At 42.5% G+C, this 576,716-nt stretch overlaps 3 protein-coding genes and 2 long non-coding RNA genes across 11 annotated transcripts; 4 read left to right on the forward strand and 1 right to left on the reverse strand.

Moving 5' to 3' along the window:
• The first annotated feature begins 9,816 nt into the window (after positions 1-9,816).
• IGF1R (insulin like growth factor 1 receptor) lies at positions 9,817-270,235 on the forward strand. Its single transcript, XM_039490284.1, has 21 exons — positions 9,817-11,178; positions 43,699-44,244; positions 210,929-211,241; positions 214,533-214,678; positions 216,275-216,419; positions 224,878-225,092; positions 227,192-227,318; positions 229,405-229,643; positions 231,611-231,778; positions 231,991-232,195; positions 238,280-238,566; positions 240,238-240,374; positions 241,616-241,775; positions 242,918-243,023; positions 244,651-244,721; positions 246,590-246,819; positions 247,185-247,295; positions 250,309-250,468; positions 251,478-251,607; positions 257,595-257,729; positions 266,609-270,235. The coding sequence occupies exons 1-21, from the start codon at positions 11,085-11,087 to the stop codon at positions 266,973-266,975; spliced, it is 4,092 nt and encodes a 1,363-aa protein (XP_039346218.1). The 5' UTR covers positions 9,817-11,084; the 3' UTR covers positions 266,976-270,235.
• Positions 270,236-276,729: 6,494 nt separating this feature from the next.
• Positions 276,730-295,701, reverse strand: PGPEP1L (pyroglutamyl-peptidase I like). Its single transcript, XM_039491784.1, has 5 exons — positions 295,588-295,701; positions 293,172-293,224; positions 280,624-280,740; positions 277,827-278,056; positions 276,730-276,895 (listed from the first exon to the last, which is right to left on the reverse strand). Exons 1-5 carry the CDS (start codon positions 295,619-295,621, stop codon positions 276,730-276,732), a joined length of 600 nt encoding a protein of 199 aa, XP_039347718.1. The 5' UTR covers positions 295,622-295,701.
• A 4,513-nt stretch (positions 295,702-300,214) lies between these two features.
• On the forward strand, positions 300,215-353,479 carry LOC120372852 (protein FAM169B-like). 7 transcript variants are annotated; one of them, XR_005585219.1, is made up of 13 exons: positions 300,215-300,284; positions 315,449-315,541; positions 316,313-316,359; positions 318,178-318,311; positions 320,611-320,710; positions 327,114-327,199; positions 328,969-329,143; positions 339,181-339,363; positions 341,353-341,481; positions 345,761-345,864; positions 346,673-346,796; positions 350,201-350,280; positions 352,871-353,479. XR_005585219.1 is itself a non-coding variant. In XM_039490290.1 (12 exons), coding segments are annotated over exons 2-12 (1,110 nt in total). In that variant the 5' UTR covers positions 300,215-300,284; positions 315,449-315,539; the 3' UTR covers positions 350,227-350,281. The 7 variants fall into 7 exon arrangements, 5 of the variants coding, with proteins under 5 accessions (XP_039346224.1, XP_039346219.1, XP_039346222.1 ...); XR_005585220.1 differs by lacking the exon at positions 352,871-353,479 and adding an exon at positions 347,098-347,265; XM_039490290.1 differs by lacking the exon at positions 352,871-353,479 and having other exon boundaries at positions 350,201-350,281.
• Positions 353,480-393,864: 40,385 nt separating this feature from the next.
• On the forward strand, positions 393,865-413,619 carry LOC120374047. The gene is made up of 3 exons (XR_005585860.1): positions 393,865-393,991; positions 396,880-396,962; positions 413,506-413,619. It is a non-coding gene; the product is annotated as an uncharacterized LOC120374047 (long non-coding RNA).
• A 51,149-nt stretch (positions 413,620-464,768) lies between these two features.
• LOC120373905 lies at positions 464,769-519,852 on the forward strand. Its single transcript, XR_005585797.1, has 3 exons — positions 464,769-465,008; positions 515,060-515,207; positions 519,605-519,852. It is a non-coding gene; the product is annotated as an uncharacterized LOC120373905 (long non-coding RNA).
• Positions 519,853-576,716: the final 56,864 nt, after the last annotated feature.

The raw sequence follows: 576,716 nt of genomic DNA on the forward strand, positions 1-576,716 counted from the left end.
TAAGCAGGTTGAGACGACCAGGAAACAGAGAGATGTATCGCCTGCCCTAGTGGTGGATTATCACACCTTTATAGGTAAAAATCCTTCCCTTTATGCCCAAATTTGTCTTTCCCCATGGAAAGGTGAGGGTACCTGTTTTCATAGGCTGACAATGACAACTATCTATTTTGTGGTAGACTTGTTATATTTTGTGGGCAGAAATACCCTACTTTTGTACCTAACTAGGTGAAAGGTTAGCAGATATTCAGAAAGTCCTAGACAATTAGGTTTGTTTCCTAGTATTACTTTTCTGAGTAAGGGTCTTAAAGGTTGCTTTCAGCATCACAGAGGAAATAGGCCAGGATGTCTGGTTTAGAAGCTTCTAGGTATCTTGCATTTATAGCTATTGCAAATTCTATTAATCTATGCAGCCTACACACTTTTATCAAAAAGACATTTTATACAGACCAACAGATTAATCCTCAGTGGTTTACATAAAGAAACCCCGTCACCTAGGACTTAATATCTGTGGGGCCCTTTTTAGTTTCATACCTGGGCAAATTTTGGTATGTATCAGGAATGGGCACCATGTATATATATTCATCTTTATCCCCAGATGGTGCTCGTCTGTGCATTTGTTTAGGGGATTGTCTGGGTGTCTGTCTAGGTCTCTGCCTAGTTTTTGGCTTGGGTTTGTTGTATTTATACAGCATATAACCTAATATAAGGAAATTAATCACAATCCCAATTCCTTGGATAATTATCCATACTTCTAATCCGAAATTTTCTCTGGAAGTTATTACAGGCTCATTCCCTTCATTCATTAATTGGGAGTAATTTGAATGAGGTGAGTCTCTTTACGAGTCATTAAGGATTTCAGTTGCAACCCTAATGGTGGAATATAAGCCAGAAAAGTAGGTATACTTTGAATAGTTAAATTCCGGTAATCAGGGTTAGACTGAATAATGGTAATGTTCTCAAAAATAGGAATAGGGGAAATAACTTGATTTCTAAAACAGAAATTTGGCTCTGTGACAGGACACTCCAAGGGACCATACTGGTACCTCTTTTGGTTCCTTCCAGCATAGGTCACCCTCTCCATCGGAGTCTTCCATGTGGTCAGCCTCACCAGGCATGACGATGATGAATTCTGTGCTTTCTCTCCCTGTAGTCCACACAAAACAGTGTCTGTTTCAAACACATTACACCTACAGATATACTGGGGTCCCTTTTCAGAACAACAGGCCATCTGTGGTACCTTCCAAGTCTGAGTTGGAGTGTGATAGACTACCAGGAGGTGCATTTGTAGATGTCATCTTCGAGGTGACCTATAGAATGGATAGCAGCCAATTGCCTGTACACATCTCTGTCTGGGTCAAACGAGACCGTGAATGAGACATACAAAGACCGTGTCATCATACAATCTTTTGTAAGAGAACAACTGTCTCGGTTGGGGTGAGGTGTCACAGATCCTATCTCTCTCATAGCACCCACTGACAAATGCTGGCATGCATCCAAACAAGTGGATCTTTCCTTTCCCAGCTTTTGAAAACATTTAGGACAATACCAACTCATTAGTTGTTCATCCTTAATTAAGTCAGGGACTTCTCCTAATTTTAAGGATATATGCAGAACATATAATTTCTTTCCCAAATGCTGATCTCTTTTCTGATCATTGTTTAAAGCAATTAACTTTAAAAGCAATTAACACATCTTTTTCCAACCACTAGAGGGTAGTGCAGTTACTTCTACTAATTAATATTCAAAAGTAACATCCTCCCCCCGAATTCCCTTAACCTGTTGAATCGGGTTGTTGACCAGTTCTGGATTAAGTATAATAGTCCGTTCCTTCTTTGTTGGTATGTTCTGTTGCTTGGGCTAATAGTTCGGTTTCAGACTTAATATTTTGGCATAGTCCTACCCTTAGAGCAACAATAAGGGTGTAATAAGTCAAAAATGTCAATGTCAATTTCATGGTTGCAAACTGCTGGGCTCCAATTGTTGCGATTTCGTCTGATCACTTAAGTCCTGAGGAAGAAGTTGCTCTTGCGACCTGGACGATCGATATAGCTTTAACTGGTTAGCATGATAAATCTTGTCTCTATTATGCTTTCCTCCTGTTATTCTGATCTTATATACTGCTGAACTGAATTTATCAATGATTTGGAAAGGTCCAATCCATCGATTACACAATCCATGTTCTGGTGACTTATATGACAATAACATTACTTGATCTCCTACCTCCCAAGTATTCTCTCTCTGGTTTTTGTCAAAGTAAGCCTTTGCCTTACGTCTGGATTTTCCCAATTTAGCAGCTACCTGCAAGTGAATGTGATTTAAATGTTTTTGCAGATTTTGCAGGTAGGTATCCATTTTTATTCCCTCTAATTGAGTGCCACTAGCTTGCCAAATTAAATGTTCTGGTAATCTCATTGTTCGGCCTGTCATCAAAGGTGTTTTATCAGTAGATGTCAATGCCATTAGAATTAAAGGCATGAGGGTGTCCAGTTACGCTCCATTGGCATCAACCAGTTTCCTCAACATCACTTTTATAGTCCGATTGCCACCATCCCAGATGACTGTGGTCTATATGGGATGTGTCTCTAATGGACTCCCATCAATTTAAGACAATCCCTAAAGAACTGTCCTGTAAAATGTGATCCCTGGTCTGATTCTACTTTTGCAGGGATCCCCCAGCGAGAGAAGACTTGTTCTACCAAGACCTTGGCAGTGGCTTTTGCAGTATTGGCTTTAAGAGGAAATGCCTCTATCCACTTTGAGAAAGGATCGATAATCACCAATAGATATTGGTTACCTCTTTGGGTCCTTGGCAAAGGACCTACAAAGTCAATCTGCAAAGCCATCCATGGACCTTCATACACCTGGGATCTTAGTGGCGCATTTCTTTTGGATGGAGTAGGATTAGCTTGGGCACATGCCAGACAATTTTCACAATATTGTTGCACATCCATCCTAAGAAGTGGCCACCACCCTACAGATGCAAGACGTTGGACAGTTTTGTCCACTCCCTGATGTCCTCCTGTAGGAGTGTCATGGACCATGTACATCATTTCAGGTGAGCTGGAACTACCCACACAGGAAAGGACCTCCTGTATACATGAGAACTCCATCTACGACTTGTAACTGCTGTTCATGTCGTTTGTACAAAGGGTCTATTGTTAGTGATCCCTCTTTGTCTATTTTGGAAAGCTCTAGAATTACTTTTATTATGTCCTTATCCAATTTTTGCATGTCTTTTAGATCTGGTATATTGGGTTGTACCAATTTAGTTGCAGCTACAGGACATTTAGGATTAGGGGTAATAACAGAATACTCCTGATCCTTACTTTCCCAAATTCTCCTGATCGGGCTCCTTCACGGGCCAATTTATCAGCTTTCTCATTTTCCATAGCATAAGGGTCTAATTTCCAGTGAGCTTTACTTTTTATTTTGATTGGCCGCTCTGAAACAGTAACTATTACTGTTAACCAATGGATGTATCTCATCAGTGATGCATACCTAATAGGTGTGCCATCAGAAGATGTAAAACCATTTGTTTCCCAATATGGTAGGAACTCTGTGAGAGAATTGCATACCCATGCAGAGTCTGAAAACAGACAGATATCTTGGTATGTGGTGGTGATGGAGAACTGCACACAGTACTCCAACACACAAGCCACTGCAGCTAATTCTGCATATTGAGCCGAATGTGGAGTGCATGAATATGCCTTTTCCCAAGGCTCTCCTTTCCCCTCAGGGGGAACTGCATAGATTCCGAACCCAGTATAGGGTTTGCCTTGATGGTAATAACTAGAACCATCAACAAAGAATTTATACCTATTAATGGGATCTGTCTCCTGGATTAAAGGTTGAAAGAGCTTTTGTTTTTCCTCCCCCCTTAGATCCAATTGATCAAAGTTGGGACACTTGTGTGGCTCTCCCTGATACAATAGAGCTGTTGGTAACAAGGATGGTGTCCTAATAGGTTTGACTGCAATATCTTTTCCTTGCAGTAATAATGCCCAGTGAGCAAGGCGAGCATTTGAAACTTGCCCATCTTTTACCCTGTTGGACAGTAAAAACTTAATAGTCTTTTTTATGTATGGATTTGCTTGTTCTGGGTAAGGATACTGTTTTTGGGCTGAAATTTCTCCTCCTTCTACAACAATAGTGACAGCCATGCATCCACAGTCATGTTTGTGTTTAGCAAAGGCATCTGTATGTTTGTACAGTAATGCCTGTAACTCAGGTTGGTCTGCATGTTTAGCCACTATTTTGTCCAAATTATACCCTTCAGGTTCAAAGTCCTCCACTGGAGATACCATGCCACACTCAGGTATGACTACTGGAGAGTCATCCTTTTCCTGTTCTACTGAAAGACACAATAATTGGTTACACAAATCAAGAACACATCCCTGTTTGTATAAGAAATCAGTTCCCAATAAGGAATTCTTTGGGTCTGCTAACTTCATTAATGCAAAAGTATGATTCTTTCTTAGGTGACCTATTTGTACTTCAAGGGGTGTAGAAAGTGTGGTAGTAACCTGATTACTTGCAAAGGTTGCAAGTGTCTTGGTACATCCTGATGATAGAGGAGAGGATCTAGGATCCTCGACATGGAGAATACTGATTGCTGCTCCAGTATCTATAATGAGATTCCTGTCTAGTCCCTCTATCACTGCAGATATTGTGGGTCTTCCACTTGTATCTCTGCCTAACGGGGTTATGACTACACTCGGGTTGTTTGTAGTCATGCAGCATATGCTGTCAGATAATCAAGGGGTTCCTCCTCTATCTCCTCAGAGGCAGCCAATTCTGGAGGAGTGGCTGTCCACTGGGATGGATCGACGGAGGCCACTGGACGGTTCAAGGTTGCTGAGCCTTGGCCTTCCATCATCATCAGCTCATTCACACGGGCATGAAGTTCTCGGATAGCCCGTCGTTGAGCCTCAAGCGTCTGTTGCACTGTCTTAAACATTTTACAACTGAGTCCTCAGTTTTGTGCAAAGGCGGTGATTTAGGTCTCTGCAGACGTGAACTGTTCTGTGCAGCATCTGAAAAGAAAGGAACACGATCCCGGCTCCTGCATAGGATCCAAACGCATAACCCTCGAGGGCGGGGCCTGGCCACTCAAGGTCCAGGGTTAGTTAGGGTCATTTTGCCAACGTTGATACTTAGGGAATTTAGGAACTCCTCGTCCTAATCCTGGCTGAGGTTGAGGTCCTCAATCCTCACCGTAGGATTAGTTTGTGGTTCCTGAAGTACTGCAACGGGCTCCACGCCGACCTAATTTAGAGCCTCCTGTGCATGTGCTTTAGCCAGTAAGGCTAATGTTCTTTTAAAGAAATATCATCAGTGATATGCATATTAACCATTTCTCTTAACTGAGGAAGAGAATTATTAACTAGCAAACTGATGTATGGCAGTTCATCAGTTTCCTCTTTGATATGACTAAGCTGCACTCAACCGCAAATGAAACTGATGTGGAGTTTCATTAGGTTTCTGCTTTAAGTTAGACAGAATTGCTACTCCAGCTTGCCCTGGGTGCTGATTATGTTCCAATAGGGCTACTGTCTCTTGAAAACTTTTCTCTCCTACCCTAAACTTAAGTGGCAAAGTACTCCACAATGCTCGATTCACTGTGAGCTGTAAGATTTTAACCCAATCTTCCCTTGGTAAGCCAAACACTTTTGCTGTCTCCTGCACACGTTGTGCATGCATAGCAACTGAAGAATCCTCCATCATTCCTACTTGCTTAGCTACCAGGTCTAAGGTTTTAATATCTGTAACAACTGCTACAGGACAATCAGAATTGGAACCTGCAGTTCCTTCTTCTGGATCTGAATCTGAGCTTTCATCTGAGCTTTCATCTGAGCTTAAATCTACAATTTCTATTCCTTGCCTCCTTCTACCTGGATTCACATTTTCCTCATCTGAACCATCAAAACTTTCCACTGGAGATAATCCTGGGTATCTAGGATAATTTTCCATGAAATGTCTATGGGTTACATTCAAAGTGTCTCCACACTGACGCAGGACATCCCTTAGTCCACTAAAGTCTGGCGTGGTAGGGCGTTCTACTGATACACTAGGTGATACCAGCATATACCACGGGGGTGTAGAGGACCCACGAAATTCCTGGGGTCTAGGCAATGTTGATTGCCCGAATGCCAATAAATGTCCACCCAAAGGGACTGGATTTTCTACTCTATATGGTGCTAATGTAACATTGGGTGGAGGAGCAGGAATTCTATTCCCTGCTTGTTGTTGTAGCTCTTTTGTAACTTAGAGATCACTACATCACATGCATTAGCTACCTGTGTTACCTGTGATACAGCCTCTTCCAACCCTTGAACAATGACCGATTCTAAAGGTACACTCACAGAAGCTGTCTCTACAGAAGTAGAGATCTTTTCCTCTTTCTCTGCTTCTCTGTTTGTGTCACTAACTGCTTCACTGACTGTGACACTTGTCTCCGCCTCCTGAACTGTCACTTCAGAACTTCCGTCTCTTATCGGCAGACTGTCAGTTTTCTCTGCACTGCCAATTTCCTCTTCTGACTCTACAGATTCAACTTGCAAATTCGCTTCTAAAGGTACTGTGTTTGCTCGAGCTAAGTCTCTTGTTTTACTTCTAGTCACTGGTCCAATAAGATTTTCTACCTCTGTCGGGTCCACCATACCAATAGGAATGGGAATCAATTCTTCAACTTCCTCTGCTCTATTTTCTCCCTTTTCTAGTTCTTTAATCTTTTCCAACAGCCGACCACGGTCCACTCTATAGGCTACCAGCATCTGCTGAACTTCCCTGAGTAACTCCATCTTTTTATCCAATTTCTTTCCCAATGAACTACAAGCTACAAGCAAGCATTCAACAGCTATTCCCTTCACCACCTTAGCTCTTTTCTTTTTCTGCTCTGTTTCATCCTCAAATACATTACTCACAAAACCCCATGGGTTTCTCTGCTCAGAAATCATTCCACTATTTCTCAGCTGCTCCAAACCTCCACCATGTTCTTGAATATATTTCCTAGCAAAGTTTTCCAAAGCTAAACTACTAGAAATTCCAACACACTCCACTCCTGTGCTATCTTCACTTTTAACACTCTTACTACGAAATAGAGAATTCATCTCTTTCTTTTCCTAGTATATTCACTAGAATCTAGTATTGTCTAGTATATTCACTAGAATCAATCTTCTGTTGATTTACTCTGATATAGAAGGCGTCCCTTCACAGAAACAACAGGATAATACCCTTGTACACGGTTTAAACACTGTATCATAAAAGTCCCAAGTAAATAGAGGGGGGATACTCTCTCTCTCTTCTCTCGATGGCTTATAGCAGATCGAGAGGTCTTTCCTCTGTCGGACCTGCCAAATATCGGGAATACTGAGGCAGACGGATCAGAGGTGCAGTCCGGAAGAGTTAATGGGACTAAGATAAGGTATCTTTGAACTATTCAAGTTCTGACTGATTGCGGCCTTTCTGGCGGCTATGAATACCTTGCTTTATTAACTCCCCGCCACCACTAGTGTGGGTCATCGGATCCAATGCTACTGCGAATTATTTATGTGGTACCATTCATTAACTTCTTCAACATATAAAAACCCCTTTCTGTGCGCGCTTATCACTTTAAAACAATATTACTTTAATATTCAGTTATCAATACAAAACCTTTAGGCAAAAGTGAAAGTAAAGACCTTAAGATTGCTTAACCACAATACAAAACGGAAATACTGGGCGTACTGCCAGCAACAATAATCACAGGAAGTTGTCTCTGGTTTAAGAATAAGATTTCAGAGTTGTACTGAAATTAACTATTTACTTACGGTTCAAAGAAATTCCCTGAAATTCCTGTCACACACTCCTTAAATCTCCTCCTGGCTGGCTCGCCAGTCTGTTGCCTGATTTGGGGAGGGTTAATAGGGACAGTGGAATTTATCCACTTAATTTAGTTTTATTTAATAATTAATTTTCTAATTAATTAAGAATGTTAGTAATAATTAATAGATATTAATAATATGGGTATGGCTCGCCAATATGTGTGATCAGAAGATAAAAGTTCGTCTTGAATCAGGCTTCACAGAATTTAACACAAGGAGATTGGGGTATAACAGGAATTACACTGAGACAAAGTTTAGTCAAACAAGACCTTTTATTTAAAATCAATGAAACAAGAAGTAAATGTAAAATGTTAAAAGCAGTATGAGATTACTAAGTATCACAGTTCTTTAAGAGAAATGATATGATATTATACAGTCCTAAATGCACTCTGCAGCAAAGAGTACTAAAGTGAATTTCACACCTCTGCTAGAGGAAGTATAGTTATAAAGAAACTGGTTGTAAATTAAACCCTTCTTAGCATAGATGCTTAGAGGTGAAGTAGAAATTAAGAATTATTTCATACTCACAAAGAATTAATACTACGACTAGCATTGACAGCTAGGAGAAGGAGGCTTCGAAGCAGGTTGAGACGACCAGGAAACAGAGAGATGTATCGCCTGCCCTAGTGGTGGATTATCACACCTTTTATAGGTAAAAATCCTTCCCTTTATGCCCAAATTTGTCTTTCCCCCATGGAAAGGTGAGGGTACCTGTTTTCATAGGCTGACCTTAATGACAACTATCATTTTGTGGTAGACTTGTTATATTTTGTGGGCAGAAATACCCTACTTTTGTACCTAACTAGGTGAAAGGTTAGCAGATATTCAGAAAGTCCCTAGACAATTTGCGTAGGTTTGTTTCCTAGTATCACTTTTCTGAGTAAGGGTCTTAAAGGTTGCTTTCAGCATCACAGAGGAAATAGGCCAGGATGTCTGGTTTAGAAGCTTCTAGGTATCTTGCATTTATAGCTATTGCAAATTCTATTAATCTATGCAGCCTACACACTTTTATCAAAAAGACATTTTATACAGACCAACAGATTAATCCTCAGGGCTACAGTATGCACATTTTTTGCAACAGCTGCAAGAAAAAGAAAAGGAGCTTTTTGGGAGATCCATCCAGAAACTGGGGGTAGTCTTTGCATTTACGCTGGGATTATTTTGTGGGTCAATAAGAGGCACTTAGGTGGTATGGCAGGCGAGCAAAGCAAAGGGGAGTAGAGGAGGAAGAATCCACAGGATTGTCCCGAATGGGGCATGGATTCCTTAATTTAGGACTAGTTTTTAAGCATTTTCCTTCTTTTGATGAAAGATTTTTTTTGCAATCTACTTGCTTCAGTGAGACATATGACATTTAATTTTAACATATTTTTACAAATCTCTCTCATTCTAACTGATCTCCCGAGACAATCTTGTACGTATGCATGTTGCGAGTGAGGGCTAGGTATTGCTTTGGGATGCAGCAGCGAGCCTGCAGCGCTGCTGGAAGGCCTGGCCGACACAAAGACATCAATGCATTGGTTTACACTCTGTTCACGTTTTGAAGGTTTTCTTTGCAACCATGAGGACTTCCCTCCAACCTCGCCTCCGCCCCGCCCAGAAAAAAAAATCAGATTCCAGCGCACAAGCTGGCAGCCTCTGAAAAACAAAAACAAAAACACCGGCCCACTGAGCTTAGTGCAAGTCAGGCCCAGTGATATTCCTCCCGGCATGACATTGGGATGCAGGAGACCAAGGCATGGGGGAGTTGCAGCCTTACGTGCATTTTGCACCGGGCAGACCTAGAGGGGCCGGGGTGGTAGCGCGCAGCAGACCCGCGCACTGGGGCAAGGCTGCAGCAGCAGCGCGCGGACAACACGGGCTGCAGGGGCCGCGCGCCGCTGCTTTGCCTCCGCCGCCGCCTGGGCTCCCTTCCGGACGGCGCCCGCGATCCCGCTCTCCTCTTTTTGCCTCGCGCCTGCTCCGGGCCTCCGCTGCTGAGCGCGAGGAGCCCGGGAGCGCGTGCGTGCGCGCGAGCCCCCAGTGCCAGTGCAGCAGCGGCGGCGGCGGCGGCGGCCGCCTCTTGTTTACCAGCATTAACTCTGCACCGTGCGCGCGAGGAGGAACGGCGAGAGGGGGAGACCTAGCAGCAGCGCGGTGCAAGCCCTCCTGCAAAGAACAGCGACAGACTTAAATACAGAGCAGCAGCAGGGCCTCCCCGTCCAGCCTCCCCCCTTGGAGGAATTACGGACCCCTTTGCAACAAGCTCCTGGGCTTTGACCTTCAGCAAACCGGACCCCCCCCCCTTCCCACTACGACCCTCCCCTCCACCCCCGCACACTCCCCCTGGCGTGGGTTGGACAAGAAGCGGGGAAGGTTTGCAGCGCGCACGCAGGCACAAGATTCAGTTGTGTTTGGATTTTTTGTGCCATGGAAAAGCAGCCGCTAGCAGGGATGCGAGGAGGCGAGCAGCAGCAAGAGGAGGAGGAGAAGTGCTGAGCTGCTCAGCTCTCCCTGCTGCCGCTTTGTGTGTGTCCTGGATTTTTTTTTTTTTTGGGGGAAGGAGCCGGTGGCAGCAGCGCTGAGACGAGGAAGAGGGGGAAGCCTTTTCATTCATTTTTATTCCGCATTTGTAGGGTCTTCAGCCACCTGGACTTACTGTTTGTTTGTTTTTTTTTACTGTGGGGGAAGCTTGAAGGGGGGAATCCCTTTGGAGCAGCCTCAGGTCTCTGCTTAGGGGAATAATCTCCAGTCTCGGGAAGCTGTATTTCCTCCTCCCTCATAAGATTGCTTTGGATCCCCCCCCTTTCCCATCCAGTTTTTTTTTTGCGTGTGTTTGCTGCGCCTGTGTGGTGTTTGAAAATGGAGGCTGAAGATACAGACTGCCAGCCCCAATGTGCTTCATGTTTGCGACTTCTGTGCACATTGTATCACTGCAGGCAGCGCTGAGGGGGAGTGTTGCTTCGCCCTTTCTAGGGGAGCCCCAACCCAGCATTTTCATTGTTGTCTGTGGGTGGCTTCTCCGGAAGAACAGCAGCTAGGGAAATAGAAACCTTTTAATTTTCAAACCCAAAGGGGTGGTTTTTGTGTGCGCGTGTGGGAGGAGGAGGTTATTTTCCAATCCCTCCCTAGGTCTCCCCCCACCCTCCCAATTTATAGTTTTTCTGTGTGAGTGGAGGGGGGGAAATTTGGACTTTTTTTTTGGGAAAGGGGGATTTTGTCCGTAATTTAAAAAAAAGAGGAATGAAGTCTGGCGCTGGAGGAGGGTCCCTGACCTTATTCTGGGGGTTTCTGCTCTTCTTTGCCACACTTTGTCTGTGGCCAACAAATGGAGAAAGTGAGTATTTTGCGTTTCATTTAACATGGTGGAGGGGGGTGCGCTTGTTTTGCACTGCGGTGGCTTTTGAGTTTCAGTGGCTGCTTGTGTTTTTTCCTGTTCTTGAATCTGCTCCTTAAGCACATTTGAGTTCAGGCTGCTCTTTTCTCTCTCCTCGCTTGGAGTGGATGGCTTTGGTATGCCTTAATTTAACCAGAGTTCAGACACTTTCCCGTGTCTGAAGAGTAATAGTGCTCATTACTTCTCTCCAAGCCCCTAATCTTTTCACCCACTGTGTTAATTTCTTAAAGCCTCTCCAGATTTTCCCCTAATATTCAGATTTTAATCTCCCAAGACTGTAAAGTGCCCAATGAACATCGAAAGGCCCAGGAATACTTGCTTCCAGTGTTTGGAAGGGAACATTGACTTTAATCATTGGATGCCTTTTTTTTAAAATCAAGGTTTAATACCCTCTAATTGAAAGGATTTCTGTGAATAAACAGGCTGTGTTTTATGTGTGTGTTTTTGCAAAGTGTGGCATTCCCTTCTTGGGATGCACAGATGTAAAAGGACTATATGTCAGCCTACAGAGACCACTGATCTAATATTTTATATAGATCTGTACAACGTGGGGGGGACGGGGACGGACAAATGTATTGACGATTGGAAGGATTAGGGATTGAAAGATGAATAAATCAATACATGATAAGCTGTTTTTATACCTAGAACTGAAGTTCTGCGGTTGATTCTTTTAAAAGAGCACGAGTTGTTTTCTTCTCTGTGTGTGTTTAAATTCTGCGTTGTGGAAAACGTGGTTCTGTGTGTGTGTGTGTACGCTCTGAAAATGGTTGTGTCTCCAGTGCACAACGATGTCTGGTGTGGGGATTCTTGCTGCTGTTGATCTTTTCGGAATCTCAGTGTCTGTCCGTGTTGTTTGGGAGTTGCAAAAGCCCCGACTTTGTTTTTGTACATTTCAAACCTGTGATTATTTTCTCTGCCCGCCCCCTTTGGTTGCAGGGGAAAATAGAAGGGGGTGGGGATGGTGGGAGCTGACATGGACTAGATTGCAATGATCAGCATATTAATCGGTGCGGATGATCAATTTTCTTCTGTTTTGTTAGTTTGGATTGCTGGCCCCCAGCGTTACGGTTACTTTGGCCTCCGCTTTTGGCGGGGGGGGGGGGAAATTGGGGGTGTTGTTAAATGGGCCTTTTTATTTCAACCATTTTAACATTGTGCTCGATCTCCCTCTGTTTGTCTTTCACTGTTTGTGCAGACAGGTTTCCTTAGTGCTAGATCCGTTCCCACTAGCCGAATGGTTTAACTTTTTAAAAACTCCCTAACCATTAATTAACGTCACCCATTTTTAGTTGTGAAAAGGTGTGCGGAGGAGAGAGTGCATTTCATCCATTCAAATATGAGGAAAGAATTCCTGACACTTAAAAACACAAAACCACCCAGGCGCTTCTTTAAGTAGTCGGTTTAAGTTGGAAAATAAGTTCTTGGATGTACCGGCAATTAAACCAGTTGTAGAAACGTTTCGGGCAAAGCTAGGGTAGATGGAATCTGCAAGGCATGTTGAGTAATATTGTATTTCGTTAGACAGTGAATGCCAATTAACTCTTTGCAAGTAAGGGCACAACTTGGCTTTTAACATTGTAATGCTTGGGCCAGCAAGGGCTTGGGAGAGTTTTCTTTCTTGGATAAGTGGAATCTTTTAGCTAGAATTGCTTTCCAGAGAGGAGATTAATCCTTAGGGTTGAAAACTAAAACCCCAGAGCTTTTGCTGGATTTGATTGGTGGTAGTGTGTGCCGGTGGCTAGAAGAATCAAGATAAACGGATGATTAATAAGTGTAAAAAAATTAAACGTTTATTCTATCAGATTAAGAATACACTGGCCCAATGTTCTTGAATTATTTTTACCAAGTCCAGAACATCTGCAAGTAAGAATGGTTGAGAGGAGAAACATTCTCTTAACAGAGGCAACAGCAATACATTAGATTTTATTTTTCAGTCCTTTGAAATGTTTATATTTGGGCCATCTAGCTAAAATGACTCCGTTAATAAATCTCACATGAAATACTTTAGTTTTGAGGACGATCGAGGCGTTTCAGTTATGACAAAATAAGATGAGAAGCTTTTCTTCGCTGAATACTGCCTCTAATTACGTTGACTTTGTAGTTTGCAGTTTAATAGCCTTTGTTTTCACAAGTTATTACTGAAAGAACTTCACTGCTAGGGGAAAAAATGACCCCCAGACAGATGTTTTGCATCACTTTGTATTCTTTCCTCTCCCCACAATCGAGGAAGGAGGATTGATCTTATTTTTATTTGTTTTTCATATATAACGTTGTAGCTAAAAGACACTTCCATTTCTGGTCAAATAAACAAGGCTTTCCTAAATAGGAGTACACAGGAGGTACAACAGGAAGGAAAAAAAAAACTTTAATACTTAATAAATCAGTAAGAGATGAGATTTAATGACCAAAAAAATCTTTAAAATGCAAGTACTTTAAAAGGAAAAGTTCCAGTTAGCAACGTGCACAGAAAAGGTGTTCACAGTATAGCAGCGTTTTTGTCAAAAGAGCAAAGAAATCCATTCCTGAGATAGACTTTGAATGCAGGTGTGGTAGTTCATGTGGTATATAAGATGGCTAGGTGTTGCGTGAGACCCTTTAAACCTTGAGGCAGGTTTAAGATGCACCCCATACACAGAAAAAAAAGAAAAGGACGTTGAGTTTAATCACCAGTATTGAGCATATTGAAATTTGGCTTAAGTTTCCTGACCTTAGGTATTTAGGGAAGGAAAAGGCTGAAAGGGGTGCCTTAAAAAATTAGACACCCAGAATAAAAATACCATGAGTATGGTACCTGGTGTAATGCTGCTTTGAACCCATAGCTATGTCAATGAATCTGTTTATCTTGGCTTTGAGCATTAGCCCATACATACAGCCTACACTTTGTTTCAGATGTTTATTAACAATAGTACATGCTGGCATGTTTAGATCCATATTTCAAGATGCATAGTAAAAAATCCTTTATGAGTGTAGTCAGTGTAAGTGTGTAGCATGAACATCAATATCTCCTAATATGCTTGGTGATGAGAGTTGAATGAGTTACATAATTCTTTGGGCAATTTAGATACTGAATAGGAAATGTTTCAGTATTAAAGGAATTAATGTTAATCAGGTACACTGGAAATAACCTCTAAATATCCCTTCTCTCTTATCAATAAATTATGATTAGAGTCCATCGGAAGAAACAGTGAGGTAATCAATGCTAACACAACAAGAAGTGTAAAGGCACATGTTAAATCATTTTAATATCAGAATCAGGACAAAGGGTTGAATGAATTACTGGCTAAAAGGGTTAGGAAATGGTGGTCATTGTGTTAATATGAAGCAGAATGTGTTAAAAGGACAGAACATAGGATCTGTTATGGAATGAGGATGCATAGTAGCCAGTTTAATTGTAGAATCTGTATTTTGGGGGAGAAAAATGTTTTTCTTCCTGTAAAGTAAAGAAAGTCCAACTAAAGAGTTTGACTAAATAACTAATGACAAAAATATTGTTAGAAGTGGAGTAGGAGAACTGGTTTTAGCTTCAGTGAAACCGAAGAAATTAGTTTTTTGTTAATAGAGGAATAGAGTGGATTCTATAAACAAGTGAAAGTCGAACATGGAATTCTAATAACATTCAATCATCCTTGTTAAAATTAATGTTAGAATAACTCTGAAATGCAAGTTTAATAATTTTTTTTGCCTTTAATTGTCTGCGCTCTAGATTTCTTTCCTTAAAGCCTATACGTTTAAAGTTTTCACGAGAAGAAAAACCTGCTAGTTTTAAGTCTCTTTACACTGTTAAATGGCTAGTTTAGATCAATGTTCTTTACTTGGGGTGTAGTTAAATGGTTTCAAATGTGGTTTGGTTTTTTTTTTGCTCTAGTAAATTTACATTTAAGAATATACTCATTTCTCTTCTGCTTAATAGAATCTTTGATGACTTAATGATTAAAATACAATACAATATTTTTAGGGATATAAATTATTGGACTGAAGTTGTAATAGTGCTTTTAAAACTACATTAGCATTAATTAAGAACTTTTTTTGATCCCTTTTTCATGCTTCTTCAGTAGACTTCAATTTTACTGGTGGTCATTGAAAGTTTTCATTTGGTGAGTTGAGAGAAGATAGATAATGGATTAAAATGATGAGTTATATTGGAGATAGTTTATATAATTTGTGAACAGAAAAAACTGCATAGTAACATCCCTCCTGGTCTTAAATTTTAGGAGGCACAAATACTGTGTAAAAACAAACTATTTTTTACACTTTTTTTGATCACTTCATGATCTTTCATGAAACACAACTGTCTTTTAACCTGTTTAGATGGTCATGTGTGATGTATGCATCAGGGTAGTTTACAGACTAAATTGAGTAAAATGATTTAAAGCAATAAAAATATATTCCCCCAAAAGCCTGTAATAAATTTACTGAGCAAAAAATAGAAATTAGTTTGTACCTATTCCCTCTGTACCTTGTCACACAATGTTGAATTAATCAATAAGATGTTAAAGATATTAATTTCTCTTCCTCCTGTAATATTAAGATGTCACCTAAACTGAGGAAGCACTGCAAACCTTTGAAACCATCCCTTAAACGTTGGTTTATGACCTTAACAAATTTCCTACTTTAATTTTAGTATACATGTCTCATATTTGGAAACACTTTATGGTCTTACCTAATAGCAGCTGGCTTAATGTAAACTTCAGTAGTGGCAAATGCAATTTTGTATTGGAAAAATGTGATGACTCTGTATCCCTAAATTTAAAAAATGACTTGTGCTGTATTGTAGTAAGTTGTATCTCAAGTGTTTTGAGCAATGGTTAAAGTTGTTTGCAAGTATGTGTGACTTCAGTTTATTGCAGCAGTCTTTCTAACAAAGATTGGATTTATTCTAAGGTTTCATAGATAAAAAGACTTTCTGTTACAATTCCTGTTTCAAAGAACACTTTGAATGCAATGATGATTTTGAAGGGAAGAAATGGTTTTGCTGTTTTGATGTGTTTGACATGTATAATTTGCTTATTACTCTAAGGTATGTAGACAGCCTTTTTTTTCTTTCTTTTTTTCTGTGCAGTAGGTTAGTTGGATTGGTTTTTATGAACTATGAACCATTTAAAAAAAGGAAGTTTCCAAAACCTTTTATTGCACAAAAGCAGAAATCAACAAATGGTAGTTGATAAGAAGGCATGTGTGGTTTTTTAGCTAACTTGCTTTGATACTGTTTTCTTAGCCAAGTTGCAGCAGGTGCTATCTGAGTTCAAGATCGGAACAGATTTCATAGTACTATGTATTCTGTATATCCAAAACTATTTGGGGCAGACTTTGAAGACAGGGAAATGAATAACAATGTAGGTGTATAATATATATATGAACATTTTATACGCTCTGCAAATGGACTATTACTTTTGAGGAGCTGATAAATTTATAAACAGGTTAAAAAGTTGTTCAAGGCAGGGCTGCTAATTTTTTGTAAAGGTTTAGAAAGGAGAGTTTGGTAACTTATTGATTTATTAGGGAGATAATCTCTTACCAAAAGCTGGTGCTGGTGGTGTGTGTTTTAGATTTTGTTCAGTCTTTTACAGATGGTTTAATTAACCTTCACAAATACTAAATCTAAGTGATCCCTCTAGATCTGTTAGTTACATCAATGATTAATTTCTTAAAATACAAGGTACAAGCAACTTTTAGAATACAAATACAAGGCTATCTAAAATTTGTTAGTATGCTGAAAGCAAAAATTGACACAAAAATATATATTATCTGTATTTTATAGGTATGTTTACAAAAGAGAACATATCAGTTTGCTTTTGGCAAAACTGTTAAGAAACCCTGATATTAAAGCCTTGATTTTAATCTAATCTAAATAATAACTTCTGATTTTTCAAAAAGCTCAAACTACCCTTTTAACTGATAGTGCCGTTCTTTTTGTCTCGACAGTAAGTACATCAGCATGCATCATTGTCTCTCAGGCTAGTTTTGTTGATGACTTCCAGCATGTTTAATATCTATGAATTTTTCACACATCCGCCCAGTATGCCCCTTAACCCTGATTGATGCAGTATGATCATACTTGAACAGGAATGCAGGGATAAATAAGCCTTGAAAGTGCTACAAGAACACTCTCTTGCAGGAACATGGTATAATTTTACTACAAATTTTAATATAACTTATTTCTTTAATTAGAGGAATAAACTGGTTAACATTTTTCTTTGCTGACAAGTTTGTGTTTTAAGTACCACATTTATATAGACACTGTATTGTTCAGACTTCTTTGAGTTAAGGTGCATGTCTTCTACAAAATAAGGAAAAGCTCTTTTCCATCAGATAATTAACATAAGCTGTTACTATATTTCTGTACTATAACTGCAAATGAAATAATTACTACTAAAGATGTCGTCTTTATGTCTTGTCTATTTTTTGCTACTGCAGGAATTAATGTTGGTAATAATAGTTTAGTTTGTAAAAACACTTGTTTTTGGATGAGTTCATCTCCCACATGATGCTGGCAAAATGAAATTTTTTTTATTGAAACAGCTCTGTGACCAGTCAGGGAGAGTGTTATCTGCAAACCTGTTATTGGTGCCATTACATGCTATAAAGATAGCTCTGTTTACTTAGAAGTGTGAATATCCGCTCTGATCATAGCGCTCTTTTAGTTAGGGTTTAAAAAAAAATTCTTATGATACTTGACTACTTTATTTTGGAAAGAAGGAAAAAATGTGTGTGTCAAAATGTGGGAGCGTATACATCACATAAGAGCTCTTCTAATTCTGGAGATAAATGTGTGACTGTGGTGTGTGTTTTCCTTTAATTGGTGTTGTGGTCACCTTCCTGATTTTTCCCCAACCACACCTTCTATTATTTGAATAATTTAGTTATTAAATGGAGGTTTGTGTAACTTCTGTTCTCTTCATGCTGAAGCAAATACTACAGTTTTTTTTTCAGAAATAAGGGAGGATTTTTGAAGTTCAGGTGCTGGAAGTGTTCAGAGCATGATCTGAAATAGTCCAAGTATCCCTCTGTCCCTTGGAATTTAAACTTTATCAGAGCACAATCTATTTAAATCTGATGTATTATACCTGCTGTTAACTTTATAAGCTAGGTTTATACAAATTTCTTTTTAAATTTTTCATGATACTGTATTACAAAAATATAACCATTTAAAAACAAATGGCTTCATAGTAAGAGAGAACATCCATAAATTAGAGCAAAAATGATGCATTTTTCTAAGTATTGTTTGTTTCAGATGCTATTGTAATATACCAGGTATAACTGGTGAGCATGCAAGTTTGAATTAGCAGAGAGTACAAAGTACGTTTTCATTGTTGTATTCAAGATTTGTTCTATTTCAACACTTGTAAAGGGCAAACCGCACAAAGTGTCAGACAGGGTAATGGGCTCAGGCTCACCCCATGATTAAAATTAGTCAAACAAAAATCATATTGGAAAACGTTAATTAAGTGTGTGTGGGGGGGCGTGCTGTACATAAAAAAAATGTGCAGGAGCAGCAGGATATCTCAGAAGCTCTGTGTTGTGCTAAGATATTGTAGAGGTAACTTTGTTACCTTAATTCTGTGTGTTTCTTGTTAGTTTGTGTTGCTGTGTTTTGTGATGTGATATCTTGTTGGTAAAACATCTGTTTCCTATATGTATGGTGTAGACCAGGGGTAGGCAACCTATGGCACGGGTGCAAAGGCGGCACGCGAGCTGGCTTTCAGTGGCACTCACACTGCCTAGGTCCTGGCCACCGGTCCGGGGGGCTCTGCATTTTAATTTAATTTTAAAGGAAGCTTCTTAAACATTTTAAAAGCCTTATTTACTTTATGCACAACAATCATTTAGTTATATATTATAGACTTATAGAAAGAGACCTTCTAAAAACTTTAAAATACATTACTGGCACGCAAAACATTAAATTAGTGTGAATAAATGAAGACTCGGCACACCGCTTCTGAAAGGTTGCCGACCCCTGGTGTAGACCATTACACCCAGTTAACTACTAGATTCTGCTGAAACAGAATAGACCCTGATATAGGGCTTAAGAAGTCTCCTTGTTAGTGATAGTAGGAACAGGTGATGTGTGTCTACAGAATTTAAACTTTTGATTAAAAATAAATAGGGCTGAGGGCTTGTTTCTGGCACTTATGGTTGCAAAAACAACTTTCCCAAACATGATCTGATTCAGTGCTGTTTTTGTGGCGTGTAGGGACAGGTGCCTCATTATTTCTTTATCAGGGATATGTTGAAATTTAACACCGTTCCAATCTGTTTTACTTTAGCTATTCAGAAACCAATGGGCAGTGATAAACGGGCAAGAATCGAACCCGTTTCACTTTGGGAAAGCTATTTATAGGGAGGAAGAGGTCGAAGTGGTGTGGCAAACCACAGAATAGCCAGGAGATGTTATGGAAATGAGACGGTCTTCTAGATGCCAGAAGGACATGGTGCTGGGGTCAGGTGGTTCCAGTTGGGAATCCCTACTCATGGAAGAAACTTGTCATCCCCAAAGAGGGTCTGGGGACACGAGCCTGGTAGGAATCCCAGTATCACCTCCATTACGCTGTTGAAAGAGGGATGGTTTGTGATCAGAGAGCAGCGGTGGGACACAGTGAAACACTCAGCTGAGTGAAATCAGATTGGAAATACCTTGTTTGAAATCAGTGGAATATTCTGTTTTCTCTCTTGATCACTGAATACTTTCCCCAAACGTTGACCCATAGTTAAATACACATCATTGCCTAATGTACCTAAATTTCATAAATTTCCATTGGGATTAGATCCATTCCCAAAATGCCACTGCCGTTAAGAGGATGCAGAGAGAGACTTTTGATTTGTAGACTTTTAGCAGAAGACTCCTGTTGGCTTTATTACCAGAAATCCAGTTTAGGAGCAGAAAATTCCTCAGTGGACGCCTATCCAGTCAGGTACCTGTTCTTTTATTAGTTGTCCCCCGCAATTAGTGGGTTTCTGAGGCTCTGTGGAACCTCCCCTTAGGCTGGGGGGGGATCCGTTAGCATGGGGTGGGCTTTGCCCGCCCCGTTTCCCAGAAACCCAATAGATACACTCCCCATAAAATAAAAACACAGGAAGATCTGGATGACCTTATAAACTGGAGTAATAGTAATAGGATGAAATTTAATAGTGAAAAGTGCAAGGTCATGCATTTAGGGATTAATAACATCAGTGTCCTTCTCCTTTCCAGCTGATGGGAGTCTTCCAGAATTTTGGTGATATCCCTTCTCCTGACTAGGAGAGTTTTTGGCTGTTGTCCAGTTGTTTCTAGTTTTTAGCAGGTGGAAGCAGCTTGTGGTTCTGTATTAGTTTGTAGTTAAAACTTTTCCCCCCTAATTTTCTGGTGGCTAAGAATTCTTTGACATAGTTGTGTGTTTTTTTTTTTATTGCTTTCCTGCAATATCCAGTCTCCCAGGAGAAACTGAGGGAAGGGGCCTCCCAGCAGTGTCAGAGGCAGATGTCATTTGCTGTTAGAAAAGATGTTTGTACACTTTTTCTTCTTTCTCCTCCTTTTGTGAGGTACTGAGGTTGGACAGAGGGAAGCCCTGTAAGCCAGCACAGAGGAAAATGCCAAAGACTGGGAGGACTGCCAATCCTATCACAGGTAGCTGGAGCTTAAAGCCTAACTTTTGGTATTCCCTGGAGGACCCAGCAGAGGGGAACTTTCTATTAACGGGTTGATCATCTTTTCCTGTAGTCCTGCCATGTGCTAGACCCCAGATGGAGGTTATTGATGCATGAACTTATCTAGTGAAAGGCCAAAATTGGGAGAAATTCATCTGGTTTTGTAATGTTGCAAAACTGAGACTTGGCCTAGGTTTGTTTGAGGACAAGGGCAGGGTTTTGAGCCAGCTTGGGTTGTGAATCTGGGAGTGACCTAAGGTTTTGGACAGAAACTAGCTGAAAAAACTCATTTGGTTCTGTCCAGTTTCATTGTCTGTTTTTCATGTGCTAGCAAAATGCTGTTTGAATTTTCACCGCAGCAAGGAAAGTTTTTAATAAATGCATAAACCTCCTTATTCAGACTGATTCTTATAAAGGAAGCTTATAAAACACCCCACCCTACCCCTGTGTTTTAGGCCTAAACTAAATTGCTAGAATCACAGTTAAAACCTGAGGTTGTGTCCACCTTAACAGTTTAAGTCCAAGTGTTCTGCAGAAGTGTACAAATATCCTCTTAAAGGTGGTTCATTAGTGAGCTATCCTGCAACTGTAACAGAAATGGGAGAATTGCAGTGTTTCTGTTGAAGATGAGCTGTGAACGTGTCTAATGTAAAGCTGTGCAGGAGAGTTCTAGTTTTATATGCTTTTATTTTGTATGCATCAAGAAATCAAATTTTTGTTTCCTGGTGGCTCATTGTTTAAATAAACATGTTGCATTCTCAGTAGAAGAGCTTTAGTGCCAACTTCCCACTAATCAGATGTATTAACATTGTATTGTTTCCAAGCCATACTAAGAGAACAGCTTTACAATTCAACACATTTGAGGAAGATTATAAAGGAATTTGGGGTGGATCACAATCAGCACTTCAAAAGCAACAATGTCAGACTTGCTCTGCAACACAGCAGAGGTCCTATGGAAAAATACTGTCATCTTAACAGATGCAGTGTTATTTTGGAGGTTCCGCTGTATAAATACATAGACTGTGGTTAAATTGTGATGGCAACAGATGCAATTTCTGTTCTCAATTCTTTCATCTCTGAACAATATGTGAAAAAATCACAAACCAGAAAGCATCAAGACTGAAAATGTATCTTCGCTACATTGTTGGTCAGTAGTTTTTGGATGACTTCCTCTGTTACAGATGCACTTTCATTTCAGACAGTCCGTTTTGCAGACTAAATGCTTACCTCTGAGGAGGAGTCTGGTAAGATCATGTGTAACCGTCTGTAGCTATTAACAGTTTTTGTAGTGGTCTGAATGGAGCTATATATATTATTGGCAATGCTTTAGAAATGCCAAGTAGACTAAAGTCAGGATTGGTTAACCTGGCAAAAAAGGTTTCCAATGTTTTAACAAAAAAAGCTCAAACCCTACAACACGTATAACTAATTTCAGTGGGCAAGCCAACGTTGTGTGAGGTATTCATAAATTGTCCACAGCACATTGCAGTGTGCGTGAGAGAGAGAGACAGACACTTGGGAATGTTTGAATCTGATGTTATGTTACAATGCTGCACAGTTGCGTTCACACTTGTTTTCTCTCTGCGGATTTGGTCCTGTTTTAATACTACTATGGCTATACTTGCACTTCAAAGCACTACGTGTAGTCAAAGCGCCAGCGCTGGGAGAGAGGTCTCCCAGCGCTGTCCGTACTCCACCTCCCTGTGGGGAATAACGTACAGCGCTGGGAGCAGTGCTCCCAGCGCTGGGGCTTTGACCACACTGGCGCTTTGCAGCGCCGCAATTTGCAGCGCTGGAGAGGGTGTGTTTTCACACCCTGCTGCGGCGCTGCAAATTTGCAAGTGTAGCCATGGCCTTTGAGAGTTTTATAAATTGTGGGCTTTATTTTTTTTTTGAGCAGCAAATAAAAAACCATACAAGATGTTGTCATCATCAGTGTATTAGCCTCTATCTGTCCACTAGTGGCATAGAAAAGTCTCAAGTTAAATATTATAGCTGAATTTTAAAAAAAGGGGACTGGACAATTTTATGAGCAACAATATTGGTAGTCATGAATGAGCATAAAAAAAATATTTAATAGGTACAGATTCTGTGAGAACCATCATTCTTGCACAATAAATAAGACAGGGATCCTATAAAACAAAGGGTGGTCAAATATTATGTCCCTAGCCTCTGTTTACCAGAAGCTGGGAATGAGCAACAGGGGATGAATCACTTGATGATTACCCGTTCTGTTCATTCCCTCTGGGGCACCTGGCACTGGCCACTGTTGGAAGACAGGATACCTGGCTAGATGGACCTTTGGGCTGACCCACTAAGGCCATTCTTATGTTCATGTTTCAGAAGCTGACAGCATGCAGGTGTTCTGAAGAAAAGTATTTTCTTGCATGTTTTTTGCATTGTAACTCCCAATTTGTAGGAATAATCCCTGATCTTATAGGGGTGTTAAGTGACTTAATTTCATGAATGTTTTTAAAATGTATTGAAATCGCTGGATGACTTTTTCCTCCAGATTTAAAAAATAATTTTTTTTTCACTGTGAAGCAAGATATTACCAGGCATTCCAAGATGTGTGCAAAAATTTGTTCTTAGCAAACCTGAGACTTGGTATCGAGGAGTCTTGGTTGTTAACTGAGTGACTAAGGAGGCAGTCTATATAATTCTTAACAAAACAAAACAAAACACCAGAAAACAAAAACCCACCCAACCCTACACTAAAAGAATGTTACAGTTGCCAAGTTAAGCACACAAGTTAGGAAATGCTAGAATTAAGGTTGCTCATGCAACCTTAATGTGGTCTCCTTGTGCTTACGTATTATGATAGTCTTTAATTACATCACCACATGTTGTTTTTTTCCCCAATAGGATCCCTGTCTTATTTATTGTGCAAGAATGATGGTTCTCACAGAATCTGTACCTATTAAATATTTTTTTTATGCTCATTCATTGGGTGGCCTGAGGCCTGCACAACATCTAAATCTTGAATACAGAATTAATGTCCTCATAGGCTTCTATGACACTCGTCATTGTAGTATCCAAGTCAACAGTTCCCAAATTGTGGGTCGTGACCCCCAAGTGGGGTCGCATTGCAGCAGTCCTGAGTGTGCAGAGGATGACATCAAAATGGCATTCTCCGCACAACGTGACCTTGCATGCACCTTATGTGCAAGGTCATGCTGTGAGGAGGATGCCATTTTGTAAAGCAAAATGATGTCCTCAATGCTTCCCGGGGTCGCTGGAAGCAATATATCCAAAAACGGGGTCATGCAGGAAAAATGTTTTTGAACCACTTAGATCTGTGGTTCCCAAACATTTGAGTTTCTTTATAACACCCCATTTTGCAGAAGGGGAACTGACCAACAGATTAACGCTAAAATTATCAGGTGTCTGCTAATTTGGGTGCCTAATTTGCGACACTTAGGGCCTGACTTTTTCAGAGTGCTTATAATTTTTATAGCATTTTAGGGTGACCCATATTTTCCCAAAGGGAAAATGGAACACTGCATGGGGCCAGCCTGAGGACCCCCCCCCCACCTGCTTGGAACTGGCCCGAGACCCCCCCCTGCCCATGCAGGGCTGTGCCAAGGCCCCCTTCCGCCAGCCCGACCTGAACCACTCTCTTGAGCCCTCCTTCCTGTGCAAGGCTGGTGTTACTTCTCGCTTTTCCCCCTGCATGTTCCTCTGCACCCTGCTAGAGGTTGCAGGCCACTGTTTTGGCAAAACTAGGCATTAGTCCAGTTTGCTCTGGCTCTTGCCAGCTGAAGATCAGTTGGCAAGAGCAAATGAGACACACGCTCAATTTTGCCACGATAGTCGGGATGGATGAGACAGGGCTTAAAAAAGGGACTGTCCCGGCCAAAACGGGACGTGTGGTCACCCAAAGCATTTTATATTTTCAGAGCACAGTTCCCCTTAATGAAAGTTGCAGCTGGGACTGCTCAGAACTTCTGCAAATAAGACCTTTGCATGTCTGAAGTTGGGAACCCAGAAAATGAGTAACGTGCAGTTAGTGACCACTTGTGAAAAGTTTGGTGCAAGTGACTTGCCCAGCAACACACAGGAACCCGGTGGCAGAGGCAGGGATAGGATTGAGTTCTGTGTGGCATTCAGGTAGTGCTGAGAGACTTTTTTGGACAAATAGTTTATTCACCCAAAAATTCAATTTTGCCTGGCCCAAAACTGTTTGCAATTTTGACAAGAATTTGCTGAGTGGTTTTGGCCAAAAGTTGTTGTGTGTGGTTTTTTGGGATGTAGGCACCATTCACAGAACAGCTGGAAGAGAAGTTGGTGGTGGTGCCAGTCTTGTAATCTTTAGTCCGGCAGTTAGGGCACTCAGCTGGGATGTGGGAGACTTGGATTCAGTTTCCCCCCTCTGCCTGATGTGGAGAAGGAATTGGAATGTGTCTTCCAAATGGCAGGTGAGTGCCCTAGCCGCTGGGCTTATCGACGCATTCTCCTTGTAGCCCAATGAGTATTTGGGTACTTTATACATAGAGCAGTGTTTCCCAAACTTGGGACGCCACTTGTGTAGGGAAAGCCCCCGGCAGACCGAGCCGGTTTATTTATCTGCCCCATCCGCAGGTCCAGCCGATCGTGGCTCCCAATGGCCACGGTTCGCTGCTCCAGGCCAATGGGAGCTGCTGGAAGTGGTGGCCAGGCCGTCCCTTGGCCTGTGCCGCTTCCAGCAGCTCCCATTGGCCTGGAGCAGCGAACCATGGCCAGTGAGAGCCGCTATCGACTGGACCTGCGGACGCGGCAGGTAAACGGACCAGCCTGGCTGGCCAAGGGCTTTCCCTACACAAGCAGTGTCCCAAGTTTGGGAAACACTGACATAGAGGAACAGATTCAACAGGAGAGAATGAGGGACTTGCCTCAGATTGTCCTGACCACCAGGCAATGGGTGTCACCACTGCCATGTGGGAGACCCAAGTTCAGATCCCTTCTCCACATCAGGTGGCGGAGGGGAGAATTGAACCTGGGGAGTGCCCTAACCACTGTAAGGGTGGCAACAACACTTCGTGGTCGTCATCCAGCGATTTTGTGTTTCTAGCACCTCCTTTCCTTTGCTTTCATTTTAATAAACACAGGTGTTTCATTTGACCAAGAAGAAATTTTTTGTCAGCTTCACTGGAATTTCTAAGTTTGGTTTGAACCAAATTTTTTATTCAATTTTTGGAACTGCCGGCTAACGAAATAATCAGCTATTCACCCGGCTCTGCATTCAAGTCAGTCAGCTTCTTTCTTCTTCTCCGCACAGCCTGGGTGCTCCAGGACTGGAGCACCTATGGGGAAAAATGGTGGGTGTTGAGCCCCCCCCCCCCGGTAGTGCCTACCGGTGGGCCCAGCAAATCAATGCCTCCCCTTCCCTCCCTCTTGCCCGCCACAAACAGCTGTTTCGTGGTGTGCAGGAGGCTGGGGGGGGAGGAGCAAGGATGTGAGGGGCTCGCGGGAGGGGACGGAACGGGACGGGAAGAGGGGTGGAGCCTTGGAGGGGAAAGGGTGGAGTGCGGGCAGGGCCTGGGACAGCCAGGGGGTCGAGCACTCTCCTGGTGCTTTGGAAAGTTGGTGCCTGTGCGCCAACATGGGGGGTAGAGTCTCTGCTGCCATGGCATGGAAAACTTCAGCCTGGATAGTTAAAATTTGGCAAAGTTAAAAGCAACCGAAAGCATGGTCTAACAATGGAAAGTGTTAGGCACCCTCAACTGTAGGTGGGAATACCAGTTCCCTGTATAATTCTGATGAGCACTTCCGGTTCTATCTGTTTTACGTAATAGCCTTTTCTTCTGCATGCACCACTGAGATGCTAGAAAAAAGAATGCCTACTAGTCTGAACAGAGGGCATGTGGCACAAGCCGGGGGTTGTTGCATGAAGCAGTGGTTCTCAACCAGGGGTCCATGGCCCCCTTGGTGGCTGTAAGCTGGTTTCAGGGGGCCGTGGGGCCTTGTGGCTGAAGCAGGACCGCCTGAGCCCCAGCGCCCCCATGAGGCTGAAAGTGGGAACAGAACTGCAGAGAGCCCCAAGACCCAGCACTGCCCCGGAGCTAAAGCCCAGAGCCTGGGCGCCCCCGCCATGGGGCTGAAGCTGGGTGCCATGAGCTCTGGTGGAGCTGAAGCTTGGTGTCCCAAGCCCGGGTGCTTCCACAGGGCTGAAATCGGGAATGGAGCCGCAGGGCTGAAGCCCTGGCACCGCCACCCCCCGGCCGGGTCTCAAACCCTGAGTCTTGATGCTCCCACAGGGCAGAAACCCTGAGCCCCCCACCCAGAGCACTGGCACCCCACAGGGCTAAAGCCCTGAGGCCCCCCACCTGGTGGTTGAAGCCAGGAGTCCTGAGGTGCCCCCCATCCCCTGCTGGGCCTTGGAGTTTTTATAGTACGTTGGGAGTGGGGCTCAGAAAGAGAGAGATTGAGAACCCCTGGCATAAGGGAGAAGACCGATATCCCGGCAGTTTTGTGAGGCAGGCATGCGATCAGCCAGGCAGAGTGGAATCTGCATTCAATCTTGTAACTGCCCAGTTCTGACCACAAACAGTGCACCTTTGTGCCATCAGATAATTTGAAGATTGCAGTCTGCTGTTTCAGAGGAAAGAGCCAAGTAGCTATAAGAGGAAAATGTATGCATTCCCTTCCGTACCCGTCATTTTTAGGACTACAGAAAATGAGGGGGGAAGGAGATGGTTGATCTCACTGCCTGAGGAGAGCTTGGCTTTCAAAACTTGTAGACATGACAGGAAAAAAACTCCCAGGTTTCTTAAGTACCAGATGTCCAGCTTCCTGTCCAGAAAAGCTCCTTTGCTCAAGAAAAAAATTCATCAAACTGAACATACTCAGTTGCATAGTTGAAATAGGATGAAATTTCATGGAAAGGGCGCTAGTTCCTAGAGAGGCCTAAATACCCCAAACATGAGTTGCTTAGGGATGGTGAGAGTTTGGAATTTAGTTGCCATTCCTCGACCATAAGGAGGAGCATCCGGCAGGCATCAAGAAAGAGATGTACTGTCGTTTGGCTATTGACATTCTCCAAGCTCCTTTACAGAATCCACCACGGATATGTAGAGCTTCACGTTGGTATCTTGACACTTGTGAGACCGATATTGCTACATTGAAATGGAATGACACTCTGTTAAACCAACCAAATGTGTAAATTACTTTTAAAAAATCCTTTAAAAACTGCCACAAAGCCAGTTTTCCATTAGTATGAGGGGACCCTTCATTGTCTCAGCGCAGAATGTATGTGAGGTAGTACATACAGAATGTATGTGACAGGCACTGTCAAATTCTAGAGTAATGAGTGTTTTTCATAAGCAGCAGGATGCTCTTTGAGGCACACTATCTTAGCTATGTTTTGCTGTTCCAGGTGGAGGAAAAAACAATGTTAGAGGAATGGAATATTTTAAAATGTTTTTGTATAACCATGGAAAATCTGCAGCCCCTTGTTTCTGCCACTCAAAAATAATTCCAATGGCTTATCATTGGCCATGGACACTATCAGTATGTAAAAGAATGAAAAGCTGTCTTGCATGTTTAGAAAGGAATACAGTGCATATCCTCCTGAAAATACCCTGGAGCATAAAGGTTAATTACAGCCTTCCCCCTTGCATCCCCCTGCCCCTTTGGTAAAGTTTCAGAAAATAATGCAAAATACCTAACATTTTTGAAATTCCTGACCCTTTCAGTTCACTGAATAAAATAGGCAGGATTTTCAAGCTGACCATCTGAGGATCAAACCCCCCTTCCCCAACCCCCACTTCCTGGATCTGCAGCTTTTTCAGGATTTGTAATGGGTCTAATGCTGCTTGACTCCCCCCCCCCCTTATTTAAAAGCATCCATTGAAGAGAAAAAAGCTGTATTTCCTGTTGCTCTAGCTTGAGGCTTTGGGGAATACATTTTGGAAGTTTAGGCATTTAAGGGCTTTCAGGGGAATTCTTAAGAAGATGTTTTGGATTATTGCGTGAACTAAACTCCTTTCCATGGTCTTGAATTGTACTTTTTCAGCTTGTGTGAGAATTACCAGGTGCCAGGAATTTGATTTACTGGGTTAGCATATAAATCCATTCTGAACTGTTTCTCTTACAACTCTTTGGATATGTTGAAGAGGAGGCTCTGTGAATTATACTCTTTTTTTTTTTTTCAATGTTTTTGATGTGGCTGCTTGAAGAATGCAAATTAGTGTGAGAAAGTGTGTCCCTTTTTACCCCTGCTTGTATCAAATACAGCAGTGTTTCCCAAACTTGGGACGCCGCTTGTGTAGGGAAAGCCCCTGGTGGACCGGGCCAGTTTGTTTACCTGCCCCTTCCGCAGGTCCGGCCGATCGCAGCTCCCACTGGCCGCAGTTCGCCGCTCCAGGCCTTTGGGAGCCGCTGGAAGCGGCGGCCAGTACGTCCCTCGGCCCGCACATCTTCCAGCAGCTCCCATTGGCCCGGAGCAGTGAACCGCGGCCAGTGGGAGCAGCGATTGGCTGCATCTGCGGACGCGGCAGGTAAACAAACTGGCCCGGTCCACCAGGGGCTTTCCCTACACAAGCGGCGGCCCCAGTTTGGGAAACACTGAAATAGATGCAATAAATATCAGATTATTGGTAGCCATCTGATAAACGAACTCCTTTTATATTTTGGGTATCAAATTAGTGATTCTCATTTTCCCTTTCAAGATTCTTTACTGTTACATCCCTCTCTGCATTATTGTTCACACCTCTCATAACCCTACCGTCACTCTAAAGGAAGCCTGCTTTGCCATTTCCATTACACCTGCCCCATGATCTTGCAATCTTGTATGCTTGGGATGTTCTTAATTTTCAAGTGCACCAGGTACCTCCCCCCTCTTTTCATTCAGATCCTTCATGGAAACTTATTTCCACAAGCCCCCAAATGACAAACCATGCTGGTCAAAATGCTGTTTTAAAAAAAAACAAACAACAAAACCCCCAGAAAAATCCTCTGCCCCCACCACCACAACACATGAAATCCCAGAAGCAAAGCTCTTGAAGGTTCCCCATGTCTTCTCTATTGTAAGCTTTTGGGGGCAGAACCTGCCTTCAGTGTCTTGTATAAAGTCAAGCATGTCATTGGTGCTTGGCAAAAATTGCACCCGCAGCATTGTGTTAGGTGGGACTGTGGATTGTAGTTAATTTTAGGTTACCTGTTCTTCAAGAGAAACATATGCTCTTTTTAGAGCTTGCCTTCCCTGTTTAGTCTTTGACAACAGTATGATCTGCTTTGAAAGCCTCTAGATGATTTGTCTTTGGGAAGCCTCTGTGCCTAAGATAATTCTGGTTCAATGTACGGAAGTTCAATTCAGTTCATGTTAAGATGACTTTTTTTTCCCTAAATCAAATGCCTAAAATTAAAGCACAATTATCCATTGATGCAAATGGAGTTCTTTCCTCTCATCAGAACTGCTAGCAGTTACTTGTTTTTAAAAAATGCTTCCCATACGTTTCTGTTGTTCTCAGCCTCCGTTAATTGGAGCAGCTGGAACCGCAGTAGGCGAGGATAGATTCCTAATATGGTCTTTTCTTGGCTGCAGTCCTCCATTACCCAAAACAGAGGCATGGCCTAGAATGACTCCCCTGCTCTCCTAGTGAAGGTGGGAGATCAGAAGTGGGTGCCTGAAGCTGGGAGTCTCTCAGATGATCTGGGAAGCTTGACTGTGCTACTTGGGTGGTTGTAGCTTCCCTCTGTGTTGGGCCTGAAGAAGGCGAGCAGGATGGATAGAATCTCTGCTGAGCTGACTCTCTCACAGCCACCCTGCTCTCCAGGGCACTATGACGCATTGAGCCCAAAGTCTCGTCCTGTGCATCTGTTGGGCACGCACCTGTGACAGTGTTTTGTACCCCGTTCTCTTCAGAGACATCTGCTTAGGTTGCAGAGGGGACCGTATGCATTTCACTCCCATTTGACATTGCCCTTCCTACATTGAGTTAAAAGCGTAGTAGATTGTTTCTTGACTAATAAAATATTCGGACATGCTTTTAGTAGTGGCATTTGCAGCTGCCAAACAATATAGATCATACGTGTTTTGTTGAATAATAAGCTAATCATTTCACTAATCAGAAATGCAAACATGCACCTATTCATTGAAGGTTCTGCTTGTGTCTAAAGGCTGCATCAGGGGTCAGAGTCTTCACTCTGTTAAGCAAGGTATAAACACAGTAGAAGACAGTCCCCAAGCTGAAGATCTTACAAGCTAAAATGTAGAAACCAAGTATACTTAAGCGACTTGGGCAGTGGTTCTCAAACTGGGGCTGCCACTTGTGTAGGGAAAGCCCCTGGCGGGCCGGGCCGGTTTGTTTACCAGCCCTGTCCGCAGGTCCACGGCTCCCACTGGCCATGGTTCACCGCTGCAGGCCAATGGGAGCCGCTGGAAGCAGCGGCCAGTACATTCCTCGGCCCGCGCCGCTTCCTGCAGCTCCCATTGTCCCGGAGCGGCAAACCGCGGTCAGTGGGAGCCGCAATTGGCTGGACCTGCAGATGGGGCAGGTAAACAAACCGGCCCGACCCACCAGGGGCTTTCCCTGCACAAGCAGCGGCCCCATTTTGAGAACCACTGGACTTGGGGAAGACCATTTCATTGCTTCAATGAGGTACGTGTCCTGGTTTTCATACAAACGTTTTTTCCCCTACATATTCTAACTTAAGGTGGAAAAAAAGCCACAGCGTAGAATAATTGATTTAAGATGATTTGTAGGGATGTACACTGAGAGTCCTAAGTTGATGATTGAAAGCTCTCTTGTGGATAGTAAAACTCAGTGTTTTTTTTATAGTTGATGAAACTCCAGGATGTTTGTGTTTGCCTTTCCTCTTTACCTCATGTTTGAAAAAATGAGTGCTCTGTGCAGAAGTACTTGCATCCTGTTGCTCTCTGCCTGCGTAGGTTATGTCTTTGTAGCACAATTCATCTTAACTGGCGTAGGAGACAGTAAGGGCTTGTCTACACAGGAAGGTTTTACCAATTACACTGAAATAATTATGCAGGTATAATTCCCCATATGGTCTCTCTGAGTGTATTTTCTTGGCTTAGTTGAAACCCCTTCCAAAGTGACATAAGCTAAACCGAAAACGCGTTTTTATACTGCAAAAAGAGTGATCCCATGGGTAGTTACATTAGTGTGACTTCATTGGTTTAAATTCACACCCTACCTTATTGCTTGATACAACTCTCCTGTGTGGACAAGGCCTAAATCAGGGTAGTCAATTAGTTTTTTGGCAAGGTCCAAATTTCTTGGTCAAGGTATAGTCAAGATCCAGATTTTGGAGAAATATTTTTCACACCGCAATAACAATAAGTATATAAAAAGATTTTGTGGTTCATTGAAAGCATCTGGCAGTCCGGATTTGGCGTGCAGTTCACCTGTTGACTACCTGTGGCCTAAATGATCAGTCACATTGTCTCTCTTCTTGTACCCGTCCAGAGAAAAAGGTACTTTGTTTTCCATCTGATTAGCTCAGTCAAGTTAAACATGCTTGGAAAGTCCCTTTAACTTATTAAACAGTGTCTACATTAAGTGTTAAACAGCTTTTCAGTCGAATGGATTGCTCATGTTATAACCTGTGTGGGAGAACAGGCTACAATATGACCTACAAATGGGATTTTAAAGGTGATTCGGTGTGTCTACAGGGGAGTGAAAGGGGCTTTAAAGTCTTGTTAAGCTAACTTGATCTGAAACTAGCACCTTTTTTTCCTGTGTATTCAGACACTTAGGTTAACTTTTCTTTTAAAACTCCAGCCTTGCGAAAGTTGGGGTTAATGGAAGTTTTAGTTCAGTTTGTTTTAACCAAACATTACCATAGAAGGCTAGGGAAAATCAATCTGTTTCTTTAGGGGAGGGACAGATAGCGAAGGTTAGTGGTCAAGTCCTAGGTATTGTTAAGGTAAATCACATTGGGACCCTAAATCATTTATAGATTATTGGAGGGTATATATAATCTCCCATTGACTTTTTATTGAGTTCTGTTTGTGACCATTGGAAGCTCAGTGCAGTTGTGTATGATGGTACTGTGCTGGCAGTTCTCTTTTAATGAAGTCGAAATGGTGTGGACTAGTTGACAAATCTAGATTTAAAACACTCCGAGGCAGCGACAGGTAGTAGGCAGCTAAAAGCATTGTATAGTGGCCATAAATGTGGGCTGCTGAGCCCAACCACATGCTGCTGATTTTCATCCTGCGAGAGTTGGCTGTCTTACCTGTCCAACTTAATTGTATGTGCTACAGGTTGCTGTCAGCCAGTTGCTGAGTCACTTGGATGTGTAGACAACTGTTAAAAAATAATAATAATAAAATTGTACACACAACCTTTTTTAAGGTGAAGAGAGGTCCCCTAGAGAGACAATTTCTGTTAAGCTCTATTGTCATCACAGATTGTGAAACATAAATTCTGTTATAAACAGCTTGTAATTTTCAGTCTTACACTTTTGCTTTAGCAGGCATTAGACTACGACTACTAGCATAGAGCTTAAATATCATTATCATGGTTTTGCTCTCATAGTTACTGATCATAATATGCCACCTACTCACTTGTGTATTGTGTCTTCCATAGTGACATTTTTTTTTTTTGGTGCTGTCAGGCAGGTGATCCTGTGGGTTAAGAAACAGCACAAAGGCTGACGCTTTTTCCTTCTTTCCTGCAAAAAGAGAATTGGATTTTCCTCCCAGGAGTTAAGCTTTAAGGAGTTACTTAAATTCTGTACAAGAAAGTTTCTTCATGTGTTTGGATTCTGCACCTTTTTTATGATCTGATTAAGTTAACCATGTCATGCAGCACAAGGTATATCTTAACTATAGAATTAACTTAGGCTCTTATTTGGTCGTGCCTATAACCCTCTCCTCCTGTTCACACACAACCCTCTCACCTGAGTTGGGTGCTTTAAACCCAAGATAGCTGACCCCTCCTTGGGTATAGATTTAAAGCCTAGGTGTTGCTTTCACTTGGGCTGGAAACCCACCAACTTTGCACTGAGGACGCAGGCTAAACCACTCAAATGTGGACTGTGCACTAGTGCCTTCCTGCAGTTCTCCCCGTCCACCCAAAAGGACAGACCAGAATAGTTAACCTGAAAAAGGTCTGCTCATACATTGTGTGTGTGTGGAGTTGAATGACAGGGAGATAAAAAGAAACCAGCAATGCCAAGATAAATTTTTGGTTGATCGTGGACACAATATTCAATTGCACTTATGAGTTAGAACAATAAAGTCAAATCAGTTTAAAAGTTGGTATGCAGAGGCTTTGTAACCTGGGTCAAATTAGCATCCTTCTCTGAGGGTTTGGTGAGTGTTATGCATGATTCTTGGCACCTGAGTAACACGATGGACCTTGTGTAGGAAGTGCATAGAAGAGTTATAAGGCTAAATAAAACAAAATATGTAGAGTTTGGCTAATGGATGATGTAGGGAGACCGTCAATCATCGGTAAGTACACAGAGGATAGGGGATGGTCCTTTTCGTTGCACTTCCTTTTCCCACCAGTGCAGAAGAATAATTGTATAAGGTGGTACTAGAAGTAAGGAGTGTAAGAAACCAAACAAGAATTCATCAGGCAGTGTTTCTTAACAGTGAGATCTCAGATTGCACAATAGTCTCTAGTCTCTAAAGTCATCTAAAAGATCACCATTGGTTAGCTTTGTCCCCAGATAGTGACTCGTTAAGCGCAAAACAAGCCTCTAAATATAAACAGGAATACTTTAATGATTTAACTTCAAATGTTCCCGTGCAGTGTTTGCAAACCAAACATGGCAGCATTGTGTTTGGTGCCTGAGAACCTGAAGTTTAAATTAAGTAAAAGAAACAAAAAAAAAGTCAACAAAAGTGAAAAGTGGTTCATTCCCTCCTCCCCCCCCCCACCCCCCCCCCAGACTGAGAGTATCTCTCCTAGCAGGACAAAACACAAGAATATACTGTGTGGAAGAATCCCGTGTTATCAGGGACTATAAGGAATGTCTCCAGTTGCTGATTTCTATGAATTCTGCAATTAACTTCCGCTGCCCACAGTATGCACCTTACAAAGGGATACTTTTAGTTACCACTTAAATATTTGCAGTAGGCGGTATGATGATGCAGGTAGCTTTTTGACAGTTTTAAAAGATGTCACTCGCTGAGCTAGCTGCCCCTTATCTGGCATCTCTGAGAGCATTCCCTCAGGTGTAGAGCCTTGGGCCTTTACCTCTGCTTGGGTGAAAATTCCACAATTCGCCCACTCTTACACAAGGGTACTGTAGACCAGTCCTGGGCTATGTCAACTACTCCTGCCATGTAGATCCAACTGAGTTCAAGAACGTACAGTTCTTGTCTTTGGAAGTCTGTGACCAGTGGTATACAGTGACCAGACAGCGTTCTTAAAACCAGCATAGCTTCTACAGACACCCCTAGAGGGCTTTTTTTGTCTCAGGCCTGCTGTACACTTAAAAATTAGATTGACCTAACTGTGTTGCTCAGGGCTGTGAAAAGTTTTTCTCCCTGAGTGCCGTGGTTAGGTCAACTTAACTCCCTATATAGACGCAGTTGATTGACAGAAGAATTCTTCCTTTGACCTAGCTGCCACCTCTTGCAGAAGTGGATTAACTACATAGGTGGAAAACCACCTTCTGTTGATGTAGGAAGTGTTTACGCTGTGCTGCTACAGTGACACAGCCTCAGCAGTGCCAGTGTAGTGTCTCTAGGGCAGATGTAGCCTCCATCTGGTACCCTGCAACAAGTACTGCTTCTCTGGAATTTGTCCCTTTTAATCCTATCAGAGTTGCTCTGTTATGTGGTTTCCGGGCTTTTTTCTGTTTGCTGAAAAAGAGTTGTGTAGGTTGGCTGAAGACTGAGGCAAAATCATCAGTGATAATAGTTCTGACATTGTCTCTTAACAGCTCTTTAGTGTTTGCTTAGGAATGGCTCTCTTGAACCATTCTTTCTCTTCTTTCTTGTTTTTCCAGACAGCCATCTATTGAGTTCACCCAGTGTAGTCATACAGTAAACATCCCAAATGTCAAGGCTAACATACAGTATTCATAAATTATGACAGGACAGCTCCAAATCTGTCACACATAGTAAGCATTTCTGTTGCTGTGAAAGAGATGAGAGTTTTGGAAATGGCTGACTTTATGAATGTTGTAAATCCGAGGCGCAGGCACTGCTGGACAGCAAATGTGCTGCTCTAGACCAAATTCTTTAATAAGGACCTCCTATGGATTTAAGCTGAAAACACATGATGAGAAGGAAGTGGCTCCATAGGGAATAAACAACAAAACACTGTTTAGAAGTTGTGCTGATCTCCCAGATGGACACATGGCTCTGTGTTGACCTTACTGAAGGATGATCTTATCTAATCATCTTTATTAGTGGAGTTTGGGAGGAGAGCAACAGCACCATATTCAGAAGCATCAAGTGCTAGCTGACTGTGAGTAATAATAGTTAAGGCTACATTTTAGTCACAGGTATTTTTAGTAAAAGTCATGAACAGGTCATGGGCAGCAAACAAAAATTCACGGCCCATGATCTGTCCATAACTTTTACTGTATACCCCTAATTAAAACTTGGGCCGGGGGGGGAGGGGGGCTGCGGATGCTCTGGGGCAGGGGAGGTGGCCATGGGTTCTGTGGGGAGATGTGTCCGGTGTGTGGCCCAGGACCCCGCTGGTGCTGGGGGGAGGGTTGGTGGGGCTGGCAGGGTCTCTACCGGGCTCCGCGTGTCCCTGCAGCTCCTAGGAGGAGGAGTGGCCTAGGGGCACTGTGCACTGCTCCCACCACAAGTGCTGGCTCCACAGCTCCCATTGACTGGGAACAGCAGCCAATGAAAGCTGCAGGGGCGGTGCATGGAGCCCTCTGGTCCCTCCACTTAAGAGCTGCAGAGATGTGCTGGGCCCCTGGTAAGCGCTGCCCCACACCCCAGACTGCTGCTACTGGCCCAGGCGCTGCCTGAGTCGGCCTCTGCAGAAGTCACGGAGGTCATGGAAATTCATGGGATTCATGCCTTCCGTGACGGACACGCAGCCTTAGTAATAGCTGTATAGAAAGACTCTCCTCACTTATTTAAGGGGAGCATGCTGAGAATTGGCCATGATTGGTCCAGTGAGACTTTGTTTTGGCTGCTGTTGTGTGGTGGGTAGGTTATCTCACTTAAAATTGGGTCAAAGAAAACCCAGGTCCATTTGTTCATTCTCTATCTTTCTGAACAGCACTGGAATCAGCTGTTGGTAAACAGGATAACGTCCACTCTGTAGAAGTCATCCAGCAGGTTGTTAACTGGAGGATTTATTCTGTTTGCTACCAGCATGTGCCAAGTTTCAGTGGGGGCAAGGGGTTGGGTGGCCCATGCCTTTCCTAATCCTACAAAGCATCCGAGCTCTCTGGGACACAAGCTGCTTCTCCCTTCCTCATCCTCAAGGAATGGCGACAACATAGACTCCCAGGCTGGTAAACCTTATGAGACTTGGATATTTTTCTGCCCCCAGTGTCCAGCACTTTTTCCAGCATCCTATCCAAAGTACCCCTTAAAATTGTATCTAAGGTCCTTGGGGGAGACTCCTTGATCTGACGTGGCCAAAATGAGGTGTTTATCAGGCTGGTCGAGTCCTCTGTAGGAAGTGTGGGACACTGATGTAATGCAGGGCCTTGGCAAGAGAGAAGTTAAAGAGGAAGAATGGAGGGAAATCCTGGGGCCTCTGAGAATGAGATAGTCTTGCCTCCCTCTGTATTGACCCATTGGTACACAAACCAGGAGAAATACAAATGCAGAGTTGATTTCCAGATTACTATTTAGTTCACTGGACAAAAGTGAAGCTCTGTCCTAAGATTCAGGTCTAATAAAATCATAGAAGTGCAGGACTGGAAGGGACCTCAAGCGGTCATCTAGTCCAGTCCCCTGCACTCATGGCAGGACTAAGTATTATCTAACAGTGTGGCTAGAGAGAACCTGCTCATCACAGAGCCTTTTGGGTTCAAGCAGGCCTCTAGCTTGATAAAGGAGCTTTGCACCCGGGTTTCAGCGGCCTCAAAGGAGACCTTTTTTCCCATTCAGCAGAGCGACAGGAGAAGCTCTTAAAGGTGTGGTGACCATTAATGTCTTCTGGGGGGATCACCGAGACCACTTTGTGCGTAGGACGTCTTGGATTTCATAAAATTAAAGCTAAAGCCACTGACAAATGGGATTTAAAATGAAAGGAATTGTATGTTTTGAAAAACACTGTGTTCCTTTAAACACTTTCTAAATGGAGTAACTGGAAGAAATACAAAATTTGGAAGTAAAAGCCAGACAGTGATGAACTGATTTCGGGTTGCTTTGAGGTAACAGTCTCTCACATAAAACAGTGAACGTGTTTGAGGTGTGGGTCATGCCCTTTAATTCTTAAGCTTGAATAAATAAGTTACCAGAAATGTGGTGGCAATGTAGGCCCAAGTACTGAACAGCAAGGTTCATGCTGATTTGCCCCATGGAGACAGCCATTTTGCACGGAAGCCGTTGCTGTCATCTTGTTTTGTCTCTCTTCTTGCCCTTTACCAAGAGGCAAAGCCATTAAACCATAATTGGTTTGTTGACTTAAATAAGTGTTTGGCAGATGTGTATGAAGAGGGATTATAATAGGATTTCAAAGTCTCCTGTTTCATGGAAGGCCAGAAATAATGCAAAAGAGAGACAAAAACCCGCTTCACAAAATAGCCATTGTGGGATGATTGACTCCATGATTTCTAAAAATTATATATAAGATATTTCTAAATATATGTGATTTGGAGATTTGAACTGTACAGGCGAGTCTCATCTTACGCTGCGGTTACGTTCTGCTGTCAACGCGTAAAGCGAAAATCACATATAGTCAAAATTACATTGAGTGTAATGGCGGGCGGAATCGCCCTCACTACAGGTTCAGTATTAAAATTGTTATTTTTCTTTTTTTTTGGTTTTTGCCGACTGCGCAAAGCTGAATTTGCACATGTTAAATGTGTGTAAGATGAGACTCACCTGTATTCTATTTAGATGACTTAATCTGTTCAAGATTGTTATTTTCTAAACAGGTGGTTACTATTCGGAAAGATGACTGCTAGGAATGTGATTAAATTTGTTGCTTTGCTGATGTTCTAAGACCATGGAAAGTTTTGAAGTTCTGTGAATAAGCAGACACAAGTTACCTAATTCCTGCCCCTCTCATCCCAAGCCCATCATAAAGAGGCAGAAATGTAATTGGGGGGGGGGGAACCCTCTTATTTTCATGCTTGAATATCTTACAGTACAACCAAGTGGATTTTATCAAACTTATTCATACTTTTTTTTTTAAGGCCAGAAGGGACCATTAGATCATCTAATCTGACATCCTGTATGTCACAGGCCATTACATTTCACCTAGTTACCTCTGTATTGAGCCCAATAATGTGAGTTTGGCTAAAGCATCTCTTCCGGAAAGACACCCAGTCTTGACCTGGAGACATAGAGATGGAGAAACTTCTCTTGGCAGGTGGTTCCCAGGGTTAATCACCCTAACTGTTTAGTTAAAAAATTGTCTTTTCAGAATTGACCTCTGTGTCGAGAATAAGCATGATAAATTGCAGCAATAGAGGAGACAAGTTTGGAAAGTTGGAAACAGCTGGAGGGAAATGAATGTGTCATCTTATCAGTAACTATACTGGTTGTTATATTAGTCTACTAAAAGGAATAGCTATATTTTTAATGGAGTAATATTAACAGGCTATGCATATTAACTGCTTTGCAGCAGTACAGTGGGTTAGTTGCATGCATTGTGGCAAAATTTAGATGTGAATTTGAGAAATAAAGTTACTGTAGGTGAATTAAAAATATTTAGTAGTGAACACAAAGAAACCATACACTGCTGCATGTAAAATTTATAAAGGACATTGTAGTGTGTTTCTGTCCATTTGAGAGACCAGTTTATATTGTAAATCTAAACACACAGTCCCTAAGTGTGGTCCAAAGAAAACACAACATGGCCAGATTGAAACTGTAGTAGTCTTTGATCTCAGATTAATTTGTTTTTCATATAATCCATTTCAGGACAGTGAACAAAAGTGAGGAAAAGATGATGCATTATGTAGTAACTGACTTTCATGGACAATGTGAACTTCTAAAAGAAATGAGACAGCAAAGCAAAACAGTGGCCAAACTTAAATAAAAAGGTCTTTTTTCATTTACCCCATGAACTTGGAGACATTTCCCCTTTACCAGAAAGGTAGAATTTTCCAGGTGTAATATGAAACAAGGGGTTTTCCCTGTTTGCTGCTCTGTGTTTTTCATTATCTTCATTATTAGTTCTACAAAATATATAATTTAATAGATAAACTAAAAGAAGCCAGTTCTTACATTAAGAAATGTCAGTTGCACGTTCACATGTTAGCAATTGCTCCAACATTGAAACCCACTGGACTCCATCGTTTTTCTTATTAGGAAGATGGTGTTTCATAATCGAGGTAAATGAGTTTATATTGTTGCCAGAAAGTCCTGATCCCTTACTGATGTATAAAAACATTAAGTATCTAAAATTAAGTAACTTTCAAGCAGAGGCAAACATAAAACTAAAAACAGTGACTCTCTAAGCCCAGTCTCGAAACATATACACGTGCACAGATCTTATAAGGCTTTAATAAGAGTTGCTGTCATTCCTCTTATAACTCAGCTGTTTTTTTTAAACCCCCTCACCCTGGAACTTGGCCTACAAAAGGTCAACTTAAGTGCACATTTTATTTCTTTAACAAAATGAAGATCTTGGAGCAGTCAAGCTTTCTAAAATTTTATTGCACTAAGAATAAATTCTGCTCCATTTCCTGTACCTTAATGGGAACTGTAGGGTACTTTCTCCTGTCAGCAGGTGGAGACAAAAAATAAACTGATTTAGTTAGAAAAACATTGCAGTTGTACCTCTCTGCTCTTTTTTGTGTGTCTCTTTCCAGAAAAGGAACAACCTGTGTTCGCATTATGACAGTATTCCCATTTTGTCAGAACAGACACTCTGGGATCAGGCCTACCCTGTCTTTTTGTTTTGGTTTTCTTTAAAAGGAAGTTTCATAAACTGCATGGTAAGACCATGCTATTGATCTTTTGTTGTGCTGTGTTGTGGCTTTCCCTCACAAGCTCAGGAGGAGAGGAACGGTGTTTGAGTTCTCTGGTAGAGGCTTGTCAGACTTGATGGGTCTTAACCAAGCAGAGAGAATAGATGAAGAGCAGATCTCAGAGATGGGAATCGCAGTGAAAGGAAAAAGGGGGCTAGATTAAAAATTGAGCTGAGGGATGTGGGGAGAGACTTGTAGAAGAATGACCAGTAAGCATGGTAGCCTAATCGTTGAGATGTATGATTAAAAACCAATATAGCAGGATTGTGAAGGAGCAGAGAATTGAAGACTCAGTTGAGTTCATTCTCCCTCTGCCTTCCCTTATACTGGGGAATTTCAGTTTCCAAGGCCATGGCTACACTTGCAGATTTGCAGCGCTGCAGCAGGGTGTGAAAAAAACACCCCCTCCAGCGCTGCAAGTTGCGGCGCTGCAAAGCGCCAGTGTGATCAGAGCCCCAGCGCTGTACGTTAATCCCCATAGGGAGGTGGAGTACGGACAGCGCTGGGAGAGCTCTCTCCCAGCGCTGGCGCTCCGACCACACTCGCGCTTCTACGTGCTGCCGTGGGAGCGCTCCCGTGGCAGCGCTGTGATGTTTCCAGTGTAGACATACCCCAAGACTGAAATTCAGGATCAGACCCAAAGCTAAGTCTTTCTCTACTGCTCTAATTGCAGTTGTTCCATTTCACACGATTTTAATGTTTGCCTGGAGAGACCTTTCTAAGCTGGCAATTGTAGGTGCCAGTCTGTCTGCTCATCCAAATCCTGAACGACAGACAGTGCTAGAAACCTTGATTTGTTTCCATGCTCAGACATCCTAGAATTCCTCTGACAGATTTCTCCCTTCCCTTTACAGCTTTTATCATAGGTTTTATGGATTGGATTTCTTTAACTCTTGTAGTCGGGCTTCTGAATGTGGGTGATGCCAGCTTCATCAACCTTTGCTCCTCATCTTGCCCACCTTTTCTTCCGTCAGCTAATACCATGACACTTGCGCTCGGCAGGGCAATAGTTTGGCTTTAGTCAGACAGTACTGTAGTGTGTACTAAGATAGAAAGTGCCTGTCTCGTTCTGCTGCTCCAAAAGTCCAAGTGTCTCTCACTGGTACGCTAGATTTTAAAGCTGCTATGATTTAAGCATGTTCATGTTTCAGATCCTTTGTTAACTTGCGGTAATAGTCTTAGCTAGATGTTTGGCGGCAACAGGACTGCCTTCTGTTGCTAAAGCAATCTGTGAAGCTCTGGACAGTTTTTGTTGGTATTAGAATTTGAGTTACTGGCTCCTTTGCTTGTGTTTAGACCAAACTCTCTTCTCAGGGAAAGTTGGTGGTAAAATAATTAAGTTTAATATGCATAAAACAAGACACATAACCTCCCAATCCAACTAGATCCCTTGGTAAGCTTGCTTTAAACAAACTGCCATTTTACTTCCTCCTCTTCCTTTAGCTCACAATGCCTTATTTCTATTGTCCGTATTAGAGCATCCTTTTTCCATTTCTTCCACCAAATACCTCAAAGATCAATGTTGTCAGTGAGTTCAAGAACAGCTGACTCTTGGGCTCTCATCCCTGCGCTTTGTGGGTTTTAGGTGGTTTCTTGTTCCCTAGAGAAGACCATGCATCTTTGTTTTATATTTATAGAGAGCTGCTTATGTAGTTAATTCTTGTATTTATTAATACAATCTTTCCCGTCTATTTTGAGTGATTATTGTGGCATTGACATAACAGAGGGCTTTTTCTGTTAAGTTTTTTTCCTTTTGTATGCATTTTCTCTCCAGATGTGAAAAGTCGGACAACTTAAGTTGGTTATGAAGCTTTCTCCCCATATTTTGTTTTTTTCCTGTCCTGTTGACAGCTGACTTCATGAGAATACATTGGGTTCAATCTAGTGTTTTCAAGGGAAATTCCTCATTATGACTCAAATAAGTATTCTTGTAAATAAGTCTGTTGTTTATCCTGTTTTTCTTAGGGCTTCAGGAACTCCACTCTGGGTTTGTGCCAGAATTAGTGAAACTTGGGTTCACTGGAGTGCATGCAAACAGGAACTCCATGAATTAGAAACAAGTCAGAGCACTTTCTTTTCCTAATGCTTGCAGAACAGGAAGTGCTGAGTAGCATTGTGTATATTTGTAGTGTTACAGATCTTTTGTAAGCTCCTATGTTCTGGTGTGGGGACCAAGTTGGCTTGAGAACCTGGGAAAGTAGAGTAGGTTTTGGTGTTGTGAATGGTTTGCGGATTTAGAGGGTTGAAGCCAAATATACTGTGTTCTCCAATGCTTTAGTTTCTTCTCAGCTTTAAATTAGTAACCTAAGGATTAAAGTTTTATTTATAATTTTTTTCGGTGTAGTCCTCTCATTAAACTCACTGGGAATCATATGATTGAAATCCCAGCCCATCACCATTGAAAAGATCACCCCTAAAAGTTATGACCTGTTTTGTTGAAGTAATTGAAGCACTATGCGTTCTGTTCTTATTCCATGGTAAAATCCAGGCTCGCTTGCAGCAGCAGTAAGAAAGCATCAGTTTTGTACCCACGGCAGAAGATGGGTGTGCTTCTAGTGCTCTTCTTTTGCATGTAGTATTAACATTGATCAGTTAAATGAGATAAAATGAAAGCGGCATATTCAATAGTAGGCCCAAATTATGTGCTTATTATTATTTTAAAATTACAGCTTAATTGTGGAGTTAAAATTTTATGGCAAACCAAATGTTCAGTCAGAGCTGTTTCAATTTAATTTGCCTTAATTTTGTTTTAAAGCTTAAAAACTTGTTTTAAGTTGATTAAGGATTTCTTTTTTTTCCTTGTGTTTTCAGTTTGTGGGCCAAATGTCGACATTCGCAATGATATCCATGAGCTGAAGCGCTTAGAGAACTGCACGGTAATTGAGGGTTTCCTCCAGATTCTGCTGATCTCCAAGGCAGAGGACTACCGCAACTTCCGCTTCCCAAAGCTCACAGTTATCACCGACTACTTGCTGCTGTTCCGCGTGGCAGGCTTAGAGAGCCTCAGCGATCTCTTTCCCAACCTCACAGTCATTCGCGGGAGGAACCTCTTCTACAACTATGCCCTGGTTATCTTTGAGATGACTAACCTCAAAGAAATTGGGCTTTACAATCTGAGGAACATCACCCGTGGGGCCATCCGGATCGAGAAAAACTCTGACCTGTGTTACCTCTCCACGGTGGACTGGTCTCTGATACTAGATGCAGTGTCCAACAACTACATAGTTGGGAATAAACCTCCAAAGGAGTGCGGGGACTTGTGTCCAGGGACGATGGAAGAGAAGCCATTGTGTGAGAAGACCTCCATTAACAATGAGTACAACTACCGCTGCTGGACCACCAACCACTGCCAGAAAAGTAAGAGTTGAATAGATTGCCAAATTCAAATGCAATTTTTTGTGTGTGTGCCTCTTCCTAAAATAAATAGCTCAATTTTTTTAAGGTTTAATTCTGCCTTTTCATATAAGCTTTGTTTCAGTACTATTGGGTACCACTGAAGTTAATGTCTTCTCTAATCAGTAGTATTTCATGTAACTCCATGGGCAACTGTTTAGCTGTTTCCATAGTGAATATTTAATTTTTCATGTTTGAAAGAAAAATTGTGATTCAAGGCTGATAAGTGGTTCAATAAAACTGGAGGCAAGAATAGCTCCTTCGCAGCAGCTGGCTTTGGCAGGATAACTAGTTCAATCAGTAGTGTCGCTGGGTTCCTGAGCGCAAGTGCATTCCTCAAACCCTGCTTAATGAGAACTGTTCTACAACAAATCTGTCTGAATGTTCATTTCTTATAATGTTCAGTTTGCAGGTGGTGGCTGTGGGAAGGTTCTTGTGCTCAGGACCAAAGCACCCCATTGCTTTCAATGGGCTTTGGACAAGGCCCGAAGTTTTCCATCAGAATTTGCATTTTGAGAGCCTCCAGAGTCTTTTGTATAAATAAGTTTCACCACTGAAGGTCTTTATTAAGACTTTACGTAACTGTCTGAAATTTTCTCTACGTTAAATAATATGGGATGCCTATTCTTGTGGGTAAAATCCACTTGATAGGAATGTTAGAAAACCTGGGCTTCATCAGCCCTTATTTTTAAAAAGCTACTTTTTAAAGAGAGAGAATTCCTCCTGATTTTTTTGTATTATTATTGAGGAGTACGGTTATTGTCAAAGACTGCTGGTACAGTACTATTAATAATTAGTATAATCGTTAAAGATGTTTGGTCTGTAATGTATAACTAGACAAACATTTCAAACAAAACCTCATCTTAACTAACTCCTCTGGGAAGGGGAAAAATAAGTTGCATCTCTTTCCCTGTAGCTCTGTATTGACAGAACCACTTCTAGATGAGCCACAAATAGTCCATAGTATCATGATTTCTGTTTCCATACTTGCAGGATCACAATAGTGACATTGACTGCTTGCTTGTTGTGCTGATTAAAATCTTCAGTGACAGCCAATAAGGGAGTTTCCATCCTACAGCATGCCGAATTCCACAGGTTGAATGTCCATTGTATGAAGAAGTCCTTTCTTTGGTTTGTTTTAAACCGGCTGACTATTTATTTCATAGGTTGCGCTCTCATTTTTATGTAATTATCAGTTGTGTACATAATTTATGATTTAAAAATTAGTCATGGAGAACTCAGGCGTACAAGAAATATTGTATTCTCAATGCTCACAAGGAAAGAGGAATCGTGTAGAGAAACTGAGATGTGCTGTTACTGCTGCTGAATGGACAACAACAATGGGAGGTCACTTCAGGTTGTATTTTAAATCCGGTTGTTAAAGGGGAGCTATAATCCACCCTCCTTTTAAATGTCTGTGTAAGCTTTCCCCCCACCCCCACCCCTTTTCACACTTCTCCCCATGGCATAATGGTAAAATGGACTAACTGCAAACATTTTTTTCAGCAGTCTTGGGACCCTGTTATCTCCTTGCAAGTGGAATGCTGTGCGTGGAATGCATTCCACTGGCAGTGAAAAGATGAGAGTCTGAGCTAATGGAACGTTGGGGACCAGTTGGTCAATTTTACAGCTGTACCATAATAGCGGACAAAGAAAAATTCCATTTTAAACTACTTGAAGCCCAGAAGGACCCTGTGCGGGGCCGTTAGAGGGCAGATAAACAAAGGCACTATCCTGCAAACACATGGTGTATGTCATGTCTACACTGAAGCTGGTAGCAAGCCTCCCAGCCTTGATAGAGGCTGGGATTGTTGGCTGGGATTGTGCCACCGTGCTAAAAAATGCTGTGTTTATTGCAGCACCAGCGGAGGCATGGGCTAGCCACTGAGCTTGGTCCCACGGGGCAGGGTAGGCTTGAGCCCGAGACTGCGCCAGTGTCCCAATGTCCACACAGCTATTCTTATTGTGCTGTCTTACAAGCCCTTGCTAGCGCAAGTCTGTCTGCCCAGGCTTGCTTCCATCTGCAGTGTACCCTTAGACGTAGGCCTAACTTGACTTGCATGAGGAGTCCCATTGTGAGTTCAATGGGATTGCTCATGTGAGTAAAATTATACACATCTGTAAGTGTTTACAAGACTCAGGCTACAGACTGGAATCTCTTTTGGTATTATGTTTGTCTCCTTTCCCTCCCACCCTCCATGATCTTCTACCAAGTGTAGCTAATATATGTTAAGGAATTTTTTTCTATTAATAAGTCAGTGTTTGTAATATAGTCTGAAGTTTTAAATAGTCAATGAGAGAATTGATATGCTGGCTTGCATTGAAGTTGTACTTGTCTCTGTTTGCAGTCTCGTTCTTATCTGTTGTGGCACTGTTTATCTCTTCTGATAGCAGGCATAGACAAAAACAAACGGCAGAACTTGGTCTCTTTGCACTTTTACAAATAGGGCAAACAAGCTCATAGTTTACTCAAATCACCACAATTGCACTGTAGGCTTTTTAAGTTTATCCTGTAAACTTCAGAAGGCTATGAGCCCAGCCTATCGTAGGAGTTAATTACAAGCAATAATCACTGGGAGGAGAAGTTCCCAAATTTTACCTGCAATCTTGGCTTGAGTTAAAGTAATGATGGTCAATACCACATTGTGAGAGAAGTTTCTGTACAAAAGAGGGTTGGAAAAGCCTATAGAGCATTGCAGCTGGGATCTCCACTGGGGAAGCTGAATCCCTCAGTATTTTGACAGGTTTCAGAGTAGCAGCCGTGTTAGTCTGTATCCGCAAAAAAACCAGGAGTACTTGTGGCACCTTAAAGACTAACAAATTTATTTAAGCATGAGCTTTCGTGAGCTACAGCTCACTTCTTCGGATGCATAGAATGGAACACACAGACAGGGGATATTTATACATACAGAGAACATGAAAAGGTGGAAGTATGCATACCAACAGGCAGAGTCTAATCAATTGAGATGATTAGATGAAAAGACTGGGAATGGTTGGGTCATTACACCAATTGAATCTATTTCCCTATGTTAAGTTCTCCTCACACCTTCTATGGGCCATCTTAATTATCACTTCAAAAAGTTTTTTTTCCTCCTGCTAACGATAGCTCATCTCAATTGATTAGACTCTGCCTGTTGGTATGCATACTTCCACCTTTTCATGTTCTCTGTATGTATAAATATCCCCTGTCTGTGTGTTCCATTCTATGCATCCGAAGAAGTGAGCTGTAGCTCACGAAAGCTCATGCTTAAATAAATTTGTTAGTCTTTAAGGTGCCACAAGTACTCCTGTTTTTTTTCAGTATTTTGAATATCTTGACAGGTCCACTAAGATGAGAAATTTAGACATCTTGCTGTGCAGTTCTACTCTTCTCCCCCTTCCCCCCCCCCCATAAAACCCTTTACAAATAACATTGTAGGGCTCTGTTTCTCTCAGTATTTTTGTAGGAAATAGTCAGTTTAATTTAAATAAATAAAATAAAAACCCCCAGCTTTTAGGTCTGCATAATTTAGTCTGAATCAGCAAGTCAGGCTTGGTTTGTTCCTTCTAAGGTATTACCACCAATAATAATGGTTCTGTAGGGCCAAATTTACATCTTCTGTGAAACCACTTAATTGTCTTCAGATTATGTCCTCGGTGATTCCTGTGCAGCCTCATTGCCTTTGCTGGCTTTGGAATGTGGTTTTGTTTTGTTTTGTTTTTTAAACCTTTTTCATAAGAATGTAAGACCAGCCATACTCGGTCAGACCAATGCTCCATCTAGCCCAGTATCATGTTTTCCAGTGGTAGCTGGTGCCAGATACTTCAGAGGGAATGAACAAAACAGGGCAATTTTGTGTGATCTATCCCTGTTATCAGTCCCAGCTTCAGGCAGTCGGAGGTTTAGGGACACTTGAGCATGCAGTTTCATCCCTGACCATCTTGGCTAATAGCCATCGATGGACCTGTTCTCCAGGAACTTAAATTCTTTTTTGAACCCCTGTTAAACTTTTGGCATTCACAACGTCCCATGGCAACAAATTCCACAGCTTGATTGTGCCTTGTGTGAAGAAGTCCTTCCTTTGGTTTGTTTTAAACGAGCTGCCTATTAATTTCATCGGCTGACCCTAGTTCTTGTGTTATGTGAAGGAGTAAATAACACTTCTCCATACACATTTTCCACATCCATGCATGATTTTATAGACCTCTGTCATACCCCACCCCCTTAGTCATCTCTTTGCATCGTTGTACAGTCCTGGGCTCTTTAATCTCTCTTCACATGGAAGCTGTTCCATCCCCCTAATAATTATTGTTGCCCTTCTCTGTACCTTTTCCAATGCAGTATATTTTTTTGAGATGGGGTGACCAGAACTGCATGCAGTATTCAAGGTGTGGACGTACCATGGAGTTATGTAGTGGCATTCTGATATTTTCATTTTTATCTATCCCTTTCCTAATGGTTCCTAACATTGTAAGCTCTTTTGAGTGGCACTGCACATTGAGCGGATGTTTCCAGGGAGCTATCCACAGTCGCTCCAAGATCTTTCTTGAGTGGGAGCAGCTAAATTAGACCCCGTCATTTTGTATGTACAGTTGGGATTGTTTTTTCCTCAATGTGCATTACTTTGCACTTATCAATACTGAATTTCATCTGCCATTTTGTCACCTAGTCACCCAGTTTAGTGAGACCCTCTCCATCTCTTCAATTTCACTCCCTTTTGCCTGTGTTAGCTTCTTAGTGCAAATCGGAGGACAAAACAGTAGAAAAAGGTGATGGTGTTTTCCTTGAAGTTAGCAGTTCTGACTCTGAATCCACGTCGGAGATAGATCTGTTGAAAAAGATGGTGCCGTATTTACATTGTCACAATACCACCATAAGGCTCAAGGAGATCAAATCACTGAAGAGGTAGTCGAAAGGAATCCTAAGAATAATTGTTGAAGATCAGGTCCTCATGTGGAAGTGGGAGAAGTGATGCTAGGGTTAGGATAGCATAGGGTGGAGAGCAGAAAAGGAAATGCCACAGCTATGTGTGTGAACCAAAGTTCTAATAATTAATAAAGAGCAAGAAACTTGGAACTTTTTATTGTTTTTGTTAATTGTAACAAGGCAGGGCAGCAAGGAAGAGGACTCTCTAATTTGCCAGCTATCCATCTAGAAGAGAACCACTGTCCTTTCTGAAGGAAAAACAAAGGAAGTATACATGTTCGATTGTTTAAAAGGGAGCTTCCTGTTTATCCTACTTGATTGTTTGAAGACACTAGCAATGAACTCCTAATCTGGAGAGAAATCTGTACAGAATTATGCAAGGATGTAAAAAAGACTAGAAACTAGGGCCCAGGGTTTTAAAGCTATTGAGGTGTTTCACCACTCAGCACTGCAAGGCCTAAGTGACTTAGGAGCCTGATACTAGTTTTCAAAAGTGAGCTCTGAAGGGCCTAAGTCATCTTTAAAAATGAGACTCTGGCTCCTATGTTACTTAGCCTTCCAGCGATGTATGGAGAACACCTAAATACCGTTTAAAAAGCTGGGCCTAGGAGTTGAAATATCTTCAAGTCTTTTATACTGCATTTTTTCTCCCAATAAAGCCATGAGGTCTACAATACTTTCTGATGAGTTTGTATTCTTCTTTTTATGTAATTTTTTTTGTAGCTGAAGATGATAAACATTGACATTCCCATTGCATGCCATAATGGTGATAGATAGAACTATGGAAATGCTGTATGTAGTCTTACCTTCATTTAATTGCTTACCCTTTTATGTTGGTTCCAGCTGTATAGTAGGGAGCAAGTATTAAGTACCTCTGTCCTTATTTAGAGCTTCCGTTAAAGGATATCAAATCAATGGGTAAATGTGGTGTGGGAACATTTAGTTCTTTCAGAAGGCTGGCTTCTGTTTAATTATGTCATTGAGCTGAAGTCAGTTTCTGTTTCCTCTTCTTTCTTGCTCACAAACAAAGGAACAGGCCTTTGCTTCCTTTGATATAACTTGCATGGGAACAATGTTGGAGGTGGAGGGAGGAGAGAGACTGGGTAGCAGTTCTGTGTTTTAAAGAAGCAGAGTAACGCTGACATTTTGATAATATGTAAGCTGGAGAAAATTTCCAACTTTTTGAAAAGCTTCAGTGCAAAGTTTCTGTGACGTCTTTGTCTGTTCTGTAGGCCCCCGGCTGGTCTATCTAGTGCACACTCCTACTTTTAACTGCCCTGACGCAGGGGAGTCCTAGCTCATTCCCTTTACAGCTCTCACACTGTTGCCCCTACTGTTGTCTCTGTGTGCACTCGGTTTTGGTCTGAGCTGAAGGGTGCTAGCTGTGCTGCATGCACGTCCTTCTGGCAGCAGAATCACAGAAAGTGGTGTTGCCTTCCGGAATAGGAGTGTTTGGATTGTTGCCAGCAGCTGTTGTGAGGGATGGGTTAAACAATGGCAAATTTACAGGCGATGGTCAAGGATAGCATCATGTAAACACACTGGTGACATTTTCAAGGGAGCGCCACATTCATTTGTGATTTGTCCAACACTGAAAGCAGGTTAAGCATTGTTAAGCCTTCCAGTGCGCAGATCAGTTCGTCCTTCTGTTTTGTTCAAAACAAACCAACGTTTCTCTTTTGTACTAGTCCAGATGTTCATTATATCTCCTTCAATCAAGCAGATGCAACCCGTGGGCTGAAATTTCAGGTGACTTCTTCCTAGGCCCAGAACTGCAGATGGACAGTTGTCCTGAATGCCCTGGGTAAAAGGGGTTATATTCTGTCTCCAGCAGGGGGAAAAAAAACCCTTGATGGTGAGCCCTGGGCCTCTCAAAGACAGGATTCCTTGTGTGTGTGAAGGGCTCTAGCATTAGGCTTTTTGGAGAAAACTAACTGAAGCAGAAGGTGTCTAGCTGAGGATATGGAGGCTGTTGGCATCCTTCTCACCTGATTCCTTCTTCCAAAGTGCAGAGGTAAAAGCACTTGGGGCCATGTCTTATGAGCACGTTCTTTGTTCTAAAGATTTTTTTTTTCTTTGCATGATCACTGTAGACAGCAGTGAGTATATGGGATTGACATATGAATCAGCCGGGACAAAGCTTGCCTTTGTAACACCATTTGAAATGACTCATGATTCCTCACCCCCTGCCAAGTCATGGCATTTTGTCACCAACTGTCAAGGTGGATAAGGTGTTAAAAGGCCTCAGGGGATCCAGAGCTTGGCTCCTGCCACTAACCTCTGCTGTAGAGGATCTCAGGAGACATTGCTTTTCTAATGCAGCAGGTCTTGCTTAATTTGAGACACTTCCAAGTGTTACAGAAACTTCCTGCTACACTTGCTTCATTAAACAGTTCGGTGAGAGAATGCCTGGCCCTGGTAAAGAGCACCAGAGAGCTTAATGTATCTTCTCAACTTAGAGAATCAGCTGTCTGTTTCTTCCAGTAGAAAGCCGTACTTTCTTCACCTTACCTTTCGCAGCAGAGACCCTATGAATAGGTGGATGGAGTCTTCCCGCCTTCTTTCAATTAGCTGAATTTTTGTTTCCTGGTGAAACAGCAGCTGATAGCTTTCTAGCAGACCCCTTGTGATCATGCATTTCACTTTTATAGTGTCTTTCATTGGTGGATCTCAATGTGCTTTATGAGCACTAATAAATTTAGCCTCCTGGCACCCCTGAGAAGTAGGTTAAGTCTCAGTCCAATTTTACCCTGAGAACGGAGACTCTGGGTGTTCATGACTTGCTCTAGCTCACGCAGCAACCCTGCAGCGAAGCAGCAACATAGCACTGGTACTGGTGGTACGCAAGGCTTCGTTCCTGGACTTTATTCTGTTCGCTCATTTCCGTTTATGCCCTCTGACAGGTTTCATCTTCTGAAGTATCCAGGCTAATATATGGGCATTTTACCACCATGTGAGATGAGACCTATATTGGGAGCAGCTGCACATCTTGTCACCAAGGCCCTTGCTTATAGCAGAAATGACCGAAACTCTGTGGACTCCAACACAGTGAATAACAAACTCAATGCAGATAGTCTGCACATGTGACCTGAGTTTTTTGGCAGGTCTCTTTTTGGTTTCCATCTGTCTAGTTATCTAAAACTCATACTAACATAGGTTAACAGCAGTTTCACATGCACCTTAAGTGTATGGAAGTTTTATCAGGTGGTCATTCTAGTCTGCTGATAAGCCCAAGAAATACTGAATCTTGGAGAATCATGAATTGCGAAACTCCAGTTCTGAATAATCTTGATAGCTGCATACTAGCCCAGGAATCCAGTGTTGTGAATTAACCAGTTCTCTCTCAACTTTCAATCTCAAGGCACTCCAGTTTAAGATCTGTCAAAAAAAAATCCTTATGTTTTGGCTTAGTGCTCCTTTAGTTGAGGAGTCCTCATGGAGGTCCATGGTCTCAACTGCTTGGCCTTTATGTATTTGCATAAACTGAAAATATGCAACTCTTAAAGCCACTAGGAAGGTTAGTGTGTCCCAGTCACTGTCTCCTCTCTGTGTGTGGCTTGCTGAACAAACTCAACTAGTATATTTAAGGTATATTTTATTAAAAAAAAAAAAAAATCAAGCAGGGAAGTTTCCCCATGCAAACGGATGGAAGTACCAAAAATCATTAGAGACCAGTTTAGGCATTATACATCTCAGCTTGCAATGGCAGAACCTCTTGAAGGGAGGTGGCGAATGATGTGCCCTTCCATCACAAGGTTATGCAGTTAATACATGATCCTTCCTGTGGTTTTGCAGAACTCCTTACATGGAGAGACCTGCTTTTGCTAACTTCTGGCTAAATTCTTCCCTTTTGTAAGTATGTGGAATTCCCATTGAAACCAATAGGAGTTGTGCACATGCCTTCTTGTGCAGAATTTAGCCCATAAATATTTGGCGCTCTCCATTGTTGAGTCTTAACAATTCAACCTTAGATGCTCCCTCACTGATAAAACAAATAGGATTTTAGGGTGGGGGCAGGTTTGGGGAACTTTGGGTTTAGCTGTTACAAACAATTCACGCTTGAGCTTGCTTTTTCTAGCCTTTCTTTATTATCAGTTGGCCAGTTTCACCTGTTCTTAAAGGGAAATGGCTGTCTAGGAGGACTGGGAGGACATGAAAGCTGAGTGAGTGTCTAGACTGCTATGGAAGACCTTGTAAGAGAGTAAATTATGGTAGGTAAGTGAGAGGGATGGACTGTTTACGATTATAAAACAAAAAAGGAACCGTGCCTCTGCAAATGACATTGCAGCGCGTCTGTTGAAGATTGTATGGTAAATGAGACCTTGACGCTAACTTTGCCATTGGCATGAGCAAGTGCAGATCTACTGACTTCACTTGGACATATGCTGTCTCCACAATTCTTCTTGTGTGGTAATATAGTTGGGTGTAGAAGAGTGACTTGATATGAAAAAAAATGTTTATATAGGCGTATCAGTGTCTCTACAACACTGCACAAGACAAACATGGAAAACTTCCTGCCCAGGTGTGTGTGAGATTGAATGCTGTTGAAAGTGAAGAAGGGAACAGTTGAGGCATGTGAAGCTGATGGTTAAGCAGATGGCTGCTGAGGACAAAATATTTTTAATGAAAACGGACCTTTTTGTATCAGCCTGGCTGTGTTGGTGGAGGGAAGGGAAAAGTGGCTTGGAGATCACTTCTATTAAAATCACTAAACATGCAAAGAAAATACCGTGATGTATTTTTAAAAATGGTTGGAATCTGCTCCTATTTACGCAGAGCCCAAAAGATTTAAACAGTCTTGAATAGGGTTACCAGATAGCAACTGTGAAAAAACGGGATGCGGGGTGTGTGTGTGTGTGTGTGCCTATATAAGAAGTCGTCCCAAAAAATGGGACCGTCCCTTTTAAAAATGGGACCTCTGGTCACCCTACTCTTGAAGGACCTACTAGTCTGCTGGTACCATTCAACATAGCTTCCTGGAGTTCAGGGGCATGTCACCAGTTGACACCAACTGGGGATCCAGCTCTACGGATTCAGCAAGGTGGGTGGAGTGAACCAGGTGCCTGGATCTCCTGTGTCTCTCTCATTTCTATTCAGTGTGTGTTTTGTCTTCTAGAAATATTGAATGTTTGAAGTATGCAGGCACGAACAGAGAGGGAAGGACTTGTTTGGAGCTGGAGATGCTGAATCAGATCATTTGGATTTATTATAAATGGCAACTGCATGTGTTTTCTTTTAATTTTTTTATTTTTTGCTTTTTAGGGACCCTGGAATGCAGTGGAAACAAGCCATGTCAGCAACAGCAAAACATGTTTAAAAAGTCTTGGTTTTTAACAAGAAAATTCAATTTGAAGTAATTTGTAAATCTAGCACATGTAGATTGAATCCTGCGTTATTAGGATTGTTTTCTGAACCTGAAAATAACCACCCTTTACAGAGGACCTGGACTCTGTATTGATTGGGATGCTGACTTTCTCACAGATATGCCCTCTTATTAAATGGATGAGCAGGATGGTAGAAAACCAATTTAAAAAAGGCCCTGTTGGTGTGTCCCTGCACCAGGGTCACTTTTTGAGTAAATAGGGGCAGACTTGCAAAATCTGAACCGAAAGGAACTGTGTGTTTATGCATTTCGTTAGCATTTGTTGTTGATTAAACTGTTCTGAATGAATTTTCTTCCGCCTTTCCCTCCCGTCCTGAAAAGCATGCTCGTTAGACAAAGGTTTCCCAGCATTTTTATTATAAGGCTGTGAGAGCATATTTAATTAGTAGGTTGGAATGGCTGCAGAACTGTTCAGGCCAGTCTGTAGTTAATTACTGTAGTGGTGATTTATAGTCTGAGAAAATGGGTAAAATTAAACAAGCTTATATTTACTATTTTTCTTTGTGTTGTAACAAGATGCCATAACCTGATAAGAGTATTGTAACTTCCCAAAAATGTTGCTTGTATCGCCTAGTGAGCGGTGGGCAGTGCAAGGTCCTTCTCGGCTTGCGAGTTTGTTTTGGCACAGGGATAATTGCAGTGTTTTAGAGAAGACGGTTGTTTTGTTGGAGTTTCATGCTATGAAATTTCTAGTCCGTGAGATAATTAATAGTGCTTTTCAGGGGAGGTTAGTGTGCAACAAAGGTATACAATTTAGTAGAAATGCATTTTTTAATTTGGGCCATCGGCCGTTTTGTTGGCATAAAAGATAAAAACGGCAAAGTGAAGAAACCAGAGTTAAGAAATAAATCGACCCCATCTAAGAAATGTAGTTTATTCTGTTCCTTTTAAAATAAAAAATCTCGAAAGGATGCACTATACTGGCAGATTAGGTATCCTCATCTTATGGATAGATCTACTGAGGCACAAAGAGGTTAAGTCACTTCTCTGAGGCCACATAGGCAAGTGGGTGAAAGGTCTGGGAATGGAACGCAAAAGTTTTCACTGTTAGTTTAGTTTAGTCCCTGTTATGCCTTTTGATATCCTCTTTTTAAACTAGGATGACCCCCCTTCCTGCCCCCCCCCCCTTTATTTGGAGGAAAAGATTAATACAATACACAGTACATGTACAGTAATGCAAAAACCCTAGTTTGAGTGAAAGTAGTGTAGTGCAAATTTATAAATATTACTGCTAAATGTATTCGCCTTTTTTGTTCCCAGTGGTAGAAGTGTAGACTCTGGCATCTGGAGAGGTATAAAAATTACAGTTCTGATTAGGAAGAATTGAGATTGACAGCTCTACAGTTAATTTACCTTGCAACAAACATTCTCTGGCTGGAAAGTGTAAATGGGATTTTCCTTGCTTTACGTGAAAGCAGGTTGTACACATAGTGAAAAAGAACACGCTGTGATAGAAGTCTGGTCCCAGCGGGCTAGCCGTTTCACAGCAGGAACCTCCAGATCAATATTATGCCTGTGCTTCATTATTTCAGGCCTTTTCCTCAGGAAATCTTTATATATGTGTTTTTATTGCCATTGGAACACAAATTTACTCTGATCATCTCCCACACCAAACCACCACCCCTCTCCAAAAAGCTACTATAAAAATATAACTGGAAACTTCAGATGTTTTTGTGGCAGGTTTTCATCCCCAATTTTACGGTTGTACATATTTTAATTCCTAGTACATCTTTCTGCTGACATTTGCTGATGAAAGGGCAACAAAGTCCGTGTCTGTGTTTTTACCAGGTAATATAAAAGGATTATTGAGGAATAAAACAAACAAAAACAAAAAACCACACCACATAAATAATTAAAAATGCTGCCAATCTGTCTTTCAAAGTTGAATACATAAATCAAATATTTTTAAACTTTGCGACACTCCCAAAATGTTTCCAAAGAGATTTAAGTGGTTGGTGCTTCAGGCTTCAGAAATCTACTTGATAATGTGAGACTGACTAGCATTGGTTATTTTCCAAAAATTTAATGCTTGGTTTTACTTGTGGTACTTGTTGAGTTCTTGTTCTCGAGAGCTTGCTTTCATGCTAGAAGAGCTTGAGGAGGATACTTCAAGTGTTTGGAGAGGTTTCTTACCTCTTGTGTAGCTCAGTGCGGTGTCAAATCTGTGGAATTAGCTGAAGGTCAGATATTCAAGTATATAGATATTTAATCTGTCTAATGTGGACTTCAGGCTTCACTGACATATATCAGACCAGTGTTTGATAGTGCAATATTCAATTCTAGCAACATACAGTGTAAGTCTTTAATTTTATGGTAAATTCCCAAAAGAATTGGGATTGAGGAATGGCCAAGGGGGTTACAGGGAAAATGTCAGGGAAATGTCAAGTGTAAAACCAGAGGAAAGCTGTGTTTTGCAAATGTCGCATGGAAAGCACAGGCACAGCTCCGGCTTAGAATTTTCTGTGATTCTCTTAAAAACATTTGTGACTCTCAGATAAAAATAATAATTTATCCATTTTTTTTATTATTATTAAGCCCTGGATAGAATGTAAGGTTTCTGGGACTTGAATAACTGGGATTACTTTCCTTTCTCACTTTCCCCCACATACAGTTATGTAGGCATGAGTTGTCCTTGGCCTTCTGCATTTTCATTAACTTTTTTCATGTAGTGAGCAACAACCTTTGTGTAACCTTTCTTCCATCTAATAGTGACATATCCTTATTACGTCTTTGTAGGGCTCTGAGAATTAACTTAGATAGATGTTCTGGTGATAGTCCATTAGTACAGGTTGTTGAGGTTGCATGTAGTATTGAAGCAATTCCAGATTGCTTAAGCAATAGTAAAAATATTTTTTTTCCACTCCCCTTTTAGTTTTCAAAGTGTTTAGAAAAAATTTACAAGTTTTATCGAAGGGGCTCTAAAAATGAATCAGCAAATAGTTTGCCCACTTTGAGGTTACAAGCATGTGAGGTGGCTGTGTGTTCTTCTTATTGGGCAGAGTGAACTTATAGTTACCCCCCCCCCAAAGCTTAATTTTGCCTGCCCCTGATTAATTATTAACTAGGTTTGTATATTCCAGGGGTAGGCAACCTATGGCACATGTGCCGAAGGCGGCACACGAGCTGATTTTTCAGTGGCACTCACACTGCCTGGGTCCTGGCCACTGGTCCGGGGGCTCTGCATTTTAATTTAATTTTAAATGAAGCTTCTTAAACATTTTGAAAACCTTATTTACTTTACATACAACAATGGTTTAGTTATATATTATAGACTTAGAGACCTTCCAAAAATGTTAAAATGTATGACTGGCACGCGAAACCTTAAATTAGAGTGAATAAATGAAGACTCGGCACAGCACTTCTGAAAGGTTGCTGACCCCTGGTATAGCCCTTGACAAAGTAATAATGGGGCATCCAGGAACATGGCTTTATGATTCTTAATGAAGAGTTTTGTAATATTCCAAATTTTAAAAAGTACAAGTCTTTGACCCTTTGTAAAAATTTGTTTGTGATTCAGGAGACTTCTTAGTAGTTTGCTTTGTCTCCACTTAAAGTTCAGCACATGCTTTCAGGTGGCTCAGCTGGCATTGTCGTCTTCTCACAAAGCTGAGCAAATCTTCATCTTGTGTTCCAAGCGAGATGACCTTTCCAGTTTTTTCTTAATGTAGAATGTACAGTTCGGAGTCTTTCAAGGGCAGACTTAGATGTTTCCCTTCTTATTAAATGCTCTTATCACTATTGCACTCTGTCAGTCTCCAAGATTCCTCTAATTTACCTTCCACTTGAGACTTACTCTAGATTTTCACGGGTGTAACTGAGATGAGAAACTGCCTGTTCTCCCCACCTCCCACCCGCTGAGTGACCAGACATAAAATTTAAAATGACTAAAGGTTATGGTTTTGGGAAATGGAGCTTAATAAGCATGTTGAAGTGTTGAGTGTGCAGAAAACCCCTTTTATATAAGTGCAGATCTTAAGAGGAGATGTTTTTCTGTGTATAGAAACTTCTTGTATAGGATGGTAGGAGAAGTTTGCAGGGGTATTGCCTGTCTCTTTAAGTGGGTTTATAATTGGCTAGGAATTTTTGTCAGCTTAGTCACTGCAGCATTGAGCGGATGAGGGGAAAAAAACCACAGGCCCCAACCGTTACGGGCCCCGTGGATAGGCTCTGTCATCCCAAAGGAATGCATGTGAACAAAACACTTTGTGCGGTGCAACCGTTGGCCTAAACAGTATTGCATTCTTAAAGCAGGCTCTGAGTCACATGGAGCAGATGGATTGTTTCACTAAAATGGAAGTTATGTATCACTGAGCACTCAGATTGAGCTTTTAAGTATAGTTCAAATAGGTCAGGATACGGGTGTGGTGAGAGGGTGTTGAGGTACAAAAAAAGAAAAATCAGTTCCTTGTCCCGTGGTTTGAAATTGTTTTGGTGGCAGTCACAAAGTTTAAAAAGATTTTTTTTCCCCCTTGCTTTTTTCAAATCACTTAAAGGCCGTCGGCATGTCAATCTGAAGAGTTGTCTGATAGCTTTCTAGTTCCCAGGTGTTTATCCATGTGTGGGAGAGTTGAGAGCTCATCAGACTCATTTCTGAAGGGCTCCAAAACTCTACCATAGCCACGCTCCTCAAATGTGCAGTAAGCTGAAAGATTTATGTAACTTGGAAATGCTCCAAAGATGGTTTGATTTGTAGGGTTAAAAGGAAAATCGAGTAGCTTTATTCACAATAAAGCCAGCTGTTCAACGGGTCTTCCTCTCCTCCCCTTTCAAAAATCTGTCTTAATGCTACTCTCCTATCTCATACATGCTGTATATTGATTACTGAGGAGTTACTCTGTCATCAGAGGTGGTGCTGGTGGTATCCTTTATTTTGGGATAGCTTTCCCCTTTAAGGGATTGAAAGTGGCGAGTTACAAGCTCCCTACTTCACCCGTTAACTCACAGTATGGAAGAGTTATGACTTGTAGCCAGACATATGCAGTGCTGTCTGCTGAAATTCTAGTTTGTGGGACTCTCTAAAGTGTATTGTAGGATTTGACCGGAATTCAGGGGTTGTCACTGAATTCTGGCTAGTAAGTACTGGGTCTCTCTTTGGTGCACTGTGTGCAATGAGTTTGCAGATCTCTGTCCAGTTTCCTATTGACAGGTGTCCACCTTGACTTTGCTCACCACGTAGAGCTTCAAGTGATGCTTTTGATAACTCCAACAGAGGACAAAGAGGGAGTGGGCTCCCTTCAATATCTGGAGTTTTTCTCCAAATCAGAGTAAAGGCATATAGGCAAGAGTCTGTATGTGGAGAAGATCATTCAGTTCTTCTAAGAGCTGGAGAAGGATCGGGTGGCAGAATCAGAACCTACGGGCAAGTGAACATGCAATTGTTACCCTGAGAGCTTGTCTGCGTGTTGGGGTAATGCACTCTACCAGGGTGTGATTGCTAACGAGCACTAACTTGTTGGTTCTTGTGGACCCTGCTGGTATGCATAAAGGGTTCCCAGGTGTGCTTTAACGTAGTGCTTTTTGAAACAGGTGATCATCCCAGTAGAAAATTGGTCTCTTAAATCTTTTTTTCAGGGCTAGGATTTCCCCCTCCCTCCTATGTCTTAACAAATATGTATTCTCAGCAGGCTGAGAAATGCAATTAAAACGTGTGGCACAGAGATGCCTGGCATGCTGCTTGCAGGGCCAGTGAAGTTTGTGGAGACTGCAGGTCTCAGGGTATAGTTCTCTATCTTCATTTCAGTGCAAGGTTGCCCAAATCTATATGGAGCATTGCATGATGGGAACAGTAGTCTGCAGGTGCTGTAGCTCAGTATTAAAGAGCAGTTTCAGCCTGCTTCATTGTGTTATGAGCTATGGGCTTCTGGTAAGGTATCACTGGGGCAGATCTGACATCCTGGGTTCAGTATCTGTGTATTTCAGTCTGTGTCTGTGTGTTTCAAACCTACCTGCTGAATATATTTACAACTCCAACTGGCCTAGGGAAAAAACATTGTGAGAGAACCCTTGACTTACTAGTTACCATAAGTGGTATGAGACTTTGTGCAAATTTTTCAAGAGAAGCTATTTGTTTACTGGAAGTGTACTTCAGTAAACAGTTCATTGGAGCATCAAAAATTTTGGCTTCAAATGCCGCACTAATGGATTAGTCAGCCTGACCTGTGTGCTAGTGCCCTCCTGCATTCAGAATACATCATGAGTAAGGGCCTGGATGGTAGCCACTGCCATTTTGTAGTGTCAGCCTCATAATTTATTCTTCTGAGTTCCCGGAGATGCTAGAAGCCATGTGTGCTATGCCGGTTTAAACATAGAAGCCGTAACCAGGGTTTGGAGAACTTACGAGACACTTGTTAAAGACTAAAGCAAAATGGGGGGGGGGTCTTCTTTGAGCATGTCTGGGGCAGCTGCTTGTGCCTTCCTCATATCCATCTCGCTGCTAGGAGGAGAAGGAGGGAGCTTGGATTTCTACAAGGTTCTCGCTCTGAATCCTTTTCAGGAGCTCCATCTTTCATGTTGGCCTCTGCCTAACAGGCATCTGATAAATGTGTAGCCCCCATCGCTGCTCCTTGAACACAGTCCTAATGTTGAGAGTGTAGCTTTCATGGGAGGTAAGGGTCATGGATCTCTCCAGGCCAGTGCCATGGAGGGGTTAAATATCAGGTCGGAGACCTTGAACTGTACTCTGTATACTGTGGGGAGCCAGCACAGAGGGCAGAGCATCTCCTGGTGACCTGCTGCCTTTTGTTAGCAGGTGGAGTTCTTTAGGGACAGTGTGGCTTTATTTCTAGACATAATGAATTTCAATATTCAAGAGTGGAACTCACAAGTATGTGGATCACTATGGCCAGCTGTGTAGGATAGGAGGTTTGATCTTCTGGCTAGTTGCATCTGGAACCCTCCAGCCCGGCTTGCTACCCCTAACACCAGCCCTGGCTTTTATATGAAGAAAAACTGTTGTGATACTGGTGGGCTGTAGGGTTCCAGATGGAAGGTCTGTACTGACATGTTTTTTTCACTATTTTTAATATAACATGCAAAAGAATAGCAATCCTATAGAAAATATGCATGAGTCACTGGAGCAGATGGTCTGTTTTATAACATGCATTGTAGAACATGTACATCATTCCGCCGTTTGGTTTATTTGCAACTGCTGTGTGTTCAGAGCTTTCGGACTCATCCAGGCTGGGTGAGGAATAGTTCAGAATGCTTCACTCCTGAAGGGTTGGATAATTTTTAAATAGGTCATTCTGGCATACTTCAGTGTTTTTTATTTAGAGTTTTGGCCATTAGATGGGAACAGTGATGATACACAGTGAGTTTGTATGCCCGGCTTTTGCTTGATGGTGCAGATAGCTGCAGCTAGTGACCAGTAGCTGACCAAAAAGACAACTGAAAAACTACCTGGAAATGAGTCTCTTTATGCTTGTGTGCATGTGCGCACACAGTCTCTACTGTAATGGAGGATGCTTCCAGCAGCAAAATATTTGATAGCCAACTAAACTAGAATGGTACACAAACAACCTCACCCTACTTCAAATACAGCTCCAACTGAGACATAACTTGCAATGTTATTGTTTAGTTGATTGAATGTAAGCCTCCAAAGCAGCTGTTGTTCATGTCACTGTCTATTGTGCCTAGAAACTGTAGTGTATCCGACCCCGTAACACGGAGTAACGCTAGGTGATACTACACGTGCAGGGTGTTCCTTTACAAATGCAGTATAAAATGGTATCCAGCCACATGCTAGGCCAGCAGTGGTGAAATAAACAGTTTATCTGAAGTACTTTATAACATTGCTCAATGTCTGTGGGAACTGCCTGACGTAATGCTTAGACACCGAAGTTGAATTAAGTGAAGATTAATTGCACCACTACTTCATTTTGAAACGTCTCTTGCCATTAACCTTTACTTGCAGTGGTTTTCCTCATCCTGTTGCCATAATACCATTGCTTTCCTTGAAGCCATTTGGTCATTTTTATCTGACATCACAGTACGATCCTGTCCTGGCTTATGACATGGTGATAATTAGGCACGAATTTGCCATAGGCTGTAGCAGGGGTCGGCAGCCTTTGGCACATGACCCGCCAGGATAACCCCCTGGTGGGCTGGGACGATTTGTTTACCTGCTGCGCCCACAGATTCGGCCGATCGCGGCTCTCACTGGCCCCAGTTCACTGTCCCAGGCCAATGGGGGCTGTGGGAAGAGGCGGCCAGTATGTCCCTCGGCCCATGCTGCTTCCCGCAGCGCCCGTTGGCCTGGGGAGCCACAATCGTCCAAACCTGCAGATGCGGCAGGTAAACAAACCAGCCCGGCCCACCAGGGGGCTTACCCTGGCAGGCAGTGTGCCAAAAGCTGCCAATCCCTGGGCTGTAGGCTCAGCTCTTCCTGAATGTATGTTGTGGTTTAAAAAAAAAAAAAAAAAAAAAAAAGGCCTGGGTTTTCAGTGACTTGTGATTTTTATATGCTTATCTTTGAGATACCATAAAGCTCCTGATTTTTAAGAAGTGCTGAGCACCGGCCCTCTGAAAATCTAGTTAGATGCCCAAAATCACTACTTATTTTTTAAAACTGAGGCCAGAATGTTTTCTTCAGTCGCCTTCAAGTGCAAACCTTGAGTGATATTGCAAAAACAAAAATGAAAAATAAACAAGCCAAATTTGTGTGTAAATCAATTTTTTTGTTTTAAAATTATTTTGAAGAGGACAAAAAAATGCACATAACATGACCGTTCGTATACCCAGCTTCCGCAAGATTAAATCTGAGCTGGGTTTAGAGCTACCCACCCAGAATAGGGCGAGTAACTCTAACTTCGCCTATTATAGTGGAGCTACTGATGTCTTCTTCAGTAAATCCAGGTACTTACACTTGATCTTGCTTCAGTGCGAGTTGGACTGGTCCTAATGTATTAGTGTAAAGCTGTGAGACAGGAGTCTTCAATTACTGTAGCTGTCTATTTTTAAAAATGGCTAGTTAATTACCAAATTTGGCCTCATTGAGCTCCCATTGGAACCAATGGATGTATGCTGTTGACTTCACGGTAGAATGTGATTAAAAAATCCTTTAACTGGTGTCTGAATGTTGTTGGTCTGCCTTGGAAGCATTGAGAGATCATGATCCAGTGTGGAGCAGTTTTCACAAATGTTCCTGTTCTGAGTTGCTCACTTCCCATCACTGTGAATAATTAAGTTTTTTGTATGCAGACTGCATGACCATGGTTTCTCTGTCCCAACCTGTGGGTCAGAAAGTAAGCACTTGTACTGCTTCCTATGGGCTGGAATAAGCAGCTGTGAGTCCTCCACTTTTTCCCCTTGTACCCTTCTTGCTGATCTATTTAGAACCAGAATGGATGTCTCAGCTGACCTTAAGCCCTGTGGTCAATGTACCAGCCCACTGGGTACAGAGAGCTTTGTGCAGGCTCTCTGCATGTGGGTAAATTTCTCCCTACTACAGAGAGAATTTTGGTATTGAAAACAAACTTCACTTCACAAGCAACATGAAGATACAGTTGGCTTTAAGAAATCTCCCTCTTCTTTATGGTCACGGAGTACTTTTCAATGTTGTCGTGAGATCTTATTTTAGCCTCCATGTTTTGACAATATCTGAATAGTGTTTTTGACTGTTATTGTTTGGGTGGGGAAAATGTCCACAGATATCTGATTGTTTTGTAGAGGCAGAAGAAATGCCTTGTGTAACCCCAGGCTGTGTCTTCTTTTTCTTTTTCCCCCAACAACAAGCACAGAAAGTGTGTTCATTTAATACCAAGTGAAAATCTTTTTGCTGCTGATGGCCTAGAGGCATGTTTCCTTCAAGTACAAAAAAGACAACAAATAAGTGTAATTATTTTCTAATGCCTCTCACATGGTATGGATTAGTCCATGCTGTGAATAACTTTTGGAGCTGCTTTGGATGGAGAATAATGGATTTTATTTTTGGTAAAGTGATTTTTAATCCAAATTTTACTGGAAGCATTTTTGATGATATTGATATTGTTAAAAAGCTACATTGGCACAGCAAACCTCAGGGTTTGTTGTACTTTGCTGTGTAAGTTTACTCTGGACTATATACACTGCTTTACTAGATCTTGTCCTGCAATCTGTATAGGAAAAAATAGCAATAACAGTTTTGTCTAAGTTTTTAAAACAGGTGCAAAAACCAAGTTAATCAATGAGAAAGTCATTAGCTTTGAAAGATACTTGCATGGTCTGCTCCAAAGAACAATTTTATTTTTATTTCTTTTCAACTTTGAAAAGTCATTTTGTTTTCATGAAAGGTCCATGACTGGTGGTCCTGGAGACTGAAGTCCTCTATCCAAACAAGTTAGGTATATGTTCAGGTTTTTGGCAAGGCTTTAATCAGTGTGTTCTTGAATACGTGGTTAAGGTATTTTTCTTTGGGTGAGGGAAGAAAAATATTAACTTGAAGAAATGACTCATACCTACCAGCTTTAAATACATATATAAAGTATATAGATATTTTTCATATCTATATTCTTTTGTACAGTGTTTCCCAAACTTGGGACGCTGCTTGTTTAGGGAAAGCCCCTGGCGGGCCGGGCCGGTGTGTTTACCTGCCGCGTCCGCAGATCCGGCCGATCGCGGCTCCCACTGGCTGTGGTTTGCTGCTCCAGGCCAATGAGGGCTGCAGGAAGCGGCACGGGCCGAGGGACATACTGGCCACTGCTTCCAGCAGCTCCCATTGGCCTGGAGCAGCGAACTGCGGCCAGTGGGAACTGCAATCGGCCGGACCTGCGGACAGTGCAGATAAACAAACCAGCTCGGCCCACGAGGGGCTTTCCCTACACAAGTGGCGTCCCAAGTTTGGGAAACACTGCTTTTGTATGATAAACACTGGCAATGATTGAAACACGGTCAATTTGTTCAATATTTCATGTGTTTAAATGTTTCTGAATGTGCTTAGAATTTACGTAGTCCTTGATTTAGAATGGACAGATTATCCACTGGTAAAATAGTTATTGTAACTTGTAACCAAATCTTTTTGTTCTTCAAATAATTTTAAGACAGATATGTTCCTTTTCAGTAACATGAAAAAAATATACAGGCTGTTTAATCTTAAGGCTGTGATCTAGTGAGTCTGCCATGAATTTTTCTCTTATGCTTAGATTTTGAGAGGCTGTGATATTGGTGTATGCAGGCTGGTATACTGTGTTGTGGTACATACTATTGGCAGCTGATAAAATGGTTTTGTTGCTAAACACGTTGGATTGGGCTCCCATTTATGGCTCTCTCACACTTCATTTATGGGACAGTCACTTAATCTCTGTGCCTTATTTCCCCCTCTGTAGAATAGGGTTGATAGTCAACCACAAGTGTTGTGGTGATGAAACCATTCATGTTTGAGGCGCTCGTGAAGATGATATAAATACCTAGAGAGAGAAAAATGAACTGTGCTTTAATTTTGAATTTCAGATTTACTTGCATATTAATATAAATATGCACCCCATGATGCTTTAATACAGCAGACTGAGGGCATGTGAGGTGGTACTTTACTGTGCTAAACTCCATTGGTGCAATTCATATGGAAATATAAAGGGGTATGTTGGTGTTCTTTAGAAGGTATGGCTTAGAGAATAAATACTGCACAAAAAGCAAAGGAGGTTTAAATCTCTCAGTTGTGTACTTAGATCCTGCAGGAAAATACTTACCTCCCTCCGCCTTCCCCAAATTTTGAGATGGTTTATTGACTGGGAGGCAAGAAGAAAAGAAGATGCGTGAAAGAATATCTTGGTTTTCGCTGTTGTTTCAAGTGGCTGAGCAGATAAATACAGGAAAACAGGGCACAGAGTGCATGGGTTTTGGCATGATGGAAGGAAAGGATTCCATTTAGATATTCTGATTATATTAATCCATATCCTGTTATTTTGCATTGCTCTGTCACTGCTTCTGGTGAAGTAACTAATGTAAACTAATTACATTTGCTCTGGGAAGCCAGATATTTTTTTTTAATGCATCTCAGCAAGTGAGGTTAATATTGTCAATTTAGCAGCATGAATGAAACATTGTAGGAACTGAACTCTGACTGTCCTAAAAGGTTGATAATAAGGGAAGCCTCTGGGGGTTTTGTAATTCATTCATGAATTGATTATGAATTGGAAACTGACTTATTTGATGCCATCTGTAGAACCCCTCCACCATAAGAGCAGAGTGAATTTGGAATTGAATGCTCTGCAAGGTGGAGTAAATTATCTGTTTTTAAAAAAAGTGAGGTTTTTTTGTTTTTTGGAGAGGTGGGGAACTTCTGGCAGGTTTCTCTTGGACATTTAAAGAATGTGTCTTCCTCCCCCCCCCCCCCCCCCCATGGAATAGACGTGTTAAAAAGTCATCACTCGAAGTTGTAGCTGAGATTTCCCAGTTTAAAAAGGCCTGGTCTGAATTCCCAAGATAAAAGCCACGGATCTCCTGTTAACTGACCTAGACTGGGCAAAGATGCACTTGTGTTGAGTGTACAACCAGGACAGTCATGTAGGAGAGAGCGTATTTCCTGGAGTGGGAGCAAATGACCAGATTCAATGTTGACAAAAGCTAAGAGTAGCTTGTTTGTACTGCATTGCGTGCTGCCTGGTTAGGTTCATTTACAGATGCTCCTTGAGAGTTAAATGTATTGTCAGTCCTGCCTTAGTCCTACAGTATCCGACAGGCTGTCTGTGACTGTTCTGATGTGGATGAGCAGAGATGCCACTTCAGACAGATGGCCCAGGAAAGGCATTAATTGATTTAAATGAAATCAGCAGGGCTGGTGCATTAGGTACACCAGTTAATTATCATGTATGGCTCAGTATTAAGTATTAACTTTCTTATTGTGGTATCTGTTTACATTTTCAATAAGAGGAGCAAGAACCATTGCTTTTGTTTAACCCTTTCTACTCAGGAATTTGGATCTCTGCCTCCAGGCATAGGAGGCTCTTAATTTGACTCCAGGTATCAAAGAAGTTATGAAATCCCAGTGAGGAGATTCTCTAAGGCAGAATGGTTATTCTCTAGAGCAGGGATCGGCAACCTTTGGCATGTGGTCTGTCAGGGAAAGCCCCTGGCGGGCCAGGCCGTTTTGTTTACCTGCCGCGTCCGCAGGTTTGGCAGATTTGTGGCTCCCACTTGCCGCGGTTTGCTGCTCCAGGCCGATGGGAGCTGCTGGAAGTGGCGCGGGCAGAGGGATGTACTGGCCGCCCTTCCCACAGTCCCCATTGGCCTGGAGCAGTGAACTGTGGCCAGTGGGAGCTGCAATCAGCCGAACCTGCGGACACAGCAGGTAAACCAGCCCGGCCCAGTCTGCCAGGGGCTTTACCTGACGGGCCGCGTGCCAAAGGTTACTGATGCCTGTTCTAGAGCCTAGAAGAACCCAAAGCTATTTTGGCATAATACTGGGGTGGCCAAACTTACTGACCCACTGAGTCGCATACAACAATCTTCAGAAGTTCGAGAGCCAGGGCACACCTGCTGGGAGTTGGGGCTCCAGCATCTCCAGAGGTGCCTGCCGGGAGTTGAGGTTTTAGCCCTGCTCCAGCTGAAGCCCCGAGCCCCATCAGGAATGCCCCGAGGGGCTGAAGCCCCTAGTTCCCTCTCCCTGCTGGGCAGAAGCCCCTATCCCACCACCCCACTGCAAGGCTGAGGTCCCAAGCTCGCTTGACCCAGTCCGGTAGGTGGGGGGCGGGGGCGGGGAGGAGGGAGAGAGAGAGAGAGTGTGTGTGTGTGGCTCTGCAAGCCAAACTTCAACTGTAAAAGAGCCGCATGTGGCTTATGAGCCACAGTTTGGCCATCTCAGGCATAATAAATTAAACCTTTGGTTGCTGGTGAACAGAAGAGAGGTATTCAGACTCGGGCGTTCTCCCTTGGTATTGTGAGACTGAGGATAAGGTGGTAAATTTACAAGTTTGAGTGTCCTGCTAGGCGAAAATGGAAGAGTGGGAGAATTCTTGTGTGCTGCTAAGAATAATATTTTGTACTTGTAGAGCCATTGTTCAGAGAATATCAAAGGATTTTACAAGTATTAAGGGCAGAAACTGGAAAGGGAGAATGTAGTTTGAAATGAAGTGAAACAGATAAATGCTTCTGGAGATGTATTTGGCTACGGAATAATCTCCCTGGGGAAAAGAGGAAAACTGAAATGCTTGGTGCATTTAAAACTAGGTGGGTTAACATCAACAAATGCACTGTAGGGTACAATCCTGCACTGGATTGGGTTACCTATTAGGGTTTTCAACATTTAACTTTATAGATGGTTACTTTAGGACTCGGAATACTGTAAAGCCCCATCTGTGTAATGGGAAACTGAGGCACAGAATCAATAAATGACTTGTTTATGTCCAGGGTAGAGCTTGGAGGAGAATCCAGGAATCTAATCTCCTGGTTTAACCATAGACCATGGTTTGTCAACTGGATACCATGGGGACATTGACTTTTGTGAAAGTTGTTGGCCTTGCTCTTTCTCAGGTGAAGCTTCAGTGATGGTTGATTTTAAGATAAAGTAACCTCCCCCCCCCCCCCACACACACAGGAGGCCCGAACGCAGAGAAACGGGCAGGATTTTGTTTTCTTTACTCATTTGCTCACCTGTGATATTTAGTTATTGGCCAGAGTTTGTGTATAGTAACCATTTCACTTGTTGAAACTAGAAGAAGGAGGGTGCAATAACCTTTTAATTCTAAAGAAGTTTGTTTTTCAGATAAATCCTGCAAGGAATCTTGCGTATGCACTGCACTGACAGGAAGAGATGGACTCAGTCAGGTTATTTTTGCAGAAGCAAAATTACTTTCAGAGACTTAAGTCATAATTTGTAATGCCTTGTTTATAAAGGTCCTTTCCTGTGTGAGCAGAATGGATCACTAAGCAGTCTATTTCCTCTGTCTCCGTTTCTGGGTTTTCATGGTGGTCATGACTGTTGCTTTTGCTTGGATTATTATTCTCTGTCTGATCCTCATCTCTTAGTTTACTTTCAGGGAAGCCTGATTTAGACCATGCAATGAATCCATGTGGCCAGCACAATTCTGATCAATGTGGTGTAAACAAATCCAAATAAGCAGAAAAGTAGAAGTGTTTTTGCACATAAGCTCCTTGGAGGCAAACAGAACTGATTTGGTGTGTATGGCACAGTTTTCTCTCAAACTAGGGATTGTGACCCTGGATGGGGTTGTGAGGTTATTACATGGGGGTCACAAGGTGTCAGCCTCCACCCCCAAAGCCTGATTTGCTGCAGGCATTTATAGTAGTATTCAGGGGCGGCTCCAGGCCCCAGTGGCAGGCGGCTCCGGTAGACTTCCCGCAGGCGTGTCTGCGGAGGGTCCGATGGTCCCACGGCTCCGGTGGAGCATGCGCAGGCGTGCCTGTGGGAGGTCCACCAGATCCGCGGGACCAGTGGACCCTCTGCAGACACGTCTGTGGGAGGTCCACCGGAGCCGCGGGACCGGTGACCGGCAAAGTGCCCCCCCCCCCCCCCTGCGGCGTGCCGCCATGCTTGGGGCGGCGAAATGGCTAGAGCCGCCCCTGGTAGTATTAAAAATAAAGAGTTTGTTTTTAATTTATAACAGGGGTGGTGGTTTCCTGTGTGAAAGGGTCACCAATACAAAAGTTTGAGAACCACTGGTCTAGCAAGAAGGGGGTAATAGCGTTGCTGTTCCCATGTTGTTTGACACTCCTGTGTTGACTAACCCATATGTGCTGAATTCTCTCTTTACGTGTGACTGATCCACATTATTCTGGGGCTAGATGGTGCAGGATACGGAGTTGCATCTAGTTTCTGATGGCTCTTCCTTTGTGTTTTGCTGAGTGAAGCTTGGCCATGGGAGAATTTACCCAGGGCTGGCCCACAACATTTTGGAACCTGAGGCGGGGAGCTCAAATGACACCCCCAGGCCTCCTCGCTTGGGCCAAAACTTTGAAAAGTCTCTATTCTGCCTTCTTCCTGTTCTACTCCTCTCATGGTACTGCTCTGTTACCTACCCCAATAAAAGAGTACTAACAACTTAAAATACCTTGTTCAAAAATTTTAAGTAACACTTACATTTTCTGTTCAGGATTTTGAAAGTTAACTTTTCTTGTCTGCATAGTAAACACTGGCATTTTGATCTGTTTGAATAATCAAAGTGGTGCTTTCCGTGCCTTCTTGGTTGCAAACATTTGAATTGCTTCTTGATGCAGGTCCACACTCTGGGCCAGCTCATGCTCTGTTGATGTGGTTGCAAGGCCGATCAGCCTCCCCCCGTGTCATTGTGGAGTGGAGATGTGTTTTTATTAACTTCAGCTTGGAGAAGCTGTGTTCTCCACTGGCAACTGTTGCAGGAAGTGTTAGAAGTATGCGCAGAGCAACAAAAGCATTTGGAAAGAGAGTGGCCATCTTGTTTGTGCCTTTGGAGTTGGTCCTGCTGAAATGTATCTTGAAAGGGCTTTCAGTTCATCATCTAAATTGCTCGCATCAATATCATGCATGTTCTTATGTGTCAACACTGTCTCTAGTGCCCTGCATTGCTGGTGTAGGTCTTCTTCAGGTATAGTGAGGAGTTTTGGAATATCATACAACATCCCAAATATACTGCTGTGTTCCTTGAGCTGCATGAAATGTTCTTCAACTGACTGTATTGCACAATCTAGCACCTGATTAAAGAATTCAACTTTGAATTATTGTTTGAGATCTCTTATGGGATTATCCTGTGCCTCATAATCAAAATGTCTTCTTCCGTGACTCTTGTATTCTTGAGTGGGTGGGAAAATAGCTTCATTGTGAAGTTCCTCTGCAAACTTCTGTGCACTCTTCAGAATGTTTTGAAATCCACTTGTAGGTATGACTTTGCTTTGTCCAGTTGTTCCATTGCTCCAGATATATCAAGGTCAACACCTTGGAGTCTCTTGCTTATAACATTTACAGGTCTGTTGTATCTTACGCGCATTTAACATGCGCGATTTCAGCTTTACGCAGTTGGCAAAAACAAAAAAAAAAGAGAAAAATAACTATTTTAATACTGTACCTGTAGTGCGGGCGATTCCACCTGCCATTGAACTCAATGTAATTTTGACTACACGCGGTTTTTGCTTTACGCACTAACCGCGGAACGGAACCCCTGCGTAAGATGAGACAGACCTGTATTTCAAACAATATGTCATGCCACAACACTAAGCCACACAGAAATGTGAAGTTATGTATGTTTCTGGTGATTCCATTTCCCTATGTCACTGTTCTCCCATGAACAGTTCCTGTCATAGCATTATCCTCCATAATGGCAACTCTAGCATCTTCTATCTTCCCAATTTGGTGTTTGATAGGCTTTATCACCTCCACTCGACTTTCCCATCATGTGGCACTCAGTGGTTTCAGTGTCAGAGAGGATGTTCCCAGATGTTTCAAAATTTGCCGTTGATGCAGAGAAAAATACATAAATGCTTTGAATTACATTAAAAAAGTCACCAGCCTCACTAGAAGCTGATGCTGCATCACTGACCACCAAGTTCAGTGAATGAGAACTGAATAGGACAAAAAAAGCTCGAGGGTTTAACTCTCAGATCCATGTCTGTGCTTCTCTGTTCTTTCCTCTCTTGTTGGCACCATTATCGTAGCCCTGACCTCTCATGTCAGCTATCACAATTCCTGTATCTGCCAGCTTTTTAAGAAGCACATTTATCATACCAGTTCCCGTAGTATCATCAATGTCAATAACGTCTAGAAAATGCTCTCTGACAGTCACCATTGCAGGGACATTTTCACTAGGTTCTGTTGTTGTTACAAAATGTACCATTAAAGTCATTTGTTCCATATGGCTGATGTCAGGTGTGCAGTTCAGAATAACAGAGTAATATCTTTGTGGTAGATCTGAAATCACCATATTCTGTTTTGACTTTTGTTGCCAGTAACTGTATGATCTCATTTTGAATTGTTTTTCCAAGGTAGTGGTGTGTGTACATTTCTTGGGTGGTGACTCTTCTTAGATGCTCCTGGAGTACAGCATCAAACTCAGCCATCAGCTCCACAATTTTAAGGAAGTTTCTGTTTGGCACATACAGCTGATCTGAAGTGCTGTGCAGGGCTAAGTTTTAGGTAGCAAGCATTCTCACAATGGCAATGAACCTTTTCAGAACATTTTGCCAGTAAAGAGAGACTGATGCAATCTTCTCTTGATGCTGATCATCTATGGTGGACTTTCACCGTGGTCTCATCTCAAGCTCTTTCCACCGATGGAATGCTCTCAGGTGATTTGCTGCCCTCTCATGGCATGCCAGATTTCTAGCCAGATTTTTGCAGTCCTTTGTTCCTGTAGAACCCAATGTGGCCAGACCATTAGACCGGAAGAATATGCAGCATTCTGGGTTTTTGAGTACATAAGCCATGGCCTCTCCACTTTGTCACCATTGGAGATTTCACGCCAGTAATGTGTTGGATGGAAACTTCTATTTTCATTGTCTTTGGGGAACATGAAGTTTTTTTTACTTGCTGTGGCCCATGTAGTACAAGGAAGTCCCTCAGGCTCAAGTGGGTCCACAGTCCTGGATCAACTAGACTTGAGGAACTAAACTCAGCAGCAGCTGTTTCTTGCGCCTCCACCACACTCTTCTCTGATCTACACTTTTCTTCAGGAATGTGCATGGTTACATCCATTTGAGATGGAGATATGGATGCTGCAGTAGCTGCCAAGTCACCTGCACTCTGACTAACTGGAAGATCAGGCGTCTCCTCACCCCTCATATCCTCACTGGGGCCGGAAGGCTCACCGTGAACATTTGTGTCTATGTATCTCAAGAGAGCTCCTTTCTGCTTAGATAGAAAAGCTTCCTTTGCTTTCTTTCCTTTTTCTGAATGCTGCCCCAGAGGGGCATTTTCTTCTTTCACTCATGTCTGCTGTTCTGTGCCAGCTATAGTGGCTCTCAACACTCAATTGAAGGGGACAAATAAGCAGGCTGGTAGCAGGGCCTGAGTGAGGGAAGATATCGGTGTCTTAAGGGCCTAACTGGCTCCTACTATTTCAGCTGACTGCCTGTTCTCCTCATGTGGGTTCAGGGAAGCAGCAGGAAACAGGAAGCTCCCTGAGAAGCTGGTGTTAATCAGTCCAGGCTCCTGGGGGTGCTCCTCCTCCTCCTCTCTCTCCCTGCAGTTCCTGCTGCTTTTTGTTATTCCTACTCTCCTTTTCTCCTGCCTGCCTGTTGTGTCTTGTGCCCCCTTCCTCCAGCACAGCACTCCACCATCTCTGTGCATCTAGAGCAGAGAGAATACATGTGCACCAGCAGCAGACACAATTTTCTACACTCTGGGTCCTAGTGGCGGCCCCCACAGTCTGGCACCTGAGGCGGCCGCCTCAGGTCACCTCATGGGAAGGCCAGCCCTGAATTTACCTCATACACTTTGAAAATACCATTAAAATGTTTATTTTTCAGGGTTGGTTGGTGGAGTAGAGCAAGGCAAATTCTACTTCAGCAAAATCAGGCCAACTTGAGTAACTGTTCTGAGCACAAACCAGTGGAGGTCTTCTTTTCATAGGTGTGTGCTGTTTTCGGGCATAATTAAGGCTATGGGTGTTAACAGAGAAATAATGCGTAAGCTTCACGGGGAACTCCCCCTCTGCTTTTACAATTGTTTTTCCCTACCTAAATTGCACAGCACAAAACTCATAGGTGAGCAACATCTAACATTGCAAACTTCTGCTTTGGGCAACATTTACGGAATTGTGCATGAAACTACTAAATTCCCCTTCTGTCTGCCAAAAGAAAAATGCCCTTTAAAAATTTGCATAGTGTTGCAAGGCTTATACTCTGAGATGTGTTAGGCAATAAAGTCTGCATTAAAATTGTACTTACCCCATAGGCAAATTGGTGCTTCTGGTCTGCTGGCTTACTACCTTGGTCTGTGATCTTGTTAGATCTTGCAGGGTCAAGCCTAGTCAGTGCTGGAAGGGAAAACTCCGAAGGATACTTAAATGTTAGAGGAAATGGTGTCTGATTAAAATTCAGTCTTTCATCAGTTGTCGATGCTTGAGCATAGTATGGGGCGCACAGAAGCTCTTTTCATTAAGCTATAAAAATGGACGTCTTGACCACTAGCAGGGAATTATTTGGGACTTTTACTGAATGCAAGAGTAGGGGTATAAACTCTACATACTTTATCAGAATTTACCTAATTCTCCAATCTAAATACTTCTGCATTTTCAGTTCAATACAGTATTTGTCTATCCTTCTTAGCCTAAATTGTAGTGCAGTGTTTATCACGGTTAAACAGCTGCTGTGTTCCACCCCAGAACTGGGTGAAGGAAAAGGGTGGAAATATACTTCATAAAGCTCACTGGGATCTTTTGAGAGGAAAAGCACTGTATGAATGTAAGATTATTCCTCTGATCAGTCTGTCTATTAAGTGTTTGAGCCCAGTGCTGTTCTGAAAGTAGAAATTAGTCTGAGAATAATGATAGCTTTGCAAGAAAAAAATATTACCTACATCACAGAAAATATTATAATTTAAAGGAGAGAGGATAGTTATACATGGGATCATGTTAAAACTCTGCCTTCACAGACTATTGCTTTGAATCTCCCATGAACTTACGTAGTTGAACTCTTAAAATGGTGGAAATCACACACATGCTTTCATATTTTTTTCCAAAAATAAGTGCACGTGTTTTAGCTTATATTTAAAAATGCCATGAACTAGTTGAATTTTAAACCTATGAGAAGAATATTGCTTCTGACAATGAAATATTTTAGGAATTGGATTTACATTGGCAATTTTTGGTTAGAAGAAATGAAGTATTCCTAAAATATTTCTTACGAGTTAAAAGATTTTAATCTTTCGTGTGCAACTTCATCCGTAAAGCACAAGTGTTTCTTTCTGGATTTTATCTAACTATAGTGTGCACTAAAATTCCTTTTCTGTGTTTCTTTTCAATTGCACAAATAAAATATAAGAACAAGTTAATTTCTTTAGTTGGTGAGCTATTAAAAAAACAATGCGGAGTCACATTTTTCCCCCTTCAGCTTTGCCACACCCACCACAAAATAAATTCCTTAATTCTGTGCTGTGTTGCAGCATAATCACAGACAAGCATGCTCCAGCAGCTGTATGCATTCAGTTGCCTTTTTAGTGACCACACCTATAAAAGTCAATGTTAAATCTGAGAATAGGGATAGCACTCCAAGTAGGCCAGCTCCATCAACCGGACAAAGATATTTTAAATTTCTTTTGGAAAACTACTAAATTTTCTTGTAGGCAACACACAAACTTGTTATGTAATTTATTCTCTCCACATATGGCATCCATAAGTAGAACAGAAACATCATATGAATCCCAGAACACACACCATGAACATGTATACACTCTTGATTACAAATAAATTCCTAATTCTGCTAACATTTACACACTGAATTCAGTAGGGATACCCACATGCATAAAGTTACATGCTTGTTAGCTTAGATCCTGATTCTGCAAATTTATAAAGAGCAGATATGAAGGAAAAATGATTCAATCTCTTCTGAAGCACTGAAATAGCGTCTGTTTTTCTCTGTCTGCTTTGTGAATGCCTGAAAAGAGATCACATCAGGGGCGGCTCCAGGCCCCAGCACGCCAAGCGCGTGCTTGGGGCGGCATGCCGCAGGGGGCGCTCTGCTCGTCGCCAGGAGGGCGGCAGGCGGTTCCAGTGGACCTCCCACAGGCGTGCCTGCGGAGGGTCTGCTGGTCCCGCGGCTCCGGTGGACCTCTCGCAGACGTGCCTGCGGAGGGTCCGCTGGTCCCGCGGCTTCGGTGGAGCATCCGCCTGAGCGGAGGTCCGCGCGCGGCAGACGACCCGGACCCTCAGCAGGCAGGAGAGAGGATCAGCGAGCAGCTGCGACGCGACCGGCAGCGCCCCCGCGGCATGCCCCCCGCGTGCTTGTGGGTGAAATGGCTAACTGCCCCCCTGGATCACATACTTAATGATTCTTCAGAATTCATTTCTCAAGATAATTTAGTCAAAAAGGCTGAGTTTTATTAGTGATTGGAACGTTGAGCATTTGTTTGTATCATACCAGCATGTCACTTTATAGAAGCAAGACTGAAGTAATTACGAAAACACATTATTACCCTGAATGCTTATTTGCATTAAAGTACAGTCCATAGTTAATGGGATAAAAATGCCTTTCAGAATTCCACAATATGCATTTGTGGGAGGTCTTAAGTACCTGTTTACCTAAGAAGTTGTAAGAGCTCTGAAGGGAACACCTCACTCTCTTTAGTAAATAAACCCATTCTGTTCTTTCCTGCTTTATCACCATAATGGGAATCCTAAAATTCACTTTAATGTGATGTCCTTATAAAGTGTAAACTTGGATTATTGGGTTTGATTGGTGGTCCTTTGTTCAGTCTTAGATTTCATCTAATGCCAATAATGGACAGCATCTTTAACAATTTTAACTGTTCTGCATTAGTGACAAGCAGCTGTGCTTATTTGTAAAACCACATTAAGAGGCAACAGAGTGAGGAACCTAGTGTGACATCTTTGATGACCTTGGATTTGGGACGGTAATAGCTGAGTAACAGTTTCACTGATACCACAGGGTGAGAGAGAAATAAACTGGAATGGTCCATGGAATCCTACGTTACTTACAAATTAAAATATATTCATGCCTTTGTGCATACATATAAGGAGCAGACATGCACAATCCATAATTGCACATATCAGTTGGATATGATGTGCATTACTGCAGCTGTCAGATAAATCATAGGGTATGTCTACACTGCAGCTGGGAGCAAGACTCCAACCCAGGGGAGACAAACTTCTGTTAATAAGGCTCAAGCAGTATGGATGCTGCGGCCTGGGCTGACCCAACCCCCGACGCTTGAGAGCCCGAGCTCCGCCTGAGCCGCAATGTCTATTTCTAGTCTGCTGGCTCAAGCCTGGCTAGTGTGAGCTTAACCATCTGTGCTAGTCTTGCTCCCAGCTGCAGTGTGGACCTATTCCTGTAGCAGGGGTGGGCAAACTTTTTGGCCCAAGGGCCACTTCGGGGTTGCAAAATGATATAAAGGGCTGGGTAGGGAGGCTGTGCCTCCCCAAACAGCCTGGCCCTTGCCCCCTCATCCAACCCATCCAACCCCCCTGCTCCTTGGTCCCTGACCGCCCCGCCCCCTATCCAACCTCCCTCCCCCCCCCGTCCCCTGACAGCCCTGACCCCTATTCACCCCCCCTCCCAGCGCCTAAGGGAGGAGGCGGGGGGGGGGGAGCTGGGGGGGGAGGGAGTTCCCCTGCGCCCCCCACCCACACACTGCTGCAGGGCGGCCCCCCCCACGCTCCAGCTCCTCTGCACCTCTGCCCTATAAGCTATGATTTCCCAAGTGGGGGGGATGGGAAGGCCTCTCATTTGTTCTCCAGCATCTAGCTCAGGGGTCGGCAACCTTTCACAAGTGGTGTGCCGAGTCTTCATTTATTCACTCTAAGGTTTCATATGACCCGGGCAGTGTGAGTGCCACTGAAAATCGGCTCGCGTGCCGCCTTTGGCACACGTGCCATAGGTTGCCTACCCCTGGTCTAGCATTTCATTTTTAGTTATGTTACGGGTCAGAAGAAAACTTTCAAATGCTAATGATGACACCTGAAATGTCACTATTGTTCACGATGGGCTAATCTACACAGACACATAGGGCTTGTCTACACCAAAAGTCAGCGTGGGTAAACACTTTTTCGGTACTTTGTCAGCGTTAGCTTTGTCAGCAGGAGCCAGTGTGGGCAAAACTTTTGTCTGTCTTGGGTGGGGGAGGAAAGGGGGGCTTTAAGTACCTGTGAAAGACAAAAGTTTTGTTGACAACTTCGCAGTGTAGACAAGCCCTTAGGAACAGGGGTAGATCAAAGCACACTCAGGAAAGCAGAGAAATGGACACTTAACTTGCCACATGTTAATACAGGGTAGATTTAAGTCTGAGTTTGCTGCAAAGTAAGTGTTTGTGTCCTTTTGTCACTGCTCATCACTGTGTGAGACACAGGAGATGAAGTGTCATATTGGGCATATCCACTTGAGTGTTTCCCAAAATGTAGGTCCCTTGTGGGGGCGTGTAAAGGACTACTCAGTAGGGTGAGGAAGATGTGTAAATAACATCTGCGTGGACTACTTGTTCTCGCTTTGATGGAGAGCTCAGCTTTCAAAAGTTAGGAAACAGGCTAGGAATTTAATGAAGCACATGATGTTGCATAGACTTGGACAAGAGATGCATGAAAAAGGTACCCACACGCTAATGCAAACTAGTGCAGAAATAGCAAGCTGGTCTGTAAGCTTTCTAGGTTTAAAAATTATGAGCAATATCCTTTGGGAGTCTGTGTTTCATTTCTGACTTTTGTTCCATTATATTGGTAAGTTGGGTTTTTTTTGGTGGGCGGGACTGGGACTATATCTTCCTTTGTGTCTCCTCCAGCACTGAGATCACATTTAACGCTTTATAAAACACAATAATCAGTGTTGACCATTGTAAGGATTATAAAACTGTATGCACTTTGGCACGCCTGGAAGCCAGGATAAGGTAGCCTTATTAGAATAAGTTACACTCCAGGTAACTTCTGTCAGAGCGATGTGCTCTCTGGGCTATCCCGTACACAGTAGGCTTGGCAGGCAGACATGAAAACACATCAGCCTTGCACTGTTTTCTAATTGTGGGCAAAGGGAGAGATTTAGGAAAGGCCTCCTCCCTTCCCTCCCCTGCTGAGAGCCAGGTTTTCATTTTACAGGGCAGGAGTGAGAGTGCCTTGTTCAGTAAACTGGGACGCCCCCATTTAGAGGTTTGTGTAACGTATTATGAGAACATCCTGTCCAGCAGAGCTCAAGTGAGACTGTTTTCAGGCCAAAAAACCTTCCAAAGCCAAGATTTTGAAAAAGCGATCTTTAATAATGTTTAAAATCTCAGGCCACTGTTAAATCATTTTGTGGAGTTCTGTAAACTGACTAGGTTTAAGAAAGACTGTCTAAATACAGTACTTGTGTGTAGTGTGGGGCAAGAGCCAGCAACCTACTTCAGATTTGTTCCCTAGTCCTAAGCCTTTAATTTTAATATGGTTTGTGAGTTTATAACCAGAGTTTAAAGGAGCACCATCAACTTAAAACTTGCTCTTTTGTCTTGAGTATTTTTGGCTACTATCATTACAGTTAATTGGGAGGGTTAATAAGATGAAGAGAATGAAAAACTATTTCTCTGTTTTTCAGATCTGTTTAGATTTGTTTGATAGCGCTCCTGTATATAGTCAGTTTCACTGTTTCTCCTATATAGTCAGTCGTATTTCCTCCTGAATTTGTGGGCTTTTAACACAACAGCAGGGAGGAAAGGAATACAAAATAGGAAAAAAAAGATCCCAAGATCAAAGACATGGGCAGGGTGATGTAGGGCCAGGTGTAGTACTTGAAAGTGCTCTCACCCAGTATTTAGAGTTAATTATCTGATTACAAATTGATTGTGCCCCTCTAATACTAACTACTTGACTATTGAGTCATGTTTTCTACTTGGACATTAATACCATGCAATGTTTTAGATCAGGGATCGGCAACCTTTCAGAAGCGATGTGCCGAGTCTTCACTTATTCACTCTAATTTAAGGTTTCGCGTGCCAGTAATACATTTTAATGTTTTTTAGAAGGTCTCTTTCTATAAGTCTATAATATATAACTAAACTATTGTTGTATGTAAAGTAAATAAGTATTTAAAATGTTTAAGAAGCTTCATTTAAAATTAAATTAAAATGCAGAGCCCCCCGGACCGGTGGCCAGGACCCGGGCGGTGCGAGTGCCACTGAAAATCCGCTTGCGTGCCGCCTTTGGCTCACGTGCCATAGGTTGCCTACCCCTGTTTTAGATACATAAATCAACGTTCTCACTTGTCCTCCATGTTTTTGCTGAATGTTTTAGTGACGTTATCTGGGGATTGTCCAGTGAATAGTAAAGGAGACTGCTTTCTATCAGCATTATCTTGAATCTCATGGAGTTATTAGCACCTTCCCTAACAGTCACAGGAGGCTCTGTAGTGCATTCTTTTCTGGTACGCAGTGGATCATTGTAGGAAAAGGTGGGATGCCTTTATGAGCTTATCTGCCTGGGATAGAATACCATGCCTTTTACAGTTGTCAAATGACTGCTACTGATATTAATGTGTCATAAATTGGCGAGTACGGGTGTGAGCACATGCTAGCCATTTGATTGGATTTGCCACTTTGTTGGCTGTCTGTCCATTCTCTCCTGTCACCGGAGATGGTTTTCTCTTTCTGTATGTCTTCTACTCCCTAAACTGCACAGGGGTCACCTTTTGATCCTAAGAATTATAAGAATATTGCAGAAAATAAATATAATCTGGATCTGTTGGATTTACTCTTCACATCCAGCAGGTGGAGACTAAAATCTTTTTGGACCAGAACACTCTCCAGTTTCCTGTTGCCTGTTTTCAACTCAGTTCCATCTCCAGCAGGGGAAGATCTTTCTGCACCTTCATCTCTTTATGGTCCGAGGTAGTTGCTAATAAAAGTGACAAAGGTGGGCTTGGGGTTTTTTTTTGGTTGTAAACTCAACCTTAGCGTTGTCCAACCTTAGAAAATTATTGGACCCTAAATCCAGACTAACCTCACACGTGGTAAAGCAACCCCCATTCGTTCATGTATTAATACCTGCTACTGTATTTTCCACTCCATGAATCTGATGAAGTGGATTCTAGCCCACGAAAGCTTATGCCCAAATAAATTTTAGTGTCTAAGGTGCCACAAGGACTCCTCGATGTTTTTGCTCATACAGACTAACACAGCTGCCATTCTGGAACCTACCTTCAAGATGGCTTTCTGTATTTTGAATAGCATAGTTCCTGTTGCTTAACTTATTTCAGTGTGGACTTGTCATGGGATCTCACCCCCACTTTGAGCTTGTGGGTTCAAAGATGGGGACCCCCCCACCCCCACCCCCCCCACCCTTCCCTCTGGTTTCCCCTTCTTCTACCACCCAGTCAGGACGACTGTCTGACCCCCCTTGCCCCCCCCCCTTCCCTCTGGGGGAAGATTCAAAATCCTTTTGAATCTACACACCCCTCCCCCCCCCCCCTCTCCCTCTCTCTCTCTCTCTCTCTGCTGCTCTCTCTCTGCTTGTCACCCCTTCTTTCTCCCTTCTTCCTCCCTGAATCCACAGTAAGGAACTTAACCAACCTGAACTTAAAAAAAAGTTAAAAAAAAAGAAAAAAAAAATAAGAAAAAAAACACAATCTCTATGAATCAGAGATAAGATTCATATAGTCTAATCTTATTTAATCCCTGGAGAAATTTCTCCTTTCCTCAGTACAACACAACAAAGGCAAAATCAAAAAAAATCAATGCAACACACAGAATTTGAGACAGGATTCTTATTATATGCAATTCCAGTTCTTCTAAACTCACACTTTGAAAAGAAGAAGAAATAGAGAAAGAAGAGCAGCAGACTTGGTTAAGCGCCTAGACTGTGTAGTTGGCAGAGAGAAGAAGAAGAAGAAACACAGACACACAGAGTTTTCCCTCTCTGGGATTTTCAAAATCTCTTCCCTGATTGGTCCTTTGGTCAGGTGTTTCACCAGGTCTGTGTTAACCCTTTACAGGTAGACCTTAACCCTTAACTAACTACTTATGACAGGACTTCTGATGCGTGACCTACCTGTGCCTGAATCCTGAGCTTCAGGGCCCCCCTCTAGGTTTGAGAAAGTCTCGGTCTCCATGACCCATGTCTTAGGCTTTTCTGAGGGCTTGTCTACACTGGCACTTTACAGCGGGGGGGGGAGGGGGGTCACGACTATACAAGCCACGTAGACAAGCCCTGAGACTGATGGAAGGGCCATCAGTGTTCTTTGTGGTGTAAGGTTTGACCAGATAGGGTGAGTTTTTTGGATAGGAATGAGATTGAAACTCACTAACTCCATTTTTTGCAGTCTACAAACAGATATCAGATGGTGACATCCAGCCACTACCATCTTGGATCAGATTTGAACTAGTGACCTAGAAATAAAAGGCCCCGTGTCTTATTATAAACCCACATACTAATACTGCTTCCTATATGCTGTCAGATTCATTTCAAGTTCCTAGTTGTAATCTGCAAAGCACTCGGTGGGCTCGGGTCCTGGTTATCTTGGAGACCATTTCAATCTGCATTCCAAGATAACAGCTATATTCAGGGACTCTGAAGCGGCCAGCGCCTAGGGCAAAGCTGTCTATGGGTGAGAGGAATTTCTTGGCAGCCTTTAGCTATGGAAATCCATTCTGTGAGATAGGGGACTGAGCCTGCATCTTACCACCTTCAGAGTGAAATGTGAGAAAGGTCTTTTTACAAAGGACTATCTGCAGTGATAGCTGGGATAGAATGCTTCCAGGGAGATAAGGGAAAAGAGAAGAGAAATTCCACATGTCCAGTCCCCTTGATGCATCCACTCCCTGAGTATATTTGAGACTTTAATTTGTTTAGATAACTGATTCCTTTCTGTTACTTCTACATTTTTGTTTTCCTTTGTATATATGTCCTTTGTAACAATGTCGATGTCCTGTCAGTATTGTTGGCAGAAGCTAGCGTTATGAACATACGGTAAGGTAATCAGTTGTTACAAGTGTTGATTATCTTGAGCCTGGTAGACTTCAGTGATAGTTTCCAAACAGGCATCCCTCCCCTCTATTCCTTGGATAGAAATAAATAAATAAAAAAAAATCCAAGCCATTTTTTGGATTGCTGTAACTGAAAGAATGTTTTAAATATTTCCTTAGAGTTAGAAGCCTGAAATATGTCTAAGATTATAAAAATTCTTACCAACTGTAGATTTCTTCCCCTCCGCCCCCCAATAAAATTCTTAAAGACTGGTGCATAACAGAGGGCTTGTCTACACTACACAGCTTTTAGCCACAAGGCTGTGTCGACACCGCTTTGTTGCTAAAACTCAGCGTGTGTGAACGCACTCTGTCGGTGTTTTGTCAGCACTTTTGCTGACGAAATACTTCCCGCCCCGGGCAGGGTTAGTTTTTTCAAAGCCGCGTTCATGCTGCCACTTGCATTGGAAAACTTTTGTCTTTTGCGGGGGGGTGATTTTTAAAGTACTCGTGAAAGACAAAAGTTTTGTCGACAACGGATAATTATTTCCATGAGTGTTTGGCTTATGTATTTGTCAGTTCCACCATGGTTTTGTACGTAAAACCTTTCCCAAAACGTTCTAAAACTTTTTTTCTGATAAGCATCATTCCTGTATGTGCTTTACAAGTTGCTGTGTGCAGCATTTAGATTCCTTACTAATATTAAGGAGGTAATTCCTCCTTAATTGTTACGTTCCTGATGCACTGAGTCCTTGCAGGCTTGCAATCTCTTGAGTCCCAGGTCCTTCTCATACATCTCTGTGGTAAGACTCACCACTTTTTCATCTAATTTGACTAAATTGGGCTTCTAATTCTGCTGTGAAAAGTTCCTTTTTTATGTCCTGAGCTCATAGTTTTGTGCTGGTCCTTACTAGGGTGCCAGTGTTGGTTGGACGTATTCCTGGAGGTTTCATCACATGACATAATCTTCAATTAAAGATATTTAATTCCTGGAGAATCAGGACAGTCCTGGAAGGTTGGCTAACATAGTCCTTATTACTTTTAAACTACTATGTGAGCCTCTTGCTGACCAGAGCTTTTTTAATCCGGGAGTCCTGGGGAGACTGCAGGTTTCCCACAATGTGCTTGAAGTTGGTTGGAAGGCTCTGTTCTGAGGTGTAGGGCGTTTTAATGCCATCTTTTTCACCTGGGGGGGGATTCATGGGGAGACACACTAACTTAAAAGGACTCTTTACTCTAGCTAAGTATGAAATGCATGCTCACTGTAGTCATTCAGTTGCCTTCTTGTGGCTGGCCCAAAGAGATGGGCACAGTGAAGGAGAGAGCTTTGGTTCAAGTGGGCTGAGGTCTTTTTTTAATACAGCAGTGCCTATGGCTGGACTGAGAGAGGGGCCCCATTGTAGCAAGCCCTGCACAAAACAGAATAAGAGACAATTCCTGTTCCAAAGAGTTTACAATCAACTAGACCAGTGTTTCCCAAACTGAGGCCGCCGCTTGTGTAGGGAAAGCCCCTGGTGGGCCGGGCCGGTTTGTTGACCTGCCCTGTCCGCAAGTCCGGCCAATCGCGGCTCCCACTGGCCGCGGTTCGCTGCTCCAGGCCAATGGGAGATGCTGGAAGCAGCCCGGGCCAAGGAACTTACCGGCCGCCGCTTCCAGCAGCCTCCATTGGCCTGGAGCAGCGAACCGCAGCCAGTGGGAGGTGCCATCGGCCGGACCTGCAGACACGGCAGGTCAACAAACCGGCCTGGCCCGCCAGGTGTTGCCCCTCACGCAGCTCTTGTCCAAACACAGCCCTCTCACCCGAGTTTGGCACTTCCAGTCTCGGGCTGGCTTCGCCCATTCTGGTATGTAGGCTTAAGCCTGGGGGCTGCTTTCTTTGGGGCTGGTACTCACCTGCTTTGCAATGAGGACACGGGTTAAACTCCTTCAGTGCTGATAGTCCTCCAGTGCCTTCCCACAGATTTCCCCCCCCATCCCCCCATGTGCCCAGAAAGAGAGAGAGTTCACTGGGAAAGAATTACGGAGCGGCTTAGCTTGCTGCAGGATGAAGCCATGGGTCTGGGATATGCCACCAGGAGTCCTAGTAACACACATGAGGGACTGCAGTGCCAATAAGGACACGGTAATCCACGTGTGGCGTGGCAGTGTCACCTCACACCTGGGCTAGGCAGACCCACATGCTGATCATCTGGGTTAACTCTACAGTCTAGACTTACCCCAAAGGCCATCTGCCTGGGGGGCAGAAGGGGAAGGAAGGATGCTATATGGATCCTAATGCCCCAAGGAGGGGGGTCTCCTCTGCATAAGTTCTGGGTCTGGGGAGTGCTCGGGGTGCGGAGTAGGCCTGACTAGGCCCCATATTACCTCCTTCCCCAAGGGCAGCAGGAGATCGGTGTTTGAACTGCTTTCCGCATGTGCTGTGCTATAGCTGAAAAGCTAGAGTTCTAGTCTAGCCCTCCCCCCCCCCTTGGGGTAAGGGAGTTTACACAGTCCACTTGCACCAATGGACTCTTTCTATAAGTGACTGGTTTAGGTCTGGGTGTTGCTGTTTCACATGAGCTAAGTGCTATGTAACTAATTGGGCAAACCATCGAAACAACAAGGTTATGTAAGCTGGGACGTTGTCTTATTTTGATGAGTTTGCCCATCTTCCGAGTTGTTCACTTCAGATTAGTCTCACGCCAGTCATTAACTCTGAGAATTAATCGTAACTCTTGGGTCACAGAACACACCCATTTCTTCACCGTACAGCACAGTTGGAATACTTGCTCTTGTACAGGTCAATGGTGGTTTCTTTGCTTTGAAGCAAAAGAAAGTTTGGCCCGTGTGTGTGTGTGTGTTTTTTTTTTTTAACAGTAGGAGCAGTATGCTTTTGTCAGAGGAAGGGAAGTCTGTGATTGTAAAGTCTTGTTTCATTAGGCAAACTGTGTTTGTCTTGGTGCAGAAGAAACTCCAAAATATTTGACTCTGCAATGGATTCTCAAATATTTGTTAGTGAAAATAATGGATCCCATTCCCCTTCTAAATACAGATTCTTTTTGTCATTTTCAGAGTGCACAGGCAGTCGGTGTGATCCTTCTGCTCCCCACCGAGCACTTTGAACTCAGGGTTGGAGTCCGTAATGGGATTAGCCTATGTAGCCTGAAGGCTGCTGTTGCATTTCCTGCTTGATCCAGACTTGTATTAAAAGGGAACGAGTCTAAAACAAAGACAGTACGTGTTAAGGACTCCTAGGGTCATTTCTACTGGATAGGTTTCAGAGTAGTAGCCGGGTTAGTCTGTATCAGCAAAAAGAACGAGGAGTACTTGTGGAACCCTAGAGATTAACAAATTTATTTGGGCATAAGCTTTCATGGGCTAAAACCCACTTCATTGGCTGCATGCAGTGGAAAATACAGTAGGAAGATATATATACACAGTGAACATGAAAATATGGGTATCACCATACCAGCTATAATGAGACTAATCAATTAAGATGGGCTATTATCAGCAGGAAAAAAAAACTTGTAGTGATAATCAGGATGGCCCACTTCCAACAGTATTTCCCCATGCTAATTTCCCCCCTAATGTTACTCAAACCTTCTTGTCAACTCTTGGAAATGGGCCATCCTGATTATCACTACAAGTTTTTTTTTTTTCCTGCCGATAATAGCCCACCTTAATTGATTAGTCTCATTATTGGAATTAATTGATAAACTCAACATTAACAAGTCAAAACAGTAAAGAAAAAAAAAAAAAGAACACATAGAAAAAAAAAAACTCTGAGCAAGCAGTAGTCATGGTTTCTGTAAAAGGAAAATCGTGTCTTACTAATCTATTAGAGTTGTTTGAGATGAGATACTACTACTACTCAGAAAGTTTAAAAGCAGATTGTGAAGAACTTCAAAAGATCTCACAAAAAAAAGTAGTGATTGGGCAAACAAATGGCAAAAAATTTAATGTGGATAAATGTAAAGTAATGCACATTGGAAAAAATAACCCCAACTATGGAATCATTAAAAGGGGGATAGAGAATAAGACTGAGAATATATTATTGCCCTTATATAAATCCATGCTGTGTGATGTGTGGTCTCTCTCTCCTCAAAAAATATTTCTAGCACTAGAAAAAGAAAGAGAAAGAGCAACTAAAATGATTAGGGTTTTTAGAGGTCATATATGGAAAGATTAAAGAGGGGCTAGGACTCTCAGTTGGAAAAAAGAAGACTAAGGGGACATGATAGAGGTATATAAAATCATGAGTGATGTTGAGAAAGTGGAACTAAACAATGTTTAGGGGACTGGGATAAAATTCATGGTGGCTAAGTAATATAAAATTATTTAGATGGGATGGTAAGAGATGTCCCCCCCCCCTCAGTTCGTCAGAGGATGGGAGATGGATGGCAGGAGAGAGATCATTTGATCATTGCCTGTAGAGATACTGGGCTAGATGGACCTTTGGTCTGACCCGGTACGGCCTTTCTTATGTTCTTATGTTCTTATTATAGCTGGTATGACGATACCCATCTTTTCATGTTCACTGTGTACATATATCTTCCTACTGTATTTTCCACTGCATGCAGCCAATGAAGTGGGTTTTAGCCCACAAAAGCTTATGCCCAAATAAATTTGTTAGTCTCTAAAGTGCCACAAATACCCCTCATTCTTTCTACTAGATAGGTCACCTTCGATTTGTCTTCCAGTATAGGATTAATACATAATCTGCCTAAAATAAATATATGTTTGCAGTGTTGTGGTCTCTGTTTTAGGGCATGCTCATGGCTTAAATGTAAGTAGGCAGAGATGTGAGCTCCATTTTTTTACATTCATCCACATGATGGATAGCTCCATGTCTCCTAGTTGTTGTTGTTTTAAAAGGACATAGCAATCCTTAGGTAGCATATTCCTTGTTTGTGATGGTGGTTTCTCCCATTCATTTTTTTCTGCACCAGTAGTGAGGATAAATCTGCTCATCCTTTTATCTTTCTGTAGGTGCAGCTTTTTATCCTCTCTGTAAGTCTAGTCACTTTGAGCGACGGGGTGAGCAGTTGGCTCCCTGAATCTGCTGTCAGGGCTGGCTGGTACTGCCAGTGGCTGTCAGCCATTCTTGCCATCCCTTATTTCTCCTTGCTGTCCCTGGAGACATTGAAAAGCACGCCTGAGCTCCCCACATCACAGGCAGTGAGACACACAGTCACTGCAAAACTTGGATTTGCTGTATTGCAGCATTCTATGCTGCTTGCCACCAGCCCGGCCAGGAAATACGCAATTCCCTTACTGCTTGTTCTGACGACTGAAAAACCATGCTTTCCCCTGCCCCAGATTTACAAGGTGAGATTATGAACCAGTGAGATGCAGCTACTAATGCATTTTTAGGATGTCTGAACCAAGCAGCTTTCCCCTTCCCCATTCTCCTATGTTTGGGTGTAGGAGCAGTTTTTCAACAGAATCTCTCTAATTGATTACTTTGGACTTCCTTGCCATCTCGAATCCTGCGCTTCTGTTGAATACCAAGTTGAAGATTGTTTCCCTGCTTCTCTGCAGTATGGTGTATGCATGGGGGTAGGAGGAATCACAGTGCCTGTGTTTTGTATGTGTCAGTAAAGCTGCACCATGACCAGCAGCCAGCCACCTAGCGGGGCACAGTGATAGCCTGCCTAACAGTGGGAAATGTAAAGGTATTTTTAGTGCACGTGGGTTCTGCTCCAGAGATATGGTAAACTCAGGTCATGGTGACATTTTTACCTTAGGAAAACAAATGCAGTTGAAGTGTTTCTGTTAAGAATATTCAAGCTAGATTTTTCCAGCAGTGCTGGGGTAAAGAGGTTTAATATCTGTGTATTCCCTTAATAGTTCTGCAAAAACTTCAACGAAATAGGCTTTCTCGGGGCTGTCATACTTATCTTGTACTTGGTACTAACATAAAATGGAGGTGGCAGGGAGAGAGAGAGAGACAGATATGATTGTGGTTCTTTATGTTAGTCAGAAACAAGAGTTTATTATTCCAGTTTACCTGGACAGCTCCATTCTTACCAAAGACGCACATTCCTCCCCTGGCTCAAGGATGTGTCATGGTTTTGTAAAAATAAATTAATAAAATAAATAAACCCTTTACCGTAGCAGCACCTGTGTATCAATTTCCTTCTCACTTTAATGATCAGGTTTGAAACACTTAGGGTCCTTAGTACCACAGGTGGACATACTGGCAGGGTTGATGTAACCCTTCTTCCTTCCGAAATACATTGAGTTCACACATTTTGCTTTGCTTGCATGAGGTCCTGTCTGGCACTTAGATTGGTTTAATTTATGTCGCTCAAGGGGTGGCTTATTCACATCCCTGAGCGACACAAGTTGTGCTGATATAACCTGTAGTGTAGAGAAGCCCATAGTGGCCATCTATGTGCTTAGTTGTGAAGAATTTTTGGAACCTTCAGGATGAGGTGCTATAGATATCCATAGTTCTGCTCCTGTTGGATCTCTCCCCAACTGAAGTTGGTCCAATAAAAGATATTACCTCAGCCACCTTGCGTCTCACTTCAGAAAGCAATGATGCTTAGGGGATCTCGGCCCTATTCTTTTAAACAAATACCCCAAATCAGCTTAGCATGGATTTCTTTGGTAATCACCAGTGGGGTGTACATCCCTTCTTCCTCGTGTGGTCCTGTTTGCCACTAAATGTTTTAAAGCTTGTGACTCTTAAATGGCAATATTTTAAATGACAATATGACAAGCACCCATCAGACGAGACAACGTCATAATGTGAAAGTCAATAACAGTTGTGCCTAAATTAAACACGTAGACGTATTACACTTAACTGTAAAATGTTAATCTATTAAGCAAAGTAAATCCAGGCATTATCACTGTAGAAATGTCATGATAATTCCTGAGTTCCAGTCCGTGTGATGTGTGGTGATTGCAAGAAAGCCCCTGATATATTTTCCAAATTGATTAGTGTTAGCATTGGGGCAGCAGTTTGTTGTACCGAGAGTTAAAATTTATCCCTTTAATACAGCCAGCAGGGGTGAGTGTCAGTGCAACACATTGCTCTGTCAGTTTGTGTTGAGAGTCAGTTAATTTAGCTCTGGCCCTGTTTCTGAGCTTTTCTTTTTCCTGCTTCTGTTCTCTCTTAGTATTATTGTAACACCAGTTTGTCACAAAATGCCTTTTCCTATTTTGCCAGATGGGTTAGAAATTAGGGCTGACTGCAGTGCTTCTAAAAGCTTTCTCTCCTTTAATGAAATGTTGGTATTTTTTCCTGCTTTTTGGCTGTTTTTTTTTTTTGGGTAAATGTAAAAGTCCATGAACGTAGTGTTTTGTGAAAGTACGGATCACATAACACTTGCGAAAGACAGGCGCAATGAGGATGGATAGGCCTCTCATCTGTGGAGGTGCAATCTCTTATGGTATGGGTATGTACGGCCGTGGTTCTGCCTTTGTTTCTCTCTGGGTGGGTCTTAAACTGACCCACCCTGACGCCAGTACCTTCTGGGTTGAGGTGATTTAACCCTCTGGCTAGGTCAGCCCCTTTCTGGGGGCACCCAACAGTCCAAAATAAACACACAGAAAAATGTAAACTTTTCCCTTCCTTCAGGGAAATCCTGATAGGATCTGTCTTCCCCTGTTCCTGGCCCCAGCCACAATTCTCTCTCATAGTGGGAGCGCAAAGTCTGCTGTCCCTCCCAGCGAGCCAGCAACTGAGCTGGACTCTCCCTTTTTAGCTCTTCCCTTGAAGCCTGACACCTGCTCCAGGTGTTGCAGATCACACTCAGTAGGAGATGGAAATCCATCCTTGTGCAGTTCAATCTGTGTATGTAAAGGGCCGTGTACACAGGTTGTTCTGTAAATAACCAAAATTATTTGACAGTGAAATAATCTTCAGGTATTGGGGGTGAGGAAGCAAAAAGTTCTGTTTAAGTAACCTGTTCAGATTACTCATAATAGCCCGGACTGGTTGAGGAAGCTTTCATTCTGTTGCCTGTAGAGCAGTCAGGTCTGGCCTGCATATAAAAACGGAGCTGTCAAGTTCGTCTGAGAACCTTGTTTTTAGCTTATTTGTTGGGTGTTGCAGGCCAGTTACTTTAACCTTTGCCATTGTTTTTCTTTCCCAAGAAAAAAATCCATCTCTATTCCCCCCCCATCTAACCCCTCCCCCCCAAAAAACCCCAAACCCCCACATCTCTAGTCTCTTTGTCAGCTGGATGGATGTTTGGTAGCATAACTCCCACTCCGAACAGTATATGTTAAGTTTGTTAAGTATATGTTAACTTTCCATTCTCTGATAGTGAGGGTGGTCCATGTGAGACCAGAGATTTCCAGCTATCTCTTTCTTCTGATAGAGCAGATAATGTTCACTACTTAACTTGCAAGTGCTTACTGTGTAATGTTTTTAGGGGATGGATGGGTTGGAGTGCTTATCGCCCCATTGCTGCTTTCCTGCCTTTGGAATTTAGAACTGGTCAAGGTTGATTGAAAGCCTCAGGAATCTCACAGTACAGAGATCCCCCCCCCCCCTTTTTTTTTTTTTTTGCTTGCATTTCTAAAGGAGGCTTACCTGACAGTGCCTAAACCTCTAGGAACCAGTTACACAGTACTCTGGATGTCCACTCTTTACCTCTCAATACTGTAACTCTAAATAAAACTCATTCATGTAACTTAATTTCATATGGACTAACAAAAAGACCATATACAGTAGAACATCAGAGTTATGAACTCAACTACACACCTCATTTGGAACTTGAAATACACAATCAGGCAGCAGCAGAGACCAATAAAAAAGAGGCCAGTACAGTACAGTACTGTGTTTAAATGTAAACTACTAAAAAAAGGGAAAGTTTTAAAAAGAGATTTGACAAGATAATGAAACTTTGTGCTTGTTTCATTTAAATTAAAATAGTTAAAACCAGCATTTTCCTTCTGCATAATACAGCTTTGAAACTTTACTAAGTCCATGTTCAGTTGTAAACTTTTGAAAGAACCATCACAATGTTTTGTTCAATTATGAACATTTCAGAGTTACAAACAACTTCCATTTTGTAGGTGTTCGTAACTCTGAGGTTCTACGTTATACTTGATGCTCCTGTTGGCTATAAATAATTAAAATCACAGTAGTTGGCACTGGTATGTTGGCTTTTCCATGTTTCAAAGGGCTGATAGCTGTCACCAGATTTTGCAGAATTAATATTTTATATTTGTAGGGGAAAAATAAGTTTTTACCCTTTCAACTTGTATGATTTTCTGGGGTCTGATTCTGAGAGGTGCTGAACATCTTAATTCCATTAATGTCAGTGTCAATGAAGGGTCCCTAGCTTTTTGTAGGATGATGCCTTTTGTGGTGATGGCATGAGACATACTAGCAAATACATAGAAAACAGCTAATGCTGGAGCTATCATTCTACTCCATTTCTCTTTTTAATCATATGAGACTGATAAGGAAATTCAGATCTGATTAATTCTTAGGAGTCTAATTTTTTTGTCAGTTAATAAAATCTGCTTGAGTGTATATTCTGTGCTCAGAAAATGCAGATAAGTATTTAACTTGGAAGGCAGATTTTCAGAAGCACTACTCTTTGAGGCAGTCCTTGTGCTTTATTCATTAAGAGCAGAATGAGGCCAGTGCTGAGCACTTAAGAAAAATCCCATCTGTAGAGGGTAGATTCTGCTCTTTGATATTGACAAGTACCTCCTGTTGAAGACAAAGGGAGTTGTAATAGAATGTTGAAAACTTTCATGAAAAATGTTCACTGTATTTTGAGCAGCTCTAATTACACTTGCATATGTGAGGGGAAAGATTTGGACCTACAACTTTTTCTGTGAATGTTACAGTTTTGAACCATCACAGTCTGCTTTTCAGCTGCATCACGATGATACAAGTTGGAGATATTTCAAAGGCCTTTAGTTCATGTGGAAAACTATTGAAATGGACTTTTGCGTTAGAAGTGGTCCATTTGACTCAGATCATATATAGACATTATTGCAGCTTAGCTTGTAGCAGCAGTTGCATGCTAGTCCAAGTAAATACCAGGAAGCTGTGGCTTTCCACATTTATCATACTAGTTTTTAAACCCTTTCCTATGGTATGTTCAGGGCCATTTAATGTCTATATGGTCTGAAGTACAGCATACGTTGTAGGTACTGGAATAGTAAATTCCAACGACTTCCCTCACTTTTTAGATAATTGGATTTGTCGGTGAAGTTTCTCTGAAAAGTTTTGTTGAACATCTGATGGAAAAAAATTCTTAACTTGTTTGTATACTAGCTTAATACAAACTGTAACAATAAAATTAAATGGAAGATTGAATCTTGTTATGGAGGTTTAAGACAGTCAGTATTTTTAGGACATTTGCTGTGACTTGAGGTCCAGCTGCGGTTTACCTTCAAGTGCTTGCTCATGTCTGTTCCATGCTAGGTGTGTGCATGCTGTGTTCACCATTGCTGGAGATTTTTCCGTTAGTGGTATCCATTGGGTCGGCTCTAGTGCCCTGTGGAGCTGCATGCTTATGCATCAGTATAAGGGGTGCCATTGGTCCCGCACCCTCTCAGTTCTTTCTTACCACCCGTGACGGTTGTTGGAAAACCCTTCTTGCTTCGGCAAGACTTCTTCCTAGTGTTTTTTGGCCTTTTTTTTTTTTTAACATTTGTAGTTATAATGTAGTGTATATAGTTTCCAGTAGTTCCAGTGTGTATAGTTAGTGTAAAAGTTTCTATCGTAGAAGAACTTGCACTCCAGTGGCTTAAAGTGCCTGGGTGAAACCCACGTGAAGGGTAAGTGCCAGATCGGTCGGGACTTCAGACCCCGCACCAAAAAAGACAGGGACGTCAGACTGAAGACTATCCTCATGGAAGCTGCCCTAAGACCTGTCTCAGAGCGAAGCCGCTTCAATTCAGCGCCGGCATTGAGCTCTTCCCAGCACCGTTGTCTATCTCCAGTGTTGAGGAAGAAACCTAAGAAGCAGCGCGCTGAGAGAGGGCACTTGCCGGTGCAAAAGAGAGACAAGCAGGGAGAAGGCAGTTCAGTGAGACCAGTGCCGGGCAGTCTTCTACCCCCAGAGCTGCATCGGCACTGTCAACTCTGCCAAGGGCCTTGAGTCTGGTGTGAGGCCCTCCGGCACCAGGAATCCACAGGGGACTGATGGTACCATCGAACCTGAAGGCTTTTCAGGCTGCTAGGGACCTCTCTCTCCTGGTCCTGCCAACCCCAATGGGGCACCTGCCAGCTCCGGTGTCCGGGGCCAGGAGGGAACAGGGTGTGTTGGGCACCTTCCTGACGCCAGGTCCTCTGGCACCCATTTAGGGGCAAGCTCTACCTGATCCCAGCATCCCGATCTCTAGTGCGCCACCGGTCCTCAGAACCCAGCACTGGATGGAGAGAAGAATCATCTTCAGACTCCAAAGGGGAGCTTTATGTACCGCCAAAAGCCCATCATAGGTATCCAGCCTTTGCTCCATCGAGCTTTATCACCAGTCCTCCAACAGGCACCTGGCCCGCAGGTCACTGGCAGATATTGCGACCCTACTGGAACCCCGGCTCCTTCCTCCCACAGCTCCTATGCTGAAAGATGGATGGGCTGCTGTTCCTTTCCACTCAGCACCAGACCCCAACCTCTGTACCGACATCCAGGAGATGCTTCCATTGGACATAGTCAAGGAAGAGGAAGGAGACCCTCCTTCGGTGCAAGCTGCCTCCTTGTCCTCCCTATATGAGTCAGCTGTGGGTCCCAGTAGCCTGCATCCATAGGATGATTTCAAGGCCCATCAGGACCTTTTGAAATGAGTTGCTACAAACCTGGGCCTGGAAATAGAGGCGCTCAAAGAGACTTCTCACAGCCTTATTTAGCAGCTCCATCCAAGATGGCCCTGCCCATCAATGAGGCCATGATGGAACTAGTTAAGGCATTGTGGCAAACTCCTTCTTCTCTGGCCCCACTTCAAAGAGAGCAGAGAAGAAGTATTATGAGATGGTAAGCGGGTTTGAATACCTGTACTTGCACCATGCCTCACTCTCCTCCCGGGTCCTTGGTGGTGTCTGCAGTGAATGAAAGGGACAGGCAGGGCCTGTTAAGTGCTACCCCAAAATAGAAAGACCCCAAGAGACTGGACCTTTTTGGAAGAAAGGTTTATTCCATGGGTAGCCTCCAACTGCTTGTCTGCAACCAGCAAGCTTTGCTGGAGAGAAATGATTTTAATCTATGGGACTCCTTGAATAAATTCAGGCTCTGTGCCCCAACAGTCAAGACAGGAATCATAGAATCATAGAATTCAAGATCAGAAGGGACCATTATGATCATCTAGTCTGACCTCCTACAAGATGCAGGCCACATAAGCCGATCCACCCACTCCTGAACTAATTCTCTCCCTTGACTCTGCTGTTGAATGCTCCAAATCATTATTTAAAGACTTCAAGTAGCAGATAATCCACCAGCAAGCGACCCCTGCCCCATGCTTCGGAGGAAGGTGAAAAACCTCCAGGGCCACTGCCAATCTACCCTGGAGGAAAATTCCTTCCCGACCCCAAATATGGCGATCAGCTGAACCCCGAGCATGCGGGCAAGACTCTCCAGCCAGACCCTCTGGAAAAGGCTAACAGTATCCCAACATTGACCCTTTATACTAATTACCAGTGTGGCACGTTATTGACCTATTGACTAAACCCGTTATCCTATCATACTATCCCCTCCATAAACTTATCCAGCTTAATCTTAAAGTCATGGAGGTCCTTCGCCCCCACTGTTTCCCTCGGTAGGCTGTTCCAGAATTGCACTCCTCTGATGGTTAGAAACCTTCGTCTAATTTCAAGCCTAAATTTCCTAACTGACAATTTATATCCGTTTGTCCTCGTGTTCACATTAGCACTGAGCTGAAATAATTCCTCTCCTTCCCTGGTATTTATCCCTCTGATATATTTAAAGAGTGCAATCATATCTCCTCTTATCCTTCTTTTGGTTAAGGAAAACAAACCGAGCTCCTCAAGTCTCCTTTCATACGACAGGTCTTCAATTCCTCGGATCATTCTAGTGGCCCTTCTTTGTACTCGTTCCAGTTTGAATTCATCCTTCTTAAACATGGGAGACCAAAACTGCACACAATACTCCAAATGAGGTCTCACCAACGCCTTATATAACGGGACTAGCACCTCCTTATCTCTACTAGAAATACCTCGCCTAATGCATCCCAAGACCGCATTAGCTTTTTTAACGGCCACATCACATTGCCTACTCATAGTCATCCTACGATCAACCAGGACTCCTAGGTCCTTCTCCTCCTCTGTTACTTCCAACTGGTGCGTCCCCAGCTTATAACTAAAATTCTTGTTAGTCATCCCTAAATGCATAACCTTACACTTCTCATTATTGAATTTCATCCTGTTACTAATACTCCAGTTTACAAGGTCATCCAAATCTCCCTGGAGGATATCCCGATCCTTTTCTGAATTGGCAATACCTCCCAACTTGGTGTCATCCGCAAACTTTATCAGCCCACTCCTACTTTTGGTTCCGAGGTCAGCGATAAATAGATTAAATAAAATCGGACCCAAAACCGAACCTTGAGGAACTCCACTGGTAACCCCACTCCAACCCAACAGATCACCCTTCAATACAACCCTCTGCAGTCTCCCCTTTAACCAGCTCCTTATCCACCTCTGGATTTTCATTTCGATCCCCATCTTTTCCAATTTAATCAGTAATTCCTCATGCGGTACCGTATCAAACGCCTTACTGAAATCAAGATATATTAGATCCACCGCATTTCCCTTGTCTAAAAAATCTGTTACTTTCTCAAAGAAGCCATGCTGTAATTTGTCCCAGTTGCCATCAGCCTCAAGGTCCGTAACCACTCTCTCCTTTATAAGTTTTTCCATGACTTTGTATACTACAGATGTTAAACTAACAGGCCTGTAGTTACCTGGGTCACTTTTTTTCCCCTTCTTGAATATAGGAACTATATTAGCTAATCTCCAGTCGAACGGTACAACCCCCGAGTTTAGAGATTTATTAAAAATCATCGCTAACGGGCTTGCAATTTCACTCGCCAATTCCCTTAATATTCTAGGATGAAGATTATCCGGGCCCCCCGATTTACTTCCGTTAAGCTGTTCAAGTTTGGCTTCTACCTCAGATACCGTAATGTCTACCCCCATATCTTCATTCCCATCAGTCCCTCTGCCATGATTCCTTATCCCTTCATTAGCCTCATTAAAGACAGAGGCAAAATATTCGTTTAGATATTGTGCCATGCCAAGATTATCCCTAATCTCCACTCCGTTTAAAGTTTTAAGCGGTCCCACTTCTTCTTGGTTTTCTTCCTATTTATATGGCTAAAAAATCTTTTGCTATTGGTTTTAATACCAGCAAAGAATCCTGTGGCTAGGTCTATCTCCACCCGGCTCTTTGCCTTTCTCACTGCTTCCCTACACCCTCTGACCTCAATAAGGTAGGTTTCTTTGCTGATCCCTCCCATTTTCCAGTCCTTGTACGCTTTCTGTTTTTTCGTAATCACCCCTCTGAGACGCTTACTCATCCAGCTTGGTCTAAAACTGCTACCTATGACCCGTTTTCCCTTTCTCGGGATACAGGCCTCTGACAGCTCCTGCAACTTCAACCTGAAGTAACCCCAGGCGTCTTCCGCCTTTAGATCCCTAAATATGTTAGTCCAGTCCACTTCCCTAACTAGTCGCCTTAATTTAGTATAGTTAGCCCTTTTGAAATCGTAAACCTTAGTCTCAGATGCAATTTTGTTTATCCTTCCATTTATTTTGAACCGAATTAGCTCATGATCACTCGAGCCAAGGTTGTCCCCTACAACTATTTCCTCAACAAGGTCCTCGTTACTCACCAAAATCAGATCTAAAATGGCATCCCCCCTCGTCGGTTCAGCAACTACTTGATGAAGGAATTCATCAGCTATCACGTCTAGGAAAAGCTGAGCCCTATTATTATTACTAGCATTTGTTTCCCAATCTATATCCAGGAAGTTAGTCTCCCATGATCACACAGTTCCTATTAGTATTTACCTCCTTAAAAACATTAAAGAGCTCTCTATCCATATCCAGGCTAGATCCAGGCGGTCTATAGCACACCCCAATCACTATCCCAGGGCACGCTCTAGTAGTTTTCTTCCCCAACGTCACCATTGCCCAAACAGACTCCGTATTATCCATTGCATTGCTAGTTATTTCGTTACATTTCACCTCATTATTGACATACAATGCTACTCCCCCACCTTTACCTTTGTTTCGGTCTTTCCTAAACAGCACATACCCTTCCATACCTGTACTCCAGTCATGGCTACCGTTCCACCATGTTTCGGTTATTCCTACGAGTTCACGGCCCTCTTGGAAGAGGGTAAGAACTTGGCCAGGACCTCTCTCCGGGTGGCTCTGGATGCTTTTGTTTCGATGGCCCAGAGTGTGCCTGAATACCCTGGTCACTCAGACAAAATAAAATGGGATTAACAGGTCTTCCCCAAAAGGTCCAACAGTCCATCCAGGACCTCCTCTTTGAAGGCTCCTCTCTTTTCTTGGAGCAGACAGACAGGAGACTTCGTGGACTGAAGGACTCGAGGGCCACTCTACTATCTTTAGGCCTGTACGCTCCATCTGCTTCCAGAAAGCACTTCAGGTCCCAGCAGCCTCCTCAGTTCTCAGCACCTCTAAGACAGGAGCCCTACAAAAGAAAAGGGAGGTCTTCTAAATGGCACCGACCACTTCTGCCCACCTCAGTCAGGATCTTAAAGATACTCTGGTATGCCTAGGGACCCTTCTTACAAACAGCTCTTCCTCCAGGAGGTGCAATCCCTCTTATGTATGGGGTTTGTGGAGTAAGTTCCTCAAGACTGGAGAGGGAAGTGGTTCTACTCCTGGTATTTTCTAATCCCAAAGGCCTCCAGCCCATCTTGGACTTGCATAGCCTCAGTAGATACTGCAGGAAACTGAGGTTCCACATGGTCTCCCTAGCCTCCATCATTTTCTCCCTGCACCCAGTATACTGGTACTCTGCCCTCGACTTAAAGGATGTATACGTTCATATGTCTATCTTCCGTGGCCACAAAAGATTTCTCAGGTTTATAGTGGGTTTAACGCCACTACCAATTCACCACCCTCCCTTTCAACCAATTGGAAGCATCGTGGGTTTTCATGAAACGTATGGTGGTTGTAGCCACCTTCCTTAGGTGGTGAGATATACAAGTCTATGCGTACCTTGACGACTAGCTGATCAAAGGCCGGTTGCAGGCTCAAGTACAGAACAGCATCAGCATGGTCCAAGCCACCTTCAGGGCGCTGGGCCTGATGATAAACTAGCAGAAGTCAACTCTCATTCTGGTTCAGAGAATAGAATTTATTGGGGCAGTGTTTGATTTGACCCAAGCCAGGGCCTTCCTGTCTGAGGCCCGTTTCCAGACCATGTCAAACCTGATATCCAAGGTCATGGCGCACCCAATCATGACCGCTTGGGTGTGCCTCAAGCTACTGGGTCTCATGGCCGCTTGTACTTTAGTTCAATACACAAGGCTGCACCTCAGAGTCCTCCAGATGTCGCTAGTGTCAGTTTACTTCCTGAGCAGACACCACTTGGACTCAGTGCTCATGGTCCTCCCTGGACTGGTGGAAAGATCCAAGTTCGGTAATGATGGGGGTGCTCTGGGTTACCCCACAGCCATCGGTATCTTTAGTCTTGGATGCGTCAGACCTAGGGTGGGGGGCCCACCTCAACAACCTCAGGACTCAGGGCCTCTGGTCCCAGGAAGACACCCCCCCCCCCGCTCAAATGAATGGCAGATCAGTGTTCTCCCATGAACTAATGATCCACTCTCAAGAGGTTGGAAGGACTCTGTCCTTACTGTTTGTGACCCAACCTCTCTCATGGGACTTAAACCTGGTCCTGTCAAAATTGACGCACACGCACCCCCTTCATGCCATGAGCATTGTGCTCCCTGCTACTTCTCTCCTGGAAGGTTGCCTTACAGATGGTGATCACCTTGGCCAGAAGGGTCTCTGAGATCAAGGTCCTTACGTCTGAACCAACTTACAGGGTGTTCTTCAAGGACAAAGTCCAACTGCGCCCCCATCTGGCCTTCCAGACAAAGGTGGTGTCACAATTCCATAACAACCAGGTCTCTTGCCTGTCTTCTTCCTAGAACCTCAGGAGAGCTCTGAGGGATGATGGCTTCATTTGTTGTACGTTAGTCTTGCCCATGCCTTTTATACTGAGAGAACTAAACCCTTCTGCAAATCCTGGAATGAACATGAGCAAGCACTCGAAGAAAAAACGGTTGCTAACCGTTCTTTGAGATGTGCTCATGTCCATTCCATGGCGCACCCTCCTACCCCTCAGTTGGAGTTACTGTCCAGAAGGAACTGAGAGGGTGTGGGACCAGCGGTGCCCCTTCTAGTGGTGCATAAGCCCGTGACTCCAGAGGAAAAATCTCCAGCAGCAGTGCATGGATGCACACACACCTAGCATGGAATGAACATGAGCAACACTTCTCGAAGAACAACAGTTACGGAAGGTTAGTAACTGATTTTTACTGTATCTTCTTACCAAAAGAAAAATCTACCCGAGCAGTCCAGTGGCTACGGAAATTAGCTGCAAATTGAGAATCTACATCTAGCTGTGTAAGGCTATCAGCTGTTGCAAAGAGCTCAGTGCTATCATTTTTCTCTGTTAATGAAGCATTAAGGTTAGTTTACATAGTGATAAATATAATAATTATTGTACTATGGCTCTGTGCCCAAGTCGCCTTGAAAACTGAACATGAAATCTTTTTAATGGCATCATAATGGTCTTTATAAGTGCTACAGATTTCCTACCGTTATCTATAATAAATAATGCACATTATTTACCAGTGAACTTGTACCACTTGACAATTTGTATACATACAAAAAATGAAACAACTCATCTTTCATCTCCTGAGAAACTAAATGTTTTTTATGGGAACTTTCTCCACTTAGACAGTGTTGCTTTGTGGAAATGCATTAGTAGATACTTTGTTTAAAGTCTGATTACGTTAGCATTTTTTTTGGTGTGTGTGCGCGCGCGCGTGGAACAGAATGAAAAACACATACTGAGCTCTGGGGAATAGAACTGATAACCGAGCTCCCTCCTGGCCGGGTATCATTATGTGTTTTAACTTCTGTTTTGTAAATAATCCATTTCACAATAATACACAGACTTCACACAGCATGACTTCCTTCCCTTCTCCCGCTAAAACTCCCAAGGGGAAAAATTCTTGCCAGTGTGAGATGCCTGTTTGTGGATTCTGCTCCACTTGACAAACTATGATTTTGTTTACTGTGAAACCCACTCCTGGCAGGGTCAAACATTTAAACCACAGTAATCAGCAGGAAGTTGCCTGGACCAAGATTCAACAAGTAAGAGAAAAGCTGGCTTTTTTGAAGAGTGCGTGAGCAGCTCCAAAAGATGGAGTTGAGGAAGGATATTGAACTAGTGAATTGATTGAAATGTTACTTTAAGATGAGGTTTTTGGGGGTTTAAAAATTTAATAAGCAAAAAAGCCCACCACAGAAGAAATGTGTGTAAATTACAGTCAACCTCTTACATCACTCAAGGTTGAGTTCTAATTTTGTGGTGTTTTGACTCCTGAGAGGTGCCTAGCAACCTCTGCTCCTGTTGAACTTGAGGGAGGGGATTCTAATGGCCCCACGTCTCAACAAATTGATGATACCCATCCTATCAGTATCTAACTAAAAAGCCACACGTCTGCAGCAACAGCAATTGGGCTGTCTTACGGAATGAAAAGGAAAAAAATATTGTGTGCTACTCAGAACTACTGCAAACAGCACCTCTCCCTTCTTTCTGTGTTTTTTTTTAAACTAAATTTTAACTTGGATTATAAATTATACAAGCAAAATCTGCACTATTGTCCAAAGCATGTGCCATGTTAGTTTTGAAAAGGATATACTTGTCCATAAAGGGGATAGCACTAGACTTTTAACCAAGTGTTATCCTTTCCTCCATTTTGGAGTCTTTTGTCTTTTCTGGGGTGGGATGTCAAGTTAATGAGGGAGATATGGGGATGAAAAGGCATGTGCCTCTAGATGATGAAAGCTTTTTAGGTGCCATAGTGCTTTGTCTGTGTGAAACACAAAGCTTATGAATTACCCCCACCTTCTTGCAAGTTCACAAAGTAGTAACAAGGAGGTTTTAAGTCAGACTGTATTTTTACTATCTACTTCAACAACTCCTTCCTAGTGTACCTGAAAGTTTCTTTGGCCTACTGAATTCTCCACAGCTGCTTTAGTTCAGTGCATGAGTCACCAGCTTTCTTTGGTAGTATTTACCTTTATATAGCTTTAACAAGTCTTCCTTCTGAGCAAGGACTTGAAGAGACTTCCCCCCAGGTACACCTCTCATTACACAATATTGAAGAACAGTAGTTACCTTGACACTTCTCTGTTTTGCCCAAAGAACAAAAGAATTAAAATGGCAGCTGTGAAGCAAGAATTGGCAGCCATCTTATCTGTCTGTATCCTGAAGTGTCTTTCTCAGAGATTAGCCCCAAAACAGCCTATTAAGTGTGAAAAATGTGTACATCCCTTGAGACATTCCTGATGAGGCATTTGTCATGTTTCTGCCTACAAATAACATGCCTTGGTTTTTTCCAGACATAATGTTGTGTATTTGCGTGTCTATGCACGCTCATTTAAGATGTTTAGAAAGAAAAATAAATGCACAAAAGGCAATAACTTCCATGTGTTGCTCATGTTTAATAATGACACTTTGGTGTGTGTTAATGTGATTAATCCAAAGAGACGCTTGCATTGTTCTTTTCAGTTACAAATATATGTACATTTCTTTTGGTGGTGGTCTTCTCCACTCCCCACCCAAAGAACTCCCTACTAGTTTATGGAGCTAAGTGATTCAGAATGATCTATAACTCAAATTACTCTATTTTAGCTGTTGTTTATGCTGTATTTATAGAGTTAATTAAAGGCCCCTTCAGTCAACATAAGGAGGCCAGATTTCATTTGGTAGCAGAGTTTGACATTTTCAGAAACACTCTGCAGCGGATGCTGGCTTCTTGTCTTCCTGTAGCAAATAGGAAAGCTGAGTTGAATACGTTGTCATGTTGTGCTGAGCACTGCCATGCTGGCTCTTTCTCCTTTCTTCTTTCCTTCTTTGTCTTGCACAACTGTAAAGAGAGAAGCACTGTGAACACAATGAATGATTTTTGTTTTGTTCTTCTGGATTTTCATTGGAAGCTGGAGCCTGGCAGAATGTTGGCAAGATCCCTTTATGCTACTTTTCAAAATTTGGACTGAAAAATCATTTTCAGTTTTGCCAGGTAGCAACTGCAATTAATTCCTTCGAACAATGTTAATGGTGTCTTTTCAGTCTTTGGGATTGCTGCTTCTTCTGAACTGTGATTAAAGCTCTCTGAAATCTCACTTTACACTTGTGCATGCCTCTTTCTTTGTTGTTGTGGGCCAGTCCTTACATACATAAATGTATTTGTTCATGCTGGCTGGTAGAAGGACTCTAAGGTTGGGACTGAGCGGTTTATACCATAAAAGTGGCAGGACTTCCAATCAGTAGTGAGCATCAGAAAAGTTCTATTATTTAGAATAAAATGTTAGTTACAGGAAAAGTACGCCTGTTTGAGACTATTTTGTGCATCATCCCTGCTGACCTGTCTTTCTCCTCCTCAGCACCACAGGTGTGTTGGATTGACTCTAATCTTCCCTCCCTCTTAGGTGAATTTATGCTTTGCTAGAATTTCCCCAAAAAGGTTTATTCACAGTTAAAGTGCAGGACTGGAGTCTGGGACTTGAGTGACATGGGATGCGTCCCTAAAGCTCAAGCTTCAGGGTTTTAGTTGGCCACTGGCGAAGGAGCCTCCCACGGTGTATTCTGGAAGGGTATTTTTTTTATCACCTTCCTCTGAAGCATCGGGGATGGCCATGGCTGGACATGTATATAGGCGGGGCAGGCTGGGGCCCTTAAGTGGCATCAAGTGTTCTCTTTTTCAGGCGCTTGGCTAGCTGGTTCTTGCTTACATACTCAGGGTGTAATGATCACCATATGTGTAGTCAGGAAGGAATTTTCCCCAAGTCAGAATGGCAATGACCTTGGGGTTTTCTCACCATCCTCTGTAGCATGTGGGTGCGGGTCACTTGCCAGGATTATCTGGGTATATCTCAATTATTTCCCCGCTACTGGGGGGCAGGGCCTGAAACACTGGTGCACCTCAGTCCCTGCTATTTTCATAGTCTAGTCTTCTGTCGGCTATAATACCTTGGTATCATTTTAGCTCTTGGGTTTAGTGTGTGGGTGCTGGGAAGAGTTGGTGGCCCATGATATAAAAGAGGACAGACTGGATGATCGGGTGGTCCATTATGGCCCGAAACGCTGACTGTGTATTTGGGTGCGTCACTTCACTTTTGTGTGCCCTCGCTTTCCCCTCTTTAAACTGGGGATAATATTCCCATGAAGAAGAGTCTTTCTCTAAGTGTGAAGTGTTTACTTTCTCTAAGTTTAAAGGTAATTGGCTGGTTATGCCCTGTATCAGGATCTCAACCATCTGCTTCTTTGCAGTGCAATAGAGATGCCCCTATGCAAACAATAACTTTGCCATGAGAGACCTATTTCCTGACTCTCAGGAATGTGTTCTTACGAAACATTTTCTAAAGAAACCTGAGGACGTTTCCATTCCCAGTTCTCCAGGTGTGTGTGTGTGTGTGTGTTTGTGAGAGAAGTCTTCTGGAGAAATAAACCATGTTGATGTGAATGCGTGACACTATATATCTGTGTTTTCTTTTTGCTGCTGTATTAGAAAGAGATATTCAATTTGCATATTTAGCACTCTTTTTCTGCCATCAAACGACACCTTATTCTACAATGTGATTTAGCTTTTCATTACTTAGTAGGGCTTTTGATTACACAGTGATTTTATTTCTTTATTACTAGGGTGTTTCTTTCCTGTTAAATGGAAGAAATCACACAAAAAAATTAAGATACATAATACAGGACTATTGAGAAAATTGTATTTTTCTCTCTCCATTGGAGAGATTGTGGGCTCAGCCAATAGACTAAAGAGAAGCTTTTTCTAAAGAAGACATGAAAATTCATCAGCATCATTGGCTGCTGCTGAGAACTGAACTGCATGACGTAGAGCAGTTGTGCAGAGGCAAGTGCAACAAACTATTTGTAAGATGGAAAAGGGAGATAAAAACATATGAAAGCAGGTATAGCTACTGCAAGTACTGTTTGTAGAGGCAGTGTGGTCTAGTGGTTCAAGTACAGGGATGGAAGCTAGGAAATCCCAATTTAATTTCAGATAGATAATTGATTTTCTCTGACCGTAGGCGAGTCATTTAACCTTACTGTTCTACTTCGCAATCTGTTTTCCTATCTGTAAAATGGGAATGTTTGCTTAAAATACCTCATAGGGGTGCTAGGATTAGTTAGGGTTTATATAGAACTTAGGAGAAGAGAAGTACATAAAAATACTACTGTTACTAAAACACCATATGCACCCCCATTGGCCCAGTTTCCAAAATATCAAAGCACTGGAAAAAATAATTATAAGCTGATACAGCTTGATTTAGAAATACTAGCATATTACCAAAGAGAATATAAAACATCTGGGTAAAGAGTAATAATCTAATGAAACTGTAATATAACGGGAGCCTTTACCATTGTAAATATTGCTAATACAATTTCCATCAGTCTGCATGTGCGCGTATTAGGAGCAGAGATATTATATAGTTTCATTTGAGTGGGAAGAAATTCAAGTTGTCAGTTTCAACTTCTGGACAGAGTTCTTCAGAGATGGATAGTACATGCAGATTGAATAACCTCTCTGAAATACTTGCCATCCAATAGGGATATTGTTTCCCTCCGAACAATGTAGTAGTGAGGGTTAACCATCAATGGAAAACTGGTGTGATTCAAGATCTGTGAGATGAACTCCTCTCCCCTACCCTTTCAAAGTTTGAAGTTTTACAGAAATAGCTTTAAAAAAACCAAACTTGCTAGGACATAAGGTTTGGTGGGCTGTGGACCCTCTGGCTTTGGGGGGAATCCCTCCTCCAATGTTGTGTTTACTTTTCCTTTTTATTGTGGTGTCCCTTGTACTTGGGGGAGAGAGTGCTTTTGTACACAAAGGCCTTGGGTGAAATTTTCAAAAGCGTTTAAGTCCCATCTTCAAAAGTGATTTAGGACTCAGACTGCTAACCGTGTACTGACTTTCAGTGAAATTAGAACAAGTTTCATTTTGAAATTCCTTAATCCTTGTTCTGTTGCTACTCAATACACTCTTAAGGGGAACAACTCCTTTACTCTGAGAACCAGGCCAGCCTTACCCTTAGGGGTGGGACAGACAGTTGCCCTGGGCAGCAAAACGTTAAATGACTGTTTATGTGAGTGAGTGCGTGGGGTGAACATTTTCCATTTTGCCTTGAGCAGCAAAACCCCCTGAACCAGCAGAGCCTTAGTGTGGAGGAAAAACAAGTGGCTGTCTGCCATGGAGAGTGGGAGTTGCCAGTAGAGGGTGAGCTGAATTCATAAGGCTTCTTGCTTCCTTCTTGGAAGTTGTTTACATTTTTTCAAGTCAATTTAAATACTTTGGCTTCCATGAAGGCCATGTTTGACCAGGAGGATGTGAGCCTCCAGTAGATTTGCAATGAAAAAAACAAAACACCCCCCCCCCCAACCCAATACTTTGTACTCACCATGGACCGTATTGTGCCCCAAGAGACTCGTTGGTGACTTCTGCTTCTAAATTGATGTTATGGGTTGGCCCCATATCTGCACTTCACAAAATGAAGAAAATGGTGATCTGGGTCTCCCATAAAGTCTGATTTTAGTTACCTCCTTTGGAGTGCAAATGTCACTCTTCTGCTTGCTCACTAGGTGAGACACAGAATTTTTTTTTAACCAAAAAAAAATATATTTGACTCTCTCTAAAAATCTTACGTTAAAGTTTTTTTTAAAACGGCACCTTTGTTAATAACTGAAGGTATCTGTACCAAGCTTATTTCAAAGTACAGTGACAAGATCCCATAAAACCTTTTTTCATAAGTGTCAGGTTTCATAAAAACCAACCAACCAAAGAACACAAGAAACTAACACAGAGAGATAAAAATGAAAGACCCACTTTGAATGCAAGGGAGTTAAGAATTAAGGCTGAAACTCTATCTTCTACTCTAGATACCTGAGTTCTTTGGTGGTGGTCTTATAAACCATTTGTGCCACAGTGCTTGAACACAATAGGGGGTAGCATTAAAACAGAGTTTCAACTTTAGCTCTGAAGTCGGATCCTTGACATTGTTTGCCTGTGTGTGTTTGGAGGGGGTTAATCCTTCTAGAAGAATGTTGTCAGAATAGAAATTCCAGGAATTCCTGAGACTTGGTTCTTATAGCCTCAATTACCTTAACTTTAGTTGATGTGTGGCTGATATCCAACCTGGTAATGGTTGTAAACTGTAGGAAGGAAAATTTAAATTAAAAATTAGGGGAGAACTTTCACTGTCAAACTGTTCTACTAATAATCTGTTTTGCCAACAGAGGTTGAGTGAACTTGCCAGTGGATAGATTCAGAGGGTAGATTTCTGCTAACTAAGCCTCCCAGAAGCTTTGGTTTGAATACCTACCCACCTATCATATCACGTGGTCTAAAGATTTGGTTGGAACTTCTGTGAAGTCATTTTCACAGCATTTTCTGTAAGTATACTAGTTGTAACACCTAGCTCTTTTCATCCATAGAGCTGAAAGTGCTTTACAGAGGAAGTCAGTATCATTATCCCCATTTTACAGATGGGGGGAAACTCAGGTATTGATGGGATGTGACTTGCCCAAGGTTACCCAGCAGGCCAGTGGCAGAGCCGGGATGGGAAGTCCCAAGTCCCAGTCTAGGGCTCTATTCACTAGGCACACTGTTCTGTATAGCCTCTGATCCTACGTGAAGCACAGTGTGTGTGGAAATGCATCTAAAAAGACAAGTTAACCAAACATGTTTTTAAGACTACAAGATGATGATGTTTTTATCTGAACTAATGTCCCTATTTCTAGACTTGTCACCACTCTTTTAGAAATAAGTATATAGAACAAATCCTGCCAAAGTGCAGGGGATTTGGCCAGCGCAGGGCAATGTCTACACTAGAATTTTCTCTTCTAAAATTTCCCTCTGTTGCTACTCCTCACAATTCTGTTCACAGCAGTGGAGGGCACAGTAATCTAGACGCGGTGCTAATAGCCTCTCAGATATTAGCTGGTTTTATGCGACACAGTGCTTAAAAACATTGGCAGCTGCTTGGAGACCTGCTACCATTGCTAGGTGCTAAACCAGTAGGGAAAGGAAGGAAAAAGCTAATGCAGACACTGTGTGAGAGTTGCTAAGCTTTTTTTTTTTTTAAACAAAAGGTTCAGCAGGTGGGCTGGCAGTTCCCAGCTGATTTCATTAGCTCTTTGTACACGTCTTTTTCCCTCTAAGTGAATAACTTGATCCCCTCATTCATTTTTATTATAAGGTCTGTATAGTATGACGTATTGAAAGCACTGTGCATGTTTTTTATTTTAAATGAGGCCACCTAATAAAGTTATTATACATTCCACATAACCATCAAGATCGGGACCTTTATTGATTGCAGAGTTGTTGTAGCCACCTTGGTCTCAGGTTGTTAGAGACAAGGTGGATGAGGTAATATCGTTTATTGGACTAACTGCTGTTGGTGAAAGAGAAAAGCCTTTGAACTATACAGAGCTAAAAAAGAGCTCTCTTTCCCCAACAGAAGTTGGTCCAATAAAATATATTCCTCACTCACCTTCTTTATTCTTTTTCCTGACTTTTAAATCAAGAATATATTTAAACTCAGATGAGCAGATGTAATTAAGATATCAGGTTGAAACCTAGACTCTTGGAAGCTACAGGTTTCTCTTTCTGAGGTAGGTAAATTGATACATACTAGATAGTACTCACTTTTGGTTAAAACCTTGAAAGCCAGGCACCTGTCTATTCCGTGTGGATATTCAGTCCCACAGAATTTTTTAAAAAGAGAACAGTTGTTTTCCTTGGTGGCATTTGTTTCTCCTGCTATTTTGCTGTATGCTGAAGGCCAGCCAGGTCATGTACCTTTCCAGCCTACGTGTGTAGCTGTATTTCAGTCATGTGTATACAGTTCAAGAAACATTTTAGGATTTAGGGATGAAAGTAGTTATGAATATAAAAGCTTATTAAACCTAGTCGAAATTTTCTGAATTTTCCTTTGGGGGGGGGGAAGGAGGGAGGGAGGAAGCTGAAATCTTGAAATGTTTGAGTTGACCCCATTTTCTTCAATAACCCATATTTTTTACTATCCCAGGGTACATCTACCATGGATCAGGTTTTAACTTAGTGTGGCACTGAGTTCAGAAATTCTTGTTGTGCATGGTCTTTTCTACCTTTCCCCCTTGTTTAGGCTTTATTACCAAAGGTGAAGCTTTAAGTTTAAAGGGAGTTTGAGAACTTGAGATGCAGAGCTGATGTCTCACTTTACAACTCCTTTGTAATCAATACTGGAAATCAGACCACTGTTGAAATGCAGGAGGAATGACATTCCATTGCTAGTCAATAACACACTTAGCTACTGAACTTGCTTCACAATAAAACCTTCCATAAACAAGATTGTTTTCTCCATGGTGTATCTTATTTCTCTTGCACCACTTAACTACAGAGAAGAAAATATTCTATACTGTATATTTCAAAAGAAATCTCTTTGAACCAAGCTTTGACACTAGAATTAAAATACTTTGTCTGTGAAAACATTCATTTGACTAGCCAAAATCAGTAATGTGTTTTACTAAGTTTATACTTTTGGCTTTCAATACATACTGCGTGTCTAAATGAGGAAGATAGAGGCCTGATCTTACATTGCTTAAGTCTCTTTTGCTAATTTGATCCTGTCTGTGTTTATGAAGGTTGTGTTTTGTGAGTATGGGCTAGGAACATGGAGCCAGGTCTTCTGTATATAGTGGTAGACATTGGCAAATAAATACATTTTACTGCCTTTTATTTTCCTGTGGGGAAAACTGTTGGAAGTGGGGAGCAGGGTCGTGGTGGAAGAGCAAGGAACTTTGGTTTCTTGTGGGGCTCAATTGCAAACTTTGTAATCTGATACCGGCAAAAAAAGCTGTTGTCTTTCGGCTCCCATTGATATTTGTTGCTAGCAGTACTGGAATAATATTTAAAAAAAAAAAAAGCTGCAAAGGAGTTGATTATTCTGTGAGGATGATATAGGTGGCTTGCTGCTTTCAAATAGAGGCATATTTAAAAAAAATCTGATATTCTGCAATAATTTTAACTGCTCTGTGTCTAGTTTTGGGCTCACGTCAGCTTCTGTAAGTCCTGCATAAACAAAAGGCATTGCTTCTCGAGGCTAAAACTCTTTTAGCTATGAAGGGAGAGGGAAATAGGAGATGGAACTGCAGCGTCCTTTATGCCATTCTGCAAATGCAGGCTGTGTCCTACTGTTTGGTATTTGCAGGGAGGAGGGTCCTGCTGTAGGGAGGTCTTTTTAGGCAGTTGGGCTTTTTATTAAGGTCGTTGGTGTTGGTTTGAGGATAACGAAGGGGGAGGAGGATTTGGGATTAAAATTAATGGACGCATGGTATGTGCTATAGATAGCTGTGAAGTAATGCATTTGGTTCAGGAGCAGCTTTGCTACCTGAAAATAGAAAATAATCCAGGAGTGAAGCTGTGTCTCGCCATGCAAATTTTGTAAATAAAGGAACCTTGTCTGAAACATCAGATGAACCTAGGAAAAGTACAGGGCAACCTTTGCGTTCCATATATGATCACAGGCTTGTGCTCAACCTCCTCCTTATAGGATTCCAGTATTTTCTGCAGTTGAGATTAAAAAAAAAAATTAAAATGAAGGAGAACTGGAGATGCTTGTTCAAAAATGAAACAAAGCAAAAAACTGTGCGTTCAACAAAGATGTTCACATTTTGTTAATTCTGTTTATTTGGCTCTTATGCCTGTAATGAAATTAGTTACACTTAATTTAGTTCTAATTTGCATACTCTGGTGGTACTGAAATAGCAAATTTCCTTTTTTTCAGGTCCCTTTACTGCTTTTATCAACCCACATTTGGAAAAAAATAGAATTTAAGTGGGAGAGAGCCTGGTGCTTAATATTTTCCCATGTTTAACTTGATTTTTAAATAATATTTTTCCCTTATTGAAACCTCTGAGGTATGCTTTTGAAATTGTGGATGTTTGTGTGTTTTTTTTTGTGTGTGTGTGTGTGTGTGTGTTTTTGTGTGTGTGTGTGTGTGTGTGTGTGGAAAAATACTGCTTGCCCTTGCCGTGCATTTCGGGTAGGGATGTGTGAGGGGTTCAAAACTATAACATACACCTCCCCCCCCCCACCTCAGAGCAGTGGTAGTGACCTCTCTGATATGAATAGAAATGTTATTCATGATTTTTTTTTAATTTAAAGCTTTTTCAGTTTACATATTCCCCTGCTAGAGCATAGCAATTGGAAAGTGAAACTGACCCAATGTATTTTTCTTGCCCAGTCTTAGTGAAAGGCCAACTGAAAGTATAAGCAATGAAAAGAGCACAAACTGTATTTCAAGTTTTAGCTAATGATCTGCTACAAGTAACGTAGGTAAAGAGTTTAATTATAAACAGCCGTTCTTAACACACACAAGTTCCATACAAGAATTTAATACCTTATTTTGATGTCCTTTGCATATTTGAATCTTATGGAGGGTGGATGACAAATTAGCTTAATCTAACAGGAAAAACAATACACAATATACTAAGAATTTTAGTTAACATCTAATAAATGTATTGCATTTTAAAAGCATGTACTTATCTTTTGGCAAAATAATACTTGGCGCAACAAGTGAAGGTCTTAACCTATCTGCACCTTTATGTTCCCTACTGGATTCCACGAGGCTTAAATAGTTTTAAGTGACTTGTTCAAGGTGTCACAGTCATTGGCGAAGCTTTGAAGTAGAACCCAGATTCTTGACTGACTCCCTGTTCTTTGCTAAATCTTCACTGCTGGAGCATGCGCATGGGAAAAGGTCAAGACTAGTCTAACTTGGCAATATATTGGAATCCTGGAGGGTAATTCTGTAATTTCCACCTTAGGATGTCGTTTACCTTCAGCATACACTGGGTGCTTTCAAAGAGCCCCCATATAGATGAAATATTAGAGTATAGTTGTGCTGAGGTGATAGAGACAGGAGTCATAGGATGTGTGGTTTGTAGGAGGAAAAGGTTCAGAATGACAAAGTTGGTGGCAGGGGGATGACACTGTTTTCTGGAAACTCCTGTTACGTATTGTAATGCATCAGTGTAAAAAATAAAAGCATAAGTGATAATAATGTAAAGCATGTATGACGTGTCACTGCAGCACCATCTTCTGAGAATTCTGGGTCATCAAGCTGGGGTGTGTGTGTTTTGAATGGACTTGATCCTACAACACAAGTGCTGCCTCTACTTTGCTCATTGGCTTTTAAGGCAAGCATGGGAAGCTGTAGGAGTGTCATAGTTGCTGTTTACGGGATTTGAGTAGGTGGCTAGGAATAGTGTTTGTCTTTTTGCCAGGTAGAACAGTCCTATAATGCACTGGTGGGGAGATAGGATGGACAGAAAACGTCTCTTGTTTCATGGGGTTTTGTGCAAACCACTGAGTTCCTCCTGACTTCCACCTGTGAAAAACAGGCCATCTCAGCTCCTCCAGGGTTCATCAAAACATGGGCAGCAACCATTTATTTTGTAACAAAATGTGATGATGTAAAAATTTCATTTTATAACTGAGCTGTGTTGATGCCACATACTCCACTCTCTTCTTGCACGTAGATTACACCAGTGTGCAGAGCTGGAGGTAGGATTTAAAACTGCCAAAATTTCAACTGAAATTAAATAACTAGTTTAATCTTTCATAGATTGATAGAGTCAGAAGGGATCATTAGATCATCTAGTCTGATCTCCTGTATATCTACACCATTACATTTCAACCAGTTACCTCTAAATTGAGCACAATAATTTGTTTGACTAACATCATGTGATGTTTGCATTTTGTTTCAACATCGGTAGCATCATTTGATGCTAACAGAATTAAGGAACTCTGTTTTACTTAAAATATTAACCAGGTTATTTTGGCAGATCCTCTATCTAGATAAGTTTCTTGGTAGGGCACTCAATTACAGACCTAAAAGTCGCAATTATTCAACCAAAAAACTTTCAAAAACAGAGTCCAATGAGAAACTGAAGAATTAGAATTAATTTGCAAACTGGGCACCATTAAATTAGGCTTGAATAAAGACTGGGAGTGCGTGAGTCATTACACAAACTATTTCCCCATGTTAATTTTCCCCCTACTGTTACTCACACCTTCTTGTCAACTGTTTGAAATGAGCCATCCTGATTATCACTACACATTTTTTTCCCTGCTGATAATAGCCCACCGTAATCAATTAGTCTCATTAGAGTTGGTTTGGCAACACCCATTTTTTCATGTTCTCTGTATATATGTATATCTGTCTATCTTCCTAATGTATTTTCCACTGCATGCATCTGATTTCTAATCTTTTTAGAAAGCTGAACTTAGAAACACAGGCATTGCTGTCCCAGCAGTTAAAATGGATGCAGCAGATATATATATTTTAAATCATTATACATTTTGATGTAAATTAGAAGACCAGTTCCTTTTTGGTTTATTATAATAACACTAATATACCAAAAAAAACCCCAAAACAAACTCCACATATGTAGCATATTAACAAAAGCTAGCGTTGATGTATTATATACAAAAAAAAGTTAGGAAAATGTTCTGTTTCGTAGTTGAGGACTCATGTCAGGAATATTTTGTACATATAACCATAGCTCTCTTCCTTATTGAGCGACTATTTCTCAGTTTTCGTCATGCTTCTTTTACAGTCTTACATATACATATCAGTGCTGTGTATTATTCTGAAGCCTGTGTAGTCCATTTGTCACTTACATTAAAGTTATACAGTAAAACAGGGATTGGCAACCTTTGACATGTGACCCATCAGGTAAGCCCCTGGTGGGTCGGGACAGTTTATTTACCTGCAGTGTCCACAGGTTTGGCTGATTGCGGCTCCCACTGGCCACAGTTTGCCATCCCAGGCCAATGCGGGAAGCGGCAGCCAGCACATCCTTGGCCTGTGCCACTTCCCACAGCCCCCATTGACCTGGAACGGCAAACCGCAGCCAGTGCGAGCCGCCATCGGCCGAACCTGTGGACGCTGCGGGTAAACAAACTGTCCCGGCCCACCAGGGGCTTACCCTGATGGGTCACGTGCCAAAGGTTGCCAATCCCTGCAGTAAAACATTCTTGTATCACAGAAAACAGAAAACCTTTAACTGATGGTGAACATTTGTTGGAACTAAGTTAACTTCACAGATAAATGTCTCATCTTCTGATGTTTGCCTAAGGAATTCTGTCTTGCTGGGTTTCAGAGAAGTTGCATAGTTAGTACATGGCGGCTAACGGAGAGAAGAGAGGTTATAAAAAAAAAAAAAAAGTCACCAAATACATGCTGGACCATTATGACAAACTTTTGTACTGTAAGTATATAAGAATTTTTTAAAATACTGCATATGTTGCCAACTTTTAAAAAGTTATAAAGAACTGAAAGGAGCAGTTAGAATATCAGTGGGGAGATTGTCAAAGGCAGAAATGGGAGTTAGATGCACATTGGCTTTCAGTGGGAGTTGAGTGCCTAATTGCTTTTTGTGCTTTGGAAAAGCTCCCATGTAATTCTTACATCACTTTTAACTATGGTGGTCACTATTACTCTTGGGATAATTTTGATAATACAATAATGGTAATACAAGTTCTTTTGTAACCTTTTTGTAGATTTTTGAACATTATAATAAAACAAGGAAATAAGAATGTGCACAACAGGGTGGTTTGTGTATTGCTTTTATTTTATTAAACTCTTCTGCTCTACAGGATCCAATTCCTATAATGACTACTTCGTGCTGGTAGTTCAGTTGGCTCAGTAGCTCTAGCTGACTTTTAAGATTTGGCCATCTCTTCAAGAATTCTGGTTTGCCTTATGGACATACTAAAAGTTAAGACCCTCTTCCACCTTCCACAGGATGCACGTGTGTATATGTATATATTCAGCAACATAAGTTCAGTATATGGGCAACCAATTTGTATATCCTTGATGTCTTCTAATTTTACCTGACTGAATTTAAAGCTATGCTTTTTTCTTAGTTTGTAAGTTTAGTTATGATTTCAGAAATATCCCAACTATTTTCAGTTGGTGGTTAAAGGTGACTTCCAAAATAATAAACTAATTGGCTGCAAGTAATGTATTAAGTCATATTTTCTTATCACCTGGGTCTAGGCAAACCCCAAGTAGAATTAAATGTTGCCGAAAACTGACACTTCTCTCTCTCAGATTTAAGAATGACAAGATAGGTGAGGTAGTACTGCTTATTTATACCCGTGACTGTCTTTAACTGTTGTATGAGTGATGTACCCTCACTGCTTGCTGACTGTATCTTGATCTCACCCACCATATACTCCCCCATTGGGGACATTGCAGACTGTATATGTTATGTGCTGCCCAATACCAAAATACTAGCATCCCCCTATACTCTGTATGTTACCCCCGATGACCAATAACTGACGTTTCAAACTCTCTGTATCATCTATTTTTAAACATTTTCTAATAATCTTTTATTGGAGTAACTTCTGTTGGTGAAAGAGACAAGCTTTTGAGCTACACAGAGCTCTTCCTGAGGTCTTTATGAATGGGCGATTTTTATAATGGTTGTTCACTTAAAAACATTACAAGGATCTGGCTCTTCTATCAGGCCAAGACTTTTTGTTCAATTATGGCTAATTATACCTCTCTTAAACATGCTCTTGACTTATATTGGGTTTGTTATTGTGATGATTTCACTTAAGCTCTTGAAAAGGGGAATGAAAGGAGAGTGTGTTTTCTCTGAACAGCCATTAGTTGTTCGTTTTGCATGATGAGCTGTGTTGAGTTGTATTCCATATCCCCGTTCATCGGCTCCTGCGCATTTATAATTACTATTTATTTTTAAAGAGCCCTTTAAACCACCCAGATAGGATGTGACTCATAGGGTCTCCAAGTCTCTCCAAAAAGTCACTTTTGTGTGTATGAAGGTAAACTTAATCTGAAGTGCGTCCCCTCCCAGGCCCCACGCCCCCTAAACCAACCTTGGGGAGAACGGACAGTATCTAGTTTGTTGAAAAGTATGTTTGCTAAACAGATGTCATGTTTGTGTCTAGGGGGTTGATTTTGTACATAACCCTGTAAGAAATCTCCTATGAAAAACAAATAGCCTGACTTCGTTCTGGTCTGACGGACCTTTTTAATAGTTTGCCAGTGTATGTACAGTATGTGAACAATATCAAATCATGCGGAGATGGATCATTCAATACTGAATTAAGGTGCTTATGAAACTTTTTTGCTTCAACAGATTCTCAGGTTTTACAAGTTCAGTTGCTTGATTGGTTCTTCCTAATGTCTTGCAAGGAGCTGCCTGGATAATGTCTCCCCTTCCCTCCTCCAGGCTGAATAAATGCAGTCATCGAGTTCCATTTAGGTGCGTGTGAAAACGTTCTTAGTGGTCGGTTTACTCCTCCGGTGGCAGAGAGCTTTTTCTGACCCTGTGAATGGCTGCAACACTTTTCCAAAATGTGTCAGTGTGCCATTTCAACACATTTGTCAGAGCAGCATTGGGAACTAACAGTTGCTGGGGCTTGGAAGCATACCTGATGACTTTAATTACAAGCCTCATCTGAATTTTGTATTTTTGTCTCTGGTGCTGGAGCTCTGAGGAGGAGCAGACAGACACTACAGATAGCAAATGAGCCACAAAATAACCTACGCTACTCCTGTCTGAAAATGTTTTACCTGCTATTGTGACAAGTAGTGCCTAGTGCTATGGTAACAGGCTACCCGAGGTTATTTTTCTCTTGTTAAAGTTTTTGTTTTGTGCATTTGTGCATAGTCTGCTGAAGAGGTATCTATGGACGTGAAAGACCAAAACCCGCTCTCTTAGCATCTTTGAAGGAATCCAGCAACTCTCCCATGGGACATGAGTATTCTGCTGCTGCTAGGTGGGAAAAGGGTTTCCAATGCAAGTCCACCTGCACCTTGCCCCTTGCTTTCCATTCTCGTCCAGCTAATGAACCTTTCTTAGCTACTAAATCTGTTTGGGAACCTCTTCGTTGCTTCCTGGAATATTTCCCTGGAAGTCATTTGGGTGTTTCCTAGGGAAATCCTCTTGGTTTCCTGTATCAGAGGGGTAGCCGTGTTAGTCTGGTTCTGTAGAAGCAGCAAAGAATCCTGTGGCACCTTATAGACTAACAGATGTTTTGCAGCATGAGCTTTCGTGGGTGAATACCCGCTTCTTCGGATGCAAGCAGGATTCTTTTTAATCATAAAAAGGTAAGTAATGAAACACTTTATATAAAAGGCAGCATTAGCAAACATTAGTGGCAAAGTTGACTAAGTTTGATTCAAAGGGAGCTATTTGAATGCAAGGTAAGAGACATCTTAAAGGAAGAGTGGAATAAATATTTGAAATCCTGTGTAGAAAAACTGTAATGTCATGCACAGTATAGAGTCTGAAGTGAATGCCATTCACTACCTTCCTTGGTTCAAAAATATCTTGTCATTGTCGCTTCTAACAAATGCAATGTTAAATACAGTTTATACCTCCCACATGCATACCGAGCCCCTACCATAAGATTAAAAAAATGCAGTGCAAGTTTCCATAACTGCTGTCTTCTGAAAGATACATTTGGAGAGGAAAAATAGGGACATCCTTTTAAAGCCATTGAAAGCTTTGGGAAGGGATAAAGAAGAAAAACATGTTTTGTAGAGGAATGATAGTTGGCATGTGTGGCTTATTCTGCATCCATTACTTATCACTCCTTGGTGCCGAAGTACTGAAAATGGTTTATAATCAGGGTCTTTACTACATACGGTATTGTAATCTCTTTAAAAGAGCCTCTATCTTTTAATTGATTTTTAAAAATTAGGAGTGGATACAATTCTGTTGAGTTAATGGCCTGTAATATGCATTAAAACAAAAACCTCACAGCAGTTTTAAGCAGAAAACACATTACACATCACATACAGACACACTCCCCTCCTGTGTTTGCACTCTTCTAGCTTAAAAATGGCATATCTGATTTAAACCAAAGATTTTGGGTGGAAAAATGCTTTTGGGCCAAGACTTTGCAGAACAACTTCCAGCCCAAAGCAAGTCCTTACGCGGCTGAGCAATAAACATCTTAAAATAGGGTTCATAATGGAAATTCTTAACTATAGCAACATTAGTGGTGCTTGTTAAGTTTGAATATGGTTTTGGAAAATACTCATGTTCATAGTAATAGGTCAGTTGGGCAAGATCTTTTTTTTTTTTTTTTTTTAAATCAACTGCCCTCCAATATTGTGTTTCGCCCGAGGAAAATGGTTAGCCACAATTAAGGAAGGAGGAGGAATTCCTCACAATCTTGCATTAGTGGCATTTAGCAGAACTTGGATTGTTGAAATAAGGTATTTAATGTGTCTAAACAGCTGAGTATATCTGGCCAAATGGAGGTCTTATCACAGCCTGACATAGTGTCTCATTGTCTTGCAAGGGCAAAATGACAAATTACCCAGCACAAATCTTCCTTGAGTGGCGGCCCCATAGCAGCAGCCTGTGCCTCCTGCTTGGTTTCTGGCCCCTTCCATAAACAGATCTGAGTCTGGCTCTAAGTAGTGGCAGTGTGTTCTCCAACAGCTGCCACAATCAGATGGCTTTAATAGGCTGGCTGGGTGGTGGAAAGTGGCAGAGAGGGGTGCACAGACATGTAGATGTGCAGGTTGAACAATGTAAAGGGAATAGTGTACTTTGAGCTATATTTTGGTGGATGAGAGACAGAACAAGCGATCGACAGGACCCCCAAAATAAAAGCAAATACACTAAAAAAGTTGTCGGTTTCCAGAGGCTCCCACAATGTACTAGATGCTGTACAAACAAAAGCAGTAATAGTGGCTGCCCCAAAGAATTTTTATTAAAAAAACAAACTAACTGCTGAGTTTGGGGGTGAACTGGTCCAGATAATACAGGGTCAAGTTTAAAGTTCAGTTGTGTCCAGGACATGTGTTCAACACAATTCCATAGAATTCTGTGTAGAAGAGAACATTTACACAAATCAAGGGGAGATTTTCATACTGTAGGTCCAAAATCTTTAAACTTGGAAGAACCAACTTACAAAGAATTACATGGACCTGTTGTGTTTGCCCTTTAATCTTCTCTTCCACAGTTGAGGAGGATTCTGCTGTCTCCCACCCACTCTGAAGGTTCTTGTCATGTCCACCATCCTTGAAGACACGATGGTTAATGCACAGGACTGGAAGGAGGGCAGAACCTGTGGGTTCTATTCCTAACTCCATGACACTTTCATTGCTTGAGGTTACACAGCATGTCACATCTGTTGCCCCATCAGTAAAACTGAGAATTCCTGCCTCAGAGAGGTATTTTGTGGTCTAATATTTAGAAAATGCTTTGATATCCTCCAGAAAGTGCAGTAGAGGTACATTTGGTGATCAACTGTAGTTTCTTTAAAATAATTGTAATATGTTATTTACAATACAGTTTGACTGCTTAACAGAAAAGGTTTTGATGAGCTGTTTGTTGTACAGCCTGTGGCTTGCTCCCACTTCTTTTTGCAAGGGCTGTCTCTTTATGCAAGAATCTATTAGAAAGCATTGGTAAAATGGTTGTTCTATCTTAGAATTAACCATTTTTGTGAAGATCTAAATAGGGTGCTTGTTTAATGTTGAAAGCCAAAAGTGCAAGCTCTGCTTTAGATGACTGATGAAGAAGAATCTTTCTCACAGTACGTCTCCGAGTGAGGGTGTTATGTACTTGTAACAGAACACACAGAATGTTTGCATGCCCTGGACTCAAAAAATAATTGGTGTGTTTCTTTTTAATTCCAGAGTGTGATTTATAGCCAAGTGGTTTCTTTGTAGTTATGCGACAGAGGTGACAAAAAACAAAACAAAAAAATAAGGCAGTGTTCATAGCCAGCTAATAAGCGAAGCGACGGGGAGGCCCAGGGTATATATGCTTTTCAAAGTGGAGACTAGAGAGGGTAACTTGGTGCCTCTTTTCTCCCGCCTTGATGAGGCCCTGGGTCTGTTCAAGCTGCTCCAGGCACTGTAACCTAGTCTCAGCGAGCATGTCAGTGAGGCACCTCGCAAGGGGGAGCAGAGGGATGGTCTGTTTCCACCCTGCCTATGTGTGGGAAGAGGAGGGATACAGAGCACTTGATTTAAAGCTGTATGGGAAGCCGAAACCCTCCTTCTCCCAATACTTCATTTAAATGAAATGCGTATTAACCACTAGGCCAGCAGTTCTGGTTTTTGCTGACTGTTTCCCGGAGCGGGACTTGTTCCAAGCTCCGTCCATCAAAATTTGCATCGCCCTTTGAGCTGGTTCTGATGAGCGGGGGGTGCGGGCAGCATACATTGTACTTTCTTGACCCCCTTATTGGCTGGGAAGAGGAAACCATGGCATCTACCCTCTTTCTTGGTTGTAGAGAGGGTTGCAATTGTGGTAGCTAAGTGGGGCTGAGCAGGGTTTATGGTGGGGAGGCTTTTCGGAATGAAAGGGAGGGACCCCAGCTAAGCTCAGTTTCTTAGAGCAAGCGAGTACCCCCTGGACATACTTATCCTTGCTGGAGCTGACAGGATGGGGCAAAATTAGGATTATTATTTGTTTGTACAACAACCAGAAGTTTGCTCCGCACTTCCCAGGCCAAATAGAAAAACAGGATCTCTGCCCGGTGCAGCTTTCAGTTTAATAGCAGACCTGACCTGGCAAATCGGGGTAAAAAATTGGTAGTAAGGAGAAGGGGTGAGGCAAAAGGAAGAAATTATCCCCAATATGGTACCAGTGCGGGCACATGTAAATCTTGGTGGCTCTGCAGAAATGTACGTATGATGTACACACACTCTCACAATGTAAATGTATACCATTGTTGAGTGACCTGTTGTGGTCAACATGCAAGAAGTGAGTCTAAGGAATTTGTAAAATGAGAAGATAATGGCATGGGGGTGGGGGGAACATTGTTGAGCGCATTCCATAAGGGCGGCACAGAAGAAAAGGGGATGCCTTAGGAACTTCTGCTGGGAGTTTAAATGTAGTTAGAATTACTCTGTAAAGCTGGCAGGGAACGTAATGATGTTAGAGATTTCTGAGTGACAGAGAATATCTCATGTTCAGAAACTTAAATCTACTGGTATTAAGGTTGAAGTCCCATTACTACCGTAATCTAGTTAAAATTTAAAACATTCCTTTAAATAAAGTTGGTTTAATAAAGTATATATGAATTTGGGCCAGAGTCCAGCAGATCACTTAAGTATATGCTTAACTTTAAGCTCATGAATAGTGTCACTGAAGTCAGTTACTGCACTGGATCCCAGGAAAGTGAGTGGCTGACTAGAACCAAACATCATTTACAGGCAGTTTTGCAATCTGCTTCTTGTATGTGTACTTCTTTATGGATGTGCTCTGTTACTCCAGCCCCGTATGAAGTGCGGTAGTTAAGTGAGACTGATAGATGCCAGCCAGTGACTGACACATCCCAAATCCTTTTTATTTGACAAATGAGAGGGCTTTTGATCTGATTTACCTGTGGAATGAAGAAATATAGTGGTAGTAGGCACTACAGAAAAAAATCAGATTCTTTGGTAGGTGAGGGAAAGGTGAGTGCATTAAATCACGGAAACTTGTCTTGCTAATTTGTCATGTTTGTTTGGAGCAGCAAAGGGTTTTTTTTCCTCATTTTTTGTTTGTTATGAAACCTTTGCCTTTGATTCATCTTGAAACTTCAAGGCTTTAACTTCAGCTTTGTATTTTAAAATACGTTTAGACGTCTACAAAATGCTGTCAGCAAAACACTATGAAACCTAAACAAAATTATCATTCTCATGCAAATCCGAATAAGTGCAGAGGAAAACAATGACGAGGTGAGCCTTTCAGAAAGGAGGACTGAGGTATTGCATTTTTCTGTTGCTAAATGTAGCTCAGACATCAGATTTACTGACAGAGTGGTGTATCTCTTCCTTTTTAAGTTCATCATGAGTAGATTTTCCTCTTGTCTAGGCTGCCAGAAATGTTCTGTTTGCTGTACAGAAAACAGATGAATGAACAGTGAGCATGGTTTCAATTGATTAATTTTTGTAGCTTAAGATAATGGATTATAGGTCTGAGTATATCACAGTAAGAGTTTCAATACTAATTTTCATCTCACTGTAAAACTGAAACTTGAGTCGAGGCTAATATTTCTAAAATCCAGATTAGGATAGTACTTGTCTAATGAGCTATTGTACATAGCTTTTGAACAGTAATGACTTTGCACATTTTTGAGCTCTTTCCCAATGACCTGGTTCTAGGAATCCATCTCCTGTCCTTCATTTCCTCAGGTTCATATAATTTGCTGGCAAGGTTTGTGCTTTTTCCTACCCTAGAACTTTCTAGCTTGTACTGTCCTTCCTCTAAATTAAGGGATGTTAGTGAGGGTGTGATATACAAGAAGCAAATTCCGGTCTTCTGTATGCAGCAGTTATACTGATGAGCTCCTTCTGTGTTATAAGAACCTATTTATATTATGGTTTCAGCTACCATTTAAGGTCTCTCTTCTGGCTTGTGTATGGTTATGTAGTAGCTGATTTTACTGGCTGTTTTTAGAAGCACAGTAGGTGATTTTGTAAAATCATACCACAGAGCACCCTCATGACAAGTTCTAGTCTTCTGAATGTTGACCATTTTAAGCTAATATATGTTACTACTTTGACAGGGAACATTAATATAGATGTCTCCTGCTTCCTTCATTGTTCAGTATTTACAAATGAAATTATTATGGTGCACAGTTCTTGTGTCAGCAAACCACCTGTTGCTTCAAAGCTGATCTGTATTCCTAACTTCAGCCAGTAATTTACACTTGAGTCTAAATGGAAGAAGACTTGTTAAGGCCCTCTAATCATAGTAAGATGGAAAACACCTTCCCCCAAAGCCTTATACTGTTTCATGTTGAGTTACTGTGTTTTCAAAATGCCAGGTATAGTTTTTGCATTAGTTCCTTTTGGACAAGCTGACCTGAGATGAAACCCAGTGTGACGGAAAACTCCAAGTTGTGTTGGGCAGGCAGACTTACAGATACGTAGTATGTATTGTTTTATCCTGCTGGTATTGTATGAGATCTCGATCATGATAAAGTTGCAAGATATTTATTAAGCAGTGTTAACTCGGAGGAAGTTGTGTGAAGTTTGCTGTCTGCTGGTAAAAAGCCTGTTTTCAGACTACATAATAGACTTTGAACTGAAAGACATTAAGAAAAATGTGTGGGTTCATAGTTAGACATGAATTATTCTCGCCCCCTTCCCATAGCACTGAAGTAGACTTCACAGAATGTCACTTGAAAAAGAAAATCAAAGTGTAAAATATATTGGGAATAGAAGGTACTTTCCAGGTATGTGGGTGGTAATTCTTGCTATTAAATTTGGGTTAGAACTTTCAGATGTGAACATCTAACGCTTATGTTTATGAGACATCCAAATACGGGGTAGTGCTTCAAAGGTGCTGGGCACCTGCTCCTATCATTGGTTTTAATGAGAGCTTAAGGTACTGAGCACCTAATGGAAAATATTGGCTTTGAGCTTTCTAAAAATAGCTTATTTAGTGTTTCAGGAAGGAACTAGGTAGACTTTTTCTCAATAGATCAGGGAAAGACGTGGATGGACAGCTTCCCTGTCCAGAGGTAAATCCTCTACCTCCTTTTAAAGTCACTGGTTCAAGGTGAGAAGGTTATTTTGATTTCCATCCTCAAATTGTTCTGGGCCTCAGTGCACTGTTGAGATTTCTGAGGCAAGGCTTCCTGTGGTAAGACAATATTTCCTGAGGATGAGTTTTCATGGGACCCGGAGTGCAGTTATTTTACATGGCTCATTGTACAGCTATCCTAGAACAAGGTCGGTCATTACTAATCTGGGAATTTAGAGAAAAAGATACATGTTTAATTAATAATAAGCAAATTTGTTAATGCATTAGTTGAAGCATTTGATCTGTTCTTGGATAGTTAAGACCAGAACATACTAGAGGTAACTAATGTTTTGTCTAATGGTTTAATGATAAAAAGTTATTGTAATATGAACAAAGTACTAGATTTATAAAATTTATCATTTATCCCTGGGTCTTCTTGCCAGAGACTAATTTCTCCCCTCTTTCTAATGCAATCCCCCAGTCGGAATTAATTTTAGGGCATCAATTTAAGAGTCAGAAAAGAAATTGCTTGCTTTTCTTTACTAGGTTGGTCTCAAGTTATTGAAGGGTTCATTTTAAAATACAGAGCCCTATATAGGGGCATATCAAGATAACAAGAGGTTTAACAGTCACCTGCCTTATGACAAAGAAACACAAAACCAACCTACTGTGTAGTACCACAAGGAAGACTGTTCAGATTGGTTTAGTTGTTCGCAATAAAAATAGTTGTTTTGAGTGTAAAGAGTGACACTGCTTTGTCTGTTGATTAAGAAGTACTGATAAGATTTTTATTCTTTTAGGTTTTTGTATTGTATAGTCTGTCAACAAAAGCTTGGCTTTTGAGGCATGTTGCTTTGTGCATTCAGGCAATTTAACTGTTCGGTGCGTCTCTTAGCCAAACCGAAAATTCAGTCTAGACCAATCAATCTCTTGTTTCTCGTGAAGTAACCAGGTAATATATCGAAGAAAGCAAGAGGTTAAGTAAATTTTGAAGCAATGCCCATCTCCCATTCTCCTCGAAGCAACTTAGGCTATGGCTACACTTAAACTTCAAAGCGCTGCCCTTGCAGCGCTATAGAATTATAGAAGCGCTAAGACTGTAGAATCAGCGAATTCCAGCGCTGGGACCATTATGATCATCTAGTCTGACCTCCTGCAAGATGCAGGCCTGTGGGGATCCGGACAGCGCTGGGAGCGCGGCGCCCAGCGCTGGGGCTTTGATTACACTGGCGCTTTGTAGCGCCGCAATTTGCAGCGCTGCAGAGGGTGTGTTTTCACACCCTGCTGCAGCGCTGCAAATTTGTAAGTGTAGCCAAGCCCTTAATGTGGATGATTGTAACTTTGTCAGTTGATTACGTACCCTTTGAAGCATTATTTAAGTGCTCAGGACTGTATAGAATATAGATGGTAATACAGGTGCTGACTTACTCAGTGTTCGACCCCCCCGCTCCGTCTCTGGCCTCACCCCACTCCTCCCCTTCCCCCAAGCCCCCACTCCCACTCTGCCTCTTCCTGGCCTCTCCCCCTGCCTCTTCCTGCCCACTATTTTTTTCCCCATGGGTGTTCCAGCTGCGGCGCACCCATGGAATCAGCGCCTATGCCTAGACCCTATGTAGACAATCCCTGCCTCAATAAGTTTTTGTGCTTCCCCGCAGTGTTTTTGTTAATTAGTGCTGGTCAGAAAATATTGATGGAAACACCATGTTGATGAAAAATAGAAACCGAAGTGTTTCTCTCACACAAAAAGAATGTTTCCTATTTTCTGACCAGGTCTGTTGCCAGACTTGTGAGCCTGAAGTGCTGATTGACCAAGTGTAATTCTGAGTGTAAAATTTTAGGGAGATGAAATCTACGTATGAACGAAAGCTAGGAATGGCATTTGCCATCAGCATGGGCACAGTTACGTTGTAAGCGGCTAATGAAAAATGGCCCCAAGAAACATGGGGTCTGGTTCAGAGAGAAGCTGCTGAGTTTAGAAGCCCAGCTTTTCCATACTTAAGTGATCACATTGTCCCCTGGGGTATGTATGTGTGTATTAAAGAATCTGCCAGATGGAGGTGATGCACACACCCAGTTTTTCTCACCAAAACCTACTGATATGTTTTGATCAAAGTCTAGAATAGATTACGTAAAGGGGGGGATGAATGACTATTATTGAGAGTCTAAATGTACATAGCTAATGTTTGTACAGTATTCTAAAAGCCTTGGATGAAGAGAGACTTCAGTTGCAATCACCTCTTCAAATCAGGTAGTATTACATCAATTTTTCAGAGAGTGGTATGAAGGGTGGATGTTGTGATTTCTTCATGGTCACCACACAGCAAGTTTGAGACAGCTAGCAACAGATCTTAGGCAATGAATCATCTAGCCAGCCATCTTTGATGTTCAGTGCTGCTCTTTGTGTCTGATGTAGAGGCCAACAGATATATGAAGACAAACCAGTCTTCTCTCTATTAGTATATAAATAATTCCACTGTTTGCCTTTGACAACTCCATGGAGAGGTTGGTCAAAAGGTATCTGACTAGGATTTAAAAACTGCACCTCTTGCCTTACAATACTTATGCAATGATAGATCATAGCTATAGACTCGGTTTAATCTGGGAAGAATGGTGATGTTACATAGACATGCTGATAAGTAGCAATCTTCTAAACTATGACTTGAATGAAATACTGCCCACAAAGTTACACTTTGGCTACACTTGCACTTCAAAGTGCTGCCGTGGCAGCGCTTTGAAGCGCTAAGTGTAGTCAAAGCGCCAGCGCTGGGAGAGAGCTCTCCCAGCGCTGTCCGTACTCCACCACCCTGCTGCAGCGCTGCAAATTTGCAAGTGTAGCCATGGCCTTATGTGATAGGCTAGTCAGTTTGAGAGCTGCAACCTCTGCACTGGGGAAACAATTATTTGCATTATAAAGACATGACTGGGCTTTGAGCAGTGTGTCCAGATGATCTTTCCACTAGTATAAACATGGTTAGATTCTTTCTTTGTTAAGTGGTGTAACCTGAGTGAGTTCAGGAAGTGAGGATGGCTTTCCTTTCTGTGCTTTTGAAAGGGTCAAATGACCTTCCTCATTTGCATGTTCCTAATGCTCAGAGCTTTTTTGGAAAAACTGATATTTAGCGAGGTAGGAGAGTGATGCTGTAATCTCGATTTAAAATTTCAAATTATTCCAGCTTCTGGGGAAGATGGGAAAGAAGCCTCCTCCTTAAGGTAATGATTACTGAGATAAGCAGGTATGGAGAAAAATCCATTAAAAGTGAATTCATTGTTTTAGAAATGGTTTCACAAGGGATTACATTTTTTTATGATTTTTTTTTTAAAAGCATCTTCCTACCTGCTTGTTGTCAGCTGGGAGGTACGGTTAAAAATTTGAGTAACTTTATAATGTTGGGCACAAAGTTATAATTCTGATAGTTTTTGGTTTATAATGAAATAAGATTTTTTTGTCATCTATTGGTCAGCCCTTGGCTCCTGATTTAATTTCCGTAGTTAGTTTTAAAACTTTTGTGGATGAAATGTTAGTGTGTTTTTGATTTTTTCCCATGTTAACTGTAATGTGACTTGTAAATAGGGCACTAAAAATGCAATAATTTTCTATATATCCTCTTCTTCTCTGACTGACACACCCTCTTTCTTTAAATAATAGATTTTGGAAAAGTTAGTTTCCATTTGTAACTACAAACAAAATGCAAGGCTGCGCCCATGATGTTTTAGTACAAATATGTCTATTTAGAAGTCATACAATAGCTTCTGAAAGAAAGCTGGGATATAAACAACAACAAAACATATATACCAGCAGATTTACCTACATAGTAATGTATATGACAGGTTAGGGGAAGCAGATTAATTTTATTGCTCTTAAGTAAACATAATTTGAGACTGTTGCTCTTCTTTAAATTTGATGTTTTTCTGCTTCTCTAACTCACGAATGCGTGACCCCAGAGGAAGGACAAAGGCGATCTGTGAAAAGTAATGCAGACTGGAGAGGTACTGCATGAAACCCAGCCTTCCAGAATTCCTCTCGAATGACATCCAGGCACCTCAGATTGCTGGGCGTCAGAGTTAAAACCCCGCTTGGTAAACAAGCTTGCAAAAGACTCAGTTTTTCTGAAACACCATGAGGTTGAGCAATAAGTTCAGAGGAAGGGACTTAGAGGAGGAGGAGCTGACTGTGGAAAAGGAATAAAATGTGGCAGGAGGGGGTTCACCCTGATTCCCCCATACCTGCCCTGTTAAAAAAAAAAAATCCACCACACACTCTGTCTGTCTGTTTCTGCAGCTGAGTTCCTGAGCAGCCATTTATGAATGAGGCACCAGAAAGGGGGCGGAGGAGATTTCGGTTACAATAACAGTCTGGTACTAGGTTTCATTCACTGGTCGTAATCTGAGTATAATTGATGCTTTATTTTAAAAGCATTATCGCATTCTTTTATTTTTCCAAATCAAACTGTGCTCTCTTCTGAGTGTGACCTGCTACGTCCTCACTTTGCTTCCACCCTCCCAGTTAAAATGTGTGCTGTGTGGGAGAGAGGAGACCTGACAGCACTCTTGGTTTTAAAATTGCTCTGGCTTCAATCTCACCCCCTCCACCCCCCCGCCATTCCCCAGTTAGGAAGCCGAGCTAAAATTACGGACTTCACAACACTGCTCCCCTCCATGCCACCTACAGCATTATCAACAGGAGTGTTATCTGTGCCTTAAATTTGTATTGCAGGAGGAGCCTCTGACATCGTTCTTGTTAAAGCGAGCCTCCTTCCTCTGGTGTGAGGAATTGAGGTGGAGGGAGGGAGGGAGGACTGTGGCTATTGCAAAGTCCCCATCCTTCCCCTTTCCAGCTACTGTAGGTAGCCCATTATTTGTGGCACTTCAGACCCCTTTGTTGTTGTAACTGAATTGAAGCCCTGTGACAATGGCACCCTCGCTTCCTATTCACAGCAAAATGGAGAGACAGGCCATTGTCCTGAGCATAATTGAGCCTCTATCAAAACAAACACACAAAGAGATGGACAGCCCAGTTAAAGCTGCTTGTTTGAGCTCTAACAGTGGTGACTGCATAGGACTAGAAACCTAATTACTAACAATAAGCTCTTTAAAGCCAGTGCAGCATCCCCTTTTTAGATAGGGACATGCAGGATAACTGATGTATTAAAACATGTTCGTTTTTTTTTTAATGTCTGTGTTTGAAGACTACTCAGCCGCACATTTTCAAAGCCAGAAATGTCTGGATGTAAGTGTGTGTGTTACAATCCTTGTTGGCTGCTGCTGCTGCCTCTGGGGAAGGGGAGTAAATTTCTTTCTCTGATCCAGTAAAAAGTACCATCCATGTTATCTGCTGTCTTTTCTGTCTCTTGGTGTCTCTCAGTGTAGAGCATCATTTTGCAGCTGTACTGTATAAAACAGTGTGTATGCATACTTGGAAGAGCTGACATGAAATGGAGAATATAGTGCAAAAAAACTCCCAAAACAAAACCATATTTAGGCAAGTGTTCCCAGTGTAGACGTGAGTACTATTAACCTTTTCCACCTTCAGTCACTTGCTTTTTTGGCCCTCAGAGAAAAGATACCTAAACTTATCAGCTAATGATGCGTGGGTTTTTTATTGTATTTAAAACGAATAATTACATTTCCCTAATTTAAACAACCTAGAGGTCAGTGGTGGAGTTTCCGTGACTAAGATGGTTTAAAATAAGGCTGAATGAAGGATGTCAGTCTGGTCGCTTGGCCAGGGGTTGGGATTGTGGTCATCTGGGAGATGGAGTGTTTGCATATGCGGTCTGTTGTCAGTTAGACCAGTACAGCATTATTATTACCTAGTAGTACATGGAATCTAAAATTGGGAAAGACCTATTAGGAGTGAACATCTAGTAAGTCTCCCAGTAGCAGATGCTTAGAGGAGGGTGAAAACTACTGAACATGGCTTGATTTGTTGATTCATGTATGTTTTGAGAGTTTGATTCAATGAAAGTGAATTGACTTGGGTAATGGGTCTCTTATAGTTTCCTATATAAAGTGTTTCAGAATAAAATGCCATTTTATCAAGTTTGGAAACATTTATTTTACACCATGAATATTTGCTCTCTGGAACTACATTCCAGACTGAGTGGTCAGTGGAGTCAGATAGTGAGTAATTCCCAGATGTTTATGGCAATTTGCTTTGAACAGGAGAAAAGAAATTGCATGAGAGTCTGGCTGGGCAGGTGAAGTCTTCATTTTCCACCGCTGAAAATGACAGTTTTCTAAGCTTTAGGAAAATCTTGGCCAAATTATTTTTGTAGCCTATTCTGGCATTTCTTCAGATGTGTGTAAAGTGATTCTGTAGCTGTTTCAAGAGAATTGGTTAGATCAGTGGTTCTCAACCTGCAGCCTAATCAGCACACAGCTGCAGCCCATGTGACATCCTCAGGGTCATACAGATAGTATATATAGTGTGTTGATGAGGCCCACATACCACACAGAGAGCTGCATATGTGGCCCACAGTCGTAAATAGGTTGAGAACCACTGTGTTAGATGCAATGGATTTTGCCTTTGGTCATTACTGTCTTGTTTTGTTACCTTCTTCAGAGCTCTGGAGTTATTTTTCCAACTCATAAATGCAGTTAATGAATAAACTAATCACATGTACAAAGGTTAAAAACCAAATAACCTCTAACAATATAAAACTAAAGGGTCTAATTCTCTAGCATAGATCCGTAGTCTCCCTGCAGTATCAGAGTTAAGGGCTTCTTTGTGAGTCATCCACTGATTTAGGCGTACAGTAGAATCTCAGAGTTACGAACTCCAGAGTTACGAACTGACCAGTCAACCGCACACCTCATTTGGAACCAGAAGTGTGCAATCAGGCAGCAGCAGAGACATTTCCCCCCCCCCCCCCAAAAGGGAGTACAGTACAGTGTTAAATATAAACTACTTTAAAAAAGGGAAAGCAGCATTTTTCTTCATAGTAAAGTTGCGAAGCTGTATTGAGTCAATGTTCAGTTTTAAACTTTAGAAAGAACCACCTAGTCCGTATAGTAAAGCCTTAGGTCAGTGGTTCTCAAACTTTTGTACTGGTGACCCCTTTCCCATAGCAAGCCTCTGACTGCGACACCCCTTACCCCCCCCTTACAAATTAAAAACACATTTTTATATATTTAACACCATTATAAATGCTGGAGGCAAAACAGGGTTTGGGGTGGAGGCTGACAGCTCTTGGCCCCCCATGTAATAACCTCATGGCCCCCAGAGTGGTCCCGACCCCTAGTTTGAGAACCCCTGCCTTAGGGTGAACCAATTGAGATGGTTTTGGAGAGACTTGTGGGCTATGAAAAGCTGGTTAATAGGGACTGGAATGAGCCGTCAGGTTGCTACAAAAATACTCTACAGATTGCATTGATGTTTCCTGATTGAGGAACGATGTCCAGATAAACTAGTCAGTCAACAGAAACCAGTTTTTCATGCGACAGCTTATGCATTTGGAGTATTTATACCCAGCTGTGGTGGCCATATCTAGTATTTTGAGATAGGAGCTGGCAGTAAACCCGTCCTCTACACTTGAGCTTCAGAACAAGCCAAAACTTTGACTTTCCAGCATAGTTTGATAGTTGTAGTTGGGAGTCGCAGATAAATTCTTGCTTGCCACCATATAAATGTAGAATGGAGGGCCTTACGTGACCTGAAGAGGGGTGTGTGAGAGCATGGGCGCCTACAGGTGTTGCGCTAAATGTTTTAGTGCATTTCCCAGAATGCTGGGTGGAGTTGTAGGTACTCGCTGTAACCTATCAATCTCTGAATGGCTTGGATCCTGTCTACATTAAAGACCATCTTCTCTCTCTCCTTGTGTGATTCTTTCCTTGTATAATCATTGGAGTCCCTTGAGTTAACAAGCCCACTGGTTTAAATATTATGGGTTTGCTGTCTCAGCAAGCTTAGTGGACCAGGTGTCCTTGATTCTGGAGCTATTGGCCCCTCATTGGTCCAGATTTGGGATGTAAGAACATAAGAACAGCCATACTGGGTCAGACCAGATGTCCATCCAGCCCAGTATCCTGTCCTCTTGACAGTGGCCAATGGCAGGTGCCCCAGAGGGAATGAACAGAACAGGTAATAATCAAGTGATCCATCACCTGTCACCCTGTGTTTGGGGAATAGATGGCTTGTGAGTTGTCTTTGGCATGGTGCCTGTTTGTAAATTTGTGCTTTACTGTTAATTTTTGTACATGTGGAAAGATAGGCTAATGGGCAACCGTATACATCTAAATGAAATAAGTAAATCTACACACACACAAACCCCCCTCCTTGCAGCCTATCAGGTAGCTCTCACTATGGAGGTTAAATAAGTTGACTCTAAACTGTACATGAATCAAAGCCACACACTTAACGAACCAGGGTTAGCTCCAGGCACTGCTCAGTGGTTGCCCTCTAACGCTGAGCTCTCTACTAATAAAACTTCTCTCTCCACCTCTGGGCTTATCTAGCTGTGCATGAGGCACTAGTACTTGGGAAGGTGAGGGGATGTTTCCATGGCGTTGCTGTTTCAACATGTTCTTCGGTGGTTTTACAAGTTATTTAATGAAACTGAAATGAAGGGAAGGGAAATTCCCTTTTAGTTTCCTCTATTATTCAAAAACAAAACCCCAGACCCCCAAACAGTAGTGAACCCCTCACCTTTGCTAATGATATTATGTTAAGGACAGAAATACGGTTTGGCGTTGTGGTTATTCCGCCTTCCCTGCTTCCCCCAATAAAGAGAGAAATATTTTTGGTGTGTCTGAAAACTCTAATATGAACATTAAAAGGAAAAAAAACACAACCCTTTTTAATCTTTGGATCAGCATGAGCTAGGCCCATGTTATAATAAACCTTTTGCACTTGTTTGGCACCTTTCATCTGAGTACTTCTCATAGTATATTACAAAAATTAATTAAACTTAACATCCCTGTATAGTAAATCGGCCTAACTGATTTTCCCATCTGCAAAATGAGGATAACAGGCAGAGAGGCTGAGGGCAGCCTTTTAAAACCTGCATGTATAATTTATGCAAGCACACCTTAAGTGTGCAAAGCACTGTCTTTGTACAGCTTAGAGTTGTGTGTGCGCAAAGGCATGCAAATCCTTGGCTTGCACACATAAGGTTTTCTGTATGCACTGTGTTTGTGGAAGTGTGTGCGCGAGCACATGTGCGTGTGCACAGATTTCTAAAAACACGAGTTTAAGAGACTTGACCAAGGTCATGATGTCAGTGGAAGATTTGGATATGAAACTTCAGATCTCTAGAATCTTGGCCCTGTGTATTCAATTCGAGATTTTATTCCTGACATAATGTACAGGACTTTTTTGCAGTGCTTCAAGGTTTAGTTGTTTTTGTGTTTTGACCATAAAGAACACTTTATCTGAATCTCTGTTTTCTTTTACTTACAAACATTTGAGTTTGACATAGGAGTTGATAACATATTTTCTTGATCTAATTTTTAGTTGGTACTGAGCTACTGCAGGAAGTTTTTAATTGGCACTGACTGGAACACTGGAAAAAAGTGGTCTCCTGCTGTTTTTTTCTTTTCTTTTTTTTTTCTTTTTTCTGTGCATGCTGGAATCTGGCTTGGAGGTAATTAAAAATGTACTGCTCTCAATAACAGGCTGCTGTAATACAGCTGTAGCTTATGCTAGCACTGCGTGTATGGGTGCAGCTGGTCAAAACGGAAAAATATTGAGATATAAATAGCAGTATGTTCAGTGGATTTTTTTATTTCAGAAATTGATACATCAGAGCAATCTGGATGATACTAGGTAGCCTAGATTACTTTTTGAAATGGCCATGAACAAGATGTTCACAATGGGAGAAATTGGAGGGGCTGGTCCAGTCAATTTAAGCAGAGAACATGAGAACTTAGTCATGGGGATAAACAGGTCATATTACAATTGGTGTTTTTGAACATTTTCCCACCTATACCTTTGACACTGGGGAGAATGTGTGAAATGAGAAAGGAGAGCATTTTAAATAAAGAAATAAAATCTTGCCCACTTTCTGGAGATCTCTTCGCTTGCGATTGGAAACTATCTGTTTTGATTAATTTGAGTTTCCCTCCCTCTCCCCCATCAGTTTGTCCAAGTCATCCTAATCCTGTGCTGATGACTTCACAATTTGCTGCCATTCGACTTCACAGAAGGATTAAATTGGGAAGGGTAGGAGGAGACTGGCGACCCTTGTCTAAATGCTGAAGTTTGGCAGTTTTCATACGCGCTAGTAAAAATGAAGGCAAAGGGGAAAAACATGGATTTTTGTGATTCAGACTGAAACAAACACACCAAACTATCGCATTAGTCTTCTCTAGGCACTGAAATACTCCATAGTATTACATGATCCTGTTCTCTTACTGAGAGGGCAGAGGATGGCTGTTTTTCCCTCTGTGGGTTCCTGAATCTCACCTCAAGGATTCTCTGGTCTCCCAATATGTTAGTAACATTCTGCGTTCTTAAGTGTTTATTGGTTGCCTGGTCCATAAGGGTAGAGGAGTGTTTTTTGGGCGTGAGCATGTTTTAGAGGTCAAAGCTGGAGTCAGGGAAAAGGTGTACTATTCCTCACTCTGCTAATACGACACACTGCTACCTTAATCTCTCTCTGCTCTGGTTTCCCCCCTGTAAAATGGGAGGTGTGGTTGGGGTGAAGGGACTTCCCAGGCTCACAGGTGTGCTAGAAAGGGAAATGTTAGTGAAGTGCTTTTGACAGCCTCGGATTATAGGTATTCCTCCTGTTGTGTACTTATATCCTTGCTAGTGTGTAGCCTTCAAGGAGTCCTCCTGTAAAAATCTTTAAATGGGAATAGATTCTTGCTGAAACAAGTAGAATCAATTGTGAATCTCCCCTGTCCTTCACGTTTGTGTGTCTGTGTTTTTTCTGGCAGTGCTGCCAGTTCAAAGCTCAACTGCGAAAGGATTTTAGCTGGCCAAGGCCAAGACTCGGCGTTCTTGTGTTTGTTCTGCAACTGTGGTAGTGCTGGAACCTACATCAGTACAGGAGTTGCATTCCTTGCACTACTGCAACTTGTGGGGCCGGGGTGGGCCAACTACGGCCTGCGGGCCGGATCTGGCTTGTCAGCACTTTGTATCCGGCCCGCGGGATTGCCACCCCTGTGGTGCCACGGGCCCCGCGCCACTGCTGGAAGCAGCCGGCGCGCAGAGAACTCCGTGCACTGCCCCCACCTCCAGGCACCGCCCCCAGCAGCTTCCATTGGCTGGGAATGGGAAACCATGACCAACGGGAGCTTTGGGGGAGGTACCCACATATAAGGGCAGCACGTGGAGCCCTCTGCCCCCCCTCCTGCAGGGGCTGTGGGACGTGGTGCCAACTGCTTCCGAGAGCAGCGTGGGACCAGGGCAGGCAGGGAGCCTGTTTTAGTGCTGCTGCAACCCCGGAGCCACACCAGGTAAGTGGCACCAGGCCAGAGCCCACACCCCGAACACCTCCTGCACCCCTGCCCTGAGCCCCCTGCCGCACCCCAGCCCCCTGCCCTGAGCCCCCTTCTGCACCCAAACTCCCATGCCCTGAGCGCCTTCCTGCACACTCTCCCACATCCTGCACTCCCTCCCGCACCCCAACCCCCTGCCCCAGCATTCATGGCCCTGCCTGCAATTTCCCCACCCAGATGTGGCCCTCGGGCCAAAAAGTTTGCCCACCCCGGTGTTAGGCTGTGGCTACACGAGCATTGTTCAGGGAAGACCCAGTAGTGCTACTGGTTGTGGGAGCACTTGTGTAGATTGGCTCCCAATGTTTGCCACTATTGTTTAGCCCTTCACTGAGTATAGTTAGTAAATATGCCAGCATCTGGTCTACACTAGTGCTCCCACCAATTGAGCTGTACTGACGTTAGTGCCACAAAATGTGCTAATTTAGAAAAGGTTGGAGAGAATATCACCTGCTATTTTACAAGAAATGCAGTGTGCTACAATCTGGTAGGGTGCACTGAATGAAAAGACCTGCAAATACTGGATGTTTTAGGCTACTGATTTTGGGGTCTTAAACTGATTTTTAAAGACATTCCGTTACCTTTTATGTGAGAGCGTTTGCATTAAACCTGGCTCTTTCCTAGCGCAGTAAATGTGCCCTGCTTGCTGTGGAGCCCAACGGGGTGGCAGGGAAGCGCTGCTCAATGGTCAGTCTTCACATGGCCCTGCCTGTCATAGAGGCCTGGTTCAGGGGAAATGGCAGCCTGCTTCTCAGCTGTTTTGTTTCCAAATGGATGAACGTTCTAGGAAATGACAAAGCACCCAAGCCAGAGCTGGAGGAATTTTGCAGCTTCATCTGGAAGAGGATAGGTATTAAGGTATAGTAGATATTGGCTGTGGGTGCATCTCTGGGGCAGGTGTGGGAGGGGAAGGGATGGGGAGATAAGCTTAGACTGTAGCACAGTCAGCACGTAACATCAGCCTGATGCAAATCTTCAGCTATTTCAGCTGGTTTCATCTCAATGACTTATTTCTTCAAGGCAGTTTAAGGTTGTGATATCTAGGAAGTACCCCGTACACTGTGTGCTTGGGAAGCTTTCTGTCTCCGTAGTAGAGAGTAAATACCTAGACACCAGTGACTAGGCAATATGGTTATGGGTGCTCTAATAAAGGCCTATGAATAGAAGCCATAGTAGGTTTTAAGGCCTTAATGTTTATCAGTTAGAAACCAAGCAATGTGAACATAGAAGTTAGGGGGTGGTTTTTTTTGGGTGTTTTTTTGACTGCACTATAGTACTGAATGTACTGCATCAAGTACTACATGCTGTTTTCCCTCCATCACCATCTGTTATCTTCCCTCTGGCCCTTATCTTTTACTCTGGAAATCCTCTTAGAATTTTCTTCTTGAAAATCGTGAAGGGGGAAAGCTAGCTGTAGGGTAATATGTTGACTCATAGGGACAAACATTTTTCTGGGAAGCCTTCCTTGTACACTCCACCCTTTTTATTTTATATAAGGCTCTCTCTTGTAATCCCGTTTTTGATATATGGCTAGTGTGATTTTGTTTGCCAGTGATACTCAGGCAGTAGAGACCTAGGAAGAGGAACAAAACACAGGAAGCACCGAGATCCACCAGTGCCCATCCCTTCAAAAACAGAACACTGATCATGGGGGATATGCCCATTTAATTCCAACTTTTGTGGTACTTGATGGGTGCCCCAAATATGATGATGTAGCAAGAAGCAAGGCTTCTGGCTGAAATGCACACATCTACCCTGCCTCCACATTTGACCATCTCTGCAAGTGAAGAGCAATCCCAGCGGTTTAGCATTAAGTCCCATTTATAAATGGAGACTATTTTGGTGTCCTACTAATGATCAGTATTTTAGTGAATTCTGTAAGGTAGATTCTGCAAGGGCATAGAATTCCGAACATGGGTTGTCATCCTGGAGACCCTCAGTGTATTTAACTTGAATTGTGCGTGTGGTGGTGGGGGTGTGTGTTTTGCTGATGCATTGCAGTTTCTATACATTGTTTTTGTTGTAAAATGCTCTGCACCTGAGGTTCAGAGGAGTATGAATAATAGTACTTGGTTAAACAGACCCAGTTATGTGTTAGAGTATTTTTAAGGGTGTTAAGCACATAAAAGGGATGGGATTTAATTCATTTTAGGATAAGAAATTCCTTTCAAACTTTACAAGTTCTTATGGCTGTAGAGCTGTTGTGATGTTTCAAATTAAATCGTCATTTCAGAGTACTGACTTGTTTTATGAGAGGTTTGAAAGAGATTATTTGTGTGCACCCGCATGCATGCATGAAGAGCGGCATATTTCTTTCCACGGGTCTGATCATTAAGGATTTTGTATTTTATATGCATCCTCACAAAGAAGATGATTATATGATGATAGCTGAGGACTTCGTGTTCCGATTATAACAATTTTGCTTTCTGTTCCTATCTAGCAGCTTTTCTGAGCGTGGGAAGCCAATGTGTTTGGCCTATGTAACTGCTGTGTGGGCTGCCGTTAGGAGAGGTGTTTTGTAGAGGCTACTGAATCTTACCCGTACCTTATTATAAAGACAGAGCATACAACTTTCTACCCGTAATCAGATGTCGCTATATATTTGGGCCTTAAATTGATCTAAAAACGTGCTTGGCAAGAATTGATGCACTTGCATCCTAAATCTTTTTTTATTATTAGTTAGGTATCTGGCTTTGAGAAGGGCACCTCCTTATTGTGAGAAATAGTAACTTGCATTACAAAGCAGGATTTGCAAATTCCGTTAAGCCAAAATACATGATCCTAAGCCTTTTCTTTCTAAATATCGTATCTTGTGATTGGAAACTTTTGAGTAAGCTGGAAGGAAGCTAACAAAGGAAAATGTGGTGAGTAGTTGGAATGTCAATACCATGAAGAAAGATAAAGTTATCAGATCAAAGAATGCAACTGCAAGATACTGTACTTAACAGAAAATGGTGAGAAATATCTTGACATGGCAAATGTCTAGCTCATCGCACAAGATCTTAAGAATTGGAGCATGCCAACAGATTAGTGCTTAACTCATCAAACTCAAAATGAAGTTGTAGAAGAAAAGCAACAATGGCCAGGCTTAAAATCACACCCCCCCCCCCCCCCAAAATAGACCATAAGGTGATCCACCCTTAATGTCTATGCAAGGTATTTGTCAAAATTTTGGCGGGGTTACAATGTTCTTGTCAGAGACATACAAACATCAAAGAAAAAATTAACGGAAAAGCAACTAACTAATAGATAAGCATTGCAAATGTTTAGATTCTTATCTGAGTCTTTTACATTTAGAAATGGGATTGGGAAATCAGGAGTTTACATGTGGTAGGTTGATTCATTATACTGAAAATAGGCAGAGCAGAATTGCACGCACAGCCAAAAAAGAATATCAAATGTGGTTTTACTTGCAGCCTGTTGAAGAATTTGAATGGTGTATAGGGTAATTAACTGTCATTTGGCCATTTCTACTGTGCTTTGCGATAAATGCATTCCTAATGAAAATAATTTTTTTTGAAAATGCAACAGGAAAAGTTGGAAAACTAAGAATCAGTTAATCCAACTATTAGTGCAGATAATGAGATCTGCTTAAAGTTATCACAGTCCTTTTGTTCAAGCCTCAAATAGGGACTTAGATTTCAGTTGGGTTCTAATATTGCAGTATTAGGCGGCACAACACTATCATTGGTGCTGTTCTTTAGCCACGGTACTCAACAAAAGTCCCATCTGCCGTTCACTGGATGGTGTTCAGCAGGAAGTTCAAAGATGTTCTCATCCTGTGAACAAGAGTTAACCCCAGATTCCTGGCCGAAAATTCAAATAGAATAAACTGTGATGTCCACTGCTGCATAGAGCACACAGAGTTTGCATTTGCAGTTACTTTGTAGGAGATACACACAAGCTACAGAATTATCTAACTTTGCACCCCTCCAGGGTAAATGACTGACCTAAATTTCTCTAATAGAGTGTGCTCATATAGGCACAGCAATGAGGGTTGTATTACTGGAGTTTTGACCGAAGCATAGTGGTTTCCAGTTATTTTTTTCAACAATGATGTCATAACCATGCACTGTTGAAATTCTTGATCATTCAAAAGGCCCCCCGTGCTCCAAAGGACTTTGGGGAATGTGTTCAATACTTTTATAAATTGCTTGGAGGTACCCGGAGGCATAGAAAGTACTGTATGATGTCAATTTCTATTCTTTTAATACTTCCATCATATGTGAAGGCATTTTGTTATGTAGGATTATTTGCAATAGTAAGTCCTATTGTTTAATAATGACTTAACACACAAAACTGAGATTGTATGTTTAATAAAGCCATTTTAATTTACAGTATTTAAACAGGGCGCAGTCTTGATGAATTTATTAGACTTTAATAATTAACAGCTGGCTCATTACTAATCCTAGGTAATGAGGTAGCATCAACAGGAAAATATGCCATCTCAAGGAAATTTTGGCCTGGCCTCATTGTTGGGCACAGTGATCCATGCATTTGTCACCTCCAGTCTGAATTATTGTAATTCACTCTATCTGGCAGCAGTGCAAAGATTTCATCTTGTGCATAACATGGCCACCAATAAGATGTCCTGCCATAGACATGTTACCCCAGGTACAGCCCCCTTGGCTGCCATTTTGTTTCTGTTGCCAGTTCAGTGCTCTCTAGATCCTGATCCTGATCTTCAAAGCTCTTAATAAGTCAGAAATCAGCTACTTCAGTGTATCATGCTCAGGATTCTCTCAACACCAACTTTGCTTCTCTAGGATTATATAATTTACAAAGCCCGGGGTGTAATCTGTAACAGAAGGAGATGTTCCTGGATGAAGTTATTTGATTGGGGAATGAACTTCTGGAGGAGTTCAGATGAATTCTAAGTTTGACTGCCTTTAAGAGCTTTTCATAAAGCTTTTTCACTGTAACTAGAATGAGTGACAGAGCCAAAAAACTGAAACAGAAAACAGCCGCAAGCAAAACCTCCTGTAACCAGGGAAGAGAGAAGAGTAGAACACTCAGTTAGATTGTCTGTGGTGACTGGTGTGGAGAAAGTAAATAAGGAAGTGTTATTTACTCCTTCTCATAAAACAAGAACTAGGGGGTCACCAAATGAAATTAATAGGCAGCAGGTTTAAAACAAACAAAAGGAAGCATTTATTCACACAACGTACAGTCAACCTGTGGAACGCTTTGCCAGAGGATGTTGTGAAGGCCAAGACTATAACGGGGTTAAAAAAAAGAACTAGTTAAGTTCATGGAGGATAAGTCCATCAATGGCTATTAGCCAGGATATGCAGGGATGGTGTCCCTGGCCTCAGTTTGCCAGAAGCTGTGAATGGGTGACAGGAGATGGACCACTTGATGGTTACCTGTTCTGTTCATTCCCTCTGAAGAATTGGCCACTGTTGGAAGATGGGTACTGGGGTAGATGGACCTTTGGTCTGACCCAGTAGGGCCATTCTTATGTTCTTTATGCACCCGACTGTGGATCTAACATATCTGGGAAGTGCTTAGATACTATGTCGATGGGTGCTATAGAAAACCCTAAGATGTATAAGTTGTGTTTTCAGTACCCCAAAAGTAGAGTAATTGGCTTGTCGTTTATCTAGTTCCTCTTTATTTATAAAAGAAAAGAGTGATTTTTTTTTAAAAAGTTGTTCTGCCCTAGAAACATCTAACGATTGGAAAGTTAGAATTTGATATGAAAATAGAGCTTATGAAGAAGACTTTCTAAAAATTTTCTGATGAAAATTGTTTAAGGCACTAGATCTATTTAGTGTGTGTTCTGTGAACTTTTAGCAATGGCAGCACTAAACTCAAAGTGAGCAGTAGGCCATGAGAAATATATCTCTGCCCAGTGTTCTTGCATATCACGGTGATTGAGTCATGGATCCACAGGAGAAAATGCTCTCTTTGCTCTGTGTGTGTTGTGATGAAAAAGCTGGATGAGTCCTAAGGTTTTAGGAAAGGAAGATATTTCTTTTGAACCTCATCAGGTATTCTGCATACAGCATTTTGGTAATATCAGAGTAGTTCCAATCAGGTAATTGTAATGTCATGGGTGTTTTGCATTCCCATTGTGCCTGTGTATCATTAGAATAGTCTTTAATTACGTGATCACACACTATTTTTCCACATACAATATAACATACTACATTTTTTCCTACAACCTTAAATACAAACCTATAGGATCTTGGCATGTTTTTTCATGCTTAATGTACTTTTTACTCATGATGATCTTGAGTATCTTTATCAACTTAGACATTTTATGAGAGAAATTCTCTCAGCTTAAATAATTTTGGCAGAACCTGTCTTTTCTGTTTAACCATCATGGTGGGTTTTTCCTTAGGTGCAATTCTCAAAGGATGAGGCAGTTTGAGATTATTTACCTTCACATACCAGGTAAATAATCACACAGCCACAGAATATCAGCAAAAATGTTCTCCTATATCTAGCCCACCCAAATGTACAGCTATGCTTTGGAAATCACCAAAGATGGCTGCGATATAGGGTGACCAGATGTCCCTATTTTATAGGGACAGTCCTGATATTTGGGGCTTTTTCTTATATAGGCGCCTATTGCCCCCCACCCCCTGTCTTGAGTTTTCACACTTGCTGTCTGGTCACCCTATATCGCAGCCATCTTTGGCGATTTCCAAAGCATAGCTGTACATTTGGGTGGGCTAGATATAGGAGAACATTTTTGCTGATATTCTGTGGCTGTGTTTAAGCTGCTGTGTGTTTTATAAGAACAGTTTTTTACTGTATAGTTTTTCCACAGATGGCTTGCATGCATTACGTTTGGTTTGCAGAGTATGCTTAGTGCTATCAGATGCGAACTGTGCACGTTAGATTGTAGGAAAAATATTGTATGATACTAAGGTGTGTCTGAGGTGGTGGTTAATGTATTTAAAAACTATTTTAAATAGTTACTCCCAAACTGGGCAAAGTTAAGGTTACATGTGTTAGCTGGTCATTTTCTGGCTTGAGTGTTTATTACTGCAACCATGATATTCTCTTAACATAGTATTTTCTAATGTAATTTACAAGGAGTTGTAAACAAGTCAATGGAGTGGGTGGAAGAAATGTTTTATCTTTGTCCCCAAGATGGATAGAGCAGTAGTTTGACTTGAGGTGGTCACTAATAGGATGTAAGCAAAGCTGCTTGGAGTGCCTTCAATGGCTGTTCAGTTGCTGGTGAACACTGATGTCTTTGATGTTGCTCAGGCAAGTTGTTTTCTGATTCCTGACATGGAGGAAGGTGGATGAGTAGGAGTGAATTGCAGCTTTCCAATTTCCCAACTCAGATGAGGGATTATTTCAAAACACTTTGAGGAGCAAGAAGACCTTTCTTCATTTTTTTAAAAAAAACCCTTCTGTAAAGGGGACAATTTTGTAGCCTATGGTGATTTGTCTTGAAACAGGTTTTATCTTTAAAAAAGCAGGGGAAGGGCAAGAAATTAGTTTTGCTGAGACACACTGTACTAATTCTGTAAAAGCAGCAAAGAGTCCTGTGGCACCTTATAGACTAACAGACGTTTTGGAGCATGAGCTTTCGTGGGTGAATACCCACTTGGTCGGATGCATGCCACAGGACTCTTTGCTGCTTGTACAGATCCAAACTAACACGGCTACCCCTCTGATACTTGTACTAATTCTGATGGTAATGATTTAATTCAGAACATAGTATGAAGACATCAGATTATAAAAGCAGGAGCATATTAAAAAACTAGTTGTTATGATTCAAAATCACCAAATAAAATTAAAATAACTCCCCGACTTTTTACTTTTGAGCAAGGGACCCCTTCTGGTGGGTTACGAAATTGTGAACTGTGTGAGGTCTGAAACAAAGGCTAATTTTTTTTTCCCATAGCAGGAGCCTCCAGTTGCTGCTGCTTTAAAGTTACAGCTGAAAGAGAGGGCGGGGAAAACTGTTGGAGGAGTGGAGAGGGGGAAAAAAAATGCCCAGAGCTCAGCAGTGAGAGGCCCCAAGCTCTGAAAGCAAGTCTTTGTGTCCCCCACTCCAGGCGCCCCCTTCCCCTAGGGCTGTGCCTATGGCAAAACATTACACAATCCGGCTGTTGTTTGTTTGGGAAAAACTACAGCATCCTATTGCAATTATTTATGGAAGAAAATATTGGATGTTTTTGTAGGAGGTGGGAAGAGGGTGGGGAAGCTGGATTTTACCTCTCCTGTTGTTCTTTCTAAACACTTTCCTTTTGTTAATGATGCAGGGAAGCCAGTCTCCTTTTCATCTCTCTCTCTCTCACCCACCCACCTTAATTTGTGCTGCATTAATATTCATATAATGAAAAATATTTGTTAAATACCTCATGTCACCCTTAACAAAGGTGCTTCGTGAGCTGCCTCTGGGATCTGGTTAGGGTCCTGTTGTGCGGGATTTGTATGGTGCATTTTCTTTAACTAGTGTTAGCTTTTAAAAAATTTGACTCTCTTTCCAACCTTTCCCAGAAGTCTCACTGTAGATTCCAGCATATTGATCTGTTGTTGTGTGCTAGCAGCAGGTTATGATAGCTTGGTTTACAATAGAAACTTGCTCAGGATTTTTCTCAACCATTCAAGGTAGTTCACTAGTTCAGTTGTAGAAAGATTTTTCCTGTATAATCCTTAATTTTTTCCCCACTGCTCCCACTAAACACCCCTTAGGACACTTCTGTTTGGCAAGAAACATCTCCAAGGCAGTTGTCACCTCTAATCAGTGACAGTGATTCTGGGTAAGAGAATGGCAGTTGTCTCTGCGGGACCTTATTGTGATTGCTGATGGGTATGTGTGTTCCTGCAATTGGCTTAACCTGGCTTGCCTCTCCTGCCCATCCCATCAGATTTGTTTTTATGCTAACGGTAGTTGGGTAGGTAACATTTCAGACGCCTGTGGTGGATAGTTCTAGTTTTGTTGTTATATAAGAGCAGGTTGGGACTTTTAAGTTTAGCAGCAAAAAATGATGATGCCAGAGGGAAGGCAAACGTTTTTTAGGCTCTCCCCGTGGCAGCTTTTAGCACAGCTGTGGAGGGTTTGTGGTGGATTAGGAAATATTTTTTAAGACTTCTGCTCCTTGGGCCTGTAGAACTAAGGCAGATTATGGATTTCTTTGGAAACCGTGACAGGTGGTGCTGGAAACTGTGCTTGCCATACATCTGACTCCAGAGAGAGTCCTGATGGAGGTACCATTGTCCTAAACGGATGGAAGGAGCTGTGAGCTACCTCCTCCTCAGAGTTTACGCGTTCAAATGGCAGTTTCCATCCAGAGCAACCGTAACTGTTTTTAGGTGGTCCCGGTTTTTGTAGTAGTGTTAGATGATAGAGACCCTATTGCAGGGAGGCCTGTAACAGTGTTGGATGCTGTTGGAGTCATTCCTGGTAGCTTGGTGGAGGGGGGGGAAAAAAAAGCAGATGCACAGATGAGTGAGAAATGGTTTAAGTTTAGGGGCAGGATTATACCTTGTGCGTCAGACTTCTTATAATATGTTAATGAGGTGCTGGTGAGTATACGAGGAGGGGCTTAGGAAAAGGTAACGTTTAATATCCTTTAAAAATGTCACCCCTGTCTGCTAAGCTCAGGAAGAGCTCAATACAGTAAAAAGTTAGCTACTATGCTATAAAGATGTGTACTATCCTTTGTGATAATGGAGGAGAGCGTGCATGTTTTTCAGCAGCTGTATTGTACCTGATGTAGGAGACTAAATTGTTTAAACTTGGAGATCTGTGCTGCTGCTAATGTATGTGGGGTTTACACTAGTAACTTTCATTAGAATGCACCGATGAGAACAAGCTCTGCTTTCTAAATCAACTTCTTGCATAACAGTGGGGAAACTTTAGTTACAGAGCACATGTTTGGCAGTAAATGTCCATTGTTAGCTAGCATGTCTCAAACCACACAAACTAACCAAAATAAAACCACGCTTCAGCTTTTGCTTACGATATTTTCACTAGCTTTTCTTTTGCACATCATTGGTCTAGTGGTTATAATAAGGGCACGGGATCAGCAGAAGAGTTCATTCCACCTGTTCTGTTGGTGACTGTCACTTAAACACAATGTCATTCAATTTTCCTATGTTTAAAAAGAAGACGATAGTCCTGTTACCCTCCTTGCTAAAATGTGCAGAAAGCCGTAGGCTAAAAAGCAGTTATATAAAAAGCAGTTGTGTGTGATGTATGACTAATGTACTGTTTTACAAGGGAGAATTTTTAAATGCTTTTGATCCATTAGTATAGAAGACTGTAAAATGGTGTCACACCTTGCAAATGGCCAATCACACTGGTATCATGTGAAGTTAGGTGACCGCTAGAGTTTATAATTGGCTTGGGTTTGTGGTGGCTTATAGTACTTTTATGTACAAAAGCACCTCTCAGAACGTTTTTCTTTGTAGCATACATTAAGATAGCAATGCTGTCTGTCTGGAAGTTGTATACTTGCATAACAAGATGCCAGGCTCTCTTTATACATGGAAATGAGACAGGAGAATATGTGCGCAAGACTACTGGAATGATCATCCTTTAGTGTGTTCTTAGATGATTGTATGGTTTATAAAAAGCAGCACCTTATAGACTAACAGACGTATTGGAGCATGAGCTTTCGTGGGTGAATACCCACTTCGTTGGATGAATGTATGCATGTATGCATCCAACGAAGTGGGTATTCACCCACGACAGTTCATGCTCCAATACGTCTGTTAGTCTATAAGGTGCCACAGGACTCTTTGCTGTTTTTTACAGATCCAGACTAACACGGCTCCCCCTCTGATGTATGGTTTATGTGAGTTTTATGTTTTTCAGTGCATTGTGCAGGAGATATGTGCACAAAATCCATTGTGTAATTACAGGAATTGGTTTTGTGTGCACAGATTGTATGTGCCTAAGTTGGTTTTGTGTGTGAATCATCCATACAACATTTTGAGTTTTTACCCTTGGTGCTTGCATTTGGATATTTAAAGGATGAGTAAGGTAGAGTTCCTCCTGGACTTGGTTCATATTTTGTGCTTATTTGAGCCTCTGATATCTCACTCTCTCTCACATGCGCGCGCACATATTTTGGTATGCATATGAGTGCTACGTAAAATAATATAATGTGGAAGATGTATAGAGTGAAACAAGAAGCAGTTTTTTCAATAGAGCGTACATTTTCAGGTATTTTCTTGTATATTAATATGTTCTGGAATATAAGTGATCCCCCCCCCCCCCCCAAGGGATTGGGGGAATATTGAGCTACCTCCATTTTGTGTTTCATTAGGAAATTGCTAAGGAAACTAACAAAAAATGTTCTTTTTGTATCAAGCTATAGATTTACAAACTTGTGCGAGACTTGGTAGAAAGCAAAACAGTCAGAACAAAAGCCAGCCACGTGGTTATTAAGGGGGAACTAGAGGATGTAACATCATGTTAGATCTGTTCTTTCTGTTAGCAAAAGCACAGGGTATTCAGTTACTCAGAGTGAAGTATTTATTGAAGGAATTTGCCTGGCTGGTGCACTTCTATGTATGTGTTGTATTTGGTATCTATGTGTATATGTGTATGTGAGTTTTGTTAACTGAGTCTCATTGTTATATTCCATATGGTTTCCACTTCCCAGTCTTCAGGTCTTTTTTTAAAACAAACTTTCTAGATTTTTACTTTAACCCTAGCTGAGTTGCAGTGAAGCGCTGTCTTTTTTTGGTTTACCTTACTAGCAGTATCCCCTTTCCCCAGCTCACAAACACCATTTAAGAAGGGAAACATAGGGCCCTTCCATTTTACTCATTCTTTTGTTTAATAAAAATCCCAAGGTGGAGAATGCGGCTCCCATATCTATGATGTTGCTGCTTGAGACATGCTTCCTTGCTCTTCTAAACTGCCTTGGCTAAGCTGTGTGAGGTCTGGAGGTCCCTGAAAGGGGGAAGCTGAAGTGCAAGCACAAAGATGAATAATAACATGATGTCACTGCCAGCCAATCAGCAGAATTAATGTCACATGCCTGGCAGCACTTCATATGCCCACAGAACAAGAGTAACCTCGCCTAAATTGTCCTTCTCTTCCTACCAATCAGCTGCTAGGGATCAGGCTTTTTGAAGTTTATTATATGAGACTTTGATGCACATTGAAAAAGGGATGATGCATTTTTCTGTTAATGAGTTGTTAACCTCTTGGAGAACATTTTTTTTGAATGTGGAAACCTTTACAGCTACTTGTGAATGTTGCTTTTCAAACATATTAAGAGCAAACGATCAGATTTTTCAACAGGACATGCTGTAAAGCTCTGTGCCCTGAGTGGGGTGTCAGTCTGTATACTTGTTTCCTTTATGACATGTATGACAATCTAACCTTTTATTTTTTTTACTTATCCTTTTGATTCCTGTCGGATAAATTACATTTAGATTTATTTTCCTTCGTTTTCCTGTTGTTCCTTAAATAACTCTTGTTTAGCAGACTGCTCAGATTGGCAGCAACAGCGTGCAGAGACCCCCTCTGTTAGATGGGCATTTAAAAAGCATTCCCACCCCTTCTGCCCTCTCTTTTCTCAGTTGATGACATTTAAACTCTGCATCTAACCAGGGTGATTGTAGTAGTAGATCAACACGGTGAATGCTGAATGAACTGTTTTCTGTTGATGGATCAGATGAAATGACATGTCAGACCAGAAGAATTATGAGATTCTGGCTGATGTCCAAAACCAAGGTGCTACACATGTATTTTAGACAGGATTAAATTATGTATGATCCTATACTGAATTATTTGAGGAGGTTCAAACAAAGATATTCTGATGGAAGCCTACTCTGAGATGGCGTGGCTGACTCTAGGAAGGAAAGAGGCACATATCCTAAATCAGCAGTCCCCAACCTTTTCGTCTGGCACGTGCCAGACCAAGGACCGTGGCGGCAGTCGAGCATCCGCCAAAATGCTGCCGAAATTCGGCGGCATTTTGGCGGATGCTCGATCGCCGGCCAGGACGCGGGCGCATTTAGATGCCCCCGCGGGTGCCGTGGTGGGGACCCCTGTTCTAAATGGTTTTTTAGGGAGTAGCACATGAGCCTATTTTCATCAGATCTTTCCCTTCATGGTGTACCATTCCATTTTTTTAAAGAGGTGTTTCATCACCCCTTTCTGATAGTGACCCAGGCAAGTGAGTTTGTTTTATCATCCTATTGGAGGAGGAGATAAAGGACAAACCTCTGAGGAGTTAACTCCCCCTACAAAGATGGCTTGAGTGTATAGTTCATTTGCTTTCTGTCCTCAGGAGTTAAAAACAGCCATTGCTTACTGAGGAGCAATTGCTGAGCTTGTGGTCTGTGAAATATTTTTCATATCCAGACTAAGAATTAGGAGGAGAAATCTGGTGAATAGGTGGTGAAAATCCGTCGTTACAGAAAGTAAGTTAATTATTTGGTACTTTTTGAGGGCACAGAGTGGTCTACAGAGATGCTTGTATCACAATGAAACATCTGACAGTATTCAAGGAAAGATGATTCCTTGTAGTTGTAGCCCAGTTTCAAGGCTTTTGACTGACTCATTTAAACTGTGTCTCCTTCTGTTCTCCTTTGCCCTCATTTGGGTCCCTCAGAGGAAGAAGAAATTTCAAGTGACTTCAAATTTAGACCATACGCCTTCGAGAGAGCGATAAGATGCTTCAATCCAGACCATTTAAAACTGTTGGACTGGCTTTAGTGGAATTTGTCACAAAGAGCAGAGAGATCATTTTAGTCCTTTTAGACCAGACAAAAAAATTCAGCACAAAATAGTCTTGGTTATTTTCTCTGTGATGTAAAGAGTTTTATATTCTGCGATTCATAAAATTACCATTGGGGTAGGAGTCGCGTACAACGCTGTCAATGTTTAATTCATTCGAAGGTTATATTGAAGTTAGCATGCTAGTTTACTTTCTTAAAAGAAAGAGATGTGTAACACACTCTTTCCCCCGCCCCCCGCTCCCAAAAAAAACCCAAAAATCCAACAACAAAGTCACAGGCTGAAAGGCCGTGTCCCCCTGTTTACATGTTGGCAGTTGGAGCATAAATTTCATTGCTGCAAACAGGAAACTCAGTGGTGGAACAGGTTGCATATTCTATTGGTAACTCTAAGAGCCATCCGTGTCACGATTCAAAGCTTTTTGTTTTCATAATGCTATGTAAAATGATTTAATGTTCAGTAATTATTTTCTTGAAAGCAAAAATATCTTTATGTGAGGTTCAGTGAAAGATGCAGCAACTGTAATTCATCTCTGAAGGACTCAGAATTTTTAAGATGTTTGGAACAACTAAAGCTAACTGTATTAAGAAGCCACACTGGAGCTATAAATCAGGAGGCATCCTTTGCATTTTTTCTTTTTTTTGCAGCCAGGTGTTTGGAGATCTCCAGTGTCCTTAACTGTGCTGTGGGAAGATTTTAGATTTCAGTATGTTTATAGTCATTTAAAAATATTTGCCATTGTTTGTCAATGACACGTACATATACACAAATAAAACGCTGAGTAGAAAAGTGGGTAATGTTGTTGTAAACACTGCACCTCCTCTTGGTTGTTTGACAACCACTGTGCCAAAGGTAGAAAGCCATACCATATTTTACAACTGACAGGATATCTCAAGTGTTTAAAACATCCAAAGAGATGATAAAACATTCAGTGCTGAGCTGAGAGATGGTTGTTGGGATGTATATATGCAGGGGTGTGTGTGTAAATACACACAACACAGATTTTCCTTTCGAAGTGAGGCTAAAAGTTAAATGAACACACAATATAGGAAACTAGTCGTGTGAGGTGATGAGAAGTGGAGAGGAGAGATCCACCAAAATGCAGTCATGAGCTTTAAAATATTAATGATATTTCCTGCTCTTAGCAATAGCAGTTGACTACTCAAATGGTGGGTTTACTTCCTCAAGCAGTAAAGCAACAAGAAGCCAAATCAGATTTGAGCTTCCTCACAAAAAAGAAAATGTGTGTGGGCAACAGAAGTGATAACTTTACATGCTCTTGCAGACATGTACTCATTACAAATTGCTATTGGAATATGTGAATTAAGAAATAAACTAAGATTACTGCACACTCTTTATATTACATCTTTCGTACAGTGTGTCCCAAAGGATTTTGCGGTCTGTAAAATAAAAAATTCCCAAAGAAAATCCCATATTAAGTTTAGAACAGGTAGAGAATGTCTCAAGTGTTATGTATACATGTTTAAGGTTACAGTAACGTCTCACTTAACGTTGTAGTTATGTTCCTGAAAAATGCGACTTTAAATGAAACGATGTTAAGCGAATCCAATTTCCCCATAAGAATTAATGTAAATAGGGGTGTTCGGTGCCAGGGAAATTTTTTTCACCAGACAAAAAACTATATATTATAGCTATACACACAGTATACGTTTTAAACAAACAATTTAATACTGTTCACAGCTATGATGATTGTGAAGCTTGGTTGAGGTGGTGAAGTTAGAGGGTGGAAGAGGAAGAGATTTCCCAGGAAATGCCTTACTGCTAAATGATGAACTAGCACTCGGCTGAGCCCCCAAGGGTTAACACGTTGTTGTTAATGTAGCCTCTCATCAAGGCAGCATGAACAGGAGGGAGGGGAGACAGCCTAGCAGACAGACAGACACACACCTTGTGTGTGGGAGAGAGAGAGATGCACACTGCCCCTTTAAGTAAGCTGACCCACTCTTAAGGGCATTGTCTTTTTAAGTGGATCACGAAGTTGAGACAGCAGCTGCTGCCCCAGGCTCTCTCTGTCTCTCCGTTGGTGTCCCCTCCCTGCTCTGTATGGAGAAGGGGTAAGCGGGGTGCAGGACCAGGGGGGAGGGGGACACCCTGATATTAGCCCCCTGCACAGCAAGCAGGAGTCTCTGGGAGCAGCTCCGAGGCAGAGGGAAGGAGCAGCACATGGCAGTGAGGGGAGGGACAGCTGAACTGTTGATTGATAGCCTGCTGGGTGGATCCAGCACAGGGAACTTAAGGGAGCAGGGAGCTGATGGGGGGGCTGCCGGTCTACCCTGGTTCCAAGCCCCCACCAGCTAGCAGCAATGGGATGCTCTTCCTGCAAGCAGTGGACAAAGCAGGCGGCTGCCAAATGACGTTAGAAGGGAGCATTGCACAACTTTAAACGAGCATGTTCCCTAATTGATCAGCAGCGTAACAATGAAACAACGTTAACCGGGATGATTTTAAGTGAGGAGTTACTGTATCTGTTTCATAAACAACATGGAAGAGTTACAGATTTTAGGGGAACAGCTAAAGACTAGACATCAAATGTTTTTAGCTTATGCCTAAACTTTTCTAGAAGTCCTGCAAATGTCAAGCCTGGGTTGGTACACAAGGACTCAAGGTCACCTTTGAATGCGCTGTAAAAGTCCCACTTAATTATAGCAAAGATTGTTTTGGAGAGTGTTTAAGTTAAAAGCAAGGAATGCTGAAGTCACGCATAGGAGTTTTGTTGAGCCTTCATTTGGCTTCTAGTGAGTATTGGAAGAAAAAATGATTTTGTGACCAGTAAGAATTTAAAAATAAAAAGCAGTGTTAACGCTTGCAGTGTTAGCCTGTTCTCTTGACAGGCACAACGCTAGTCTCTACGTTATCAGCTGTTGGGCCTTGAGTATTTTTCCCTAACCTTGGAAAAAGGGAATTTGGTGATAAATGAGGGAAAAAATAAATATTTCTTGACTTGCAAAGTGAGTAGTTGCAGGAGTTTAGAGAGAGATGCCATTAAAATGCTCAACCTGTGTTTCCCGACTAGGATAACTTGGTAATGTGCATCATTACTTTTTTGGTTGCGTTTTGCATTTGCAGATTCAATTACACCATGATATCATTTTCAAAATGCCAAATAATAATCTTACATAGCAAGTGGGTTATATGTAAAGAAAAACTGTCAAAACCTTAATATACTTCTGTGGCATAAACTTGTTAAGGCTTATTAAAACAGTTGTTTTATGTTCCTTTGTTGCCTATGTGAACAGTATGAATTAGAGAACATGACAAGAACACTGATAATAGATCTGGGATTTTTTTGGTTCATGCATCAGCAATTCTGAGCTGTTACTAATGCTGATTTTCCTAATGCTGACTTGTTACATGGCCTTGTGTAGGTTTTGTAGTTAAACCCACTGACTAGTGAAGCAATGGTTTGTCCTGCGGTAGAACTAGCACCAACGTGGGCTGTTAAATTGCTCAGTAGAGACTGTTCCTTTTGCCAGATCATCACACTTACTCGTGCCTCCTCTTCAGTTATACTTACAGTTAACAGGAAAATGATCCCTAAGAAGATTTTAATGACAATGAGTGGGGGGAGGTGGTGAGACTCAGCTCATTTGAAAATTGGGTCACTTTTATTTTGGTGCCAAAACACAGGTTTAGGAGTCTAATATTAGGCACTCAAGAGGGGAAATGTTGGCCTAAGGTGGAAGTTTTGGCCACCCTGTATGTTTTATCAGCATCTTTAACATGTTGCATGGACCTTAGTCTTAAATACTAGGAATTCAACCAAAGCTGTGTTCTGAAGTTGGACTTTGTTTCTGGATAGTCCTTACTACTGTGAAGCTGATGGAGTGAGCAGCCCAAATGGCTTGCAATATATTTTGGCTGTCCCCATTTTCTATGCTTTTGTTTTACTTCATTCTCTCTCCCATGTCTCTTTGGGTTATAAGCTGCAGTGACACCATTTGCAGACATTTCCACAGAAGAGTGGCACAGCTGACAATTATTCAGTCACTGGGTGAATTGGCTGAGTGCCACAAGATTGCTCAACTGTTTTCTCTCTCCTAAATTTTGCCTTACCTTAGGGCATAACTGTTCTCTGGAAGGGCCCCATGGTTGCTTCAACTCACACTGTTGAAAGAGTGAACAATGTGTAAACAACTATATATGCTGATCAAATTGTCCACAGTTCTGTCCCATGTTTGCCACCTGTTGGAAGGTTCCCAGCTGCAGTCCCATGTTGCCGTGTGACACACGGTACTGTGTTTGACAGAGTCACTGTTTTGCTTTACTTTGGTGAGAGCTGCTGTTTCCAGAAAAACTTTTTTCCCTTTCCGTTCTGCAGGTGTTATGCAAATAGATAATTAAACTGTTTTCTTCAAAGAAGATGGTAAACAGGGAGTCTGTTATTTTAAATGCATATTTTGAAAGCCGCCGTATAGCATGTTGATGCACTTGAAGGGTGTTTGCCTGTAGAGGGGGTGATGATTGCTTTAATTCATGTTTTTTTAAGGTTTCTGTTTAGCACTTGTTTTTAACTATAGAGAATCTAATAAATATTGTTTGAACCCCCCAAAAATCATAGCTCTTGAGGACTCCATGCTGTTTTGGAATATTATGTGGCTTTTACATCTTTTAACATGTACCAGTTATGACCTTAAAAGAGGGCAGCTATATTAGCATTAGCCCACTGGAAATTTCTTCCTGAATGTGAATGTGCCAGAAACCAAAACCATTTCAAATGGACCAGAGATGACAACTGCCCTGTTATAAACTCATAATGACTCAGTGAAACTCAATGCTGCTGCTTCACATACATCTTATTTGTGAATTATACTTAAAAAAGAAAATGAAGAAAATCAGCAAAAGGAAGTTGTCAATGCATATCAATATAGAGGGGATCTCGTTAGTAGCACTGCAATTAAAATCAGCAAGTTGTAAATTCAGTTACAAGAGATCAGCATGTGGAACCTGATTCTCCTCCCCCCCCCAATTATTAACATTCCAAATATTGAAATTTTTGAAAATAAAATTTCTTATGGGATAGCAAAGTTGTATCCTGGATTTACCTTAAGCAAGAGCCACTAAACCACTTAGCTCTCTGAGTAGCAGTTTTCTAAAGTCTTGTATCTAGGAAGATTTTTCCTTAAAAGAGGGATGCATGAATTTGTAACATTGTCAGGCAGGTGAGTGGCTTACTAAAAAATTTAATTTAGGGATTCCTTCCTTGTTTTATCGTGTACCTCACACATGTATGGCACTGTGTACATATATCTGGATAGAGGTTGTTAAATGTGCGTATAGCTGTAATATTAATGCAATAACTTGCACAGCCTGCTTAAAATTGGAATCAAGGCTAAACAGAATGAGCACTGCCACAACTGTCAGTTACCTTGACTACCTTGACAAATATTCCAAGGTACGCAATCCATTGTAAAGTCCATTGATCGTGTTTACGAATTATTTGCCGACCATTTTCACCTTTGTCAGTGTGCATCATTTTAATTTTACAATAAGAGATCTTTGTCCGTTTCTGTCTCTTGTGAGATTCTCTGTGGCATAGTATAATGAACCTGAGAACTGTTTCTGCAGGGTTCAGTGCCAGAATTCAATCCATAATGGTGGTCATTGAGCAATGTGCTGCTCACAGACACCTATACTAGTCAAAAGTTAAAATGCACACATGCAGCAGTCAGACATTGGAATGTATTAAGAGTTTTGAGAGTTCAAGGCCGTACTTACTTGAGTGTAGTTGGCTCTTGAATTTTGATTCTGAAGGGACTCAATCGCAAATTGCTGGTTGGTAGTCCATATTGAAGCCTGTGCTTCCCCGTCTACACTATTATTGTCACCCAGGCTAGCTAGATTAATGCAAGCATGGATGTGCCTACCCATGCTACAATCACCTCTTCTCTTGCAGCATAAGATCTACTCTAAGATTCATGACTAAGGCTGGCTAAAAATTTTCTATCAAAATTGTTTTTCAATGGAAAATTGGATTTTCAGCTAAATGAAACTTTGCGAAAAGTGTCGGCTTTCCACAGAAAATATCAACTTTTCACTGAAACACTGTACACCTGAAAACTGTAAAGATTTTGACCATAAACTGAAAACTAGCTGAAACATGAACATTTCAATTTTGAAAATGCTGGCTACAGTGCATCATGAGATTTGTAGTTCAGATGCCTCATGCCCTCATTCTTCTCTGTAGGCAGGGGTTCCTCACCTGGACTACATCTCCTATGATGCACTGTGATGATGGATCTCCCATGGTGCACCAGGGCTACTCAGCAAGTGGGAAGGCTGGTGCATCCCAGGAAATGTCCAGACGGAGCATGTTTTTGTTGCATCTTGTGTTAAGTCTACTGTGTTCGGTAGATTTGTCAGCTCTTATTTGGGAAACAATCTATTTTATAGCACTGTTTATTTACGTTGTATTTATGTGAATATCAAATAATCATACACTTGCAAATATCTTGCATTTAAGTAGCACCTTTAATTAGAGGACGTCACAGCTGTTTGCAACCAATTAGTTAGTTTCTCAACACCTGTGAATGTGTTAGGTGAGGTTTTATTTCTGTTTCATATTATGGGAAACATAAGCACATAGGTTATGAGTTGACCAATGTGTTATAGGAAGTCATTGAGTTAGGAATCCTGACTTTAGACACTAGGCCATGCCGCCACTATTACAGATTAAGTAAATAAGTCATCACTTGATGATCAGCACTGCAGCACCAGCGCTGGAATCCTTATTCCCCATGCTGAGTGAGGTGTACGGCCAGCGCTGCAGCCAGGGAGTTGCAGCGCTGGAAGTGCCCTGCAGGTGTGGCCACTTACTAATTGCAGCGCTGGTGGAGGCTTTCCAGCGCTGCAACTCGCCGGTGTAGCCATACCCTAAGTCAGATGAGAGCTGCATATGTCGCTACTCAGGAGCTGCGCTCAGACTTGTGAAGGGACTTGTCAGCTGCCATCCCTCTAGCCAGATAAGGACTGGTTTTGATTGGATCCAGAGTCTTGTATAGTGTTCAGCTAGAAGGATGCCAGGCATGGTGAGGCACCTAGATAGTTGCTGGGGAGTTTGAGAGAAACACTGGGGGGTTATCCTCCATCTGAGTAAAAAAGAAACCCATCAAGTCAATTGAGTTTTATAGGAGCACATCTTACACTACTCCATTTTTTGGTTTTTGTTTTTTGCACTCTTGAAACCCACCAATTGGCTAAGCAGGTTTTTTCTTTAAATGTTAAAGCAAATTTCTTTTACAGACCTATACCTATCTTCTATATGCCAATTGTCAGCCTAGACAAAATCTAGGTCGTGTTATAAATCGCTGCGAGAAATAGGTAATTCATGGGAACACAAAGACCCATAACGATGGCATAATGAGAGGCAGCAATGAATTGCCCCTCTGAAGAGAAGATGCAGAGCCTCAAGGTAGAAAAACGTATTTTAAAAAGGCACTATTTCAAAGGCTGAGGTTCTTTTTTAAAACAATTTAGTGCCAAAAGCTTAACCAGTTTTTCATAAACATGGTTGCCAGTTGCAGCCAAAACAAACAATTAGGATCCTTAAATGAACCTAAGTATGGAATCATAGTTACTGAAGCAGACGGCTTAAAATTATAAATGTCGTTAAGTATGATTCCAAAAGCTAGAAGTCAAAGAGCAGGATCCATGAGGTTTAGGAGGCTTTTGTCTCTCCTCAGCGTTTCTTTTCATGGAGGTGTGTAAGGAGGGTGCTTTAGAAGCAAGATTTGACATAGGTCTCCTATGGAGATGATCTAGCATAGAAACCAAGGTCACTTATTCATCTTACAAAAGTGAGAAAGGGGCCAGTATTGACTGGATGTTCATACAAAGGTCAGGCATGTGAAGTAACAAGGCATTTTGATCAATTTCTCCCTTCCAGTAGCTGATCTTCACGTATATGCCCCTGATTTCCAAGCCGCCTCTCACTCCAAACTTGGTCTGCTCACTTTGGATTTGATCCAGAGCTCCTTGAACTCTCGGGAAAGATGCCCATTGATTTCAATGGGTTGTGGATCAGCCCCACTTTGGGTACGTCTATATGGCGATGGGGAGGGAGCCTCCAGCCCTGGAAGAGAGACTCACGCTAGCAGTGTGGTCATTGTGACTCCTCCCATCTTTCCCTCCTAAGTATTATTTATATTGCACCATAGAACGTTATAACTTTCTTCCTTGTTGAAAGAATCTGGGTGAGTCTTCTGCAGATTTGATAAAAACCTGACTTCCTCTTCCTTCTCCCCCCCAAATACCTCCTGTATTCCTTGCTTGAATTCTTTTTTGGCTGAAAATGGAAACTTAGAATCCTGCTATGTGTTATCACTAAACGTTTAGTGAAATTTATTGAAAGAGCTAGGGACTTAATCTTGAGTGTCCTGCCCAGATTCTGACCCAGTTCACACAGAAATGGTGTTCTTCATTTCCCAGTCTATTATTGATGCTTATTCTTGTCCTGCACCATTAAACTTTTCTGCTCCACCCAGAGATGGTTGCATTTCAGTGGGTGAAGCAATTTGTGGGCTTGTATTGTAGGCACATTGTTATGAAAACTGTTACTCCCTGGTTTTCTACTGGTGTTAAAATAAGTACTAAAACAAGAAGGGAACTGGTGAACTTGGGCTGTTGTACAACTGGGCTGTCAGAAGGAATGATGTCCTTTTACATCAAGATGCTGCCATTAGCAGGCTTAGAAATATCAGCACTTGATTACAACTTTTTTTCATGTGGAAGAACATTTTGAAATGTCAAGTATCAGAGGGGTAGCCATGTTAGTCTGGATCTGTAAAAAGCGACAGAGTCTAGACTAACAGACATATTGGAGCATAAGCTTTCGTGGGTGAATACCCACTTCGGCAGACACATGAGTCTATAAGGTGCCACAGGACTCTGTCCCATTTTGAAATGTGTTTTCTCTGTGGGTTGTTCATTTCATCAAGTGAACTTCCAGATTGCTGTGCTGAGCAAAATAGAGCTGCAGATTCTTGAGTGTTCCTTCTGCTAAGAGGGCAAATTATTTAATCCAGTGAACAACCGCTTCACCTGGCGTCTTGACACCTGGAAACTAGCCGTGACCACAGTTTTGACATGATGTCCAGTGTACTGCCAGCGTACCAGGTTGCTGTGTAGCATAGGACTCAACTCTTGTAAACCTGTGCTGCCTTTTCATTATGGGTCTGCTCTTAAAGTGGGAGTACCAAGAGGAGGAGATGTTGGCTTTATCCTTTCCTAACTGGCAATTATTCGTATTTTCAGATTGCCACAAGAGCTGGTAAGATTTTCAAGTTTGCGTTCTGTTAAAGTAAAGGCAAGAGGGAGGTTTTCTTGTTGATGCAGCTGCTGCCACTGCATTCTTGCATAGAGAAGTAGGTGTAGAAGACAAAGCTTCTATTAACATGCTATTGATTATCATGGGCAGGATTCTTTTTTTGAATGGTGGAAATAAATTGTTCTCCAGAATAATGTATGCTGGGAAGTCTTCACTTGCAGTTTAAAAAAGAAAAAGTAAAAGTCACGTAGCCTAATAAAAAGGTATTCAGGAGAACAAGCACCCAATATTCTGCTCACAACTCAAACACTGAAGTATTTATTACTTTGATTATTGTTTGTATTACAGTAGCATCTAAAAGCTCCAGTGGAGATCAGGGCTCCTTTATGCTAGATACTGAACACACCCATAAAACAGTCCTTGCCTCAAAGAAACATGTAGTTTAAATAGCCAGGTCAGGAAAAGGAAGTATTATTATTATTATAATACCCATTTTACAGATGGCAAAACTGACACAAAGGCTAAATGATTTGCTTACAGTCACAGAGAGAGTCTGTGGCAGAGCAGGCAAGTAAGCCCACTTCTCCCGATTCCAGTCCAGTGCATTAACCATGAGGCCACTCTTTCTGAAGTAGAGGAGGGAATACCTTTTAGCTAAACTATTGCTAACTGAATGTCTGTAAGAGACAGTGCTTTGGTCCTTTTGGCTTTTACCATCTGTATTTTTAAGATGATGCTATAAAGCTGAGTGGCATCTATTGTTTTATATTATAGAGAATTTTTGGGCGGGGGTGATGGTGGTGGGAGGGAAGAGGGGTTCAGCTGTGTTCCAGGGAACAGGATTGAGGGTTAGGAGAACTGGGGTTATATTCTTGACTGTCACTGACTTTCTGTGGGACCTCATGCAAGTCACTTCACCATCTGGTGACTCAGTTTCCCTGCTGTAAAACATCTGTTTTATGATGTTTTCAGATCTACAGATGAGATGCATGTGTTTATATACTTTGCTTACACATAAAGTTTCATATGTTTGAAACAGTGCAAAAAGCAGCCGGGGAGGAGGGGTTAGTCTCAGTCATGAGCTAATACACATTGGGCTTGCTAAAAAATGCCTCATAGTTTTGAACTCTGTAAGAAGCAGAATCCAAGTTGACCATTCCAAAATTTCACTTTAGCTTGTTTTTTTTTTTTTATTATTCTATTGTTCTGATCCAGGAAATCATCCCCATCAGTTCCTGAAATGAATGGTCTGCGCTAAAGCAAAAACCCAGTCTCTGTTGGGTAACTGACCCAAAGGCAATAAAGCAAATGGTCGGTTTTCATTGGGATTGCCACCAGCTATGGCTACACCAGAGAGCTTACAGCGATGCAGCTGCAGTTCTCGAGTGTAGCTGCTGCAAGCCAATGGGAGAGTGCCCTCCCATCAATTTAATGAATCCACCCCCAACAAACGTCGGTAGCTGCATCGGTGGGAGAAGCTCTCCTATCAACATAGTGCTGTCCACACCAGTGTTTACATCGGTGTAATTTACGTTGCTTGGGGGTGGCTTGTTCACACCCCTGAGTGACATAAGTGATGATAGCCATAGCTATGGTGTTTGGCTGCTCTGCCTGCTCTCCTCTTATGAGCAATAGGGGACACTGGAAACAAGCATCCAGCTCTAGGAGGTACCAGAAAAGCAGCTTTCTTACACATTTCAATACCCGTATGCACAAAGGGGTGGGTGAAGCTGAGGATTGTTCATATCCACAAAAGAAAACAAAGTTTGGGAGGCTAATATTAGATCTACCAACCTGAACAAGACCCTTTTTAACATGGTGAAGAAGTAAGGCTATGTTCACACTGCACTTCAGTTGTTAAAACTTTTGTTGCTCGGGGTATGAAAAAAACACCCCCTGGATGACAGAAGTGTTAATGACGGAAAGCGCTGGTGTGGACGGTGCTTCGTCGACGGGAGATGCTCTTCCACCAACAAACCTCTACTGCCGGTGGTTTTATTTTCTCGTCAGGAGAACTCCTTGTACCAGCACAGCTGCGCTGTTGTAAGAATCACAGTGTAGCACAGCCTGATGGTAACTCCACATCATAAATGCCTCATCGAGGAAAGAGGTATTGCTCGCTCTTTTATTTTGTAATACTAAAGGCTCCCACAGATGTGCCCTGGTTATCTAACTTTAGCATGGAACAACCTGTGGAAGCCTAAAAATCATCTCAGTGGACTCCCAGGAAGCATTGTGAGACAGATCAGCTGGCTGTGCATTCAGTTACCTATAAACAAAATATTTGTCTTTAAACATGAAGTCCAAAGGGAGTGAGCTAGTGGGAGGAAGTATTAGCAGTCCTCTTTAAAATGAGAATTAAACGCTGGTGTTCTTTCAAACACAACCAGCTTTTCTGCATTTTAAAAAACTTATCCCTACATGTGGAATGCACTTGGGTTAAACCTGCTGCATGTTCATGCTTGTTGCATTGCTCTTGTATTTTTTTAGCTGGAGCCACTTTCTCAGAATTCAGTAGTCAAGAACTTTTAGTTTCAGTTTCTAAGCACTGCTGGAGAAAATATTGCCAAATCAGTGCTTCTCAAAGTTGGGCTGCTGCTTTTTCAGAGAGAGAGCCCCTGGCGGTCCGGCCTGGTTTGTTTACCTGCCACGTCCTCAGGTTCAGCTGATCGCGGCTCCCACTGGCCTTGGTTCGCCGCTCCAGGCCAAGGGGAGCTGCTGGAAGCGGTGCGGGCCGAGGGATGTACTGGCCAGCACTTCTAGCAGCTCCCATTGGCCTGGAGCAGTGAACCGCGGCCAGTGGGAGCCATGATCGGCCGAACCTGCGGACGCGGCAGATAAACAAACTGACCCAGCCTGCCAGGGGCTTTCCCTGAACAAGGGGCGGACTGGCTTTGAGAAGCACCGGCCTAGATAGAGGAGGTTGAGGTGGCAGGAAGAGCTATGTTTGCTGTTTCCCCTGAGAAACACCAGTGGCTGTGTGAGACTTCATTTAGCTGGAAATGCTAGAGGTATCTTCAAAGCCCATCATTTTGGACTGATAGTGCCTCTTGGAGTGACAGGCAGGAGAGACCAGACAGTGGCCAAGTGACTTCATCCTTCCTTCCAGTCACCTCTTTATCTCTGACTGGAATTGCCCTGTACTCACTGTGCCTTTGCAGGGGAAATGGAGCATCATGCTGCTTTCTAAAAGGTTTGTTTCCTTATTGAATTTCCTGGCATTACTGAGAGTGGGGGAAAGGGTTGCCTTGCCTCCAGTGCTTGTAGAGTTGGCATTTCTTCTTGAGAGATTACTGTATATACTCGTTCATAAGCTGAATTTTTTGGTGGTAAAGTGACGCATCAAAGAGCGGGGGTTGGCTTATAAATGGGTCTACACCAAAATTTGATGATTTTAAACTCTATGGAATCACTGAATTGAATATCTAATACAGGGGTAGGCAACCTATGACACGCGTGTCAAAGGCGCCACGTGAGCTGATTTACAGTGGCACTAGGGTGACCAGATGAGAGGGAGAAAATATTGGGACACATCGGAGGGAGGAGGGGGTCCACCGGCAGAGGGGAATAAAACATAATGCTGGGTGGGGAGTGCTGCCGGCAGAGTGAAATATTTGGGGGGAAAACACCTAAATATCGGGATGGTCCCTATTTTATCGGGATGTCTGGTCACCCTAAGTGGCACTCATACTGCCCGGGTCCTGGCCACTGGTCCGGGGGGCTCTGCATTTTAATTTAATTTTAAATGAAGCTTCTTAAACATTTTAAAAACCTTATTTACTTTACATACAACAATAGTTTAGTTATATATTATAGACTTACAGAAAGAGACCTTCTAAAAATGTTAAAATGCATTACTGGCGCATGAAACCTTACATTAGAGTGAATAAATGAAGACTTGACACACCACTTCTGAAAGGTTGCCGACCCCTGGGTTAGATGGCCCATTGGACTGACCCAGTATGGCCATTCTTACATTCTTTTTGCATGGGTGAATTTCTCAGCATGGTTTGAGGACTAGGCACACCACTTCTGAAAGGTTGCCATCCCCTGATCTAATACATTGTCATTTTGTTTGCCTGGAGGGTCTGCAGGCATGGAGCCCTCAGCTCCCTGTGGCCGTGGTTCACCGTTCACAGCCAATGGGAGCTGTGGGAAGTGGCGCCAGCGGCGCTAGAGGTGGCTGCATCTCCGTGATGGTGAAGCAGTCCCCACACACACAGTCAGATCTAGTGCTGTTTTAAGATAAAGAAACCATATACACATGAATATATTTACTAAGCTCTAACCTGGTTACCTAAGTCCTGCCAATTGTAAAGCATAGCAAGGTGACGGGAATCTTTTGATATCTTTATATCAGAAGCAGGAAGTTTGCCAAACCGTCAGTGGGGCCAGTAAATGATCAAGGTGCTAAAAAAGCATCCAAGGAAGACAAGGGTGTTGTAGAGAAGCTAAATGAGTTCTTTGCATCGGTCTTCACTGCAGAGGATGGGTCCTCCGATTCCCACACCTGAGCCATTCTTTTTAGGCGACAAAGCTGAGGAACTGTCTCAGATTGAGATGTCAGTAGAGGAGGTTTTGGAGCAAATTGATAAATCAAGTTATGAGCAACAGGTGGGGTTCACCGAAGAGTTCTGAAGGAACTCAGATATGAAACTGCAGAACTAACAACTGTGATATGTAATCTATTGCTTAAATCAGCCTCTGTACCAGATGACGGGTGGATAGCTAATGCACCACTGATTTAAAAAAAAAAGGGGGGGGGGCGGCGAGGGGAGGTCCAGAGATGATCCTGGCAATTGCTGGCCAGTAAAGCCTAACTTCTATACCAGGCAAATTGGTTGAAACTATAGTAAAGAAAAGAATTATCAGACATAGATGAACATGATATGTTGGGGAAGAGTCAACATGGCTTTTGTAAAGGGAAATCATGCCTCACCAAATGTGTACAAGGGTGATCCAGTGGATATAGTGTACTTGCACTTTCCGAAAGCCTTTGACAAAGTCCCTCACCAAAGGCTCTTAAGCGAAGTAAGGAGTCATGGGATAAAAGGGAAAGTCCTCTCATGGATCAGTAACTGGTTAGAAGATAGGAAACAAAGGGTAGGAATAAATGGTCAGTTTTCAGAATGGAGAGGGGTAAATTGCAGGGTTTCCCAGGGGTCTGTACTGGGACCGGTGCTGTTCAACATATTCATAAATGATCTGGAAAAAGGAATAACCAGTGAGCTGACAGTTTGCAGATAATATAAAATTCAAAGCAGATTGTGAAGAGTTCCAAAGGGATCTCACTAAACTGCGTGCATGGGCAAGAAAATGGCAGTGACATTCAGTGTTGTTAAATGCAAAGTAATTTACATTGGAAAACATAATCCCAGCCATACACACAAAATGATGTGATTGAAATTAGCTGTTACCACTCAAGAAAGATATCTTGGAGTCATCCTGGATAGTTCTCTGAAAACATCTGCTCAGTGTGCAGCAGCAGTCAAAAAAGATAAATATTAGGAACCTTTAGGAAAGAGAGAGATGAAAAACAGAAAATATCATAATACCACTATATAAATCCATGGTATTCCCACACCTTGAATACTGCGTGCAATTCTGGTTGCCCTACCTCAAAAAAAGATACTTTAGAATTGGAAAAGGTACACAGGAGGGCAACAAAAGTGATTAAGGGTATGGAACAGCTTCTGTGTGAGGAGAGATTAATAAGACTGGGCCTGTTCAGCTTGGTAACGAGATGACTGAAGGGAGGTATGATAAAGGTCTAAAATCATGAATGGTGTGGAGACAGTGAATAAGAAAGTGTTACATAACACAAGAACCAGGGGACACCCAATGAAATTAATAGGCAGCAGGTTTAAAACAAACTTAAGGAAGTACTTCTTCACACAACATATTGTCAACGTGTGGAATTCGTTGCCAGATGTTGTGAAAGCCAAAAGTATAAACGGGTTCAAAAAACAATATTAGATAAGTTCCTGGAGGATGGGTCCATCAATAGCTATTAGCCCAGGTGGTCAGGGATGCAACTCCATGCTCTGGGTGTCCCATAACCACTGAGTGCCAGAAGCTGGGACTGGACAAATGGGATGGATCACTCCATAAATTGCCCTGTTCTGGTCGCTCCCTCTGAAGCATCTGCCAGCAGTCACTGTCAGAAGACAGGATACTGGGCCAGATGGACCATTGGTCTGACCCAGTCTGACTGTTGTGTTCCTTATATGAGGTATGACAATATTAATAAAAACAGTGATTTAGGAAGTACCTACCTTTATGACAAAGCGGAGCATATGCTATAAGACCTGATTATCAAGCATGGATTTCTGATTTTACTGTGTAACAGCACGGAGTTTCTAGCTAGTTGCCATAGGCTTACCAGAGATAGTAATTCCCGACCCTGTACTGGAAAGTTATAAACCAGACACATGCTGAGGTTAGTACAAATGTGAATTTTATGTTGAGCTGTGTTTGCAGTTGTTTCAAAGAAACAAAATATCATGCGTTTCCTATTCTTGTTCACCCCACAGCCGACAGATGTTGCCCTGCTTGCTATGGTAGAGAGAGCCGTGCGAGGGACAGATTGAGATTTGGCAGCTCATGAGAAAATTCTTGAAATACTTTTTTTTTCCTTTTTCTTTTTTTGTAAAGCAGCGTTTTCATTTTGTTTAGCAAATGGTTGGTGGGTTGGGCGCTTTAACATACAGGAGCAAACAAATGGAATGGGGTAGAGGCCAAATGTCCAGCTACTAATATTGGACTAGTACTTTGTGGTCATTGCTATGGTAGTTTTTTTTCTCAAAGGGGAAAGATGAGCTGCTTTTTTTAATAATAAAATTGTTCTCCCACCTTGGTAGTTTAAAGAAAACATACTCCCCCCACACACAAACACATACGCTTACCTCCACACGTTTGCTTTATTAACTTGAGCTGACTTTGTGCTCAGAAGAGTTTCTGTCTGGAAATGCCCTTTTTCACAAGGTGGATGCTCTCGCTTTTAGGCCATTTTAGTGCCTGAATAAGAGGGCCGCGGTCCCTTCCCCCCCTTGAATATTCAGAGGAGTAGGTCAGACTTCTTAAATAGGAAGTGCCCCGGTGTTGTGCCTAAAATGACCTTCTTGGGAAATGCCATACATGCTGCAGCACATACCTTCCTGCTGATCGCTTCGCGGCAGTGGGGTGCAAAGTAGCCTGGGAAACCAAACAGAAATTCTTGTGTACAAAGGAGGTTCAGAATTCCATGTGTACGCACGGGTCTTTTTGCCTTCCCTCTTTAAATTTTTTTCCTTGCACTGTAATCAGAGGAAACTTTTTCCATTAATAATTTTACTGTGGGTGGAGGGAAGGGAAAGGAGAAGCATCTATTGTTTAATGGAGAGTCAAGGCCTGGGGCAGCAATTGGTTGGCTGAAATACCAGTTGTGGGACTTGGAGGAGGAGGAGCAAGAGGAATATGTACAAAACCAAACTTTGTTACACCAGCAGGTAATCTCCTTTGTTTACCTGGACTTGGGCAGTTGGAGGTGCTTGTTTTTCCTGAAGGACAATGAACAGCAGTGTTACAATTATAAAAGGATGCCGTCATTTCTGTTTTAACAGTATTTGTTTGTGGGGTGCTTTTTTTGTTTTTTTTTTCCAGTTTATAGGACATGGAGTTATTTTTCTAAAGCCAAAATCAAAACTGTCAGTTGAAGGCAGAAACAGGCCTCAGGCAATGCTGTTTCTTCTGGCAGCAAAAGACAAAGATCCTTGTTCTTTAGGCCAGTTTTTGTGTGCGTTCCAGAACAATAATAATAATTTCAAATACACTGATTTTTTTGTTGAAGAAGCATTCATTACAGCAGCATGTTAATAGAGCTTTAGTTAAAATTATTTTGCTCCTTCCTTTATACACGTTTGTTATTGAGGCGCTTTTAATTGTCATAAAAATTACTCCATATTTACACTTGGCAGAGAGAGAGGTAGGGGTGTGTGTGTGGGGGAGGGAGTTGTAAAATTTTGAAGCAGCTTAGTTTTGCTGTTGTGGAGTTACACAAATAAAAACGAGAAAGGAGAATTTAGAAAAGGTTGAAGTGCTCTTTCCTCCCTTCATCGTTTCTGTCTCTCACATCAAGTGTTATACAGAGCTCACAGCCTTTAAGATAGTGAAGCAGTCATGCTTTGCCAATTAGCTTGTCAAACACCTCTTACCGGATCTAGTAATTCTAGATTCCTCAAAATATCGTTAATATTTTTCACCTTTGGACTTGCTGGTCATGTGCTGACCAGTTACTAGCCCACCAGGATGGCAGTTGGTGGCTGCAAATGTCTGCCCGGCAAAAGAAGAATTGAGATTTTACTACAGTTAAACGGGGGCATGTATATTAATTATTGTTAAGAGAAGTAGAAGAATTCTATTTTTCCACAGTTTTGATTTTTTGTTGTGCTGCGTTAATCTCTCACATTGACTATTTGTTTTGGGTGTGTTGGATTTGCCCCTATTCCGACTCTCCCCAACATATAGCTCCAGGTAGAAAATGTGACATCTCTTACCAGTGTGAACTTGAGCAGTGCTCTTTTTTTTGTTTTTATTTTTTGCATGAACTGTAACTTTAGGATCCACGTGCAACCTATTTTTTAATGTTTTAACTTATCAGAAGAGTGATGTCAATGAAGGGGAATCAGCAATATGTTAAAGATACTTGCCTCCCCTCATACTGATATTACAGGGGCACCTGTCTTCATGGGAAAAGGAAAGATTTTTATTGATGCTTCTAATTTTTGTGGGCAGTTGAGATTTAAAATGCTTGCTCTTCTTCCACAGTGGAATCTTTATTATTTTAAAGTAAATAATCATGTTTTAAAATAGTGGTTCCCAGAGGAAATTAACTCTGGCTATAGTTAAGTGCTCTGTCAACAGTACTGCATTGTCATAATAGCAGGAAAGGAAAGACCCATTATCTAAACTAGGCAAAGCTAACACTGAAGAAATTCCCATGAATAGGACTTTCTGTTCCCTCCCCTTTTTTTTTGCACAGATGGGTCTGTTTGTTTTTGATTAAACATTAATCAGAAATCAATTTATGACTCTTTGTAAGTGTCATTAGATAATTCTCTCTTTATCCATGGTAAATAAAAACATTTATCAAACGTGAACAAACAGCAGTATTGGCTGGAGTTGTGTTTAAAAATAGACAAAACCAGTATTTGGAGGTATGGTTATTAAAATTACAGATTGTGCAATGTGATGCTTTCTTGATGCATAGAAAGGTGGTAAAGTAATTTGTGCAGGGGAGGGAATTCCAGAAGAATTAAAACTCTAATCTCTGAAAGATCAAGAAAATATGATTTCATGGAATCATTTCTGTAGCATAAATCATCCTGTTTTATGAGTAGGGAGGGGATTCCTGAGTAGAGATAATGTGTAACCTTGAAGATTATGGAAAATTAGGACAGCCCACAGAGTATTGGGCACTGAATACTGTGATTCAGCTCAGGGATGCTATCGTCTAGCCTGACTGCTCTAACAAACCAGTTTGTTTTCAGTACAGATGTTAGTTTGGAGATAACTGAGGAGATGCCGTCATAACCTTCATGCTGATATTTTCCACTTTTAGACTGGTTTACCAAACCACTCCAGGTAGGAGTCCTTGTTATAGAAGTACTGTTATGGATGTGTAACGGCAACAAAAGGGATCTCTTACTGCTTGAGGCTAGAGTACGGAGGAGTAAGATAAAAGTGTAAGCATTGCAAAGCAGCCAATTTTATATTCTTACTGCCAGGGTAGGATGTAGAAGTTGCTAGTGTAATTTCATTAGGAGTCGCAGAGCATAGAGAGGTGCATAACTGATGATGACTGAGCTTTCCAGCAAATGTATATTCTAGCCACTTGCTCCTGGGACCTGGATTTTTGGGGTCTCCTAGATTGATATTAGAAATTAACTGATCTAGCCTGCTGTTTTGAAAAAGAGTTGAAGCAATTTCAGCTTGATCACTGTGGGAGTATGCAACTTTAATGTTTAACGCCGAGAACCAGGGAAGAGGTAACTATAGAAGCTAAAATGGAACACTTGAATCTCAGGAGTAAAATATCTCAGTGCAGAGATGAGTTTTTTTTTTTTCTTTTCACATCAGGTGCTTGCTACAAATGTGTTTTAGTGGTGCTGGGAGATGCTTGGGAGCAAGGTAGTGTCATTGTACTAAAACGATGGAGAACCATACCATCATAGTGGATTCTGTGTCGAATGGGATACGGGCAGAAGGGGGAATGAGGATAGGTCGTCACTGCAGTTAGCCAAGGTGATCAGTGCCTGGGTTGAGAACAGCCACACTGCAAAGGCATATTGACTGATGCTGCACTCCCCCGTGTGTGTTGGTGGGACTTTGGTTGGCATATCCCATCGTTCTTTCATGGTGAAGCAAGCTGAGCTGCTCTGATTTTTACTTAGTGAGTTGTAGGAAGGTATTGGAAGACTACCAGCACTTGTCCTCACTACAAAGTTGGTGGGTTACCTGCCAAAGTGAAACTGGCACCTGAGCTCCAAGCCATACACCAGCAGTGCCAACTAGTCTAGGTTGAAAGCATCACTGAACTCGAATGAGAGTGTCTTCTGTGGGAACAGGAGGGGGATTAGGAGCAACACCCATGTAGGAGCTGAGGCTAATTCTACACTGACAGCACACCCTGAGGCGTTACTGCAGGAAGAAATGTTCTTGCTCAGTTACAGCCTGCAACCAGTTTGTTGGGAGTGATCCCTTTAGCATGCCGGACCCCCAAGGATTCACACAGTTCCATAGGGGCAGGCCCATGACTCCAAAACTGGGCTTTCAGGTGTCAGCCATCCCTGTCTATCTCCGTGTCTCCCTGTAGTGAATCCTGCCAAGCCAGGAGACTTGTTCTGACCCCTTCAGGGTGCAGTGCTCTCAGTATCTGCAGTGACCCTACGTAGCCTTTTAAAAAACAAGGGGGGGGGGATAATTTGTTGGTCACCTGGCATACAGAATCTGAAAGTCCTTATTTAGCAGAGAGAAACAAAAGTTAAGACATAGCTGAGATTGGCCCAACCCCAGGGCTCCCTTGAGCCATGCTGCTGTAGTAACCATCTCTGCTTCTTCTGTCTATCCCTGTTCCTTTGTCTCAGACCCAGGTCAGAGGCTGAGGCCCTATTTCTCTGTGGGGTCTGCTCTTAACACAGCTATGCACCTTTTCCCTTTGTCCTCCAGCTCGGGGACTTTGCTCTACTTCTCTGCAGAGAGGTGAGGAAAAATTTCCTTCCTCTTCACTGTTGGTCACTAGGTATGAATATCCTGAAAATTGGGTTGTCTATTCTCTCTTATGGATCTTCCATTCACATGTATAGACTTCAATCAATTTGTTAATGTCACTGGTCTCCAACCAGGCAGCTACAGGAGTCTGAGGCATGCATAGGAATCATAAAACTATTACCAGAATTCCTACATTCAGCACAATAGTGCCCTGTTTATTTTTCTTACCATCCAGCTGTTATATTAGCAACTCTTTTTAAAAAAACCCTTGGATTGCCTGCTACTGTTGTTTTTCAGGAGTTGGTGTGTGGGAGGCAATTTCAAAATGTTGATGTGAAGCAATCATTGGTGCCATAATTGTGTTACGGTTTTGGTCATGTTTGCAGCTGGGATGGCGTTGGGGGGGTGGGACGTATTAATTAGTGAGCGCCTTTGACATCAAAGAATCTTCTGTGTGCAATTTTTGTAATGGTAAAGAGCTTCAAAAGGGTTTGTCTTGATCAGAAACATGGTAGTCATCAGGCTGTTGGGCTGGTAAGTTTAACAAGGCTTCCAGTTGTGCCTGGTGTGTGAGATTACCTCTTCCCTGTAGCTGTTTAGGTAGCTAGCTATTTTTAAAGTAGGTTATCTTCAAAGATGTCACCTTTGGTTTATTCAATACAACGCAAAATAACAAAGTTGTGTTAAACTAGAAATACATTTCCTGATTTTGAGGTTTAAAGTAGATATTCTGGCTTAGTGGGTTGGTATGGAGTTAAGATGGTTGCTTTATTTCAGTATACTTTGTTCAGAAGTCATTTCCTCCAGTTACCTTTTGCCTCGAATGACATCAGGAAACAAGAGATACAGAAATGGTGTCTTTATTGTTAAGTATTGTGTGTGTGTGTGTGTGTGTGTGTATGTATATATATATATATATTTAAAAGTAGCCAGTTTGAAGACAAACTGCCCAAAAATTGGTCCTGACTTGTGCCCCCCTCTCTCCCCCCCTATATAAATATATATTTTTTGAAGGGGAAGGGGAAGAATAAAGTGTCCATGTTGCCATGTTGGTAATTCTTTATATTTGATAAATATCAGACATTAAAGGGATAGAAGGACATTGTCAGGGCAATTTTTATTTTAAACTTTGTGTTAAGAAACCCAGATATAGTTTGAGTCTTGGAGGCTCTAAAACAAGAAGATAAACGAAACCCTTTTCCATTATGTAAAAAATTTAACTCTTGTTGGCGGCAGGATCTTGCCTTGGTATTCTAACTATTCCAGCACCTTTACTTAGTCCTGCTAAACTAGAAATGAGCACTCACTTGAATGCAACAGCCAATACTAATCTGTTCTCTCATTTGGAGTAATCTGTGACTAAAGTTGATAATATCTCGCCTTTTATGACCACTGTATATCTACACAAGTAATTTAATGACAAGAGAAGATCCTTCTAGCAGTGTAGAAATTAGATCTTGAGTAGTCTGTATGAGGGCCATACCCTTAGGTTACTATAGATCAGTGTTTCCCAAACTTGGGACGCTGCTTGTGCAGAGAAAGCCACCGGCGGGCCGGACTGGTTTGTTTACCTGCTGCGCCCGCAGGTCTGGCCAATCGCGGCTCCCACTGGCCGCGGTTCGCTGCTCCAGGCCAAAGGGAGCTGCTGGAAGTGGCGGCCAATTTAAAAAACATAGAGAACCAAAAAAGAGTCACCGTGGTTAAACAACAAAGTAAAAGAAGCAGTGAGAGGCAAAAAGGATCCTTTAAAAAGTGGAAGATAAATCCTAATGAGGAAAATAGGAAAGAGCATAAACTCTGGCAAATGAAGTGTAAAAATATAATTAGAAAGACCAAAAAAGAATTTGAAGAACAGCTGGCCAAAAACTCCAAAAGTAATAGCAAAAAATTTTTAAAATACATAAGAAGCAGAAAGTTGGCTAAATCATCAGTGGGGCCACTGGATGATCAAGATGCTAAATTGGCTATAGACTAACAGACTGCTTGCAGCAGTGAGTTGGGTGAAATACCACTTCTTCGGACAGATCCAGACTAACACGGCTACCCCTCTGATACAAGATGCTAAAGGAGCACTCAAAGATAATAAGGCCATTGCGGAGAAACTAAATGAATTCTTTGCATCGGTCTTCACTGTTGAGGATGTGACGGAGATTCCCAAACCCAAGCCATTCTTTTTGGGTGACAGACCTGAGGAACTGTCCCAAATTGAGGTGTCATTAGAGGAGGTTATGGAACAAATTGATAAACTAAACAGTAATAAGTCTCCAGGACCTGATGGTATTCACCCAAGAGTTCTGAAGGAACTCAAATGTGAAATTGCAGGACTACTAACTGTCATCTGTAACCTATCATTTAAATCCACTTCTGTACCAAATGACTGGAGGGTAGCTAATGTGATGCCAATTTTTAAAAAGCACTCCAGAGGTGACCCTGGCAACTACAGGCTGGTAATCCTCAATTCAGTACTGGGCAAATTGGTGGAAACTATCGTAAAGAACAAAATTGTCAGACACATAGATGAACATAATTAGTTGGGAAATAGTCAACATGGTTTTTGTAAAGGGAAATCATGCCTCACCAATCTACTAGACTTCTTTGAGGGGGTCAACAAGCGTGCGGACAAAGGAGATCCAGTGGATATATTGTATTTAGATTTTCAGAAAGCCTTTGACAAGGTCCCTCACCAAAGGCTCTTAAGCAAAATAAAGCGGTCATGGGATAAGAGGGAAGGTTCTCTCATGGATTGGTAACTGGTTAAAAGATAGGAAACAAAGGGTAGGAATAAATGGTCAGTTTTCAGAATGGAGGAGAGGTAAGAAGTGGTGTCCCCCAGGGATCTGTACTGGACCCAGTCCTATTTAACATTCATAAATGATCTGGAAAAAGGGGTAAACAGTGAGGTGGCAAAATTTGCAGATGATACAAAAATACTCGAGATAATTAAATCCCAGGCAGACTGCAAAGAGTTACAAAAGAATCTCACAAAACTGGGTGACTGAGCAACAAAATGGCAGATGAAATTTAATGTTGATAAATGCAAAGTAATGCACATTGGAAAACAAACAATCCTAACTATACATATACAATGATGGGGTCTAAATTAGCTGTTACCACTCAAGAAAGAGATCTTGGAGTCATTGTGGATAGTTCTCTGAAATCATCCACTCAATGTGCAGCAGCAGTCAAAAAAGCGAACAGAATGTTGGGAATCATCAAGAAAGGGATAGATAATAAGGCAGAAAATATCATATTTCCTCTATATAAATCCATGGTACACCCACACCTTGAATACTGTGTGCAGATGTGGTCGCTCCATCTCAAAAAATTGGAATTGGAAAAGGTTCAGAAAAGGGCAACAAAAATTATTAGGCGTATACAATGGCTTCCGTATGAGAAGAGATTAATAAGACTGGGACTTTTCAGCTTGGAAAAGAGGTGACTAAGGGGGGATATGATAGAGGTCTAAAAAATCATGAGTGGTATAGAAAAAGTAAATAAGCAAGTCTTATTTACTCCTCATAATACAAGAACAAGGGGCCACCAACTGAAATTAATAGGTATCAGGGTTAAAACAAACACAACAAAGTATTTTTTTCATGCAACACATTGTCAACCTGTGGAACTCCTTGCCAGAGGGTGTTGTGAAGGCCAATATGTAACAGGGTTCAAAAGGGAGCTAGATAGATTCATGCAGGATAGGTCCATCAATGGCTATTAGCCAGGATGGGCAAGAATGGTGTCCCTACCCTCTGTTTGCCAGAAGCTGGGATTGGGTGACAGGGCATGGATAATTCATTCCCTTTGGGGCACCTGCCATTTGCCACCGTCAGAGGACAGGATATTGGGCTTGATGGACCTTTGGTCTGACCCAGTATAGCCGTTCTTATGTTCTAGCTACCTTGTTGTAAAAGCTCCAGATGTCTTCTCTTCATTAAGGTTTTAGAGAGGGATAGGCAGTGCATGTTGGTTAACTTCTTGTAGCAAAATCCACCTTTTTGCAGGGAAGATATTGTCTTCATTACATTTAACACCAAATTCTGCATGTCGTAAGCACAGGCCTCAACTTGTATACAAATTTGTTTACTGTGGCATTGTGTGAGTAATGCTAGAATGACATCTTTAAATTCAAGTAATTAGAGTGGCATTTAAGTGTTTATATAGTAACAAATATGGGTATTTTACAGGAATTTCAGTTACTATAAGAATGAATATCAATTTCATTTCTCAGTGAAACTTCAAAGATTCTTAAGGGTTAACATTCTTCTGTGTTTCTGGAAGCTGTAGTTTGTTTGGCCAGATTCTCATTCATTGACTTCGGTGGAGGTTACACCAGTTTATACTACCTGAGGATATGGCTCATGGTAGAAAAGGCACTTTCATGTTCTGTGTGCTGTTTTTAGTCACTTGTAACTCATTTTGGTCTGGATTTCTTGTGCTTGTTTTTCAGTCTAGAAGATAATTGTTTTTTTGCTAAGTTTGAAGGAACCACTCTTTTATCCCCTTTTTGAGTTAACTGGAGGTAACTTGAAATTAGTCATGCTTAAAAAGAGTAGTTTTGGGTACTTCACTTACCTCAGTATATGTCAATTGTGATTTTTACAATTACATTTATTTTCCTGATGTTTCATTTTTCCTTTGCTCTTTAAAATACTCACAAACAGGCAAACCTGATTATATCAAGGAAACCATGAAATTTATTCTTCCCAAAATAAACACTGAGGGAAAAGAATTTTTCTTGTATTCTTTTTCTCACTTTGGTGCATTAATCCTTAATGTTGCTTTTAACTGTAGTAAATAAACAATTTTCAAACAAGTGACTTCTAAATTTATGATGTCCCTTCAATTGAAAATGGAGACGAAATAATGTGCAACAATATTGGCTACGTTTTCTGTACCTTTTTATATTTAGCTTTCTGTAATGAATGAATCTGTCATATTTATGGATACAAAGCATGTGGGAAAAAGTATCCAGAGATGCGAAATGTTGCTCATTTACACTTTATTTTAATTGTGATTTGAGTGAGGTTCCCTTTAATATGTGTATGTTAGATGTACACACATCTGCATATCGACCTAGTGAAAATGCACAATTATTTCAATGGCTAGATGTTTAAATGTTTGGTTTTTTTTGTTTCATCTGGAGCTATAATGGCATCACTGCAATTCTTGAAGACATATTCAAAGGAACAAACTAGCACATTACTTATTTTTGTTATTTAATTTAAATGTAAAAAATACACCCCTTTAATGCAAGATTAAGGTTAAAATATTGCATTAAAGTCGTAAAATTCAAAACTGTGATTCTCAGTCACTTTACCATCTTGTGCCTGTAGATTTTTTTCTTTTTATTACTAGATAGTGTTAACTGTAACACTTAGGGATATGTAGGTATAGAACTATAGTACCCTGTTTAATGCAAAAGACTGTGGGTGCAAGAGGATCTATAAACTTAATTGGCACCATACTTGAAAGTACTTAGTTTGTCTAGGGTTTTAAATTTGAGACTTAAAGGTGCATCAAACATCGTTTCTCTTAAACAAAACAAAAACAATCCACCCCCACCATCTTTTTCTCTTAGGGATACAGAACAGGATGTCCTCTGCAAGAAGATGCTGTAAACACAGTTTCTTCAGAATACAAACAAACTGTGTGTGTGACTTTTGTTTAAAGTAGGATCAATGGCGAAAGCAGCATAATGTCAACATCGTGGTACAAGTTGGCACGCTTTTTCCCGTTTCCCCACCCAAATCCCAGAGATAAGTCAGTGTACCTCTGTTACCTACCTGTCTGTACGCATCTGATAAACTTACCTCTCTGTGTGTGGTCCATCAGTTCACCAAGCGTGTCAGATTTCATTGGAACTATTTACAGAAGTATCCTATAGCACTGCATATAAAGTCCTCACTTTGGTGAATGAGTTTTATGAGGCCATCTGTTTGTGTACAGGGAGGCCTCTTTGTTGTTGCATAGGTTATAGATGTGGCAGAATAACACACGTAGGCATCTTGGTGGTTTCAGGCCCCGTGACTCTCAGTTTAAATGCGTGCAGTTACTGTGTCATCCATTTTGCAGTCATTATTTATTATTGCATTGGAGGATTTTTCCCTCATTAAACTTTTCAGTTTAATTGTCATTTTGTTTCCGTTTGCTACTGAGGGAGTTAAATTCAACTACAGAATCTTTATAGCTATTGGGCCACATTCTGCAGGTACTTCCATTAAAGCCAATAGGAGGTTTGTGAGTGTAAAGACTGGGCTTTGACTCAATATACAATAATTGCTTCCAGTGAGATTTGGTAGTAAATTGGATTTTCAAAATACAGATCACATTATAGTGGCCAAAATAGCTGTATTGGAATTTTCCTCACCCTGGAAGCAAAAAAGCCTGCAGTGGTGATCCATATCCATAGCGGATTCCTGAGGATCTCCCTTTTCTCCAGTTTCACCTGTGAAGCCTTGCATTGTAGGAGATAGGAATTGCATGGTAATTCAGACCAGAGGCTCCCGTAGTCTAGTGCTCTATCTGGTAGAGTGGCTTACACCACCAGGTTTTAGTCAGAGATTGGACTCTAGAGGTTTGCAGCATGACGTACAAACTTATTAAAGTTCTTAATGTAAATCCTGTATGTTCTCATCCAGTCCTGCTAATCTCCTTGCTTTTATGATACCTTGTGGCACTATCTCTGCATTGGAATTGGAAAGATTTTTCTTTTTATCACTTCTTAATTTATTTCCATTTCCTTTACTGTCCACTTGTTTTTGTAATGACAAGAGAGGGGTAAATAGAAGTACCCAACATATTTTATGTACCGTTCATTGCTTTGACGCCGTTACTGTGGCCAGTGCCTTTCAGCCTGTGAGACACGGGAAGTGATTCCTTTTGTAGCCCCTCAGCAATGTACCATAGAGGGAGGGGCTCTGACCTAGCCCTTTTCATCTGTAGATCTCAAAGCACTTTACAAAGGAGTTTAGTATCATTGTCCCCATATTGCAGATGGGGAAACTGAGGCACAGAGGATGGAAGTGACTTGCTCCAGGTGTCCAAGCAGACCAAAAAAATCTCAAATCTTTTGAGTCTTATTTTGAGGGGATGGTTTCATGGCTCCTCCCCCTCCCCCTTTTTTTTTAAGATACTTTAGAACGTGATTTTCTTCTGTTCAAGGGAAGGGTACATAGATCCCTTATAGTGGATCTTCTCTTGTTGCAGCTTGCTGAGCGGCAGAACCAGACCTGTCAATCAGGGTAAGATGGGAGTAGCCACCTTCTTGGGTTCTGTCAGTTCTGTTCTGCTTCTAGCAGCTGCAAGCAGGCTCCACCAGGCCGCCTGCTCAGAGTGGCTGCATTTCAAACAAACAAACCCCACCTTCTAATCTCTCTCTCTTTGGGCAATCCTTTGTGCAGAGTGCTAGTCTGCGGAGGAGATGCACAGGATGTTTTTTCTTCCCTGCTCTTTTCAGCTCTTTTCAGAGGCCCTGGTTGTGGCCCCTCCCCGGCTGTGTGGCCACTGCAATGGCGGAGAAGCAGAAATGCAGGTTAAAAACTCCATTTAGGGTGCGCCACTCCACTCATTGTTTCGATTGGGCTCTCTGTGTGATCTTTAGGGATCAGCTTGTTCCCACTCCCCAACCCAGCAGTGCCCCCCTGCGACTGAAACATTTGGGAAGAGAGTCAGTATCTCCGTTCTTTTAATTAATCCCAATGCTCAACTCATGGACCCTCAGCTAGGCCGCCAATAAAACCAGGAAAGACCCAGTGATATGGTTCTTAAGAAAAAAACAAGCTAGAAAACCTTTTTAAAAGCAAACACCCTTCAGACCTTCATTTGACATTATAAAGAAGCATAATAAAGAAACCAAACCACTCCCCCTTCACTTTCCCTAACTGTGCAAGTTATCTTTAATAGGTAGATAAGCTATTATGCCATATGAGGCACTCCTTTCTTTTGGACTGAATATAGTCTCTCCGTGACAATCCCTCCATGACTGTCTTAGTCCTTGCTACATCAAGGAGAAATGGCCACCCATTTGCCATTTGGCTAGCTGGGAAAAAAAGAAGTGAATCATTCTCTGGGTGGATGGGGGGCAGAAGAGCAGTGTTTAGTATAAGGCAGGGGTCGGCAACCTTTCAGAAGTGCTGTGCCGAGTCTTCATTTATTCAGTCTAATTTAAGGTTTCGTGTGCCAGTAATACATTTTAACCTTTTCAGAAGGTCTCTTTCTAGAAGTCTATAATATATAAATAAACTATTGTTGTATGTAAAGTAAATAAGGTTTCAAAATGTTTAGAAATGTATTTAAAATTAAATTAAAATGCAGAGCCCCCCCAGACCAGTGGCCAGGACCTGGGCAGTGTGAGTGCCACTGAAAATCAGCTCATGTGCCGCCTTCGCCACACGTGCCATAGGGTGCCTACCCCTGGTATAAGGTATGTGTGGGGTAGCTCTAAAATAATGCTCTTGGCATACACACCGTGCTATCCTATGTGAATTTACTATTCTGTAAAAACAACGGAGTCTGGTGACACCTTAAAGACTAACAGATTTGTTTGGGCATAAGCTTTCGTGGGTTAAAAAAACCCCACTTCTTCAGATGCATGGTGTGGAAATTACAGATACAGTCATAAATATACTGGCACATGAAGAGAAGGGAGTTACCTTACGAGTGGAAAGCCACTGTTGATAAGGCCAGTTCAGTTTTCACTCATTGTTTTTGTGGATACAGACTAACACGGCTACCTCTCTGATACTATTCTGTGACTCTGTACAGATGTGTAGACTTTTGGATAGCATTTCACTACACAAAACGGTGTCAGTCCCCGCAAATGATTGACTTTGTGAAGGAGTCTGCATCATGTGACCTCTTCTTGGCCTCAAAAAGGTCTTGCGCTCCTCTCACAGATTCTGTTTGTGGAGGATTTTGTTCAGACAACTAACCACCTTTGGCTTTATGGGAGGGAAGGTTATATTTCAGAAAGCCAAGGCCAATGTCTTAGGAGCCAGGCGAGGGCTGAAATTGTGTTTGGAAGGAATTGACAGCTGAAATACCATACTGTCTTCAGGAAACTTTTTTGTTTTTTGCCCACTGCCTTTTGGGATTGGAGGGAGTGGGGGTGGGGGTGGTTTCTGTGTTAAACCCATTGACTTCAAAGTAGCCAGGGTTTGTTCCTTTGTGGGAAACTTTCGCTACCTGATACCAGGGTTCAAAAGGTGGCAATAGCAAAGGGCCAGTGGGATTCTTAAGCCATGGGTTTGCTTTTCAGAATTTCTCGCATGGATCCTGGGCCTCTGCCCTTTTTTAAAATTTTTACATTCATCATATAATATGAATCACTTTTTAAAACATGGTCTGGAGTCCATCGTACCTAGAATAGTCTGAATGCTTTCAAAGCTAGCTAGTTACAGCAAAAACACACGGTGGTACTTGCCAAAAATAGTCACCTGGATTTGAAATACAGGAGAAGATGAAATTGAGCTGCTGTTTCAGTATATCCTGCCTAGCTGTCTCCCCACACAGTCTTTGCTTGCATGCCCTTAAATCTGGGGCAGGGCCTCTTGAAAGCAACCTTTCAGACACCTGAAGCTACATTGTGTAAACATCTTCAGCAATAATTTATCCTCCAGAAAGCAGCCAAACTAATGCTCCTATCCTGGTTAGGATTCCCTTAGATCTTAGTCTAAGCACTACATTTTCTGTGTCTCTGCTCATGTGGCATCACACAATTAGCAACATAATGTGATCAGAAACATTTTAGACAACATTTTAATCCTCTAATATTGACAGCTGAACTGCTAATTTTCCTCCCGTTGTCTTTGGCCATATGTTATCGAGCTAAATACCTAAACTTCCACTTTTTGCTGGATGGTTTCTATACATGTGGAAAAAATGCCAGTTTCAACACTTAAATTTCTTCCCCAATCATCACAATTATGTCCCTCTCTTTTTAGATTGTTATTGAATAAAAACACAAATCTCTGTTGAAAAAGAAAAGGAGGGGATCCTGGTTTAATATAAACCTAAATGCAGAGAGTACAGATGAAACACTTTCAGTCTAGAAAATTCAGAGCAGCTACAAAAATGCTTTATATTTAAAGAGACATAAAAAGGAAGATGTGACTTTGATATTTTTTAAATCTTTTATATATAAGCAGCAATTTTAAAATATAGGCTCATTTGTGTGGTTGGGGTTTTTTTTGTTTGTTTTTAACTCTGCTGTGAAAGCTTCTCATTGATTTTTGTTTTGTAAAACTCCAGCCTGAGCAAGGTAAAGGGACATGCCATCTTCGGATATACCTCTTTCTTCAGCCGACACAGAGGTTGTTTACTACTTTCTACTCTGAATAACATGCCAGTCATCTGGAACCTCCCTTCATGCCTCCCAATTGGTTCCTTTTGAAATTCCACCTTTATGCTCGGCTTTGCTACATGACTGGTTTATGGGCTTGTCAGTCAAATGGGCATCCCACCAAGATGCAGTAGTAGTATTAAGAACACAGTTGTTAACCAGGCTGCAGAGAGGTAATCCTTTCCTGTAAACAACAGGATGGTATATCCTGTTAAATAAATAAATTTATAAAAGTAGGGGGGAGAAATGCACCTTCCATTAAATCAAGAATTCTGTGCCAGCATTTAATTCTAAGAGGACTAAACAGTTGAAACCCTTTCAAGAGCATGGTGGTTTTAATCATATTTTTGTTACACTGCAGGTTTTCTAAATCTGATTTACCCTCATTAATACAGGAGCTCTCTTAATTGTCCTTTAAGGAAGAACACCAGGGTGACTGTGGCTTTCCTTAAAGGCGAAGAACTGGGTGGAGGGCGAGGAGGGTCTTGTTTTTGTTGTCCTTTGTGTGGCTCTGCTAGTTCTCGTGCTAATGTACACAATTTGTATGTTGTATCATCTGTTATCTCAGATTATACTAACGAGGGGATTACTTGAATAGAATGGTACTAATTTGATATTAATAAAGGAGCTAGGACAGGCATGTCTGCTGAAATGTGCATAATGCTTTTTTCTTTTTGTGGGAGGGGGCAGCATTCTATTCTCCTCCTCCTCGTTAGAGGCAAAGCCTTTTGTTTTTCTCCACTAAAGTTGTAGGTTTGAGATTGGGGAGCACTGGGAGAAAATAGGGCAGCTTTGTGTTAAAATAAGTGTTTTTCTACCTTTTGCTGTGACCCGAATCACGTTTCCCATTTCCAGTAGCACAATGTGCTTGTATTCAGTGTGATAGAGGAGTAGTGGACATGAATTATTTGTGACAAGGCTGCTTGGAATAGGTGGAGTGGAGTTTTGCATGGAATGGAATCCCTGCAGTGTTGGAGGCTTCTGTGTTTGCAGCGAGGCTCAAAGTAGGAAGCAAAGCTGACATAACATGGTGCATTGCACAGATCGGATTTTCTTTTAGGTGGAGATTTCTGTGCATTGGTGGATCCCTAATTCTGTACTTGGGTATATTAATCTTGCATGCCAGATTGGTTAATTTGCAAATATGCTTCCTTTTATGACAGGGTGAAGTCACTGATCAGTAGGTCAGTTTCCTAATTAAAAGCCAATGATTTGAATGTTGGTGATTAGTGCTATAGGGCATGGCTATGTAATCTGCCAGTATTTTTCTAATGGCCTGTCTGGCCATTGTATGTATCTAACTTTGATTTAATGACTGGCAAAGACTGGTGTACCTGGCAGATGGATGATTTGCAGAGTTGACTTGCTGGTGCCACGATTTAGGAGCAATCAGTGAGGATCCTTCAGTAGCTCCTGAGCAGGTCGCTATAGCTATAGCTCTTCAAATGTGTCCCTGATAAATTCAGGTAGCTAAGAAGTAGGGATAAGACAAAACATTTAGATAATAAACTGAAAGTCCCATGAGAGTATTGTGATAAAAGCAAGTGCATATAATGTACCAAGCGTTTTCGGAACTAAAACCCCGTAGCAAAGGAACAAAATTGAGTTAGTTGTGAAACTTATTCATTTTGTTGACCCTACCTATTAGTCATTTTAAATTATTTGAGATAGAAATAATAATTGGAATTGCTAATCTTTTTGGTGATGTTTCAGGGCACCTACCTGTCCAGTAATTTGACTTAGTTTACCCCAATTTTTAAATGTCACTTAAATTCAGTAAAGCTTTGTTGCTGTTTTGTTAGAATTTTAGAATACTTCATTGTGCCAAAACGATACAATACATTTTTGGCTAAAGGAAAAAAGCAGTGAAAGCCAGAGCTATTTGAAATCCCTTGTATAAATAATTCTATTCTGTTCCAATGTGGAAAGGCTGAAAAAGTGGTTGCTGATAAGATCTAACTTACTAACATAGGAATCTTTCTAAATTCCAGCCATGAATGTGTGATTGGTCTTTTGGTGGGCAAGAGGGAATACTCCCAAATGTCAGGTATTGTCCATACCCCAATATTAGCTTTCCCCAGACTCATTTGTTAAATGTGGCTCCTTTATTGCACCTCCTGTTTCTTTTGGAATAACATCTCATTTACATGCTATGGAGCAAAATCACACTTCAGGGGAAAAAAATGTTCTGGTTGGAAAGAGTGTGAGGTGGGGGAAAAAACTTATCTTGTCACAAACGCACTTATTTCTGGGACCAGATGTACTTAGCTAATTTTCTGAATTAAAGTGCAAAACAATACCTTGAATATAGTGCAGGCTGCCAGTTTACTAGTGACTCTGAAATGCTTTTTCTGTCAGAAATGAATTGTACTGGCTTGATTCTGAGCCAGGGCAATAAGAAGTTTCTGAATATGTGAAGTAACAAGAAGCAAAACAGGCATTGCTTTAGAAAGAAAAGGCCAAAGAGAGATGTTATGGTTTACACCTTGGAATGGTTATCTTCTAGTGCAGTGATTCTCAAACTTTTGTACTGGTGACCTCTTTCACATAGCAAGCCTCTGAGTGCGACCCCTCCCCCCCATATCAATTAAAAACACTTATATAGAGATGGTTTTAACACCATTATAAATGCTGGAGACAAAGCGGGGTTTGTGGTGGAGGCTGACAGCTCGTGATCCCCCATGTAATTACCTCACGACCCCCCGAGGGGTCCTCACCCCCAGTTTGAGAACCCCTGTTCTCATGTATTTTGAAAAGCCCTTTTTAAAACGTGTGTGGAAAATTGTTTGTATACTAGGTGACCCAACAATGATTAATCCCCCCCCCCCAGGAGGGGATTTTAAACAACATTTAAAAAAACAAAACACACAGTTGAAGTCACGCAGTTAAATGTGTAGCCGAGATAAGAGCTGAACATTGTTGCAGAATCAATAGGGTAGAAATTAGTATTTTTATTTACTTCTTAATTTTGCAAACAGTGCTATCTTTCCATAAGGGTCAACAACATTTTTTTTCTGTCTGTTTTCTGCAAAACTGTGAGAGCTAAGTGAGAGAAACAGACATTCCTTCTGGTTTTTGAGATGTTCCTTTTTTTTTTTTTTCCCCAAGAGCGCGCAAGTGTGGTCATATGTTGTTCAGTGCATATACTTTTGTAAGTTTGCGATAGCTTCATATTGATTGTGGAAGGAGATATACTGTTTACGGAAAGGGGCAGAGTATATAGAAGAGAATGAAACAACCAATAAATACCCTGGTTCCAAATCCAGGCTTTGCTCTTGAAAGACATTAAACAGGCACTACTGAAAATACATATTTGTAATCTTTGCTTGTAATACACATTTTTACCAGTTTAATAATGTATTATTATGTAATTTATTTTTCATTGTTCATGCTTGGTTTTTCACTTCTTTTTCCCAGCATTTTACTTAGCTTGGACAAATAAAACACTGACTTGCCTTTTTATAATGGGGATGTTTACATTAAAAAAATGAAGGTTTTCAAATAAACAAAAACAGATTTTATAACTTGCTCTTTTCTTTAACCCTAAATTGTACATCTCAGCAAAGCTGAGTATTCTGTAGTACATTCTTTCAACATTGGTATGATGATAAACCTAAACATTTTCCCCTGCCAAATTTTGTACTGGATTATGTAGTGCCTGGATTTTCTCTTCAGCCATTTCCTACAGACCGCTGAAGGCATTGTACTCTGGAAACATGCTCCTTTTTCTGTGGTGCTGCATAGCATCCTTTGGCAGTGCTTGCAAATAGGATTCCCATCTAGTAGGGAACAGATTGGGATTTTGGAAACTGGAATTAAGAGTATAGGTTAGATTAACCGGCCGCTTTTATTTGGGAAATGTAAATATTCCTTCTTCTATGATACATTCTTAAGGAAGGTCCAAAATGTCATCTGCAGCCTTACGTTTTTTTTACACGTGATCACTTTTTCACCACAGTCATTAAGGAAAAACTACCAATTGCCCCAGACTAGATATCAGATCCCAGTAGGTCAGCTGAGCCAACCTAAAGAAAACAAATTCCGGCTTCTCAGACACTGGATTCTCTTCTATCTCAGTCCCCTTCCGGCTTTCTAGCACAAAGGAGGCAGGGGGAGCAGTGGGGCAATGTGTGTTGTGCATCTGCATTCTTTAGTCTAGCTAGCATGCCCAGATTCCTGGATGTGCCGTTCAGATCATTAATAGGAGATTTTCAGTCAACATCAGTCTTTTTTTTGGAGGTAGATGTGTTTATAGCTATTAATTGTAAAGAGGATCAGATCTCAACTTGCTATAATGTCCCTCTGAATGTCCACTGGCTGCAACAGGGGGGAAAAAATCATAGCTCAGGACAATAGACCTTTGTAGTTCAGAGTCCTCCATAACAAATGACAGGGTGAGGAACAGGGTGGTTTGATGGTGTCTGGTTGATAGGCAGCATTCAGTGCAGGGAATAAAGCAAAGGTAAAATCTGGTCATGACTTGTGAGGAATGAAGATTTTTCACGTCTCTACTAGAATCTCTATTGCAGCTCTGATTTTTATGTGATTTTATCATTTGAAAATGCCTTTCTGTGTGTGGGTTGTTTTTTTTATTATGTCTTCCTTTCACCAGATACTACAGTAGCTAGGCCTATTAGTTGAGCTGCTGGAAATGGAGATCTTGCTGCCAATAAAAGTAGGAGTTTTAGATTGGTTTTCTGTTGCTTATATTCTGAATTCACGCGCGCGCACACATTTTCTTTTAAAAAATCCACACCCAAAATCCATTCCCATCCCATAAATACGTGTCCTAATATATGGTTTAGAACACTTGCTAATGATATACAGCACATTGCGAACTACAAAAAATTTCAGATATCATTAAATTTAAACAGCTGTGTTAAAACACAGGCAGAGTTAGCACAAATAACCAACAGCTATTTTTCTCAACCCAGCCTTATGCCCAGTGCAGCATTTATCTAGATGACTGCAGATCTGTGCTTTTTTTTTTTTTCTGTTTTCTCCTTGTCTCCTCCCCAAGGCTTGCTTCTACCAAACACATAGCAGGAATGTGCTGTGGTGGATGTCAGAGGCAAACTAATGGATTTTTTTGTTCTGTCTAGACTTCTAAGATCAGTGTTGACAATAAATAAGGCAAGAAAATCAGATGAATTAAGAAAGCACTGTGATAAATGCCTGTAACAATAGCATAGTTTAAAATATAGAAAATACCACGGAATTCTTTTGTTATGGTTGAGTCCTGTGTTTGAGACAGTTCAGGGTTGCTTATGGGACTTGCTGCTATGCCCTTATCGAGAATTTTATGAATATGAAACACAAATGTTGGCTAGAGTATAACCTTTTGGAATTGGAACGGAGTATGTGTTGAATGGATTATGAAGGTGAAAGTCTAAAAGCATTTAATTTATGGAAAACATTTATCTTCGCATGGAATACTTTAGGGGTTTGTTTTGTTTGTAGAATATTGATTAAAACAGACACCAAAACCAGCAATACCGTTTGGCATTTAATTATTTTTACAGATCAGAACAGTTTTTAATAACTGTGCCTCAGATTTTAATTTAGAGCACTCTGAATAGAAACCCATTACACCACCTTTTTTCTTAAATACACAAAATGGGAGGATGAGATCAAGTGTATACCCCTTGTGGTAAAATCCCTTGCCTCAGTGTGTATGATGTACAATTGTACATCTGTCTTTGTTTAATTCAGCATGTTTTCCTTTTTCCATAACAGAAACAGGACATTTTTATTCCTTGGTTACTGTTGCAGCACGTGCGCACATTGCTGAGAGCTTTTATTATGATAAAAATGGCATACTACACAACTTTCACGGGCACTAACTTTACTTTGTTTTTCTCTGAAAGCTATAAAGTTAGTGCCCCTGAAGGTTGTGTGTGCCTGTGAAGAGGGGGTGTGCGTGTGTGAAAGAGAGTTCACTGACAGCGAAGTGAAAACAGTGGGTTAAAACTGACCCTATTAAGGCTTGGGCTACGCATGAAAATTATATTGGCTTATCTTCATGGGTCAAGGATGTGAAAAAAATTACACCCCTAAGTTAGCTCTGCCAACCTGACCCACATGTAGACATAGCTACCTCGATGGAGGAATGCTTCTGTCAACATAGCTGCCTTCCTTTAAGGAGGTGATGTTCCCACACTGATGTAAAAAAACCAGTTTAGACTCTATCTACACTCCTGATTTATGCAAGCACAGCAACAGCAATGTAGCTATGTCGGTATAGTCTCTGTAGTTTAGACATACCCCTACCCTCTATGCAATTTGTGTCTGTGTTTCTGAATTGTTAGCATAAAGAACCAGTGTGTTAAGAAATGAAATCACTTTACCTGTACTTGTAGTTGATGTTGTGTCCAAGTAGTGCCACCACATGCTAGGGTTTGTGCAAGTCCACAGAAAGTCACATCACTATCCTCAAAAGTTGGCAATCTAATATGATAAGCAACATAGCAAGAAGGGTGAGTCTACAATAAATAAAAAGTGGCTTTACAGCTCAGAGAAGAGGTTCCATATGTAAGGGGGGGGGCATTAATTAGCTCGAAATAACCCTATATGGATTTTTATAAAAGGAAATCTATACATAAGGAATAGTGCTGGAGATGTGTTAGGAGGCTTTTTCAAATTTGTTAAACTGCATGTATATGTTTTTAAAATTACATATCTGCTATATTTCTGCCTTATCTTAAATGAGTGACTTTGTGTAGGCAAAAGCATTTTACTCTGATTGTTCTAGATGTAAACCGATTAAATCTCAAATTGATAGTCATGTTTTAAAATTCCAAATACTGATCTTCCTTTTAAAATTATAATTACACATGTTTAATAGAATGGAATATGTGTGCAGAGTTTTAAATAAGAGATTTCTATTAAGAACTGGTACCCTGTGTGTGTTTGGTCCCTCAAAATCCTCTCAAGGCACCCTGAAAGATGTGCCAAGACTGTCTCTTTCTGCCCGGTCATGGTAAGCAGGTCAGTGCTGTTTGTGTTGGTGAGGCAGTGAGCCTGTGTGTGTATGGAGGGAGGAGGAGGAGGAGATGTCATGTGACTTCACTCCAGACTCATAAACAACTGTCATGTGGTCTCTCAGACCTTCAGTGTTCAGTGCGCAGGAGTACAAAAGCAGCAACAGTATCCCTTTGGAACTCCTCTGTCAGTTGCCATCAGTTGTTGTTGTTGTTAGCATGTAGGAGTGAACAGTGACTGGAACAATGAAACACTTATTATATTTCCGTATTGAAATTTTTCCGTTTGGTCTAGACTTAAACACAACCTGTGTCTTGTTCATACTATAAAAAAGGGGAGGGTTGGGGGTGTATGCACACCATTAAGTTATTTGGCCTGGAATAGACATGGGTTGTTGACTCTATACCGAAGTTTGTGTAAGCAGACAGAGCTGACTAAACTGCATCTGATTTTCAGATCAGGATGAAATAAACTAATATGCATCTCAGTAATGTTAGTCTTGAGTGTGATATAGAGAAATTTTTGATGCACATAGAATAGTGTACGTACTCTGGATTTCAAAGGATTCGTTCTGTAAAATTTTCATACTTAACAAATATAGACTTTTTAAGAAAACTGACTTTTGATAGAAGTGTTCGATGTTTGGTTTCTCAGTGAAAGCCTAGCACACTGGGTGGTAGATTGTTCATTGGAACGTTCTGTTTACCTTTTATTTTGAATTATTATATTTCAAAAGCATTTTGTTTCAAGTTTAATCACTACTAGATTTCTCTTGTGTTGAGCCTGTTGATTTACTTATGTGGACATTGAAAATTTGAATGCATTACCATCTGTGAGAGACCATATTCTGTACTTCCTCGGTGGGACATACCATGGATCATGAGATCATACTTTTCTCCTAAATAAATTTCACTTGTAGCCTTTGTCTTTGATGCAACTTCATCCATTGAAATCTGTTTGTAGTGTTTTGGAAGCTGTTGCTGAATGTCAGTAGTGCTATTTTATCAAATTAACCACAACCTACAAGTACAGAAGCCAGATGAGAGTTTGTCTGAATTCTGCATCCATGCTGTTTATCCGGACTGCTACTATTAATAATGTAATGGTACTCTGTTCTTTATATATATATATATATATATATATAATTTGTGTGTGTGTATTTCTATTTATATATAATAGTATGAATGAATCACCCCCAAACTGGTCTGGGCACTTCACAGAAACAGAATAAAATCATTCCCTGTCCCCCCGTAGCTTGCAATGTAAATGGACATTACTATATTGTACAGCCAAAGCAGTGGTCCCCAGCTGTGGTGTGTGCCCTGCTGGGGGCGGGGGGAGGCACAGAGGAACATTTGGGGATGCGTGGCGGGGCCCAGGCCAGCCCCTGTGGTGAGCGGGGAGGAAGCGGCACCCAGCCCTGCTCTGCCCCCAGATCTGCTCTGGCCCCGTCCTCAGCCCCGGCTCCAACAGCAGCTCCTCTCCTGACCGCAGCCCAAGTTGTGGCCTTGGCCTTGGCCCCTGGCAGCCCAGCTCCTGACTGTGGCTCTGTGGAGGGAGCGGGGGGGGGGGGCACAGACAGATTCCGGGAGGAGGGACAAAAAGTTTGGGGACCGCTGAGCGTGGGGTGGGGGGAGGGGAGAAAATAGCAAAGATTTGGATTGAGAGATGATAGGACTCCTCCCAAAGATGGCATGATCATGTTAATTCCTTGATTTTTCCCCCCCCATGGTTTATAGGGAATAATTTAGCAGATCTTTGTTATGTTTTTTGAGGGTTCATGGCAAGGAAGGGTTTGAAGTTGCAGAGAGAGAGAATCCAGGCCAGTAGGGCGGTCTGGGAAAAGGTTGGGGGTGCTTGTTGGAGGCAGGAATTTAGGGATGTGGAAGGTGGTAGATCTGGCAGTGTGTAGTGAATGAAAAGGAGAATCCTGGAAATGAGGGTGAGTTTGAATTTGATCTGATGGGGGGAATTTGGAGCCAGTGCAGGGTCTGGAGAATGGGGAGAGGAGGAGGAGGTGATTTTTGAACTTTAGCATGCTGGGTGGTAGAGGTTCCTATTTTGAATTACTACATTTAAAAGAAATTCAGTCTTGAGTTGTCAGTGCCGGGTTTTTCTTGTGTTGAGCCTTTTGAATTTTTTTGTTATCTATTGCACCAAGAGCGTCTATGCTTTTTAAAATGTTTTCTCTGCCTCAGAAGTACTTTACGACTGAACAGCACAGTGACCTGCTTGTTCTCTAAGCACCAGTTTCTAAACCATGTCCTTTTTTGATGGCCCCTGGGAGAAAGGGATGGTCTTGAGAAGAGGACCCTCCACTGAGTCTCCAGAGATCTGGGTTTTGTTCTCAGTTCTGCCACAGCTGCTATGTGACCTTGGGCAAGTCACTTTACAGCTGTGTGTCTGTTACCTCATCGGGGAAATGTTGATACTACATCCCCACCTCTTGGGAATGCCGAAGATTAATTCACCAACGTTTGAGAGTGACTCAGGTACTGTGGTGATCGCCAAAGAAAAGCCTGCAAAGGAATAAACAGTATGACTGTCTAGTGGGAGCAATATATACTTTGGAGGATGGATTGGGGGGGGGGGGGGGGAAGGGGTGAAGGCCGGCAAGACAGAATGGAAATCCTGTGTGTCCCAAACTGACTAAATCCTCCCCACCTCAAAAAAGAAACAATCACAAACCATTTGCTCGTACTGGCAAATATATAAGAAGCAAAAAGGGAGATGAACAGGTTTCTCTCAACATGAATAAAGAAGCCTATTAATGACATTATTCTTAGTTTTAAAATAATTACTGGCCTGTGTCTGAGTTCTAAATATTCAACAAAATTTTTAAGCATTGACATTTGTTTTGTCCATAGTCTGTGTGGATCTGTAGTAAAAGGAAGGAAACAAAATTGTGTTAAAATTTCTATACAGTGTTTAGAAAGTAGCCGAAGGTTCATGTGTCAATTTTTTTTTAAATAAAATAGAGAGAGATTGATTCTAGTGGTCTCTGGCTCTTCAAAATACATTATTGAGGACTTTGTTGAAAGATAAATCTATTAGATATGCACTTCCTTATCACGAAAAGCCTAAAGTTCTCCAGTGTATTGAACTAAATTATATTTCCTTTTCACTGATGTATTTCGTAGTCCTCCTTCCAGGCTAACTCTTACATTAAATTAATCCAGCTCTGACTCGCATATGTTCATCATGATTTATCACAGTAAGGTCACTGATTCAGGGCCTGCTATATCTGGTCAGGCGAGCCTCATCACTTCCTTCAATCGTGAAGCTGTATCTGTTATGCATCAAAGACAGCAACTGTTTTGATCTTTTAAAATTGGAATAATCTTCATCACAATGGGGTTTTAACAGAATGTGTTTTTTATCACAGCTGCCTTCCTGAGATTGGATCTGGTTGATTTTAAGTTTCAGGGGATTGATTTTTATATGTTCTTGAAGTCTTAATGAGTCTGTTCATCTGCAGTTGCTGGTAAGAACCACTGACACTCAGACATACATCCCCACCCAAACCCGCCTACTTTTTAAAACTCATTTTTAAATATCTGGCTTTTGCTTTGCCCTCTTTTGACATGTATGTACTGCCAGCTGGGTAAGTAAGTATTCAGACCCGCGGGTCCCCTGAGTAGTATTCAGTAATACTACACAATGGGCTGTAATTTGGCTCTTAAGGAGGAGGAGCCACAAAAACATTTTTTATATCAAATGTTTTTTGGGGGAAGCAGGAGTGTCAGGTAATAACAGGGGATTGGATATCAAGACAATCCAGCTCTTCTATTCCCAGCTCTGTCACTGATTATGGGTAACCTTGGATAACTGATCCTCTTGTTGCCTTAATTTCGCATTTCAAAATGGGCATAAAACTTCCCACTTGTTTAGATTTAATGCTTTAGAAAGCATTTTGAGAACTGCTGATTAAAAGGCACTGTATACATGCAAAGTATATATTTTCCCGGCTTTAAGCCTTCATGAAGTTTAATTTGGAGGAGTCAGGGCCAGGAGGCTGATACTAGCAAGAGTGTGTTCTTAAAAATGAAAAGAAAGGAACAGAAGTTTTGAAGGAGGAAACATCGGTTTAAAAGAGCTTCACAGTAACACTGTCAATGGATCAAAAGTTCCCCTTGTGCAGAGGGGAAGATTGGGGTGGGTGGAGGTGGAAAGCAGAAGGGTGAGACAGCCAGTTCTGAGATTCTTTTGGAACAGTTAATCCTCCTCCAATGACGTGGCACCAATGAACCCTACTTCTTTGGGGACCTTCTCATAAAAGATGGGTGGTTTTTTTTTGTCTTTTTGGTTTTTTTGGTCATCATTTAACAACCCCATTTTTCTCTGGTGTGTAGACAAAATGCATCAAACTAATCTGGGAGGTATTTGAGCTGAATATGTATTGAGGATAGCAGCTATTACCCCTCCTCCTCTGAAATGTCATCTCTAATTTATAAAAACAAACTGCTTAAAAAGAAAGCCCTTGAACTTTGTGCAGAAATCTGTTGCTATGTAATTTGCAATTTAAATGATACTTTGCTATATTTGACTACAGGCAAAATCAGCTATCTTATTCCCATCCAGTTTAATGCTTGTAGCTTTGGGTGTGTGTTGTCGTTCCAGAGAGGGGATGATTTTGGAATATTTCCTCTTTTTCTGACTTTTTTTTTTTTGTTGAGGCCCTACTAGCAAAGAGGGTCTGCAAAGAATTCAACCCTTTTCTCTTCATTACTCTTCTACCAAAGTTCAGCCCTGGTTTACACACACATTTGTACTTTGGCAGAGGTGTGAGTTTTAAACCGATTTGTCCAGCCAGGTATTTGTACCGCTTTAGCTAATCGTTGTTTTTTAAACCCATTCTACTTAATCAAGGGACCTGTGTGGTATATGGATACAAGGCCTCTATCGATCCAGGAATTCACAGTTCAATTTGTTACACTGAGCAGCATCTTACCTGTTATGAGCCTTGGAAGGGAAAAAAGGGATTTTAATGGTGAAAATCTCCACAGGCCTCCTGTGCTGTGTGGTGGTATTACACTATCTTGTGACCTAGCTAGCCCTATATAGACTAGATCGACTTGCTTCCAAAAACAAGTCACCTAGTTTCAGCTGTGTAGGTGTTTGTAGGTTTCCTGTAAGTTTAGCAATTTCTTGGGCAAACAAAGCCATGTACAAACCCTGCATGCAGCCTGTGCTGATTGTGACGGCTGGTTTCATACTTTGGTGATATCTTTCTATGTAGTTGAGATGAAAGGTGGATACCACCTCTTCCCCCATCCTTGATACCCCTTACCTCTGCTCAACGTGAGACATGTTCACCAAAATGTCAAATTTAAAAAACCAAAAATCTGGATGTATGTAGGTGAAATTGGTAAGCTTGTCTGGAGTTAAAAGTCCCAATGCTTGGAGTTTTACAGCACAGATTGTTTAAAAATATTATACAGTAAGCGTGAGTCCCCCCCCCAGGAATCTATTACTTCACGATTTTAAAAAGAGATGCTACACCTTGCTGTGCTCAACTCATCAGAGACTTTTTAACAGTTCCTTCCTCCCTTGTTTGGATAGAAGGGAAAATGCTTCCAAATACGTTTTATTAGTTCTCTCAAAGTGAATAGCACTTGAGCCCCTGGGATAATTTTAGGTGGTTTTCTTCTTGCTGAATGGGAGGTGACTTCTTTAATAGCTTTTAAAAAGTTTGTCTTGTATACAGCCGTGCAAAGCGATGGAAAACAGAATTAAGCCAGTAACTTTATTGTGTAAATGGTGGAAAGGACTAATTTTTTCTTATGAGCACATGACGCATGAGAGAAGCTTGTTACCTTGGCAGCTTTGTTGTTAACGAAAACACAATTTAAAAAAACAAAACAAAACACATACAACCTCGCACTAGAACAAAATGGTAAAACATCCTGCTTCTGTGTACATAGAAAATCTGAAGTATGACTGTATACCTGGAGCAATGACCCTAATCCTAGGATCAAAGGGAAGATGAGCTGGGTGTTTCCATTTTGTGTCTTCATGATGAGAATTGAATTTACAAGCAGTATAGAAGAGTATGACCATGGCAGCAATTAACAAATGATGACTTCAGTCCTTGCCCTTTGTTTCAGGATGTTATAATTGTTTGCAAAACATGATCTGATTTTCTGTCACTTGCTGGTACTTGTTCTGAGTGCATGTAAAACACAAACAAACCAAGGGGGATGCTTTATGCCAATTCACAGCAACACTTCTAACAGCTTGTGTTTTAAAGGCAATGCTTTAGGATGCTCTGCTGAACTTTGAAGACAGCAGTTGCTTTGGCTTAGTATCCAAATCCACCTATATTGCTCTACATCTTTTTATTTTTTTAAATTTTTTGAAAAGAGTTCTAAAACATTCAATATATATGTTTTATGACTTTGGGATAAGGCATCTGAAGGAAGATTTTATGTTTACTAAGGGAAACTTGCTCCATGATTTGTGTAGACAATGCATTTCTTGTTTTAACATCTTTGTTACTTTGCTGATCATAATTTCTGTTACTGGGTAGGGGCATTTAGACTCTGCCCTAAGCATCCAGAACTTACAGTTCTCATGATGTGTAAAACTTGTTGACTCCTAAATAAAATCATTTTAACTGGCGTGCAAATAGACTGCTTTACATTGTGGGCTTTTTGTGGAAATTGCCTTAGTCCTAATGTCAAGGCTGGAATGCCAGACTGTGGTTTAGAAAAAGAAAAATGTTTGCCATTCCTCTCCTTGTTTTCCATTTCATGTTGGAGGGGTGATCGCCACTGAATTGCCATTTCATCCCAATATGACAGTGCAATCTAGTTGTCACACTGTTTCAGGGTGACTTTATATTGGCCTTGGAAACCTGGTTAAAATAGTTGTTCTAGTTTTGTCACTTACTGCAGCGGAATAGAAATGCTAGTCCTTGGTGTGAGTGATGCTTTATCTCATTATGGGGTCCATAGTAGGATCCTCCTGTAAGATTAGACCATTTTAAGGAGTTATATAGTGGCTAGAGGAAGCAGTAGTGGAATTCCTTTGTATATCTGCATCTTAAAATACTCCCGGGGAAATTCTGCGCACAATATTTTAAAATTCTGCAACATTCTGCATATTTTATTTGTCAAAAAACCACAATATAATCACACCAGTTTCAATTATTTTGGAAATTTATTTCAAAATACCTCTCAGCAGGTATCTGTAACAATACAGACGACAAAAAAGTTTCAGGAAATGTTTTTAGACAAATAGATTAGTTACTAGGCATATTATTATAGAACAGGGGTCGGCAACCTTTGTCACGTGGCTCGCCAGGGTAAGCACCCTGACGGGCCGGGCTGGTTTGTTTACCTGCCGCGTCGGCAGGTTCGGCCAATCACGGCTCCCACTGGCCGCGGTTCACCATCCCAGGCCAATGGGGGTGGCGGGAAGTGGCGGCCAGCATATCCCTCGGCATGCGCCACTTCCTGCCACCCCCATTGGCCTGGAGCGACCAGCTGAGATCGGCCGAACCTGCAGACGCGACAGGTAAACAAACGGGCCCGGCCCGCCTGGGGGCTCACCCTGGCGAGCTGCGTGCCAAAGGTTGCCGACCCCTGATATTGAACTTTAACTAATAATTTGTTTAAACTACAATGGAGAAATCTATTTCCCACACCCCTCAGAAGCAGTGCAAAAGCCTGGGGGAGTTGAGTAATGGAGGAGTCGAGGGAGAGGGAAATAATTTCTGGGAAGGAGCCTGGGAGTGAACCTGGAGGGTTGTTGGGTGTGGGTGGGAGAAGTATGGAGCAGGTTTTTGGGGGGAGGGAGGAGGGATTGGCTAACCCCTATCCTCTCCCATTCAGTCAGGTACATCTGCTGCTGTCCTCGTGTGTTCCTGCACCTGCCACTCCCCATTCAGCCAGGCATAGCTGCCCCTATCTGCATGTGTCCCTGCACCCCCACCAATGTTCCCTCTATTTTTTTCCACCCATGTGCAGAATAAATTTTATGTGCACCAAGGTACTGTGCGGATGTGCACCACCAGTAGGAATAAAAAACATAAATGTAATATGTATTTTTACAAAAGTTACCAATAGGGATAATTACGCCAACCAAGACAAGATAGGCATTTTAGAACTCACTACTCAAAAAATTAAATTTAAGTGTAAGAGAGAAATAATTATGAAATGCATAGACCAGTCAAAACACTAAATTAACACATGTTGAAAGAATAAAATGACAGAGAATATGTGTGCATTGCAGAAAGTACGAAAAAGTAATGTGTGTGTGTGTGAGAGAGAGATTGTGTGTTGGCTGCTGGGGAAGTCTGAGAGACCGTGCACTGTCTCTTTAAGACACTCCCTCCCCCGAAGCTTTGTTCAGAGCTGCTGCAAGTCCTGTCCCTTCTACCCTGCTCTGTTGAGATGGGGTACAGAGGTATGGAGGAGGGGGACACTCTGACCTCAGCACCCTTCCCACCCCCACCCCCACTCTGCACAGCGAGCAAGAAGGTCCAAAGTAGCAGGGGGGGAGGGGCACCTGAACACATGCTGCTGGATGTGCCCGGCTCTGCCAGTCAACTGCCTGGTGCTTGAATCTCTTCTGGGCGGCCGCCCAACCATGCAGCTTACAGGGAACGCAGATCCCCCACTCCCATTCAGCCCCTGGCTCAATGTTTTCACGCCACTAGCTCCTGCTCCCCCACTGCAGTCTGCCCCCCCCCACTAGCCCTTCTGAACCCCAGTCTGTGTGACCCCCCCACAGCAGCCTCGGGGGCCCCAATCTGTCGTCCTCGCCTGGCCCTGGGGACTGGGTGCTGTGAGGATGGCAGCCTCTGCCCCCTCTCTCTCCATTGCTGGCTACACCACCCGGTGAGAAAGGTGCCTTCTCTTCCAGCGTCACATCAGCCCCTGGTGAGCAAAAGATGTAATTGCAGCTTTTCTTTACCTCCCCATCAGAATCAATTATTCTGCAGTGGACATTGCTAGTGCGCAAGTGCAGAATTACAGAATTCCCCAGGAGTAATAAAAGGAGGAAGGGATTATTACAACATTGATAACTACACAATTCCCTTAGCTTTCGACTAGTAGGAAAGATGGTCCTATGCAGTGGTTCTCACCCTGTGGTCTGTGAACTATGTCTAAGGGGTTCGTGAAAGTCTTAGACTGAAAACTGTCCGAACAGAATTCAACTATATATACAGACAATAGATTTCCAAAGGGTCCAAACCGCCATTTGAAATTTTCTAGAGGTCCACATATGAAAAAAGGTTTTGAACCTCTCATCTAATGTATAGAACAATATGCTGGGACTCAAGATGTGAATTCACTTCCCAGCTCAGCCACAGACTTTCCGTGTGATTTTGGGTAAGTCACTTAATCTACCCTGTTCCTTAGTTTTTCATCTGTAAAATGAGGATAATGCTTCCCTACCTTACAGGGGTAGGTGGAGGGTTAAAAATTCATAAACTGTGAGGAGCCCAGATGTTATGGTGATGAGGGCCACATGCGTTGTGTTGTTTTTTGAAAGGCTTGTGAATCTTTCATACTCTTTTACAGCGACTTTTGGTTTTACCCAGTGCTTTGGTGTTTGTTAAATTTCACTTACTGAGAAATCTGCTTGATGAAGCATTGAAGCTGCTCTGCTAAAATAAATATGAAAAGGTGAAGTGTGTAGCAACAGCTGTACAGTGTTGGGTTGTAAATGTGTCTGTACTGTAGATGATGTATCAGTAGCATTGATACATAGTCCAACACCAGTTAGGCATGTAATTGCCCAGAAATGGTCTCTAATACCAGTTTTAAGAGGAGCTGCCAAAACCACAAAACTCAGGGCCTCTCCCTCTGAATTTGAACTCCACTTGGACGAAACAGCCCCCAGTTTGTTCCTCCGGGACACAGGCCTGCCTTGTTAGGAAATCAGTGAAGTTTGGGAACCCACAATACCTCACATAGCTCTGTGTACAGTAACAGTGAGTGGAAATAGGGCCATAAGCATGAGCAACCAGACGAGTTATAAATATAGAATACTCTCTCAATTCCACTTTCGTTAGTCATGGAAGGACAGTGAGAGTTTTATAAACTTATAAGGAATATACAAACAGTTCTGAATTTAAAATAACTCTGTATAATTTTTTTAGTATGTGAAAAGAATATTCTTTTTTGAGACCATCCATGTAAGTATCTGCCATGGATGGTATACGGAACTGTATTTTTGTACGTTTATGTCAGTGCAACTTGATATAACAAAAAAGATATTGGATGGAAAAAGACAAGCATGAAGCTCTTGCTTGAAAACACAGGAAAATGTTTTTTGGTTTTTTTAAATGTAAGTAACGACTTTCAAAATACAAATTCCTTTTTCTTTTCTTTTGTAAACACCATCTGATGCCTTTGCTGGCCTCACAGCAGCCAGTGAGCGTTGCTGCATTAGCTGTGCTGCAGAGTAGATTTCCTGTCAGATACAGCACAACTGTCCTTCATTTGCCATCAAAAATTCTGTCTGGCTCTCCTAATCTGGTGGTGAATCCTCAATACAGGAAGGGATTTAGGAAGCCAAAAAGAATGGTATGGTTTTAAAATCACAGTAGAAATGTTTTTCCCCCTCTTCATTTCCTCAAAACCATAGGTATGTGGATCTACGTAGTAAGATGCAATATATACCCAAGGGGTGTGTGTGCGCGCACATGTAGTTTTTGTGTTATATATTTAGTGTGACTATATTATACACACTTGCATTTTCTGGGTGGTGACAATAGAAGAAGGTGGCATCCTTCCTCATTATATTTAATTGTGTAGTCAGCGTTGCAGAAGATCTGCAGTGCTTTTATCCTATATAGAGAAGAAATTTCTACAGATACAGTTGTCTAAATATAGCTCCTGAATGAGGCAATGTTATCTAGTGGTTAGGTCAGGGGACAAGTTGAGGACTATCTTGCTTGTATTCCCACCACATCTCCTCCATAACTTTTCTAGTCTTCCATTATTCAGCAAAGGCCATTCCTTCAGGGTGATAGACTGGGTCAGCAGCAAAAAGATGAAGTGCTCCCCCACACCTATCAGAGGCAGCTCCAGTTTTGGGGTGGTAATTAGAACTAGTTGAAAAGTAAGATTTTTACTGTGGAAAAATTGACCAACTTTTTTCATTTTTGTCAAAAAAAATCCACAGAGAAATGTTTATATTTTGGTGAAATATCATAAACTGAAATATTTTGATTCATAATAACACCATAGTGCATCATGGGAGTTGTAGTTTGGGTGCTTTATATGCCCATTCTCCTCTTTGGACTGGGCTTTCTGGCCAGGCTAAATTTGTCATGATACATCAGTTTCTCCCCTTGTGACGGGGGAGGGAGGCTTGCCATAAGATCCCTTACCATGGTGCATTATGGGAGATGTAGTCACCTGAGTTCCCATCCCAAAAAAGAATAGGTGCATAAGGTACCCAAATTACAATTCCCATGAAGCAGTGAGACAGTGTTTTTAATAACACTTCTTCAGTATTTTTGAGAAAATGTTGAAATTTTTCTTGGAAAGCAGCCTCTTTTGTGAAAACCTTAATTTTGTCCATAACCCAGTTTTTCGTCAAAACAGTTTTGGCAGAAATTTTTCTACCCGCCCTAGTGTAATACCTTTTTGGAATGCTGGCGATAAAAGGGATCCCAAATGACTTCTTCTTTTACCCTTGAAGTATTTTGTGCTGTTGGAGTGGGATAAGTATGTATTGCTTGCAGATTTCACATGCCACTCAGAATCAGAACTCTTTTGTGGGAAACATTCAAGACGGGATACCAGAATCCAAACCAATTCCTTAAATCTAGAATCCTCATTCTCTAAGAAAATTAAAGTTCACAATACAATTTGAGCTGCTTTTTTGGAAAGCTTTAATTTATTAGCCAAATTGCCTGCAATTGATAATGTACTGAATAACCTTAGCCAAAACTACCTTCTCTTGGGTCTAAAAGCCATGTACATCAGAGAACACTGGAGAGAAATTAAAGATCTGAACAAACACCACATCTTTATAATCATTAATGCTCTTTTCAGTGGGAGATATTGGGAGTGGGAGAGAATCTATCAGAGAATTCTCTAAAGGATGCATGCAAATAGAAACACTTGCTTTCTTAGTTCAATGTCTTTTATCAGGGATGAAAACTTTGTTCAGGATGTGCAGATAGGAATCCCTGTTCCAAACGAGAGGCATTCTGGCCATCTTGATCTTTTGATTCTGTGATGGTAAATCAAGTGCCAGCTCTGGCCAATGCCATAGGTATTAGCTAAGAACTGATAAATTCATAGCTGGAAACCAAACCAGCTTACCTGAATGTTAGTTTTGTTCAAAATAGGAATTAGTCTTATAAAAAATGTAGTGTTTAGACTCTATGAAAGGCTTGTAAATTGCTGCATGTATTAATCTCACTTGCAATGTCAGTATTCAGTGCTATAGGAAAATGTGTAATTTTTGCTTTGCAACTTTGAAAATGTTTGCTCTGTACTTGTGAACCCAGGAACCGGATTTGTCATCCCCTCTACATCCCACCCCCACCCCCAGGAGGCATACCTAGATTAAAGGGGCCGGTAAGGAACATTGCGATGCAAAGAATTGGTGAATGGCCCTATCAAGCCTTGGAAGTGCTATGTGGAAAGGAGCTCATCTCGTGGACTGGAAGACTAAATGTTTTATTTTTTTATAAGAGAATTTTTCATCTCTTTGCTGTTTGAACTCTCACAGGGCCAGAGACTCTAAATTGAAGCGAGAGATCCCCAGAGTCAACCCTGGGTTTGCCCTGAAAGACATTTCAAATTGGCAGATCACTGCAACTCTGTCACTCTTAGCATTTAGATGGCAGCTCATTGGTGTGTATATGTTTGCTTGCTTTAACCTGCAAATAACTTTTAGGTCTTTGTTCTAGTTTATTACGGAATTGGCTATAGGTGTTGTCTTTGGTGTAACACCAATTGACCTAGGGTAAGTGACTGGTCTCTTGGGACTGGAAGCAACCCGAATATTTTGAGATTTTTGGTGGAAGTGACAATGTATCACTAAGTCCATCTTGCCTGGGTGGCAGGATAGACTGGAGAGCCTCAGGGGACTGTCTGTAACTCTATGGTAAGACTGATATAGTGATTCAGGAGTTCACATTTTATACTGGGTTGCTGAAATCTAGTTATAGAACATACCACCAGTTTGGGGTGTCTGCCCTCATGGTACTGAGGCACTCCAGACGGTGTGACTGGAGCAAGGATGTCTCTTTTACAACTTTGCAGGATGGAGAAACAGACCCTGCTTAAACATCTCAAACAGTCATAGTTAAGAACCATAACGTTAGAAATTGGCATTAAGTCTGAGGAGGAAATTCAGCATTGTTCTTTCTCCTTCTGGACCAGTTCAGTCCACATCAATTTAGTGTGTGAGAACATACTCATTCTGATGATGGAATTTCAACAGTTTTCTCCCTCCTCTTCCTTCTGTCATCTATGCCAGTGAATTTATATTAAAAAAGAATGAAGAAACTATCAGCATGTTATATTCAGATTGCTTGAAGGTCTTGTGAACACAGGGTGATTTTCTTCTTTGTCTATATTTATAATGGAAGCAAGATTGAGAACAGAAAATTATTCCTCAACTCATTCAAGAAATAGCTCTATCTTTCTGTGACTGCCAGAAGCTGGGATTGGACAACAGGGGATGGATCATTTTGATAATTACTCGATTCTGATGGTTCCCTCTGAAGCATTTGTCACTGACCACTGTCAGAAGACAGGATAGTGGGCTAGGTGGCCCATTAGTCTGACCCAGTATGGCCACTCTTTTATGTCGTTCTTCGTGAATATCAAGAATCCAACCTTCTATTTCCCATAATATATGGTCACCGTTCTTCCCATTTCTTGCAGTTAAGGGGAAATATTTTCTATACATGTCCATGTCATTTGGTACATTCTTTTCTCCTTAAGTATCTCGAATCTCCCATCTTATGTTCTTATGTTCTTATGTAAGTGTTGTAAAAGCTCACATCAGTTTATATATCCATTACGTCTGCATCACATGGATGATAGCTGAAAATATACTTCTCTCCTTACAGACCAGTAGCAATTTATAATTAAATTTAAGAAAACTAAACTCACTCTCTCTCCTTAATATTCTTTCTAGGTCTTACATCTTGCATCTCACTTTGAAGACAACTTATTTGGTAACTCTGAGATATCAAGCGTGCTTTTTACCAGCCGTTCCACTAGTAAAAAAAAAGTTGCTGTGTCAGTGGGACCTAAAACAACTTTGACTACTATTATTTTCTGCTACTCTGTATTGTCCTTCGTTCTCGTCACCCACCAATGAACAGGACTGCCTTCATCACTCGTTATCGATGTGGCTATCTCAGTTGCATGACAATAAAATCTTTGTAGCATATACACCGTCATGGTGTATATACACTTGTAGTTTTATTGAAAGTTCTCTCACTTATACAGTAGTTGGCATTATTCCTGGTTTTCCCCCCAGAGGAAATCTCACTTTTTCTAAATTGTATCAAACTTCATTTATGTCACTTAGTTCCATAAAGATTAAGTCCATTAGCGTATCTTACTCTTGTTCGTGAATGCTCTGAAATGAAAGCAATAGAGAATGTCTCAGAATTGGTGACCTTTTCTCTACAATATAACATTTCTTTTTTTTTTTCTTCCTAGCATCAAAAGAACTACATAATTTAGGTCAGTTTGATAATGTTATCAAAGCCCTCTGCCTCCTTTAAAACAAATCTGGAATGAGAGTGGTAACTTCCCTCCAGCTGGGATTTTGCCAGCTAGTGAATGATTTATATTCTGTTCGCTTGCTATATATTCATGAAATAGTGTGTCTCTTGCCACCTGCAGCATTTGAAAGAAAATAAGACAAATCTTTACTTAAAAAAAGTAGAACCCCACAAATATATATTGCTTGCAACTTGGATCCCACTAGATGGTATCCTTTTTTCCTCATGAACCCTTCAGCTTGTTTAGTTCAGTTTAGAGCTGTTTTGCTGTAGTCTCTCTTTTTTCCCCTTGCTTTGTTGGGGCATGTCTATAGTGTATCTGGGAGTGAGCCTCCCGTTTTGAGTCAGTTCTGGAGTTTCAGATGTTTCTTTAGGGTTATTAGTAGATTTTAAATAATGGAATTGTGAGCAGCTTTCCCCTGAGGTTAAGTGTATTGTTTCTCTTTGTACAAAGTCCTGTTTTCATCCATGCTGATGTCTTGGTTATTCTTCTGGCTCACCTTTTCAGTAGGAAATTTCACTCTTCCTTGTGGAGGAAATGCTTATAGAGCAGTGTAGCAATCGACATAAAACATTCCCAACTAACTTGTTTCCCTGTATTGTAGATAGAGTAGAATTGGCGAGGAAACCCAGTGTGTACTTGCGTGTGTGCCTTGGTTCTGTTTTGTGTAGGGTACTGATTTGTCCTGGCCTGGGAAGTGACTAGTTTTTTCCCTCTCTCTCTCTCTCCCCCCCAAATGCCAGCTACAGCAATGCCAGTGTGAGCCGTATTGGGCAACATAGACTGTTTTGAAAGAGAGTGCAACTCATGCTGCCTGTTTTCATTAAGAAGACTTGTTTGTACCAAGGTGCTCACTGGATAGAACATATTGGGGGGGGGGTGGGAATTGAGCAACTGCGCGACATACTGGTTTCTTCGGACTGTCGCGTAACAGCTATTTTCATCACTTAGATTTCAGTTTGTTTCAATTCGTAAATATGAGCTGAGTTGCCATACTGCTCCTGGAACTTTGTAGCAACTCTGAATGCCTCACTTGCAGAATTCCCAAGGGGTTGGTAGGTTTATTATGCCAGCTAGTGTGCCTGAATACCCTGGTCACTCAGACAAAATAAAATGGGATTAACAGGCACATGCCATTTCTTACTGTAGCTTGGAAGCCTGATGCCTTTCCCATATAGCAGATTTGATGTGGGTTTGTGGTGAGGAACTAGAGTCTGTTAGAAAAGCAAGCGAACAGAGAGCCATCACAGTCATTCCGCTAGTGGAAATCGATGTTTAATTGAGAGACTCTTGGTGTTTTTTACAGAGCTCACAGTCCTTTATTTTTAGGCAAGATGAAGGATATTGTTTTTGTGAGACATTTGTACTTTTGTGGGATTAGGGGCCATAGCAAACAGCCTCTGATTACTCAAAGGCGTGATTATCTGATGACTGCATCCCTTTGAAGTTATCTTATTACTAAAAACTACTCTGAGAGGGGAAGGGAAGATACTATCATTTAGGATAACTATGAGTGACATTGTGCAGGGTGGTGTATGTATCTTTGTAGCAGTTCCAGCAACATGTTCAAGCTAATGAATGGAATTCCAGGTAATGCACATTTCCTCTCTCCACCATTGGCCTCGATTCATGGCTGCCATACTTGTAGTCAAAGGGAGAACTGGAGCTCTTTTTAAAGAAAAAAAATCTCATTGTTGAGTGATGCTAGTAGGGTGACCAAATGTTCCGATTTTAGGGGCTTTTTCTTATATAAGCACCTATTCTCTTCTCCCCCCCTCCCGACCACCCGCACCCTCATCCCGATTTTTTACACTTGCTATCTGGTCACCCTAGATGCTAGAAATTTTTTTAACACTATACCCAGTGCCTCTTCCACTTCTTTTATATAGGGAAAGAGAAACTGGAATCTGTAATGGCATCTGAGCACTTCCATTAAGCTACAGGGGCAACCCAAATAATTTTTAATATGGTTTTGCTGTTGGCCATAAAGGGCGTTCAACTTTCCAGCACGCTTACTGTTTTTTGAATGTTTGATTTTTAAAGGGAATGTGAATGTGTGCTTATTTCAGATGGCTTCTGCTCACAGGTTGATCATTTGTGAGGATTCTGGAAGTTTCCATGCATATATAAGCTTTATTCAAGTCATAGGGCACATTATAACTCTGACAAAACAACCTTGCACAGAGGCCAACTGGATGTAATTATACTGAACTGGAATTGGTGCAGGAGGAGGAAAGTGCTGCCTGGGACAACTTCAGAATAGTTTGAAAATCCTTAGAAAGGTTTGTAGGATAAAATCAGGCTGGTAACAACTAGAACATAAACACAGAAACATGTGATTCTCAGTGGAATGAAGTTGAATCAAATACAACTCACAGGCTGTAAACTGAATGCCCTCATCTTACTACTTGGCCTAGAGTTTGTATGGACCTTTCCAAATATTTTGCAAGTGGAGACGGTTGTATGCAAACTGGGGATTTGACGAGGGAGGAGGTAATCACTCATAATTCATAGCAACAGCATGGTTTTGAGCGAAACCTTTAAATAGACCTTGGCAGGTAATTTCAGAGAGTGTCGAATTGTGCCTTACTTATCAGAAAGGAAAGGAAGCTCTTCAGCGTATGGGTGCCTGGTGTTGTGAAACTTCCCTTTCTGTGGATTTTTCCTGAGACAAGTGTCTGGTTTAGTTACTTTAGTGAAGGGGGAAAAAATGTAACAAGGCAAAAAGTGTGTTGCTGTAACCAGATGATGATCTTGCATAGCTATTTAAAGCAAAAACGTTGCATTTTCTGGAGATGTGGTACCAGTGTTTTTATGCTGGAACATATTATTGTGTGTGTATATGATGAGTATATCTACTTATTTACATGCTAGATTTGAGATTCAGCCCTGGTTGTGAATCACTGGAAGTGGGTTTTCTGGGTAATGTCTGTCATCTCCCGTTAGCTATCACCACACCAAGTAAAAGGCAAGAATGTCTCCCGGGCGCTCTCTTTGCTACATTTAAAAGCCAGTTTTTCTTTGAAATGCTCTCTAAAGTTAATGCGGTTTTTTTTTAAAACCCTGTCATTTATAGGAATTAACATTCAAAAACTACCTGGCTTCCTGTCTTGATTGATACATTTTGACAGCTAATCTTTACAAGGGTTGCCTAGGATAAAATGTTCTTTCCTCCTCAGTCCCTGTTCAATACTACGTTCTTGTTCTTTATGCAACAATACTTTGATGGAGAGAGAGAGAAAAGAAAGGAAGGATTGAATATCATTTTACAAGGAGAGAAAGAATCTTTAAAAAAATACTTATCCTACACTTGGCAAACTTTTGCTGTCCTGCGTGCTGCTGGCATGACGCCAGCCTTGGCAGAGGCTAGGGCCTGCATTTGCCAAGCAGTCTTCCTCCACTTGCTGCGTTTTCACTCCCTGTGACTGACTGTTTATTCACCCGATTGCTCTATTTCAGCAGTGCTGAAGTCATGGCGTCTTGGAAATGATAAGAACACTTAGTCTGTCCAAACTGTAAAACAGCCATGATGTCAGAACTTGCAGAAAGTGATCTCTGAGAGCTTTAGCTTAGTGTACACTTCAAAAAGCTTGAGATATTGGATGTCGGAGAACTTACTGCTACTTTTAAAAAGCTAAACAATCCAAAAAGGAGCTGCCTTAATTTTTTTTTTTTAAAAAAGAGTAGTGTGCTAAGCTGTGTGTCTTGAGGATTTTCCAACCTTGCATCTGTCTGGTTATTTCAGTCTTTTTTGGGGGGGTTTTTTTTTGGGTGGGGGGGAAGGTTGGTTCAGAGTGGTGAATCCTCAAATCAGAATGTTTTATAACTTCTCTTGGTTTTCTGTAAAGTAATTCCCCAATAGGTGTAAATAGAAGTTGTTCACTGAACAAGTAACTTTAAATTGAGTGGTGTTCATTGCATGTTGTATGCATAGTGATCAGAATATTTAGATAGTATTTTAGAAAAACTCATGTATTTTGTTAACTTGGAAATGCCTTGTCTATCAAATTTCTTTCAGGGAAAGGCCCGGAGAAGTAAACATTTACTGTGATTCTTTGTGTTTTGTCCTATACCAAAGTTCTGCATTGAATGGCTTTTTTGGGGAGTAGATGGGTGCTCTCTTTCAAAGCTTTCCAATTTTGGGAAGTGTTCTGGCTGCTTAGCAATTCACATAGCAAGTATATTGGTTGCAGAAGTCTTTTCAGAGTTAAGGAGGAGCAGGGCGGCTGGCTGTTAACAGGTGTCATGATTTAAAACAAAACCTATTACAGGAGGTTGGACACTAGGGACCTCAATTAAGTGGCTGACAATAAATTAATGCATCACTTAAGTACTTCACAGAGGCCTGAAGGGAACATTAGAACATCTAGTCTGACCTCCTGTATATCACAGACCATTAAATTTCACCCAGTTACTTCTGCATTGAGCCTAGTAACTTGTATTTGGTTACAGCATGTCTTCCAGAAAGTCATCCAGTTTCGATCTGAAGACATCAAGGGACGGAGAATCCACCACTTCCCGTGGTAGTTTGTTCCAGTGTTTAATCAGTGTTAAAATTAGTGCCTTATTCCTAATTTGATTTTGTCTGGCTATAGCTTCCAGCCCAGTGGTTCATGTTATGCCTTTCTCTGCTAGATTAAAGAACAGTTTAGTGTCCAGTATTTTCCTTCCCATGAAGGCAGTTATTCACTCCAATCAAATCATCACTCCTTCTTCTTCTTCTTGATAAGCGCAGCAGAGATTGAGCTCTGTCTCTCATTGTGTCATTTTCTCCAGACCTCAGATAATTTTTGTGACTCTTTCGTACCCTCTTGAATTTTTCCACATCCCGTTTTAAAATATGGACACCAGAACTGTAAACAGTATTGGTCTCTCCAATGCTGTAGACAGAGGTAAAATGACCTCCTTACTTCTACTTGCTACCCTTGTTTAGACATTTAAGGATCCAACTAGCTTGTTTTGCCACAGCAGCACACTAGGAGGTCATGTTCATTTGTTTGTCTACTGTGACCCCTAAATTTTTATGAGTATATTACACAGTTACATTTATCAACTAAACTTGTAATCTCATCAAAGAACGAAATCAGGTTTGTTTGCCAAGGCCTGTTTTCCATAAAATCACTTTGACTGTCACTATACTCATATTCTTTAATTCCTTATCAATTGAATCCTGGATCAGCTTTTCCATTATTTTGCCCATTGTTGATTTCAGACTATTTATTTCAACCAGCCTCCTGGTGGTCTTTTTAAATATTGGCACAACATTAACCCTGTTCCCATCGTCTTTACTTTCCCTGGTATTCCAATATTTATTATAAATTAATATCAGCTGGTCAGACTTCTCCTTAGCCAACTCTTTTAGTAATCTTGTGTGCAAGTGTCCCGGACTGCTTATTTAACAGTGTTTATTTTTAGCAGATGTTGTTTACGTTCTCCTTAGTTACTAATGGACTGCAAAGCACTTCATCCTCATGTGATAGAAGCATTTCCTCCTCCTTTTTTTCCAAAGACAAAACACAAATATTTATGGAATATCTCTGCCTTTTATGTATCATTAACAACAGTTATGCCGTCTCCGGCTACTAGTGGGACTATATCATTGCTACAGTTTTTGTTCCTAATATACTTTAAAAAAAAAAAAAAAACCCACCCTCATTTTTAATTGTCCTTCATCCTCCCAGCCATGGATTTTTTCCTGATGCCTTTAGATTATCTTGTCAATTAATATTGAATGCTATACCTTTCCTTCTTTTCCCCCAATCGTTGTAATTTTTTGTTTCTAATTGCTGCATTCTTTTCGCCACTGAATTAGGATAGGCTTTTAGCCAAAGGTGTCCTCTTGGTTATGGAATCGTAGCTTTCTGGACATCTGACAGATTCATATTAAAAACTTTCAATTTTAATTAACATTTTACTATGTTTTTCTTCCCAGTCATTTTAAGTTTGAAAAACTGGTTGCTTTTAAAAAAAATTTTTTTAACAAACACTGTCAAATTAAAAATAATATAACACAGATTTGTATACCTGTGTTACCATTTACATCTTTGTCATGTAAATTTGTGTGATTTTGCATGCTTCAGGTATGGCCTTCATTGGTAAGGTTCAGAGGATCAGCTATGAGATGTGGGGGGAATGCTGTTCATATGCTAGTTTATTCATGAATGGCAGAAGAATTTAGGAAATGAAAAAGATCTTTCCCCTGGAGTGAAATAATTTAGACCTCTTTATACTATATTTATCTGCACTGTTTTTGCAGCAGCCTTTGTTTTTTGTAAATGTCTGTCCAATTAAGAACAAAAATCATGTGGCACTGCTTTGATAAATCTAGTGATGAACTTTGGTCATGGAGGCGTTTTTCTTAGCGGGATTGTGAACTGGAAATCTAGTTAACACACTAAATCTAAGTTTTGGCACCCACGCGGAACGGCAATCCATCTGCTGATGAGCCACATGGCCTGGGGTTTTTCAAGAACTGCCTCAATAATCCTGAACACTCTTTATATTGATATACATTAAAATGAGGCACAGTTTACAGCAGTCTCTAACAAGGCTGTTGAATTTACGCCACTCCAGAAACCACAGGCTTTTGTCCTTGTTCAAGTTACAGTAGAACCTCAGAGTTACGAACACCAGAGTTACAAACTGACCAGTTAACCGCACACCTCGTTTGGAACCGGAAGTACGCAATTAGGCAGCAGCAGAGATAGGGGCGGGAGGAAGCAAATACAGAGCAGTGCTGTGTTAAATATAAACTATTTAAAAAAGGGAAAGCAGCATTTTTCTACTGCATAGTAAAGTTTCAAAGCTGCATTAAGTCACTGTTCAGTTGTAAACTTTTGAAAGAACCACCATAATGTTTTGTTCAGAGTTACCAACATTTCAGAGTTCTGAACAACCTCCATTCCCGAGGGGTTCGTATCCCTGAGGTTCTACTGTATATCCTTGGTCTACAGTCAGTGTATGTGAGTAGTAATTTTTTTCGTTTCTTGTTTTTACCTTTTAGTGTAAGGTAATTTTATTTGTCTTCCCTGCAGAAAATACATATTTGGATGTATTAAGGTTTTGCATCATTTATCAATAATGATCTCTTCATCGCTTTCCTTTCTTTTAAGAAGAATCTATCATGGGATATATTTTGGTCTGGAGTCAGAAATATTACATATACAGAATCGTAGTTCCCTTTCACAGTGTAATTTAGGCAGAATTGAAATACATCTTAAGGAGTACCTTCCATTGAGACATGCATAGTCAGCTTTCTTATTCTAATTATAGTGGTGTCCATAAGCTCCCCTGCAGGGGAGGCTCCATCAACAATTTCATTATAAATACCATTTTGCTGAGATGTTTGTACTGAAGTCTGTTTTTTTTAAACTTTGAAAAGGGACTGTAAAAATGACTCATCTTTCTGTATGTATTCAGTCCTACCTGCCTGTGTAGCAACTAAAATACATTCTTACTATGTTTGTTCCTATTAGCACTGCTGAGCTGTTGTGCAAGTGAGAGCTCTGCCTGATGCTGAGCATCAACAGCAAGATTGTTTTCTAAGTTCCCATTAGTTTCTCCTTTGGAAACCCATTGAAAACAGAAGGCATAACTTGAAGACTGAGGTTGCACTGGTAATAAGTGAGGATAGAATTTTCCCTGAAGAATTGTTATTACTGCTGCTAATTCATGAAATAGAAAAAACCCAGCTTGGCCCTCAGATCCCAGGCTAAATGTTTACATCTGGCAATTAAGGGGAAAAAAATCTGTTAACTTGAGCATATTTAATGCAGAGGCCATTGAGAGTATAAACATGGGATCCCACAATGCTACTATTACAGATAAACTTTTCAGAGTAGAACCGTACATTAAAGCTGACAGTACATATTCCCTCATAGCCAAGGCTTGGCATACAGTGTCTAAATCCTGAAGAAATGTGTGAGGGGTTGTAAAACAAATTTTTTATTTTGTATTGTTGTTTGTTATAGTTGTGCCCAGTGGCTCCAGTTGTGATTGGGCTCTGTTGTGGTAGGTTCTGTACTCTATTATCCCAGAGTACATACAATTAAAGAGCGAGATCATCTCTTGGGTTCAGACATTTTTCAATATGGTAGAAGATATTTATTTGTAAACTGAAAATTTGCAGTTTGTGCAAAGCTCTAGGAAAAAATACAGTTTTGAACTGTCCTGCACTGGTCGAATGTAGTTTTCTCTTTCTAAATAAACTGTAGTTTAATTTACAGCATAGCAGAATGTGCAGCAGATTTGAGGGAAAAAAGAGAAATAAATAGGATGGAGTAGACTCTGGTACATCATCTCGGGAATTTCTCTATATCTATTCTTGGGTGGACGCTGCATCCTTGTTCACTTACAATGTTAGCTGTGTTTCTGGTTGTATGCTTTCGAGTCGTGTCGTTTGGTTAAAGTTTCTTGTGTTGATTTGCTTGGGCTCTACTGTAGTCCTACTGAAACTTTTGTTTTATGCTGCTGTTACTGATACCGTTTTTTAGCTAAGTTAGAAAGTGGAAAACAGTTACCTAATGAAAACCAGATTTCCTATCTTGTGTTTATTTACAGAGCCTCTGGCATATAGCTAGCATGGCTAAAAGGCCATAAAACATTGTAATCAAAATGTTGTTGTTACATAAATATAAATGCTGCTGCTTCTTTTGATGTAACAATAGTAAGACTGTCTCTTGAAAATCCTGTTTTCTGTTCATTTTTTCCAAACCCAGTGCCCACACCTACAGATTAATGAGTTTTTAAATAAATGTGCTTTTCACAAATTTATTTCCTACTAGTCGGATATTTGTGGATAGGGTGGAAATGTATTCTCTTCAGGGGGAAAATAAGAAGTCTATGATTCCACCCTATATGTGTAGCAGCATCTGTACTTTATTAAATCCAATTCTGCATACATAAGCAACATGAGGATGCTACAGTGGGGTCAACCTAGCCATGTGTGCTGCAGTATAGCAATGTATTATTGTATGAATGTAATTAAGTTGTTTAAAGGGAGCTTTTTTTTGTTGCCAATAAAAGATGAATTTGAAATACAAATTGGAAAGATGAAAAAACCCTGTCAAAGACAATACGTCAGCACTCAAAAATGTAATCATAATACCAGGGCTATCAAATGGGTTCAAGTCCTCAGTTGTTTCTGTTATCCTTACGTTGACATTGCTTTCAATGGTTTTCCTCATTACTCCACTGGCTCATATTTTGATGTAAATCTGGGAGAAAGATCTCTCCGAGCGACTTGAAAACGCTGAGAAAATGAAATATAGTTTGCCAGCATCCCAAGTGTCAAAGTACTCAAGGGTTGCTCTAGACCCAAGGGGATATGCGCTCACAGAGTGTTTACATTGCTGCTTATAATCTCTCTATATTTTTAAAATGCCAGTTGTTCAATCTTCCCTTGCTCTGTCTTTGCAGTGTGCCCCAGCGCTTGTGGCAAACGGGCTTGCACAGACCAAAACGAATGTTGCCATCCCGAGTGCTTGGGGAGCTGCACTGTGCCCGACAACAACACGGCTTGTGTGGCCTGTCGCAACTACTACTACGAAGGAATCTGCGTACCCACCTGCCCACCAAACACATACAAGTTTGAAGGCTGGCGCTGTGTTACAAAAGACTTCTGTTCCAAAGTCCCTGCTACAGAGATAAGTGACTATGAGAAGTTTGTGATCCACAACGACGAGTGCATGGCAGAGTGCCCTTCTGGTTTCATACGCAACGGGAGCCAAAGGTAAAGGAAATACACAAGCTTGCATTATTATTCATATAGTTCCCTGCGTGATTTTAGCAAGAGAACCCCCCAGTTCCATGGCATTAACCGTCTAAGGGCCTGATCCCGTGTGGTGCTGAGCATCTTGGTCTCCCGCTGACATCAGTGGAGATAGAGTATTGTCAACACCATGAGGATGAGGCCTTTAAACTAGACAATAGCCCGGTGAAAATGGCAATGGAATAAAGTGGGTGGGATGGAGATGGGGAAGAGATGCCAGTAATCAGTGGAAAGGAGATTCTGCTCTTGGTGAGCATTGCCACACAGAGCAGTTTTGTTTCTCATGTTAGCTGGTTGTTTACTGACATGTACTGGCGTTCTGACTTTTCTGTGTGCAGGTCTCTTATGTACACTCACATTCATTGCAGCCTTTAGGTCTCTGCATTTTCTGGTTCACCGTGTTTGTCCTGGAAAATGCCAACTCTACCTCAGTTCAGAGAAATAATACCAGTAGCTGCCATGCTATTTTATGACCTAGGGCCCTACGAAATTCACAGTCCATTTTGGTCAATTTCATGGCCCCCAGAGTTTTAAAATCTGTCAGTTTCACGTTTTCAGATGTTTATATTTGCAATTTCATGATGATGTAACCGTGGGGGTCCCAACCCAAAAGGGGATCGTTTGGGTTGCAAAGCTTTTAATGGGGGTTGCAGCATTGCCACCCTCACTTCTCTGCTGCCTCCAGAGCTGAGCTTCCTGCAGCTGGGGGAGATAGCCAGAGGCAGGTCTGATTTTCCCTCGCCTCCCTTCCCAAAGCAGCTGTGCAGTGGAAGAGGAAGGTCCTATCCCTCCCCAGCCCGGCCGGGACTAGCAGCTAGGAGCCCCCGGCTGGGGCACTCCCAGCAGCACGGGGGAGATTAGACACATCCCCACCTCCGGGACCCTCTGATCTCTTTCCTCGCACCCCCAAGAGCAACTGTGCAGGGGAAGAGGAAATCCTGCCCCTCCCCAGCCCGGCTGGGACTAGCAGCTGGAGCTCGGTGCACAGTAGAGATCCCTGCTGGGGTGCACCCAGCCCTGCCCCTTTCTCCTCCCCTCCAATAGCTACATTTCATGGGGGAGGTCTGATTTCACGGTCCATGACGTGTTTTTCATGGCCGTGAATTTGGTATTTGACTAACTGTTGTAGGGAACTGTTTTTTTTACAGGAATATTACTCTGATTTTTGTCAGTCATATTTCTGGAATTTAAAGAACTTGGAGTGATAGAGATGTGATTGACTTGCTCACTTTGCCAGCAGCCAAGGCAACAATCTTAGTTGCCCACCCATTAACCCAGCGGCGCTAAGAACTGTTATTTCCTAGCCATTGCTAATCTAGAGGAATTCTCAGTAGTGTAGGACTGCATTGAAAAATGTCTCCATATAAATGGTCTGTATCATAGTTTTTCCTTTATTTGTACAGGTTAGTTTTGTTCAAGGGATGGAAATCTCCACCGTTTGCTTTATAAACCTAGAGAGAACGAGAGAGTATCATCGAAACAAACATCTTCCTAGGAAAATTTCCAGTTCACATTTAGATGCAAACAGTGTTACTGTTTGCTAGCTTGAAGCCAGATGTTTACCTGAGAAACTGTTTCCCTGCTGTCTGGCCTGAGCTTCTAGGAGCGGCTGTTTAAAAACACTCTCATAAAACAGTATAGACACAGCTTATCTCATCCCAGTTGCAAAGGCGGGAAGGCATAACTCAAGGCCAGTGAACGTTTTTTCCCGCGGTTTCCCAGAGCTGGTATTAACCAACAGTTGCCAATGAGGAGTTTCTAGCATTCTTTGTACCCGTAGTTGAATGCCTCTTGCATGTCTTCAGCTCTCAGGCACATTATGCTGTAGCATTTGAAACAGGAGCTCATGACTAAGAAATGAAGGCTCCTTTCTTCTATTACATCAGTGCACGTTTCTCCAAGCTGAAGAAGAAAGTGGGTTCGGTTACCCTTTAGTTAACAAATAACAAATCCATGTTTACCAGTGTGCTGTCAATAGACTTCCTTTCCCTTTGCTTGTCTCCCTTCCACCCGCGCACACAGAAGGTATAATGTGCATATAAGTTAAAAATCACTGGTACTAATGCAAAGATGGAAAAGCGGTGAAATAAAACAAGGGATGATGGGGTTATATTTTACCTGGAAGGAAGAACAATCCCATAGTGTCACATTGGTGGCAGCCCATTCGTACATAGCGAGGTTAGTATATGGATAGTGTCTACGGTAGAGCTGTCCTTGTTTTGGTTCATGTTTGCTAGACCTGAACTTAAAACTTTGGTGAGAAGGGATGGAGGAGAATTCATATAAATGTTCACATCCCAGCCCTCACCCCAGTTTTAGCATTGAGCTATTTCAGCAGGTCTGGGCTGGTTTAGGAGGTCACTGTGGAGTTGTCTGTCTCTCTAGCTCTAACGTATGCATGCTGAGGCTTGAGTTTTCCAAAGGTGCCTAAGGGAGTCAGGTACTGGAGGCTTTACCTTCTTAGGCTCCTGTGAAAACTCCAGCCTTGTTTCGGTAGCAGAGATGTTCGCTAGAGCACTTCCTAGAGGGCCACCAATGTCTCAGAGAGGGCAATGACTTTTTCTGTATTCTTGATCAGTTCTCCGTCCGTTATGCTATAGTAAGTGTAGGCATGTAGCAATCATGACTTGCACTTAGAATGCCCTTCATCCAGAGGGATCCCGCAGCATTTCATAACCTGATTTACAGACTGTGTGTGGGGGAGTCACGTTACTCACCACTCCATTGCAGTCACCAGGATGGTGAAATATGGCAGCAGTTTAACAGCTAGCCATGGGGCTTGTAGAATTAACACTACACAACAGTTTAGGATGGGAAGTGACTAGGAATAGCATAATCTATGGAACTGATAGAGTGGTGAGAGTGAGGTTTCTGTTTTCTGCTCAGTTGTACCTTACAGCAATTTTTCCAGTCGTTTGGTACCGCCTTTAAAATCCAAATTGTGACACTGTGTTATTAGGACAATAACCTCATTAGGAGATTTCTCTAATAACCATTTCCCCTAGGGCACTTATTTATGAGGGTCACGTCGGCTCATAGAACCCATGCAGTCCTGCCTGGGTGCATGAGATATTTGCTTTTCTGCTGGGCCTCTTTTGAAAAATGGCAACTTTCCTCCCAGTTTGAAGGATTTGTATTATGTTAGGTTGCAGATAGAGAAGTTCTTGCCTTCCAAACAATGCAGCTCCAGTCTGTTGTGGATTGAGAACCATGTGTTTTTGTTTATTTCTGGTCTCCCTTCCTTCCCAACAGCATGTTCTGCAGCCCCTGCGAAGGGCCTTGCCCAAAAATCTGTGAGGAAGAGAAAACAAAGACCATTGATTCTGTCACATCAGCACAAATGTTGCAGGGATGCACCGTCCTCAAGGGGAATCTGCTTATTAACATCCGCCGTGGAAGTAAGTAATGTTCCTCCTGTCTGAGCCTTCAATGAGGGTCCTTTAACTTTCTGTTTTCTCTTTGAGTGTTTCAATACAAAAAACCCCCAAAACTGTAAGCATGGTCCTCAAGAGGATTGTTTGCTTTTTAATGGCACTCCGGCTGCGTTAAGGGTTTCTGCTGGAATCCTCGACATGGCGACGTTCTCTGGCATGTCTGTAGACCAGGTATTTAGCCAGTGGCAAAGCTTTCCTCCCTGCGTGTGAGATAATGAAACCCCCTGTTTAAATTCTAACTCGTTTTTACTGTGTTTGTCATATCTGGTTCGTGTCCTAACATAAATGAACTTTGAATGCAATTTGTCAGAGTAGTGATTCATCAGCTGGGGAAATTCCAACGGACGCTCACCATTGTAAACTTGGTGGTTTGAAATATACCTCCCTATGCATGCAAAGGAGTGTGTGGGGTGGAGTGCCTTGACTTTTTGTGCCTGTGCTAGATGGATTGAATTGCCTATGAATACCAGGTTTGCTCCTAATAACCAAGGGGGTCGGAAACAGTTGTATGTGAATTGTTTTAATTATGTGTTTCACATGTTTAAGTAGAATCTTAACTTCTGCAGGGAGATGGTCTGAAGAACTTTTATTTAAGTTAACCCATTCAGCTCACCCACCCTCTGTAGTAAATGATTTTATTCCTGAGTACTATACAGTAACGTAAATTGTCTAGTTTAATGCTTACATATTATCTCAAAGAATTGAAGAGTATTCCTAATCTACACCCTCCCAACTTCTTTCAGGTGATAACTGGCCATATGATATCCGGACTGTACTGCTGTGCACACAGAACTTAATTTAGTTGTAGTGTTCTTCACCAGAAGCAAACACCCAGCTTCCAAGGTCCTTGCCCATTTCGGAGAGTGCCCATTACACAACTACAGTGTAACTATTATACAAGCTGTAGAAAACCTGACCCTAAGCCAGCTTCATTCCATGAAGATGTTATGGCTTTACCTTCATTGTTTCAGCATTCTAGAAGTAATGGCTGCTTAAATGATATAGTTATATCTACACTATTTTTTAAATGGCCAGTAAAAGTCCTGTGCTTTGGAGATTAGTATCCGTGCTGTTTGTTGAGAATAATAGCATAACTCTGTGGGGGTACTCTTAACCTCCAGTCTGATGCCATGCTCTTCAGTGGATCATTTCAGCCTTTTCTAATGAATGAGCTTTACCTCTGTCACCGAGAGTAACAGCAGTTGCAGTTTCACAGATGCCTAAATTTACAACTGCACATGAGTCTTTTCAGTCTTGCCAAAAGGTTGACTGTTGAAAGCTCAGAATTTGGTACTGGCACTAGTATGGAATAGTCATGCAAAGAAAAGCATATCAGTAAGAAAGTTATAAATGGAGTTCTGATAGTGCCTTGTTTTGTGCTCCACCTGTCTGCCTGCATAGGTAAATAATGATACGTGCTGGTCTGCAGCGAGATGAATCTGTATTTTGTTTGCAAAAGCAGTGACTGTAATAAATATTTATTCTGATATGCTAACCATTCATTGAACAAAATGCTGAGTTAAACTTGTATGAACCACAATTTCCTTTTCTTTAATGTAGACAATATTGCTTCTGAGCTGGAGAATTTTATGGGTCTGATAGAAACAGTAACTGGGTATGTGAAGATCCGCCATTCCCATGCACTAGTCTCCCTCTCTTTCTTGAAGAATCTGCGATATATTTTGGGAGAGGAACAGTTGGACGGGTAAGTGTTCAAATACAACAAACTAGTATTTGTAGAGGCAGCTTTGCTTTAACAGAAAGCCATGGAAAATAAGTCTTACTATGAATACTTTGTTACCATGTATATAAGTCTACACCTCCACTAATATACAGTATTTGTCTCCTACTGAACAACCATTGTACAATCATTCATTTGATCCTCTAGCATGCAAATAGTTGGATGAAGATTTTAAAGATGTATTATGGTAGCCCTGCTAGCTGCTTTCTCTTGTAGAGAGATTTTTTTAGGGAGATGTACTTTGGTAAGCATCATTTTCTGTTATATTAGACATGTTCTGTTTTTTGATGCTCTAGTGCATTCAGAAATGAACATTTCCAGAAGTCATTGCTCTTTTGGCATTGCAGTTTGTTAGTGTTGTATCCTTAACAGAGGTCTATGGGATGTCAATTGGAAGAAGATAACAGGTCACTAACTGCAAGATAAGGGAGTGCGGCTGAAACTAGTATGTGTAGCAGGAAACTGCACATAAGTGAACCAGCCTCAAAATACTAACGTGAAACTAATTCTCCTTATCTAGAGCGAGAGAAACACAATATGAGCCGCTAAAGTAATCACGAGCCACTGAAATGTTTGCTGATAAACATTGTGGATTTGTCCTAATTCTATAATATTCTGTGTAATATGCTTTTAATAGCACATCATGTAATTGCTACCTAAAACACCACCTATCATCCTGACCCCTGGAGGTAGGTGCTGAAAGAGCAAAGGTAGGTTTAGCTCCTGCAAAACTTTAGTCTGAGATGCTTAAGTGGGGGGATGATCTTCTGGGAAATTGCTGCGCTCCCTTTCTCTCCCCAAATTAACTTCCCAAGTTCAAAAGAACACTCTGGAGAAGAAATGAGCCTTCGTCGCTAATGAGAGATCCAATAAAATAAGAATTTTGGAAAATCATTTAGGAAAAGGTGGTGGGAAGGTCATGGGAAAGGTTGTGTGCCTCTGATTTATCTGCCTTGACAGGATAAAGTTACAGCATAAGGGATTCTTCACAGCCTCCCTCTCTTTCTCAGGCTACTCTTTGGTCAGTCTTAAATTCTTAAAATTCCACCATCTGACAGAGCAAGTTAAAGGGCAGCTCTTCATTCTGCACTTGAAAAGCACACTGTCTTTTTCAATAAGAACATTTGGCTCTTTGGAAAAACATGTTTCTAATTGCAAATCCAAGAGGCTTGTCACTTTGCCTAGAACAAGGCTCTTTCAGCTACTTATGATGTGGCATACTTAAGCAGATATTCCAATTATAAATTTGTTTTTGCTTTCTTTTAGTAAGTAAGTTCAGTAGTAATTATGTTTATGGAATCTCGTATGTCAGCAAGCATAACTGATAGGAAAGAAACAGCAGTGCTAAGAATCAGGTTTTAATAATTCTGTTTGCTTGATTCCACAATGGAAAAACAAACAGTGAAACTTAGAAAAGAGGAAAATAGGGGTGCATGTGGGAAGCAAAATCCATGCTAAGGAATTATTGCAATTGCATGCTGCTTGGGTCAGGAACGGTCTTCCTCTGTGTTTGGAAAGTACTTACACATTTGGGACACTGTTACAATCTGAAAGATAATTTTTCAAAAACATTCAGCGTAAGGCAGACACCTCGCATGAAAATTTCAGCCCAAACAGCTAGTGGGCAACGTTATAAGCAACTGAAAACAGGGTCTTAAAATGGGAGTTGTTAGGCTGCCCTAACTATAGCAGCTGCTGCCAGCACTGCATATAATACATACAAAAATTTATATTGAAAGAACATTAAGATTGCAAAGTGAAGCCCTTTTATTTTTGTTCCCTCGCTCTCATGCTTGCCTGTGCAACCTTAATTTGGCCCCCTTGCGCTGAGGTAAGATGCATTATGGTACAGTCTTTAATTACATGACCACAGCCTCTTTTTTTCTCCACAGGACCCCTCCCTCATTCTGTGCGTGGTGCTGAGGAAAAAAGGCAGCTGTTCAAATTTTTATCCTTGTCATTCAATTTGTAAACCCTGCTTTTTTTCCCCCTCATCATCATGCAAAATTTGCAATTATTCATTTCCTCATATTTTTTTCTCTAAGGGTGCCTGTCACCCTCGTATCTGAGTGCCTCATAAGCAGTGAATTTACCTCTGCTGCACGATATGAGCATTATTATTCACATGTAACCAATGGGGAAACGGAAACTCACTATGCTGCCTCAGGCAAGTCTATCTGTAGCAGAGCCGGGATTCGGTCTCTGAATTTAGAAAACGAGGAATGCACAGTTAGTGGCCACCTGTCAAAATTAATGATGTAAATGAGTTGCTTAGCATCACACAGGAAGCCTCTGACTGAGAGGGTTAGAACCAAGTTCTCCATTATAGCCTTCATGTGCCTTAACCACCAGATCATCCTTTTGTCCTCTGCCACATTCACTGCACACCTTCCAGAGTGGGTCCTAGGCTCCCTGCCTGCCTCTCACCCCTGGCCCGCTGGAACTCGTTATCGGGCCCTGGCTTCATGCACCTCCCTGGCCGCCTCAGTCATGCAACCTAACTCATCTGAATGCCATCCAGCCGGTCCACCTCTGAACCAGGCCTAGGAAACATCTGTAGGTGTTCAAGCTTCACACCATCCACTCCCTCGTCCTCGTGACCTGCCCCATCACCGGGTAGCTGGACCTGTTGCCACCTAAGGAGGGCAAGGAATGCTGGTAGGGCAGGATATGTCCCCCAGCTTGTTGGGTATATTAGTTGACGGTTCCTTCATGGAGCCGGGAGCACAGGCATTTACTTGGTGCAGTTCACAAACTCACCCAACATCTATCTTTTTTGCAGTGAGAGAGACACCCTGGTACACATCTAGGTAGAGTGCGTCAGGCTACAACCCCTCTTCCAGAACCTCTTACTGAGGTTCTGGCTTCACTTTTCCCTGTACTTCCTGGTATTGGCACACCTCTCCCATGGCCCCACAAGGTCACAGAACCTCCTTGTGGAGCTGGCCAAGATGGCCATCCAATACACCAGAAGGAGGAAGTTGGATTGGGGGGAGGGAAGTCTGCAAAAGCAGGGACTTATTTCTATTGCTTGTTCAGTCACCTCCTAGCAGAGTTCCTCTGAGTCCACTGACTTCAGATGCCTTTGAGGAGCAGTGGATGCTGTTGGGGGTTCTCTGCTCAGTGTCCCCATCTGGTCACCTGATTTTCACCTTCTGACTTCCACACCTGCCCTGTTTTTTTCATTTGTTGTCCCCCACAAATACTTGTGGCCTGGGTTCACTAGCCCCCCCCCCTCCCCCCTTGGTGAAGGGGAAGGCCGTTAGCGGTGGGTGGGCTTACGCCTGCTGTCTCTTGGCACTACAATAGGTACACACCTTTCAGCTTCTGCCACAAATGAAGAAAAAGTCCTACAAATTGTCCCATATACGGCACTGCTCTAATTCATTCCCTTAGCACTGTCCATCCTGTGCACTAATGAGACAGGTCCCATGGACAGAATTGTATGTGACCATGTCATTAAAGACTGTGTCATACTACTTATGTCCAAGGGACTGAATTAAGGTTACAAAGGCAACTGAAATTCTTTTCCTCACTTGGCTTTCCAACTTAAGATTCTTTGATCATAGTTTTTTTGTACGTCATTTCAAAGGTAAAAATAAATTCTATGGGCAGCTGTAACAGCTCCCCCATCATGCCTCATTAGTAGAATTTGAACCCTGAACCTTCTGCTTGAGCTACAGGACTAACCACATAAATTGACATCGGTTATCTCAGTGGTAGGGAATGAGGTACCCAGGGCCCTGTGCTGAGTTCAGGGGGAACCTGCTCCCTGGGGTTTTTGTTGGGAGCCCAGTCTGGTGCACTTTCATCCAATGTCATTTATCTTTCTTCTGTAGGGATGAGGGGGCGAGCAGTGCAATCTCCTTTTGTTGACTCTGGCCTCTTTTCCCCTAAAAGCTACAATCCAGGGCGCCAATTGCAATGGTGGCTTGTGTGTTGTAGACTCTTGTCAGCTTAGAAATGGACACTAAGCAGTTCATTTTTCTTAGACTGCCGAATAGCCATTAGGTAACTTTCAATCAGTGCCAGGTTAGCTGAACTGGCTACAGTCATCTAGAGGTGAAAGTTGCATTTACCGCTTAACATTATATTAAACTTCAAAATGAAACTGCCTGGCCCATTGCACTACATCAAAATACGTTCATGCCATGGAAGAAGGGGTGTTTCTACAAGTTACTACCCTTTACAGGTCAGTGGGAAAGCTGTGACACAGAAAAAAATTATGGCTCCTCTAGGGGTCGTTTCTCCTCTTTGTTTTTGTTTAAAGGACGTTATGAAGAAACTGGTGCTTTCTCAGAGACTTCTACCAATAAGTGACCCTTCAAAAGGGAGGTAGAGAACTTGTGCAATGGGGCATGACAGGTTGAATTTACATATGGGCTCAAGTGCCCCTCTGATTCCCCTGCTAGTTAGGGGACAGCATAACACCCCAAAGACGGCCATTGGGTGAAGTGGTGTCATGGCACATTGCATCCAAACCCACACTTTAAATTAAACACAATAAAGCAAAATCTCTCATTTCTTCCCTTTTCCAACAGAGACTCAGTTATTGGTAGAGCTGCTTCTAGCCCATCTACAGTGTACAGATTTACAGCCGTGCTGCATAATGAAGAGTCTGTTGGTGCTTTCATTATAAACCCCATTTTTCTGTTCGAAAGTCCCATCGGGCAGATACTGTAGAAATAAAGGAGAATGTACCAGTATTGTTGTGATATTGGTTATTTGCTGATTTCAAAAGTTTTATTATGCCGTGGCTTGTTGGGGGAAACATTCTAAAATAATGGGAGAGTTTTTATTTAAATTTGAACGGCTTGTAAACCAGTTTAAAAATGTCTATCTTTGGATGATGCCTTTTATATGCTATTCCATAATGTATTTGTTTGTTTGTTCTGCAATATTTCTATTGTGTTGGTACCTAAAACCCCTAGTCAGGGATCTGGGCCCCAGTGTGGCAGGCACTGTATGGACACAGAGACGCACCCCCTCCGCGCTCGTGCGCGTGTCACATTAAAAGACAGTCCTCGCCTCAAAATGCTCTACAGTCTCTTTTTAAAAAGCAAACCAAAAATATTCTAAGGATTATTCTGCTCTCCTGCTAATGTTTATAAGCAACTTTTCCTGCAAGGGATAAAGTGATTGGCCCGCTCTATGGGGACAGCTGTGACGCTGATGAGATAGTGTGAAGCTCCTCCCACCCCTCGTTCCCTTCTCTCCCTCATTGGCTGTGATAAGCGAGCTAAAGAGCTTTTTGCCCATCCTAGCCCTGGTTGCTGCAGTACCTTCTTCTCTGGGCCTCCCCAGGGGACTTCTCTTCTGGTCTCTGCCGGTCAGATTCTGTAGCTGGGTCTTCCCTCTGCAGTCAACTCCCCGACTGCTGGCTTGAGCCTGCTACTCACACACACTGCACTGGCCCTTTGTCTGCCAGTCCCTGTTCCTATCCTGTGGAAGTCACTTGCCTTTCCTGCTCATTCTGAACCGCACGTTGCCCTCTCTTAGCAATAGGCTGACCTGGGTTCTTGCCTCTCCCAGAATGAACTGTAGCTCTATCCTTTCCTCTCAGGTCATCCTGAAAAGGAAGGCAGGGGATGCCCAGTAATGAGCAGCAGAATTGCTGCTGCATTTTTGTTACAGGAACCGTTATAAATTTCAGTGCAGATGTATGTAGCACTGCGAATGTCCCATTGTGGCTGCGGGAGCTATATAAATATGGAAAATGTGTGTTTTTAAAAACTCAGCCGGTAGTTGCCCAGATATCAGTGTGTCCTATGCTTTAAGGTTGCACATAAGCTGTGTGATGACACTACCATGTGGGTGCTGCAGAGGATATGAACATCTGTTCACGTTCTTTGTCCTGACACAAAAATTGGGCCTTTAAGGTCCACAGGCTTCTGCTCATAGGTTTAGACTGTCCTCCTTCAGGCCCCAACCTCCTCTCTTTCGGTTAGTTTCTATCTCAATAGCTGTTCGGCAGAAGTTTGTTTTCCTGTTGAGAGTGTTTTATTCTTTCCATGCTATCTTCCTTGGCATCCTGACATTTCCCCCCCCACAGCTGTAAAGGCCAAAGTCTGATATAATTGTTACTTATAACTTGTATCTCCAGAACCCTGAGTGTGCTTTTAGCCCTCTGCGGCATCTTTTTTGTTTCTGCAATGGTTTACCTATCCTGTGACTGGACTTGTATGCAGTATTCCAAATGTGGTTTCACTGGTGCCTCAGATGGTGCCAGAATAGCTTCTACTAATTTATACTTGCCATGTATATATACATCCGTAGAACTTGTTTGCTACTCGGACTTGTGCAGATGGTTTTAACCTACTATCCACTTTTAGTCCTAACTCTTTTTTGACCTCTTTGCAGTAGTCTGAAGTACCAACGAGAATGCTTGACTTCATCCAGTCACTTGATTGTCCTGAAAACTTAGTCATGCCTCTTTAAAATAAGAAATGCCACATTTCGCTCTGGTATTTCAAACACAAAGTGATAGGAGGCATTCAGTTAAACCTCTTGGATTAAAACCTGTTGTAATAATCTTGAAGGCATTTTATTGTACTAGCTGCATCTAATCTGAGTCCTGCTTTAGGGCCTTCTTTTAAAAAAAAAAAAAAAAAAAAAAACCTCATCTGCCGTCATTTATTCCCATGGCTATTGATGATGCACGTTTCATCTCATTAAAGATGTTCAGGAAGTTGCAAGCGTAGTTTTTGCTCATTGACTGCAAAGAGATAATAATGTCTGAACCATCCACAGTCTCTCAGTACACATGGTGAGATCCAAGTGCAGTTTTGCGTAATGCTTGTAGAAGATGTTCTCTTGGTGAAATTTAACTCACACGTATGCTCCATCTTCAACTGTATTAGTCAACAAAAAGCAGGTGTACTCTCTGCTCAACCCAAAGCAGTGTCAGATGTATTTGTTTTGTTAGAAATAAAGTACTAGGTATTTGGGGACACTTGGAAGCAGGAGGAGCAGGCTGTTCTTGTTTTTGTATAGCACTGTAAGTGCACTCAGCACTTGGCACTAGGAAGAAAACACAAAGGAGAGAACTGCAATCCTGTCCCGAAGAGATTGCAGCCCCAATAAACAAACGATTCCATTCTCTTGGCTGATTCATTGGGTATTCCGAGGTGTCATTGTTGTGTAACGTGGGAGGAAACAATACTGAAGGAAAACTATAAATGATGGTGTTGATTTGCTATCAAACCCATGGTAAGTCTGTTACTATCCTGCAGAAACTCTTATGGATGTTGCATAATGTGTTGAGAGAAAAGAAATTTTGACTCCATTGATAGGGACACACCAGTGCAAAACAGGGCTTGCACAAATCACAAGGGTGTAGTGTCTTTATATTAGGGGTTTACATCAGTGTAGTTAACATGGCTGCAGATTTCCCTAATATTACAATAATCATTTAGACATGCCCTTAATTCCCTCTCCAGGACCTTCCGTTCCCAACCTCAAAATGAAAATGCTTCTGTAGGGTCTTTTCTGCAATGGAAACTTGAAGTGCTCTGGTCTGTACCCATCTTGCCATTTCAGCCCAGTGTGGAATTTACACAAGTAACTTGCATCGGTATTCATCACAGTTAAGGTGTGCATGTAACTCCACTCGTGCAGTGAGAGAATAGACCCCCATCGTCTGTTAGAAAGTGGCTGCAGCAGGTGATCAGATTGTGATAGTTCAGAGCTTTAAAGCAGTGAAGGTTTGTGCTGTGCTCACATAGTCACATAAGTGTGACTATTTATTACCAGACAGTAATGTACGAGAGGCAGAATACTTGGTGGAGCATACGTGATACTTTGTATTGGACCAACAGATAAATTACAACACACTGTCTTTCGGGCAGAGAAAACTCCTCTTTCAGCTCATGTAACACAATTTAGTAACACAAGAAAGGATGCAGCATTCTCTACCTTTCCATCTTATCTTGATGACCTAAAGTATAGCACACGTTTTCTGCTGTACAATACGCAAGGCTGTCAAATCTCATTAGCAGTTAACGTGGAAAATATATTATAGAGATCTCTTTCAAAGGAACATGGATTGAATGTTGTATGTCAAGGAGTGGGAAAGGAATAAAATACTGTACAATTGTGTTTTAAATAGCATCTTCCATACAAACTGCATTGTCAAACCCACACTGGAGTAAGGGAAGGCTACAACCAGTGGTAGTCTTGGAGTCCCATGTTGTAGCCATTCCCTCTCTTACCTGTGGAAAAATTCAAGGGAAACTCACTTCCTAGGGGGAAGAAGCATTTGCTCTCCTCTTTGGAGGCAGAGAGACTGAGCAGGTGTAATCAGTTCATGTCAATAGGAGGATATTTCATTTAAAAAAGAATTGCCACTGTGTTCAGCTAGTTTGGACAGGAACTACCCATGAGCTGATGGTAAAACTAACTTTGCCTTTTAAAATCTTTGTAGGAATTATTCTTTCTATGTGCTGGACAACCAGAATCTGCAACAACTGTGGGACTGGAACCACCACAACCTGACGATCAAAGAGGGGAAAATGTACTTTGCATTTAATCCCAAACTGTGTGTGTCTGAGATTTACCGCATGGAGGACGTGTCGGGAACCAAGGGACGGCAGAGTAAAGGAGATATAAATCCAAGAAACAATGGGGAGAGAGCCTCTTGTAAGTCATAGATCAGAAGGGGAATTAAATAGGAGTGAGGCCTAATACGAACTTTAAAAATAAAGACAACCACCCCACAATCCTACTGAGGAATACAGAATGTAGAAGTTAGTGATTAAAAGACACATTATCCATTGTAATTCAGCCGTTCCCAAACTGCGGTCCATGGTCTACTGGTGATTTGCAGAGCTGACTGATCACATATGGATGACTATTTCCAGCTGCTAAATTACATTGATGAAGAAAATGCTTTGTTTTCCTAATACGATTTTGACAGTGATTTGCTATAGCTACGGGAACACAATTTAAAATGTCCACATTACAAAAGAGTTTGAGGACGCCCAATTCCATCGCTTTGCCACACCACAATATTTCGCAAAATAATCTTTTTTCCTTATTTGTGGTATAATCTGGTTTTTAAAATCTTCAATGATGGAGTTTCCACCACTTCCTTTGCAAGACAGATCCATGACATCATAAATATTAGGGGGGAGAGGGGATTATCTATTTAGTTTCCTGATATTGAGGAGACTGCAGAATTTTAGTGCAAAATCAGTTGCTTTATTTTCATACTTCTGGCTGGCCTCTGCTAATGCGGATTGCTGCTTGTCAGTTGCTAGAAATATTCTTTAGAATAAATCTGCTGTGATTTGTTTCCGTGTCAAACAGAGAATAACTTGAGAGAAATATTTCCAGTTAGTTCTACAATATTTCAGAGTTACAATGCCTTTGTGTTTTTGGGCTGTGCAGAAGCATATTCACAAAGGGCATGATCCAAAACCCATTCAAGTCAATGGAAGTCTCCCATTTGCTTTCAGTGGTCTTTGGATCAGGCCTTTTGATTTACAAACAAATTTAAAATCCCATCTGTCCTTTAAGGATTGCAAAGAAAAGAGGGCTTACAGGCCTGGCTTTGTCCCATGGCCCATAGAGCTGATGACATGTTTTGTCTGTTAGGTTGTTTGTGGTGTTCTTGGAAATGAGTAAATTAAAGCATATCATGTTTATAAGTAAAACCCCCTTGTGCTGGACAGTGTTCACAAAATTAGGACACACACTGCGGAATGTCTCTTTAGGCATGATGCATAAATGCAGATGGTGCAGATCCTTGTTGTGCAAAGGAAGGAGTGTGCTTACATTCAATAGACTGAGTGCTCACAGTTCTGGAGGAGTTACAGATGCACAGCCAGTCCCTACTACCATGAGGCCAGTGCCAGCCACTGCCTGTTCCTTAAAATGGTTACAAAAAGCTTTCTGACTCTCAAAAGGGAAAAAAGGAGAGAATTAACAAAAGCTAAATTGCCTTTGAAAAGATAGCAGCACCATTAGTGCCAGCGTACATGAGGGTGAAAACCTCTTTATTTTTCAGAGTTCTACTAAGATGTTAAAACTCACTCACAATTGACACTTAACACACAAGTTCTCGGTCCAAGAATTAAGTTTTTAAAACGGTTTTGTTTCAGGACTGGATGCCTGTTCATCTCTAAGTTGCTGGCTCAGATCCAGCCCAGCCCAGTGTAGTATAGCAACTGGAAGCTGCTGCCATCAAACAGCTGTGCTGTATATGAAATGAGTTTAATCATTCTCAATCCAGCACCTAATCAATAGGAATGCAAAAACCACTATTGCAGTTGCCAGGGGCTGCATGGGCCATAGAAGCTGATCTTTCCTTTTACCCCAGAGTGCGCTCACTTAAACTCAGTGCTTAAATTTATAAGCAGAATAGAAGACGGAAGCTTGTAGCACTAACTGTACTGGTCCTGTAGATAAACAGGACTTCCATTCACAGAGAGAATCCTGAGCACCTTTTCCCAGCATTCTAACCACACACTTTAAAATGTTTTATTTTTAAGAAATAAATGTACGTGTTTCCACGTATCCTAATGTTACAGAACCCTCACTAAGTGCTTTGGAATAAATAGAACATATGTAGCAACTAGTAGGTTCCTGCAGTACAGTGGTGCTGAGTGCTGTCGAGGCCCCTAAACTACATAACACTGAGGCACACAGTTTTAAGAAACACAACAAAACCCAATAACAAAGTTGTGAATTGAACTAATTTTGCCGTGGTTACTGACTGTCATTTGTTTATGCTGTAGGCGAAAGCCACATTCTGAATTTTGTCTCCAACACCACCCTGAAGAACCGGATTAAGCTCACCTGGGAGCGGTATCGCCCTCCGGATTACAGAGATCTTATTAGCTTCACTGTTTACTACAAAGAGGCGTGAGTATACGTGTTCTGAGACTAATGATGTCATTCAGGAAATAACAGGCACAGTGGGTAGGATTTCTCTCTTGACCGTTGTGTTTATTGGCTGAATAAAGAATAAAGTGAGTCAGCAAAGTCCCTTGGGCAATTCTTATTCTGTGCAGAGTACTCACTTTGTTCTCGAGTGCTCCTTTCTTACAAGGTTCTGTTTTGATACTATGCACTATCCCAAAGTGCCTGCTAACGTGGAGGTGTTTAGGACCTGTTTTCAGGACACTTTCTCATTTAAAAAACCCCAAGTGATATAAAATGCTCGCCTATTTTCTGGGTGCTTTTCTGTGTTTATTGGAATCTCCAAATATATGTGCTTTTATGCCAGTTAGCTCTTTCTCCTCCCAGCCATGACATTGGCTAGGCAGCAGCATGGCGCACACACCCACACCCTTTGTATTGGAGATGGGCCTGAACCAGAGCTGAAATCCGAATGTCTCCGTCCCCCTGTGCTCCAGTGTTTTGGGAAATGTCAAACAGTGACTTGGGCTCAATTCTCCTTCATATTCAAGTATTTTTCTGACCCGTGTTCACATATTATCTGTCACTAAGTAGCTTTTCTAAAGAGGACCTATTGCCAGTGTCCACACTGACCAGCAATTCTTGGTACATCAACCACCAATAAAGGGTCTAACCCTACCTTTTTGTAGTCCTTTCCCTACTCCATTCTATCTCTAATCTCAGACCAGGTTTCCTCTCTGCTGTCCAGAGCTGTTCCACAGTCTCTGTGGAAGTAATAGTTAGAGCGAGCAAGAAACACTTCCAACCAGAAACATAATAAATCAGTCAGCTGCATTGAGATTCTGCTTTGAGAAGAGAGAGCTGTAACAGAGACAGAGCCTGGTGAGCAGGCTGATTGCTTCAACATCCTGGAGCTGAGTTGTGAGCAAATGAAGCAGGAATTCTATTAATACCACAATATGAGTCTATAACATGGTATGCCTTCAGTATTGACATGTCCGTGCTAAATAGTCATTAAATAAAAGTAATACCTTTGTATATAGTTGTACCAATAATGCAATTTAAATTTAATCAAATGTACAAATTACAGGTCCAAAGTTGGTTGTTTGCCTATGTCAAGAACTAAAGCAGCCAGGAGGCTACTGAGCTACTAGTCAAAGTGTAGCAAAATCTGGGTTCTTGCGGCTACCGTTCAATCACTGCCCATAATTATTCTGAGTCGCATCTGTTTAATTTGAGCCCAGATAACCTGTGAATATAAAGTCAGAAACATTTCACTCTCTGCTTTTGAAAGTAAGATAGGGCAACGGAGTCGGTGTCCTTAGAACAAGTCTTGTTTATGTTTTAATTGACACAGTAATCTACAGCTATGTAACCAAACACATTTATATTGAGTACAAGGAGTTTCCCTTTGTACCTACATGTGAATGTGATTGGTTCTTACGGTTTATCACCACTACCACAAGACAATAACAAACTGGCAATTTTTTGTTTTATGGTTCGTTGTATTTATATAAGAAGAAATAACGGCTTTTTATTATTCCATTATATGGGGAAGGGATTATTTGTTTGGCATAGTCTACCCGTTGTATAATGCTAGGTACCCTTATGGAGCTCTATAAATAATAAATTAATACCTCAGCGGGTTTCTTCTCTCCAACGCTTATTGGCCTATCGCTGAAGGTCTGTTTCTGTTTCTCTCTGCTGACAACAGTTACACGTTATCTCTCCTTTGGCAGGGAGTGGTTGAATTGAAGATGTTTGTTCATACTGATAAATTAGCCAATAGCTTTCCTTTTGTGGGAAGGGAAAGTAAGCCATGAGTACCTATTTCTCTCGGTTTCCTGACATCTCAGTAACTACAGAGGCTAAATCCTGTAGCTAAATCTGAACTCCCTAGTTTTATAGCAGTTGGAAATAAAAGACAAATCTAGGCTCTGGGATTGTCTTTTATTCTTCTATAAAAAACGAATACTTTTTTTATTAGTTTCATTGGACAAAGGCTGATGTGAGATTCCTGCATAAAAGTTCGAGTGTTTTTAAGAGGAAGTAAAAGTACAATCCGTGCCATTTTCTTTTAATATTTCAGACCATTCAAGAATGTGACAGAGTATGATGGGCAAGATGCTTGTGGTTCTAATAGCTGGAACATGGTGGATGTTGATCTGCCCCCAAACAAAGAGAACAACCCTGGGATTTTACTGCAGGGACTGAAACCTTGGACTCAATATGCCATTTATGTCAAGGCTGTTACTCTCACAATGATGGAGAATCATCACATCCATGGAGCAAAGAGTGAAATAGTCTATATACGCACCAATGCTGCAGGTAAGGCCTGTGATGCATGACACTGCAAAGGTATCACAGGCTGGGCTTTCACCCACTCAGATGGGTCTTTAAAGCTGCATGTGTAATTTATTAGCCCTGGACTGTGGAAAAAACTAAGTGCATTGGAAAACATGAACAACTTTAAATGCTTGATACTCAGGAAATCCATTAGAGGGGCCCAGTGCAGTTTAAATATATTGCAGTCTCAGTTAAGGTCACTTGTAATATTCCTCCCAGAAAACATTGCAATGAGGGCAGACAAGGGTCCGTTTGTCAGCCATACGGACAGGAACACATGGTGTCTGTTTTTCACAGTTATGTACTTGCCTTTAAGTCATAATACTGACCACTACAACACAACATCAGGTGAACGTGTTTGATTGAGCTCCACCTTTTGACCACAAATAGCTTCCAAAATGAGTGGGACATTTAAATAGCCTGGCATCAAAGATGAATTATTAAAAAAAAAAAAACAGTAGCGTGATAAGGTAATTTCTGAAACAAAAGATGGGAGAAGCTCAGGTACCCAAATACTACAGTGAGGTGCATAGGATAAAAGCTGGCTGTTACTTTTAAGTGTCAGCTGCCTTTTGAATAGACCATCGTTTTGAGATCTACAAACACGTTGCTTTTAAATGTTTGATTTTTGGAAGGCACTGAACATCAGGTCATCTTGTCTACCTGTTAGTCTCAGCTGTGTTCCAAATTGTTATATTTCAAATGTGTGTAATCCTATGTGCATTGTTATAGGATTTGAAGTCTCTTTTTTGCCCTGTATCTTATAAAGCAATTGGGATTTTGCTCTTATTTTAAAGCTCTTGGTTTTCTAGTGCATGCCTTGGAGCAAGCATTGGAGACCTTAAGCTGTAGAGATCCTCAAGATGATGGTGCTGCATTGGTGAAAAGGGCTCTTGCACTATTGATAAGGAGCCTCTTTCACCATTTGTCTATTGAAATGTGTGAGGGCAAGAGAGAGAAATTTGAGAGATGGACATGTTTTTCAACCTTGAATTCAACAAGTCTCTGGCAACGCTGAGTGAGACGACTTAACTTTTTGTTTGCTCAAATTCAGGAGAAAACCCTATATATTTTGAGGGTTTTTTCAATGTATTCTACACAAATGCTAGTTGAGAACAGCCACCATTATTCATATAACATAATCGCAAACATACAAGATGTGTCTATTTTCAGGGTGTGAATTAAACAAGGAGAGAATTACGTCAAATAATTCAAAATTTTGCTAAGTGTGATTTGCCTGTCCAAGACCGTATAAACTCTCTCAAATATTTAGAGGTGGGAAGTCCAGTTAGAACCTCACTCTCATCAGACCTCTCAAGAAATGTCTGTGTATGTTTTTGGATATTATTTCGTATGGAAATTCATCACAGAGGGTTTGCTGCTGTGGTTTGTTTACTTCACGCCCCTACATTTCTCTCTCTCAACATAATGTCATTCATAATTTCCCAGATTGGCATTCTAAATTTTCTTTGCATAAACGATTGCTTTTATTTAGAAAGCAGCAACTAAAAAATATGGGACAGTGCTAGTCATAAATAGAAACTTTCTGGATTACATGGAGTAAGGAAATCAGAATGTCATTAAATAGTCTACCAGGGCATGGTTCCATACTTCAGGCCAAGTTCTGTGGTCATTATTAAAGCAGTATTCCCTTTGGAAATTAATGGGAGCTTTGTTGGTTTAAGGATTGCAAAACTTGGCCCTTAGACATTAAGGAAAGTTGTTGAGTACATCAGATCACTGCTGTAGGGAGGTGGCTTTTAAAACATTCACATCTGTTAGCCAAGGGGAGTCAGCAGCATTCTTCATTCCCTTGAGGTGGGACGAGCTGTTTTTCGGAGTGATGTACAAAGCAGTTAATTGAGGCATTGTTTCTCAGCTTTTTATATTTCAATGAGTTGTGTGTAAAAATGCCTATTTTTTTTTTCCTGTTCCTTTTCCCATCCTAGTACCATCTATCCCACTGGATGTTATTTCAGCATCTAATGCCTCCTCTCAGCTAATAGTGAAATGGAATCCACCCTCTCTCCCCAATGGCAACCTGTCCTACTATATTGTACGGTGGCAGCAGCAGCCTCAGGACAGTTATCTTTACCGACATAACTACTGCTCCAAAGGTAAGGGAGCTGAAAGCAGTTGTGTGAAAATGCCTGAGATTCATACCTGTCAGTCCTTGTTATTCACATGACCAGCAAATGCAGCTGCAGCTACCTATTCTCTGATGTTTCTGTGAATAACAGCCAGTATGGGGGAAGGGTGAACATGGATTGTTAATACACCCACTGGCGGTAAGGGAAAAAACCTCAACATCTGGTCTTTTCTTTTAAAGATAAAGTCCCAATTCGGAGATATGCTGATGGGACCATTGATACAGAAGAAGCTACCGAACCCACCAAGCCAGAAGGGAGTGGGGGAGAAAAAGGACCTTGCTGTGCTTGCCCCAAGACAGAGGCAGAGAAGCAAGCTGAGAAGGAGGAGGCAGAGTACCGGAAAGTCTTTGAGAACTTCCTCCATAACTCCATCTTTGTGCCCAGGTAATAGAAGCTGGATCTTTGCTGTCTTTATAGGTGGGGACTAGTGGTAATATCATTTCCTGGGGCCCTTGATATATACACATGAAAACATTTTTTTAATCAAACCATAAGCACGTAAACACTGCCTCATGTAAGGAGAGAGGTGACCTACAGTCTTTTGTTTCATAGCTTCTTTTCTTCACTGATTTTTAGCTCTCTCCCTATTTTAACTAATCATAATAGTCCGAACCTTCTTTGTGGTTGCTCCTTTGTGGTATCAAAGGTCATGTAACAGTTCTTCACCTGTAAGGGTTTCAAGGATGATCAACCCACGGCAGAGAACTGGCTTCAAACCTGTTTTTTCTCTAAATAGCCTTTTAAATGCGTAGGTAACTCATCTTGAAGATGTATCTCGTTTGGAAATGAAAGGAATATTGGGGCCTGGCTGAATTGGAAATGGTTGTCGGTTCTAATTTATGTCTCTGCACTAATTAAGGAGAGTGTCTTGGTTTCCTGGGCTTTGACTGTAACCAAGAATTAAATGTACACACTCTTTCATGATAAAGGGTGCTGCTTACATGTTAAGTAGAAACATATCCATTAAGCTCCGTTTTATATGGCATCATGGAGCAGGTATTATTGAATTCATCAGTGGTTGTGATGCTTGAGTTTCTAAATTACCTCTTTTGTAAGCTGTTTTTACTTAAGATAATTGGATCACAAGGCCAGCATACTGTGTGTAGCTGTAACACTACTATGTAAGCAGTCAGCTTTCAGCTTTGATCGTACATGTAGTCTCATTGTCTCTCTTGGCTGGAGAGGAGTAGGTGGAGTTGGCATTAAATGGAGCTTCAGAAAGTGTTCAGGTGTGGTCTTCATGAAAAAACAAGACTGAGTGATAAGTTTGAGAACAAAAATTTTTTTCTTTAACTTCTAAAGATCTTATTTAAGACACTCTTAGACTGTGTAAGGCAGTGAGGAGCCAAATTACCGATCAGCGTTACTCAAAAGAGCCACAGTAGTGTGAATTCATTGTTTAATTTGGCTCTCTCTATATAATATTCTCACAGCAAAAAGACTGACCAACTAGTCTACAGTTGGTTAATAACATAGTAAAAGCATCCTGATTGGTTAATAATTAAATCACACAATGTTTTAAAATCATGTGCTGCAGAGAGACACAGTAAGGAGCCTCAGTCTGAGTATCACTGATGTAAGGACTTCAGGGCAGGGGCCATGTTTACCTGGGGGGTTGTACAGCAGCTATTGCAATGGGTCACTGACCTTGATTGAGACCTCTGTGCACTACCCCAGTACAAATAATATTGCTTCTTGCTGGAAGTGTCTAGTTGTTGTCCTGAACTGTTGTTGATTTACTCCAGTTTTGTGTGCACTGCTGATAAGTTAGCAGACCAGATCCTGAAATAACCAGTGGTTGTGTTAATCCTGAGCAACACCTTATGATGTAAACAAATTCGGACTTCGGCCTACTGCACGACAGGTTTGGAAACCACATGCATGTTATAAGTTGCCTGAAGTGACATGATATTAGTTTTGTGGAGGAAAAGTATTTTTCCATTTAACCAAAGCTTTCAGGCATTTGAAACATGACATTCATTTTGTCTGATGGTAAATTTTCATGGACTAATTTAAAAAAAAGAGAAAAGTAAACCTTGAACAGAGGCAGGAACAAATTGCTAGCAATCTTTTACATGCTGTAGATTTACACTGTTTTAAAACTTAAATGGGAGCAATTCATAAAGAATGCCTTCAATGTTTTCCAGTTTTCCCCCTACTCAGCTTGCTTTCATAATGTGTATATTTTTCTTTTCAGTGATTTAACAGCAGGATCAGATAAGATATAAGACTTGTAAATAGCTGAGTGAGTTAAGTGACTTTTAAGAAGTCTGAATGTCAGGGAAATGTGAGATTATGACCTGGTGAGATTTCTCCATAGGACAAATCTGAGCAACTTCTTACTTGCAGATGTCTATTTTTTTTTCTTTTCTTTCCCTGAGGGAGAAGTTAATTCATGTGTCAACACAAGCCTCATTAGAAGTGTATTATGTTTCCAGCTTTCTACCTAGGTCTTGTCTGTCTTTGGGATGTTATGAAAGAAGCACAGCACGTAAATAAAAGGGTCTGACCGTGCGGTTTTCAGGCTGCTTAAAAACAAATACATCTGTGTCGTTACATCATCCTGCCCTGGCCTGTTTGTGATTTCTAAAGGGCCCAGTGTACAGCATTGCAGCAGGAAGGGTAGGGCTGAGACAAGATAATTTTTATTGCTTTTGGAACTGCGTTTACAGCACTGCAAGAGCCATTACTCTGCAGCTTTCCTTTTGTTTTCTAGTGGTAACCGAGTAACACACAGTATCTGAGAAGCTGTAACTTAACAATTAGCACATAGTCAGAGACCTGGGCTGCACTTAAAAATTAAATTAACATAGGCTGTGGCTACACTTAGCACTTCAAAGCACTGCCGCGGTAGCGCTTTGAAGCGCTAAGTGTAGTCAAAGCGCCAGCGCTGGGAGAGAGCTCTCCCAGCGCTGTCCGTACTCCACCTCCCTGTGGGGAATACCGGACAGCGCTGGGAGCCGCGCTCCCCGCGCTGGGGCTTTGACCACACTGGCGCTTTGCAGCGCCGCAATTTGCAGCGCTGGAGAGGGTGTGTTTTCACACCCTGCTGCAGCGCTGCAAATTTGTAAGTGTAGCCAAGCCCATAGCTACAATGCTCTGGGCTGTGAAAAAATTCACACCTTTAGCACCGTAGGTAGGTCAACATAATCCCTGTCTAGATATGGCGATGTTGACAGAAGAATTCTTCCATTGACCTACCTACCTACCGCTTCTTGGAGAAGTGAATTACCTACATCAATGGAAAAAAACCCTTCCATCGATTTAGGAAGCGCCTAAGCTATGGCACTACAGGGGCAGAGCTGTAGCATCGTTGTGCTGCTGTAATGACAGTAGTGTAGACACATCCTAAGAAGGTAATTAGATTTTGCACTGACATCCATTTCTTTTAAAGATCTCCTTTCTCTTTTCAGTGATTTTATTTTCTCATTGTTTGTTATCCCCTCCTCCCTATGTCAGAAAATAGATGGATTTACTTGCCTTTTCCCCCCAAGACCTTCCTTTATTTTTGGCTGTCTAGTTTCTTGGGTACTAATTTTTTCCTCATTTGGGTGTTCCAGCAAAGTCGGCAGCTTCTTGACAGAAAGTCATTGATGTCAAATCCCTCAGTATTTTAGTTATGTTTGCCTTGTGGTTAATATGTGGGTCTCTGTCTTTCCCTAACGTGACTGTATTTTTTTGCCCACGCGTTCTGTGTTTTTATTCTCTTTTTCAAAGTAAATGTAGGACCGTGCTTTTCAGACTGTCAAAGAGCGAATCTTAACACATCCTGTAAACATGGTGGTAGGTAAGGTCACTCCTTCTGGTTGTTTGATGTCAGGATGTGTTCTTGCATCAACACATGAATTTGTAGTTTACTTCCAGTCTCACTGCTTTTTGTCACAAGTGCAAATGTTCTCTAATTCAAGAGCGGGGATCGTTGTTCTTTTATGCTGGTCCAAAGGTTTATTCTCTGCAGTGAAATAAGGAGATGAACGATGACTCTACCAAAGCACAGCAAACAGGCCTAGTGACTTCTCCAGTGATACTCGTTGTCAAAGAGACGGTGTGTGTGCTTTTGTTTGCTATGAAATTCTCCCATTTCATGCTGTAGACTTACTAAGAGCTTGTCGCTACCAACACTTCGTTCACAGCAAGCTGGGATGTAAATCTACCCTGTACCAACCTGCCATGCATTACGTCACCATGTGGCACCTGCTGCCACCTCGCACTAAGTTACCTGGTGTGCCGTGATCTACTCAGCTTTGAAATGGGAGTAGGTCAGAGCACACTAGGGAATTTCTAGAGCTCGGCAGCAGTGTAGCACATGGCAGGCTAGTGCAAGGTAGATTTGCCCCGCAGTTTGCCTTTGGTCATATAGACAAGCCCTGAGTTGAGTTAATCACGTGGGGCGTGTTGCTTGATAACACAGGTAGTCCTTTCCTTGTCTTCATACTTGTGCTACGGTTTGCCTGCCTTATATATGCAACCTGAGAGTCATTAGGGTTTTGGAGAATCTAAGGCCATGTGTACACTAGTACTTGTGTCGGCAAAACTTTTGTCGCTCAGGGGTGTGAAAAGAACACTTGCCGAACCCCACAAGTTTTGTTGAGCTGGTTTTATTATGTTGACGCAAGAGCTCTCTCTCGTTAGCATATCGCGGTTACACAAGTGCTCTTCCAGAGGCGCAGCTTTGCCGCTGTAAGCTTGGCCTTAGTGAACTCCTTACAAATTTCATCCAGCCTCTGCCAATAGGTTTCAAAACCGAATGTGCCCACAGTTGTTTGGCATGTAGCTCTGATGAACTCTTTGATATGGCTGAATGTTCTAAGACTATTTATTTCATAGTGAGCTATTTCTCTGATCTAATATGTTTCCTAATTGACGGGGCACTTCTTCCGCTCATAATGCCCACTCCTTGATTGGGAATGTGTTGAAATTATTGCCTCACTGTAGTAATTTGATATAGACCCAGCACTGACCTAGTAATAGAAGATCATTGTGTAAGTGGTATAATGTGAGGTATGGTACAATGAAGGAAATATTTCTGGTGTAGATTCTTCCCTGATTTCTCTCCCCACCACCTCACTCTTTCGGTGTTCTGTTAATTCAAATCTAAATCAAGAACGCTTGATGGATTAGGATTGGAGCATTTGGAAACGGTCATCCTGTTTACGTGGTCTGTGTTCCTGTGTAGAACAAAGACCCAAATCCCAAACTGAAGAACACGTGACACCTCTGATGTGTAATGGTGATGTGTGACAGCTAGATTCATTCTATTGTGTACACCGTGTCTCCATGTTGACAACTATACTGACAAAAAAAGGCCTGTCTGCACTGTCAATTCTAAAACGTGAAACAAAGGAAACTGCAGGATCATTGCAGTAGATCACTCATTGTTTTTTAATTCAATACATAGATTACTACAAATGTTCGTTTTATTTCCATAGTTCCATAGGTGCACGTGCACTTTACAGACAAAATTAAAAAGCTCCCTTTTCTGGGACACACACTTACTATTTTCTGTATCTTTTAGATGTCCTCTGTTGTGCTAATAGAATGCTCATGTTCCTTTGCCCACCACTTCCCTTACAAAATGAAGAAGCTGTTAACAGACTTCTCTCAAAAGCCAAACATGTCCAGTGACTGATTGTTGCTAGTAAAACACAGAACAATGCAAGAAAATCAAGCCACTAGTGTACACTGGTTAACTTTAGCTCCCATTCTGTGTTGAGATGCTCCTTGGGTTGCTAATTTGCAAAGCTGCTTAGTGGCCTCATTTCAGTGCACACCTGCACTAGATGGTGCTGATTTTACTCAAATCATAAGGTTGGTCAGTTAGAGACCTCATTACAGATAGGCTTGAGAAACGGTGGGGAAATGACGTCCGTAAGGGCACACCTGTTATCTTCCACAGTTTTTAGTTTATCCCTGGTTTGCCTCCTCAACACAGTAAATTAAGCAGCCTTTAATTGCTTTCATCCTAACCAGAAAATTAAAAACTGGACCTTGGAGCTGTACAATTCATGTCCTTTCAGATTTTTGTGGGGGGAGCTTTTAGACCGGTACCATCTGATTTTATTCTGAGCCTCTAAAGCAGGCTTCAGCATCACCATCATTAACTATGGACCCGGTTTGCTCATGTAACAACCTTGGGCACATTTTTGCCATTCAAAACATTGACCTCAGTGGGGCCTGCACAGTGGAAGGTTGTGCATGTTTATCTTGGGTAAGAACTTGAGCCTTGGATAGCTCGGGTCTGTTTCCAAAGCAGTCAGAACTGGAATGTGCTGGACATATAGTAGATTCAGATAAAGAATGAAGTCCATCTAGTGGCTTCCTTATTCTTTCATTTGTATATTCTATCTGTAAGCTGAGTAGATGCATATTTTCTGACTTAAAATTTTCTCTGCCTTCCCTGACCGTCAGTTGAGAAGTTTAATACATTAAAACGACCTGTTTCTACATATTGCCCTTTGTTCTCTGCAGACCGGACCGGAAGCGCAGGGATGTGTTCCGAATCGCAAACACCACTCTTGCCAGTAGGAACAAGAACACAACGGTGCCAGATCACTTCGCCAATGTGTCTGATGTGGAGGAGAGCGAGATGGAATATCCATTCTATGAGAGCAAAGTGGAGGGCCGGGAAAGGACGCTCATCTCCCACCTCCAGCCTTTTACTCTTTACCGTATTGATATTCACAGCTGCAACCATGAAGCAGAGACACTTGGGTGCAGTGCTTCCAACTTTGTCTTTGCAAGAACCATGCCTGCAGGTACGATCTCCAGAGTTTCAAACTTTACGTTTCGTTTTCTGGGCAGTAACGTGCATCTTAGATACACACAGGGAGAGAGAGCTTTGAAAACCAAATATAAAATAATAGGGTTTTTTCAGGATTTTTTTTTTTGGGTGCAAAAAATAAACATTGTTTTTAAAGTGAGAGTTATGTAAAATGTTATCTTACTGGATCAACACCTTCTATTAGTCCATAAACTCCAGGGTCCAGCTTTGGCACTGCTCACTGCTGCAGAGGAAGGCAAATAATCCCCATTGTCTGCCCAGATAACTCTGCAAATCTGTCGACAGGTGCAGGGAGGGAGTGGAAATGGTTTCCTGAGCCCCTCGGACACCCTGATGCAGGAGGATTGAGTATACCTTTCCTGACATGCTGTAGTCCATAGATATTTGTTCGCAGTTTCTAATCAGTTCACTTTGGCCTGGTCACAGATGTTTGAGTTTTACTTGTGTGAGTGTTTGCCATGAAAACAAAATGTTTCCTCTGCCACGGAATGCTCGTGCACTCCTCCAGTCTGGGTCTGGAAACAATATTGTGTCACTTTTCATGACCAATCGCACACAACTAGCCTATCTCAAATAAGGAATACTGGGTACTCTCACAACTGTTTGTAAGCACTGGAGTAAGGCTTCCACTTAGACAGATTGCTCATCTCCTGAGAAGAAAAGACCTTATTTCAGTATAAACCCATATGCAGCCATAACTCCAGATGTCTGGTTTCTTTTTGATGCAAAATGGTAGTGGTTTGGCTTTCTGGAAGGAAATGTTATCATAATCCAGAGCCAACCATTGTCTGTACAATGCAGAGGTATTGTTTATTTCAAGTAAGTAGGAAAATCCATGAGCTCAGGGGAAAGGAAACAAACATTCCTAAATTCTTAGCCTGTGAATTCTCAGAATTGAGGACCTTTGTGATCATGTGGGCTTTTGAACCTAGTGCATATATTGCTTGACTGGACCAGTATTCATAGTCCCCAGACAGCCTGCTGAATAATTTTGGAAACCAAAAGCACTGGGGATAAGGCAAAGAGCACTGATGTCTCTCCATCATAAACTGGGACTGCACACATTGCAGATACTGTCCCTACACTGACAATCCAGACACTGTGACAATGGAGCCTGTTTTGACCTCCGTGCAGACCCCAACCTGTGTCTGTGTTTCTGACAAGCCTCTGTCTGTGCATCCTGTGACGTGGACACTATACTGCAAGTAGCTCTGCAGAGATGCAACACCTAATGCTGCTACTTTGGGCCTTCTCCAGCCATTAGATCAGAATGACTTTCACTCACTACCATGGAGAGTACTGTGGAGGTCTGAAGAAAGAACCAGTCACTAATATACTAAGTTCTTCAGCCTGTACTTCGTATTAGATCACTTACTTATTGTGTCCTGATGTTTTTAGGCCTATGCACTGCATCAGCTGTAACAGTATTATTCAGGCAATACTAATCTCTCCAACAAGCCTTCAAGTGCTTACTCCTTGCTCTCTGGGGATTTGAACAGTATTTATTGTGCTGTTCTGGCGCCTCTGGAGTAGTTAGGAATTTTGTTTTTTGATCTCTTCACCTAGCTTCGTCCAGCAGTTGTCTCAGATTCAGACAGGCTGCAGTGCTGTTTGCGTTACATCGACTCTTGTAATTATTTTGTAGAAGGAGCAGATAACATTCCAGGAACAGTAACGTGGGAAGGCAAAGAAGATAATGCCATCTATCTGAAGTGGTCAGAACCTGTAAGCCCTAATGGATTGATACTGATGTATGAAATCAAATATGGGCAGCACGGAGAGGTGAGGATTGGTCAAAGACATGTTTGTTTGAGGGAGGAGGAGGGGTTCTGTTGGAACTAATCTCACGTGTAGTTTGTCCTTTGTCTGGTCAACTCCGACCAGCAGTAGAGGGTCAGACTGATTCAATACTTGGATGGAAGTCCCATTGAAATACCCTGGTGTGAATACAGTAGTCTTTGGTTTGTTTTGTTTTTTGAATCGGTATTTATTGAACAGCTTAACGCACGGTATAAGGGTCTCGGCGACTTAAAGCTGAGGTCCTGGGCACGTGTGGTTATTGAAACTCATGTGCTACGTTTCACAAGACTCAGAGCATTACCTTCCAGTGCCCCATGCTAAATTCATCTCCTACATTAGTAAGCGTTGGTGTGCATTGTTTAAAAAAAATTATTACTTGATTTCATTCTGGATGAGCCCACATTTTCTAGGTGGGAGGGTGATTTTTGTTTGTCTAAAGTTTGTAGAGTGCTTTGGGATCCATGTGCCTAGGAGATGCTTTATTAATGAGATCACTCATTTTAAAGAAAATAAAAAGCACCTTTAGGATTTAATACTTAAAATACAACTAAATTTTGTATTCTTCCCAAGCTTTCCCAAATTTCCCCCTTTTTAGTTCTCCCGTTAAGCTGAATACTTTTAAAAAAAAATAAAGGTGCTTTGCTTTTTAGGGTAGACTTTGATATAGTTATGAACAGATTTTAATACTAAATAGTACAGATACAGCACAGTGGTCAGTATTGATGTAACTATTTGCTATTTGCTAAAGCAAAATAAGCAAATTTGTAAGGGCAGTCATTGTATAGCAACAAGTTTTCCCGTTATTTTAATAGTGCTGTTAGCAGCAGCGTTCATCCAAGGATTTGTAGATACTGAGTCTTGCAACATATCTCTTGAGACAATTTCTAAGTATTATGCCAAATTTACAGGTGGGTGAAGATTTAAGTGACTTGTCCAGCAGCTGTGGCGGTACTTGAAATAGAAACAAGGAATCCCGCCTCTCAGTCTCTATTTCTAGCCAATATGTTACAATCCTTCCCTTGTTTTATTTGCTTTTACCATTGTTGGATTCCAAATATCCTTAAATTGCACAAAGGGAGAACTGTTCTGATTTTAGTTGAAGAAACAAGTTTAAATCATGAATGTGATGCAAAGCCCAGCAAAATCTGTGACCTTACTGAGTTCCTGACAATTACAAGTATAAAAATATTTACATGTAGTACAAGCCGTTCTTCTTCTTTCAGGAGAAACGGGAATGTGTTTCTAGACAGGAATACAGGAAGTTTGGAGGAGCCAAACTAACTCATCTAAACCCTGGAAACTATTCTGCCAGAGTTCAGGCCACCTCTCTAGCTGGAAATGGATCATGGACTGAACCAGTGTCTTTCTATGTACAACCCAAACGTAAGAGGAATTTTATAGGTTGCGTCAAACTATCTATGGTTACTAACTTACTTCCTGAGTTATCTCACTTATTCCTGTTGTTTGCATGCATGATTGGGACTTCAAACATCCTTCTTAAGTTCTCCATATACTTCCTCAGTTGTGCATGTTTCTGTGGGAGCTGTTCTGCATTCTCTTCATTGGAAAGTGCATATGAATGAAAAGTACCTTTTGAGACTAGGTCCTGTTCTGTTTTGCATATGTATACACATGTATAGGCTAGTGTGTCTACACATTAATAATAGTAAATGTCCCTGTGGTATACTAATCTTGGGTGAAAATGTACTGCTAGGAATAATCATGCAGCAGTATTATGAATTGGAATCTGGAACCCATGTGGTAATATGGAATACCTATCGCGTGCATTAATGTGATACAAGAACCCGAGTTTATATGCATGGAACTTTGTTACAATTTCATTTTTAGCTGTTTTTTTCCTACTATGGAACTCAAGTGGCATTTTGACAGAAGATCAGCATATTGACGCAAGAGGAGGTAGTGATACTGGAAATGAAGCAATTGTTTACCAATTTGTTTCTGTGTAAAACAAGTTCCACCCAGTGCTTTTATGGCTACCATAAACATCTCATCTTATTCTTCTACATCTGCACGTCTTACTTTTGTTTCTGCTTATTTGCAAAGCAGATACATTTATTTCCCTCAGTATAGCCAGGCAAAATACCCATGTGTCCTCTTCTCCCATTTGTAATAAAACAAATTTTGATAGAATTTTGAGGTGAAATTGGAGCAACAAAATTTGTGTGCATGCTGTCCTTATTTATAGATGTGTATATATAGATTTAAAAGGATAAGCATGCATTAATCATTTAAAGAAGAACATCAGACCATAAACATACCTAGTCAAACCAAAACTCAATTAAACAGAACACTGCTCTTTTACAATCTTAATGCTGTCCTCTTTCTCAGATTTCTGATTCTCTAGTCATTTATTGTTAGGGAATCTTCCTGAAGAAATTTCTACACTTCAGACAAACTGAATTTTCTCATTTTGCACTATGACAATATCTTGTGTAGGCTGAAAACGCTCATGGTGGTAGAAATTCAATAGCAACGGAAGAATTCTGTTTTCTTGTCTATTTCAGCGGCAGACTATGGGAATTTCCTGCACTTGATAATTGTGCTCCCCATTGCGGTGCTGCTAATCGTTGGAGGTTTGCTAATAATGCTGTACGTCTTTAACAAAAAGAGGTGAGATCTTGCGTACACTCGTGAATAAACTGGGAGGAAATGTTCATTTTGAACTCAATGCCCAAAGGGAAAGTTTGAATTTGAAACCAAAGCGGTGTTTGGAGGACCATACAGGATAGACTAAAGCAATTTTTTCTCTTATCCGGAGATGATGTTTCAAGTTACTAATGAGCATCTGTCTGCTAAGGGAGTTGTGGAGAGGCTTTTCATTACCATGCTGAGCTTGAGAGGAGGGAAAGTGGGAGTGGGATGGTCTTTTGGGGACGTATCTCCATTGGGACAATGATAGCAAAAATAGAACCTTATAGTCTCTGGTTTAGCCAACTATTTGAATCACTTTGGAAACGACAAAACCTTATGTGCTGGACAGATTATACTTGGTATTTCATATCTCGGTAGCCTCTTCACAACTGCTGAACATTTTTTAATGAAGAAAAGGAAAATTTAGAATTTGCACCAACGTTTAAATAAGCTTTGGCTGTTTTTTGCATGTAGAGATTTACGTTAATCCCTTCTCCCACCTCAGATATAGAGGCACTCCTCGGACTTACGACACAATTGGTTCCTGAAAATTGCGTCGTAAGTTGTAACTCGGAACCGCAATCCACTCTATTGCGGGACCGAGCGTCATAAAGTCGAAACCAATTGCCGTAAGTCGAATCAGGGTGTCCATTCAGAAAAGTCGTAAGTGCCGTTCGTCATAAATCGAACATCGTAAAGTCAAGGACTGCTTGTATTTCCTGAAAATGCTTATCTTCACTTTACACATAGCATTTACCAAATCTCTATCTGTACCAGATCGATAGTTTTTAGTGGCACTGTTTATTCTGGCATTATAGGTTTGCTGATTAACACCCCTCTCTCACCCAACCTTTATCTTGTACAAACCTTGCCAGCTCATCCCAAGCCTGCTCCAGCCCAGGGAATGAAATGTTTGGTCACGTTATCTGCCAGAACTGGACCATAAAATAGGTTGCATGTAGCATGTTTCCTAAAATCAAGAATATCCCAAACCCACCTAATCTCCTGCAGGTTGGGAAGCATGGAGTCCCAAGAGTGATCCTGAGCACAAATCTCCTGCATGGCACATCATCATATAATCAGTCCTGGGGGAAGAGCTTTTGGATACTTTTCTAAAAGATATGCTCTAGGAATCATTTTGGGGAAGTTGCATGGCCTGTGATATATGGGGGAGGCAGACTAGATCACAGTGGTTCCTTCTGGCCTTGGAATCTGTGTTTACATTCACCCATAAAAAGAAATGTGAGAACCTAGCATGTTACAGCCTTTCATATTCATTCTTCTCTGGTGCAGATATGGTGTAAAGAGGACTGGAACGGAACTGGGGAAGGGGGCTGGGGAGGGAAGGGGTCTCCCATGAAGACTGTTCAGGCCATTTTCTAAGTTGGTATGGCCTGTGTTGGCATATGCAGGCAGAACAAGAACTCTGTTAGATTAACAAAGTCAGTTCCTCTCTCATCTTGTCCGAAAACCCCTCCACATGCCACATGTAAGAAGCAACAGGACAGGTGGTGGAGCAAATAGTGAAAAAGCCAAGGAAGAGGAGGATTGGAAATGTTAGTTGTGTTTTTAAGGATGAAAAAAAATACATCTAATGTTTTAACAGGAACAGTGACCGACTAGGCAATGGAGTGCTTTATGCTTCTGTGAACCCTGAGTACTTCAGTGCTTCTGATGGTAAGTGTGGCCTTGAGCTTCTGATGCTTTTACTTTAATATATTCTGTTGTGTGAGATCAGGTCAAGCCCCATTTTGAAAGTTGCAGAGATATAATAGCACACAATCAACCTAAATCTCAGCTTGCTTTACCTATATTGCTCACATATCGATATTCTGTCAGTGGAAATGTATAATGCCACCACGGTTAATAAACTGAAACAATATTTTTTAAAAAAAATTTTAATGTCTTCTTGCAGTTTGTTCAGTCAGTCAAACTAGACAGAGCAGTTTCACTTTTGGATTCTCATCCGCTCGTCTAGTGTTACTGTTCAGTTGTTTAACTGAAATGAAAAATAATTCATGAAAACCTCTCTTTGATAGTGGGCTATATAAGCCTCTGATGTTTTAAAACAAACCTAAATACTAAAACTAGTTGTTGTTACTCCTTTATTAAACTGCGGGCCCTTCGAATTTGTAGAACGATAAGACAGTCAAAAGATGTTTCACATTTGAAGATGCATCCACACACTTCTGTGAGCCATCAGACACTTCACGGGTGGAAATTGTATGTGGAAACAAGTAAATATGTTAACATAATCTAAATCCCTTTGTGTTCATATCCTGTAATATAAAGAAAGAGGGTTGTTCTCTAGCTGATGAAACAATTTTTTAGTGCTAGTTTCAACTTGATTTTATATAGTTGTAACTGTTCTTAAATTCTCATTTCAAAATATAGCGAGATATTTGTATTCTGGTAGCACCTAAAAACCCCAGCTGAGATGAGGACCCCATTGTGTTAAGCACTGTGCCATCAGACTGTGAGATATAGCCCTTGCCCCAAAGTCAGATACTGTATTGGGCTTTTAGGGCCCCCTTGGTCCCTTTTGCCGTGTATATGGCCTGCAGTTAGGGGGCTGAGGACCTCATCTTTTAAAGATGGGGAGAGGTTAGAAGGGGCATCATAGTGACTGCCGGTCATGACTTTAAAATAAATAAATAAATTTGAGAAGTCCTGCTTCGGATTTAAGTTCCATTTGCTTCAAGTGAAATATTTGCAGCTGTAAGTAGCACAACTCCTCCCCGCTCCATAAGAAACCCCATCAAGATTTTCATAGAACTTGAGGGAGGCCATTTAAAAAAAAAAGATTTCTGTAGCTCTAGGCCAGGGGTCGGCAACCTTTGGCACGTGGCCTGCCAGGGTAAGCTCCCTGGTGGGCCGGGCCGGTTTGTTTACCTGCCGTGTCCGCAGGTTCGGCCAATCGTGGCTCCCACTGGCCACGGTTCGCTGCTCCAGGCCAATGGGGGCTGTGGGAAGTGGCGCAGGCTGAGGGATGTGCTTTACAACTCATGTTTTGTATACTGAATTTGCACAGAGTTGTTTCCTAGTCATTTTCCATTATTTAAGCACCATAGTTATGCTTCCTTTTCTCCACCACAGTCGCCATCCTTTAAGATTTGTGTATCCTTTAGGCTGGTAACAATCAAGTAATCACAATCCTAGATAGCACTGAAACTGGCCATGAAATTGACGGCCTCTGCTAAAGGTCATCTCAGGCGAGCTAGCTTGATAGTCATGATGGCAACACAAAGCACTGACATTATTAGGGATTGTAGCTTGTTCCTTTGACTGCTACGGCTGGGGTTTCTGCAAAGAGGGAAGAAAAAATCTTGAGTCTTTAGGTGCTATATAAAAACCTACGGTAGGTAAACTGTCTGGGAAAGAACATGGAAACAATTGCATATGTAGTTTGATACTTATGTCCTCATGCTGTGTGCAGTTTGCTACTCATAATTCATGGTTGGGGGGTTTTATCTTGAAGCCACAAGTCTTCTCCCCATTTCCACAACTGTGTGTGGAATTTCATTGTCTGTTCTCTCACACTCTAGTGTATGTTCCGGATGAGTGGGAAGTGCCCCGTGAGAAGATCACCATGTGCCGGGAGCTTGGGCAGGGCTCTTTTGGAATGGTTTACGAGGGAATAGCTAAGGGAGTGGTGAAGGACGAGCCAGAAACTAGAGTGGCCATCAAAACTGTCAATGAGTCTGCAAGCATGCGTGAACGGATAGAGTTCTTAAACGAGGCCTCAGTCATGAAGGAGTTCAATTGTCATCATGTGGTAAGTTGCTTGAAATTGAGCATAGCTTCCCTTAACGTAACTATAGTTACTGGCATGATGGTATCAGGTGCCAGGCTTGATTGACTCCATGATACCAAGAGTCAAGACCTCCTTAAGGCAGCATGCTAAAGGAAAGTGCTTCCTCATCACACGGCTCTCACGATGTGCGTCATGATAATGCGTTAATAGGGATGGCCGCTGCCACAGAGTTGGGATCAAAATCTTTTTGAAACTCTTCCCAAGATTTGTGGGTGTTGGTTCCAGACAGGGGCCACTCCTAGTTAATAACTGGGCTTTTAATTGGTTAATAATTTCCCTAGTAATAATTAACATATCTGCTGGGTAATCTTAACTTTTCCCTTCAGGTGCGGCTGCTTGGAGTCGTCTCTCAAGGCCAACCAACACTGGTTATCATGGAGCTCATGACACGCGGGGATCTCAAGAGTTACCTGAGATCTCTGCGGCCAGACACAGAGGTGAGCATGTAGGTTGGGGTTTTTTTCCTCCACTTGCAAGAAAAGGTAATGAGTTCAACACACCAACTTGCCCATGCTGTCAGTCTCCTGCCTTGTTGGGAGCAGCTGTCCTTGTCAGTGGTTTCTGATGTAAACCTTCCTCCCGGACATTGGCCCAGTTACGTGTATTGGCTTGGCACAGCTGCTGAGCCTCAGTGGTCTGTGCTTTAGTACACAATACCCTTGGCTTTCTGATGCGTAGGTTAGCAGCTTTCTGCAGACCTTTTTGTGTGTCTCATTTTCATCGTATCTTCTTTCCTCCACCCCATTTATTTTAAAGGTCGTGGGCCTGTCTTTGTTAAATTACACATTATTTAAAAAGAGACCATTGCAGAAATCCAGGACTAGCTCCAGTTCACTCCTCGTGTTAAAGCCAACTGGTATCTTCATTGTGTCCCATAATTTCCCTCATTCTTTTTTCTTTTTAATCTGTGAACTAAGTGTGGTGCCTAGTTTACTTGCCCTGCTGCCACTAACCTTCATTACTAGCTATAATAGGAGGCCAGTAACTGAGCAATCAGCTTCATCAATTCATTGCTCTCTTTTCCGGGGTGTTCATGCCCAGGGCTCTTCAGAACCTTCCCTGAGTTCCTGCTACTCTTTGCTCACTCCCCTGTGTCCAACCTGTGCCTTTAAGGAGTTAAATACTTATACAGAATGAAATTTATCTTCTTTCTCGCAATTATCTTTTTTTCTCTTTGAGCTCTGTTAATAAAACTCCAGCTGTTCTGTGATCTGCTGCTCCTTATGCCAAAAGAGCTGTTTTCACGGGGATAGTAGAATGTGTACAATAGCACACTTCTGTCCCACCTCTGTGTCACTAAGTGCCTGTTTTTCAGGTTTGAATTAAGTTTTCTTGCCTAATCTGACTCTTGATAAAGCTGCAGAACAGGACAATCATTTTAAAAATGCACGAGCAGGGTAATTGCTCTTGAATGAAGCCCTACATGCTGCCCCTTTGTTTTTGACATAAATTATGAATGAGCACTTTGCAATAAACACTAATATTTAGTCATGCTCATGTTTAATATTCAGCCCTGTCAGTCTAATAGATAAAATCACTCACGTACATTACAGGGTCCGAAAGGTTAGGAAAGAACGTTAGAGGTCACTTCCTGCTCAAATTAAAGTTGACCGTGTATAAAACGTGCTCAGCACTTTTCTGTGACCCTCAATTCCACAATGCAGCATTTGTGATGTAAATAATTTACAGCAACAGAGAGCAAACACCTGGTTTGTGTAAATGAAACTTAGTGTAAAACGAAGGGCATTTTATGAAACAAAAGGCGGGTTCTTTAAAAACACTGTTCTGTACCCCATCATTCAATGGGAATTTGTATTACATGAAGATTGGGCTAGCTTCTGACCACTGAGACCAAGGCTTTTTTATCAAGGTACAGGTCCTGGGTCATATTAGAGAGCTTATCAAGAGCGAAAGTAACGAAATTCAGTAGACTTTGGAGACAGGGAGCAGTGATGATATAAACAAGAGAATGACCGAAAAAGAGTATTGCCTAGTTTGTTTTTCTCTTCTGTATGCTGATTTATTGTTCCCCCCAACCTTGAAAAGTGATTGCTGCGAGCGGGAGGTGCTGGGACAGAGAGGGGAAGTTGCTGATCCACAGGGCTGCTGGCAGGCGGGAGGCGCTGGTGGGCGGGGGGTGGGGGGGAGCTGATGGGGGGGCTACCGGCCCACCCTCGTTCCAAGCCCCCACAGCCAAACAACACTGTAATCAAACATTGCGCAACTTTAAATTAGTATGTTTCTCTAATAGATCAGCAATGAAACAATGTTAACCAGGACGATGTTAAGTGAGGAGTTACTGTATCTTACAATGCTTCTCATACTTAACTAATTGTTCTGGAGAGATGCAGTGGATTGGCTCCTTCCTGACTTACTGCCACAAGTTCTTGAGCCACTGATTTCACCACACAGTCATGGCCCTTCCCCAAAGGGTTCCAGCTTACATTGGCCCTTGCTGTCAGTAGGTTATAATAATTGCATACCTTCAGATGGATGAATTTTTCCAGGTTTCCTTAGATCCATCCCTGTAGGTCCTTTGCTGTGAGAGCCGTTCCATTTAGGAATTGGGGAACTTGGAAGGGTTCCCAGAGAAGGAGTGGAGAGACTCATAATGATAAACATGTGACACACATTTTGAAAGTGCTGAACAATCATAATAAACCCAAACACCATCAACTATAGATAAGTATCATTAACACACCCACCCCACCCACACACTCAGTGAAAGTTTTTAGTGATTTGATCAGCTCAAGAGTTCTGCCTTCTACTTTCCTGCTCAACCCACTATCCAACACTGCTTATCTTGTAGCTGGAGGTATAAGTCTTAGTCAAATTTGCACTGGCAGATGTTAAACCACAGTGTGATGTGCTGAGGTATATGCAACCATCTCAAATGTTGCCCTCCAGCATAGTACAGCTAATAGCTATGGTAGTAAAAGCTGCATATACCTTTAGTTGATGATCATGAGCAAATCTATTTTATGAAAATTATCTGAATGGCTTTTTTTCCCCTTTTGCAGGAATATGTAAGTAATTCAAGAGGCGTCACGTCAGGAGAAATAATTTAACAGTATCTTGTAACATTTTCTGTTTTGTTTATGCTGATAGTAGCGCACTCAGTATAGAATTCCTTCAAACTTTTAGGAGAATTTTAATAGCAAAAATGACCCGTTTAAAGCAAAACTTGTTTGTATTCCCCAAAATAGAATGTGCTGCTATACAGGAGCTAATTGTAACCAAGCTTTATGTGGGTGGAGAGAGAAGACATGAGTTTCCCACTAAGCAGATGCTATGGTCTTCATAATCATAAGTTTTTGTTCAGACTGGTCCTGGTGTCGTGTCAGACTGACTTCTGCTGATCTGATGATGAAGAAATGCATGTTGCAGTTTTTGAAGTGGGAACAATTTCTTCCCTTCGCCTCACACTTCTGTCTACTTATTCTTGCTCAGAATAACCCAGGCCAGTCTCCTCCAACTCTGAAGAAGATGATTCAGATGGCAGGAGAGATTGCTGACGGCATGGCATACCTCAACGCCAACAAATTTGTGCACAGGGATCTCGCTGCAAGGAATTGCATGGTGGCTGAAGACTTCACTGTAAAAATTGGAGGTGCTTTTTCTTTCTTTGTTCCCCCCCCCCTTAAACTCAGATGAAACGGGAGTATAATCCTACGGTTAGCATTGAAAAAGGCACCTTAATTTCCTTAAATTGTTACTAAGCCAAGTATTTGATTCTGGGGGATGAATATGTTCCACCTGAGGACTCACTTAAATGTGCTCATAGTTAAGTCCATCTGAGTTTTCACTATCAGGGATTTGGTCCAAGTTCAACACTTACCTACTTGAGCTTTCTGGGAAGGAACAGCATAGTCTTTCATGAGCTCTGAACTAGAAGATATGAAAGGAAATTGAATTAGCTTTTGGGGGGAGAAGGGGTTTATCTCCAAAAAATAAAAACCACTTGAAGTCATGAGATAAAAGTGATTTGGTAAAAAGTGCAAGTTTCTTCTTGGATTTTTAGGGGGAAAAGAATCAGAGTTCAGCATACAAAGAGCCCAGCTTGTCATCATGTAGATATATTGAAAAAATAATTTTGCTTATTTTATCTTGAGTGTGAATTTGTGCTGAACGTGATAAACTGAAGGCACTGGCCAGAGCTGTCCCTAGAGTAGGCAGGAACTGCTCTTGCTCTTCCATTGAGCTATGCAATGCTAGCCCTGACCCTACAGTACTCCTAGAACTCCTATAAACGCAATCACTCAAACCTACTCATGACCCAGTTCTGTTCCCAGAGAAATCAATGGGAAGATTCCTGTTGGTTTCAGTGAGAGTGAGACCAAACCCTGGGGGACCAGGTAGGGGTGGGGGTGTGTGTGTGTGTGTGTGTGTGTGTGTGTATATATATATATATATATATATATATATATATATATATATATATATATATATATATATATATATATATATATATGCAGTATATCTCCGATGAAGTAAACCATTATGCTCACAAATCACAAATACTTTGTGTTGAAGCAGTGATTCTTGGTTGGGCAAGTTCTTTGGGACATGTTAATTATCCTGGCCTGTAGACACATGCGTTTTATTCCCCTATCTTCCAGATTTTGGCATGACCAGAGATATCTACGAGACAGATTACTATCGGAAAGGAGGGAAAGGTTTGCTTCCTGTGCGCTGGATGTCCCCAGAGTCACTGAAGGATGGAGTCTTCACAACACATTCAGACGTCTGGTAACAAAACAGGGGCTTTTAAAAACAGTTTAGATACTCTTCTTCTAGCCTCCATCAGATTTTTATGGATAAAAACAAGCACCTAAGGTCTACTAAGTCTTCAAAGGCTCTGCTTTTTCCCCGCCTATTTTTCTGACCACGAGTCACTCGATTTATGCCGTCCCCATTGCAAATTGTCCATCCAAAACCCTTTATCCCATATTCTGTTCTCAGATGCATGTATAGCTCTCATTAAAAGGTGTCTGCCTGAGACTGAAGGTATAATCGGACATTGGAGAGGATATGTGCTTCCTTCAGGGATAGGGAATCAACCACTCACAGCAAAAATTTGTGGCCTCTTGACTACACTTACCCAGAAAAGCAACTTGGTCATTTCCAGTCCTCTTCCTCCTCTGAGAAAAGCATTGAAAGGTGTCAAATATACACTCAGATTCTTTGACCTGATTCTTATCAAATTCTTCTTTGTACGTAACTCTGTTTTCTTACATAGCAAGTACAGAAGCTAGAGTGCACTGACCTATTCTTTGGAATCATCCGTTATGTATTTTCCCCTTTAGTTTTTTCATACTGTTTCACTCCAATACTAAAAGATCCTTTAAAGAAAAAAAATTGCATAATAGCCATGCCCATGAAGTTAATAATAGAGCTGTACAGGGGAAATCAAAATATGCCTTTTAGAAAAAAAAAATACTCTGGGAATAACTTTTTTTTTTTCTTCTCAAAGGTTTGAGGATAGGTGCCCAGCTTCTGAAAGTAAATGGAGGGCTTGGCAAGATCATAATATGTACTGGCAAACCTACATTTCTAAGTCTTTCTTGTTTTCTCTGCCTTCCTAGCAAGAAGTTTTACAGCTGGTGTGTTACAGAATTGGCAGTTGATTGTCTCCAAATGTCTGGAAGTTGGTAGAAAAATTATTTAAGTAGTAAACTATATGGTTTTTAAACAGCTTGGACGTTTTGCAGTCAGTGGATTGCAGTTCTACGCAGCATCAGCTTTGAGTGAAAGTTTTATCATTGAAGTTATGACAAAGGAAAGCAAGAGGGTTTTTTTTGGCATAGATCATAACTTCTTTATAAAGCTACTAACCCTTCAACCTATGAAAATGTGTGTTGCTTAGAAATGACACTGACTGAATCCAGCCAAATCCTCTAACTACTGTAGGGAAAAGCAATCACTGTAAAAGTTAAATTTGCCATTTTAGCCGCGCGTTGTTGTACTTGCAGTAATAGTTGCATTCCTATAGCATCTTTTATTACAACTTAGGTACATAAATAGCACCCCTGAAAACAGCCTCCTCTGGGTAGAGGATGACAACCAGCTAACATGACAAAGGAGTGGATTGCTAGCCATCTTACTCTTATTACACACAAAAAAAAGTATTTTGGGACCAGTGAAGGCCTCACAGAGTAGACAGAACTTCAGTTTAATATATTGTCCATAAAACCTAACCACACCGAACTATCTAGAATTGAGCTGGTCTAGATTGAAGAGCAGAGCAACATGATTTTGACCTATTCTTATTGCCAACCAATAATTTCTAAATCCACCAGTGGTTCTCAGCTGTCACTTACATCAAGGAGTGACTATAGTTCATCAGTTCTTACACCTTGGTAAATAAATGATCCAGCTCATTCCACTAGCTTAGCTTTTCTCTTTAAAACTACCACTTAAACTGCATATTGCTTGAACAAAACCCAAATGACAGACAAAAATTCTAGACAAGACATGAATTTAATCATCAGAAGTAAATTAGTGCTCCAATACATGCAAACTGGCCGAGGTGTGTGCTCATGTGTTATCTAACTGCCACATATCAGTGTCCTTAGAAATACCACTTCAGAAAGTTTTATGAGTGCTTAAAATGCAGCCATTTCTGCCATTTAAACATCAGTGGCACAAAACTAGTGGGATAGCTCAGTGGTTTGAGCATTGGCCTGCTAAACCCAGGGTTGTGAGTTCAATCCTTGAGGGGGCCATTTGGGGATTGGTCCTGCTTTGAGCAGGGGGTTGGACTAGATGATCTACTGAGGTCCCTTCCAACCCTAATAATCTATGATTCTATGAAAACAAGTGTGTGATTCTTTACCACAGCAGTGTTGTGAGGAGCAGAGGGAGAATAGGCATCACTGTAGAGCTATATAATCCATTACTCAATCCAAAGCAAGGTTAAACAAACACTACTTCACTTCAACAGTGGCACAACCATGTAATCCCAAAACATAGGTATCTTAGCAGCAGCTGCAAAAGAAGAGGTGGAGGGGGAAAGCAAATCACCAAAGACGAGGCTGGAAAAGACCAAACTTAAAAAAAGATTATTTCTTTGGCATAACAGACTTCTGCTTGTAAAAATAGAAATTGTCATTTGTATGGTACCATACTACGGCTCTTACAAGAGGAACTTCAGAGCTTAGAAATATTCAGACATGGTGTTTATGTGAATGAGCATATTTCAGAATGCATAGCTTCTATTTCTCAATGCTTCTGGAGTTGGATCTTTGCTTCCTTGGAAAGAATTTTTGGGAGCTGATTACATATACTTTTCTGTAACTCCCTATTCAGTGTAAAAATTATGACACTCACCCAGAGAGAGAAATGACCTTTGGGGAATAGTTCATCACTGTTGGGCACCACATTTCAAGAAAGATCTGGACGAACTGGAGAAAGTCCAGAGAAGAGCAACAAAAATGATTAAAGGTCTAGAAAACATGACCTGTGAGGGCAAGCTGAAAAAAATGGGTTTGTTTAGTCCAGAGAAGAGAAAACTGAGAGGGGATATAACAGTTTTCAAGTATATAAAAAGTTGTTACAAAGAGGAGGGAGACAAATTGTTCTCCTTAACCTTTGAGGAGAGGACAAGAAGCAATGGGCGGTTTAGGTAGGACATTAGGAAAAACTTCCCAATTGTCAGGGTGGTTAAGCACCAGGATAAATTGCCTACGGAGGTTGTGGAATTTCCATCATTGGAGATTTTTAAGAGCAGGTTAGACAAACACAGTCAGGGATGATTAGATAATACATAGTCCTGCCATGATTGTAAGGGACTGGACTAGATGACCTCTTGAGGTCCCTTCCTGTCCTATGATTCTGTGAATATTTTTTACCTTTCTAAAATATTTCCTTCGGGATTATTTAATGTCTAATGCTAGAAACAACTTAAACGTTTTTCTAAATCCTCCTTTGCAGGTGTAATAGTCAAGATATGAAGGAATGGTTAAATATGGGGAATATAGTGGTGTGTGTCTGTGTACACAGCGTGTATCAATAGACTGAGTATATTTCATACCCGCACATTCAACCACACATATCCAAAATAATTAAATTCAACAGATTTAAACTTTTGAACATCTCAAAAGCATTGTAGCCCAACTTATCACTGTCATGAAATACTCAGTGTCTTGTTATTTGATCTGCTTGTGAGTAAAACAGCCATTCCAGTCTGTTTTAAATAACAGAGAGCAGACCAGATGCTATACATTAAAGACCTCTCCTTTTCAGTGTTCAGGCTTTGAAGTTGCTTCATAAAAACAATATTGTTTGGCTATTTTTTGGTGGGTATTTTTCTTGCTTCCAAAAAAATGAAAATACTGAGACTATATTTCTGCCTTTCTGGTAGTATATTGTGACATCAGGTTCCACATTCTTAGATGCCATTTTTAGAAGCCAAATGTCAAAATGAGAAAACTGCACATGGCCAGACATCAGGATTTATAGGTGTCAGGTGAAATGGCAAACTGTAAAGGTGTGTCTGGAGGATTTGAAGGGCGAGGGTTTAGTTTGGTAATTCACTTTGTTATTGTTCTTAAAGACTGAGGAATGAGGTAACTAGGGAAGACTTTTTGCTGGGCTGCAAGGAGAGGGCCAAGATCTTAAAATTAATGCAGTACCTTTTGGGATCCAGAGCCACAAGGTGTCTTTCTGTATGATAGGTCTTTGCCATGTACAATTTCTGTTAGATCTGCTAAACTATTTTAAAGGAGCAATGCAGGTTTGTTCCTTGCAATGTAAATCGCTAGTGCTGTAGTAGCACTCAGGAAATAAACTCAGTAGCCTCTTTCCTGTGGCTATCAGAATAGCAGTAAGGCACCAAGAAGTGGAGCAGAGATTTTTTTTGTTTTGTTTTGTTCCAAGTGTAACTGCATAGTTGCAAAACCCTTTAGTCATTTCTGGTTTAAACAAGAACCCATTTTAGATACAATGGATAACCTGAGATGTGAAACCACTCTACTATAACCGCCTAATAATACTGAACTCCTATTTTCACAACACAAACCTTACTACTAGCCCACACATCCTTGCTTCCCTATAGCAAGTTGGGCTGGGTGCAGTAATGGTGAAAACAAGGATCTGATTTTGAAAGCATAGAATTGTTCTTCTTTGCTGCTCAACTGTGTGTAAATGAGATGACGCTTCAATCCTGTAGAGATTGTTGATACTATTGTCCATCTTGATCTCATGTTAGTTTACTAAACAGACATTTTAAGAAAATTTCTGTAGGCGTATTGGGCATTAAAAAATGTTAAATTTTATCTGTAATTACATGAAGGAGCTGCTTAGTTCTGTGTAAGATTGTCACGGAAAAGAAACGTGACGTTTTTCACAAGTGCTTCTAAATCATAACTATTCTTGTCTCTATTATCTAATGAACAGTTCACGTTACTAGATCAGCACCTTTCTCCTACTGTCCTTTTGCAGATCTGTAGATAGGTTCCTTGTATCTTGCAAAAGGACAGTTGAGCTTCCCAAGATGGTTTAAATGTTCTAAATCGATCTTCGTAGCGCAGCGTTGGCTCTTGGCGCAAGAGGCCCGGAAAGATGTACATTTTTGCATCCTATATGATTAAACAGATCCAGGCATCTTCCCCACATCTACTCTAAAGCAAGCGAGTTACATTGGTTACTGTCATGTCTCAGATGTGTCTTGTTGTTTGCATTGCATCTGTAAGTTGGCACGTGGGAGAACCTAAAGCAGAGTGACAAATGGGGAAACCAGTATTAACCAAAAAGTATTCCTGTGCCACAAGCAAGTTTTTATATGGAGAACAAACCATATGGCATTTGCAGGCTTAGCAGCATACATTTTAATAGGTAGCCATGTCATGGCTGAAGTGGGAAAAACTCAGGGTTTTTTACTGTTCAATGTTTCTGTTGTTGAAGCATGTCAGACAAAATGAAAGGGAAAAAGCAGCTGCCTTCAGAGGAGGGCTATGCTTCTACATGCTTGTCTTCCTGAGCTCCCTTTCTTTCCCCATTTGCCAGAAGTACCTGAATATAAGAGAGAAGAAATGTCCTGATTTGTTTTGGGGTTTTTTTGTTGTTTTTTTTCCACATGTCAGGGTTGCACTCATCATTTCAGTGGCCTTTCAGGCTCAGCCTCATCTGTCACCGCAGCAGTTTTATACTCAAATATAATTGTTATGCTAAAAGAGTTACACTATTTTAAGGTTCTTTTTATAATGAGTTTAGTGAAGGGTTGTCTGCTGGACAGCCCTGGACACACACATCCTCTACACACAGAAACGGGACGTGAGCAGCAACAGTGCAAGTCTCTTCACTGCTGTCTCCTCTACACCCCCTCCCACAAATGCACCTCACATCTGAACTTGGAAGATGCACCAGTGGAGATGAGAACAGAGTCCATTCTCCTTTGCCATTTCCCCACCTGGCACTTATGCTGAAAAAGTAGCTAGACTGCTAGTTAGAGTCAAGAACAGTGATGGCTTTTGTTGATGCAGAGCTAAGACAGAGCCCACCAAACTCATTAACATTGAGCAACCAAGTAGCTATCCGATGTCAACAGCTTTTGTTCACCACCAACGCGGAGTTATAATGGTGGTTTAGCAATGAAAGTTTTCTTATCATGTTATCAGTATCTTGAGCAGTCAAGTTGGTGGGTTGTTTTTTTTTAAGAAAACTCCCCCCTCCCCCCTATTCTAAACCAAAATCTTGCTTGTTTGCGTAACACTTTTTAAGTCGTAATTGTTTTCCAGGTCCTTTGGTGTTGTCCTTTGGGAAATTGCAACATTAGCAGAGCAGCCATACCAAGGCATGTCCAACGAGCAAGTTCTTCGCTTCGTGATGGAGGGAGGCTTATTGGAGAAACCAGACAACTGTCCTGATATGCTGTAAGTATCACCTGTCATCTTTATTTTTCACTTTGAGCTAGATTTGATGTCCTCTTTAAACTGTGATGCTGAGTTACCAAGGTAAATCCAACTGTCGTTGTAGTGGAACATTGATACATAGATAATGTTCTAATGAGAGTGTTAAAATAATTATGGGCTTGAGTCTGGTGGCAGTTGGGAGACACATTCCTCTTGTGAGCTGATGGGATTGTTATTAATTCATTGATGTTGTGGTATAACTACTAGAAGTGTCCACAGTCTCTCTTGGAGCATGGGCTCCATCTTACTCATGGATCAGCCTCGCTCTGACCTCTACTGTTCATTGGTTATGTAACCTCCCTTCTCCTCTCCTCTCTCTTCTCCCACGTAATTCCAAATTAGCAACTAAAAAGGCAGTATGAAGGATTGTTCTAGCAGTGCTAGTTTTTATTTGAACTGTCCCTGTAAACTGAACATGTGCCTTAAAATAACTTGGCTAGTAGCAAGAATCCCACATTAGCTAAAGTTTAGGTTCTCAAATAAGCAGCTAAAGCTCTTGTTTTCTATATCCAAAGAAATATAAATTATGTAAAATAAATGTTTCTGCTTGCGGAGTTTATCCGAGTAGTCTGTCTTAAACCTTTCTATTTGATTTAAAATAATGTGGTTGGATATCAAAAGAGAAAAGCAAGAGTTTGGGACAGCTGAAAGAATTTATGACTTAACCCTTTGGAATCCAAGCTTTCCAATTAAGCATGCAGATAAAATAATGCAATGATTCTTCTTCCCAGAGCAGCTTGGACCCATTACCACAGTTGATAGTGCACTCATTGCACTGAGGTCAATATTTTCTCCTCCCTTTACAATGTCCTTTCCTGTAAGCAGAAAGAGAAAGAAATGTCCAAATAGCTTTCTCCAGTTCTATTATCAGCGTTTAGTCAAGTCTCATTGCACCAGAGCTTCTACAGCTAGAACTGGCTTCAGCCTTTTGCTTTACATTGTTAACATACTTCTGCTGGGTTTTGTGTACAGTAGTTTCAGTTGTTCAGTCTTTTACTACTTTGATATGCTTCCCAAACTAGCTTTCTGGAAGGAAATGCTGTGTCTTGCAGTTACTGAAATTTGTTGGAGGCCTACAGAAGGGATGCAATCACTTACGGGCATCAGCTGCTTGGGATTCTTAGGAAAAGAGCCTCTGGCTGGAGGACTTGCTTTGGTTTCAGATGACAGTCAGTGTTTTGTTGTTGGAGGAGGATGGGCTGTGGGCGGTGGGAGGAGGAGGTCTGACTGCCATCTGACGCCCCCATCTCACATTCTTTCCCTTCCATGATTCTGTGGAGAATTCCTGGCAGTCAGATGGCTTTGAAATTATGCTTGACATTATGGGAATTATACAGCAGGGGCTGGGCATGTGGAGAGACCTAGGTAAGGTGATCTTGTTTCAGGCAGCAGTAGGAAAGCAAGTTGTAAAATGGGAATGAACTTGGCAAGGGATTTAGCGTTAGAAATTCCTCATTAATCTGGCATATGGATAGAAATTATAGAGCCATAGGGCTGGAAGGGACCATAAGAGGTTATTTTTCTATCCCCCCCGCACAATGAGAAAATCTTTCTCCCCCCCCGCAAGCCCTCGGCCCCTGCCCAACTGTCACCTCCTCTCCCCCAGTGGGGAGAGGGAAAGTAGTATCTATCCTGGCAGGGAAGGACGGGTAAATGTTACCTCACAGATTGGATTGTGCATCTTCTAAAATGCAGGAAATTAAAAGTGCTTTTAACTTTTGAAACTTCAGGGCCTTGCCCCACCCTCCCTCACAGCCTGCTCTGTTTTCACATTCAGCGGACTCCTCAGTCTGGTCAAATCCACATGAAAGCACCAGAGAGGTGCCCTAACCCAGCTCCCCACGCAGACATTGGCTTGGATGTCAGTGAGCGTCTTTGGAGTTGCTAACTCCCTGCCGAGCCATTTCTTCACATGTCCCCCCCCTTGCCCACGCTGCAGCCCATCAACGTGAGATGTAGATGTACCGTAAAACAGTATCACCAAACAATGTCTCATGACCACAGCCAGGGCTGATGAGTGAAGAGGAAAAAGAGGGCGACGGTACATCGGCCCTGAGGTATGAGGGGCTCCCAAAATGTCTCTAACATCCGTTTAAATAAAGTGAAATGGGGGGGGATGGGGTCCCGGACAATACGATGTACTGCGGCCCCACATTTCTCTCGACAAGCCTGGTCACAACCGCTCCAATTAGCGAGCTCTTCTTTCTCTATCACCATGGGTACATACAGAGGAATGGTCAGTATGCAGAGATGTGTCTTCCTCCACCTTTAGTCCTCCCTGTATATCAGGGGTTCTCAAACTGGAGGTCATGAGGTTATTAGGTGGGGGGGAGGGTCGCGAGATGTCCACCTCCACCCCCACGCCCTGCTTCGCGTGCAGCATTTATAACAGTGTTAAATATAAAAAAAAGTGTTTTTCCTTTATAAGGGGAGGTGCACTCAGAAGCTTGTTGTGTGAAAGGGGTCACCAATACAAACGTTTGAGAACCACTGCTGTATATCCTGTCTCTGGTCATCACCGGGTACGTCAGGAAGAAGAAAATCCTTGGAAAGTACATTTTTGTGCGTTGTACTGAGGCACGGGTGGCCCTGGAATTCAGTACCATTCTCATTGCACATCCTCAGTTTTTGCAAGGCAATTGTTGGCAAGCGCTCTGTGAAGACCCATATCGAATGCGGGAAGTTCCTTTTTAGGTGGAGGGGAATAGGTGTGGTGATCTTTTCCTCTCTGGTTTTGACCCTTAAGACTGTAAGGTTTTTCTTGCAAAGCATCGTGTTCCCTGGCACGTCAGCCCCACTGGGAATTGTTGTAGAGTGCAGTCACCACAGAGATGCATCAACCTTAATTTTGTCTGCCTGTAGATGGAAGATATTTTAATATTCAATTCAAGGTGTCCAGGAAGCTAAGTCAGTCTGCTGCAGGAAAGTCAGTACACTTCTTGCGCTCAGCATAGTGAACATGGCAAGGCCAGAAGGGGAGCTAGGAATCCGGCATTATAAACGTACCTTTGTAGCCGTGGGGCCTCCTTCTCCAAATGTGTATGTCTTGAACGCAGCTAAAATAAAATGGTGTGTGGTTGATGTCTGAGGAGGCAGCCAACGTGTTTACCCTTTGGGCACAGTGTAGTACAAAGGCTCCCCCAAAAGGATGCAGGGGGGTAAAATGCTACACAGGAAAACCCACCATGACCCTGGCTTAATAATAATCTATAACATTAACTATCCAGATTGCTCACATGTACCGTTGCGTTACTGTAATGCTCAGGGCTATTGTCTAATGTCTCTGTCTGTCTGTCACACACACACACACACACACACACACACACACACACACACACACACACACACACACACACACACACACACACTCTCTCTCTCTCTCTCTCTCTCTCTCTCTCTCTCTCTCTGAGGTTCCATCGTGGGTGGATGTTATGCTTGTATGTTGATATGCTTTGCTACCCTCTAGCAATAGAGAGACATTAACTTCTAGATCAGTATTTCCCAAACTTGGGCTGCCGCTTGTGTAGGGAAAGCCCCTGTCGGGCTGGGCCGGTTTGTTTACCTGCTGCATCCGCAGGTCCGGCCGATCGTGGCTCCCAAGCGACATCCCAAGTTTGGGAAACACTGACCTAGGAGATGTGTTGCTGCTTTTCCTCCTTTTGCCACCTAAGTAGCATTGTATATACTGCAGTTGTAATAGCAGTGTGCTGTGCGTCAGACTGCGACTGTACGTCAAGGAGTTTTGTTACTGTTAAAGCTCATAGATAGCGTGTTCCCACTGGGATTTTAAAAGTTAGTTTAGTTGAGGCGGGAGAATTCTGTGTTTGAAGCAAGAATGCTTTGAACACTGGCTTCCCTCATCTGTAGCTTAGATTACCAGCCAGTTTAAACTGTTCTGATTTTTGCTTTGTCTGTGGTTACGGCTCATTTTAGAGCCAGGATCTACTGCTTGCACCACTTAAGACAAATACAGAGGGTCATTCCTGCTTTTTACAGGACGTAGTGGACAGTGGGATAGTAACAGCCCTTACTCTTCCTTCTAAGTTCCTAGCTGTCATCAGACCCAGTCATAAGGCATCAACTCTGATGCATATTACAAATATATATTGAGTTAATTATAGTCTCTGTTAGTCACTCAAAATATTAAAAAGGAATACAGCTTTTCTAGCAATTTATCTATTTAATGCCCCAGTGCAGAGAGCACAATGACTTTTGCTGCATTTTTATGTAAGCAGAAAGTGGAAAATTCATTTCAAGGACACTCAATATTCTGCTGCTTGGTGATTGCTGTAACTTCCCAGCCCGGCTTGCCATCCCTCAGAAACATGGGTATTTAAAATAAAAAGAGTTTAATCAGTTCTTCCAATTGTCTACTGGAAAGTTTTCTTGTTGCGATAGTGTAAACAAGGCCTCCAATCCCACAGAGTAAAAAAACAAAAAGAAAAAAAAACTTCCTTTTATGGGAAGCACTCTTAAGGTTTTTGATTCTGGAATGGCTTAAAAGAAACATCACATGTTCTTGTTTGTGCTGATGTCACATGCATTACTTCACTGCTTGTGGTATCTCCTTAGCACTGCCCCTAGGCCGCAGGGTTCTGAGCCAGTGAATATCCAGTGTTCTTGGCCCCAGCTGATGCTTCTATTCAGGGATATAGCTGTCAGCTGGAGAGGAAACAGCAATGAAGTAACAGAAATGGATTTTATATATTTGTGTGTGTATTGTGTGTGTCACAGACTTTCTCTTCTTTTGTAGGGGAGGGGAAGACGCATTTTTATAGGTTGACTTCAATCTAAATATAAAAAGGTTTTAAAAATTAAAAAAATTATATTTGCATATGTTGTGATGCAGCGGCTAGCAGTTTACGTGAATTTTTTCATGCTACAGATTGTTTTGCTAGATTACTTTTAGTCTTTGCATTAAAGGGATATAATCAGGTAGTTGATTTTTGTTCTTGATAATATCAAGTTGTGCCCAGCCTAGTATTAATAGAAATATGTTCCTGGCTAAAAGAAACCTTTCAGTGAAGATAATTTTTGTTTGGATTTAAACATTTCCCCCAAGCTGTTTGCAACCCAAACGTGGCAGCATACTAACTAGCTCAGAGATGAGCAAACTACAGTCCATGGGCCACATCCGGCCCGCGGGACTGTCCTGCCCAGCCCCTGAGCTCCCGGCCGGGGAGGCTGGCCCCTGGCCCCTCCCTCCCCCACAGCCTCAGCGCATCGCGCCGCCAGTGCTCTGGCTCACTGCTCCTGCCAGGCAGCGCGGCGGTGTGGCTGGCTCCGGCATGGTAAGGGGACAGGGAGTCTCAGGGGGCAGTCGGTGGACAGGGAGCACGGGGCAGTTGGATGGGGCGGAGTCAGGGAATGGGGGCGGGGGTTGGATAGGCGTGGGAGTCCCAGGGGGCAGGGGTGTGGATAGGGGTCAGGGCAGTCAGGGAGTAGCGGGGGGTTGGATAGGGAGTGAGGTCCCTGGGGCGGTTAGGGGTGGGAGGTCCCAGGAGGGGACGGTCAGGGGAAAAGGAGCGGGGGGGGGGTTGGATGGGTAGGGGGTTCTGAGGGAGGGCAGTCAGGGGGTGGGGCGTGCGAGGGGGCTGATAGGGGGCGGAGGCCAGGCTGTTTGGGGAGGCACAGCCTTCCCTACCCGGCCCTCCATACAGGTTTGCAACCCCCATGTGGCCCTTGGGCCAAAAAGTTTGCCTACCCTGATCTAGCTTATGTTTCTTTTCTCCATAGTATCAGTGCCTCCCACAAGTAAAATTAACAATAATTCTGTCTGTCTCTCCCTTGCTGACAAGAAGCAGATTTACTGGGTGTTGATTTTGTTTCTTTTTGGAAGTACAGTACCCATGACTATGAGGGTGGTATTGCAGAAAACCCTGGGTGAGTGCATGAGAACGAGAAAGTGAAACTAGCTAGTCTGCTTTCCTTGCATGCGGAATATACTGCAAAAAATAAACAGAGTAAATGGTGAAAAGTAAATTGGATGTTGAAAATTCTTTCATTGGGGTTAATTTGAGTTACTGGGGTATTGAGGATTATAGTATCTTTAAGTCCCCTTGTACTGTCCCAATCCTGGGCTGCTCTGGAGACCAGAGGACATCCTAGCGTAATTTTGACAAACCTAGGGGCCCTTCTAAATTATGGAGCTTCCCTGGGCTTTCCTACAGGCCACAGCACTGCCTGGAATCTCCACAGTACTGTTAGCTGTGGTCACATCTCAATATACGCTTCCACCTCCAGCATGTTTCTGTGAGGGGGTCCTCGGGAGGCAGCCTCTCACTGTCTTCCATAGTGTCCATACTGGGAAGTAGTCCCGGCCCAGATGTGGGGGTTTAGAGCCTGTTTACACTGCTCTGGCATGAAGGAGCCAGGGGTGAGGCTCTTGCCCCAGATTTTTAACCTGACGGTGTTCGTCCCTTTAAAAATCAAAATGTATTTCCTCTGAAATAGTTACTTTGGTAATGCATTTTCAAAAGTGGATTCTCCTCAGCCCAGATTACTTTAATATTGAACCTATATAACAGGGAACACTTTTATAGGCATTTCAATTTGATTTGACTTGCTTTTGTCAGGAGTAGGCGTGAACCAAGCTTGCAGAGGGTTAAATGCCTTCTTGGACATCTGATTTATTTCTCTTTAATCCTTCATTAACTTGGGGATGTTTTACATATTGATCGAAGCCTGTAGATGACATAATTTGGTGAGTAGGAATGCTGACTGTATGATCTAGGAAATCCATGTTGCAAGGCTAAAGTTTTATATAAATAAGTCAGATCTCTGAGGATAGTCTTGTTTTCAGAGGCTTCAGCTGTTTAATTAGCATAGTTGAAATCTATGTTGCTATTACTACGAGTAGTTGCCCCCAAACCATTGGGGGCTATCCATAAATTATGTAACACATCCAGGTGGACCTTAATTTTGCATGAGTGTGTGTTTGAGTGTTGCAAGGGGATGGGTGGATCTTGAAAATAATCAAAAATATGGAACATAATTTATGGACAATCCCTTGTAGTATCTGAGCACCTCATAAACTCAAGGATTTATTCTGACTGCACCTCTGTGAGCCAGGGAAACATTATCCCGGCTTTACAGAACTGAGCCATAGAGATTGTGATCTGGCAGAAGGTCTAGCAGAGCTCAGAATTGAACTCAGGGTGCCTGGGTCCCGATCTAGTTGCCCTTAACCACAAGACCACTCTTGGAAGGAAAGAAAAATTTTAATGGGTCCCCAGATCACTCTTCTGGGTGCTGCTCTAGGATTGTTCTCTACTATGTATTTTCTAGTGTGTGTTCTGTACTCTGTCTGGTCTTGATTGAAGGACTCTCGGATTTGCTTCATAGTTTGCGATCTCTCCTTACTTCAGTATAGTAAAACTTACAGCTTGGACCAGATTGCGTGTTTTTTTTCTGACCTGTGTTGCCATGTGCATTGGTTTGAAGTTTTTATATTTATTTTCCTTGTCTCGTAATGTTGCCCACAGCCTGTTTGTACCATAAGAACAAGAGACATCCCTGCCTCTGTGAGGGCGAAATACTGAGTTGTGTTGCATTCAAAGTGCAGACTGATCTGAGAGGAATAACCAGTCTTGCAATGTCATGAAAAACACTATTTTCATTATGCCTGTGTTGCTGTCGCATCTTGTGGTTTTGTTCTGCCAGTGTGGGATGCTGTCCTGGCAGATATAACCACAGATGTATTAAAACAGGTGATCTGTAAAATATTACTGCGTCGCCAGCTAAAAAAAAAAATCAATTCAGAGTTTACAAAAACAACAACGGGTAGAAGCATTCAAATGTACAAGGCATTCAAGGTGATCGTTGTCTCTCTGAGAAAACATGGTATCACCTTTTTACTTTCCAGGAGTTTGACCTGGTATGATGTTTTTTCTTTTCTTTTCTTTTCTTTTCTTTTCTTTTCTTTTCTTTTCTTTCTTTCTTTTTTTCTTTCTTTCTTGCCAGACTTACAAGACAGGGCACTATATTTGAGAAAGTGTTGACTCTGAAAAGTGCCAAGTAGTCATAGTAGTTAACTGACTGAACGTGATCTCTGTGTGATGTTGTGGCAAAGAGGACTAACAGTCTCTGAATGACACAGGAGAATGTTGAGTAGAGGTAGAGAGGTGATATACAGTGAGATGAGTGCTGCTGGTGTCCATAATGTACAAAAAATATTTAAAAACTGGAGACGATTCAGATAAGCACTGCAAAAATGAGTGCATGGTTGGGAAAACACTGTGCAGGGAAAGATGTAAAGAGCTCAGTTTGTTTAGCTTCTCTATCTGTTTTAGGTAATTTCTTCCTCTTTCTTCCTTTAATCAAGATTGATTGTTTCTCTAAAATATATGCTCTAATTCATTCATAATTTATTGGGCTCTATGCAGGAATTACTAGGTGAAGTGTCAATGACCTGTGGTGTTCAGGAGGCCAGACTAGACAATTACAGTGGTCCCTTCTGGCCTTTGAAATCTATTAAACTATCTTCTCCATAACTTTGGTGCAAATGATCTGCCTGAATCTCTCCCGTATCCTATAGCATATTCAAACTTGCCAATTCGAAATGGGGCGGGGGGCGGAGAGAAAGTCAGGTTGTAATTCCACCGATGGTATTTCTGATTTTGGGAGACTTGTATTTCATATTATGAATGCTTTTGTTCAGTGCAATTAAGCGACAGGACCTTTGCAATGGCCGGATGTAAAGGCATTTGGTGGCTGCAGTGTGAAAAGTCAGAATGGAGTGTCTTTCAGGGTTCAAAAAGAACGTATTCATGTAAATATCTCAAATTGCATAGTTTGCTAGGATTTTTTTTGGTTTTATGGGGTGTTTTATTTCATTCCAGGTTTGAGTTGATGCGGATGTGCTGGCAGTACAACCCCAAGATGAGGCCCTCCTTCCTGGAAATAATCGGTAGCATTAAGGATGAGCTGGATCCAGCATTCAAAGAGGTCTCCTTCTTCTACAGCGAAGAGAACAAGCCTCCAGACACCGAGGAACTCGATCTGGAGACTGAAAACATGGAGAGCATTCCTTTAGATCCCTCCTCCACCCTCCAACCCACTGACAAGCACTCAGGACACAAAGCTGAGAACGGCCCAGGCGTGGTGGTGCTGCGGGCCAGCTTTGAGGAGAGACAGCCGTACGCGCATATGAATGGAGGGCGCAAGAACGAACGGGCCTTACCTTTGCCCCAGTCTTCGGCCTGCTGATCCTTAAAACCCAGAATCTCACAAACACACACACGTTGGGGGAAGAAAGAAAGAAAAAAGAAAATATATTCAAAAGCCTACTGTACCTCAGTGGATCTTCAGAACTGCCATAGCTGCACACGGGAGAATCCTCTTTTCAGTAAACACATTAGTTTTTTCTTTGTTCAATATGCAAGCAGGTGTTTATTTCAGTAAAGGACTCTGTTCAGTGAGGCGCACAGTCAGCCTTTTAAAACTCTAATGTTAACACTTAATAGCAACAGAAAACTTGAGATCTGATGTGTCTCTCTTCTTTCTCTCTCTCTCTCTCTCTCTGCTTCATAATGGGAAACATATCTGCGTGCAAGTTCAACCATACAGCACTTTTATCAGATCAAAGAAATTGCAGGCCAGGTGGCTCCCCGTTAGCCCTTGAAACACCTGCTTAACACTGTAGGTCTTTATAAAACCAGAATTGGAAGGGGGGAAAAAAAAGACTGGATTTTTAATGTTACTCTAACCTTTTTAGGAACATGTTAAAGAATTAAAGTAGGGGCATCATTCGTCCAAGGTTGATACCATTTTCAGCGCTGCCAAATTTTGCCAAAAAAAAAACACCTGAACTTTTTTGGGGTGGTGGTTTTGTTTGATGGGGGGTGGGGTGGGAGGTTGTTTGTTTTTGTAGGCTTGGAAGGAGCACAGTAATCAACTGCTCCATTTAAAAGAGATACTGACCAATACACTCCATTCAATCATACACCAGTATTTTAAAAAAATCAGATTGTCTAGATCTTTTTGTAAACTGGACAAAACGTGATTTGTTTTCTCGTGATGGAGAGGAAAGGGGGGGGCGGGGTTTAGAAACAGCCCTCCTTCCACCCGCTCTCCCCCACCAAGAATTCTGGACAAAACTGGCAGTGGTGAGCCAAATATCACACACACATTCTCTCTCTCTCTCTCTTTCTCTTTCTCTCTCTCTGTCACACTCTTATATATATTTTGTGCAAAAAGTCGACGGCACGCCAAAAACAGCAAACCAGCCTGAAATGAACCAGAAGGAATCTCCATCGTTGCAGCCTGCCCTCCTTCTCAGGCTTGCAGGAAAACACATGTCGAAACAAAAATTGGAGAAAACAAAAAGCGGTAACATTCAAGCATATGACGCTTTGTTGACCTTTTTTCTCTGTTATTAAGACTTCTCAAAGGTCTTGCAGTTCTATGTTAGACCATGGATCATTTGCATACACATTGTCTTTTGTGTCACTTTTATAACTTTTTTACGGTTCAGATACTCATCTATATGTCTGTACAGAAAAAAGCTGCTATTTTTTTTGTTCTTTATCTTTGTGGATTTAATCTATGAAAACCTTCAGGTTTGCCCTCCTTCCCTTCCCCCTACTCCAACAAATTTCTTATGCTTTGTACTATAGTGTGTAACTTTTACTTCCTTCTTCCTAGTAACTGATCCCTGTAACATGATTTGCCATGAACTGTTTAATGCCTTTTTATAAATACATTTCCTCCTTTTTTTTCCCCCCATTAGTTGTTTTACAACATCTTGGCTGTGTGGGATACAGAGCTTTTGAAGGGACTCGGGGGAGAAGGGGTACACAGCCAGCACGACTCCAGTGGTCTGTGGTAGTGGTGGTTATAACTCTATCCTCCCTCCCTCCGCTAACCTCTGCCCATGCAGTACGTGAGTCTGTTACAGTGCAAGGCACGATACAAACTCAGGTCAGAAAAAAAAGGTTACATATTGAGTACGTTCTTGTTCAGTGTTCATATTCATCCTTGTACAAGAGTCAGCCCCCCTCCTTCCCTTGCCTTTTGTTTTGGTTGTGACACACGCATATATATATATTTTTTTAATTGTTGGGTACAACAGCGGACACCAGGCGCTTGGGTCTCTATTTTTTAAAATGAATATTTCAACCCTTCCATCCCATGAACAACAGCTGCGTTTAGTCTACATCGGTTGAGCTGTCGGTGCCAGGCGTTTGGATGTAGATGGCCATTCAACGCTCTGATCTAGCAGACAAGGCCAGTCTGGGCTGAACCTTGTTCAAGATCCCCCGATTTGCCAGCAGCCTCGATGATAGCATGCTGTGGAGATCAGGCAGGGAGGATGAGTGTGCTCTCAAGTGGGCCGGGGCCACCAGATTTGCTAGCAAACAATTCAATGCAGCAGCTATGGAAACCTGTACAAATACAAGCTTGTTGCTCAGACCATAGACCAAACCTCAGCACAAAAGCGAAATAGTAGCTTGCTTGTTCGGCAGAGGAAGCTTTATAATGTGGAGGGCAAGGAGGCAGGGTTTAAGGAGGGTGTGGTGGGGGCCATGATGCAAGTCTAAAACAGAGGAGCCATAATCGGTGCTCATCTGAAGTTAGTTATAGCATCTAACCCCTTGGTTAGCACTGATCCAACCAAATGATGGCAGTAAAGAGGTTGTTCTGGGATGGAAATGTTCAATTTTTTTGATTAAGAACAAAGAATTAAAATATACTGATTGCTCGTTGTGACTGGAGATTTAAAAAAAAATGTTTGTAGTGCTTTTTGCTTGTGTAGTTTCTAGGTCCCACTATCTTCTCTTGCCTCTGTCCCATAGTTATTTTTCCCTTTAAAGAAAAGACAAAAAAAAAAGTTAATTAAGAAGGTATTCTATGTAGGATTTTTTTATTTATTTTTGTGATATCAGTTTAAATCACTGTAGAGATGCCCCATAATACATTTAAATACTGAGATAAGGGTTTTCAAGTATGACAGGGGGACAGTTTTTGATTTTTTTCAAACATTTATCTACCTCACTCTTATTTTTTTATATGTGTATATATAAAAAAAATACATCTCACGTTTCTCAGCAGCCGATAGAAATGCCGTTGATACTGGTAACTCCTCACTCACTCTACAAACCACATACTCTAGGTTTTGGAGAGAAGCGGTAGCTACTTTTCCCAAAGGGTCACTTCGGAGGGTTGTTCTTACGTTATTTTATAGCCGTTTGCCCTTTTCTTGGTAGTATTTTTAATGGGGAGGGGGGAGGAGACACACCTGAGAATCGTTTGACTTAAGACCACCATTCTTTAAGGAGTCTCAGAAGCTGTGAAATGCACTGTCATTGCAGTCATAGCGCAGAAAACCATTGTGTTCTGCTGATTTGGGACAGAGCTGACCGCTGTAAGGGGATTGAATATTTGATCAAATTCATTATGGAAGCCAATTGTTTACAATATTTGAAGGTGTAGGGTTGTTAAAATGAAATAAACGGCCTTTCTGTTAATCCTTAAGAGTGGGCTAAGTCATTCTTGCCAATTTTTCTCAGATGCCACAAGCACCAAAAGGACACTTGACTGAATCAATACCTAAAAATAAATTGGCAGTAGCATTGCTTTCTTGACCAAATCAAACAGGGCAAAAAGTCACAGGCTACCTGAAAACACTACACTGAGTTTACAACTTGGGATCTTTACATTTGCTGCTTCTGTTTGGCGAGAGCCCTGATTTCTCAAAACTAAACGTTAAATGGGAAATTTGAATATGCCAGTAGAAATCCAGTCCCTCCCAACCCCCTCTCTATGCATACTTCATCACTCTGGATTTTCTGATGGACCAGCCGTCAAATTCTGACTTCCCTCTGACAGTGCTTAACCAGTTTACAAGCGGACAGTACTAACATAACACAAGCCTGCCATTAACATGATGTATAATGTTTCTCTTTTTCTGATTCTGGCAGCTGTTCATGCAGGTGTTAGTTGTGGTATCTGAATAATGTGGCGCTTGGCTACTTTGAGATGTACAAGGCCTCTTGAATATACAGTGCTGCAGTTAAGTCCGACAGAGTTTGTCTTTGCAGGGAGTGTTTCCCCTTAACACCAGAAAAAACCAACAACATTTCAGATTCACTGGGTTTCCTTTTTGTTTTTTAATTTCCCTAATTTGACAGTGACCTTTTGGTGTAGTGACTGCTCCTCTCTCTTGCACATATTGATTTCCACAACTGGAGATCCTCAGATCTTTCAGCTGGCTATGAGGGTTTTGTTAAAACTGTCCAAGTTAATGTTGTTGTTTTTTTAAATTGTTATGTAGGTGGTTACAAAAAAATATTAGGAAAAAACACTAACAATCTAGTACCCCATCATGATAAACATTTCAAAAGCACCTAAATGAAAGGCAGTCATGTGACTAAACGAAGTATGCATGTGTGATGACAAAGTCAGCTCTCTTGGACCAAACCACCTTAACAATACCATTGTATTCTCTGCTCACAATTCTAGCCTAATTCCATATTGGTTTCTACAGCATTTTGTTGTTGTGTTTTGTGCATTCTGAATAGCTTTATCCACATGGGTTTTTCATGCAGACCTCCCTTTGACAGTAAATAACATTGTTTGTGCATGTGAACAACGGTGAATTAATGGCTTGATATTGGCATAAAATGGTGTGTAATGCTTCCTTTTCCTGAGAGACCACTGGCTTGCTGGTATGGAGAATTTAGAACTTCAGCTGTGTTTGAATAAAACTGTAGTAATCCCCTTTCTGAGCATGATTCAAAAAACAAAAACCCACCCAACCCACAAACCAAGCGTTCTGACAAATGGTACCAAGATATCAGTAACAAATTGGCATCACTAAGGGAGCAAGAAACTTTGATTTAAGTATCTGGGCCGTTCTTTTCCTCTGATTTTCTCATTGTTAAATCTTTCAGTGGTACAGAAGGTGGTTTGGTTGCAAAGGAAGGTGACTATTGTATAAATACAGAAGCATCACACGCTTGGTACTAAATCTGATATTCTTTTTGTTGGGGTAATAGACTAGCGACAGAAGCCAAGTATGATGCATAACTTGAGGCCAGCATATGTTCCACCAAGCCTTTTTCTTGGTGTGATGCCTCGGTTCTTTAAACCTGGTTCTAAGTGATGTATGACTCTAGATTTGTTTGCACTGATGCTCCTGTTGGTGTCAATAAAAAGCCCAGTTTGCCCAGGATGACTGGTCACCAGATGGAACTGCTATTAGATCCTCTGGGAACTGCTGAGGGTTGTTGAGTACAATCCAAGCCTACATGAATGACGCTCCTGTTGTTGGTATACATATATGTATATTTTAAAACCCCTTTTCATTCCAGTAGTACAAGTAACACTTTCTTCTGTTACTCTTTTTATTTTGTTTGTCAACAATGTATTTAATCACTGGGCTAAGCAACAATGGGGGAAAGTGCAAGAGATCCACTCCTTATTAACCAGTGAAAGCCGGATATTGCAGCTCCACTCTAAGTAGTTGATGCAAACAATAATTAAGGGTGATGCAGATTAAACATTAATTGCCAGAGGTGCTGAAGATACAGAACTGTGGGTAGTCAGGGGCTTAGCAAGTGCCTTGATCCAGAAGACTGGTTGTTCTGAGTAAAGGCATTTAAATTACTTTTTGTGCTTTTAAGAAACTCAGCCAGGTGAGTTGGAATTGAGAATGGTAGTGTGGAGAGATGAGAACAAAGGATGTAAAAACATATTCACAAAGGCACGGGGCTTGGCAGAAGTTTGTGATAGTTCCAGAGCTTGGTATGTGGGACAGCATCGAGGCTCAGGCATAATCATTCTAATCATTTGGTACTTGTAAATAAATCTCTTAATTTCCCAGCTGTGGAGGAAAATTCATTACCAGGAGGTTTACAGAGGTCATTGGTCAATATGAATTGCTGTGCATCAGCTCTCAGTCAGTCTGTTTGCAAGTACCATATGACTATCAATATAGTATGTGTGCATGTGCGCGTGGTCACCTTTTCTGTATGCATTATGTTGATTAGTAATCCATTAGCATTTTCAATAGGGCTTTAAAGTCCAGTAGATTACGGGTAGTCAGTTGACGGAGATCTGGTTTACAAGAACTAATTAAATGTTTCATTGCATTTTGTAAGTACATGGAATAATAATACATAGAATAATTTTATAAAATGTTTGTAGTTTATAAATGCCTATAAAATAATTTAAAGGCACTTTCGTGTGTCTCTGTGTGTGTTTATATATGATCAGTTTTTTTTGATGGTACCAGTTTACTAGCTAGCTTTACAATATGCCAAAAAGGATCATTAACTTGTCCAACTCATGGTTCATCCCTTTTCCCCCAAGCTTTGTGTCCCAGTGTACAGTAAATGAGTAAATAAAGAGGTTGGGAAAATGTTCTGTATCTTCAGTATCCTGGTCTTCCAGAACCCTCTGGTTGGGGTGGGATCATCTTAACTGGTCATTTCACTTTACTGTATAGTGCAGTTAATGGATTGAAAGAACCTCATTGGTTATGGAAACAGAATAGGTATTGCTGCTAAGCAGTCTTGGTTGTGTTATTCAGTACCGGTTTTTCTTATTGTTGCCAGGTGGGTTGAAGGATGTGACTGCGTAATAGACAGCATGATAAAAGGCAGTTTTCATAGTTATCATTGAATTAAAGGAAACTATGTTTACAGATTTCTTATCACTTCAAATACAATGGTTTTGTATGCAGCCTATACAATTTATGTGGATATCTGGCATCATTAGAGCTTTGTTGAGATGAACAAGGAAGGGTCCCTATTTATTTTTATTTAAATAAGAATACTGAAGATCCTATTTTTTTTTCCAAATTAGACTGAACATTTCCCCTCCCCTACCTTTTGAAGGTTATGGATGGTTTAGATGACTTCGAGAATTATCTTTCTGTTTTCTAAACCAGTGAGGTTTGAGTTGAAAGGATTGGCCAGAGTTTGTCTACCTCTGGGACAAAAGCAAAACTAGAAAGTGCTATGGAACTGATGCATTTGCAAATACAACATTTACCAAGTTTTCTTGTTTAAAAAAGCTTTTTTTAAAAAAAATTAAAACAGTAATAACATGGCCAATTTATTACATTAAAAAAGACTTGCTGTGTATAAATTATTCCTAAAGAAATTCCTGTGTTTATATTAAAATGAATCAGTAGATTAAAAAAAAATTTCAAAATGTTTTTGTATATTCTGTTGTAAGAATTTATTCCTGTTATTGCGATATACTCTGGATTCTTTACATTATGAAAAAAGAAACTTTGTCTATTTTGAATGGCTCCTTTAGTTTCTCTTACTCTGCTTTTTTCTAGTAGTTACAGTACTACATGATTTAAGTTAAATAAAAGAATTCTGTATGCATTTGTCTGTCTTCTGATTTTTATTTGCTAGCCCGAACTTAAGCAAAGAAAGTATAGTCTCAGAAAACTAAAAATTCCACCTCTCCTGTAGTTGATAGCCTGCCCCCTACAGTTTTTCTGTAAATAATAATAATAATAAATAATAAAAAAAACTAACTAAAATACTCCTGTATTGCAGGACAGGTCAGTTTTAAGGTATGTCCCTGTTAGAGTTCCAGACCGTGTCACTGAGCTTGATTGTTGAAGCCCCAGGAGACTGAGTCCTTTACTTGTGAAGGTTGTAGGCTTCTTTGAAGAAGGCAAGATGCTGATTTCTTTGAAGGAAGCATATGTCCAGCCACTGCTCAAAGCCATTTCTAGACACAGGCAGGCTAATTATCAACCAGTACCTATGTGCATTTTCTACTAAGACTATGGAAAAGGTTCTGGCAATACAGCTGTTGATATCTTCATGCTTTTGACTCATTTGACCCTTGTCATTCAGGGTTTACGACACAGAGACTGCACTTATGGCACAATGACCATAGCTTGGAGTTGGATAAAGATCAGGCCTCTGTGCTGATATATCTATCTGCCGTCTTTGTCACTGAGGTGGTGTTGATATCGTACCGGATGTCAGGGCTGGGCCTGCTTTTAGGTTGTTCCTATATCTTTCCTTTGGAGAAATCCCAGAGGGTCCAGTTGGGTGATTCTTCTCCCATCCCAATGGCTGTTCGGTCTCCTCTCTTAGGCTTTGGCTACACTTACACTTCAAAGCGCTGCCGCGGCAGCGCTTTGAAGCGCTAAGTGTAGCCAAAGCGCCAGCGCTAGGAGAAAGCTCTCCCAGCGCTGTCCGTACTCCACCTCCGTGTGGGGAATAACGTACAGCGCTGGGAGCCGCGCTCCCAGCGCTGGGGCTTTGACCACACTGGCGCTTTGCAGCGCCGCAATTTGCAGCGCTGGAGAGGGTGTGTTTTCACACCCTGCTGCAGCGCTGCAAATTTGTAAGTGTAGCCAAGCCCTTATTATTCAGCGTGTGTGTGAAGCCATTAGTGAGGTTACCAAGGAGGATATGGGCTGAGGTGCTTTGAGTGCAACAGTGACACTCTACTGCATGCCTGTGTCCCATCCAGTCCAGAGAATGTAGTATGGAAGTCTATTTTAACGTGTTTGTCTGCGAATGAGACGTGGATGAGAGCAGGGAAAGGATTTGGCTGAAAACATGTCACTGTTCGTTACCAAGGATTCTGGTTTGATTCCCAGCTGCTTTTGATGATATAATGGCAGCAGTGACCAAGACTCCGCTTTCCCTCAGTGTGGCTAAAAGGTCATTCTTTCCTCTTACATGAGACGGTCCTACCATGATCCGTGCCTTTATTGGTGTGAGCTTGGATTGCGGCAATACTTGTCTTGAGAAATGACACCTGTAAATCCATTCAGAAGCTGAAACTCTAGGGTAGACTGCAGCAGCCTACTCTTTTTAAATGGGATAGTCTGCCCTGACAAAGCATGCAGCACTGGTGCTCCATGAGTTGCCCTTCCGGTGGGAATGTAAGCTGTTGGGTTTTGATCTATAAAGCCTTGAATGGCCTGGGACCATCTGACCTGAGAGTCTCTTCCCTGTGCTATCCTGTGTATAAGTATTGCCTTTTTCATTGACAGCATGGACATCTAGAGCATGGGGTAAGTGTTCTTTCCTTGTGATTAAAATCCAGCCTAATAACTGAATTGTTGTTGCCAAATTGGAAAAATCCATTTTCTGTTGTAATCCCTAATTATTAGGAGACGTTTACTGTCTGCTTTGGATGCGCAGGCGCACAGTACCAGCAGGAAGTGATACCATCTCCTTCGTGCCAAATGACAGCTCTCTCCCTAAAAACACACTAACTAAGCCTTTCAAAGGTGGTTCCTGCTAATGCATCCTGAAAGCAAATGCAAGGGTCACCACTGAAAAGCTTTGTGAGTTTTTGAGGAGGGAACAGTAGTTTGGCATATAAAGGGAAACTGCTGAGTGTGTGTGGGGGGCTGATTTTAAAGGCCCACAAGATGGGAGCATTGCATGTGATTTTCCACATCGTATGGCTGATCTATTCTGCTGGGCTTGGGGGAAAAAATTCTCCCTTGTGTATATAGGAAGTTGTAATTTTGTATGGTCGTAATCATACACATCACTGCAATTTATTATGTAAGCTGTACGAAGTCTACCTGCATATCAGACAGCAGGAACAAACTTTCAAAGTGCTTTTTAAAGCAATTTGTATCTTGACATTTCATTTCACAAGTCTTTGGGGGTTGGGCAAGGTAGCCTTTTAAATACCATTTTCTTGAGAATTTTCCTTGTATCCTAAATCAGAAGTAAATTTGTTACCATTTAGCAAGATAAATCACCAGTCACTGGTGTTCCCCTAAGATTGTTTACATTTTTTTCCTTTGTAATTTGTTTTACTTTCAAGTTTTTTATGTAATGAAAAATTTGCTAAAGTTATTGTAGGATTTTGGAACATATTTTAATTCTGCACTCCCACGCTATGAAATACTTTTGTTTTTTTTTTAATCTTAAGGGTTGCCTCAGTTCCAGGAAGGTAAAATAATTTTACTGTATTCTGAGAAACTTGCATGTCTTCTGTAAACCATCCTTTTTATTCATTCTTTTTCCCCACACTGCTTTAACATCTCTAAGATAATTATTTGTAGTGCTTTTCCTAGAAAGTCTGCTGTTACCAATTTGGATAATGGCGGCACGTGTATAAAAGCTGCTTTTCCATTACCATAATACAGAGAGGTATAATAGGCATAATCACAGATGTACCTACAACATTTAAAAAAAAAAAAGCAGAATTAAGGAAAGCTAAACTTGGATTTAATTAAACACAGTTTAAGCAGTTAAGCCAGATTTGGTTTATGTGCTTTGTATTAGGAAAAATGGAAATTAAAAAAAAAACCCCAAACAGTTGAGAAACAAACATTCCTTGCGTGCTGGCTTGATTTGATGGACACCCACTTAATAGCTTCTGCAAAATAAAAATCACTATACATGCATTGCTTTGTGAGATCACATAAACGAAATTAGATTGGAAAATTACCCAGCTGTATGTGTACGCGCACACATACACACAAACACACACAACTATAGCCCCACTTCCCAGCCCCCTACATAAAAGTAGCACAATTTCAAAAAAATGTTGTCTGTGTAAGATACTTGCTGGATAAATTCTTCCCTTTTCTCATATCACATCACTCCAAGACCCAAACACTCTGAAAATAACCTTCAAGAATCCTGGTTTTTGTTTGTTTTAAAGATTGTTTAAAAAATTGTTAGTTACCATAGACACTTTTTCTTTTTAAAGAAACAAATTTAAAATGAATTTGTTTATTCTGAAGGCTGCTCCTTCACCTTTTGTCTGCCTCGCCCTGTTTGGACAATGAAAGTAGATTAAAGTCAGTGGCTAGTCAGAATCGGTTTCTCATTATCTTGCACAGTGCTGAAAAAATTGGGTCACTGTCATATTTTGTTTTAAAAATCGTTTCTACTGGAATTTACAAATCCAAGGAAACATTTCCATTGGCCTTACTTTTTGTGCAAATCATCAGTCTAAATTTTCAGTCCCTTGTGTCCTTTTCACACCTGTGATTGTTAACTTTAAGTAGAGATGTGTATTGGTAGGGGAGCAAGTACTTGTAATGATTCTTGAAGGTGAAATGAGCTGCTTTCATTTCCTCTCCCACTAATAATGTGTTACCTTCCTGCATCTCTGGAATAGACGACATCAATTCCTTCCACCGAAATGTTTTTCCAGAGAGTTTTCATATTAATTGTAGACTCAATCTTTTCTGGGCCGTCTAACAGACAACAGCCATCTTCTGGGCAAAAACCACAAACATCCATCTCTTTGTAGCCTTTGTTCTTCCCACACTGTTCAAGGATGATGATTGCTTTGGAGGATGAAGCGAGTCCAATGTGAACAGTGAGCTGGTTTTTTGCCCCCACCAGAGTGAATAACAGGAAATGAAAATGACAGACCTGTTTTTAAAAACATCCAATGCAATAGCACCAAGCAGTTGATGAAATACCAGCTCCAAGGTGGAGTGTCTGTCTTACAGCTCCTCTTCACAGAAAACTTAGATAACTCTTTGTAATGTAGACCAAATTTGGACTTCAGATAAAACAAACGACGAGTCAGATTAGGAAACCAGCACAAGGATATATGCAGCACCTTTTTGTAATTTACAGCGGTTCTTTCCCTGTTCTGCATACAGCACCGTTGTTAAAAGCTAAACTATTTCCTCATTAGTATGTGCATCAAGTTGCACCAATTTTCATCATAAATCTTTAGCTGACACTTTAAACTGCACCACCACAATAATGTCTGACATACACAGATATTTTGGGGAGTTTTTAAGGACCTACTCCAAATTATTTTGCCCTCAGGACAGAGAATCCTCTTAATCAAGCTATCAAAGTCAGCAGCTTTTCATAGAATGTCAGGGTGGGAAGGGACCTCAGGAGGTCATCTAGCCCAACCCCCTGCTCAAAGCAGGACCCATCCCCAGACCCTTAAATGGCCCCCTCAAGGATTGAACTCACAAGCCTGGGTTTAGCAGGCCAATGCTCAAACCACTGAGCTATAGTTTTCCCAACTAAGCAAAGAAGATTTTTTTTTTAAAGCCTCATTTTAAAATGACAAATACTCTGTTGGATGAAAATGCTGGAGTAAGAAATACTTCCTGTAGTTCTTCCTTTAGAGCTGAAATCCTGAGTTTCTTGCACACCCAAAACTTCTTGTGCATCCAAAACTTCAATTTAATGGATTGCAAGGTTTGGCCCCAAATCTGTATTTATCAATGGGTTGTAGGCCAGGACTATTTTATGCATATATATTTTATACATGCTCATCACTATATCAAAGTGTCATTTGATCACTTGATACCAGATAAATGCATCACTATTAGGCAGAAGTGATGTTCTTTATGTTCCTGATTCTCATTAGGTGCTCCTGATTGTCTACTGAGAGGAACATGCTTTAGTGCGGTAAAATACACATTTCATAACTATCAAACAATTACAACTTTACCAGTCCATGTAATACCTCAAGATTCAATAATGAACTATTTTCTTTTCTAATTTTTTTTTAAAGTGTAAACATTTTTTCCTAGTGGTGATATGTATACAACTGATTCAAATTTATTTCACAAAAAACATTGTTAAAAAGCCTGACATTCTGTGTTGATCTAGTTTCCTTTCATAAGAGGAAGTTTTTTTTTTATGGGGATCCAGTAAAAACCAAATCGATCACTTGCCCAAAAATGTATCTAAGGTGTGTACATTCACCTCTTGAACAATAGCTGTTCCTTTAAACTTCTCAAACATTCATGTGGTAGATTTCTTACACTGATATGTAATGAGTAATGGTTAGCAGTCATCCTGTCCTATAAGGCTACACACTCTAATACCCTGATCATGAGCATCATCTAAGAACCTAGATAGATGACTAGGTACTGTAGGAGATGTTTGTTTAGCACGTAAAGGGCTCTCTTCTCTTCAGCTGTCATTTGATTGCTGTGAAGGAACCAAAGGATTCTGTATCTCTGCACCACCACCACCCCATCTAAACTAGATACAGGAGAGAAATATTCCTCCAAAACCCATGCTTTCTCAGATGTGCATGCCAATCTCCCCGTGTATTTTTCCATGTTTGTTTTTCTGAGCTTAAGTTAGCTACTGTCACAGAATCCAGCACTTCATCCCTTTCGCTTTTTGCCCAGAGCTACACTAGCTTTGTTCACACATTCAGCTACCTCTGCTACAGCTCACACTCTGAACAAACAGGCATTGAGTCCATCTGTGGTCTGGCTAGGGTTCACTTTTGGGTCATGATCTAATTTCTCTTTCCCTCTCCATCAGATCCTTGTTAAGAGCTGCCAGAAGCCATTCTAGCAACTGAATGACTTCTTTTGGGAAAGACCCTCCTCATGCAGGTTGCCAGCATAACTATTTCCAGTGGTAGATCACCAGTGGCTCATGAAGTCTTTGGTGATGGTCCACAGAATGGTTCTCATATTGTTTCACTCAGTAAGAGGGTGGGAGGAGAAAGTGAGATCATGTAAGGGCTCTGTCTCTGATGAAGTGTTTCACAGAATGAAAAATATAGAGAATCATTGGCACCAATATTCTTGGTGGCTGTAACTATGAAAACACTCCACAGCAGTGTCCTTCAAAGACCTGATTGTCCATTTTGCCTGTCTCAGAGGGACAAAATTATATTCCATTGCTCACTATCACTTCAGGTGGTTGAATGATATTACCCTTTATTTCATGTGCTGAAAAGAGGGAGAGGTTTTTAAAGCTCAAATAGGTTTCTTTGTTCCATCTACCCTACCTCTCGGCACACGCTCAGGAGTTCCACCCTCTTTTTCTATCCTGTTTTTTTCTGACTATATCTAGTGGACAAGCTGTATCCACATTCTGAACAGACATTGTATTATTTGGTTCAATTTTAATTTAAGCGAAAAAAATTCAACTATATAATGATCACTCACTAGTGGTTGAAGAGTCCCCCATATCTTACAGATGAGATCCTTTGCTTTTTGGTAAGCCACTGGCAGTTGCATGATGTGTAGATCTATGTTTTCACCAAGGCCTAACTTGGACATCTCCTCTACATAGAAAGAAGCAACACAGGGTTGAAAAGCATTAGATTGTCTCAAAGGACGATGTGAAAAATCAGACTTTGGTTCGATTCAGAGGGTATATCGCAATGCAACGTATCTACCCTAGCGGTTCCCAAATAGTCCATGGACAACTTCCCTAGTACTGATTGTGTGGACCATATCCCTTCCCCCGATAACCAAACATCTCTTTGGCAAAAAGCAATGGCTTACCTGAGAAAGTGACATTAGGAAAATATTTAATATATTTTAGCTACTTTTAAAGTGATTTAGCCACTGGAAACAAGGAGAAGAACTAAGAACATATGACCAGCCATCTCTATGGACCATTTGTATAATGTATATCATCTCTCTCAAGATGTGCAATTCATGAAAAATGTTTTATAACCCTTGATATAACCAACACTGTCCCTTCAGAGGACTTGAGAGCCAAACTTCTGCTGAGACACAGATCATACAAAATTCCCACAAGGATATCTAATCCAACTTCTGCCAAAGCAGCACGCTCCCTTATGCTGTTTTCTAGGGCTTATTCTAGTTTTAGGTGCTTTGGACAAAGAGGAATTACCTCACTGTCGACAAGGAAAAAGGTTGGCCCTGGGAAATACCCCTGGTGTATATGCAGCTTTATTTTATTAATAGCAGAGAGTTGTAATCAAATATGTGAGAAGGGGCCATATTTGTTGTTTGATTACTTCTTTCAGGCTTGGTGATTTTATCAGTGCAAGGAACTCCAGATGTAACGGACAAGGTTTCCCTGTACTGTGGAACATCTGCCTAGCTGCTGTAGGGGGTTCCTCAATATAGGGAAATGCCACCTATTGGGATGGGATTCTCCTTATGCTTTGCCTATAAAAGACATGAACACCAATGCTTTCCCTGAAGAATTTGGTTTCTTGCTCTGGATTTGGAGTGAGAGAAATAATGGAACCATCTAAAGAGTTAGATTGGTGGAGGGGCCAGCCAACCACCCTCAAAAGACAAAATGAGGAAATTGTCATCGAAAGGGGCATCCAGAAGATTCATAAGGATTCATATGTTATAAGGGCAGAAGGGACCATTATGATTAACCAGTCTGACCACCTGTACTCCGCAGGCCATAGGACTTCCCTGAATTAATTCCTGTTGGAAGCAGAAGCATATATTTTAGCAAAACATCAATCTTGATTTAGAAATTGCCACTGATGGAGAGTCCACCCTGATCCTTGGTAAATTGTTCCGATGGTTAATGGATGAATCATGGGGGGATTCTGGTCAGGGCTTAAGGGCAAGGGAGCAGGGGAGTGGTTGGTAAGCCATGAGGTAGGTCTGCTGTGGGAAGTAGGCATCTGCAGAAGGAATCTGGTCTGTGTTAGGGAAGGGTCTGGTGGGAAACTAGGTGTGTACTGGGGAAGAGGCATGGTGGGAGAGCATCCCAGTGCCTTTAAGGGAAAGTGGACCTGTTTCTCACTAGGGTCGCTTGCATGGAAGGAGCCCAGGTCTAAAGTGTGTGGACTGGGAAATTTGCCCTTGATCACTGGCTTCCTAAATAAACGGTTCCAATTTTCTTGTCAGCGGAAACATTGATTAGCTCTGCTCAATAAACTATGTGACACGAGCAAGGAAACAATGCCTGTGGGGAAGTAAACACATTTAGAGAACATTGCCAGCCCTTTTTCCTCTGGGCACTGACAGTCTTTGAGAGGCCGTTGTATCGTCTTTGCTTAAGAATGCAGTGCTGTCTCTCTGCTTCCAAAAAAAATAAAGCCCGTGCCAATTTACGATTAGCATTTTATTTTTTAACGCATATTTAATTTGAATATTTAATGAGATTTTTCCTCTTTTAACTGCAAGGCCTTGGTAATGTGACTGATTGTAAATTCTCTGTAAGACATGAAGACCGAAAATAAATGTTAAAGCTTCTGCTGTCATTCACTTCTTGAACTCTTAGTTTGAATTGTAACCGACTAGGCCAAATTCATTCCTGGTATTGCTCCATCTATATCAATGGCGACACACACAGGCGTGAATTTGGCCCATAGTTTATACAGGAGAAACTCTGATCAGCAGCAAAGTGCTGAAGACTGTATCGGGGACAGAAAGGAAGAAACATTCTCTGTTAGATCCTTAATAAGTGCTTTATTATTATTTAGGCTGATGTACACTACAGATTTAGGTTGACGTAAGCCGCTTTGCCTCAGCCTATCTGTGCATGTCTCTACACTCAAATTTCTCTGGATGATGTACCCACCCTGTCATTGCAATGCAATAACACCACCTCCTCAAACAGGGTGGAGCCATGGTCAATCTACTGAGGTTAGTGCAGTGCTAATGTAGGTACTGTGTGACCTGTGTCGACCCTACGAGTCCTCCAGCAGCGGTCCCAGAATGCCACATTCCCTGCGACATTGACCGCTCTGGTCTCAGTTGTAAACTCCGCTGCCCTGGAGTCATGGAGACTGGAAGCTACCCCCCCTCACCTCCTTTCAAACCTCCTGCTTGTTTTTAAAATGCCTTTTCCTGATTGCCCAGAGTGGCAAGCACACCTAGCAGCTCTTCCTTTTTCTGCGCAACTGTCCAACCAACAGGCTGGCTCCACACAATCCTGCCAGGAGTAGATAGGAGGTATTGGGTCTCCTGGGCCTGTGGTGAGAAGATGCTGTGCAGGCACGGCTATGGACCAGCCACAGTAACGTGGACATCTATGAGCAGATTGCGTGGAGGGAGGCAGGCAAAGGGGTATGACCAGGATCAGCAGCAGTGCTGCATGAAAGCAAAAGAACTTGGCTAGGCAGGCCAGGGAAACCAATCGATTTAATGCTGAGCCAGAGGCCAGCCGCTATTACAACAAACTGCATGTCCTACTTGGTGGAGACGCCCAGTACCCAGCACAGCACCATGGATACCCCCGAGGAGTCCCAGACAGAGACTCCTGCCACGAACAGTGAGGCGGAGAAACAGGGGGAGAGAGATGGCAGGAGGCTGCAGCCCTATCACGAGCCAGGACCTGTTTGAGACTGCCCCAGTCTAGCCAGTCCCTCCAGGTGAGCACGGATGAGCCTGATGAAGGGGAAGGGACCTCAGGTAAGTGTGTGCATGCGTTTTTCTTTACAATGGTTAAATTTAAGGATGGCGCCCAGCCCAGGCCCCCTTAACAAGGCAGGGGTACTGACTTTTAATTGTTTTACTCATATTACAAGAGGTAGAGGTACAACAAAGAAAGGTAGAGTTGGCGTGTGCTTTTCATTCTCCTGTAGGGTTAAGCTGGGTGTGAAGGAGGAGCATGTGGAGCAGTTTATGTACATAGGGATGGTCCCTTTCACCCTCCTGAGACATCTCGATTAAACTTTCATAGAGATACTCTGCAATCCTCTCCCAAAGGTTTGTAAGGTTTCTAATAAGGACGGCTGCCTCCACGGAAGGACGCTTGTCCACGCCACTTTGCAATGAGTTCAGCTGGCACCATTGCAGTAAACAAGTTAGCGACATATGAGCCCGGGCGGCTTCGGCATACCAATAGCAGCTGTGTGCTCTGTGCTTTTGTTAGCCGCATCAGCTAAAACTGCTACTGCCTGTGGAAAACAGTGCCAATATTCAGTGCCCTTTGCTCATACCTGTGGAATCCGGACTGAAATTGTATTGCTTCAGGCAACAGAAATCCTTCCCCCTCCCCCAGCTCCTGGTAGGCCAGACTTACTGTAGCTGGGGCTTTGCCTCACAGACATTATGCAGGGCACAACAGGCAGCTATAACCAATCTAGCCAGTGCACAGCATCAGCATCCCTTCAGTCTACAAAAAGCATATTCAACAGTCATTCCGTGCCTGCTGAGCCGTTAGTTGAATCTTCCCTTGTGTTGTTGAGGTGACCAGTGAATGGCTTCTTGAGCCCAGGAGAGCAAGGGATAGGCTGGGTCCCAGAATCACTCTTGGCATTTCAATATTGCCAGAGGTAATCCACCACTCAGAAAAGAATGTCCGTGCTTGCAGATTTCTGAAAAGTCCTCTGCTGTTAAAGTTGCACACGTCATTCACCTTCTCTGATCAGCCCATCCCAGTAGCAGTGAAGCATCCGCAGTAATCCACCAATGCTTTGCACATCTGTACAGAAATAGCCCTTTCTATGGTATTCTATGGCAAGGTGTCAAAATAGGGGTATGCGTGCCATCAATCAGCACACCACAGTTGGGGTCTCCATAGGTGCAAATCATCCACAACATCCAGCACATTGCAGAGAGTCACAGTCATGCACAGCAGGAGACAATTTAATGACCCTACTCACTTGCCTGGCAATGGCCCAAACTTTGGATTTTTCAACTCCAAAATGATTTCCCACTGACCAGTAACAATCCAGCATTGCAGGCTTCCACAGGGTGATCACCATTCGCTTCTCTGCTGTCAATGCAACATTTTTCTCATGTCCCTGGACTGCATCCAAAAGTTCTGCAGCCACTGCTAGTCATCCCATACCTGCATTACAATGCAATCCCACCAGTCAGTGCTCATTTCACAGGCCCAGAAGTACCACCGTCATCCATGAACACCCCTGACAACCAGGGCCGGCTCCAGACCCCAGCACGCCAAGCGCGCGCTTGGGGCGGCGTCCCGCGGGAGGGCGGCAGGCGGCTTCGGTGGACCTCCTGCAGACGTGCCTGCGGAGGGTCCGCTGGTCCCACGGCTCCGGTGGACCTCCCGCAGGCATGCCTGCGGATGCTCCACCGAAGCCGCGGGACCAGCGGACCCTCCGCAGGCACATCTGCAGGAGGTCCACCGGAGCCGCGGGACTGGCAACCGCCAGAGCGCCCCCCGCGGCGTGCCGCCCTGCTTGGGGCGGCGCAAATCCTAGAGCTGCTCCTGCCAACAACCTTGGATTGTTTTTCACTGTCAGCAAATTCTCTTCGAATAAATTGCCATGTGCCCCGTGGATGTGGTACTTCCTGCAGGTCTGCAAATACAGGAAAATCGTGTCCTGTACTTCCAGTGTTCATGAGAATAGTGCAGATCTCTGAGGGCTCCGTGCTTCTGTCAGAGATGGTGGACACTGAAATTTGTCCCCAGGTTTTAAAGTGCAGAAATTATGGGATATGGATGGTATTAGGGGATGGAGAAATTGCATGCTGGGAATTTGACCCCTAGTTCCCAGAGATCCCTGGGTCATTTCTATCCCAAAAGAATTGTGCCAGATGGCAGCATGTGGCACTCTGATACTACCCATGGTGCACTGCACTTTGCACTGACACAAGTATACCAACGTTGGTGACTGTACGCCAATGTAACTTGTGTTGACCAAAGTTTGTAGTGTAGACATGGCCTATTTCTGTATTACTATAGTTCCTTACAGCTGTAGTCATGGACCATGACTTCCATTGTGCTAAGTATTGTCCAAACACAGAATAAAAAGACAGCCCCTGCCTCAAAGATCTTACATCTTAGTATAAGGCTATGTCTACACTACCACCAAAAGTCGACCTACGCTACGCAACTCCAGCTACGTGAATAACGTAGCTGGAGTCGACATACCTTAGGTCGAGTTACCACAGGTTCTACACTGTGGGGGGTCGACGGGAGAAAATCTCCCATCGACTTACCTTACTCTTCTTGTCGGTGGTAGAGTACAGGGGTCAATTGGAGAGCGATCTGCTGTCAATCTGGAGGGTCTTCACTAGACCCACTAAATCGACCACCGGTGGATTGATCTCAGAGCATCGATCCCGGCTGTAATGTAGACCTGCCCTAAGACAAGAAACAACAGATGGATACTGACAGGGAGTACAGTGAAACATTGAGACACTATTGCTGCCCGGGGTCCCTGGGGACGGCTCTATCCGCCATTAGGGAATTTTTCCCCGAGAACCCCCTGTAACATTCACGAACCCGAGTTTGGGAAACACTGCTCTATAGGGTTGCTATGAAGATGATAATCAATTAAATATTATGGGCCACGTTGATATTATAGTGATGAGGACCAAATACATACTGTTATGATGGAGGTTGGGTGTGACGTGGTGAAGCTGGTGGGTGTAATTATCCCTTCATTCAGAATAAATGTAAGAAGCTGTTAAAGTCCTTTTTTGAAGTTAGTTGAAACAATACACAAGCCACACACGAGGCTGCTCAGAGAGTGAGCTATGGGGATGGAAGAGTTTTGCTGGGTATTGTTTGGTGGTGTGTGTCTCTAAGCAGCAGCCAGAGAACAGGCAGAGAGAGGCCAAGCAGACAGCAAGAGATTCCCTGGAAAGACAGCCCGAAGAGAAGGGAGATTTTTGGGCAGAGGACTGGCTGGAAAGAGGCTTGAAACCATGAACAAAAAAAGTGCTTCCTGTTTGAGTCCTATTGTGTTTAAGGAAACAGGACTCCGTTACCAACTTCTCTTAATGGAAACAATCCACAAGACTCCAAATATTGGCTAACTGCTCAGGTCAAAATGGGGTAGCAGTACCTAGATAGATACACAACTGCATTTTCATGCAGTCAGCTACCATGATTTCACACACATTTTAAAGTAACTGTTCATGCAGATTAGGCCCAGAATCATGCTGGCATATTTGCACATGCTGTGTTATAAAAGATCCTAACAGTGTTGTGCTGGGGTAAGAATAAGGGAATTAAAATATATATTTACCAAACGTAAATAAATGTAAAAAAGTTTTTTAAAGGGCTGCAGATATACTTTTAGCTCCTCAGAATGTTTTATAAATAAAGGAAACTTGAAACATTGAAATTAAAAACCTTTTAAAAATAGCTTTCAATTCTCTGTATGTGTTCACTGAAGGATTTCAAAGCACTTTAAAAACATTAATTAAGCTCCATTAAAACCTTCTGAGGTAAATAAAATAGCACTCTCTTCACTGCTGGTTAAAGTGAGTTAGAGAGGTTAAATCAGTGACACATTTCCTAAAATCACAGAGTCAATGGCTGAATAAAGAACAGGGCTTGAAGCCTGTCTCTCAGCCGCTGCTAGAAAAACTGGCTCCTAGAAGTAGTTGACAATTTCTCTTTTAATGCAATCATCATAGACTAATTATGCTGAGTTTTGCCACTGTGTTTAGGCTTGAGTCCTGTTATGGAGTTGGGACCCGGAGCTTGATCCTGCATTGTGCTGACTTGGTAACTGGCTGCTGTCACATGGCAGACACTTGACCTTCTTTGGAGGAGAGAAACAGGGTCAGGTGGAGGGGACTAGGTGGATCTATAGTATGAAGTAAATAATTCAAGACATTTGTGATTCTGAGGGAACTGTGAATGACACTGAGCAGCCAACCTGTCATAATCACTGACTGTTTGCAGTGGTGTTGTAGTCATGCTGGTCCCAGGATATTAGAGAGACAAGTTGAGTGAGGTACAATCTTTTTATAGACCAACTTCAGTTGGTGAAAGAAACAAACTTTTTGAGCTTTCACAGAGCTCTCCTTCAGGTCTGCTCCAATAAAAGCTAGTACCTCACCCACCTTGTCTCTACAATCACTGACTGCAATTTGCCAGCTGAGCTGAGGTAAATATATTGTGTGTGTTGCTTTCCCATAGAGTGAAAATTATGCTCCACGTTTCAAGAGTTAAAAGTTGCTGCTGCACTTTCATGCATATTTTAAGAGGGTATTTCAGGTGACTGGAGTTATAAGAGCCATGAAAGACTTTACAAAGACAGATTTCTAAAAGGAAAGCTCAGTCTTTCCAGCACTAGTCAACCGTGCCAGGCCATGTGTTTAGTAAAAACTTTGAAGCATTGCTCAGTGACCCTGAATTGACGGAACCACTTATATCTTCACTTCCTTTTGATTTGTCCTTTCCCCTAAATACTAAAGCGGTATATTTTCTGATGAATGGGACATCTATGGATGCAACTCCCAGTAATGCTGATGGATGCCATGCGTGTGTATCTTCTCAAACTGAGATGTGAACTCATGCTAATGCAAACGTGGCAGGTATTCACATGCTTTGTGTATTTTATTTATATCACAAAATAGGCAATCAAATGCAGTATTTTACCAACTAGGAGTGCAAAATCCTTTTAGCTGTCTCGTGAGCGTCTCCTGCCCCCTCTCTCTGCTCCCGGTCCCCTCTGTTGGCTGTCGCTCTTGTCAGGCAGGTCTTCAGTGGCTCAATCCAGGAAGGAACTACTTCCAGGATAAAAAGTCCTGTCCTTGTGCCCTTGTTAATGTCTTCAGCCTTGTCTCTGGGCTCAGTCCTCAGTACCTTCTTGGCCATGCCTGTACTGGTATAGAGCATTGTTCCCAGGGCTTTCTCCCTGGTGACTTTGTCCTCAGTAGTTCTCTGGTGTTCTGTTTAAATTCTAGCCCGTTTCTCAGGCTTTTAATAAGAACATAAGAACGGCCATACTGGGTCAGACCAAAGGTCCATCCAGCCCAGTATCCTGTCTACCAACAGTGGCCAATTCCAGGTGTCCCAGAGGGAGTGGACCTAACAGGTATTGATCAAGTGATCTCTCTCCTGCCATCCATCCCCACCCTCTGACAAACAGAGGCTAGGGACACCATTCCTTACCCATCCTGTCTAATAGCCATTAACGGACTTAATACTGAGTCTTATCACTTGGGCTTAAGCTGCTTTCCCAGGAGCCAGTGGGAGTACCAGGTCCCAACTCTAGGGACCCTACAAATAGCCACCACCTGTTGCTTTCTTTAATAGTTGCTGCTGCTGCATTCCCTGGACTGCTTCCCATGTAGCCCCTTCCTCTTCATCCTTACCTCAGGGCTAATGTTCTCAACTCCTTCTCTCCCTCACCAAATGCCAATTCCAACAGAACCCAACCCTGGAGCTCCAGCATCAAGCAAGAAGCACCCTTCCTTACTCCTCTGGTCCCAGCCCAGAACTGACTAACTCAAGCCCTGCACTCCTTTTAACTGTGCCCGCTGTGCTCTGATTGGCTGCTTCCTTGCAGCCTTTCTAGGCAGGCCTGGAGGACTTACCTTCACTGCTCCTTTCCTGGGTGTGGTAGGAGCAGGGGGCCTCGAAGGGCCTGGGACACCCCATCACAATGTCTCTTTCCAGAACAGTATGAATGAGTTCAGAGCCTGGTAGCAGTCATGGACCTAGACTGGCTAGTTCATTCTTGTGTTCTGGCTCCTCAGGATGGCAAAAAAGGAGAATTCAGCCTAGTCACCGAAAATAGAGAGGCACTGTGCTCCAAAGCATGACTAATGCTTTGAAATAACAGAAGGAAAGACTGCTCTCAATGGATCCGTGCGGCTGGGATGGGGGAGTGTATCCTACAACTAGCAAGGAGAAGGGCTCAGTAATCATGTGGAAAAGCAAAGTACCCGCCACTCCCTGAGGAGAGAGGTTTGAAGCTGCCAACCTGAGATGGAGGGCCCAGCAGCTGGGTGGTCTTAAGGAAGCAGGGCTTTAAGAGGAAAGGTATGGCCCAAGGGAGAGAAGTCTTTGCTCCCAGGATGAGAGGAATCTGCCTATAATGCTCCATGCTAAAGAATCTTGACGGTGAAACTGCATCGATGCTTTTTGGTTCTGTGATTGCTGCCATGCTCCTGCAGGAACTGGGGATTAAGCTAAACTCTGACCTACAAATAGGTGGCAAGTGGCTGCCCTGCAGGGACTGGCTTTTTACACAAACCCTCATGGTGAGGCAGTGTTTAGGGGAGAGCCAGCTAGTTCTAGATAGCCAGCCAGCCTGAATGGATGTGGTCAGTAAAGCTGCTACTACTGTACAGTCCTTTTTATATTGAATCTGGGTGTGTTAATGGTTGGTCCTCTGGGGTGGCAGGATTGCCTTGCATCACTTAGTGATCCACACACAGATTTGGCCCCAGATTGCTATTTAAGCATAGGCCAGCCAGAACAACTCACTGGTCTATCAAACTTCCAGACTCTTCTTGTTTTGCTGCATAGTTCTTTCCATCATCTAGATTTTGCTTCCTTGCACCACAATGGAATCAGAAACCGAGGCAGTATCTCCAATACAAGCAGAAACTAATCCCACATACAGGGTGTTGGAGCCGAAGGAAGGGGATTTGATCTCTGTGATCCGTGACTTAGCTAAAACATTCTATAATTAAAAATACCTATCGTTACATAATTTCCTGGCACAGAAGGCACATGACATGATGTTACAAAAACTTGTTTCATCAGCGCGTTCTGGCCTTAGGCTGTTCTGCTTGCAGATAAAGAACGTATTTTATTTTCAACCAGGATAAGATGATACTGTGTCTAAAATTAGGACCAATGGAAATCAGGTGGTGATGACCAAGCGTATTGTCAAGTGATAAATATTTGTGGTTTGGGGTGTACATCAAGCTCAGGTTGGGATAACTTATAAGCCTCCTGATATGCTTGGGGTACTGAAAGGTACAACCGAAGTATGTGTTCTGCTTTTAGTAGCCTACGGGGATTGGATTACCTTCCTCCTCATCACTTCACTGAATGGCTAATGGATTTCTTCTTCCAAACGCTAAGATCCCCCTCCAGTGCTGATCTGTGTCCCCATCTCCTGCCCTCTCCTGTACACATTCATTGAAGACAACTGTATTCCTAGAGGAGTTGGTTTCTGCTTTGATCCTGGAGAAAATTTGCCAACAGGGAGTATCTCAATAATCTTGGCTTTACTGCACTTCAATTTAATTAAAGTCAAATCTTCAATAGCTATCATTACAGCTTGCATAAAGGATGTAATCTTGTAGCAGTGAACACTGCATCATCAACAAGTACAGTTATTATGGTGCACAAATGTCTTACTTTTGCTGTTACTCTATTGGCGCCTCATGTATTCAATGATCCAGATGAATCTTGCACCGATCTTTCTCTTTTTCTTGTTTTCTTTAGGACATGTTTCAGCCAACCTATCAGACCGTGACCACCACCTCGGTTCATCTTTCCCTGGGCTCCTCTCAGTCCTGCTGTGCACACTCACTATTATTCTCTGCATCTTCCGCTTTTCTATCATCCAGACCTGTTCTCTCCCCACCCTTCAATCTCTCCACCTCATCCATCCTCCATCTCACTTCAGATCACATTTTCATAATCTCTTTTCTGTTTTGCAATTCTGGCTGTCCATGTGACTCAGCAAAGTACATTGATATAGCTTGTGTGAACGACTTTTTCTTAAATTAATTGTACAAGTAAATACCCAAGGAGAGGAAGTGGAATGGGGGTGAGGTTGTGCGTTGAAACCTGCAGCAGCCATTTTGTGTGTTACAAATGGCTGGAAATTGTACTGAACAGAGATGATGCGTATACACACTCAGCAGAAATCTGTAGCTGCTTCTGCTGCTCAGAAATACATACAACAGCCTTTAACCTTTTTGAGAGCGCTATGGTACTAAAATACCCAACTAATAAATCATATAAAACCTGCTGGTACAATAAGTGCAGTTTTCAAATATAATGGAATAGGCTATTATTTTACAGTTAGCCACATGCCTGCTGCTGAAATTTGTCAAGTTCAGCCTCCCCTTATGTCTGAGTGCAACAACCCTAAATCAGATTAGAGGAAGTGAGGTTTGGTTGGTTTAACACCAGATGAGCCTTTTAAGTTATGCTTTTGAAACATAATCTGAAATTTACCTGAACTTATTTGGGGAAATGGTGCTTGCCAGGAAATATGGACTCCTCCAAATATTAATTGAAAACCACCATTTTTTTAACACCTGCAGTAGATTGATGAAATGATCAAATATGAGTCTCCTAGATGTGTTCAGATCTCCCATGTGGTTGGGGAGCAAAAAGGAATTTCCAAATCTCATCTTCCTTGGCTGTAGCAAGGTGGAATTCAGGGATGTTTTTGTTACAGAGTTCAGCAGTGGGAAAACCCATAGCTAAATAATTTTGTTTTTCAGTATTAACAGTGGAGACTGGTAACAACTGAAAGTGGGAAGGCAAAGTTGAGCAAAAAGGCACACTCAGAGCCAAGGGACACTGCATGATCTTTGCTCGTAGTGATCTAACATGTTGGTGGGTAATGAGGATCCTCCACAGACTATTCGGGATTGTTGTAGTAAAGTGATTATTTTCCAATTTCTATAATTAAGGTTGTTGTGTGTGTGTGTATATATGCGTGTGTGTAAATATACAATTTTAGTTCCGTTCATTTAGCAGATGTCCCCTGAAATACAACAAACGTATTGCCTTTGCATTTGCTTTGATGCTGGAAGGTGGTGTTCTGGCACGACAGCAAAAATATGTTCAGTTTTTAAATTCTTCAAGGCAAGGCTGTCACTTAAAAGCAGATTTTAAAACCTCAAAGCAAAATTAAGCATTATAAGTAATATCTGCATTTTCATCTTTTACTCATTCAGCAGTTTCTGCTTTTTCCTCTGCCCTCTTCTTTTTTTTTTTTTTTTTTTTTGAGTGCATTACAAAAGAAGCAGCTTTGGGCTATGGACAAACAATGGAAGGAATGAAGTTATAGTCAAAGCATCCCCCTTTCTTGTTTCCTACATGGACCTGCATGAAAAAGCTCTTCGGTTCTTACCTTCACTGCTTCCCAGCTAGAGTTAATGAGGTGTTGTCGAAACGGACCAAAGCCTGAAATCAAAGAAAAGTGCTATTAAACTGTGCTTGAACTCCAAGTACCATGAGTTGGATTATATGCACTCATGTACTTGTTCTTTTTGACCTTGATATTCTTGGTTGTGGACTATGAGTCGACTGGATAGACACAGCCTTTGTAATACTTAAGGGAATTCTATTACATCTCTACCCCGATATAACACGAATTCGGATATAACGTGGTAAAGCAGCGCTCCGGGGGGGGGGCTGAAAAAGGTATTGACTTATTGAAAAAGGTAAAGTATATTTCATGATCATGTTTTAATGAATTTTCTTTTAAATGTTTTGAAAAAAAATTGCTTTGTTTTGGTAGGAAAAACCTCCTCCACTTTCTCTCACTTATCTTTTTTCCATGTGGAAAAGGTGGAGAAAAAGTGAAAGGGGTTGCCCATTGAGATGAATGGACAGTTTTTTGAAAAAAGAAAATCAATTTCTTGTTAAAAATTTTCCATCAAAAATGAAAAAAATACCACTTTTCTTTTTGGTTGAAAGGGCATTTTGTCAGGAAAAACATTAATTTAAAAAATTCCCCACTAGCTCTACTCATCCCAATCTCTGCATCCCCATCCCAAATCACAACACATAGTCTGCATTTGTGGATTGTAGGCAATGTCTTAGATCCTGGTCAGTGGAACAACTAATACAGGTAAGCCTGTAAAGCTATTTTAATCCCCATTTTTTAAAGCACATAATTTTTGAAATAAACAAACCCCAATGAAAAAGAGTATAAAAAATGTAATAAAATATCTGTAGACATGCATAAAATTTGCCCTTTTGGTTCCTAAAAAAGTACGTTACTTCAATGAAAACTATACAGCCTTAGCTATAGTATAAAGGCTGCAGTGACTCTGTTTTTTAAAAAAAAACAAACAAACATTTTTTTAGGCCACCTGCATGGTACACCTGCCTTAAATTGCTTCCAGTATTTGTCTTTTCCTTTTCCCTTTCTTTTTTATTTTTCTTCCTTTTTTCCCCTTTTCTTCCTACAAATATCTAATCCTTTTTTTAAAATCATACTGATCTTTTAGTCGCAATGATAACTTGTGGCAATGAGTTTCACAGGCTTCACTGTCGTGTGTGTGTGTGTGTGTGTGTGTGTGTGTGTGTGTGTAAATAAAGGACCCCCCTTTCTTCCCGAAAAGGAAATGTAGATCATTCCATGCTTGTTCCACTTCACTTTCAGTGAAGAATATAGTGGGACCAAGTCAGAGTGAAACGCTGTTTATAGCAAAATGTAAATTCTGAACTGGATCACAATGCAATATGTAAATTACAGCTGTGGTCAGAAAACTATTGCTTAGGGTAAAGCTGTTTTATTAAAAGAAATCACTGTAAGAGGGTCTTACTGTATTGAAATAGTTAAGCCAACATAGAAATCAAATTGGCTGAAATATTATTAGGTAGTTGATGATAAAGCTGTGAGCAACGCCAGCAAGTTTATATTACAAGCAGGTGAAAATGGGATTGAGGCATGCTATGATAATTATCTATATTACCTCTAAGCGGCACCTGTGCATCTAACAGACACATCATTCTAAAGCTGTTTCAACAAGTGGAGTCTCTACCTAATGACCATGTAAGGGGAAAAGCTAACAAGGAGCTCATCATGGGCAAACATGTTGATGTAGCTTCAGCCCCATCCCTACGTCCTCAGATGCCCTATAGTGGAAAATTATCCAGCAACTTGCATGTCAAGAGCTACAGTGGGTAGCAGCATTCCTTAAGAGTTTTAACCTTTTAAAGTTCAAAAACCTCTCTAGTTGGTGGGTCTGCAGTTGTGATTCAGCATTACCTATAGCTAGCGAGAAAACTTTCAAATCTGGTGCCTTGACCTGCATGCTCAGGTGTGCTTATCTGGTATATTGAATTTTAATGGGCTAGTTTAGCAGTGATGAGGCTGTGATTTTTCTCTTACCTTGCCATGAAACCGAGACCCTGAAATTTGCCATGTGTTGTTCTAATTCTAGACCCTGATTATGTGGCGGCTTGATGCAACCTAATTTTGCTCCTTTTGGGTCAGGTTCATCTAACAGTTTATACTGCCGACAGCTACACAACTTGGACAGGAGAAGATGTCGTCAATGATTTCTTTTTTAAAAGAGAGAGAAAGGGAGCAGCTAACCAAACTGGTTGGCAATAAAGGAGAGAGATGCATCTGATTTTTCTTAGGAAGGCACAGCAGTGAGGTATTTTCCATTTGGAATTGATACAATGACCAGTTGCTACTGTATTTCCCTCCAGGGAACCATTTATGACAAAGATTGGGCATGTGTGCATTCCAAGGCTGGCTAAAAGAGGAAGCAAATGTAAAAAAAAAAAAAAAAAATCAAAAAACTTACCAGTCACAACCACAGTGTTGGAATTTGAATCCATGAAACTTAGCTCCAGAACGTGAAATCTGGTAGTCTTTCAGTTCTAAACAACAGTATCGTCATTCAGACATCTGTAGTAATCTGCCTGATTTGGAACACCCTTTTTTTCCAAGCCGTTCTGAAACATGCGGGTTCCTATTGGACAGTGAAAAAGACTTCATCAGACTGAGACAAGTTTGGATTCATGTGACAGACATGATTTGGGAATCGCATAACTCTTTCAATGTGTAAATTATTATGTCTCTGTTTAGAGAGAGGTCTGACCAGTACTGCCTGAAGTTTGCTTTCTCTTTTCTCTTTTTCTTTTTTTAGAAGTCTTAAAACTGTGTTTAAGAAACAAAGAAGAGCCTGAAAAACATTTTTATAAAATGTTCAGCTATGTTTTAGATCAGAAAAATTTTAATGTACAAACTAATTAGACTAAGTTGTTACTTGTTACAAGTTATTTATAGCACATTTGTCATCCACTGCGTTTTTCTCCCCTTAGTTAAGCAGAGTGACTAACTACAAATACATATCTATCCATTTCTACCCCACTTAAATTTTCTTTCTCATTGTCTTAAATGTTTTGTTTGCAAAAACCCACATATATTTATAGATACCCACTCCTCACTATAGCATCAGAGTAATTATCTGACTATCTAGCTAATTTAACTTGATTTTGATACTATGCTCAGCACCATAATGTCTGAGTTCCTTACATATTTTAAAATAAACATCAAATAGATGAATGCTATGTATGGTAAGTTGGATGCAAGCAAACAATATGGGGTTTAATGTGTTTTAATATGGGTAAATGTATACATCTAGCCACAAAGAATGTAGGCCATACTTCTAGTATGGGGAAATCTATTCTGAGAAGCAATGATTGAAAAAGATTTTGGGGTCATGATGGATAATCAGCTGAACATGAGTTGTATAATACAGTGGCCAAAAGTGCTAATGCAATTCTTGGAAGCATAAACGAGTGTAGTGAGGTGGTGTGGCCTCCCTCCAAGCCAGAGGGGAGGAACCACTCTCTGTGCCCAGGTAGACAGAGTCAGGCCGGACTCGCCCCTCCCACCAGAAGTTGAGAGGTGGGACAGGAAGTACAAAAGGTGGAACCTCCAGCTCAGTTAGAGCCCAGCCAGGAAAAGACAGATGCGCCTGTCTTGCGGCAAACCTCTGTCACTGCTGCCGAGCCAGGCAGCGCCCTGACCCAGGAGGAGACCGAGTCTGCAGGGGAGCTGCTGAGGGAGACAGATGCCTCTCTCTGGACCGCCACTGCTGGAGCATTGGGTTGCCAACTTTCTAATCGCACAAAACCGAACAGCCCAGCCTGCCTCTTCCCCGAGGCCCCGCGTGGGGTGGGGATGAGGGGTTTGGGGTTCAGAAGGGGGCTGCGGGTTGAAGCAGGGAGTTGGGATGCGGGAGGGGGTGAGGGCTCTGGCTGGGGATGCAGGCTCTGGGGTGGGGATGAGGGGTTTGTGGTGCAGGAGGGGGCTCCAGGCTGGGGGTGGGGCTGAGGGATTCAGAGAGTGGGAGGGGGCTGCAGATTGAGGCAGGGGTTTGGGATGGGGGGGATGAAGGGTTCAGGGTGTGGGCTGGGGCTCTGGGCTGGGTCAGGGAGTTGGGGTTCAGGGAGGTCAGGGCTCTGGGGTGCAGAAGAAGGCTCTGGTTTTGGGGGGCTCAGGGTTGGGGTCCAGGAGGGGGTACTGGCTCTGGGCTAGGGTGTAGGCTCAGGGGTGGGGCCAGGGATGAGGGGTTTGGAGTGCAGGAGAGGGCTCCAGGTTTGGAGGGAGGCTCAGGGCTGGAGCAAGGGGTCAGGACTCAGGGTTGGGGCACAGGCTTACTTCGGACGCTCCCGGTCAGCAGCGCAGCGGGCCTAAGGCAGGCTGAGATGGAGGACGACCCTGGGATCGAGGTACACCCCGAGGGGAGGAAGAAGCCCAGGGACAGCTGACTACAATCAGGCTGCGTTGCTGCCAGTATCCAGGTCAGTGTGTTGTGGCTGGAATTCCTGCTGACCTGGTGGCCGAATACTTCGCCACTGCACCACTCTTCGGGCCCTGGGCTCGGACCCAGTGAAGTCAGGTGGGTCCAGGTCCCCCAATGCCACCCCCCAACCCTGGGGTGGCAGCCTCCCCACCACAGGTCAAACGGCCTGCATTGTCTGCCAATTGCCTGAGGACCAGAGCCCATAGACTACCCATTTGCTCCGCCCCTGACTGAGGGACAGAGCCCATAGTCGTCTTGGGAGGTTTGCCCTGCTTGAAGGTCAGGGCCCATGGTCTGCTTAATTGCTTTGCCCTGACTGAGGGCCTGAGACTATAGACAGCTTGTCAGCTCCGCCCTGCTCGTTAGCTCTGTCCCCACCTGAGGGCCAGAGCCCACAGATTGGTGCCCCGCCCACTGAGAGCAACTGGCTTTCTAATCCCCCCCGATATTTGGCAGTGATCCCGGTGACGTAGTGAGGAGATCCAGAGGGGGAGGGACAACCGCCGCTGCACTACAAGGGGAATCTTGAATAGGAGTAGAGAGTTATTTTACCTCTGTATTTGGCACCAGCGTGACTACTGCTGAAATACTATGTCCAGTTCTGGTGTCCACTATTCAAGAAGGTGTTGATAAACTGGCAAGGGTTCAGAGAATAGCCAAGAGCATGATTAAAAGATTAGAAAACATGCTTTATAGTTATAGACTCATGAAGCTCAATCTATTTAGCTTAACCTTCTCTCTCTTAAGGGGTGACTTACCTATATAGGGGTCAAATATTTACTAATGGGCTCTTCAATCTAGCAGAAAAAGGTATAATATGATCCAATGGCTGGAAGTTGAAACTAGACAAATTCAGACTGAAAATAAGACGTAAATTTTTAAGAGTAATTAACCATTGGAACAATTTACCAAGGGTTGTGGTGGATTCTTCATTACCAATGATTTTTAAATCAAGATTGAATGTTTTTCTAAAAGATCAGCTTTAGAAATAATTTGGGGAAGTTCCCTGGCCTGTGTTATACAGGAGGGCAGGTTAGATTATGACAATAGTTTCTTCTGGCCTTAGACTATATCAATTAATCTATGTGCTAAAGCTAAACATTTACTTAGTGATATTCCTGAATATGCAATATGTTGCACAATATTCACCCAGAAACTTACAGGTCTGAAGAATAATATATTGCAGACGTGGAGCAGAGTCCTTGCAGTCCTAAATGAGCCAAAATTTCCCATTGACTTCAGTTAACTGACCCTGATGTTATGTATCTCATCTTTTAGGTATGTGGCCTATCTACTAATTCTTTACTGGTGTAAGTTCTCAGTATAACTAGTTAGTAAAACTTTTCCCTATGATACTCTGCCTGTAACCACAACATACCAGAGTTGTCTTCTAGTCAGGATCATAAAAAGTTATGCAATTTTAAATAAGTTTTTCATCAGTTCTCTTAGTTTCATAAAGATGATCTCTGAAACCTCTCTTGAAATTCCAGCATAAATGTTCTACTGGGCAATACAGTCTATTTAACTTGCTCTGTGGTAAATCTCATAATTGCTCTGTATCTGGGATAATATCTACCTTGTAGGTGTGCACTGAGGACTAGTTGAACTGTGCTTTGAAGCCATGAAATGCTAATGTTTATTATTACAGATGTTCTAGTGTAATTCAACTTTGTTCAGTATAACGTCTGTGCATGCTGAAATAACAATTGACTGGGCATGCTCAAGATCTACATGCTATTTTTTTACAATGTTAATGAAATAGGTAACTGATATCTGCAATACATATAGCAGAGAACGAGGTCATCTATGTGTATTTTCACTTATTTGTAATCTTTCATGGAAGGTTCACTGGCCGTATGCCCTAAAATGCAGGACACTTCAGCTCGGAATTGTCTTCAGCAGTTTCCCAAATGACTCTGATAAGAGGCTGCTGCTTTCGGAGAATGAATTAATAAAATTGTTGAGGCTTGTGATTTCATATATTTGTGCATGTTAGAAGAATGTTAAGGTTTCATTAAATCGACAGTCCTATAATGGTTTAATAAAAATTTAGTTTTTATTAACTTAAGTGCTCGAACCATTTAGTGTTATATGCCTGTATATACATTTATAGGAGTGTTGCAGTATTTAAGTGTAATATACATACAAATACAGTACATGCGCCATACACAGAAATGGAAGATTTCATAAATGACTTAGTCTGTCTAATGAGGCCATTTTTGTAGAGGATTTTTCAGCAATGGGAATGTGTCTCCCTTTACAACATGGTCAGCGGGAGCTAAGGTTACTCCTTCACCTCTCATGGTAGCCTGGACTCTCACACTGCATGCACGTATACACACATGTAGCAGCACTACAGAGCCAGGTCACGGGCTAGTTTATGTCAATGCGAATCCAGCTTCCCGTCCATCGTTACGAAGCCAAGCCTAGGCTCGGGGAAGGCAAATCCCAGACCCGGCTCCCTCAGTTCCCGCGGGCAGTGTCTGCTGTTCAGCTCCACTTACAGTGGCCCTGGCCCGCAGCTTGAGGTACCAAGCGGCGCCGCGAGGCAGCGTGGGCTGGTTGCGGGGGTGGGGGGGCTGTCTAGGGGAGGGGAGGAGGGTGGGGAGAAGGGGTGGGCGGGGTTGGAGGAGGCCGCTCGGAGGAAGTGATGGAAGCTGAGGAAACAGGAAGAGCGGCGGCGGCGGGTAAGAGGGAGGGAGAGAGTCGGTGCCGCCCGGCGTCCCCCGCCCTCGCAGCTTCGCTCCCCGGCGCACGGCACTGCCCGCCCCCGGCACTGCCCCCGATACTGCCCCCCGCGCACGGCACTGCCCCCGATACTGCCCTGGCACTGCCCCCGCACGGCACTGCCCCCTTCCTCCTGCCCTGGCACTGCCCCCGCACGGCACTGCCCCCGATACTGCCCCCGCGCACGGCACTGCCCCCTTCCTCCTGCCCTGGCACTGCCCCTCGCGCATGGCACTGCCCCCTTCCTCCTGCCCTGGCACTGCCCCCGCGCACGGCACTGCCCCGGTACTGCCCCCGCGCACGGCACTGCCCCCTTCCTCCTGCCCTGGCACTGCCCCCGCGCACGGCACTGCCCCCGATACTGCCCCGCACACGGCACTGTCCCCTTCCTCCTGTCCTGGCACTGCCCCCCGTGCACGGTTCTGCCCCGACACTGCCCTGGCACTGCCCCCGCGCACGGCACTGCCCCCTTCCTCCTGCCCTGGCACTGCCCCCTGCGCATGGCACTGCCCCTGCGCATGGCACTGCCCCGATACTGCCCTGGCATTGCCCCCTGCATGGCACTGCCCCCTTCCTCCTGCCCTGGCATTGCCCCGATACTGCCCCCGCACGCCACTGCCCCCGGGCACGGCACTGCCCCGTCTGCTCCCCTCAAGGTACTGCCCCCTTCCTCCTGTCCTGGTACTGCCTCCCGCACAGCACTGCCCCTTCCCCACGATCTCCTACTCCTGGCAGTGCCCACCGCATGGCACTGCCCCCTTCCTCCTGCCCAGGCACTGGCACTGCCCCTTCCCCTGGTCTCCTACTCCTGATAGTGCCCCCACACTGCACTGCCCCCTTTCTCCTGTCCTGGTACTGCTGGCCCTCCCCATGGCCTCCTACCCTGATAGTGCCCCTCGCACAGCACTGCCTCCTTCCTCCTGCCCTGGCACTGCTGCCCCCAGCAGTGCCCCTTCCCCCATGGCCTCCTACCCCCGATAGTGTCCCTCCGCACAGCACTGCCTCCTTCCTCCTGCCCTGGTACTGCCCCCCCCTGCACGGCACTGCCCCCCTTCCTCCAGCCCTGGCACTGCCCCCTCCGCACGGCACTGCCCCCCTTCCTTCAGGCTGGTGCTCCCCGCCCCTGCACGCCATTGCTTCCCTTCCTTCTGCCCTGGCACTGCCCCCCCACAGCACTTCCCCCTTCCTTCAGCCTGGTGCTCCCCGCCCCTGCACTCCACTGCTACCCTTCCTTCTGCCCTGGTACTGCCCTCCTCCCCCACGGCATGGCACTGGCCCCGTTTCTCCTGCCCTGGCACTATTCCTTTGCACGGCACTTCCTCCCCCCCGCCTTCTGCAGCCCTGACACTGCCCCCTTGCATACCACTGCACCTCCTTCCTCCAGCCCTGGCACTGTCTCCCCACACAGCACTGCACCCTCTTCCTCCTGTCCTGGCACTGCCTCCCCGCAGAGCACTGCACCCCCTTCCTCCAGCCCTGGCACTACCTCTCCTGTGGGCCCAAAGGCCCTTTGCTGTCCCTGTGTCCTTCACCGCCCTATACCCCCTTCTTTCCTACTCCTTTTTCCAATGCCCACTTATATTCTCCCAGTCTTATCCCTGCTTTCTTTGGTGCCCCGCCTCCCCCGTCACCTTGCCCCCTGGCATTGCTGTCCCTTTCCCCCGGTTCCCAGGCAGGCTCCTAGACTGAGCTTTAATGATGCTACCAAGCTGGACCTGAAACAATATTAAACTTCTGGGCACCACCCAGCCACAACAGACCCCTCTGGTGGAGCTTTGTGAGTGACTGCCTCTCACAATCTGCTCTGGGCTGAGCTGGCTGGAAAAGGACCAAGATTAGTTTCCAGCAGCATGTTCAGCAACCACTTCTGCAGAAGTCTGCTGGTCCCTACATAAATTATCACACCAGACATGCTGTTTATTAAGGATGCTGTCTTTCAGTAGTGTGTGTATTGTAGACCACTTGAATGGCAACATCTAGCTAGATTTAAAGACCTGACTTCAGGTTTTCTATAAATTACCAAAACACACAGCAACAAGTTTGTGTGTGCCTGGGAAATTTCGCTCAGTTCCTGTGCAGTCACAGTCTGACTCTAGCTGTGCTTAGAGTTTTTATTGCAAGGTATCCATCAGACTTTTTCCGGGTCCACAGGTGATAATACTTTCTGGTCTTATAGCCTGATTCAAAACCCATGGAAGTAAATGGGAAGACTACCCTTTACTGCAATGGGGTTTGGATTAGAAAGCAGTTACAGTCAGAAAAATAGCACGGTCAAAATGGCACCACTTCCTTCACACACCTATTCCTTTAGTGTGTTTAGAGCCCTATCAATGAATATAGTGGTACTGTGGTTTAGTAGATGAACACAGGAGAGACAGTAAAGAGGAACAGAGGGAGCACAGTATATAAAACAAACATCTTCAGGTCATAAATCCAAGGCTTGAGTCTCACGCTAAAGACAGTGCTGTAATCCTCTCATCCAAACTTCGCTTTTGGTTTAAGAGGAAGTAAAGGAAACAAGAATAATGGAGAACAGAGTAGTAACTACGTTGTCTTTTGGCCACAAGACAGTAGCTAATTCGATTAGTATGATATGGAATGGAGATATAGGGAGCCTTTCCTGCATATTGTTGCAGAGTTTATCCTTTGTTAATCCCTGGTGAATGGAATTACAAATAATTGTAGAAGTAGAAATGTTTGTTGTAAAGTAATGTTGGAAAATTGAAAAAAAAAAAAGGCAAAAATTAATTACAAATATTTCTAGTAGCAGGCAAAAGAGTATCTCTCCCTAGCAGAGGCTGACAGAGAGAATGAAAAAAATAACGCCAATATATGTGGCAATTTTCTTTTGCCCTAAAATAGATACTAATTTAGATCTATAGCAGTAAGCAAAACAATAATCAATCTAGCATTTGATGCTTGGCAATGGATCTGATTTTGAGACAGGTGGGCCTTTGTGCATGCTCAGTAGTGGATCTCCAAGAGAGTCTTGAGTGAATAGTGTTCGTGGTTTATATTTGACTAGGAGCATTTCCAAGAATTTCTGTTCATGCACTCTCTTGGATAAGGGCCGATTGCATCACCTCAGTTAACTTTTGCACTGCTTTCTCTCATGCTCTGTCTTTGCACTGTGCTTTCTTAATCTGTCAAGCTAACAGGTAAATGGAGAGAAAGGGAATTTATCTTCTGAAACACATTTTAAGTTGCTGCCATTTATCTAAAGCACCTACTTCATCCCCTTCAGTAAAATAATGATGATGTTCATTAGTTCTTCTAGCTGCTCGTGGCTAAATGTGCTGAAATCAGATAGGAGAAAAAAATAGTGCAGTAGGGCAATCAGCCACTTATGAAAGTCAAACATTTGTAATAATGATATTGGCTTTTTTGGAAGACTCGCTAGTCTGCTGATGCTTTTAAATGAAATATCTCCAGATGAATGCAACTTGGTGTTCCTTGTCCAGACAAATCTTGTGCTGCCAAGCACTTTAGGTTTTGTAAACATTTCTCCCCCTCCCCCCGTCATTTTTTATTGCTCCAACTCGTGTTTTGAATGGTTCTTCCCACACCCCTACCCCACCCGGCCCCAATCCCCTCTCTCTTCTGGAAAACATGTTAGCATTTCTAGCTATTGTCACTGTTCTGCCTTATTTCTTTGACTGCACATACTTAAGTTTTAAAAAAAATTCAGTAGCAATTGGCAAGTGGTCGAATAAAAAATGAAGTCTCTATGTCTTGGAGCCAGTTTTTGCTTGCTCATGCTGTGTTTTTGGATCTTACATTGCTCTATGACTGAGATGCTACAACTTTAAGTGTTCTTGCGGTCTGATCTTTCAACTCTTACTCCCAAAATAATCCCACTGACTTCAAGTGACAGTAAAGGTTGTTCATGTGCCATAAGGCTTGCAGGTCTGTCCATCTAAAATTAAACCTATTTGCCCTTTGTGTAGATCCTGTGCCAACCCTAACATTGTGAAATGAGCCAGCTGCTCACCTGGAACTTCAGCTGTTTCTTTTAAATACAGTCTGCTCTCATGTAGGTCCCCCCCCCCCACCTTTCTTCTTCAAGGAGCCCTGAGGTTTGCATGTACCCACAGGCCCTGGGAAGGGCATTTTTGTGGGTAATACAACATATGATCCTGGGGCCTTAGTGATAGTTACTAAATGACTAATCAGTGTATCTAACTCTGGGGTCGGCAACCTTTGGGACGCGGCTCGCCAGGGTAAGCACCCTGGCGGACCGGGCCGGTTTGTTTACCTGCCGCGTCCGCAGTTTTGGCCGATTGCGGCTCCCACTGGCTGCGGTTCCCCGCTCCAGGCCAATGGGGGCGGCGGGAAGCGGTGGCCAGCACATCCCTTAGCCCGTGCCACTATCCGCTGCCCCCATTGGCCTGGAGCAGCAAACCGCGGTCAGTGGGAGCCGCAATCGACTGAAACTGCGGACGCGGCAGGTAAACAAACCGGCCCGGCCCGCCAGGGTGCTTACCCTGGTGAGCCGCGTGCCAAAGGTTGCCGACCCCTGATCTAGCTTACCAATTGCAGTAAAGGAGCCTTAAAATTACATCTGTCCTGCAGAAAGATTTTTGTTATTTTTGTTCATGAAATCAGTGTTAATCAATAGAGTTTACATTCCTGTGCGGGAGATCTGCTGCAGGACAGGTGGAATTTTAAAACTCCAGATCTGAATTTGCAACATCAGATGTGTTAGAAACCAGGTCAGTATGAATTTTCCACATCCGGTAACAGTGGCTAAACTAAGAGGTTCCTGAGCTTTTTCTGTGGCAACACACAGTGCTTTGTGTTGCCTTTGCAAAGTGACTGGCAGCCCCTTGGGTCACACATATCCAAAGTATACAGTCTCCTGTTCGGTTACCAAGAGGTCAACGGATGCTTAAAAATGTTGCATTTTTAACCTTTGAAACTGAAGTCTGGTGACTGGTCTTTGCAGTATTACTGACAACAGATGGCAAACAGCTCCACTGATGTAATTCTTATTTGTAATTCATTCCTGTGAAGTTCCACAAACAGCTTCACAAATCTCAGAGAATGCCTCCATGGTTTTTTTTGCTGTGTTACAACATCAAGCCAAATTAAATAAAAATTCCATTTTGTATCATTCAGATTCCCTTGGTGTCATGTGATGTTTTTGTCAAGGTTGCCTTGCAGCAGTTTCAGAGAAGTGCACGTTTGGTAGCAATTTAAGGCCTGTGTCCTTTAAGTAATGCTTATTAGTACGTAACAGATGCTGTTTAGAAACATTATGCCTTTTAATAGGCTCTGCTTTGAGGCTGTATGTTCTCTTTTTCAAGGCAGATCAGCAAGCTTGGAGGTATGCTGTCGTTTATGCAAAGCCTAAGTCAATTTTCTGCTCTGAAATCAAGCCGTGTGTTTTTCCTTGTTTTTTCAATTCTGGTCATAGCTATCTTGCTGTTTTTTTTTTTTCCCCACATCAGATCTTTGGCTGTTTGTCAAGGCACTACAGTCAAAACCTTTTGCATTTTTAACCACCACAAGTGGTCTTTTCAGATGAGACCATAGAAACCAAATTTAAAGAACCTCATATTTGATGTCAAGTGCACAGACAATACATTCCCACCAGCCCCTTAAAAAAATAACTATGGTGGTTTTGGCGCAGTTTCAAAGACATAGACTAGCTGACACAAAAGCACAGAAAAACAATAGCTATATTTACACATTTCCTTCCACTGCATGCAGTTGTTTATTGAAGCAAGAAATTCAGGACAGGCTCAGAGAGCTATGATAGGTAGCACAGGTATTCACTTTCATATAATAAAATTGGCAGTATCAAAATGTCTGGATGACTGTAAGGCATGGAAGAACATTGGGGAAGAATGTTTCTGTTCCTTCCCTCTCTTGCTCAAATTAAATGCATTTTAATTTTGAAAGGAATCTCGTTTACAGATTGATTCTTGCAAGTAATTTGGAGTGGAGGGTGTTCAACACCACCTATGAGGTATTTGGTACCTTACAGGATTGAGGCATTAGATTATACATTCTTTGAACCAGGGATGTGTTAAGCCTGATTTTTCAGAGGGGCTGAGAATCCACTGTTCAGCTGAAATTATTGGGGAGCTGAGATTGCTTGGTGCCACTGAATATCAGGCTCATTGCCTCTTTCGTATCTGTATTGCTCCATGGCACTGTGTAAATACTGACAGTAATGAGGAACTCCATTGAATGTAATGCTAACTCTTAGCCCCAATCTCAGCTAGCAAGAAGTAATGGGTAGCTCTGCAATAATTTTAAATGCTATGTGGCTTTAAAATATGGATTTTTTTTTAAATATTTCTGGCTGGTGGTCTTTCTAGCATCTCCCCTATGGACAAAAGCATCTCCGAACTGGACTGCTTTCCAAACTCAGATGTCAACTCCTGTCTCCCTGCTTTTTCCTCCTTTATCACTATGGGAGGATTTGTCTTCCCCTTGTAGGGGAACTTGTGGTTTTGTCCTTCAACCTCCTCTCTTTCTTCCATCTATCTTTCCTGACTGTGATGGTAAAGGACTGAGCCAACCCTGCCTAGATTTGGACCTGTGGTTCCTAAAGGCTCCACTGTTATACAGTGTATCTTTTTATTTCTTTTCCTTTCAAATCATCCTCTCTCTCTATACAGAAAATCCTTCAGCTATACATTCCATTATTTCCCAGCTCCCCCTCTGCATCCCTTTTTTAGTTTATACTCTGCGGGCCAGACACCAGTAACACCATTGTACATTTGGAGTACCACCCTTTACTTCAGTGGTGTAACTGAAATAAGAGTACGGCCCTGAGAATTTTCCACACATTCCTGGGCTCTGTGGGAGGCAGTAGATATTAAGGACCCAATTCTCACTGCACTTTTATAGCGGTATATTCACGAATGTGAATGCCAACCTCAGGGCAGAGTGTCAAAAAGCAGGGCAGACACCCTTAATTGGTTGTATGTTCTACAATGAGATTTTACCAACTCAGTAACAAATTTGAACTCCTGAAGAGCTATAACAGTCTTATGATGGAGTCACAAACAATCACCTTGGGCATTCTAGTCTGTTGCCACCCAGGCAAGTGGGACTTAGTGATAGTTGGTCGTTATCCACCAAAGATTACAAAAGATTCGGGTTGTTTTCAGTCACTTACCCCAGGCCAATTTGTATCTCAGATCTCATACCAAAGACAATACATGTAGCCAATCCTTTAGTAAAATAACTAAGGATTTATTAACGAGGAAAAAGAAATGAGAGAGTTATTTACAGGTTAAAGCCAGCAAACACATATACACAAATGAGTTACAGCTGATGGTTGCAAAAGGTGACAGAGCTGTAGCAATCTGTCAGCACTGAATGTGTTTTAGGGCCGGAGGTGGTGCTAGCCCATTGGGGGCCCTAAACAGGAACATAATTGACCCTCTCCCCCAACATAGCCTCTTCATGGGTGTGAAGGGGCAATTAACAAAGACTTCATGTTGTGATGGCCCATTTAGTTTTGATAGCCTTCTTAATGAGCAGGAGATGATCCTTTCTGACAGATTGACAGTTTCAGGGCAAACATTTTTTTACAGTTATAAATCAAAAACTTAAATATTACCGTATAGCATATAATATAGATATTGTAAGTGAGATTAATGCATGTAGCAATTTACAGGCATTTCATAAAGTCTAAACACATTGTTATAAGTCCAATACCCGTCTTAACCGTATTAACACACAGGTGAAACAGACTGGTTTCCAGAAATGAATTTGTTAGTGCTCAGCTGAGGCCTAAAGCGTTGGCAAGAGCTGGCACCTGGTTTGCCAGCGTCACAGGGAGTAGTCCCACAGAAGTCAATGGAATTTCACTGCTGTAAGTCTGGTGTGAGGGAGGAAAAAATTCTTGTTAGTTATAACCTTGGATGCTACTTCTTTTCAGACCTACATCTCCTTTGACCCACTCTGAGATCTCTCTCTCCATCTTACATCTCTAATCTCTTTGAAAAGAGAGTGAAATGTTCTGTCACTCTTTGCTGCTACACTATAGCTGTACCTGGTAGCACTTCCATAGTTTAAGGGTGTGTCAACATTTTTATTTATAAATCTTGCTTTCCGAGTCATCATACCTCAGCCTTTTTCAAATACTTCAGATTGGAACTTTGTACAAAGCTTGTCAGTCCAGACGTTGTGTTTTATGTGATATGACAGGAGGTAGCATGCTTACGCAGATGGATTTCTATTTGTATGTGCTGTGAGTTGGGTGTGGTTTTCAAGTTTTTCTTTTTTAAATGTAGCAGTGCTGCAAAGAACAGTTTGAAGAAAAATAGACGCAGCTGGAATCTTTATGGTAAAACCTACAGGGGGTTGGGACAGCGCAAGTTAACTTTAAGATTGAATAAGCCCCTGTCTTAGTTCTATCATCTTATACCCAGATTCCGAGAGTTTAATATTTAATTTAAAATACTATGAAACTCAGTAGTAAATATGTTGTTGTAGATGTAGTTTTTCTTACAAAGGAGAAAAAAATAGTTTGAATTAAAATTGATTAAATATTCATTCTATTTCACAAGCTTCTGATCACTCTTCTAAACTCTAGGAAATAAATACAATGCTTGACATACAGGGCCCAATTTTCTGAGTTGCTGAGTGCATTCAGATTCCACTGAAATCAATAACAATTGAAGGTGCTTAGCACCTCATAAGAACATAAGAACGGCCGTATCAGACCAAAGGTCCATCTAGCTCAGTATCTGTCTACCGACAGTAGCCAATGCCAGGTGCCCCAGAGGGAGTGAACCTAACAGGCAATGATCAAGTGATCTCTCTCCTGCCATCCATCTCCATCCTCTTTCGAACAGAGGCTAGGGACACCATTCTTTACCCATCCTGGCTAATAGCCATTTATGGACTTAACCACCATGAATTTATCTAGTTCTCTTTTAAACACTGTTATAGTCCTAGCCTTCACAACCTCCTCAGGTAAGGAGTTCCACAAGTTGACTGTGCGCTGCGTGAAGAACTTCCTTTTATTTGTTTTAAACCTGCTGCCTATTAATTTCATTTGGTGACCCCCTAGTTCTTGTATTATGGGAATAAGTAAATAACTTTTCCTTATCCACTTTCTCCACATCACTCATGATTTTACATACCTCTATCATATCCCCCCCTTAGTCTCCTCTTTTCCAAGCTGAAGAGTCCTAGCCTCTTTAATCTTTCCTCATATGGGACCCTCTCCAAACCCCTAATCATTTTAGTTGCCCTTTTCTGAAACTTTTCTAGTGCTAGAATATCTTTTTTGACGTGAGGAGACCACATCTGTACATAGTATTCGAGATGTGGGCGTACCATGGATTTCTATAAGGGCAATAATATATTCTCAGTCCTCGCGGGATCAGATCCATCTATCCTTTGCCTATGTCCAGTCGCACATCTGCTAGGCATAACCTTTTTAGGCAGTAACAAAATCCTATGAACATGAATGGGCTCCCTAATGCCATAGCCTCTTGTGTTGGAGATGCATAACCCTTATCTGTAATCCATTTGCTGAAGTGGTAGAATGGTGGCAGTTGCTTAAATAGAACTCATCTATTTAAACTGCCCAGCCACTTAATCAGAAATTGGATTATAATTATTTACTGCCGGAGCACTTTCACTTTCACTTACTGATTTTCACAGAGCAATGCCTTTTAGACAGAAACTCATATTTTGTTTGCCCTCCTGGAGAACTCTTCATTGTCAAAATGCTAATGGAAAATAGTACAGGGATGGTATTACATAAAAACCCATTTAAACCAATAAACATTTTTTCTGTAAGTTCCCAGGTTATCCTGTGACAAATGGGTGAAAAGTAATGCAGTGTGAAAGAACACTGTTCCTGTTAATGATGTACAGCATGTGGTTAAGGGCTGCCATGCCATGTTGGACAGATATCACACCACAGTATTTATCCATCAGTTCTATTGCCACCACACATTGTTACCGTGTTACTGGAGGTTTCATTTACACTAGAACTTGGTTTTTTGACATGTACTTGCTCAATTAAATTCAGGATATGAGAGTCAGGTTCTGCATGTACTCCCGGTAACATGCCAAAGACCTCTTCCTTCCTTTGAAAGGTTAAACAAATATGGTAGTCTAATGATAACCACATGCTTAGAACTGTACAAGCTCAATTAAAGCAATGAATAAGACTTGGTACTGAGTGCTGCTGTTTAAACACAGTGCTTCTGCTCCTGTGAGAGGTTAATGGCAAGGCACAGTATTCATATGTGCCTCATTTAGAGGAGCAAAAAAGTCACTCTCTCTAGAACCTAGAAACGGTCACATTATTGAAGCCATAGTATGGATATTAGAGAGAGAGAGAGAAGTGGGTGGCTACAGTAACACTGCATATAGTATAGATATGACAGTCTATAGAGGGGGAGGGAAGGGGGCTCTTTATAGTATATATTATATTACTCCTATGCCTTTGTATGTAGCACTTTTCATTCAAAGATCTGCAAGTGTTCTACAGACATTAATAGATTAAGCCTGTAATGAGGTAGGTATTGTATGCATTTAAATGATTGGCTGAGGTCACACATCCAGCCAGTGTCAGGAATAGAACACTGATGTTCTGATTCCCAGGTCCCTGTTCTAATCACAGGACCATTCCCTCCTAAATAGTAATGTGATGTACATAGTCTTTTCTGTGTCAGTTCACCTAAATTTATGTGCATAGACCATCATAGATATCTGGACAAATGATTCGTTCACAAGAAAAGAGAATGAAGCTGCAAAGTGGTTTGTGTTTAGAACGATAAGTTAAAATATAAAATACTGTTATGCCCAAGACTTGGATATAAGGACTCCTGATACCGACAGGAAAACTTGAAATAAATCTCCTGTATATTGTGGATTTCTGCATATATCTCAGGCTGTTTATTGCTGATCATATTAGCATAAAAATAAGACTTTTTCCCTCTTTTTTTGAAAGCAACACAGTAGAACCTCAGAGTTACAAACACCTCGGGAATAGAGATTATAACTCATTATGGTTCTTCTTTCTAAAATTTACACTGAACATTGACTTCATACAGCTTTGAAACTTTACTGTTCAGAAGAAAAATGCTTTTAACCATCTTAATTTAAATGAAACAAGCACAGAAACAGTTTCCTTTCCTTGTCAAATCTTTTTTTTTAAACTTTCCCTTTTTTTTAGTAGTTTACATTTAACACAGTACTGTACAGTATTTGCTTTTTTTATTTGTCTCTGCTGCTGATTGTGTTCTTCCAGTTCCAAATGAGGTGTGTGATTGACTGGTCAGTTCGCAACTTCTGGTGTTTGTAACTCTGAGGTTCTACTGTAATGCCATCCCCAAGTGTTCAAAAAGGAGTTAGGTCCCCCACAAAATGATATTGGCTTAAAAATCCTAAATTTTAAAAAATAATAAATGTTGGGTTCTTTTTATTTGCTTTTTGTTTCTGAGCTGGTAGGACTCACATGTTCAAGCTTTTCTCTTTCATGTGTATGTGTCAATGAAAATGAATGATATTGGGGGTGGGGGTGTTTGTACCTATGTTCACACATAGATAGTTCTTACTCTCAGTCATGTAAACATGTTCCTTGATGAATAAGGGCACTTAATAAGTGCAGTTCTTAATAAATGCATGTAGTTTAGTTCTCTACAACCTGTTTGCAGAACGAGCAACAGCAATCACAGGGGACATGATTAATTACTTAGTACAGTGCACTATGATTTTTAATTCTTTATCTACACTAAGGCTAGTATGTTTTTTGCTTTTCAATCATACTGCAACAAATAGTCGCCTGCAATACTACTGCATCAAACAGCTATAATGCTTGAAATGCTCCATTCAATAAATAAAGGTTTCTTAGGAGTATGATCAGTACTTAAGGTGTCTTAATTACCTCTTTGATATGCTGGAAACTGAAACAATTCTATTACCAACTTGTTAAGGAAACTACATTGATGTAGATATATATGGATACAGTAATAGATTGCTCTAACTGAAGATAAGGCAGGTGTATTTTGTGTGATAATTAAAAGATATACACCTCTACCCCGATATAATGCTGTCCTTGGGGAGCCAAAAAATCTTACCACGTTATAGGTGAAACCGCGTTGTATCCGAATTCGTGTTATATTGGGTCGCGTTATATCGGGATAGAGGTGTATTGGATTAATGCTCAAGCAGAAAATGTGGTTTTGACAATATGTACTAACTTTTAAATTAAACTAGCACCAGATTCAAAATATTTGAGTTTTTGTAATAAAAAGATCCAGCTAATCAGCAAAGTTAATTAGTAACTGTCTCACTATGGAGTGACAAATTAACACAATTAGTGTATAAAAACATGAGATCCAGTAAACTAAATAAACTGGAGTAATTAAAAAGCTCTTGAAACGGGTGGTGGCAGTTTAATACTGCTGCAACACTATTGTCATATGATGGGGTTATAAATAATATAAAATTACTATTTAAATTATTTGTGGTAGGAACCAGGATTAAGTTGCATCATTTTTCTCTGATTGTGCAAGTTAGACTGAATCCTTATTATAGTTGTCTTGATTGGGGGGATTTGGTTTACCTTCGGTATTATAACAACTTATAGTTTCATTTGTAGAATTTCACATACAAGAGGGTCCACCATGTGTTTTCTGTTGTGCTGAGAAGAATAAATTATTTTGGCTATGGAAAACTATTTCCTGCTTACTTCAACCCATGCAGTGAAATTCTTGCTGGTTCAGTAGTGACAAGGTCTGTGTCTAATGTACAAAACATCACAATTTTAGTTCAAGATGGAAAATGATCTCCCATCCTATAAGTGACTAGAGCTATGGCTTTAAAAATAGACCTTATGCATGTTGTTATTTCCCATCAAGAAACCTATGTTATGATCTGCCTTAGATCCCAGGTGAAGTGAGTTTGGCTGCCGTTTTTCCTCCAAGAGAGAGGTATTTGTTCACTTCACAAAACCACCACATAATTCAGCAGTTAACTATTTCTATTCTGGAAAAAGCTAGGGCTGGAATAGCAGGGGTGTGTATTGGGAAGAGGGGTGCTGCAGGAAAGAACTGAGGTGCATTTGGGGTTCAAGACTGAAACAGGATAGTTTAGGTTATTTGACACAGCTATATGGGATTCCAGGCAGGAGTACCAAGGAGTGCTGCATGTCAGGTTTTAGTGCCTACTTGCTTTATATTCATCTCTAACTATTACTTTTCATTTTAAGGATCAAATCCTCAGCTGGTGTGAATCAGTGGCGCTTCATTGACGGAACGAGGAGACTCTGATTTACACCAGCTGAGGAGCCGGCTCAGACTTTTTTATGAGAACAAAAAGTGCAACAAAATGAAATTGCCACTTGTTCGTGTTTAGTTTAAAATGTGGCTTTGTCTGTTTGTTTCCAAAATAGCCCTGTATGCTCAAAACAGGAATCTGAATGCCAATATAGCTTTATAGATTTGTAATCAAAAGATTAGCTATCTATATTTTTTTTATTTCTCTTCTCCCCCCCCCCCTTTTTTTTTTTTTAAAGAAAAAAAGCACAGTTGCCATGTAAAAGGTCAAGGCTGATACCTACCTGTGAGCTCTTGTTGATACTGTTGCTGTAGAATCTATGTGATGTCATGACCTTGTTTACCAGCTTCGGCTATTTAAGATGGCAGCCCCTTTCAGCTCTGCAGCCTTGCTAAAGCTGGAATGTCTGGAATCCCTCTAATGCAGTAGGCCTCCCGTTCTAAATTTACTCTCCTTATGGTTATATGGTACCTCCTCTGTGGCTGCAGTGAGAGGCCCCCTTTTTATGACTCTTTTTTTCCCCTTTGGCTGGTAACCCTTTGTGTGCGTTGCCTGTTTAAAAACCATTCCGCTTCGGCTAGTACAGTGTACTCTTTTGTTGTTGCTGCTGCATAGGATCAAACTCGGTAATGAAATCCTGTAATTTAAATTGGTTTTATAAAGCTGTCCTTGGAACTTAAAGCTCTCAGTCTCCTGAGCTGCCGAAAGGGGCCTCAAGCCCCAGGCATCCACAGAAAAACATTGCTTTAAAAGGAAAGCAGCAAAGTTAAACTGTTAAACTGCTAAAACTGGCGATTAGATTTTTAAAATCTTTATCGCTTCTTCTTTCTTTAGCCAGCCGTAATTATTTGCTGTGAATAAAATGCGTAATAATAATAATAATAATCATTAATAATACTTAGGACTTTTGCAGCTCTTTTACATTTGTGCATTTGAAAGTACTTTATGTAGCAGGGTAAGTGTGATTTCCTCCTCTCTCCCCTCCTGCCCCCCTTACACACATGGGAAGATTGAGGCTCACAGAGGTTAACGTGAAAACCCAAAATAACTCGATGGCCTCTCCTCTACCTGCATTTGGCAACTAGATTTCCAAACTTTTAAAGATGGGATTTTCAGAAGTGCCTAAGTGAGTTAGAAGCACAAGTCCTGTTGACTTACAAAGGAACATGTTCTGATTCCCGTTGCTGCTTTTGAAAATTGCAACCTAAAGTGAAGAGGGAGTTGAACAAACTGAACAAATTATTTATTTGAGGGAAAAAAGTGACTCATCTAGAGGGCTGTACTGACAGGATGTTGACCAGCATTGGTACTTAATGCTTCAATTTTTGGCTTGTGTCATTAACATCTTTATTTGATCACGTAACTCTACAAATGATCACTTTTAACTTGCAATACAGACCTACTAGGTACTGGAAAAGCTTGTGTAACTGAAAGGTACTAGGTGTTTTCTCTGTGAGGAAGAAGGCAAAATCATGTTTATTCATTAAGTAACAGGATAGACCATTGTGAGTGCTGTGCTCATCAGTTGCATATTTTGAAAGGCCCAATATCTTGCTTTTTGTGTCAGCATACATCCGGTAAAATTAAATCCTTATGTACAGATTTTGTTTTAAATAATTGAAAACAATCATACAGGACATTCCTGTATTTAAAAATAACTTACCAGAGCATTTAATAATAATCCTTCATTTTGTTTTTAACATACTACATGTCCTGTTTTCCTTATATGGATTGTTATTGCAAAGTACATGTGTGGGAGGCCACTGCAGCAAGCTTTCTTTCTGCTGGTTAGGATTTTATAATGTGAATTGACTTGACAATGTTGTAACGCTTCTTCCTTTCTTTCTCATTTTCTCAGATACAAACGTGACAAAAAACATTTACACATCAGCCTTTAGAGATTTACTGTTCAGCATTCTGACTACATAGCACTGCTATCAAACTTCAGGATGTAAGCTGATCGCTTGCAAAGGCCAGGAGTGAGTTTTTAAACCCCCTTGTATAGCAATGAACATCGATGAATTAAGGGTTTTGGTTTCTTACATTCTTTTTAAGGAATTGGGTAACGACCACTGCCAGAGCCCAGATACTGGACTTGATGGACTAATGGTTTGATCTGGGGCATCAGATCCTATGTTCTTATTTTCATAGGGAAAGCATTATTTCCGTCTATCATACTTGTATAGTCTCCGTTAGGATAGTATTTGATTGCTTAACAATTGGTAATATATTTATCCTCTTGTTTGCAGAGGTATAGTCCCCATTAGGGTAGTATTTGATTGTCTAACAATTGGTAATATATTTATCCTCATGTTTGCAGAGGAGGACCTGAGGCCACACAACGTACAGTCAACCTGTGGAGCTTCTTGTCAGAGGATGTTGTAAAGGCCAAGACTATAACAGGGTTAAAAAAAGAACAAGATAAATTCATGGAGGATAGGTCCATCAATGGTTATTAGCCAAGATGGGCAGGGATGGTGTCCCTAGCCTCTGCTTGCCAGAAGCTGGCAGTGGGTGGCAGGGAATGGATCACTTGGTTGTTGCCTGTTCTGTTCATTCCCTCAGGAATGAACTGTTGGAAGACAGGATACTGGGCTAGATGGATATTTGGTCTGACCTAGTATAGTTGTACTTATGCTTGTCTACACCGGGATTCTTTTGCGGACTGTGTTTTTGCATGTATGCTTTTGTGGATTAATTTATCCAAAATAATTAAATCCAGGTGGGTGGACACAATCTACTTCCCTCTGAATCAGTGCATCCACAAAGGTTTGTTTTTTTTAATTTTTTTATTAAGAACTCTGCTAAAGCTCCTTTTCTTTGTTGCGGCATTGAAACTTATCTTGGGAGTGATCCCTCCCATCATTTGCTTTGCTATATGTTGTGTAGCCTGGCACTCTGGTGGCTGCTCTTCAGGCAGTACTGGACCAACATCTCTCTCCAGATCTCAAGGGAATCCATGGGTCCATGTGGAGGCATGAGACATGGCTGCTTTAATGCTGAGAAGGGTACAAGAATCCAGGCATGTGCAATCGCAAACGGGTCACTCCTAGCTGTGCGTCAGTAATTAAACATGATCCCAGAGTAGTAGCGGGCACACAGAGAGACAAGTAGATCCAGGTGCAAAGCAACGTAGTTTGGGATAGCAGTGGGAGGACTGCCAGAGGCAGAAGTTATGCTGAAAGACAGATGCGTCCACACACACTTTTTTCTGTACTAGCTCATCCTGAAGTGAACTAACCCACTTTCAAAGTGGGTTATCCAATTTACAACAAATGACCAGTTAGTTTGAAATAAGAATTGGTCGCAAGGCATTTTCATGAAAAAGAAAACCCACAAGTGAGTGAAAACCCCTGTTTGCCCCAGGGTGGTAGACAAGACCTGAGTGCCTTGTCCAAAGTCACACAGGAAGTCTTTGCCAAAGCAGGAAATTGAACCCACGTTGCCCAAATCTCAGGCTAGTACCCTAACTACTAAAAAATCCTTCCACTCATTCCTTACTGTATGCTGCCTTACTAACTATGTCGTCGTTGTTTCACTTTATCCTCCTAAATGGGAACTGCCATGTGGGAGCATATCATTGTGAAAAAGAGGGGGGAATCAAGGCTAAGATCCACTTTCCCTAAACGTAGCTTCGCGGTGGAGCTGGTTTTGATATTCATTTTGGGTTTACAGCAGTTGCAGATGGAGTTAGTCAATGTTGAGCCCCTTAAATTGGGAATATTGCCCTCTCGAGTTGAAGACTTCATAAGACTGCTGATCCATCTCACAGGATATTCAGTCTCCAAGAGTGGCCCAATGGATCTAGTTAATTATACTGTATTATAAAGAGGAGCAATTGTTTCCTGATCCTCTGCAGGCAGCGGCTTAACACCTTGGTGTGTGGCATTTCATATCCCTTGTAATAATTGGCATCTAAGATGGTGTGAAAATTAATATTCTTATTCATATATATATATATTGCATACTAGTAGCTTATATCTTTAAGTAATATCCTGCAGCAGTAAGGCCCATAATTGCATAAAAAGATAATAATCATTATGGGAATGCCTCTGTGAGTACTTTTTCTCTGGATTATATTCATCATCATGACTATGACCAGTAGAAGTGACTGTACAGAAAGAGAGAGTGGTGCTGTAATTGTACGCAGCAGACAGATTGACTTGTAAAAGGCCTTCCAAAAATGGCAAAAGCACTGAGGAGGTATTTCCCCCTGTTTTATTTTTAGATAAGCATTAACAATCAGGGGCTGCATTTTTAAGAAAACCACTTTGATCTGTGCTCTCCCACTTTAAGTTGAGCAGGAGGCTGAATTATCTACACACATTTAACAAAGTCCCTGTTGAACTGAAAGGCAGCGAATGTGGACTGATACTGCCATGGTTCTGTTCTGCAAAAATAGCTTAAATAACATGAGAAGATAGATGTAATTTTACTCTCTTCCGTTTTAGGCCGTGATTCTACAAAAGGCTATTGGGGTATATAAGGGTCCACCCACTCAGATCCTTTTGCAGGTTCAGGGTTTTACAATGTATGTAGCTACTTTCATTACAAAAGAAATGACCTTGTGTATTATTTTATCCATAGGACACCTTTATCCAGTAGATATTTTAGCAGGTAATCCTGAGGTTATCCAAGAAGCAGCTGAGGCCTACTATGAGAAACTTTTGCAGCGAGCTTCATCATCTCCTGAGTTTTTTTCCATTCCTGGTGGAGAGAAGGTAATATAATTACATTTCCCAAATAGAAAGTGTGTTTAGATATTGATGAAAGGCAATTTCAAGTGCTAGTGGCCAGAATCTGTTTGAATATAGCTAGTGTGGCAAGGATAAAAATCACTTAAAGTTTCAGATTCAATCAATCAGATTGTAAATATTTTACCCTCATAGACTAGAGGTAAACGTAAACCAAAAGACTAGATCTGAAAACCACCAAAATTTTAAGTCCAAATCTGAATTTTGTGTCTGGACCCTACCTTCATATTGGGATTGAACCAAAATTGAATTTGGAGGGTGTCTCGGACTAGATCCAAAATCTGCAGCTCTTGCAGTTCAGGCTAGTTTAAATGATATAGTGAATTTCCTTACTGTTGTAGAGATTTGTTCTTTCTGTTGTGAGTCAGCAATAAACACAATGAAATTTTCTAATGTGTGCTCTTGCACGCAAGCTCTGATCAGAAATGGTTGACAGATTGAATAAAAACTCTTCAGTGATAGAGCTGCAGGGACCAATCCTGCATTGGCTGGGAGATGGGCAGGATGGGCAGGATATGACTAGATAGGTCTTTTTCATTTCTAACTTCAATCATTGTATGAAACCTTTCACTATGTGGGCCCCTTTCCACACAATGAAAGTTTCTGTTGGAGCAGCTGTGTCTATATCGTTACACAGTGCTGAAGCAATGCCACTTAGCCGAAATAACGTTTTGTGTGGAATATGGTGGCTTCTAAACAGTTTTGGAAAATATTTTGTAGTAATTTCTAGAAAAAGTCAGTTCATGTGGGTGGGGTAACTTTCATATTGTCTGAGAAGTAAGGGTGACTCATCTTACAGTATTCTTTTAATGCCCTCTAGTGGACCAAGATCATAACCATCTGTAAGGTTAAATACAAAGGGCTGTTACTCTGTCCTTAGCTTAACCCGTCATGCAGGGATGCAGTGTTACCAGCCCATCTGGTGTTCAGTTAGGGCAGGGGTGGCCACCTGAGCCTGAGAAGGAGCCAGAATTTACCAACGTACGTTTCCAAAGAGCCACAGTAATACATCAGCAGTGAGCACCCCCTGGCACATTGGAAAGTTGGCACCTGTAGCTCCAGCCCCGGAGTCGGTGCCTATACAAGGAGCCGCATATTAACTTCTGAAGAGCCGCATGTGGCTCTGGAGCCACAGGTTGGCCACCCCTGAGTTAGGGGGTGGGGGGCTTAGAACACTACGCAATGCTGAGTCTCCACAATACCTAGAGCTAAAGAATGGAGTTTCGGCTTCAAGTCTGAAGTATCTTGATTTTATGGCTTGTAGTGAGACCTTAAATATTACTTCAGACTTAATTTTGTATTTAATTTTGTTCTTGTCTGATCTGCACATGCAGAATAATACAGTTAACAAAGAGGATAAGTAACAAGAATTTTCTAGCTGTTTCTTTCTGTCCTATAAACTGTAATAAAAGCTTCAATGAATTCTGATATTTTATAAATCAAAAATAAACTGAGCTTATCTCCCTCCAAGAAGACCGTAGATATCTGAGCTAACAACCTCTGTTACCCCTACTCTGGGATAATATACACCTAAGAATTTAGGGATGAAGATTGCTGTGATTGACTAGTCCCTAGTTAGTCTGACTAGTCCCTGAGCCTTTTGCTTCTGTAGACCTAGGTTAAAACCTGCCTCAGGTGATGGGGCCAATGGTTCTTTAATGCATATTAGATTGTTGTCAAGTATCTTAGATTGTTGTCGTTCCATTTACTCAGACCACTGTACAGCGTGTCATAGTTGGCAGCCTTGCTCAAGAGGATTATTGCAGGTCAGGGTGGAAGTGCATTGGCAGAGTTCTGTGCAAGGAAAGCTGGTCCAGCTATGCCAGATTCATGCTTGTGCTGTTTGTCTCTCACTTCCATGAGTGCTAAATTAACTCACAAATCAAAACCAAAACAGTAGGATTTGACATAAAAACAGCACCTGACTTTTACTTAAGGCGGTGTTCACGGGTGCCACTGTGATGTCTGATGATGATGTAGCATGCAAAGAAAGAGATCGAATCAACAGAAGATACTAAGATTTCTCAGGAAGGTCACATGCAGTATGCGGAGTTACATTTCCTAAGTAGCTCAGAGGCGAAACAAATATACTTGTCCCTAGTGTTCTGACATTGATGAATTGGTGAACGCTGGTTCCAGGTGCAAGTTTTTACCTTGAATAGTCCACCTTGCTTACGTGTAGTAAGACCTACTGTATGTGCTGCTTATAATTCAAATGCTTTTTTGCCAGCTCAACGGCTTAAAACACCTAAATGCCTGTTTTTAGGTTAAACTTGAAGATTCCTGTGTACGTTTCCTTCCTGTGTACCGAGAAGACCCAAAATATAAAATTTTGGTGTTAACAGATCCACAGGCTAAAGAAAGAGGTGAGATTTGTGTCAATATATCTTGAAAATTGAATGATTATACTTTTTGTCTTACTTAAATGATGCCCAGTGGATGTAAGCAAATTTCTAGAACAACAGTACTTTAACTCCATGCCGTGTTTTGAACATGAAGTAGATTTAGCTAATATGTAAAGAAAATGTTTTAAAAGGCAATCTGTGCAGGCAACCTAACAGCTAGAATGGGAGATTGGCAGTCAGGTCTCTGGGTTCTGTTCCAAGTTCAGCTGCTGACTAGAAGACTAGCCTTGGGTAAATCTCTCTTCCTCTCCCTCTGCATTTGTACAATGGGGATAATCATACATTTCTATCTCACAGGGATGTTGTGAAACTTAATTAATGTTTGGTTTGAGCTTTGAGATTCTTGAAAGATAGGACATATAGAAGTGCAAAAAATTCTGATATGTTATGATAGATTGTAGCTTACTAACATTCCTGTATTTTGTATTTTTCCTTTGTGGTAGCCACCTCCTCAGTTCTAGGTTTAATTGGCCCATATTTCTGGACTGGCTTGTGAGAGGTAAATCCAGACATGCAGTCAGGAACTGAATTAAACTCATTTTATTGGCAGGTCTCCAGCAGTCTGCTTTAAACTCTGTGCCAGTTTATGCACTGCTTACTAGTAATGCTTGAGTTTTTCTTGTTACAGCCATATGGTGACCTTAAATGGGCACATCACTGCAGTTATTATTCCTAGAAATGGGTGTGTGCTTACTGGCATTTCTACTCCACAAGTCATTGGCTGGGTTATCACCAGGTCCTAGAGATTTGGGTTATGATTACGTCTTAGTGTTTTTGTCCACCCATCAAGGATTACTGCTTTACACAGTGTGTGTTCCTACACACAGCCTGGTTTCTTTCTGTTTAATTCCATCAGTCAATAGACTGTGTGGCCATAACCCTGTCTGGGACTTACAACACTGAAAATAAATAGCAAGCTATGATGCCATAGTCTTCAGCAGGGATTGAATCCAAGTCATTTAGCACCAAAAGCACAGGCTTCTACTGCTTGAACTAAAAGAGAGCTCTTTGAGCTGCTGGAAAACAGGAGGTTATATAGTCTTGGGAGAAGCTACTAGAAAGAAACTGTCATGTACACCAGGCCAATGTATTAAATAGTCCCCCCGTTGAATAAGCTTGTCCCAACTGTCTAAGATCCACAAGAGTTCAAGTCCTATCTAGGGAGGCAAACTTTTATGTAACCCTTCTTTAATATATATGTATAAGGGTATAATATGGGAGTCAGAAAATGTTAAACCAAGGTGTCTTTTGCTCACTCCAAACTCTGTTTGGAACTCACGCCACTCTACAATCTGTGCTTTTGACTCTCTCTCAGTCCCTCTTCTCCCACAATACAGCAATAAGCTAAAAACATCACTGCAATTCAAAGTGCCTCTGAGTATTTTATTTCTGAAGGTATAAGCTATACATTTTCAGTAGAAAAGATTTGCAGCCAATATTATTGTTATAAGAAATATTACAAAGAAAGACAAGGCAAGCTAGTGTTCAGAGTCCAGTCCTTAATGTGTCAGATAACTGTCCTATGCTATGTTAAAATGTGAACTTTATACTGTGCTCTGTTATCACACGCTGGTTCAGTTGGCTGACTCAGACCCCATCACAGCTAAACAACTGGAAGCTGGAAGTCTTCTCACATGAACAAAAAATAGATTAAACTCACCTGCGGCTGGTTTTATATTGTACTTCAGAACAACTTCCCATTCCATGTGCTATCCCATGCTGGACTGATAATTTACTCACTGGCTGGGATTCAGTCAGCAGAAAGAGAGAAACTTCCTGGCACACAGACACAGCCAAAGAACTGTATGGGTCCTTTAAAGCTACAGATCCTTTCCTGACAGTGGTTTACACATCAGCATTAACATTTTCATGAATGGAATATCATTTTTTTGCACTGATACCATTTAGGGGAAAAAAGAACTCTACCTACTGCAGGCCTAATTCTGAGTGTAATTGCCATTGTGCATCTCTATCAGTTTGACTTCAAATGGGAGTAACTGAGAACAGTGATGAGGCAGATTGGTTTGTTCAAGAAGGGGGATGCATAGGTATAATAATGCATTACGATATCCAAAAAGGGATCATGAAGAATCACTGACTATATACAGGTGGAAGAAATAGAGTGCATACAGCATGAATATTTAGCAACTTAGTCAAGTAGTAATAGAAACACTGTGAATTAATGAGATCTGTGTACATAAAGAAACAAGGTCTATCGCCACGTCAAACACATGAGTTCTGGAGTCTAAACTTCCTAATAGTTATCTACAGTAGATGCTTAAACTTAGCAGAATAGGGACTTCTCTGTGTAGTAAGCAGCAGGAGGACTTTAAATCTCATGTGGGGGAGATGATTCTAAAAAATTCTTGCAAACCTTGGGTCTGATCCTGTAGTTCCACTGGGATCAACAAGATTGCTCATTTAAGTAAGGGTACATAATCTGTTTTTTAGTAGTACCCTTTAAATATGCATTTAATAGGACTTTACTTGACATTCTCTCTCCATGGTTTATGTACTGATAACACATGGCAAAACTCCATGTATTTTAAAAATGTTTCCTATTTATACCAAACTTTATTTTTTTCTTTATAAAGAATGCACAATAATACATATTCATAAGCTCTGTGAAGTCACCCCGTCGATCCTTTCTTGTATACAGAAGCATTTTAACTGTTATTTTTCAAATGCTTTTCTAGGTAGCAGATTATTTTTGTCAGCTTTTGATTTCTCCGGGTATAAAATGCCCCCCGTAACTCCACATGTTTTAAGTCTGTCCATTTTATGTAAATTGGTGTTTTCATAAATGCAAAGTTTAGTGCTTATTTCATTATTGTATTTTATATTCATATGACCATATGAGTGGTTTGATTTGAATGAGCCATGCCTTTTTTGTAACATTCAGCCTAAATAGTTACATCACAGTCAGCTTTGCTAAATGCCATACATTTGACATCATTCTGAAGTTTCCCTTACTCTTTAATATTATTACAGTATGGTAATGATATGTGATAGGGTGCAGGGATATAGATTCCAGTCTCTATGTCTAAACAAGATCTGAAGTGGATGGTATGCAGTGGAGAGAAATATTTGGGTTGCTCTTCCACAGAAGTCACTCTCAGTCTTTATTTGGGTTGGAGATGTATGTTTGTTTATGGTGGGCTGTGTGTTACCATGAGCATTTATATGAGAATGTAAATTGTGTTGCAAGGGCTACTAGAACATAGTATGGGGTGATTAATATCTTTACAGCCCTAAATTAACATTCTAAATACTGAATGTGCTGTCCCTGCTTGAAATATTTTTCAGTGAGCATGATTTCTAGTAACTGCTAGATGCCACAGAACATTTATCATAGGATAGTCACAACAAATCACTGGTAAAAAATTAATTGTAGTGGGAAAACAGAATCTGGTTGAAGGGAATCTATTGCTGGTACTTATTTGGTTCCCATTACTAGTATCTCAGAACCTCCCTATCTTTAATATATTTACTCTGAGAGCACCCTTGTGAGGTAAGGAAGTACTATTAGACTCAGCTTACTGAGAACGGAGGCAAAATGAATGGCAGGTATCTTGAAGTCCTGTGCACACCATAAAACACCAAAATATTTCCAGGAATAAATAGAAGAGTAACTGCAAGAATTGTGGAATGTCTAGCTTGGATATTGTAAGAAACAGTGCAAATACTTTATACCTCCTTTAAAAAAAAATTCAGTGTTGGCTTCAAATTAGATTGTATCCCATGCTTCCCTGGGGTCTCAAAATGTATGTTTGAGGTCAGATTCAGGGGAAGAGTGGAGAAAAAAAAACCCATGCTGGATGTTGCTTGAATTTTCTCGCTTTTCTCTGTATTTGGGTGCTGATTGGGCATCTGATTCAAAGCGATAAAATGGAAACACTTGTATATGACTGTAGCAACATTTGGCCACTGTACAGTAGGAAGTGAAAATTAAATGCAGTCCTGTGCATGGGGGAAAATTCTTCTCTTTGCCAATCAATAGAAGAGATTGTGCAATCACAGTCACAGATTTTTTTTAGGCCTCGTTCAGTTCAATGTTGTTAAGCACAATACTGCCTAATATCTAGAACAGCAACAAAAGGAAAAAATGCCAGTGGGTCTGATATTTCACATACTCTCCATTTTCCATGAACCATATATCCAGTAGTGGAATGGCTGATCATCCCTTCTGTCCTCTACTCATCAAATGTCAGTTTTGGGGAGAGCGATAAAACATGGAAAGGATGAGATCAAGGAGAACTCGATCTTCTGAAACTTACCTGTGTTCAAAACACAAAATTGTTTACAAGATGAGAATGAGAGTGTGTGGAAACATCCATAGGTTAAACTGTGAACTGGATGTTTACTTTAAAAATGATAATTTTAGAAGAAAGTACATACATTCACATGGAATTCGGGGAAGTGTTTTTCTCCAAGGGAGGCATCTCTGTAGATGAAGTAGCCCAAGTAATATGATGTGACAGTTGTTATGCCAGCTAGTGTATCCACCCCCCCGATTCCTTAAATTATTGAATAGCACAGTAAATGTTCCATAAAAGTTAAGTAGTTCCTCACAATGTGTTTATGCACCTCCCTATTTTCAGCAACGTTTTTTCAAACTTTTCTGATCATCACACTTTGTGTTTAGTGTGTGTGTGTTGGGTAATGGTGGGAGTGTAGGTTTCATGCCAAATCCGTTTTGGGGTTAACCTCATACAGCTGCCAATGGAGTCAAAGTCTGGCCCATTATATCCCTTTGTCTGACTGTGCTTTCTTTGGTAGCTGCATGTTTCATGGATATGTAATGGTGCAGTCCCGCTTGCACTGGAAAGTGGGGTGAAGGGATTGAGGGAACAGATTGAATCCATCATAGAAAGAATATTAAACCCCTGTGCCAGTAAGTGCATAATATTTAATTAATTGGATCTGGTGGTATACACAGGCAACTGCAGTTGGTCCTTTCTTGTTAAACTCAAGGCACAAAGTGTAACACGTTTTGGCATGTACCTTAATAATTTATTCAAAATATAGGTTAACTAAGCAATAACCCTGGACTCAAAGCCCACTGGGAGCTAGTAAAGCTTGAAGCAAAAAAGAGAAACTAACCTGTGCACATTAGAAACATTTGTCTAACCTGGGGCTAAAACAGGTAAATGATGACACTCCGATTAATGCCTTTTCACTTGCTTGTCTGTAAATTTGGCCTTGGTTGGGTGGATGGTTCTTCGCTCCCTGGTGCTTGTCCCTGGTAGGATGGTTTAGAGAGGGACACGATGATTAAGGTTACGTTTTAGTCACGGGTATTTTTAGTTAAAAGTCATGGACTGATCATGGGCAGTAAACAAAAATTCATGGCCCCAGGACCTGTCCATGACTTTTACTTAATACCCATGACTAAAACTTGGGGGGAGGGCTGCCTGAGGGCCCTGCCGGTGCTGGAGGAGGGCAGCCCAGGTCCTGGGGGGGCATGGGTGGTGGTGCGTGGCCTGGGACCCCCATTGGTGGGGCAGGGTTGGCAGGGCCGGCACGCTCCTTACCTGGCTCTGCACCTTCCTCCCCCACCCCCAGCAGCAGCAGACAACTCAGTTTGGGTGTGGGGAGGGGGCAGAGGATTGGGGCACTGGATGGGGTGAGGCAGGCTCTGGGCAGTGCTTACCTTGGGGGCTCCCCGGAAGTGGTGACATCCCCCCTTGCTCAGTTCCATCCTAGGCGGAGGTGTAGCCAGGCAGCTCTGCATGCTGCTGCCGCCTGCAGGCACCGCCCCTGCAGCTCCCTTTGGCTGTGGTTCCCAGCCAATGGGAGCTGCAGGGGCGGTGTCCTGGGCAGAGATAGTGTGCAGAACTGCCTGGCCATGCCTCTGCCTAGCAGCTGAGCAAGGGGGATGTTGCCATTTCTGGGGGGGTCCCCCAGGTAAGCACCACCCAGAGTCTGCCTCATCCCACCTGGTGCCCCAGTCCTCTGCCCCCTCCCACACCCAAACTTTGCTGCTGAGGGTGGGGGGAGGACAGAGGGGCCCCAAGACTGCCCCAGCAATGGCCAGTGCGACTGGCGCACTGCCTTGAGCTAGGCGTGCCAGCTGCTGCAGAAGTCACAGAGGTCATGGAAAGTCGCAGAATCCCTGACTTCCATGATTTCCATGACAAACTCGCAGCCTTAACAATGATCTAGTGGTTAGGGCTCTAGCCTAGACCTGAAACCCGTGTTCGGTTTCCTGCTGAAAAATCAGGCCACTTTTATGTAGGTAGCTAACTTCGGGCAACCAGCTTTCCAAATGTTGATCTTCCTTTTACTCTTACCAGTGAATTTGCTTGACAGTGGTCTTTGCAGCAGCTATTTTGAGTTAATGTGTCCCCGTTTCTTCTTTTAGTTTTGGCAATTTACCTTAACCAGTCCTGGTGGCCCATTGAAGATATAGTGAAGACAGCTGATTCCTCTAGAGAAGGGCTTATACAGGTACAGACAATTGCCTTTATTGTGGAGCGTTCCAGCTGTGGTGACCATATATTGCTCTGTGTGTTTGGATTTGTCTTTCATCATATTATATATCTTTTGTGCTTTATGCTGTATACTCCTCTGGCCTGGTTTTGGTCTCCCTACTGCACAGTGCCACCCCCACTTCCTGAATAAATATTAATTTTCTATGTCCTATTCATGATTCATCTGTTGGTCATTCTCTCTCTCTCTCTCTCTCTCTCTCTCTCCATTATTTTCGAGGTTGCCCCCTTTAGCAGGTAAAGAAGCAATCAGATAAACTGAATTATTGCATTAACAATAACCCTGCACAGTAGTGCTGCTTGATTGACCATCTGTTGTGAAGATCAGTCTTCTTACCCTTTGGCACAGTATCTTATCTGGCCATTTACAAAGGTTTCTGCCTTATATGTTTTTTAGATTGCATTTAATTTATTGAGCTGTTCTTATTTAATGGTGGATTTTTTATTTTATTCTCTCTGCAAATAAATACCCTTGGTCTGATGCAACAATCTTGTTTTGGGAGAATAGATGGAGAGATATTACTGACTTTTAATTTAATCTAGTCACAACTGCGAAGAAGTCAGTTGCTTAGTGTATGTAGGATTTGCATTGCCATGCAGCAAACAAGTTTGTCTTTCTTTATTCACGTTTCCCACCTACCCCTCCATCTCCCAGATGGGTGCTTCCTGGCTCCTTTCCTGTGCATTCTTTCCCTGATTCTATGACATTTTTAATCATGCAGGGTTTAATTCATCTCTCCCCATAGGCAGCCTGATTTAACAGGTTTTGCATAGGGAACTAAGGGGGGAGGTTTGGGGAGTAAACCCATCCCCCAATCTGCAGGTAGGCTTTTGGACAGCAGCACTGGCTCTACGCAGCTGTTTCTTAAGCTTCTTCTGTAGCAGTGGAGCATGAAAAAAGTATTTTGGCTCCTTGATCCCTTTTAACATGTTTTGAGTAATTTTGTCTCAGGTATATGTTGTTTCCTGTGACATGCAATACCCACACATTTCGGTCAATAGAGACAGGGTAGCATAGGTATTCTCCTTTTAGTACACTTCTGAGCGTGGATAGTCCAGGACACTCCAGTTCTATATCCAGCTAAGCCACTGGTTCACTGTGACCATGGGCAAATCACGTCACCTCCCTGTGCCTCAGTTTCCCCATCTGTGAAAGTGTACTCCGCAGGTGCATTGGCAAGCTTTATAAATGGAGGGTGATATCTAAGGGCAATTATTATTATTTCTCTTTTACCATCTTTAGTCTCGGGAAAGGAAGACAGAGGGGGGGAACCTAGTAACAGTCTTCAGATACATTAAGGGCTGTTGTGAAGGGTGTGTGTGGTGATCACTGAAGGTGGAACAAGAAGTAATGGATTTAATCTTAAGCAAGGGAGTGTTAGGTTAGCTATTAGGAAAAACTACTATAAGGGTAGTTAAGCTATGGAATACGTTTCCAAGCGAGGTTGTGGAATCCCCATCATTGGAGGTTTCTAAGAACTGGTTGGACTGATTTACTTGGTCTTGCCTCAACAGGGGGCTGGACTTGATGACTTCTTGATGTCCCTTCGAGCCCTACCTTTCTATGATTTGAACTGGTTTACGAGGCATTTTTACCCCAAATGAGTGGGACGCATTCACCACCCTCTTAAAAAAACAAAACAAAAAAACAAAAACAAAACTTTCTTTTGAAGGCAAAATCCCTGAAGTCTCTTCATTTTTCTTTTGTCTGTTTATTTTTTCTCTAAGGTCCAAACATCTGGAGAAAGGATTGTCCTCTTTGTTCTCAACTCCATTATTTTTGGAATGTTAGAAAGGAGTTCAGCTAATGATACATTCTTTGTATCTCATTCCGCCAAGGAGTCTGCCAAAATATTCTGGAGGAATGGAGATGCTGTTGCCTTTTACACAGTCAAAATAAAAGGTAAGGTCATTTCAGAGAAACATTCCCATCAGTTCTATATTGCCAAAAATGTAGTTCCCCCACAATGTAAATAATCCTATGCTTCCATTTTCATGTTTAGATAGACATCACCTGCATACCATTGTAGAGAATGAATCAGAGAAACTTACCCTCGTAGAATTTGAAAGCCATTCCTATTACTTCCATTAAAACACAATGGGACCAAATTCTATTCTAGGTTACACTGTGTGATCTGGACTGTTTGGAAAGCTGCACCCCTTCAAATTCCAGCAGTCTCCAATTCCTCCTCCTTCCTGGCTTTCCTGCTTTTGCAGACCACACCCAAGCCGTATCTGGCTGGCCTCAGGTTTCTGGCTTTGGCTGCCAAACCCCTTTGTATCAGGGTCATCTCTGCTGCAGCAGCAGCCTTTCTTACTTCCAGTAATCTCCTGAGCTTCCCCTTTCACTGAAGCTACCTGCTGCCTTTTATGGGGAATTACCTGATCCAACCCAGGTGTGCCTATTTAATAATCAGGGTTGGCTAACCTCAGGCCTCCAATTCCCTAAGAGGCTTCACCCTGCTACAGTGCTGAGAGAGGCTGCTGCCTGTCAGAGCCTCCCTGAGGAGATGGAGACCCGAAGTAGGGAGGTCAGAATACGTTAGCCAGTTCTGGTGTTCATATTCTAAAAAGGAAGTTGAAAACAGAATCAGAGAAAAGTAGGGTTGGGAGGGACTTCAAGAAGTCGTCAAGTCCAGCCCCCTGCTCTGAGGCAGGGCCAAGTAAACCTAGATTATGTCTGACAGGTGTTAGTCTAACCTGTTCGTAACCTGCAATGATGGGGATTTCACAACCTCCTTTGGAAGTTTATTCCAGAGTGTAACTACCCTGATAGTTAGAACATTTTCTATGATATTTAACCTAAATCTCCCTTGCTCCCTTGTGGTGGATGGGGAAAAGAACCACAAAAATGAGTCAAGGGCAGCAAAAAATGCCATACAGTGAGGAACTTAAAAGCTCTGTTTAGTTTAACAAAATGAAGATCAAGATGGGACTTGATCACAGGGTAGAAGTACCTTCACGGGGAGAAAATACTTGGGTACTAATGGTTAAAGGGCTCTTTAATCTAGGTGAGAGAGGTATAACAAAAAACAATGGCTGGAAGTTAAAGCTAAACAAATTCATATTAGGCACAGATTTTAAACCATTGGAACAAAGTACCAAGGGAAGTGGTGGATTCTATATCTCTGAATGTCTTCAGATCAAGACTGGATGCCTCTCTGGAAGATAGTCTTTAGTCAAACACAAGTTATTAGGCTCAGTAACTGGGTGAAATTGAATTGCCTCTGGTAGACAGGATGTTAGATTAGCTCAGACAGTCCTTTTTGGGCTGAAAAAAATCTATGAACTGATAAGTCTGATATAAGTCCAGACCCATTGCATTGATTTCAAGATATCTACACTTTGGATATTTGTACCACGGTAAGCCACAACAGTGGCTAAATTGGTGCCAGAAGAGAACAGTGTGGAGAACATCTCGCTGGAATGACTCCACATTTGCAGTGGAATGTGTCTCTGGGTCAGTTACTGGTCCCAAGTTAAAGTGCGCCGACACTAAAACTGGGCTTTGGTGCTCAAATGAAGTTGCAAAATAGGTACAGAGAAATTGGTGATGGAACCTCTTTTTGGAGGTGAATTGGGTTGCTTCAAGGCCATCAATCAGCACGGTCCCAAAAGTGGGAGGCGAAGGCTCTGGGGGAGATGGGGAATCAGGCTTGCTTTGGATTTCAGACAATAGATTAAAGTTGCCCTCCCCTGGTAGCCCTTCTAAGGGATGAAGCACTAGGAGAAGTTCTGCCCTCCCTCCCCACTCTGAGGTGTAGTTGGCTCTTCTGTATGCTATTAGTGGTGAATCACATCTCAGGCGATGATTAAGGAATCCTGGATATGTCTATGAATACACTGTGTTGAGCTGTTTTATAATTTGCAAACACTTCAGTTACAACTGTACATTTCCCTTTTAAGTCCATAAATATTTTGGAGCAAAGCTTTCGGAGAGAGACATTTGGTTTGTAATGATTCATGCTTCAGTAAAATAAGTTTTCAGAGTAGTCTGTTGTGGGTGGAATATCAGACAACCTGAACCTGATTCCGGGTAAACTGGGAGTCACTTTTTGGTTCACATTAAATGCAAATGCTTAAAGTCCAGACTTGTCAGCATCTGGATCTTGTTGCCAGTGTTTTTGTCTTTGGCAGCAGCATTTGTTTGTATTTGGTCCATGTCATAATTACTAATCGTTTTCCAAGCTCTTTTGGGGAAGCTTGAAACTGTGATTGTTCACTTCCCTCTTTGCTCATCACGTAAAGCTCGCTTGCTGTGTGCATTGTGCAATCTCGCTCTCTGAGGTTCTGTAATTGTGTCATACTAAACATGCTCCTGTTGATCTGATACTCTGTCTCTTACAATAAACCACCTAGGAAGGGACTCTGGATTTATGAAGCCCAAACAAGTTCAGCTAGTTCTGCCTGCTTCTTTGGAAGTGGTATTCCTCAAAAAGTTTGAATTCCTTTTTAATACTATTTACATGGTGCGAGTTTCTTCTGTTGCTGCCCTGAGTAGTGTACATTATATATCAAGTTTTCTCTGTGTAAGAAATTCCATATTGCCAGATCTCCTGCCAGGTGATCCCAACTGCATTTCCACTCTCTACAACAACTTATCCACTGCTCTTCGCCCTCCGCTAAGTAATTTAGACTCTACTGCTCATTCTGTACTCATCTCTCTGTGTGTCTCTTCTGTGAACTTTCCATTAGCTACAATACGACAAGATCAAAAACCATGGTTCAGTGGAGCTAAATACGGCAGAACTACATTTGTAGGGGATGGACAGTTAAAAGCACAAGTCTGGGTGGCTGGATATATGGATGGGTGGAGTCTCTTCCTGTCTTCGCTGCAGATTTAGTTACAGCATGTCTTTGTCCGAGGCAGATTTTCACATGGAAGTCACTGAGTCAAGTTTAGCTCAGGCTGGAGATGTCTGAAAGTCGTTCCCATCCACCAACTCCTAAGTGGCCTGAGCTTGGTAATAGTCCTGTTCTTAATAGAGATACATGCACTTCACAGCTAGCACTTATTGGGGTCTCTTTTGATAGTCTCATGAGAAAGGGAAGGGGGACTGAACACCTATGTTGCTCCTAGAGACAGTTCCTTCAGGTCAAGTTTGAGACATATTGGCAAGGCAATGTGAGGAAATGTCTGCTGATACTGACCATGCTACACCTGTTGAATGGATAAACACAAGACTTCATTTTCCAAGACCTTGAACCTATCATCTTTTATGAGCATTAGACTTATTATATTCACAACTGTACAGCTCACCAACCGGTGTGTGCCTATTTCTGTTTAGTGGAAGGCATGTGGCATTTATCACTGGTACTCTGGCGATTGACGGGACATGTAATAAGGCATTAATGTATGTTGATGAGAGACTTTGTTGTGTGTCATTGTGGGTGTGGTGTTGTGGCACTGAGACCACTTAGAGAGAGTTAAATGAGTCTGCTTTACAGCCTTAGTTAAGAGCCAGTTGCCTTTTGGCTCATGCGGTAGAGGGTCATACACTAAGCTCCAGAGCCAGAGGTGCCGGTTCGATCCTGCGGCCGACAACGACCGGGGTCTGTTGGCATTACACCAGGACAAACGCCTCCAATTTGGTTTATGTCAGTAACTTCAAAACTCTGCTCTCCATACCAGCAGTTAAGGAGTTCAAACCATACTTAAAAAATAGAAAAGAACATCGTTTCCTGTTCTCTAAATTCTGTCACTGAAACTGCCTGCAGATGGCAACCATAACGGAATATTTTGCAGGAGACCAAACAAATATCTTCCCATGGAGCCACTTTGGTGCTGAGAACCAAAGCGGCTTGTTTCTTTGTCATTTTTCTTTTGGGATTTTCATGGTATGCTCTACACTTGTTAAAAACCTGTTTTTTAAATGGATTAATAACTATGATACTTGACCCATATAATTCTGTGAAATGTTTTCAGTTTGCTTAGATTTCGTAATTGTTAAAGATGGAGCTTACTGCCTTCACTTGAGCGTAAAATAATTGGGAGAGCATAAAAGATTCATGAGGAGGCAATATGGCTTAGTGGACAGAACACTGGACTAGACTCAGGAGACCTGGATTCTATTCCCAGCTCTGCCGCTGGTGTGCTCTGTGACTTTGGGCAAGTCACAGTGCTGCTCTGTGCCTCAGTTTCCCCATACGTAAAATGGGAATAATGCTACTGACTTTGTTTGTAAAGTGTTTTTAGCTCTACTAATGAGCTAGATAATATTTTATTATTATATAATACAAAGAACAGTTGATGCAGAAAGACACAAAAAGTGTTTTAGTCTTTGGGTTAACTACAGGTAGAGAAGTTCCTTTAGCTTTTGTTGTTGTTGTTTAGTATTTGTATTGTGGTAACAATTGTGCTAAGTGCAGAACAAAAAGATGGTCACTGTACTGAAGAGCTGATAATCTTAAGTATCTTTCTCCTCCTCTGGGATCTCCATGGTATGAGGCTTGAGGAGGGCAGCTTAGCAATTCAGCCATCAAACCAATTGTAAAAAAACATATACTGGGGGTGAGAGAGAGCGAGCTGTGAAACGTGGAGTCGAACCAGCAGCATTTCCCACTGGCTCCCCACAGAACCCCAGCAAGAGCTCTGTGAACCACATTTTAGGAACCACTGACAATAGATAAATAAAATAGGAGATGTAGGTACTGACAATAGATAGATAAAATTGGAGATGTAGGTACTGTCTCTGCCCTTGTTTTCCCATTAGCTAAATTGATCTAATGGCAACTTAACGGGCTGTTATGAGGACTGATTAGTTAATATTTGTAAAAATGGTAAAAGCGCTTAGTAGTAATTTGACTGAAGTGCTTCAAAAGGGATGATAGGCTTTATTTAATTTGAATCAGACACCAGAAGTGCTTGCCCATATGGTGGGATGAAGTCCATTTCAGACTTTTTCACACAAGCCTCTGTAGACTTGTTTTTTTAGATATTTCCCCCTTGAATTAGATCCCTACAGGGATACTATATATGTTTTCAATTGATCACATACATTTGCTATACATAAAATGAGATCAGAACAGAAAGTTAACCTGCTTGACACCTAGCAAAAAGTTTGTTTTGGGATAATTGTTCCCCTTCCCCACTCTTTTCTAGCAATAATATTTGTAATGGGCATATTTGAACGAGTTTGAAGGTTCTGGCTTTAATAAAATAAAATGAACACATACCAGCCAAGACATGTGTTCATTTAATTTTATTGAAGCCAGAACCTTTGCTCCCCTTTTCACATCGCACAATGGGTTGACATTGGGTTCTGTTCAGCAGAAATATTCCCCACCCTTTACACAAGCATGGACCCTGCAGAAGGCCTGTCTGAACTTGTGTGTGCAAAGCCAACTTGTTCAGCAGGGATGCAGTCAGTATGCACAACCTTGTTTTGTTTGGGCCCTTTAGATGTGGGGACAGGGTTGGGTTTGCCCTGGTTTGTGGATGCTTGGGAATGCTAATGGCTGCCTGCTTTCCTGCCCTGGTAATTGCTGTTTACCATTATGCTGGCTCATAAGTTGGTCATTTGGCACTCATGACCTAACCAAACAGATCAAAGGCTTTGAAAGGGCAGACTGCATAAATACTTCCATCTCCCCTGCCAATGCCCTAATTTCCTTTGTCTCTTCCCTCACCCCAAGACTCAGGCTTTTTATATGGCTGAGCAATGAAAAAAGGGGGCACAGGAACCTCAACTCAAGGCCACCAATACTTATTAGGAACCTGCTCTACTATTAGAAAGGACCCTAGGGGTAAAATTCACTTCTCCCCAAAGTCTATGGGTGGTGGCTTCTTCTCATGTATTTGCTCAGGGGTAAAAGGAGAGAGTGGCTTCATGATTAGTTTATTTATGATAACCTTAGACTTTACAAATGTCTGTCTTCCTTAGGCACAAAATTAAGAGCGCAGAAATTGATCAGCCAGCTCCTGTCCATTAGGATGGCTGCGCATGAGTCTCTCAGTCTGATTTCAGGGATTTGTAAGAGAGAAATAATGTGAGATGCCAAGAATCTCTCTGAGGGACAATATCAGGGTTGAAGGGGCATCACGGACTCACAGATCGTGCCCACTCTTGGCCCCGTGCGGTCCGTGGGGGGTGCCGCTTTCAGTGAGACAGCCCTTCTCGGGGGTCCACTCTCTCTCGGGGTCAGGGCCCTCCACCTCCTGGAGCCGCACCTCTCTGAGCCGTAGCACACCTGTTTCTCGCCGTTGGCCCTCTCAGGGAGTCCACGCGCTCTGGACCCCCTGGCCCTCCTCACCCCCGAAGGGGTTGATGCAACCCTGTTCTCTAGACTGGAGTGACTCTCAGCCAGCATAAAACAGAAGGGTTTATTGAGAGTTGAACACAGCACAGGAAACTCTCAGGGCCTCAGGCCTGGCCTCTCACAATAACAGCACATCCCAGTCCCCCTGCAGCCAGGTGGGCTCTGCCTGCTTCCCCAAGCCCCCCTGCTTCCCAGCTGGGCCTCTGATATCCAGGGCCTCAAGCCCCGCCTCTGTCCATTGTCTTCTCTCCAGGTAACCAGGGTCGTAAACAGGAAGGCCTGGGTCTCCTCTCCTCTCAGCCCTTCTCTGGCTGGAACCGGCTGGTCAGGTCACTGGGGTCCTGTCTCTGCAGCCCATTGTCCTCCCACTGGACAGAACCGGCTGTGTCTCCTGAGCTGGGTCTCCGGGTCACCAGTCACCGGAGTTTCAGTCCTCCAGGCCCTCGGCTGGGGTCTCGAGTCCCTCTCCGGTCCTCTGTAACAACAAACTCCCTCTCCCCTCACCTTGTTAAACCAGTAAGACCCAGGGACATTGAGTCCCGCCCCCTATGCATGCAAACCACTGGAAAACACAGAAAACCCCAAGAAAACCCCCCACTTCGTCACAAAGGGCCTGAAACTGATCCTTCGATACTTGAAGAAGCTGTAGACTTTGTGATGAAAAGTTTGTCAGCTGCCCAGAACAAACACTGCCAGAGTCTAACATCTCTGGTGGGCTGCCAGCCCGCAATAAGACGAGGGTGTGCTGAGGTTCTTGGCTCACATAGGTGCATCATACTTTCTTAGCTGTGCCCATCTGCTCTGTTCTTTTGAGTAGGAAAGGGGAACTGAAACCACCTAAAACTGCTGCCATTGTAGTGCTTCAGACAGAGAACAGGATTCTGGAATGTTTGAGTGCTTGGACTGCCCTTGTGACTGGAGGAGAAAAAAGGGGGATGCTGCATGCTTCATGATTGCCAGTTAAACCACCCATGTGCAGGATTAGGCCAAGAACCTAGGACTTTCTGTTCCAAAATCACAGATGTCTCCCAGCTAAAGGAGGGGTTTTCTTAGCAGTTATTATTATGGTACTGCTTAATGACCAACCAAGAGTGGGCCTCACTGTGCAAGGCACCATACAGACACCGAGTATTAGACAGTCTCTGCCTTGAAGGGTTTACAGTCTAGAGACAGATACAAGCTGGGGGAAGAGGTAGAACACACAAGTAGCAAATGTCATATTAGTGCCACGATTTTTTGGGAGTGGATTTAAGAGGGGATGAGCTCCATGGAAAGAAAAGTGAAAGGAGAGGGGACGTTGAAGGGAAGAGAGGTGAGAGGGTCAGGGCAGGGGAGAAGAGCTTATTGAGGGGCAGATTTGGAGTGAAGCGGAGGTGAAGAGACTGAGAAGGAGGGGAAAGGTTGAACCAACAGCTGATCATCCCAGGACAGAGAAAGTCAAGTCAAAACCATAGAAAGTTCTCTGAATGTTGGAAGGCCCCTGCTCTGACTGCTTCTGCAGCAGCACCTTCTGGCTGGAGTGTCTGGGTAGCTCCTCTGCAGCTTCCCCCTATACCACATGTTGGAGATAGGCACCATCCGAGTCCTCATTTCCCGGTGTGTGTGTGTGTGTCTCCCCTGCAAGTTCTGGCTCCAGGGGGCTGCTGGTGAGAGGGGTGGCCCCAGTGGGACCCCATCTTACCCTCTCTCTGCTGCTGCTTCTATTGGCTGGCAGTTAGTAATATATATTTTGCAGGGCAGGGCTGACATAATCACATATACTTGAGGAAGTCTCACATTCTGGCCAATAGATGCATGTACATTACATAGGGCATGCTCACCATTAAAAACAAAAGTCTCACTATGGAAGCATTAAAGTCACTTTGTCATGCTGAAACTGCCAGTGTTCAGAGTGCGATCTGAGATGTATATTTTTGGTCTTGACTTGATTATAGACCATGGCTGGATTATTTATGGCTGGTTGTGGTGGTACAGGGAGGGGAGTTGTTTATACAACCTATTGTGGTCAGTTTGATTTAATGTACAACTGCATGTGAATAATTGCATTAATTTCTGGGCACTTCATTCCCAGGAAAATTTTGATTAACTTAATGGAACAAACTGAATGAACTTCAGAGAACAGCCAAAAAAAAAAAAAAATTAGAGAGATGGAGGGATTGGCCTAAGAAGAAAGGATAACTACTAGGATGTGTTACAAATATTTGTAAACACCGAAACAAACGGTCTGTATTCAATAAAGCACTTGAGAAGTCAAGCACTTCCTCAAGTCTCATTGACTTTATTCTGATTTAAGCACGTGTCTTGCTGAATTTGGAGTCCAAGGAAGGAGAGCAATTAAAGTCAGACCCTACTTCTGTTGATGTCAGTGGCAAAACTCCAGTTGAAATCAACAGGAGCAGAAGCAGACCCTTATTTAAGATAACAAGCAGATGACTAGAAGAAAGGAGTCACACTGAAAGAAGGGAAGCTTAGTTTGAATATCAGGAAAAGCCTCCTGACAATTAGTTCTATTATGCTGTGAAGGAGACTCCCAAGAGAAGTGTCAGAAGATTCATGACTTGAGACATTTAAAACGAGGTTGGATGTTACACTAGTAAATGTATAGTAGCGAACAAACTAACTGTGAGAGGGACTAGATTAACAGGGAAAGCTGGCAAGAAAATGTTTTTTCCCTCTCATGCAAAATTTAAATGAAAATGTTTTGTTTTCATAGAAATTTTCAACAAAATATTTTGACTTTTCATCAAAAACTAAAAACTTTTCAGTTTTCTGACAGAAAAAGAAAAAAAATAGAAAAGCAGATGCTGTCATGAAAATGTTGGTTTATAAAAAACTCATTTATTTCTGGGGCGGGGGGCAAAGGAGAAAGGTTTGATGGAAAATTGTCAAGCAGACCTACTAAAAGGCCTCTAATTTGTATGATTCTATGGATTTTCAGTTGTATTTAATCTGTATGAGCCCAGGCACTACAGCAGTGGGCATTTCATAAATGATTAAATACAAATCAATCAGGAGGAGACATTTGTAGTGCTTTTATCCTACAAAGTAGCTAGATAACAGATTGATCTCAACATGATTGAATGCTTATGTTTCTTATTCTTTTGGGTTTGATTTCTTATGGCATTTTGAACTTATGTGCATAATATACAAAGAGTTACTCATGTAATTCTTGCAGAGTGAGGCCCTTAGTTAATTGATATGAACAGTAGTTTTGGACTCTGCATTGCTGTACTCAACCATATCTCCTCTTGATGGCAGAGGGTGTTTAGCCTGGGTGATGACTGCAGAGTAAAGGTTTGAAGTGCTGGGGCAAGCTCTAATACTTTCTGACAGTTTTACTGAGAAGTGGTTTGGTCCAGTAGGCAGGACGCTAGGCTTGAGTCACTGTTTTGGCCTCAGCAGCATGCAGGCCCTTCGTTAGTATGGTATCCGTCTCCATCTTTGTACTGGGGCTTCGCTTTGTTGGCAATGAAACATAAACCTGAGTCTAAAATGTCGCCCTGACCTTGGCATTTCCTAGGGTTCTACCCAACACCACCTTGGTCTGAATTCAAACTTTTTTCTTTGTAGAATGCTACACCCACTTCCCTTCTGTGTAAAATAGAATTAATGAGCCCCTCCTACCACAATTATTACTATTTGTTGTCTTGGAGAGTGAGCTATTTTACTGTGTACTCCCAGGAAGCCTGTGTGATGTTAACACCAGTCAATGCTACCTGCTTCCAGTTCTGGATACTGTATTTGTCCGGAGAAAGTACAGACGGTGCGGCCTAGGGATGAAAATTCTGCATGATTTCTGTCAATCTTTTGTGACCGAAGATGCCTTGGGGATCAGCTGCCCTATTTCTGCTGACATGTACCAAGGTAAAACACTTGATGTGGAAACATTAGGTAAAAGGTCATGCATAATTTATGCATTTCATAAAAATATTGGAAGAGGCTTCTTGGCTGCAGGAGAGTTCAATGCATTGGAGTGAACACAAAGATAATGTCCTTGGTGTGCAGTCTTCCTAGTAACACATGGAGCTTCCTGTGGGGAGGAAATCCTGTGTTCTTATAAGATATTGAGTGATAGAAACTTGGAATGGTAGTTTGGTATTTATACTCTTATATAATTATCTCCAAGAAATGGAATAATGGCTTTGTAATCCAAGAATGAATTATCAACTTGCTGTTTGACAGGAAAGAAAAAGAAGAAATTGTGTGGATGTCCATATGCACACACCACACACATGCCACATCTGTGGTCCTGATACTTTTTGTGATAAATTGCATTTGTCAGGCACCACATCTGAACCGTGCCCTCTAATCTGACTTGTCAGTACTACTGCTTTCATTCCAAATCTCTGAGCGGCTTTTGAACAGCCACAATATATTTTTAAAATTAATTATAATTTTCACTTAGTGGCCTGTACAGTTGGATTCGTGGTAACGCAAGCAAGCCTGGAGTTTCAGGTGAAAGCTTACATAAAATAGTCCTAACAATAAAATAATTTTTAAAATCTCTAAAACATATATAAAATATTTCTTTGTTAAATATGTGGCATAAACCAAATACACGATGATGTGGTGTGACATAGTGGGCCTTACTGCAACTTGTTTGGGATGTCTGTGTTACCCACTCATGACTTTTACAGTCATCCCTAATTAATGCCAATAAAACCTTTATTCCCTCTAGTCTGTCTCTGTTCCTCAACACACATAGTTATACACAGTTCTGTTTGTCTGAAATGTATACACCATGTACAACTAACACATAGATCGGGGTCGGCAACCTTTGGCATGTGGCTTGCCAGGGTAAACACCCTGGCGGGCTGGGCCAGTTTGTTTACCTGCCACATCTGCAGGTTTGGCCGATCGCGGCTCCCACTGGCCGCTGTTTGCTGTCCCAGGCCAATGGGAGCGGCGGCCAGCACATCCCTCGGCCTGTGCCGCTTCCCGCCGCCCCTATTGGCATGAAGCAGCAAACCGCAGGCAGTAGTAGCCATGATCAGTCGAATCTGCAGGCATGGCAGGTAAACAAACTGGCCAGGCCCAGCCACGTGCCAAAGGTTGCCGACCCCTGGCATAGATAGTTATGTATATTATACATTCAGATCTCTCCCTCCTCCCCCAGCTCTATCTAGGGTACTGTGCCCTCTTAATACAGGAAGAAGTAATACAGATACCGTTATTTTTCTTCACCCAACAAAAACAGTTTCCCTACTGGCATGCATTGTACAGTTTATACATGCTGCATTTTGAGATTTGTTTATAAATACTAGTGGTACATCCTAAGAGTTAGTTTTTCATCTCTGGTAGGTTTGGGGCTAAGGTTCAGGGATAGGACTGCGTCTTTGCTTGTGTTTGTAGAGTGCCTAGCACAATTGATCCCTGATCCTGAGTGGGATCTCTGGATCTCACTGCAAACATAAATATTAAATACCAAGCGTGAAATCCTCACCTTACTGAAGTAAGTGGAAATTCTTCTGTATTAGACTGAGGACTGCAACCCAGTGCCCTCTAAATATCCTTCCACTAAATGTGAGCAGTTCTCACCCGCATTTCTTATATAATATTCCCACTCTGTGTTGTACAGGTCTAAAAAGGAGTAATAAAGCCATGAACTGAATATTTTGCTGTCACTGTACTCAGACCCCATGGCATTGGGTGCTGTGCAAGAGGCTTAGCAGAGAGAGAGAGAATGAACGGTGGGGAGAGAGAGAAAACACCCAAATACAACTCCTGTAAGAGAAAATAGGTCTCTGAGAGAACATCCTGAGGGCTCATGCTTGGTGCCACCAGCTGACAATTCATTAATGCTTCCCCTTCTCTCTCCCCCCTCCACTCCCCGCACTTGATTTTCCTGTTCAGTTTGCCAGAAATTCTTGCAGACCCATCCAGAGGAGCAGAATCGACTGTGGGAGGTGGAAGCACCAGGGGACTGGAGCCAGCGTGTTAGTATCTGGTTAAAGATTCAGCTGGAACTCGCCCTTTCAGAAAGTGAGTTACAAATAGTGCGGCTTTCTCCTTGTCATGTTCAGTTATTTAAACTTCACAGTTAAAAGCTACGCTTCCTTAATGATGACAAAATGCTGCTTCCACTCATTGGCAGCACACGGAGAAAGTGCTAAGCAAGTGCTTCAGCACAATGACTTTTTATCTGACTCAGAAATGTTAGGTACCTCTCAGCTATTGGGGTGGGTGGTATGTGTGCAAAAAGTCTACGATTAGCCCCCAAAGCGGGTATCTCAGCTCTAGTATGTAAAAAACCAAAATGCACAAGTTCATTTAAAGGCAAATAGAAAACATTTCTAGAGCCATGGGGATGTGAGTTACTGAATTCGCTGTTCAGAGTCAATTTTCGTGCCATTCCATGACACAAACTTGAAGGTTCTGCCTCCTTTTGTGTTCAGTTGGGGGGGGGGAAAATCTGTGTTCCTTACTGTACAGCACAGTACTTGGTAATCCTCAAGAGAGGACCAAAATATCTGGTAAACAGGGCCAGGATTAGAGATTCTGAAGTAATGAAATCAAATTACAGAGACTCCTAGGGCTCCTGACAAAATGCAGCCCTGGCGTAAGAGGATGGAACTCCCATTGCAGTGCATTACACCAGGGCAGCAATTAGCCCAATGAGGTTAGCACCATATTTGCGTCGTAAAGATGAGTTGGTTGGTTTGTATAATAAGAAAAGGAACTTGTAGGATTTAGGGACAACATGATTAGCTTCATTAAAATATGCCGCCAGTGCCACTCTTTGAACTAATCCAATCCATGGAGAACATAGACATCCACTCCATGGGGTGCAGCTGTAGGATTCAAAGTTCCTCATAAAGGGCAAAATCCTACTTTGTCCAAGTTTCTTCTCCTCCCCTACCTATCCTTCCCCACAATAACACCCAGGCAGCAACAGAGTAGGAAACACTCATGGTGTTTTCTTAAGAGCTCATAGGAGGATCTCGCTAATGCACCTAAGGTCATGTGTTCAGATAGCTTGGGAGTACATCAGGTCCCTAGTCTGCCCATACACTTCCAGAGTCAGCAGCAGGTCCTAAGGAAGGGCTTGTTCCTTTCAGGGTGAGCAGAAGAGAGTGCTGAGAGGAAATTGCCCCCATGCTTTCCCTGATATGTTCTGCCCTATACAAGCAGGATGGCATGGGGACCCTCAGCTTAGCCACTGCGTTTCCTCTCATCACCAGACCCCATCAGAGAGTTTGGACAGGATTTTGCCCCAGGCTGGGTTCCTCCAATACCGTCACAGTGCAATGGTCTTCCATGCTCCTCTTTCGTTTTAAATTTTAAGCTAACAAGAACGGGTGTTGCTGTTTCCTGTAATCAGTCACGCTCAGTTCAGTTTGTACCTGAGTGGGGTAAATTCAGATGAGCAGACAGACACCGGCTCATGGGAGGATGATCACTTCCTCTTCTTTTTTTTTGGCTTTCACAAACTGTTCAATGAGACCGCACCTAAAAGGGAGTCAGTAAAAATCCGAATAAGACCCAAGAGCTGCCTTGGGCAGTTTTGCAGGTGCGGGGAGATACTTATATTTGTGGAGGCTGCAGAGAAAGAGTATAAAACACATATATGTCCTCCTTTTATAACTTCTGAGATGCAATGTGATCTCCATAGTGGAAAATGGCAGAAGCAAATTAGCTTGGCAACAAATAGTTAGAATCTTTTTAAAAAGCATATTTTACTCAGCTTATGGCTCACAGCTCATCAGCGATCCCTTTCCTAGAGGGTGAATATGCTGAGTTGACTTTAACTTTACCATCTTCAGTGGAACTTCAAACTATCATAGAAATGGAGTGTTTAAAACAATAAGGTGTTTGTAATACATGTATTAGATATACATATATGTTTGTATTATGTATAACATCTGTGTGTGTGTGTGTATCTCCCAGTGCATGGTATATTACATGTTACAGGAGTTAATGTAAAGGGGAGTATGGGACAGATAGTACCTACTACCAGGAGAGGGACAGCTTCCCCAAGTCTCACTGAGCTTGGAAGAAGTGCTGATCCCACAGTGCTCTCCCTCTTGGCTGGTGAGGTAGCAGCAGAAGAACTTACTTTCTGCTAGTAGTAGGAAAAGCAGCAGCTCCTCCTAGCTCAGGTGCACCATATCCATCTCCTCTACAGGAAGAACTGCTCCCCTGTCCTATGGTTCCCCAGACTCTATCCCTGCTAAGGGAGACTGGAATTGGAACCTCTGTAACCAGCACTATACTTTCGCAGGAGAAAAGTGAGGCGAATGATATGTCATAGGTGTTCCCTTACCCAACTCTACACACAGATGTTTGCTTGGATCTCATAGGCGTATTTGAGGACGTGACTGTCTTTCGGATCTATTTCTTCTCTGTCCCCTTCCCCCTTTGCTGCATCCCGCCAGCACATGGCACTATAGCTCAGCATCACCAAGTAATATTGGTACATATTACAACAGCCACCAAGATTAATGAGCTTCCCATCCTGTTCTGGTCTTCTTGAACAACCCTTCTGCCCCCTTTCCACAGCACTAGGCACTGTAGAAGAAAGCTATTTAATAGCTTTAACTCTGAAGCTCTGCATACTATGTAGTTTTTCAGAGAGTCAGGAATAAATTCTTGTCATATAATGTTGTAGGGCCTTTACAGCAATATGTGTTCCGGAAAGTTTCCCACAAACCTGAGATCAGACTTTGAATTTTGCAAGGATATAGAGCTGCATCTGGTGGCAGCACGGATGAACTACAGCACTCTGTACACCAGAAATGGTACGTGGGCTTGGGTATGCACACATCTATAGATATGTGTGAGAGGGAGACTTAGATGGATATGTTCTTTTCAACATGGTTGAATTTTTATCAGTGTGTAGCTATAAAAAGAAAGCTCTTTGGTGCATGGTACATGGAACTGGAAATATTCACTTGAATTTAATTTTTGTTGAAAAATCAGCCAAGGTTAGTTTATATCATGGAACAGAGAAGCAGTAGCATTTGCCTACAGAGGCTGGCTGAAATGTGAAAATAAATGTAAGATGAATATGCAGGCAGGGTCCTAGTTGCTGAACCAATCAAGCTCTGAAATGAGCAGTTCTAGAGTAATTGAGTGAAAGTATGTAAGGTCTACAAATAGAAAGTGAGTGTGAAAAGATAAGGTGGGAGAGGTACTGTCTTTTATTGGTCCAGATCCTAATGAAGAGTTCTGTGTAAGCTCCAAAGCGTGTCTCGCTCGGCTCACCAACAGAAGTCCAATAAAAGATAGAACCTCCCCCACCTTGTCTCTCTAATATCCTGGGACCAATATGGCACCAGCAGCACTGTAAGTGAAAAGAAAAGCAGATTCAGTGGGAAATAACTGCTTTGCAGGCTTTGTGGGAATCATGAAAAGTACCTTTTATTGTCTAAAGGGCAACTTACAGCCCAGTGAACTCTCTGAGAAATGGATTCCATTTAGCGGAACAAACTTTCAACCTAAGGCTAGAAAGGTTTTCAATGACATTTTAGTGCAGCCATTCACATGACGATGGAGGAACGTTCTGAGATTTTAACGCTGTCTGGGAATAGGATCGTGACAGCTTAAGGGCAGTGTTAATAATTTATTTTTCTGGTCTTTCCGCACTCATTTTACCCCAATTAATAGTCAGAAAATCAGATTCAGTCAGAGCTAATTTGTTGGACATTGGAAATACTAAACACCGTGCTTCAGTCTCAACCATTACAATTCTTCTGAAATAATCAGAAAGGATGCAAGTTTACAGTCACCCCCAAATTAGCCTGACATGCTGTTGTTGCATATCAGGACCCTTTATGTAAGATAGTGGAGGCTCAGAAATGCCAAATATAATTAAAAACTTTTTCAGATGTAATTTATACCTGGCAAGAAGTGCGGGTGTGGAAACAGAGGGCTAATGGTTCAAATTGCATCTACAGCACTAGCAGATGCATCTGTTTGCAGGTAGAGGATGTGATATTTACACACAGAAAATTTTATGTGTGAAAATGCCAGGTGTGGGTTTTTTGCACATTCAGATAAATGGACCTGCAAATATTTCAGGTGTATGCGGCTGTCAGAAAATGGGGCTCTTCTGACCAAACCTATGCACTTTTATTTTGTGGCATTGCCACCCATTGCACAAGGTTCTTTTTTGTTACTGGGCTGGGTAGTTAATTGTCACAATGGGAGGAGAGGGATTGAAATTGTACTAGGACAGCATCTTGTAGGTATTTTTTATTTTTTTTAATAAACTTGCTACGGAAGTTGTGCCAACATTCTTTCATTACGATCTTGCCCTCAGAAAACACAGTTCATCAGACTGCTTCAGAGGAGGAAGGAGGCTGTCAGGTAGAGAGAGCTCAGGATGATGACCTCAGACACTTAGATGCAGGCCAGATGAATGAGGTACAGTGATTAATTTGTCATTTTATGATCCACTTTTTCATAAACATGTTGTCCCTACTTAGTGAGTTAGGGGGCCTAAATAGGAGAGTGACACAGATAACCATGGATGCTCTTCTATCACTGGGCCATTGATTTATATGGCTAATCTGTAATTGCTCTGGGAGTGAAAGGTGTGAAAGTTTTTACTTCGCTCCTCACTGAGATCTATGAGCTATAACAGAGCTGGAATGCTCAAATAGCAGGTCTGCAGTGGCTTTCTGAACTGACCTGCATACACAGTAGGTGGAGGAATGGTTACAACGCCTGTATCGAGGTTGCTTAGCACTTTGCAATTAGAATGCCCTCTTTTTAATTGCTTCAAGTGGGAGTCTGTCCCCACACACTTCAGTGCAGGATCGTGGCCTTAAAACAATCGTGGCAATTGGAATGGACCAATTCTCCATAAACACTAAAATGTACTCAAGGAAACAAATCAAAATAATGAAGCTCGTCAAATAATAAATAAGGAGGGGGCAGAAACAAAACAGAGTAAAATTAAGCACCATGGTTATTGTGTTTACTTCTCCCCTTTAGGTTGCCACCCAACGGTTACTTGAACTTAATCAGTTTGTTGTTAATGCAGACCGTTCGAACTACTTATGCAGAGCATCAGGAATCTATTATATACAAACACAATGGCTATGTTTTGGGGTTCCTTTTGCTTTGTAGGGTGTCTCGGAATAGGGTCACATCATAGCTTTTACACTGTATGTATGTATGTACCTTTCATAACACCAGGATGATCCTTGTGTCTCGGTTCTAATTTCAGGGAGGCGAATGCATTCCCGATATTAGGAAAGTGCCACAAGAAGCCAGAGACGACAAAGATAACACAGCAGGAGAAGCAAGGTCGTTACACCTCCAAGTTCCCAAGGAGGAGGACTTTAGTCAAGGTACAGCTGATACGCAGCAATGTAAGGGATCTAGGAAAAGAGCAAGCACTATGGGTCTGCCTGAAGACAAGACTACTAAGCATCTCCGAATGATGCCTTAATTGCCTCACTCAAGAAACAAATCCACTGTGTAATCATAAAAGGCTAAAATAGTTAGCGAAAATAATCAGAATCTCTAACCACACTGAGATTTCTCCAGATTAGTTACAAGGGTTTTGCAAGGCAAATATTCTGAACCTTTAAAAAAATAAAAATAAACGATTGTTCTTTTAATTGTTCTTTTCTTTTGCTTCCTTCCAAGAAATTAAATAGTAGTCGAGCCTAGTTATTTTCCTGCTTTGGAAAGATTTTAATGGATCACGTGAGATGTCTAGAAAGGAGTAATTAGGTGACTTGTAGATACTGATGTGAGAAGATATTTCTATGGAAACAACATCCTGTATTATGCAAGGGAGATACCGCAACACAGGTTGGTATCACAATGACGGCTCTGTAACCTCCCTTTCAAAAAGAACAGTTGATCTGGAAATTCTTTCAGCTGAGCTTTTCCAGCAGAAAAATCTGCCTTAAGCTACAAAGTGGACAGGGGGGATGGGGACAAAAAACCCGCATGGTCTACATTAATGCAGAAGTTTGGTACAGAGAGAAAGCTACAGGCCATACATTGCCTTTAAGTTTAGACACTGAGCTCACATTGTGTCTATAATTTAAGGCACAGTTGCAGGAACTTTGTGTGGATTGCTTATCTCATGTATTGTATTTCATGTGGACCAATTCCTAATGCTTTACAAGAAAAGAAAATATATTGATGATGTGTCTCGCCAGCTTGCACAAGTTACAGTGTGGTTAAGAACCTCCCCTCCCCACCTTTCAGTCCCTCCCTCGCAAGGTTAAGTCAGTGTGGGGGGTGCTGTTCTAGCTTGACTTACTGATGTATCGGGAATGCTTTATTTATAATACATAAATCAATGCAAGGCAGTGCTTAATTCTACCTTTACAACCAGCCTCCACTGCAGCACCAAATGGGTGCATCAGGTTCCATGTCACCACAGTGGATGTTGCATTTAAGGTTGGACACTTAAAGGTTTTCTGCAGTTGTCATGGATCTAATCTTCTCTGAGGGTAAAATTTACCCCAATGCAGAGAGGCCTGCCCATGGCTGTCTGTGCTTCTGGGATCCCTGGGTGCCATGGAGGGGGGGCTCTGAACTATCCTCAAGAGGCAAGGGGAGCAGTGGTGAGCCTGGGGTAGGGTCTGAGTCCACACATACTCAGTTCCAGTTGCCCACAGTTCCCACATAGGGGTCATTGAAGGGGCAGAGGAATCTATTCCAGTCCATGGACTGATGCAGAATTCATAGAGGGGGCTGCCCTGTACCATGTCCACAGATGGCAGGGGTGAATTCTTTCCCTTTCACACCCTCCATAGGTCCCCACATGAAGCCCTGACACTGGTTTTGTGTAGGGAAGGGTGGATTTCACCCATGGACCCTGATTTAACATATCACTTAAGCATGTATTTACATCGATCCCTTGGTCGATTCAATGCGCTTCAGTCCCATTGAAATCAACCTTTTCTGGACATCTTCTACAAAAGAGGGAGTTATCTACTGGTGCTGTAATAGGAAATTATATTAATTTTGCCATGAGAGGTGAAATATTGATCACTGAACCAGCCATAATTCTGATGCAGACATGATTAGCAACCCCTGACAAAGCTAGCCTATCTTAGAGAGTAAGATTGGCCCATCCATATGTGGCTGATCTATAGAGGATAGGCTGGCCCAGTGCAATGAGTGTATGAAATGGGGATTCGCTTGGGAAACGGTGCCCTTATCCATAGCATCTTTGTTTCTCTGTACCTAAGTAGGGTACATCTGGCATCCTTTATAAAACATTGTATCAACTGTTGGATGATAGCTGGCCCAAGGCATAATAGAAAATAAAGGCAGCTGTAATCTTCGTGACAGCTGATCCCATGTTTCATTTTAGTCCACTATGACAGCTATGTTTGCATGTGGTAGTCTGTATTCTAAATCTCATTGTAGCAGATCAGAATTGTTCCAGCACACTGAGTGGATCCTAGGTTCGCCTTAATTGTATCTGCCAACTTAAATATATTTAAATAAAACCAGGTGAGCCCTATTTGAACTTGTCAAGTTGGAATAAAAGGGATGGACAATATAGTATATGTGGAGTGGGGAGACATCTAATTTGGTGAAATTAATTCCATACCTAGGAGCTCTTGCAGTCAAACAGGAAACATCAAGTTGTCAGTATATCCAGGTTGAATTTCTGTTCTCCCTCTTTGGCTCCCAATGATCCGCATACTGGTTTCCTAGCTGTTGTACCTTGATGGCTTTTTTTCCATTGTGAAAGGATTTTCTTTCTCTGCTTCTGCTGATCAAGCCCTTTACTTTCCAAGTAATACACCTTTCAGGAGAAATGCATAATGAGATAATGGGCATATCCTAAAGGTGAGCCAAGGTTCAACTCTGATGGGACAGAGTTCTCTGCGTGTTGACAGACCAGCAAGTGCCCCAAAACTAGTAAACTCACTGCAGTTTCTCTAACCACAGACAAAATGCCAGCTACCCACAGGTAACAATTCACCTCCTGATTGTGTAATTTAAGGAGGTCCCATTTTTGGCTCATCTGCCCTTCCCATCAAATGAAGGAGACCAAACACCAACACTGAAAACAAAGGAAGCTGGAAATTAGCCCATTATTTACACCCGATAGAGCATCGCAGCTGGGTGTTCTAAGTTAGCAGAACCAAAGGTGCCATGCTGCAGGCTGCATTTGTCTCAATGACAAATGCTACATAAGGAAGTAGGCTTCCTCCCCCTCACATCATGTGTGTGCTCTAGCTCTCTCTCAATAAATAATATATCCAATACAGGAGCTGTGGAACCTACTATAGAAGTAGTCTTTTTAGGACATCTGACTTAAAGGATGTCCCAGTCTGAGTACTAACCTCTTTTGTGTGCATTAAGGTATCTGATGCATTTAGAAGTTCAGACCTGCAATTGATGCTTGGCTAGTCTTAACTGTTTTTGTACAAAAGCCTTAGGTGCTGCATTGGGGGAGGGATAGCTCAGTGGTTTGAGCACTGGCCTGCTAAACCCAGGCTTGTGAGTTCAATCCTTGAGGGGGCCACTTAGGGATCTGGGGCAAAATCAGTACTTGGTCCTGCTAGTGAAGGCAGGGGGCTGGACTCAATGACCTTTCAGCATTCCTTCCAGTTCTATGAGATAGGTATATCTCCATATATTAATTATTAGGTTAATGTGCCAGTCTTTCATTTTTGGACCCATTTGTTGAGCTCTGTTGTCAATCACAAATGCAAAGAGTTTGATAATCTCAACTAGCAATGGGACTGAACTAATTTTTGTTTATTTATAGGTTTTGTACAGTACTCATTACTGTAGTGTCTGAGCACATCATATGCGGTAATGGATTTATCCTCACAACAGTTCAAAAAGGTAGGGGAATAGTATCTCTATTTTACAGCTATTGAATTGTGGCACAGAGAGGTTACGTGAAGTCACACATGCTTTCTGTGGCAGAAACAGAACCCGCATCTTCTGTGTCCCATCTCAGTGCCTTTAAGGCAAAAAAACCTTTCCTCTTAGAACATCCAGCACAAACTTTACCTTTCACTCAGGAATAAAACATTTGTATGAGGGAGAGCTGAATGGTTTAGAGATAGAACACTTTGGTAGTGGTTGGAAGTTGGTTTAAGCATCCAAACCTTTTGATGTTCATCTTGGCCACTAGACTACCCCAATGGTGTCCACATCTTCATCATCACAACACAATTAGTGATTCTGCTTTGGGGAGAGAGGAGAGAAAGGGCCGTGTGTGTGAGGGCAGGACTGTTGGCAGATCTGAGGTGAAATTTGCCCTGGATTTGCCTCCTGAAAGTCCTTATGAACATTGGGGCTAAAAATTCACCCAGAAATAAAACCGTTAACCTCTGAAATATGCGTTAGCAGAGTCATCTAGGTAGATACCCATGGTGGATGCCAACAAAATCAAGGATCTGAAATGTAGATCATAGATTCTAAAGCCAGAGAAGACCACTATGATCATCTAGTCTGACCTCCTGCATAACACAGGCCAGAGACTTCTGCCTGGTGATTTCTGCATAGAGCCCATAACTTCTGGTTGAAATAGAGCATGTCTTTTAGAAAGACATCCAGTCTTGATTTGAGGCCTTAAAGTGATGGAGAATGCACCACATTCCAAGGTAAATTGCTCTAATGGTTAATTGCCTTCACTTTATTTCCAGTTTGAGTTTATCTAGCCTCAGCTTCCAGTGATGGATCATGTTATGCCTTTTTGGCTAGATTAGAACCCTGAACTATCAGATTTCTTCTCTCCATGTAGGTACTCACAGCCTGTCATCAAGTCACCTCTTCCCTTTCTCTTTGATAAGTGAAATAAATGGAGCATCTTAGGTCTGTCACTGGAAGGCAGGTTTTCCGGACCTCAAATCACTTGTAGCTCTTTTCTGAACCCTTTCAAGTTTTCAATATCCTTTTCAAAGGGTTGGCACTAGAAATGGACACACTGTTCCAGAAATGGTCTCACTAATGCCGTAGACTGAGGCAATCCCACTCCTCCTTGATATTCCCTTCTTTATACATCCAAGGGTTACTTTATCCCTCTTAGCTATGGTATTGCACTGGAAGCTCATGATCAGCTGGTTATTCCCCAGGACCATTACATCCTTTTCAGAATCACTGCTTTCCAGACTACTGTCCTCCATCCTATTGGGGTAGTGTGAGCTAAGTTGTGATACCCACAGTGTCTTTATAACACAGATCCCCAGTTGTCCTAATGATGAGCATGCACTGTAAAGTTTGAACAGAATACCAAGAAATTTGGAGCTATAAACCATTTTCCGTGCATTACTTCTATGGCCAGAGTTGTCACAGTTAGTATACATTAAATCTGGTTCTGTGCCAGTGTTTTATTTAGTATTACCACAAGATGGCACCATTGTACAGCTTAAAATTTCAACTGTGCCTGGCATGACCTGTGCTTGACAGTGCCAAGAATGCAAACATGGCTGTTTTACCTAACTTTTTAGCAGCATTACTGGAACAGGGAAGGAATGAATAAGGTAGAAAAGAGACTATCTCCATATTTACTAATTTGATTGTTATAGCTATTGAGTTTGTCTTTTGATAATGAACAGACTTTCAGTGTCTATGAACCTAAGGTAAAGTCACAGAGGCAGATTGAATACAAAATATACTTGGACTATGCCCTAAAGAAGGAAGCCTGGTTTGAAGTTTTTCATAACTGCTCCCTTCACAGTTTTTTCAGGCCAACCAGTGGATGGTATTGAGAGATACAAAATATATTTTGGAACCTCATGTCTACTCTCTCTAAAGTTCTCACCTGATCAGTAGTCTGATATGGTTGACAAGTGACCGTAGTATTATATCTGTTTCTGATCCTTCTCTGCTCACCTCAACCTTAGCTCCAGAAGTCATAAAAATAATGTTGCTTTAATATAGTTACTACCCTAATATGCTATGAATCCGAACTCTGTATGAGAAAACAAAGATGGGTCACATGGGCCTTTTGATTACATTTTTTCCTTTGCAACTAAACCTCTTTTGTGTCCATCCCATCAGGAAAAAACAACATAGTATGTAACCAGAATGATATAATTAAATGGAGTTTAATTCTGGTTCTGGTGGATGTATTGGCTGTTGATTATTACACCTCTCTCCCCAATCATCTTCAAATATTTAAGGCAGGCATTCCAAAATGAATAATTCTTTGCGCTCTTGTTGCCCTTGTTATATAAGGATCTTAGAGATTTAGAAGCATGAACTGAGCTCCTGTGAGTTCAGCAAATACATTTTTCATATGGCTCAGTTGACTCAGAGAGGTGAGACCCCCAAGGTCACATGATGAGTCAGTGGTGAACCTGGACTAGAGACTAAACGTTTCACCTTCAACTTGTGCTACTTCCCAAATAAAACGTACAATATTGTACTCAGAACGGAGTGTCTTCTTTAATTGTGATTGATTTGTGCTGACCCATTTTCCTAGGTAAAGTGTATTCCAAAAGAAAACCAGCTCATTTAGCTCAATAACCAAATTGGAATGGTTTAAATATGAAGCCATGAAATCACATCTTTTGGTGTCCTTTGCTATGGATGAAAAAGAAAAGAGAGTTTCAAGCATTGTCTGCCTAACAGGATCACTGCCAAGATTTACATATTAATGATGCTATGGATAGAGAAGAAATGAATATTTCCAAGTAGAAAATCCTTTTCAGCAAACCCAACACTGATCTGTGTAAATAAGAATGCTGCCGGCTAAAATTAATGGTTAGTTATTAGCTTATTTTGTCCCTTATGCTTTTGCTGTTACAGATCATGCAACATAATTTAAATGCACTAAATACAAAACTACAATTTCATTACAAGCGTCTTTGTTAGTTTTCACTTGTTTTTCGATTTAATGCTAAAGTCCCAGTTTAATTACCTGTTTGCCTTAGCCTTTGTCATTGTTCTATTGAGTTTTTCTGTTGTGAGCTTATTTCAAACCATCTCTTCTGATTTAAATTTAACACGAAGATATCATTTTTAGAAGATCAATAATCTCCATCCAAAAAGATTCTTTTCTCCCATCCTGTTGGTGCATAGACAAAGTTGAACTTTTTTTTTTCTGCCTGAGTGGATCACCCTGGCTGAGAAATGTTGCGTTTGATGTAATCATAACATCTGATGCTGTAAATATATTTTAAGGTAAATAAATATACTGCCAGTGGCATTTGATTTGAAAGTTAATAGCTCAATCCCTTTGTATCACTCTATGTTCAAGTTTGGTGACCTGGAGGGAATGAGCATGCCTCATCGGCATACGCAGCCTCTGGTCAGCTGGACTGACCTCCATGGAATGTGTTGCCCTTGGAGAATATGGATGCCCAGCAGGTCCATAAAGCTCACTGCAGGGAACTTGGGGGAATGAGGGGAGAAATACATCTTCCTAACAATTATCTAGACTGGCTAATTTTCCAAGTTATTTCATTTAATTTTTTGTCTTGGTCACCAAAGGAGCTGACCATCTTAACCCAGATGTGTCTAAAGCAAATTCAGTCTCCAAACTGCACAATATGAAATAGTCTCCCAATTCCACCACCCCCTTTTCCTCCCACCCCCTGCCCCCGCCCCCAAGATTCTGGGGCTGGTTCAATCGCTTTTAAAGCTCTTTCTCTTGTGCTGCTTGCAGAGCCCAGCTGCTGTAATACAGACTGAAATGCTGCTTTTATCCTAGTTTGCGTAGATGGCTGGTGGGTAAATCAATTGGAGTGAAAGGCTTGTATTGTCTCTCTTTGCTTCATGTCACAAGCACAAATATTTTCATTTTCATGCTTTGCTTGGAGGAGGCTGCAGCCTTTGGCACAAGCGACTTCTGCTTGTTTGACCTCCTTTGTGTGTACGGAATGGTGAGGAGTAGCTCTGAGAAATACCGAACAAAACTATCAAAATAGCAAGAGAAAAGGTCAGGAAGGGATCCTGCTCCCCGTAGACATCAGAAGTATCTGTAAGCAATGATATTTAGCATGTCCTGCCTGAGCAGTTAAGTCATCAAAGACACTAGTACCTACAGGTAGGAAATATTCTTGGAGGAAGTCGAATGGATTGCATTGTACACTGCTGCCATGCTGGAGACGGGAGGGAGGCCAGAGCCAAGAACTTTTGGCCTCCAGTAGACGGATGGCTGCTGCCCTTTCCAAGTGAGGTTCTCTATTTATAAGCTGGGGCCCATGGGGTAATATTGCCACCTTGGAGGAGAATGTTGATGTACGGGAAAATGGAGTTGTACCAAAGACAGAGCTAGAATTAGGCACAAGCTATGCAATGGTCTCTTGGGCCTCCATAGGCTTGTGCTGACTTAGTCACTCAGAAGCTGGGCCAATCTCTCTCTCACTCTGGGATGAGAGTGAGGGAGGTAATTTTCCCTCTTCTCTCTCAGCAGTGGGGTCTGAAGGGGATGTAATTGTTATTTATTTTGTGTTTTATTAAAGCACCTAGTAGCCCTAGTTATATACCGGGATCCCATTGTGCTAGGCACTGTACAAACACAGAATAAAAAAAGTCAATACTGCCCCATTGGACAACTGGGGGAACCTGTCATTCCAACCCTTGTCAAGGGAAAAAGGCACTGTTCCTGGAAATGCATGGAGGAAGCCAGTGCTCAGTTGCTCAAGGTCTCCAGTGTAGAACAACCCCTTGTTCTGTAGGTTTGACACTAGAGTATGCACACAGAACAGTGGATCTGTGTGACTCAGATCAGAAACAAGCGACTTTGCCAAATCCCAAATATGAATCCAAACCCAGGACAATAAGGTGATTTAGTAAGGACATGAGCTGAGTCTTGTTTTATTGTTAGAGATTTTTCATGGTCCCTTGGTTTCATCTGCCTTTCTCAATGTGCTTCTGCTTCCATCACCTTTGTACTGCGTTCAGAGTCTACTCCTGGGGGAATTCTGCATCACTGTACATCCGCAGAATTCATGTCCCCTGCAGATTTCTTTGCTTTCCCGCAGAAAAATAACTTCTGACGGGGGAGCAAAGAGAAGCTGCAAGAACAGTCACGCACCCCTCCCCAGCAGCACAGGCAGGTTGGGTACCTGGAGCCGCCAATAGAGAAGTGGTGTACAGTCATGCATGAGAGAGAGAGAGAGAGAGAGAGAGAGACTGTCTGTCTCACTCACTATTGTGGCACACTCAGCATGGAGGGGCAGGGCTTCGGGGTGTGTCTGAGGGGTAGGTGTGTTGCAGGCTGTCCCCTCAGGCAGAGCAGAATGTAGCAGCCTCCCTGCTTAGTGAATTGTTCCCATTGTCTTTGTGAATTTCCCCAGGAGCATAAAACAGGTGTAAAAGTTTTAAGGCTCCCTTACATGGCCAGAGTGGACAGTGTGGCCTTATAAATGCTTATGGCGCTTTAGTGATTAGAACTGGTTTAAATTTTTGGACTGAAAAAATTTATAATCAAAATGTACTCCATGAACTGTTTGCTACTGGCCTTTCTGGAGATGGTCAGTAGCCAATAGAAATTGAGTTTGATTCCCCACCCATCACTTGCTTTTCAGCTGCCTATGATGTAACACTGAGCATATGGATGCATATATTTGTTGACTAAACTAGAAATAAAGGGTTAAACCTAGCTACATTACTATTAGGCAAGGGGGGTAGGGGATTTCCTCCAGTGCTTCCCACTCCCATTATCTATCCATTATATTGTAGTTTAAATAAATTACCTAAATAACTGAAACCAGCGTGATTATATTGTGTTATTTTGACAAATAAAATATGCAAAATTTAGTAGAATTTTTATTTTTTGGTGCTGAATGGTACATTTTTTGGCACAGAACTCCCCCAGGAGTAAGAGTCACCAATATTTGCCATTGATTCAAAATTCCTTACCGTGTATTCACTTATCCTTATTCACAGGGCTGCCAGTCTGTACACATAATGCATCAAAAGCCTCAATGCAGCTCTGTGGATATAAAGCTTCATGGAAAAATGCCAGTCCTCCTAAACATAAAAGATCTTAATGAATCACAGAATATCAGAGCTGGAAGGGACCTCAGGAGGTTATTTAGTCCAATCCCCTGCTCAAAGCAGGGCCAATCCCCAGACAGATTTTTACCCTAGTCATCCCCCACAAGGATTGAACTCACAACCCTGAGTTTAGTAGGCCAATGCTCAAACCACTGAGCTATCCCTGGTTACAACTGGTTAAACCCCAGGCAGGTGCCATGCTATGCCCCCCAGCCTTGCCAATGCACATCAGGCCTGACATTCCAGCTTTTGACCTCAGACGGTTGTGAATTGTGCCACATTGTATGGAGATAATTGGGGGGGGGAGGGGTTGGCTGGGGGATGTCAAGAGAGCAGCCATGACGCTTCTCACACTTGGGATGAAGAACTGGCTTGAACCCAGGTTTGCAGGGTTGAAAGGCTGGTGCTGTAACACTTAGGGCCACTTTGCACTGTGCCCCAGTTAAGGAATGCCATTTAGGCTCAGTGGCTGGGTCACTTGTGCAGAAAGAATGAGATTTCTAAAGACAAGAGTAAGTCTGGAAATATCCCAGACGTTATTAAAGTCCTTTAAGATTTCCAGTTGTTTGCAAAGAGGCTGCAAAGCTTTAAATAACTAGTAGGTTAAGGAAAAGAATGAGACCCTGGGATTTCGGGAATCCAGGGCGGTGGATTAGTAGGCCACTGTGCTTCTGTGAAGCACAAGAATGAAAGTAAGTGTCTCTACAGCGAACTGATGGGACCTTCCTAATTAATGTTGTTTTCTCCTTCTTGAAGTATAAGCTGTCCTAGCCTGACCTCCCAGTTCACAAGAGAAAAAGGGGAAGCCAATCAGAAAGGAGATCCCCTCAGCTGGCTTATCCAAATCTTTACTAAAACTGTAATATCCATGCGCACAGGCAGAACAACACATCTAAGAATTATGTATCTGGGAGTTTAAGAACTGGGGGGAAAAGTCAATGTTGCTTTGAGGTTATTTTTAAAACTGAAACTGAATAGGTCAATACCCCTTAAGCTTTTTGGTCTTTAATTCTCTTAATGGTATGGCAACAATCATTAATTGTATTATTAAAAAAGCTTTGAAGACTGTATTAATGTAATGTGACCTCAGATCAGTCAAGATCACATTTTCATTATGATTAAAAGATTCCTTGTCCTGGAACATTGATCTCATCTGCAGTTAAATATGTTAGATGAAGAGCCAGCGTTTTCCTGGATGAGCAGTAGATGGCAATATTGCACTTTGCTCTAGTGTTCCTACTGCTGATGAATCTTCACCTTAGAAAAAGGGGCCATGAACTTTTCCCCTCGGCTTCCAAGAGTATTTTTCACTTACACGGTGTATTAAAAATTCCAGAAGCGAAATAATTTGAAATTACATTTTGAATCCAAAGCTACTTTGATGATGGTCTGAGGAGCTAAGTTTGCCAACCTAGGCACCCAAACTGCATGGCCTAATCCTGCACCCAGGCCTATAAAATGAGCATTTGACTGTTTGGTAATATTGTAGCATCCAGAGTTATTGACTGGATCCAGTGTAACTTCTGTAGCATCAAGTAAGGTACCACATGAGTCCTGGAAGCAAGATCACTGGTTTGGATTCAATTATGATCTCTCAGTGTTTTCTACCTTTGATTGTGTCAGCAATGGGTGAAAACATATGTATTCAGAAGGAAAAAAAAATAGAAAATGTCAGAACATCCCATTTTAATATTTTCTGAATGAAAAGTTTTTTGATTTTTTTGTTTTTAAATTTCACTTTAGTTTATAGTAAAAAAAAATCAGAAAGGATTGAAATCAAAACGAAATGTTTTGACTGACCTGGAATTTCATTTTGTGAACATTTTTCAATTTTTGGGGTTTTTTTGTCCTAATTTGAGATGCTTTTTTCCCCTTTGAAATCTTGAAAATTTTTCACAGGATGGAAAATCTCTTTTCTGACCAGCTCTGTCCATCAGTTTGGTTTCTAACATGAGAGAAAAAGTTCCGACTGGTGCTCTCCATAGAATTCACAGTTAGCATGTCCTCTTCTTTCACACTTCTGCATTCAGACAGATCCCGGTCGGGGTGCCTAGACAGCATGGCAAGGAGTGCTTTACAAATAGCTAAGATTAATTATGTGGTTACCAGGTCTTAGCGGGCTAAGTGTGCTGTGGTGTGATGCGCTATAAAGCTGAGCAGGTGGACAAGGATTTCAGAATGAAAGTGACATCTAGGGTCAGCAATGTATGAAAATTCAATATGCTGTGGTAGCTGACTGTGTCATCCAAACAAAATGGATGGCACATAGCTGCTTTTGTGGGTATATACAATATATCTCCAATTTTTTGTCTGGCACTAAAGGTAGTGTCCCAGAACTCCACCCTATACGTTAAAATGGTTTATACGGGGAGTTCTGGAAAGCAGCAGAGAGCGTAAAGCGGTGTTAGACCACAAATGCTGACTGACTTATCTATAAATAGCTACTGTCTATTCAGTCCCTGTGATTGTTCATAGAAAGGGCCAGGGTGATTTTTAATAGCTTCACTGGCTGAAGGAAAGTTCCTGGGGCATTAAATAGATAGCAGGAAGATTGTTCCATCCCCCATCACTTCATCCAGCCTGTGCTGCCCCAAGTGGCATAACTTGGTGAAGCAGAAAACTAAAATAATGCAGAATGTTCTCCAGCTGGAGTGAAGAACAGATGTTCCACCACTGAAATGACAGCAGCAGGCCAGATCTGGTGCAGAAGGCTTGCAATGCTGGATACCTCTGAAAGAAGAAATCTTTGTAAGATGTATAGCGATGTCCTAAAGCATTATTCTTTTTTAAAAATTTGTTTATGGTAGTACCCGCAATGTGCTATGTATTTTCTAGCCATTTAGGAATGGATGGTCTTTCCCAAGGAACTTGCAGTCTAAGGGCAGACAGAAAAGTAGGCAGATGTTGGGAGGAGAGGGATGTATGCATGAATGAAGGCATGTGTGTATAATAAATATACCCATATATAATACTGTCACAGGCTGGCTGGCCCCAGTAAATGAAGTAGGTCTGTCCTGCTCCCATGTGCCAGAGCAGATGCTTCAATTTGGCCACTTAAGATGGCAGGGCAAACACCTGAGGACTATGAAGGCTCAGGGAATGACCAGGTGAGAGGGAGCCCCAGCGAGTCAGAGCAGACTGGTTCAGTCAGGAAGAGCAGTTGCGAGCTGCCCTGGGGCGCAACCAGAATTTTGCTAAGGAGGGTGCCCAAGTTTCCTGCCTGGCCACCCCAATTTGAGGGGCATTACGACCCTGTGTGCCAGGTCACAATGCCACTCAACCTGGGCATTGCTGGGCCTCCGTCATGACAGGGGACCATCCAGGCGAACTCTGAGCAATTGGCGTTGTGTCCTGGAACATGGAGTCACAACGCCACTCACTTAAATTTGGCCCGGGCGGCCTTCTGACATGTTTTCAGGAGCTGGGGAGGGGAAGCTACTTCCCCTCCCCCCTGTTGGGCCTCTGGAGCTACCAGGGAAGAAAGAAAGCAGAAGGTGGTTTGTGTGAGAGGGCTGAAGGCAGGGGAGCAGCAAGAGCGGTTTGCTGGCTGGTGTCCCTAAGCCGGAGAGTGCTGAAGGCAGGAGAGCCAGAGGCCCAGAGCCAAAGGCTGGAGGGGGCTGAAGACAGGGGAGCTGTAAAGGAGCATATCTGCTGACTGCTCCAGGGCTGGAGGAGCTGGACTGAGAGGGGTGTGAGGGATGCTCCCCTGGTAAGGGTGTTCCCAGCAGAGAGGCTGAGGGTTCCTGCTAGGAAGAGCAGGGTTGCACTCCAGCTGGAAGAGGCTATTCTGTACAAGGACAGGGGAGGACTGACAGAGTCCCAGCATGGTCAAAGGTCCCAGTGTGCGGTATGTGGGGCATCAAGGGGTGAGGTGTCTTGAATTTTAATGTCTGCTTGCATGGGGTGAGAAATGGACTCATGTTTGGGACTTTTGTTGTGGACTGTTTGGACTACATTGTTCTAATTAACCAGCCCCCAGCAGGGGTGGTATTGAGACAAGAAAGCCCAAAGCGAAATTATTGGGTGACCTGAGTGGGCATGTCATGCTAAGGTCTGCCACAAGAGGGCACTCCAAGCCAGGTTGCCCTTTGACAGATATCTATGCGTGTGTGTGGTATATTGCATCCTGATGAAGCAGCAAAGAATCCTGTGGCACCTTATAGACTAACAGATGTTTTGAAGCATGAGCCTTCGTGGGCGAATACCCACTTCTTCGGATGCAAGCAGTGGAAATTTCCAGGGGCAGGTGTGTATATATAAGCAAGCAAGAAGCAAGCTAGAGATAACGATGGATTCCAAGGGCTTTACAGACCAAGAATAATGGACTTGTCTCAGTCATTAAAATGCAGCCACCTTTGGGGTGAAACAGAGCAGCTGTGCAACAGCTCATAGCAACAACATACAATAATTTTAGACGGTGCAGAAAAATACTGTATCCAGTTAAAAGTTCAGAGAAAATTGTAGATGGACAGAGTGAAATTAGCTATCTTTGGCCAGCACACAGGAGTTTAGCATCCCTCCTCTTCTGAAAAGTGCCACAAGTGCTTCAACCACCAATGCAGAAGATATGGTGGGCGCATACGGTGTAGCTCAAAGGTCACCGGGTCAGGTTTTTTGGAGTCAATGCATAATTTCGAGCTCCGTCTTCAACTGCATTCACCCACTACAATACGCACTACCGTGCTTTACCCGTACTAGAGAACGCATGCTTGACTGATTTAATAACAACTTCCCTCATGTCGGCAAAGATTTTATTAGAATTGAAATATTTCCAGCCTTACACAAAAGCTGGCATTGAGACCAGGGCTACGGAGGGACTTGGCAACAGCCTTTCAATTGTCTTCCACTGACTGCTATCTCAAGATTGGGTGCTATCCTAGGGCATTTAATTTAACAATGAATTGTTGTGAAGTCTTGGTGTCAGTAGATAGTCTATACGTTGGGTATCTGCTGTCTCTGGCAATTCTTTGGTTCCCCGTTAAATGCATGGTTTGTGCTTTGTGATTTGGAATGAGCAATGAAAGCCTGTCGAGGTTTGGGGCCAGAACCTCTCCTGCCCAGCATAGTTGGGGAAGCATCATGTATGGAAAAGGGGTAAAAAACAAACAAACCTGCAAATGGAGAGGAAAGGCAGCTGGGAAGCATGTTCCCCCAGAGCCTCAGACTCTCTGTGTGAACAGTGCGGACTTGGGGTAAGGTGGCAGTGATACAAGTGAAAAAGGATGCTGATGTCCAGGAAATAAGCACACTTGAAAATTGCTCTTGAGACCAGTTAGTCTTACCTAGTAATCAACACATATAGAAGCTAGACAATGCTGAAGCAGTGAGTTCTGAAGACATTGGTAACCCACACGCTGTGGAGTGGATGCAATTCTGTGTCCAAGAAGTTAATAGTAAGGCCTTTCTCAGCAAATAAAGTGATGTTGTAGCATGCCCTGATACCCATGAGAGACCTCCTCAGACACATGAGAAAGTGCAGTGCAGTGGATAACCAGATAGCAGGGCAGAGGCCACTCCACCTTGCTGAGGCCAAACTTCTGCTTTCAGGGAGTGATACCTTCTGTGCTGTCATACCACAGAAAGACGAGTTGTTACAGGCTGCCTGGCCCTTTAAGGAGAGCTGGGCCCATCCTCACCTCTGGTGGATCAGCTACCTCCCAGCGGAGGCTGATCAGGTGATAATAAAAGCCAGTAAGTGGCTCCCTTGGGGGAGAGAGCTGCCAGGAGCAGGAAGTTGCTAGACCAAGGGGGAGGAGGTACAGGAAGCAGTCTGGCTCCTGTGAGAGGCCCTGGAACAGGGTGACTCTCAGGCAAATGTCCTGTAGAGCGGAAACCCGTAGAGAATAGACAGCCCCTGCAGAAGACCCCAAGTTAGAGAGAAAAGATGATGGATGTGTTGCACTAATTTTATGTGAAAGAAATAAAGTTGAAGCCCCGAGTAAAGAGCATGGATCCGTTTCCCAACATCCTGGGCTAAAGGGACAGGTCAGTAACCTACAGATGGCCTCAGACAACTAATAGTAAGTTAGTGAGATACCTCTCGGCCTTCTCTAATTAGAATCACATGCCAAAATTCTCTCTTTTGGCTGGTTAAGGTTCTTCTTTTGAGTACCTGGCCCCTGGGTTTCACAGCTCCTTGAACAGTAGTGCATAGCTAGATTTCCCCCCCCCCCCAAAGCTTTTCACTGACAATTATTGATGCTCTGGTCTTCCAGTTGCAGGGGGGAGAAATGAACAAACCCCTCTGATACCAATTTTCGCCCTGACAGTAATTTGAGTAGAAATGGCTTTGCCTACAAAAAAAATAAATAAATAAAAGTTGTACGAAAAGCTTCAGTTGGAGCTGCCATGTTTCGTTCTTGTTTCTGAAGCCCCTACAGGCCATGTCACATATGCGGGTCATCAGGTCTATTGATTAAGTGTCAGGCCCTTAGGTGTCAGTAATCAATAATACTAACCTACAGAAAACATGGCTGAGATTTGCTAACCCACCGCACTTTCCCAGTCTTTCTTTTTCTTCCAAGCAAGTCATGTTGATCATTAAAAATAGCAATCTGTACACAAGTTACCGTGGAGGAGAGAAAAATATCATTTGGCTACCAACTGCTGGCGGGAGGGTGCCATTTACAATACTTAATCATTTGATCTCCCCTTCACAAGGTGTGGGGGAGGAAAGGGACAGGAAAGAGAAATTCCAGTTGAATAACTCTTGAGAAGTGGAGCTGAATAGTGATTGAGTCTGGAGGAGCCTAAGAGTTTTGACCCTGACAGCTTATTAATATTTAATCAGGTGCCAGATTTTGGTTTACTGCTAGAAATCTGTGCAACTGACCCTCTTCAGCCAGGGACGCTGCACTTTCCTTCTCCGTATCTAGTGCTCTATCCCCTCCACACCTGCTCCTATGTGGAGTAATTCTCAGCCACGAGGAGTTCCATTTATTCCGTATTTGTGGGACTAAAGAGGTGGTGGGGTTGTCAGTTTGTCAGGAATTATTTCAGTCAAATGTCACATCTTTTTGCATTCTCAGTATGTCTCCAAACAGGCTTTCTCACATCAATCACCTTTTCGGAATCATTCCCCAAAGAATTTCTGCCAATAATTCTTGGTTTGCAGATTTTGTTGTGAGTAGTTCGTTGAGAATTTGATCTTTTCAATTCAAGCTGTTTTGACGGGATGCATAGATCACATGGTATGTTTATCCTTCCTGATTGGTTGAATTTAGCAATTTGGAATCTGGCTGTTTCTTCGGTGTCTTTGTTGTCTTCGTCTTTTTCAGGGGCCCATTGTGCTAGCCACCGTACAAACCCGTACTGAGCAGCAGTCCCTGCCCTGAAGATCTTACAACCTAAAAAGAGAAAATAGGCAAAGGGTGGGAGCAGGGGAACACGATTATATCCCCATTTCTGCCGATGTGAAACTGAGCTCATGGAGGATAAATGACTTGCCCAGGGCCACAGGTAATCTGAGGTAGAGTTGTAAATTGAACCTAGATCTCCTGAATCTGTCCAGTGCCTTGAATACATAGGGTAGGGTTTTCCAATGTGCTAGTGCTGGCCTGTCTTTGCTTCCACTGAAGTCAAAGGAAAAATTCTCAGTGGGAGGAGAGTTAGAACAACATTGAGTGTTGCCAGAGATGTGCTACTTGACTAGATGGGTGTTGTTGGGTCTGATCCAGTATGGCAATTCCTGTGAATGCTTTAGAGATTCCCACCCAAGATCATGCATTCTGCCTTTCTGTGAAAGCTCTACAGTAGCTGTTCGCAAGCAGAGCATTCAGTGTGCTCACTGGCTGTAGTTGTCTCCATCATGTCAGTCCAGTTTGGTATTTCCTTCGTTGCTTACCAGTATTGATTTTGAAGCACTTCTGTTTGCTTTTATGGTTCTTAGTAACGGTCCAGATCATCTTTAGGGTTTTGTTTTATTTTTTGCTGCCCTGGCTATTCTATTTAGACTAATCGAGATCTGTTGATTTATTTGTTTTCCCCTTAATATGCCTGTGGAAACATTTGGAGACTGAGATTTTAGTCTGTGTCGATGTGCCGTCACTGGGGAATCTGCTTCTGCTTTACATTTAGAAAGTTTGTATCTGTTTCAGTTTTTAAAATCAAAATCTGAAAATGGTAAGGCACCCTGAGACACACTGTTCTTGTCATGAGATTTTTTTTGTATTGCATAAACATCAGTTAGTTTAGCAATAACCCAGTTACAACTGCGCTCAATTACCCGCTGGTACTGTGAGTAACTTCAACTGCCAAGTATTTGTCTAGTTGCAGAGGCCAAAATTGGTTTGGAAAATTGCTAATTAATTGGGTGAGGTGGGAAAACCCAGGGGGGCCAGCTGGGGACTGGAGACGAACTTGGGACTCTGAGGGCCCAGGACCACGGAAGGAGGGACAAGAGCAGTAGGAGTTGAGAGCAGGTGTGAGGGGGACTGGACAGGAGAGGGGAATAGAGGGATTGAGGGGAAAGGAAGAGCAGAAATCTTGAAAGGAAAAATCTGAAGGAGAAGAGGGGGAAAGGAAAGGGCATGAAATGAAGCTGAGAGGAAAAAGTCAGTTGCTGAAAATGACTGAAAGACGCACTCAGATTTAGGTAAAAAGTAAAGGCCGGGAAAAGCAAAAGGAAAGAAGGGAGAGGAAACTGACTGTGTCCTTGGAAATCACTGTCTGGAGCTATATAATTTAATTCAGATTTGCTTGTGTCCAGCAACAGAGACCCTACCTATGTTACCAGCCTATGAACAGGAAGGGATAAATTCCTCCTGGAATCTGGCCCTCATTAAGTTTGACTCCAACCTCCTTTTTGCTGAAGTAGGGAACAATAGTACATCACTCGTAGGCAGGCCCTGTGCCCTGCTCACACAGGCCCAAACCCTGCTGATGTTTCTGGCCCATCCACTGAGGGAGTCAGCCCTACCCAACGGGGAGGAGCTGACAGATCAGGGCCCAAATGGGAAGTTCCTACAGGCTCTGAAGTTGCTCTCCTCCAGCACCCAACTGGCTGTGTGGTTTTTTTGGCGGGGTGCTCGTCCTTAGCCTGCAGTATGATGAGTAGGACTGGAGAAAGAGGGTCAGGTTTCAGGAGGGGCCTACTTTGGTATGACACATGGAGCTCAGGGATGCAAGCTGGGCCAGTCTGCTACCTGATGAACACAGGCCCATTGTGTGATGGGCCTCTCTGCATGGCCAGCAAAAATCTCATTCCTACACCTCTCCCTGGTGCATCACACATTACTAATGAACACAACCCTGACAGCCAGGTCTTTGGGGCACATTGCCTGCCTGTCTCCAAGGGGGTTATTTTGGGGAGGACTAATTGAAGATGTTTACTGTCCCCTCCTGCCTACTGGGTGCTTGATCTGACCCCCAGCTGGTGCTTTTGCCCCATCAGCTATCAACAAGAAAAAAACAAATCAGCCTGGGTCCCCATCTGCTGCCGTGAGGGAACTTATAGTACAGCTGTGTATCCTCTGCTGGGCGTATTGCACATTGGACAACAAATGGAGACAATGTGGCCTAGCGGATAGATCACTGGACTGGGATTCAGGAGACTTAACTTCTGTTCCTGGCTTGGCCACCATTCTGTAGGGTGACCTTGGGCAAGCCACTCCTCCTCTTTGTGCCTCAGTTTCCCCATCTGTAAAATAGGAATTGTGATCTTTCCTGTTCTTTGAGATGCACCCTTTAAAATCCTAGATAGGAGCTACTGTAGCTCTGATTATTATTTATTATCATCCCCTTGCTAAGCCTAGATTTAACCAGTGTCGCTTTGCCCTTTTACTTGCAGGAGAACGAAAGAAAGAAAAACACACTGCTCCCCGGCTCTCTTTCAGGAAGGGAGGGAAGCTTTTAATTATTTATGCACCTCCTTTTCATGTTGTGTCTGCTTTTAGAATCGTTATCATTATGGCTGTGAAGGCCATAGGCTCTACATAAATCATCAGATAAATAATAAATAAGTCATCATTAAGTATTGAGCTGGTAATATTTATGCCTGTCGGGATAGGGCAAGAATACTATAGATACCACTGTGTTTAACAATGAAAAAATCCAATGGCTGCCTACATTAGTGGACTTATCATTTAAGACTGAGTTTCACAAGTCCAGGCCCCTAGTTTTGGGAAGACTCAATGAGAAAATGCCCTTAGGAATATTGAGAGAATTAGCCAGCAAGGCATTATATATATGTATAATGCACACTGGCAGCCATATATATATATATGTAATGCACAGTGCAGCACAGTGACAAGTGGCTACAGGGTTGTGAGACTTCAAGTCACTTGAACACACATGGGCTCCTGCTCCACCAATTAAGGCCTCGATTCTTCCAAAGACTTATGCACGTCAATAATCCCATTGTTTTCAATAGGGCTACGGATGTGCTTAAAGTTAAGCATGTGTACGTCTTTGTGGGATCAAAGTCTAAGCTGCTAAGCTACCTCTGATTCACAGCCCTCAAGCAAAGGTCTAAGTAGATACATAATTAAAGGTCAATGGACTCTGGGTTCTATCAGATCTGTTGGGGGAAAGAATTCCAGAAGTGAGGGCTCTCCAGTGATAACCTCATGTCTCCTGCCCACTAGGCTGAGGGGTTCTGGGCAGGGGCAGCCCAGCAGTTCTCAGTTGGGTCAGCAGTGTGTGGCATGGCTCAAGGAGGCATAACAGAGGGGGACATGTGCCCTCTCATAGAGTTTTAAAAAAGCATAGAGGGTTGGATGTTAGTCCTAGTCTGGGCTGGAAACATCTTTGTGTCTCTAGTAACAGTGAGCAGGAAGGAGGAAGGCAATGGATACCTCAGTCATCACAATACGTGAGGGGTAAATTTCAGCCATCAGAGCCGAGGGGCACCCCAACTCCCCTCAGCTTCTGCTTTGGTTAATTCTCTGTAGTACTTGGTCTCTCATCTGTACCCATTTTACAGCCAAGACCGTTGTTGTTGTTGTTGTTGTTATTTTGCAGAAAGGTGCTGTTAGCAAAAGCAAAAGCTGCCCCCTGCTCTTAGTGTCCGGGTGTATCGCTATCTGCATGAAGGAACATTCACCTTCAAACATTGGCATCCCCAACTGCCTCCAGATTTTTTGCTCCCTGCTGCTCATTTCTAAGGATGGGCTCAAGCTACAGAGGAGAGATAGAATCATAGAATCATAGAATCTCAGGGTTGGAAGGGACCTCAGGAGGTCATCTACTCCAACCCCCTGCTCAAAGCAGGACCAAACCCAACTAAATCATCCCAGCCAGGGCTTTGTCAAGCCTGACCTTAAAAACCTCTAAGGAAGGAGATTCCACTACCTCCCTAGGTAACCCATTCCAGTTCTTCACCACCCTAGGGCCAAAGTTCAGGGCCGATTGGATCCAAAGTTTCTTTTGACCAAGTGCAGATATTCAGGCAGCTGTAAAGGCCAGGATCTGAACTTCCCCAGAGCTCAGAGGGAATTGGGTTTTGACTACGTTCCAAAAGCAAAAGGAACAAAATCCGCCTGAAATAATTCACAAGGAACAAGGTGGAGCCATTAAAACATTCTGACTTCCCAGCAGTCCCCTCACTGGGACTGCGGGGAGGAAGCATGGTCTGAGGAGGACCTAGGGCAGGATGGGAGTCAGGAAGGAAATCCTGAATTCTGATCTTGGCTCTGCATTGACTTGCTGAGTGGCCTTGGACAACTCCCTTGCACAATACGATACCCTGCATATCCAGGGCCTGTGAGGACGCTAATCATACAAGGTGATGTATTAGGGCTAAGAGGTGTTACTATCCCTTCACATGACCCTTTGATAACGTTTTGTCTTCAGTTGCCATTTAGGTATAAATGCTAAACAGCTTCACAATGGGACTTAAAATGAGGGTAATTCTCTCCTCACCTACCCAGATCAACTTCACTTGGGGGAAAACCCTGGAGCATGGAATACCCTGGATGCAGTGGAAATGGTATGGGACTGGTGGGCAAGACGCTAGAAACATGTGAACACTGCATACTATAGAGTGCAGGGCTTTTGGAGGCAGGCTGGAGAAAAGACAGGCCTTGTGGTCTGCAACTGCATAGATTCCCAGTTTTGGTGTCAATTCCATTTCTCTCTTCCCCCTTTCTGTGGATACTCTGGCTATGCGCTGGGACCAGGATTTTTCCCTGAGATTCGCTGACAGACACATTACAATGCAATGAAAAAATGTGGGACTGACTTTCATTCTTCTTCACAATAAAGAGAATTCCCCTATATCTAAGCACACTGCAAACTGATTCCACTACATAGTGTATTTATTTCACCAGATAATACGTTATCCATGAGATGATACATCTCCATTTCAAGGATGTCCTAGACCAGTGGCTCTCAACTTTTCCAGACTACTATGCCCCTTTCTGGAGGCTGATTTGTCTTGAGTACCTCAAGTTTCCCTCACTTAAAATCTACTTGATTACATAATCAGACATAAAAATATAAAAGTGTCACAGCTCACTATTACTGCAAAATTGCTGACTTTCTCATTTTAACGTATAATTATAAAATCAATTGGAATATAAATATTGTACCAACATCTCAGTGTACAGTAGATAGAGGAGTATAAACAAGTCATTATGTGAAATTTTAGTCTGTATCCCTTCGCTAGTGCTTTTTATGTAGCCTGTTGTAAAACCAGGCAAATATCTAGATGAGTTGACATACCCCTGGAAGACCTCTGTGTACCCTGGTTGAGAACCACTGGCCTAAGGCAACAGGAAGTTGAAGACAGTGATACATAATCTCATCCAGGCAATTGTATATATGATGTATGAGCTCATCTGACCCCTCATTGCCCCATGGCACAAATGCATTTTCGCCCTCTGAGGTGCTATGCGATCCTGGTGGTTATTTGGCAGTGCACCAAACTCAGGAGTGGAAGACTCGGAGGCATCACCGGTGTAACTTCGTTGAAGTCAAAGGGGTTCGATCTACCTGGTTTGAATCTGCCTGGGTCTCATTTATTTCATTGGAGACTTTTTTTTTTAAACTAGGTATCAGAATCAAGTTCCAAGCATCTGCCCTGCTGTCCTTTAGCTACCAGGAGTTACCTTCCCTGGTAAAACCCATGACTACAGTAGCCTCTGGCATTAGGAAAGTCCTGTATGTCAGGATATATATATTTGTTGGCCTTTGCTCACTTTTGAAGCAGCTAAGTGCACCTGGCTTCACTGATATGGAAAAACTCTGAAGTTTCCTTTCCCCCAGGGGGTGACCATCCATCTCATTGCCTGTGAGAAATACCACCAAGTCAGCATGACTAAAATTCAGAAACTTACTGCTGTCCTTACTCTTAGTGCAAGTCCCCAGCTGGGACTCTAGTTCACTGCACTTGAAGGCAGAAGTTCAGTGCACTAAAACAGTTAGTGCATTTAGCCAGCATAAAACCTACTCCTTCCCGCCCCTCCCCCACCACTCATGTGGTTTGTTCTTGTTCAATATCAATTGGCTGGTAAATTCCCTTCATTTTTTTTTCATTCTAAGTGTAATTTTTACCAATACAAGAGTGGGAACACTGTGACTAATTATAAAACCATTACATGATTAAACTCAATTAACTTCCAATAACCCTTGAAATGTGCTTAATGCTAGCTATTGGCCCTGATTGAACCAATAAATACTGCTCACCTTTTGCAATGTATATGAAAAGAGGTGGTTATAGAGTATGCTCAGACCCGGCTGCTCCAGGGGATGGCTGTAGTTCGGATGAGGTTTTGGCAGCGTATTATGGAACAGAGTTAAATTAAACGGGTCCCAGAGGTTCAGATGCTGCCATGTCAGGAAGCTCGAATGAAGAGGCTAGAGGCCCCCAACTGTTGGTACAATTTTTTTCACTTTCCCCATCATGCAATAATACTTAGCACTTCTATAGAGTCCTCCATCTCATGATCCCAATCTGCTTTGCAAAAGTTAGTCATACCTCACAAATCCCCCGAGAAACAGAGAAGTATTTCTAGCTCCACTTTATAGACAAAGGCAATTGAGGCACAGAGAGAGATTCTGAGATTTGCCCAAGCTTATCCAGTGGCAGTGCCAAGATTAAAACCCAACGGTCCTGATCCCAAAGCATGTGCTTTATCCATTAGATCGTGCTACCTCTCAAATGTGGTGTAGATTTGGCATATCCATCTCCTCCTTCAAAATAAAGTGTGGTTTTATAGTAACTCCACTGCAGAGCCATTTCCATTTCAAAGTGTAAGTACAAATCTTTCTCAGTGACTAGACACACCTGGATGCCCATCTTTTCAGCTTCCTGCCTGCAGCCTAAAGCTCTTACAACTGGCAATAGACTTCTGACAAGAACTCGGATTGGCTAATAGAGCTGTGTCACTATAGGCAAAGAATAGATGCTGGACAGAGTTTGTGCGTTAGGTAGTTGGTTGCAGAGTCTTTAACTAGGCAGGGGCCAGATTGTCTCATCAGTAAGACGTCATTCTGTCCACTGATCTCCATCATGCTGTGTGTGACGTTGTGCTCTATAAGATTTTATGAAAGTATGCTGATGAGTGTGAACATAATGTAACTAAAATACGCTTCATGCAAAAGGTCTCTTGTAAGGTATCATTACAAACCTATAATCTACTGAGTGTGGTCATCCTATATGTATAAATGTATCAGAAACTAGAAATATGAAGTATAACTCTGAGGACCTATTGTAATTATGCAAAATGTCAGCCATTAATGGTGGTTTGGAATCTTGATGACTCCCATTAACCAGGACAATTGACTGTAGATGTCTCTGTTTTACTTGTAAGTCTTCCTGTATACGTGTGTGCTAGCAAGTGGGCAATGAAGTCTTGCAGTGACATGTGATCATGTCACCTGAACTGGAATCCATCTTTAACCTAGTGCTTTTCCATTGAGAAGGAGGGGGTGAGAACCCAGAGAGGGACAAGGGATTCCCGCCTTATGCAAAAGATATATAAATGGGTGGAACAGAACAAAAGGGGCAGCCATCATGAGACATCCCCTAGCTACCACCTGAGCTCGAACAAGGACTGTACCGGGGAAATGATTGTGCCCAGACTAGGAAGGTGTCCAGTCTGTGATAGAAGCTTATTGAAACATCTCTGAGGGTGAGATTTTATCTGTATTCAGCTTTCTTACTGTATTAGACTCAGACTTGCGTGTTTTATTTTATTTTACTTGGTAATTCACTTTGTTCTGTCTGTTACTACTTGGAACCACTTAAATCCTACTTTCTGTATTTAATAAAATCACTTTTTACTTATTAATTAACCCAGAGTATGTATTAAAAGCTGGGGGGGGGAACAGCTGTGCATATCTCTCTATCTCTCTAACAGCTGTGCATATCTCTCTGTATTTATACAGGGTAAAACGGATTTATTTGGAGTTTGGACCCCATTGAGAGTTGGGCATCTGAGTGTTAAAGACAGGAACACTTCTCAGGTTGCTTTCAGTTAAGTCTGCAGCTTTGGGGCACGTGGTTCAGATCCTGGGTCTGTGTTAGACGTCATTCTGTCCACTGATCTCCATCATGCTGTGCATTAGCCGCATTGAGTGACCTTCATAATCTTATTGACTGTCCTCCCTTTAATACCTTTGCCTGTTGTCTTACGGTCGCCTTGTTGTGTCATGTCTGAAATTGGTTTGGAAACTCCCTGAGGAAGGGCTCTTGTCTTTTATCTGCTTTGAGAGGCACCTGGCACACTTTCAATTGCTGTTATAATAAAAATAAAAATAAATAAATAATAATTCATAATAAATTAATAATTGGGCTCAAGGTCTTTAATAAGCTATACAGTTGGAAGGAACATGACCAGTTCACTGAGGCTGATGCACTAGGCTGAACATAGTCAATGGAGTTGGACCCATTTGTGAATTTGACCCTCAGTACCTCACAGATCAATTTTTGTCCAGTCCTGATAATCCCAGCCACGCTGGGTCACCAGTGGTAGCCTTGCTGACTTTCAGCATTTTTTCTCTTCCCTTTGAGATGCTCAGATCCCTTTGGATAATCTTGAAGGACAATCATAGGAGGTCTCAACCAATCTATTAAACCATGGGGGGGTGTCTGATCGACTTATGTTATTCATGTTGTGTCATACCTTCCTCCATGAGTGTAATGGGTGTGAGGCCGGAAACTTTCGGTCCAATAGGATCAGTTAGGGGTGTGTGTTTAGATGAAATATTTGCAAATAACACTGGAAATGTCTAGCTGCCCTTAGCGCACATGTCAAGGTGGGCGGTCTGCCCGTTGTCCATATGTCGGGTTAGCCCTATTTAGCAATGCGAAGGGCGCCTTTCCTTCCGGCTGCTGTTATATGACTTAGGAAGCTTCACTTTCTCCTTCAAAAGGAAGTGAACATCATGGATCCTATACCAAAGCATTGTGGTCCATTGTGAAAGAGGATACTGCAATTTGCAGAGTGCAGGTAAAGGTTCTTCAGGATCCAACAGCTTGCTCTGCAGAATTCATCCCGAGCAGCATGGGTACATTGCGTCGACAAGGGGTTGGGCTGGTAATACATTCCTGCTGTCCTGCCACCAGCATGATACTGACCTTTGGTTTTCCTTTCCACTGCGTAATTACATGGTTGCACCACCTCCAAATACCCTTTCCCCCTGCCCCTGGCCTGCTCTTCTTATTCTCCCTTCTGTTGCTGCCCCCTCCATCTCTTGACTTTTGCTCTTACCCCTCTCCTGCGGTCCTGCCCACAGGTCCTCATTACCTTGCGTGATGTTTAAAGCAGCTGACTCCCTGTGGACCCCTCACTAATATCTCCTCTGCGCGGGCGGGTGGGGGAGTGAAAATAGGTGCTTCCTGTTTAATTTTTGCTTTGTTGCTGCTTGTTTAACCTTTAAGCAGGTGCTTGGCTGTTGTTCGCCTGGTGCTGGTTTTCATGGGATCGCCCCTTGTAAATAAATAGAGACAGGGCAGGAGACCAAATGCAGATGCTCACCACTGTATTATTTCCTGTGAGGCTGTTAAAGGCCGTTTTCAGCTTATCCATCCATCTTTGTCGATTTGCCTCCTGTGTCCATCCACTTGTGCATTTATTTTAGTGATAATACAGTATTAGCAACTGTATCATCCCCTTGGATTGTAATGGTGCTTTTCAGAATAAAGCCAGAGATGCAAAGTACGCTGAACCCATTATAAAAAAATAAAAGGCCTTTCCTTGATGGCATTTAGCTCAATAAACACAGTTTGTCAGAGATGTCTTTATCTCCTTGCATTTAAACGATTAAATGTTGGTAAAAATAGCTTCAGAAATAAAACATGAAGAGAGCTTCTGGCAAAGCCCTGTCCAGTTTAATTCATACATTAAATATTTGCTAGTAGGGTCAAAAGCTGAACGCTTAGATATTTTGCCCTTTGAATGAACTGAGCTAAAATAAAGGCAAGGAAATCAGTTCTGTAGAAGCTCTCTCCAGTATACTGGGATCAATTTAAACATCAAAGGTTTCATAGATCATACAGACAGACAGCTATATTATTATGGGCAATTAATGCTCAGAGAGGTGTTTCCTGATTTCTGAATCTTGTGCAGGGAAGATAATATTAAAAATGCAGAGTTTTAATTATGGAAAAGGTAATCCTTGATCCTTCACTACTGAAAAATAGAACAGTTTATTTTGCATTAATTAATGTAGAAAACCCCACATCTAAATCTTTGCATCGATGCAACATTTTTACAGTCACATTAGCATTTATATTTCTAAAGGTGATTTTTTAGACAGCTCGATAAATGATATGCTGGTCACCTCCAGGTGGATGGAAAGATGCTCATACAATGCAAATTGGCACAAGATTACATAACAGTCAACGCTCTGTTGGTCTCAGATCGTGATGAACAGGTATATACAGTGCGTTGGAGCTAATCCTTCGTTTAACACCTCTCAAAACCCATCCATGTCTTGGTAGGTATGATGGTGTGTGAAAAGAGGTTAGTTAGAGTGCACAGCAGGTTATGCACAGAAAGGATCTCAGTCCAACCTCTGTCTCCTTTAGGTTTTAAACTAGGAATATCTTCACTGTAATATACTTGGCTTGGTGGGGCCAAAAGCACCAGATACAATCAGCTTTGTAATTAAATTCTGCGATGGCTTTTCCAAAACAGCTTACCGATTCTGAAGTTGAATTCTTCGATTTTGGCTTTGAGATTGAGGAAGCGAGCAAGAGTCAATCGCTATAAGTAACTTGAGCTAAAATTCCTTTAATTCTGCTGTAAGTCTGCGTATATCTTCAAAGACACTTTGTCAGACTTGCTCAGACACCAAGTTTCAAACATCAGCTTTTTCTCTGGTTCAGTAATCTCTTTACATTGCTTATTTCTACAATCGGGTGCCAACCAGGATCTCAGCATGGGAATGAAAGACTCACATGTAGTGTGTAAGTAACATTGTAATGTCAAGATTTTTTTTTCAAAGTGATGACACTAAAGCTAGGCTTCTTTGTTGAGCCACCTAAGGAAGCAGCCTGATTGTCAAAAATGCTGAGCACCCAACAGCTCCCATTTATTTCAATGAGTGCTGCTTCGTGGTCATCACTTTTGAAAACCAGGCCACTTGTTAAATGAGCTTTAAAGACCCATTTTTGAAAATCATGGCTAGAAAGTTCTCTTCTCCTACTGTAGATGTCCAAAACCATTTCATTCAAATAGTGGGATGAGTTGCCGACCAGGTATATTTCATCTCTCCCTCATGTACTAATAAAAAGTACAATTGCCATCAAAAGGATCAGTTGCCACATCCAGGTCCCACTGGGCATTTTGCCATTGATTTAAATTGGATGCATCAGGGAATTTTTATTGTGTCAAAGAAGCTCTTGGGCTAATAGATTTTTTGTTGTTGTTCTTAATAAGTATTTGCCTGATTCAGCTCGCATTGAAATCACTGGAATGATCACTGACTTCAGAGTACAACCTTTCCCGATGGTACAGTGGAGCTTTTACATGTTGAAAAGTCCAGAATATCCTAAATTGTGATTTTTCTTGACAATCCTGTCTTGGCTCCTTGTGTTCACACAGCATTTTGTATTGCTTTATGCAGTGGTAATTTCATTCCCTTAATATTAGAGCTGGGTGAATACTGTAAATATTTGTATTTAAAAAGTACTAAATAAATAAACTGAAGGTAAATCTGTGTTTGCTTTCTGTGAATATTCTACTGAAAAGACTTGGGGGGCACGAATGTTTGGGGAAGCGTGACAACTTACAAACAAGAAAAAGATACATTTCATTGATAACACCGTTCACTACAAGTTTATACAGCCTAGCAGACATGGAGAAGACTTTCCTGAGTGAAGTCATGAAGTCTTCCTCATGGCTTTGGGTTGACACTGACCTGGTGAGCTGGGCAGCTGTGGACATGGTTTACAGGAACTTACACCACTTGTAGACGACTTCCACTTTGGGGGTCTGTGACTCAGGGATCCCACTTGTTCATGTTTGTCTGGTGTTGGCGTGAGCATACTCCCTGCTTGCTGTCCTCAGGGAGAACCTGGTCCTGTGCTATCCTAGTTAGGAGGACTGTGGGCATTGTTTGATGTCATGTCTAGTTGGAGGTATAGCCTCCTCACCTTGTGGTTAGCATGTGTGACCCTAAAAGCACTCCATTGTGAGATGGCAAGGGGCTCCCGGGTATGTAACAGTAAATTTCAGCTGATCTGACTAGCTGAGTGCATCTTGCACACTGTTGTCATGATATTTATTTAAAAGGTGTCTTATACGATATCATCTGAAAACTGATGACACGCTAGTCAGTACTCTCACTGTAAAATGTATGTAACAATACTGTATGAGAAATTATAGCTATTCTCCAATATTATGTATTGGAGTCGGTCAACAGGCAAAGGAGGCAAAATGTTTTTTTCTAGACGAAGGAAAAAGGCAAACACCTCTTTGGCTGAATTGCAAATCGAGCCAAGCGTGGCCAGGGCTGGGGCCAATGGGCTATTTATTTGCATCGGAGATTGCAGGAAGATCACTTGCATTATAAATTACAGGAGACTGCAAAATTAACATGGCATTGGCTCGCTGGTGGACACAGAAAGCTGAGCCCCAAGGAGGGCTTCCTGACTTGGAAGACAAGGAAAACTTTGGGGATATATGGAATGGCTGAAAGACTTTGCGGGAGCCATCACCTGACAAAGAAGCCAGTGCTTTGTATCTATGAAAGATGGGTCCTCCTGCTAAACAGGCTGGAGAATGCTGCCAACTTGGTGTGAGTAAGAAATAATGTCGGGTGAAGCTATATTTTGCTAGAATTAAGTTTTAGACACTAGAAAGCATGTTGTGTTTGTGTTATCTGTAACCCTTTTGTAGCTCTTTCATTGTTGCTTGAAATCACTTACATCTAGGTTCTTCGTTAATAAACTTGATTTTAGTTTTACAACAAACCATCTCAGTGCTGTGTATCAAGGTGGAATATATACTTAGGGTTGCTGATCTTGGTTGGACATATTCCTGGAGGTTTCATTGCATGACATAATGTTTAATTAAGGATTAATTTCTAATTCCTGGAGACTCCAGGACAATCTCGGTGGATTGGCAACCCTATATATACCCCAGCTGAGCTAACAAACTGTTGTGTGTACTGACTTTTTGGAGGCAGCAAACTTGGTAAGATAAGAGAACCCCACAGGGGAAACGGCTTTGGGGAGACTTGGGACTAGACAGGTTGTTGGGGTCACCCTGCAAGGAATAACTGGGTTGGTGGAAGCTCAGGGTGAGAGACCTTTGTGTTGAGGGCAGACTGCTGGTGTCACATCTCTGAGCCTAAGCTGCATAGCCTAACGGCACCTAGGGTTACAGGGCAGGCAGGGACACAACCCCTTGTTTGTCTGGGTGAACCCCCAAAATGACACAGCGTGACTACCAGCCTGAGAGAGCTCTCCTTTCTCTCATTCACCTATCCGCTCACTGGATATGGCCACCATCAGCTCAAGGCGGATGTGTTTAGGCTCCAAATACCCTATTCCTATACACACATAACTGGGCCATATCCTCAGCTGGGCTGTGTTGGTGTCAGCAGAGTAGTGCCAGTTTACACCAGCTGAAGGTTTGGGCCTCTGCCGATATCTCAGTCTGGCTCAGTATCTTCTAACCTGGTGTAAATCCTTTTAAGAGCTGGTCAAAGTCCTCTCTGTGCCTTTCGGTTACAGCTAGGTGAGCTCTCGGATCAAATTCTCTTACCTGAGATGTGTTTAAATAGGGATCTGCATCTATATTGGGCCAGTGTATATAAGAAATTGAAACTCTAATAGAAAAATGTAACCTTATCGCAATTAAAAACAGAAAAAAACCCCTCCTAAAATAGCTCAAATGTAAGGTTAATTGGAGCCAGAAATGTCAAACTAATGTAGCAATTTACCCTGGGAGATTGCCCTGGCCTTTGAATATAGCAATAGTACTGACTACTGAGTAGAGTAGTGAAGAAATATAATAGGGTTTTATGTAGTCCCCTGTCATATTAAACATTCTTTGCAATTAATTTCTTGTTGCAATATTATTTTCATTGACCTATATTTTTTTTTGACCTCCCACATGCTTTAAGCTACCAAAGCAGGGCACAAGGGATGTCAGATTTCTTAAAAAATTTTTTTTCTTAAACCAATATTAAGATACATTTTTAAATGTATATTGATATTAATGAGAGAGGCCTTAAAAATGCCATTGGCTTATTCTAGAAAAGCATCTGGGTGACTAGCTGCACTGATTCATTCAGGAATATATTAGTTTTGCACAGCTTCTACTCCTTTTCTACTGGTAGACCCAGTTCAGGGGTTTTGCTGGAATGAGAACTTCAAGACATCTCTCCCATGCATGGAAACCTGATGTTCCTATTCTAGGTGGCACTTTCGCTCGGCCAGGTGGCTGACTCTATTTTTTTTGCGCCGTTAACTGGATACAAGGCTAAATAGGCCAGTAGATTGATCTGGTATGATGTAGCCTAAACTCCTATCCTACCATGCTGCATGTCCTTATAGCACCTTTTGCAAAACAATAGAGGCATTAGCCTCGGAGTCTTGATCCAGTTCCAGGAGTTCTGTTTGTCTAAATGCCCCACGGCAGCCTCAGTTGGATATAAGGATCTTTTTCACTTCCTGTACGACACTGCTGCAGTGATTTGGCTGTGTTTCTGTGATTGGTCAGGTGATGGCTGGAGGCATCTATGGTCATAAATGGCAGCAGGAGCCTTTGAGATGGGAAGTGATACACAAACAGAAGCTACTGATATCTTGTGTCAAACTTTCCAGTTGACGTGATGGTAGGTGCAAAGAGAAGAGAATAATAAAGTGGCAGCAAAGCAACAGGTCGCTAGTTTTGCATTCGTTTATAGTAACTCCTAGAACATAAGCATAAGGCTTTTCCAAACAGGGCTCCATAAAAGTTACACCCGGTGATTGTGAGGAATGTTCCCGTAATGGGATTTGAACCAAACATTATTGAATCAAAGAACAGCAGCTCTAATCAACGGAGGTTAAGTAGGATCCTCTGTAATTGCCTGGAGTAATAGAACTTACAGTATATCTTCTTTCTTATTACATTAAACATGGGGAAATTCAGACAAGGAGTTTTGGGCTATTTAAGTCAGTAACTCTCAGATCATGGCCCAAGAAGGTGGTGGTGGTGGGGGGTCTTCAAAAATAAAGCTATATAGTAGTGTGATGAGTCATCTCTCATCCATCATAATTTAGAGTTCAAGCAGCAATATTTAATTCTTCCTTGACAGATTAATAGAAATTTCATCTTGGCTGCATTCACCAGAAATAAAATCCTGCAGCTGATCAGCACTGCTCTTGGTCTGCAGTTTTTACATTGAGGTTGGGGCCATGTTTTATGGCTGTGCGGGTCACATGTTGTGCACCTCTGTCTAATGGGTCCCAAGGCATTTTACGGAATGTATACATACAGCCTCAGCTCACCCATCCCTGAAATACAGCCACCTCTGGGATGTAATGTGTTGGCAATTCAGCACCAGCGCCACTACACCCCAGTTGTTAGAAGAGGAAGTGAAGAATATAAGTTCACCAATTCAAACTGCAGGGGGAATTTTAGTGAGGCAGAATGTAATTACCCAAACTGGAATTTGGCCAGGATCCTGGAATTAATAATACCCACTACTCTTGCAAAAAGTGCCATGAGATCTTTAACGATCATGAGTGGCTGGACCATGGTATTAGGGCACATCCGGAAGATGGATATTAATTGGATCAGAAGAGTGCAAATTTCATTCTTGCATACATATGTCACCTTATGGCTGATGGTTGCTGTTGCAGCCTATATTCTGGATTCAGAAGGGAATTTAGGATTGTCAGCAGATAGAGATTAGAAATTTGTAGTAGTGACAGAACCAAGTAAGACAGAAGAGCAAAACAATGAGGACATACACAAATGGTGAGGAAGAGTTAAGGCTTGTGTGGAGATGCCAATAACATGTTACTTGGGCTCTACCGCCAGTTACGTCAGGAGAGTACCTGATCTGTGAAATCTGCAGGGATGAAATGGATAGAGTAGGCTAAATTCACCCCTGGTGCAAATTCACCAGTGACTTAAATGACAGTGTAAGTTACATGATGGGTGCAAATGGGTTGGGAAATGGGTGTAAATGGGAAGGGAGTGTTATCTTATTTGGCAGTCATGAGTGTGCAAAGCCAGGGTAACTTCCACAGCAGAAGGGGAAGGAGTAGGAGTAGAAATTGCTTTAGCCACTGGGACTTTGAAAAAAGCTATATATTTTTTTTATTATAGTGCTGCGTGAAAAAATAGTTTTTTCAACAGATTTCAAATGATCTATCTAGGTTCCTGTCCTGAAGCCCATCATCATAGCACCTGTTTAATTGTCTGTCTTGTCCATTTAATTTATAAACTTTTCGAAGTAGGACTGTCTTTTTATTCTTTCTTTGTACAGCATCTGGCATGATGGAATCCTGATCCCAGTTGGGATCCCTAGGCACTATCATAATACAAATAATAGTATCTGACTGAGAGACCAAGGAAACCTGTATGTCTGTAGTTTAAATATTTTTGTGTGGTGCTTCTCATACATAGAGCCACGGTACATTGGTAATTTCCCCATAGCACAGTCTTACCCAGTGGGAGTCTAGTGTGCTGCAGGATATTGCCAGTTTAACCACCTGGACTGCCTTTAGTGCCAGTTTCAGTGCTGTGTCAGAAATATTACCCCCATTTAAGATTAATTTGTGACAAAATGTCATATTAATACAGCTATATTTCCCAGGGGATAAATATGGCCTTTTGAAGAGCAGCTATGGCAGCGTGCGATATAGTACTACAGAGAGTTATGAAGAGACTTCTGCTCTAGCAAATGTCAGGCTACCAGAAGCGTGGAGCAGTTTGCTGGCGACTATAGAGTAAGGACTGTCTTATTATAAGAGTGGGGTTGTGATATTTTCCGCCTCTTAATCCATAGCTCATCCCTAATTATCTTAGCACCTTTTCGTGACACCCGAGTAAGAGTCTGATGAAGAAACTGTCAACTACCTATAAATCTGCATAATTTATCAACATTGCATCATGTTTGTCTTTAGGGGTGGGGTGACTTCCCTGTCAGAGGGCTGATTCTTACCTTTGGCTGTCAGTGGAGTTGCTTCTGATTTACACCAGTGTATGTGTAATCAGAATCTAAGTCCCCCCCCCTTTTAGGGGTAAATTCAGCACTGGTGTAAGCAACTGCAGTTCCGGTGACCCCAATAATAGTTGCACCTGCTTGCGCTGGGCTGAATGTGTAACACTATATCGTATATTCTCTTTGTATTGAAAACCTTGTATTTCGTTGCACCTCACGTACCTGCAATGTGCCTTGGCTATATCTGTGCTATTGAAACTAATTGAGAGACAAGGTGGGGGAGGTAATATCTTTTATTAGTGAAACTAAATGTCACACCAAACTTCTTAACAGCCCTTGGATGCAAACAAAGTGAAGCTGAACTCTCTCTCTCCCCTCCCGCTCCCCGCCAACTAATCTTTTGTCTCACAGCGTTCCACCAAGATGACTCAGAAAATGACAAGGGAACCAAACTACAAATTAGGCTCTGGTGTTTGTTGGAGACATTTGCCACCGGTAAAAATGAGTTATTGGAACAGTAAAGCCGAAGACTTTAGAGAAGCTTTGATTGACAACAATAATTACAGCTGTCCCTGTCCTCTGTCCCGCTAAGAAATGTAGTGTAGGCTGGGTGTAATAAATGTATCAAAACAATATTCTAGATCTTGGCAGAAGTAGATCTAGGTGTACGTGGTCAAGAATATACTCCTCACAATGGCACATGCATTTACAGTCGCAGCAGGTACACGGTGGGTGTGAAAATGTACTTGAATGACCAGTCTGATGACTAAACTGTGCCATTGCTATGATTGAAAAGGAGGAATCTTTCTTGTACCTAGTGTAAATATTTATTTATGCATTTAACATTTTCAGATGAAGAAGCTTGCCTGAGCAAAAACTATTTTGCATGCATATTTTGTAGGGTCAGGCCATGGCAGTTTGGGTAGAATAAAAGCAAACCCTAATTTATGAAACACATTCTGACATTCAATAAGAATCTTTTCAAGACAATGGTCTATACTAGGGGTTCTCAAACTGGATGTCAGGGGGTCATGAGGTTATTACATGGGGGGTCACGAGCTGTCAACCTCCACCCCAAACCCCGCTTTGCCTCCAGCATTTATAATGGTGTTAAATATATTAAAAAGTATTTTTAATTTATAAGAGAGGCTTGCTGTGTGGAAGGGGTCACCAGTACAAAAGTTTGAGAGCCACTGGTCTATACAGTATAGTGCTGCACCATGGGGATTTAGAGCGGCGACTGTGTCTTTTGTTAGGTATTTGTATAGTGCATGACACAACGGGGCCGTGGAACAATGCAAATAATAAATAATAATAGTCTTGGTGGTAGTCAAAAGCCTCTCTCTTTGTCCCCCTTGGTTGATACTTGCCTCTTATTTTCTTCTCCTGCTTTTGCAATTATGCTTGTTACCCAAGGACTCTCGCATCCCTCCGACCCTCTCACATAGTGAAGGGACCTGCAGCTGCACTCTGCCAGCAAACTGCTCCAACAGATGTTTCTGCTGTGAGATCACTTTCCCTCTTCCACGTCCCAGCCTGAGATCTGGCTTTTTTTTTCTGACCGTGGACTGGGTGTTGTAGAAGGGAAAGTGTGGCTGACCCCTATGCCAAAGCCAAGCCAGAGGTAGGAAAAGATTGGTAGAGCATCGGGCGGCTTTATTTAACCCACTGAATCATGGTAAGGGGAGTTGAATGGAAAATGCCAACTGCTAGTCAATCCATAACTGATGGGAAAGAGTTAAGTTAATGGGCGAAAAGTAGGAAAAAAAGTCTTAATGCTGGGGAATGCTGCCTTACTTATCGGGATCATGCTGAGCCCAGTCGTAATTGGAATGTATTCTTTGTAAAGTTTATTGGGTCCTGGGGCAGCTTGTTTCTGAACCGGTCAATTAATCTATTTTTTTAAATGAGTTAGGGGATTTCCTTTTGCAGAAAATCACCAGGAAGCCTGACCAAATGCCCAGATCTTGAGGAAAGAATGACCGTAACATGTTGAAAACCCTTCCTGCACAATTAGGAGAGGAAATAGACACCTCCCACTACAGGTGGCAAATTGGACCAATCCAGGGACAAAATAGATGGGATTTCACCATTGACTTGGGGGTCATCAAGGGAGGATCACCATGAAACAAGATTATTCGAATAGGGCTTTGAGTTGAAGGAAATAAAACTGTTGAGTCTCCCTGCTGAGAGACAAATGATTTCTATTTAAAAACCTGTTTGTTCCATGTGGTAACTCCCAATGTAGCAATAATTAATGATATCAGAAGGTTACAAAAGACATTCTGTTGTGCTTGCTCTGTTCTAGGCATGAAATTGGATTAATGTGAAGATAAACTTAGACTTTAAATCTGTTGAGGAAATCAGTAATTATGTCAAAATTCACAAATATTAAGCTGGTTAAGTGAGTCAGGTTAATGCTCATCTATCAGCTCATCCTCCTGCCTTATCAGTGTTCTTCAGACACGTCAATTTCTTAAAATACTTTTCGGTTTTTAAGTAATGGAACATCATGAACGATGCAGCCTGTGAAATTCATAAGAACAGCCCTGTTCCCAGAAACATTAATATTGCTATTTCAGTAGCATCCTGGTTGGGGCAAAATTGTGTTTGTGCTGTACAAACACATGGTTCCTGCCTCGAAGAGTTTAAAATCCAAGATAAAAGTGATATCCAAACATGCATAGAGGATCAGAGTACCATCAAATATACATCACTAAGGATACTTACTAAGGGGATTGAATTCTTCATTGGAATGCACTGGATTTGAGGCGATGTCCATTTTTATATAGGTATACAAAGTTTGTGTGTGTGTGTATAACATTATTAGATGTAGAAAATATAATCTTTGTTGCTCAACTCCCTAGTCACTGGAAATGTAGGCAGCAGTGTATAAATCTGTAATAAATCCAGTAATATCAGGTTCTTGATTTAACTGGATACAAACACCTAAAATGACTTCAGATTTAAAAATGGGTCTAGTTGCAAGGTGCTTGTAATTTAAAGATAAGGTTGTTCTTATTTATGTCACTTAAAAATTGCAGGCCAAGTATAAAATAACAGAAAAAAGAGATAATAAAGTAGGAGTTGCACTAAAGAGGCACTTAACTTCTAAATACTTTGAGGGCCAGGGTCTAAGTGACTTACTCAAGGTCAGACAGGAAGTATGTAGCAAAGATGGAAAACTGAACCCAGGATTCCTGGGTTTGCAGTCCAGGGCTGCAACCACAAGACCTTTCTTGAAGTTGCACAGTTGTAAAGGGGTGGAGGTAGGGTGGGTACACGGAGGCCCCGAAATATTGTATAAAATATCTGGGCTAGTTTGGGAGGAGGGATAGCTCAGTGGTTTGAGCATTGGCCTGCTAAACTCAGGATTGTGAGCTCAATCCTTGAGGAGGGATCTGGGGCAAAAATCAGTACTGGGTCCTGCTAGTGAAGGCAGGGGGCTAGACTCCATGACCTTTCAAGGTCCCTTCCAGTTCTAGGAGATTGGTATATCTTCAATTATTACCTTTTAGTCTAGCTGACGGGTTTGTCAGTATGAGGAGGCCAATGAGAGATTAGCTGACCCTCATTTTATTTATTGTTGTTTGCTTTATTATGCACTGTTTCTCATTATCCCACTTGCTTGTCACGTTCTACCACCACGCAAAGTCCTTTTCATATCAGAGGCTGAGTCTGTAGCAGACTCGACCATCAAATCCTCTCTCTGTGAAAGAAACATCCTTCACTTATTACTTCTATTTTATTTATTTATTTATGAGGGCTTCTAGTTTGAATTTCTTTAACGATACTCTGGTTCTTTTCTTTTACTGAATTTTAACAGCTCCTTCCTGTGTCGTTTGCAACTGAACAAAGTTGGCAGCTCTCAAAATTTCTTTTTCCTCTTTGAAATGTGCAGATACTTTCTCCTTCAGTGATAATGGGCATTGTGCTTCCTTAGAAATATTTTTTTGCGGGCCTATTATTTCTCAGCCACTTCAGTTGGCAAACTGAAGGCTTGGAAACAAATTAGCTTGGACGGCAGCCCAAGCTGTCAAAATGAGCCTTCCATTCATTAGTGAATCATCCACCTACTGTATTTAGAGCTTCACTCCGACTTTTCCAGACAGCTTCTTGGTTGAGTTCTTGGATTTTTCCCCCTGTCTCTTTTAAACTTGCTACTCCAGTCTACTTCACTTACACCCACACAGCAAACCTCACATCTCAGTTTTCTGGAAGTAACTAACTAATGTGCCGGTATACAAGGTGCAGTTGGGCATCATTGTAGAAGATATTATAATTATATATGACCTGTGCTTCATTTCTCTTCCAGTTGCATGAGGCTAGCACTTCAATCACTTTGTCAGGTGAGAACAACCAGTGAGGAAAATGTCTGACTTCTTTGCAAGCATTAAAATCCTATGCTTGAGGCTTCCGTGAAAATTTCTGGGAGTATGGTAGGAAAGTCTTCGGCCTCCTTATCTGTTCAATTATCTGCTTAGCTCCTTTTTTGTGTTTTAGTCCCTCTTTTTGCCTCTTTCCTGTCTGCCATCGAAGAGCTACTCAGAATATTAAATAGGCTAGGAATGCCTTGCAGCCTTCTTGTCTGCAGATATTAACCTTAGGTGGTAAATGACCATTGGCCAGGCTAGGTCCATCTTACTGTGTGGTGCTCTTACTCCATTCTGCAGAATGACAGAGGGCATTTATGATTTTTATGACACTAGTATCATTCAGAGGAGAGAGGAGGAATGAGCAGTGCAGCAGACCAGTCTTGGATATGCAATACAAGAAGTATCACTTGTAGAGACTTGTCGTATCAAAACTGTAATCTTCCTTGTCTTTGTTAGCAGATGACTGTGTTCAGGACGTACTGTGGTGTGATGGGGTGGACTAGGCCCTGAGGCTCCCTGCTGGAGGCCTTGTGGTCATGCCACATTCCCGCCCCAGAAAAGGGCAGTAGAAAGGTCCTCCAAGTTGCCTAGAGCGGCTGTGTGGGAAGCAGCCAATCAGGGCCCAGCAGGTCAGTATAAGAGGAGCTGCAGGGACAGAGTGAACTCTAGTTCAGTTCCTTGCTAGAGCTGGAGGAGAGTGGATGGTGCTCCAGGCTGGTGGCTGAGGTAAGGGTGAAGAATGTGCAGGAGCCATGGGGAAGTGGCCCAGAGAATTATGGCAGCAACACAGTTTATTTAAAGGGATATTGCAGATGGCTACTATCTATAGGGTCCCTGGGCTGGGACCTGGAGTAGAGGGTAGGCCTGGGGCCTTCCCCTGCCCAGCCACTGGGAAAATGGCCTGGACTTTGAGGCACCCCAGAAGGGGAACTGAACTGTAGTGGCCCAGTTGAAGAGCTGGGGCCAGGAAGGCCCTGAGAGGGTGAAAGATATTGCCTCCAGGGAAGGAGCCCTGGGGCACCGCTCTATTCCAGAGCAGGGACAAACTGAGAGCGACATTACAGGGGGCACTGAGAGGGCACTTGTACCCCAAAAGGAGTTTGCGTTGCCTTTATCTCAAAGACGGACTGTGTATGACTTGGCCAGAGGGCTGAGTCACAGAGGAGCCACCACAAACGGAGAGTGCAGGCACATACACTCGGCCAGGGGGCAGTCGCAAGAGGTGAGTCTGACCCCCGTTGCATGTAGTAAAACAAATTAGCACATTTTATAGCAAGCCGGATGTACCTTATTCTTACATTTTGGACCTGTAGTAACTGCATGAGGAAATGCACACTTTGATTATGCACTAGGAAACCCAAATAACTAAGTCACATTTATTTGTTCTGAGATATTTGGAAGCCTCTCTGAGCACAGGTACAAGAACTCCAAATCACAATAGAAAGCATGTTAATGAAAATCAATGCAAACCAAGAAGACTTTGCCCCCTGCTCCATATCCAGGGCCGCCCAGCTTTTTGGTCTGGCTCAGCTCTGCTCAGCACAGAACCTGAGGAAGGGAGGTTAATGTGACTGCATGCCATCTCTGTCCTTCCCTGATTTCTGAGGCAGCTGGAGTCAGTTTGGCTCCCAGTGGAAGTTAGAGCAGCCTCAAAGCTGCTCTAACTTATACCAGCAGGCAATGATGCTGAAGGCGGCCTTTTCTTAGCTGGGGATTGCAGGAATGAGGTGGTACTCTAGCCACAGTCTCTTTGCAAGGCATACTCCTGACACACCACCTATAAAGGGGCCCAAGAAAAGCGGATGTAAGGCTGACTCCCCTGGCTTTACTCTACTTGGGGATTCCCCCAGTCTGAAGAAATCATCAGTTGCCAATTTAGGGCAGTTTTATAGGCCCTTTGTTTCAATGGAGTGATGAGAAGGGGCTATATCGAGGGCCAAGATGGGAACCCGCGATCTGAGCTGAAATACCCTTGCTCACTTAGGCAAAAGTCTTTGAAAACAGAAGTCCTTGAACCATAGTCTGAAGGTCAACAGATTGGACTTCAATAGACTGCTGAGGCGAAGTAAATTCCGGGGCAAAGGCTCATATCTGCAGCACCTAGACTACTGGATCCTAGGGACTGGAAGCAGAAGTGCCTCGTTGGGCTTAGCTGCTGGGATGTTGCATAAGCTGAGAGGCAGGCCTCGAACCATAGAAAGCCTCACAGAGTGAGGTTTGTAAAAATGAGTTTGCACAACGGGCTGCAAATCTAGACCCTCCATCACCAGGTTTGGTCGGAACTAAAGGCTGATTCAGTGCTTCCAGTGTTGAGAAATGCAATTTTCCCTTTTTGTTTTATCTCTAGAAATACTCATGCTCCCTTCCACTTAAACAGCCATGTGACACTCTTGTGATAGCTGGGAGAGTGAAAGTCATGGACAAAGGGGTCTTTTGTGAAATTAAGGTCAAAGGCACTTCAGACATCTGGAAAAACGTGGGGAGAGTTGGTCATACAGCCTAATAATTCTCCTCTGACTGTCCCATGACCTAGACAGCTCCTGGCCACTACTATCCTGTCTCAGACCAGGAGGAAATATTTTATTGCTCCTCAACCCATCCCTTAGTCCAGCATTCAGTGTAGCTGCTGAACCGTGGCTGGGAACAACAGCCGTGGCAATGGCTAAATTCTCTTTTTGCCAAGGTTGTCAGTAGGGAACTGAAGGATAAGCTGGAAAACAGCTTTTAAGTTGTTTGATTCATGACTCAGTTGTAAATAAGTGCTGCTGTACACAGAAGATCAGCATGCTAATGGCAGGGGACGAGCAGAATAATGGACAAGGTTTATTAAGCCTTGATTTGAAAATAACGGACTCCTGGATATATAGTAGAAAAGGTTCATGAAGAGCCAGTGTTTCAATTATATGCAGTACATGTATCTTCCCCAACAATGTAGGAAAGTAACTCTATCATGTACAGACAGCATCCTTGGAATAGGAGGTGAAACCATGTGGGAAGCCAGACGCACCCACAATGCTCTTCTAAGTGCTAGTCTCAGAGCTGTTCTTAGATTACGGCTTGAAAGCACCGATGACTTCAAGACAATGGGAGCTGCAGGTCTCCTTGGCTCCGAAAAGCGGGTGATAAGTGCATTCACCACTCAGTCAATAGTGGGAACAGAAAAGCACAGCATGATACAAATGCTTTTTAGTTCTTGCAATGTCCTGTGCAATCTGGGTCCTTGCTAGTCTGCAGACTATCGGAGACTGTGATAAATCAGCAACCTCTCTCCGTGTGTACCACCTTCACAGTGGAGGTCAGCTGGGCACATAGCAACTCTGCTACCCATTCCAGATGCTCCCCTAAGGAACCAGCACCTCCTCTGGCTTATCCGCTCTGATTCCCAGCTAGGCATTGGGGAAGCAAAGGGTTTCCTTATTGGTATCTGATGCACAAGAGACATAAAGTCAGTTGCTGGCAGCAGATGGAGGGGATCTAAACCAACTCACTCTCTCTCTCAGTGTTCTGAAATACAATGTAGATAAGGTACAACAGAAGATCTGGTGGTGGCTCCCTGCACAAAAGAGTACTGCTAGCCTGGGGCAAATGAACAGACTTGTGAACATCAGAGGGAAAAGAACAGAGTCACTGAATGCCGCTCTATCTATCCCTGCTTGGCGCTTTTCAGGAGTCCCAAACACAGACATGCACTCATGCAACTACTCATTATCAAGGAACTCTGATCCCCCTTTCTCCTGGTGGAGTTGAAACTCCTGGTGTGTCTTTTTTTTAAAAGCCCGCCTGGGAACTCTGGTTACTTTAATCAGGGAAGTTTTTGAGGTTCATTCTTTTAGGCAAGTGAGTTAGTTGGTCTGTTTCAATTTTTGGTCAGCAAGAACATGCCTCCAGAATTGGTTATGCATTTAGCAGAAATACATAACAGTGGGCATTGCAAGTCAGGGACTAACAATTTGCATTTCCTCTGGCTTTCCTGCTAAGCCATTGTGCTTCCACACTTACAGCGGTGAATTAACTCCCTGTGGATAATGTTGCCTTGTTCTCTGCAGATGTCAAGACTCTTTATTATCCAAATCTACCGGGTGACAGGTTCCCTTAGATTTAATAGGCGAGAGGGAGAAGACTTTTCTTCCAGAGCTGCTGCTTCTGGCCTTCCCCTCTGATTACCCACAATGTGCATCTTTAATATAGCCTCTTGAGAGCAATTTTATCTAGGGATCTGCAGAAATATTGGATTAAAATAGAGGATGATTTTCATGAGATGAAAAAGTGAGTGAGGGATGGCTTCACTCAGCAGCAGCATTTTATTTGCAAAAAAAGGTGCCTGGGAGTGAGCATTTACACTCCATGGATGTTACAGCAACAGACCATGTAAGCTGAGAAGGCATAGTACTTTCCCACTTGTTCTGCTTCCCCATAAAGCTTTGGGAGTCGCATTAGTTTTGCTAATAGTGTAGGTTACTTAGTATTTTCTTTCCTTTTTCCTATTCCTTTCTTCCCTATCTGTAACCCCAGTTATTAAAAAGCACACTAATCGAGAACTACAATACATGTTACAAATCTGTGCCAAAGCTCCATCCTATTGTTTGCCCATATATTGGGTCCACGTCCCGTACCCTTGTTTGTGTCTTCAGGCTAAAAGCCATTCAGGGGGTATTGTCTCTGTTCTGTGTCTGTACAATGGGCCCGGATCTGGAGTGAGCCCTATGTGTTCTAGCATGATATAAATATTTACTACGAATAATTTGTACTAGAAGTGTACAAAACCCATCATTCCTTCTGGTGCCTCCTGTCACCCTTTTGCATCTGCCTGCTCACTGCCTGCCTAGCTGTCCTAAGTACTGGCAGAAAAGCAAACAGTCAGAGTCCAATAATGAAGTCAGGCCAGCAGCTGTTCCATCGAGTTTGGGTGTGTCTTGAAATCTGTGACTGAATGGAGTTGGGACCTCCTGCTTTAGAAATTCTCTTATTATTTGGGGGCCTGTTGTGGGCTACGCCCAGTACACACTCTTCACAAGGGCAAGGGCAAGGCCCTCCTCTGAAGAGCTCCTAGACAAGAAAGACAAAGGGTGGGAGGAGAAACAGGGCAAAGACACTTGTTTAAGGTATTAGAACAGGTTCGTGGCAGAGTTAGGAATAGAACCCATGTCTCTGGAGTCCCAGGCCACGATCTATGGGCTTGAGTTCCCTCCACTGCGTCTGGAGCTAGCTGCCTCAGACTAGTTAATGAGCCCAGCTCGGCCATGGCAGATTGGCCAGCCCAGGTGGCTGCAACAAGTCAGCATTTAAGCTCAGCAGCAGTGGCTGGTCACTGGCTGCTTAGTACTTGTGCCCATAGCTTCTAGCTCTTCTGTGCTGGCCTTGTTCCCACTCTTCCTCCAGACCTGCTCCTGCCTGTAGTAAGATGAAGTCCTGAAACCTAAACTCTTGTGTCAGAGGCCCAGTCTGAGACCTGAAGCCTGAACCAAAGTACTTCCAGGCATTGCTAAGCAAAAGCTGGGCTGTGAGCCAGAGGCAGGCCCCACTTACAGAAGTTGGCGAGAAGAGGGTTGTTAGAAGCAGGTGCATTCACATATAAGTGCTAATAAGAGGAACTTGTGCCAAGATGGCACCTGGACATCCCAATACGAGGACACTCTGCAGAGATAACAAGGGACAGGCAGGTGCATCTTAAAGACAGGTTAAAGGGACAGCATGATGGATAGATCTGTTTGTTTGAATCAACATGACCAAAGGGGGAGACAGCACCCTAATGAGCCAAGGGGCTGTACCTCAATACGTCAATAGGGATGAGTAATCTGTCCTGTAACTGTATAAAAGTAGGTCCCGGAGTGCACATCTTTGTCTGGCGTAGGGGGCAGTGGAAAGTCCCGCCACCGACTGAGCTGGTCCATTGCCAGGGGTCACACATTCGTAGTATGTCTTGTAGAGTCAACAGAAAACTATTACTGTGCTTCATTTGACAATAAATCTGGCTCGGGTTCCTTCGTACCTTACTAGAGTCTATGGTCTATGGGGGTTCTCTCTGGGTTTGCTGTGTCAGCTATCTGCACAGAGCCGGGGCAGCACAGAGGGAACACGCACAAAGCCGATTGTTATCATCATTGAACAAGAGCAGAGCACGACACCGGTATCTAGTGACAACACTACCTTCTTCCTTTCCTGCTCCATCCCTGCTCCCTTGCCTGGCATCTGACTCCAGCTCTGTCCCTTGGCTTGTCTACTGGGTCCTGTTCCCAGCTCTAACCACTAGGCAAGACAGCTCAGTCCCTGACACCAGTATCCTATCCACTGGACCACATTGCATCTCTTGGTAAGTTGCTGCTTGTTGACCCTTTTTTTGGTATGGAACTTCTACTGAGGGGCAGGAGTTCACAGGGCTCAGAAGGTGATCTTTCCAACTGATGTTGCTTATATATTGATCATACTCCAGCTGTTGATTTATTTTATTTCATTGTTTTATTCCCCTTCACTTTTAAGCACCTATCCTACCCTCTAGGCCCTTTACAATAATTAGAATACTGAATACAAAGAAATAAAATATTGAAGTGCCCGTAGAGTAGTATTACAGGCCCATCATAATAATCCGAAAGCTGAATATCTATCCACCTTAGCCCAACCCTCCCCAAGTGCCTGACCATAAATCACTTTTTGGTGGGAGGGATAGCTCAGTGGTTTGAGCACTGGCCTGCTAAAGCCAGGGTTGTGAGTTCAATCCTTAAGGGGGCCATTTAGGGATCTGGGGCAAAAATCTGTCTGGGGATTGGTCCTGCTTTGAGCAGGGGGTTAGACTAGATGACCTCCTGAGGTCCCTTTCAACCCAGATAGTCTATGATTTGCTTTGCAGCATGTCTGGCAGCAATCTGGCTCCAGCAGACCAAGGGAGGAAGTGAATTCCAAAGTACCCAGTGGAAACTGACCTACCAGCAGACTTTTAAACCAGGGAGCTGCTAGCTAAAGTATCTCTGGTGCTGTTGTTGCCTGAAGGACAGAAGAAGCTTCTTGGGTAACCTGGTCCTACACATTTTACACCTTAAATTCCCCTTGGCAGATTATAGTCACCACCACCTCTGCAATGTCACTTGATAAATGGGGGTGCTGCACTCAGCTGCACAATAATTTCAAGGTGTAGCTCCATATAGACCAGGGATCAGCAACCTTTGGCACGCAGCTCGCCTGGCGGGCTGGGCTGGTTTGTTTACCTGCCGCGTCCACAGGTCCGGCCGATCGTGGCTCCCACTGGCCGCAGTTCGCTGCTCCAGGCCAATGGGGGCAGCGGGAAGCAGCGCGGGCCGAGGGACGTACTGGCCACTGCTTCCAGCAGCTCCCATTGGCCTGGAGTGGCGAACTGCGGCCAGTGGGAGGTGCGATCGGCCCCACCAAGGTGCTTAGCCTGGCAAGCCATGTGCCAAAGGTTGCCGACCCCGATACAGACTGAGTTATGGCAATCTAGTCTTTGAAGCATCAATTCATGGCTAGTTGCAGTAGTGTCCCTGAATGCTAGGGGAGCACACCAGGGAAGTGCCCCTTGCTTACATCTGTGCAGCAGGCATAAGCAGCACTTTTCCAGCCCTGGGGCCACTCAGGTGTGCCCCTCTGGAGAGTTACTTCTGCTGGAAGCAGTAGCAGACTGTTCCCTCTCCAGCACTGAGCGGCAGATTCTCTCTCTAAGTGGGTGTGCTGTGGGGTGTGCGCCTATCCTTTTTATGCCCCACTTTGTTCGCCCTGTGTTGGAGAAGGCATAATTCGGTTCAATATGGGGAACCAGTTGTATAAGTTTGGGAGAAATAACAGTCTCTGTGAGCATATACGCTGATATATTTAATCCTGTATTGATGGCGTTGGTTTTAAATCCATGCTCAGCACTATGAGACGGGATTAGTTTTCCCCAGAGTTTGTAGATGTTTTCTCTATGAAATTCAGAAAAGGTCCATATTGCATTAAAGTCATTCTAAGTTATCTTCGATCACAAACGTAACCTTTCAGTATGAGACTGCTGTTGCAAGATCTGTCAAAAATACATTTATAGATGAATCTCCTTCTGGTTCTACGGACTAATCCTTTTAGCAATCACTAGGCTGCCAGAGATTTTGAGCATGCTTTAGGGAGTCCTTCAATAAATTCCTAAAAATTCCAGAAAAACACAAACAGGAGATTCCCAGCATGTTTTGTTTTTGACTACTTGGCCAGTTCTGACCAAAATTTTGTAACCTGTTTGTGATCCCTAACATGACCTAAGTGATTCCAACATTTGTTACTATTTATTAACACAAGCATGAGGGCTTTGGAGCAGTCCTGTGATCATTTACAAATGTGGTATGCTGGTTTGGTTATTGGGATGTTTACTGTATGACTGGAAGACAGGCAGGAAGGAAAAGAATGGCTCACGGTAGACATCTCTCAGCAAACCCTTGAGAGCAGTTAAGGGATGATGCCAGAACCATTAACTTTCATGTGTTGCCTCAGTCTCCAGACAATTTAGCCAGCTCATTGGTTTTGTCCAGGACAGAAAAAAGGCCGATGGACGTATAAGAACAAAGGAAGTCTGGCAGGATGAAAAGGAACACACTCTTCAGAGATGCTGTTGTTGGGGGGGAAGCAAACTGAGTCACAGCACCCTACTGGGGGATGTCTGATGGAGTTTCACCTGCCTAGATCACCATCAGGGGATGGTAAGAATTTAGGAGAGAGAGACTTGAGTGCAGACTGGTTTGTTTAGAATCCTTTTTCCCCTCTAATGCTTTATTCTTGTTGCTAAATATACCTCCTTTGGTTTTAAGAAGGCTGTGTGGTCACTATATACCCTGAGTCATGGGCTCCCAAAGGGAGGAACCACAGGTGCTCAACCTCAGGCAGATATGCAGGGTCAGAACGGTTGATAGATCAGGCCCCTGGCCTATAGCCCCTCTACGTAAGAGCTGTGAAATTGCACCCCAGGACTGATAAAGGCCTAACACCGGATGGGGTGCTCTCAGAGAGGCCAGAAAGAGGTCCGAGATTCAGCTATCCTGTAACCATTGACAACAAGTTTGTGCATACATGGACGGGACTGCATTTGCCTTCAGAATTGTATTGGCCTTTATGTGATACTTCTTGATTACTTTAAAGCCTTCGCAGAGGGCTGTACCTTCGCCTAGCAGAATTCTTAGGCCTTACCCTTTTATTCCACACCCTAAGTGGAGATCAGCACCTCTCCTGGTGGGTATAAAAAGCAGTGGTTTTCAAACTTTTTGTCTCGTAACCCAGTGGAAGAAAAACACTTGTCCCCGTGACCCAAAACAATATCTTCTGACTTGAGTTTTCATAAAATCACAATAAAGGGCAATACATGCTAGCTTTAACCACTTCACTTCAAGTAATAACTAAAATTAGACATCAATGTTACTTGTGAACCATTTTTAAATACAGTATAAATACCGTAAAAAAGACGATTAGGTTGAGTTTCCCTTAGTTAATGCGATAGGTGGCCCTGCCTGTTTTTCATGGTCTCGTTCCAATCTGGATCACAAGATGAAAGTGCTACCCTCGTACCAAATGAACTGTTGAGTTGGTTTCTTTCTCTTGTTGTTAGTCTTGTCAAAGTTGAAAATCTCAGTTCGCACATGTAAGTTGTGACGTGTAGCAGCAACAGAACACTAATCTTACGTAACAGTGGATATTCTTTGAAAACACTTATCCAAAACTATGACAAATTTAATGACTTGTGGTGATATGTTTTGAGTGTGTTGTTGTAATGCTGACAGACCCCGGTCATTGGTATTGAACCTGGGGCCTTTGGATCTTAGTACATGAGCCTCTATCGCATGAACTAAAAGCCACGTGGCTGTTAGCTAAGGCTGCAGAGCATACTCATTTTACCTCTCTCTCTAAGTGGTCTCTATGCCGCTAAATGGGACAGAACACCACACCTGGAAGGTGTGTGGGTTGCACTGTCACAGGTGAGTTACGGCAGCTCTTTTTCTTGCTCTGGCATCAAGTTTAGCTCCATCTTTGATTCAGGATTTTCAAAAGCAGAAGGATCTTTCACCCAACGCTTTTCCTTCAAATTTTCACCCCCCTCTGCAAGGAAGTAGTGACTAAAACTGTCAGAGCAACGAGATGTAACTGTATGACAACTTTTCATTTCGTTCACTTTTTCCTCACTGATGCTGTTCTCCTCTGTGTGTCGTAACAGTGTTGGGAACATGTAGTAGCTCAGACAATTACTTTTCAGCCGTGCTTGTCACAGTGCTAATGACTTTTGGAATGCTTGTATCTGTTCAGAGTGTCGAAATAAATCACTGCCTTTTCCTTGTAACTTCAAGTTCAGTTCATTTAAATTTGAGAAAATGTCAGCTAGATATGACAACTTTATTAACCAACTATCACTGTCAAACTAATTTGTCAAGTTAGACTGTTTCTCTAACAAAAAAAAAAAAGTGAGTCTAATTCCTGAGTTCATACAACCTTGTAAGCACCCTGCCCCGTGACTTCAGTGTGAAATGGTAAATGAGTATGCTTCGCTCCCATTTCTGAGCTTAACACTTCAAAAAGCCTGCAGTTCAGTGAGCTTCCTTTAATGAAATTAACAGTTTTCACTACTTCAATTACTGCCATAAGATCTGGGGAAATACCCTTGGACACCAAAGCTTCACGGTGAATGAAACAGTGATTCCAAACAACATCATTTCCCCCCGACATCTCTGCTATTTCTACCTGTCAGATTTGCTCCTTTGCAATTAACCCAGTGCAATTTGTATTTTCCAACCACATAGTCATGCAGTGCTTTGAATATCTGTGCTCCTGTGGTAAAGTCAGACAACACAGCAAATCTTCGCTGAAGTCATCTTGCCATACATACCTCACATAAACTAACAGTATTGCACAATTTGAAATATCAGTACTCTCATCAAGTTGGATAGCAAAATTCCTGGCTGACTGTAACTGAGTAGTAAGCTGGCCTTCCAAAGGCTCTGCCGTATCACATATTCACCAGACATGTTATCACTGAGAGGAATACTTTTCAATTTTTTAGCAGACATTTCATCAAAAATTAGTATGTACCATATCCAGAGATGCTGGAAGAATAAGCGTTTTGGCAACTGTATGGGCCATTTTCTCTTATGCAACCAAATATGTTGCCATTTGTGCCTTATCATTCAAAGTAGTTGGCTGACTAACAACGTGCGCTGATAATTTTAATTCCCGTTGCTTCCTTTGAAAATATTCAAGAAGCTTATCAATGAGTTCTCCATGTTTTGTTTCTAAATGTCAGTTTTAAACGCTTGTTTGCAAGCACCTCGCTGCAAAAACCACCCTGGGGCTTTGGATCTTGGTTTGCGTTAGCACAATTGATGAAACCGTATTTCAAAAAAAACCATCACTACACTGCCTTGGCCACGATTTGGTTTTCTTTTTAGTGGGTGATTCAGACGAGGTCGACATGGCAGAAGTCTGTCCGTTTAGCACTTTCTGTTGCAAGATGATGTACTTACACTTGTATTTTCATTTTCAGATGTATATGGATTTGATGATTGTGTTTACGAACTTTTCTCTTATTTCAAAATGATCCATTTTTCAGGATGAAGGTTTGTTGATTAAGCCTCACAACTCAAGTCTCCACAGCATTAACAAAACTGACTGTGTAGAAAGCGGTCTCGTCAGGTGATTGCATTAAAAACGGTGACGTTGTGTATGCAGGGAGTGCATGGTGCATAAGAAACTCTGCAAACAAGTATGTCTTACTGAAAATAAGTAAAATGTCCTACATTTACATGATTGTAGTGTTATTTTAAAACTATAATGAAAGACATTTTAAGAGATCATGACATTTTAAATTTGCATGTGACCCAGTACCTAATATTCCATGACCCAGTATTTGTTGTAATACATGTTTAATCAAAAATGAATCTATTTGTGAAAAATGTCATTTTTTGGCTACACTTTTAATGGTAATTGTTTTTTAATTAAAAGTTTTTAAAAAATTAAATTATTTGAAATTTCAAATTTTTCATTTCAGAATAGTAGGAAAATTCCCACTTACTCTCGATTATGTTTCCCCACAGGAAATAATTGAGGGGGGGAAAGTGTGAGGGCAAAGAAAGTCCTTTTCTCCTCTTCTCCCTCACTACTTTCTTTCACATTACTTCCTCTTTTTTCCTCACTGTGTTAAAAAAAAAAAAAGGCAGGGGGAGGAGGCAGGGGAGTAAAAGAAAGTGATAGATATGAGGAGGGGGAAAAAACCAAACCAAAACAATCTTGCCCACCCCCCAAGTTCAAAACTCTTGGAGAATGGTTAAGCCAGATACACAAACTTTTGGTGTGTTAAAAACCATCCAGAAATGCCTGTGCTTTTACAGAAATTATCTTTCATCATCAAAGTACAAAATACAGTGTAATGGACAGCTCAGCCCACTCCAATGAATATTTAGCCACCAGCTGACAAGATAATAGAATAAACACCACTGTGTAGCAGACTTGATGCTGCTAAAAGTAGTTTAGCATGTTGGTCTTGACATCTAAAGCATTTAATGGGCTGGGTTCAAGATACCTTCCTGCTCTTCTAACTCCTGACGTACCATCTTGCCCTCTGTGATCTGCAAGGTTAACTCTTAAAGCCAGGTGTATTTGGAGTCAAATCGGGTACTGTCTGTATCTTTGCCTCTGCTGTGGCTTCAGCTCTATGGACTTTTGCTCCCACTTGCTCCAGGCCTTAGATCTTAGTGTTGCGATAGCTGCTTTTAAAACAGATTAAAAACTCTTTTTTATTGAGCATGGCAACCTGATTTGTTTTATATTCCAACTGCATGGCGAACCTAAGGCATCACTTGATGGATAGGCACCTAATAATTATTATTGCAGTGTGGGAACCTGCTTCTCTTTTCAGATGAATAGAGCCTCGAGAACTGATTTCCACTATTGGGGTAGCCTTCTGTGCATCCCTGTCATCTCACACTGTGTTCTCTGTGTCTTGCCTTTTCAGTGTGCCTTGTGTGTGCAAGAGCTTCAATTTCTTTCTTTCTGAATATCTGCTTCTCAAAGACCTTAGAATATAAGAAGTCAGAAGAAGGGTGTCCCACCCAGTCCCTCTAGCCCAGTCCATCTAGCACAGTGGCACAACACCACAGTGGCCCCAGAGAGAAGTGAATCAAGGAGATCATCCTGCCATCATCTCTCCATCTCCATCCATCTCATCTAGGGACACCATTACACCACATACATCTACTTCACCATTCTTGGCATTATTAGCCACTTAGATTTTTAGAATCCCCTTTTATCCATTTATAGTCTTACTAGCCTATACTCACCCCCCTCTCCTCCACAAGGTTCAAAAGTTGACTGTGCGAAGTCTGAAGAAGAAGAAGAGATTTTTTTTTTTTTTTTTTTTTTTTTAAATTAATTTAATATAATTAGTTCTTGTATAGTTCTATTAGTATAATATAATATAATTAACTTTTTTTTCCTTATCACTCACTCATGAATATCTATCTATCTATCATGTCCATGTAGTCTTCTCTTTTTCTTTTCAAAGAGTCCTAGCCTCTTCTCTCTTTCCTTCGTGGGACTCTCTAAACCCCCCTATCATTTTTTTTTTTTTTTTTTTCCCTTTCTTTTGCTAGAATATCTTTTTTTTTTTTTTTGAGGACCATCTGTACACACACAGTATTCGGAGATAGGGCGGATTGGATTTATATTATATATATAATATATTCTCAGTCAGTCTTATTCTCTATCCTTTTTTAATGATTCCTACATCCTTTTTTTTTTTTGACCGCCTCTGCACACTGCGTGGACATCTTCAGAGAACTATCCACGATGACGCCAAGATCTTTTTCCTGATTTGTTGTAGCTAAATTAGCCCCCATCATGTTGTATGTATAGTTGGGGTTATTTTGTAGTTGTAGTTCATGTCAGGATAGACAATGATTTTTGGCCACAATAAATAATCTAGTAGGTAGCTTCAGTTCTGCACATGCTTTGCCTTGCTTGTTCAATGCTACTTTTTTATTTTTTTTAACATGGAGGTAGAACTTGTATCTGATTCTGTCTTTCTTTTTAAAATATCTCCTCTCTGAATCTTACAGAGTTCAGATAAAGATAATGTGGTTTCATTTTAGTAAATAATATAGTAGATGAATTCATTCCTACATGAGCTGTGCTGTGCCTTGTAGATAATTTTTGTGGCTGAATCTACAGCAGTGGTTCTCAAACTGGGGCGGTCGCTTGTGTAGGGAAAGCCCTTGGCGGGTCAGGCCTGCTTGTTTACCTGCCGCGTTCAGAGGTCTGTCTGATCGCGGCTCCCACTGGCCACGGTTCGCTGCTCCAGGCCAATGGGAGCTGCTGGAAGCGGTGCAGGCTGAGGGACGTACTGGCCGCCGCTTCCAGCAGCTCCCGTTGGCCTGGAGTGGCAAACCGCGGCCAGTGGGAGCTGCAGTCGGCCGGACCTACGGACGGGGCAGGTAAATAAACCGGCCTGCCAGGGGCTTTCCCTACACAAGTGGCAGCCCCAGTTTGAGAACCACTAATCTACAGCATAGTACCACATTAATGGGATCAAGGCTTATTAGTAAGGCGCTGTGTTTGCCACATAGGTCACGGATTCAGTGACTTTCTGTGATCTCTGTGACTTTTGCAGTGGCTGGTATGCCTGGCCTGGGGCCCACCTTATTAGCTTGGGCAGCCCCTGGGCCAGTTGCACCAGCTCCTGTGGGGCAGTCTCGGCTCCCCCCCACCCTCCCAGCAGGAGGAGCTTGGGTATTTGCGTGGCGGGCTCAGGGTTGGGGTACGGGGTGGAAGGGCGACAGGAACTCCCCTCCCTCAGTTCCTAGCTCCACGGTCTGCCTCTGCCCACAGGCACCGCCCCCACAGCTCCCATTGGCCGAAGTTCCCAGATAATGGGAGCTGCAGAACCGGGGCTTGAGGCAGAGGAGAAGCAGGACGTGGAGCTCAGGAGACGGGTAGGGAGCCTGCCCCAGCCCTGCCAACGATCCCCCTCCCGGAGCACTCGTGGTGCCCCCCCCCGGCCATCCATCCGAGCTCCCCCTCCTCCCCAGTTTTAGTCAGGGATATATAGAAAAAGTCATGGACAGGTCACGGGCCGTGAATTTTTGTTTACTGCCCGTGACCTGTCTGTCTGATCACACATTCTCTCATTTACTAAAAATACTTGTGACTAAAACGTAGCCTCACTTATTAGTCACGGGCTAATATTGTGTATCCAAGAAACTGATAATCAGCAAATTATGGAAAGGAACTTTAGCTAGTGTTTAGAGCATGTGTCTAGAGTTTTTTCTGTTTGGTTATTTTTTTGTTTTGCAAGACAAGAGGGGCTTTTTCCACATCTTCCAAACTAACTGCAAGCAAACCTACCATATGTGGAACAGACTTAAGGGGAGGCCAAAGCCTTTTAGGACCTTATTTTCCCAGTTCCCTGTAGCTTGTGTAAGAATTTACCCCGTGCCAAGTGGGTGGAAAGTGGTAGTGGCCGGGAACTCGCTTTGGTACAGCTGTGAATGACCAGGTAAGGTACAGGGCAGTGGGAAATCAGGCCTATTCATGTTTAATAGGTTTAATAATTTTAAAAAAAGTAAACTGTCTTTTGTTAACCCGCCCACGGACCCTACAACACACACGTGTGCTCACACATTCTCTCATTCACCACATGTAAATGCATGTGAGCACACTCTCTCTCTCTCTTTGTAAGGGACGTGGTATAACAGGTTGTTTTGAACTGGTATTTTGGGCTGTGGGGAGGGATCTGATTTTTTGCGGGGGAAGAGGGGGTCATAGTGTGCCAAACCCATCAGGCATATGAACCGGCATTTCCTTGTCTACAGGAAGGGAATTCGTAGCTATGACTGTCCTATGTTTAATAGTAGTCTGGGTTTTTTGGTTTTATTTTTTTCAAAAAACTCTGTATATTTCTATAGTGCCCTTTGATTCCAAGGGCCTGATTCTGATCTATCTGGTCAATCACAACCAGGAGTGAAACCACTGTAGTCAGTGGTCTGTCAGAGCATTTTCGTCTCACCCCAGTTGTTACCTGCTCTTGGGGAGTTCCATCCATTCAGCATAACTAAGCTTGAAATCCCCATTACAATCAGTTCTTATAATTCAGTAAGCTCTTGCTTTACACAGGAAAGTGCATGTCTGCATTTTGCCTTCAGAAAACAGTCTTGCATTTTTAAGCGACACACTGTTCAGCCAAAGGCTTTAACTTGGTATCTTTTTTGAGGGTCTAAAATAAGTTTTTGCTGACTTCTGGTGGGTGATGGCTGAAGGGGACAGTTATCAAAATATGCCTGACCAGCACCTACTGAAAGTTGCTTTTTTACTTTGCACATGCTGAGCACGCCTTCTAGCTTTTCTCATTCATCTCGGGTAAGCTTGCTTAAATGTCCCTTGAATATTGTAATGTCATCAGTTGTGAGAGCTCAGACTTTTAGCACTTTGCTCTGTGCTTGTGGACCTTGCTGCTGAGGGTAGCCTGCATTAATGATGAGTTTCTGCAGCCTTGTATGGGAGACTATACAAAGAAAGTGATGGGAAATATGTTGATGACAAGCTCTATTTTAATGCATCAGGTTAACCAGGGTACCATGCACCATGCCAATTGGTGTCAGCCTCGGGGTGAAATACTCGGCTCAATGACATAGCAGTTTAAGCAGAAGTGCTTCTACACAAAACTCCAGAACTGCTAGGCTAAAGCTAAACAAACAACAAATGGAAATTCCATGTAATGGAAATAATACACATGGGAGAAAAGTAAATATAGCAATGGGCACAAGTAGCTCATGGTGAGGTGGAGGCTATCACCAACATGCCTGCCATTACAGACAAGGAGGGTGTACAAATATTTCCTCAAATGGTGAATTATGTAGGGAAACTTGTGTGTAATCTGGCTACCCAAATCAGCAACCTGACCCAGCCCTACTGTGCAAAGAAGGCCAATGAACATGCATCAAATCATAATAAAGAATCTGAGAAACTGAATGCTTAATTAGAGACCCCAAACCTGAGGTGCTATGTCAGTAAGCACAAAACGAGGTTGTCCATGGACACTTCCAAGGAAGGGACTGGTGCAGTCTTCTTACACAGTATGGTCAAAACTGGAGACCAGTGGTTTATACGTCACAGATGTTAATAAAATCTGAGCGTCACTATGCTCAAATGGAGAAGGTGGCTTTGGCATTAGTCCAGGGGTATAAAAAGTCTTTATTTATGGGAAGCCTGTAGTTGCTGAAACTGATGATAAGCCACTTATTGCCATTGTCAAAAGGGGCCTGGCAAACATGCCCCAAAAATACTGAGATTATTTTTTCAGTTACAAATGTCTGATTTCTAAATTGAACACAAACCGGGGAGAGATTTGGTGGTTGGAGACACACTTTCTCCAGCATTTGACAAAAGTGCAGTGGAACAAAGTCCAGAGCTAGATTTTGTACACGCCAATCTGATTAAAACAAACCTGTCTGATCTCAGAAGAAATTTGGACTGTGATTGGCAGAGCAACAGCTCCGGATATGAACTTACAGCAAGTAATTAAGGCTATTAGCACAGGGAGGGCAGGACAGCATGTTCCCAGCTCCTATCACCAAATCAAGTGGGACCTCTGAGTCTTAAATGGGATGTTGTTAAAGGCACCTGGATGGTGATCCCTACAGTTTTACAGAAAAATATATATATAAAAAATACTAAGGCTGTCAGTTAATCGCAGTTAACTCATGTGATTAACTCAAAAAATTAATCGTGATTAATTGTAGTTTTAATTGCACTGTTAAACAATAGAATACCAGTTGAAATTTAATACATGTATTGGATGTTTTTCTACATTTTCATATATATTGTATTCTGTGGTGTAATTGAAATCAGTATATATTATTTTTATTATATTTGCACTGTAAAAATGATTAACAAAAGAAACAGTATTTTTTAATTCACCTCATACAAGTACTGTAGTGCAATCTTTGTCATGAAAGTGCAACTTACAAATGTAGATTTTTTGGGGGGGGGTTGTTTTTGAGTGCAGTTATGTAACCAATGTAAAACTTCAGAGCCTACAAGTCCACTCAGTCTTACTTCTTGTTCAGTCAGTCACTAAAACAAACACATTTGTTTACATTTACAGGAGATAATTCTGCCCTGTTCTTGTTTACAATGTTACCAGAAAGTGAGAACAGGCATTTGCATGGCACTTTCGTAGGTGGCATTGCAAGGTATTTACGTGCTAGATATGCTAAACATTTGTATGCCCCTTCATGCTTTGGCCACCATTCCAGAGGACATGCTTCCATGCTGATGACACTCGTTAAAAAATATGTTAATTAAATTTGTGACTGAACTCCTTGGGGAAGAACTGTTTGTCCCCTGCTATGTTTTACCCAGATTCTGCCATATATTTCATGTTATAGCAATCTCAGATGATGACCCAGCACATGTTCCTTTTAAGAACACTTTCACTGCAGATTTCACAAAACACAAAGAAGTTACCAATGTGAGATTTCTAAAGATAGCTACAGCACTCGACCCAAGGCTTAAGAATCTGAAGTGCCTTCCAAAATCTGAGAGACATGAAGTGTGGAGTATGCTTTCAGAAGTCTTAAAAGAGCAATACTCCATTGCGGAAACTACAGAACCCGAACCACCAAACCTTCTGCTGGTGGCATCTGACTCAGATAATGAAAATGAACATGTGTCGGTCCACACTGTTTTGGATTGTTATTGAGCAGAACCTGTCATCGGCATGGACACATGTCCCTTGGAGTGGTGGTTGAAGCATGAAGGGTCATGAATCTTTAGTGCATCTGGCAACGTTGGCTACAACAGTGCCATGAGAACACCTGTTCTCACTTTCAAGTGACATTGTAAACAAGAATTGGGCAGCATTATTTCCTGCAAATGTAAACAAACTTGTTTGAGTGATTGGCTGAACAAGAAGTAGGACTGAGTGGAGTTGCAGGCTCTAAAATTTTACATTTGTTTTATTTTTGAATGTGTTTTTTTTGTACATAATTCTACATCTGTAAGTTCAACTTTCATGATAAAGAGATTGCACTACAGTACTTGTACTAGGTGAATTAAAAATACTATTTCTGTTTTTTTACAGTGCAAATATTTATAATAAAAATAAATATAAAGTGAGCACTGTACACTTTGTATTCTGTGTTGTAATTGAAATCAATATATTTGAAAATGTAAAAAGCATCAAAAATATGTAAATAAATGTTATTCTGTTATTGTTTAATAGTGTGATTAATCGAAATAAATTTTTTTTAATCACTTGACAGCCCTAAAAAAAATATATGAGGCTCATTTAGGGACTGAAAAATCTAAGCGAAGGCTGGGAGATGTTTAATTCTCTCAAGAGAACAGAGACACTGAAGACGTTGTTGAGGCTTGTTGCATATGCCAAAAATACAGGCCAACTCAAGCGAAGGAGCCCATGTTGGTGGCATAGGAAAAATTGTCTCCCTAGAGAAAAGTAGGCATATATTTATTTACATAGCTTTTACCAGTCAATGTATTCATTCTAGACTATTATTTTCACTTCTATAGAGTTGCTTTACTAGAAGGTGCTACAGTGAAACATCATCATGTCTGATAATGGGGCGGCAGTTTAATGAGCGTGAGTTTAAGAAATTTGCAGTGAAATTTGGCTTTAGCTCTGTAACTGCTTATCCCCAGTCTAACTTGTGAGGTCATCAGTCCAGATGGACGTACACCAAGAGAATTGGTGGCACCTTTTCCAACTTCCAGACAGGAGGTGGATAAGGGGTGCTGAGTTTGCTGTTTTGCTTGAGAAGGTCTGAGTTAGGCAACAGTCACAACAGGTCTAGATAACTGTGTAGTGAGGCGGCGTGGCTCCTCGCCGCCCTGGAGGGGGCAGAGCCCATCTGGAGGCCGGTGTGAGTGGAGCTAGGGAGCTCTGAGCCTGCCCCTAAGAGGGTCAGGCGGTGACCCGAAAGTATAAAGGCTCGTCCTCAGAGCTCAGTAAGGCCGGAGCCACCGGAGAGGCCAGATGCCTCCAGCCTAGCCCACGACTGGGAAAACCCCGTGGCCCAAGGCGGCCGCCAGGACTGGCCGGGCCTACCCTGCGCCCGCTACCCGGAGGAGTTGCCGGGCCTACCCTGCGCCTGCTACCTGGAGGAGTTGCCGGGCCTACCCTGTGCCCACTACCCGGAGGAGTTGCCGGGCCTGCCACTCGCTGAGGAACCTATGGTGCTGGACCCCCCCAGAGGACAACACCCTGACCCAGGTACTACCCGATGGGGAGTCTGGAAGTAGCCCGGGGGCAGCCGACCCTAGTCTGGCTGCAGCACTGCCAGAGCCCATATCGGTGTGTTGCAGCCAGGATCTCCACTGACACAGCAGCGGGTCTTCTGCCGCTGCTAGGGCCCCGGGCTGGGACGCAGTGGGGTGGGAGAGCCTGTGGCCCCCCTGCCACCCAACTCGTGGGTGGCATCTTCCCCTTTGGAGGCTTGGGGCCTACTATTGTTGCTCAGCCCTGTCTGAGGGCCCGAGCTCCTGACTCTGCACTGCCCTGCCCTAGGGCCTAGGCTGGCTACTAATTGTACTATTGTTGCTCAGCCCTGTCTGAGGCCCTGAGTCCTGACTCTGCACTGCCCCGCCCTGACCTACGGCCTGGGCTTACGGTGTTCGTTCCAGTACCGCAAGGGCTGCCGAGGAAGACCCCGCGGACAGACTAATTCCCCAAGCGTCAACTGCGGTTAGTGCGCCGGTGTGGCTCCCCGCCGCCCTGGAGGGGGTCGAGCCCCGGCAAACCCTTGTACAAACTGAATCTCCCCAATATTACACTGCCAGGACAAATGGACTCATCACCTCCTGATGACAACAGCACTGATATTTCAAGGGAGACCCGCAAGTCTGAGCGACAGTGCAAAGCACTTCACAGGTTGATCGAATGTTGTCAGTAAGTTTTGCTAGTAGATTGGTTATAGGTACATATAATTGTGTGTTATATGAATGTCGTTTAAGTGCTGCTGTTCCGTTTTGGCCAGGAAAAGAAGATGTGACAGTGGGGAGAGAACCTTTACATGGCTTAGCAGCCCAGACAGGAAATCTGGGAATGGGCACGGCAGAAGCCTATGTTCTGGTATGCAGAGGCAGTTGGGAACTGTATCATTGACTAAAGAGTCTCTTTCAAGCACCTTGGGCCTGGAGTGATTCCTGAACATCCCAATTGCCCTAACATCTGTAGAAAGGAGCAGGGATGGGATAAGGATTGACCCTGTGCTGCTTGCGTCTACACTGCATCTACCTAGAATTTGTTTGGGCCTGGTGCAGAGTACAGGGTCTGCACAGTTGCTGCTCCCCCTGAACAAGTGGTAGGAAGTGCATGGAGCCATGTTTCCACCTCCCCTATGGACCAATCAATGGAGCTAGCTGGATAGTTTGGGGAAGGAATAAGCTGCATCTTTGTCCAGGCAGTAGTAAGTTACTTCTCCCAGTGCAAAATGGATGCCCTGGGAGGCATAATGGCTACCTGAGTCACCCTTCTACCATGGAGTATACCTGGGGCACTGCAGCTTATTCATTGGCCTTTAGTTGGGGTTGTGCCTAAAGGCTCAGCCTAGCCCTCAGTTAGTGAGGGCTGCGTGTCTGTATTAAGCAAGCTGTTTGTTTTACAGCTCTAAACGGTTTGGATTTGGTTCCCTGAGAGATGACCTCTCTTCCTAGGCCATGCCGCTGGCGTGCCCTCTCAATAGGAATGCCAGACAGGCAGTCTCCTTGAGAAGTGTCTACTTTGGAACTTGCTCCCTGCTCTGCTTGGTCTGCCAGAGCCCAGATTTGCTCATTTGCCAAGTACAATACAAAGCTCCTCATTTTTCTCAGGTTTTGGATGAGGGCATGGGGAAGGGTTGAGTGGATATTTATGGGCAGTCTGCTATTTTGTGCGCTTTAATTGATGGGATAGGATGAGCGGGTATGGAAAGAAACCAAGATTTATCTAAAGTGTCCAAAGACTTTGGATGCCTCCCTTTCAGGTTGCCTAACCTGAGACACCTCAGGGTTTTGAGAAAGTGCTGGCCACCTGCCCTCTGTCAATCAGCTCTTCTTAAAGTGTCTCCAGGTGGGCACTGAACATTGAGACACTCAAAATCCCTAGTTACTTTTGAAAATCTTGCCCTAATATTTTTATAAATTTGAAGAAATAAAACGCTAACCATCAATATAATGAGAAAATGTCTGCCCAGGGTTAGTAAAAGGATGGCATTTCCTGGGTAGTGTGTCTCTCTTTTTAAAGAAAGCACAATTTTTCAACTAGTTGCTTTCAAACATGCAAACATTTAAAGATCGTTGGGTCAAATGTATCCCTCCTGCAACTCCATAGATTTCAACAGACTTGTACCAGAGATGAGCTGAACTTGACCCGTCTTTTGCACCTGATTAATTTATGTTCACTTTACTTCTCCAGTGCCAGTGAAAGATTCTTATTGTTCCCTACATAAACCCCCTCCATGCTTAGAGGCATCCAGCTCTTCAGTGAGTTGGTATTGTTGTCTTTTTCTTTCTGATTTCCTCCATGTAGCAAAACCAGATTACACTAGGGGAATTAACTGTGTTCTTGGCTCTCTGGGGAATTCAGTACACGCCTGCAATTAACCTGCATTTAACTGGCCATTGGATGTTGCTGTTCTTTCACAGTAAACACAGATGGCAGACCGTTTTGACTGAGTATTTGTATACTGCAGGTTGGCACAGCTCTAGTCAAAATAAATAAAATTTCCAGACTGCTCAGCTCCTTGCTTCTTCTTTTTAGTTGTTGACAGGGGAGGGGGAAATCTGTAAAAAAAAAAAAAAATAGGTCAACCTCAAGGTCAACCCCCAAATAAACGTTTTGCTCGCATGACGCTATCCAGACTACACTGACTACAAATCAGTGCCGTAAATATGTTACGGGGGTAATAAAAGAGAGAGAATTTTTTAAAGAAGATTTAAAAGGGGAAGGGAAGTTCAATGGGAGAGAAAATAAATTGTGAATTACAGGTAACATCTAAGGGCCGATCCCACAAAGACTTGAGCACCTAGCTATTGCCACATTGAGCACTACAGGGATAATCAATGAGTAAGAGTCTTGAGAGTTTGCAAGATCAGGGCCTAAGATGTTCTCATCTGTGTTTCTCAGTAGTAAATATGTAGAAATACTGATCAGTGTAGCTTTTGCTTGGTTTGTAGGGTTTGTTTAAGAGTCTCATTACTTATTAATTTTTTCCCTCATTCACAAATACAAGATGCTTCTGTTTTTACCATCGCTTGACCAAAAAAGTGTTTTCAGTGGGAAAAATCTGATCTCTAGGAAGATTAAAAAAAAAAAAAGTAAAAAATAAAATAAACAGTATAAAAAGCAAGGTTGTTAAGTTTAACGAAATTGAGCTAAGCATATAAAAAATCTGCCACCAGGGTCAAACTGGATGCCATGTGTATTTTTTTTTTCATTAAAGGAGTGCAGATTTTGAGCCTGAGCTATTATTTCCGGTGACTTGAGGCCCTCAGGGGGCAGCAGTGAAATGGAAAAGAGCACGGCAGCCTGCTCTTGGAACTGATGCTCACTGAATCTGAAAGGTCATGTCATGTTTTCTGGCAATTGACTCAATGGGTTTGGATTCTACAACATAAGGTCGGGCCGTTTTCACTCAGCACATGTTTACTGGGGAATGTGCCTTCCAGTTGTTTTCACATTGACCTTATTACCCTGACGCACTGATGAGCCTGGCACGAAAACTACTTTTTGTATTACTGTGTGCACCATTCTCTCCCTTACCATTGCTACTTTGTGAGGCTAATGTGGGATTTGGTATGTGCCTCCTCCCCTCTGCCCCCCATCCCCTTCCTTCCTTCCTTCCTTCCATGCACCTATTACAACACTGTGTAGCAGAAGCCCATTTCAATCTCACTTGAGCATGAGGAGAGAGAGGGAGTAATGGGATTGACTGATGTATGGGGTTAATGTTCCTTTTGGTGTGTGTACTGGGCGGGGGGGAAGGGGAGCTGAAGTGTGTAGAGAATAAGGTGACTAGATAGCAAGTGTGAAAAACAGGGACACTTTTTTTTTCTAGGGGTGGGTTGGCGGGGAGGGGCTAATAGTTGCGTATATAAGATAAAGCCTCTAATATAGGGATGGTCCTGATAATATTTGGGACGTCTGGTCAGCCTAGTAAAGAAGGTGAGGGTGAGGATGGCAGAGAGCTTATACTGTAAACTCTGTGGGACTGGGCCCATCTTTTAGTTTTGTGTTTGTACTGCACCTAGCACAATGTCCCCTGCAGCTACAGCAATACAAATAATAATAAGGGAAAAGTTAAGTTTTAGGAATAAACAAAGTGGTTACTGGCTCTACAAACAAACGTTTCTAGGTATCTCTTATCTGGGACATGGAAGCCTTTGTTGTGACAACAAAATATGATATCTTTGCAATCTTTTCAGACTTGAAAAAATGCTTTGTCCATCTGTAGCATCTGGGAATCACAAATCCATTCACAAGGAATGTGTTTTCTTCAAAACACCCCTTCCTGAAGTATCTCTCCCCCACTTTACAGCTGAGCTGTATAACCGCTTGCTAACAGTGCCTTCCTGTCAACCCCCACTGTTCTATAATGACAAGAAGTGTATAAACTGTTTGTTTATTGGGTATCACTCTGTCAGGAAGACCAAGGCAGAGGGTTGCAGATGACACACTACACCAGGTATAATGCATTATGGTATTATAGGGGGGAAGTTTGATCATGTCTATTGAATAAGGACACTGGCCAGGGACTCAGAAGATCTGGGTTCTCTTCTTGGCTCTGCTGCTGGGTGACCATTTCACTTGTGCCTCAGTTTCCCCATCTTTAAACTGGGGTTAATGATACTGACCTCATTTCCAAAGCACTTTGAGATCTGTGGGTGAAAAGTATCGTAAGAGCTTGGGATTATATTAATTATTAACTTCCTATCCCTCAGAATTTCTGAGAAGTCTTGAATGTGGAAGCCGGGAGTGGGACTTTGGATGTGCTTCTGTCAACAGAACAAGAGCTTAACTCCTGAGGCTAGTATCAGTGGTGTTGGCCTCTTTCCTCAGGCCCTCAATTTGCATAACTATTTTATAAAGAAAAATGTGTAATTGACTAGTACGCCTCTTCAGGATAGCTTTTGTATTGTGAGTAGTGTTTCACAAGTGGTACAGGTAAGAGAGCTTCCCAGCTTTGTTTTCTGGTTGGTCCACCCGTACCACTTACAGGATGACACTCAGGGGCTAATTGTCACAGGAGCCTCACTCTGACCTCTCACTCTGTGGGTGCAGTTTTGTACACACATGTATTTGTGCATCCATTTTTTCAAACCTTTGCTTTTGAGAGTGCATGTTGAATAAACATCTTGCCTGAGATGTGCACTCAAATAGGATTTTGCCTAAGCAAACTGTAACTTTTTCATGGCAAAAAGCTGGAGAGAAAACTGTGTGCTGAAGAACATGGTACATGTAGCAACACAGGTACTGGAAACCACTTCTAAAAATGCCCTTACACTATATGGGTTGAAATGTACCCCTTGCAAAAGTGCAATACAAAGCTGATGCACCACTTAGCACCCACCATAACCCTCAAAATTAGACTTAAATGATATGTAGTGAATTTCACCCAGTACGCAAAGTGTAAGATGAGACTGCTTGAATTCATTTATATAACATTGTGAGATCAACCTGCATCTAATTTCCTTATTATTTAATGGATGCTACATACATATCCACCTGGAATGGAAACCATTTAAATGGGTCAGCTCATGAATGATGACTTCACAGCAGTTTGAACTTGAAGCATAAAGGCTCCTTTAAAGGGCTGGGCTCTACATTGAGATTGTTTTCAACTTGGAGCTAAACCTCCGCATTTAAACTATACTAGTTTTCAACTGCTTCACGGTTGGTTGTTCTGTTCTCACTTACGGCCATGGCTGTGGATTAAGAACTACAGGCTTTGGCTAACTTCTGACTACAGACAAGGCAGCAAATCCCAAGGGTCCAATTGAAGGAGAGTTGTGCAGGTGTCATAATTAGCAGTTTCCTGCTAGAACTCCATAAATAAGCTGCAATCCTCCAGGTACCCGTCTCCCAAACCCCATGCAGGTTTTTTTATCCGGACCAAATAACATTAATCTGGAACCTGTTTAATTGTCCACGCTGTTTGTTTAGCTACCCTGGATCCAGTGGTCCAGATCTTACAGAGAATCAGATGTGAGTAGGGATTAATAGTTTCAGTTGTTCATACCATTCAGCCACCATGCAGAGTGCAGCATGCCCTTAAATGAGGCCTCACTGCACAATAGGTGAGTTAGCCCTACACGGAGGAGCTCAGTTTCCTATGTTATCCCTCCTCCCCCTTCAAGACCAATAAACATGTCATAAAGGGACAAAAAATGTGCAAAGTTCGGAAGACAAACATTGCCATTAATGGGCTCTACATGTGCTCAAGTGAAAGCTGAGGCACTTGGCATCAGATTTTGTAGCAATTTGACAAAAGAACCCCGATATTTTTCTCATTAGGCTTTGGGGAGGCAGGGATGGAAAGGCCATGTGTTAATTTCCAATTTAAGTGCTTGTCAAATGGTACGGGAAAGTTTCTCAGATTCCATAATCAGCAGGGCATCTGAGGACTTTAATGCTTTTCACAGTACAATAAAACTACCAGCGCCAGCTGGAGTCGTCAGCCAAACTGTATGCCTTAGAGCTTATGTGTTTCACATCACGGAAGGGCTACAGAATACTTTCAATTGGCATTGTATTCCATTTGGTATGTCTAGGGATGGAGCTAGTTAGAGATGTGTAGCTCAGACAATGATTCCCTCCCTGCTCTTTAATATACATTATTTGGCCTATTAGTTTGGGGAGCCGGGCACAACAGCTTTGCATCTCTGTTTTGTTGCTGTTATTCTGTCTATTGCTCTGTTTAGCCTCCAAATGTTGACAAGCTGTGTCAGTGGTAACCTTCCCCCGCAATCCCTGTCCCTTGAGCAGGGGTGTTTTTAGTATTATAAAGAAGGGTCGGGCAAAGTTTTATAAAGAGATCACAGCTAAAGCAGGGAGAAATACAATCTTCAACGTTGGTTTATTCTAAAATGGAGGTTTTAGAATAAATATCATGCAAAGAGGGATGACTATAACCAGATTAAAATAAACTTGGTTTGTACTGTCTCTTCAAGCAGTAAGTAAAAAAGCCAGAGGTTATGTATGTGGACAGCACGTGGGAAGAGAATCCTAGTTTTACTGTGGCTGTTTCCTTTTTTAAATTTTCACAAAATATAAACTGAAAGTTTGTCTTGCTTAACCAATCTCAGTATCTGGTTCCTACCTTTAAATTCTGAGTCCGGCACCTTCAGACACACAGGTGTTTATAGAAAGCCGGTCTGTACTGTTGTGACTGTGTGGGATGATCATTATCAAAATGTACAAGACAGTCTGTTTATTTAATCATAAGCTAAAGAGAGCTGTAGAGAGAGATGTTGTTTGTTTGGCTGCTGATCATCAATATTGCTGCATTCGTTACTATATTATGGCTCTGTTCAAGTTTACCGTAAATTTTTAAAAATGATTTGGGCATGCAAAATTGCTTGACAAATATTTGGACTTGCAGTTTTGCTTGTGCAAATTTAGAAGCTGCTTTGAAAATTTAGCCCTTAATTCATTAAATGAGCCATTTATGTTCTCTTGAACTATATAGATCAAGCAACCACATTCTCCAGACTGTACTGTGATACCACATGGCTGACTATTGATTAAGTTAGTGGTGCTTTCAATATTGTGGCTGCCAACAAGTGGCCAGGTACTCAGTGCGCATGCTAGTTAACATAGAGGAGTTGCCATCTGATGGCTTCTCTTGCTCTATGCATGGGAGAGAGAGAGACTGTCACGTCTCTAGAACTAAAATAAGGTTTTTTCATAGCCCATAGCAGCTATACCAAGTGACCCGCAAGGTGGTCTCCTTGTAAGCCAACTGGAAGGGGCTGGGTTTTTCTCAAATTGAAGTTTCTCTTGCATACGTTACACTTGGCAGTGATTTAATAGGGTCTAATGGCCCTCAGCCACAGTCGGAAAGAAGCAAGAATTACTGAGGTGAGACTTCTAGTCACTGAACACAAAACATAGTTGTCAAAACTAAGGTTCATGATGACTTATGTCCACATGGGAACTTGAACTCTCCCCTTCGCTTTTGTTTTGTAGCCCTTGGATCTTGTTGTCCAGGAGAATACGGCCAGAAGAGAGGAAGGCTAGTCCGGAGATTAAGGGCCTGCAATTTGGGAGATCCAAGTTCAATTCTTTGCTGTCACAGACTCCCTGTGTGACCTTCAGCAAGTCACTTCACCTTGCTATGCCTCGGTTCCTCATATTTAAAAATAATATTTCACTACCTCGCAAGGGTGTTGTGTGGATTAAAAATTGCCAGGTGCTCCGATACTATGGTAATGGGGACCAGAAAAGGACCATAGGTAGGCTTTTATGGAGGGAAAACCTAAATAAAGAGGCAGATTCTGCAATATGTTCTGATAAGGACTTTGGGAGGTCACCCTGATCTGGGGGGAGAGCTCTGGCCTTGAGAGATTGACCTTGTTTGTGAGGCACATGCAGCATGAAGGGATGCATTCAAAAGAAAAGCATCAGAGCAGAGACTTAATTTGAGCAGCAGAAGTGGGCTCAGGAAAGGGTCTGCTGGATCCTGTCACCAGACCCAGCTGCTGCTGCTTCTAGTGATCTGTGTCTCCAGTAGACAAACTGCCTTGAGATGAGACAATGGGGCACACAACTTCCTCTCAAGAGGAGTTTCGCCAGATGCATTATGTTACTACATAGCCTCCCCACAAAAAGCAGTTGCTGGATGGAGCAGACAGAGCTATGGGTCTCCTGACAAACCCACCGCCTGCAGATCATCAAAGGTAGGGGAGAACTGGGATCTGTTTAGAGGAGTGGGGAAAGAGAATCAGGGAGCAGCAGAGAAGAGCTCCAAAAGTTAGCTAAACAGTCCACCATTTTGATACCTATCTGAACTGAAGCATGCCTCTGAACCTTTAGGCTTAACTTAATTCTAATGCTGCTTTGAAACTTAAAGCAGAATTAACCTTAGAATCCAAGACTCGCTCTGAGTCGTGAATGACAAAACCCGGCCAATTGCAGAATTGTTTTGCCATCTTGCTATTCTGCCCATGAAGCCTCGTGGGGGACGCCATGCCCAAAGGTTTGTGTGCATGGTATAGGTTTCTAAAACCCTAATGCCATTCACTCCAGATGAGCTCAACCAGAATTACCTACCATAAAAAGGGTAAGCTGATCCTTAATCTTTCAGCCTCGTCTGTCACATATAGCAAAAGCACTGGGCAGATGGACAGGAACAGATTCCAGCTCAGCTGGGCACCTGCAGGGCAAATGTAACACCTTGTGCTCATCTCTTCTTTATAAACTTTGGGAACTAATCTCCAGTCACAGCATGAACGATGTGAAATTTGGGTCAGATTTTCATATGGATGTGATAAACGAGGGTGTGGAATTGGTTGGGTTTCTTGGTTTTTGCTTCATTGTTAAAACTTGTGTTACAAACCAGCTGTTGTTGCTCTTTTAATTGCTAATTATTAAATGGAAACATGTCTGTGTTAATTCCAGGACCAGAAACAATTGGAATAGAAGGCAATTAGGTTCACCTAATACAGTGTTTTGCAAAATGTGGGTTGTGCTCATGGTGGGGGTGAGGCAGTGCAAGACCACTTGGGGAAGAGGGATGCAGAATGGGGCCGTGCAGATTTCTCCCATGCTGCCTTGCTAAGATGACAGGGTCCAAGCAGGTTTATTTGTGATTAGTCTGATTTTCCTGAAAGGGGGCGTGGCTTTCAAAAATGCCAACCTAATCCATCCTCTGCTCTAGCAGTGAGATTCTCTCTCTCTCTGTTTCTCTTCTAAAGTTTTTATACCATGCTCATCAACATGACCTCTGAGCACCTTTCAGGATTTGTTGAACATGTATAGATAAAATGAGACTAAGCAATCAAACTTTTGTGTGTTTTCAAAAGTTTGCTTTCTACTCCCCTTCCTCCTCCCAGCATTACCCTCGGCTACAAACATCCAAAATGTTGGTTTCACCCCAACACAGAATGTAATGCTTGCACATTTTATTGTCAGGATGCAAAACCTAGTGGGTGGCAACCCTCATGCAGCTCTTTGTTTTTTTCTGATGCCCTTTTCCCATCCATGAGTCTATGTATCCTCCCACTAATAGTCCTTTCTGGTTTCTATTAATAGCGCACAAAGACTACCCTAGAGCTCCTTGGTTCTTTGTTCTTCAGGAAGTTCCTTTTCTATACTCCCTCAAATCACTGTTAAAATAAATCAAAATAGTGTAACAGCTATTAGGGACTATATTACTGGCTGCAGGACTAATTCATCCCCTCCAGATTTAGATGCAAAAGCGGATGGGCTTACCTTGCTATGAGGAGAACCTTTTGAAAAGAATACTGCGCTCCAGGGCTATCACAATGAGGAGCATCGGACTTCTTAGTCTCGGAGTCCTGCTGTGACACCAAATATGCAGTGTGCCTCGCCCCTAGGATCCACTCTTTGTATAAGATAACGGTGCCAGCTGTATACGTACAATCACAAATGATGCTAAGTCTTGGCTGTAAATGATTGCCGATGGTATTATTGAAAATATGGTAGCGATGGCCTATGTGATCTGAGAACACTTTGCCCATTCGCCGAAGGCTGCTAAGATCCCAATTTAGCTCCAGGAAGAATAAAACATCACCCCAAGTGGGTGGTTTCCATTTAACAGGAATGGTACATACTCCATGCACAGAGGTGTTCTGGAGCTACATGTGCCTGTGCTGGACAGTGCAAGCTCTGGAAGCCACTGTTCTCAGACCTAGCTTCTGTAATCACTGTACCTGCTTAGTTAACTTTCCCTATCCCTTGATATGGTCTAGCCAGGAGAATGTCGCAGGTGGGAAAGCGAGTATAAATCTTGGGTTGCAGTAACTTCCCCACCTCAGGATTAGAATCTGGGACCTTCCGCACAATGCCCAGACCTCTGGCTTTGAGCTAAAGGTGAGTCTGAGAAATGTGAACTGCTTAACGCTGAAATCTACCCCCATTCTAGGGGGGGGGCATAATGGGGAGGTGAAGTGGAGGGAGGCACATGGGTCTGGACCACAGCATGCAGGAGGGGCCATTGGGAACCTATGGGGTGTGTACTGAGGGCCCAAGATTGCCTTCATTCGGCTTTAGTATCTAGCCTGAATGGAAACAGCTTCTCCTTCAGACTTCCCCAGCTTTTCATATTACTGTGTGTTATGCCAAGTTACATGTCTCTGGAAACCCATCAGCCTGTCCTTTGTTTGTTTATGAATTACACTGTCCCATTTAAAAGGCACAGCCAGCCTGTGGCACTCACGGTCTCAGAGTCAAATGCTATGCCTGGATTTGAACATCAAAGTCTGAATCATTTAGTGGTCACTAATAATGTGTGTTGCTAGTGATTCCTGCAAGGGTAAGGGGTACCCAATGTCAGGCTTGAGATGAGTGGAAGTGAGCCTGTACCAAGCACTGGAGTCCACACACCTCAAATCAGAGCCAGAATAAGGCAATCCAGGACTTCAGGCACACCACCATTTAGATCCCCCTATAGCCTTGGCCCAGTACTGAGGTAGGGTGACCACCCGTCCCTAATTGGGCGGGACAGTCCTGGAATGGACATTTCCAGTCCTGGTCCTGGGCTGAATGTCTCCGGGATAGCATTTGTCCCAGACTCCCTGTGGTACCGCTCTGTGCCTCCCCAAGGCTCAGGGTTGGTGCCAGCTTCTTCGTGGTGGTGGTGGCGGGGGGCAGGGGGCTGAGGTGAGCCTTCACTCTCCCTTGCCATGAGGCCCTGGCCCATGCTCCTCCTCTTTCCCCCGAGACCTTACCCCCTGGCCAGGATGGAAGCCCGATCTGGGCAGTAGTAAGAGCTGCCCAGGGAGCCTGGGCAGCTGTGGGGAGCCCTGGACCCTCCACCTGCCCTGGGTGGAATGCACAGGGGGCAGGGACATGGGCTGGGGGCTGATTTGGGGCATCCCTGCCCAGGACAGGTGGAGAGTTTGGGGCTCCTCACAGTGGCTTGGGCTCCCTGGATGGCTCTTACCATGGCCTGGCTCTAAATTCCGGCCTGGCCAGAGGGCAGGGCTTCAGGGGGGCAGAGGAGGAGCAGGGGGTGGGGTCACAGAGGGGGCAGGGCTCCTATATGTCTTCCGTTTTTGCATTTGAAAAGGTGGTCACCCTAGGCTGAGGTCCTACTCCACTGCTGCAGGAGTCATCGCACAGAAGCCACTTTGGGCAGCCTAAAATTAATAGATTTTCAGGCAAAAAGGGTCCATTATGATGGTCTAATATGACCTCCTATGTCTTGCCCCTTCCTGGATACCACTCTCTGCCTTTAGGTGTTTGGGGTCTACCCAGGAGAAGGAGACCCCACCAACCTGAGGACTCAATATGTGTGTAGGCCCCTGCTCACACCACTCTATCAGAGTCATGGCAGGGTGATAGCAGTGAGTCTTCCACAGTAGGGCAGCATCAATGGCGGCCTCTCCGGTGTAGTGGGTGTCAGTTAATGAGTCATCATGATGAATGGGGTAGATCTAACTTATTAGAACTATTATTTCAAACTTTCTGCAGACTCATGCAGAAAATACAGCATTGTGTCATGTTTTTAATCATTATGTTCGTAACCATGAAGGCTGGAGACATAATTCTTTTTTAAAATGAAAGCAGAATTTCTGAAGATGACTCGTGACTCCAGGAGCTGAGGACATAGTCATGGGCCAATGGTGCCCTAGCCTTAATCATGCCCTTTCTCCAGTCCTTGGGGAAATTTGGATCTGGATTCAAATTTTGTAGCTGGCCCACTCCTCTATACTGGGCTAAAACAAAACCCCAGATCCAAAGACTCTTGAACTTAAAAGATGTTTGCGCTTTGCTTCTTAGGTCTGTCTCTAAAACTGACCACTGCGGGGATCAGGAATTTCCTCCAGGTGTCCCCTGTTTGGCATTCTACAGCTGGCTAGGTGCATTATGGGTGCTTCTTTTTTGCCTTGTTCTGAAGCTGGAGGCAGACTTTGTTTGGTACCAGTGGGGAAAATCCTGTGTTCTGGCCCACAAAGCCATTCTTACTAGTGCTCTGTGTTGCTCCCATAGCTTTCGCCCCTATACTGTATATCGCTGTGTTACTATGTAATGGAGTATGCAGCTGTCAGCTCAAAGGCACACATTCACAGAAGACTACACACATAATTGGGTGCACGCATCTTCTAGCTGTTGTCATTAATGGAAGTTATGTGAATAATAACCTCATTCCCCAAATCTCACAATGAAAATGTACCTCAAAGGGCCTAGAACATATATATTTGGAATCTTCAAATCTTTGTCGTGTTCGGGAACCAGGAAAAGTTTTGAATAATTTAGCACATCTCTGCAGCTAATGTGAGTTTTTTTTTAAAGTTCACTAAACTATTGTGATAGCGGCTACAAGTTATCCTCCCATGACTTCAAGACTGTTTAGCTCCAGGCTTAGTATGGTCCCTGCTATTTAAACTAAACATAGAAAGCCTTGGATAACCTGACTTGACTCTACTACTGATGTACAGTACTATGCTGTGTCCTGCTATTTTAATTATGAACCCTCTATTTTCTTACATGAAAATACTGTGTGTCTCTGAGAGCGAACCACAGATAAGCCTGACCTGCAGTTGTTGTCTTCTGTACTGATGGGGAGAAAATGCCCAATTTCTACAGAAAATTCCACCTACTAATTACTTTAATTGAATGATCTTCCTGAATGTGAATGAGAAATTTTGGGAGGAGGAGGGTGGAGTGGGAACTAATGGGACTCATGCATTCCTTTCTTCTCTATCTATGTATTTTAATACTCTGATGAGTGTTTCTGTGGGGCTTGTAATAGCTTCCAGTCAACCCACAGTGAGTGGACTCTTCTTCCACTGTCAGTCCGGTTTGGATTAGTCTCCCTTCTCTCTTCCGAACACCCAACAGCCTGCCTTTGTATATGGAAATCTGGCGTCTTGTGATTTCTGCTATGGTGTGTGATCTTGTCAAATAGTTCAAGAGCCTTGGCTTCATTGGGGTTAGAAGGTGGGAGAGGAGAAGGGTAGTTTGTATGATCCTTCTACCTGGTGACTCTGAGAAGTCCTGATGAAATATAATTAAATAATCAGGGTTTTTTGGGTCCTGGGTAGACTGAGTGACCTATTGGGAGTGGAGAGTCAGGAAATCTATTTGGAATAGGGGACTGTTGAGGACAGTACGTTGGAGGGAGTTAAGGGTCGGGGAAGAGGTAGGTAAATTCAGATGGAACAGAGGACGAGGAGAGGAATGATAAAGAAGAGTAGGATTTTCTCATTTGTTTTTTTATTAAAGCATCTCAGTATGAATTGAGCAGTCCCATTAGCTCGCAAGACCGCGGTCTCAAGATTATTTTCAGGGTCCATACAGCATTATCACTTCATGGCAGAACAATGGACAGGGCACATAATTACAGGTGATAACGTTAGGGGAGATCTCAAAAGGTTCCTAGCATCCTGGTCCTCTAAATGTCCTTCTTGTTTAGAGGAAAAAAGTATTGTTTCTACAGGAACTCCAAAGTTATTCAGTTGAAATCTCTGACATGACAGGACAAGTGATAAAGGATTCTATCTAAGATCTGAGTGTTTGGCACTTAGGTTCAGAGGTCCGGTGCACCTTTCAAACTCCTCCCAGCTGGAGGGATGTGGAGGAACGTGCAACACCTGAAGCAGGGGCTCTGGAGGAGAGAGTGCCTTGCACAGTTCAGCTCAGAGTCCAGTGACTCATAAATGCCATTGATGTGCTCTGAAGGGAAAATCCCCAGGCTCTCGAATGAAAGAGTCTTTGGCTGGGGAGAAAGTTGATATTCACAGAGGTGACTATAAACTAGGCACAGCACCTGTGCTCATCACTACTGTTAGTCTAATGAATCTGGACTGGGAAAGAATAGTATTAGTTGAAACAAAGTAACAGTGCCTTAACGATGCCTTTAAAATGGCACCTAACCTGTACTTTTATTTGAAACAAAACTATGTATTCATTAAGGGCCAGATTCAGATTCCTATACTCACCATGAGCAGTACCTTAGTCCTCAGATAGTCCTAGTGAAATCAAAGGGACCAAGCAGGGAGCGAGGCAGTAGCTGGGGTGAGCAAGGTTAGTGAATCTTTCCCTTTCTAAATGGTGGTTTCTACCTGCGAGAATAGGAGAAGCTCGATAACAGTCAACCACTATTATATCTGAGCCAAAAAGTGAGCCACTTGGCCATACACTACCATGCTTCATCAAAGCACAGGATGAAGCTATGCAGGTGTCGAGTGCATTGAGTAAATAAAAATATCCATGGGTTATGCCAAAAATCCTCACTCTAAAGCAGGGATTGGCAACCTTTGGTCCGCGACCTGCCAGGATAAGTACCCTGGTGGGCTGGGCTGATTTGTTTACCTGCCTCGTCCGCAGGTTTGGCCAATTGCGGCTCCAACTGGCTGCAGTTCACCGTCCTAGGCCAATGGGGGCTGTGGGAAGTGGTGCAGGCCGAGGGGTGTACTGGCCGCCGCTTCCCGCAGTCCCCATTGGCCTGGAGTGGTGTACCACGGCCAGTGGGAGCCGCGATCGGCTGAACCTGCGGACGCAGCAGATAAACAAACTGGCCCAGCCTGCCAGGATGCTTACCCTGGCGAGCTGTGTGCCAAAGGTTGCCGACCCCTGGACTAGATGATCATAATGGTCCCTTTTGGCCTTAAAGTCTAGGGATCTTTTTGTTTTATTTTATTTTTATGGTTAAAATATCTTATCCCCTCACATTAATCCGTACCCCACACTGTCAGGTCTTTTAGGATGCCTAACACAACAAATGGAATGTAGAAAGAAGAATAATAGTTTTCATTATTATTACCTAGCACCTTCCATCCTCCAAAGATCCCAAAGGATTTCACAGACATTAGTGAGTTCATCCCAGTGTCTTGATCCCTAAGGTAGGTAGATAGAACACTCCTGAGAGATTGGTAATTAATATTTCTCCTGTTTAACAGGTGGGGAAATGAAGTCAAAGATATGTTAAAAGAACTGCCCAAGGTTGCACAGGAAACCTATGGCAAAGGTGGAAATAGAACCAATATCTTCTGGACTTGGGCTTTAGCCATAAGGACATCCCAATGGCTCCAGGCTCCCAGTCAATCACTGCATAGAAAAAGCACCCTTCTTCTCAAGAATGTGTTGTGTCAGTGATGTAAATGTGACCCCCCAAATTGGATTTTCCTCCTTAAACATAAAGGCAATGGGAAGAGAGATGCAGGAAAAAGCTGCAATTACGTCATCAGCAGAAGTCCTTGAGAGGAGCTTGGGCCGACAGTCCTGAGAACAGTGTTGTAGCCGAGTAGGTCCCAGGGTATTGGAGAGGCAAGGTGGGTGAGGTAGTATCTTTTATTTGTCTCTCTCACCAATGGAAGTTGGTCCCCTAAAACAATGCTTCCCAAACTTAGGATGCTGCTTGTGTAGGGAAAGCCCCATGCAGGCTGAGCCGGTTTGTTTACATGCCGTGTCCGCGAGTCTGGCTGATCGCGGTTCCCACTGGCTGTGGTTTGCTGCTCCAGGCCAATGGGGGCTGCTGGAAGTGGCAGCCAGTACGTCCCTCGGTCCACACTGCTTTCTGCAGCCTCCATTGGCCTGGAGCAGTGAACCGAGAGCCGTGATTGGCCGGACCTGTGGATGCGGCAGGTAAACAAACCGGCCCGGCCCACCAGGGGCTTTCCCTACACAAGCGGCATCCCAAGTTTGGGAAACACTGCCCTAAAAGATATTACCTCCCCCACCTTATCTCTCTAGTACTGAGAACAGTTGTTTTAATTGGATGCACTGACAGCCTTGACCCTGCTAACCAAACATCTGCAGCCTAGGTGTACTAGGTGCTGGGCTAATCTTATTCAGCTTTTGAAGTCTAGGTGTAACATTTAAAAAAAATTCAAACATTTCTCTCAGTTCCAGCCCTTTGCATGCAAAATGTTGTAAAAGTGCAAAGCCCGTGACTGGCACAATGTTCTTTTTTTGCTGCCAGTGCATCCCCAGAATGTGGATGAAGTGCCCTAGTTTAATTTTCCTGTGGGAGTGTTCATTCCATGGCAACCAAATACAATTTGATCCCAAGTAATGTCCTAACCATTAAAGGACTCTCCGGCTTGCCTGCTGCTAATGGAATCCCCAGCCCCAGTGCTACTTGTTAGAAACCCTTAAGCTAATAAGGCATTCATCCAAACTCTGACCTTGGGCTGACAAACACAAGAAACTATCCAAAAATGATACAACGTCTGTTTAAATGTTGAACCTTGGAACATTTAAAAGAAAAAACAAGTGCTGAATTTTGAAAACTCTGCAAACAATGGAGCAGCCCGGGGTGGTGTTAATAAATTAAAACTGATCCAAAAGCCCCAAAGTTTTTATAGGTAATCAGATCACTTAGCTTTACTAGTAGGAGATGAAAGTTAGACTCAGTGGTGATGGACAGAACAAGAACACATTTATCCTGGCATTTCTTTGACCAGAGTAACTGAACAAGGCTGGCATTAGGGACCAGATATGTCAAGGAGTCAATACAGTAATAAACTTCACTTGCTGAATGAGAGAGGGGATGAATCAGGTCTATACTACTGCTTAAGTTGATCTAATATAAGTCGCTCAGGGGTGTGAAAAAGACAGCAAGTTATAGTGACCTAAGCGCTGTCCACACTGGCACTATGTTGGCAGGAGACACTCTCCTGCCGACATAGCTTCTGCCTCTTGTGGAGGTGGAGTAATTATGCTGACAGGAGAGCCCTATTGTTATAGGATGAGACAAGAGGCAGGGCTACAAGAACACCCTTTACCTATACGCTATTTGCCTTTAATATAGACTCACGGTGAGTCTGAACTAGAGCCTGATGAAGCCACACGCAGTAATGAGCCATTTCTGTGCTAGGCTCCAGCCAATCTACATGCCCGGAGCTGGTTTAGGGACTCCCAGAGCAGGTATACAAGCCTCACAGGAGAAACAGCTCAGTCTGCCGAGTGTCACTTCATGACATGGGACTCTCCCCTGCCTGACAGTGCTGACAGACTCCACTGGCCTTAGTCTACTCTAGTCTTGCTCCAGCCTGGCTCCCAGCTTGACTCTTGCTTTGTTCTGAATCCCATCCTGACTCCAGCTGTAACTTCTAGGTCCGGTTCCTGGCCCAGCTGCCACCACACCAACCAGCAGGCCCGACGGCGACGGCTCCAACTGCTACGCCAGACCCTCTGCATCTCCGTTTCCGACACACCCCATTTCTTGTCTGATTTGTTGAGTCCTCAGTTCCATGGGAATGGTCATCCCGTATCCTGTGTAGCCATTATCATGGAGCTAAGGTGTAAGCAGCTCACGCAAGAAATGGACACAGCACTGGATAAGGATTTGCTAAATCTGGGTTCTGTCATTGCTATGTGAACTCAGGCAAGTTACTGCACCTCTCTTTTCTGCCACCTCCCTTTTTTGCCTGTCTCTCTATTTAGACTGTAAGATCTTCAGCATCGGGACCGCCTCTGACTATGTGTCTCTACAGTGCCTAGTCCAATGGGTACCCAGTCTCAGGTGGGGGTCTCTTAGGCTCTACTGCAATATAAATAATTAATAATTAATAAATATTTTAAAATTAGATACATATTCTGAAATAGTATGATTATATTTACCCCTTGGATGTAGCCTGATTGGCTGGCTTGCATCCTGATGGACCTCAAGCATTTGTACCTTCAGCCAGTCAGCCAAACAAGTTCCCAGAGTCCCCTCCCCTCTGTCATATCCCCCATTGGTCATCTCTTTTCTAAGATGTACAGTCTTTCTTTCTTGTAAGGGTTTTCAAACATATTTATTTGAGAACAAGAAAGTAGGTGAGATAATATCTTTTATTGGACCAAATTCTGTTGGAGGACAGTACAAGCTTTTGAACTACACAGAATTCTTCTTCTAAAGAAGAAGAAAGAAATCAGAGTGCCTGAGATTTCCTTCCCCAGACCTGCTCGGTGTAGCTTGAAAGATTTTACCTTCCACCAATAGAAATAGGTCCAATAAAAGATATTACCTCACCTACGTTATGTCTCTAATATCCTGGGACCAATATGGATATAACAACAATGCAAAAATAATGTATTTGATTCATTGTTGTGCGTCGGAAAGATGTCTGGGCTCTTGATTTCTTTTTTGCCGTGTGGTTTAGAAAATAAAACAGAATGTATATCCAGTGATCAGTCTGTCTATCAAAGGTATCTCAAAGCTCCAAGTTAAGAAAGCACTTTTGCACATTCATAACTTTAAATTTCTATGCTTAAGTCCCATTATATTAATTAAATTTACTTCCCATGGGTATCAATGTGTAAAGTAAAGCATGTTCTTAACACTGTCTTGAACAGTGTTCCTGAAATGGGGCTTTTATAATCAGATTCTGGTAAAGAAAGGCCTTTCCCTTTGACTTCAGTGAGAATTTTGCCTGGGTAAAAACAGAGTAAGGATCTCAGGATTTATCTCAGAGTGGAGCTTAATAATAATGCTTTAGAGAAACACAGCAGCTATTTTGTACTTGGCAATTGTTCACAGCCTGGGACATGTTTTATTGAGTAGGAGAATGTTGGCCAATACACGGGGCTATCCCTTGCACTCTTTGAAGAGTGTCATGGGCTCTTTATAACATCCACCTGGACAGTTATGAGAGGTGTAGATCGGACCCCTGTTTAATACTCATCTGAAGGAAGGTCCGTCTGATGACAGCCCTGCTAATATGATGCAGCATTGGGTAGAATCCCACTTCCTGCTGTGGGGCTTGAACTGTGCTATTTTTTGACCCACAGGTGAGACATTCAATAAGAGTAATTAAAGGGCTTTTTAATTATTTTTACTGCACACATACAGTATTCCCTTACTGATTATCCCCTGATCTGAGTTTAAATGGAGGGCAGGAAGCCGTGGCTTACAAAACAACGATATAATAACTCTGTTTTCAGATTCCTTTCCTTAGCTATGTATTTAAATGTCTAACTAGTGAAAATATGAATGAATAATGTCACCTGTGATAGGGAAGCCTACAATCTCTTTAAAGCTGTGGGGACAGATCCTCATTTGGTGGAAATCAGAGAGTTTCACTAAAGACAGCCCTTGGTTTGTACCAGTGAAGGGTCTGGTCCATTTTGTCCTTTGTCGCTCTTTTGCTCTATAAATCTAAATTGAGGCTTTTCTTGTTTTACCTTGCCTGATTTCATTTGTTACCTTGGCACTGCAGACTGTATGACTGTACATCTTTCATAAAGTGCCTTGAGATGTCTCAGCATGATAAGGGGCTAATTAAATTGAAGTTGCTGTCAAAGGAGGAGAGGGAGTGAGAGTTCAGGGTTAGCTAGCTGACACACTGGTTTATTTGATGACTTTAGTGAAACTAAACGGGAGACCTTTAGGCACTTATGAAATCACTAAACTTTATGCTAAACCATGGTGAATGGCTCTCCAAGGGCTCAGTGATTTGGTTTGGATGCCTGCTCAAAAGCTGGAATGACCTTTAGGCAAAAATCTCTTGAATCTACAAAAGTGTGCTGAAAACTTGTCATTACAAGGTCCTTTGTGGGATAGTCAGTATTTCCTGCTTCTAGTTGGGTTAGAAATTTCACAAGTACAACCCTTCTCTTTTTTCTGTCTTACAGAGTATGCAATATGGCTAGGCTGACATGAGAACTCTTCACTATAAGGAAGCTTTTCTGATTGGCCATCAATGAGATCCTACTGAAATGCTAATGGACAACGGATGTGCTAGTTCAACTACCGCTTTATTTTGTCTATATATTTAGTTTCCTAAGATCAGGGCTGCCCGGGGGGGAGGGGGGCGGCGAATAGGGCAATTTTCCCCAGGCCCCGGGCCCCACGAGCCCTGTCCCAGCGGCGGTCCGGGTCTTCGGCTGGCATTTCGGCGGCAGGGGGCTCTTCAGTTGCTCCGCATCTTCAGCAGCACTGAAGGGCCCCCCGCTGCTGAAATGCCGCCGAAGACCCGGAGTAACTGAAGGGCCCCCCGCTGCTGAAATGCCGCTGAAGACCCAGACCGCTGCCGGGTGAGTACAAGTGCTGCAGCTCCCTGCTTTGCCCCAGGCCCCCTGAATCCTCTGGGCGGCCCTGCCTATGATTTTCCAAACTGTGGATTTCTCACTAGGCCTTTGTATCTGTGCCTTACATTACAACCTGGGCGTACCTAGGTGTGACGATGCACCCCCATAAGGCTTCATGGAAATATGCTTATGAATGTATATATTACATAACTGGAATATGTTTTATGCTACATATACCATTAAAGGTTATGATCTACTGAATATGTTTTATGCTACATATACCTTGAAAGGTTATGATCTACTGAATCTATTCATCCTATTTGTATGCATGTGTCACTGTTGTTTTTGAAGTTATGAATATTGGCTGTGTACTTGCTTGCTTTCTTAGTAAAGCATTTGGTCAGCTTCTTGAGAAAGGAATGTGCAAATTAAGTGCCCAATCAAGAAACACTTAAAGGACAATGAATCTTCGAAAGTTCCAAGCCACATAAGAAGTCAACCTGAGGACGTTCAGGGTAACATGTAAACAATGGCTGCTGCCTGTAAAAACTGAGTAATGCATGAACATGTGACTTGCCCATGTGACTCTAAAACTCCATCTTGGAGCTGGACTTTGCATAGGAGAGAGGAGGGAGTCTCCACCCACAAGAGAAAGTCTACTTAAACCCCTGGGAGACCCCTCCATTTTGTCTTCAACTGGCCTCTCCACCCCCAAGGATACCTGAAAGAAACTGGAACAAAGGACAGTAACTACAGGGTGGGTGAGTGATTGCTGGGCTCAGAGTAGAAGGAGACTAGTCTGTAAAAGGGAGCTTACTGGAACACCACTGAGGGTGAGATTTTGTCTGTATTCAGTTTTCTTACTGTATTAGACTCAGACTTGTGTGTTTTATTTTATTTTACTTGGTAATTCACTTTGTTCTGTCTATTATTACTTGGAACCACTTAAATCCTACTTTCTGTATTTAATAAAATCTCTTTTTACTTATTAATTAACCCAGAGTATTCATTAATACCGGGGGTGGGGGGAGGGAAACAGCTGTGCATATCTCTCTATCAGTGTTGTAGAGGACGAACAATTTATGAGTTTACCCTGTATAAGATTTATACAGGGTAAAATGGATTTATTTGGAGTTTGGACCCCATTGGGAGTTGGGCACCTGAGTGTTAAAGACAGGAACACTTCTTAAGTGGCTTTCAGTTAAGTCTGCAGCTTTGGGGCACGTGGTTCAGACCTTGGGTCTGTGTTGGAGCAGACTGGTGTGTCTGGCTCAGCAAGACAGGGTGCTGGAGTCCCAAGCTGGCAGGGAAAGCAGGGGCAGAAGTAGTCTGGGCACATCAGTTGGCAGCCCCCAGGGGGTTTCTGTGATCCAACGTGTCACACTAGGAATGCACTAATGTCTTGTTTGACTTACACTTCCATTCAACAATGTTATCTTTACTCTCAAAGCTTTTATGATGAGACGTAGGCCCTTGTATTTACCTAACAGCTTACGCAAATAAATCAATACACTCTGATAGTGAAAATGATGCCACTGGGTCAAGATACTGATGACAAACTTCTGAAGGGTAAGAGATCTGATTGAGATAAGGACCAAAAATTCAGAGTGCTTATGCAAGCCTTACGTGAAACTAACTGTGAGGTGCCTCAACATGAAAACAGGCAGGCTTTGGAAACTAACATTTGGTATCTACTTAGTAAGTTGCACCTGCTTCTGCTTCTTGTCTGGCTAATGAAGAAAAATGATAAACAAACTTCTTCAGATCTTTGACCTGCATTTTGTTTGAGTTCTGGATGAATTCTTAAGTCCGTTCTTTCTTTATATGAATCGTTCCTATAATATTAGTATGTGGAGTTAAAAAGTAAGTATCTCAGGATTTAACACTATATTTCAATAGTATTTGGATAATTGAAATAGAACTCTTTTTTGGGTAACAATCAACATATAGCTAGCTCTACCGCATCGTACGAATGACTTGTGAAAGGGGCAAAGATGATGGTTTGAAAACCATGGTTAAAAATGCTATTTGGGAAACTTCCTTATACATGATGGAATGGTTTCTAAATACTGTCTAGTAGTACTTGTGTTTAAGTGGGCGGTGGTTATATTGTTACCTGCATGAATAAGTACTAGAGTACTTTTTGGCTGAGGAGGGGAAAGGAGCATGTCCCCTTTCCTCTGTATTTGAATGCTCCTTCCCCATGCAAAGACCAAACAAATGGCCTTGTACACTTTATACACGAGGGGCTGGTGGCTTAGTGCAGAGAGGCTGGGAACGCTTGTTTTTCTCCCTCTGTTATGCCCCTGGGATGCAGTAGCAGCTGTGGTCCCTGTGCGCTTCCTACTACATGTGACTTGCTAGTCCCTGGATCAGAATTCCACCGCATGCAGGGATGGCGCGTCCTCCTCTCAGCTTCCTCTAGCCCCTTGTGCTGCAGGACTGTGGAGGTTTCACAGTGTTTAGCATCTCCTACACCTGAGGATGGCAGAAAGTTTGGCCCTCTGTAAGTGCATCTTCTGTTGACATTGGCTGGGAGATGGACCCTTTTTGTTGTTGCATAAAATCCAATAATTAATGAGTTAGGTACTGGTATGTGGGCAGTGAGAGATTTGGGAAGATTGATGTAAATTACAAGTTGATGGAGAGGGACCTCCTGGGTCACTGAGTCTAGTCCCCTGCTATCACAGGCAACCCTGTCATATAACCCTGTTCTGAAACTTATCAACGGATATCGTAAAACTGGTGAGGTTGTTTGCCCCCATTACTCGTGCTGGGAGGCTGTTCCAGAACCTCCCTCACCTGATGGCTAGAAACCACCTTCTAATTTCCAGCCTCAATGCATATTCATGGCCAATTTATACCTGTTTGTTGTTCTGCCACCATCGTCCGTCTCCCTCCCCGCTGTTTACCCTCCTGATGTATTCATGGGGAGCAATCAGCTCCCCTCTCAGCCTCCATTTGGCCAAACTAAACAAGTCAAGCTCTCCTAGGATCATCCTAGTGCCCTTTCTCTGCACCTGGTTTGGTGTGAATTCATCTTTCTTGAGTGGGATAGAGCTTCCGGCCATTTTAATGATATTTCTTTTGTGGAATTAACAAACCTCTATGTTAAAATCTAAGAGCTAAAAAGAAAATGTGTATGAAGGGATTGAGGGGTTGGGGAGCTTTATGCATCCACTTTGAACCAGCCATTTTTGTCAGAGCTCAACTCTCACTTTGACTTTTACCTAACCCGGCTTTTACACCTGCACATTTCCCTCTCCTGATGCTCTTGGTAACTGACATTGTTGTTTTTCTGCAAACACATTACAGCTAGAAAAGTATGCTCAGTGCACTGCTTCCCCATGGTGCAGCATTCAAGTCCTGAAATCACTAGATACGGGGGCCCAGAGCTGTTACGCGAGGAGAGGATCGATTCAGTCAATCAGAAGGAAAATCCACTGTCAGGCACTCAGACCTTTAACCTGCTCCTCAGAATTATTAGAACTCCCAAATCTCTTTGCAGGGCTTTTCTATTAGATGGATATTCCCATGTTTTGATTTTTTTGCTCCAAAAGTAATTTTTTTTATAATTACCTGCATTGAACTGCACTCGCCATCTGGGAAGTGATAGGCACTTAAATGATTTATTAGCCTGGGTTCCTAAATGTGCTGAACAGCATGGGATTGATTTGGTGAGTGACAAATACAGGGTACATGACAATGGGTAGGTGGCCAATGTCTGATGGAGCATCATGCTATACTTGTGGGATTGCACTGCGGGTATGCCGGCTTCATTCCATCCATGCAGTAGATCAATAAAAGGCAGGTGTGCCTGGGATCAGAAATACAAAGAAATATCTTGAAGTGCAGTTCTGATCTCAAAGAGGGCTGTAAAAATTGTTGAGCCCCATGATTCTTGTCTCTGAATAACTCTGTGTTAAATTTAGTAAAAAGACAATTGACAACCTTGCAAGCCTTTGTACGATCTGAAAGTTATCTGGGTTCCTTCTTTTTCATGCACTGGTTGAAATTCTGCAGGCTGATTCAGGCCCTCAGTTATCACTGCTATTATTATTTACTATTTGTTTTACAGTAGCATCCATAATGTGTGCAATGCTTTCCAAACACATCCCGGGGCAACCCCGCTAGCAGTCAGGAAGGTTGAACAGGTGTATCACAGGATATAATCAGAAGACAATTGAGCTGCATAGGTATAACTGCAAGCATGATTAGTAGACAATGGGAGCTTGTAGGTTTAAGTGAGAGCATAATTTGCCCTGCAAATGCATTATTAGTAGTGATGAAGTATGGGAAACAAAGAACCCTTTGCTTTTGCTTTACTTTCACTGTGCATCTCCACTGGAAAAATGGCACCTGTCATTCACGATTGGTGTCCACCAATGCACCTTCCAAGTGGAAACTGTATTGTAGACAGCATTCTGCTTTTTTATCATCTCACCACACCGCATCACAATAAAAATGCCTGAGCCCAGAGCTCTAGTCACATTACAACTTCCACCTGTACTGCCAGTTAGGAAAATCATCTCTTTACCTGTGAACAGAGCAGGGCATAATTTACAGCAGCCTTCCTCTGCTCTGAATTGTGCGGAGATCAGTCTGGCCCCAGGAACATAAAAATGGTGTCACCTTTGCCCCAGGTCTTCTCCTCTTCTTTGTGCTAAGCTGGAGCCAAGGATCTATCCTAAGAAGAGAACTCCGCAAAGTTATGATCCAAGCGTTTGATCCTGCTAGGTGCTAAGTGCCCTTATTTACTATTTAAGTCAATGGGAATCCTGTGCAGGGTCATGTTAATCTTCTCTCCACTGGTCTAATTTAGTGTATGTGCCATAAAAGCATGCACCAGTCATTCAAAATCAGACCTTTAACCCGAATGGGAACTGTGGAATAGCAAACATGCCAGGAACTAGCAAGCTGGCTTCCAACACCCGGATATGTATTTTGATGGCAAATCAAAATGGACTACCCCAACTGGCAGCTGGCAGAGGGGAGTTTATGCCCTGCCAGCTACGGGGCTCTCCAAGAAATGGGATGTGTATATTAAAAACAATTGTTTTCAGTGACAGCTGAGCTAACCTAGTGGCTGAATAGCAAAAACCAACCCACAGCATTCCTGGTGCCCCTACAATCCCTTCCTGCCTAGGGCAACATCCAGCTGAGTGATGGTAACCAATGAATCCTCTGCTTATTTCTATTCTAAACTGGGCCTTCTATGTTATGTATGTCTGAAGCTCTTGCCTTCATGTCTTCAGGATTCTCCAGCAGCACAAGCTGAGCCTCTTCTGGCTTGGTCCTGATACTTGTCAGGCCTTGGTGAAAGGGATGAAACAGAGGTGGTAAAAGATACTAGGTCTGAACCCAGGGCATGGGCTTCTAAAGGGCAGGCGTGGGTTACAACAAGCCTGTGAAGAATGCAATGCACATGCAGCTACAGGCCTTACACTGGCCATGGTGCAGGCTACACCATACAGAACTAGTGGGAGCTAATGACTGTTGCTCTAGTGCCACCTGGTGGTTCAAAAGTGCAGAAAGCTGACCCTTTACTCGGAGGAAATGGCCAGTGGGGTAGGGTTGCGCTAGGATGGACACACAGCAAAAGGGGTTAAAAAGATTGGGATAGAACAATGAGGGAAGATGGGACGGAGAAAGACAGGCGTGAGGAGTGATCTGGGAGTTGGGCGGGGAAGGGTCTAACTGGCAGAGAGCTTGCTAATGTTAAGTTTTCCTGCTCATGTGTCTTTTGGGGCCTGGTGTCAGCTGCAGGCTGGGTGAGAATATGCTGTCCTGCCATCGTGTCTTTGGAATCACCACAGGAAATTGTGAACTGCCTGTGAAATAATTGTCAACAAAAAAAGTGAGGGGGGAGAGGCACTGAACTGGTGTGGAAACATGGGGAACTCTGGGGCGACAATGAGCGATGGCCATGGCCCTCAGCATGAGGGACAATTGAGGGGGATGGATCCTATTCCTGTAATATCTCCATTTGTGGCCAGTTCCACTGGAAATTTGTGGGTGATGAGACGGATTTGAACAGCTGATCTGACATTTACCCATCATTTGTATTTGCTCAGAAAAAGGAAGCAGGGTTGCTATTCTTTGGGTACTTTTAACCAAAATGTGACTGGATTCTGAACATAAGTACTAGCTTATAATATGTATTCTTATTACTACTGTTCCAGTCAGTGCCAGTGAAGATATTCAGTAAAGTACCCACTTTCCCTGTGGTATGTGTCCCCTTTGGAATGGCCCAAAGATGTAAATATTGGTTATCAATTCCGTGTCCATTCCATTCCAAGACTGGGGTTCCTAGGGGCTACAATAACAGAAATACAAATAATAATTTATGTAGCTCAGTGTTTCAGGGTAGAGCTGGCCAAATAATGGAATTTTTGGTTTGCCAGCAATCCTAGGCTAGATGTATAGGGCTGAAGGGGATCAAGATCCCCCGAATCTATCTACCAGCTCACCAATTTTAGCTGAGCCGCTCCAAGGGCATGCCCAGTTCGGTGACAGGAGAAGCCTCACACATGGCGACACTAGGGCCAGGAAGGGGGCAGGGTGGAAGGCCCTGTCTGAGCACAGATGCATGCATCACATCGTGATGCCATGATGGTGAGGGCCAGGAAGACGGTGGGGTAGGCAGTTGCAGGGGAGGGCCCCTCTACATGGGGATGACGTGGCACGTTGGAGGAGCGGGAACAGGAACTCTGCCATTGTTGGGTAAGGGCAGGATTGGCTCCCTCTCCACATCCACATTTCTCCCTCCCCCCAATCGAAGCCTCCCCTCTGCCTAGTGATCTCCATGCATGGTCTCCCCTCCTCTCCCCCCGCAATATTTTGAACCACCATCTATGTTGGCAACTCTGAAAAATAAAATAAAGTATTTTGGGTTGAACTGAAGATTAAGTTTTTTGAAATTTTCAGCAAATTGAAAAGTAACAAACACCTTCCTTTTGGCCGAACGAGATATTTTGTTCGACCCACAACTAAAGTTTGTTTTGATTTCAAGAATTTTTTTTTAAAACTTTTTTTAATTTGTTTTTTTTAAATAGAATTAAAGGACCATTTGAAATGAAAAGTAATTTTGATCCAGAAAAGTCAGCATGAATTCATGCAATGTTTTGGCATCCCCGAATCTGTGTTTTTCACTGGAAACAGTTTCAGTGAAAATATTTTGCCCAACTCTATTTCAGGCTTAATTCTGGACCCAAGCCCAACAAACCGAATATTCCTGAACTGAGGGTAAATTCAGACATGAGTCTAATTCTCTATCTGAATGTCAAGGTTTAGGCCCACCTATATTCTAATTTCAGCTTCTCATATCTTGCAAATCTGGCCCTCCTCTATGAAATTTCTGTTCTTTCATTATCATACCTGATCAGATTTTTAAAGAGATCTTTCAGCTATAGTCTAAAAATTTAAATCTGGTCTTTTCCTTTTCCTGGACAATCTTCTCTGTATCATTCCATGCTTAACGCATGTGCTTCAGAAGCAAATGTCCCCCGTGCATCTGTTTGCCGTGCTACTGGAGTAATTGTTCTTCAACTGATCTACAGTATTTATTTCCTGAATGACCTAATACATTCCTAAATACTGTTTCTTGTCTACCTCCTGCAAGCAGCTCCCCACAGTCGGCTTGTTCTTCCTATCTTGTATTGAGCGTTGCAGGCATTCAGCTCTGATCTAAGGTGCAAAAGGCTTAACAAACTGATCTCTTGTGGGTGCTTGAGTACAGGAGGATGACTTGGCATTATTGGAGCCAGGGCTCGGTGTTGACTGAAGAGTAAACAGTTAGGGCGGATTGACTGGAACTGACAGCTGATTGCACTCTAGCTGTTTACCATCCCCATAATTGGACGGCTTGGAAGTCCGAAAAAAAAAAAGAAAGAGAAAGGAAAAGAAAGATTAAAAAAGTACACAGCATCAAATGGCAAGTGAGAATGGGAAGGGCACAGTCCAGTTTAAACTGGCTTTGGGAAGCCAAGGATGGCTCACTTATGCTTAATGATTAAAGGAATTATGCACTCTCCTACCCACTGCATTTAAGATGAGTGAGGTTTTAGCTCTGTACTGTTAGCAATGCCACTGACATGATCATAATGCTGGAGCACATTTCCCTGCACATTATCGCAGCGAAGGCGACTTGTGGCAGTGGGCCAGAATCACTTAGATCATTTTACCAGGGGCACAGCAGAGACCAGAGGACCCCATCAAGGAGCTGCTCTTTCCAGTCCATAGCACCCCATGTTGTGACATTTCTCTCACAGTTGTCCCCCTGCATTACCGCTGACGACATAAAAAATGATCGTTGTCTTTAGATATAAAAATCAGTTTAACTAAAGCCAGGGTCAAACTGCTGTCAGTGTATTCAGATGTATGTTTCAACTTAGTTTTGTCACCCTGTGAGATGGAAAATTGCAGCTCTGGGTAAGGTCAAAGCAGGGTTATAAACTTCCTTTGTGAGCAATTGACTATGAAACAAAATCTGATTTGCTCAGATACAGGTAATGTTTCTTTTTTCCCCTTTAAACCACAACCCTACTTCTTCGTGCTGGTGTTAAATAATTCAACGTTCTAGTGCGGGAGGACTTGAGAAATTTCAGAAATAATGCATATGGAATGCTTGCCTTCATATTAATAATAGCTGTAGGTTCTATAGCAGCATTATTTTTGTGTGTGTATACACTCTATGAATTGATTATGTAACCCAAATGCCTTCTAGGGATGTCTTCTGTCTCTATGGGGATCTGGTATAATTTGTTCTCTGAATTACCCTGCCACTTGTATGCTCTTATACTAAAAAAACCCTTATATGGATAAACAGACAGAACGGAAACTGGCGAGCAATAAAAAGTGGCTGTGTTTAGATCCAACAGCTACCCTTTTTCTGTTGCCAAAATATTTGCTCCTAATATTCTTGCTTTTAATTTTCAAATTATCACAGAAATATTAAATAATCTCAGAGTCCCTCTTCCCTCCCACAGAGAGGTAGGTAAGTAAAATTATTCCTTTTGTACAGGTGGGGAAACTGAGGCATGGGGAGCTTAAGTATCATAGCCAAGACCATAGAACAGGAAGGAGGCCTGATTGCAATTCTTCAGTTCAACGTTCTCGGTCCTATGCTCAAGCCACCAAACTACAGGCTAGATTCAGCTCAGTGCTAGAGTAGTACTGTTGGCATCACCTCAGGTACAAGGCCCCAAAGTGGACTATCAGCCAGCAAAGCAGCTGCAACCTCCCCTTGGCAGAGGATCCTAAAGAGGCCAGTACAGCCTCCAGTGTGTCCAATGCTAGACAGCGAGCAGTATGCCTAGGGCACCAAGTTTAGAACCCCAAGAAAGGGCAAGGTGATGCCAGCTCCCTCATGGAGTGAATACCCTCAAAATGCAGGCGGTGGTGGTGGGAACACGGTGGGCAGGTTGGTGCAGGGAGGTGTGGCTTACCCCTCCTGGCATCAGTAAGAGTGACTCTGGCCCTCTGATGATACCTCTTTCTCCCCTCTCTCAATATAGCAAATGTATTAACTATGATCGCCCCACACATCCCCTTTTTAGGTGAGGCCTTTAAAAGAAAATTGAAAGCCGGCAGGGGTGGGGAGAGGTTTGCCAGGAAGGATGAGCAAGCAAGTTTCAATTAAAAAACGTAAAAAAAAAGAAAAAAAAAGAAAGAAAAGGAACCGACCCAAAATATTGCACAGAACTTTTACTGAGCCATTTTTAAAGCTCAGAGACGTCTGAGCTTTCCATTATTTTCAACGGATCAGAATTAAAGAGGCTAACCCAGCTCCCATCCCGTGCCCTATTTGTCTCATTTTTCCTTTCAAAGGGATGCCCCTGTTTCTGCTTAGGTACTGGACATTTAATCCCCCAAAGTGCCCCAGAATCCTTTGCTCTTATCCTTTGCTCTGGCACTACTACAAGATGCTGAAGCACTTGATATCAAAGACTCATCCCACCTAGACTGAAATAGCAAACACTGGAAGGAAGACCTTCCCTTCCTTGCTGTTATTTCCCTGGGCATACATTACAGCAGTGGTTCTCAAACTAGGGCCGCCACTTGTTCAGGGAAAGCCCCTGTTGGGCCGGGCCGGGCCCGGCCGGGCCGGGCCAGTTTGTTTACCTGGTACGTCTGCAGGTTTGGCCAATCACAGCTCCCAGTGCCTGCGGTTCGACGCTCAGGCCAATGGGGGCTGTGGGAAGCAGCGACCAGTACGTCCCTCGGCCCGCACTGCTTCCTGCAGCTCCCATTGGCCTGGAGCGGCGAACCGTGGCCACTGGGAGCTGCGATTGGCCGAACCTGCGGATGCAGCTGGTAAACAAACTGGCCCGGCTCACCAGGGGCTTTCCCTGAACAAGCGTGGCCCTAGTTTGAGAACCACTGCATTACAGGGTGGCAGACTCAAGGATCCTGCCTAGGGATTCAGACTTCTCTGGCTAGATTATCCTGTTAGCAGGAGCTTGAACTCTACCTGTAGAGCAATTACTGCTGACTCTTATTAGCAGGTGGGGCCAGTTAGGTCCAGCGAGAGTATAAGAAGGTTTACAACAAAAGTCTGGGACAGAGAGAGACCCTGCAGGAAAACTTTAGGAGCAGCCACACTTAGGGAGAAAGTTTAAGATGAAGTTTGTTGTGGTATTATTTATCATTTACATTTACCAAGAAAGCCATACCCCAGGGAGGGATTTTAAATAGTGAAAGGTGTATTGTTGTCTGCTCCAGCTCCTATCTGCTCCCCCAGTGGTGTACAGAGGCTGTAAACAACTTGCAAGGGGCTGGGGAAGAAGCATAAGGGAGGTATGTGAGAGGGGGCAGGTGTAGTCATATGTAGCACTGGGGAGAATGCCATAAATTAGAGCAGCCCCGTGGGCTCCCTGAGTTACGCAGGAGGGCATTTCAGCCTCTGGAGCAGCCCAGAATCATGAGGTGTAGAATGTGAGCTACCGCTCTTCTTGCAAGGTATTAAACTAATGACTAGGGCTGGATGAATATGACACTTCAAAAATGTTCCTGCAAACATTACTTTGAAATGTAAAACAAATTTGCTACAGCTGTGTATATGCCCCTTTAGGTTAAGTTGCTGTGAATGTTCTAATGAGCAAGTTTATTGGCTTGGTGAGTTTGGGGAAACAACAAATATTGGACAATGTTCACAGGAAGTGAATTCTGAAGTCATCGTCATAAGTATTTGTGCTAGAAATGTGATTCTAAGAGCTACATTCATCCAGTCAAAGAGGAGACCCGTGAGCCAAATCAAAACCATCCACTGCCACTCAGATCTGAATGTCAAATATTCACAACTAACGGCTCACATGCAAGAATCATTTGTAGAAATTATTCAGCAAAATTTTAAGAAAATCATGAGCTGTTCATAGACAATTCACACAGGAAAAAAGAGGTGAAATTCATCAGTTAAATTATTCTCTAGGATTTGCTCACCCAGTGCTACTAATTAAGTATAACAAGGGAGCTGCTGGACGTGTTGAGCTTGTTTGTACCTCTGAAATCTTCTTGCACCAGTATGTTTTGCATCATAGAAATTCATACTAGAAACAGACCCGATCTCAGCAACCTTGAACTTGAGGTGGCTTCGGAATCTGAACCAACATCTGGATCAGTGTTTTGCTGCTGGTGCCTATTTCTGTAATGAACTGACTCTAGAATGGAACCCTTCCAAATGCTGAGAATCTTTGAAATCTGGATCCTGATCTGAAGTTTGTGGCCCTCTCTAATCAATAGACATTTTTGGGTTTGGAAGCCCTCTACTTTCTCTAAGAAATCTGTGTAAAGGGCTTTATTGTGAGGTTTCTATAGTTTTGCTGTCTTCCTTGGCTATATTCTAGGCCCCTCTTCCACTAACCAAAAGACAGGCTACAGCATGAGATATGAAGACCTACTTGAATTCAACACGTCCTCATATCCTGCTAAGCGTTCTACCATTGTGCCAACTTTGCTATATTAATCTGGAGGCAGGGAAAAACTGCAAGCCACTCAGTCCTTGCGGCAAGGAAGGGTTTATTTTATTTAAAGCAAATTGAGCCATTTTATGGCAGAACTGGGTTGCAGTTCCAGCTGAGCCCTTTCAAGCTTGCACATTCCTCTTCACAGCACACCTCTGGGATCACGCAGCCCAAAGTATAAGTTAATGAAGATAAAGAAGGAAGGTGTTCTAGACCCTGCTGCCCTGCTAGCATATGTGATTTTTTGAGCAGTGCGTTATATACTGCTTTATCCAACCACAGTAGAACGAGTTTCTTGTTCTTATTTTAATTTTTTCTTAGTGTAAACTGTGGCCAGTAACCACCTTTCAATTTCTCCAGCACTTCTGTCTCACAACAAACTCACACATGGGTACTTTGATATGGTATAAACCAATGCGAGAAAATATTCCAGACCGACATCCATGACAAATATAGGAAGTATCCTAATATATTTAGAATTTTGCATATTCAAGAATAAAATCAGAAATATTTCAGATACAAGAGTAGGTTCATAGTGAGAAAGTATCTCAAGCTACAAAAGTCAGATTCAGATTTCAAATTCCTCAAAGTTTGAGGCTGCTTTGATCTGGGGTTCTGGTTCAAGATAAGGGGCTACTTTCCAAATCTGGATCTGATTCTGGGTTTTGATTCTAAATAGCTCTGAACTCCTTTTCTCCAATCAATGTATTAGAAGATTTAGAATCTTGAGTATTGGACCAGCCTGTTCCTATTAATAATATGACCATTTATAAAATGTTTTCACTGATGTGGACTTTTCCCAGCACCTGTTTACTCTCTTCCCCATGTTGCTTTAAGAATTAGAAACAGCATGGTCAACAATAGAAGTTTTAATGTTGCAAAGCCTCAGATTGTATCTAAAACTGAAGCCCAAGCCAGGTGTGGTGCCGTTCTGAGGAGAGCTGCGTGAATGACTGATTTTTTTCGCTTTGGTGGTTTAACTGAAAAATAAAATAAAATAAAAAAATTCATTTAATGTCAACCTGAAACCCAAATAATTCAAAACATTTTTAAAAGTGTACAAAAATAATAAAGTCTGGGATTGAAGGGAATATTTTAGTTGACCCAAAATTAAATATTTCCATTTTAAAAAAAATAAAATTGAACTAAACTTTGTAATGAAAAGTTGTTTTGAATTGAAAAAATTAACCTTTTTGCTTAGAAATGTCAAAACAAAACATTTTGAGAGTTTTCTTCGGTGGTTTTGATGTGAATTCACAGAATGTTTCAGTCAACCTAAATCTGCATTTTTTGACTGAAAAAAATGTTTTCTCTGGAAAATTGCGGTTCTTGTTCTCGGTCCCATTTTATCCCCACTAGTAAGTTCAGAAAAGGGGTGTGGATAAATGCATCCTGTTTTTGTCCACCTCTGCGGTGAGTCCTCCTTACCAGTCACTCATTCTCTTTCAGTTGTTCAACTATGTTGACTTCTACTGTCCCAAGTTGGTCAGAACATTTCAGCTGAAATGAAAACAATATTTTAAAATATCTCCAAAAATGTTTTCTCTTTTTGAACCAGTTCTAGTATTTTCTTTGGGGCTGCCCTTGGCAAAAATCACAGGAGACAATGGACCCAAATTAACCACTAACATAAGGGACTTCAGTAGTGATATACACCTGCTTAGGTGACTGATGAATATGGCCCAAAATGTGTGGTTTTTTTAACTATACCAGCCTCTTCTGTCTCATGTAAATCATAAATAAGTGAAGTGCCTTGCAACCTGTAGAATGTATTTTTCACAAAACCACCATCTGGGCTAGCTTCTTGTGACCGGAATTCTGTAACTCTCTTAGTTGACTGACCTTCTAGCTGTTGCAGAGGCCATTGCTATCTGTTTACTTAGTTGGTGTCTGAATTTTGCTTGTGGGCTTTCCTTGAACCTTCACATTTTCTTCCATAGAAGCTTTCCACAATGACACCTCAGACTCTTTCCCGGCCTCGTTGCACCTCATGTAGGACCCAGCATGTATGAGTAGCTTGTTATTCCTCCCAGTGCGCATTACCTTTCACTTTTCAGCACTGGATTTCAACTGCTATCAACCTTGCTTTCTGTTTGTAATGTCCAGTTGACTCTTTCAAAAAAGTTGATAGTAGGCCAAATTAATTCCTCGTGTAACTCCACTAGAGATAGATTCACCTCTAGTGTATCTGGCTCACTGTGTATGAAATGCCCAATCCAATGCCCACTGAACTAGATGGAAACACTCAATGATTTCCATGGGCATTGGATCAAGCTCTAAAATCATTGTGTCGTAGAAAAATGCGTTGTATCCTGAGTAGCCATTTCCTTAACTCTTCTTATGTTGGACCCCCCCGCATTCCACATTAATGTCTATTAAAGGAGCATCATGTCTTTAGCCAGTGAACAGGGGTTCCTTTCAAGGCATTTGCAATTCAGAGTCCAGGAAGTAGGTGGGTTTTGCACAGCAGAGGTCAGTCTTCCTTCTCCAGCCAATGGCATCCTGGTGATCTTGGCTGGAGAACAAGAGACTCAAAGCTTCCCATAGACCTAGGGAGCCATGTGTATCAGTGTGATGTGCTGCTCCACTTGACTGGCTCTGTGCATTGGTAACTCGATAAGTGATAAACATGGCCTACAAGATTGCCAACACTGTAGCTCATGCCATACCCGCTCACGTCTTCATTTTGCCTGGGAAAGCCATTATGTCAACTACTGGTGGATTTCTTAGCTTTCCTTGCTGAAAATAAGCACCTGTCTCTTCAACTCTTCAGTGGGGAAAAGACACTTTATCATTTTAATTTTTTTTAAAATGTAATTTATCATCAGAACTTATGCAAAATCCCCTTAGCTCACACGCAGGAATACATAACATGGCCTGTAATTGCTTTGGGGAAAACAAAAGCCTAACAGTTGATTAAAGTATAATGTCACTCAGAATTTACCATGTTTGGTAACTCTGCTTACAATAAGGGTGAGTGAGAGGGACGAGAAAGGAACCAAAATTGGAGGCTCTAGAAATGCTAAAGAAAGAAGCAGCATCTTTCTAGGTTAAAGGAGGGAACAGTTCCAAATATGTAACTCAAGACTAATGAGGTGTTCAGGCCCTATGAACAGTTTCCTCCTCCTGAATGATATTATTTGCAATGAAGTTGCAGCTAATGGCTATAGTAAAATCTCCGGCAATAACAGCAGCATACAGTCCATCCTCCAGTATCAATGGGATTGTTATATTTTATTGATATGGAAAATTAATTAGAAATTTCAGAGAACATTTAAAAGGGATTTATTTTCAGGCAAGCAAACCTCTGATAGCTAACCCTTGGCTTGCGTAAAATGAAGAATTAGTAAAAGAACCTAAATGAAGACCAGTGAGCTGTCACGTTTATTGCAGCTGGAATGTTAAGACTTTTTCTGGGATTAACGTCATCCTTTGCCTTGGAGAGAAGAGAAAAGCATTCCAACAGATATCTTTTCTGGGCTTCTCATTCCCCAGCTGTAAGCTGGGGCTGATCATCATCATCATCATCAGAATAATTAATACCTAGCTCTCATATAGCTTTTTTCATCAGTAGATCTCAAAGTGCCTTACAACTGAGATCAGGATCATAATCCTCATTTTACAGATGGGGGAAACTGAGGCAGTGACGGTGAAGTGATTTGCTGAAGGTCACCAAGCAGGCTAGTTGCAGAGCTGGGACTAGAACTAAAGCTGTGCAGAGAAAGGTAATTCTGTTTAGTGAAAGATTCTGATATTCTGAAATTTTATTTTGTTCTGATTTGGAACAAACCCCCAACATTTCAAAATTCTTCAGGAAAAAGTATGGAGTCATGGCTCAGAGCTGTCTGCCTGGTGTGTGGGCCTGAGAGCTGGAAATGTCATTGTGCCTGTCTCCATAAACATTTCAATTTCAACACATTGGCATTCTCTGATGGAAAAACCTTCTGTCAGGGAATTTCCAACCAACTGTAAGTACAAGTCCAATGATTTATCCACTAGGCCACACTGCTTTGCAGAGTGTGGTGAGGCCAACATCCTTTATGTTTGTAAAGTGCTTTGAGATGCTCAACTGGATTCTCCACTTTGTATGTTTATTATGAAGTTAGCATTGTTATTATTAAATTTGCTTGGGGGGAGCGGAACCAAGGAACATGCACCTATTTGACTTTGGGCTAGAATCAAGCCTAGGCAATTTTTAACTTAGCAGATCAATTTTTTTTATGAATCAGAAAGCTTTGAAGATCAACTTTACATCATCTTGCTGCCCATCTACGTTACCTAGTGAGGATATGGCTGAGTGAGCAGTTGCTCAAATCCTCAGTCAGCTAACGGGTTTGTGATGATTGGTGGTAGAGAGAGAAAAATATTGGTAGACGGGCTACCCAGGAGGAGTGTGGTACATACAGCAGCAGAGCAATGTGATATAAATGACATGGCCGTGTGGGAGGACTTGGCATGGCAGAGATGCAGTTGTGAGGTACAGGGGAGCTGTGAATGGGTCCTGGAACACAGAGGGAAGGGAGATTTGAAAACAAGGTTGGGAGTGGGTGTGGATGGAGATTAGGAGAAGCCCTGAGAGTAGAGAGGGAGAGACGGTCTGATTAAGCAATCAGCTCATTGCAAAGAGTTACATGTGCTGCCCAGATGCTCTGGAGACGTGTGTTTTAGAAACACACTGACGATCACAATTCATCATACGATGTTTTTAAATCTACAAATGTCCTGTTGATGTTCCCATCCCCTCCCTGCTCCTTTCCTATTCCACGCAAACGTCCTCTCCCTTTCTTTTCCTCTGCACTCCCCTTTTACTTTTCCTCTTCCTTCCTACTCTTGCTGTCCTTTCGCCTCCTCTGCCTTCCCCCTTGCATGACCTCCCTGATCCCCCCTCTTTCACAAATTTGTTCCCACCCTTTATTTTTTTTAAATCATGATGACTATATTTTAATTCTCATGGAACTGGGGGACCTAGTAGCACTGAGTTGAGGCAGGCATTGTTCAGCCAGGTCCTTCGCAAGCTCATCCTACACAACTGTGCCAATGCACCTCACTCATGACTTGCACCCCTGCTACTCCAGTTCTGTGCCTCTGATGACAACAGACTACCGTTCATGCAAACACAAGGTGGTTTAGCTGTGGTAGCTAAACAGCACAGAAGAGGATGTGAAGGTCTTATGGTGCACCTACAGACATTGGATAATCAGGGTGCAAGCTCTGCAGGCTGGCCCCCGAGCACAGACTCCAATCGTGCAGTTCTGACACCTTCACTTTTGAGAAGAGGTGAAGTCTGTAGGTACTTACAGACTTCAGCCCAGCTGTTTAAAGCTATTTAGGCATTGCTGCGCTCAGTGTTGCAAAGCCCAACTGATTTAGGAACCTATACCTCCTTTTCAAAAGGGATTTAGGCAGTTAGAAGCCTGAATGCCATTGGCTGTCAACTAGAGAGACAAGATGGATGAGGTAAAATCTTTTATTGGGCCAATTTCCGTTGGTGAGAGAGACAAGCTTTCGAGCTTACATAGAGCTCTTCCTTTTTCCCCCAGACTGGAAGAAGCGCTCTGTGTCAGTTCTAAATCTTGTCTCACTTACCAAAGAAGTTGGTCCAATGAAAGATATTACCTTGCCCACCTTGTTTCTCTAATATCCTGGGATCAACATGGCTACAACAACACTGCATCGGCTGTCAATGTAATTTTGGCTCCTAAATGTCTCAATCTCTTTTGAAAATGAGATTTATCTTCCTAACTCATTAAGTGTTGCAATGCTGAGTGCAGCAGCACCAAAAATCTGGGTCTTCACCACCGATTGCTGGTCAGCTCAGTAAGACCCAGTGGAACCTCACTTATCTGAACCTTATTAAAATGCCTTAGGGTGCATGACCCCATTCGGGTTGACAGGGGTTTCTCATCAGTTAGGCTTGCTTAATTTTAGTGCATTTCAGGTGAATGATTAAAAAAAATGTATAGCCTGGCATGTGTGATATACAGAGATGAGATCCCTGTACTCCTTTTCACATATCTGTCACCTGAAACCGAAGGCTGTGGAGGTGCAGAGCTGGCCAGCAGAACCCCTTGTATAATAGAATCTGTCTCCTTCCCTGTGGGTGTCCTTTCTGGATGGCCATTGACATCACTAAAGAGTGATCATCACCAGAGGTGATGCCAGGAATACACACTGTTTTGGACTTTGAACTCTCCCTCCCACTCTCCTAATCTGCACTGCTGCTCGGAGTCCCAAGGACAAGCAGGCTGCGGGAAGAAAGTATTTCTGGCCTCAGATACGATTGTCAGAGTTGTATGATGATTGATGTTCACCTTCAGTGTGCACTCCCATACAGCAGAGAGTAGCGATGCATTTACCACAACAGATTTTTTGGAGGGGTAAGAGGTGGGGGGAGGTTGGTTTGATTGGAACAACTTTTGCTGATCAGAAACTAAATTGAACTTCCTGGGTTTTTCTGGGTCTACAGAAATGGGCTGGAAAGGTCAAAGAAACAGACTTTAGAGAATGGCACTGAATGGGTTAAAATGATCAACCACAACATCTATATATCTCCTTAGAAACACCTAGAGTCTTTAGAACCACAGAGTCAATTCTGAACCAGGGGTTGGTTCAGCTTGTCTTCCTTTGCACTTCCAAGGTAGCTTTCATTGGAGATTCTCAAAGGGTTCTACAAATATTCATTCATTAACTCTTCCAACAACCTGTGAGGCAGGTTAATAACTGTTGTTATTCTCACTTTACAGATGGGAAAATTGAGGCAGGGGGAGGGCTATTTGTTCAAAAGTGTCATCTACATTTTGGGTGCCTCGTTTTTGCGGCCTGTGGTCTGATGTTCAGCAATCACAATGCACATCACCGACAAAGCTGGAGCTAAAACCCAAGGGCCGGATCCTCAACCAATCTAAACAAACAGGGCTCACTTGAAATCAATGGAGCGGTGCCAATTTACTCCAGCTGAGGAGCTGGCCTGTGGTTTCCTGCCTCTCCTGTAACCACTAGAGCACTCTCTTGTCCTGAGTAGCGTGAAAGAGCTTCTTGTTAGAATTCATCTGCATAAACAGAAGTGGAAATATTTTCTGCCAATGAGAACTCCTGCAAACTCCAAACCTGAAAGAAATCTGTCTATGCAGCTAGGCTCTTTCACCAGCTTCAGAGATTTGATAATGATCTTCGGGCTGGAGGATTTTTCTTGTCAAGGAAAAAAGCAACAAGAGAGGGTTTTGAAGCGCTCAATATGAAGGATAAGGACACTTGAGTCTGTTCTCCAGGACGACAGAGGGATTGTATCATTCTTTTTAACACTAGAGGTCACTCTGTGACCAGGGATGGGAGATTGTCATTTATGGGAGTTGGGAAGGTCAGCTGCTGCTAATCCGTATAAATTGCTGAACTACATGCAAAATTTGTACCTAATTATTAACCTCTTTGATGCAGTATCGCTCTTATCAAAACTTCACAGTGCCAATTTTGTCCCAAAAAATTAGAGGATGTGATTCACAAAGTATGTGACTCAAACCAAATGTTTCAGATGCAAACCCTGTAACTCTTAGCAAATTGACGAGCTTAGTTCTAAATACTATCCCTCTTCGCAGCCCCATCTGCATCTCTCTTTGTCTCTCCTGAAAGCACCTGTCAGTTATGTTATCAGAATGGTCAGGAATTAATTGAGTTGATGCTGTTTGGCGAGCCCAGGGGTAAAGAAGGATTTAACACAACCACTAGACATCTGCCTGCTAAATTCACTGACTATGGAACCTGCATGGAAAGGAGTTGGTTTCATTCTATAATCACCTCTTTTCTCTCAAACAGATCAAGCTAGAAAGGGCTGTTGCTGCTGCTTTCGGCTTAGTCTATTTTGATGTTGCTGGCTTCAGATTTGGTCAGACATCCAGCCCAACATTCACATGCAAATTTTCCCTTAATATGTTATCAAATTACTCAGATCTAGCACTTCACAGAGGATTTGTAGAGTTCTTATTTTTAAAATTCCATGTAAATTCCATGTGGATTTACGAGCCTTTTATTGATCTCTGTGGAAGCTTTTCATTTTCTTACGGGGGAGGGGGGGTTGGAATATGCCCATCACTCAGCTATAGATTTATTCTCTATGGAATCATGTCATTAGTGACTCAGTTTTGCTGGGGGGTTCTAATATTCTATGTGATGGGTTTTGCAGCACTGATAGCTCTTCACCTTTCTCCTCCTGTTAAGGCAGGCACCTGCATTGAGGCTGGATGCCAGAGTAGTGCAAGCATTGCATTGCATGAAGCTAGACAGAAATAATTGGAATAACTGGGAATCGTTAGTTTTCATTCAGTTGCAGGGTCACAGGACAGCAGATTTGAACTTCCTATTGAAGTCAGCTAATCTACTGGAAATAGCCTGGTTTTCTCCTCCAGAAGCCTGGCTCAAATGTATCATGAATTACAAGTGCCATGAGTTCAGTGGTCTCAATTAAATCCCAAGCGTGCATCAAAAATACTAGCACAGGCTTTGGAGCAGCTATGGGGCAGGGCTAGCTCTTGCATGGCCTGAGTGCACAGGGGAGCAGGGTTGAAATACATTGGTAAGAGTGGGCTTGGGGAGTTTGCACATGCCCCAGCCACGTATCAATCTTTTATTGAATGTGCAGCATGTATTCCGCTTACATTGAAAGCATTCAAGCCTGTGCAAGAGCATTATTCTGTGAAGGGAGATAACAAAAAATCCTCTATGGTCAGTTATCTCCAGCACCTCACCAGCCTAAGATTCATTGATTTCCAACTCAGTCTCTAAAGGTGCACAATGAGGCTGATCAATTTAACAGCACTGATGTGAATAAAGCACGCCCCATAATCTGCATTATCAACGGCCCGCTTCCTGATATCCTGAGCTGACCTGGTCACGACTGCCTCCGACTCAGATAAATAAGCTGGCTGTTGCTAACATGGGATGAAAGCCTTTAAAATAGGAACCAATCAGATTCAATGCAGACCTTCCAGGGAGGGGCTAATCTTTCCAAAGCCACCCCATAGCTAATGCTTTTCTAAATGCACTATATGGCCCTAGCATTCCCCTTCATTTGGATTTAAATTAAAAGCTCTAATTAATTTCCTGATTTTTCCAGCAGCATTTTTTTTTAAAGGCCCAACAACAAGCCATTTAGGGAAGGAACTGTTTGGAAAGCAGGTTTTTATTTAATAAACAGCGATCAATTGAATTGATTAACCATGAACACATTACTGCAGGGTTTGTTGTTGCTGCTGCTGCTAATTGCAGTTCATGCGCATGAGAATATTAAATGGCTGTTTGCAGGATCATTTTCCTGCTCTTTTCATTTAACGGAATGGAGGAAACAACTGTTGCTAGTGATGTTTGGGTAGGACTCAGCTGATGCAGCATGTGCCCTCAGGAGGCCTCCACAATAACTCTATCAATTGTGGCCGTTTACTCGGCAGACATTTCTGCAAACCTTGCAGCTGTTTTTTTTTTTTAACTAATTCACTTGGTAATTAGATCTTATCATGCTGGCTCCATGCTTTACATAAACTGTAAGCATTTGGAGCTGCCACAAACAGCATTTTAGGGCCAGCTGCATTGGTGTGCACAGCTTTACAAAGACGGAGGTTCTCTCCGAAAGGAGCAAGAAGGTTCAGCTAGATTAGCTCCCACTGAAGGAGTTTTGTAGGGCTGAATTAAGAATGTTTCCATAGAGGAGAGGAGAAGAGCTCCTTCGTTCAAAGTTGCCGTAGAAACCAAAGTAGCATTAATGGGCGTTAAATCTGAACACCCACTGGGAGCATCCTCCACCCTTTGACTTCACATAGGAGTTGAGGGCATTAAGAAAAATATGTCACCTTGCTTGATATATCGTAGATTTTAAAGTCAGAAAGGACACTTGTGATTATCTAGCCTGACCTTGTGAGTTCTGATCTTTAAGGTCTGGCAGTTGCTGCTTCACCCTTACTCCTCGAGTAGTCCCACTGATGTCATTGTAAGTGCTCCCTAAATGACTGCACCCTTGGGTCCTATGAATCCCGTTTCCAGGTCTGCTTAAACACCATGGAGACTATTGTCCCTTCCATAGACAGGGGAGCGATGCAGGTAATTTTCAGGCATGCTAACAGCATTCCACTGAGGGAGTGTGATTTCATGACTAAAGGTGAGAGTCAGGTCTCCTACATTCTGTTCTCAGCACTGACACTCGTGCTGTGTGACCTTGGGTTTAATGTCTCTGACTCAGTTACCTTGGTGCAATATTGGGTGTAACAAGAGGGATTGCAATGCTGGTTGTTTAGTGTATCCAGATCAGTGTGAGATCCTAGGAGGAAATTGATTATGTAGAGACAAAGTATCCTTAATAACGACTGCAGGCATCAGTGAGAGAATAGATTTGCCTTGTGCTCTGAGACAAGTTACTAATGAACATTCGGTGAGATGGGAACACTTTTACACTGCAATGTTTGTGGAAACATGTCAGGGACGAAGACAATCACTGTGATACTGAGGAATAAGGGCCAGTTGCCAGCCACATGCCACAGGGGCTGGGAACCATCATGGTTTAATAATGCAAAGCATTTTTATTTTCTGTTCAGATGGTCTGAAAACTTGTTACTCCCTTGTTGGCAGGAGAGTGAAAGTGACAGAATGGGCTGACATCATGGGGCAAATATGACTCTCATGGCCCGATCCTGCTTTCCTTTCACACTCAAGTTTACCACTGAAATCAAAGGAAAATTTAAAGGGCTTGATCCCGTGAGGTGCTGAGCACCTGTTGGGAGCATCCTCCATCCCTTTGATTTCAATGGAAATTGAGGGAGCTAAGCAATTTAAGGATTTCCCCTATGACTCTGTCACATTCTGGCTAGTGGTAGCCATAAAGACACCTCCCTCTTGCAAACTATTCCCATTCCTTCCAGGAATAATCTTTCAGGATGGAGATGCATAGTTGCTATTGCTGGCATATAGGGTGTCAACCAGGAAAACAATGCCCCTGTCCATGGACCCCAGCCAGGAACTCTTCCAGGGCTCCTCTCTTGGAGGGGCTGCAGAGAAGCCTCTTTGTAGGTGAGTTGTTGGGGGTGGAATACTTATACTTCTACCTTGGGTTTCAACTAGTCCCCCAGGTTTTCTGCTGAGCACATAAGTCCCTGGGCAAGCGGAATCTGACTCAGTGTCTGTTTACTGCAGGTCACGTAGCCCCAGCATGGCTTTCTGTTGTGCGCTCTGCATGCATTGCACATGTGGCACACCCATTGGCTTCCAGAGGGAGTTCAACATATCCCTTGAAAACTATAGAAGGGTATTTTGGCCCATATGAAGTGAAACTTGTTACTACTACTGTGCAGAGAGAGTTACCTAGGAGACCCCATAAGCTGCAAGACCCATACCTTTAAAACGCTATGGTTGCTTATAGCTACTAAAGATGTTCAGTCATAAGGATACAGAAAATATACTGGATAGAACTGATGTCAATGCAATGTTTTTGCATTGGGTTAAGTTAATGTGAATCCTTTGTAGTCAAAGTTATAAAGAACTGGATACTTTTACTGGGCTTAATAATACGTGTGGATGGGTCTTTGCAGTTATATCCTTCATGTGAAACCTGCTGTTGCTTTTGTTTCAGTGGAGATAAGCTGGAAAATTTTCTGCCTTTTACAAGGGAGACATTTATGCTACTATTAGCATTTGTGACTTTAGGGGTGTGTCTGGCTCATGGCCCTGTAAATACACAGATCCACTGGCTTAGTGGAGTGGGGAGGATGTAATGGCTGTAGATAGGCTAAGGTCTCTATCAGTTCTTTTGCCGTTATCACCACAGTCCATGGGCAGAAGTGGTGGTATCTGAGGTGCTGCATATGTTCTCCAGAACCTGCAGGAAGATTCTATTCCCTTGAACTCTAATGAACCCCTAAGGCAAAGTCCATTTACTTAGGGATTGTGCAGGGTGAAAGGCTTTGACCTTCAGTATGCAAAATTTACAAAAGTTACATGTGTTTTTTTCCCTTCCTGTGACATCAATTATTTGTTTAATTAAATTCACCCCCTGTTTAACCTCATTCGGTTAGGTTTGTTTACCTGCCGCATCTGCAGGTCCTGCTGATTGCGGCTCCCACTAGCTGCGGTTCGCTGCTCCAGGCCAATAGGGGCTGCTGGAAGTGGCAGCCAGTACGTCCCTCGGCCCGTGCTACTTCCAGCAGCTCCCACTGGCATGGAGCGGCAAACCTGCGGACGCAGCAGGTAAACAAACCAGCCCGGCCCGCCAGGGGCTTTCCGTACACAAGCGGCATCCCAAGTTTGGCAAACACTGATCTAGTCATCAGTTCAAATTCCACCGGGCTGGTAATGAATGAAAGTTGCTAGAATCTGATGGCCTATGTGAAATGTGTTTAGCGGCTCTCTTATCAATTTCCAGTGGACATTACCAAAAACATGGCCATAAGTAGCCCCCGATAGGCACTAAAACTGCTTGGAGAAATTTCAACAGAATCATATTTGGCTGGAATATGCATTTTTGTCTAAATGGAAATGCTAATGAAATAGGGTAGATTTTCATAGAATCATAGAAGATTAGGCTTGGAAGAGATCTTAGGAGGTCATCTAGTCCAACCCCCTGCTCAAAGCAGGACCAACTCCAACTAAGTCATCCCAGCCAGGGCTTTGTCAAGCAGGGCCTTAAAAACCTCTAAGGATGGAGATTCCACCATCTCCTTAGGCAGGGGTGAAAGTAAGCTGGTACAGCGTACTGGTAAAAAGTGGCTGTTGGTACCAGCCCATACAGCTGACTGGTCTATACAAGTAGCCCATCGATGGGAGGGTGGGGTGCAAAAGGGGCAGCGACGTTAAATCACTGCCGTGGCAAAGGACCCTCTTCAAGCACTTTAATGTTGTTGTGCCTTTTGCGCTCCCCGACGATGGGGGGGGGGGGCTGGAAAAAGGAGCAGGTACCCTGGGGCCAGCAGTTTAAAAGGGCCCGGGGCTCTGGCCACCACTGACACTACCGTGGCATCGGCTGGAGCCCCAGGCCCTTTAAATTGCCACTGGAGCCCCAGGCGGTGCGGGCTGGGCAGCGTGTGGATGGGCTGGCTGGTGGATGCTCACCCCCAGCCCTGCCCCTTCAGGGGGCCGGAGCTGGCCCCCGTACCGGTAAGTCTTTGGTGTTACTGGGGCACTCTGCTTGATACCAGCTGCCAACTAGACACTGAGCCATTGATCACTACTCGTTGAGCCCAATGATCTAGCCAGCTTTCTATCCGCCTTATAGTCCATTTATCCAATCCATATGTTTTTAACTTACTGGCAAGAATACCGTGGTAGACTGTATCAAAAGCTTTGCTAAAGTCCACCACTTTCCCCATATCCACACAGGGCTGCCCAGAGGATTCAGGGTGCCTGGGGCAAAGCAATTTTGGGGGCCCCTTCCATAAAAAAAGTTGCAATACTATAGAATATTATATTCTAGTGGGGGCCCCTGTGGGGCCCGGGGTCTGGGGCAAATTGCCCCACTTGCCCCCCGCTCTGGGCAGCCCTGTGTATCCTCAGAGCCAGTTATCTCATCATAGAAGTCAATCAGGTTGGTCAGGCATGACTTGCCCTTGGTGAATCCATGTTGATGGTTGCTGATCACCTTCCTTTCCTCCATGTGCTTCAAAATGGATTCCATGAGGACCTGCTGCATGATTTTCCCGGGGACTAAGGTGAGGCTGACTGCTCCATAGTTCCCTGGGTTCTCCTTCTTCTCTTTTTAAAAAATGGGTACTATATTTATCTTTTTCCAATCATCCGGGACCCCCCCGATCACCACGAGTTTTCAAAGATAATGGCCAATGGCTCTGCAATCACATCAGCTAACTCCCTGAGCATTTTGCTGGAATTTAATTTTGGAAGAAAACTGGACATACCAAGTTCCAACGATGCTGACATCTTTTGAAAGAAAAATTTTGATTTTTCTATATTTTGATTTTTTCTCCAAGCCATGGAGACTGAACTCCTCTGTTACTCCTAGCAGAGCGGTCCCTTCAGAAGAAGGGTGAATCTCATCTATGGGTTAGTACTGCTATCAGTTGTCATTGCATAATCTGGACTAGAATTTTGGAATGGTGTTTTTAATGGCACAGGTGTTTCCATTTGAAAAGTGGTTGTTGTCCACATGGAGTAACGTTGCTTCTGATGAGGGCTAGTCTACACTACAGGGGAAAATCGATCTAAGATACACAACTTCAGCTACGTGAATAACGTAGCTGAAGTCGAAGTATCTTATATCGAATTACCTACCGTCCTCACGGCGCGGGATCGATGTCCGCGGCTCCCCATGTCGACTCCGCTACCGCTGTTCGGGTTGGTGGAGTTCCGGAGTCGACATGAGGCGCGATATATCGATCCCCGAGAAATCGATTGCTACCCGCCGTTCAAAACAGTTCAAAAGAGCTGTTAGAATGTGGATTGCACAGTATAGCTGTCCTTCAGTAAGACTGTGGCTTGAAGGGAGAGTATGCCTGTTAGAGTTCATGCACGGGAGGCATGCCATGCAATAGACTGTAATGGCTTCTTCTGAGCTATTATGGGCTCTTGGGTCAATAATTCACAAATTAAGCAGGATTTACATGATCAGTTGTAATAGTAATATTTTCAAAGAAGGCATTGAAGTCTATTTGATCAAAAGAAAGCGCCTTCATGTGCATTTACACTGTAGACATGACTTTATTGGGGGCAGCCCCAATAATTCATGGTTTAGAAAAATTCCAGATGCCTACAGTATGTGAATGCTACACATTACTTGGAAATCCATGGCTCCAAAGTAGTAGAAAACTAAAGTGCCAGATTATTTAGAGAAATGTGCTAGCTCTATCTATCTATCTATCTATCTATCTATCTATCTATCTTATTTTTTCATGCACAATAATTGGAGCTCTTTATTAATAACAGTCCCTATGGAACCTTTTATGTCGAAGGACTTCAATGTGCTTTCAGAATGTCTTGTACAGGGATTGCTTCATTCTCCAGTGAAATGCAGCCACCTCTGTGATGTAGCCATGGCAGTCATTTTGCTCCAATACAGTGACAGATTTACTTCTTGGTGGGATAATAATTTAATTACAGATACATAAATGTTAGACTTTAGCTAGGGCATCAGGGTTAACCAATTGTGGCATGCAAATAGCTAAGCTTTTGTTTCACATTTCATGTATAAGGCTCCAGCAATACAGTAAGCCCAAGCATCATTCTGGGATATTGTTTCAGTAGTGACTCTGAAGAGTGTCACTGATTGACTCACTTGAACAACTTCATATATTACCAGTATGCATCCATCTGTATATGGGCCAAATTCTGCTCTCAGTTACAGTAATGTAAACATGCCGTAACTTCAGTGAAGTGTGTGGACTTACTCTGGATTTACACTGGTTTAAGCAGAACTGGACCCTATACGTTTTGTTAAAGCCGTAAATGAAGGTGTGATGGATACTGGGTAAACAATAACTTTTTCTCTGCTTGTTAAATCGATCATATCACAACAGATGGGCTTGAACTAAACTCCCAGTTCCAAAGCTCTTTAAATGCTTTGGGAAAAGTCAGGATTCAGCTCCATCTCCAAGTGTCAAACTAAATACAGTGGAACCTTAGCATTACGAACACCTCTGGAATGGAGGTTGTTCATAACTCTGAAATGTTCATAACTCTGAACAAAATGTGATGGTTGTTCTTTCAAAAGTTTACAACTGAACATTGACTTAATATGGCTTTGAAACTTTATTATGCAGAAGAAAAATGCTGCTTTTCCTTACTTTTTTTAGTAGTTTGTGTTTAACACCGTACTGTATTGTATTTACTTTCCCCATTCCACCTCCTCCGTCTCTGCTGCTGCCTGATTATGTACTTCTGGTTCCAAAGGAGGTGTGTGGTTAACTGGTCTGTTCATAACTCTGGTGTTTGTAACTCTGAGGTTCTACTGTATTGGATCAAAATATTCCCAAAGTTTAGGAAGATTTGGATCTAGATCCAAAATTCATGGCTCAGGTCCACCTGCACAGCAGATTAAATAGACTTCCTCTTGGGCAAACTTTAGAGGTCATCTTGCCAACTTGTACAGATTCATGAAGAACACTTCCATTTATTGTTAAATTAAAAAAGAAAATTAACAGAGATACAATCCGTTTCACTCAAGAACATTATGTGTCAGGCTGACAAAATTCAAAAGTTATTGACTGGCCAACATTCAACCCACAGTCTGGCTCATTTATTCTTAGGCGGAATCTCCAGTTAAAGCATGATAAATATTGTTTAGTATATACTGCAAAATCTAGGAACAAAGGGAAGAGTTAAGGCCAATGAACACCAGCTTTAACTTTGCATTTCCTTGGCTTTAATAAATTGGTGCCTCAACTTTAATTTTTAATGCTTTTTATAATGTTAATACATTTTTTACCAATATTATTTATATGTATTTTGGGAACATTTATAGGATGCAATTGAGACTGAGTTTCTTTTTGCTAGGCACATAGTAAAACGCAGTCCCTGCTTGCAATCTAAATTGATAAGACAAAGGGTGAAAGAAAAGAGGTATTATTATGGCCATTTCACAGATGAGAAACCGAGGTGCAGGGTAGATTATGTGACTTGCCAAAACTCACATAAGAAGTCTATGGCAGAGCTACAAGGAAGATTGGTCCAGTAGTTTAGGTCTAGTCTAGGACTTGGGAGATTGGGGTTCATTTTCTCACTCTGGCACAAACTTCCTGTGTGATGTTGGGTAGGTCACTTAGCATCCCTGTACCTCAGGTCCCCATCTGTAAAATGGGGATAATTTCATAGATTCTAAAACCAGAAGGGACCACTGTGATCATCTAGTCTGACCACCTGCACAGGACTTCCCTCAAATAATTCCTGTAATAGTACTTCCCTACCTCACAGGAGTTTTGTAAGGATAAATCTATTAAAGTTTCTGAGGTGCTCAGGTACCACAGTGACGAGGGCCATATAAGTACCCATGATAAACAGAGCCCCAAACTACAGATGGTCAAAAAGAGAGTAGCACATTTGCAGAGATTAAAAATAATATGTATATTTTTAAATGTTGAAATTTCACCAACATGTTTGTCCAAAATGATGGCCACCCCCATAGCTAGACATTTTTTTATTTAAAAAATTGTGTGAACATTTTCAGGGTGATTTTTTTAACTGAAAATCAAAATTTCAATGAAAAAATAGGTCAAAAACTCAAAAGTGGGGAACTGTTGAGTTGCAGCTCTACCTAATACTGACCCTAGACTTCCTGAGTGTCAGTTCAGGGCTTTTAATCCCAAGATCGTCCTTCGTCCTGATGAACAGGTACCGTTCCTTAAATGTCCTGGGCAAGCCATAAGGGAGGGGTGGCGTATTCTTCTTTCCCTTGTGCAAACATGTGGAGGGAGAATTTACTCCTCAGGTTCTGAAAGCTCTGGATGAATTTCAATGTGACTGTGCATATTTTAATCAAAGAAATGTACTGTGGCTGTCCACTGTATTTTTACTCAGGCCGCTTTGAAAGAAATAGAACTATGATAAATAGAGTTTATGCTATAGAAAGAAAGTGGGGGTGGCGGGGGAAAAACCCGCCTCTAGATTCATTTTGCTTGCTGTTATTCTGCTAGCATAATTACCTATAAATGTAATTACAGGCAAGACAAATGATATTTTTAGCTCTGGTCTTTAAAAACGGGACTTAATTTCAGGCTTTGACCACAGCTATGTTAATTAGCCTCCCCTCACTCTCTTTGTATGGAAGTACATCACCCTGGACTTAGCATAGCTTGGCTTTTCTGTATCTTTGAGTAATGAAAGGACACAGCACGTCAACCAAATCAAGGGCTGCTGCATTAACAAGGCCACTTTTCCGTCCATTTATCATCTATTAAAGGTGCACTAGTTTGTAAAGTAACACCACCTTCAGCAGGGCCGCCAGGAACGGCTCCTCATTTATTTTCTGCATGGTTTAAGTTGGAGTTAGACCCACCTTGTAGCACAGAGGTGACAGGCAGTAAGAAAAAGTACACTAATTGAGACATCTCAAGGGAGAAATAGAAGAAAACTGAAAAGGTAATTAGAATGAGAGGGTTTCAAGCTGGGTAAGTAAAATCGAATGGAGGTGCATATTAGGGGCTGTTACAGATGGGAAAGAAAGCACTTGGAGAATAAAAAAGAGAAATGAATATTAGAGAACAGAGCACCCTTTTCACACTTGAGGAATAGAGAGATGATAAAAAATAATGTAATACTGGAGATAGAGGTTGGAAAAAAACCCAGAAATATGAAGGACATATTTAAATACAAGAGTGGATGAAAGGGGAAAAAATAATAGAGCAGATCAATTACCACAGCCCTAGCCAAGGAAATAAAAATTGTCAGGAATATTTTTCAAGCCCTGGAAATGTCTCTGTTGCTTTCTGAGAGATGTAAAGTTTTGTTTTTGATTTTTTTTAAAGCGGGGGAGTTCTTTTGGTGGTTAACTTAATGTTTGAGTTTGTTGCGCAGTCAGCAGCCAAAGTAGTGAGTTGGAATAAATGTTTGCATTGGTATAATGGATTAATTGGATGCTACTTAGTCCAATCCAGAGCTAGTGCTAAACTTGGGATGGAAGGAGTTCCATGGCCCCTAAACGATCACCCTCATGATGTAGGTCTAGTATTAACTTAAATTGTTGGGGAAATCCCGTATTTTTCCTTTTACACCTTCTCAAACAGTGGAAATATGAAGAAGACATTTTCAGCTTACTCACAGAGATGCTAGCTTTCTCATATTAATTTCCCCAGACAAACAAACACAGAAAGACAGGTGAAGAGGGAAAAATGAAAAGAAAGAAGTTCTCTTATGGTTCAGAGTAGAAGATGACAATTATTGTCAGTTCAGGCCATAGCTGATTAGACAGGATGTCTCCTTTTGGTCCCTTTGAGGTCAGAAGGGTGGCAGTGGGGACAATCTCTTCTGGTTCTTGGGTGAGATGAATCCCTTCTCTTTCCAGGGGTCAAGCAAGAAGATGAGGGCCAAAATCCCAGACTGTCTAGAGTGCATTGTTAACCCTGAGAAACCCTCTGGCCTGAACATCTTGTAGGCTCTACACCTATTACACTGAGGGATGTGCTGGCCGCCGCTTCCTGCAGCCCCCATTGGCCTGGAGTGGCAAATCGCAGCCAGTGGGAGCCACGATTGGCCGAACTTGCGGACACGGCAGGTAAACAAACTGTCTTGACCCGCCAGCGGATTTCCCTGATGGGCCGTGTGCCAAAGGTTGCCGATTCCTGATCTAGACCAATATCCTGCTTTCTGAAAGTGGCTCCTGCCAGATGCTTCAGAGGGAATGAACAGAACCAAGCAATTTCAAGTGATCCATCCCCTGTCATCTAGTCCCAGCTTCTGGCAGTTGGAGGTTTAGGGACCCCAGAGGATGGAAGTGCATCCCTGAGCATCTTGGCTAATACCCGTTGATAGACCTCTCTTCCATGAACTTCTCTAATTCTTTTCAGAACCCAATTATACTTTTAAAAATCAGTAAACAAAACCCAGACATGGTTGCTTGTACTACTGAAAATGAATACAAAAACCTATGGGGAAATTGAATTTTCTAATCAAAGTACAGTGTTTGTGATGTAAGATGCCCAAATCTGTCCCTTAACTGGAACATTTTCTCTAATTTATTAGCAGTGAGATCTTACCTTTAACTAGAGCTGGTTGAAAAATTAGTAAACAAAATGTGGGAGGGAATTTTTCAGAGATTGTACTGAAAAATTTCAAAACTTTGAAAAATATCAACATTTCATCAATATTTTTTACCGTTGAACCATTTTGACTAACTGGTCAACCCCCCAATTAAAAAAAATTAATTGAAAATCACATTTTTAAAAACAATAAAAAAAAAGTAGCTGAAAACTCAAAAAGTGGGAAATTTCAACCTGCTCTACTTTTTACTCAACCTGATTCAAATCTGGCTGGGAAATAACTAGAACTGGTCAAAAGTTTATTGACATTTCAAATCAAAAGAGCACAAATTTCAGATGAATTCTTATGTAAACATTTTCTGAGCCGCCCCAAACCTTCTCCAAACATTTCGCAGGAACTACAAGAATGCTCCATTACAGTTTTTTCAACCTGTGGTCCATGGATCTCTGGGGAGTCCGCAGACTGTCTAAGATTTCTAAAGGGATCTGCACCTCCATTCAAAAATTTGTAGGGGTTCACAAATGAAAAAAAAGGTTGAAACCCACTGCTCTACTAATTCAAACACACAGACAAACAAGATCTCCCCCCGCAAAGGAAACTCCTTGAATATAGGAAAATCTTTGCATATTTCATATTATTAATATTTATTGTTTGTATTAACATAGTGCCTAGGAACCTCTGTCATGGACCAGGGCCCCATTGTATTAGATCAGGGGTGGGCAAACTATGGCCCACGGGCCACATCCGGCCCGTGGAAACATCCTGCCCGGCCTCCGAGCTCCTGGCCCGAGAGGCTTGCCCCCGGCCCCTCCCCCGCTTTTCCTCCTCCCAGCAGTGTCAACTCGCTCGCTCCGCCGTGATGCTCTGGGCGGCGGGGCTGTGAGCATCTGGGGCAGCGCAGCTGCAGAGCCCGGCCTGACCTGGTCTCTGTGCTGCGTGGTGGTGGCGGCGGCGGCAGAGTGGCCAAGCTCCAGCCAGGTGGCGCAGCTGTAGCGCTGCCAGCCACCGGTGCTCCAGGCAGCGCGATAAGGGGGCAGGGAGCAGGGGGGGTTGGATAGAGGGCGGGGGAGTTCAGGGTGTTGGTCAGAGGGCGGGGGTGTAGATGGTGGTGGGAGGAAATGGGGGGTTGAATGGGAGCAGGGGTCTCGGGGGGCAGTCAGGAAGGAGGAGGGGGTTGGATGGGGCAGCAGGGGGCAGTCAGGGGCAGGGGTTCTGGGGGCAGTCGGGGCAGGGAGAAGGGGTGGTTGGATTGGGCAGGAGTCCAGGGTGTGTGTGTCAGGAATGAGAGGAGGGGTTGGATGGGGCAGCAGGGTCTGGGGACAGTCAGGGGACAGGGAGTGGGGGTGTGTGGATGGGGCAGGGGTCCCAGAAGGGCTGTCAGGGAACAAGGTGGGGTTGGATGGGGCAGGAGTCCCGGGGGGGGCAGATAGGAGGTGGGGGCCGGGCCACGACCCCCTCCCCTACCAGGCCCTCCATGCAATTTACGAAACCCGATGTGGCCCCCAGGCCAAAAAGTTTGCCTGCTCTTGTGTTAGATGCTGAACAAACACAGAACCAAATGACAGCCCCTGCCCCAAAGAGCTTGCTAGCAAATTGCTTTAATGACACAAGTGTTCTAAATCTTCTCTGTCATTACTACAAACTAGTGTGTATTTTACTTCTGCATGTGCATTGGGTGCCATGCATAAGGAAAACATTAGGGAAAGTGCAGGGGAAGTAACAGGTATCCCAGTCCTAGAGTTTCAAGGATCTCAAAGTCACCGTGAGGACTTAAAATAAATAAATAAATAAATAAAATAATAAAAAAAATAACACCCACTAAACCAAACCAAACCTCCCAAGGATATTCTTCTTCATTCATCATTTGAAAACCTGTATCTAAAATTGGTAAGAACAAACTATTTTCAATATGAGTTAGCCTATGAGGACCTGATAAAAGGGGCCTTTTCTTTTCCAGCTGGCTAATGAAAAGTAGTCTACCGAAGACCTTACTGGCTGGCATGGCAGTTCTGAAATGACCTCAGACTCAACAAGCTTTTGCTCATCTGAGGAACCAAAAACAAAGACGTGTCGCTGGCCTGAATGAGTATGGGAGTTGGGTAAAGAGTGCTCATTCATCAGTTCTATAGGCTTAGAATTCTCCCAGGAAAATGTGGAAAACAAATTAATATCCTTTCTCCAAGTTCCTGTAGGCTCTTTAGCACTGAACTATTCAAAGGGAGGAAGGTAAGTAACAAAATACAGAAAAATCTGTTTTTCTCCCACAGGACAGTTACACAAAGTGTTTTCTCAAGAAGAGTGCTAGGTAGGAGTTATGTTCCTCGGTGTGTATCTACCTTCCTTCCTTCTTTTAGAGGCAGCTTCTGCTCTGAACTATACCACTGAAAATCCAGAGTAATTCCACTGATGTCAAGCATGTTACTTGGAAGTTACAATGGGGTAACAGAGCTGGGAAGTTAGTCCTGAGAATATCACACTTACAGTTATATGTAGAGTTGTGCAAAATATCAGAGCAAGAGTGCTGCGTTAATCCACTGTCCAAGTGAGTGAGGAGGGCCTAACCTCTGACAGATACTTCTAGAGCCACTGTGAAGAAATAAGAGGTCGCAGTCCTATGTTTTACAGGGATGTGCATTCCCTTCTTACCCTCTCTGTGCCAGACCAGCTCCATTCCTCAGTGCAGACCACGAATGGGGCCCATGCTAAATTCTTCCCATATTTTCACAATCCCTTTGGCAATAACTCTAGGCCAGACTGTTTCCTTCTATCACTGCAACATTATCCTCAGTGTTCTCCGAGTCCCCCATGAGTGCCTGTCAGGAAGCAGACCCCATGAAGAGGAAAGAATGCTGCGGGGATGCCTGCTCTCTGTGACCTTGTGTTCTCCTTCCCTGCTCCCCCCGCCCCACCTCCAAGTGACCAGTGGGAAATAAACGGGACAAACTATGCTATTCCTGGCAGCATTTTTCTCCCTCTCCTGCTCCATGGTATGAGTCACCTCCCACTCCCTGGGGAGTGTCTGGGGGCACAGTAGTGAGAAGCGGAGCCCATTTCCTGTAGGAATCATGCTACCGTGGAAGCTGGGTCAAGGGAAACAGAAAACATTCGTGATTGCTCTGAGGATAGCCCTGACCTCCAAAAGGTCCCTGAAGCCTGTGTGAGTTGTGGAGACCTGTGGATTTAAGAGGCCAAGTCTTGGGGATAAGGGAAAATATCTCATCCTTGATCCCCTACTGACAGAGTGATGAGTTTGAAATGTTCTTCATATGAGTGTAGGTGGGTGAGGACGGGGTGGAGTGGGACTTTTGAGTAACCTGCCCTGTCTCCTACATGGGTTTTTCTGGCAGTCTGACCCTCTCTGTTTATTAGGAAGAACAAAAAACTAGGACTTGCCATATGAAAAGCGACTGCTGGTACCGTCTCTTTGACAGTGGCCAATGCTGGCTGCTTCAGACAGTGACATAACTCCCCTCATATTTTCCTCCCCAAATGCAACTAATTCTATATCCCGATGGACATTTCGTCCTGATTCCAGCTGGTTATCCACTTGAATCCTGAAGCATAAAGATTGATAGCATTGGGAAATGACATACAGCAGGCCCTGGAGTGAGTGGTTCCCAAAATGAAATAGTTTTGAATACAAAGGACAATGTAAAATTCTCTTCCATCATGACAACGTTTTTTGTATTCATTTATTTACATAGCTTCAAAAAGTCCCCTTAAAATATTTAACCAATGAAATCGCATGTGGCACTTCTTTCATGCTTGCTCCATGCAATTAACCAGCTAATCACCCAGTGGATGGACATGGATATACAAGTATAAACCAATTCAAATTAGCTATGTTATCAATTAGTATCAAGCTGTGCTGTTTTCCCCTTCAAAAATTATTGCTTGATTATACTCATAATAAAGCGAAATCAGCCAGAAACAGCCAGAATAGACCCAAACCTTTCAAGTTTCAGAGCGGTAGCTGTGTTAGTCAGTATCAGCAAAAACAACGAGGCATCCTTGTGGCACCTTAGAGACTAACACATTTATTTGGGCATAAGCTTTTGTGGGCTAGAGCCCACTTCATCAGATGCATGGAGTGGAAAACACAGGAGCAGGTATAAATACATGAACAGATGTGAGTTGCCTTACCAAGTGTGAGGTTAGTCTAACGAGACAATTCAATTAACAGTAGGATACCAAGGGAGGAAAAATAACTTTTGAAGTGGTAATGAGAGTGGCCAATTTCAGACAGTTGACAAGAAGGTGTGAGTAACTGTAGCGGGGAATTAGTATTGGGGAAATTAGGTTTAGGTTTTGTAATGACTCAACCACTCCCAGTCTTTATTCAGGCCTAATCTGATGGTGTCCAGTTTGCAAATTAATTCCAGTTCTGCAGTTTCACATTGGAGTCTATTTTTGAAGCTTTTTTGTTGAAGAATTGCCACTTTTAGGTCTGTTGTTGAGTGACCAGAGAGACTGCAATGTTCTCCTACTGGTTTTAGAATGTTATGATTCCTCTTGTCAGATTTGTGTCCATTTATTCTTTTGTGTAGAGACTGTCCGGTTTGGCCAATGTATATGGCAGAGGGGCATGGCTGGCACATGATGGCATATATCACATTGGTAGATGTGCAGATGAATGAGCCCCAGATGGTGTGGCTAATGTGGTTAGGTCCTATGATGGTGTCTGTTGAATAGATATGTGGACAGAGTTGGCACTGGGGTTTGTTACAGGGTTTGGTTCCTGGGTTGGTGTTTTTGTTGTGTGGTGTGTAGTTGCTAGTGAGCATTTGCTTCAGGTTGCGGGGGTGTCTGTAAGTGAGGACTGACCTGTTCCCCAAGGTCTGTGAGAGTGAGGGATCATCCTTCAGGATAGGTTGTAGATCCTTGATGATGTGCTGGAGAGGTTTTAGCTGGTGGCTGTAGGTGATGACTAGTGGAGTTCTGTTACTTTCTTTGTTGGGCCTGTCTTGTAGTAGGTGACTTCTGGGTACCCTTCGCTCTGTCAATCTGTTTCTTCACTTCACCAGGTGGGTATTGTAGTTTTAAGAACGCTTGATAGAGATCCTGTAGGTGTTTGTCTCTGTCTGAGGGATCGGAGCAAATGCGGTTGTATCTTAGAGCTTGGCTGTAGACAATGGATTGTGTGATGTGATCTGGATGAAAGCTGGAGGCCTGTAGGTAAGTATAGCAGTCAGTAGGTTTCCAGTATAGGATGGTGTTTATGTGACCATCGCTTATTAGTGCTGTAGTGTCAAGGAAGTGGACCTCTTGTGTGGACTGGTCCAGGCTGAAGTTGATGGGATGGAAATTGTTGAAATCATGGTGGAATTCCTCAAGGGCCTCCTTCCCATGGGTCCAGATGATGATGTCATCAATGTAGCTCAACTAGAGTATGGGTGTAAGGGGACAAGAGCTGAGGAAGCATTGTTCTAAGTCAGCCATAAAAATGTTGGCATACCGTGGGGCCATGCGAGTACCCATAGCAGTGCCTCTGACTTGAAAGTATAATTGTCTCTAAATCTGAAATAGTTGTGGTTGAGGACAAAGTCCAGCCACCAGGTTTGCTGTGATGGTATCAGCGATGCTATTCCTGATGGCTTGTAGTCCATCTTTGTATGGAATGTTTGTGTAGAGAGCTTCTCCATCCCTAGTGGCTAGGATGGTGTTTTCTGGAAGATCACCAAAGGATTTTAGTTTCCTCAGGAAGTCAGTGGTGTCTTGAAGATAGCTAGGAGTGCAGGGCCTGAGGAGAGAGTCTACATAGCCAGATAATCCTGCTGTCAGGGTGCCAATGCCTGAGATGATGGGGCATCCAGGATTCCCAGGTTTATGGATTTGGGGCAGCAGGTAGGATACCCCTGGTCGGGGCTCTAGGGGTGTGTCACTGTAGATTTGTTCCTGTGCTTCTTTAGGGAGTTTCTTGAGCAAATGGTGTAGTTTCTTTTGGTAATCCCCTCTGGGGTCAGAGAGTAATGGCCTGTAGAATGTGGTGTCAGAGAGTTGTCTAGCAATCCCTTGTTCATATTCCGACCTATTCATGATGACTACAGCCAGGGCCGCCCAGAGGGGGGGGCAAGAGGAGCAATTTGCCCCAGGCCCCGGGTCCCACAGGGGCCCCCACGAGAGTTTTTCGGGGCCCCTGGAGCGGGGTCCTTCACTCGCTCTGGGGGGCCCGGAAAACTCTTGCGGAGCCGGGCCCAGGAGCTTCTTCCACTCCCGGTCTTCGCCGGCAGGGGGTCCTTCGGCTCTGGGACGGAAGGACTCCCCACTGGTGAATTACCGCTGAAGCGGGACCCGCCGCCGAAGTTCAGCTCGGTCTTCGGTGGTAATTCGGCGGCAGGGGGCCCTTCCGTTCCAGGACCTGCCGCTGAAGTGCCCCGAAGACCTGCGGCGGGGGCCCTCCGCCGCCGAATTACCGCCGAAGACCGAGCTGAACTTCAACGGCGGGTCCGGCTTCGGCGGTAATTCGGCGGCGGGGGGGCCCCCGCCGCGGGTCTTCGGGGCACTTCGGCGGCGGGTCCCGGAACGGAAGGGCCCCCCGCTGCCGAAGACCCCAGGCCCCCGGAATCCTCTGGGCGGCCCTGACTACAGCACCTCCTTTGTCAGCTTTTTTTATTATGATGTCAGAGTTGTTTCTGAGGCTGTGGATGGCATTGTGTTCTGCACATCTGAGGTTATGGGCAAGTTATGCTGCTTTTCCGCAATTTCAGCCCGTGCATGTTGGTGGAAGCACTCTATGTAGAAGTCCAGTCTGTCGTTTTGACTTTCAGGAGGAGTCCACGCAAGGTTCATTTATGGTGATTTAATAAAAAAAGAACCTTCAGATAAACTTCACTGCTCTTAGGAGGGACATCTGGTGACTAGGGATTACATTCCTGTCATCGGCTATGCCTATCAACACTCATTTTGTATGGAATCCATGAGGTAAGAGAGAGAACCATGTTCCTAGAAAGTGTCTGGTTTAACCTGCCTCTCCCTGTTAATGGTATTTACATTATGCAATCTCATCAGTTGCATTCCAAGAGTGTTTTCTATCTGAAGTGAGGATTTTTCTTCTTCTAATTTTTCATGTAGATCTGTCTTTGTCCATGTCATAATGTTTTTCTCTGTGAGAGTCCAGATCAAGACTGACAGATGAGCTAAGCAAATGACAATCAGTGATACTGGATATCCCAAACTGCCTTGCCTGAACATTCCAAACAGCTGCTTAGAACAGATGACAAACTTTTCTGCTGCGCTGGAATACTCACAAAAGGAGTTTCAATGTCTTTCAACTGGTGGTCACTCTGATTCCTCATCAGCTGCCCTGAGTTTGATATAGTAGCTACAGTAGTATAGTATCTGCTTTGAGGTAGTACATTTACTGCCTCTTGAACTTCAGCATTAATTGCATTGTAAACAGTGTCATAATTATTAATACTGGGCTCCACTGCATGCTAGCTTCTCCATTCCTGATGTACCTGTGAATAGCCTCCTGTGGCCATTTTTTTTGTATACAGTGGAAAAAAACACTTGAATAATTCAGCAAGAACCTTTTACATGATGAAAAATATAATCAGCTGGCAAGGGTGAGATATCTTATTTCCACAGGCCGTTAACTCAAGTGTTACAAGTCACTGCCTGATTAATGCTGAAAGCCGGTAGGTGTGGATTACATTTTCCTCATTGTTAGAGGCAATCTCCCCCAGTGCAGGTGACTAAGGGAAGACCCTGTACTTCATGCAATGCCTATGTGCTGCTGTTTAATCATTTAAATCCATTAATCGTTTAAGATGAAGACTTAGTGTTGCTTGACTCACCACTGGCAGGGAGTGTATTTTTCCAGCCTAAAAATATTGTCTGATTGCAATATAACTGAGTGAACCAAAGCTTTCTCCTTAAGTGGCTAGGGCTTTTAGTGGGGGTTACTGCGCCGAAAGTAGTTAAATAAACAATAATATCAGACCATCATAAGTAGATGTCTCACAATATTAGCTGTTTATTTCGCTGACATACTCTGAAGCGTCTACAGGGGGCTTTTTCAGAAGTCAGGACCTCAGTGTAATATACAAGCTTTGATTCTGATATTTCCCTTGATATCTGTGCTCTACCATATTGGGGTCAGAAGTCAGCAAAGGTTCATTGGCTGCTGTAATGCTCACTGTCACCAGTAATAAGTACAAAGGACGTGCTTTAAAAGCTGGCTTATAAAACTTTAAGGAAACTTGGATCGCTTAAGTGAACTTCCAGGGCTCTTCAGGGGCTAAGTGCACTTTGGTTGTCTCCTTGTATTAATTTCACAGAGTTTAAAGGGTCAAGCAATGCAATTGGTGATGCTTATTAATTTATGAAACACAGAATCTTACGCTATCTAGCTTTGACTACTTTTGCTCCCCTTTTAGAAAATTTAATATAAATTAAAGCTTACCAGACAAGAGAGCCCTAAAGGATTAAGCCTAAAGTTCACAGCTGGACTTAAAGGTTCAAAGATGTTGTACCCACAACACTGATTTGATTTCAAATGACATTCAAACAACAATACTAAATTGTAGATGTTAGAACATGTAAGGAAACAGCAATTAGAGGAATACCACAGACAGGCAAAGGATTAGAATTTATTTTCCTTAAAATGGTAACACTGATTGCAGCCTTAGTCTTTCTCACATAGAAGGATGTGTTTGATCAAATCATCCTTTTGGGTCAGTGGTTGTCAAGAACGTTTTTTTTCTTTTGGATGGTACAATAGATCCTGCTGAGCTGTAAATGTTCACACTGCCCTAGAAGCTTTGCCGAATTCATCTGATTGTTGTGGTGATGCTGAATTAAGTTCCGGGCATGAAAATGTTAGCCAGAAAGGAGAAAAGAAGTAACAGGATTAAGAATGAGAAACCCAAGGAATCCTGTTCTGGGATATTTCTGCATTCTGCATTTACTTGCTTTGGAATGCTACGGTGTCCTGTCCAAGGAAGATAATTGTAGGAGTCATTCAGTACAATTACACCCTAGCTGCAAATGTGACACTGCATTCATGTGACAAATGGACTGTGAAAATGATTGTAAAACCACAGGGACAATAGAAAATCAAGTTGCCTATGATGGTTTGGGAAGTCCAAATCAAGTTGCCATATGGTCTACTTTGGGAAGGCCCTACAAAGGGGGAGTTAATGAAGACAAGGAACGCATGCCCTCCTCTATAGATGATGGTCTAGTTTTGCTACAGCTGATGAAGGGGATGCAAATTACACAGCTCTGTGTCAGCCTGACTCCCAAGGACCTTGGGTGTTTTTACCTTGAGGAAGGGCACACAGTGGTGTCTCCACTTGTTCTCCTTTGGAAGAGCAGCCCCAAACTACTCTATGGCACCCCACCACCAGCAGAAACTGCCATGGATGAAGTTCTAGGGCAACACTAACTATAGCTGCTTTCTGGGTAGCACAGCCTACTTGGTGCAACCCCATCTGGGATCTCAGCCTGGCAGAAGGAAGCTTGTGGTTGCTGTGTGCTGTCATAAACTCCTGCATAGTGGAATTTCCACTGGTGAGGCTCTAGGCCCATGCTTAACCGTGCTTCCAACACTGTAAATACAGGCTGGATCAGGTCCCCTGAATAGGAATATGAGGAATGGATTTAAAGGCAAAAAGGTGCTTGGATTAGGGGTGGACTAACAGAATTGGAAAAAAATGAGGTTTCCCATATTTAGAACTGAATCTTGTTTCAGGTTCTGAGATCTTCAGGCAACATAATGCTTTCATTTCCACCTGCCTTTGCAGTACCCTTCTCCAGCCAGAAATGGGACTGGCACGAGAAATACCAGAAAACCCTCCCAGCAAGTCTGTTCTTGTGATATTCTCCAGGCAGCACTGGGAATGGAAATGCCAGAAATCTCATGAACAAGACAGTTCTCTTTGGATTTCCAGACCAGCTCCAGAAGACTCAATTTTGGATAGTCGAAAGGAGCATCAGAGAAACATCCAAACATTAGTGTGTTTAATCAAAGCCATACCCACACTTCTTGAAGTTCCTTCATCATTTGCTGAAACACAAGGTGCTGAACTGAAGTAAGCAGGGTCTGAATGAGCTTTCTCTTGACATCTAGTGATGACTGGGGAAAAAGATTTCAGGAGTTGACCATATTTGCATAGACACATCCCCTCTGCCGACGAGTTCAGCGGACTGAGCTGTTTGCCAAAGTGATCTACTATGGCTTGTTTTAGGGTTATAATTCACTTTAGTATTGCATGCTGGAATAATGCAATGTTATCTTTGCTGTATGAGTAAAGGGTAGCAGAACTGTATTTAGCATGCCCTGATTAAGTGGGTCGACCTAAACTGATCCTCACTTGCTAAGCATGGGGTAGGGATGCCAAATCCCATTTGATCTTTCTCATCCAGTGTTTAAAGACTAGAGGGCTCAACTGAGAGTCCTTGCTTCTGTTCAGTGATTATTAGAGCTGAGATCACCGATAAGCAGGTCTAGTGGCTAAGCCTTAGACATAGGGTAGGGACAGTATTACTGTGAAAGACAATGCAGAGACTGCATTAGCAGTGAGGTTCCCCACTACCCGGAGAAATCACTAAAAGCTGAAATCACTAAGTGGTGGAACCTCGCATTGCAGAAGTGGCAGTGAGCGGCAAGCAGTGGCAGTGATAATAGTGGTAGTCAGCCGCAGCAGAGAGAACAGCAGTGGTAAGTGGCAGCAGAGTACAGCAGCCATGACAGAAGCAGTGGCAAGCGGTGGCAGAAATAACAGCTGGAGCAGTGAGCCAGCATTGCTCGATGCCCTCCCTCCCCGCTTACAGAGGAAGGAGGTGAACCCATGTGAATGCACCTCTGGGTCTTCACTGACCATTGGCAACCAACTGTGAGTGGGGTGCAGCAAAGGGAAAGGGGAGTGGCATGTAAAAGGGAGATTTGTTCATCAGAGAAGCGGCGCAGGCCGAGGGATGTGCAGGCCGCCCTTCCCACAGCCCCCATTGGCCTGGGACGGTGAACCGCGGCCAGTGGGAGCTGCGATCGGCCGAACCTGCGGCTGCGGCAGGTAAACAAACCGGCCCGGCCCGCCAGGGTGCTTACCTGACAAGACAGATAACGGGTTGGGAGGTGAAGTGATTTGTCCAAGGTCACACAGAAGGTCAGTGGCAAAGCTAATAATTGAACCCTCTCTCCTGGTCCAGTGTCCTGCCCAATAGACTATGTGGCCTCAGTTCTGATTTAAACAAGTTTCAAAATGTTATTTTGTGCATGAAAAGCAAGTGTGTTAAACTGGAGGGAATCATACGCAGTGATCTCTCTGAATACTCACATGCCAATATGGGAAGGGGTTTGTGCTGAATCCTTTTGCTTACGTTGTGTGGGTTTTTGCCTTCACTTGCTAATGAAAAGGATTTTTCTTGTAGAATGATCTCTGAGTTTTTACACTATTGCTGTGCTTGGATTAAATTTATTGTTACCTTTGGTATTTTCATTGATCAGACTAGGCTTGAGCACTCAAACAATAATCCACCAGCTCAGACTATTGCCTGAGGATTTAGAAATTTTAAATATGTATTCCCTGCTTTGGAAACCAAGGCATAAAAATGAAACCATCATTCTAAAGTGTATATTGTTGGAGAAAAATTAGTGACAGCTTATATTTTACTTGTCGTCTTAACGATGGGACGTTTTTGCAGAATGGACTGGATTTGGAAAATACTGTGCATTGTGTCGCTGAAAAGGATAATGTGTGTGAGAGAGATTGAGAGACAAGGAAAGAGGCTCTTGTGGCTTGACCATCGCCTGAGAATCAGGAACTACCAAATTCTAATTCTGGCATTGGTCTTGGGCATTTCAGGCATGGTTTTTATTAAACTGTATTTACAAATACGGGCATGTGATGACATGCTTAGTTTGCATACACAGATACCACAGCTGTTCACACAAAATTGGTAGTTGCACATACAAGTGGCCAGATGTGCGTCCAAGTAGTTGCTTAAGTTCCTGATAAACAACAGGTGCAGGAATGCACACCTTTTAAATCTCAGAACTTTATTGTGCCTGTCCCAGTGTTGCTATTTCTACCTGTTGAAGCATTTATAGAGACGATCACTGTGATATCTGAGCCCCATGCTTTCACGGGGCCTCCCAGGGATGTTGTGAAGGTTGATTAGATGTTTGCGAAGCTCTTTGAACATGAAGCGAGAAGTGTGGAGAGACAGACTGGGACTGAGCTGACTATGAATGAACTGAGAGTTTTGAGGTTGTTTATAGGTGAGTTGGTGGTTTCAGCATTTCTCTAGTGCTAATTATTTTATTGTTGTTAAAGCTTCAGGGAGGTGTGATGTGGTATTTAGTAATTTGCTGTTCATTCTGCTAAGCCTTGAGCAGAAGTTGGTTTGTCATATCAGGAATCTGGTTTCCCTAGAAATCCTGCCACCCGTGGGCCAGATAGGCATTTAACTAATTCCCTGGGCACCTGACAAGAAGTTTCAAAACAAAGGAAATCTTCTTTTCTCGCACTGGTAGCCCACAAGCCAAAGCCATGTCTTTGCCTGGAAACTTGAGTTGCAATTAGGTGGCATTCTGTAGCACTCTAGGTGCATGGGAAAGCTTGTCAATGGCAGTTGTCAATCAAATACGTTTGATTTGTTTTCCCTAACGGCAGCACCCCTAAATATGCCAGACAATGAAGTCAATAGATTTAAGAGCTAATGAAACCCTATGATCACTGCATCTGCAAGGGATTGTCAGACACACCTCAATGGCTTTTGCTCACACAAATATGATGTAGAAAGATTATTGTTATTACAAGTGGCCACTGCAAGCCCTGCCAGCAGATAATAAAGACACTGTCACAGTGAGTGGACCTGCCTTCCAGGGATCACCAATATGAATTGATGTCTCAGTGGTGTTTAGGATTCTCATTTGCCCGACTGCATTAGAGGGATAGAAAAGTCTTTTCTCTCTTGTTACATAATTAATTTTATCCCATTCTCCGCAGCTATAAACTCAAAGCTCTGTTCGTCCTGAAAAAAAGTCTGCTTATTCCATGCAATGATGACCCCTAGAATAAGAAACAGTGAAAGCCCTTTAAAGCAAAGACCTTGATTCTGTATGACACATCTACTACATTAAACATCGCCGGTATATGACTTTCCTCTAGTAGCACTTTAGGCGCCGATGCAGGGGAAAAATTATGATCCCAATGAGTGGGAGTCATTAGTTGTACCCTGTGGATATGTAGAAATAAAATATTCTTTCAGGATTTCAAAATCTTTGAAGAGGACAGACTGTTCCCTGGGTTGCTAAAGGAGGTAAAGAATTGTGCAGAGTACACAGGATACATTTTGTGCATCTTCCTCTACCTTAATCCCTGGCTTAAATAAAAGGCATCCGAGAGCTGTCCAGATATATGGTCCCGTCTATAAAAGGCATAAGTGAGGCATTTTAATTAAAATGTACTAGTCCATTTTCACTGGACTGGGCAAACTTGGGGCATGTGCTACCATGGGAAACAAAGGTGACTTCCTGCCACATTTAGGGTGACCAGATGTCCCAGTTTTATACAGACAGTCCTGATTTTGGGGGCTTTTTCTTGTATAGGCACCTTTAACCCCCCAGCCCCTGTCCCAATTTTTTACACTTGCTGTCTGGTCACCCTAGCCACATTTATGATTCCCAAAGTCTGGGGGCGCCAGGTAGCAGTCTGAAGGCTCTTCTGTTTTACACTGGTTGCCTATGATGCTGATGGATAGTAAGACTGTTGGGGATCAGCCTCGGATTGGGGTGCCTCACTTATGCCCCTTTCCCTCATTAGCCCTATTAGCCTGGTGGCCAGGAATGGTGGCATAGCAGAAGGGGGATCCCTCCCCTAAACCTGCTTAAATTGGTCCAAGGTTGCTTTGTGCTGCAGGAGTGGCACAAAGCAGCCTTAACACACCAGAAAATCTGGCCACCAATATACATGAGAGATGTGTGAAAACACTGATTTTTGCTTGGGCATATTTGCAATGTGCAAATAGTTTCTTTAGTGAGTGCATTCTTGTTCGATCCAGGACAACGGGCCAAATTCTCACCATGCATATGGTCCCAATGGGGCTGATTCTGATGTCGCTAATGTATATAACTCGAGTGAGTCCACTGAAGTCAGTGGAGTTACATTGTTGCAACACAGTTGGAAATGCAATCGGAATCAGGTCCTTTCACTTCCAGAGTTTTGTTTCTGCTTGGTCTTGAGGTTCTTTCAGCCTGCCATACGTTTTTGTGCAGCATAAGTGAGTGGTCTGCATTGTTTGTGCCTAGAAAGTCAACTATGTGATTCCTGTATATAAAACAGGAGTGCAAGCAAAAGCTGTTGCACAATCTGTTTCACAAGCCAAAATGGATGTGGAAAATTGAGTTTGGTTTGAGAATGGTTGAAAAGTTGTCCCACCTTGTCTGGACAAATTGGGCACCAATTTGATTTTATTACCATATCATTCACTGTCTTGCTCATAGCAAAACCGATTGTTATTAATGTAGTAAAATGGAAAAGTATAAAGAGATTTGTACCCACTCATAGGGTTGTAGTTCAAAACTCTTTGTGTGATAGCTGAGTGAAATTCACAATATCTTCCGCAGTATATTGATTTGAATGTTTGTGTTTAATTTCACATGTGTTCCTGGCTCCTTTATGTTCACTTTGAACAAATAGTCTCTCACATTTCCTGGCAGGAATGTTGGTGGAAATAGCTAATTTCAAGTGACTATTGAAAAATACTTGTGGAAAGTGAATTTCGAATTAATAAACACAAGAATTCGCACTGGAAACCTAATTCTGAGAGTCATGTTCATCGAGACCCAGATTTAGAAAAATACTTAGGTGCCTAACTTTAAGGCTGTGAGTAGCTCCACTGACTTTAGGCGCATGCTTAATAATCTGTCTGAATTGAGGCCCTGATGAGGGAACAAAAACACGGACCTATGTGCCCAGTCAAACAGTTCAGATTTCAAATGCTGACCTCTTGCGAATGAGCTACAGATTGTTTGGCTAAATAATTTGGCAAATAATTTCAAGTCAAGGATAAATTTGAGAAAATCATAATCTGATGGGTTGAAAGAGGTGAAATTTGTGGAATAAATTATTCACTACAAATTACTCACCTGGTTTAGATTATTCAGAACATTGCCTTTTTCCTGCTATGTTACTCCCAACAAACAAGTTTTGACATTTTAGTTTGGAAAAAAGGAAATCTAAAGTGACACCCAACTTTTATATCAGTCCTGTAATTTCATCATAAACGTGGTGCATAGAGTATGTATATATGGGTGGAGGAAGGTAAAGAATGAAACATTATTTTGTAAGTTACACTATTTTTTCTCAGACCTACATCTGCTCCTGTCCGTCTTCTGTTCTCAGGTCAGTGCTTGGGCTCCCACAGGAATACAGCTGTGTCATCACATCACTTGGCATTCTAATATTTCATACTAACTTTTAAGCCAATTAGGAATGACTACTTACCATGCTGAATCATAAGAAGAAAAAAGGGATAATGTGTCCTTCATATAACAAACCTCTCTTTTTTGGCACGCGCACAAACGCGCGCGCGCACACACACACAAAATAGGGCTTATATAAAATTTTAATTGGGGACAGTGAAAAACAATACAGCTTATATATATATATATAAATATATATAATTATGGCTTATATATATATAAATATATATAATTATACCCATTTTTTTCACTGTCCCCAATTAAAATTTTAGCCCTATTGTTTTTTACATTGCTTCCATTTTTATGGGAATTGTTTACAGAGGGATGCTTGCTGAAATAGCTGACCTGGTACCAATATACTTTGTATTTAAATAATGCCTTTCATCCTAGGATGTCAAAGCATTTTACAAAGGTGGTAGTGTCATCCCATTGGACGGGTCAAAGAAGTGAGGCCCAGAGAAGTTTAGATAATGCCCTCAAGCTTCCACGATGAGTGGAAAAAGGATCTAAACCCCATTACCACATATAGAGCTTATGGGTGGTGTTTATTCAGTTCAGACTATAGAAGCTTTGGGCAGGCTTAAGTAGGGTGACCAGATGTCCTGATTTTATAGGGACAGTCACGATATTTGGGGCTTTTTCTTATATAGGCTCCTATTACTTCCCCACCCCCGTCCTGATTTTTCACACTTGCTATCTGGTGAGTCTCGGCTTAAGAGACCAAGGATGGTCCAGTGGTTATGACACTGGCCTGGAAAGTGGAAGGTCCCTGCTCTCCCACACATTGCCTGTGTGGACAAGTCATTTAGCCTCAGTTTTCAATCTATAAAATGGGGATAATAGCACGGCCCTACCTCACAGGGGGGTTACTGGGATAAATACATTTGAAGATTGTTAGATGCTCAGATGCTACACTGATGAGGGCCATAGAGGTACCTCAGAGAAAGATATTGAGTTATTCCCCACATTACACTCATCCATGGACTCTTATACTAAGTCAGTGTTTCTCAAACTGGGGTCACCGCTTGTGTAGGGAAAGCCCCCTGTGGGCCGGGCCGGTCTGTTTACCTGCCGCGTCCGCAAGTCCCTCGGCCTGTGCTGCTTCTAGCAGCTCCCATTGGCCTGGAGCAGCGAACCGCAGCCAGTGGGAGCCACGATTGGCTGGACCTGCGGACGTGGCAGGTAAACAAACCTGCCCAGCCCCCCAGGGGCTTTCCCTACACAAGCAGCGACTGCAGTTTGAGAACCACTGTACTAAGTGGTGAAGAGGCTACAGCAGGTGCCCATATAACACCAGGGTAGACAGGCCAGTGTTCTGGTAGTACAGAATGGGATGAAAACCTAAGGTATGATTTTAAGTGGAAGTGAAGTACCGTCAATCCTGGCAGGGCACTTATATATTTTATAAGAATCAGTGTTATATAGCCTATTTCTGCTTTCCAAGCTGCTAAGCAGCCTGTGATACTTTTGACCTTGAGTGGGGGTTTTTTTTTTTGTTTTTAAAACTCACCTAGCAGGTGTGGAAGCTGGAGTCATTCTTTGAAGGCCCTTCGTGGCCTATCCCCACACTACCAATCATCTCTGTTATGCCACTGAGATGTTGACACCCACACCTGCTTTGCCAATGATGCCAGCCTTCATCATCCACTTGTTACATTGGCAAACAAGCACCTTCTGCTGCCTCACCCACCTGGGAGGAGCTCTCTGTAAACATCCACAATACTACCTCGTTGTCCGCCTTCAAAACCCCTCTTGAAACTCTCCTTTGCTGTGAGACCTACAAAACACTTGACAATGGTTACGCAGCTGGTGGGATGACGCTGCTGCCTCTTATGTACAGCTGGTCCAGATGAACTTCCAGTAGAAAAAGAGGCAGGTTCCAAGGGGCAGCCAAGATTTCATTGGGAAAGAATCACAGAGTGCTCATTTTATTGCAGTGCTCAGAACTGTGAGATATTTCCCCAGAAGTCGGGCGAGTGCAACACCAGACTGAACCTAGTAACTTGGGTATGGTTTGTAATGTGACCACGCACACACAGACGAGGCAAGCCAGGGTGCTCAGACCTGCATGGCAACCACCTGGGTTAGCTCCGTAGTGCAAACATACCCAAATATGTTATAGAGATTGGAAGCTACTAGAAGACAAAGACATGAGATATTTCAATTGCTAAATTACTGAGATGTGTCTTTGTCAAGCAAGTTGAAAGGAAATGAGTACTGGTATAAATGTTTAGTGCTTAATCTGAAATATAGCCTGTTTTATGGTCTTAGAAATCTATTGGCCTTTAGGAGAAGACTGTCTGTTTAGGATCTGTAACACTCATATTGTTATTTAAAATGTCTCACTTAGTTAATCATTGTAAAGGGCCTCTCTAGCCTACATTGCAAATTCCTTTAAAAATGCACCATGTATATAATTCACGTGGCTCTTCTTCATGTAGATAAGGACTCGTCTGAAATGTCAGAGTGGGGGAGGAAAGGGTACCTGACCCAGGGGGGCAAGGATATTGAATGCACCCAGTGTCATACTTGACATTCCCCTAGTATTCACTGTGATAACATCAATCGCAAGGAACCCTCCTGGCATTAATATAGAGCTTCTGCATTTAATATATATTTCCCAAGGAATGTCATAGTAATAGAGCATTAAAGGATGTCCACTTATTGTAAAGTCTTAATGTTTTTGTTAAAAATTAAAAATGGGTTTCAACAGAACAGAATATGCGAGTTTCATGCCAGTCTATATGAGAGTTGTTACGCTATAATTGTCATGAACTGTCTTTACTGTATTATTTCTAGATAGTTCATAATTTTCTCAGCTGAAGATTTGTGAACAAAGACTGGATTACCTAGTGCTATTGATTTTATTTCCCTTATTTCACAGAATACATATAAAAATCCTACCACTCATCTATGTTTTGGGCATTATTAGCCCTCTGAAGAGCTGAGGTGGGTCTGGATGATGACAGTGCATATTGCTCTGCTAGGTTAGACATCCAAGAGGCGATTTGAGAGTTGGCCTGGGGATTCCTGCTTGTCAGGAAGGAAAAGGGGAGGAAACTCTGGTCTCACGGAAGATTGTAATTAGACTATCAGCTCTTTACGGCAGGGTGGTTTTGTTCTGTGTCTGTACAGTACCTAGCATGGTGAGGTCCTGGTCCATGACAGGAGTTCCTAGGCACCTGGAATGGAAAAGAGGGACCCTAGTAAACAAGTCCTTTCTAGCCTTCGAGGATATAAACAGTCACTAAAGTTGGTCAGCAGAGGGAGGGGAAAAGGATCGGGGCTGTGAGAGACCCGTGAAAGGAATGTGAGTTATTTTACAACTGTGCAAAGAGATACAGGGAACAGTCAGGCTCTGAACTAGCAGGAACTGCTGAGCTTTCCTCAGAGACTACCCATTTTTCAGGGCAGTGCCTACTAGTGAAACAACGGCTTGAGGCTGCTGTCATCTGTGCATAACCTCTCCTTGTTCAGGTTAAGGATGAGATGCCAGTTACAGTACACTTGTTGCAAACCCCAAGCAGCCTGCCTCTAAATAAATCTCACACATTCCTGGAAATAAAGGATGTTAGTACTTAGTAGCAAAAGTTGAGTAAAGAGACTCAGAACTGCAAATTTCACTTGTAAAATTGTGATGGATTGATCATGGTACCATGGCAACTACCAACCCAACCTCCATCTGCATTGGCTCTTTCGTTGCTTGTCAAGATTGGGAAACATTAATTGCATTGGACAGGACTAAGTATTGCTTGATTCAAGATGAGTAAAATGTTGAGGGCTGCCTAATACATACAGGATGGGGAAATTGACAATATTTATTTCTTTTATTAGTGGAACTAGAGTATTCACTGCAGAATTAATCTTCCAGAACATTATCATTATAAGTTATTGCCACAAATAGAGAAATCAACCTGAAACAGTAAGGCCCTACAACTAAGGCTATGGCAATATCCATTATTTTTGTGTGTATACTTTGCATTCCTGTGAAAGGATTATCCGACCGAACCCATCAACTCTGGTATGTTGCCTCCAGCAGTGGCTTGATGCTTCCTGAAAAGGCAACATCTGCCATAGTGTACCTGGCCAATGATGCAGTGTTGGACACAGAGGGAAGAAATTTCTCCCTGGCTCTTGAATAAACATAGGGATATATGGAACCCTTCTACCATGTGGTTAATAGCAGCACAAAGTGCAATATATTTAGTGTCCCTCTTGACAAACAACTAAACCGGCTTGAGGTTCCTCCCCACCCTCAAGAAGAGACCTGGGAAAACTAAATACAGCCTCCCTGGAGGCAGAGCTTCCTCATTCTTAAGCACTCCCAGGCCAATGGGGGCTGCAGGAAGCAGCGCGGGCTGAGGGATGTGCTGGCCGCCACTTCCCACAGCCCCCATTGGCCAGGCCAGTGGGAGCCACGATTGGCCGAACCTGCGGACGCAGCAGGTAAACAAACTGGCCTGGCGAGCTGCATGCCAAAGGTTGCCGATCCCTTCAATTCCAAGTTCATGTATAGTTATGATGATATTGTAAATGTCACTAGATGAACTGTGCATAGAGCTGGGCGCAAATTTTTATCCCTTTCTTTTTAACCAAAAACTGCAGATTTGGGTTGATTGAAACATCTTACAGATTTGTGTCGAACTCACTGAATTGTTTCAGTCTAAAAAAAAACCTTTTCAAAAGTCAGTAAAATTGAAACATTTTGTTTCAGTATTTTCGGAGCAAAACATTTTGATTTTTCTATTCGGAATGACTTTTCATTTGAAATTTACTTCACTTTTCTTAAAAAAAATAATTAAAAAAGCATTTAAAAAAGCTGTAATGAAACAAAATTTTGTTGAATCTGAAATGAATTTTTTTGGCTATTCGATTTGCTGAAATTTCTTTACGACTTTTTGGAACAGCCAGCAAACTGAAAAATCAGTTATTCGCAAATACTGCTTGCTGTAGTGGCACTTTTCCATCTCACCAACAGAGGGAGTTCTTCCGCTCTGGAGCTTTTGGCCATAGGATTTACATCTATGAGAGTCATTTTCACTCTAAATGTAAATTAGTCTGTTCTATTTTGACTAATGTAAACAAGCAGTGAGTAAACTGGATGCTCTAGTTATGCAAACAGGTGTGAATGAAATAGCTCTCTCACCATATTACTTTTGCCTCCTCTTCCTTTTCTGGCACCCTCCTTAACTTTCCTCTAGTTTTACTCGTGTGTGTGTTGCGATTAGTCATTCCTGCTCTAATCAATAAGTTTTAGGCACAGCATTCTCTTTTAAAAGACCTTCATTCTTTTCCACCACAAGTCAGAAGGTGAAATCCTGGTTCCACTGACGTCAAAGACAAAACTCCCATTGAATTCAACAGGGCCAGGATTTCACCCGTAGAGTTTTTATCGGCCTAAAGCAGATAGCAGGAAACGCCTGTGAAGATTACTTTCCAGGCAGGGCAAAAATGAACACACCCAGATCAGCAAATAAGTGCTTACCCCTCAACTCCCCCTTTGTACGAACAAGGTCAGTATGATATATTTCTCCCCAGCAGGGATCATTAACCAGTCATCATCCATTGTACTGATATTTCTGACCATTCAAATTGAGAAGAAGCACTTTCCTTTCATGCATCTTACTGTATCCAGAGCCCACTTAATCCATGTTCATTCTGAAAGCTATAACTGGCTATATGTTCTAGTTTATATACAGAGCAAGAGAAATTACCCAGCTCACTCCACCGACCAAACTTTTCACACAGCTTCAGTGGAAATGAGTCCCCGGGGACACACAGGATGTCGCCGTTGCTTTTTAAGCCTTCTTCACAGGCCAGCCAGATCTCAGTTGTTAATCCTAACACGTCATCCAAGACACTTTTTATCTCCTCCTGTAACGTTAATGCAGCTGGAATTCCATAAATCAAATCTCAGCAGTAAAAAGGTTAATAAGTTTACACTATATAATTGAAAGCCATATTGGTGATTAAAAGGATTTTATATATCAGTTTTCTGGGTCACCAACTAATTATTTTTGGTGGCCTGCAATAAAACACAGAACCATAGGCAGATAGAGGCTGTAATCACATAATATATGGAAAAATGCATTTAAGTGAATTTGATAAGAAGGCTGTGTGATACTAGCTTGCTGAATTTCTTTTCAGCTATATTGTAACTAATTCAGGGACAACAGAAGGACTGCACATTCTGCGTACTCCATTTGGTTCATAGAAAGTTATTGGATCAAGTTTTTGAGGTCTCTCTCTCTCTCTCTCTCTCTCTCTCTTTCTGTAGTGCTAAGCCCAAGGGAACTAGACTGTCACCCATGATGGAAAGGTTCTGCCGAGGCACTGGGGATCAGATTGCCATTATAATTCATTTTAATGCATTATCTGCACATACTAATCCTTTATTGGAGCAGGATCTTTTGTAATAGGAACATGGCTATGGAGAGACACAATTGATCATCCTTGCATAAAAGGGATGATTAAAATACAAACAAGAATGTCCCCTCTGCAGCAGAGGGACGGGTGTGCGTATGTGAGGTAGATAGGGTCAATTTTGAGGTGGTTCCAGGCCCCTAGCTCTGAATTCTGAACCCGGGTGGTGTTTGAGATCAGAACTTGGATTCAAATTTCTATCTTTGTGATACAAAACCTCAGAGCCATAGTCCTTCAACGTGTATTTGAATCCAAATCCAAATTTTAGAGCTCTCATGATGTAGCGTATCTTTCCAGTCACCATTACCTCTTTATAGACACGGGAGCAGATTTTGGGATGTGGCTGATCTGCAAAGTTTAGGTGAGGGGTTTGGAGCACACAGGTAGCTTAACGGTTTTTATATTTGCACTCTCCTGATCCACAGCATGTGGATCTGTGCAGAGCCAGCCCTACTATGCCACGGTGCCCCATGCAGCCAACAGTTGTGCTGAATCATGCTGGTTGTTAATCGAGGGGCCAAAATGTATCTATTAAGCAGCACGGTACATAAAGCCCTAGTTATGCATCTTTTCCTCCATCAGAAGAAGAGTTGAGGTGGGATCAGAAAGCCCTTAGAGGCTGAGGTCCAGATGAGTCATGGCCACCATTCGCAGCATTGTGGATCACCTTTCAAGAGTGGGGCTTGGATTATTTGAACCTGCTGTAGTCTCCCACATAGTATTTGACACATAGTATATCTGCAGTATTTCCATAGCATCTGCTCCTTATTAACCCTTGAATGTCCATTTTGATAGGAGCAGTGCTGTATCATAGTGGAATGTACATGTTCAGTATGCTGATGGTTTTAAATACTGCGCTATAACCGTCTCCAATAACGAAGCCAGAACTCTGCAGCGCCTTGAATGTTTCAGAAAGACAATATGGCCTTTACTCTCCACATTTGAGTTTCGGGTCAGTTTTTAAACAAGGTTTTATAGTTCTACAGCAATGGGGCCAATGGGTTTTTAACACAGCTTAGTGGGGTTAAAAGGAGAATGGCAATTGTGTGAATAATGCTGATCCTTACATCAGAATCTCTATCTGCCTCTGAGTCCGAAGGCACTGTTACGTGTCTGACAGTTCTAGGGTAAAAATATTAATGTGCTTTAAGGCTCATCATACTGGTAGTGTCTCCTGGTAGATGGGTTTATCAGGGTTTTTTTGTACGGGGACTGGGAAGGAGCAAAATAAAACTAAGAGTAATAATGAAAATGAGGCTAGGGTGTTGATAAATATTATGAAGTGACCAGGCTAAATGATGCAGCACTTGTATTTATGTGAAGTCCCCTATGAAGAATAGTGGCGTTCTGGGTTGAAAGATTGAAAGAAAGAATCCAAATTCAAAGAAAATACACATGCATATACACAGACCTGCTCAAGGTCAATGGCTGCTTTAGAACTTTAGATTCAATAACTCAGTCTTCGTAAAATGTGGTCAAGAATATAGTCGAAGAAGTCCATTTTGTAAATCCATTTGACAGAAGTGAAGCAAAATAAGACAATGGATCCGATTCCCAGCAGCTGTCATTTGGCTTAGCTCTGCTCACGTCAGGAGAGTTTATGCTAATTAACACCAGCTGAGGATCTGGCCCAATGATTTTTTTACTATTGTACTACCCCTACTACTACTAATTAATTAGTACCTGACTCTTATCTATCACTTTTCATCAGTAGATCTCAAAGTACTTTACAATCTCTCTCTCTCTCTCTTTTAATGGACTTAGCCTCACAACACCACTCTGAGGTAGGGAAGTATTATTATTCCCATTTCACAGGTGGGGGACTGAGTCACAGGGACACTAAGTGACTTGCCCAAGGGGACACTAAGGACTGTCACTAGACTTGAATCAGGGCATTGACTTGAACAGCTCTGGGGATCAGTAGTGTATGATGTAGGGCCCAATGTCACTCTCAGATTAACTCCATTAACTCCAACGGAACCATGAGATTAATTTGTTTGGAGTCCTTCACCTCTAGGTTACCTTATTCAGCTCATGACGATGGGCCAGATTTTTATTATTTAACACCGATTAGCTGCCCATGTAAAATTAGTTTCCAATGGGCAATGCCCACATCGTTAAGAAAGCATGACCATCACTGGCACTGAAGGGCAACCTTGTTGGAAGTCAGCCCAGAGGAACTGAACAGTGAACAGATCTTGGGGTACTTTACAGGTTTGTGGCCCACTGGCAGGCTTGTGCAGGAAAAGCTTCTACTGTTGCTGCTGCCCTTTTTGAGAACTTCTCAAAGTTCTTTTGTCTCAAGCAGGGTCAGTCCAGCACCTCTTGTGAGCAGTAAATGCACACACAAAATTATTTAAAAACTGAGAGAGAGAGAGAGAGAACCTTGACTATGTCCTGTTGAAATGTTCCTGAACTAACATTCTTAGAGTGTGCAGTGAGAAGGAATGGCACTGGAACTTATGTATGATACGCATTACAGGATGGGTTATCTGTGTCCAGAGTGGTATTTAATGCCATTCCACAGAGAGATCTTTTGTATGGACTGTTTTGTTTGGAGCATAGAGGGAAAAGGCTGATAGTCATAAAACTGCACAGAAACTGCCCTAGTACAACAGGTCAGGACCATGATATAGCCTCTTGTACTTGCTGTCACTGAAATCTTTTCACTTCATGCCTTATTGCGCAAGTTCAATATACTTACCGGCTAATGCTCTCCTGAGCACTTAGTTCTACAAACTCCCTACTCAGCAGGTGGCTTATTTAAATGTGGCTGGTGGATTGGCTAGTGGCCAAGAGTGAATGGCTCAGTACAGGAATTACAAGTGTTTGGGTCTAATTCTGCTCTCACTCACACTAGCACAAACCCATTGGCTCCTGTGGGCACAAAATTTGGCTCTCTGTGTGAAACTGTTTATAAGATAGAAGCTGAGGGCCCATCATTTGCATCAGGTTAAAGTAAACATATTTCTAGCACTCTCCAGCATAATAGATGAAGAGTAGTTATGGAGTGTTTGAAATGAAAACTATCATCAACTCCCATTTAAAGAATCAGCATTTCTTCTGTTGCATGTAAGTAACTTTTTATTTTACAAAGCCACAATCACCTGCCTTTAAGAGGCAATGTAGATTTTCTCTAAACACTCATTGCAAACAGGAATATCGGTGGTTTAATTGATTCTCCAGAATTTAGGCTTTTGGCTATAGCATCTAGAAGGAGAGAGTGAAAGAACATGGTTCAAAGTTATTTATAGATAGAAAATAACTGCTGAATGTTACAACTATATTTTAAAAGTAAGCAAACCTGTTTTCCCTCTGCCTTTCCATTCAGCGTATCAGGAAAGGGCCTTTAAAACGGGCTGGTAATTAGGGAGGAAAAAGCAGAGCTCTGCATAGCAGTCAATCCATCACATCCTGCAAAGTCTAAATGTTACCGGCAATTAAATAAGTTAGTGGGGGAAAAACTTGACAAGCAAGTTTTATCACAGAATCATCTAAGTGGCAAAGTATGTGAAGCAATCTTATTAGATTCCCTCCTCCAGCCCCAAAGATTAAAAGAAACCCCACAAGTACCCATTAAAAGCAAAATGGAGATTTCTTCCATACTATCTCTAGGAGCGTGGGAGATTAGAATGATGAAAATAAAACAACTTTTCCCACCTCCCCCTTCCGCACCCTGTCCAAAGTCAAATCTATCCAGGTTGACTGCTCCATTAAATTCAAGAACAAAAAGTTATAAATTGAACATACAGAGAACAGTGCCTTTTCTTAAAGTGATGTTTCCTCGCCTTAATGGATTTAGCTGTGGCACGGAGTCAGAGAGAAGCTGTCTTAACTAAATCTTTGACTGATTATGCATTTTTTTTTCTATTCATACAAGATAGATTCATCATTCCAATTTGTCAAGCTGGCGAAGTTCCAATTAATTACACCAGGAAAAGCTCAGGCTGCATTAGGCCTCTGTCAGGCCTAATCTAGTGCCTCATTTACAGGAGCCCCAAATGAAGAGATATCAGAGGTGTTGTTCCTCTTGGTACTTAATTTGATGAATGCCCTAGCAGCGCGATTGGTGGCAGAGGGGTATATGTGTGTGTCTCTTCATCAGCCGCCACTAGTATAGTCGTCATGCTTCCTGTACTAATTTGAGGGCTCATCTGTATAGTGGATGTTTTTGGAAGGCCTATCCTTCATAGATATGCCAAAAGGTTTCCTGGGTTTGTGTGACTGTGTGTGTGTGTGTACGCATATTCGGGGCCTGATTCTGATCTCAGATGTGTAACTATATTGCCTACAATGGAGTTAAATCTAATTTACAACAATGGAAATGAGACCAGAATCTGGCCCATTGCATATAAAGATTTTATATTTTTGTCATCTTTGCCCTTGCCAAGAAAAAAAAAAAGGAGCAATTTTTCCTGAAGAAGAAACCCTCTTCAAGCATTTCTCTCAATGTGGATGTCATGGATAGTGTTTGAGGGATCGTTGAGGCCAGGTTACTACCTAGATAGACTATGTAAATGCCAGGATCTCATGATGAGTTTGTTTACTATGCGTTTATAATAGGTGTGTGTTGCGTCAAAACTGACTAAAGATAGATAGGTACAGATATAGATTATAGACATAAAGAAATGTTCTGACTTTGCACAGCAGGTTGCTATTGGGCATATACATCTCATGCTGTTTCTTAAAATTGTACTTTAAAGTTGTGATGGACCAAGAACATATGTTTCTGTTCTGCAGCATTTTACGTATTATTCAGCATATTATGCCAATATGTTTAACTTAGTATTGGCTTTTAACCAATCTTTGTGATTAAAGATTTAACTGTGGCCATGATATCATTCTGCATGTATGTTTGGGTGCCTTAAAAAGGGTGCAACATTAGCCAAGAACAAAGTAGCCGTGTTAATTGTCTGCCATTGAAGAGCTGACATTTGCCAACTGAGATATCAAGCTGAGATATCACATTCATTTTCTGTTCAGCAAATAGATTGAGATAGATGAGATACCAATATGTATAATGGTTGGGAAATGTTGATTTTTTTCAATGGCATACATATTTGTGCTGCCCAGTAAAGAGATCATTATTTCAGCAAGAGATGAGGGAATTGTGTTTGTGAAAGTAGTCCTCACCATTAAGGGGCTGATTTGCAGAGGTTCTGGTTCACACTGGAGAGGGGCACAAATCAAAACTCTAAATCAGTGGTTCTCAAACTAGGGCCGCTGCTTGTTCAGGAAAAGCCCCTGGCGGGCCGGGCTGGTTTGTTTACCTGCTGCGTCCGCAGGTTCGGCCAATTCTAGCTCCCAGTGGCCACGGATCGCCGCTCCAGGCCAATGGGGGCTGCGGGAAGTGGCAGCCAGTATGTCCCTTGGCCCGCGCCGCTTCCCGCAGTCTCCATTGGCCTGGAGGAGCGAACCGCAGCCACTGGGGAGCTGCGATCAGCCGAACCTGCAGATGTGGCAGGTAAACAAACTGGCCCGGCCCACCAGGGGCTTTCCCTGAACAAGTGTCAGAACAAGTTTGGGAACCACTGATCTAGAGCTCAACAGATGCCAACTTGAGGGAAGTCTAGATCCAGATCAAAATTATGCAACTTGAAACTATCTCTAGTTTGCAAGTGCAGATTCATTTCAAGTGCATCACTACTGGCGGGTTTGAGGGCACTTGGTCTTTTACAGAAATGAAAAGTGTCCATTTGTCCTTCAGTTGAGGAGGGAGTGGCTGAGGGTTGGACAGTTGTATTCATAGGTCAACTTTTTGTAATATGTGTTTTATCCTATGGCTTAGGTACCCATTTTACTATTTTATCCATTTACCCATTTTACTATTTTAGGCATCATATTTTACTGTGTTTTTTTTAACTGCTTCTCTCTCTCTCTCTCTCTCTGAAGTTTTGTGAAAGCTTGCACAGGCAAGAGTGGAAACTGACTGATTAACTGACCACAATATGATACCAAATGCACAAAGGAAAAAAATGCACCCTTGATCAAGACCCAAAACAAGGTTGATGCACCATTCAAGTCACACTTAATCATTCAAAATAAGGGTTAAGGAGTACATTAGCTTAGTGATCCTCACCCTCTCACAAGAGAAAAAAAAGAGTTTTTGGTAATTGTTTTTGTTCTGAGGTAGAATGAAACCAAGACCATTTGAACGTTTGGTGAGGGAAAACAAAAACAAACAAAAAGAGCGAGCGAGAGCGCATGCAGTAATTCAGTGGTTAGGATACTCATTTCCCTCCTCCCCCAAAATAGCATTTTTGTTTTCTAGTCACCTCTATTATTTAGTTAATAGGAGAACAGGGTTCAAGTCTCTGGTCTGCCAGATTTGAACTAGGGTCTCCCATATGACTACCCTAACTACAATGATATTAGCTATTTCGGCTCTCTTGTTTTGACCATAAATTCCTCCCAAGAACTTCCTCTAGAAAGTTGCATCAAAACGGAAACATTTCTGTGAAAAGTCTCGGTTTCGATGAATAGGCATTTTCCAACAGAAAAATGTGTTGTTGAAAAGTTCCTATCCAGCTCTACTAAATAATGGAGGGGCAGGGAAAAAGAAATTCCAGTGGCTTAAATAGCATATTAAGAAGACCAAAATCCAGCAAGATTTTTTTCTTATATACACATGAACCAGGAAGCTGAAACTGATGTTCATCAAACTCTAAGTAAATTTAGATTCAGATCCAATTCTGGATACAAACTTTGCAGTAGTTTAGGTTATGTCTCTAACAGGTACCCATGGGAAAAGGCTGTGGATGATGAGTATGTCCTTTAGGTCAGGAATTATTCACACGTCCAGCTCTTACTTCAGTTAAAGGATTTTCTGATAGAAGAAAAAGGAATGTGTTGTGATTGTACTGATAATGTCCTTTTGGGAGTTATTGGCAGAAATTCTATGGTGAATAATTTTGAGTATCAAATAAACTTGAGAAACTTGCGATATGTGAACAGAAAAAGAGGTGTCAAATTATTCAATATGAATTATTCTGCCAGTTCTAATAATAACCCAGCTGGTGAAAAGGAGAAAATAGCTGATCTGTCAAACAGACAGCCACTTTTGGGCTAACTTCAACCCCTTGAGGCTGAAAAATATAAACTTCCTCTGAGAAGAGAAAATTAGAAAAGACAAGAAGAATGGGATCTGTGCTCCAAATCTATCTTTTTAGCTTAATGTACACTAATGGATATTAAAAGATGGGAGATTAATGAATGTCCGGAACACCAACCAGCTGAAAAAACACACTTTATTTGGCATTGACACTCACAAAATCCACAGGTTAGAGAGTAAGTCAGACTACATCACTCTGTCTAGAACTATGGAAGTGTGTCCTTGTCAAAGTAATCATGTCTTCATGAAGCAAGGTGGGATGTACGTATCTTGGTGGGCTACTCTTCACACAGATTGTGACTGGAAGTGTTTGGATCCATTGCTCGTGAGGACTTGATTGAATGGAAAAGATACCTATTAAACAAGGTCTAGTAGACAGGGTACTAGAGTGGGACTCAGTGACCTGGGTTCAATTCCTGGTTCACCCATAAACTTCCTGTCTGACCTTGGGCAAGTCATTTAATCTACCCTTTGCGGCAATTACTCAGTCTATACAATGGGAATAATCCTCCCCTCCCTCCCTCACAGCAGTACTGTGAGAATAAAGTCCTTTAGTGATTGTGAGGTGCTCATATATTACAGTGATGAGGGTCATATGTGAATCTTGGTAGATGATGAGAGGACAACAGTCAGGAAGATCTGGCAGCATACCTGTGAGTAATTTAGCAGGGGTTTGTGAGAAACATTTCTTGTTTTAGTTTCACTCAGCAGGCGTTTGCATCTCTAGAACTTTACTCTGGTGGTTCAAGCTCTCATGACACCCAACATTAAAACATCTGTAACCACTGCGTTTTGCTTGGTTTCCACCCCAAACCCTCCTAGATTTGCTAACTTCACACTGAATTTAGCACAGATTCATATGAAATTCACCTTGACTTTCCTGAGAGCTTGCCCAACTTTGACAAACTCTCAGTTAACTGGCCTGACATGAAGAGTTTGACACAATTTTAACCCAGTTGAGTTTGGGCTGGCTTGGGGATTTGATCAGTGGAGGTGGTAATTAGGAACTTTAACTAGAGCGTTGTGTGGTTTGAATGTTGGCTAAAACTCCACTTACAAATGGGGAGAGGAGAGAGGAAGGAATGTCTGATTGCTATGCCGTGAACAGTCAGTTTCCTCATTATCATTCCAAATAGGCCTGAGACCTTAATTGTCCCTTTCTTGACAGCCAGAACTCTTCTCCAAAATTCAAACCAAACTCATGGCACTCCCTTGACTGCTTTTCATCTCATCCCTTCCCTCCCTCTTTGTTCATGTAGGATCTTCAGGGAAGAACCCTGTTCTCATTCTTTTCTGTATAGCACTTAACCTGCTACTGGTGCTATATAAATAATAGCTTGTCGTGAGGCAAAGTGGCCTCATTCTGGGACAGAGCAGGTTAAATCCCCTTGCTGGGCTCCGCTAACCCTGCCCCGCCCCCCCTTTCTGGAAGTACGGGGGCACGGCAGGAAGTATAAGAACTGAGTCCTGCAGCTCAGGTGGAGGCAAGCCTGGGAAGGAACCAAGACGTCCTTCCTAGGGAGCTGAAGCGCCAGCAGAGCCCTCAACTGGCTGTGGCGGGTGACGACTCTCCTGAGCCGGCCTGGAGAAAAGGGCAGCACTGTCCCAGGAGATGGAGAGACCCAGAAGGGAAGTGGAGAGTGACCCGCTCGACATGGAGACGTGGAACCGGGCTCCAGCAGCCATGGAAGAGTCCCAGCAGATACCAGTAGAAAGTATGCCAGGGAATCGAGACATTGACTCAGTGCTGTTGCTGCGGCACAAGGCAGTGACCCGTGCTTCCCCACTGACCCTGTGGCAGGACCACCCATCACTTCTAGGGCCCTGAGCTGGGACCTGGTTGAGCAGGGCAGGCCCGGGTTCCCCTACCCCTCGGTCCCACACTTGGGGCTGAATGAATGAATGAGTGCTAACCCGTAGGCCATGAGGCCTGAGTCGCAGACTGCTTACTTGCTTTCGCCCCTGTCCAGGAGGCCAGAGCTACCAGTTGCCCAGTGGCTCAACTGTGAACCAGGACACTTGATCGACCCACCCGGCGCGAGCATCAATTTCCCTGCCGCTGCCAAACACGTGCTCTGGCCCTGAGACCCAAGGAATGTTACATAGCTCTTCAGTCCTTCTTGAACCATACAAGTTAACCACTTTGGGCCCAGTCCTGCAAGCCCTCGTACTCTTGACAGCAATGGAAGGTCTGTGAGTAGAGAGAGCTTGCAGATTTTGGCACAGAGATGGCGTACCTAAAACCTTTCTGAGCTGCTAAATGATGCACTTCCCATTTGCCTAGTGCTGAATGGTCTTAATCAGAAGCTGTAGCTTGATAACTACAGCAAATGGGTGAAAGAGTGACAGCCTGAACAGTGTCTTTGCAAAACTGAACTCTAGCGTATTAAGAGTTTGCCAAAGGCATCTCAGGGATAGGTTTCCTTTCTTCATCAATAATTTAAAACATTCCCAAATCTCCTCTGACTAGCTCCGAATGAAAGCTGAAGGCACAATGTGCAGAAGGCACAATGGCTCCCCAATTAGTCAGACAGAGAGCTTTTTTGTTGACTCAGCCAGGGCCAGGGTGGCTATGAAACCCAGATTTAAGTCCTTATTGGTTTCTTAATTTTTTTTTAAATTTGTGGTAATTTTTGTAAGAAATGAGTGAGCAGCCCAGCTCCCAATCCACCTGGGTATTCATTAGCGTCACTGAAAAAACATATGGGCAATTGCATAAGCTGGCTCCTGTAGTCACTGATAGAGAATGGGTTGAGTCCTCAGTACCATTGGGTGTGTGACTGACTCCCATGGAAGGCTAGCAGCTTTCAGAATCGGCTACAAACTGTGCCGTGCCCTCAGAGTATAATCAGCCAGTGAGAGTTTGATTGGATTGAAGTAAGGCTTCTGAACTGGTGTTTCATTGTTTGAATGTGTAACCATTAGATATCCTGCTGGAGAGTCCTATGTATATTGAGTTCTGAGGAAAAGTATGGAATTTTCTTCCCAGCATACGCAGTTCTTCTTAGAATCATTTCCTATTTTGTTACCAATTCCTTCTGGACTCTTCATTGCTCTGAATTGATACACATACTCCATGCCTTTCAGAAATCCACATACTAGTTCCAACCTTGGCCATGTAAATACTACCTTCTTTTAGGAAACAATCAGGGAGATGTCCCAAACTTAAACTCCCATCAGAACAGAACCTGAAGCATGGGGAAGTTCAGACCTCAGTTGGGATCTTGCTATTCATCCTTGTTGTTATAGTGAGGCAGGTCTGTTGAGAGAAATTTGGGGCTCTGGTACGTCATGTTTGCTGGGGCTCCACCCTTTCCCATTTCACTTTATTTTTACACAAATGTTTCAGATATTTTGGTGGTTCCCTTGAGCTAGTTGACCCTCCTGTCCCCGCCTCTCCTCAACCCTGTAATGAAGCAAACCGAACTCTGGGGTTGAACATCTCTAAACTTTGCCTCTGGATCCAAGCTTTGTAGCGTGGGCCCATCCCTAGAAAGAATGTCAGATACTGCCTTAGTGCAAGTGATGTGGAGAGGGAACCAACCCTCTGAGTCCCTGCCCAATCATATCTTCATTGACTGGTGAAGCTTGTTGATATTACTTGTAGTTGCAATATAAGATTGTTTCAGCAGCAGCAGCAGCAGCAGCATTGATCTATTTTCCTCCTCCTTTTTCTCTCAGTCTGTCTGTGGGCACCACTTTCTATTGACAGGCCTAATGCCTGCACTTCCCACAGATTGCAATCCCATGATCCACCCCACTTATAGACTTGGTCCCCAAGCTACAGCATCCCAGTTTACCAACTGTGTTTCTACAGCAGGTTAAACTGAGGTTAGCCCCTACTTTAGACTTCCCCTTGGGAGCTATGAACAGTACAAAACACAGTAACACTGAAGAAATTCTTTAAAACAAAGTATCCTTTATTTTTCCATAGGAATGTAGCCATCAGTGAGAAAAAGGTTAACATCACAAAAAGCCGATAGAGATATTTTCTTACCTAAGCTTAGCATTTCCCTCAGGTACCTCAGCACTTTCCCCTGGTACCCTCCACTCTTCTGGGGACTGAGTTACAGTCTGCTTCTCTGCAGACCCTGACTCCTCATCTCTCTTGAGCTTCATGGACTGTTTTTCTCTGCATCCACATACTGCACCCCCCGGTGTCCCCCACTTGTCACAAGCCAAGGAGGTGTTGTGCCCAACTTGGAAAGAGACAAAGGCCTTGACACCTGTATTGTCAGTTCAGGACTGGTGACTGGGCTATTTCAACCCCTTGACTTTGGTTCCTGCAGACAAAAAACACTGAAGACTGCCTTAACCCTCACTTATCCTTTAGGAAGAAACCAATGACCATTAAACAGAGGGTCACATAATAGTCATAAAAATATTACAGATATCTCCCACCTTCCTCACATTTGCAACGTAATACAGTGACTGCCATGATCATGGTGAAGCAAATAATACTACTTTGCATTTTAGGAGCCCTGTACAGACATTAGCTAATTAATCCTCACAGCCTTCTGGGAATTAAGTGGATAAGTCTTGTTATCCCCATTTCAGAGATTGGGAAACTGAGACAGAAGGGTGAAATGACTTGCCCAATGTCAGACAGTTGCTTAGTGACTGCACTGGGGTGAGAACTCAGGATTTTCTGACTCCCAACCTGTGCTCATTTCTATATCTTTGTTAATATGACAGAATTTAGTTAGCTACACAGTATGGTTCTAAATTTAACCCCTTTGTCCTAGATTTTAAGACTCCTAAATAGAATTATTTGAATTTCTAGGGCCAAATTCTGTTCTCAGTTACACTGTCTTGAATCCAAAGCAACTCCATTGGAATTACCCCAGGTTTACATTGGCATAATTGGAATCAGATTTGTATGCTCACTGTTCCCAGATAACTGATTCTTGATTATAAGATTAATTAGAGCTACGGAGGAAAGGGGAGGAAGGGAGCCAGTCTGGCAGTGGTTGCCCATCCAACTTGCCTTGGGTTTTGCTGGCACTAATGACTAGAGAGCTGGTAGAGCATCACTGGGCCAGCAGCTTAATGCAGGAATCACCGGAGGCAGCATTTTATGAGGATAACAAGGCATTTGCAGATATAAAAAAAGCTGGAGAAATGCTTATTAGTTATGGGGAAGGTGAAAGGCTTAGAAAACTGATTAGTGTAGCAGTGTGGTCAGATTGAAATGAAAGCTCAGTAGCATAATCATTAATTGGGTGCTTACTTACCTACTAATTTGAGCTTGGATGTCAGCAATACTGCACTTCATTTCAAACCAGAGGTCAGACTTAATGCTACATCATAAATTACGTAAAGGCACAACACTAACAATTAGATAATTATGGAGACTCATGCTGTTGCAATTTAACTGGGCAAGTTCAGGGCAAGCATGACAGGAACAATGCTTAACCCTGAATCTGCTGCCTTTCTTTCCATCTGACAGCCAAATAAATGTGGTTAAGGATGTATTTAGGTGTCTGGCAGCCCAGGGGTTAAAAGCTTCTCCTCCTATTAGTCAGATTCATCGACTGGCCTTGGTGAACTCAGAGGAAATATTGCAAAAGTGTTAATTACATCGGAGATAGAAAACCCATCCCTTCAGTCCACTGCAGATGCTGGGCTGGGTTGTCTTTTTAGCCAAAGATAATTTCTACATTGTAAGACTGTTCTGTTTGTGTGTGAGATACCATTGTGTTCTGTATCTCTAGCTAAACCAGATCTACAGCTCTTTTCAGTATATTTGTTTGTTAGCTACTTAGCTTTTCTAAATAGACTAGCTAAACTAAAACCAGGGTAGTCTGCAGTGGTCTCCCCTTAAAGGAGTGCTGGTTAAAGGAGGTATGCTGTTTGCAATGTGTGTTCACCCAACACAACAAGGTGGGGTTTTCAAAAGCATTCAGCACTGGTCTAACTCTGCTTGCACCAATGTCACTGGTGACTTCAGTGGAAGCAGAGTTAGACCAACGCTGAGCACTTTTGAAAATTGCACCTCCATGAGAGGTATTGTAGCGATGGTGGAGACTGGAATGGAAAGCGGTTGTCATGTGGATTGAAAAAGTGCTTGAGAATGGGATGAAATTAATGGCAGGAAACTCTGAAAATATTCAGCTGTTTGGTTTCAAACATAACCAACGTTCTCTGGTCTGGAAATATGCAACCAACTCTAAGAATAGCCTTTCTTATGATGTCATTGTACTTCTGTTTCATGTCCTGTTTGAAACCAAGAAGTGTATGAAAATAAACACCCACACATCTTAATTGTTTTAAACCTCCACAAGGATGGGAGTTCAGTTTGAATTTGGGGTGAAGGTTTAGTTGGTTCTTATTTTAGATGGAGCTGTTTGGCATTGTGGACCTATTTGGCTTATTTGGGACACTTAATTCAAGACATTTTAATTCAAGAATTAAAATTTTCCTTTGGGGACCTGCTTGTTGTTAGTACTAATGGTGTAAAGTCATGTATTGTGCAAATATATGATATGTGCAAAGTTGCATCCTGGGGTAATAACATGAATGCACAGATTAAGGATAGAGAAACACAGGTGCTGGCTTCCAATTGTCCTGGGAGGTGCTTAACACCCGCTCAGTCCCAAGTCCTGCCCCCACTCCATCCCTTCCCCCAATGCCCCACCCCCACCCAACCTCTTCCTGCCCTGCTCTGTTCCTACCCTGCCTCTTCCCCACCTCTTTCCCACGCCCCATCCCTGCTCCTCCCCCTCCCTCCCAGCGCCTCCTGCAAGCCGTGGAACAGCTGATCCATGGCGGGCGGGAGGCACTAGGAGGGAGGGGGAGGAGTTGATTGGCGGGGCTGCCGGCAGACGGGAGGTGCTGGGGGGGAATGGGAGAGTTTGGATGCTGGTGGGTGCTAAGCACCAGCAAATTTTTTTCAACTCCATTGAAATTACCCCAGGTTTACATTGGCATAATTGGGATCAGATTTGTATGCTCACTGTTCCCAGATAACTGATTCTTGATTATAAGATTAATTAGAGCTATGGAGGAAAGGGGAGGAAGGGAGCCAGTCTGGCAGTGCCTGCCCTGGAGCACTCACAGAGTCAGTGCCTGTGTAGAAGAACATTTTCTTAGTTGTTAAAATACCTTAAGATAGAGAGTATGTTATTAAAGAGGTGGCATATTTTTAATTGTGGCAACACCACTTTGCTAAATAATATAGTTATTATATATGGTCTTCCCAACAAGTATGGTCAAGTAATGACACATCTGGTAACCTACATTAAAGGGTTGACTTATGGTGTGCTTTTTGTTTTAATTAGTCTGTGATAAACAAAGAATCAAAGGGTGTTCTGCTCTGGCGGCTTTCATATTTACGGCACCCTTCACCTCCACTAGCAGGTTTATGAAGTGTAGCAAAATCAAAATGTCATACTCACCCTGTCTGGAGCTCTGTGGTAGATCAAGCATAGTTTCGTCCGAGTTGAAAACACTATTCCAGATTTGAAGGTGGGGGACACTTTATTTTGTTCTCTTTTTAACAGAGGACCACCGACTTGTGTGATAACCGAGGAAAGAAAAGTAGGCCAGTTGGAAGAAGATAGCTAACTAGTGGTGGGTGGACCCCAAAGGTTTCTGAGGTTCGGATCAGCAGCCCTCCTGTTTTAAGAACTTTCATATCCTTTCACCTTTTTAAAACAGCAAAGATGCCTTGTTTTACAGCGATGACACCCAGCACGGCAGGGCTAGATTGCAACTAGCCCTAATGGGAGGAGGAAGTCATCCCACATAATTAAGTGACTGGGCTCAAGAAAGGGGTAACTGGGTGGCCTGCATTATGTAGGACTAGATGACCTAATGGTCCTTTCAGGCCTTAAAAATCTATGAATCTATGCCCCACTGAGTGGCTGTGTTAGGGTCACCTGGATCTCGGTTTGGCTGCTGCCCTCCTGGCATGGCCTGTGGAAGTGAATGGGGTATAGGCAGAATCCAGGCTCCAATCTCCAATGTGCTAGCCAGCAGGGTGACTGGGAATTATTGCTGCTCACCTGGACTAACAGGAAGAGCACTTTAGCTGTATGGGCTGCCCAGTAAACCAAAAAACGATGCCTGCAGGAATGAAGTTACAGGCCTAATTTACTGTAAACCAGTGAAGGCCAGGAATCTCTGAGTGAAAGCTGCTGCCTGTTCCTAACTCACCCGTGTGCCTCAAGATTGCACTGAGGCATTAATGGATTGTAAGATCAAGAATTCTTGGGAATTCAGCAGTGCTTGAGCCCATTGGAAGGAGTGAAACATTGATGGTTCCCTCTGAATTTATTTGCTTGTGTCAGCTTCTGTTGTTTGCATGTATAATAAGGCTTAGAAAAATAGCAAGGTGGGATCAGTTGTTTGCAGTGGTGTTGTAGCCATGTGGGTCCCAGGATATCAGAGATACCACGTGGGGGAGGTGATAATTTTGTTGGAAAGCTCGTCTCTTTCACCAACAGAAGTTGGTCCAATAAAAGATATTACCTCAGCCACTTTATCCCTCTAATATGGGATCAGAGCATTTGTCCCTTTAGTAGGATACTCGGTAGGGACTGTCTACTCCCCTGTGTGTAAACAGTGCCTGGCACAATGAGGTCCATTCTTTGCTGGCCCCTTAAGCACTGCTGTAAAACATGAATATTACTAACAAATACTATGCCTCTGACAGGGGTCAAAACATGGTGCATCAGAGGGAGATAACAAAACCATCAGTACATCCAGCCAATTTTGCAGTGCTATCTATGAGGAGGGTTGTTTGGGGGTAATGCCCACCTGACTCCTGGAGGGGTGCCACTTGAACCCTGAGTGGTGAGATTTGAGTCTCCTTTGATTTTACATTGCACTACTACAGTGATGCATACAAGTATCCAGGGTGTCTCATTTATTTCCTGTGTCACTGGTGAGTCTACGCCTTTGTGTAATTAGTATGAAGTGTCATAGAGAGAGAAGATTCAAGCCAGAATCTTTCCTCCTTAGAAGTTGGGTAGGGTGAGATAAAAATACTCCATAAATTCCACTGTGCACTTCCTGTGCAGGGCTTAGATACTATGATGATGGGCACCATAGAAAACCTGAGGATAGATTCAAAGATACATTTGATCTGAACATTCTCCCCACCATCTGCTGCTTAAACATTGGTGCTTTGGATATAAGGGAATCTGGATCCAAAGCCTCCAGCCTAATAGTTTTTGCAAAATCAAATTCTATACCTAACCCTAGTTTCTTCAGACAACTCTTAATATGAAGTCTAAATGGCAATAACTTGTTTGCATACAAAGAGGAAGTACCAGGGCCGGCGCTTCCATTAGACGACCTTAGGCGGTCGCCTAGGGCGCCAGGATTCGGGGGGTGGCATTTTGTGCGCTCCCCCCGGGGCGCACGGGAGCTTCCGGTTCTGCTCCCGTCGCGCCGCCGAAGAAGGACCTTCTGCCGACGTGCTGCGGAAAACAGCGGCAGGCAATTGAGCAGCTCAATGACTGCCGCTGTTGCCTGTGGCATTTCGGCAGAGGGTCCTTCTTCGGCGGTGCGATGGGAGCGCAACCAGAAGCTCCCGTGCGCCCCGTGGGGAGCGCACAAAATGCCGACCCCCAAATTCTGCCTAGTTTCTGGCGCCGCTCCTGGGGAGTACTGCAGTGAAACATGGCTTCCAAAGGCAGAGAGTTACCAGTGTGCAGTTTACAGATGTCCCATTTTGACACACAGACTTTACACACTGAAAATGTATCGCTTTTATGTCAGTATCAGCACTCAAAAATGCTTGTGTGTGCAAAACTGTGCATGCAAGCAGAACCATCCTTAGAAAAATTGGCTGTATATATGCCCTTATCTATACTAGTTGTAATCACTAAAATTTCCCACTGGTACTGCTCCTCCAGTGAGAGTGCTAGAATAGACAGGTCTCTGGTGGAAACCAGTGGCTGTCACTCCCGGAGACTTGGTGGCCTCCTTTGGAGCACATGTCCTGAATCATTCTGTCTAGACCCACTGCGGAGTCAAAGAGTCTTGACTGGTTTCTCCAGCCCAAGGATGGTAAATGAGGTGGTAGCTTCTGTGTCTCAGACCTGATTTCACTGCGAGTTAGCAAAGATTTTTAAAAGATGGATAATTCTTGTACCAGTAGCTATTTTTTATCCAAACAGCAAAACAATTCAGGAAAGGGAATCTTTATATCAGGGAGATTGGGTGACAAGGGGACAAAAAGATCAATGCAAGTTAGAGCCAATTTGATAAAGGGAATAAAAACAATACACTGATGCTGAAATAGAGTTTGCAGGCTCTGAGTGCTAGCCAGGAACTTCTGAGCGAAGTGTTCCCTCAGCCCCCTTAAATCAGCCCATTTTGTTTAGGCATTGCTGCACACAAGTGCTTTTTATGAGCTGGCCCCAAAACACAGGATGATAATACATACACTAGGAAGATTTCTACGTCATCAGCTATCAGCATGACTAGAACTTTGCTGAGCACCCAGGCTCAAATCAGCAAGGTATTTAAGCTTAAACTTAACTTCAAGTGACGTTTGAGTGGGGCTACTGATATGCTTACAATTAAGTATGTGCTTAAGTGACTTGATAAATCAAGGCCACAGTGAACTCCAGAAAACATATACACTAGATAAAGTAACATTAAAGAAATACAATCATTATCTACGGTCTGATATCACCTCCATCACCAGGCAGCCCCACACAATGCCCCAGTGAGCTAAGGAATTCTAATTTAAAGGGCAAGGGAATGAGGCACAGTGTGGGGCTGCTTGGTGATGGAGGTGATATCAGACCGTAGATAATGTCACACAGAGAACCTTTGGCAGAAACTGAAACCGAACCCAATCTCCTGAGTCCCAATCCAGTGCTTTAACCACAAGGCCATACTTCCTTCCCCGCCATGTCTGTGGGAGGGGCGAAGGTTCAGAAGCTGTGAAATCCAGCTGTGTGTCCTTACTGTAGCCACCTAGGGCCAGGCTGTGCTTTTTAGGCATTGGCTTATGTTGGATGCAGTAAGGAGTTGAACTGCCCTCAGGTGAACTCCAGGAGAGAAGGTTTCTTCAAAAAACTCTAGTTTTTGCTGAAAAAAACCCTCATTTTATTTTTGAAAAAATATTTGAAATAAAAAAAAATTCAGGATAAAAGTCTCATTGTCCTGTCCATTCTTTTTAAATGGAGCAATGGCTCTATATGGAGGGGACCTGAGCTTCCAACTCCTTGCTCATATGAGTGTAAGTCAACAGACGCTGGTTAAAGGGATGAGACTGTTCATGTCAGTAAGTGTGTGCAGGAATAACACTGGGTCGAAATAGAGGGTGTAATCATTACTTTGCTCACAGGTTGTACTGATGCCCCTTTGACTTGAGCAGTTAGTTGAAGGTTAGGCTTTGCAGGGTTGTTTCCATGAGGATGAGAAATCATTGATAGGCATCAGGTATCCTCTTGGTATAATCTTGTTTATTTACAAAGACTGTCCACACAGCCTGCTTCTCTGAACACAATAGAAGCAAGCAACAACGGGCAGGTTCCTTGCTCGGAAATCCCCACGTGTGCTATTCCAGTGAGCACTGTGCCCAGAAAGTCCTGTCTCTTTGCTTCCTCTCAGGATCACACTCACAACTAGAGCTGTAGGAATAACTTAGGGTACATCTACACTACCCACCAGCTCGGTGGGTAGCAATCGATCTATTGGGGATCGATTTAGCGCGTGTAGAGTAGACGCGATAAATCAATCCCTGATCACTCTCCCGTTGACTGCTGAACTCCAGCTCTGCGAGAGGCGGAAGCAAATTTGACGGGGGAGCAGTGGCTGTTGATCCTGTGCCGTGAGGACACGAAGTAAGTGATTCTAAGTCGACCTAAGATGCATTGACTTCAGCTACACTATTCTCGAAGCTGACGGTGTGTATCTTAAATCAATCCCCCCCCCAGTGTAGACCAGGTCATAGAGTCATACAGTTTAAGGCCGGAAGGGACTACTAGATCTCTAGTCTGACTTCCTCTGTAGCACAGACCACCAACACCAACCAGCATCTGCACACTAACCCAACAACTGAAGTGAGAACAAAATATTGTTACACTCCATGTGCCACCGGGAGAAAATAGGAGGGACCAAACTTGATGTTTCATTTGCTGGCAATTCTGAAAAATTGAAGAAGAAAAATTGTTTCAGGTTGACTTGAAAACAATTTTTAAAAAAAACCTGTTTGGTGAATCAAATAATAATAATAAACATTCACTTTGGGTCAAATGAAACATTTCATTCGACTGCAAATGTTTTGTTTTGATTTCAGCTTTTTAAAAATTAAATTGAAAGAGTGTGAACCAAAAAGTCATTTTGATTAAAAAAATAAAAACATTTCATTTGGAACATGTCAAAATGGTTGGACTTTTTGGGGGATGGAGGGTATGGGCCACAGGCAAATCCATCATGAATTCACAAAACCATTGGGCGTTGCTGACTCTGCATTCTTCATTGAAGAAAAGTTTTGGCCAAAAATGTCCACCCAGAGCTACTTTCAATTGCTGTTGGCTTCCTGCTGAGTGCCAGCCTGTGCAGGCTGCATCCAATCTTCTAGCCCCTGTGATAGATTACCAGGGGTTTCCCAGGTTGCAATCTGGGTTATCTCAGCCGTGGCCATTGGGTTTAGTCCCTTTATGGTAGCCCACAGAGTTTGCAGCTGCTTTCTATTACATAAACGGGCTTGCCTGCTCCTTCTGCTAAGCCTGAAAGAGAGTGCATGGCACATCCATTGGCTGTAATGAGGTGTGTGACTGTCTTTAGATCCTAGACACCCTCACCCACCATGGCAACCATTAGCACCTTTCATCAGCACAATACAATGGTTTTGTTCCTACAATCTGACAGCTGGATGCTATTTTCTTTCCTAATATAAAATCCCCTCACCACTTTATAAGAGGAAGGGCCTGGATCTCTAGCCTTTACACTTCCGCGAGGGAAGTGCGGAAGGATTGGGCCCTAACTGTAACATAGCCCAATCTGTCATTGTTACCCTCCTGCTGCTGCTTTTCTACATGGAAAAGGAGGGTGTCTTCAGCAATTTTTCTTTCTTTTTTTAAAAGATGGAAGGTGAAAGAACAAAGTTCTCCTGTCGCTGTGTGTTATCTACCTCCCCAAGAGGTGGTAGCTAGGTTGATGGGAGAATTCCCGTCAGGGATAGCTCAGTGGTTTGAGCACTGGCCTCTTAAACCCCTTGAGGGGGCCATTTGGGGAACTGGGACAAAAAGCCGTTTGAGGATTGGTCCTGCTTTGAGCAGGGGGTTGGACTAGAAGACCTCCTGAGGTCCCTTCCAACCCTGATATTCTATGATTCTAGTGCTACCTACATCAGAGGGGTGGATTTTTTACACCCTGAGCGATGTAGTTATATCAAACTAATTTCCTAGTGTAGACCAGATCTTAATGTTGGGTTTATAAGTCAGGAATGATAGGGGGGATTTGATGCATTGACATTGATTAAAGGGTTGTGATGAATCAAGATAAAACTGACATTTAATTTCTCTCTGACTAAACTAATGTAAAGGTAAATGGTCTTCTTTCTTGGATCAACAATGCAATCTGAAAAAACTTTAGTCAGAACAAAAGCTTTCCTTAATTACCAGTATCTAATTAGCCCCCAAGTCATTATGGCATGAGGTGCTTGCCACTCTTTCTACTTCAGGTACATATCGGAAGGGCGCAGGATGCAAAACGAAATGATACATTTGTCGCCTCTTGGAAACATTGCTGAAGCCTGAGGCAATGACAGTTCCCTAGTTTTCCTCTTTACTCCCAAAGTTGGTAGATTCCTTATTCAGGCAGAATAAATCATCTAAGCTGATTGGGTTTTTATTTAACTGATGGCAGGTAGGGTGACCAGATGTCCCGATTTTATAAGGACAGTCCCGATTTTGGGGTCTTTTTTTATATAAGTTCCTATTACCCCCCATCCCCGTCCCAATTTTTCACATTTGCTGTCTGGTCATCCTAATGGCAGGGCCTGATCCCTGCAGATGCTGAGCTTCTCCTACAGGACAGTGGCAGTATTACACAATGCTGAACCCCTCAACTGCCCTTCATTCTGTTCATAACTGAGTGCTCGCAACCTCTCACAGGTTCAAACTCCTATTTAACACAAATAATTTTGCTCGCATCGCAGTTGGCTGGAGGGTTTTTAAACTGGTGATTTAATATTTCATCATTTATATTAAGGCACCACACCCCAGAAAAGGCTTTTGATGATAATTGACTTTTTTTTGGTTCTCGTGCCATGAAAGAAAGAGAAAATAATACCTTACCATCAGCCCCATGCTGTTGATTGCTCTATGAATACATACAGACACATTGACCTGAAGAGCTTTGAGGTGATGATGTTTAAAGCGGCAGTTAAAGCTCATTCTCTAGCCCTGATTGACTTGAAATATTGTTCATTGTACCAAGGTGACTAAGACAGGAGATAAGATCTCAGAGAAGTAGCATCCTTTTATCAGTAGATGGTAGTATAACAACATGCAAGGACTGCACCAGCATCTCGGCTAGTTCTTTAATGTTGTCCCAAGACTCAGACTGCTGGACTTTGAGCATTAAAGTGAAACACAAGTTAGAGAGGTTCTGAATCAGTTAAGAATCTCATTAAGGCCTACCTTTTGCTATGCAGTAGAGGGAGTTAATTTTATTTTCATCTATGATTTTTGTATGGTTTATCCAGGATATATATTTTTGGTGGAATTAACTCACGATACCTTTGCCACCTGCATAAGTCCTTTAATGCTCCAATAAGTTCATTGCCAAAATCTTCCTAAACAAAGGACATCCTACATGAAATCTTTTCATATTCAGCAGAACAAAGCCCATCTTATCACCTTATAGTTTGGTTCCCTAGAACAAATCTAGATGTGAATGGGTTGAACTGACACCCTGTCTCAGAACCTCCACTCTTCAACTTGGAAAAATTTGGATCTGCATCCAGTCTTTGCAGCTTGGGCCCATCTCTTCGTTTAAGGCACTGACCAGGTGCATGTACTATGCACTACTTTTCAGTAAGCTTTTAATGTAATGGAAACACAAAGCGATGGCAGTATAAAATCTGCATGTGCAATGTTGTACTCCTGTGTTTTTGTCACACGCAAATCTTTCTACGAAAGTTTGTGAGCCCAGAAGTTCCTGGGGCCAGATTCTCAGCTGGTGTATAGCCACTTAACTCAAATAAAATTGCGTTGATTTACACCAGTGAGGATCTGTCCCTAGATTTGCACAAACTATGCTTTTTTGTGTATCAGTTGAAGATGCCTAACTACCCAAATGGCACATGGCATTACAGGTTTTGCCTTAAAAAATAAGTCAAGTTTTCAAACAGAACATGAAAAAGTGCATTTACAGAAATACAGGCACCCACAGCTTTATAGGCCACTAAGTAAAATGCGTACACACATACATACATACATGCACATACAGTGCACCTGTTGTTGGTAGGGGGCACCTGAAACCTTTAGGACACAGAGTGGTCAGATAATCTGGGATGTGGGCTTTGCAGATGTTTTACAGAAAGACAGCAGGGCCGATTCACCAGAAGATGTCATAGAAGGTGGTGGAATTCTCTAAAGCCCCTAAGTACTTAAAGAATTAATTTTATAAAACTTTATACAGCAAAAAGGAAAGTGGAGCCAATTCAAATCCTTAAGTGCAGAAGGCTTTCAGCTGCTCCATTCCCACTGCACACTGTCCATCTGCCCTACTCCTCCAGCCCAGGTTCCCATCATGTGCAGCTGAACATTGCTCACTGGGCTTGGAAAAACCACACTTGCTATCCAGGCATCCCTGTTATCTGGGATAGGGCTGGGGGACGTGACCTTGTCTCAGATACAGCCCTTTTGAATAATTGATATTTGGATTAGATTTTAGTTGCACTTAATAATTTTGGTTGAATGATTAGAACTTTTTTTGTGGAAAAGTTTCGAGAAACAATTTTCTGTACTGAAAAATTTTCAAATTTCATTTTTTTGGACCAGGTCTATAGCTGGTCAAAACCAGGACGATTGTGTTGTTTTGTTTTTGTTTGTAAGCATGTTCACAATCCCCTCCCCCCTTCTCTTTTGGTTAACCCCCTCTCTCCTCAGAATGTGATTTTTTTTAACCACCTCTAATAAATGTAGCAATGAGTAATAACCAGTGGTAGAATGTGAGGGTATCAATTGCTAACAGAAGAAATCTGGTACCGTCATTAACCACAGGAGGGAAGTTTTAAAGGATTTGCCATCTGAAATCCAAGCCAGGATTTCCCTGTGTTGTTTTTCTGCATGGTTATGATATTTTATAATCCAAGGTAAGGTTAAAATATTTATATTTGAACTATTGTCTGGATTTAGAGCTGGTGTAAAGAGAAGCAAGAGGAAGCTATTTGCAGTGCATAACAAGAAGTTGTATTGGTCTTATAAAACCCAGGAACAATGCTAGATAGTCTCGAGTGCCATCATTATTAACTGTTTACCTGTATACAAATATAGAGCACTCCTGTGCTAGAATGGGAACCTGCAGTGATATCAGCTGCACTGATATGATAAAGCTTTATTCCCATTGTTCTCCTTTAGTTCATGTGGTTAGGGCAGGTGCTTTCAGAACAGGAGGATCCAACCCTTCGATCGCAGTGAAGTTCTGGGAGCCAGTAGTGTGCAATAAACATGTGAAGACCTAGATGGCAAGTAGACGCTCCAGAACAGAGGATGCCTCTCACTCTGGAGGTGTGCCTGGCAAATGGGATCCCAAATCTGTTGGAGCCTCTAGGCAGCACAGCAGTATTAGTGATAATAGTTTGTTACATATTGTCGTATGCTTAAAGCAAGATTGGGTGTTCTTCTAAAGAGCTCCTCCAGTTCAAACGGGGGTTATTTTGGGGGAGTCCTCTGGCCTGTCTTGTGCAGGAGCTCAGACTACATGATTACAGTGGCCCCATCTAGTCTTGCGAACTATGAACCTGTATTGTACAAATAATACAACTGTCTAGCAGACCCCAAGTAATATGACTGTTTGGTCTTGGTCTTAGATTGAGAAGGCAATAGAAGGATATGGGTATGTAATCAGAGATTGCTCTTGATCCTAATCTAAGTATTAATGAAGTATGTATACACGGCCCATGCAGTATGACCGCTTTAAGAAAAACTCAATGGACCCCAGCTTTTTTTGCCTCTCTTTTGTTAAAGCTTTCCTTACATTTTCCTCTGCTCTTCGGGTGGCTGCTACTGGGGCATTTTTTGCTGCCGGCTTGATCTGACACTATTGCTTCTCTGTGCAGGAGCCGCAGAGCAGCCAGTGTGGGAGGCAGGGGAGGTCTTTCTCCAGCAGTCTCTTTTCCAGTGCCTGAGAGAATCAGTTCTATGATTCACTTAGCATTTGCTGGCCTAGGGTGCAAACCCTGCTATCCCCTTTGGCAGTGCTGTGCCTTCCTGCTGCTGGCTCTGCCTACATATCTATTATCAATACAGAAATATCACCCAGTAAGGGCACAATAAACTTTGCAACAGAGTGAGTGGAACACTTTAGGCTGCACATGACAGAATCTATTAAAGTGCAGATGTATTCAAAGCATGTTGGGGCAGGGGCTGGGGGAAGATGCGAAGGCATTTATAATACCAGTCGGCATAAAAAAAATGTTGCCTGGTACACAATGCTTTTATGGGCACACATTCTAAATGTGTAATTAACAGCGTAATTGTGCGACTTGCACAGAAAATGCATTGCAGGCTGCACAGCTATTAAGACTGTTATATACAACTTTCTCATTATTCACTCAGATCGCGTTGTAAAACACACAGCTGTATAGTTTGTTGCTATGTATCAGCAGTTACCATGATGCTAAGGGTACCAACCCTCTCTTTTCTGAATTGCCCTTATATCTTCATTAAAGACAATCTATTAATCAAGCAATCCTGACTGAATAGGAATATTATGATCTGAATGAGTATAGATCTATTAGGCCAGATTCTTACCTGGTGTAAATCATCATAGTGTTGTTGACTGCAGTGACTCTGTGGTACAGTACCTAAGGAGGTGGTCCATTTGCACCCTAGATGGAGCTCTGGTAAACGTTTGTTATTGAATGCACTTCACTGAGAGAGGCGGGTTTGTCTCTGTGTTGGAGAAACCTGGATGAGTTTTTCTAAACCCTGGGCCGGGTGAATGACTCTGTTGTGGGGGGAGGGGCTCTCGGTACGCTCAGATGGTTTTAATTAAAGTGAAACCAGTGTTGGAATAGTGCCAGGGCCTGCCATGCCTGAACACCTGTAGTTTACATCGTGTGACGGAAGGTCAGACGAAATGAAAATGGAGTATCTACTTCTCCTGGATTAAATCCAGCCTGGGTAAGCCCTCCTTGCTATCTCCACACAAACAAACACATGCCTGAAAATGAAGGTCACTTTGGCGTTCGCCAGCTGGACTCAAGAATAGAACTTTTTCAGTGATTTCACTCATGACTCTGAAATTAAAAGGAGCTGCAGGATTCACTTCTACTATTTCCTTGACACATGAGCCTATGTCAACAAGGACTAAGTCAGATTTGCCCTTATAATGATCTGCTGTGTCACATTTTGGCTATGGTGGCCATTGGAATGTCCAGAACAAAATCCTTTATACCTAGGCTCTCAATATTGAGATCACTGTTCATTTGTACAAGATTTTAAACCAAAGAAATCCACAGTTCAGGTTCAGTGCAAAATTCCTGCCAGGCAGGCAGGTGTCTAAGAATGGGACTTCCATGTTTCACCACACAATTTAACCCTAGCAGCTAAAATGTGTGTGCACACGCATCTCGATATTTAATAACAGCAAAATGGCTGTAGTTAAAGCATTTTAGAGGTTTCTTTGCTTTATAAAATGCTTGTTTGAGGCTGTAAAGCCCTCTAGTGAGACTGAAATTGTTTAGCAGCACTTTTAGATGATTTCTAGTTATTTTTCCTTTAGTTACTCCCCTGTTGTTGTTGGGCACAAGTTATATTATTGCAGAGCATTTTCTCTAGATACTTGCAAAATGGAAGGAACCTTGTACTGTGGCGTAAGCTACATTAAAGCAAATATATACTGTAACAGAATATGATTAAAGGGCAACATGTTAGCCCAGCCAATCTTTTCTTGAAGATCCCTAGAGCAGCAAAAAACACTGTTTATTGCAAAGTCCACATTTGGATCCGATTACTTAGAAGCCTGTGAATCTTTTGGATAATTTGGGTGGAATTCTGGACAAAGTATTCAATTCAATCCAGAATTCCAGATAAGTATAGATCAAATTCTAGGCAAACTTGGCCCTAAGTATAGGTTGAAATCCTAGTTCTGTTGACTCCTCAAAGTCCCATTGACTTCAGAAAGTCCAGGATTTCACCCATGATTTCCATTTAAAAACAGGCAAAATGGGCTGAATTCACTGTGAGGTTTTGGGTTCATTCACACTTGACACTCAAAGAAAACTCCAGTGTGTGTGTGAACTTGTGATGGGCTCTAAGGCTCTGTTTCCCAAACTTGAGATGCCGCTTGTATAGGGAAAGCCCCTGGCGGGTCGGGTTGGTTTGTTTACCTGCCGCGTCCGCAGGTCCGGCTGATCGCGGCTCCCACTGGCTGTGGTTCGCTGCTCCAGGCCAATGGGAGCTGCTGGAAGTGGCGTGGGCCAAGGGACGTACTGGCTGCTGCTTCCAGCAGCTCCCATTGGCCTGGAGCGGCGAACCGCGGCCAGTAGGAGCCGCGATCGGCTGGACCTGCGGACGGGGCAAGTAAACAAACCAACCTGATCCGCCAGATGCTTTTCCTACACAAGCGGCGTCCCAAGTTTGGGAAACACTGCTCTAAGGGGTTAATAGAGCCCTTGGGAGGCTGCACAGGAGGCAGCCAATCAGAGAGGGGCTGTGAGGAGCAGCCAATCAGGGCCAGGCTAGCCCACATAAGAAGAGCTGCAGAGCAGAGCAGCTTCAGTCAGTCTCTGGAGCTTGAGGAGGGAGAAGGACTGGCTGCCTTGCAGGCTGAAGGCAGAAAGCACCCTAGACATAGAAGTGCTGCAGGTAGAGACCCAGGGAGCTACAGGCAGCTCCTGACGGCCTGCAGGGATCTGCAGGCTGAGGCCATGAGGCAAAGGCAAAGAAGGTGCTGAGGCCACAGGGAAGTGGCCCAGTGAGAGAAGTTGGAGAGGACACAGCAAGTGGCAGCCATCTACAGGGTCCCTGGGCCGGCATCTGGAGTAGTGGGTGGGCCTGGGTACCCCCTCAGTTGCCACTGGGGAAGTGGCAGAACTCTGGACTGCAGTTGCCACTGAGGGAAGTGAATGGACGATATTGCAGTGCCCCTGGAAGGGGGAAACCAGAGCATAACATGGCCAGAGGGCTGTGTGGCTGAAGAGGATGCTATGGTCCTGGGAGTGACATGGGTCCTAGACCAGAAGTGATGGCGGCCTGGCACCACCAGAAGAGGGCACACTGGCGATAAGAGCTAATCCCTGTGACAGCCAGCAGAAGGCACTGGTGGTAAGTCGCACCCTGTCATAGAACCCATAATAACTAGATCTGGATCAAAAAAAAAAAAAAAAAAAAGGTGTGCTCAAAATGCCTGTGACTCAAAGCCACTGAGTTACTTTGGGATCTCCTTAAGAAGGAGATTTTTAACCAGTAAAACTTCAGACTATTGCATGGCCATGGATTGTACTTTGCTGTGCTTTGAATTGTACGGAATTAGAACTTGCACAATGGTTGGTATCCTTTGTCTCTCCTTCAGGACAGGCCAACCATGGATAGTCATTTGCCAGTAATCTGCAGTTCTTACCACTGGGATATAAAAGCCCAGCAGACAGATCTATCTATATTTCTACCTTTAGTTGGCTATTCACCCCAGACAATAACAGTTTTGTACCTAGGATTGAAACCATCACAGGGCTGTGTAACATGGCGACATTCTGTTATCATCTCATCCAAAGCCCATTAAAGTCAATGGAAAGATTCCCATGCATACGTGGTTACCCTTTGCATTTACCTTACTCCCTACCCCTTAACTGCTTGTTTCCATGGGGGCCAATGGTTTCTACTCTTTAGAAATGCACAGAGAAAAATAGTCAGTTACACTGAGAGCAAAGAGCCACTTTAAATGATCCAAACTGACTGGGGAGTTACATTTCAAACCACTCTCCCGTGCCATTAAAAAAATCCTATGGCGTGTGCATCCCTACAAAATAATGATGGGCAGAATAACTGGTCTGAAAGCACCTCGCCTACTCCATACCATTTAATCAAGGTGCAGTGAGTGGAACTGGCCTAACATTTACAAAGGGAGAACTGACACAGTGCATATTTGAACACCATGAGAAATAGCATCACTGGGGACAGAGAGTGAGTTTAGTTAATAATGAATGGCACATCCTATAAAATACCATTACACAGTGTTCAAGGCCCAAGAATGATGACATAATTATTAGGAGACTGGGAGATTAAGATATAATTTAAAGAAACATGACAGGGGAGGGTGTAATTGGGGAGACAAAATACACAGGAAGTTTGTAATTTACATGTCAAAATACCTTTTTCATGTTTTGATTGGATCGGACGCCGCCTTTCCACTTCATTTATCTTGGCTTCAATTAGAGGCAGCAGAAATGACATCTCACGTTCATATTCTTGACACACGCTGCTCATAGACACTTTCTAATTCTAACAGACAGTGAGGGGAAAAGGGAAACTCGATTCTGCCTCCGTCATGGACTTCTTCGTTAACCCCTAATTTGTTTCTAAATGAGCCTGTCACTGTGGTTCAAATGAATATGCGCTCAGGAATAAGGGGGTGTGTGTTTTGGTATTAGCTTAGAGGCAGGGCTTTGAATATCGTGTTACTTCATTGCTGGCAGGACCCCAAATCTGCTTAGATACAAAAAGGAAGAAAAGAGCATTTTGCCACTGATTGGAGAATTTTCCTATATGAACAGTGCTGGTGGTTTTTTTTTTTATCAGAATGATCATATTCACAATGCAGCATTAATCAAACAGAACCATCTCCAAAGTAGAGGATGTTAAGTTGTGATTTCCTCTTTTATCTAGTGTCACCACATGTTTCCTGTTGAGCTGTAGCAGTTTGCTCCTTTTATTTTTTCACTCTTTCCCACCCAAACGTGTATACGCTAGAATAGTCAAAGGTGGATTTGAGATAAAGCCATGTATTTCCCAGAGATGAAATAGCTACTCACCTGAAGGTATCTATTGTAGCTTCCCATCTTAGTAATTATAATGACCTAATTCCTCCCATGTATCCTGTGGACACCATGATTTACATTTTAAAAGGGGCTGGTGATTTTGGGTGCTTCTATTTTTGGTTGGGCAATTTGAGGCATCATAAAGATGCCCGATTTTCTGAAAGTGCTGAGCACCCGCATGCCGAGCTGCTATAAAGGGTCTCAAACTCATCACCCAACAATCACTAGTCACTTTTGAAAATGTAGGCCCCACGGTTTAGTCTCAACCATAACTTTGCTTGTTGAATTTCCCTGTAAAACAAACTTGCCCAAAGGAACAGTAAGCAGGGAATATCAGAGCAGTAGCAGTCCTTGACAGATATCCTCTGGGAGGGAGTTTGTCTCACCAGACTGAGGAAGAAGTCAGAGTTGCTGTATGAGGTTTCTGCATATCTTGAACTCCATCAGAAATCGCAGATGTACCATGGAGCTGGAAGGAGTAAGCTAGCTGTTTTTGCTAGTGCTAGTGGTTAATTTAGCCATCTGAAGCCACATTGGGATCACTCACCATAAGGCATGCAAGCCGTGAATAATAAGAATAGTACATTCGAATTTTTAGGTGCCCAATCCTGAAGGCATCCGAGTTCTTGACAGAAAAAAACTCAAACCATCGTAATTTAAAAATGGACAATACAACGAATAACTGACATTTACAGAGTGGCCTTTTTCAGCCAAACACCCGAAAGGGCTCAACAAAGTTACAAGCCACAGATAGCAGGATTGCTTCAGTCACAGAAATGCAGTTGCCGCTGGGGTTCAATAGTGCAGCGTTTAAACAGTGCACAGCAATTCTGCACAGCAGTGTGACACCGAGAGGATATCGCACTCCTTTGAAACGACAAGGGGATTAGGGCACTGGTCCTGCAAACATGTGCTTCACTTTCAGCACATGAGTAGTCTCATTGAAGTCGACGGGGTTGCTCACGTGTGTAAAGCTATTCAAGTGCGCATGTGTTTGGACTAAATAATTACATTCGGCAAGATCACAGCCTGAACTGAATGAGGTGCAGGGTTCTCTCTTGCTGTTTTCATTTCCTGTTCTATCTGAAACCAAGGAGTATTGGCCTGAGAAACTGAGTTGCACCATCTCTAGGAAACGTTCAGACTCTGACCCTTAGGAAATGCTGCAAAACCTTCCTCTTTGAAAAAGGCTTTCTGCTAAAAGCCACAGCCACATCACTTCCTCTGCCTTCTGCCCCAGCTGCTGACCAACCAAAACAAAAGGGGACATTTAAAACATCTAAAATAAAAACCAAAAACTGCACCCCAAGCACAGCTTTGACCCCCAAAAGGAAGAAGGGCCAGAGACTCCATGAAGTCTGCTAGGGACTTCACTGTTGCTATTGATTTTACATGGAAGGTACTCAGTGTAAAGCCCTAAGATAGACAGAAACAGTTCAAAGGAACAACCTTAGTAAACAGGTAGCTGTTCGGAACCAAACCTAAAACTAGATTGTTTATGGTTCCGGATTTGGGCAAGGTGTCAGCGCAATTCTTATTTTGGCTATTTCACTTAGAATCATAGAGATGTCAGGTGACCTCGGGAAGTCTAGGCAGGACCACGTAAACTTAGAGTATCCCTGACAGGTGTTTGTTTAACCTGTTCTTAAAAAAACCTCCAGTGATGGCACTTCCACAACCTCCTTGGAAGCCTATTCCAGAGCTGAAACTACCCTCAGAGTTAGCAAATTTTTCTTATTATCTAACCTAATCTCCTTGCTGCAGATTAAGCCCATTACTTCTTGTCCTAACATCAGTGGACATGGAGAAAAATTGATCAACAGCCCTTTTATAACAGCCCTTAACAGATTTACAGAATGTTATTAGGTCCTGCCTCAGTCTTCTTTTCTCAACACTAAACATATCCAGTTCTTGTTAACCTTTCCTCATAGCTCATAGCTCATGTTTTTTTAACCTTTTATCATTTTTGCTGCCCTCCTCTGGACTTTTCTTCAGAGTGGCACCCAAAACTGGACACACTACTCCAGTGGAGGCCTCACCAAGGCCGAGTAGAGTGGGATAATTACCGCCTGTGTCTTATGTAAGACATTCCTGTTAATACATCCCAGAACAATATTTGCCTTTTTCACAACTACATGTATTACATTGTTGGCTCATATTCAATTTATGATCCACTATAACCCCAGATCCTTTGCTGAACCACTACTGCCCAACCAGTTATTCCCCATTTTGTATTTGTTCATTTGATTTTCCTTCCCGTAGTGTAGCTGTCGTACTTTGCATTTGGCTTTATTGACTTTCTTCTTGTTGATTTTAGACCAATTCTCCAATTTACCAAGGTCATTTTGAATTCTAATCCTGTCCTCCCAAAGGCTTGCAACCCCTCCCAGCCTGGTGTCATCTGCAAATTTTATAAGCCTACCCTCCACTCCATTATCCAAGTCATTTAAACTTGAACAGTTTCACCAAACCCTAGCTGTGTATCCAGTTAAAACCAGTTTCTGGATCTGTGTAATGATTGGAAATCCTTTGGACTGGGACACATCATTTGTTAGTTGGCATCAATCTATAATGTGCCCACCCCCAAATAACTGGGCAGCAATGGAACTAAGTTTCTGTGTCTATATTGCTGCATAGATAGTCCATAAGAGCCAGCCTAGTTTACAATACCAGGAACCGCCATTAGTGAAAATGGCTACTTCATGAATTTTCCCAGTGAATTCAGTACATAACTTGTTCAACATCAGCAACAATCCTGACTTGATTTCAAAATGCCATGATGTTTCACTGCAGTCACACTCAAGACACTAGGCTAAGCTGGCCCAGCCTGCTCTGATTTCCTAACCTGCAAAAAGTCGTGGCACCAAGGCTGAGTTTGCACTGGCAAGAATGAGACTCACGGTTCACCAACCCTGTGCAGCCCCAGTGGTAGTAAGGGGCAAGTGGATGCAGGCAAGGTCTATTGTTTTTACTACCGTATTTGCCTGACTTTGCTCTGAAAAGGGTTAGGTGGTGCAGGGTGGTAACAGTAAGTAGGCCCAGCTCCTCAAAGATTTGTAGGTATCTAACTCATACTGGAAATCTGGTAGTTAGGTGCCTAAATACCTTTAAGGATCTGGGCACTAAGCACTAGTTATACTACAGTTTTCCATGCCACCATCGTGTCCCATTTTTGCCAGTGCAGACAAGGCCCAGGAAAGATTAAGAAAAATTGTGGACAATGGAAAACTTTTTTATTTAAATATTTTTTAGGAACAAGGATAGAACCTTGTGGAAAATACAGGCCAGAGCTCTTAACCAAAGGCCATGGAACTCCAAAGATGCGGCATAGCGCGTACAGTGCATACATCATTAAGCCACTGGCAACAACACACTGCAGCCCTGCCCAAATTTCAATTCTTACACTTCAAATAGTCTCAGCTTTCACCAGACAAATTAATATTTAATGCACACGAGCACACTGTAATATTCCCAACTGTGTGATCTAATATTAACAGCTATTTCATAAACCAACAAGGCCCATTCAATTGGTGACCATTTAATCTATAACATGCCATTAAACCAGAAAAGCAGCCATGAAAACACAATTCAGATACATGTTTGTCAGTCCGCACTAAAGCAGGGAACATAGCAAGGTCAGTGCAGACAGTAGGCTTGCAGTTTCTAGTAGAGCATCCAAGGCAAAAGGCCTGTGCATTTTAAACAATATGAGAAGTGGGGAACCAAATTCCTTTCTTGCAACACTGACTGGATTTTGGAGCAAAGTGTATCTCATACACAGACTTAATGATGGAGAGCTCCCAACTCAAGGGGACCATAAGATTTCTATGGACCAATGTGAAATAACGTGTGTGTGACACCATCTGCCCCCCCCCCACCTTCTGTATCCACAAGACCTACCCTATTACCCTGCCCCATCTTTCTTGGCTAATGCTGATGCTAGAAGAGTTAGTGTGATCCTTAGCTGTATAAACATGGGAGAAGTGAATTAGAGCGGGGAGGAGATTTTACTTCTGTATGTGGCTTTGGTGAGACTAATACTCCACTCAGTTCTGTAAAGGATGTGGAAACATGGCACGGGTGCAGAAAAGAGACACAAAAATTATTCGAGGCCCAGAGAAAATGCCTTATAGCAAGAGACTTACAATACTGAATCTGTTTATTTTATTGAAAAGAAGATTGAGAGGTGCCTTGATTATAGTGTGTAAGTACCTTTACGATGAGAAAATATTTGATACTAAAGGGCGCTCTTTAATGTAGCAGAGAAAGTCCTAACAAGAGCCAAAGGCTGGAAGGTGAAACATGTCAAATTCAAATTGGAAATAAGGCACACACCTTTAACACTGAGGGTGATTAAACTATATGATGTAGCCAAACACAAGTTATAGGGCTTAATATAGGGGTAACTGAGTGAAAAGTAGTGACCTGTTATGTGCAGGAAGTCAAACTAGATGGGACAATGGTCCCTTCTTGAGTAAACTCTCTGAATCTAGAGATTCTGTGACCTTTTGCAGGTGGGGAATGAGCTCTCTCCAATATCTCCTTGTGAAGCTTTGTGGCGCCAGTCACCCTCTGTTCCCCAAGGTGCTGGGTAGCAAGTCAATTTAATCTCGCCCAGAGGCTGTGAAATCAGATGGAACTGTGAGCATGGAATAGAATTCTGGCTGTTGGTCCTGGAAGAGTGGGGCCCTCTACAATCACACAGGCCTAAACCACCACTGCCGTCCTTCTATCCATAGTTCCTATTACAACCTATGGTTACTACTGATTTAGGTATTAAACTCCTCTTTAGATAATGAAATTAAACACCACCAGTCTGAAGGCGGTCAGGGCCTTCTCCTTCACTGTAGAATTACTCATATTAGGAGACATGGAGACTGAAGCGAGGCAGGATAAAGAAAGGGACAGGGCTAAGGCAGCCATGTTATGGCCACGTGAGTGGAGAGTTTGGAGGGTTGCAGCCAGCCACAGCAAAAGGCGTTATAGTCATCGATCGGAGCACAAGCTTGAAGGCAAGGAGAGCGTATTTCAACATGACTACTGCAGTAATTTGATTTGTGCCCTGGTAACTCAATAATAACCATTTCCTGGGCAAATAAACTCAAGGAAGTGTTTTTAGCTCAGGATTTATAGTTATTAGCTTACAAACAGCCCTTGAGTTATTATTTAAATTTTCCAAATAATTCCCATTCTTTCCTCTGATCATTTAGATCTTGCCAGCTGCGTGGCTGTTGGTCCTGTTAATACAAGATGCACAATGCAGAATGTTTATTTTGTGGCCGGTCACCAGATTCTTTGCAGTTTGCAAATTTCCATTTGACATGCTACAGTATTCCTGGCACATCATATGATCTACAGGCAATACCTTTACAGGTGCGCTTCTTAATAAAAGGCCACATACTCTCCATTCAGTACCAGTGCAAAATGGGATTAATTTAAGAGCACTCTAGTATTATATTACTGGATCTTGGTATGTTTGTGTCGGAGTTTAGCATTATTTTAATGTTTGTTTTGTTTTTATTTCTACTATTTCTTAATTTTGAAAAAAAAACAAACACCCAACCAAACAAGAAAAAAAAATCCCCTAAAAATAACCATTTCTTATGAACTGATACTCTGATGAAGGGAACTGATCTAAAATCCTTGAAAATATGAGAGCTTGGACAAAGTTTAATACACATATGATTGAACTCAATATCTCAAGGGAGAGCGATGGAATGTAGAACATGTCACCTCCAAATCATCTGTTAAACTCTGACTAAGGTCAGAAATGACCAAAAGCCATTGATGTTTGATGTCTAATATGAAGTGACCTGGTTGTCTTATTACAGGTCTGAATCGTTGTTCATATCACAAAAACTGGCATTACAGTGGTACTAACTGTCACTCCCTGTTGGCAATCACATCAGAGCGGACAAAGAATTAATCCTTTTTAGATATGAACAAATACTTTTCTCTCTATCAAAGCTGGTAAAAATTGTAAGTATGTTTGTTAATTTTTTTTAAATGTTAATTTTTCAGGGTTTTTTTGTCAACAGTTTCAAAACTTTCCAATTTCACAATGAAAAATTAAATCAAACCAACCCTTCCCCCAAAAATCAGTTTTTGAAAACCAAAAATGTTTTTTTTTAATTTTCAATTTTTCAGTCCCCAACTTTTTCTCCTCCACTTCCTCCTTTTTTTCTCCAGTTTTGCTTTATTTCACTGAAAAATTACAAAGTTTTCTGAAAAGCCATATTTTTTAAAGGGTTTTGGAAAAAAAATTCAACTATCTCTATCTATCTACCTACCTACCTATTCCTGGTAAATTAGATTAGTGTAGGAAGCCCTAATGGAGCTCAGGGAGTTTTCTGTTCCTTTCTCTGGGAGCGAGACTCTCTGCTTGGAGTAGAGTTTGCTGTTGTAAATATAATCCTAGTTTTGGTGGGTCTTGCAACATTTCCTTACAGCCTGGTGATCAAGGTTTGAATTAGCTTATTCTCTTCTGGAAGTTCCTTGCACAGCTGAATCCCCTTGACTGAGAGTGCCCTTTTTGTTTTCACACTCTTCTTCATCCGGCACTTTGGAAACTGCATACTTTGGAGCACAGTTGTCTTGGTTGGTCATGAATCTAATCACAGATGTAGCTGGGTGCTAATCCATGGAAAGCCCTGCAAATCAGAACCCAGGCTTTGAACTGACACCTGAAACAGAGTGGGAACCCATGTGGAGACTGGCGCTGTACGGGATGATGTTCACTGCACTGAGAAGTCGGATGACCATATTTGCATAAGCTGGCGACACTGCATTGCTTCCGCATTCAACCCCAGGTACATCATGTTATAGTAATGCAACCTGCAGGTGGCAAAAATATGGATCTCTGTGGTCACATCCTCCTCTAGAAAGAGGGAGCAACTTTTCCTGGCATGCTAGAGGGGGAAGAAAAAGCTTTTCACCACTGACACTAGCTGATACTCTATACTAAGGCCCGCATCCTCAAATGTATTTAGGCTCCTAACTCCCATTGATTTCAGTGGAAGTTAGGAGCCTAAATAACTTTGAGGATCTGGGCTGTAATGCCTAACTGAACAGGACCCTCAAGTTTCACACCACTTGGATGAACAGGAGGACAGCTGCCTTTGACAGGAGAGATCAATAACCCAGCTGGGTCTTAAAAACTAGAGAGTATGGTTTAATGGATAATGTACCAGAATGGGACTCAGAAGACCCTAAGTCTAGTCCTGCTCCGCTTCTGGGTGACCTTGGTTGAGGGTCGTCTCTGTGCCTCGGTTTCCCCATCTATAACTGGGTTAATGATGCTGACCTCTTTTCTAAAGCATTTTGGAATCTATAGATGAATGAGCTCGGTACTATTATTCAGTCTTTCCTGCTTCTGGCCTGCATTGTCTGGGTTAGGTTTGATCCAGCAGCTCTTCATTGAGGAGCTTATTTCTTGTGGACATTGTGACATCCTTGTTGAGGCATAGGTAAAGAGCTGCATACTTGCAGTGTGTTATTATTAGCTTTCAAATAACCCACATGAAATCATTTCTTTACGTTTCTAGCAAGAATCCCAGTTATTCTCTTCTGCTGCATTACTTACAGAGCTGCCAGCAGCTAGTAGTAGTTGGTGATGGGGTACAGCAGATCTCCAAACAAATACTAAATCAAAAACAGGACACTTTTTGAATACCGTGAAAATATTAGCATTAGAAGTAATGGCTGGTATTATTTTCATAGTGTGACTGGCATCCTATAAATACCTAAGATAGATTGTGTCTAGGAGCCATTTGTAAGAAGTTTCTTTGCATGAGAAAGCTACAGCTTGGATTTGAGTTTTAAACCCTCCAGAGTCTTCCATAGTTTTTAAAGGACAAAGAAAACCCTTCTTCTTCTGCATATTCCTTTCTGTGCACCAAGGTTGCACCACTGTGCTGAACTACAGATCCCAGTGTGTGGTCAATTATATACTCTCACTGCTTTCAGATTCACTTATCCTGTGATGCTGACTGTCTATGAGCAAAATCCATCAGAGAGTTATTATCTACAAAGAAAAAGCATCAAATATTCAGGCTTCTAATCTGCCTCTGAAAATCAGTGCCTGTTCTCGAAAACACAAGACCTCAAATGACTTATTATTTTGGATGCTCGAAGGCTGGAAACACTTTTGAAATCTTTGTAGCTTAACAATTCAGGATGCCTCAAGCCCACTGACCAAGTGTAAAAAAGGTACAATATATCACGTGTGGTAAAGGCAGTCATTAAGGATCATGTTATAATTACATGAGCTTCCTCATTGTGCACTGTGATACCTGCAGTGAAGCTAAATAATGGGCTAGCTAGATAGCCTGCTAACTGGTTGTATAAAATGGGCATTGTTTTAAGCAGCAAATTCTCTCTAGTATTTATGATGTGCCCGTTGCTGCAATATCTGGACACAATCCACAAATGTGCTACCTAGTTTAACTAGGGAATGGACACAGTCACAAAATTAGGTTTCAGAGCTAGATTTCTTCCCACCCTCCCAAAGTTCAGGATGGGATTTTAGTAGCCCTAGTCAGACATTTTCCAATAAAATGTTTTTTTCATCCTGAAAGGGAAATGTTTAACAAACACATGTTGATGTCAATGAAATCTTGTTTAGAAATAACAAAACAAAACAAACACTGGACAGAACGTTTTGTTGAGGTTAAAAATGATCTTTTGGAAATGGAATGTTTTGAAATGACTTTTCATGTTTTTTTTTCATTTTAATATGAAATTAAAAGAAAATAATTCCATTGTGTCACAATAAAGCACTTCAATGAAAATGATTTTTCAAAATTACATTTCATGGGAAATTTCTAATTATTTTGTTTTCATTCTGCCTCTTGTTTGGGAAATAGTAATGTACAGGTGTGACACTGGCAGGGCAGATGCCAGCTCTTGCCCAGGCTGCAGGCATCAGCTAAGAACTGACAACCTCATAGCTGGAGACCAGACCAGGTCACCTGCATGTTAGTTTTGCTTAAAATACGTATTAGTCTTCTACAAATGTATTGAATGTTTAGCCTCTGTTAAATGCTTGTAAATTGCTGCATGCATTAATCTCACTTGTAATGGGTGTATTCCAGGCTATGGGAAAATATGTAAGTTTTGCTTTATAACTTTGAAACTTTGCTCTGAACTTGTGTGAACCCAGGCATGGGAATCATCCCGCCTGCCCATCCAGAAGAACTATCAAAATCAGATGAGCCAGCAAGGATCATTACAATACGAAAGATTGGTTAATAGCCCTGTGTGCAGAAGGCCTCGTCTCATTGCTTTGCTGGAAGAGGGAAATAAAAAGATAGTTGATGTGACAATTTTTCATCTTTTTAGCTGGTTTAACTCTGAAGGACCAGAGACTCTAAACTGAAGCCAGAGATCCCCAGGGGCTGTCTCCTGGGTCTGCCCTGAAACACGGCTGCCCAGAGGATTCAGGGGCCCTGGGGCAAAGCGGGGGAGCTGTGGCACTTGTACTCACCCGACGGCGGTCCAGGTCTTTGGCGGCATTTCGGTGGCGGGGAGCCCTTCAGTGCTGCCGAAGACACAGAGCGCCCCCCCCCCCCCGGGCGGCCCTGCCCTGAAAGACACTTTGAGCTACAACTCTGTCACTCTTAGGATTTAGATGATAACTCATTTGTGTGTATATGTTTGCTTGCTTTAACCTGCAAATAACTTACTCCTTTTTCCTAGTTAATAAACCTTTAGATAGTTTAATACAGGACTGATTACAGGCGTTGTCTTTGGTGTAAGATCTAGGGTACCGATTGATCTGAGGCAAGTGACTGTTCTCTTGGGACTGGAAGCAACCTGAATGTGGTGTGATTTTTGGTGTAAGTGACCATTTATCACTAAGTCCAGTTTGTCTGGGTGGCAGGATAGACTGGAGACCCTCAGGGGACTGTCTGTGACTCCATGGTAAGACTGTTTCAGTGATCCAGGAGTTCACATTTGTTACTGGCTTGGTGAAATCCAATTATAGAACACACCGTCAGTTTGGGGTGTCTGCCCTGTTTTTGACAGTCTGCCCTGAGGTAGACACTCTCGGTCATGAGCAGCATGACAACAGGATACAGAGCTGAACAATTGGCTGAGGGGAATACACAAACTGGTCATTTCCTCTTAAATGTCTGGTTGCTAATTGGCTGGAACAAAAGCATTGTCCCCTCATGTGTACTGTGGTCCATAATGGAGCTGTCTTTAAGGGTAGTTTATTGGTCAGCATATGTAAACCCAGGTATTTAGTCTTAGTAATTAGTGATGACCAAGCCTAGAACCGTAGACAAGACTCAAAAGTTTGTCTATTTCTCCCTCCCTTTCCCAACTATTAGAAGAGTCTCTCTCATGAAGTAACTGGCACTTTTTTCTTCCAGTCAGGAGGACAGCTGAAGCACCACAAGAAAAGTCATTCATGTAATATTTCAGCACTTCTGCAACGATATGTCCATTTAAGGCCACCATGCCATAACCAGGAGCTCCAGCACTGCCAGCTCTTAGAGTCTAAAGAGGTGGTTGCATCCTTGAAGATCTTACAATCTAAATTCAGATCTGATTCATGGGCGAGTTTGATTAACAATGGAGGAGTCACAGAGAAAGGACAAAGATTGCAGTCAGAGAGATCATGTGGTAACGCTGGTAAGTTATGTGCACATCTTGATGGTATAGAAGGCTCCGCCATTTATTCTTTATTCTTAATGCAATTTTACCTCTTGGGACATCTTCCAGTGGTCATTCTGATGTGGTAGCATTTTGCGCACACTTTGACTTCCCTTTGCACTGGTCCAAATGACGACACAAGGTGTAGGGCATTGGAGGATGGGTTCCTAAGTGCCCCCAAATGCGTTTTCGCTGGGCTCAATCTGCCACACGTTACAACAACTAGGGAGTTCTTGCTGCTGGGCTGCATGTGCTGATGTCTGGCTCACCCCTTTTAAACACAAATGCCCTTTGGAACACCCTTTGAGATGTGGCAGTAGGTACAGCGTAGGACAGCTCTGACAGTCATGCAACCCAGGACACTGGAGCTCCTACTGGGAGTCTGTGACAATTCTTTCAGAAATCAGGATGGGATGGAAACAGGGACATCTGGCAGTTTCAGCGGAATGGCTCAACTGCAGATTCCCCTGTTGGTGAACTTGGCCAGCAAGCTACTCCAGCAGATGTTTTTCCTTAGGCATTGAGTGCTTTCTGGATGCATCTTTCCTATGCCTCTCAGGAGCAAATGCCAGCACAATGGAAATTCATATAAGCTCACTGACCAACATTAGGAAGTGTTGACCTGACCATGAGTTCCAGAATGTCAGCTAGGTTCCGTGGAAGAACAGAGGCTAATGGCTTTTCCTTCACTGGGGAGCAGAAACGAAAAAAATACAGACTATAAGGAGCATTCAAATAATATTTATGAGCAGTTGTGAGGTGCAATCTCTTTTATTTTTGTTTCCTAACTCCTATGATCTGAACATCATATTGACTCTGAACTATATAGTCTCAAGCAGGTAGATTAAATATGCAGGAAGAACATTATGCATTTTGAGTTGGGGGGAGAAGGAGAAAAAAAAGAAAATAATTATTGTAACACCTTGGAGCACATTAATGAATACATTAATAATTGATCCACTGTTATGTTTTCTCCTAATAGTCATCAAAATCTTTATAAACCCGCAATACAATACATAACATCTCATTACAACATTTGCTCAAAAAATCAATGCATATCTAAGTTATTTGTGTCAAAACTCATTTATTTCCACAATAACATGGACTGTCAAACCTTGACATCCTGTTAATAACATCCAGGACATTTACATATTATTCAAATATTTCCTTTTATGAAAAGGGGGACTTTTACTTACACCATTCTACTCACAGAGCTTCAGATATTTGCACATTAGCTCAGTTCGCACAGTTACAGAAGGGTTACCTGTGGCAACTAATTATGCTACACTTTACGCATATTAATGAGCCTTGTGAGCATCCATCCTCTGCTCTATGGAGAGAGGGATACAAAAAATAACAGAGTAAGTGGGAGACCTATGAGAGGCAAAATGCAGAGGCGAGTGGGAGATGGCTATATTTTAATGTTCTCTCTTTTGATGCCCACCGCCTTTTAGAGTAGACTATCCTGGGTCAGGGGGACCACTCAACTCTCCCTACAGCTTTGAGGTCAGATTTGAAAAACCAGCTTTGCTTTTCTTCTTCTCTCTCTCTTTAGCTCCTGCTAATACCTTACGGTGACCAGACAGCAAGTGTGAAAAATCGGGATGGGGTGGGGAGGGGGTAATAGGCACCTATATAAGAAAAAGCCCCAGGACTGTCCCCATAAAATCGAGACATCTGGTCACTCTCTAAGACCTCCAGTTTTAGGATCCTATCTTTGCAAGGGGCTGAACATCCTCAACTCCCATTGAGAGGATCAGGCCCCCAGTGGTTTGTGTAGAGAGAGCTGGCTGCCCTAAGCTAGAGACATCTAGTGGGTCCTGTCACTCACAAAGATAAGAGCAACATATTTTGTTTTTAATGAATATTTCTCTAGCACATACTAGGTGGAATGGAGCAAGGCTGCTGTCCCGCCACAAGATGTCATAAGGCCAGCGAGAAATGTCCAGCCACAGGAATATTCAGTATATGCAATTGGCATCCCTACCAAAACACTGATAGAAGGGCAGCATCCTTTGCATGGAAATGCCTGAAGAGCAATAAAGCCTCTAATATGGCACATTCCAGGGTACAGTCTGCACACTGTATGCCCAGAGGCCTTTCAAAGGGCTGACCCATGGTGCAACAAAGTCCCTTCAGATGGCAGGCATTGCTGAGCCACCCTTCCCAGCTGGGGAGTTCCTGAGCTTGTTTCTAGACTCCTGGTTGATACAATAGAGGATAGAAAAGAAAGATTTGATTTTATGCAGCAGCAGATGTCTCTTAAGCAGTAATCACAGTGTCAGATAGAGAAACTCTCAGGGGCTTGTGCAGATCTCTGATTAAGATTCAGTGATACCATTCCTGGATCCTAAAATGCAACAGTTATCAGAAACAAAAGAGAATGTATCATAATTAATGCAATCGAGAGAGCTCCTCTCTAATTTTTTTTCCCTGAGTATCAGCCACTTTACTTGGGCTAGATTCTGACTCAACATATGTGCTCCTGCAAAGGAGTGAAAACCTCCTACCCCTTACAACTGTACATGGACTATATATGCATTAGTCCTAGTCATGTAAGAGTAGGCAGGTCTCTTTGCTGCTTACTCCCTCCACGGAGTGTAGCCCAGTGGGCTAGTTTGCCTTTGTTATATTCACTGCTTTGCATTATATTCGGCTTTGCATTATATTCAACAATCATACAAGAAACCCACAGGCCTGTATCCTGTAAGACATTAGCGTCAGCAAGATAGCTTAAGGCAAGAAACCTATGAACTTTGCACAGATAAACAGCCTAACAGAAAACCCCAAGTATTTGGGGAACTGAAAATAGAGTTTAAGGGGAAGTCCTGACCACAGGTAAATAATTCAGCCACAGACGTGTCCCAGCAACGAACTGACATACATAACAGTTACATGAGATGCATTTAAAGCTAGCCTGCTTGCTTGCCCAATATCTTTTCTTATACGTTTCTTATGGGTTTGATTATTTGTAGAGTGTATTTTGGCTGTAACACAAGGGACCTGCAGGCCACATCCTGTCTGGTGAGCTAAGGCAAAGTTAGCATACATATATTTGGGACCTTTCACCTAGCTAGAGGGTGATGAGCTAAAGCATAAGGTCCATGTATGGCTGCGACTTTTAACATAGAAGATGCATTAAAGCAGGTTGGCACAGGGGCTCTCCTAAGTTCATACCTTTTAAACGTAACAGGTACATCACAACTTGGAACTTTGGAAAGAACCAGTTAGGACAGAAATAACAAATGTGATACCTAACCACAAAAAGGCCAAGGTAACGAATGGACGTATATTATAGTAAATTGAACTCATTGATATATTAACCTATAGGAAAAGACACTCCAACATTAGTGAGGTGAAGAAATACAAATAAGGAAAGGGGAAAATCCCCTCCTGAATATGCATTGACCATGGTGGCACCAGCATAACATATTATAAAAGTGGCATCCCAGCCTAGGGGTGGCAGGAGAGAGAGATGTAGTCCTTGGCAGGTGCCAGAATATTGGCCACTGGTGGTGTTGGGGAAGGTGATGAGGGAGATGATGGCTAACATTTTAGGTTGTTCTACAGGAGGTGGTGTGAGTATACGAATGTGCAAATGTACATTCTATAGTCTCTCTAGTTTACTAAACTGGGGTGTTTGTGACTGTGCTAAATGTATCAATAAACTATATTTGTAAATATAAAAGATTTCCTATAGTGTGTGTTGCAACATCAGGGTTCCCAACTATATAATTTGAATGATACTGCGCCTGATCTTGGGGCAAGAACCTGGCAACCCTCAAGGTGATAACTGGGGATTCTTAAGTGATCAATATAATTAATACGTAATCTAAAGATCAGGCAACAGGAGCAAGTGGATGGGGAGTGGCAGGAAGGGGCAGGAAATGTGTTGCCTCCACTCCGTTACTCACTAGCCAGTGTAGCTGTGCTGGTACTAGGAGTGTTGTTGTTTACTGCTGGTACAGACTTACTCAAGCCTGCACCTAAAATCACAATCTAGCCAAACCTTAAAGCCCTTGATGTTCACATGGTCCATCACTCAGGCAAACTCACACATAAGTCAATAAGACAGTGGTTTTCAACCTCTGGTCCGCAGACCCCTAGGGATCTACAGACTTAGCTCTAAGATTTCCAAACGGGTTCGCCCTTCCATTTGAAAAATTTTAGGGGTCTGCAAATGTAAAAAGGTTGAAAATCAGTGCAGTAAGAGCTTACTTGGTTAAACTCTGAATAAAACTAGAATAAGGACTTCAGGAGCAGGCCCATAATTATAATTTTTACTGTTTGTCTAAGGAGTGCTCAGCTCTGTACAATCACCGAGCAATTCAGAGTCTAATTCAGACATGGATATCCTGGCTGTAACTCTACTGGAATCAATTAATACAGGGGTGAATCAGGCCCAGGATACACCAGTTGAAGAGACAAATCTGACAGCGCATGATTTAGTTATTTAACTGTATTTGTTCCATACTTATTTGGATTTGCAGCTCTGGGTTACTGCTGACAGGCTTTACAAGGAAAGTTTATTTTCAAGAGGGATTTGGACTGAAGACAAGTTTTAGATGAAGGTTCAAAAATGTGTGTGTGTGGGGGGGGGGGGAGGGGGCGCAGAGCTCTTCATTTACCTAAAATTAGGGACAAAATACCCAATACTCAAAGGAAATGCAAAAACCAACCAGCAAACCAAATGAGTCTAATCGAAAATATCAAAGTGAGAAGTTCTTTAGCAAAGCAGAACATGTGTAGATCTTTCCATCCACCCTCACATCCACACACCATGACCCTACTGTAGTATCTAAAGGCCTGAACTTTTCTTGAACTGTGCTTGGTATTGTTCAACATCCTGGATAGGAAAAAGTTACATCCACTTGAGGAAGTAATATGTGGCAGAGATGCTTAGAATAATTGTTTTGTTCTGTATTTCATGTTAACTCATCTACCATGAAAAGACACTGAGTAAGGATGAAAAACAAGTCAAGAGGTATAAGCATTTGTTTTCTTTCAAAGCATCTAAACTCTTAGTTGCTAGTGTAGGGTGTTTAAAAAAACACACATACACTAATACTCCACTAGAAAATCTGACAACCTGCTGCCTTATTAGCATAACTCTGACATGTCTGAGATCGCCAACCTAGCAGATTTGTTATGTTCATGTCTCACTCAATGTACTGATGATGATATGCTAGTAAATATAGCAATGCATCTCGAGTTTCTGAACACAGAAGTCTTTCTGTGACATTTTCTGAATGAACTATGAAAATGGGAACCACTCCCAGTTACTTGTACATCTCAGCTATTACACATAAGATGAGAAGTCTACGTTGCTAGGCAAAAGTACATCTGGTTTAACTGAATGGTTCTAGGAGTCTCCATATTGTAAGGATGTCACTCGACAAGCAGCACTATAGTTAGGTCTGTAGATCCCTAGAATATAAAACGTCCATTGATAAGGTTTTCTTTCCTGAAGGTACAATAAAGTGAATTAATTTCATTCCCTATGTAGTTTCAAATATTCACTACACAGGAACGTTGGAATTTTCACACTGGGTCAGACCAGTGGTCCATGATTTCCACTATTTCCACTGTCTGTCTCTGACAATGGACAATACCAAATGTCCTAGGAGAAGATAATGGATATTTATGGAACAGCTGATCTTTAGGGAAGATTGATTTTATGGGTAAAACGTGCAGTGGAACTGGAGTCAGAGGGCCATGATTCCCTGAAGGGACTATTTTGGATTGGACACCAGCGGAACTGGGGAATGGGTGGAGTTAGAGCGGACAGAGCTGTGCACAGGACTTATTAAAGTGCCACTTGTTCAACTCAATCTGCATTCTGCTTCACTCTTTGTTAATTAAACCCCTGGGACTCAGCACACACGGTTCAATTCCTGGCACTTCCATAGACTTCCTATGTGATCTTGGGAAAATTAAAGTGAGTTAATCTCTCTGAGCTCATTGGTAAAATAGGGACAATGAGATTTCCTTTCTCATACCATTTGTTTGTCTTGTCCATCTGGATTATAAACTGCTTAGCACAGAGACTGGCTCATAGTTAAGGCTAAGATTTAGTCAGGGGGCATTTTTAGGAAAAGTCACGGACAGGTCATGAGCAATAACACAAATTCATGGCCCCGTGACCTGTCCATGGCTTATACTATATACCCATGACTAACTCTTTGGTGTTCTGGATGGCTCTGGGGGTGCAACTGCTGCTCTGGAGGGGAGGGATCTGGGGCACCCATTGGTACTGGAGTGGGGGCTCTGGGTGCCTGCTGGTGCTTGGGGTGGGGGCCTTGGGGTGCCTACTGGCATGCCCGCTGGTGCTGGGGGTGGGCGGCCTTGGACCACAACAGCCACTGCTAGTGGGGAGTGGGCCAGGACCATTGCCATCACGGCTGGCAGGGGATGGCCCAGGACCATGGCAGCTGCTGCTGTTGAAGGGGGGGGCAGTGCAGCTGGCCCCGGGGTCAGTCACACCTGCCGGCTGCAGAAGTCATGGAGGTCTCGGCCCTCCATGACAGATGTGCAGCCTTACTCATAGTTTATGTGTGGGCAGTGCCTAGCACAATGGAGCTTTGAGCTCAGTTGGTCGCTTTACATGCTACTATAATATACTGATAATACATAGTAAGAATAACAATTGGGGGATTATACAATTATTTCCCCCATTGATTCTCTTTTTATGTCTCATTATTAATTGCAAGTTAGAACAGAAAGATCCCTTCATGGCCAGTGTTTCAATGGGCCGGGGCTTAAGACTGAAATATTGCCCTCAAAGTCAGTTACCTTGGTATTGAGCCCAATTGAAATCAATGGGACTGAAACACACACCTAAAAGATAAACACATACTTAAGAGCTTTGCTGAATTGAGGCCTTTGACCTCCATCTTGGTGCTAGACAGGAGCACATTTTTGGCTACACAATATCACTCTTATTCACAAGACCAGCTTCCTTGGCCTACTCATCCCTTTTGACCTTGCATGTATCTATGAAGCACTGCATAGGATCAAGCCCTAAGTTTGAACTCTTATCATTTTTGTTTCTTATTTGTGCTATGATAATGCCTTGAGGCCCCAATCAGGATCGAGGGTGCAGTGTGCCAGCAGTTGTCCAAACACAGACAAAAAGGATCCCTGCCCAGAAGAACTGACACGCTAACTAGACAAGAAGCAACAGATGTGCCATAAGGAATTTGAAAGTTTTGTGCTCCACAGGCCACTGAGTATCCCTGAGGTGACAATTTAGCTTCTAGAGTGCAGGCAACAGCATTCTGAACCACTCATGTAATTTCTCGTCACACGGATGGCTATTTTGGAATACAAGCCCATGCTGCTCACCGAAGGGAAAAGTTGCATTATAGATGAAACCTCATTTGGATTTGCCTGAGTTAACTTTGATGCTGAAGCTAAAATGCCCCATTGTTGTGGACATTGGTTTGGACAGTGGGTTAAGAAATACCCTGTCAGTAAGCCATGAGATATCTAGTACAGTGGTAAGAACGGGAACTGAAAGATAGTACAGACCAGATGATATGACCATAAGAGAGGCCATGAGTGGCTGGGATACATAATATAACGTGTACAAATTTCCTACTCTGCTTAGATTTGTGCTACCATTGGTGCAATAGGCTTTATTGTGCCCTACAGTTTTAAAGGAATTTGGGAGTGCTGGAAACAGCATAACTGCAATACTGACAATTTAAGGGATTTTATCGCCTTTGGCAGCAATTCTTTCGTAATGTAAAACTGAGCTACTGTATCTTACAGGAAGGCGCTAAACAATGATGTATTCAGGCTGATGGGACTGGATTAACCCATTAATAAATAGGAGGTGAAGAGAGCAATCTTGTTGAATGTAATGTATGCTAATGATGTGACCTGGCTAATGGAGCCCTTTTCTATATTCTGTCATTGCACACATCAATTATGCAGCCTCAATTATCATCCTGTTTTTGTATCGGGTGGCTGAGAAATGAGAGGCTTAATAGAGATGTTTCACCCAGTAAAATGCCTGATTAGGTTATGAAAGCAGAAACTCAGGGGAAAAAACTTTGTTACATTATATCCTGATTTAATTAGCCAAAAGATATTATTCTTAGTGAGGGTCTTTGAAGTCGTAGCAATATTGTTCTTGGCTCAGCTGCAGAGATGACGAACTGTCTTAATACCTACAGCAACTACACTGACCTAGCACTTACATAGGGACAGAGCCTTAGCTAAGCATCTCGTATTAGGCCCAGATCATTGTTTGTTCACTGTGGCTGAGGTTTCTGTATAAACAGAAGGGAGCAGAGTGACTTCGGAGATGAAAGCTGTGTTACCAAAGCCATCCAGAAGAAAAACAACAGCAACTCTGCAAAAAGAACAGGAGTACTTGTGGCACCTTAAAGACTAACAAATTTATTTTAACATGAGCTTTCGTGAGCTGCAGCTCACTTCTTCGGATGCATAGAATGGAACACACAGACAGGAGATATTTATACATACAGAGAACATGAAAAGGTGGAAGTATGATAATTCTGTTGCATGCCACCTGATTGCACTGCGCTCCATAAGCTGCAATGTGCTTCATAGGCAATTCTCACATGGACACATGGCCCCTCGCTTTTTTACCTACAGGCCAGATCATGTCTGAGCGTTGACCTTGGACTTGTGTGGCCCTGCCGCAACTACAGGCGTTGTATCACTGATGTCTGTCAGGCTCAGGCATCGTTGCCTCAGGGAAATACATTGGAAATACACAGGTTCATGTGCTCTTGGCACAGATACAAGTGCTAGTCAAATCTGCGGGACATGAAGGGGAAGACCTTGGAGACAACCTGGCAAGTGATGGGGAGAAATAACCGCACTGGGAGATGGGAAAAAGCCACATCTATGCAGTAGCAGCACCATGCCAGTACTGGGAACGCCTGTGACTTTGGATTCAGTTTGTGCTCTTTAGACAAAACCTGCAACATGGGACAAGACAAGAAAAAGAGAGAGTGAAGAGCAGTGACAGTGGATCATTAACTGAAAGATGGGATATATGGAGACTGCAGACATTAATAAATCATCTCTTGTCATCCGAGGGGCAGATCCACAGCTCATGTACATTGTCCTTACTCCACTGACATAAATTTACATTTACTTCATTGGAGCCGGGACAATTGACACCAGCTCAGGATGTCCCCGCTTAGGCCCTGACCTGGAAATTGACTCAGTGATTTTTATACCCTTGTGGCAAGGAGTTATACAATAAGCCTCACATTTGTTTTTAAGTAACAACCAACCAGCTGGATCCCTGGTAAAAACAATGGTTCTGATAGGCACTGTGTAGCACCAGTTTTCAATGGAATCACACTGGCCCATAAAACTGGTGTAATGCAGGGGTGAATCGGGGCCAATGACTCTTTCTCCCTGTGTATTGGACTGCCCTCATGAGGAATGCTGTCATTTGCATTGAGAACATGACTGGAATGACAAATGCAAAGGGTCCTATATTTATTTTTATTACTCCATTGCTAGCCAACCCATCTTCTGCAATAAATAAATAACATAGGTTTTTAAAAATAAAATAAAATAAATGAGGGGCCAAATTTCCAAAAGAGGACCCTGCTTTTGGATGCTTCAATTTTTGGTGCCCATCTTGAGGCACTTTTATGGGGCTGATTTTCACAAAAGCTGAGCCCATAACTGAAATCAGTAGGAGCTGCAGGTGTTCAGCATTTCTGAAAATCAGGACCTAAATGTCTCAGATTACATATCCCAAATCAATGGCCCCTGATGTAAATTTTGACCTGAATTTTAATTGTCATTCTCCGTGGTAGCCAAATTATGTAGTAATAGATTTGATCCAAATGGATTTTCTATCCCAGAAAAAATTAGAAATTTTGAAGAATAATTTCCTCCTGAATCGGGGTGCAAAGCCACAATTAAAAAAAAACGGAGGAAAAATTCCTTTAAAAATTCAAAAATAATCAAAATACTCTCATCTGGGGACAATTGAAACATTTCATTTTGATAAATTCAAAAAAGTAATGTTTTGATTTTTAAAATCATTTTTGATTTTTTTTTAACATATAAAATAAAGTAAAAGAAGTGTTGGTTTGAAACAAAAAAATTGAAACTTTCTGTTCCTAAAGTGTTGAAATGGGATCTTTCAACATTTTGGAAATGTTTTTCATTTTTTTTTCTAAACCAAATTTTGTCAAGGTCAATACAATTTCATAAAAACATTCTGTTTCAGTGAAATGGCATTTTCTGATGGAAACTGCTTTGATACAAAATTTTCAATGAGCTCTATGTATCAATAGCATCTGTAATTTGTTAACCAATAGAAGCAAAATATTACGGATTTACGATTGCTGTTAGCGAGTAGCATTACTTCCTAGCATAGGGGGTTGCAGCACCACTCAAGTTTGGCCCTATTCCTCTCATGCACCAGCTCAAAACATCACCCACTCAATTTTGGCCCCACCACCCCGCCATCATGACAGAAGGCCGGCAGGGCCAAACCTGAGTGGGCCGTGATGGGGAGTGACACTGCATCTAGGGGGAACCAGGTTGAAAGGCAGAGGCTGAGTGTGTTGTAGACTAGGTGGGTGAGGCACCGGGGGCCAGCAGCCGTAGCAGGGATGGCTCCCCATGTTGACAATGTGCACTATCAAAAATTTCCAGGAGCATCATGGTGGGTGGAGTAGCTCATCCCCTCTTTATTTTGTCCACAAATTAGGCCTAATTTCTGACACACTAATTTTGGTCCTTTGATTTGCTGTCCCACACTTCTCTTGTTTACCAAGCATGATTTTAACACAGTCCTTTTAACACAGGAGGCCCTTTTGTTTAGCTAAGTCAGTTTTTCTGTCCTTCTTTTGCAACTTTTCCCATTAACATTTGTTGTTCTATGTTATTGCGGCACTTTATGAACTTTCACTCACTTTTCACACTTCCGCTCACAATTAGGGTAAATGTGTGGGCCCAATTATTACGAGAAGCTTCAAAGGTATTTATGCACCTAACTCCTGTGACACACCTAAGGCTCTTTAAGGAGATGGGTCTTAAATGTCTCTGAGCCTCAGTCGTTAACATTTTTCAAATTTAGCTGACATTTCAAAATGTGAGGGGAAAAAAGAAAAATGTCAAAACATTGGTTATGAAAAATATTCCTGTTTTTTCCCTCAGCCATAGAACTGGTTGATTTTTTTAATATTAAAATTCTGAATTTTTGATTTTTAAAAAAATGGGATTTTGAATCATTAGTTTCCCTGTTGCTAATATTTTTTGACCAGCTTTAGTGCAAATTTTATTTTTAATTTGTGTGCCTTTGTGACCTAGTCAGGGGCCAGGCTTTTGACTCATATGCACTATTATTTCTCTGTGTCCTTCGCTATTAACTTACAACACAATAGCAATCCTATCACTACTTGATTCTTCATGCAGCTCAAATACCAAACGACTGCTAAATCTGCAAATGTTTCCTGACCTCCTTTTCACTTCTATTCAATGTCCATATAATCAGTTATACATGTAGCTGCAGTAGTTTTGAAAATACAACTACAGGGTAGAAATTTCTTTGCCATTTTCTCCCAGAACTGACCCTTCTATCTTCCTCAGATATAGTTAAAGCTCATTTCAAACCATGCGAATAGATCACAGCTCACATTTGCTTTGTGCTATGATAGCTGTGTGCAATTTGGATTGGTCCCTTGTTACTTGTATTTCACCTTTGGGATAATTAGTTGCTTGTGACTGATGAAGATTCTCGATCGCATTTTGACCTGTGGAATGTCTGAAAAGTAGAGATTTGCCTTCAAGCTTCTGACAAGGAAGGTCTGATATTCATTGCTTCCAGCATGATATTATATTAGCAGCATTAAATGTTGATACTCTCTAAGATGAAAGGCTCATTACTTCTTCATGGTCATCACTGAATGGCTTTATCCCATGGCCTTCAAGCATTTCCACTAGGATTTGACATCAGCATAATAATAAAATAAATAATTTCTGTTTCTATAATGCTTTTCATCCAAGTATTGAGAAAAAAGTGCTTTATAATTATTAAAGAGACAAGGTGAGTGAGGTAATATCTTTTATTGCACCAACTTCTGTTGGTGAGAGTGAAAAGCTTTCGAGCTACACAGAGCTCTTCCTCAGTCTGGGAAAGGTGAAGTGGCCTGTTAATATAGTTATAGGACAAAAAGGGGGTGGGGGTTAGACAATTACGGATTGTTGTAATAAGCCATAAATGCAGTGTCTTTATTAAGACCATGGCTTTTAGTGTCTAGCAAAGCTATGAATTTAAGCTTCCAGGCTTATCTTTTCAAAGTGTTGGGCAGGTTTCCTTTGTGGATGAGGGCTGATATGTCTGATATAGAGTGATCGCTTTGTGAAAGTATATTACCCACAGGTGATAGGGTATTTTTGTCTTTTATCATTTTCCTGTGTGAGTTCATTTGAGAACATAGTGATTGTCTGGTTTCACCCACATAGTTGTTATTGGGGCATTTACTGCGCTGAATGGGGTACACCACATGTTATGATAGGTATGTGTAGGACCAATGGAACTTGAAAGGTGTGTTGTAGGGTGGTGTCGATCAGTGTAGCCGTGGAGATGTGTCTTGAGGTGGTGCATCCGCTTCTTCTGTTGGGGCCTGGTGCCCCTTTGAGTTGGTGTGTCCTGGTCTGTGGGCAACTTGCTTCATAAGATGAGCTTGTAGAGGTTGGGTTTTTTTTAAGGCCAGAAGAGGGGCTTCAAGAAAGATATTTTTCAGGATATGGTCCCTGTTGAGAATGGGCTGTGGTTGTTCGATGATACCCCATATGGGTATCAGTGCGTGGCGGTAAGTGACATTGAGGGTTGAGTGGTCGGAGTGGGTTTTATTTCTCTATTGAAGCAGGTTCTCTCAGGGTATTTGGGTGGCCCCTAACACAGTAACATTGCATATTACAAACGTTAATTAATTTAACCTTGCACCCCTGTGAGTTAGTGAAAATTTCATTATACCCATTTGACAGATTTTGGAGAGCCTTGCTTAGTGAAACTCCTTTGTGACTGAAAGACAAATGGTTTCAAGCATAACATGTCTCTCAAACTATTCTAGAATGTTTTTTAATTGTCTGGTAATATGGTATATACTTGATTAAGGCAGAGTTGGCATTTGATTGGAGCTGGTTGGAAACCTCCCCCCAGCCCCATGGAAAATTTTGTGTTTTCTATTAAAAATCAACATCCTAAATATTTCAGCCAAATTAATATTTAGATTCTGAAATGCTGCTGCCATGTCTCACGAGAAATGTTGTTCAGGCGCCTCATACACCCATTCTCCTCTATAGGACGGGCTTCCTGGTTGGACTACATTTCCCATGATGCACTATTGACTCCCCTTTTGCTGAGAGAAGGTGGTACATCAAGGTAGTTGCGTGGCTGCAGTGCATCATGGGAGATGAAGTCTAACTAGCAAGCTTGACACAGAGAGCATAATGGGAACATGAAGAACCTGAACTACCACTCTTATGCTGCTCCTTTTTGCATGGAAAGCACACATTTCATGAAAAATTTTGTTTAGTCAAAACTGTTTTTCAATGGTAAATATAAGGCCGGCCTTACACTTAATATCTACTTATTTTCATTTGCAGTTTCTTCCAACATTCGTCCAGTTGGATCCTCATTAAATAGAAAACCTTCCTTATTCAAAGATGACCATCAGGAATATGTGCATAACAGAGAATAGAGTGTATAGAAAACCCCCTTTTGCATCCAAAACAAAAATGTTATTAAGTGCAACAGCTAATGGCTTGCATCGGCACTAATATGATACTAATTATATCAAGATAGGATATTTAAAATTCAGCCAATGCGCTTTATATTTAGCAGTTTGCACAAGAGGGGTTCTTGATAGTTTAACCAAATGTTTTTTGACAGAGTCTTTCACACATTCCTCCTAGGTGGTGCAATGAACAGTGCTGCTTTTTATCACTGTTGATTGGATGCTACCCAAGGCAGACATTCTGTCCAAGCTAGTCACAAAACAATCCATTCAACAAATTGGGAAATCTAAGTGCACCAGGCCACTAACAGATCCCACAGCAATTACTTCTGAGTGTGTATGCAAAAATGTTTGCCAGTGATGGAAAGCAAGTTGGAGATTATGTGAAACCCAGCCTTCATGAACAATGCTTGGCCTCAGACATTCTAATTTGTTCAGGTTGAAGGCTGATCTTGACAAACTGACCCAGCACTTATTTGACAGTTGATGTCTCTGTGACAGAAGCATTTATTGCTCTCTATTAATCTATGGCCTGTGCTATGAAGGAAGTCAGACAAGATGATCATAAATGCTCTCTGCTGGCCTTAGATTGTATTAATTGTATAACCCATGTTATCTCGTGGCAAGGATGCAGAATTGAAACTGGACTGTCTACTGATCATAGTGTTTATAGACTAACAGCAACCCAATGTTGCTTGATGCTCTGAATCATCCATGGCATCCTGAAGGCAAAGTTCTCCCTGGCCTCCTAGACTAAAGACTCTCTGTTACAGCTGCACTCCTTTCTCATCCCAGGGCCCCACTGAACTCAGTGGGGAGTTTTGTGAGGAAAACACATGCCAGATAAAGAATAAGCCAGAGAGATCCTGACAGCATGGACATTAGCTTATTGCAGGGGTCGGCAACCTTTACCACGTGGCTCGTCAGGGTAAGCACCCTGGCAGGCCGGGTCAGTTTGTTTAGCTGCCGCGTCCACAGGTTCAGCCGATCGCGGCTCCCACTGGCTGTGGTTCGCCGCTCCAGGCCAATGGGGGTGGCGGGAAGCAGTGGCAAGTAAACAAACTGGCCCGGCCCGCCAGGGTGCTTACCCTGGTAAGCCTTGTGCCAAAGGTTGCCGACCCCTGGCTTATTGACTCCATCCCCCATTGCTTCAGACTTTTCTAATGTGCTGCACTGATCCTGAGTAAAGCGTTTTCCCTATCGCACCTAAATAACGGCTCCTGCATTGCAGATGTATGAGACAGGAGCCTCAGTGAGGCGGGAGAAACCAGAGCACTTGTGTATGGGGCAGTCATCGTTTGGGTGCAGGTGCTGGTGAGTTCTGACAAGTGCTGGTGGTCTTGACAGTATTTCGTCAGAAATGCTAAAGAGTAGAGGCTCAGATTTAGTTCGCTGGCCTCTGGTGGCAGGATGTCTGTGTGACAGCTACGTTATGAGTGTTCAACATGGTACTGATGGCAACTCTGTTATATGAAGCGGAAAAGTGGCTGTTAAAAGCAGCTGAGGAGAGGAAGCTAAACAGTTCTCAGTGTGAAAAGTTACGGTGTGTTCTTAACAGCTGTTTGTTTGATTTTGTCACAAACAACGAGATGCTTAATCCTGGCAAGTTGCAGTCTTGCGCCAGTGGAAAACAAGATGACTGCAATGGTTGGGTCACGCACGTCCAATGTGTAAAAGGAGGTAAGCTTTTACATAAGGTTCATAGAGCTGAGGTTGAAGGAAGCAGAGCACAAGGCTGACCATGAATGAGGTCGGCAGATGAAATTTTGAGGGATTGAAGAAGCCTGCACTCTTCCATATTGATGCTTGCTGAAGGGAGAAGACTTGTAAGGAACCATTCAAGATGGTCACTACGGCTACATCAGAGCCATGTGAATCTGCTGCAGCTGGTGATTGCAAGAGAAAAGGGACCTGGCTAGTGCCGCAGGCAGTGCCAACAGCCACAGAGGATGCATAGTGGCAGGAATTTGCTGGTGAGAACAGGTCTAGCAAAGGTGGTCTCTCCCTCTGCTCCCCTGGTGCTCCTGGAGAATCACACATTTTACACCCTCTGTAAGCAATGGACCAAATCCTGTGATGTGATGCTCACTTGGTCATGAGTCTCCTCTCAGGCAAAGCTCCCAATGAAGTTAATGAGAATTTTGCCTGAGAAAGGACTCTATAAACTGAAGGTCAGATCTGGAAATGTGCACATGTACCTCTGTACATGGCCAGCTTGCACATGCTCAAGCCGGGGCTGATGCACGCAGACTCTGAGCTGCATGTGGGCAGTGAGTGCACCCAGGAATGAACCAGCCACTTTTGGGTGGGTACTTTGGAAAATCTATCCCTGAATAAGGAAAGCCTCAATTTATTCTCACCAACAGGAATAACAACAGTACTTATGAAAGGCCTGATCTGTAAGGGAAGTGTCTATTTAAGTGACAAATTCCTTATTTAAGTGGTGATCCAGGCTCTGATCTGATCCAGGTGACTCTGAGGTTGCAAATGACTATGCAGGTGAGTCTGAGGTTGCAAATGTACTATATGTGCTTAATTGCAAAGTCAAAGGCCATGCTGTGCTCCGTAAAATACTTGATGTGGTTCTGGCCTTTGCTAAGGAGTAATACTCGTAGGCCGAACTTAAGTATTGATAGCTAATAGGCCTTCAAAACGTGGTTGATTTTTGCCTTAGAAAACTAGTGAAGGTGACCTCAATATTCATGCGGTTGCCTAAATGTCCCTCATGGCATGCAGATAAAGGTAATAATTGGAGATATACCAATCTCCTAGAACTGGCAGGGACCTTGAAAGGTTATTGAGTCCAGCCCCCTGCTTTCACTAGCAGGACCAATTTTTTGCCCCAGATCCCTAAGTGGCCTCCTTAAGGATTGAACTCACAACCCTAGGTTTAGCAGGCCAATGCTCAAACCACTGAGCTATCCCTCCCCCCTAGATCCAGGGGGAAAGTTATTTAGTTGGCAAAGGCATTAACTGGCAATTGGCTAGGGTCAGAGGTGGATGTACAGCTCTTGAATCTGTTGAGCAGCAGGGCATGATGCAGGGAGTGCGGAGAGAGAGGTTTAATGGAGAGTGGTCTGGTTTGGGTTGCAGTGGCAGCCTTTTTGTGGGCAATTGCCCATGTGGAAAAGTATTTAGTATATTTTAGTCTGTGTTTAATACAATCGGCGTGTTGTCCTTTTTGAAACAGGAGAACTGTATTGCTTCATCTCCCCTCCCACCGGCTCTCTTCTCTGTCCCATGTCCCTGCCCATTCCTCTGCCCCCTGACACCTTTCTCCCATTGCTCCACTGCCATTTCTCTCTTCCTGGTGGCTTGCAATGCCAGTCCCAGTGGTTCTGCCAGCTCCTGTTTCCTCCCCTTCCTTCCAATATAGAGGAACCAGTACCATGTGACCAGCCAGATCTCTGCTAGCCACCAGCAAGTGCTGTATGGATCACCAATGAACCGCAGACCAGTCTGGGAGAGGCTGGATTAAGGGCATGTATGTTAGTGCGGCTGCATATGTGTCCATAGATCAAATGTTTGGTTGTGTATGGACAGTATGTGTTTCTCTCTCTGTGTGCATATATATACAGTATATGTGTTGGGAGATGGTTGTGTGGTGTGTACTGTATGTGTGTGTATACACACAAGCACACACTGCATGTGTTTGTGTTTTCTCTGTGTCCTGTTTGTGCATGTAGCATGTATAAATATGTGAAGAGTGGACACTGTATTGGAATGTTTGTGTATATGTGGTTTGGGAGGGATTACTGGAATGGGGCCTTTTCTTTAATATTGAATATTGTATGATCGTTCCTTTGCTAAACTGGTTGATCTGATAAGAGGTGGCTTTGAAAAAACACAACCTGAGATGAACAGGTGTCAGACATAAATACACAGCTGTGCATTATTGCAGATTTTATTACTATTTTATAAGGTTGTCCATGGTTATTTTACAACAGTTTTCTCTCATCATGACATTGCTGTAAATCTTGTAAAATGGCTCTAATGTGGAATGAATGCCATGAAATAAAATGGGAAACTTCAAGGATCAGTCAAACATAATGAAAAGAGAGGGAGACAGAAGGAGAGAGAGAAAAAAAACAAGAGAAAATAAAGGAAAACCAGGGGGAAAAAATAGGCTACTGAGTGTCTCATTATGCAACAACATTCATCCTCTCAAGTCAATGGAAGCTTGTTACAGGAGAAATGACTTGCCCATTGATCCACTAGGTGGAGCCATGAAGAAACATTTTCTACATGAGGATAATATTTCTGGTTGCTGCCTGCTCTGCACTTGCATCCCTTACTGAGTGGCTTTTCCCTACAGTAACTTACGCCTGTCCTTAAAGCAATTACATTATTTCTCCAGAGTAACATTTGGCATGTATGGGCTATATCCAGGCTTTTAGCACTGGCTAATTTGTCTATATTTTTATATGTTTGCATTTATATTCATGGTCAGAATCTATCGCTGTCAGCCTTTGTCTTACAGAGCTTGTTTTAGTCTTTTCTTAATTTTAGCAAGGATATAGGTTTCCCTACTCCTTGTGGTTTAGGAGGGTGGGGTTAGGGCCCTGGATGTATTATCTTCTCCACAAGATCAATGATCTGGTGGGGTTTTACTTTTTTCATCTCGAAAGGTTTGTCGTCCCTGCTTGGGTAGACAGCTTTACTGTAGGTAGCACTCTAACAAAAGCAGTGTAGCAGGGGGATTGCATGGGCGGCAGCTTGGGCTGGCCTCCCAAGTACATACCCAGGAGGTCTGGGTGGGTTACACCAGTGCTTATTTTGTAATGAAAGAGGTGCTGGGGCGCAAGTAAATGTTTACATTCATAGCGGATGCACCAAGCCCAGAGGTGCCAAGGCTATGAACTGCCAAGCCTAGAAGTGCCAGGGCTCAGCACTGGTTTCCACTCAGGTGGCTGGCCCAAACTGCCGCCTGTGTTACAACTAGCTACACGGCTATTTTTAATGTGTTTGCTCAAGCAGACTGCTGGAGCTGGGGCGCAGGTTCCCAGCTGCGGTGTAGATGCACCCTAAATTCACTCACTTCCCAGGCACCTGGATTGAATTTGGTTTATGGACCATATATTTAAATGCACCATCACCTGATGTCCTCTTGTAGACCACAGATTGTACATATGCAGATACCTGCCCTTTGCCAGTGCAAACATGCATGTGTGTGTTTAAAAACTCAAACCCCTGCATGAATGTGTAAGGAGTGTGTTGCATGCTCCTCTAGCAGCAGGTTCATAGAGAGGATAACAGCCTGCTACTGCAGTCAGCTAGCAGAATTGCTCCTTTAGCTCATATGTTCAAAGTCAGTGGTTGGTGCTGTAGGTTCTGGATTCAAAACTTGACGATTGCCTGAGGTGAGGTTTGTTACTCATGCAAATATTAGAATTTGTACTCCCAACACTCAGTGGGATTTTGCAGATGTCAAGTCCAACAGTTGGATGAGTGCAGCTGTTACTATTGCTCAAGTCAGTGTAGCTATTTGCAGCTGCCAAGTATGGGCTCATACGTATGTGTCCAGTTGTGGGCACACTTGAAGGGAGCTTGAAACTTTATGTCTATAGGCCAGAGCTCAGTGAGTATAAATCGGTTACGCTCCATGGAACAAGCCCATTTTAGACTATCTGGGCATTTGGCCCTCTACCTTTAACCCTAACAAACACAGAAATTTCATTAGCACTTTGCAGGGTCAGGATTTCACCAAGAAGATCACACAAAATTCTAGACATTAATATTTATATGTATTTCCATGGTACCCATCCTTTTAATATCTGGAGGCAAATTTAAAAGTAGATCAGCTCCCTCAGAGAAGAGGAACAAAATTCTAATCCCCTTCTGCTCAGATCAAAGCAACTGCTCCAGGCCAATGGGAGCTGCTGGAAGCGGCGTGGGCTGAGGCATGTACTGGCCGCCGCTTCCAGCAGCTCCCATTAGCCTGGAGCAGTGAACCGTGGCCAGTAGGAGCCGCAATCGGCCGGACCTGCGGACACGGCAGATAAACAAACCGGCCCAGCCCATCAGGGGCTTTCCCTACATAAGTGGCGGAACAAGTCTGGGAAACACTGATCTAGTCTGACCTCCTGCACGTTGCAGGCCCCCGAAACTCTCCCACTCACCCACCTCTATCAGTAGCTATAACACCATGAATGGTGGTCAGGTCTCAGATGCTATGCAAGTTCACATCTGCTCATTACTGGGATAGAAGACCTCCCAGGTGTTAGAGTCGTGATCCTTACCCCAAGTAGCTAGAGCATTCTGCAATGCCTTCAATGTGTGTCTTGTCTCTGTTATTTACTATCTAGTGAGACTGAGCAGAGGAATGCCAGAAGGAAAGTAAACTATATGGCTGGTTTTCAAACTAACTGGAGAGCCTTGAAGTATGGCAGAACAATGAGATCAGGGCACAGAACCTCTTGTGTGATGAAAATTAGGCGAAGAGTCTCTCATTATCCAGCCCAGGCTCATTGCATCTCTCATGGGCTGACACTGAGGTGAAGAACCTCTCATGCGATGAGACTGGCTTGGAAAACCTCTCGTGTGATTAAATGTGGTTGAGAACATCTTCCGTGATGAGACTGGGATGGTGACTCTTTCATCCCATGAGACTGGGGTGGAGAACCTCTCTTGCAGTGAGACTGGATTGGAGAGCCACACATGCTGAGTTTGAAGTAAGGAACCTCTTGTGCAAGGAGACTGGTGTGAAGAACTTCTCATGTGACAATATTCTAGTGCTAGTCACCACTGGAAAAATGCATATTTGAGAGGCATGCCAGCTGGCCGGTCTCTTTTTCCTCCAGCACTAGAATAAGAATTTTGGATTCTCCCCGTCCTGTGAGTGGTAGCATCTCCATGCATCAATGAGGAACCAGACCTGTATGGCTTCAGTATCCGTGGGTTTGACAGAGGCAGAGGTAACATGCTTATATTACGTACTTTGTGCACCAATGTATCTATTTCAGGGTAGAGCAGGTTCATTTCAACTGCCTAGCAAGATTAAATTATACTATTTACTTTACATGACAAGGGGACAACACACTCAGGTTTCATATCGCAGCGATGGGCAGTCGAGTGGAACTTTAAACGTGTACCTCTTTCCTCTCAGGTACAGAACATATTGATTGAAGAACCATGTAGTTCCTCAGAAGGAAAAGAAAGGGGGAATTAATTTAGATATTATAATGTAGAACAACTACGTCCCCTCACTGGGCTAACTCACAAAAGGAGCGCTGGGCCTGACAGATAATCACTCCAACAGACAGCGAGCGTGTTGCCAGGGATCCCAGGCTATTGAGTGGAAAGACAATCTGGCAGTTTGAGGAGGTTTTTCAGGTTGGTTGTTTAACTTCTGACCCCACAACAGAATAGTGCCACTTTGTGGGTAGGATCGAAGGACTGGAAGGGACCTTGAGAGGTCATCTAGTCCAGTCCCCTGCACTCATGGCAGGACTAAGTATTATCTAGACCATCCCTGACAAGTGTTTGTCTAACTTGCCCTTAAAAATCTCCAATGATGGAGATTCCACCACCTCCCTAGGCAATTTATTCCAATGCTTAACCACCCTGACAGTTAGGAACTTTTTTCCTGATGTCCAACCTAGATGGGGTAAACTCATCCACAGCTTTTCCAGCTGGGAGAAGGGGTGGCCCACTGGTGAGGGTGCTAGTCTGTGACTTGGGAGGTCTGGGTTTAATTCCCTGCTTTGCCACAAATCTTTGACCTTGGCTAAGTCACTTAGGGCTTAAGTAAACATTTTTTTTTAAAAAACAGGTATAAAAAAATAGAAATACTATATAAAAATTTTAAATCTCAAACTATACAAACTGATGGCCTGCTCCAGGGATCACACCCAGTCAAAATCAAGTCATCACCCCACTATGTAGTAGATTAATAAAAGCTGTTTGCTGTTGTTTCAACTGGGGCACACACAGACTGCAGTCAGTAGTGAGGCATGCTGCCCCTGTTTCATCCCAAGATTTGAAATAGTCTTGTAGTGTAGACAAGGCCTTAGACCTCCGTTTCCCATCTGTAAAATGGGGGTTAACCTGGGAGTGTTGTCAGGATAAGTACAATAAGGATTGTGAAGTGCTCAGATACTATAGTAGCGGGGTACATGAAAGTACCTGAGAGAAATAGGTGGTTGTAATGTGAGGTTTAACTAATATGTGTAAAGTGTTTTGATATCCTTGCATGAAAGGTGCTATAAAGTATTTTTGATATAAGGCTCTTGCGAAAGCCCTGGGGGAAATGCTTGAAAGCAAATGGTTTCACTGATGAACATAAAGAACAAATGATCCTCTCGCAAATTTGCTCCCCCTTATCTTTCTATTCTCTCCCACCTCAGAGGGACCCATACACATCAGAAATCCCCCAGCACCTCCCATAAGGTTATGGCACAACTTCACTGGTCCAAAGTTTTGAAAAGTGCTGCAGTAACTGGACTAGTTCAAAAACATGCAGCTCTGCTGAGATGGTTGGCTACATCTCCTGCAGGTTTCCATGCAGCAAGACCTGGAAAGGATCAGGTGGCGTGTTAGCTCTGAGGAACATTTCAGCAAAGCCCTTCAGTGCCTGGTGGCTAACATCAGAGGTCCTGCTGATCTTGCACTTTTATCTCACTCTGTCACTAACTAGCATGGCAGTTCCTTGCCTTACAAAGAAATCCAATGGACTTCTGGCATTCTGAGTGCTTTGATGCCAGGATAGCATCGAGCTCAGCATTGCTTCCTTTCCTTGATGCTCTTTCAATCAGACATAGATTTGATTCACCTCTGTAATACAGAGCCAACACTCTGGGGCGGACTTGTAAGGTGGCTCGGACTTCCGACTTTCAGACCCAGTTTGAATTAGCATCAGACAAGTATCTGAACTTTCAAACCTTTGTAAGTTTGCTCCTGTGTTAGCACATTAATGCATTAATGTCAAACCCGCAGAGCTCCACATACTAATCATTATGGAGTGCTAAGTCCCCTCCTGCACTCCCATATACCGGGTCAGATCATGACTTCAGCTATATTAGTGGGGAATTATGCATAGAAACTGATGGTTCAACACTGTCCACAGGGTTCAGGCTTGATTAAGAAGCTATCACCAATATACATGAGACTCAGTTTGTTTCAGAGGGATGTGTTCTTAAATACTTCAGTCATATACGAACTGCATATACAAAGCATTTGTTATGCCCAGTTTGCTAACAAGATTTATGTACGCACTGCGCTGGAGGCAGGGGGAGCATACTGCACCACAAATGCTTTTCTCTGACAGTGGCAACTCAAACTCTGCATTAGATACCGATATTTTATCATAAAAGCTTGACAAGCTTAACAATGCATTGGGTAGATTTACTCTCTCCTTGAGTTTAATGTTCATCATTCGCTTATGTTCCAGAAATGATCCTTCCTGGAGGTCTGGAGGCAAGGGAAGCCAGCTTACAGATGTAATGGGACTCAGAAACCATTATTTGTCAAATCAAATTGTTCCTTTGAATATTGGCTACAATCTGTAAGATGCAGAGTGCAGGACTTTAATGCCACCAGAGGGTTTTCCCTGGTACAGAGAAATCTTCCTGTTGATATTCAATAGTTTCTTTATGGGTTCTTTGGTCTCTAGACATGAGAAAATCCTGGCGAGTTAGATCATTGACGAGAATGAGTAATGTTTAGTACAGCATGTAGCTCTTCAAATCACCGATTATGCTTTATTTTCTATTGTGTTGAATGGAGCGGTTTTATTATGGATTGTCGTTTTCTGTTTTTACTGTGGTTGATTTCAATGATCCCTGCTGAAGGCCTACCTACAGAGTGTTTCTAGATAATAATCAACTACCCAAGACTGTTTCAGTCACACTGATGGGTCTAACTTAAAATAACCAATTGAAGGAAGGGATTTAGAGGTAAGAACAATCTGAATGTGTCATTCTGAAATGTTAAGGGAAAAGGTTACCTGATGGCATGAATTAAGCCAATGTCAGCTTGGGTGTTAAGTTCTCACTGTGTCAAGTATCAGAGAGGTAGCCGTGTTAGTCTGGATCTGTAAAAGCAGCAAAGAATTCTGTGGCACCTTATAGACTAACAGACATTTTGCAGCATGAGCTTTCGTGGGTGAATACCCACTTCTTCGGATGCAAGTGTCCGAAGAAGTGGGTATTCACCCACGAAAGCTCATGCTGCAAAACGTCTGTTAGTCTATAAGGTGCCACAGGATTCTTTGCTGCTTTTAAGTTCTCACTGGTGTCTCAGCCTTAACATTTATGTTCCTTCCTTTGGGGGCTTATGACAAACCTTTAGGGCTAAATGATCAGTCTCTGTCTCTGATTTTTGCACACCCACCTGATGACAGCTAAGAAAGTGGATGTGTGATGGGTAGGGTGACCACAAAGCAACTGTGAAAAAAACAGGACGGGGGTGGGGGGAAGGTCATAATAGGCGCCTATATAAGAAAAAGTCCCCCAAAACAGGACTGTTCCTTTAAAAATGGGACATCTGGTCACCCTAGTGATGGCTGCCATCTTAGCCAGCACTCCAGGGTCAAACCTGAGGTCCTATATGGCCAGGAGCATGAGTGTCTACAGTTGCACCTCCAAAGCCAGGCTCTATTTCTGGGGGCTGTAACAGAACCACATCTTCTGTGGCTCTGGCACAGGGGGGGACACTTAACATACACAGAATAGTAGATTGAGATACTTATCCACAGACCCAAATGGTTGGATGGCTGATCTCAGGCTTTCTGGTCAGGTTAGGATACTTCCAGCGAGATTACATGGGAATCACCTTTCTTGTGACATTTTCTAGCTTTCCATCCAGAATCTGAATGTGCAGAGAGACACAGGAAGGGAAACAATGGGTGGGCAGGTCGAGAGGAAGTTATCCAAACTCCCTTGAAACTCTAAACAACCCTAAAGATGGCTCCCATTGGGTTTCAGGTTCCAGGCAAAGTTTCAGCTCGTTTCTTATTTGATTGGCTTATCCATCTCTAATTATTAGGCTTTCACAGCATATGTAATAATCACCAGAACAGATAATTATGTATGGAATTAAGGAATTATTAATGAGGGTACTACAGTTAAAGTCTTCAAGCTACAAAACCAGGTACTTTAAATGTTCTTTTTATTGGTTTTTAACTTGCAGAAATTATGACAAAAGAGCAAAGTTACTGGCCAGAGGGTTTTTTCCCTTGTAGCACTAATTATTAAATCTGGCAGTAAATTCTAATCTCATAAACCTAAACGGATTCAGGCACAGTGATCTAATAATTCCTCTCACTCATTAGTTATGAGAATATCTAGGAGCAATTTAATCGCCCCCCACATATTACCGTGGTTATCTCTCTCTATCTCTCTCTATTTATCTCTCTCATATGTTGCATGTGAAAAAGTAAGGTCTGAGGAGCATACACTTTCTCAGAGGAGTGGGGGAATGCAGTACAATGATGAAATGTATGCTCCCTTGCCTGGATGTTGCTGGGACAGTCCCCTGTGTAATTTAGAGCAGCCTTTAGAAAGTGCACAGACGCATATGAAGGCTGCTGTGAGTTACATCAGCTGCCAAAGACCTCAAGAAGCTGATGTAGTAGCCACAGACCAACAAGATATAGGAGTGTCCTGGACATTCCCTTTTTCCTCTGGCCACATGCCTCATACCAAAAGCATAGAAGGGGGCAGCATAGGAAGCACTATATCAACTCTGTGACACCTGAGATGCTAAGAAGTCACACTACACTCCAGGATCTGCCTAAACAGTTGGCTTGCAACATCTGCACTTTCCAGATCCACGGGTTCAAATATCAGATCAACTTGGCCTTTCATCCACTAAAGGCAGATAAACTGAGTACTATGTCTGTAGAGCTTTCAGATGAAACCTTAAAACCCAAGGTCCTGCATGGTCTCTCAAAGTGTGTGGCACTCGTAGCATGAGTAAAGTGTTGTGCCAATATGCTTGGACAAACATTTCCTTTTGCCCAGTGTTGTGAAGAGTTACTGAGCATAGGTTGCTTGTCTTTCACCCCAGAGATGGCTGGATGTGGTGGTGTTTCCCAAAAAGGCCCCAATTCAGGAAAGCACTTAAGCACTTGCTTATATTCAGTTGAAGTTACTGGGATGTAAACACATGCTTAAAGTTAAGCACATGCCTAAATGTCTTCTTGAATAGTGACAGACTCGTTGGGGTTAAAAGTTGGGAAACTGAGTCACAAGTCCACCCAATTTAGGCTTAATCAATTTTCACCTTTATTTATACACTTTCAGACAGAATTATTGTTACTTATAGTGTCTGGACATACATTTATGACAGATAAATAATAATAGATACTACACACTCTGCAAGGGACAAGAAAAAACCAAAAAAAATGGCCCAAAATTTTCCCACCCCCCCCCACCCCACCCCCACACACACAGACACAGCACACAGGTGACCAGGTGTGTACGGTGGAACGAATGCATAGCAATCAGCACAGAAGGGGGGAGGGTAGTTGGATTGTTGTTGTTGCACATAATAATAAATGAATTATTTATGTTAATATAAATAAATAAAAAAAAAAACCCCCCCAGCGCCCACACTGGAACAGACTGACGGACTTGGCTTTATTTATTGCAACAATAGATAAAAGAGAATTGGTAAATGAACCCAAGTTACACCACTCTTGGGCACCAGGAAGTTCTTGCCCCTTCCATGATAGCCATCACCTTCTCTGAGCCCTTTGTCTGGTATGTCTGTTCTGTCCTTCAGTTTCTGGGATGGTGTTTCTCCAGTTTGGGCCCATGTTCACTCAGATATGTTAAACATTTCTGCATTACAGATTACATAATCTTTATCCAGTCGGCTTTTAGCACATCAAGCCTTTGAATTTTAAGTAACCTGTACATCACTTCAGTTACCCAACTTCTGCATTTTTCCTGTTGGTTTTTCTGTTTTTGGAGCTTGTCATTTTATGTCACCCTGCCCATGGGCTTCTCAGAAAAAAGTGTTTTTTATTTATCATTACTTTGTATATCTCTTATTTGCATCTTCCAGCACCACATGTGATCTTTGTTTTGGTCGCAATAACATTTTTTTAAGCAGATTAGCAATGCTACGTAAAAGAAGAATTAGCAAAACCACACGTATGCCAGCAAATACTTGGCCTAAGTGTTACCTCATCTGTTCTCATTCACTATCCATAATTACTAGGGCTGTCAAGCGATTTAAAAAAATTAATCGCGATTAAGCAAGTGATTAAAAAAATTAATCATGATTAATCACACTCTTAACCAATAATAGAAAACCATTTATTTAAATATTTTTGGATGTTTCTAAATTTTCAAATATATTGATTTCAATACAATATAAAATGTACAGTGCTCACTTTATTTTTATTACAAATATTTGCACTGTACAAAAACAAAAGAAATAGTATTTTTCAATTCATCTCATACAAGTACTGTAGTGCAACCTTTTTATCATGAACGTTGAACTTACAAATGTAGAATTAGGTACAAAAAACCTGCATTCAAAAATAAAACAATATAAAACATTAGGGCCTACAAGTCCACTTAGTCCTACTTCTTGCTCAGCCAGTCTGTCAGACAAACATGTTTGTTTACATTTGCAGGAGATAATGCTTCCTTCTTCTTGTTTACAATGTCACCTGAAAGTGAGAACAGGCATTCGCATTGCACTGTTGTAGCTGGTGTTGCAAGATATTGACATGCCAGATGCACTAAAGATTCATATGTCCCTTCATGCTTCAACCACCATTCCAGAGGACATGCGTCCATGCGGATGACAGGTTCTGCTCGATAACGATTCAAAACAGTGTGGACTGACACATGTTTATCATGTTTCATCATCTGAGTGACATGCTACCAGCAAAAGGTTGTTTTTCTTTTTTAGTGATTTGTACACTTCAGATTCTTAAACCTTGGGTCGAGTGCTGTATCTATCCTGAGAAATCTCACATTGGTACCTTCTTTGCGTTTTGTCAAATCTGCAGGGAAAGTGTTGTTAAAATGAACATGTGCTGGTTCATCATCTGAGCCTGCTATAACATGAAATATATGGCAGAATGTGGGTAAAACAGAGCAGGAGGCATACAATTCTCCCCCAAGGAGTTCAGTCACAAATTTAATTAATGCATTTTTTTTTAACAAACGTCATCAGCATGGAAGTATGTCCTCTGGAATGGTGGCCGAAGCACGAAGGGACATACGAATGTTTAGCATATCTGGCACCTAAATACCTTGCAATGCCAGCTACAAAAGTGCCATGCAAATGCCTGTTCTCACTTTCAGGTGGCATTGTAAATAAGAAGAAGGCAGCATTATTGCCTCTAAATGTAAACAAACTTGTTTTTCTTAGCAGTTGGCTGAACAAGAAGTAGGACTGAGTGGACTTGAAGGCTCTAAAGTTTTACATTGTTTTGTTTTTGAGTGCAGTTATGTAACAAAAAAAAATCTATATTGGTAAGTTGCACTTTCGCAATAAAGAAATTGCATTATAGTGCTTGTATGAGGTGAATTGAAAAATACTATTTATTTTGTTTATCATTTTTAAAGTGCAAATATTTGTAATAAAAATAGTAATATAAAGTGAGCACTGTACACTTTGTATTCTGTGTTGTAATTTAAATCAATACATTTGAAAATGTAGAAAAACATCCAAAAATATTAAATTTCATTTGGGATTCTATTGTTTAACAGTGCGATTAAAACTGCGATTCATCATGATTCATTTTTAAAATCACGATTAATTTCTTTGAGTTAATTGTGTGAGTTAACTGCAATTAATCGACAGCCCTAATAATTACAAATCATTAAAAATGTACCTATCAAAGCTCTTAATCTTGCCATTAACAATTCTTCATTTTATATTATAATGTTATAAGTCAATATATGTTATTCTATGCTACCCTTAATCTCTTAGAAAGGGGAGGGGAATTATAGAATACCTGATGATTCTATAATGTCAACATTTCTGATCGTCTTTAAATGTGGGTCTTTTTCATTCAAAGACCAGTTTTGTTTGTGAATCATTACAAAGAAATGTAGCTAGAATTCTTCCTGTGAATGCATTTTTGGGGGGGGTTTCAATTTTAATGCCCTGATATTTAATTGCTCTTAATGGTACCCCAACAAACTTAAGCACATGCTTTCCTGATTCAGGGCCTAAAATAAACTGAATGATGCTAATATTGTGCCTATTTTTTGCAATTTTTTTTGCAAATTTTGCTTTTAAATCCATGTTCAAAACAAGAACATGGACTAATATCAGCGCCAATCTCTTTGTCAAAGCACTCTAATGTTTTCCATTGATCAGGCTTTCATCTATAAATAACACATCACAAATACTTCTTTAGTGGTGCGCACCTATGAAATCTCTGTCATGTTTGACGTTGGCATGTTTCTGAAGGTGTATTTTCCAAAACAAGCCTGAGTCAGGAACAAACAGCTTCCAGGAGAGCCTGTGCTAACGTAGGGAACAGAGGCAGTTTTTTTGTTTTCATTCTTTGAGGGCTTTGGGTTTTCAAAAAATAAATGTGCCCTGGTGTGCTTAGTGCACTTATGTGCTCCAAAGTCTGATGTGTAGAAGACTGATAATCAGTATGGAGCTAATTCCTGCCTTCAGTGTTACTCACTTGCAAACTTCAAAGAAGAGAGGCCACTCTCTTTGCACCTACAAGCATAATTTCCAGAGCTGAAGAAGGGTAATTTTCACATGCAAATTCAAGAGGCAACTTTGCATTATCTGAGCCATTGCACATGCTGTTTAAAGGGACAATGCCACCTCTCTTACACTTCCCAGAAGAGGGACAAGGCAGGCAGCAAAGATAATAGCTTTTTAAAAAAGAAGAAACAGACTGACGCTTTTGCAAAAGGTGAAGACACTTCCTTGTGGTTTTCTTTGCTCATATGTAGTGGGTTGTGTTACTAACACAGGACAATCTAGAATTGCATTTAACATTTAGATTTGATTTTATATTTTCCATAAGCAGTAGGAACAGCACTGTGTTGGAATCAAAGGATTTACAAAGGAGTGGATCATTTTTACCCTTTGCCTTGTTTTCAGGTGTTTGAAATATACAGATTTGTGTGCATTAATCTTAGCATTACTGATATGCCAAGAAGACCAAGAGCAAAATCCACCATATCTACATTTCTCGCCATGTCTTTTACATATTCTCTTTGGGGCAGTAATTTTTCTAGTTATTGTTTCCAAATCCTCTTTAATGCTCCTACGTAGAGTTTTGTTTGTGAGGGACAGTACTGTGACATTAATAATGGAGGAATTATTTGGGAGTGTCACATAATGATTGGAGCAGGGGAGTGGGTGCAGGAGCCAGGGTACCAGAGTTCTATTCTCAGCTTGAATACTGACTGGTTGTGTGATCTGGGCAGATCACTCAGCCCAAACTTGGGCAATTAGATAAATGACCTGATGTGTCAGAGGGGCTGAACTCTGAGAACTCTCTTTGAAGGCTATGGCAACTGAATGTTCTCAGCACCTTTGCAAACCAGACCACTTTTTTCAGCCCCCAAATACAGCCTTTGATGCTTTATTGTGGCATCACCCAAAGAACGTGAATCATCTTAGCCCATGTACAATATAAAAATTCTGACCTTCCTCTCAAGGGCACTGGTTATTGAATGTTTGGAAAGCATTTGAAATACTCAGCTAAAAGGCCCCATAGAAGTTCTGAGTATTGTTATTAAGGGGACAACACTTCTCAATGAACCAAAGATAATGGCACACTGAGCTTTGCACTTCTTCAGTGGCTCCTTTTTCCTAGGGATGCCATTTTTATTCATTAATCTCTGCACTAGCAGGATGAGTGCAGACTTCACTTCAGCCCAGGGGAGGCTGTAGCTTTTTTGCCACCCCAAACACAGCAGGCAGGCTGCCTTTGACAGTCCTGCGGCTTCGGCGTACCCGCCGCCGAATTGTTGGTTCTTTGATTATAGAGCTATGCCCTGCAATGGGGTACTTTACATACTGCGTGAACTGTGTTTGTGGAGGGGACTAGGAAAGATGCCTTCTCACAATATGGGCTACAAAAGACACTCAGAGATTTGTTTCTGATTAAACTGACCAGAATCGGCTCCTAGGATTTTCATTTCTATGCCCAAAGTTTAGAGTTGCAGATAACACCTGTTACAATATAATTGACTCCCGTAGGAATCTCTCAGAAAGGCAGCACCTTGTGATTAAAGTTGCAGAGCTATCTCAAATTATACAACAATTTAAATTACCATATCTAAAAATACACAGGTTGCAATCAAGCTTTTGCTTCTGCCCATTGTATGCTCCCTAAAGGGGAAAACACATAATTTACAAAATCTTGGGTTCTGTGAGCCACCTGTGAGTTGAAGTTACTGACGCATGAGATTATCATAAAATTATTCAGGCAGGCTGGAGAAATATTGGATGGAAAGCATTTGAGACGATTGTAAGACAATATAAGCAATGTGCTGTCAATTGCATTTTTTCAAGCCCATGTGAGGTATATTGTAAGCAAGCTATAGAGATAAAAGATATAAGTGCCTCTTTCTGAACAAGTAGATTTATGGTTTAGGAAATGGCTGTTTATAGCATCTTGTGTGAGAGCTATCCTCGCTATAGTATGGTACTAACAATGTTTTATGATGGCTTAAATTCGAGTGGCAGATGACTATAGGCATCAAATATATTTCACTGAACAGTCTTGTTCTAAGTAAACCAGAAGTCTTTCCTCTGCTAGGAAACTCAGTAAATTCTACCTTGGGCTGTTCAGAATTAGTTCTCTGGCAGGCTGCTTGCATAGAAATGGTCTGGTATTGCCTCTTATTGGATGCTCATGCAGATCCTTCTACCACTGTACACTTGAAGGCAGGAGTGAAGCTTTGAAGCCAGATGCCTGCAGGTTGGATAAGGGCCATTACCTATCCATGGCTTTACTCATTACCAATTGGTTATCCAATGGCAGATTTTAGACCAAATTCTTCTCCTGTTTAATTCCAGTGACTGTAATGGAGCTCTGCCAGAACAGAATTTCGCTTGCTGAGTCAAATTGGTGTACACCAGTGGCTCTCAAACTTTTGTACTGGTGACCCCTTCCACACAGCAAGCCTCAGAGTGCAACCCCCCTTATAAATTAAAAACACTTTTAATATATTTAAAACCATTATAAATGCTGGAGGCAAAGCGGGGTTTGGGGTGGAAGTTGACAGTTTGCGACCCCCCCATGTAATAACCTCGCGACCCCCTGAGGGGTTCTGACCCCCAGTTTGAGAACCCCTCGTGTACACAGTCATATTACTTTATTGCAGTACTGCTTTGCACTTAAATTGCACCAGTCCTCTAGCGCTCCTAAACACTTTACCAGGGCTAGCCTTATGGGTGGGCGACATGGGTGACTGCCCAGGGCACCGTGGTCGGGGGGGAGAGGTTGCCGTGGTGAAAAGGGAAGGAGCTGTGTGGGCCTGAGGTGCGAGGCCATGGAAGGGAGCTTGGGGTAATGCAGGGGGGAGGCAGTGTGGCCAGGGGGATGGGTGGGGAGCCTGGGGGGGAAGCGGGGCCTGGAGCGATGCGGTTGGGAGGGTGGGGAGGCGGGTGCAGGTGGGATCTTCGAAAGGTTTCGGTCTTGGGCTAACTCGGCTCCCATTTAAAGCATTCTTCTCCTGCCACAAACAAAGTCCTCTGCTAGGATGGTGTTGAAAGGGGTTAACGCTGCTGAGGTACTTTGTGTCGCTCACACCTCAGAGCTATTGTTCAGGCTGTCTGCCCAGTCGCACAGATCTTGTTGCAGAGTTTATGCTTGGCTCATATCTTCAAGGTTTAATTTGCAACTCTAAAGCTAGAAACTTACTTTTTTGTAAACAGGGAAATCTTCTGGAAACAAGTGACTCTAAGATCAGGGCTTATAACTATGAGTCTAGTGTATGGAGGCCTTAATTCCATCTCTGCTGATTATCCATCTGCATTCATTAGCATTGCAAGGGATTGTCAATATCCTGACATTGGTAACTCAAAGCAGGATCTGTAGCATATTTATAACTATGCTTCAAAGAATATATTTTGGTGCTAAAGTGACTATTCCAATTGTAAAGCCCTAGAAAGACAAGGCAGTTGTGAAAGTTTTAAATAAAAACATACCTGAGATGACCCCTCCCCTTTGTGAACTTCCCTTCCTTGTGCAACACCTTAGTCTCATCAATACAGCAGGCTGACAAAAGACAAGGACAAGATTAAACTACTTTCATTTACACCACCAAGCTCATCTGCCAAAGTTAATAAAGGGGAATTTTACAAAGACCCTCTGCATATTTGATCAAATGTGGCACTGTCTGGGGACTAGAAAATCGGACTCTTTTTTGAAGAAATTCAGGGGTTTTTCATTTCAAAATTAGACAACTATAAGATCTGATTTATTGCTAATAAATAGAGTGGGAGCACAGATGAATGCACATTGCTGTAAAATGCAAAATATGAGCTCATTTCTCCACGAAAGACTACTAGTAACTATAATAAACTGTGAAAGTGGTATTTGTTCAGCATATTTCTGTCAATAGCAATTGCCAACAATTATATTGCGTTGGAACTCAGCTTGGCGAGGCCTTTAAGCTTAATGGAACTACTCCTGTACTTAGTTACTGAATTGGGGCCTTATTATAGAAAGCCAGAATGTGCCTTTACCACATTTATCTTATAGAGATGAATGTGGCTTTTTTCATATCTCTAAAAAGAGTCATTTTATATCCCATGTTATTAACTCTGTGGATACACAATGCAATGACCTTGTGTGTGGTCCTTGAAAGCTAGCTCTGAACTGCTGGGAACTTCTCACTAGACAGAATTAAAAAGAAAGCAGTCTGAATGCAAATACAGACACCAGCAGTACAAGACCCGATGGAATATACAAATGGATCAATACTGGTTTTGTTGGTTTTTTTTGGTTGTTTTTTTTTTTGCATTTCTTGTGTCTTGCAAAATGAAATGAGGTGGTTCAATGCCACTTTAATTTCTACTCAGTTTCCCATTTTGATTCCCATCCCTCAGCACGGAACCTGAGTGTGTGACCTGAGACACATATGTCCTGAGTCCCCTGTGAGGTACAGTGTTTTGCGTGAGGGTCAGTGTGCATGACGGTTATGAAAAATTTAGTTCTGGGATCATGATCCATGTGGATGGGTGTAACGTAGCAATCTCTAGTATCATTGTGCATGAGTCTGTGAGCATGAAGACAAAAAAAATCCCACGGGTGAGGTGGTCTGATTGTGAAACTGCATTGCGTGACGTGATTTGATGGAAAAGCCCCTCAGCTTTAGCCAACACCGTGCTTTGGTATTTTGGTGCACAGGTCACCGTAGGGCAGTATTTAAAAGTTTTCAAAACATATTTTCCCCATTGATATTATAAAACTATCAGTGAAACCATTTCTATTCGTATTGCATCAGATTCTGCTCTCTGTGACACTTGTGCAAATATGAAGTAACTCCACTGATGTTAATGGAGCAGAGTGGGAGCTTGGTGTTGGAGAGCAAGATCTTGAGGGGAAGGATGGTCCAGTGGCTAGGGGCTCTAGCCGGGGTCTTGGGAGATGTAGGCTTAATTCCTTGCATTGCCACAGACTTTCTGTGCCTCAGTTACCCATCTGTACAATGGGCAAGCATCCCTTCCCTAACCTACAGCACCCCATGAGGCTAAATGCATTTAAAAGACTGTGAAATGCTCAGTATCTATGGTGACGGTGGCCATAGTACCTACAACAGAGTATCAGTCACTAAAGCTTGAAGTATCAGCACTGCTCAATATACAAATGATTCTACTAGCAACTTCCAGAAATACATTCTTAGTTATCATACGTTTTTAATTGACATTAAGGCCACGTCTACACTAGCAAGCTTACAGTGATACAGCTGTGCCACTGTACCACTTGTTTAGCTGCTCTGTGCCGACGTGGGAGAGCTCTTCCATTGACATAGCACTGTGCACATGAGTGCTTATGTCTGGGGGTATTTTTTCATACCCCTGAGCGACAAAAGTTTTGCCGACATAAGTGCAAGCGTAGACATGGTCTAAATATGTCTTTGGGGCTCTGAAATAAGTGCTCATTTTGGACTCTCCATGTGGGTATGTTTTATAGCTCATTGAAGTTAATGCAAAGAATCCCAATGGGCGATAGATCGGGCCCTGCTTCCATTTGCTCTTTGCTGCGGAGCTGAAAGCATTTCAGTTGCTCTGTTTGGGGTTGGGTTGTTCCATTCTGTTATGGTTGTAAAGTGGAGAAAGACGCTCGCCTCCTTCCATTTACTAGAGCATGTTCTATCTGTTTCAGCATAAAAGCAGGCCTGGCTTTGGCGTCTGTGGTGTTGAGTATGCCGGTAAAGTTTATGTTTAGTTCTGTGGCGCACAAGCCTTGTGCAGACCATGATGATTTTGGTTTCCCTCAAATCAAAATATTTCCCAGGCTTTCGCTGGGGATCACACAAGCACCTTCTCATTCGCTCCATGTAATAAACTGTGCAATGCTGTGCCTACTGATCAGACACGGGTGAGTGAACTTGTTGCATATAGTCTGCATTTATCAAGAGCCGCAGCTGAATCTGGCACCTCATGATCCATTGGCGAGCCAGTAGCAGTCTCCTCTCTGCAAAGCTTGACTGCAACTCACCCACACTAAACAATCTACCTTTAACCCTACTGGTATGCACAGCAATAGAGACTGCCATCCTAATTTGATGCACCACTCAGAAATGTCACCTAATCCAGATAGCCTATTTGGCTGAGAAAATCCTGTGCTCATCCTCAGAACGGCCAGAGCCCAGATGGCTAATGTGGTCACCAGACTGTCATCCCAAATCACCGCTTTGGCTTTCTGCACAGCTCTGTGCACAGGAATGAAAGTTAGAATGTTGTTAACCACAAAACAAAGCAGAACCGCTTCATTATAACTGGCTGTGATGGGAATTCTGTGCTGCTTTTAATCGGCAAGTATTTAACTCCAGGCTTTGCTAGTTGGTTTCATTTCCCAAATCTTGCACGATCTTGTTAAGAGGGACATTATTTCCTTTAGCTGTCAACAGGGAGATTATAATTTATACTAGCCGGATTTCCCCCTCCAAACTTTACTAGATGAGCTAACAATAAAATACCCATAGCTTCATTCTGCTCTCCCTGAGAGCCTGGTCCTGCTTCCAGTGATGTCAATGGCAAAACTCCCAGTGGGCTCTTCCAGCAGTATAGCTATTAAAATCAATGAAGTTACATTGGGGTAAAATCAATATGGGCCAGATCAGAGTAAGGCCTCTGGATATTTATGAATGACATGGATGGCCAATAACACCTTACCACGTAGCTGGAGACCAGCTGGAGATTCCTGCTTGGTGGACAGCTGAGCTCAAGGTCTAGGAAACCACTGGGCTTGACTTCAGTGACAACCACTTGAAAACAGGCGGCACAGCAGAGCCAATAATTAAATCCCCTCTGCATTGCCCTTTCCGGTGTATCATTAGAACTAGAGTTGGTCAGAAATTTTCTGATGAAACTTGGTTTTTGTGGAAAACGCTGATTTGCTGAATTAAAATGTTTTGCTGAATCTACTACAGATTTGACTGAACTGTCACTGACACACAGGCAGGTTTCCCGCTGGCATTCCAGGACCCACAGCTCTGCAGCAGAGAACCCAGAAGCCCCAGGAGTCTCCTCTGGGGCCGGGGGGGTGGTTAGGTTTGTTAAGCTCCCTGCTCCATGGCAGGAAGCCTGCTAACTCCAGAGCTCCAGCAGGAGACAGGTCTACGACACACCAGCGAAATGTATCATGCGTGGTGGCTTATATCCCTGGAATGCAAGTAAAAGTGCGCCAAGTTCTAAGAACCAGCTGGAGCAGACTAGACTTTCATCTAGATTTAAGATTTCAGAGCCAGTTCGGTTTAAATTGTTTCTGACTGAACTCATTTAGTGCCAGTGTGGATGTGGCCAAACTGAAATGGTTCAACTAATGCTCCCCACTGCTATCCCACAATACACCAGCGGACTTTTGAAATCTGCCAGAATCTGCCACATAGTTAAACAGGTGCTTCATTGACTCCCCCAGAGGTGGCTGCATGTCTCAGGTGGATGAAATAATTCCTCTTCCCATGTGGAGTTTTTACCCCAAGAAAAGATGCCGAGACTCTGCGAAGTCCACAAGGGACTTCACTATTACTATTGATTTTATAAGGAAGGTGTTCAGACACCATGGTAATGGACGTTAATATAAAACCCTATGGTAGTTAGGTGTATAACAAGTATCTTATTCCAAAGAGTTCTCATTGTACTTGACAAATTAAAGTTACATAGACTATATACATGTAAGAGATCCAGTTCTCTATTTCTCTCTCTCTCTCTCTCTCTCTCTCTTGATCAGTACTGAAGTGCACTTCTGGGTTAAAAATTACATTGCCCCTGTACCCCTACTGAAATAAAATAGAAGACTTGCTTAGCCTCAAGAAAAAGTGCCTCCCTCTGATTCCTGCTGCAGTTAAATGCCATGGGAAAGCACTTGTAACACAAACAGTTTTGTTTATGGGCAGGCATTTAATTATCATATTACTGAATTCTCAGAACCAGCTGCCACATGAGATTTCTGGCTAGGACATTTAACATAAAATTCAAACAGTGCGTCAGATGCCCATGTGACTGAAAACACAAGTGTAATATTTGCACTTTCCTGTTCTCTTCAACAGGCCTCCCCAATGATATTTCTGTACAGCTTAATCAGGAGAAGTCAGTGTGCTGTAAACTAGATGACGTCTTTGTGACTGGATCAGTGAATAATGTCGTGATCCGTTCAGGGGCTCTGTGTACGTGATTAAATGCCCGCCCCTGTTGCATTCCAGGCAGATATGGGATCAAAAAATTAAGCATCTGTTGAGGGCTTGGGAGAACTCAAAGGTTCTGATCTGAGTTTCTAGGCCACAAACCTAGCTGGTGGGCCTGATTGCTTTGGGAGAAAGCCTAACCTTACCAATATATTGTTTAAAATATTAACTCTGCTAATGCTAGACAATGCTAAACAAACACAATATGCTTCGAACCACAGCAGTCTGCTTTTTGCCCTAACAAGGGTCCTGATGCTCCAAACCCCTACTCAGGCAAGTACAGATTACTCCTGTGAGTAAGAGTGAGCAGGCTCATGCTTGCCTTTCTCTTGTTCATCTCTCTCCCTTCCTGCATTTGTCACTGTGAATTCCTTGTTCTGTCCCACCTTTCTGCTGGCATGGCATTCCCTGCTCCAGCTCGCCGCATTCCCTTGTTTCTTTTCCTCCTGCACTTTGTTTCTTCTCTTACTTCTTATAGGCAGGCTCAGTATTCAGCTCGCCTGTGCCAAGCTGTGCTGCCAGTGTTCCAGTAAAGGGCTCCCTCCATCATTTCGGGCACAATCTTCAAAAGTCACTCAGGCACTTTGGAGCTTACGTCTCGAGGAAAGTTAACGGGGCTTAGGCGTCTATGAGTCACTCCTAGGCACTTTAGAAAATGTTACCCTTCTGCTGCGCTAAACCCCAGAGGGGCAGGGTAAAATGGGGGCCAGCCAGGGCCACTCCTTCCCCCAGCACCCAGCACTGTGCAGGGGAGACCATTATGGGGGCACTAGGACTCTCTGCGCTCTCTCTCCACCATGGCCTTGCGGGAAAACAACCAGAGACTCCAGCCAGTAGGAGCAGACGCTGCCAAAGCAGGGACTTCCGGACATTCAGAGAACTTCCTGTGGTGTTGATTTGACTTTCTCTGCCCTCTGCTGATCAGCTGTTTGCTCCAACCCTCCCCTCTTCCACAGCCTTCTCTTACCCTTCTCTTCCACAGCCACTCCTCTTACCCTCTGCTCCCCTGCCCTGTCCCCCTCATCCACTTCCCTTGTCTTCCAATTAGCCAATCCCTTCCTAAGTAACCCCCCTCCCCACAAATAAATTGTGAACTAACATGTTTGCTCTGTTTGCATTCAACTCCTTCCCGCACCCTGTGGCTATCCTCTCTATTTAGACCAGTGTTTCTCAAACTGGGGCCGCCGCTTGTGCAGGGAAAGCCCCTGGCGGGCCGGGCTGGTTTGTTTACCTGCCCCATCCACAGGTCCGGCCGATCGCGGCTCCCACTGGCTGCGGTTCGCTGCTCCAGGCCAATGGGAGCTGTTGGAAGCGGTGCGGGAAGTGGGACACGGCAGGTAAACAAACCGGCCCGGCCCGCCAGGGGCTTTCCCTACGCTAGCGGTGGCCCTGGTTGGAGAAACACTGCTGTAAATTGCAGTGGTGTGGGTGGGTGTATGGGAGTAAACCCAGGACTGTTAAGGTTACGTTGCAAATATTGTCTAATATGGCATTCTGATGATTTGAGCTGAAGTCAATCAGTTGCCTCTCCCTTTTAGAATCTTTTGCACCGTGTGCGTGCGTACATTGTACAATGAGACCATGAAGCAATTAGTAGGAAGAGTAGGAAAATTTCCTGACAGTGATAGCAATTTTTTACAGTATATTCCTCGAACCTTAAAATCCCAACTGTCCTGCAGGAAGAACTTGTCTCTTTTATGTAAGATGAGTGTCATTGAATGGAAGTCACTATCCAGGGCAAGAGACCTGCTGCAAGGGAGGTGGAACGCTCCAAATTACTCTTTCACTTCCATAGGGCATTCCAGCCATTTTTACTTCTCTCTTCCCACTCCCATCCTTTCTGATCATCTAGCACCAGCCTTGTCTCTCTGCCGTCACACACTTGGACCATGCTTGGTGCAAAAGCCATCTCCTCTGATGCTACCATATATAGAATTGACTTTCTGTGTCTTTCTCCATGTCTTCACCTCCCCTTCTCGTTTGAAATATTGGCTTTAATAAAGAACTTCCCATTCTAATCCATCTCCTCCTTGTTCTTCCTCCTTATTTAACTTGGCATCAGTAAATAACATAGTTACACAGAGCCTTATGATTCAGTTTGTCTGAAAGCAGCTACAGCCTCCATAACATTTTATTGCACCTTCTTTCGTGATACACCCAATGCTATACTATTCCCAGTAATAGCTTTTGTAAATTTCAGACTCCATGAGGGTTTACTTGGCTAGGGGATGGATATTCAATTCCTATCTTTAAGCAAAACATACCCATTCAAATGTACACCACGGCTCCATGTGATTATAAAAGGCTGTGGCTCAATCTTTTAAAGCAGAAACGTTCGACGGGAGGAACACTGGAATTTACACACAGAGAGGGGAACAAATTTAAATGGCCACAATGTTACAAACAGACGGTGTGATGGGGCATCTGGCCCATAGGGGGTTAATAGAGCCCTAGGGAGGCTGCACAGAAGGCCGCCAATTAGAGAGGGGCTGCAAGGAACAGACTATCATGGCTCGGCAGGCTCATATAAGAAGGGCTGCAGGGCAGAGCAGAGTTCAGTAGCTGACTGGAGCTTGAGAGAAGAGCAGGAGGAAGGAGCGCCAGCACCTGGGACAAAGCAGTGCTGCAAGCAGGGACCAGGGGAGCTAGAGAGAGCTCCTGGCTGGCTGCTAGGGCCTGCAGGTTGAGGCCCCGAGGTAAGGGCAGAAGAGGGTGCTGGAACTGCATGGGAAGCGGCCCTGGGACAATGGGCTACAGTTGCCACAGAGGGGAGTGGCTGGCCAGAGATGCAGGTCCCCTGGAAGGGGGGAACACGGTGTGTGGCACAGCTGGAGGGCGGTGTCACTGAAGAGGACCCCGCAGTCTTGGGAGTGGTGCAGATCCTGGGACGAAAATGTCAACAGCGAGGCGCCATCAGAGGAGGGCGAACAGAGCTAATCCCCAGGACAGCCAGCAGGAGGCACAACAGAGGTGAGTGAACCCCGTCACAGAAGGTTTTAAAAAAGACCTGTCTATCTAGGTACTTATATAGCCTCCATCATCTTAAAATCTAAGCACCTCCGAGTGCAAAAGCTGAAATAAATATTAATAATAATAAAAGCATAAGACACTCATTAATGGGCCTCTGTGCCTGAGCGATAAACACCACAGAGCCTGGAGCTGGTGTGCGCTGAAGATGAAACGCATCATATGATCCTATTGCAATAGAACCTGTGTGGAAAGGGAGGGAGCCTAGCAAAAGATCACGCACTTCTTCAGAGGTCAAACCAATGAGAGTCTCTGAATCTGTAACACAAATTACCAATCTGTTTTGAACGGCCGCCATTCCATAAAATGAAAGCGGATCCCCATAAGGGCTGGCAGGGGTTCTTTCTTCTTTATCACACTGAGCAAAGTTCTTGTTGCCAGCCTCAGAATAGCTCGACTTCAGTCCTCCTGCTTCCCTTTAGTGTCCTAGATACGGTTCTGTAGGCGGAAGCTTGGATGTGCTGTGGAACAGAATGTTCACGCTCAAACTCAAGCCGATAATAAAAGTCCCCATGTGAGCTTCACTTGCTTCATTGCGAAAGCAGCAGACCCGTGAACGCCCTTTCCATACGTGCCCTTGTGTGCGGGGAATAGAAAAGATGGGGAGGGGGCATAGTAAGAGCAGTACGAACAACCCATTTGAGATGGTAAAGAAATAATTTCAGCAGTTCAAGGAGCCTGATATAATATCAGTGGGGGGAAAGTCACAAAGTGCTGGAGTTACTTGATGAACCGGGAAATACCCACAATACCAGCAGAGCAACCAAGGCAAAGGTTCCTGTCTTGCAGCAGATACATATGGATACTAATAGCATTTTCTTTTAAAAGAAGTAACCGAAGTCCAGGTCCATGTTTTGGTAACAATGTACACTCCTGGACTTCTCATCATTTTTAACAATACTATTTATTACATCACTACCAGCGGGGCTCTTGACGATTATCAGTTGTACGGATTTTATGCTGAGCTAATACACTGTTACCAAAACATGCTGTGCTAACACACTGTTAAACTACAATAGTTTCTTTAAAAAGGAGAACCTCAGCAAGTATACACACAGCTCACCATTCAGCGCGTGTGATACATTCCCCTCTGTGTCCTATCTGCACAGGCTATAACCCTGCTCCCATTTTGGAAGCTGTTTGCTTTAGTGGAAGCTGTATATTTTCAGCTCTGGCGATTCCAGGTTCAGTTCCCAATGCGGACCAAGATGCTGGTTCTTATACAAATGCTGATGTTCCTATAACAGCATTGAGTCAGTCTTGTCTCCTTCTGGCTTTCTGGTTCATGTGTTGTTTACTATAGGGCTGTTCCTACAATCAAACAAATGCCATTAAATGTACAGCAGGATATGCCTTGTGCTCGTGGTAAAGTTGTTACAAGGACTTTGATTTTCACCGAGCTTGACTTTGTAAAGTGCAACGGTGCAAACCTTAATGTTGCATCCACACAGGGCTAGCTTGTGTAGAGCGCTACCATGACTCTGCAAGGGAATAAGGATTCCCTCCCCCACAAATAGGTGACATGCAATTGAGCTTCCTCAGTCATGTCTCATGGGAGCCCAGAGACTGGCCCTGTGCTACTTTCCTTAGGCATACGTGAGTCGGGAACAGTGGTAAGTAGGTGGAGTCAGAGCACCACCCCCTCAGACACAGTTGTTGGCTGGACATGGAGGAGGGAGTATGATGCACCCCATGAAGGAGGATCACAATTTCCCCCCCCCCCCAGTCCCAGGGAAAGGGAGGAAACCCAGGAAAGATTATGCCCCTGAGGGGTGTCTCTAAGCATGCACGGCCCTGGACTCAGGGCTGAACCTAATGAACCAGTCTAGCTCATAGTTTTCCATGGAAGGCATGGTATTTTTTTTTTTAAGAGGGCAGGCCTGTGGTTAATTATGTCAGTATTTCAATGGGCCCAGTTAGACTCTGATGGCCTGAGAACTCCCTTATGAACTTTGCTGACTTCAGTGTGGTGGTGTGGGCCTGGCCCCATTTGTCTCCAGCAGAGGAGCTGCCCCAGATGGGTCTGTAGCACGAAGGTCTGGGGTCCCTGGTAGTCAGAACTCAGATCCACAGCTCAGCAGCAAATGGGCTTCATCTGCAACTGCTCTGAAGATGTCACAATGGTGCCCTCCCCCCCGCACCTGGGAAATTTCTTCACAGGGCAGCCTGAACCTGGTAGGACTTGCCAGTAGGAGTAAGTGCTTTTCTCTGAAGAGACACGTCAGTTCCTCTTTGCCGCTGGAGTTCAAGCACTGACCAGACACTGCTGAGTCATTTCTGAAGAACATTTCATCAGAGCTGCAAGAAAGTGACTGGGAGATTCCCTGAGGACATGGTGAGTTTATAAGTGACTGCATTGCCAAAGTATTTGAACCAATCCGACTGTATGACCACATTCTGCTCAGCCAATCACATCCTTTGTCTCACTGCATGAACATGTGTGATGCCAGCCACAATGGCAATTGACCCTGTGTGGGTCATTTTATATTTTCAGAAAGCACACAGCTGAATCAACGTCTGCTTTCCTGAATGAGTGGTGAGCCTACCACTAGTGACAGCGGCCTGTTATTTTACAGCGATTTGTAGGCGTTAAGTCATTGCTAACTATTTAAAGAGACTTTTTGTACATAAAGGATTGGAGTGTTCGGATGGGGCGTGACTCACAGACAAGCAAGGGGCCGCTTTTTAAATTCATAACAAAAAACAAATGCATGACCCCAGTCTTATAGCGACACAACAGATTAGGTTGAGAGAACATGTTTCAAACACTATGGACTAGATTCACAGAGGAACTTTTAGGAGCCTAGAAAATCACTGGGCTTCAAAAAGCCTGAGTTAATGGAGAGAGAGAGAGACACACACATCTTAGAATGGGACTCCCAAAACCCTGCATGCTCCTTTCCCAAGGTAGCCAAAGGGAGATGCCAAGCTGTGTGCATGATAAGCCTGGCCCCTCTCTGGGAGACAGGTGCCTAAATGCAGACTTCCGGGAGCTGCCTTCCTCTGCTTGGGATTCCCAGATGCAGATCCTCTCTTGGTGTTAGAGGTTTGCCATTGTTGCTGCTGCTGGGTGGTGACGGTGGCAGCAGTAGTTCCTGCCTAACTTTTAGCACAGCGGTTAGGAGACTCACTTGGGATGGGGGGAATCACCTGTGCAGGGGCCCCTTCCTACTAAGGGGGAGAAGGGATTTGAATGGGGATCTGCAGCCTCTCCAGTGAATGGGGTGTAAAATATTCTGATGTGGCACTTCCTCGGTTTTCCTGTTGACGCTGTTCCACTGTGGCTGAATAATGAAAGAATCACTGGGTGAGTAAGAGAACAAGTGTGATAATGACTCTGTGGCCTGGTGCTTACACCCTCTTGTGGGAGACACATGATCCAATTCCCCTGCTCCACTGGCTTTGTTTATTATTAGTTATTATTCACGTTGGAGCAGCTTCACCAGCATAGATGGGAGTTTGCCTACGTGAGGCAATGTGGACATTCTGAAGTTAATTCCTGTTCCAAAGAATTAAAAGTTGAACTGTCACAAGGGTTTGTGAAACAAACACACCCTGAAAAGTTCTGAGATGGAAACGGCCAAACGGAAAACTTCAGCATTTTCTAATTAAAACCATCTGACATTTCTAAAGGGAAGTTTTCATTTTGCATCAGCCTTTTGAAAGTCAAAGTTTCTTTTTGAATCGACATCGCAAAACAAAAACACCCAGGGAATTTAGTCTTTGACGGTTTGCTCTGTTTAGATTCTACGCTCCATAGAGCAGGGAGGGACTGTGCCTTTCTTAGCTTTGTAGAGAGCTGAGCACACTTCAGCCCTTAAAAACCACTTTGCATGTTTATAGCACTTTCTGCATGGATCCCAAAGCACTAGTATGGCAGAGAAGTATTATTAGTCCTATTTCACAGATGAGGAAACTGAGACGCATAGTTAAGGGCCAGATTTTGCCAACCATAACCATACACATTAGACCAGCAGCAATCCTATTGAAATGCTACTATTCAACATGAATAAAAGTTTGCAGAGTTGAGCCCCTTAGTGACCGGTAGCAGATTTGGTGCTCGAACCTCGGATTCCTAGCATCTTGTTCTAATCACTAGACAGCGCTTCCTCCTGTTAGAGCAGGTAGCCTTAGCCAAAATGAGTTTTTGAGCCACACCATGACCCAGCCAGCCAGAAAATGCAGATGATTTTGAAAAATTCAGAAATACGTCGGGACAGCAAATGTTCCACTGCTGATACAGAACAATACAGAGATTCTGTAATATGCAATGAAACAGTCAATTGCCTATGGAGACACATACAAACGTAGTAAAAAAAAAAAGCCTGCTCAGTGGTAATTGATAGACATTAAATGTTCCTGTCTTTTTGTTCTGTATTCTAGAAAATAACGAGATTGTTCTTGATCATGAATTCTTTGTCTTATTTTTAAGCACTCTTTCCTCCTAGCCTTTAGCTTTGTGGTCTTCTGTGGGAGCGGTCTAGGAATGAAGTGTGCTTGGCAGAAAAGAAAAAGCTTTGATTTCAGAGGTCACAATGCCACATGGGTCACTGTTTAGCTTATGCAACCACTTAGAGCGTAGAACCCTCGTGAGCTTTGATTGGGATTAATGTGCTACTCCACAATGCCATTGAGGGTCCAAAAATCTAAGCTCACCTGACCTGCTACATTTTCAAAATGCTGAACTAGGCTCTGTGAAACTCCAGCTTCCCCTGTGGCCCTTAACCATTGTGTGTTGAAGAGTACAGCTAGCGCAGCTCTGCCCCAGACAAGGCTGTGAACTTTGTGGATTTTACTCACAAGTTGGACCAGTGTCTGTGTTCCTATTCTCTGATACGGGGGTACAGAGATTCAAATAAAAAGCTGTTGTAAGGTCTTTGAGCCCTACTCAGCGTGATGTACCTGCCTATGCACTTCCTGGCAATGACACCGTGCTCTCAGGAGCCAATTTCTGTTCTGAATGGGTGACCAGATGTTCCGATTTTATAGGGACAGTCCCGATTTTTGGGGCTTTTTCTTATATAGGCAACTATTACCTTTCACCCCCTGTCCTGATTTTTCACACTTGCTATCTGGTCACCCTATGCTGCACTGACCCACTGTGAACGGAGATTGAACTCTCTCCACAAGCAAAACTGGTCAGAAATAAGGTTTGTTTGTTTTTTTAGAGATGGGCTGATGCTACAACATTGAGATCTCAAAATTCAAGATTGTTCAGAGCTGGGATTTTTGGGTCAGACCCGTTAAAACAAAATTGCCCCTTGCAAAATTTGAGCCAGTTTCAGCTTATGTTTCCAATGGCCCATTCAGCCAAGAAATCAACAGAGAGAAGTTTATCGATCCCAACTGCAGAGCAGTCTGGCTTGGTTTACCAAAAAAAAAAAAAAGCAAGATCCATTATCAGGAAAGCAGCTGTAGCTCATATCCAACAAGCTGTCCTGCTGCTTGGGCAGGTTGCCAACTTCTGCTAGGGATTCCCCTACTGATAGGGCAGGCAAGGGGGTGGGAAGGGTGTGTGCTCACATTGGCTGACAACAACCTTTCCAAAACACACCACCGATACTTTATGGAAATGTTTCCCTTGCTTGGCAAGGTATGGCTGACCTCTGAAAAAAGCAATATCAGCGGTTCCACGATGACGTCTGGGCTTAATCCTGTGCGGTGTGGCGTTCCCATAGCTCCAATCTCTGGTTTTCTCAGAAGTTTATATAGCAGGTTTCCTTAGGTATTTGTTTACTGCCTAAAACAATGGCTTCCGTTCTAGTGGCCCTGCTCTTACTCATCGTTAAGGAGAGGAAAATCGGTGTGTTTAAGTGGCTGTCCCACAAAGGCGCTATTCCTTCAAGATTTCTATGTGCTACACTCTCCTCTGATGTCAGTGCCACACTACACTAGTCTGCCATGTTAAAAGAGCTCACCGTAAGGAACTCAGTTTCCACATAGGGCCAGCCTTACTCATAAGAATAGTCTCTTGCATCTTTTATTAATATTAGTTCTGTTTCTACTGTAGTTGTGCCTACTGATCCTAGTCAAGAATTCCCATGTACCAGGTGCTGTACAAACAGTGCGGTCCCCGTGCCATAGATTGTACAGTCTAAGGCTCATGACGAGTTACAACAAATAATAATAGTAATGTCCTGGGGACGTACCCTCTAGATTTCTGACCTGCACTTTGGAACAGCCGAAGAAGAGACTGCTTCTAGAGACTGCTTCACAGGTCCCAGACTGGGCCAAATGCACCCAGGAGTAGGACTTTTGGGGAGTTTAGTCAGTGCTGTGTGGAAATCTATGGGATGTCAGTGATTTCAAGGGGAAGAACACACACACACACACAACTAATATGCAAATGTGATCAATCAAGTGCATCTCTGAGTCCCTTGACAGCTCCCATTCAGCTGGAACACAGGCCCAGCTCCTCAAAGGTATTTCAGTGGGAGTTAGGCATCTAAACAGGTGTAAAGGTCTCAGCCTAAGCATACATCCGCCCATGTGTAACAACTCCCAGTGTGGGACATCAGCAGGGTTGAATTAGAGACGGGTAGCGCCAGCCTCTACCACTTGAACTGAAGGCCTGATCCAGCCCCCACTAAAGCCAATGGAAAAACTCGTCATTGACGCCCATGAGCATGGGCTCAAGTCCATTATTTTCTGTGGACCAGCCACCAATGGAGACATGCACGTAACACACGTTACAAGCATGTTACACATTCCACCCAACAGGGGGATGCTCATTCTGAGTCCCTGAACACTATGGGTGTTCAATGACCCTGATCAAAGGCCCAGGGCCTTTACCGCCAAAACACAATGCGCTCCCATTTGAGTCCATTAGCTGGCAGCAGGAGCTAGCAGCCATCCTCTGTGGATGTGTAACGCTCAGTACAAGTTAGTTACGCAGGCCTCTGGATTACTGCACTGAGTAATTACTTATATGCAGCATGCTCTTTTCCTCATTTCCGAGCCAGTGTAGAAAAAAAATAGCCCCCCCCGTCGCTCTCAACGGCAGCAGCCTCCCAGTAAGATTTAGTCATGGGTATTTATAGTAAACGTCATGAACAAATCACAGGCAATAAACAAAAATTCAGGTGACTTGTCCGTGACGTTTACTATAAATATCCATGACTAAATCTTAGCCTTAGTCATGATCTCCCGCCCTTTTTTCATAACAAATCGGTGGTGGGGAGGGGGTGTCCTGAAACTTAAGTGAAGAGATGCTCACTGTACACATCCAAATGCGATTTCCTTCCCTCAAGCAGCCATCACTGCAAGCCCAAACCCGGGGCTGGAATTCAACCATCCTCTCTCCTGTCTTGTGCACTATCCCCAGTTTGCAACAGCGCATAATCCTCTGCACTGGTTTAATGAGACACCAAGGAACACAGCTCATGGCTTCCACAGCTAGAGATAAGAGGCAGCTCGTAGCACCATTTATTTTTGTCAGTAAGCTAGGATGTGATCGTACTGAACAGAGAGACATTAACGCCCTTAAAAAATGCCTCCTGCAATTTTACATGTCCAAGATTTTGCATGTGTGAAATTCGGATTGGCACATGCAGCTCACGTACACATCTGAAATGAATGGGCCTTTAGGCACCTAAATGCCTTTAAAAGGCTGAACCAAAGTTTCTTGCATTATAATCTCTCTCTGCAACTAAGTAAAGAATAATAACTAAGGCTAAGATTTTTGTCATGGTTATTTTTAGTAAAAGTCATGGACAGGTCAGGGGCAATAAACAAAAATTCACGGAAGCCGTGACCTGTCTGTGACTTTTGCTGCTGCAGCTCTATGGTTTCCCTCACCATGGTGGTGGCTGGGAGCTGTGGGGCCGGTTCCCCCTCCGCCCACAGGGGCTGGGAGCTGCAGGAAGACCATATTTCCAAAAGAGAAAATGGGACACCCCCTGAGATGGTCCCCTCTCCACTGCCCCCTTTCCCCCGTACGAGGCTCTCGCCCCTCGCTGGAACATTGCAGGGGTCCCCTGTCGCTGGAACCCTGCCGGGGCCCCTGCTGGCTGCCAGAGTCCTGCAGCCCTGGGGCTGAAGTGGCGAATGTTGTGGAGGTTTCCGGAAGTCATGGATTCTGTGATTCCTGTGACACAAACGTAGCCTTAATACTAACTATATGACACTGGTCTCAACACTTACCTGCCTTGGCTCAGATGCCCATGTCTCAAATGGCAGCAATACTAACTTTTCTCATTAAAAGGGGTGAGTCAAGGAGGACTAACTTGGTCAGTGCCTTGTAAATGAAGGTGTGACACTAGGCTACCCAGGTGTGGGGTGTGGAAGTATCTAATGAATTATGACTGATAGTCAGTGCTGCTGTTCTGACTAATGTTACACTGCTCTAGTAGAGTAATGCAGCCACTATTCAGCCTTTTCAGGCCATTGCCAACAGATTGCAGATGCCAAGCAGTTCCTATTGTACGGTCTCAGTACTTGCAGAACATTGCAGTTTTGGTCATTCAACATAGCCTTTCCTTATGGGCCTGAAAACAGGCACAGTGCAGCATGGCTGGCTATTGCCCTGCAGTGCCAGCAATTACATGGGTTTCCCCCTCAACCCGCACTCGTTCCTTCACTTTTTCCAAACTATGCAGACTAATGAGGAAAGATGATAACCTCTACCTCCTTTGTGCCCGCTGCATCGCATACCCAGCGGCGTCGGCTTCCGTTTGGCTCACAGGGACCTTGAGAGTAGAAACACAGAATGCCCTGCAAGGGGCATGACTCATCTTGCTCAAGGCCAAAGCCTGCTCACGCTGCTCTTTCCCGGTTTTCATCTTGCTTCATTCCCTCATGGAATAGTGTCAGTAATCAGGGCTTTGGTTTAATAGTGACATCACTATTTGACTGTAAATGGCCATTACAAATGGATAGGCCATATGGGGATGGGCGAGAAGGGTGATATTTGCATGTGGGGGGGAGGGGGACAGACAGTAGTTTTGCATTCCTGTGCCAGGGAAGGGGAACAGGAGTGTCCCAAGCCCTGGTTCCACAGGGGTGGGTGTCTTTAAAATCTGGCCAGACTAATATAGGTCAGGAGCTTTGCCTGCAGAGGCTGCCTGCCCATCAGCTGGCTGGCCTGGCCACCATCCCTGCCTAAAATGGCCCCGCTCTCTTTTGGGCTCCCTCCACCACTTGGAGCTTGCAGGGGGCTTTCAGAGTCCATCCTTCCACCCTACTCCTGGCAAATTTTCAGCCTTGAAATCAGAGCCAAAGGTGCATCCCCCCAAAAACAAACAAACAACTTCTTCATCTCCCTGGCATGCTTTAGCTACTGACTTTGTGGTTGCCTGAATTCCATGGATCCTGAGAACATGCCAGAAACCAGAACAGAAAAAGGAACCTGGAGCCTCTACCTACTGTAAGGCAAGAAAAACTCTGAGAGCTCTTCCTTGCAGGCCTGGTTCATCGCATGTTGCCGAGTGGCTTGAGGAGAGAAACCAATGGCTGCCTCGTGGCCCAGAAAGCTTATGGGAGGAGGTGTGCAAAAGGGCCATCAAGGGTGATGCAAAGGGAGCGAGGCCACTAAACACATTTGAGGCGCTGGGCATAAGTGGCACAAGAGCTCAAGGCCCACTGAAAGTCAGTTAAAGGGAGCATAAGTCCTATTGAAAGTCAGTGATTGGATTTGTGCTCCTGACTCATTAAGGCGCTTTGGAAACATCCCCTCCGCACTAGCCAATTAAAAGGGCACTGTCTGGGTTGGTGGGAGGAGACTTCAGCCTCGCTGGATGGTTTGGCGTCAGACTGTTAGCATGCTGAAGCAGTACGACCATCCTGCTTTATGACCCATATGGCCTAGCACCACGCTCCCAGTCACAGGGTTTGTTGTGAGCATGACGAAGGCATATGGGAAACTGAAGCGCTCAAACCTCCCCCCTGCTCTGTTTGCATGAGCGCATGCCAAAGATTGGCAAGATTTCCACTCTCAGCACAGCAGAGTGCAGGAAGCAATCTTGTTAATTTCATTCACTGGCTGGCTCACAGGAATCAAGCTGGCAAGATGAGTGGGCTGATGGAAAATCCCTGCGTTGCGCACACAGCAATCCTTGGTCCCTGGGTTATCCCTCTACTAGATCACCCACCCTATAGGCTAGGATTTTAAGATTATTGTATTTCTTCAGCCGGGGGGAAGGGAAGGCAGAGCAGGCAGGTCCGGGGACTGGTAGGGAGATAGGCGGCCTTTCCCCTGCTGCTCACAGGTAAAATCCAGCCAAGGCTAACAAGGAGGGGCAGGTTCAGGTCTAACTGAAGTAGTGGGCATGAGTCCCCGTTGCCTGTGACCATTTACAGTGGTGAAAGTAGGGATAAAAGACTATTAAGCCAAAATGGTAGCAGTTTACACCCACTTCCCCCTCTCCCCCGTAAATTAATATGTTCTAAGAGGAGTAGTGTTTTATGTGAAATGCTTTGGTCCCAGTCCAATTCCTTGTGGAAGATTGCCCAGGCCAGAACTAGTGTTAACAAGCATGCTAATGGGCAGGCCCTACCCGTTGGGAAAAAAACAGGGCACTGATTAAAGACGTTTCTATATGGGCTTATGTCTATACTTGTCTATATAGCCCCAAATAGCTAGCGTGGAATAGCTTAGTTCCCCTTGTGGATATGCTTATTCTGCCCTAAGAACGCCTTCTTCTGATTTAGATTAATCCACTTCCAAGGGTGCCAGGCCCTAAGTGGTTAAATTCAAGGATTGTGACTATTTTTATTATCACGTGCAGTGCGAGAGTAACGAGACACAGCGCTCAAAGCCAAGGGCCCCAGGGCAGACACTAGCCACCGGTGATGGTGTAGGAATGAATGGGGCTGCTCTACAGATTCTTTTCCTGCCATATTTGGAATCAACGTGTTTGTCAGGGCTGTGTAAGAGGTGCTCAGCTGTGAGCAAGCTGAACAGGTAGACAGAATGTGTGATGTTGCGGTATGTAAATTACTGCCATGGTTGGTGGTGGAAAAGGATACTCAGAACTAGAGGGCTGGCTTCTAACTGGCCAATAGGGTAAATAGCATTTGCACATCTCTCTCTCTGTAAGTATTAGTGAGACAAATCTGAGGCTACCAGTCTCTTCCCCCCATTAGCGGCATTCGCTCAGCCAGAGTCAGGAGTTAAAGGAAAGGGCCCTGTTGCACGGCCATACTTGGATTTTCTGTGGCAGGGTCTAATGTCGTACACTGAATCACTTGACCTATGCCAGCTAAGAGAATCTGTTATATAGCTGAGAATTAAAACTGAATGCATGTAAAACCATTAAATCAATTCTACTTAAGGAAAGAGTCCTGCAGCCTGTATTCCCACACTGGCGGCTTTGATTTTTTTTTTTAATTCTGTATTTCACTAGGAAGTGCTTTCCCTTTGTGCATTATCTAGTGCACACAGACCTTCCTTCACTGCTGCAATAGCTTCACCTCCTCCCATCCACTCAGCTACAAGCAACAGGCTTGATATTAAGCATATTTTAGGGAGAAAACAATTCCTTATTTTTATACAACTGAAATTTCACTTCCTGTTTTATATGTTAAATTTTAAACAAAAATAATCCAATATTTGCATGTATGGCACATGTATTAGTTAACTGTGCACTGCTCCCTAGTACAGGTTGTAGTCTTATTTGTGCATGAAAGCACCCACCCTGTGTTGATTGTTTTTCCAGACCGACCTATAGAAACTGTCTCTGCCCTAGACAGCTCATGATCTAAGGAGGGACAGGTAGATACAGGTAGAAACAATATATAATGATTGTATGGAAGTGAAATCAATATTGCATTTTATTTATTTATATTAAAAGCAGATTTATTACTTCATTCATACCCCTTCTATCTTCCCTTTTTCTCTGTTATTTTAGGCTGTGATGAGAGCCTAAACTTAGATTTACAGCCAGGACAATGTTTCTTCCATGTTCTGTAAAGTATCATGCATAATTTAGGTGCTATATAAATAATTACAGTATATTGGACATTGTCCAGCATTAAAAGCAAGAATCAAAGGTTGGAAACCCTTTAGGGGAAGGGAATGTCTCTTTGTTCTGTGTTTGTACAGCACCTAGCACCCTGCAGTCCTGGTCCATGACTAGGACTCTCAGGTGTTATGGTAATACACAATAATAATAAAATCATATAGTACTCACTTCCTGTCCTAAACAGTCATACAGAGTTGATGTGCACTACTGAACGTTGCCATATTCCATCCCCAAGAGTGGCAGTGCTTTAAGAGTGATCCTTAAATGATTAGGGACTTCAAGTGGAAATTTGCTCTGCTAGAGGAATTGGTGGGCGGGGGTGTTAACAGACCCACCAAAAATGGGAGGTAACATTTCTTAAAAAAAAAAAACAAAACAAAAAAACACACCCCACTTTCAACAACCCAAAAGCTTGATCCAATTTGAAACTTTATGGAACAAAGATTTCAACATTTTGAGTTTTGCTTCCCCATTTTTTGGCTAGCTGTCTTTACAATCTGCCAGGGCAGCTGATGCTACAGAACAGCAGTTCTCAACCAGGGGTCCGGGGCCTCCTGGGGAGCTGCTGAAATAAACCAAAAAGCAGGGCCAGCCTTAGGCAGAAAGCCAAAGCCCAAGCAAATTAGCTTATGGGGCCTGAGCAAGTGCCTTGCTTGCTACCCCCCCCTTATGCCAGTCCCGGCTTTTATATAGTTGTGGAATTTTTAATGGCATGTTGCGGGGGCCTCTGGAAGATAAAGGTTGAGAACCCCTGCTAGAGAAGGCCTCAATGAGGTATGTCAGGGATCAGCAACCTTTGGCACATGGTTCACCACTACAGGTCAATGGGAACTGCGGGAAGGGGCACGGGCCGAGGGATGTGCTGGCTGCTGCTTCCTACAGCCCCCATTGGAGCAGCAAACTATGGCCAGTGGGAGTCGAGATTGTTTACCTGCCACATCCAGAGGTTTGGCCAAAGTGGGCTGGTCTGCCAGGGGACTTACCCTGGTGGGCTGCGTGCCGAAGGTTGTCAATCCCTGCTTTATGTGCTTAGTGTTGCTTCCAGGAGTTATACTGATACAATATCATTGACCAGGGGCAGCAGGAAGGCAAAAACTGTACAACACTGAGCCAAATTCATCCCTGATGTAATTCCACTAAAACCATGAAAATTCACCCTTCAAAACCATCTCACGCTTTAAGAAAAGGGACCAGATTTACTATAAAACAATTATTGAAATATATTTGGAGTGAAAATTAACAAAATGTGAAAACTTGAGAAAATTGACCTGCTTTATAATAACCAAATGCAAAAAAAGTCTCTAGGTATCAGTATCACATTCACTTTTAACATTTCTTACCTCTCCACTACGAACCTGGACCCACTCCCACCTAAATAGGTCCATAATCTCTCCCTTTTCCTGTTGTACACGCCCTATATATTACAAATGTATTTGTATTATCATAGCACCAAGGAACCTCAGTCATAAATCAGGACCCCACAGTGCTAGACACCGCCCAGACACAATACCCATGGAACTTGATATTAATTGGCATCTCTCCCCCATTTTCTTTATCCGCCCATGCCTCGGGTATCCAGTTTCCACCATTTATTTCGGTCTCTTGCTGGTCCGTTTAGGCTTCTAAGTGTGATGCTGATGGCTTTGGCTTCCTTCTCTATTGTTCTGTGTAATGTTCCTCTAGGTTGCCCTCTTTTAATCTTTCCAGGGAGCGTCCATATGGTCTCTTGCTGTTGAAATTGTGTTATTAGCATCCTTAAAGCATATCCTAAAGATGCCCATTGTTGTCTTTTCATATTTGATGCTTTAGACTGGTTTGCTCTACTCAGAATTTCTGATGTTGCAAGAAACGCTTTCAAATGGACGCTGAAGATCTTCTGCAGGCATTTACTTTGGTACGATGATCTCTCATAACAATAAAAAAACCCTGCATTCATCATTCACATAGTCTCTGCCTTTTTCAGGATATCATTCTTGGGCAGAGTTGAGCAAATAATGGATGTTTCAGTGCAGTTTTTTTTCCAGCTGAAACTATTTGTCAAATTCAACCCAAATTCATGAATAGTTTCAGAGCCTTGAAAATATGCATTTTTCAGAAAATAAATAAAAAAAAGTTACTCAGCTATACTCCTTTCCTACCACCAAGTTACTTGTTGCTGTTTGATATGGTAAGTAGATATATTTGGTCCTGCCAGTGCTAAAACATATCCCAGCAACAGGATATCCTGAATGCAGAATGACCTAAGTGGAGGGGGTCTCACTCCAGTTCCTAGTGGACAAGTGTCCATGCTGCAGTAATCTGCCTCATCAGCATTCTCAGCAGAGACTACGGATTGAATCTGCAGCCTCTGGATCAGGGTTGAAGAATGAATTAATGACTGAATCAATTTCTACAAAATGCTAAAACAAACAGTGTTGCCAGTGGCTTGACATAGGGGAAAGCCATTGTTCAGACCTGAAGAAGAGCTCTGTATAGTTCAAAAGCCTGTGTCTCTTTCACCAACAAAAGTTTGTCGAATAAAAGAGAGTGACAAGGCAGGTGAGGTAGTAAATGCCCACACCATACATGTATGAACAGAGGACTTCCCACTCAATACTTTATGTAAACACTAAATTCATTTAAACTTTTACACACTCCCACACATGCAAATATGCAGTAGCAAGTATTTAACAACCCAAGACATTCAAGTAGATTGAAACTTCTCTTCTTTTGTTTTACTCAGGAAAGTATAAATACCTCCTATTTAAGTTTTCAGTCTGCATGGACTAATGCTTCAGTCACATCACATTGAGACATGATGTCATACACAATCCGCTGCAGGGAGCCAAATAATTTAAATCGAACTTTTAACATCCCTTCTCTCTTTTTCTTGTGCCCTCTTCCCTGTTTATTAGACTAATTACCATATATACTCGTTCATAAGCAGAATATTTTTGAGAAAAAGAAAGTGATGCATCAAAGAGCAGGGGGGCAGCTTATGAACAGGCCTACACCAAAATTTGATGATTTTAAAAACTCTATGGAATCATTGAATATCTAATGTTGGTTTGTTTACCTGAAGCCCCTGCAGGCATGGAGCCCCTCAGCTCCCTGTGGCCATGATTCGCTGTTTCCAGCCAATGGTAGCTGCGGGGAGTGGCGTGCTACTTCCCACAGCTCCCATTGGCTGGGTACAGCGAACCGCAGCTACAGGGAGCTGAGGGGCTGTATACCTGTGAACACTCAAGGTAAACAAAACGTCCCGACCTGCCTGCAGCTTACCCTGATGGGCTGGGAGCTAAAGTTTTCCAACCCCTGAAATATAGGGTCAGCTTCTGAAAGGATCATACAGTTTTTGCTATTTTTAAACTTACCATCTTAAGGGGGCGGGGGGGGGGGTACCGGGTATTTTAAAAAGGGAGAGTGGCTTCCTTCCCATTCTGAGGCTTAATTCAATCTGACTGACATACGAGCAAGATACAAGATACGAGATCAAACAGTACTATTTATATAGTACCTAGAAGTGTTCTAGGACCTTCACAACCATCCAAGAACAAAGGGTCACTGAACTGAAGCGCTTACAATCAAAACAGACGAGGAGGAGACAAGGATTGCAATGTAAAACATGCCAGCTTTACAAATATTTAAAGCAACTATCCACTTCCCAGTTTGACTCAGGCGATACTAATGGGTATATCAGAATCAGCAGTTTCTACTGTTACCTTGTAGTTTTATGTTTTTCTTGCCATAAAGAAGTCCAACTAGCTGAACACAATCCAAAACTAAATATTTCTTCTTGTTCTCTGAAGAGATGGTTGCTGAGATTTATCAGTAATAGTCGTATTACAGTTGTAATTGCACATATTGTGTTACTAAAAAGGCCCTCAGCATAAAGACTAAGGATCAAATTCACCACTGGTGTAAGCAGTTACAACTCTATTGAAGTCATGCTTGTATCTCCAAGATTTGAGGGGTAGAATGAAGGCACAGTACATAATTCCTACATTGAATTAGATCTGGATTTCTCTGCTGCCGTGCTGAACGGCAGATTGCATAGATGAGCTACTCTCCTATAGTTTTTTTAAAACCCCCAATATATTAGAAGACACTGTTCTTTATTACTAATATCAATAGTGGCTGCAGTTTGTTTAGAGGGCACATTAAAATTAGAGAGATGTCAAATTTATTTTTAAACCTACTTTCATTCTCCCCTCCCCCGAGGGCTCGACAAAAATTGGCTGCATTTTAGCCCAGATGGAGCACAACTCTACTCAACGCAGTTGGATGTTTTAAGATGATGGCCTC

This window comes from Mauremys reevesii, linkage group 10 (assembly GCF_016161935.1).
Source record: "Mauremys reevesii isolate NIE-2019 linkage group 10, ASM1616193v1, whole genome shotgun sequence".
Taxonomy (NCBI): Eukaryota; Metazoa; Chordata; order Testudines; family Geoemydidae; genus Mauremys; species Mauremys reevesii.

Excerpts from the sequence above, each read along its gene's own strand:
- IGF1R (XM_039490284.1), top strand. The coding sequence starts at position 11,085 with ATGAAGTCTGGCGCTGGAGGAGGGTCCCTGACCTTATTCTGGGGGTTT. Across the intron at positions 227,319-229,404 it reads ACTGTTTACTACAAAGAGGC|ACCATTCAAGAATGTGACAG; the intron begins GTGAGTATACGT and ends TTAATATTTCAG. Across the intron at positions 231,779-231,990 it reads ACATAACTACTGCTCCAAAG|ATAAAGTCCCAATTCGGAGA; the intron begins GTAAGGGAGCTG and ends TTTCTTTTAAAG.
- LOC120372852 (XM_039490285.1), top strand. Across the intron at positions 320,711-327,113 it reads TCCACAGGCTAAAGAAAGAG|TTTTGGCAATTTACCTTAAC; the intron begins GTGAGATTTGTG and ends TTCTTCTTTTAG. Across the intron at positions 345,865-346,672 it reads ATGCAGGCCAGATGAATGAG|GGAGGCGAATGCATTCCCGA; the intron begins GTACAGTGATTA and ends TTCTAATTTCAG.
- PGPEP1L (XM_039491784.1), bottom strand. The coding sequence starts at position 295,621 with ATGGATTCAAATTCCAACACTGTGGTTGTGACTG. Across the intron at positions 280,741-293,171 it reads CTAGCTGGGAAGCAGTGAAG|GAGATGTCCAAGTTAGGCCT; the intron begins GTAAGAACCGAA and ends TTCTATGTAGAG. Across the intron at positions 276,896-277,826 it reads TATTCCAGAGATGCAGGAAG|GTACATCTGTGATTATGCCT; the intron begins GTAACACATTAT and ends TAAATGTTGTAG.